Source organism: Rhinatrema bivittatum, chromosome 2, assembly GCF_901001135.1.
Source record: "Rhinatrema bivittatum chromosome 2, aRhiBiv1.1, whole genome shotgun sequence".
In the NCBI taxonomy this organism is placed as follows: domain Eukaryota; kingdom Metazoa; phylum Chordata; class Amphibia; order Gymnophiona; family Rhinatrematidae; genus Rhinatrema; species Rhinatrema bivittatum.
The window spans coordinates 599,134,466-599,654,496 of record NC_042616.1 but is presented as its reverse complement, the minus strand read 5'-3'; the positions used below and the strand labels follow the sequence as shown (position 1 = coordinate 599,654,496).

General features: G+C 44.8%; 4 protein-coding genes across 7 annotated transcripts; 2 read left to right on the top strand and 2 right to left on the bottom strand.

Annotated features, from left to right (window-relative positions):
* The first annotated feature begins 32,665 nt into the window (after window positions 1-32,665).
* ANKRD29 (ankyrin repeat domain 29) lies at window positions 32,666-176,481 on the top strand. 3 transcript variants are annotated; one of them, XR_003854784.1, is made up of 11 exons: window positions 32,666-32,853; window positions 87,395-87,505; window positions 118,277-118,375; window positions 132,006-132,104; window positions 138,521-138,619; window positions 150,198-150,296; window positions 155,114-155,212; window positions 163,496-163,591; window positions 169,527-169,625; window positions 172,556-174,226; window positions 174,845-176,481. XR_003854784.1 is itself a non-coding variant. In XM_029591134.1 (10 exons), exons 1-10 carry the CDS (start codon window positions 32,842-32,844, stop codon window positions 172,637-172,639), a joined length of 897 nt encoding a protein of 298 aa, XP_029446994.1. In that variant the 5' UTR covers window positions 32,666-32,841; the 3' UTR covers window positions 172,640-176,481. The 3 variants fall into 3 exon arrangements, 2 of the variants coding, with proteins under 2 accessions (XP_029446994.1, XP_029446995.1); XM_029591134.1 differs by having other exon boundaries at window positions 172,556-176,481; XM_029591135.1 differs by lacking the exon at window positions 150,198-150,296 and having other exon boundaries at window positions 172,556-176,481.
* Window positions 176,482-183,206: 6,725 nt separating this feature from the next.
* On the top strand, window positions 183,207-291,788 carry NPC1 (NPC intracellular cholesterol transporter 1). 2 transcript variants are annotated; one of them, XR_003854783.1, is made up of 26 exons: window positions 183,207-183,375; window positions 201,485-201,610; window positions 220,698-220,804; window positions 222,213-222,388; window positions 229,310-229,477; window positions 229,772-230,018; window positions 231,404-231,480; window positions 231,783-232,153; window positions 235,608-235,834; window positions 237,995-238,095; window positions 238,763-238,865; window positions 240,025-240,214; window positions 240,987-241,169; window positions 241,510-241,624; window positions 261,324-261,451; window positions 266,074-266,217; window positions 267,020-267,109; window positions 269,074-269,264; window positions 279,855-279,970; window positions 283,977-284,106; window positions 285,162-285,362; window positions 285,789-286,020; window positions 287,611-287,724; window positions 288,234-288,396; window positions 290,998-291,264; window positions 291,518-291,788. XR_003854783.1 is itself a non-coding variant. In XM_029591131.1 (25 exons), the coding sequence occupies exons 1-25, from the start codon at window positions 183,304-183,306 to the stop codon at window positions 291,078-291,080; spliced, it is 3,855 nt and encodes a 1,284-aa protein (XP_029446991.1). In that variant the 5' UTR covers window positions 183,207-183,303; the 3' UTR covers window positions 291,081-291,788. The 2 variants fall into 2 exon arrangements, 1 of the variants encoding a protein (XP_029446991.1); XM_029591131.1 differs by having other exon boundaries at window positions 290,998-291,788.
* RMC1 (regulator of MON1-CCZ1) lies at window positions 291,390-426,740 on the bottom strand. The gene is made up of 20 exons (XM_029591133.1): window positions 426,568-426,740; window positions 420,527-420,603; window positions 415,274-415,358; window positions 412,180-412,236; window positions 399,026-399,112; window positions 387,408-387,548; window positions 385,841-385,941; window positions 384,747-384,833; window positions 384,552-384,657; window positions 357,230-357,341; window positions 355,699-355,743; window positions 347,574-347,627; window positions 343,673-343,801; window positions 340,262-340,368; window positions 333,925-334,044; window positions 328,773-328,850; window positions 323,962-324,066; window positions 322,822-322,890; window positions 302,852-303,077; window positions 291,390-291,611 (listed from the first exon to the last, which is right to left on the bottom strand). The coding sequence occupies exons 1-20, from the start codon at window positions 426,664-426,666 to the stop codon at window positions 291,532-291,534; spliced, it is 1,965 nt and encodes a 654-aa protein (XP_029446993.1). The 5' UTR covers window positions 426,667-426,740; the 3' UTR covers window positions 291,390-291,531.
* Window positions 426,741-442,156: 15,416 nt separating this feature from the next.
* Window positions 442,157-486,191, bottom strand: RIOK3 (RIO kinase 3). Its single transcript, XM_029591127.1, has 13 exons — window positions 485,841-486,191; window positions 478,906-479,027; window positions 473,444-473,586; window positions 471,758-471,865; window positions 470,100-470,209; window positions 469,308-469,451; window positions 462,468-462,595; window positions 461,972-462,154; window positions 458,542-458,701; window positions 456,928-457,008; window positions 456,762-456,851; window positions 450,997-451,104; window positions 442,157-443,493 (listed from the first exon to the last, which is right to left on the bottom strand). Exons 1-13 carry the CDS (start codon window positions 485,901-485,903, stop codon window positions 443,389-443,391), a joined length of 1,545 nt encoding a protein of 514 aa, XP_029446987.1. The 5' UTR covers window positions 485,904-486,191; the 3' UTR covers window positions 442,157-443,388.
* Window positions 486,192-520,031: the final 33,840 nt, after the last annotated feature.

The following is a 520,031-nucleotide window of genomic DNA, read 5'->3' as shown; positions in this document are numbered from 1 at the left end:
ACATGGGTACCCTCTGCTCCAGAGATGGAGGAATCCCACCAGCACCCTACACACCCCAGCCGGGATGGTCGCGGACCACTGGGCCACTACACGCCCTACCAGTCCAGCCGGGCTGGTCATGGACCACGAGGGACGGGAAGATGGAACCTCTGGACTGGAACGGAACATCAGGATACTGCAGATATCAAGGCTGGAACAGAGACATCAAGATAAAGCTGGAACGGAGACATCAGGATACTGAAGACATCACGAAGACAAGAGACCAGGAATGTAGAACATCAAAGTAGTCAGGAACAAGGAATGGAATCCCAAGACAAGGATGCCAGGCAGGATCTGGAAATGGAGATCCTCAGGAGATCAGCTCCAGGAAGGAAGTTGCTCCTTGTGAAGGTGAGGAAGGAATGACAATGGAAGCCATTTGTAGGCTGAAGCAGGAAACACCCTGGGAGGAGTCAGGAAGAAATCACACCTGCACCAGCCCTTTAAGAAGGGCAGAGAGGCGCAGCTTCACCCCTTAGGAGGATGCAGGAAGCAGTGCAGGACCCTGGACAGCAACCCTGCTACAACACAGGAGGCTGCAGAGAAGAAACAGGCCCACGGAGGGCCCAAGGTAGGTTGGTGGCCTCTGGACCACATGGGAACGCTGTAGGTGGCTCCATGCTGCAAGGGAGGTGGAGGCGCGGCTCCTGCCACATGGGAATGGCGACGGCGGTCTCCGGACCGCTTGAGAAGCGGAAACTTGGCTCCTGCCACTGCAGAAGCATGTCGGCGGCCTCCGGGCCGTGAGAGAAGGGGAGAAAAAGGTAAAGAGGCAGCCTGTGGCTCCTGCCACAGGCCGAATCGTAACATCTCCTCCACAAACGTATCCAAACCTTTTTTTATAGCCAGGGTACAAATCGTATCGCAATGACAGAGAGGAGCATCTTGGTGGCAGGGTGGTGCTTTATGTCTGGGATAGCATAGAATCAAACAGGATAAAGATTCTGCATGAGACTAAATGCACAATCAAATATTTATGGGTTGAAATCCCTTGTGTGATGGGGAAGAGTATAGTGATAGTAGTATACTACCTTCCACCTGGCCAAGATGGTGAGATGGACAGTGAAATGCTAAGAGAAATGCTAAGAGAAATTAGGGAAGCTAACCAAATTGGTAGTATAGTAATAATGGGAGATTTCAATTACCAAGAAACCACAATGAGCAAATACTGCACCTTAAGCGATATCACAGAGTACAGATAGTGCAGGTGAATGTTCAATCCTGACAAAATATTCCAAAAGTCATATAAAGCAAAAAGTGTTTTATTCTTTCAATATGGCAACTCCACAAGTTTATGCAGGCATCAGCTTAATGGCGTCCCCCGACACGGTCCCGTGTTTCGCCGCGGGCTGCATCGGGGGGGATCGCCAACTCAGGAATTCACACAAAAGCTGTAACATGGAAAATAAAATAAGTGTCAGGATTGTGAGGGGACTTACAACCGACCATGATACAATAATTTACACATACCTGATCAAAGCATTCAGAAAGTAACGGGAGCGCAATGCCCTTCTAAAATGACAGGTATTTAAAGATGACAGCTGGCGCCAAAACTACGGGAGAGACAACCACGTGAGTCAAAAGGACTCCATTCAGGTACTGCTTTGGTGCACTACAGGAATGGCAGCCAATGAATGGAGTCCTTTTGACTCACGTGGTTGTCTCTCCCGTAGTTTTGGCGCCAGCTGTCATCTTTAAATACCTGTCATTTTAGAAGGGCATTGCACTCCCGTTACTTTCTGAATGCTTTGATCAGGTATGTGTAAATTATTGTATCATGGTCGGTTGTAAGTCCCCTCACAATCCTGACACTTATTTTATTTTCCATGTTACAGCTTTTGTGTGAATTCCTGAGTTGGCGATCCCCCCCGATGCAGCCCGCGGCGAAACACGGGACCGTGTCGGGGGACGCCATTAAGCTGATGCCTGCATAAACTTGTGGAGTTGCCATATTGAAAGAATAAAACACTTTTTGCTTTATATGACTTTTGGAATATTTTGTCAGGATTGAACATTCACCTGCACTATCTGTACTCTGAGATTTCAATTACCCCAATATTGATTGGGTAAGTGAAACATCAGGAAATGCTGGAGAGATAAAGTTCCTGGATGGAAAAATGACAGTTTTATGAAGCAATTGGTTCAGGAGCTGATGAGAGATGGAGCAATTTTAGATCTTGTTCTCAGTGGAGCGCAGGATTTGGCTAGATAGGTAAAGCTGGTGGGGCCGCTAGGCAATAGTGATCATAATATGATCAAATTTGAATTAAGGACTAGAAGGGGGACAGTAAGTAAATCCATGGCTCTAGCACTAAACTATCAACTAAACTTACAAAAGGGAAACTTTAACAAAATGAGAAAAATAGTTTAAAAAACCTGAACGGTACAGCTACAAAGGTAAAACGTGTGCAACAGGAGTGGACATTCTTAAAAAATACCATCCTAGAAGCACAGTCCAGATGTATTCCATACATTAAGAAATGTGGAAGGAAGATCAAACGATTGCCAGCATAGCTAAAATGTGAGATGAAAGAGGCTATTTTAGCCAAAAGATCTTCATTCAAAAATTGGAAGAAGGATCCATCAGAGGAAAATAGGATAAAGTATAAGCACTGTCAAGTTAATTAAGACATTGATAGGACAGGCTAAGAGAGAATTTGAAATGAAGTTGGTCATAGAGGCAAAAACTCACAATAAAATCTTTTTAAAATATATCTGAAGCAGATAGTTAGATGATCGAGGGGTTAAAGTACACTTAGGGAAGATAAGGCCATCCTGGAAAGATTAAACAATTTCTCTGCTATGGTGTTTACTGAAAAGGATGTTGGGGAGATACCTGTTCCAGAGATGGTTTTCAAGGGTAATGTTTAAGATGAAATGAACCAAATCACGATGAACCTGGAAGATGTGGTAGGCCAGATTGACAAACTGAAGAGTAGTAAATCACTTGGACCAGACATATACACACCAGGGTTCTGAAAGAACTAAGATATGAAATTTCAGACTTATTTCAATTAATTTGTAACCTATCATTAAAATCATCCATTATACCTGAAGCCTGGAAGATGGCCAATGTAACCCCAATATTTAAAAAGGGCTCAAGGGGTGATCCGGGAAACTGTAGACCGGTGAGCCTGACTTCAGGGCTGGGAAAAATAATGGAAACTGTTGTAAAGAATAAAATCACAAGACATTTAGATAGATATGCTTTAATGGAACATAGCATGGATTTACCCAAGGGAAGTCTTGCCTCACAAATCCCCTACATTTTTTTTGAAGGGGTGAATAAACATGTGCACAAAGATGAACCGGTAGATGTGGTGTATTTGGATTTTCAGAAGGCGTTCAACAAAGTTCCACATGAGAGACTTCTAAGAAAACTAAAAAGTCATGGGATAGGAGGCAATGTCCTTTTGTGGATTGCAAGCTGGTTAAAAGACAGGAAACAGAGAGTAGTATTAAATGGTCTGTTTTCACAGTGGAAAAAGGTAAACAGTGGATTGCCTCAGGGATCTGTATTTGGACCGGTGCTTTTTAATATATTTATAAATGATCTGAAAAGAGGTACGACAAGTGAGATGATCACAAAATTATGCAGAGAAGTTAAATCTCAAGCGGATTGTGATAAATTGCAGGAGGACCTTGTGAGACTGGAAGACTGGGCTTGCAAATGGCAGATGAAATTTAATGTAGACAAGTGCAAAGTGATGCATATAGGGAAAAATAACCCTTGCTGTAGTTACACAATGTTAGGTTCTATCTCATGAGTTAACATCCAGGAAAGAGATCTAGGCATCATAGTGGATAATACATTGAAATCGTCAGCTCAGTGTGCTGTGGCGATCACAAAAGCAAACAGTTAGGAATTATTAAGAAAGGTATGGCAAATAAGTTGATGGATATCATAATGCCTCTGTGTCACTCCATGGTGAGACTGTATCTTGAATACTTCATGCAATTCTAGTTGCCGCATCTCAAAAAAGATATAGTTGCACTGGAGACAGTGCAGAGAAGGGCGACCAAAATGATAAGGGGCATGGAACGGCTGCCCTATGAGGAAAGGCTAAGGAAGTTAGGGTTATTCACTTCAGTTTGGAGAAGAGACGAGTGAGGGGGATATGATAGGCCTCTACAAAATCATGAAAAGACTTGAACAAACATTTAAGTAGCACATTTAAGACTAATCAGAGAAAATTCTTTTTTACTCAACGCACAATTAAGCTCTGGAATTTGTTGCCAGAGGATGTGATTAGTGCAGTTAGTGTAGGTGGGTTTAAAAAAGGTTTTGATAAGTTCTTGGAGGAGAAGTTTATTAACTGCTATTAATCAAGTTGACTTAGCAAATGGCCTCTGCTATTACTGGCATCAGTAGCATGGGATCTTCTTAGTGTTTGGGAACTTGCCAGGTTCTTGTGGACTGGTTTGGCCTATGTTAGAAACAGGATGCTGGGCTTGATGGACCCTTGGTCTGACCCAGCATGGCAATTTCTTATGTTTTTATGTTCTTAAGTTAATGTAAATCGGTTATTTACTCTCTCAGATAATAGAAGGACTAGGGGCACTCCATGAAGTTAGCAAGTAGCTCATTTAAAACAAATCAAAGGAAATTCTTTTTCACTCGGCACATCGTTAAGCTTTGGAATGTATTGCCAGAGGATGTGGTTACAGCAGTTAGTGTAACTAGGTTTAAAAAAGGTTTGGATCAGTTCCTACAGGAAAAAAACATAAACTGCTTGTTGCGTCTGTCGCTGCTCGACGTCCTCACTCCACCCTCTTTACCTCTGTGGCGACTCCCTCCGGGTCTGATGGACGGCTGGCTGCCCCGGCGTCTCCATGCCATCTCCCTCCGGCGTCCCCGGACCAGCTCGACTTTGCAGATCTGCCATGTTGCCTGAAGACGTAGGGCATGCGCGCGCGCTCTGATTAAAGTACCAGCAAGGGCGTGAACCTCAGGGGCATCCCCCTGAGATGACATCATCCGCTTCCAATATTTAAAGGTCTCTATTTTGCTAGCTAATCGAGTTAGCAAGGGTTTGGGTTACTGTACCTAAGCTATTCTGCCTCCTCGGACTTACCAGAGGTACCCGCTCCTCGGGGGCCTCGTTCTTTCTCTTTAATTTCAGATTTCAGATAGGAACCAGTAGTTGCTCCTCGAGGGCCCATGTTCCTGGACACTCTGAAGATTCTCTACTGCCTGGAAGCTATCGCTGCTACAAACAATTGTGAGTTACCATCGCTCACTCAGAGCTTTCCCTGGAACCAGGTACTCACTCCTCGAGGGCCTAAACCTTTCCAGCTCCTGAGCTTCCTTGAGACCTTACGTGAGTTTTGTCATCTAGTTCTGTTCATGAACTCTGCCTACTATACCTACTCACTTTCTACAGTTTCTCAACAGCTCAGCCATCCTGGGATCGCTGTTCCAGTACCTGAGGGACTACAGTCCTGCCGGGCATATCAGCTCACTACTGCCACCTCTGATGGTTTCAAAAACCTGTTTAATAAAAGAACTAATGTGTGTCTGTCTCCATACTCAAGCCTAGCCGGTGGTCCCTCTCGGGATATCCTCCCAGGAGCGTGGTCATCTGCCACCGGCCCAAGGATCCACCTACAACTATATCAGATTTCTAACAGATTGCTAACTCCTCATGGAGAATCATAACAGATTGCTAACTCCTATCTGATTGCTCCGCCCATCCGGCATCAGATTTATAACACTGCTATTTATTAATAAGCAATAGTAGCTTGAGATTTATTTAATATTTGGGTATTTGCCAGGTACTTATGACTTGGATTGGCCACTGTTGGAAACAGGATACTGGGCTTGATGGTCTGACCCAGTATGGCATATCTTATGTTATGTTCTTATGTACAATAGTTGCCTTAACCACTTCCTCTGTCAATGAATTCCAGAGCTTAATTGTGTGTGGAGAGAAAAAGAATTTTCTCCAATTTGTTTTAAATGTGCTACTTGCTAACTTCATGGAGTACCCCCTAGTCTTTGTATTATCTGAAAAAGTAAATAACCGTTTCACATTAACTCATTCAAGTGATTTCATGATTTTGTAGACCTCTATCATATCCCCCTTCAGCTGTCTCTTCTCCAAGCTGAACAGCCCTGACCACTAGCCTTTCCTCATAGGGGAACTGTTTCATCCCTGTTATCATTTTGGTCACCCTTCTCTGTACCTTCTCTAGTGAAACTATACTTTTTTGAGATGTAGTGACCAGAATTGCACACAGTATTCAAGGTGCAGTCTAACCAGTGAACAATACAGAGGCATTATCTCATCCTCCGTTTTATTTGCCATTCCCTTCCTAATCATTCCTAACATTCTGTTTGCTTTTTTGACTGCTGCAGCACACTGAACCAACAATTTGATAAGCTTGTGAAATGTCTTCTTGTACTACCTAATACAAAAGAAAACCACATGAACACATGAGACTGGGGTTGTCCTAAAGGAAACCAATTTCATGGGGTAATTGATGCAAATAAACAAGTTAGCAGATGGTACATTTTGTCTAATGTAATCTATACAGAATTTAAAATCCAAACACAGTCAAACTCAAAACTCCCTCCCAGAGAACATTTTAGAGATTCTCCCAATCCTGAAACTTTCCCTGTATTGGCATCTGCTCAATAGTGTGCAGATCCATCTCTTTCAGCAGAAAGAAAGGGACAATTCTCTTTAAAAGTTACAGATGAGGTCCTGCTGACTCCTTTAAGCAGCAGCTATCTAGCAGGTTCATAAAGCTGGCAGTTGTTCCTCTAACTCCAGCCTGCAAACCACTTTAACCTCTTCACTACATGATAAGTCAGGGTCTCTGAAGACAGTGATGTCATTATTGTGTCCTATTAGGACAAAATTACAAGATCTCTTCCTGACATGTGAATCCTTTTGAAAGAAAAAGAGATGGAGACTATCATAAGTCAGAGGATTAATGTATTTGTTTCTGCAGCCCACTAAATTCCACAAAGAATTTCTGTACATTATTACTGATATGCCCAGTTCTGCATTGTTTACATGTAGAAGAGCAATCCTCTCCTCTTTGAGGTCCATATTCAGCAAGCTGGGGAACAGCACAATGATCAGATAAAGTTATCCAGGAAATTGTATCCAGCTATTCAGCAGGCGTTATCCAGATCAATCTGCCACTGAATGTACCCAGAGCAGAGCTATCTGGATAACATTAAAACAAGCATTCACCGCAACCAGACTTGCCCGCCTAATTTTATCTGGCCAGTACCGAATATCAGTGCTGAACAGATAATGTTTCGCCATGCCCCAGGAATGCCTCCAGTCCAGCCTTTGTTTATGTGAGCACATTTTATATAGGCAATGGTTTTCCCGGACAAAAATTACCCACTGAGTTAGGGTTAGAAGAGAGGGAGGAATTTTAACCCCAAACATTTCTCCAGCTAACTTCCAAAGCTAACCATACAAATCTTCTGAATATTGACCCCTTTCTCTCTAGTACTCATTTCCCAGTCACTGTTACAGTCAATGAATCTTAGGTCAGAGCACCAAGTCCAAACCTAAACAGACATTCAAACTCCTAATGCACAAGAAGCAAGCATTTTCCAGTGGAAAAGAAAATCTAGAGCAAAAGGCCATGATATGTGAGGCTCAAAGTGGATAGACTCAGGAGTAACATAAGAAAATATGTCTTCATGGAAAGGGCTCCGGGTGGATGAAACTACCTCCCTGTAAAGGCGGAGGAAGCAAAAACAGTTACAAGAATTTAAGAAGGCAGGGAATAAGCACAGAGGATACTTGGTTGCAGAGCCATAACTAACCTATGAACAATACGGCCTGGGCCATAGGTGCCACTGCCAGAGGGGCACCCTGCTTCTGTAGCCTAGAAAGGGGGGAGGGGCAATATTAGGGAACAGAGTAATTCTTCTTTGATCTGTTTTGCTCTGTCCCTCCAATGTCTCCCCTCCCCTCCCCTCCCCTCCAGTTTCCTGTACGACAGAAGATAGGGAGCAGAGTGGCTCTTTTCTTCTCTGTTCTGTCTGCTCCAGCCAGGACTGGTCTTGGGTAAGACAAGCTGGGTGGTCTCCCAGAGTGCCATAAGATGAGAGATTGTCTTGAGTGCTGCCAGCAATGCCCATTGGGCCGGCAGCAGGAATAATCATAGGTAGCCAGTATGAGGCTGCCTCCCCAAAGTCTGGTAGATTGGGTATGTTTCCAGGGATCCCCACCCTGTGTGCAGTTAGCAGGAGGAGTGGTGCTTAATCGTATATCAGCTTCCTCTGCTGCACTGAACCAGTTTTGCAGTATGAGCCATGAGATTTTGGGATTAAGGATGAGATGTTGAAGAGGGAAAAAAGGACCTGAGATGGCAGAAGAAAGGGACTGAAGACAGGGGAGAGGGTGAGTAACAGGGAATGTGAGGGAGAGGCAGAAGAAATTTGAAAGTAGGCTGGGGATGGAAATGGTGAATTAGGGAGTGGAGAAAGACAGAGAGAGAAACAGGAGACTGGGAAAATGGGGAGGAGGTGAGAGAGAGGGGAAGAAGGACTAGAGAGAGGGGTGAGATTTGGAGATAGAACGTTTGTAGGTAGGCAAAAGATAAAAATAGGGAGATTGTGATGACTAGTAAGGATAATGGCGTAAGAGAGAGAGGGAGGGTGAAAGGAGAGGGAGGGTGAAAAACCAAAGATGTAGAGAAATGGCAAGGACAGAGGTAAAAAAAATGGGTATAGGAGAGCTTGAAGGGGGATGTTTGGAGAGAATCAACTTGATGACAGTGGGGGATGAGAGTCGGAAAGGAGGCAGCAGTTGGGGGTTAAGGTCAATGGAGCTAGATATCTGGAGATTGGTGAGGGGGATGGAGAGCTGAGAGGAGCCAAGAGTAAGAAACGTTAGGGGGAAAAAGCTGGAGCAGTGAGAACTGGAGAGGGAGAAGGAGGGGTAAAATCTAGCTAGGAGTGAAAAGAGAGGCAGAGAAATTAGATGAAAGGAAAAGATCAATGTCCGACAGAAGTAGGGGAAGAAGTGAAGCAAACAGGAAGAGAAAGAAAAAACAAAAATGGAAAGGAGATTCTGGAAAAGGAAAATGGAGAAGAGGAAGGTGAAAACAGAAAAAAAGGCAAGGCTAATCTAATTAGAAAAATAAAATGTCCAGAAACAAAGGGAGAAAGCATTTTATTTTTCTAGTATTTGGAAGATGTCAGCTTTGAGAAATGTGCATCCCTGATGTTTTTGTATTTTGCACAGTACAGGAAGAAGTGTATTTCTGTTTCTCTTTCTCCAGTGTTTAACTATATGCATTATCTACTTCTTATGGTTTCCAGTTCGGCTTTTGTTTTACACATTTCTATTCCTAATTCATCATCCCTGACCCTTATTCTGTATTAGGGGAGAGTCTGTCTGTGTTCTGTGTGTGTAACAGAGGTGAGGATTTTTACTGGAGTTTAGTTTCTGAGAAGGGATCTGTATCATTCTGACTCCTTCTGTTTTTCTCTAGTAGGAAGTTTATTAGTATTATAAGGTCCAGTGTAATATTTGCAGTGCAGCCTTTCATACGTAGGATTTTTGCTGTTGAGAATTTGTATTGTTTTAGAATGGCAAGTTTGCAATATAGGTTTAAAATATTATTTTATTGCATTGGGTTTTTGTGTTATTTCCAAAGTGCCTAATAGTGGAGAGTTTGTGTTGCTTTTACTGAGGTGACTCCAGAATTTGTATATTATATACATTGAGAGAATGCCTAGACGGAGGGGGAAGAAGAGGGAGAGAATGCCTGGAGGGAGAAGGGGAAGAATATAGAGAGAAGGGTTGAGGGCACTGTCAACAATTTTCGCCCAGGGTGCCATTTGTCTTAGAGCCAGCTTTGGCCCCGGCCTCTGCCTCACAGAGCCCCTGCTGATTGAGATTCCTTACAGGATCCTTGGGTGCCTATTTCTAGAGCAGGGAGACTGCTGGGGTCATCGCTGAAGCTGGAAGACAGGGAGAGAAAATGTGTGTGTGTGTGTGTGTGTGTGAGGGTGTGGGTGGGAGGTTAGCGGAAGAAAGAAAGTGAATCTCAGGGTGACCACAACTCTAAAGTTTCCCCAGTATGGCATTTGCAGAGAAGAAAGAGGTTGGAGGAGGCGGGATTGCTGTTTCAGACGACATACAAACAACCATGCACTAGAAATGTAAGCAGGCCTAGCAGTGTCCTCTGAAGTGAAGTAAGTGCTGATCCCATTCATAAAAAGAAAAAAAAAAGAAATTGAGTTGAAAAACTAACCAGCTGCTGTGAAGGAGAAAAATACAACTGACAAAACATGTTGACCTTGTGGCAAAACAGAGAAATCTAATGAGAGACTAAGCAGAGAAAAAAAAAATTAAAAACTTGCTGAGCAGACTAGATGGATCATTTTGGTCTTTATCTACCGTCATTCACTCTGTTAACCATAAAAGTGTTTAGAGAATGGGCAGGTGAGTCAGCAAGATGTGTGGGAAGAGGAGCCTTTTGTGCTAACATAAAAAACATGAAGGCAGAAAAAAAGACCATTTGGCCCAACTTGTGTGCCCTGCACTAAGGTTGTGGCTCTACAGGTCCCGGGTGTCAGCGCCCTTTGTTGCGTTCGTGCCTCTTCTCGCCCCTCACTCCACCCTCTCTACCTTGGGAGCGACTCCCTTCGGCTCTGACGGACAGATGCAGCCACGGCTTCTCCGTGCCTCTTGGACCCGCTGTCCCCGGGCTGGCTTGACACTACGGATCCGCCATGTTCCTGATGACGTAAGGGCGCACGCTCCAGACTTTGTACCAGCAAGGGCGCGAACCTCAGGGGCGTCCCCCCGTAGTGACGTCATCCATTTCCACTTTAAAAGGTCTTTGTTTGCTAACCTCTAACAAGTTAGCAAGGAACTCCAACAGGACTTGCTTCGGCAGTCCACGATACTTGCAAAAACAATCCGAGTCAGCGAGGGGAATCCTTCTCCACTGCTCGGCCTTTTCAAACTTACCAGGATTATCTGCTCCTCGGGGGCTCCGCTCTCTCTTCTTGATTTCAGATTGCCAAGACGGGATCCAGTACTCGCTCCTCGAGGGCCTACGTCCCTGAATACTCGGAAGACTCCTCATTGAGGAGTCTTCCGAGTATTCAGGGACTCATTGAGGTATTCAGGGACTCATTGAGGTGAGTTCTATTGTACATAGGAATCGGTACTCGCTCCACGAGGGCCTACATTCCTATAGCTCTGAAGACTTCCTTCCGTCCAAGACGTTATTGCAGGTACGGAGATCAAGAGTTATATTGACAAGATTGCAGATAGGAACCGGTACTCGCTCCACGAGGGCCCATGCTCCTAGAATCCTACTCTAGAAGCCATTTCATATACAGCTATTGTGAATTCTTATTACAGACTGTTTGTGGGAACTAGTGCTCACCTACGGCTCCTGTTCCTGAATATACTGAAGACTCTCTGTGGCATAGAGACCATTGCAGACATCTACTATTGTGAGTGTACCATCTTGTATCCAGTATACCCTGTCTACTCACTACTTCTAGTCTCTCTCTACAGCTCAGCAACCCAGAGATTATATTCCAGTATCAGAAGGACTTCAGTCTTGCCGGACACATCGACTCACTACTGCCGCCACTGGTGGTCCAGCTTCCAGCCTAATAAAGAACTATTTGTGTTTATTTCATATTCTAGCCTAGCCGGTGGTTCCTCTCAGGATCTCCTCCTGGGGGCGCTGTCATCTGCCATCGGCCCAGGGATTCACCATTTCCTCCAAGTGGTCATTCCTTACACTACTATCACTCTGTGGGAGCCAACCACTACCGACCACTAACACCGCTTACGGAAGTATTATATAGATAGCTACCTTCTCTTTGTATGGGACTTGCCAGCAGCCTATATATAACAGATTGCTACTCTGTAGCGGAGGCATGATAGATTGCTATCTCAGTAGCGAAGTACAATATACCTATTGTTAGCTCCTCTCCTCAGAAGAGTATCATTGAACAGATTGCCAACTCCTCTTCCCTGGGGAGTTGATCCATAACAAGATTGCTACCTCCTTCCCTTTCAGGGAAGGAGGTAGCAATCTTGCTATGGATCAACAGCAGTTCGCTAACAGATTATTAACTCCGCCCTCCTGGCGGGGTAAGCACTACAGATAGCTAACTCCTCCCCTCTGGAGGAGCAGATCATGACAGATTGCTAACTCCTCCCCCTTTCAGGAGAAAAGCAAAACAGATTGCTAACTCCGCCCTCCTGGCGGGGTGAGTGATAACAGATTGCTAACTCCTCCCCTCTGGAGGAGAGCGGAACACTCTTACAGTATGGCAGGTTTGCTAGAAAAGATTCTGAATGTGTTTTTGGCAGGGTTTTGTGGTACAAATGTGCCTGGCAGTGGAGGGAGGTTTGCTTGGCTGTTAATGAGATCTAGAACCTAATTAGATTAAGATAATTGCAGCCCCTCTTCTGGTGTTTGTGGTGAAGGTAGGGGTCACATTTAGCCATGGGGCCAAGTCCTCACACATTCCCAATCACTCCAGGATGTGGATTTTCCGAAGTGGGGGAGAGGTCAGACCTCCAGAGTTCAAGGTGTCAGGGATGAACCTCTTCAATGGATGTAACTCTCTTTAGTGGCAAACGGATTACTTATGGGTACCAGTAAAAGACTGGACACTCTGGATGGGGGTTCCAACTCAACTTTCGTGTAGATCTTCCAAGGTACAAACACATCTGATTCTGGTTATATCCAGGACCCAAAGTTGTTCTCCAAATCCCTCTCTATCTATGATCCTAAAATGTTTTCACACTACAGGGCATGAAATGATAAGTATCCCAGGTGGGCTGGAGATAGCGGAGGGCCTTCCCAAACAGGACAAAAAATACTCAGTCACTTAAACCAATGTCACCACTCTTCATCCCATCTCTTCCTAGAGGCAGGGGGATTTTCCCTCCAGAGCATCCAGAAAATTCCAAAAAGTAAAATTAAAAAATCCTTTAAATAAGCTGAAAAACCATGAGACAACCTCACCTGCCTGAGGACTAGGGAAGTAAACCGCCTCCATGCTATCCTGGGACATCAGGTCATGAGGTCTGGTGTCCCACTCAGGGACAGGGGACTAAAGGTAAAATACACTCCTCCTCCTCCTCCGACTATCAACTCAAAATCAGGACTGGTGCAAGAGTATTTGGCATCCCCTCCACTAACATATCTCCAGCACAGTGCTCCCTTCTAGCAGAGGCAGTGGCTCCAGCACATCTCTTCCTTTTTTGATGTTATTGATTCTGGCACAGCATCTGTCTTGGCCTCATGCTGGTGGGATTTTGCTGCCCCCCCCCCAAAAAAAAAACAAAACATTTTTGGCACTCTAGGGTTACTCAAGCAGATAACAAGAGCAGGACTAGGGAGCATTCCATGAAGTTAGCAAGTAGCACATTTAAGACTAATCAGAGAAAATTCTTTTTCACTCTGCACAATTAAGCTCTGGAATTTGTTGCCAGAGAATGCGGTTAGTGCAGTTAGTGGAGCTGGGTTCAATAAAAGTTTGGATAAGTTTTTGGGGGAGAAGTCCATTAACTGCTATTAATCAAGTTTATGTAGGGAATAGCCACTGCTATTAATTGCATCAGTGGCATGGGATCTTCTTAGTGTTTGGATAATTGCCAGGTTCTTATGGCCTGATTTGGCCTCTGTTAGAAACAGGATGCTGGGCTTGATGGACCCTTGATCTGACCCAGCATGGCAATTTCTTATGTTCTTATGTTCTTATGATCAGGACTGTGCCGCGCCATCAGCTGCCGAAATCTGAAGCTCTGTACTGCAGCGACAGGAGGAAGACAGCGGTGAACAGGAGAATGCAATGACGTCAACTGCATTAGCACTACCACAAGGCACTTTTTTATATAAAGGCCCTCGCTGGGCTGCTTTTACTGATGGCACACCGCTGCTGGCTGTCAACTGGAGTGGACCACCCCCTGGCATCCATTAGTATGCTGCTGGAGCAGTTTACAACAGCATCGAAATCAGAATTTGGATTTTCTTCTGTTCAGGGGATAGATGAAAGGGCAGAGCTGTTGCAGCTGGATCGCATTACGATTCCATTTAACACAATGTGCCCCAGGATATTGCCCAGAATATAGTGTTAAAGTCAGTGAGTGCATCACTACTCTGCGTTCATATCAGTAGGTGAAGTATACATCAGAATAAATCCAATCATGCGCAATTAACAGAGGAATGGGGGAAGGGTCTTTATTAAGAACTGCTGCAAGAGAGCTCCTTAAATGAAAACATGTGTAGCTGATGTTCTACTATTACTTATATAAATAGTGTTGTTCCAAGAGGTACGCAGCACTTTACAGACATATATAAGAGACGGTCCCTGCTCTATGGAGCTTACAATCTAGTCAAGAGGCACAGGCAATACAAACAGTCTATTAAGTGCTATCCTATAGCGAACCCATGTGAACCTTGTGAATTATTCCTGCTTAATAGTTACACTGTAGGGTGTCTGAATAGCGACGTTTTTGCCATCACATTGGAAAAGAGTGAATGTCAGTGTTTAGCTGCGTTGAGCAGAGTTGTATTAAGATCTTTGTGCTCTCTTTGCTAAGCTTTTTGAATAAGAAACAAAAGTGTAACAGAAACCATCTTTCACTCGGATAACAAAGATACTCCATGAGATCACAGTCTCATAGCATGAGGTAGTGGAACACTAGAGTGAGGCCAACCACCCTGCAGAATTACGGCACAGGAAACAAGCCAAGTACAGTAGATACAAGGGAAGCCTCTTAGTTTTCCTGAAGGCTTCAGGGTAGATTCTACAGCAAGGCGCATGGAATTTGGCAGCCAGGGCTCTGCAGATCTGCTAGTCCCGTGGCACATATTACCGTCTAGGGAAGTTGGAAACAGCATGGAACACTGCTATCAAAAGTACCAAAGAAAATAATGAAACAGTTAGTTATTCTGGCTCCTACAATATAGACCTTTGACCATTAAGATTTTCCCTTTTCTCAAGACAGGGTACCATGTATTTAAACTTCATAGCAGACAAAATTGAGTTTTGTACCTCATTGAATTAATCCTGACTACTTTGCCTACCTGGTCTGGTGTCCTGTGTGTTAAACCTGCCTGAGGCAGCCTCCAAGAATGCTCAACTTCTTGCCAGAGAACAAGGCATGCAACATCACACATTTTTCGGTCATTAGTTATTATATGAAGATTTTAAAAAGGAGAGATCTGTGACAGTGTAAAGTTTAACTCACTAGTTATTTAGCTAAATAACAAGTTTTTAAATAACGTATCCACTTAGACTTTAGCCACATAAGTCACTACTAGGCTAAAATGTAGCTACATAAAAAAGAAGCATTCACGGGGTGATTGCAGGTGGGCCTAATTTATCTGGCTAACTTTTTCCGATTTTCACGTGCGTCCAATTAAGTTAACGGAAAAACTTTGAACCTGCCTCATGGCAGGTCTGAAGTTATCCGGTTGTAGTGCCCTCAGCTCTCGTTCCTTAGCTTGAGTGCCTATGCAGTCAATAAAACTTTATTCCCAGTTTCAAACAGCAGAGAAAACTCAGTCCTTGAATACTAAACAACATTTATTTGAATGATGAACAGTTCAATACTCATGGAATGAGAAAACATCAAGAGTAGCTGCACAGGAAAGTGAGACTGTCACCGCTGTGATACGCTCTGTCTGGAAGCTCAGTAGTCCATAAGAGGAGGCCTGTGGAGCTGAGATAGAAGCTGTAGAATGTGAATGGTGAAAAGCAGTGCTACTGGGTAGCTTGAAACAGAAGCTGCTAACTTGCAGACAGCCCAGTTCCAACTGAAGGAAATCACAGGCAGCACAGTGTCCCAGGCATTCCAAACAGCAAGGGACCAATGATAGCAGGCAAGAGAGAAACAAAGCAAAACACAAAAGATCCAATAAAGAGCTCAGAATCATTCAAAAGATAGCCAATCAGGAGGGAGAGCTCTGTAACATGTAGAGAACCCAAACTGTGCAATATCAATAAGATGTCATAACAAGGAAACGCATCTGCATATTTTCCAATATACTGCAAAGGCAGAAAACTGGTCTTATATGGCCAGATAACTTGCCACTCAACTGGATATATTCAAAGATATCCAGTTAACTGGCAAGGTTAAAAAATCATGCAGTTTGGGCCTGCAGCCCAATGCCCACCCCCTCACCGCGAATTCTTCACAAATGACCTTGCTGGGCTGAGACCCCCTCCACCCCCACCCTAACCAAACCCCTTCAAACCTGATTACAAATATTTTGAGGTCCCAGGTCCCTTCCCTCCCCCTGCCTCTTCCCTGGTTAAATAATAAAAGTCTCAAACGTCCCCTTCTTTCGTTCCCCTGCACTCCGACCCTAACTCTCCCACCCACCCGGTACCTTTGGATATGAAGGACTCTCTGCTGGGATTGCAGTTCTCGAGTGTGACCCCGGCCTCCTCCTTATTTCTAAGCATAACATAGCGTTGCTCTGATAGCAATGATGGAAGGGGTACAGAAACACAGAAACATAGAAATGACGGCAGAAAAGGACCAAACGCTCCATCCAGTCTGCCCAGTAAGCTTATGGCAGCATCAGCCGCGCCATGTAGGTTTCCTCATGTTTATCAGTTTCCCAGACCATAAAAGTCGGAGCCCTTGTTGGTTGCTGTACGAATCCAATTCCCCTTTTCCCTCTGCTTTGAAACAGAGAGCCATGATGGAGTTGCATCAGCAGTATGAAGGCTTATTGGTTAAGGGTAGAAACCGCCGCACCATCAAGTTACCCCAATGCACTCGTTTCTTCATTTCCATCCTTTAATCTTTAGGGATCCACATTTTTTATCCTGTGCCCTTTTGAATTCTTTAACTGTTTTAGTTTTCACCACCTCCTCCAGAAGGGCATTCCTGGCATCCACCACCCTCTCTGTGAAGAAATATTTTCTCAGACATCCTCCCTGGAGTTTCATTTCATGACCACTCATTTGGGGTGTTTATTATGGAACCAGGGATGGGGTAGTCGGATGATCTGGGACCTCAAAATATTTTTTAATCAGTTTTGGAGAGGTTTGTGGGACTGGGGTCATTTGTGAAGTATTGGGGGGGGGGGAGGGGTCACAGGCCCAAACTGCACATATTTTGTTTAAACAGTACAATTTAACAAGATATTTTTTGAATATATCTTGTTAAATGGCATACTATTAGGCCATACAAGGCCAGATAACTTTAAAACCACCCCCACTGTCTGCCAAAATTTGCCCCTAGTCACATACATTTTTCATGCTTCAGACTTAGCCAACCACACACCTGGACACACTCACACCATACTCTGTGCACTATACAGACCCCTGTCTTTCCTAAGCCAGAAAGCAGGGATAATCCACGTGGGACAACCATAGCCTCATGCTATGCTGCTGCTGCAGTCAGGTACCATGGCATAGCACAAACGTCCCCAAGCCATGAGCAGTAGCAGATATTGAAGGTAGGGTGAAGACAAGAGGAGTTTAGCAGCCAAGCATTCGTGGCTATCTGCTTTCTTCCATAATCTCTGGAGATCCTGGATGAAAAGCAGGGGAGATTAGTGCCAGTTTGTACTTATGTCAGGCCCCAGATATCCTTGAACGGATATCCTGTGGGCTTCTGAGCTATTGGACCTCCAGGGGAACTGCCTTCCTTGCAGCTATCTTACTCCTGTTTATTAACATCTGAGCTCTATTCAGGCTGCTGCTCTGCAATTGGCTCAGCAGGAGCCAGCCCAGATTGGCTAGGGTATTTCCCCCCTGCCTCTGGCTATGCCAGTTCATAATTGTTGTCATGGGTTGCTGGTGATGTGCTCTGTTACTGGAACCTCTGCGCCATCCTCTTGTTTCCTTGAACACCTAATCTACGTCTTGGATTTCTGGTTTCTGACCTCAGCCTGATCTTGGACTTTTGTTTCTGCCCTGTGCATTTCTTGTTCCTGAACCTTGTTTTCTGCCTGTGGTAGCTGGCTCTAAGCCGGCAGTGAGCTCTCGAGGGTCCCAGCCCTGGTGGTTCTCTGCGTCTCAGTCAGGGACCCTCCTGACAACTGGAAATCTGCTCCTGGCTCGGATCAGTGTTCTAGTCCAGTTGGCGGAAGCTGCTTCAGTTTAGGTATGTCTTAATGAGAGTGCACTGCACATCACTCCTCTCCTCCCATCTGGGGGAGAGGAAACAAAGCCAAGGATGTTTTGGAGGCAAGTTCACACTGCCGTGCCCGTCTTCAGAATTTAAGGTCTCAGCATATACCAGGACAGTTAAGAGGTGTAACTCGTATATATAGCGACATTTTTTTTAGATAGTCCCGGTGAAACAATTTTTGCTTGCACGTCAGTCTGTGGTGATTAATATGGATATTCATTTGTCTGAAACCAAACAGGAGCTGTCAGTGACGTTTCCTATATTATTTCGTTTCGTTTTCAAAGAGCCTTCGTTTTCAAAGAGCCTTCTCCATTGCGGGTCCTACCCTCTGGAACTCCCTTCCTGCTAAACTCCGCCTAGAACCGTCCCTGAGCCATTTCAAAAAAGGAATCAAGACATGGCTCTTTAAACAGGCATACCCCAACTCCTCCCAATCCTAGTCATTGTCATGTCTCGAAATTACTCAGCTCCCGCTCAGCCTACACACCCCCTCCTCAACCTCCCCTTCGCCATCCCAACTCCCCCTGCTCCCTTACCTTCCCAGCTCCCCCCTTCTCCCTTACCATTCCAGCTCCCTCACCTTCCCAGCTCCCTCCCTGCTCCCTCCCCCCTGCTCCCTCCCCCCACCCTTCCCCAGCACCCTGCTGCCTCTCCCCTACCCCTCCCCTCTCTTCCTACAAACAGCCTTTCCTTGAAAGAGCCATTGCCTTAACGTTCTCCTATACCCCTACCCCCTCCTCTCCTTTCCCCCCCTCGCTCCCCCTCTCCCCTTCTCCCTGCCCCTGCATTTAATATTAATATTGTAAATAAGTTCATATGTTAAGTTCTTAAGTGTACATGCATCCTTAACATCCTGATGCATATCTTCATCCAGTTCGTTTTACAAAGTTGTATCCCTGCTCGTTGACTCTCTCTATCCTTGTTCCTAGTTCATTGTAATATCGTTGACTCTCTCTATCCTCGTTCATTGTAATTTCCTTTCTCAGTTAATTGTGAACCGACATGATGTGTCCTACGAATGCCGGTATATAAAAAGTGTTAAATAAATAAATAAATAAATAAATAAATAAAGTGGAATGAAAGGGAAACCAACAAAATGTAATTGCTTTTCCTTTTGTTTCATTCTGAATACACTTCGTTAAAAAGAAATCCTCCTTCGCTGGTTTGGGGCTTTCCCCAAGGCCTCTGTCGATGATCTAGAGCCAAAGCCGAGCCCAACTGGGCTGAACCGAGCCCAGAAGGGGCTTCCCTGGGCCCTTCTGACCTGAACCCCTGTCCTATTTCCATAGATTGTTTTCTGATTGTTAGTTGTTGTCCTGCTTTCATGTCAGCCTTTCTGTTTCTATTGATATGATTACTTTAGAGCAGGGATGGCGAACTCCAGTCCTCGAGGACCGCAGACTGGCCAGGTTTTCAGGATATCCACAATGAGCATGCATGAGAGAGATTTGCATCCAGTGGAGGCAGTGCATGCAGATCTTTTCTCATGCATATTCATTGTGGATATCCTGAAACCTGGCCTGTTTGCGGCCCTCGAGGACCGGAGTTCACCATCCCTGCTTTAGAGCCAGTTGCACTGAATAAAGCAGAAGCAGTCACCATGCAGGCTGACCACCAGTTGGCAGTATAGCAGTAAGCAAGGAAACCAGAATAAAAGCATGAACACATCATTATCAACAGAAACAGAAAGGCTGCTGTGGAAGCAGGACACCATGAAAACAGGACCACAGCCAACAAGCAGAAAACCATCCATGGAAATAGGACAAGGGTTCAGGTGAGAAGCGCCTTCTGGGCTCAGCTGGGCTCGGCTTTGGCTCCAGGTGATCAACAGAGGCCTCGGGGGAAGCCCCAGGGAGCCTCGAACCAGCAAAGGAGGTGTTTTTTGTTTTTTTTTAATGAAGTGTATTCAAAATGAAACAAAAGGAAAAGCAATTACATTTTGTTAGTTTTTCTTTTATTCTACTTTGAAAATGAAATGAAATAAAATAGGAAATGTTGTTGACAATTCCTATTTGGTTTCAAACAAATGAATATCCCTATTAATCACATCACAGACTGATGTGTAAGCAGAGGATCCTGAGTGTTTTTCCTCATGTATGTCCAGTCAGCTCTGGACAGGCCTGAATGCTTCAGCAACTAATCTGGCCTAGCCCTGCAGAATAATCCTCATTTTACCTGTTTTTATTTCAGTGGCCCAAACTGCTCCTAATCACTGTTATCTCTACTTTATGCACAGTATGACTTTGTTTCTTTGTTTTAGCTGTTAATAAAGTTTGGCATTGAAGAAACAGCCTCCTCTGTCTGCAAGTAAAGTCCGAGTTAAGCTATCTGCTTAAATAGCACATAGGACACATGTAGTAATGGAGACAGAATACCCATGAAAAAAAAAACCTGCAGGAGCCGGGGACCACACCATCGGGGTTCCTGTATCATGAAAGGGGAAGGAAGGATGCCCACTCATCTCCTACTCCCACCAGCGACCCTTTAAAAATGATGCCAATTGGCCCCCAAACCAGGGCCATAGTGAACATTGTATTGTATGGCTGTATGTTTGTTTGGCCGTACAACAAAATGGTACCTGCTAGCCCTGAGACTGGTGCCATTTTAATAGTAACATAGTAACATAGTAATGACGGCAGAAAAAGACCAAAATGGTCCATCTAGTCTGCCCAGCAAGCTTCCCAAGGTAGTAACTGCCACTCCATGCAGGTTACCCCCATGTTTCTGTTAAGGGTAGTAACTGCTGCTGGTATCAGGACCCGCTGGCGCCATTTAAAAAAAATACCATAGGCCAGGAGGCAAATGACATCTCTCTTGCTCCTTTCACAATATAGGATAAGTGGCCTCCAGCAGCTTACTTTGAAGGGGCGGGAAATGTCAGAGGGGTCCAGGAAGGCCATATTTCAGTTCTTGTTGTTTAGGCGTTTTTAATGTTATTTTGGTTTGGCAAACTGAACCAAAATAATCATTAAACAAAACAAAACCCAACCCTTGGCCCCTCCTCCCTGACATACACACACAGACAAAAAAAAAAAAAGAACCAAAATTAAATTTTGAGAGCTACGTACTCTAGTGATTAGAGGTTACAAATCAAATATTCATTTGTATTTTACCAGTGATCACAGTGATCATATTTACTTACTTTTTAAAGTATGGTAATTTTGTTCTACTACATATTTAATACTTACTGGTAAATGAAAAAATGATCACATTAGGGAAACTCTAGCAGAACTCCACTGGCTACCCATCGAATACAGAGTTCAATAGAAAACACTTTGCAAAATACATAAATTAATACACGATGAAAAAGCAGAATGGCTGAACACAGCACTACGTGTTCATGTCCCACATAGAAACCTCAGATCTGCCAACAAAGCCCTCCTAACCAACCCTTCGGTTAAAACAGCAAAACTGACCCAAGTTAGAGAATGTGCTCTATCCTTAGCCAGACCAATACTGTGGATCACCATACCCTTACAAATTAGACTACAGAGAGATTTTGAACTATTCAAAAAGAGTTTAAAAACCTGGCTTTTCAAGCAAGCATTTTACAAAGAGAGCGGTGAATAGTGGAATATGAAATCTGGCAGCAGAACATCAGAACGCAGCAACTTTCTGCTCAATAAGGGGTAGATTTTAAAAGCCCTGCGCGCCGGCGGCCTATTTTGCATAGGCCGCCGGCGCGCGCAAAGCCCCGGGACACGCGTATGTCCCGGGGCTTTGTAAAAGGGGCGGGAGGGGGCATGTCCGGGTGTGTCGGCAGGCCGGGGGCGTGTCCGGGGCGTGTCCAGGATCAGGGGCGGTCCGGGGCGGGTCTGGGGGCATGGCGACGGTTCAGGGGCGGGCCAGGAGGGCGGCACGTGCAGGTTACACCTGCCTCAAGCAGGTGTAACTTGCACAACAAAGGTAGGGGGGGATTTACGTAGGGTTGGGGGGTGGTTTAGATGGGGAAGGGAGGGGAAGGTGGGGGACGCGGGAGGGAACGGAGGCAGGCTGCGCGGCTCGGCGCGCACAGGCTGCCGATTTTGTGCAGCCTTGCGCACGCCGACCCCGGATTTTATAAGATACGCACGGCTACGCGAGTATCTTATAAAATCCGGTGTACTTTTGTTTGCACCAGTTACGCGAACAAAAGTACACGCGCGCATACTTTTTTAAGATGTACCTCTAAGTGTGTTTTATTAAAACAAAACATACATTCCGATAGAGTTATATATGCAATTAAAACTGCGAAAAGTGAGGTGGAAGAGCGAGGAAGCGCCTGCTATAGGACTACCATTACCTGTTGGAGGAGAGGAAGGGGTGAAGAGGGCAAACCGACTGACACAAACAAACTTTTACACTATTCAAGTTGCCATAACAAATCTTTACAAAAAATGTACCATATTCACAATTTTTGAGACTGAAAAAGTTGTGCAGTGATGAAGACACCTTTCGGTCTAGATCAAAAGAAATGAGTGACAGATTTCTCGAAAAGTCATACCCTAAAAATCATATAATAGCAGGTTTTGTAAAAGCATTCTCAGTAGATAGGAGGGAATTATTAACTAACAAAGAAAAGAAATCCATAGATCGTATTGTGTGTCCGATTACATACATACACATGTCCTTTCACATCACAAACATTCTCAAGAAGCATTGGTCCATTTTATAACTATTACCTTGTTTCAAAACAAAAATTTAATGATAGCTAATAAAAGAGAGAAGAATATAAAAGAATTTGTTTCTTCGTCCACTTTACCGATCAAAAAGAGCATTGACAAAAGACCTCCAGGTCATCGACCATGTGGGTGTTGTTCTATATGTTCTGTAAATTTAAAAATCAACAGTCTACAGATCCCAGGTACAAATAAGGAATTTAAATTGAAATCTTTCACCAATTGTAAAATTATGGGTGTAGTATATGTAGCACAGTGTCCCTGCAATAAATTGTATGTTGGTAAAACTATAAGACAGTTGAATGAGGAGTAGCCTAGTGGTTAGAGCAGTGGGCTCTGAACCAGGAGACAAGGGTTCCAGTCCTGCTGTTGCTCCTTATGACCTTAGGCAAATCACTTTCCCCTCCATTGCCTCAGGTACAAATTTAAGCCTGGGTTTATCAAAAGGTGGTAAGTATTGTATGTGATAGTAAAAGGGGTGTGGTTTATGCAAATATTCATTTTATTGCAATTTGCACTAATTACCTATGCAAAGAGCTAAGTTAGTGCAAATTGCAATAACATTATCAGAATTTGTGATAGGAGCCAGACCTGTTATATTCCCCACATATAACCACAGAGAGAGAGAGAGAGAGAGAGAGAGAGAGAGAATGCAGCCATAATGTCATCTCCCTAGATAGGTATTTGTATCCCTATGGTAGTCCCACCTAGTAACTCGAGGTGAGGGTTAGGTATCAGTGTAGGGGGTTAGGGGCCCCTTTGACATTCAATGTTAGATGTACGAACAGAACAGTGGTCTCTTGTGAACATTTGATGACCCTCGGAGTGAGGACACTCACTCCAAGATGAGATTTGTACAATGTTCTCTCCACCTAGCTTGATCAAGCTAGGTGGAGAGAACATTGTACAAATCTCATCTTGGAGTGAGTGTCCTCACTCCGAGGGTCATCAAATGTTCACAAGAGAAGAACATAAGAACATAAGAAAATGCCATACTGGGTCAGACCAAGGGTCCATCAAGCCCAGCATCCTGTTTCCAACAGTGGCCAATCCAGGCCAAAAGAACCTGGCAAGTACCCAAAAACTAAGTCTATTCCATGTAACCATTGCTAATGGCAGTGGCTAATCTGAACAATTTTGTGTCATCTGCAAATTTGATTATCTCACTCGTCGTATTTCTTTCCAGATCATTTATAAATATATTGAAAAGTAAGGGTCCCAATACAGATCCCTGAGGCACTCCACTGTCCACTCCCTTCCACTGAGAAAATTGCCCATTTAATCCTACTCTCTGTTTCCTGTCTTTTAGCCAGTTTGCAATCCACGAAAGGACATCGCCACCTATCCCATGACTTTTTACTTTTCCTAGAAGCCTCTCATGAGGAACTTTGTCAAATGCCTTCTGAAAATCCAAGTATACTATATCTACTGGTTCACCTTTATCCACATGTTTATTAACTCCTTCAAAAAAGTGAAGCAGATTTGTGAGGCAAGACTTGCCCTGGGTAAAGCCATGCTGACTTTGTTCCATTAAACCATGTCTTTCTATATGTTCTGTGATTTTGATGTTTAGAACACTTTCCACTATTTTTCCTGGCACTGAAGTCAGGCTAACCGGTCTGTAGTTTCCCGGATCGCCCCTGGAGCCCTTTTTAAATATTGGGGTTACATTTGCTATCCTCCAGTCTTCAAGTACAATGGATGATTTTAATGATAAGTTACAAATTTTTACTAATAGAACTGAAATTTCATTTTTTAGTTCCTTCAGAACTCTGGGGTGTATACCATCCGGTCCAGGTGATTTACTACTCTTCAGTTTGTCAATCAGGCCTACCACATCTTCTAGGTTCACTGTGATTTGATTCAGTCCATCTGAATCATTACCCATGAAAACCTTCTCCATTACGGGTACCTCCCCAGCATCCTCTTCAGTAAACACCGAAGCAAAGAAATCATTTAATCTCTCTGCGATGGCCTTATCCTCTCTAAGTGCCCCTTTAACCCCTCGATCATCTAACGGTCCAACTGACTCCCTCACAGGCTTTCTGCTTCGGATATATTTAAAAAAGTTTTTACTGTGAGTTTTTGCCTCTACAGCCAACTTCTTTTCAAATTCTCTCTTAGCCTGTCTTATCAATGTCTTACATTTAACTTGCCAATGTTTATGCTTTATCCTATTTTCTTCTGTTGGATCCTTCTTCCAATTTTTGAATGAAGATCTTTTGGCTAAAATAGCTTCTTTCACCTCCCCTTTTAACCATGCCGGTAATCGTTTTGCCTTCTTTCCACCTTTCTTAATGTGTGGAATACATCTGGACTGTGCTTCTAGAATGGTATTTTTTAACAATGACCACGCCTCTTGGACATTTTTTACTTTTGTAGCTGCTCCTTTCAGTTTTTTTCTAACAATTTTTCTCATTTTATCAAAGTTTCCCTTTTGAAAGTTTAGCACGAGAGCCTTGGATTTGCACACTGTTCCTTTTCCAGTCATTAAATCAAATTTGATCATATTATGATCACTATTGCCAAGCGGCCCCACCACCGTTACCTCTCTCACCAAGTCCTGTGCTCCACTGAGAATTAGATCTAAAATTGCTCCCTCTCTTGTCGGTTCCTGAACCAATTGCTCCATAAAGCTATCATTTATTCCATCCAGGAACGTTATCTCTCTAGTGTGACCCGATGATACATTTTCCCAGTCTATATTGGGGTAATTGAAGTCTCCCATTATTACTGCACTACCAATTTGGTTAGCTTCCCTAATTTCTCTTAGCACACACTTCCCCTGAGAAGCGAGTTGGAGCAGATAGAGGTACAATAGTCTTGACCGTCACTTCAGGCGGTGTAACTTCTTTACATGTGGTGGTAGATGAATTCATCTGTGCGTGCAGCTGATTAAATGCAGCAGTCAAAGTCTCCAGCGTGTTCTGTTGTTCAGAGATTCCCTGGGCCAGGCCTGGCATGGCCTGCAATGAGGTGAGCTGAACCAAATCCTTGGAGTTAGCAATCTGTTAGGGTGTTAAGGTGTTTGGGTGGATTCTTAGGTACTGTGGCAGATGACTACACCCACAGGGTGGAGCCCCGTAGGGAACACAGTACTGGGCTAGACTCAGGACACACAAACACTGAATTGTCTTTTATATAGTAGATGTAAGCCACCAGAGGTGGCAATAGTGAGCAGGTTCTGAAGTAGCAGTCTAGGGACCCTTGGCAGAGGGACCCTTCTCATCAAGTTGGTATAGGGAGGTTCCGGTGTAGGGTTCTCAGCATGACAAAGCTGTAGATGAGACAGACTGAGAATTAGATTACTCACTAGATGGTAGCTGTGATGTAGAAGGTTTCCACCAGGCAGAAGGAAATGGTTCCAGGCACTGAGGCAGAGAGAACAGGCCCTCGAGGAGCGAGTACCTGATCCCAGTAAGGCACTTGAAAGAAGAAGAAGGGCCCCCGAGGAGCAAGTACCCAGGCTAGTAGTTACCCCAAAGGGCAGAAAGAAAGCTTCCAGCGGCTGCACGGAAGCGGCAGAGCAGCGTAGACCGGAGGAGTCCAATCCGAAATCTAGTCCTTTCCAGTCATTGCTAACTCAATTAGCTAGCAAAAGCGGGCAAGCTAAATACCTGGATGTTGTGACGTCATTCAAGGGGAACGCCCCCGAGGTTCGCGCCATAGTCAGAATAAAGATGTGGGTACGCGCGCACCCTAGTAGGCCCTTGGGAGGAACATGGCAGAAGGCAATGCCATAGCTGTTCCGGGGACGCCGGAGAGGGCGGCTTGCAGATGTGGCGGTAGCCATTTTCCCAAGGTAAGCGGGAGGAGCAGAGAATAAGGTGAGGCATACGGGGTGAAGCCATCTGAGACCGACAGATGCAACAGGGAGAAGACCCTGTAGATGTAGCAGGATGCGAGTTGATAGCAAATTCTGCCCAAGGCAGTAGTTCAGCCCAGTCGCTCTGTCTTGACTTGACACAGGATTGCAGAAATTGTTTCAGCGTTCTGTTCATTCTTTCAGTCTGTCCATTAGACTGAGGGTGGTAAGCGGAGGTTAAGTCCAAGGCGAAATCAAATTTTTGACATAAAGCTCTCCAAAATTTAGCAGTGAATTGTACTCCTCTGTCGGATAGAATATGCTTAGGCATCCCATGAAGGCGGAAGATGTGTTTAATGAAGAGTTTCGCTAACTCCACATCGGAGGGTAATCCTGGTAACTCTACAAAATGTGCCATTTTGGAGAAGCGGTCAACTGTGACCCAAATGGTGTTGTTTCATTGGATGGTGGCAAGTCTACCACAAAATCGGTTGCTATATGTGTCCAGGGTTCATCCGGCGCTTGTAGAGGTTGTAACAAACCCCAAGGACGTCCAGCTGGCAGCTTTTGCTTGGAGCAAACAGCACAGGAACCCACATAAGCTTGTACATCCTTTTTCATGGTTGGCCACCAGTAGTACCGCTGTAACATTGCCAAAGTACAACTCTGTCCTGGATGGCCGGCCAGACGGGAATCATGCGCCAACTTCAACAGCTTCTTCATTTGATTTCTGGCCACAACCGTCTTCCCAGCGGGTACCACATGAGTGGTTGCATGAACCACTCTCCCAGGGTCAATGATGGACGGAGTTCGTCTGGCACATCCTGAGGGGAGAAGGATCGCGACAAGGCATCAGCCCGAGTGTTCTTCTCTCCTGGACGATACTTCAAAAGGAAGTCAAATCTGTTAAAGAACAGGGACCATCTTGCTTGATGGTGATTGAGTCATTGAGCACGTCTGAGGTACTCCAAATTCTTGTGATCGGTGTACACTACTATTTGGTGTTGTGCGCCTTCCAGCCAAGGACGCCACTCCTCAAAGGCCAGCTTGATTGTGAGTAACTCTTTTCCTTCGATTCCATAATTTCTTTCAGCAGACGAGAACTGCCTTGAGAAGAAGGAGCAAGGATGGAGCACATTAGATTCACTATACTGGCTTAAAACCGCTCCCACACCAATGTATGATGCATCGACCTCAATGATGAATAGGCGATATGGGTCAGGATGGCGGAGGCACGGCTTCTTTTGAAAAGCCTCTTTGAGCATCAGAAAGGCTGATATGGCTTATGGAGACCAGTTGGCAGGATTGGCTCCCTTTCTGGTCATAGCAGTTAGAGGTACTGTCAATGATGAGTAGTTTTTGATAAAGGAATGATAGTAATTAGTGAAGCCCAAGAAGCAGCGCAGTGCCTTCAGGTCTGTAGATTGGGGCCAATCCCGGATACTTTCTAATTTCTTGGGGTCCATCAGAAACCCTTTCTTAGAAACAATGTAACCCAGGAAGGGTTCAGACTTCCTGTGGAATTCGCACTTTTCAAGCTTTGCGTATAGGTGGTACTCAAGCAGGCGTCTTAAAACTTACTTGACATCCTCTTGATGAGTTTGCAGATCTTGAGAGAAGATCAGAATATCATCAAGATATACTACTACGCATTGATATAGTAAGTCCTGTAAAATGTCGTTCATCATATTTTGAAAGACTGCAGGTGCGTTACTCAAAACGAAGGGCATGACGAGATATTTGAAGTGTCTATCACGGGTGTTAAAAGCAGTCTTCCATTCGTCTCCCTCACGAATATGCACCAAGTTGTAAGCCCCTTTAAGGTCCAGTTTGGAGAATATCTTGGCTCCTTGGAGCCTGTCAAACAGTTCAGAAATTAAGGGCAAGGGATACCAGTCCTTGATGGTAATCTCATTCAGACCTCTGTAGTCAATGCAGGGGTGTAAGGTTCCATCTTTCTTCCATACAAAAAAGAAGCCTGCACCAGCAGGAGATTTGGAAGATCTGATGAATCCCTTTTGAAGGTTCTCTTGTATGTAGGCAGACATGGCCTTAGTCTCAGCTACAGAAAGAGGATAAACTCTTCCTTTGGGAGGCTCCGAATTGGGTTTCAGGTTTATAGCGCAGTCAAAAACTCTGTGCGGTGGAAGTATATCTGCTGCTTGTTTTGAGAAAACATCCTGGAAAGAGGCGTATTGTGGAGGTAAGCCAGGTAACGATGGTGTAGTGGGCATGCAAATGAGCGGTGAAACTTCCGGAGGCACTGACCATGACAGTCAGGCCCCCACCGGGACAATTCCAACGTGGCCCAATTAAATTCTGGCATATAATCTTGTAGCCAAGGCAGTCCAAGTACCACCGGGTGCATGGCCTTTTCCAATACGAGAAATGAGATGGATTCAGAGTGTAGAGCTCCGGTGCGCAGGCCAACGGCCTGGGTACTCAATGAAACTTCTCCAGGAAGTGGTTTCCCATGAATAGAAGACAATAGCAATGGCTTAGCTATTGATGTGGTAGGAATCCGTAGATGTTCTACTAAGCATTTCAAGATAAAATTATCTCCGGCTCTAGAATCAATGAGAGCGAGAGTCTGAAATTCAAGACCTCCACAGAGCAGAGAGACTGGTAGAGATAATGGAGGAGTAGGAGAGGTGAGGCCTAAGATAAGTCCTCCTGCAGATCCTAGGCCTGTCAGTTTCCTGGTCAGATGGGACAGGTTTGGATGGCGTGGCCTGATTGGCCACAGTACATGCATAACCCCATGCGTTTACAAAAACGTCTCTCCTTGGAAGTTAAATGGCTTCGGCCTAGTTGCAAAGGCTCTTCCTCTTCTAAGGGGGCAGACGGTAGACTTGAAGCAATAGGCACAGGTTTAGGATGGTTAGCCCCCGCAGTGGACTTTCATGGACTCTTAGCATCCTGAGTTCGGTCTTGAATACAGCGGTCAATTCTCCCGGCCAGTTCCATCAGAGACTAAAGGGTATCAGGCAAATCACGAGCCACCAATTCGTCCTTTAAGCGAGAGTTAAGGCCCTCCATGAAGATAGCATGTAGACATCCACTGTCCCAATGCAGTTCGGATGCTAAAGTCTTGAATTCGATCACATAGTCTGTGAGCGGCTTATTACCTTGCTGGAGATTAAGCAAAGCAGATCCAGCGACGGTCTGGCGAGCCAGGTCATGAAAGACAGACTTGAAAAGTTTTAGAAATCCTGGTAGGTCATTCAGGATAGGATCTTCACATTCCCATAATGTTGAAGCCCAAGCCAAGGCTCGTCCTTCTAGAAAAGATAGGATGTAAGTGGTCTTGGATGCTTCTGTGGGAAAGAGAGTAGGCTGTAAAGAAAAATGCAATCCTGCATTGATTAACAAACCCTCTACACATCTTTGCTTCACCCGTGAAGCGGGTAGGCATGGATAAGGGTACCGTGGTCTTGGTGGTCCCCACTGGAGACAGCAATTCTTTCACTGGAGTTGCTGAAGTATTCAGTTGAGCATGCAACTGATTAAGGCAGTAGCTAGGCTTTCCTGTAATCCGCTGGGCTAGGCCAGGAATGGCCTGCAAGGCCGCGAGCTGAGCCGAGTCCATGGAGATAGCAACCTATTGGGTTTGTGGCATAGTGTGGACTCTTAGTCGCAGTGGTGATGACTCCTCCCACAGGGAGGGGCCCCGTGGGGAACTACAGTGATAGGCTAGACTCAGAGAGCAGACAATTGAGATGAAAAGCTTTATTGTACTGCTGTAGATAGATAGTAATTGTGCAGGAAGGAATGGCACTGAAGCAGGGCCGCCATCAGGGCAGTATTCTTGGGCCTGCAGTATGGGGCCCCAGGATCTACTGCCACATATGGGGGCCCGCCGCAGCCGCCAGGCGGCAGGTGCGCTTGGGGGATGTATTAGTTCATGGCAAAGAGGCCCACTAAGGCTCTCTCCGACAGTCTGTCGCCCAGGGGCCTACTGAAACCTGGAGCCGGCCCTGGGTGCGGGCCCCAGAGAAGGGAGAGAATCAATGCTATGCGTGTCTTTTAGACACGCATAGCATTGATTTACAGAGCACCGCAGACAGAGACTCGTCCGCGCGCTCTGTCCTGCCAGCGTTCACTGTCTGACGCGGCTGTGACGTCACCGCCGCGTCAGACAGTATGCGCCGGCAAAGCGCGCGGGCCGTCGCTGTCTGCTTGCTGTATGGGGCCTCAAAATTCCTGATGGCGGCCCTGCACTGAAGTTCAGCAATGTGCCAATATGCTCAGACAGTTTCAGATGTAGAAGTCTCACCCGCATGTACAAGGTTGGTAGTGTTCCACAGAGCAGGATAACCTGAACCTGGTGGGTAGAAATGGAGAGCTGGAACCTAGAGGTATTCACTGAAGAGTAGTGCAGGAATCCTCCTGGTAGATGATGAAGGTGGGACCCGAGGTCCGTGGTGCAGGATACTCCGAGCTGGGTAGGCCCTCAAGGAGCGCATATGATCCTGAAATGAGAAGAGAGACCCCCGAGGAGCAGTTGTCTGAATTAGTAGTAGAAACCCCGAAGGGTAGTTGGAAGTGAGAGGCCCCCGAGGAGCAGGAGCCCAGAGCTTCTTCAGGAGCGAGATACCCCGGAGAGTAGTGAGGAGTCTAAGCGTGCAGCTTAAAAGCGGTCAGAGTAGCTAAACCGAAGTCCTTGCTAACTCATTCGTTAGGAGCAGAGCGGAGGCTTAAATACCCGGAGGTATTGACGTCATGCGGTGGAGACACCCCCAAGGTTCCCGCCATGACGTGTAGATAAGCGTAGGCAGCGTACGCGCGTGTGCCCTAGGAGGCCACGGGAAGGAGCATGGCAGACAGAGACACCCATACTGAGTTGGAGATGCCAAGGGTTTCAGCACTCGGCACTGGAGGCAGCCGTCTTACCCATGGAGGAGGAGAAGGGTAAAAAAGAGGTGAGGCAGAGCGGTCGCAGCCATATGCGACCGACGGGCGCAACACAACCTTTCCCCTCCAGACAGCAGATCAGAGAAGAGCCCTCTACTCCAGGCAGCAGGTGAAGTCCAAGGTTGGACAAGATGGGGGGAGGGGAGTGCCTGTAGCAGGCAGCTGACTGGCTCTTCTTTGCTCTCCTCTCCTGTCAGCTCCAACCTCACCCACTCCTGTCCTCCGCTCTTGCTGTTTGCAAATGGGACAGAAGGGAGGAGAAGGGGAAGTATGTAGTAGAGAAAACTCTCTGATCCCTGCTCCAGCTACTCCCCTTCTGTCTGTGCAGCAAACAGCAGAAAGGTCAGGTCAGGAGAGGAAAGGGACGCTGGGACAGAATGGCTCTTTTCTGTAGAACAGAACAGAAAAGAGCTCTGGTCCATCCCGTCTGTCCTCTGCAGTACAACTCAGTTGCCATGTGGCCCAGAGGTCAAGAGCTATATTTTGCACATGAAAGAGCTGTGCATGGGACTCCCGAGCCCTAGGTTGGCCACTACTGGCCAAGTAGTTAGGCCAAGGCAGTGTAAAATAGAGGAATGTGCCATTTTTGCTACAGCACCCCCAGCTAAAGGCTGTTGTATTGTTTGCTCCTGCTTGTTTATCTGGACCTTTAGTTTGGATTTTGAGAGCGTAAAAGTCGTTCATTTTAGTTTTGAGACAGGGGCTTATCATACCCGTGTCCTCTTTCTTTAAAAGAAACGTTGTTTATAAGAATGTTGGTGCTCTGCCCACCTCGCTGCTCAATACTTTAACAGAACATGTGAAATCTATGTGACCTGAGAGCACACGTGGTGTGCTGTATGATATACGTAACTATGCCAGCACTCGACATATATACTCTGGCTACCTTTCAGTGGCATTTAGATGCACCTCACCCAGCTTGTGGCTCCAGTCTCTGCAGGCTGTGCAATGCCACAGATTATACCCATCCCTGCTTGTCTTCTTCTGTGTCGATTGCTGAACGTTTTGATGTTGGCACGAGGAGCAGATTGTGTGTGTGTGTGTGTGTGTGTGTGTGTTGCTGTGAGTGGTGCAGAGAAGGGGGGGGGTGGGGGAGGGGGAGCGTCTCACTGGGGAGTAGCAAGCGCTGCCCTGACAGCTTGCGGCTGACACCGCTGCAGAAGGCTGCGAGTCGTGCTGCATGCGGGTCCTCCCTCCCTGAGAGCGGCTTTCCAAGCTTCCCTTTTCAAAATGGAACGAGGGCAGGAAACTACCAGGCAGGAAATTTAGCAGCCTTCCCTTCTCCGTTGATCTGGAGCCCAGCAGGATGTCTTTCAAGGTAACCCCCACCTCCCCCGATTTCTCCCGTTGTGTTGGAGGGGCTGCTCGTCCGAGCTCCAGGCCTGGCTCCTGGGCGGGAGTTGTCCCAGATCCCCCGGGCCTGCTCCCTTGCTGTGGGTGCGATAATCAGCAGTTCCGTTTCACCTCTTTGATCCGCAGGGATGAGTCGCCTTTGCTGCTGACCTGCATTTTTTTTTTTTTATCCCCACCTGCCCTTCTTTCTCAAAAATTGAATAGTTGTATTGCCATTTGCTTAGAATTTGAAGATGTGCTGTCTTGGTAATTTCCCCACTCACGTGCTGTAGATTCCAGCAATCTGCTGTATTTAGACGGCTGAGATCTCCGCTTGATTAAATGACTTTTCCCAGTTACGTCCTAGTAGCACAGGACGTTAGTCATTGTCAGAAGGAGCTGCCGGAAGACGCGTGCCATGCTTGGTACAGCAGCTCCTTCCTTCCTCCTTTCCTCGCATCTTGCTTAATATTTGAATGTCATGATTGTGGCAGCATTTCCATGCACAGGTCCAGACAAAGCTGAAATTCAGCTGTTTTATACTGGCTTTGAAAAATAAAAACAGTTATAGGGTGGGGAAAAAAGCTTAGTGTCTCTGATTACAGAAACAGCGTTCTTACTTAATGCTTTTTATCCAAAAGAGTTCCACCAACAGGATTATTTTTACCTCTTTACGAGAGCTTAACCCTTTTATTAACCTCAGGAAAATGGAAAACAGACAATCCTACTGGGATTTGCACTTGAGGACTGCTGGCTTTGCACAATTGTCCTAGTCACATTATTGTGTTGGCACCTGTTCGTTTTAATTTTAAACAAAACATTGGCTTTAGATTTCTGCAGATTAATAGAAATGTGAACATGTCCTTTTTTCGCTGTTAAAAGAGGCACAATCTCCTGCAAATCCACATCTTTGTCTCTTCCCTTTGGCCCTCAAGCAAAACAAGTTGTCATTTTTACTAAAGGCTATAGCAGAAAGTACAGGGATCAGAAAAGAAAGCAAACCTGTGCCCAGTATTTGAAGTTCATGCTCGGTTTCCACAGATGTTTGGAAGTTTATTTCTTTGCTTGCTGTTCTGTTTTTGCCAGGACTTGGAAGGTTGAAATATCTGGAGGAGCATCACTTCTCTGACTTTGTTCAGTCTGTAGATGGAAGGGGGAATTTTGGAAGTCAGCCATGATTAGAAAAGAAAGATGTAGATAGAGTGAGCTTTAAAGTGCATATAGCATACACAAAATCAAGGAAATTTATTTTTAAAAATATCTGATGATTTCAAGGTAGTGAAGCAGTGCAACAAGGCAGTGGTCTGAGCTGGAAAGATGCTAGGGTGCATAGGGAGATGTGTAGCTAGTAGAAAACAGGAAGTGATTAGGCCATTGCACAGATTGTTGAAGAGGCCTCACCTGGAGTATTGAGTCTGGTTCTGGAGGCCATACCTCCAGAAGGACATTGACAGACTGAAGGCAATCTAGAAAAAGGCTGCCAAAATGGGGCAGGGTCTATACCAAAAGCCCTGTGAGATCTCACTTAAGGATTTAAATATATATCTATGCTAGAAGAGAGACAGAGGGAAGATGCAATAAAGATATTCAAATACATGAACAGTGTTAATGATGCACAGAAAATAAGCCTTTGCAAACAGAAGGAAAATTCTGGAACAGGAGGCAATAAGATGAGACTCTCAGGCAGTAAACTCAGGAAATATTTGTTCACAAAAACGGTGGTGGATGCATGGAATACACTCCTGGAGTGGGTGGTGGTAATCAAAACAGTGATGATTTTAAAAGGGCATGAGGGAAGCACAGAAAAAAAGTTAATTGCAAAAAAAATGAAGAACTAGAAAAAGCGTGACCAAGCAGTACATGTTTAAGTGTTGAAAGCGCCTTTCTCAGTTGATTCAACAAGTGTAGGGGCTGCCAGAATAGACGACAGAGTATATGAACGATAAGAAGTCCTAGCACAAATGCAGGCAACCAGACAGCCAGGTCTGTCTCACAGGCTGTGATGACAGAATTAACTAGCAGCTGAGTCTGTCTGACAGGCTGTAAATACAGTAATAACTAAAAATGGAGGCACTCTCACAGCCGTGTCTGGCAGGTTAAGAATGGATCCTAGGAGGCCAAAGGCTATGCTAATGGTAACTATTTAGCTTATTCTAAAGCTTTGTAAAGGGACATGGGAAAAAAGAGGTGATGGGTAGGACAGAAGTCATAATCTGGTATGCTCATTTGACTAAATAGAGTCCTGGATTAGGAGATATATTTTACAGGCAGCTGGGATATATCCTTGTGGTATGGACAGGAGTAACTGAGAAGACTGGAAAAGCTGTTTGATCTTTTTTCCGCCATCATCTGCTATGTTACTTTTTAATTTTATTATTGAAAAAGATTATTATTGGGAGAAAGACCCCGGCATGAAAAGCAAGGAAACAAGGAGTCCTGGGGAGGTGAGAGCAGCTGCCGGTCATCAGATTGCTGAGTTCAGGCAGGTGGAAGGAACGCTGCCGACTTCTACCTACTGACATCATCATCCTTGTGTCTGGTGCCCATAAAGACCTGTAAGCCCATGGCGCGCTGCCGTCGGCGCGCAGCCTAAGGGATGAGCATAAGGAGCTTGCCCCTTGGGGAGTCTCAGGAGGATTCCACCGACCTCTGAGGAGTTCATTTGTTGTTTGTATTTTGACCTCTTCGATTTGATTATGCAAGTGATTTGATTTTGGCTGCCTTATGAGTAAGAAAAAAAAGGGCTGAAATATGTATTTTGCTGCAGCTATTGCTGCTTCTGGACTTTTGGATTCTTGGGTTATTCCATCTACCAGCCAAGACAGAGGTGCTCTTGAAGGTGTACCGAGTGTGGAGTCTTTGTGTCTCCTCTGAGCAATGCGTGCTTTTTAAGCCCTTAAGGCTGGAATCCCCCTTCACAACCTCCTTTAAATACTGTATCTTCCAAAGATGCCTAGCTGACTCTTCCTGATATTGGTGAGGCAGGTGCAGTGGCTGGGATTGGTTCAGGAGAGACCCTTAATATTAGATCTTTCATGGAATTGGTAGAGGGAGGGCTTTTTTCTTCTCTGACTTAATCAGAATGTTTAAGACTTCTGGGATTGATGAAAGGCTGTTGTTTTTTTCTTTCTCACCTCTCCCAGCTCCTGTGTCATTAGCAGATGAATACTAATATTTCCTCTAAGAATATATTTCTTTAGATGATTTGGCTTCTTCACTGCAGCAAGCTAAAGGTATTCTCGAGGGATGTGTGGTTAATCTCTGTAAATTTTCTGTTGATGCTTCTGCTCAGATTGAATATCATAAACCGTTATTGGATAATCATGCTACCCTATTGAGTTCCCTCTCTAATCAGGTTTCAGATGTTTTGGGGTTTTTTTAATCTCTTTATTTAAGAACAGAAACATGAACAAACATAGGCATAAGATGAATAGCATGTACATGTCTCAGAACACTTGGTCCCAAGGAAAACCATACATAAACAATAATATTCCAGGCCAAATATCAAACAATAAGGATCTATTCACTCATCTGTACAAGAGGCATTTCTCTATTTCCAGTAAGTCCCCCATATGGATTCATAATGCATTGATTTAACGTGAAGGGCATGGGAAATACGTTCCATAATTGCAATTTCTGACACCACCTGCCGCCAGCATGCAGACTGTGGCACCGATTTCCAAAAAATGCGATGGTAAATCCTTGCAGCGTGTATTAAGCATGCTATAAGTATCCGAGTCCACTTGTTCATGGACCTTCTTCCCATTGAGCCAATAAACAAAAGGGTGCAATAAGCTGAATGCCAAAATTAGTGATTAGCAAAACTGTATCTTAAAACTGTATCTTGCACTTGCAACTGAAAAGTAGTTACAATCGGGCAGTCCCACCACCTAAATAGATAAGATGCTGGTGTACCACAACCTCTCCAACACAGCGGACTAGCAACATATGTTCTGTGTAGGGGACGAAAGATCAATTCCCGAACTTTATTACATGTAGATAAACGTAGAGTAGCATGCCACATGTCACTCCAATCATCATCATCAAGTGTAAGAGACAAATCTGAATTCCTTTTGAGGTTTCAGACGTTTCATCTCTTCAAAGTGCTGAAATGTTTGAAAACTCTTTTAGATATAGAAATTTACATTTTGTTAATTTCCCCAGTAATAGATTTGTGACATCCTATGAGATGTTTAAAAAATATTTGACTGTGATTTTGAATATATTACCTCAGACTATGTCTCCTGTGCATAAAGTATATTATATTCCTTCTCAAAAATGTGTGGCTGTTTCTCAAGAAGGTGACGTAGATATTTTAACTTCTACTGCTAGGTTACATGTCTCAGCTTTATTAGAAAGTTCTCAGGATGATGTAGTGGTTAGGGAAACCCTGACTGTGACTTTTGCCTTAGAAATGGACAGGAATCAGTTATTGAAGCTTTTCTTTTGAAATAGATCCTCCTTTGTAGGAGGAAAAGTGAATGTTGTCCCAGATCTTTCTAAATATACTCAGGTACAGAGGAAGTCTTTTTTGAAATCAAAATCCGAAGGCCTTGACCTGGGAGCTTCTTACTTTCTTAAGTTTCTCTGTAAGTGTGTGATTGTATATCAGGAGAATAAGTTTATTGTTTATGAACCTGCACAATTAAAAAGATTTCTTGAGGATAAACCTAGGTCAGTTTAGAAAACCGAGTTTAAATTGGGTTTTTTTTGTGAAGGAACTACCAAATTTATAATGTTAACTTGCTATTCTGGGAACATCTGTCTGCCCATTTATGGACTTTTGTTTTCTTATGATATTATTATTTTTGATGTACTATTTTATTTCCTCTGTTTTTATTTACTTGTCATAAAGGGAACTTTGCATGTACTGCAAGATTTTGTTTGTACTAATGTGAAAATGAATAAATAGTTACAAAAAAGAAAATAAATTGACTCTATATTTTGTAAGTTAAAGACAGCTATAATTTCACTAAATCCATGTCCTAAGGTGATGTTTTTAATGCTCACGATGTGTTATTACCTACCTTGCTAAAGGGAGTTTTCCCTAGCACATTGAGAAAAGCTATTGTATGACCAGTACTTTAAAAGGGTAAATTACCCATTAATGCTATTTCTATGATTATTGGATACTTGATTAATCGCAAATCTTAAACCAATTAATCATCATTAATGCTTGTTCTAGTTATAGACCAATTCCAAATCTGTTAGCCAAGCATTTAGGAAAGGTTGTTCTGATCCAATTAACTGAATTTCTTGACAATCATGAGGTATTGAGTTGAGTTCCCAGCAAAGTGGGTTTCATCATGAACACGGTACAGAGACAGTGTTAATTTTCAGTTTTAGATTTTTTGTTACAAGAGCTAGATCAGGGTCATGCAGTAATTGCGGACATTTTGGATCTTTCTTCAGCATTTGAGCTGATTAATCAGAATATCCTATTGGCCAGGCTTGCATGATTTGGAATTGGAGGTGCTGTATAATTCATTTCGTTTGAATCCGATCTGCTGGAGAGAATGCAGCAGGTTATGATTGGTCAGCAATCCTCTAATTGGCTTTCAACACAGGCTGGTTTACTGCATGGTTCTGCCCTGAGTACATCTTTATTTAATATCTACCTACAGCCGATTTGTCAACTCTTAGATAGTTTTGTTATCTTTTATAAGATTATATGCAGATTTTATACAGTTGGTTTTCCCTGTAGATGCTGACCCAAAGATTACTCTTGTATGGGTTGAAAAATGTTTTTTGGATAGTCAGGCCTGGTGTAGAGAAAATCATTGGATCATGAATCTGTTGCGTCCGTTGGTCGCAGAAGGCTGCGCCCTCTGCCTCACCTCTCTTTTCTCTTTCTCTGCTCCATTGGGCAAGATGGCTGCCTCCGCCTCTCCTTGCCGGTCTCTCCAGCGTTCTCAGTCCAGCATGGGCGATTGCGTTCACCATTTTCCCTCTGAGGTCACCTAGGGCACACGCGCGTGTTGGCTCGCCTCTTGAATACGTCATGGCGGGAACCTCGAAGGCGTCCTCACCACATGATGTCACTACCTCCGGGTATTTAGCTTCCGCTCTCCATTCCAGCTACGAGTTAGCAAGGAATCTCCCTGCTGATCTCTGCCTGCTACCAGACGCCGTCGTTCTGTGTACCTCGCTACGGAATGACTTAGGTACCCGCTCCTCGGAGGCCTTGTCTCGCTCTTATCTTCAAGGACTCTCAAGGTACCCACTCCTCGGGGGCCTTGCCTCGCTCCTTCTTACCTCCGGGGTTACCAGCTACCACAAGGATGCCTAGGGTACCCGCTCCTTGGGGACCTTGCTCCGTCCTGGACCTCCGTCCTCGGGGGGGGGGGGAGGGTCTCTCTACACCAGCTTCCAGCCTCAGAGTGACTAGGGAGCACTCCATGAAGTTAGCTTCATGGAGGGCACTAGGGGGCACTAGGGACACTCCATGAAGTTAGCTTCATGGAGGGCACTAGGGGCACTCCATGAAGTTAGCTTCCAGCCTCAGAGTGACTAGGGGGCAGTCCATGAAGTTAGCATGCGGCACATTTAAAACTAATCGGAGAAAGTTCTTTTTCACTCAATGCACAATTAAACTCTGGAATTTGTTGCCAGAGGATGTGGGTAGTGCAGTTAGTATAGCTGTGTTTAAAAAAGGATTGGATACGTTCTTGGACGAGAAGTCCATTACCTGCTATTAATTAAGTTGACTTAGATAATAACCACCGCTATTACTAGCAACGATAACATGGAATAGACTTAGTATTTGGGTACTTGCCAGGTTCTTATGGCCTGGATTGGCCACTGTTGGAAACAGGATGCTGGGTTTGATGGACCCTTGGTCTGACCCAGTATGGCATGTTCTTATGTTCTTATGTTCTGCCGTGTCTCACCTCTGCTATTGTAGATTCTCAGCCTACCTCGCATCGCGGACCACTACCGGATCTACCCTCTCTGGCATATCATCTGTACCCGGGTTCTTATCCTACCCCACTCTGCGGACCACTACCATCATCCTCTCAAAGACCTGGTGAGACTCTTATCTGCGCTGCAGAGTATAGACTGGACTATGCCATCAGAGACCCTTCTCCTCTGGCTGGATTCACAGCCTGTTCCCCAGGACACCAACTACATTGCTGTATAATAAAATCTATCACTCCGCTGTGTGTATTTCTGCTGGGAACCAGCCTATCACTACAAGTCCCCACAGGGCTCTACCCTGTGGGAGGAGTCATCTCTTGTAGTGACCAGGGGTCCACAACTCAATGTCTCAAACACAACAGAATCTAGCTAAGTCTGAGGCTTTATGGGTTTCTAGTAAACCTGTATCAGAAGTTAGGATGGCCTTAACCATTGATGATGTTAATATATCATTTGTAAATGTGAGAGATCTTGGTTTCATGCTTGATTCTTCTTTAAATTGCAAAGCTCATACCAGAATGTGTTGAAATCCAGTTTTTACAAACTACGGTTTGCTACGTCATCTGAAATACTTCATAAATGAGGAAGATTTTAGAACAGTTATGCAGATATTTGTTTTAACCACATTAGACTACTGTAGGAGTTTTCTGGCTGGTTTGCCTAACTGTTGAATCCGTGCATTACAGGTTTTACAAAATACTCAGCAAGGCTTGTAATGGGTGGGAGGCTATGAGATCATGTGATCCCTGTGTGAAAGCACTTTCATTGGTTGCCTATACAACAGTGTATAAGGTTTAAACCGATGTCATTGGTTTTTTAAAGTTCTTAACAAAACCACTCCAAGTTATTTTATAGAGCTTCTCACATTTCATATCTTGTTTCATTGTTTATGTTTAAATATATTTTTATTGATTTTTGCAAAAACAAACACTGCCATAGATACAAATACAAATGAAAGCACTGGATTTCCCCAGTGCCTTGTTTGAAAACCAAAGACAGTGAATTCCCAACATACCCCCCCTTCCATCCCCAAATGCACGCAGCTTCCCCACCGAGAAAATGACAAGAATTAGTGACATCATTGTAACAAGAAGAATGCAACAAAAACAAAGAGCAAGCTGGTGGAATCTTCTCAGCTCCCCTCCCTCAAGAAAAAACAAGCCCAACTACTTTGTTTCATTGTGTATAGTATTATTAGATATTCCTTCAGTTAAGCAGGCACATTTAAAGAAGACTCCTGGGTGAGTGTTTTGTGGCATTGGACCTGAGATGTGGAAACTAGGGATGTGCTGAGGGCACGGATTCGTCCGATTTGGTATTCGTATTCGGCGGCGGCCAAATACGTTGCATTCGTTCAATGGCGACCCCGATAAGTTGATACGCGCATTCATTTTCCGGTTCCCATTAAAGTCAATGGGGGAAGTATTTGCAGCACTATACAGAAACAGTTAATAGAAAACGTGCAACGAACCACACTTATCTCACAAAACACGTTGCAAACAAATTTGAAATTTCGTGTGCTTAAGAATTTATCTCACGATGTGGACCATCATACCACCCTTGGTTAGTTTAGGCAGTAAGCCCCACTTTCAACCATAACGGGTCATGTTTAATCATCGGTCCTGAATAGTCTTTAAATTTTCTTTCTTCTTTATTAAATTCACTTTTTTTATCGTTTTTTGTTCATTTATAGTAAAATATTTTTAACGGAGTAAAGAGCGGACTTGCCTTATTTGTGCGGAGCGCCTCCACGCTTCCAGGATAGTGCCTTCACTCACTTGTGCAGAGCGCCACCGCGCTTCTAGGACTTTATCTTCAATGCTGCCGTGCTTCACTTGTGCAGAGCGCCACCGCGCTTCTAGGACTTTATCTTCAATGCTGCCGTGCTTAGTGCTTAAAAGGCAACAAATTCCGATCAAGGGTGCTCGTATGACTTAGAGCTCCTATAGTCCGACGTACGTTTCGCAGTTGTGCTGCTTCAGGGACTCTGTCCTAATCGGAAGATTTAGGCTTAAGAAGAACACAAGGTTAGTTCCCGCCAAACTCTTTCAATATGTTAAATGCCTTCATATTTGCTTCCGTCTAAATTCATTATAATGCCTATAAAAAGATGACAATAGATATGAGGCCACTTATATTTTTAGCACTAATGTTTCTCAACATAGATTATGCACTCCCAAAAGGATTATGAACTAGAACACATCTGTAGACTTCTCTTACCGCGTTCAGTCGCCTAAAGCTCTTACCGGCATTCTGCTGAATTGCCGCGAGATCTAGGCTGATTTTATAGAATCACCCAGCTACACCTGTGATCTGATTTGACGGAAGAGTGGATTCACATGAAGTGAATCCACTCAATTTCCTTGTTGAGGCCGCCAGGGGTCACTGTGTGTAAATCGAAAATCCATCGTTGTTCACACTGTTGCAGTCTTTTGATTCGGTCTCCCTTTCTCCAATGTGGGTGAACAATTTCTAAAATAGTCCATTTAATATCAGAAAATTCATGGTTATGGTCTCTGAAGTGTGTCACCAACGGTTCTTCTATTCGTCCTGTATTAATACAGCATTTGTGTTCAGTTAATCTAGTTCTGAACTGACGTTTGGTCATGCCCACATATGTAAGTGGGCATGGGCAAAAGATGGCATACACAACGAATGAGGTTTTACATGTCGCTGAAGGTAAGGAGACTGCCCGTCCTGATGGTAAAGTGATGGTAGTCTGTGGTGATTTTAAAGTGCAGTGGGCACAGCTGTTACAATTCATAATTGGATCCTCAATGTTCCGGGACTGCTGGAGGCTAGAATGAACTACTTGATCTTTAATATTTCTGCCTCGGGAATATGCAATTCTAAGTGGTTCCTTAAATGAAGGGTGGATTTCTTGAAGTATTGCCCAATGTCTCCGGATGGCTCTGCTGATCATTGGAGTGGCCAGAGTGTGCCTCATCACCATGGTCTGTGGGTTCGAATCCTCATGCTGCCTTGGCAAAAACATGAATTCCCTATTGGAGTAAAGGGCTCGTCGGTAGGCTTTTTTAACACATGACAGGGGATATCCTCGTTGCAAAAATCTTTCTGCCATGATTTGAGACTGTTTCTTGAATTCCGAATCGTCTGTACACAATCGCCGTATACGCATAAACTGGCCAACAGGTAGGTTCAATTTAAAGGTGGTTGGGTGAAAGCTATCGAATCGTAAAAGATTATTACGATCACTGGGTTTGCGATACAGAGTGGTGACAACTGAGTCTTCTTTTTTGGTAATAAGTATGTCTAAATATGAAATTTGTTGATCATGGAAATCCATAGTGAACTTAAGACATGAGTTTAATGAATTGAGCCAGAGATGAAATTCATGAAGCGCTGTCTGTGAACCTTCCCATATAATGAACACGTCATCTATGTATCTTTTCCAATATTTCAGAGAAAGAGACCATGGATGTTGTTGGATATATTGATTCTCAAATGCTGTTACAAATAAATTAGCAACATCTGGAGCCATGGCGGCCCCCATGGCGGTTCCCCGAATTTGTAAATAAAATTTATCTTGAAAAGAAAAGTAATTGTGACTCAGTGCTAAATCTAATAATTCGATAACATAGGAAGTTGGTATCCTTTGCGGAATAGGACGGGTCTTTAAAACAGCTGATATTACAGTGAGCAATTCCTCTTGAGGGATTACTGTATACAGTGATTCTATGTCCATGGTGACTAATAGACACTGACTTGACAGTTTTACGGTGGATAAAAATTGAAGCATATGAGACGTGTCCTTAACATAAGAGGGTGCTTGCGACACAAACGGTTGTAGTATTTTATCCAAAAAAATTGAAATCGGTTCTAATACTGATTCCTTTGCCGATACTATCGGTCTTCCCGGAGGCTGTTGTAAATTTTTATGAATTTTTGGTACAATATACAGTACGGGGACCCTAGGATTTTTGTTAATCAAAAAATCACTCTCACTCTTTGTGAGGAAATTCTGTTGGTATCCATATTCTACTATGCGTGTTATCTCCGCTAGAATATTATCTGTCGGATCTTCGTCAAGTTCCCGATAAAATGCTGTATTTGAAAGTTGACGTTGTACTTCCTCAATGTATGCTAATGTGGTCATCACTACAACCGCTCCTCCTTTATCAGCTGGTTTTATGACTATATCCTTTCTGTCTTGTAATTGATGAAGTGCCTGTGATTCCTCTTTGGATAGATTGAAATAAGAATGATGATTTAATTTTTCAATTTTTTCAATATCATGCATCACCAAAGTGAAAAAAGTGTTAATGGCTGCGTCTCCCGGTGGAGGCGGGCTCCACTTTGATTTAGGTTTTACAAGAGGAGTGATAACTGATTGGAAATTTACTGCTGGAACTTGGGACAAATAAATTTTCCTCTGGAGCTGCCGAATGAATTTATGGAAGTCACAGCGAAACTGAAAAGGATCATGTCTTTGTGTGGGTACAAAATTCAACCCTTTGTTCAGTACCTGCTCTTCCAGTACTGACAAGGGCCTACCTGATATGTTGATTACTGCTGATGTGGTGGCCAATCCGTCTTCCCTGGCGGTGGTTTGTTTGAATGGTACTGCGACCTGGTTTTCGGTCGGTTCCACTCTGTTTGTTGGTAATTTCTGGACCCTCTCCTTCGGCCCCTGAATGTTTGGCCTCGCTGCCCTCGCTGATACGAAGGTTTTGAAGCGTCCCCTAAAGGGGGTTCCTCATCGCTGCCAGATGAATTGTCTGACGTATTAAACGTGACTTTTCTCGGTTTAGCTTCTTGATTTAGCCAGGGATAGATGGACCCTGTCTTGTAATCCCCTTCATCCCTGTGGAATTTTTCAATTTTAGTGGTCTTAATTTCTTCCTTAAATTTCTCCATGTTGCGCTTAAACTCCTGCAGATTAGTATCAAAGAGATCTAATGCGATACTACTTTTTAATGACTCCAACATAATATCGGACTGTTGTTTTATTTCTTGAGATATTTTACGTGTTTGACTCACAATTAATAGCATCAAATCCATGGAGCATTTATTGAGAACATGAGACCATTGTTCAAGAAATTCTGGGTATTCCGTGTAAATTTTAGGTGTTTTCACCATCCTGAGCCCACGTGGAATACGCTGGTGTTTCAAATATTCAACCATTGTTACTCCATGCATTTCGGTGCGTATCCAGCGTTTATGGAGCATGGTTAATTCAGTCCAACTGGAAGATGCTGAGATGGCTGTGTCTAAGCCATCAGAAAATAAAGACTCACTCTGTAATGCATCACTAAGCTGATCATCTGTGAAGCTTAGGATATTGGTCCATTTGGGATGTGCCATTATTTTTGATACTGTATAAACGTGAACACCACTATACAGAAACAGTTAATAGAAAACGTGCAACGAACCACACTTATCTCACAAAACACGTTGCAAACAAATTTGAAATTTCGTGTGCTTAAGAATTTATCTCACGATGTGGACCATCATACCACCCTTGGTTAGTTTAGGCAGTAAGCCCCACTTTCAACCATAACGGGTCATGTTTAATCATCGGTCCTGAATAGTCTTTAAATTTTCTTTCTTCTTTATTAAATTCACTTTTTTTATCGTTTTTTGTTCATTTATAGTAAAATATTTTTAACGGAGTAAAGAGCGGACTTGCCTTATTTGTGCGGAGCGCCTCCACGCTTCCAGGATAGTGCCTTCACTCACTTGTGCAGAGCGCCACCGCGCTTCTAGGACTTTATCTTCAATGCTGCCGTGCTTCACTTGTGCAGAGCGCCACCGCGCTTCTAGGACTTTATCTTCAATGCTGCCGTGCTTAGTGCTTAAAAGGCAACAAATTCCGATCAAGGGTGCTCGTATGACTTAGAGCTCCTATAGTCCGACGTACGTTTCGCAGTTGTGCTGCTTCAAGCCCACCTAGGGACGTAAGGCCTGGACAAACAGGCACAGCAATCGAGGTCAAACCCTTGTAGGGACATAAGGCCTGGATGGACAGGCACAGCAGTCGAGGACAGAGGTCAATCCCATCTAGGGACATAAGGCCTGGACGAACAGGCACAGCAATCAAGGTCAAACCCTCGTAGGGACATAAGGCCTGGATGGACAGGCACAGCAGTCGAGGGTAGAAGTCAATTCCACTAAGGGACATAAGGCCTGGACGGACAGTCACAGCAGTCAAGGACAGAGGTCAAGCCCACTGTTGCGACCATCGCTGCTCGACGTTCTCACTCCGCCCTCTTTACCTCTGTGGCGACTCCCTCCAGGTCTGATGGATGGCTGGCTGCCGTGGCGTCTCCATGCCATCTCCCTCCAGCATCCCCAGACCGGCTCGACGTTGCAGATCTGCCATGTTGCCCGAAGACCTAGGGCATGCGCACGTGCTCTGATTGAAGTACTAGCAAGAGCGCGAACCTCAGGGGAGTCCCTCTGAGACGAAGTCATCCGCCTCCAATATTTAAAGGTCTCTATTTCACTATCTAATTGAGTTAGCAAGGATAAGGACTCGCTTCGGCTATCCAAGCTACTCTGCCTCCTCAGACTTACCAGAGGTACCCGGGAGCCTTGCTCTCTTTCTTTACTTTCAGATTACAGATAGGAACCGGTACTTGCTCCTCGAGGGCCCATGTTCCTGGACACTCTGAAGATTCTCTACTGCCTGGAAGCTATTGCTGCTACAAACAATTGTGAGTTACCATTGCTCTCTCAGAGCTTTCCCTGGAACCAGGTACTTGCTCCTCGAGGGCTTAAACTTTTCCAGCTCCTGAGCTTCCTTGAGACTTTATGTGAGTTTTGTCATCTAGTTCTGTTCATGAACTCTGCCTACTCTGCCTACTCACTTTCTACAGTTTCTCAACAGCTCAGCCATTCTGGATTGCTGTTCTAGTACCTGAGGGACTACAGCCCTGCCAGGCATATCAGCTCACTACTGCCACCTCTGGTGGTTTCAATAACCTGTTTAATACAAGAACTAATGTGTGTCTGTCTCCATACTCAAGCCTAGCCGGTGGTCCCTCTCGGGATATCCTCCCGGGGGCGAGGTCATCTGCCACTGGCCCAGGATCCACCCACAGCTATATCAGATTCATTACAGATTGCTACTCCTTAGCAAGACGATATCTGAGACAGTACAAGATTGCTAACTCCTCCTTCTTAGGAGCCATTCATACAGATTGCTACTCCGCAGTCTAACAGCAGATTTATTACACCCACGTAGAGACATAAGGCCTGGATGGACAGGCACAGCAATCGAGGTCAAACCCTTGTAGGGACATAAGGCCTGGACGGACAGGCACAGCAATCGAGGTCAAACCCTTGTAGGGACATAAGGCCTGGACAGATAGGCACAGCAATTTTTTATTTATCTATTTATTTATATTCCGCTTTTCCAGCTCTTCAGATTACATTCAGGTACTGTAGATATTTCCCTATCCCCAGAGGGCTTACAATATAAGTCAAACCCTTGTAGGGACATAAGGCCTGGATGGACAGGCACAGCAGTTGAGGACAGAAGTCAATCCCACCTAGGGACATAAGGCCTGGACGGACAGGCACAGCAGTCGAGGTCAGAAGTCAATCCCACCTAGGGACATAAGGCCTGGATGGACAGGCACAGCATTTGAGGATTTCCTTTGTGCAGGTATTTTGTGGTTTGACCTGTCACTTCTTCCTGAACTGGTTCACTGCCAGAAGAAAATTGCATCTTTTTTCATTTCATTTCTAAAAGATAATTCAACAGAGGATGCTTTTAGAGCAATAGAGACTGCCATTTGTGAAGCAAGAACTGAGCTGGAGATTATTTTTGAATACCCAGAAGCTATTAACTGTACTTATGTACTTCAGCTGATGACAAAGGAACATGAAGAGCCCTCAGAAATAAGGAAACCGCTACTCAAGTCAAAATCTACAATATCAACCTATGTTGACTTTGTGGTTTACACAGTGCCTCTGTAAACAATGGGAACACAGAGGATGAACTATAGTGCAACTACCACCAGTTTTCAATAGTACTAGAAACATTACTGTTGGCAAGATCATGAAAAATATTGAGCATATGAAATATGAAAGCTCCAAACATCTTAAGTCAACTTTTTATGTTCTTACATTCTAAATGTGGATGGACAGGCACAGCGTTTCAGGTCAGACCCTTGTAGGGATGTACGGCCTGGACAGTGGATGGACAGGCATAGCGTTTCAGGTCAGGCCCTTGTAGGGACATACAGCCTGGACAGTGGACGGACAGGCACAGCGATTCAGGTCAGGCCCTTGTAGGGACGTACAGCCTGGACAGTAGATGGACAGGCACAGTGTCAGGTCAGGCCATTGTAGGGACATACGGCCTGGACAGTGGACGGACAGGCACAGCGTTTCAAGTCAGGTACATATGCTGCAGTGCTTATATTATCTGGAGCATAGGAGGAAGTTGGAGCTGCTGCAAAGCTTTCAATTGCTTTTATTCATCTTGCCATTCACAGGGAAAATTTGGAAACCCAAGCAAAGGCAGGTTTACTCTCAAAAACACTAGCATTTCCATCAACTCTGGTGCCAGCCTTGATCGATGAGGGCTCATGATATCCCCTGTCATTGAAAAGACACGTTCCCTGGGCACACTGGTTGGTGGACATGACAGATATTGCTGAGCCACTTTGACTAGGTGTGGCCAGACAGTGGACTTGTGTGCCCAATATGCCAGCGGATCTTTCTGCATGTTCTCTGTCAGCTCTGAGAGATACTTTGTCACTGACAGCTGTGCTGGTGTGTCCTTTGCTTGGGTGGGCTGAGAGTCACTCATGCCAGCTGCTTTCTCTCTAGCCCGTAGCACAGCAGATGAATCTTTATGGGCAACATGCCTTTGGCGTTCTGAAGTGAAGGAGGAGGGGGTACTAGCTGTCGCTGACAGAGTGCTGCTCCAGCTTGGGCTACCACAACTCTCTGAAGTGCCCACTGTTTCCACCTCTGCTTCACGCCTAATCTGTCTCTGCGTATGGTGCTCCTGTTCATGGACTTTTGATAACAGCATGTCCTTCACCAATAAGAGACAATCGTACTGTAGGGCAAGTTTCCCTTTCACACGGGGATCACAGACTGTGGCGAGCATGTGTGTGTTCTGTTCTATTAAAAGCCTTAATCTCTCTTCCACCTGCTGCTGCAAAATGTCCAGGCAATGCAGCACCTCAACTGTCATTCTCTTTTCCTGTTTAAAGGCCTCCAAATTTTCCTCTAGGAAATTAACTATAGGGATGATGTCAGCCAAGGTGGCACTTCTGGAACTCAGCTCCTCCGTGACATCCTTGAAGGGCTGCAGAATTTTTACCAGCTGACTCATGACTAACCTATCATGATGCCCTAGGGGATTCTTCACACCTATGTCCATTGTACCAGAAAGTTCATGAAGGGGTACCTGCAGCTCCACTAACCTCTCCAGCATCAGAAAGGTGGAATTCCACTGGGTGGCAATGTCTTGAATGAGATACTTGTGAGGCATCTCCAAATCAGTCTGCTTTTGTTGGAGAAACTGCCCCACCTTCACACTTCTGTGGAAGTGCGCTGCTATGTTCCTGCACTTCTGTATTAACCTATGTGGGTATTCATTCTCTTGGTCATTGGAATCCAACCCCAGAGCTGACTTCACTGCCAGGTGCAGAGTGTGTGCAAAACATCGGATATTCTTAAAGGGCCTGTCGTTTATTGCCTTAACCATGTTTGCACCATTGTCTGTGACAAAGAACCCTGCATGAGGATTCCTGTCTCGCAGGTGTAGTTGCCAGCCCTCCAGCATCTGTCTGATGCATGTTAGAATATTGGCTGCGGTATGAGCCTGGTCCGTCAGGTTGGTGTGCAGTAAAGCCCACCTTAGAAGAAATAAAATGTCTCACTTACCCTTGGAATCCAGCTGGGAAAAAGTGAGTGCAGGCTTGTTTACCAAGAATGGAAAGGACACAGTTATACCTAGTTTATTTTATTTATTTATTTATTTTATTTTAAATCTTTTCTATACTGTTCTTAAGGTGGGTACCGTCACAACGGTTTACAGTAAGGCACATAAAAGTAGTGATACTAAAATCTGTCAGTTTACATAGGTGCCATAAGGTTCGGTAACATAGTTTGTAATCAATGTTAATTGATAAATGTGATAATTCATGTCCAGGTCTCTCTATATCAGTTTTGAGTATAACACTAGTTTTATAATTTTAACTTTTCCTTTAGTGATTATCTATTAAAAACTCCACACTTAAGGGTAGATTTTATAAATGTATGCACGGGCGTACTTTTGTTCGTGCACCAGGCGCGAACAAAAGTACGCTGGATTTTATAAGATACGCGTGTAGCCACGCGTATCTTATAAAATTCGGGGTCGGCGCACGCAAGGGGGTGCACATTTGTGCAACCTGCGCGCGCCAAGCCCAGCGTGCGCTGCCTGTTCCCTCCGAGGCCGCTCCAAAATTGGAGCGGCCTCGGAGGGAACTTTCCTTCCACCTCCCCTCACCTTCCCCTCCCTTCCCCTACCTAACCCACCCCCCCCCCGGCCCTATCTAACCCCCCCCCTACCTTTGTTGGCAGATGTACGCTTGCGGAAAGCAGGTGTAAATCTGCGCGCGCCAGCGGGCTACTGGCGCGCCATCACCCGACCCGGGGGCTGGTCCGGAGGCCTCGACCATGCCCCCGGGCCGGCGCCACGCCCCCGGGCCCGCCCCCGAAACGCCGCGTCACTCGCGACCTGCCCCCGACACGCCCCTCCATGCAAGCCCCGGGACTTACGCGTGTCCCGGGGCTTGTGCGCGCCGCCGAGCCTATGCAAAATAGGCTCGGCGCATGCAGGGGGATTTTGGGGTAGGTTTTCGGGGGGTACGCGCGTATCGTACGCGCGTACCCCTTTGAAAAGCCAATATTTGTATCATTTTTTGCAATGAGAATAAAAACTGGTTAGGTAACAGAGACAACACAGTTTAGCTCATAGCAAAAGAACAAAATAAAACATGTAGCAGATAAAGAGAAACCTAGCAATAAATGAACTTCCAAAAAGTCCAGCCTCTTAATGCAGGAGAGACTATAAGGCCAAACTGCTGTCCCCACAGCAAAGGTAGGGAGTAAATTTCATGGGGACATTAGTTCCCAATCAGGGTAGGAGTAAAGAAACAAACCATACTTAACCCTGCCTAGCATTTGAGGGGAGTTTGAGTTCCCAAGATAGTTAAATGAGAGTGCAAAGAGATGGTTTATCAGTGTGGAAAGATCAAATGATTTCTTTGTTTCAGTGTTTACCGAAGAGAATGTTGGAGAGATACCCGTTCCGGAGAAGGTTTTCCTGGGTGATGATTCTGATCAACTGAACCAAATCACGGTGAACCTGGAAGATGTGGTAGGCCTGATTGACAAACTGAAGAGTAGTATATCACCTGGACCGGAAAGGTTCTAAAAGAACTAAAAAACGCAATTTCCAAACTATTAGTAAAAATGTGTCACCTATCATTAAAATCTACCCCCAAGTGATTACTGTAGTGTGTGTGGGTGTTCAATTGTTCGTACCTTGCACTTCCCTGGCTTCTATTCTCCCCTCTCTTTTTGAAAAGCTTGTTTAAAGAGCCATGTTTTTAAATTTTTTCTAAAGGCTTTGCTGTCTCTTTGTAATCTTAACTCCAAGGGCATGGAGTTCCATATGCTCTGTGATTTTCATCTTTAGAATAGTTTCCACTATTTTTCCCGGCACTGAAGTCTGGCTCACTGGTCTATAGTTTCTTGGATCACCTCTGGAGCCCTTTTTAAATATTAGGGTTACATTGGCCACCCTCCACTCTTCAGGTACAATGGATGATTTTAATGATAGTTACAAATTTTAACTAATAGATCTGAAATTTCATTTTTTAGTTCCTTCAGAACCCTGGGTTACATACCATCCGGTCCAAATGTTTTACTACTCTTTAATTTGTCACTGGCCTACTACATCTTTCAGGTTCACAGTGATTTGGCTCAGTTCATCTGACTCGTCACCCTTGAAACCATCTCCGGAACTGGTATCTCCCCACCATCCTCATTAGTAAACACAGAAGCAAAGAATTCATTTAGTCCTTCTGCAATGGCCTTATCTTCCCTAAGAGCCCCTTTAACCCCTCGGTCATCTAACTGTCCAACCGACTCCCTCACAGGTTTCTTGCTTCAGATATATTTTTAAAAGTTATTATTATGAGTTTTTGCCTCTCTGACCAACTTCATTTCAAATTCTGTCTTAGCCTGCCTTATCGATGCTTTACACTTAACTTGACAATGCTTATGCTTTTTCCTATTTTCTTCACGTGGATCCTTCTTCATAGTTTTGAAGGATGCTTTTTTGGATAAAATAGCCTCTTTCACCTTACTTTTTAACCATGTCGGTAATCGTTTTGCCTTTCTTCCACCTTTCTTAATGCGTGGAATACATCTGCACTGCGCTTCTACGATTGTATTTTTAATCAATGTCCACACCTGTTGTACATTTTAACCTTTGCCGCTGCACCTTTCAGTTTTTTTCTATTTTCCTCATTTTATCATGTTCCCTTTTGAAAATTTAGTGTTAGAGCTAAAGATTTACAAATTGTCCACCTGCCAGTCATTAATTCAAATTTAATCATGTTATGATCACTATTTCTAAGTGGCCTCACCACCTTTCTCACCACCTTTCTCACCACTAAGAAATTGGCAATTGTTTCCTGAACCAATTGCTCCATGAAGCAGTCGTTTATTCCATCCAGGAACTTTATGTCTCTAACATGTCCTGATCTTACATTTACCCAGTCAATATTGGGGTAATTGAAATCTCCCATTATTACTGCACTGCCAAATTGGTTAGCTTCCCTGATTTTTCTTAGCATTTCATCATCTGACTGACAAATTTGGCCAGGTGGACAGTAGTATACCCCTATCACTATACTCTTACCCAACACACATGGGATTTCTACCCATATAGATTCTACTAAACATTTAGTCTTTTGTATGACCTTTATCCTTTTGGACTCTATTCTCTTCCGAACATAAAGTGCCACACCCTCACCGTTGATCCTTCCTATCATTGTGATATAATTTGTACCCTGATATAGCACTGTCCCATTGGTTATCCTCCTTCCACCAGGTCTCTGAGATTCCAATTATGTCTATCTCATAATTTACTGCTATACACTCTTAACTCTCTCATCTTACTTCTTAGTCTTCTGGTATTGGCATACAGACATTTCAAAGTGTGTTTTTTGTTTGTATTAACAACCTGCTTTTCAGTTGATAGGGTTAATTTGGAATTCTTTAGCTCAGGTGATTATTTATAGGCACAAGGACTACGTTTGCTTTTATTGGAACCTCTCTGTTGGACTGCCCTAACTCTCCTATTTCATTAGTATCCTTCAAAAATACATTCCTTCAAACCATGCATTGCTGAGTGACTGTCGGCTTTCCCCTTTGCTCTAGTTTAAAAGCTGCTCTATCTCCATTTTAAAAGTTAGCACCAGCAGCCTGCTTCTACTCTGGTTAAGGTGGAGCCCATCCTTTCAGAAACGTCTCCCCCTTCCCCAAAATGTTCCCCAGTTCCTTACATTCCCTCTTCCCTGCACCATCATCTCATCCATGCATTGAGGCTCTGGAGCTTTGCCTGCCTCTGGGGACCTGCATGTGGAACAGGGAGCATTTCATAGAATGCCACCCTGGAGGTTCTGGATTTCAGCTTTCTACCTAAAATCCTAAATTTGGCTTCCAGAACCTCTCCCCCACATTTTCCTATGTTGTTGGTGCCCACATGTACCACGACAGCTGGCTCCTCCCCAGCATTGTCTATAATCCTATCTAGGTGACGGGTGAAGTCCGCCACCTTCGCACCAGGTAGGCAAATGACCAGGCAGTCCTCACATCCACCAGCCACCCAGCTATCTACATTTCTAATAATCGATTCACCAACTATGATGGCCGACCTAAACCTTCCCTCCTGGGCAGTAACCCTGAGAGACTTGTCCTCAGTGTGAGAGGACAACACATCACCTGGAGAGCAGGTCCTTGCTACAGGATCACTTCCTGCTACACTAGAATGATGTTCTCCAACCTGTAGACCTTTCTGATTCAAGGCAGCACCGGGGCTCCCAGACTGGATTTGGGACTTGGCTATGTCCCTGAATATCTCATCAATGTACTTCTCTGCCTGCCTCAGCTCCTCCAGGCCTACCACTCTAGCCTCCAGAGATCGGACTCGTTCTCTGAGAGCCAGGAGCTCTTTGCACCGGATGCACACATACAATCTCTCACCAATGGGTAAAAAATCATACATGTGACACTCAGTGCAAAAGACTGGAAAGCCCCCCTCTTACTGCTAGACTGCTGCCTTCATCTTAATTTTGTTGAGTTCCTAGTTGAGTTTAATTTACTAAGGGAGTTGAAATTAGAGTTCGTTAAATTTACAGGTATATTTACTAATAAATCTGCTAGTATCCTACAAGGGGATAATTCAACTCTCAATAAGGACTGGTGCAATAGTATGATTTAAATAAGAGCCTGATTGATTTTTAATGATAAAGTGTCTCTTGCCTAAAAATCAAGAGTTGAGCTAGAAGTGGGTGGGTGGGAAAGACAAACACTAGAATTAACTCCCTCTGGCTTGCTTATTATCTCAAACACACACAAACTATAAATAATATATCCCACTATTTCACCTCTCTCCAAACTTTTTAAAGTCCTAAGATTTCCCAAAGCTATACTTACCAATCCTCTTCAACCACCATTAAGTTGATCTTCACTCAAAGGATTGAAAGGTTTGAGATATCAGTCCTCTTCTACTGCAAAGGGTGCGGGGCCTCTGGAAGCCGGGGCTATGGAATTCAAAGCCTAGATCACTCGCAGTGACCTCTGGAGTCCTCTCTTAGGTGTTACGCGCCCCACCCGCAGTCGTCCCACGTTCGGGACCGCTCACCTTCGGGGTCACACAGCGAGTCCCAGTCCTGTCTCCCTCTTGGCCCTCGCGAGCCCAGCTAGGCCCCGGCATCCCGTGGCGGCGGTCGCTGGGCCTTAGGTCACACGCTAGGTCCCACGCCAGGCCTTAGCGTCCCAGCAGCTAGCCACGCCCCTACACGTACGCAGACCAGCCGCCCTGATATGGGTTCTAGGGCGGGGCCTAGTTCCGCGGTGCACCCTGATTGAATGGATTTTAAAAGGAAGTTCCTGGACTCACTTGTTCCTGAACTGCCTACCGCCTGCCCAAGACCTCTGCCTGTTCTTCGACACTGCCTGACCTCTGGATCTTGACCCTTGCTTCGTTGACCACTCCTCGGACTGATTCTTGGACTTGACCTTGCTCGCCTGACCTTGCTTGATTCTGGCTCTGTCCCTAGCCTTGTCGTCACCAATACTCTTCTGGTTCGCTTATCTCCAACCTGTTTCCAGCCTCGAACCCGATAGCGCTCTTCCAGTCCCTGTGGGCACGCCGGACTCAGACTCTCCCAGGAGACCCTGCGAGGCCCACTTAAGTCCCAGCGGCCCGGGTCCCTGCGGGCTCCTCCCGGGGAGACCTCGGGCTTCCAGTGGTGAAGATCTACACTCCCTCTGTGTCCTTCAGTGCTCTGCCCCCTGTGGTCAGTTCCCGTACTGCCTCAGGCCAGGGGTCCACCCCCAAGCCCAACACTGGGTTGATACTTGGAGCAGTATGCAGATGAGCCTTCCAGTCCTGTACTTCTGCAAAGGGTTGAAGTCTCTGGAAGCTTAAACTGGGAAGTCTCTGTAATTTTAGGACAGTTTCATTCTCAACCCCTAAAACCCTAACTAGAGTTCTGTCAGCAAAACGTCCCTGTGCCCAGGATGAAAGATTTACTGGAGTCTCTGGTGTCTCCCTGCTCTTAAAGTGCAAGATTAGCTCCCAGGTCACTTGTGTCCAGTGCTGCAATTTGAAAATCCCCAGTGCTAGATGTAGCTGGTACTCATTCTGTCCAGCACCACAACTCAGGGAAGACTGTTCCTGTATTCCTTCCAGCACAATCCTTTCCTGATACTCCATGTTTCCCCAGTTGCCTCTAGGCCGCCTTCTGCAAAGATGGCTACTCCTGTCCCACTATTAGGCAGGAAAAATCCAGCTTGTAAGTCCCTGGAGGTGAAGGGAAAAAGATAATGAGGAAAAGTAGACTCCATTTTATGATTGGGGCAACCAGGTCAGCAGGGATCTCAGGGGCTGAGCATGCCCAGTGTCCCTCAGTAGTCTTTCAACCTGAGGTTCACCCTGTAATGCTGAGCTGCAGTAATATTGGTCATAGTCATTACTTTGAGCAAGCAAGCAATAGTACCAATTCTGTTGACCAGCAAGTACTATTGTAACAGTTCAATTTACTGGTAGGTGTTGAAGTCCTAGCAGAGGAGAATTTGCAGTTCAACAATTTATCATCTCCCTCACCTGTATACCCCATCAAAATTGGCACGATGGTCTATATAAAGGATACTGATTTAGCAAAACTGTGCCCTGCAAACAATGAGGTATAACTCTGAGTGAATGGTCATTTTATGGAAACAATGGTGTAGATTTTCAAAGGATTACGTGCGTAACCACAAAAACCTGCTCCTGCATGCGCCGAGCCTATTTTGCATAGGCTCGGTGGTGCGTGTAAGCTCCGGGACGCGCGTATGTCCCGGGGCTTTGAAAAAGGGGCGGGGCACCGGTCCAGGGGCGGGACCGAGGCCTCCAGCACAGTGGTTGTGCCGGGGGATGGCACGCCGGCAGCTGGCTGGCACGTACAAGATACGCCTGCCAGAGGCAGGTGTAAAAAGTCAAACAAGGAAGGGAGGGATTTAGGTAGGGTTTGGGGGTGGGTTAGATAGGGGAAGGGAGGGGAAGGTGAGGGGAGCGAAAGAAAAGTTCCCTCCGAGGCCGCACCGATTTCAGAGTGGCCTTGGAAGGAACAGGGAAAGCCATCGGGGCTCCCCTAGGGCTATGCGCTCGCAAAGTGCACCCCCATGCACGCACCGACCCTGGATTTTATAACATGCGCGCGTCAGTGCACGCATGTTATAAAATCGGGTGTACATTTGTGTGCGCCGGGTAGCACGCGCAAATGTACCCCGCGCGCGCTTCTTTAAAAATCTACCCCAATATGATTTAAGGAATTCTTAACAAATAAAATAATTATGCATAGTTACTCCACAGCAGACAGCCTCAAAGGTGCTGTGTAGAGCTGGCTGCTGTCCGGGAGGGATCATCCTGTTTATATAATTATCAATTATAATTAACAGAGTAAATTAAAGCAGATAAAGACCAAAAAGGTCCATCCAGTCTGCCCAGCAAGGTTGTAGTTACCTTCATGCCTTGTTCATTTCAGTGCTGTTTTGGGATGAACTGCCGCGCCGTTCAGGTTACTCCAGTGTGTTCCATTTACATCCTCCTGCCATTAAGGGGATCCTCTCTGTTTGTCCCACAGTTTTCTTAATTTCATTGCCATTTTTTACTTCACTACCTCTTCTGGGAGGGCGTTCCGAGTATCCATCACCCTTTCTGTGAAACAAATATCTTATGACATTGATGCTGAGTTTGCCTCTTTGGCATTTCCTATCATGAGCACATAACACCTGCCCTCCACTCGTTGCATTGGCTGCCAGTTAAATGGAGAATAATCTTTAAGTTACCGACTATGGCTCATGGGTTGCTGAATAATGATGCCCCGTTGATATGTGACAGTTCTCTGCTATGAATTTATAGACCGGAGAGAAACCTGAGATCAGCTGGCTGTACCGTCCATAAGAGCGGTATGGCTCTCAGAGTTCAGGTGGTGTATGTTCTCCGTGGCAGGCCTTTTGCAGTGGAACAGCCTTCCTGATCATGATGCAAAGAGAAGTGCTTCAAGACCTTCACAAATAAGTTGAAAACACGCCTCTTTGGCCAAGATTTTCAGTAGAGATGGAAGGGTGTGCTAGTTACCTGATGGGTACCCAAACAGACCTAAGTAATACTGGCTGTTAGTTCAAACTATGTAGTTTGTTTATTTTATGTAAGCTTGTTTTCATGTATTTGATTATGAATGTTTTACTGGAAGGCGTTTAGAATGGGGATAATGTGGCTTTCAAATGTTTTAATAAATAAATTAATAAAGACCCCCTAGTTCTCCTTTCCATCTGAAAATGTTTGCTTCTTGTGAAATGCTGAAAATAAGTCAAGAGGCTTCTACCAAAGGGAAGTGTAGACCACTGTGATCCCTCAAGCCTTTTTTTCTTCAAGCAAAATAATGCTTTATTGCCCTTTGAATTACGGAAGGAACTGACTGTGTTTTCTTAGCTATTTAAAGGATGAAGAGACATCCCATACATGATTTATGTTCTTCTTGTATAAATGTTTGTTCTATCATCTACTGGATTTATACCTTCTGTCTCAAATAATTGCACATCATTGGGAACCCCAACCCACTGTGTGACATGGATTGTTGCTATCCTGGGTGTCCTACAACTGAGGGTCCAATTCATCATCCCTATGACCCCATATATAGGACTCACTCTCCCCCCCATTACCCCTGTAACTGGGACGGTGGTAGCTAAATGAGAAAAGTGACTCCTCTGTGTTGGAATGCTAGTCCATACGATCTATACCAATGTCTGAATTTAGAGTTTGATTCAACAAGGCTTTTTTCCCATTCTGTATCTATGGAAAATGATGAAGCAGGATCTTAGTGTAGGATGAGTGCAACCAATTATTTGCATTTCTTGCCTTGCTGTTTGCTGAATCAGGCAGTCTTTCGCCAGTGCTATCTAGTACCGGTCTGTATCTTTTTATTGTTTGCATAGTTTCATGAAAAAGACGTATTTTTGAGATAAGAGAATAACTCAGCTGGTTTCCTCCTGATCTTGTGCCATTTCACCTGTAAAGCATACTCCCAAGCTCTCAGCTATCACAGCTATCCGGGCAGGTGGCCTTCCGAATAATGCTTGTATAAAATGAAAGAAAATGCATATTTCACATAGCTGAAAGTCTCCAGTGATTTTATCTTATGAAAGTCACTTTGAAAGGAGAAAATTGCTTTTTCAAGCTATCCATCAACATGTTGGTATGTATAACATTATTAGAGTCTGTTTTCATAATTATTATGATAAGGATTACTGGCTTTCTGCTAGAAGTGCCAGCGCATGTATTTATTGAGTATTATAGTGGGGTGAAAGTAGCAGTCTCTGTGGTTTTGAAGAACAAGTTATAACCCCTCAGCAAATTTGGTGCCATGTAAAACCCCCCCCAAACATGTATACATGTGGTTCTGTTTCACTGGGGAGGGACAGAATTACTCTGGTGAACGTCGGAGATTCTGTGCACCTGCTGAAATTAGAATATTAATCAGCACACAGGACACCAGAAAGTGCGGCTCCCAAACAAAACCGCTTTACTGAGAAAAAAATTGGCAAAGGAAATATTTACAGTCCACATACAATTTCTTCAAAGAGATCACACACAGAATTCAGTCACAGTTTTCAACTGGATGGAAAAATCCCAGTAGATAACACCAATCGGTAAGTACACTCCTTTCTTCCCTCTTCTGTTGCTACCAACTTCAGCCATAACTGTTGCTTTAACAAATCTCTCAGATTGGGATAAAAAAAATATCTAAAGATCAGAGCAAACTGGGCAATAATGAACCTATAACTAGCCACAGAACATATCATTGGTCTCATTACCGTACGCAGGACCCTCATGGTCCCTTCTTTCACATGCAAAGGTGATCAGATGACATCGGTTCCCCTATAGAAAAGGGCAGGGAAACTGCACTGAGCATGCGTGCAGACAAGAAAAAAATGCCCACACTCACAGCTAGTGCTAGGCTAACTGGATAACTGTACAAAAACCGAAATTGGAAACCTACTCCTTCCCTGCTCCCTGCCCCCTTCCTCAAATCCCCCCCCCCCCCCCCACACACACACACATGAAAAATACCAGCTTCACTCCCACCAGTCAGGGTGTTTCAGATGTGCACTGCTGTCTGACAACCTCCTCCAATTCAAGAGAGTCTAAATACTTGTACCCAACCTTAGAACATCTGGCTGGTTGCTTCTGTAGGCTCAAGAACAACAGTTCTTTACTCGCATGGTCCTTCTCAGACTTATGTAAGCCCTGTGATGCTTGAACCCGGATAATAATCCGAGAGGCCATATCTCACCTTTCTACACTGTAGCTATAACATTAGGTTTATTTCCAGAGCTTCCGGCGGAGAGTCTCCTTTCAAGACCCTCACATTGCTCTTTAGTTTTCCTATAGTCAAGTCTCTTACTCAGAGCACTGATAATCTCAATATCGAGGACAAGCAAGTCACTGCTCAATAAGACACATGAGAGTTGTTTGGTGGTTTCCAACATTTCTCTTTTACTGATAAAATGCAATGATATGTAAAAGTCTTTACAGCTGTATACTTCACTTTCCAGATGATGCAAATTCTTTTAGTAAGTTTGTGACTTCTTATAGTCTTTCTTAACTTCAGACATATCTCCAAAATTACTTGGTCCCTTCAGATACATGATATCTTCTCTCCCATTAATTAATACATGATATCTTCTGTCCCATTAATTGATGGCCGGTGCCATCTTTAAAAATGGCGCGGGACATCCAGTGCTCCTACCATGTGACAGGGGCCGGCCAATGGCATGGATACCCTGTCACATGGTAAGGGCAAAGGGCCATCGGCGCCATTTTTATTAGTGGCAGCCGACGGCCTGAGAGCGGGAGATCGCTCCCGGGACCCCCACTGGACCACCAGGTAATTTTAAAACGTTTGGGGGGGGGGTCGGGAGGGTGGGGGAAGCTAAGGGAGCAGTTTTAAAGGGTCGGGGTGGGGTTTTTTTTATCGACTCGGGCGCAGCTGATAAAAAAAAACCCGATCAGACCGCACGAAGGAAAATTCACAATGTGAATCAGAACCAGAATTGGAACCGATTCCGGTTCCGATTCACATCCCTACTAGCTACCACATGGAAGAGCTGCAAACCCTACAAACACTATTCTTCTACCCCCAAACCTAATTGATATATTCCTGTTGAGTATTAGTATGGACCAACAGGATCCCTATACTTATGTTCCCAGAAGTGTCTTATACACTGTATGGAAACCTCATACTGTCGAGTCCTGCAACTATAGCAGGAAGGAAAGAAGTCTACTCTGTTTCTCAAACTTCCTGGCTCTTTAGGCAGAGTGGTATAACCAGAGAGATAGAATTATCGCAGCTCTCCACCACTTGTATACCTTTCCTAGGGCAATTAGAGCTTTAACCATTCTCTCAACCAAGCAAGACTTATAAATGGAACGTCCGTACAAGGATCTGCACAACTACCTACCAGCAAAATCCACAAATTACACTGCCCTTTCTGCACTAGGACATTCTCAATACCAGGAAATATGATTACTCTTTGTCAATAAACTTTACTGTACAGTAGGGACAAGGAATTCCTATGCGTGATCCACTGGATATCAGGCCGATGCAATACAGTGCGCTTAGCCAAACACACTGGTTAATCTGTGGTTGGACGTGCGTTTTGGACGCGTGTCCACAACCCCTTATGTGATAAGGGGATTAGTGCGTCCAAAATGTATGTTCAACTCCCCGTGAACCTAATAGCGCTCATCACATGTAAATTCATGTTGATAAGGCTATTAGCTATTCTCCCCGATGAAAAAAAAAATGTGTGCCTGACACGCACATTTTTGCTCTCCAAAATTAACGCCTACCCCAAAACAAATTGACAAACTGAAACAAAATTTTTCCCTCTGCATATCCTTGTCACCGAAAAAGCAAATTCAATGTGGAAAAGTGCAAAGCGACAAATTGGATAAATTGGCCTGTTTGAAAACTGCCATCCTCTGCCCAGCTAAAAGAATACGTGGGCTTCCATAATGCATGTAATTCTAGCCAGGCTGAAAAGAGGCATTCCTGGGGGATTTTTCAGGTGGGAGAGGAGAACTATATCCAATCTTTAAATGTTCATGTGCCATTTTAACTCTGCTCAGCTGCCCACACAAATAGCAGGTGCAAAGTACATATTCCCTTTGAAAGCATATATTTTAGGATAGCTAATTTTCAAAGATGAACTCCCTTGGTTATTCCTTTTTGAAAATTAGCTACTAAGGGGTAGATTTTAAAAGAAGCGCGATCAGCCTACTTTTGCTTGCGCATCAGACTCAAGCAAAAGTACGCTGGATTTTAGTAGATACGCGCGGAGCCGCGCGTATCCACTAAAATCCTGGATCGGCGCGCGCAAGGCTATCGATTTTGTATAGCCTGCGCGCGCCGAGCCGCGCTGCCTCCCCCCGTTCCCTCCAAGGCCGCTCCGAAATCGGAGCGGCCTCGGAGGGAACTTTCCTTTGCCCTCCCCTCACCTTACCCTCCCTTCCCCTACCTAACCCACCCACCCGGCCCTGTCTACACCCCCCCCTTACCTTTGTCGGGGGATTTACGCCTCCCGGAGGGAGACGTAAATCCCCGTGCGCCAGCGGGCCTGCTGCGCGCCGGGCCGCGACCTGGGGGCGGGTACGGAGGGCGCGGCCACGCCCCCGGGCCGTAGCCACGCCCCGTACCCGCCCCAAAACGCTGCCGACACGCCCCCGCAACGCCGCGCGCTCCGGCCCCGCCCCCCGACACGCCCCCCTCCGAGAACCCCGGGACGTACGCGAGTCCCGGGGCTCCGCGCGCGCCGGGAGGCCTATGTAAAATAGGCTTCCCGGCGCGCAGGGCCCTGCTCGCGTAAATCCGCCCGGTTTTGGGCGGATTTACGCGAGCAGGGCTCTGAAAATCCGCCCCCAAGCGTACATGTTACATGTGCATGCACTTTGCAACTATACATGGTATACTGAAAATTGCCCCCAGAAGATGTCTGTGACGGTTGTCATCCATGAGTTGCCCCAGAAATGAGTGGGCTAATGCCAAAGGAGTCAAATTCAGGCCACTGACAATATAAGGACTTCTGCCTGGGCCAGCTACCTTCCCTTCAGGTTAAGCCCTCCAATGCCGGTGGCCAGTGAGGCATAACAAATGGGATTGGACCCAGGCAAGAACAGGGGACAAAAGGCCTGGAGCAGGGCAAGGAAGAGGAACAAACCAGGAGTCCAGGAACCTAGGATGGAGAGCAAGCAGGAGAGCTGAATGTAGACTCTTAAAGCAAAATAGTCTTTCAGATACAGTTATGGAGCTAGAGTATGAGGATTGGGAGGTAGGATTAGGTTCTGGCAACTGACTGCTGAGAGTGCCTCAGTATAAGGCTGTACAGGAGACAAGATGGCCACTAGGGGGAAGCAGAGAACACAGATTTGGGAGAACTAGACAGTTGAAGTGGCTCACAGTACCACCTGCGGCTGAAGGAGGACACGGCAATGAATCCTTACAGTGTCAGCAGAAAAGGGCCAAATGGTCTAACCCCTCTGCCCATTTGTACTCGCCTACTGTATTGCCAGTAGGTTTACTTAATATGTGGTCTTCTCCCTACCTCCTTCTGCAACTAGTACCCCTTCTTGTCTGTCCATTCTATGATTGAATTCTGCTGCTGTGTTGGCTAATTCCACCTCCATTTCCATGACCCTTGCTGTAAAAAATTATTTTTGTAAATGAGTGATAAAAATTAGACTTACCAGAGGTCTGATGGTTCTGGAATGCCTATGCCAGCTGTAGGAGGCTCATGGTGATGGCCTGGACAGGCAGATGGAGCAGATGACCATCTTGGGTTAGAAGTTATTCTGGGGACTTCTCTGTTTTTTTGTTTGTGCAGCTTGAAGGGGCCATCTGTGAGTAGTGGGCTGTTTGCCTCATGCCGGTATCATGGCAACAAGGGAAGGGTTGGTGAGGCTGGATTAGTGGGAATGCAGCCCTTTGGTTCCTGCTGCTCTTAGAGTGCAGCTGCAGCAGTAAAGGGGATCCCGACTGTAAACCCATAAGTGAGCTGGGTTGCGATAATGGGACTGAGTTGTCACTTCAGGAGAGTAGCAGGAGCACTGACAGCTAGCTCCCACTACAGAAGATGTCCAAGGGAACATTGGGAAAAGGAGCAAGGTCCTGTTGCTCAAAGCTGCTACAGAGGGGAAGCAGATGAAGCAGCAAGGAGTAGTGGGGAGTTCCTGCTTCTGTTTAAAAGTTCCCAAAGAGGTTGTTTGTTGCAGCCTTGGGGATGCTGCTGCTGCTTCTGCTGCTGCTATTGCTGCAGTGATGTGGCCGGGGCTGGCAGTGATGTCACTGATGATGCAGGACCTAGAAGTGATATCTGGGTTCTGAGCATACTGCTGTCGCCACCATGGGGGTTGGATAAATATGAAACTAAAGGCCAGTTTAGATGTCTGGGGGCTATGGGCAAGCCCCCAACATTAATTTTAATTAAGAATGAGGCACTTTAAAGCCACAAGATTTAAATAATGAGAGGTTCCACAATATAGAAGTGTCCTCTATTAAAAGCCAATGGTACCTTGGGAAAGAATACACTGAGCACATTGGTTCATTTGAACAGGCAAATTTACATAAAACACTATAATAGTTTTTCTGCAAAGGAGAGCCACATACCAAGGAAAAAATAGTTTACTGGCAGACAAGTTGGCAAAAAGATATCTGAGTAATAGTGTTGCCAGTTCCCCTAGGGATTTCGAAGCCAGCTATTATTATTTTTAATTAGATGGCAATAATTCAAGCTCCAGACTACCTAGGGAAAGCTATTATGAGAATTTACTGAATATAGGTGCATTTAAGGAGATCTCAGAGTTTTGAAAGGAACTATTTTTTCAGTTCTGTCACTGAAGGCAAGGGTTTACTGTAAGGAGACAAAAGTTACAATTGGAGACAGGGTTTCACAGAAAAAGAGGCAGAAGCACAAAAAAGCTGCTCTGCATATGTGTACTGAGAAAAAAAACAACGTAAAAGACACCATAAGATTAGTTTGGAAAAAGTGGGAACAGATATTGGACACAAGTTTACTATTGTGTATGAGTGAGAGAATTTGTTTTTAAAAAAAGAAATTTATGCTGCCTTAAGTATTTTTATTTTATTTATTCATTTAAAAGCATTTTAAACTGCCTTCCTGATTCAAGGATGGTCACTCAAGGCAACCTACCGTATAAATAAAATCCCAACAATACAAATAAGCAATTGACAAGCAAAAATTAAGAGTACATTCTCCTGCCATCCTGCATATAAGAAATCTTACCTCTTCACATACCAGACGATGTTGGAAATAACCTGGTTTTGACCTTTTTCTGAAACATCAGGTAGTTTGGCTCCAACATGATGTCCCAGAGGAAGCTTATTCCAAAGCACTGGTGCTGCAAGTTAAAACATCTTATATCCCTAACTCTGTATCTCCTAACAGCCTTACAAGTATCAATAGAGGGCAACCCACTCTGACTAGAATATAACACTCTGGGAGGTATATACCCAAATAATCTCTCTTTCAAACACAAAGGACCAATTCCATGCAATAATCTGAGTCAAAATCAGGATTTTAAAATATATGTAGGGACCTCCATTTTCAGTTTTTATTTTATTTTCCCTGAGAATTTCAATGTTATAATAAAAAAAAAGCCGGTTATGAGCTTAAAAATGTGAGGAGGCTGATAGATACGCTGTTTGAAAGGGACCAAAAACTAGATCAAAGAATAGTGCTAGGAGGGGCAGGTGGGGTATCAGAGCTTGGAATGGCTCAAAGTATTATACAAAACACCAAGCGCAAGAATACTTATAAATAGTACTCAGATACCAGCTGCAAGGTGCTGTGAGGCAAGGGTGCCCTCTTTCTCTGTTATTATTCATTCTGGCTATAGAACCCCTAGCTATATAATTAAGACAATCAAATACATTCCAGGGAATTAAAGTGGGAAATGAATAACTTAAAAATCTCCATGCTCGACAACGAGATTATGTTGTCAGCAATGCACAAAAGGTAGTGACAGAGATAAAATGGTTGGTCTCTCAGTTCAAAAGTTTCCCTGTTTAAAAATGAATTTTGACAAATCTGAGGCAGTGCCCTTAGCATGTAATTTAGAAGTAGTTTGGCAGGGCCTCTTCCTTTATAAATGGGCCAAGAAATAATTAAAATATAATCAGGGTTTGGATCCATAGGAAATTAAATAGTTTATATAATCTGAATATAAAAGTAACAATAAATCAGGTTAAAATGCAGCTATGTACTTGGAGGGAACTCCCATTATCTTTTATGGGTAGATGTGCCCTTTTAAAAATGGTAATAAACCCAAAAATGTTATATAAGCTGCAAATGTTGCTTTATTGATTGACAAGATCTGATTTGGTGTTGCTTAGGTCGGCTTTTATCAGTTTTATATGGAGGGGAAAGAGAGCTAGAGTGAGCTAACAAACTAACAAGGAATAAAGAATTGGGAAGTTTAGACTTACCTAATCTTAGAATTTGCATTGTAGCATGCCAAATGCAATTTATCTGGAAATGGTACACAGAGGCATTTGTATACTGCTAAACCAGTGTAATGGAGGGCATGGCCAAGCCTTGGTCCCTGCTGTTCATCATTCACATGAGCAATGCCAAAATGCCCTGCAGTGTGTCAATTTGGGTAGAGATGGTTTCATAGTTGTTGGGATTTGGAATACATCTGTATATTTACTCATTGTGGGAAATGCTATTTTTTTTCTCCAGAAATGGAACATAAAGTTTTTCATACGTCATGCAATATAGGATTGAAGCATATGGTTGATTTTTAAGGGGAGGGGGGAAAGTCAAACTAAATATGGCATCCCACATTCACAATATTTTCCTTCTTTCAAGCAAGGTATTATTTGAAATAATTAAATTGGAATGAAGAAAGAATAAACCTGGAAAAAATGACAGCAGATGAAATGCAGATGGTAGGAGAGTAGAAGAACGTGATATCGCAATGGCATTTAATGCGCAAACCAAAGATATCAGATTTAAGTTCAGAAGAACTGAGTAGCTTCTGGGGTAAGGAGATAACAGGTAAAGACATTCAGAGATTTTAAATATATATTTAAAATAAGCAAGGATGTTAAACTGAAAGGGATGTAACATAGATAATGTTAGAAGACATCATTTGGGAGATATGCAAGACTGAACAAGGATATTTATTTAATACATAAGTTTTTGTTATTTAATAAGATGCAAGGGAAACAGGTGCCATTTAGAGGTGAAACATTATTGTTGGGAGATTTATAAAAAAAAATAAGAGCTATGAAAAAAAGGACAGAAACAATTCGTTAGTTTGGCCTTGCTTCTTCCATGTAAATATGTCTTATTATAAGTGGATAGATGAGGAACCTCTAACTCTGATGCTCTAGTAAGATAAAATGATTGAACTAATGCAGATGGAGAGGTTAGATGTAATATTGACTAAGTGCAACTTAAGAACATAGAACATGCCATACTGGCTCTGACCAAGGGTCCATCAAGCCCAGCATCCTGTTTCCAACAGTGGCCAATCCAAGTCACAAGTGCCCAAACATTAAATAGATCCCAAGCGACTGTTCCTTATTAATTAATAGCAGTTTATGGAATTCTCCTCTAGGAATTTATCCAAATCGTTTTTAAACCCAATTACACTAACTTTTGTAACCACATCCTCTGGCAATGAATTCCAGAGCTTAACTATGTGTTGAGTGAAAAAGAATTTTCTCCGATTTGTAGTGGTATAGCGAGGGGGGGCCAGGGGGGGCCAAGGCCCCCAGGCGCCAGTCAGTAGGGGATGCCCGGGAGCAGAAGAAGAGGAGGCTCGTGGCTGCTGGGGGAGCCCATCCCGCACAGCAGAAGAAGAGGAGGAGGCCTACGGCCGCCTTGAGCAGGGAGGGGCACCACCAGTACTGAGCGGGGAAGGTGCATGCAGCTGTCGGTGAACCTGATCCCACCAGCGGCCAAAAAACAGGGAGAGAGGCCGTACAGCCGCCAGTAGACCTCATCCATCTGCAGCTGAGCAGAGGACATGGAGGAAGTGCTAGCCCCACGATTTTTTAATATCACAGGACCTACATAGAGGAGGCAGAAGCAGCGCTGGGTGATCGGCTACTCCCCAAACAAGACGCTGCGGTGGCATTGGCAAAAATGGCAGCGGCAGCAGAGGAAAGAGAGGCTCTGAGGCTGCCAGCAAAACAAAGAGAGGGGCCCTGACTTCAGTGTGTGTGTGTGTGTGTGTGTGTGTGTGTATGAATGGGAGCTTGTATGTGTGTGTAAATGAATTGGTGCCTGTCTTGGGGTTTGTTTGTGTGTGTGAGAGAATGGATGCCTGCCTGGGGCCTGTGAGTGTGTGAGAGAGAATGGGTGTCTGCCTGGGGGTCTGTATGTGTGTGAATGCATGGGAGTCTGTCTGGGGGTGTGAATGCATGGGAGTCTGTCTGTGTGTGTGAGATTGAATGGGTGCCTGCCTGGGGTCTGTGTGTGTGAGATTGAATGGGTGCCTGCCTGGGGCCTGTGAGTGTTTGAGATTGAATGGGTGCCTGCCTGGGGTCTGTGTGTGTGTGAGATTGAATGGGTGCCTGCCTGGGGTCTGTGTGTGTAAGATTGAATGGGTGTCTGCCTGGGGGTCTGTATGTGTGAGAATGAATGGGTGTCTGCCTGGGGGTCTGTGTGTGTGAGAATGAATGGGGGTCTGCCTGGGGGTCTGTCTGTGTGTGATTATGAATGGGTGCCTGCTGGGGGTCTGTCTGTGAGAATGAATGGGTGCCTGCCTAGGAGTCTCTCTGTCTTTGTGTGAGAGAATGAATGGGTGCCTGCCTGGGGGTCTGTCTGTAAGAATGAATGGGTGTCTGCCTGGGGGTCTGTCTGTGTGTGATTATGAATGGGTGCCTGCTGGGGGTCTGTCTGTGAGAATGAATGGGTGTCTGCCTAGGAGTCTCTCTGTCTTTATGTGAGAGAATGAATGGGTGTCTGCCTGGGGGTCTGTGTGGGTGAGAGCCTGTGTGTGAATGTGGGAATCTGGGGGAGTAAGAGCTTTCGTTGGGAGAGGGGAGAGGATCTTAGAACCTGTGATTGATAGTGTGTGGATGTATATGAGAGCATGCATGTATGTGTATGTGACAGTGTATGTGTGAGAGAGAATGAACATGCCAGTGTGTGTGTGTGAGAGAGAGAGGATAAAGTTTGTGTGCCCCCTCGACAATTTCAGGGTGACTGGAAATGAAGAGTTCCCAGGTATGGCCAGCAGGGGCTTTTTAAATCCTTATTAGTTTTAATTATTGGGTATTTGAAATGTACACTATTTTGAAATATTTTGTTGGTACTTGGGAAATTTAAAAAAATGTATATGACTTTAATTAATAGAAGTTATTCTATTTGTCACTAGTTTTAAAATATTCTTTTATTAGTTATAATTGATGCTTTATGCTTCTTGATTTTATTTGTTTGATGAGGAATGATGTTTCTGTTTTTCCATTGTTACACATAGAGTCTGGCTTCTTAAGGCTTCCATTTCAATTTTTGTCTGTATATTGCTGGTTATGATCCTTTATTCTGTATTTGGCAACGGTCTGTCTCTGCTCTGTGCATGTTACCAAGATGAGAGATTCTGCTAGCGTGTAGTGTCTGTGTAGGGATCTATAGCAATCAAGTTGGTTTCGTTTCCCCAGTAGGTGGTGCATGGTATTCTGGGACCCAGTGTAATATTTACAGTGCTGCTTTTTCACAGGTAGGTTCTTGTTGTTTGAATCTTTGATGTTACTACTGTTACATTATGACAGGTTTTCTGTATAGATTTTGCGTGTCTTTTTTGCAGGATTTTTGGGTTAGTTCACAATGTGTCTGGCAGTGGAAGGAGTTTGTGCTGCTATTATTGTGAAGTGCCTGCCTGGATGTGGTGTTGTATCTGCTTCTCTTTGTGTTTAAGTGTATTTGATTGCTCCTTTCAGCAGCATAAAGAGAATCAAAGCTAGAACTTTGAACTTCTGGCTGGCAGTGTGATTGCCTGCTATTTGGCAAACTGTTCAACAGCTGATTGGTTGGTGAGAGACTTTGACATGATGTAACCCAACTTTGGTGGGTGGGGGGGCCAACAAATTTTATTGATGGAAGGAGGGCCATAGCTCAAATGGTTTGCTCACCCCTGGCCTAGAATGCCACCAGTCTGGGGGCGGTGACAGCATGGTCTTCCCTTCCTGCCCACACAGCCCGGAAAAAGAAGTGGTGGGTCTACGTGGGCAGAAAGAAAGAGAGACCATGCAGTCGCGGCTAGAGAACAGAACAGCACATCCTCCACACTATGGCAGGAAGAGGAAGCATCAGCCCTGGGCCTGCGTGGTGTTGGACCACAGGAGGAGCAACAACGCAGGAAACAGTGCGGCATCAGCTTCCGTGGCCTCAAGAAGAGGAGGCTGCCCACTGGACTTCTACTTCTGATGGGAGAAAGTGATTGCGTCTGATAGGGAAGAGGGAGGAACTGAGCATATCTGTATGTGTGGGTGTATGAGAGAGAGAGACAGAGAGCATTTCTCTGTGTGTGTGTGTGTGTATGTGTATGTGTGTGAGAGAGAACTTGTCTGTGTGTGTATGTATGTCTGTGAGAGCATGTCCTTGAGTATGAATGTGTTAGAGTATGTCTGTCTCTGTGTATGTGTGTGAGAATATGTCTCTGTGTGTGTGAGAGCATATCTGTCTCTGTGTGTGAGAGCATGGCTCTGTATGTGTGAGAGCATGTTCTATGATGCAGCATGTGTGTATATATGAGAGAGAGGAGAAGACTATGAGCAACAAATCTTCTCCTCTCCCTGCTAATCCACAACAATCTCAGGGCATCTGGAAATCTCAAAAGATCCCAGGTATGGACAGCAAGGGGTTTAATTTATTTTAATTTAAGTATTAAGTGGTGTATGAGACTGCTGTTTTGAAATATTTTATTGTTCTTTGGAAAATTTATATGAGTTTTATATTATTGGATGTTATTCTTTTTGTCAACGTTTTTGAAATATTCTTTTTATTAGTATGGTTTTAATTCTGTTGATGATTTATATTTCCTGATTTTATTATTTGATGTTTTATGAAGAATTGTAATGTTTCTGTTTTTCCATTGTTGCACTGCATACATAGTCTGGTCTGTTATGGTTTACAATTCACTTTTTTTTCTACATTTTTGTATTACTACTTTATGATCACTTTATTCTGTATTTGCTGAGGATCTGTCTATGTTCTGCATGTGTGATTGATGTTAAGTACTCTGCTAATGCGTCGTTTCTATGTAGGGATCTATAGAAACTTGGTTTGTTCTGTTTTCCTATTAGGAAGTATATTGGTATTTTAGGGCCTAGTGTAAGGTTTGCAGGGTCACCTTATCATAGGTTTATAACTGTTTGAGTGCTGGAGGTTAGTGTTGTTTTGGAATGGGAGGTTTATTATATTGTAATTATAATTTAGTTTGCTCATGGCTTTCTGAAGACCAAGCCCACACCCAACATGCGTTACAATAGTCCTAATACCATAAGTGTTACAAGTGTCTTTTGGGCTTTTATGCAGGGTTTTCTGGTTTTTACTTCAAAAGACTGTACTTTGAGTGTGTTTTTTCATGTAAAATCTTTTATTGTACATGCGTAATTTGAAATTGTATGTGGAGAGGACCTTGGTAGAGGAAGGCTGGGCACAAAGCTGTAAGATTCTCTTAGCGTGTCTAATATCCTTGCACTGACACCGATTAATAAAAGAATACAAATTAAATGTTAAAAAAAAAAAAACTGAATGAGGAGAGGCCAGCCCAGTAATTATTTGCACAGGACTGCAGAAAAATTAGCACTGGCCCTGCATGGCGGGGCTCTGTGGTGATGCGCTGGTGGGGTTCCCATCCCTTGCCAAGGAAGAGACCCCACACGGTGGTGCCATGTGGTGATGCACTGGCAGACGATGGGGGAGAAGAAAGGGGGGGCCCCACAGGGGAGACAACGCTGAATGCTTTTTGCAAGGAAGTTGCGAATCTAAGATTTTAATGAATAAATAAATAAATATAAATTGGCTGCCAGGCACCAGAGACCCTCGCTTCGCCTCTCCCGATTTGTTTTAAATGAGCTACTTGCTAACTTCATGGAGCGCCCCTTAGTCTTTTTATTGTTGAGAGAGTAAATAACCGATTTACATTTACTTGTTCAAGTCCTTTAATGATTTTGTCTATCATATCCCACCTCAGCCGTCTCTTCTCCAAGCTGAGGAATTTCTATGATTTATTGAAGGACAAAAAGAAAAAAAATGTTATAGATCTGGGATTTTATTAATATTATTTATTTATTTATTTATTTGATCGATCGCTACAGAGTAAAACAATGCGATATACTCTGCGGATTGGTAAGATGAGGTTGAAATATGTGGTTAGCAGTTTCACTACGAGGAATGTGAGGTGTTTGGAGTATGTGTGTGTGTGGGATGATGAGAGGGTGAGATGGAGGGGCTGCTTTTTCTTGTTTTTGCATATAATGAAAAATACACGATAATACATGAACAGTGTCTTTTTAGTTTCCCGCATTTCTATTATAATGTATTTCCATTCATGTACTGTGGTTTTACATAAACCACTGGAGATTTTTTTGTATGTTGCTGGCAGAAAGCAAAATTACATTTAAAAACACACTATTGGGAAAAGATTTGTCCCTTAAATGAACTGAGGTTTACAATTTTAAAGCCATCAATAGAAATAGTACTCCTTACAAAATTTACCCAAAGCTGAAAAATCCATCAGGGTTATCCCTCCTTCCCAGCTTGATTGTGGAGAAAGAGTGACTGAGAAGCTTAGACAGTAACTTTAAAACAAGCACGTGGGCGCCCATACACACGCCTAGGGAGCATGCGAGCAAACAAACGCTGAATTTTTAAATTGTGTGCGTAGTTATGTGCATATGATTTAAAACACGCCTACTGTGTGTATGCATGCTCCTAATATTAAACAGTTAGTCAAGCAAATTTTCAATTGCTTATCTTCCTTAAGAATTTATCAGCTTTAATGCAACGCAGAGAAGCGGATTTTAAAACATGCTTACGTGAAGGAAATGCCTAGTTTTACCCAGTTTGCCCAGACCATCTCAAGGTCATTCAGACCCCTCTGGTTATTCAGCCTGCACTCCCTCCAGTTTACCCAGACCCCACACCCAGTCGATTTAGGCCTAAACAGAGGTTTAGAAAGACTTAATCCTCATCATGAACAGAAATAAAACATAAATGGCTAACTGCCTGCCATGCGCTATAGCAGCCAGTTTTAAAATATGACTTTATGCACATAGGCATAGGCCGCCGGCGCGCACAAAGCCCCGAGACGTGCGTAAGACCCGGGGCGTGTCAACGGTTCGGGGGCGGGCCGGGAGGGCGGTTCCGAGTCCCCCGGCACTGCGGCCTGTGCCGGGGGATGGCGAGGCGGCGCGCACAAGTTGCACCTGCTTCGAGCAGGCGTAACTTGCACAACAAAGATAGGGGGGGATTTAGTTCGGGCTGGGGGGTGGGTTAGATAGGGAAAGGGAGGGGAAGGTGGGAGGACGCGGAGGGAACGGAGGCAGGCTGCGTGGCCCGGCGCGCGCAGGCTCCATCTACCCCATAACTGTTGGCTCCAACCCGGAACGCCCATGCCCCACCCCCTTTATTTTTGCTCAAACATGCGCATGTACGCACATAGGGGTAGATTTTCAAAGGGTTACGCGCGTAACCCTTTGAAAACCCTCCTGCATGCGCCGAGCCTATTTTGCATAGGCTCGGCGGCACACGCAATCCTCGGGACACGCGTATGTCCCGGGGCTTTGAAAAAGGGGTGGGAAGGGGCGGGGGAGTGGGCGTGGCGCAGCTCCGGGGGCAGTCCAGGAGCGGGACCAAGGCCTCTGGCACAGGGGCAGGCGTAAATACTTGAAATAAGATGGGGGGGATTTAGGTAGGGGGGAGCGGCCTCGGAGGGAACAGGGAAAGCCATCGGGGCTCCCCTAGGGCTCGGCGTGCGCAAGATGCACAAGTGTGCACCCTCTTGCGTGCACCGACCCCGGATTTTATAACATATGCGCGTGGTAGCGCACGCATGTTATAAAATCAGGTGTACATTTGTACGCGCCGGATAACGAGCACAAATGTACCCTGCGCGCTTCTTTAAAAATCTACCCACATTTTAGCACAAGCAATGGTTTTAAAATTCATCCCTTAGATTCTAGAAATCTAGTCTTATTTGGATAGGGCAACGAATAACTTAGTCCTTTCCAAAATCCTAACAGGTGCACTTAAAGTTATTGAGCTGGACATATTTGTCCGTCTAAGTAGCGCTTTTCAGACCTACCTATCTGGCTATCTTGCTTACCCCTAGATTCATCAAACTGCTATAATTCCCGCGATAAGAAAAAGGGTGTGTTTATGATAATATTTTGAATTACTGAGAGAGAGAGAGAGAGAGAGAGAGAGGGAACCTCTTTATAAGGCCTTCGTAGTCAACTATTTATCGCTATAGGAGGGCCGGCTAATAACTTGAGGTGAGGTTTTGGTGGTGGTTAAGGGTTTTGGGGCCAGTTTTACATGCAGAGAGAGATGAACGAACAACACAGTACACCTATGAAGATTTGATGTCATTTGGAGTGAGGAAAGTCTCACAAAGATGAGATTTCTACAATGTTCTCTCACCCTCTGCATGTAAAACTGGCCCCAAAACCCTAAACCACCTCCAAAACCTCACCTTGAGTTATTTGCTGGCCCTCCTATAGTGATATAAATAATTGAATACTGTGAAGGCTGCCCCAGAGTCTCTCTCTTCACTCCCTAAGTCCAAAAATGGCCAAAATGAAATCATTGTCGCAAATTGCTTTACGACCCTTTCCGCATTTTGCACAGAAAAAAAGATGCAGTTATTTCCAACATTGATAGCATGCGTTATACTATCACACAGTGTGAAAATGCCCTTCATTTACATTAATCCTGTTCAAACCCCTTCCCAATTCCATCCTTTTAAAAAATGTGCATTTGCGCCGTGTGCTTCCATTACTATCGCATGTGTTATGGAGTTAATGCATGCGTTATGGAGTTATCATGGGCGTTAACGCCAGAACGCATTTTGATGAATGACCCTGTTAGCCACATAAGTCTGAAAAAAGAGCTACATAGATGGATAAGTCTTTAAAGGCTACTTATCTGGCTAAATCATATTGCCAGATAAGTCTAAAAAATGCTTCTTTTCCAGCTATCTGATTTAGCTGGATAAATAACATTTTAAGGCTTATCCATCTAAGTAGCACTTTTTTCATACTTAGCTGGATAAGTCTGAAAGCGCTACTTAGATGGACAAGTAGTGCTTTTGAGACTTATCCAGCTAAGTAGCAGCAAGGCTCTATTTATCCAGATGTCGGAACTTGTCTAGATAAATACCACTTCTTATCTGGATAAGTCAGTACTTGTCTTTCTAAGTAGTGGCAAAGGCGTTACTTAACCAGACTAAGTCGAATTTATTCAGGTAAGTATGGGAGATATTTTAACATGCATGCAACAATGAAATAACCACGTTACCAATTAGTCTACCAGTTCACCCAGTCCATCTGCAGGTCGAGAAGACCCTCCTGGTTCTTCAGTCTGAAGTCCCCCCATTTCACCCAGATCCCCCACACAGTCATTTTTTCACTTTTAAGATGTTTATGGTCACTTACTCCAGATATTGAGCAGGAGTAAATATACATGAGAAAGCTGCCACATTTATATGTGTAAATGCTTATAAAATAGCAACTTACTCATGTTGGTCCCACCTTGGAATGCTCTGGCCCACCCCTTTTTTACATGTGCAAATTTACTCGTGGACCCTGATTTACACATCTATGTTGAGGTTTTTCACAGCATATATTCGCGTATATGCTCTTTTACATATTTAAGTGCTATATTTTACTCATGCAGCTTTTGAAAAGTCACCTTAAAGTTCTAGGCACACATATTAGGGAACACAAAAGATCCAGAAGATACTTGGAGAAAGGGAGATGGTTTCTCTTTTTAATTTATTTTGAGATAGAGTAGTAGGTGTTTGTAAAGAAGAAGAGGACCAGACCAAACCAGACCAGAAGACAGTGCACTCAAACATCATGAAGATAAATGTACCCCAAAAACGACACAGTAGGTCTGGCCAGACCATAAACACTGAAAGACAACAAACAAATTCTGAGTGCGGAAATTACACTGAACACAACAAAAAGGCATACATAAATATAAAGCATTGGAAAAGAAGAACATACTTACCTAAGAATTTTAGATTTCATTGCCTAGTAACTGAAAAATAGAAGTAGATACAAAGTATCATTTTATATGACAAAACACTGTAAAGTGTATTTTTAAAACTTTGTGCACGTAAAATATAGCTTATATGCTCGTAAGTAGCCTCTACTCATGTGTTCCGTATTTCATAAAAGTCGAAAATAAACGTATATAAATTCACTTTCACACGCAAATATAAAAGGGACAGTTTAGATGCATTCCCGAGGAGGGCTAACATTTACACACAAAAATTGCTATTTTAAAAGATACCTATATGCATACATTTTCCAACTTACTTGCGTATTTTTACTCCTGCTAATCATCTGGTGTAAGGGATATTAAACACTGGGAGGTCTGGATGGATAGCGGAGAGTTCAGGCTGAAGTACCAGGAGGTTCTTGATGACCTGTCCTGGAGAAGAACTGGGTGAACTGCTGGACTAATTGGTAAACTGGTTAATTTCCTTGACGCACATGTTTTAAAATTGGCTGACTTGCGTGAGTATATCGGGACTTGCGCGAATAAGTCCTAGTGTACTTTCACATGTAAAATATACGCATGTATATATTTAAAATAGGTGGGTAAAGTAAGTGCATTCAATCCATTGATATATGTGGTTTCAATGCATTGCATGTAATCGCGTATGTTGCATGGTAGAATTAACGGGTATTTTATAAAACATGCACATTTCATATGCACAGATTATAAATACTGTGGCAGATATGTGTGTGTGGAGCATAGTTGATTGAAAGTCATCCCCCCATTCATAAGTAAACATAATTCAGAAGGAAAATTAAAGACAGTTACTTATCTAAGCTTCAAGTGAGGCCGATATTCAGCTGTGGAGCAGCTAGTTAAGTTAGCCGGATATATCTATCCGACTAACTTAACTGGGATATTCAGCAGCGTGGTAGCGCCACTGAATATACCCATCTATCTTAGCCAGATAAGTATGTCCAACTAATTTTAGGACAGCCTATGGTGTGACCAGAGTTAGCCACATATTGACGTTATCTGCATAATTTATGCTCCTAACTCTGCTTCTTACCGGAATGCCTCCTGACTTATGTGGCTAAATTCTAGTTACATAACTCGTTATGTGGCTAATGGCTTTTCAATATCGACCTCAACTGCATTTTAAACTACTATTTTTTATCTCTTTTATCACCCTTGTCATATGACTTTCAAAATTATTTATTGAAAAATACATTGTAATTATAATAAAGAATTAACTCTTGTTCTGAAATTGCTCTTTTTAAATGTATTTATACTTCTTGTTTCCCCTCCCAGCCTTCGGGAGCACCGTTGACCAAGTGGGTTTTACTCATTGTATTATTTACCTGATAGGGAAGAGGGCATGTAACTTCCACCCTCTTGTGGAACATCTGGACCAGCCTCTTTCATTGTAACATCTGGAACTCTATTTGCCATGACCACAGTAGTAGGAGAGGTACTGCTGAAAAAGGCCTGAGTGGTGGTGGTGGTGGGGGAGGGGAGGTCTACGCTTCTCACTTTCTTTTGAGCTTTCCTCTCTTCAGCTTCATATGAAGACCCCTTGTCTTTGAACCTTACATCCTATAGAAAAAGCTGCCTTCTCGTTCTTGTTTTTTTTGCTGTGTTGACATTATTCCTAGATATCACAAAACATGGTAGTTACAGCAGGAAATAAATAATAACAAAAAATTGTCCACAACAGACCAATGTCAATAAGTTATACATGCAAAGCACTTTCAACTTATATATTTTTCCTCAGACGTTATCTCATGCAAAACCATGTTGAACACTTAAAGGTCGGTATTCAAAACGTTGTCTGAAGGTAGCCGTACAAACTGTGACATTTCAGATTTCTTACCTGCTCACTGGCTCGGTTTTGTCCAGGAAAATTGTTGCCTGCACAAACTGTATCCAGCCTAAATGAGACAGCCCTGTTGACATTCCTGGGGTGTGGCTGAACTTTGGCTGGTGAGCGCTGATATTCAAGGTGGCCCACCAAAGCTGCCTGGTAATTGTGGTTGGTCAAATAGTAGGCCTAAAGTTAACCAGACAACTTTGTGTAGTCAACTTTAGGTTGAATATCCAAGGTAAATTGGACAAAGCTGTCCAGGTAACTTTTTCTGCAAAAGGCTGATTGAATATTGGCCTCTCCGTGTACTAAAGGGCATTTTGAAGGAGATGCTGATGCATTAACACTGCTGGTAATACATTAGCATCACCCTCCATCCCCCCACAAATGTCTAGGTTTCTGCAGGCTGAAGTGAACGGCCCTGGAAGGTGACATGTCAGCCTCCACTCTCCCCCAGTAAACGTACCTCACTTCCTACCACATTCGAAGCTAATCAGTCATTAATGGGGGGTGGGGGGTGCACGGGAACGAGTATGACATCCTCTTGCTCCGATACTGGCGAACTTAAAAAAGGCACTGGCTGACCTCACATTGCAACATCTCCGCTTTTCTGTGGATTGCCATGTGCTCGACACGTGAACACACACACTGCTCTTCCATTTGTTGAAACTACAACTCAACATAATAAACAAGAATGTGTGTGTCAAGTATGTAGTGCTGTTAGGTAATGTTATACACTCCTTGCAAGGACAATTCACTTTCCAAAAAAATTAAAAAAAAACTACCTGCCTGTGATTCTTCCTGCCACCACATTTTTCCACTGTCAGCTACTGTTTGGTGCCCAATGGATCTAAATTATAGAAGAGCTAAGGGGAATGTAAAGTCTCAGACTGTGTGCTCGGCGCAGAGCAGAGAGCCTGGATAAAGGGGTGCCATGTGGTCTGGGATGCACTAGGTCAGACATGTTTGGCTCTGTTCATCTGCTGCCTTGAAAAGCACTTCAGTGGGAATAATCAGAACAGAAGCAACCATGCATTAGAGACTTTTAAAGCTGCTGAGAAAGGCGCAGTTCCTTTTTTCCTCAGTCTGGCAGCAGTTAGCAGGAAAGATCCGTCAGGCGATGACTGGTACCTCATAGCAGCTCTCTGCTCCCTCCCCGATTCTGAAACATTTTATGAGCATGCTTTCAGTTAACATTCAGTTCAAACCTGTCTGTACTTGCTAGTTTTTCTAGTTGCCCACAGCTATATCAAATTAGAAACACCCAGTTGTGAAGCTGTTTAATAATGCTGGGTGGGACAGATCCAGACCGGGAGTTACGGAATGAGAATGCTTGTGCCTGCAGGCGCCATTAACGTCAGATGAAGAAGATTACTCCACCAATAATGTTTATCGGTGGTTGAATCCGGACAATGTTAAACCTGGACGTCATGTGACTTTCGCTGACTCGGATAGCAGCGGATCAAGCGATTCTGATGAAGGAAATTATAATAAATACCCTAAACGTGGCACATATAATCAGCCTTTTTTAGGACGGGGCTACCGCGGCAGATGGCAACCCCGCAGATCAAATCGCTCAGATCCTATATCACAAGCCCACTCACAGTGGGAGGGTCCACAAATGAGATCACGAACACGTCAAGATCAGCCATCATAAACATTTCTGATCAAACTTTTTCGTCTGCACAAACTCAGGTTTTGAACCTTGGACTCTCTTTTGTTCCGTTCAAACGTCATAATCCTTTTCAAAGCAGGATAGCCATTGCCCGTTTCATCCGCAAACTCCATGTTAAACTATATTGTGATGTACGCCCCAAGTCCAATTGGATTCCGCCGGGACCTATGGACTCAAACATTAGCACTTTTCATGCTCTAGTGCTTAAAGATATTGATGAATTTGAAAAAGCACCTACCCATTCATATGTCAATCTCCCAATGAGTTACAATCGGCACTCCAAACACTCTCTAAGGCAGGTCTTAATGACAGCATCGAGTGGTCATCATTATTCTAGCTGCCGATTGGCTCATTCAATTTCTCCCTTTCTGATTGGTCTGTTGAGATCTGAAGTATCTCTTTAAATAAAGCGCGGTTATTTAATGGCGGGTCCTGCTTAATTCTTAAAGCTGTGATCACGTTTATAGCGTTATGCTTTGGGACAGACTTTAAAATGTATGCTTACAGCGCTGGTGACTTTGGGTCTCTGCTGGTGTTATAGGAAAAAGCTGTCACCGTTCAACGCTGTGCATAAGGATAAGTGATCTGTCTTTATAATTAACGAATATAATATTTAAAAAATTGCAAAATATAAAATCTTGAATGTTGATACCGATGATTATAAATAAGGTCAGTTTGCGTTAAACCATCTTTCAGCACTTTGGTTAACGCCGTCTTTGCGTTAAACCACCTCTCGATACTTTGGTTAACGCTGTACTTATTGAACTTTTGAAGTGAGCACTCTCATAGAAATTGTGGGAGGCTCGAATATCATATGAGGTATCACATTCTTACTAAACAGCTATTCATTTATGATGTTCATATGAGTTTATTATTCTGATTATTACATCATATTTACTCAGTTCCTATTTACATTTTAAGACTCATAATGCAGCAATATTACCCATCCTGCAGATTTTAGAATGTAAAAGGTGCCTGTTTCTTTGGTTCCACTGTTGCCTTTATTGGTCTTTATTCCAAAATTGCCTTGTATTGTCCAAATGCATTTTGCGCTTGAGCTCTTTTATGATGTCATTCTCCCTGTTTCCTGAATTCTTTTCCCCCTTCAGCTGTTTGAACTCTGATCCTAGTTTTTGGCTCCGGGATTGCTGTTTGTTTGTAGGTTTTGAAATGGATAAAATACAGATGACTAGCACAGACAGAAATAAGTTTCAGTTATGTCAGCATTTATCTGTAGATCCACCTAAAAAAAAAAAAGGAAAACACCAAATATACAGCAGATATGTACAATGAAAAGAAGTGACAGAGCAAGAGCGTGTCCAGGCAAACTATGAAGATACCAAAGCAAAAGCAGGGCCATCTGCAACCTCACACATCCTCCACAGGGGCCAGTATGACCAGCTCCAACTGAGCAGAGGTCAGCGAATGACGGCAAAGCAATGAGAAATAGAAAACAAGACTGTAACAAGAATACAGCATTTTAGAAAATTCATAAATGAAGGAACAGGACACTTTATCTTTATTGTACCGAACATATTCTTGACTGTTGTGCACAACACTGAAAGAATAAAAAGGAAGAAATATTAGGTAGAAAAATACAGACGGAAAAGAATTATCATTAAACTGGAGACTTTACTTAAAAGATGCATCAAGATGGTACTAGCACGGATGTCTAATACCTCCCCCCCCCCCCCCCCCCGCAGGGTAGTAGCATCTTCAGCTGTCTAGAGTAAGGGGGTGGGGGTGGAAGTATCCATGTAAAATCTTCAGTTCATTAGTGATTTTGCATAATTTTTGCAAATGCCTTTACCAACTCAAAATTATGTGTGGAAAAATGGCTAAATAGTATGCATTTAAAATTGCAAATGCATTTACAAGCATTATTTGCTGTGTTTGTCCACACTATTACAATTTTGATGTCCTTTGCAGCTTAGTACATCAGCCCCCTTGTCACGGGTTTGTGACCAGTTTACGAGGAGAGGGAGAGAGAGATCTTGGTACATCCACTAGTATTGATCTACCATGGAAAACATATTACACCAAGCACTTCACTATAATCACAGGTACTGTCTGATGTTGCCCAGTTCCTCACAAAGGATACTGACCCAATTAATCTTAGGAAGGAACACAGGAAGGAGGATAAGAACCTCCACTGGAAAAGTGGAGAAAGGAGGGATGGGGGTCTCAGGAGGTGAGGTGAACAACAGGATGTGTATAAAAGGGCATGTATTAGGTGTAGGGGTAAGAAGATCTTCCTATCCTTTCAGTCACAACTCCTGAGCCTCTGCTGGAACTCCTGGCTCTCAGAGTTGGTTGGACAGGAAGTTGTGTCCTAAAGCGTAGATGTGGATCCCAAAGCAGACGGGTCACCAAAGAGAAGCTCCTACCAGTGCCTAGAATGTCTCTGTCCCACTTCCTATGAGTGATATGAAAGGCAGAATCACCATCTCTCACAACCCTTTTTCCCTGACCCGGAGGCATGCCACCTCCTTAGAGCCTGGACTAGGCAGCCTTTAGCACAGCTGTGTTGAGAAGTTGATTGTGTGCACATTTTTGGCTGGCGCCCTGCATGAAGGCTACATGCTGCTGTTCCATGGTAGTCGTCTTCTGCTGGAACAATTTTCACATGCCTGTGAAACATCTACCATACATTTTTCTCATGCCAGTCATACTTACCTCGTACACATGACGCGTGGAAGCAACGTTAGCCTCTTGCAGTCCATGATTAAAATGCATCTCATCAGTATGTAAAGCCTGCTGGTTTTGCCGAATTGTCAGAGAAATGATCAGCTTGTTGGTTTTGCTGAGTCTGGAAAAATTCCTCATGTCCAGTCTTAAGATTCGATAATTGCTGAAGGTTATGCTTAAGAGCTAACCCTCTTATAAGAACTTCTCTCAGTCTAACCCTTCTCCTTCACACAGGAGATGCAGCAAGAGAAGAATGTGATCTGGTGAGCCCTTTCCTCACCAGAGATCAGTGAAAGCTCCACTTTCTCTTCCTGCAGTGGTAGTGCTGGGGGTATGTGTTCCGTAGCATCCATATCTCTAGCCCCACCCCTCTCCTTGTTGCCTATAATGAGGGGAGGTGAAAGTTGTATAGGGAACAGTGATTGTACAGCATACGAGACGTGGCTAGGGATTGATTTGAGTGACTGAGACACCATAGGAATCCCTTCTTCAACCATTGAGCTCACACTCCTGTGAATCAGGGTTACTTGAAGGTCAGTGTGGTCTAAGATAGGGATTTATAGTTGTTGCTTGATTATGCTAGATTTTCTGTTGATTCCTATGGAGTTGCTATGTGTGTTTTTTGAATGTATACAAATAAAGTAAGAACATAGGAACATGCCATTCTGTGTCAGACCAAGGGTCCATCAAGCCCAGCATCCTGTTTCCAACAGTGGCCAATCCAGGCCATAAGAACCTGGCAAGTACCCAAAAACTAAGCCTATTCCATATTACTGTTGCTAGTAATAGAAATGGCTATTTTCTAAATCAACTTAATTAATAGCAGGTAATGGACTTCTCCAAGAACTTATCCAATCCTTTTTAAACCCAGCTACACTGACTGCACTAACCACATCCTCTGGCAACAAATTCCAGTCCTAACCGCTTTAGTCTTTCCTCATAGGGGAGCTGTTCCATTCCCCAATCAGGGTTTGCCCAGGGTTTAGCACCGGAGCATCACTCCTGACTTTAACGGATGACATCTGTGGAAGCTTAGATGAGAGTGCTGGTTCAGTGGTGATGCTAGATCTATCCTCAGCCTTCAACAACATTGACCATAATATTTTGATCTATTGTTTACGTAGTCTGGGTGTTGTTGAAGATTTTGAAGGGTCAGTTATCCTTAGCTTGGCCTAGACCAGCTTAACTGGCTTATGCTTTTGTCTACTAACAATTCTGCACTGAGCTCAGAAAGCTAGTTAAGGGTTAAGTAGAAAATGGGTCTTAATAAAAATGTAAAAAATCACTTCACCTTGCTTAAGTGAAAGACATGTCTCTTTACAGATAATGGACTAAAGAGGTTAGGACTTTTCAGCTTGGAGAAGAGACGGCTGAGGGGGGATATGATAGAGGTGTTTAAAATCATGAGAGGTCTAGAACGGGTAGATGTGAATCGGTTATTTACTCTTTCGGATAGTAGAAAGACTAGGGGGCACTCCATGAAGTTAGCATGTGGCACATTTAAAACTAATCGGAGAAAGTTCTTTTTCACTCAACGCACAATTAAACTCTGGAATTTGTTCACAGAGGATGTGGTTAGTGCAGTTAGTGTAGTTGTGTTTAAAAAAGCATTGGATAAGTTCTTGGAGGAGAAGTTTCTCCTGCCAGGAAATGTATTGTGGTTAGCTACTAGGCCTAGTTGGAGATGCAGCAGATAAAGTCACTATTTATTTATTTATAGTAACTCATGCTCTGCCCAATTACAGTTATCTATTCTGGGCAGTTCACAATCTAACATATACAATATAAAAAATATTTTAAAAACAATAAAACTACTCGGTCAAAAGCTTCCTGGAACAAATAAGCCTTTAGCTGTTTACGAAAGATTCTCTAGTACTGCAGCTGCCGGATTTCCACTGGGAAACTATTCCAAAGAAATGAGGCAACCCAAGAGAAGGCCCTGTCCCTAGTCTCTTGTAATCTAACTATTGTAGCCCCAGGAACTGCTAACAAACATGTGCCTTCGGACCGCAATACCCTCATAAGTGTATACGAGGATAATAAATCTTTCAAACATTCTGGAACTTCCCCATAGAAAACTCTAAAGGTAAATGTCAATAATTTAAGTTTAATTCTCTGGCAAACCAAGAGCCAGTGCAAGGTTTTCAAAACTGGACTTATAGGTTCCCTAAAGTATATACTGATAAGCAATTAGCAGCTGCATTAAGAACTAGTCGCAAAGACCTTAGAAGACATTTTGGAAGCCTGATATATAAGACATTGCAATAATCCAGCACTGAAAATGCAATTGTTTGTATTACAACCCTAAACTCATCTTTATCCAAAATATACCTCAAACACTGTAATTTTCTGAGCCTAAAGAAACCCAGTTTCACAGCAGCCCACAATTGAGTTTGGAGAGAAAAATCAGCATCCACATGCACCCCAAATATCTAGCCTGCACTGAAACTGGGAGAGATAAGTCATCTAGGGAAAACTGGGCTGGTAAGACATCCCCATTATCCCTCGCGATGCCCACAATCTTCATTTTAGAAATATGCGCGGACGAGACAGCTCCGACCGACGTGCTGATTTGACGCCCCAAGGCAGAGAGATCGGGTCGACAACAGCTTGAGCACGACCCTCTGACGCCGGGGGAGGGAGCTGGGACGGCCGGCCGTCACGCACAGGAACAGCAGTGAGAAGACGCGCGACATCCCCCTCGGCCGCCGCTGCAGCTCCTGCCACCGCCTCCGGCCCTTCGCGGTGCAGGGGGGGGGGGGGGGGGAGGAGGTCGGACCGACAAAAGCCTGAGCCCGTCCCTCTGCCGCCGGGGAAGGGAGGAGGGAGTAGGGAGGGATGGACGGACCGGCTCGCAAAGGGACAGCAGTGAGAAGCCACAGTACCCAGGGAGGGAGGTACGGAGAGAGGCAGGGTCCCCTCACCCTCTGCATCTCAGGGAAGGGGTTGTGGCGAGGTGAGAGGGGAAGGAAAGGGAAGATGAGAGGGGATGGAGGGAAGAGGATATGAGTGCGTAAGTGGGAAGGGTAAGACGTTGTGGAGAACAGAGCGGCTCTGACCGTTGTGCCGGTCTGATCGATGGAATCTCGCCTGTTTGAACGGGCTTAACGGCTTGTTTATGTAGATAGCAAGCAACATAGTACTTCAGGATATTTCAGATAGGAGGCATAGAGCTATAGAAAAGTTCCTCTTATATTGGTCCAAAAAGGGTTTTCTTTCTAACTAAAAGCGGGGCTGACATTTTAGCCTGTGGTCAAGTAACCTTTGCACAGCTCTGGCCCTCGCCTAACTTGTGGTCATTGACACCTGCAAGAAGGGATTTTTGCACGCGTGACATATGCGACAGCTGTGCTCAGCTGTTCATCACCATCGTTTGTAAACCCTATAAAAGGGTCCAAAGATTTGCTCTGAGGGCGACCGATCTTACAGCCCCATATTGACAGTGGAAGGACTTTCCTAGAACAAAAAAAGAGTGAGACCAGGATTCTGTTCCTCTGCATAAAACGTTTGACTCAGATCCTTTGATTTTCATGCTTTTTACTTTCTTCCACTCTCATACTTTCAGAGCCAAATGCCAAATGCAATGAGAACAAAGCTCTGTCTCGGTTCCTTTTTTTTTTTTATTTCAACAGTGCCTAAAGACAGAAAACAAATCCAGATCCCAACAAAATTACCACTAGCAAGCAGACCCAAGAGAAATTAGTTTAATAAGCTGAAAATGGAAAAAAATCAACCCATTGTTTCAAGAGTATGATTTTTTTTTTCATCAGGAGCGATGTTATTTATAAAGCAGAACAAAAAATGGAAATGTTGAAGTCTGATGTGGCTTAATCTGTTACTAGGTTTCAAATACACTTATTTATTTGCAGGCGCAGAATGTTTCAGCCTAAATTTCTGTAAAGGCTGCTGTTACGATCCCCCCTGTTGCTGCGCTACAGGTGGTATCTCACCTTCCACTGGAGGCCGCTTCGAAGCCAGGGCCTCGCCTGTGTACCATCCAGGCCTCCCAGGCTCCAGGGCCTGGGAGGCCTAGCTGTTCCTGAGGCCTGCCTGTGGCTTGCTGGCTATCCTATTTTAAGACTAGGGAAGGGGGCGGCTTGCTGGCTATGTTTGGACTTCCTGCTTTGGCCACGCCCTTCTCCCTAGGGGCCGGCCCGCAGCTCTCCACCTCACTTATAGGGCCAGCGAGGGGCGCTCCAGGTGAACTCCTCCCAGGGAGTTGCCCACTTCAGCTGTATAAAAGGACTTCCTCTTCAGTTCCAGTTTGCCTTCGGATTGAGCTTTACAGTCGTCTGTATGGCTTCCTTGATCCAGGTCCTCTGTGGTCAGCCTTGCTTTGATGGTGCCTTGTCCTGTCTCTGCCTTGATGTCTGTTCCTGATGTTACCTGATGTCTGTTCCTGATCCAGTTCCTGCTTTTCCTTCCCGCTTTAGGCTGCCAGGAGTGCAGCAAACCCGCTTTAGGCTGCCCGGAGTGCAGCAACCTACCCTGCCTTGACTGCCAGGAGTGCAATAACCCACCGCTTCCTCTTCCCTGCACGTGTCCGCTCCCGCGATTGTAGGACAGGGTAGTCCGTGACCAGTCCAGCCGTGCTGGCTGTGTAGGGCGCCTTGAGAGACAGTGCCTGTATCCTGCTTCAGCCCTTGCCTTGATGTCTTGTTTCAGCCCTGTCTTGGATGTCTGCTTCAGCCCCCGTCTGATGTCTTCAGTATGTTAAGGACTCTGTCTGCCCTCGCCTCTGTCCGGCCTGCTGCCCTATGCCGTACCCAGCGGCAGGTCCGAAAGGGCTTGGAACAGTCGGAGGACTGTTCATCAATCAACTTCCCAGTGTTGGTTGCTATGGGAGTGCAGGTCCAGCTGAGGGTCAGACTCCGCTCCTTACCCCCTGCTTCTGTTCCTGCCTGCCTCACCATGCCTGCACCGGCTCACCTCCCACGGTGTGGCTTGGGGCTCCTCCTTGAGTCTTGCCGTGGCCCAAGGGCTCACCACCTGCTATGGAGGCGACTGTGCTCCACGCGCTCGGTAACAGGCTGCTACATGAAATGAGCATTGCATTGCTTTTCTTTACTTCCACATGTTGCGGTAGATGTAACCACCCTGCTCTTCCTGCAGCATAGCTGGCTGAGCTACCTGGTAGAGTTTTTTTGTGTAGTTTTTTTTTAACGTAAAAGCTCTGACACCATGACGGATGCAAATAACATAGATGTGGCTATCTGGGTGGAATGCCAAAAGTTTCACTTGTATGTTTATTATTTCCATTTCATGTTCTGTTTTTTTTTTTAAGCGTTCTTTTTATTGTCCTTGCAGAAAGAAACCCCACTGGCCAATGCTGCGTTCTGGGCCGCACGGAAAGGAAACCTGGCTCTCCTCCAGCTCTTGTTGAACAGTGGCCGAGTGGACGTGGACTGCAGAGACAGCGTACGGGTCTGGTGCATGCATGCCTGGAGCACTTGCCTGAATCTCGTCGTCGTAGCCCCCCTGTGAAAGAGGAGATGGCAGTAACTTTTCAGAAGTTATTTTATGGGGGGGGTCACAGTAGCAGGGTTCCGGAGAGAGCCCCAGGGGGGGGGGGGCAGGGCTCCTTGCCAAGGATTGTTGTTGGAATCAAATGGGGGGAGGGGTTTGAAACCCAAGTTCATGGTTCCGTGGCCCAAATCAGGCTGGATATACAAAAGAGCCGGAGAAAATGTGCTAGGCCAAAATAAATAGTAAAAAATACAATCTTAATTTCTTTTTACCCTGATAAATGCCTGCAGCCACTACGGGGCACTTAGTTGGCAGCAGCTCTGATTTATTTATTTTTTTAAAAATGTGTATACTGCTGTTCAGTACATCACAGCGGTTTACAATAAAACCATACATAATAAAATTACATAACAGTTAAAACAAAGAATACTAATGATGGGAAACCTTCTACAAGTCTGGCCCATTATTAGCACTAGGATAGTCAGCTGGAGTAACCAACAATAATCTCCAGCACAATTGGCACAATGAATGAGTCACCTCATTCTCCACTACCAGCTTCAGGGACTGGTCCAAGGGCTGAAACTTGAGCTTCCAACTAGCTCCAAGTTATGAACGACACTTGGAGTCAGTCCTGTTTTGTTTTGGGGGGGGGGGGGTGTTGTTGTTTTTCTAAATCTCCTTTCACTGAACATTTGCATTGGGAAATCAGGAGAAATCCAAGAATGTTTGTAGAAAGGAGATAAAAATATAGGACTGGCTTAAAGTGTCATTCGTCAAGCGGGAGTTAGCTGGCAGTTCTGCCCACCGATATCAAATTCTTTAGATACTTAAACAAGATCTTTAAACCAGCTGCTGCATGAAAGCAAGGGTGAGGTTTGTGTGGTTAGGGCAAAGATAATAGCAGGAGGAAACTATATTAATAAAGCAGCCTGGACTAAAGTTAAACATTTCTGAGCAAACACAGCAAAGCACTTACTGACTAATGCCATTTGAGTAATTGATACGCACTGAGGAGTAACGGGAAGCAATAAATGAAAAAAAAATACATTTTTAGAACACAAGTAGCCATAGGAACTTAAAACAGCTTTAAACACATAAGAATCGCCCATCTGTTGAACAGTGGCAGGACTCCATTGATTTCACTGGAGTTTCCTGTGAAATCAGTGGAGCCTCATATCAGCGCACTCACCTGTTTTCAGACAGTTAATCTAGAGTTCGAATAGTTGCACTGGTTAGGGAAAATAATTAGGGTTCCTTGTAGATTATGAGACCTTTTGTGGTCCAAATTAGGAATAATCCGAAGGTTTTATAATGCATAAGCTTTTGAAATCGCATAGATCCTGTCTCCAGATGAGACTGCAAGGCTGAAGAGAAGAAGCAGTACCATCTAAAGGCCGTTGGGTGGGAGGGTCCATAATAGAAGTCATCGGGAGAAGTCAAATACAACTTTAAAGAAAATGTAATTTATAGCAAAGTGTTTTATATTTTTCATGGACTAATTATATAAGCAAAATGAGCATAAAACACAGCCGCATGATCGTATTAAAGGAAAATAAAAATGCTGAAACAATTGTTAAGAGGACCTAGAACATTTAACATAGCCAGAGAAAACCTGAGACGTGAACGGTGGAAAAAAGGAGCTTCAGAGGGATGTGATAACATTGTAGACATAGCTAAAAGGTATAAGGGCCTATTGATCAAAGACACATGTATTTTAAAATCAGTGAAAACAGTTTTAAAGTCTGACTCTGGCACTGTGTGGCCCTGAGGCTGGTCACCATTTTGTTGCATGGCCATATAACAGAATAGCACCGGCCTCTGGGTTGGCCAATGCCATTTTAGAAACAGGATCCGGTGGGGCAGGAGTGGCTGATTGCTCCTGCTCCATTTTGACTTCTTGTGATCCATGGATGGAAGATGAGTCCGGGGAAGGTATGAGGATAGGTGAAGGCTCGAGGGTGTTAGTAGTTTTTTATTTTGGCGGCACTGGAGGGGGAGGGGGAACCCAGCCCCTTCATTTCTCTTTTGGTTTTATATTCCATTGTTTGTTTGGGTTTTGGGTTTTTTTTGCCTTGGTGTATGTTTCATGTCAACTAAAGGAAACTAGCTGAAATACACATCAAACAAAATGTAAAAAGAATTTAAAAAATGAAAAGAAAAAAACATTTTTTTCCATGCACACCCCTATTAATTGATAATATGATAGAGATCCCTGTTTATGAAGCCGCGGTAAGTGTTAACACTCCAAAACGCAGATTATGTACTGCAAGTCCCATTGTTTTCAACAAGGCCTTTCACTAATTATGTTTTGGCACATTTATGCTTAATGCATCCATGCAAATAGAAGTGATAGTAAAACAGTAAATGATGGCAGATAAAGACCAAAATAGCCCATCTAGTCTGCCTAGTTGAGATTTGTCCACTTTGGGTAGAAGCACAGATAAATTCCCATATGCAATCCAGCTCACCCTACTCCATGGCTTTTACCTGACCTCTCACCGCTGCCCCTACCCTCCATATCTGTCCCAAAGATGCCCAAAATCTGTTTCGGTAATGGCCTCCACTACCTCTGCTAGTTGGCATTTCAGGCCTTGCCATCTTCGACTATCAATAGATATATAGATATACAGTAAAAGCTCCATTATATAGCATTCATAGGGAATTGCCTGCTTAATGAAATACGCCCATTTTATTTATTTATTTATTTATTGCAAGAATTTCTTAGCTGCACATTTCACAGATCCTGGCAACATACAACACAACATACATACTTGATGGTAATATTCATAAAAACCTGGGGAGTATACAATACAAAAACATGACCTATACTAACATCAACCAACCTACCCCTCAAAGAAAAACCCCTATCCACCGCAATACCTCAGCACATTCACCGTATTTCCATAATGTACAAATAAGACAGGTAGGTTTCCATATGTTACTTCAGTGCCGCAGCAGATAATTGCTCTTCGAAAGCCGATTTAAAACGCCAGGTTTTTAGTGCTGCTTTGAACTCTTTTCCATCGACCAGGGTGCGAAGTGATGCAGGCACTGTGTTCCAAAGTCTCAGACCTGCTACAGATATTTCCCTAACCCGTGAGCATGATGTTCTGACAGTACATCAAGTAGACCGTGGGGAGCGCTGGGGAGTGTATAAATGCAGGTTAGAGCCTAACCATAGCATTTCAGGGTTATAGTTTATCTTATGTGTCAGTGTTAATACTTTATAATGTGTTCTGAAGTGGACCAGAAGCCAGTGACACTCCCACAACACAGGAGTTATATATTCGTATCTTGATGACCCCCTTCAGGACTCTGGCCACCAAATTCTGGAGTAGCTGTAAAGCTCTAATGTGAGTAGAAGGAATTCCTAAAAGCAGAGATTTTCAGTAGCTGAAGCCAGTGAAAAGAAGAGCTTGAAGGATTAGTCAAAAGTCATCAAGCTTCAAGATTGGTTTAAGTTTTCTTAGATTCCTAAGGGGTGAATTTTAAAAGGCCGGCACACTCCAAAGCTGGGGGATGTGCGCAGAGGTTGAGCAAGTGTGCCCTCACAAATTTTAAAAGGCGCCAGCATACGCATGTTATCTCCTGGTGCGTGCACCAAAATGTATTTCTGAAAAAGAGGAGGGGCGTGGGTGGGGCATGGGCATTCCAGGATTTATGAATGAAACCAGCGCGTGAATACTTTCACACAGGAGCACGCATCAGGGTCACCTACTGCATAACTTTACTTCTGCAATGGATGGCGTGTAAGTCCTAAAACAAAAAAAAAAAACTAGGCTAGTCAGCAGGGTTTTAAGGATCAGGGCTAATAGGGTAAAAGGGAGGCTAATTAACTAGTGGGGTTAGGAAGGCCTATCCTTTACCTGGGTGAACTGGGAATGAACTGGGGAAACTGGTAATGGCGTCAGCGCACATGTCTACTGAAATCCCCCCACTTACACAGTAGAGGCGGCTTTTGCATGCACATGCGCACGTCCATATAAAATTGTGTGCACATGTACACGTGTACAGCCTATTTTATATCGTACATGCATAAATGCACATATGTTATTATATGGCTGTGTCCTATGGCGCAAGCTAGCATAAGCGTGTACATGTGTGCCCACGCGCCGGTATCAAAATTATCATCTAAATGTATAGTACTAAGCTCTAATCTAGTTTTTGCTGTGAGATAGTAGATAGTTTGCCATCAAGAGAGATGCCTAGATGCTTAACTATAGAGGAGAATGTAATTTCATGTTAAAATTAAATATTAGGGAAGGCTTCTATATTGGCATGACACAATAAGTATAAAATTTCAGTTTTAGGTAACTTTAACAATAGTCAATTATGATAGAGCCATTTCTGAATGGCATCTAATAAATACCCATGTCTTTCATGGCTAAAAGGATAGGGGTAGATCTTAAAAGGTTGCGCGCGGGCATACATGTGCACACGCTACCCAGCGCGCAGATATGTATGCCCGATTTTATAACATGTGCGTGCATGTTATAAAATATGGGGTCGGCGCGCACAAGGGGGTGCACAATCGTGCACCTTGCGCACGCCGAGTCCACTCCAAGCCGTGCTGCCTTCCCCATTCCCTCCCAGGCCGCTTTGAAATCAGAGCAATCTTGGAGGGAACTTCCCTACCCCCCACCCCACCTTCCCTTCCCCTACCTCCCCCACCCTTTTCCCCCTACCTTTTTCTTCTTTTCTTTCTTGTTTCCAAACTTCCAACTGCCGGCGCACAATCCCAAGCACAACAGCAAATGGCCGCTGTGCCTGGAGCCTCTAACTCCGGACCGCCCATGCCCCACCCCCTCTCCACCCCTTTTTGCAAGCCCCGGGACTTACACGCGTCCCAGGGCTTTACTCACGTCGCCGGGCCTTTTTAAAATAGGCCTGGCGCGTGTAAGACCAATTACGGTCGTAAATCCTCCAATTAAGCGCGTAACCTTTTTAAAATCCAGCCCTTTTTCTTTAAGAAAGCTTTCAATATTGAAGAATAACATTATTGTGAGACAAAGAATGATGTGGGAACCTGATCATGTATTTATGTACATATTTATCCAGCTGAGTTGTTTGTTTAACTTTTACTGTTTTGTATTGTTTGTGTTGATTTTTATGATTATTTTTATTTTAACCCACTTTGAACCTTGAAGAAGTGGGATAGAAATCATTTAAAATAAATAAATAAAAGGCTATACATTAAAGATGGAGTATATTACTTTGTGGCAGGAAAAAAGATGTAAGGGAGAAATTCAGATCATACGTTATAAGGCATTTAAACTAGAGGATGGGGTGGCAGAAGGAAATTGGAATGCTGCCCCTGACAAATACAGGAAGTGGGTGGAGAAATTAACCAAAATAATCAGCCTAAGAGTCCACTTTTAAACTAAAGAATGACCAGGAAAAGCAGCAAGCCAAGTGAGAAAAGCTGGAATGTTTTGAGCACAAATGTTCATAGTCTGGGCAATAAAATTCCAGATCTGCAGGCCCTAATGATAGAGGTGGACTTGGATATTGTTGCTATTACGGAGACATAGTTCAGAAAGTCTCATGAATGGGATACAGCCTTAACGGGCTATAACCTGTTGAGGAAGTATAGCGATGACAGTCATGGGAAGAAGTAGCTCTGTACATCTGAAACGATATCTGAGCCACTGAAATGCAGGGAGTGTGGGGAAACAAAGAAGCACTGTGAGCTGTTTAAAAAAAAAAATGACTGTACTTCCATTTACACTGATGTGGTCTATAAGCCTCCAAATCAAACTGAAGAACTGGACAGTGATCTGGCTAAAGATGTCCAAAAGCTGGGAAGGAAGGGAAATGTGTTGCTCATTGCAGATTTTAATCTGCTGGATGTGGATTGGAGTATCCCTTTTGTGGAATCTGTTGTTATCAATGGACTAGTGGACCCTTGGGCCGGCCTACAGGAGACTTGGGAAGGGCTTCACTGGTCTCGACTGAACAGGCCGGGAGGCAGACCTCTGGCGGACAGGTGGAGATGGTTTCACCCTGGAAGCTGGTACTCCCCCGGGAGGAGCCCTTGGGAGTCCAGCCGCTGGGACTTAGGAGATTCACCCTGGAAGTCGGAGCCCCCCCGGGAGGAGCCCGTAGGGACCCGACCGCTGGGACTTAGGCGAGGCTCGGGACTGGACCTAGGATAGGTACGACAGCCAATGGAGTGGAAGCAGGCGAGTACCAGGCTTGGACGAGGCAGGCAGGGGCCCGGCTAGGGCTATAGACAGGCAAGAACCCGGCTGGGACTGTAGACAGGCAGGAACCCCGGCTTGGGCGGTAGACAGGGAGGAACCCGGCTTGGGCTGTAGACAAGCAGGAACCCAGCTTAGGCGGTAGTTAGGCAGGAACCCAGCTTGGGCTGTAGACAGGCAGGAACCCGGACAAAAGAGCAAGGCGAGTACCAGCATGGCAGGCAGGCAGGAACGGAGTAGCCAGAGTGCTGGTGGACTCCGAGGCTTGAGGCAACAGGGGACCGAGGGAACCCTGTTGCAAGGCCCTGATCAGGTGTCTACGGTGACCCTAAGTAGGCCGCGGCGTCTGACGTCAGACCAGGGGCGGAGCCACCCTCGGGCGGGAAACTGCCTAGAAAAGCGCGGGGAAGCCGCATGCGCGCGCCTAGAGGCAGGCCAGCAATGGCGTCTCCCCCACGGGGACGTCCAGGTCCTGACTCTGCTTCGTTCCCAGCTGGAAAAGACCCTCGAGGTAAGGGCCGGACCGCGAGCTTCGCGGACCGGACCGCAACAGAATCTACAAGAAATAGAGAGATAGTGGATGCCCTTGAAGGGGCTCTGCTCAAATAAATGGTAATGGAATAAGTGAGGGAAGGAGCTATACTGGAACTGGTGCTTTCAAATGGAGATAATAGCTCTAATATCTGGATTGGTGCTTACCTGAGTACCAGTGACCATCAGACGGTATGGTCTGATATAACATGAAGATCAAAGTTGTGAATTTCAAAAATACAGACTTTGGAAAAATGGCATTGTACCTTGAGGAGGAGCTAAAAGGTTGGGAGGAGTTGGGAGAAGTTGAACAATAATGGGCTAGATTAAAAAGAATTATAATAAAGGCAACAAACCTTTATGTAAAAACAAAAATAAAAGTAAGAGAAAAAGGAAACCAATATGATTCTCCGAGAAGGTGGCTGAGAAAATAAAGGCAAAAAGATCAGCATTCAAAAGTACAAAGGAACTCAAAAGAGGAACACAGGGAAGATTATCTGGGAAAGCAGAAGCAGATGAGGAAACAAATCAGGTTAATGAAAGCTAGAGTGGAAAAAAAGACTGCCAAAGAGGTAAAGCAAGGTGACAAAGCATTTTACAAATATATCAGAAAAAGGAGAAAGGCCGGAGGTGGTATTGTAAGATTGAAAGAAGACTAGGAGCAAGGCGTGCAGAAAGATTAGGAAATAGCAGAAATAATAATCAAATACTTCGGTCTGGTGTTCATCAAAGAAGACCTTTGAGAAGGAATGTTGCTGGTTGGCAAGAGTATGGATGGGAGTTGGGTAGATACAACCTCATTTACAGAAGAGAGTATTTTGGTGGAACTAGCAAAACTGAAAGTGGACAAGGCCATGGGGCTGGATGAGATACATCCCAGGATACTAAGGGAGCTCAGAGAAGTGCTGGCAGGTCCAATAAAGGACCTATTCAATAGATCTTTGGGGACTAGAGTGGGGTCATAAGATTGGAGAAGAGTGGTTGTGGTCCTGCTTCACAAAGTGATAGCAGCGAAAAGCTAGAAACTTCAGGCTGGTTAACCGTGGGAAAATTAATGGGCAGAATGCTGAAGAAAAAGACAGTGAACTATTTACAATCCAATGGTTTGCAAGATCTAAAGCAACATGGTTTTACCAGATGAAGGTCCTGTGGTGGGTTACTTGGATTTCAGCAAGGCTTTTGATATGGTCTTACAGAGGCATTACTAGATACCTAAATGTTCTGGGTTGCGGGCCCATAAGCCCTCCTTTCCCTTCCCCTGAGATTTTGATAATTAACTCAATCATAATCAGCAGCTTTCCCTCATCCCAAGACAAAACTTATAAAAGCATATGATTGGACATCACATAAATGTTCTCTGTTCTGCAATGCCATAGAGCTGTCTTTAGAAAGAAGACCCTTCTAAGTAACAAAGAAACCCCTAGCCAGTTTCAACCATCTAGTAAAACTACCACTAAAATTATTCAAGAGGATCAATCAATAACAATTCTTCCATAAGGGAGTGAAATCCGGGGTCTGTACAAGATAGGATTTAATCCCAAAGTAAAATCTGCAGCTCAAGTTTTACTATACTCTGCAATCACAGAAACTCCCCCCAACAAAGGGTGCAGAGCAGAACAAGGAAATTTCCCTTTACCATTCACCATAGAAAAATAGTATTCAAATTCTGGTGTCTCCTCAATATCAGCAACACAAAGTCCCTCCACTACCAGGAACACCGTATAATAATACAAAATCCTGCAAAAAATGTACTCAGAACCTATAGGAAACCTGCCATATCAAAACACCCAGACTGCCAAACTCAAACAGTAAGAACCCTATCTATGAAAAGGCAACACTGCAAATATTACATCAGGCCCTAAAACACCAATATGCTTCTTATTAGGAAAACAGAAGATCTCAGGCTGCTATAGATCCCTTTACAGAAACTATAATTAGCAGAGTACTTCACCTCAGTCAATACATGCAGAACACAGACAGATCCTCACCAAATACAGAATAAAGAGACCATAAAGTTACAAACTTGCAGGCAAAAACTGAACTGGAAACCTCAAGAAGCCAGACTCTATAAGCAATGCAACAATGGAAAAACAAAAACATCACTATTCTTCATAAAACATCAAACAATAAAATCAAGAAATATCTATCATAATATAAAACTATATAAATGTTTCAAAACAGCTGACAAATAGGAAAACATCTGATAATTAAAAACTCTTAAAAATTTTTAAAAATGTACCAAGCACCAATAAAATATCTCATAAAAGCAGACACTTCAAATAACTGCCCATATTTGGGAACTTTTTATTTCCAGTCACTGTGAGATGTTTTGATTAGTGGGATGGGGGGGAGGGGTGCACAACCTTTATTCCCTTTCTGTTATATACATACAATCTGTAACAAACATATGTTCATTCTCTCACACACACACATTCTCTCTCACACACTCACTCCCTCTCTCACTCATACACACACAAATGCTCTCAAACACACTTTCTCTCTATCTCACACACATACATGTTCTCATATATATTTTTTCTCTCTCATACACACACATATACACACATGCTCTCATACACACTTCCTCTCTCTCTTACACACACATATGTTTTCATACACATTTCACCTCTCTCACACCACACACACACACACTTACACACACACATGCTCTCATACACTCTTCCTCTCTTTCTCTCGTGCACTCAACCTTACAGGCTCCTTCTCATATACACACACCTGCTGACACAAACAAGCTCCTTCACATACACACACATGCTCTCTCACAGGTTCCTTCACACATACAGACATACTCACTCCCACATGTTCTCTCTCACACTCACAGACTCACACAGGCTCTCACTCTGGGCCTCTCTCTTTCTTCTGGACTTCTTCTGCAGCTGCCATGGGATGGGACCTGCGGCATCCTGTTGGGCCTCTTCTTCAGCCAGTACGGGATGGGGTCCATGAAGCCCTGTTAGGTCTCTTCTTCAGCTGCAGCAGGATAGTATCTGCAGTGGCCTGCAGAGCCTCTTCTTTGGCCACTATGGGATCTTTGACTGCCCCACTAGGCTTCTCCTTTTCTTCGCGGTCTGAAAGCCGCTGAAGAAGACTCGGAACACTGAGGAGGAAACTCAGGACACAAGCCCTATGTGCACAGGGCTAGTGATGCCCTTACAATCCTGCATAGGAGACTCATGAATAAAATGTGAAGCTTAGGAATGGGTCCTAAGGTGGTGGAATGGATTACAAACTGGCTGACTGAGAGATGTCACCAAGTAGGGTAAATGGAGCCTACTTTGAAGAGAGAAGAATAATAAGTGGAGTTCTCAAGAATTGGTTCTGGAACTGGTTCTCTTCAATATCTTTGTGAGTGATATTGTAGAGAAGTTACAAGATAAATTTTGTCTTTTTACGGATGACACGGTTGCGCCCGTCGGTCGCAGACGGCTGCGACCTCTCATGCTCACCTCTTTTTTCCCTGCACCATCAATCATTAGGAGAATGGCGGCCTCCGCCAACCAACGCCGACTTCCCCGGCGTCCCCAGGACAGCGTGGGTGCTGCCGACCGCCATCTTACTTCCAGCATCACCTAAGTGCGCGGGCGCATGGCCTCCTTAAGTATACGTCATGGCGGGAACCTTGGGGACGTCCCCTCCCAATGACATCAGCACCGTTAGTGTCCTTATACTGACTGGCCCATTTCTAAGACGAGTTAGCAAAGAATTCTCTCGCTTGTTAAATCCACTCTAACTTGGATCTTCTATTCCAGACTCTCCTCCTGGCATTTGAATGCTCTTAGTACCTGCTCCTCAGGGGATCTTCCACGTCTTGGCTATCCGCTCCATGGAGGGCCCTCCTGCCTGGGACGTTGGGACCCTCTCCTCGGGTATCTCTGCTGGGACTTCCTCGTGTGAGTACATTCTCCAACTTCTATCAACTTTGCTGAAGATTCTACGGCGTACCCTGTACCTCGGGCCACTACCTTTCTTCAGTCTGTCTATGCTACTCATTCTGTGCCTCAGGATATTGCTCCATCTATACAAGGTCTACGGCCTGGTTCCTGTATCACAGACCTCTACCTCCTTGGCATACCCCGCGCTGTAAGTCACTACCGGATCTGCACTCAGAGGTATTACATCAGCCTGCAGAAATCTCCAGGTGTAGCCCACGCTGCGGGTCACTACTGGATCTTCGGATCTACATTATCATCCAGACTACTGCATTTGCTCAAAGACTGTGTTTATTACATTTCCTGCTCCTCGGGTTTGTACTATATTTTTCTCCCTAATAAAGTCTCTCTCACAGCTGTGTCCTAAGTCGCTGAGACCACGCCCACTGACGGTGAGGCCCATGGGGCTCCTCCCTGTGGGCGGAGACATCTCTCACCTTGGCCCGGGGTTCACAACTTCATCAAAACCATAACAGACACTAAGATCTGCTACAGAGTGAACATGACTGAAGATGTAGAGAAAATGAGAAGAAATCTAAGAAAGCTTGAGAAGAGGTCAAAGGTTTGGTAGCTGGAATTCAATGCCAAGAAGTGCAAAGTCATGCATTAGGGGTGCAACAATGTAAAGGAGCTATACATGATAGAGGGAAAAAGTCTTATGTGCATGGGCCAGGAGAGAGATCTTGGAGTGATAGTGTCCTATGATCTGAAGATAGCAAAGCAATATGACAAGATAGTGGCTAAGGCCAGAGGGGATGCCTGGGTGCATAGAGAGAGAGGCATAAACAGCAGAGAAAAGGAGGTGATAATGCCCCTATTCAGTTTGTTGGTAAGGCCTCATCTGGAGTACTGTGTACAGTTCTGGAGACTGTATCTCAAAAAGGATAAGGCTGGAAGCAGTCCACAGAAAGGCAACTAAAATGGTATGGGGTCTGCACTGGAAGACTTATGGGAGGAGAATGAAGGGCCTAAATATGTATTCCTTGGAGGAGAGGAGAGGCAGGGGAGATATGATACAGACTTCAAAATACTGAAATGAATTAATGTAGATAGAAGGGTGGCTGGTGGACGTGAGGACCGCCTGGTAACTTGCCTGCCAGGTGCGAAGGTGGCAGACCTCACGCATCACCTAGATAGGCTGTCGTGGTACATGTGGGCACCAACGACATAGGAAAATGTGGGAGAGAGGTTTTGGAAGCCAAATTTAGGATTTTAGGTAGAAAGCTGAAATCCAGAACCTCCAGGGTGGTATTCTCTGATATGTCCCTGTTCCATGTGCAGTCCCCAAAGGAAGACAGAGCTCCAGAGTTTCAATGTGTGGATGAGACAATGGTGCAGGGAAGAGGGATTCAGTTTTGTAAGGAAATGGGGAACATTTTAGGGAAGGGGAGACTTTTCCAAAAGGATGGGCTCTACCTTAACCAGAGTGGAACCAAGCTGCTGGCACTAACTTTTAAAAAATAGATAGAGCAGCTTTGAAACTAGAACAAGGGGGAAAGCCGACAGTCACTCAGCAGTGCATGGTTCAGTGGAATGTATCCTTGAAGGATACTAATGAAACAGGAGAGTTAGGGCATCCCAACAGAAAGGATCCAATAAAAGCAAATGTAGTCCATGTGCCTATATGTAAAAAATCACCAGAGATAACGATTTCCAAATGATCCCTAACAACTGAAAAGCAGGTTGTTAATACAAACAAAAAACACACTTTGAAATGTCTGTATGCCATTGCCAGAAGTCTAAGAAGTAAGCTGGGAGAGTGTATAGCACTAAATGATGACATAATTGGCATCACAGAGACCTGGTGGAAGGAGGATAACCAATGGGACAGTGCTATATCAGGGTACAAATTATATCACAATGATAGTGTTGTGAATTAGCTGTTTTAGTGGACCCTTGGGCCGGCCTGCGGGAGACTGGGGAGAGATGGACTATAGTCTCTGTTTGAGGGCAGGCCGGGAGGCCGATACTAGGCAGGCGATGGACGGTGAGCTTCACCCAGGAAGCTGGTACTCCCCCGGGAGGAGCCCATAGGAGCCCAGCCGCTTGGGACTTAGGGGATTCACCCTGGAAGCCGGAACTCCCCCGGGAGGAGCCTGGCCACTGGGACTTAGGAGATCACGGAAGCTGGAACTGAAGCAGGCAGGCAAGGGTCCGGAATCAGGCAGGAACTGAAGCAGGACAGGTTACTGGAACCAGGCAAGCACTGAAGCAGGACAGGTACATGATCCAAGCTGGAACTGAAGCAGGACAGGTTACTGGAACCAGGCAAGCACTGAAGCAGGACAGGGACTGGAACCAAGCTGGAACTGAAGCAGGACAGGTTACTGGAACTAGGCAAGCACTGAAGCAGGACAGGTACTGGAACCAAGCTGGAACTGAAGCAGGACAGGTTACTGGAACTAGGCAAGCACTGAAGCAGGACAGGTACTGGAACCAAGTTGGAACTGAAGCAGGACAGGTTACTGGAACCAGGCAAGCCCTGAAGCAGGACAGGGACTGGAACCAAGCAGAAACAAAGGCAGGACTTGGACACAGAAGCGTAGCAAGTCTTAGGCAGGAACAGAGTTGCTAACACAATAGCACACTCCGGGGTTCGGAGCAACTGGGAACCGCAAGGAACCCCGTTGCAAGGCAAAGTTCTGGGCTCTGCGTCGGCCTTACATAGGCCGCAGCGTCTGATGTCAGGGGTAAGGCGGAGCCTTCAGTGGCGGGAAAAGGCCTTCATAAGCGCGTCTAAGGAAATGGCATCCAGGAAGGGTTTCTCGGCGGCATCTCCCCCACGGGGACGCCGCGAAATGGGCCGCAGGCTCTCAGAGGCGGAACGGGACCAAGGAGGTAAGGGCCGGGTCGCGACTGTCGTGAACGGGACCGCAACAGATAGGGAGGATCAACTTGGTGAGGGTGTGACACTTTATGTCCGGGAGGGTATAGAGTCCAATAGGATAAAGATCATACAAGACACTAAATGCTCAGAAGAATCTATATTTATTTATTTATTTGTTTGTTTATTTATTTAGAGCTTTTCTATACCGATATTCATATAACATATCACATCGGTTTACAAAGAACTCGGGTTACTTAACACAGAAGCAGAAAGCACAGTTACAATAAAACTAGGAGGTGGAAGGAGACAGAGAGGTAGAGATAAGAGGGGTATCAGATAGGGGTAGAGGGTGAAAGGGTTTGGAGGTTTCATAGTACATAGGTTTCATAATACAGAGGAATTTATACAGTGATTGTATAACAAACAGGGTTATATACAAGGTTGAAACACGAGGCTAAAATACCGAGGATTATATACAATGTATCCTGTGTGTTGGGTAAGAGTATAGTGATAGGAGTATACTACCGTCCACCTCATTAAAATGGTCCAGATGATGAAATACTAAGAGAAATCAGGGAAGCTAACCAATTTGGCAGTGCAATAATAATGGAAGATTTCAAATACCCCAATATTGAATGGATAAATGTAACATCAGAACTTGCTAGAGACATAAAGTTCCTGGCTATAATAAATGACTGCTTCATGGAGCAATTGGTTCAGAAACCAATGAGAGAGGGAGCTATTTTAGATTTAATTCTTAATGGAACGCATGATTTGGTGAGAGAGGTAACGGTGGTGGGGCCACTTGGCAATAGTGATCATAACATGATCAAATTTAAACTAATAACTGGAAGGGGGACAATAAGTAAATCTACAGCTCTAACACTAAATTTTCAAAAGGAAAACTTTGATAAAATGAGGAAAATAGTTAGGAAAAAACTGAAAGGTGTAGCTGCTAAGGTTAAAAGTGTTCAACAGGCATAGACATTGTTTAAAAATACAATCCTAGATGCGCAGTCCATATGTATTCCACGCATTAAGAAAGGTGGAAGGAAGGCAAAACGATTACTGGCACGGTTAAAAGGTGAAGTGAGAGAGGCTATTTTAGCCAAAAAAAAATCCTTCAAAAACTGGAAGAAAGATCCATCTGAAATAGGATAAAGCATAAGCATTGTCAAGTTAAGTGTAAAACACTGATAAGCCAGGCGAAGAAGGAATTTGAAATGAAGTTGGCTGTAGAGGCAAAAATTCATAATAAAAACTTTTTAAAATATATCAGAAGCAAGAAACTTGTGAGGGAGTCGGTTGGATCGTTAGATGACCGAGGGGTTAAAGGGGCTCTTAGGGAAGATAAGGCCATTACAGAAAGACTAAATGAATTCTTTGCCTCCATGTTTACTAATGAGATTGTTGGGGAGATACCAGTTCCAGAGATGGTTTTCAAGGGTGATGAGTCAGACGAACTGAACCAAATCACTGTGAACCTGGAAGATGTAGTAGGCCAGATTGACAAATTAAAGAGTAGCAAATCGCCTGGACCAGATGGTATGCATCCTAAGTTATTGAAGGAACTAAAAAATGAAATTTTTGATCTATTAGTTAAAGTTATTGTACCTGAAGACTGGAGTGTGGCCAATGTAACCCCGATATTTAAAAAGGGCTCCAGGGGCGATCCGGGAAACTATAGACCAGTGAGCCTGACTTCAGTGCTGGGAAAAATAGTGGAAACTATTTTAAAGATTAAAATCATAGAGTATATAGAAAGGCATGGTTTAATGGAACACAGTCAACATGGATTTACCCAAGGGAAGTGTTGCCTAACAAATCTGCTTCATTTTTTTGAAGGGGTTAATAAACATGTGGATAAAGGTGAACCAGTAGATGTAGTGTATTTGGATTTTCAGAAGGCTTTTGACAATGTCCCTAATGAGAAGCTTCTAAGAAAACTAAAAAGTCATGGGATAAGAGGTGAAGTCGTTTTGTAGATTACAAACTGGTTAAAAGACAGGAAACAGAGAGTAGGATTAAATGGACAATTTTCTCAGTGGAAAAGGTAAACAGTGGAGTGCCTCAGGGATCGTACTTGGGCTGGGGCTTTTCAATATATTTATAAATGATCTGGAAAGGAATACGACAAGTGAGGTTATCAAATTTGCGGATGATACAAAATTTTTCAGAGTAGTTAAATCACAAGCGGATTGTGATACATTGCAGGAGAACCTTGCAAGACTGGAAGATTGAGCATCCAAATGGCAGATGAAATTTAATTTGGACAAGTGCAAGGTGTTGCATATAGGGAAAAATAACCCTTGTTGTAGTTACATGATGTTAGGTTCCATATTAGGTTCCACCACCCAGGAATAAAGATCTAGGCATCATAGTGGATAATACTTTGAAATCGTCGGCTCAGTGTGCTGCAGCAGACAAAAAAGCAAACAGAATGTTAGGAATTATTAGGAAGGGAATGGTTAATAAAACAGAAAATGTCATAATGCCTCTGTATCGCTCCATGGTGAATTCTGTGTACAATTCTGGTCGCCACATCTCAAAAAAGATATAGTTGTGATGGAGAAGGTACAGAGAAGGATGACCAAAATGATAAAGGGAATGGAACAGCTCCCCTATGAGGAAAGGCTGAAGAGGTTAGGGCTGTTAAGCTTGGAGAAGAGACGGCTGAGGGGGATATGATAGAGGTCTTTAAGATCATGAGAGGTCTTAAACGAGTAGAAGTGAATTGATTATTTACACTTTCGGATAATAGAAGGATGTTGCGACCGTCACTGCCTGATGTCTCCACTACACCCACCTTACCGCTTTGGTGACTCCCTCTTTGCCTGTTAGAAGTTTGGCTGCCGCGGCGTCACCCTGCCGTTCTCCTCCGGCGTCCCCGGACCAGCTAGACACTGCACACTGCCATGTTCCCATGGAGCCTAAGGACGTGCGCGCGGCGTGGTCCCGACTGAAGTACCAGCAGTGGCCAAACCTCAGGGGCGTCCCCCTGAGATGAAGTCATCCACACCGCATATTTAAGGTCTCTGAAATCGCTAACGTATGGAGTTAGCAAGGACCAGTTTCGCACTCTCCTAGCTACTCTACCTCCTCGGTCTTACCAGGGGTGCCCCCTCCTCGGGGGCCTCGCTTTCTCTTTTGCTCTTAAGATCGCAGTCTGGAATTGGTACTCGCTCCTCGAGGGCCCTTGTTCCCAGACTTGCTACTGAATACCACTTCTGCCTGGAAGTCGTCGCTGCCTACAACACCAGTAAGTTACCATCGCTCTCTCAGAACATTTCCTGGAACCAGGTACTCGATCCTCAAGGGCCTACTTCATTCCAGCTGCTAGGCTGCTTCTAAGAGACTATTGTGTGTGTTACCATCAAGGTTCTGTTCCTTAACTCTGCATACTCTGCCTACTCATTATATTCAGTTTCTCCACAGCTCAGTTATCCAAGATCGCTGTTCCAGTATCTGAGGGACTACAGCCCAGCTGGGCTTGATGGACCCTTGGTCTGACCCAGTATGGCATGTTCTTATGTCATAGTGAAAGAACCCTGACACCAGATGATATTTTGATAATGTCTTCTTCAGGAGAAACAAACCATAGAAATAAACTTATCTGAGCACCACAGTTGTTGAACACCCTCCTGGTCAGCAGTGAAAAAAAGTTAAATGACTGATTTTTCAGGGGTATATGATTGACACAGATGGGAGTTATAGGTGTAACCCCACTTTTACCAGGGATCACCTTCCCAGCTCTGGGGAGCACTGGTCTGGCTCTGCCAGACTGGGGGAATGCTCAGTCTCTCCGGGTACCATGGGCCCTGCAGGTGAATCTGCCCCCCAGCCTGGAGACAGAGCCAGACCAGTGCTTCCCCAGGGCTGGGAAGGTGACCTCTGTGGAAAGTGGAGTTACATAGGCACTGCTTGAGCCGAGTCTATTGTTTTCTGAAGTCCCTTAGACATTTATTTGAAAAATACAGGGAGTGCCTCGATTTCCAATGTACTATATATGTTACCATTGAGCTGCACCCTGACTGTTTTACTGTTAGGGACCTTCGTTTTCAGTTTGTATTTTATATTTCCTGGGAATTTCAATGTTATAAAAAAAAAAAAAAATCCGCGGAAACAGAGAAAAAGAGACCATGACAGCAGATAAAAAACCATGAGGCCCATTTAGCCTGCTCAGTTACTTCCTGTTGCAGTGGCATAGACCCTAGCTGATCCCTGGCTTTCCCTTCATCTCTCTGCAATTAAGGCTCCTCAGTGCTTATCCTGCGATTTCTTGAATTCTGTCATGGCCCTCCCCACCACTACTGGGAAATTGTTGCATGCACACACCGCCACTCTTTCCGTGAAGCTTAGTGTTATTATATGTTAGGCAGGTCACACAAGTCAAGGAAACTTTGGCATGACTTGCTAATGAGCTTAAGCACGTGTTGGTTTTAATTATGCTGCATGCTTGTTAGCCTTTGAAAAGATATCCTTTGATGCCCACAGCATGTCTTTCTCCCAGGCAAACTTAAAAGCGCTGTCACATGTGTATACTCAGTTATCTGAGCAAGACAAAGAGCTCTGCACATGGCATCATTTCCTAAGCGCTGTATGGAAGTAAGAGAAAGAAAGATTATGTTGGCTCAGGCATCTCACACTGAGTCATAAAATAACTGCAGCAGAAAACTTCCATTGGGTTTGACCTGATGCTACTAAGTTATGTTCACTAATGACTGATAAGCCTGTTCAAATATATGGAGCTTGAATCATTGCAGCTTTTCCTCATTCTGAGGTCCATGTTCGGTCACTGGCCAGACCGCAAAGTTAGCTGGATAAACTTATCCAGCTAACTTTGGAGGGATATTCAGTGGTGCAGCCATACTCATGAATATTGCCAGATTAGTTTGGGATAGCCAGATCGGTTTATCCAGTTAACTCTAGGATAGCTCTATGGCTCTACCAGAATTAGCTGGATTTAGTCGGCTAACTCTGAATAGCAAAGATAGCTGAATAACTTATCTGGTTAACCTAACACCTCCCAGAAATGACCCTGGAATGCCCTTACATTGTCCAAAATATTAAACAATGGGCATTAGCTGGATAGCTTGTGAGTTATCCAGTTAAATGCCTCTTACTATGGATCTCTCTGTTTAGGAGAAAAGACAATGAATCAGGTCCATGGTGGCTTAAATATGTAAAGTTTTGATCGTCACTAAAATCAAGTGCTGTACTCAAAATCAATGTTTTTCCTAGCATTGAATGGGGAAAGAGTCCTTTTTGAATAAGGCTAAAATGTAAAAATAAGGCATCATAAATTCAACTAAGATATGGAGAGAAATAATTAAGGGCATTTTTGCAAGTAAAATGGGGTCTTTGATTATTGCCCACCTTGTATGTGGGTAAAAGTATGCCAGCAAAATGTGTACTTTTATCCTCATACTGTGGAGGTGTTCCTAGGTGGAGGGGAGGGCAAATAACAGATCTGTGCACATAGGGGTAGATTTTAAAACATGCGCGTGGGCGTAGATTTGTTCGCACAACCCGGCGCGAACAGATCTACTCCTGATTTTATAACATGCGCGCGCTACCACGCGCATTTTATACAATACGGGGTCAGTGCGCGCAAGGCTGCGCAAAATCGGCAGCCTGCGTGCGCCAAGCCGCGCAGTCATCCTCCGTTCCCTCCGAGGCCGCTCCGAAATCGGAGCGGCCTCGGAGGGAACTTTCCTTCTGGCCCCTCCCACCTTCCCCTCCCTTCCCCTATCTAACCCACCCCCCAGCCCTAACTAATTCCCCTCCCCTACCTTTATTTTACAAGTTATGCCTGCCCAAGGCAGGCATAACTTGCGTGCGCCGGCCAGCTGCCGGCACGCCATGTTCCGGTCCAGGGGCTGGTCCGGAGGCTGCGGCCATGCCCCCGGAACACCCCTGGGCCAGAATCACGTCCGCTGCCCCGCCCTCAGAACGCCCCCCAATGATGCACCGGCCGCAACACGCCCACCGACATGCCCCGACACACCACCCAGGAAAGCCCCGAGACTTACTCGCGTCCCAGGGCTTGCGCGCACCGCTGAGCCTATGCAAGATAGGCTCGACGCTCGCAGGGGGTGGAAGGGGCAGCTTTTTGGGGGTTACGCACGTATCTTACGTGCGTAACCCTTTGAAAATCTGCCCCATAGTTTTCTGTAAGAAATGTATGCACTGAGAAAGCAGGAAGAAATCCCTGAGCATTATTTTACCTTGGGCAAAAATCAAAGCAAAGTCACTGCCCAAGTTTTCCTTTGATTATTGGTGCATATCCCATGTGTAAAAGAACTCTCAGTTTGTGCACCAAGGTGCTTAGTTTTGATAATTGCCCACATGGTATGTAAACTGAAATAAGGTTGATAAGTTAAGGCAGTTCTTCACAAGCCTGTCTTGGTGGCTCCAGAGTAGTTGAGTTTTTAAGATATCTACAATGACTATGTATGAGATAATGCACATTTATCTCATGCATAGTCATTGTAGATATCCTGAAAACTCGATTGGGGTCACCAGGACAGGTTTAAGGAGCCTTGAGTTAAGGCATCTGAAGTGATTTATGGTGTCTGACTAGTTGTCCTCACTAGTATGGAAGAAGCTGGGTGTGGCTTCACCTTAAGTGCTAATATTACAACTGAATTGATGCAAGATATTTGTATTTACCTCGTCCCTCCCAAGTACTACCACTGAATTGAAGTAAGTTGTTTGACCTACCTTGTCCCTCCCGACGCAGCCTCCCCAGCGAAATACAACCCGTGTCGGGAGACATACTCTCTGGTTAATGACATTTACATGAAACCCAAATAAACATTCCGCTGATGAATATCTAAATTTATGGGTTTTGAACTCTTTGGGACTCTACACTTTGTACATCACACTGTTTGGATTTGATTGGACATTGAAGTTCTGTACTTACATTCTTTGACAGACGTGTATTTTGGAATATGATATTTTTTTCCTGAAATAGTCAAAAAAGGAACATGCCCATGTAAATAAACAATTTTTACTTTATTGAAAAACAGGGAGAAAAGTTTTAAATACAAAGTTGCATTTCTGTCATTTTCAACCATTTACTGAATATTTCAGATTAGTTTTGTGATATAAGACGCTGTCTATTACCTAATGACGGTGACTGATTTTTCATTTATTTTTGTATATATAATTCCAAAATTGAAAAAAACTTATGGGAAAATTATTGTTCACGTTTAAGAGACAAAAGATGGTTAACTGCAATATGTACACTTTAAAAACTTTCTGTTCCTTTCTTCATCACTTTGTAATTCTCATGAGCTAACATAAGAGCATAAGAAGTGCCATGCTGGGTCAGGCAATTGGTCCACTGAGCCCAGCATCCTGTCTTCGATAGCGACCAGTTCAAGTTGCCTGGAAGTACCCGGCAAATCCAATATTAAAATCCATTTCATGTTGTAAAAGTTATAAAAAAAATATGGAAGCTGGAGTTGCACATGTAAAATTAGCATACATGTAAGTAGCTTGTATGTGGGTATATGCTATTTTATGAACCTTAGGAGTACGTGTGTACTTGCAATGTCACACATAAATCTGAATGGGGAAGAAAGGAGTGGTTTAAGAGCTTTCCAGGGAGGGGTTTGGAAGCGCGTGCACAAGCTGCTGTTTTGTAAGCGGTGTACGTACACACATTACCAAACTTGCCTGTACACTTTTACACCTGCTAATTGACTCACGCAATTGAAATCGCATTTGTCTTTTGTCTGCAGTTTTTGGGTGGGAGGTCTGGGTGAACTGGTGGAGGTATTGGCAAACTGGTGATTCCAAGTACTCAGGCAAGTATTTTTGTAAGCTGAGTGCATGCATACTTTATCAAATACTTGCCTCTGCATTGTAATTCTGGGTTATTACAACGCAGTTACAATTATTACACATATAAAATATGCATACATATTTTTATAAAATGGGTAGAGAAAGTACGAGTTTTCCGGCATTACAAATTTACGTATGTACTGAAACAAACATGCATACTTTTGGGACAAAATTTCTAGCATAAATCTCTGGGTGGCAATTATGCATGCAAATGTGGCCAACTTTGAAAGTTGACATATACATATATATATATTAACCTTTGATGTTTCTAATCCAAATGATTATAATATATTAGCATACATTTTTAAAAAAGAGTAAAAAATATATATGTGCTTTTTTTTTCTATATTTAAATAAAATTGTTATTGAAAAAAGCAAAGAACTATAGTCTAGTAGGTCTACATAATTATCTCCCTTCTCTTTGAAAAAGAAAAACACATCTAAGTCTTTTTTCCCCACCTTCAAATCCAAGGAAAAAATCTGTGATAATTTTTAGTGCCATATGTGTGATTTCACCTAAACTGCTAGTTTACATGCAAATTAGCAGATCTCCTTTCTATTGTCACTTTAAAACTTGTTGGGTTTTATCCATGCAAAATGTGGCAGAGATAAGCTCTCAGTGGATAGGGTGATAATGTTTTGGCATCTGGCTATTAGACACCTTATCCACCTGTTAACCCTTTAGTGAATAGATCCCAAGGGACTGATGTATTAAAGGATGCCCATTTGTCAATACTGTCATGCTCCTATATCATTTCAAGCTCTGCTCTGGTGGGTTTTATTTGAATGGAATGCAATATTTTTGGCCTGTGGTTTAGTGACAACAGCTGGCATTGTAAATTATATCATCGGGACAGGGATCTTCTAAGAACAGGTGCTCAAGAATGGAGGCATAAAAGTCCTCTCTATCTTGTCTGGTGTTTTTAAGTGGCATTAATAAAAACCATTTGGGGCAGATTTTCAAAGGGATACGCGCATAAGATACGTGCGTAACCCCCGAAAAGCTGCCCCTTCCACCCCCTGCACGTGCCGAGCCTATGTTGCATAGGCTCGGCGGCGTGCGCAAGCCCCAGGACGTGCGTAAGTCCCAGGGCTTTCCTGGGGGGGGGGGGGGCGTGTCTGGGGCGTGTCGTGGCCAGCACGTCATCGGGGGGCATTCCGGGGCCGGGCCGTGGGCGTGGTTACGGCCCAGGAGCATTCCGGGGGCATGGACGCAGCCTCCGGACCAGCCCCCGGACCGGAACATGACTCGCCGGTGCACGCAAGTTACGCCTGCCCTATGCAGGTGCACAAAGCCCTGCGAGCCATGCAGAACATGCCATGGCATCTCCTCGCGAGCCCAGCACCAAGAATTCCCACAGCCCTAGTGAGAGGAGATACAGTCCTCATCCTGGTGGGCTTCACACTCACCATCCTAGTGTTTCCATTCCAGCCCTGGCCTTTGGCAATGGCTGTACCAGTGGTCCTCCTATGACCATAACCCATTTGGGGACCCAGCTGGCGCCTCACGTTACCTGGAATGCAGACCTTACAAGACCAACCTACAGCCCAGATGGGACAGTTGGCCTCCCTATTCCTTACCCACTTTCCGATCTCCACTGTACTCTCGCCAGGATCGCTCACCTTATCCTGAATGGGGTCAGGAATTCAGAGGGTGCAGTCATTTACCCGAATAATACAGAGGTAGCCATGGTCACGGCAAGCAGCCACTTCGCCTTTGGATGGTCCGCAGAGAAGAGGAAATGATGACGCACACAAAGACAACACTCCTCATCAGTGCACTCAGCAGAGTCCCATCACAGCATCATTGCTCGCAGATCCCTGACACCGAAGTTGCCTCCAAGGACCCCGTCTCCATTGGCGCGGCCAGCTGAGGAGCAGGGCAAGCCTCATGAAGACAGCATAGAAGTTCCCCCACAGGAGCGCGCAGGCAGGAAAAGGTGCAAGCGGCCTAGGCACAGACAGTCATCATCTTCCTCTTCCTCACTTAACGGCTCTTCAAACTCATTCTCCTCTTCCTCCCGTAGTTCAGGCCCTGCCCCTGTGGCTCGCAGACAGGAGAGGGAGGATGCTATCTGCCCCCGTGAGCTGTCAGAATCAGAAAATGAACTGTGGGAGCTGGTGCCTAGGCCCCTTAGATGTTGCATCAGGCACAGGCACTACATCGATTTGTTCTGCTTGATGGAAGGGCATAGGAGGCAGGGCCAGACCAAGCAGGAGAGGAGAAAGGAGCTGGAAGCAGCCAAGCCTACACAAAGAGAGATCATTAATTGGGCGTATGCCTTCTCTCGTTTGACCTCAGCTGTGGTGTGTTCCGAGCCTGCTGCCATGCAGCCCATGCTATCTTATTTTGACACTATCCTGGGCACATAGAAAGAATTCAGTGGTTTTGCATGGCTCAACTACAACGAGGCTTTCTGTGAGAGAATGAGTAGTAGGTCCGCCATGTCGTGGAGAAGACACAACATCGGCCTTTGGCTCACAAAATTGTCTACCTGGGCCATGGATGCTAAAGCCAGTTCTCAGCCCTTTCATAGCGAGCTGGTGAGCAGCAGACGAGCCAAGTGAACGCAAGGCGCGCCTGTGCCGCGACATATTATAGATTTAAACACATTTGCAGCCGATACGCTGTACCACGCCAGGCCAACAAATGTCCACACAGCGATAAGTGAGGGAAATGAATGCCTCTTAGCCCCAACCTCAGTGAGGTGGCAAGCGATGCTTCCCTGATTGTCCCGCTGTCCCAATAGGGCCGCAGTAAATACTATACTGAGCGGTTTCTGAGAGGGTATCCTTATTCCCCACACGGGTCAGCCACAATCCACTAAAGTGGCCAACACACCTTCAGCTTGCATTCTGGCTGACATTGTATGGGAGAAACTAGAAAAGGAAGTTCAGCTAGGGTGCATACCTGGCCTGTTTACTGAGCCTCCCTTGGAGCACCTGGTGCTCTCCCCTCTAGCAGTTGTTCCCAAGAAAGGGGCCCGGAAAATATAAGCTCATACATAACCTTTCACATGCACTCGGAGCCTCCATGAACGACCATATCCCTGCGGAATACTGCTCAGTGCAATATTCGGCCTTCGACACTGTGTTGGTCTTACTAAGATCCTGTGGTCAGGGCACCCTCATGGCTAAAACAGAGATCGAGTCTGCATTTAAGATGCTCCCAGTATAATAGAGTAGTTTCCATTTGCTCGGTTTCCAATTTGAGGGTGGCTTTTACTATGACAAGTGTCTGCCAATGGGATGCTCGGTCTCCTGCACTTATTTTGAGACCTTCAGTACATTCCTTCACTGGGCAACTGAGGAGGCTTCCGGGCTAGCATCACTAGTTCACTATCTAGACAACTTCCTAATCATAGGAAAAAAGATTTGATGGAATGCATTAAGCTATTCCACACGTTTCACGATTTGGAAAGCAGAGTTGGCGTCCCTTTGGCAGAAGACACGTCCTTTGGCCCAGTAACTGCCCTCACTTTCCTGGGGATTGAGCTTGATTCCACATGTATGGAATCCAGTTTGCCACGTGACAAAGTAGTGAAACTGTCAGAGTTGGTGTCCGCCACCTTGCACAACGGGAAAATCATGCTGAGACACATGAGGTCCCTTATAGGCAGCCTCGCCTTTACTGTACAGGTTATTCCCATGGGAAAGATATTCCTGCAACGTTTGATTTGGTCCACGGTAGGACTGATGCATGGCATCATCACTTGCGGGTTAGCAGGCCCACCAAGGAGGACCTGAAGCTTTGGTCCAAGTTCCTTACGGACTTCAAGCCCAATCAGCAGCAACGACCTTCAGTGATACTCTGACACATCAGAAGGCATTGGTTTTGGTGTCTATTTTAGGGGCGATTGGTCTGCAGTGTGCTGGCCGGACAGCTGGACCACTCACGTCCTAACCAAGAATATCACATTTCTGGTGTTCTTTCCCATCGTTGTCGTCATGCATATCTGGGGCGGCGCTTTTAGCCACCAACGAGTACTGCTATAGTGTGACAATGAGGCCAATTGTTCAATCAATTAACAATCAGACTTCTAAGTGCCTCCTGGTAGCAGAGCTGCTGAGGGAATTCGTTTTATGTTGCCTACGTGCGAACATTGTTGTGTGAGCGCAGATGTTCCTGGAATGCGCAATGAGATAGCTGACTCTCTTTCTCGTTGCAAGTGGTCCCTGTTCCAGAAGCTGGCACCACAAGCTGAACTGAATGGCAGAGAAGTCCTGGAACAGCTTTGGTCCTTCAGAACTGGACAGTGGGCGAGATGCTGCGAAGATCACTTGCCCCAGCCACATGGAATCCATATGTTTGCAACTATAGCAAAGTGAAGGTGTTTCTCATTGCAAACTGCTGGTCCAGCCACCAGGTTCCAGAGGACCCCCCGATGCAATAAGGGTAATAGCGCGTCCAAACAAATCGTAGCTAATAGCACTCATCACATATAAATGTCATGTAGATAAGGCTATTAGCTATTACCCCGCAATGCAAAAAATGCCCATGTGCCCCAGGTGCACTTTATAACCCATAAAATTTTATGCCTGCCCTGGAGCATGCGTAAAGTCTTCCCGCAATTCAAGGGCTCAACTTAAAAGCAAAAAAAAACTACTTTCTGTGATTCTTCCTACTTAGTGTCATGACATTACTAAGTAGGAAGAACCACAGAAAGCAGCACCTTACAAAGTCTTGACGTTAAAAAAAAAATTTCAGGACACACAGTATATACCCTCAATATACATGCTCCGGGCTGTGTATATTGTGCGTACATATTGTGCTGGTAAAACAACTGCCATGGGAAAAAACAGATGCTTGTAAATTGAGCGTCTGTTCTCCTAACCCGTGCACAGCCACATCTCCTGAGCGCCTGATGCCATGGACATTGTAGGGACACACACTTTATCCCTAGCACGTGCTTTTTAGCTTGGCAACTCATTTGCTTATTGCATCGGATGCCCAGGAAAGGTGATTGTGTGCACATTAAAAAAAACGTGCGCCCACTTTGGAGGCACGTTTTTAGTTTTTGCATTGGCCTGCATGGATTTCTAAGAAGTCTGCAACTGTCATTATGCATCATGAGTGAAACTTTAAAATATTTTAAGTCAATTATTTCAAGCACTTACCAACATTAAAAATTCCTTATTAATCTGCATTAATTTATTTCATATTTATTGTAATTTAGAAATACACAAGAAGAATATCATGTAAAAAGAAAACAAAGAACGCATAAAAACAATCGTGTAATAAAACAAATATCCATGTATTTAATCATGAATCCTCTGTCCAGAAAGGCAGAGAACATCATATCTACAATAAAATAGCAATAATCATCATAAGAGCAGGGACAGAGCAGAAGTAGAACAGTTCACATTACAACCCAACATGCAAAAATATATAATATATATTCAAATTCTGGTGTAACTACAGCAAAATAAAATTCCTCCACTGCTAAATATTTCATAAAGTAACAGAAACCCCTGCAAAACAAAGAAACCTAGAACCTTGCCGTACCATACAATCACAACACTAACTCTCAGGACAAAAACAACAGCACCCATACACACACACAGGCTCTCACTTTCTCAAGTTACCCCATACATACAAATAAGTTCCTGCTCTCACACACACACACAGGCTCTCACTTTCTCAAGCTCCCCCATACATACAAATGAGTTCCCGCTCTCACACACACACAGGCTTTCAGACTCTCTTCATGAAAAGTTAAACTTTTTTTTTTATTTAGAAACTTGCCCAGCAGTGGTCCAAGGTGCTGATTCCTGTAGGGTGGAGTAAACCGGGCTCCCCAGTGTCGCACCCAAAGCTGCCCAAGAAAGAAATTAGAGTCCTTGACCCTCTTATGCAGCTGCCTCACGACCAGCGGGGGATGGCCCTCTCAGGACCTCACAACCCCCTGGGAGGCTGAAGATAACACTGGTACGACTAAGGTTGTTGTTTTTTTTAAGCGAAATTGACTAAGAAATAAGAAAAGGAACCAAAAAAGCACCTAACTCTGACTAACTCCCAAAACAAACTACCACACAGACCAGACTATAGGTTTGGCACCCCCACCATCTGCTGGAGACAGAGCAATGCTGCCGGACTGGGTAATTGCCAGGTTCTTGTGGCCTGGTTTGGCCTCTGTTGGAAACAGGATGCTGGGCTTGATGGACGCTTGGTCTGACCCAGCATGGAAATTTCTTATGTTCTTATGTTCTCACACACAGGTTCTCACTTTCTCAGGCTCCCCCACACATACAAATAAGTTCCCGCTCTCACACACACACACACACACACACACACAGGCTCTCAAACTCTCTTCACACACACACACACATACACAGGTTCTCACTCTCTCAGAGTCACACACACAGGCTTTCTCACACAAATATACAGTTTCTCTCTCACACACAGACACACATAGGCACTCACTCTCTCAGGCTCACACACTCAGGCTCCCATTCTCTCTCTCACACATACACACAGGCTCTCACTTTTCATGCTCCAACACACACACATATACAGGCTCTCAGGCTCTAATTATGACACACATACGCAGGTTCTCATTCTCTCAGGCTCACAGACACACTCACACAGTCTCTCATACTCTCAGGCTTAAACATACATACACACACAAGCTCCCACTCTCTCAAACACACATGCCCATGCACACACACACACACTCACAGACTCTCAATTTTAGGCTTCCACAAATACACTGATTCTCAGGCTCTCACACACAAGCTTTCATTCTTTTAGGCTCACACAAACACACAGCCTCCCAATCTCTCTCACACATACATACCCATGCTCACACAGACTCTCACTCTCTCAGGTTCACATATAGGCTGTCATTCACACTCACAGAGGTTCTCACTCTAAAATACTGTCCTACACACATACAGACTTTCACATGTGCTTACTCACAAGTGTATACACACACAAGCTCTCACTGTCACATGATTTCCCTCACTGATTCTTTCTCACACACACACACAAAGGCTCTCATTCTCTTGGGTTCACACACACACAAACTCCCACTCTCTCTCACACAAACACACAAACACACACAAATAGGTTCTTACTTTCTCACCCTCACACACACACACATACACACACACACAAATATAGGCTCTCACTCTCTTAGGTTCACACACATAGGTTCTCACTCTCTAAGGCTAACACACACACATGCTCTCACTCTCTTGGGCTCCACCCACGCCTACACTTACAGATAGGCTCCCTCACTTACAGATAGGCTTTTACTTTCTTAGGCTACCATGCACACATAGGCTCTCATTCTCAAGTGCACACTCACGCACACAAAGGCTCCCATTCTCATACACAGACTCTTACTCTCTTAAGTGCACGCACACACACACACACACACACACACAATCGCTCTCTGATCTCTTTGGCTGGAGCGGTGCTTTCACCAATTGTTGCTCATGCTGCCTCCATTTTTAGGTCATGGCGCTTGGCCTGATAGTGTCTGTGTGTGGTGCAGTCTTGAAGAACAAGTTCATGCTGCCTGGGCTACAGCTTTCCTGTAACTTCAAGGGGATATGAACCTCCCAGATCAGAGCCCTTTTAGCCAGCTTAGTATACTCTAGTCCCTTTAAACGCCATCACTAGACTGAGAAGAAATGGACTGCTTGAGGGTAATCATGAATCCCTTGTTTCATCCCCAGAGACTCATGGGGCTGGTCATAACCTTGGCATTCCCTCCTGGGTGGCTCATGGGAATGTGTTTGCCTGCTTGTCTTAGCCCCTGAATAATACCTTCATCCATACATCATTATTTTATTTATTTTTTTTATTTATTTGTGTGTTTTTATATACCAAAGTTTGGTACAGGCCTTCACTCCGGTTTACAGAGAAAAACAACTTGTTACAGCGAAATTTCATAACATATAAAACCTATACTCATATATTCATAACATAACTCATATATTCATAACATAAAACAGTGAAAATCATAAAATATATGACAGATATAAATATAGATTAAAACTTCTCGATAACTTGTATATCAATTGAGATTTAATTTAACTGTAAGTAGCTTGTTGTAGAATTTAACTTTACTATGCAGATTTATTAAAATATTTAACTTTACTATAATTAACATGGAGCTATTATGATATGCTATAGGTAGTTAGGTTACATTTAATTTTGTTAGCAGACGGGATGGAAAATGGATATGTTTTACTTTACAGGTAGAATTGTTAGCTTTGTTAGCAGAAGGGTGGAGATTAGGTACAATTTTACTTTACAAGCAGATTTGGTAAATGGTGGCTATTGCGGATTTGTAATGTTTAATTGTCTGGGATTTTTCAGTGCTAAGATTATTACTATTGATGTAGGTATTTGGCTGAGGTTTTGTTAGCCTCTGTGCTCTTTTATTGAGTACTTCTGGGCTAATTTCTAGCACTGTGGCAATATTACAGTTTCTGAAAAGCATAAATCTCTGCTACAAAGAGTACATCAATCTCCAGGAATCTTACTACATAATTCCTATTATAATTCCAGGAGTTTTAACAGTTAAAATTCCTGCCATAGAAGTTAAATCATTAAACTTAAGGGATAACTTTCTAGCTATCTGCCTTCAGACTTACAGTACCAGCATTTGGGAAAAGCTGCTTAAATCTACTTAAACCATTTAGGATCATTCAGCTGTTCCCATACTGTCTTTCAATTCCTGGGGCCGAAAAGCTCTTATTCTAACAATTAAACATGCAGTTTCACCTCTTTCAAAATCCACTACCCAGCAATTCTCCCTGTAACACAGTCAAGCAGCCTTAATAATCAGGTACTGGCTTTAAAGGCTCTGCTCTCAGCTGTATTACTACATCCACCAGATTTATGTTGGGGGCTGTGGGGAGGGACTGGAGTTCAAACATAGAAACAGAATATGATGGCAGATAAGGGCTGTGGGGCCCATTCTGTCTGCCCAAATTACTTTCTGAAATTGCTTGAGAACCTGAATCTCCTTACTAGTCCTTTAAGTTTTCATTTAACTTTTGGGGGGTTTCATTTGTGTGTGTCGGGCTAGTGGGAACTTTCAGTTGATCTGCATGTAAGACTAGGATTGTGGGAATGCAATAGTTTTCTCGAGACGCACATGTTTTGCAAATGTTTCCTCTTTGCAAGTATTTGGTATGGGAAATGCACCTAAAAATGTTTACTTCCATAAAATGTAATACAATTAACAGTTTCTCGGACATTTGCCAATATCTCTCGTTAGCAAATCAAAACTGGGCGACTCAGCAGCACCATCTTGTAGAAATTGTGCTGAAGCAGGGCACTGGGCTTAGCATGATTCTGTGATGCTGCTCTGTATGTGAACACAGTGCTTCATTTTCTCATGTTCCAGCTTGGTTCGACGATCCTGATGGTGGCATCCTACTTCGGTCACCTAGAGTGTGTGAGGGAATTGATTTTACAAGGAGCAGATATCAATCTACAGAGAGAGGTAGGCAAATTTCTGTGTTCATGCAATGGCTTGGAGGACTGTAGTAGAGGAATTAGTTATATGTGATCTCATGACTATGCTTGCCAACCTCTCTCCATTTTCATTGAAAATTATCGTCCATGTTCTGATTTTCTAACTCCCTTTTCCAATGTGGTCTGAAGAGAAAACTAAGCACCATACTGTTCTGGGGAAAGGAGATAAAACAGAACTATAATCCTTCATGGCAACAGAGATAAGCTGCCAAGTATGCATGACCTTGTCTGTAGCCTCACCTGTGTTTTTCTCCCTGCGGGCCCTCATGGGGTTACTAAATGTGCATAGCCCGAGCTCGAGATGACCACGGTGGGTGAGATGGTGGCAGGAACTGGAAATCACATTCCATGACTGGCTGCAGAACTTTCGTCTTGGCACCACTAACACTAAATGGATTAAGCTTGGTGTACAATGATTTGGTTTCATAAAAAAATATATTTTATCAACTTGTCGGGCACTCCGGAATGCATATCGCAGTGAAGTACTTTTTGGTGACAAAGTCAACACCCAAGTTAGCCTTGTGTGAAGGTCAGGTCCAGGTTTAACCATAGGTAAGATAAGCAGTTGACTCCATTGCCAAATTTTGAAGGCTATCTGGGAATGCTCAGCTTCACGGGAATATACTGGAAAGCCTTCCCCTTCAGAGAGTGCAGGTTACAGGAGGAGAGGGTTTGGTGTGTTGGTATTAGTGTAACCCCCAGTACAGGAGCAGCTAGCAGCCTGGATTCAGGGATAGGACAAGCTTGAGCAGGGACAGGACAGGAAGGAGTCTTCACCTGTACCGGCCACCACCACTCCCTCCTTGGGTTGAGCCCTTGGGTTCTGGTGGCTGGCAGGACATGGTCCAAGAGCAAGGATTTAAGAGCACCCACAAGAGCAGGGATACTGCAGGGACACACACACAGAACAAAGGGCCCACAAGAGACAGACAAACAATACTAACAAACAAACCAAGGCAGGGAGATACAGGGCAATCAAACAAAAAGAAACCAGAAGACCAGAACTGAGGCCACAAACAAACAAGACAGGAACAAGTAACAAGAATCGCAAAGAACAAGAAGGAGAAGTCCAAAATCCAAGGCAGGAACAACGGAGGGGGGGTGGGGGTGCTAGAACAAGGAACAAGGAGATTCCAAATAGAGGCAATGATGAAGAGCATTAGGCAGGCTGTTAAGGGAGTGCCTGACCTGCTTTAGGGAGCCTGCAAGGTGTAATCATGTGCAGCTCAAACTCCAGCCCACTGAGGGCTCCTGCTGGAAGGAGGACAGCGCAGCAGTCAGGATCTTCACAGCAGCATGTGAGGAGAAACAGGAGACAGGGCCTGGAGAAGGGAGCAGAACAATTGTTTTCTGTGCTGCTGTGTGAGAATTAACCTCTCCCCTCTGAGTTATTGCTGGGTGCTTGGCAGATCCGGGCCATAGGCCCATAGATCCGTCTATTTCCCTCCACCTTCCCCACCACCCTCCACCCCCACCCCATTTTGGTGATTGACCTGAGTGATTGTAGTGGCCTCTGGGAGGGATCCCGTGGAAACACAGGACGCTGTATTTCCTCGTCCTCCATCCCATAATCCTGATTACTCATCCTCATAATCCTGATTACTCATCAATACTTAGTATTCCTCATCTCCCATCTCCCCATCTTTGGACCTCTCTCTCTCTCTCCTGTCCCCTTACCCAGTCTTTATACCTTCTCACTGTCCTCCCCCATCCCCAGCCCTCTTACAGTCTCCTCACCTCATTTCTGGCCATTCTACCTTTCTCATCCTCATCTGATCCTCCTACTCTCTCCTTCTCCTCTTCCCATCCCTGGGATCCCTTTTCTTCATGCAATAAAAAGAAAATAAATTATATAGACACATTATTTTTATAATCTCAAATAAAAGTTGGAAACGTTTGTCAGTGTACTTTTAGAATTTTCAAATGTTTGCCACAGAAGCTACCCCTGAGCTACCACTGGAAACTGTAGGGCTGTGACCTTAGATCTTCTACTCCCAATTGTCTGTCACTATAGTAAGGGGGTGGGGTGGAGGACAACAACACCAACAGTGCCTAGGGGCAAAATCCTAAATCCATCACTCTATGGCACACTCTGAAAGGGGTGCTCTTAGAAATGCAACATGTCATATATTCCTTATTCCAAAACTGGCCCATGTAAATAGGACACATATACCAGTAGGGAATCTAAGGAGATCCCTATATTTGAATCAAATCTATTACACTTCATCACAGATATTCTCTACCTATTTAAGACTTTGACAGCTGCCAGACTGAGTCAGAACAAAGGTTCATCTTATCCAGCACCCTGTCTCTGACAGTGACAGGCAGAAGGTGAGTAAAGAAAGTACATAAGCAGAGCCAACCATTTCCTGAGACAGATTTTTCAAGACTCTGTTACAAGAGTTAGCAAAATCCTTAGTAGATTTTTCAAACTTCTGAGGCAGATTTACATTATTTTGCATAAAGATTCACATTTCTGACTATGCAAAAAGTCAACTTTTTATTGAAAACCATTCATTAGCTTCTGTATGCTAAAAATTAGGGATGTGCATTCGTTTGCAACAAAATAGGAAATAAAGACGAAATTTTGTGTGGTTTTCCTATCATTTTTTATGGGGGGGGAGAAAGGGCACATTAAAAAACAAACAAACCCCAAACCCACCCCAACCCTTCAAATGTACTTAATTGTAAACCCCCACTATCTTGACCCCCCCAAGACTTGCTGAAAGTCCCTGGTGGTCCAGCGGAGTCCCAGGAGTGATCTCCCCCTGTCGGGCCATCGGCTGCAGTAAGCAAAATGGTGCCGGTGGCTCTTTGCCCTTACCATGTGACAGGGGCTACCAGTGCCACTGGTCGGCCCCTGTCACATGGTAGGAGCACAGGATGGGACCTGCCACTGAAAAGGCTCTTTGCCTTGTGACATTTAATGTAGCCAGTTGGACAGAAGGTATCTCTAACAGGTTCTTAGTAGCAGATCTAAGCTTTCTCGTGGTTTATATACTCTCAAAGTTGTACATAGCCAGATGGAATCAGAACTGTTTAGTAAAGTGTGTATTATCATCACAATTTTATACAAGATTCTAAATTTGCCTGGCAGCCAATGCAACTTGTATAAGATAGGAGTGATGTGCTGTTTCATTGCAGTACCGGTAAGGACCCTCACGGCTGAATTCTGAATCAACTGTAATGGTTTAATAGCTGAATTGGGGAGACCAAGATATAGACCATAACAATAATCTAATCCTGAAACGATTAACGATTGTAATACAGATTGGAAATCACGAAAAAGTAATAACGGTCGCAGCCGTTTTAACAGATGTAGTTTAAAAAAATGAGGAAATTCTCCTAAAGGGACATCACTTCATCTAGGAACTATATCAAAGTCATCTTTGGTGTGACAGGTGGAATGAAAGTAAGCCCTTGATGTTGGGGTATAGTTGACGCTGCCTTGTAGGCAAACCTATGAGGCCCACACTGTCAGCTGGTGAATGCGCCCTGAAGCAGGACAGGCTAGAGCTTCACCTATACCAGCCCCCTCCTCCACAGGTTGAGCCCTTGGATACTGGTGGCTGGCAGGGCTTAGGTGAGTCTCTAGGCTGGTCAGATGAGCAAGAGTCTGAGAGCATTCTGAGATCAGGGAAGGAAGCAGACTGGATAAGCCAGGGGCAGGCCAAGATCAGGGCAGGGAGCAGACAGTCATGGTCAGGTCCAAGAAAGAGGTCAGGTCCAGGTAGCAGGCAATCATGGTCCGGTATTGCGCAGGCAGACCCTTGGACTGAGGGGGAGCTGATGCAACCTGTGGGGAGGAGCCCCACAGGTCCCCACCATTGGCAGGCGAGGCTAATGAAGAGCAGAGACCCCGCTGGAGCTTCACCACTACCAGCCCACATTCCCCTTAGGTTGAGCCCTCAGGTGCCAGGGCCAGTTGGACTTACATGGGGGTCTTTGTAACAAAGGAAGTCCAGGAGAAGGAGAGGTGCTGGAGAGTAGATGCAGTTCTGGATCAGGCAACAGAGTATGAGGGCAGGTTCCAGGCAGGCGGTGTATCTCATAGTCGGGCTCCAGGCAGGGGTCGAGGCAGGCGGCGTATCTCATAGTCGGGTCCAGGCAGGGGTCAAGGCAGGCGCTGTATCTCATGATCAGTATCCGGTCCGAAGTCAAAAGCCAAGGCAGTCCAAGGAACTCAGGAACTCAGCAAGCACCACGCAGATTGCAAGGAGCGAGGAGACCTATTGCCAAGGCAAGAACTGCAGGCAGGAACTTGCCTTAAATAATGCCAGGGTAGTGACATCATCTGCAGGGACCGCTCTTTCCCGCCGCGGGCTCTTTAAATGTCAAGGAGAGGTATGCGCGTGCACCTAGGGAGCCCTACAGGGAAACAGCGTCGGGACAGCGGTTCCCGAGGAGGGAGCAGCGGAAGGACGGTGACAGTAAGCTGTGGTTTAACAGTGGTAGTGGTGGTGGCTCCCTGCCACAACTGGGTGGCCCAGGGCAGGCCCAAAGCGGCGGCGGGTGAGCGAGGCTGGTCGCGAGTTCCGTGGCTGGCAAGCATAATAGTGGTAAGCCGAAGTGAAATCCAAGGTAATTCCAAACTTCCTGCACAAGCTTTTCCAGAAGTGGGCCATGAACTGAACTCCCCGATCTGAAAAAAAGGGAAAGGGAAGCCCATGCAGACAGAAGATATGTTGGATAAAGAGTTTAGCCAATTCAGATGCCGAAGGGAGACCAGAAAGGGCCTCCCTTCGCCATCTTAAAGAATTGATCCACCACCACCCATATGGTGGTGTTGCCTTAGAGAGGCTAGTGACAAAGTCAGTGGTCAAATGGGTTCAGGTTTCCTTGTGGGCTGGCATTGACTGTAACAACCCCCAAGATTGAGCTTGCACACTTTTATTCATGGTACACATGGGGCAGGACTCTACATCTGAGGCCCTCAGTAGTATTGGATCACTAACTCCAAGGTTTTGGTGATATCTTGCTGGCCTGCCAACTGGGAGTCATGGGCCCACTACAGAACTTTTGACATAAGCGCTGGGGAACAACGGTCTTCCCAGGAAGAACTGTAAATGTAGCAGCAACCACAATTTTTACAAGGTTGATGATATGTCGCAGGGACTCCAGAGAGCCTTCAGTATCAAAGGAGTGTGAAAGTCGTTTTTTTCTCTGCAGGATGATATCACAGTTCGAAGTCAAACCGATTGAAAAACAACGACCAGCTGGCTTACAGGGGATTCTGTCTCTGCGCTTGCGCCAGGTGTTCTAGGTTTTTTGTGATCCGTATAGATGGATACTGGATGTCTGGTCCCTTCCAACAGGTGTTACCATACCTCTAAGGCTAGCTTGGCCACTAGTAGCTCACAATCTCCAGTGATATAGTTCTTCTCTACAGGAGAAATTTTTTTCGAAAAGTAGGAGCAGCTCACTGGGGTCCCATTATGGTTGTGTTGTAGAAGGACAGCACTTACCCCGAGAGTGGATACATTTACCTCCAGAATGAATGGCTTGGAAGGGTCTGGGTGGTGTAGACATAGATCATGGATGAATTCCTCTTTGAGCTGTTTGAAGGCTTGAATAGCATCAATGATCCAGTTCTTGGTGTCCGAGCCCTTCTTAGTAAGGACTGAGTGCAAGACCACCAAGGTGGAATAATCACGAATAAATTGCCTATAGTAATTCACAAACCCCAGAAAGCACTCCAGCGCCTTGAGGCCCACAGGCTGGGGCCATTCCAGAATGGCCTTCAACTTTTTTGGGTCCATGTGTAGGCCTTGGCAATAGATGATATAACCCAAGAAGGGCAGTTCTTCCTGTTTGAAAGTATACTTATCTAGCTTTGAGTAGAGGTGGTGCTCATAGAGCTGATGTCCTTGATGCTCTGACAAGGACTTAGATGTCGAGCTGATGTCCTTGATGCTCTGACAAGGACTTAGAGAAGGCTAAAATGTTGTCCAGATAGACAAATACGTGAGAATAGAAGAGGCCGTGAAAGATCTCATTGATAATAAATTGAAAGACTGCGAGGGGCATTTCACAAGCTGAAGGGCATCACTAGGTATTCATAGTATCTGTCACGGGTACTAAAGGTGGTCTTCCTTTCATCGCCTTCTCAGATCCTGATGAGGTTATAGGCCTCCCGAAGGTCCTGCTTGGTAAATATCTGCATGCCCTGATGTTGGAGTCATTTTTTGTTACTTTTGCTGAGGATGAATATAGAGGATAGGTCAAATGGATTCAGAGTTTTCATCCAGACACAAACTAGTTTGAAGGCCACAGGCCAACCTCTGAGTGAACTCCTATTTACTGTTTTGCACTGCGAATGTTTACGAACAGGCATGAGTGTGTTTATTTAGTTATTCCATTAAGTGTATGATGAGAAAGCAAGCAATTAACTTATACTAAAGCCTGAGAGAGAGAGAATCAAGGCCGCACAGCTGTGTCTGAAATCTGATAAGAACTCAGAGGGAGGGAACATCGCTTTTTCCACAAGTGTTTGTAGTGAATAAGGAGAGAGAGCAAGAAAGAGGGAGAAAGAGAGCCCTGGACATGATGGTATGGCTGATCCTTTGGAAATGTAAGCTTTTTATATCTATGTGGCAATTGTTATTATCTACCATTACTTCTTCTATATGATCAGATTTTATTTGTTCTATCCTCCTGTTGCTCAAATAAACTTTCTTTCTTATCTGGAACCATGATGTACTGAATCAAAGTTTGTATGTGGCTCTTTGTGTTGGGATAAGCTCCTGGGTTCAAGCCCCCAGGTATAATCCCCGTAATAGTGTGTATTTATATGAGATTAATCCCCCACGTCAGAGCCCCTGGGCAGGATACCACTGTGCATGGTCTGAACCCATAACACCTGAAGGCTGTCAAAGAGCTCAGAAATCAAGAGAAGAGGATAGCGGTTCTTCTTGGTAATGGAGTTGAGACCACAATAGTCAATGCAGGGATGTAGCGACCCTTCCTTTTTCGCCACCAGATAATGAAGAGGGGCGGAGATAATGAAGAGGGGTGGATGAAGCCTCTGCCAGGATTTCTTTAATATATTTGGTCTTAGCCACCGTCTCTGGGGCAGAGAGTGGGTATACCCTGCCCCTGGGCGATACCTTTCCAGGGACCAAGTTTATGGCACAGTTGTAGGAACTATGAAATGACAGGACCTCCGCCTGTTGTTTGCTAAACACATCTGCAAACTTGGTGTATGGTGATGACAGGCCTGGAAGCTCTGAGGTAACTGTCCGAGCCAGGGTTACAACAGGTGAACCTTCAGCAAGGCATTGCTTATGGCAGTGAGGGCTCCATTTGGCAATCTTTAACATAAGCCCAATTGATATGGGCTGATGTAGCATGAACCCCGGTAGGCCCAAGATGACTGCATTGACCGCTTTGGGCAGCACATTAAGGCTGATCTGCCATCCATGCAGAATACCTGTTTTCATGGTGAGTGGGATTTTATTTTATTTTTTTTTATTTTAAAACATTTATTACCCACCTTTCCTAAGCTTAGGGCAGGATACAATTAAACAAACATAATGAATTACAGTTAAAATAACATACCAGCAAATTAAAATACATTAGAAAATACAATGCAGGTAGTATCAATTCTCTGAAGGAATATGTGCATCGGAAAATACAAAACTGAGAGAGAGGCCAGAAAAACTATGCATTACTAACCTGGTTCAGGAATGGTTTACTAAATAGATGTGTTTTTAGTGCTTTTTTAAAGGAAGACCTTTCATGGAGGTTTCTCAATTCTTTTGGTAAGGAATTCCAGAGGAGAGGGCCTGGAGAGAAAAACATATGCTCTCTAGTCTTTTGGGAAAGGAACATCAAGGAGGATCTTAATGATTTGGCAGGGGATGGATTTTTAGTACAGATGAAATCCAGGGAGAGTGAATGTTATGAATGGAGGAGTGTGTGATCATGGCTAATTTGTATTGGATATGATATAGTATAGGGAGCCAATGAAGAGATTCAAGTACAGGGGTGATATGGTCACGAATTGGAGTTCCTGTAAGAAGCCTGACTATTGAGTTTTGCATTATTTGTAGTGAGTAGATAGTATAAGCTGGAAAGCCAATGAGGAGGACATTACAATAATCGATGCTAGAAAATAGGAGAGATTGTAGATCAGAATGAAAATCAGTAGAATTGAGGAGTAGTTTGAGATAGTGGAGGAGTCTTAGTTTATAAAAGGAAGACTGAGTGACCATTCTGACATGCTCACACATTGAGAGAGCAGGGTCAAAGATAACTCCGAGGTTATGAACCTTTTGGGAGAGCATAATAGTCTAATTGTTAAATTGGAAATTAGTTGGTGTATTTGGGATTGGAAAACGTGATAGGATGGTGGCCCTAGTGACAGGCCCAGGCAATGGTTCTCCATACACAGATGAAATTGAGAGTGAAGTATCCAAGGAAACTATCGGGATCTGTAGTGATTGAGCAAAGCCTGGTCTGGTATCAAGGAATGCAAGAGTGCCAATGAGGATATCCCCAAGAGAGAAACATACTAGTACTAGAATTTGTGGAGAGGTGCAAGGATGCCCTAGGATTGCCTCTCTTACCAGACATAGGTCCTGGAGTTTCCTGGCTTAATCATGCAGCGACTGGTGAAGTGCCCAGCTGTGGCATAATATAGACATAGTTTGAGATTACAGCACCTCTGCTTCTCCTCCATTGACAGCTTGAGGCAGTTGATCTGCATAGCCACTGTTGGTGCCGGTCTGGCTCTGGAGGTGAGAAGGAAGTCACTGGTCACTGGAAATTCAGGGTGAAGCAGATGGGACAACGAGCCAAGCCCCTCTCTCAAGCCCTTTTTTGGAACCACAGGTCCAGATATATGGCTAGTCTAATTAAGCCCTCCAACGTATCAGGCAGATCCCTAGCAACCAGCTCATCCGTAATGCACTCTGAGAGCCCTTGTCTGAAGATTGCAATCAGACTATCACTGTCCTACTGAAGTTTGGAGGCCAGAGTGCGGAAGTGTACTGCATACTTCCCAAAAACCAGGAGTCTTGTCTGATCTGCAGGAGTTTGGAGGCCTTGGAATCTGTGTGTGTTGCGTTCGGGCCTGCTCTTCGCCATTGCTCCACCCTCTCTACCTCTGAGGTGACTCCCTCCGGGCCTGATGGATGGCTTACTGCCGCGGCATCTCCATGCCGCTTCTCCCCGGTGTTCCCGGACCGGCTCGACGCTACGGATACACCATGTTCCTGATGTTGTAGGGCACGCGCGCTCCGAAGTATGTACCAGCAAGGGCGCGAACCTCAGGGGCGCCCCCCTGTATTGACGTCATCCGCTTCCAACATAAAAGGTCTTCATTTGCACTTATGATTTGAGTTAGCAAGGAGATTGATATGGATTGATTACGGGGATTCATCTGGACCCGCTTCTCTCTACGCTACTCTGCCTCCTCGGACTTACCAGGGGTACCCGCTCCTCGGGGGACTCGCTCTCTTTTCTCTATTTCAGATTGCAGATAGGAACTGGTACTCGCTCCTCGAGGTCCCATGTTCCTGAAGACTCTGAAGATTCTCTACTGCCTAGAAGCTATTACAGATACAGACAATCGTGAGTTGCCACCACTCTCTCAGAGCTTTCCCTGGAACCAGGTACTTGCTCTTCGAGGACCTAACTCTTTCCAGCTACTGAGCCTCCTTAAGATTCTATGTGAGATTATCTTCTACTACTGGCTATGCATACAGCATACCCTGTCTATTCACTATCTATAGTCTCTCTACAGCTCAGCAACCCTGGGATTGCAGTTCCAGTATCTGAGGGACTTCAGCCCTGCCTGGCATACCAGCTCACTACTGCCACCTCTGGTGGTTCTACTAACCTGTCTAATAAAAGAACTATCTGTGTCTGTCTCCATACTCAAGCCTAACCGGTGGTCCCTCTCAGGATATCCTCTTGGGGGTGCTATCATCTGCCATCGGCCCAAGGATTCACCTATTTACTACAGTGTGCTCACTCCTCCCACTTCAGGAGCTGAGCATAACAGAGTGCTATCTCTCATCTGTGTCTCCGCCCATCAGACATCAGAACCATAACAGATTGCAACTCAGCACGGAGATTATAACAGAGTGTCAACTCCACCCTCCTGGGAGCTCACTCATAACAGATTACTAACTCCTCCCCTCTGGAGGAGCAAACCTCTAACAGATCGCTAACTCCTCCCTCCTGGGGAGCTCACATAACAGATTACTAACTCCTCCCCTCTGGAGGAGCAGATCATAACAGTCAAAGATCTGGCAGAATTACTGCAAGAAGCGATTCAAATCGCCTAGGAGCAGATCATCTCTTTCCCAAAAAGATGAGGCCCAGGCCAGGATGGAGCCACCCAACAAGGACAGGATATAAATCACTTTGAGCCAATCTGATAGGAATAAGGGTGCCTTCAATTTGAATTGCAACCAGCATTGATTCAGGAAGCCTCTACATTTCACTGGATCTCCATCATACCTTGGGGGCGGAGGCAAGTGAGGCCTGGGGGTAGTAGGCCATATCACGGGTGCTGGAATGGAAGTCAGAGCGCATCAGAAAGCCATGCTCTGGAAATACCCGGCCATAGTATTCATCTGGTCCTGCTGCTGCTGAAGTTGGTGATAGCCCGGCGATAGCAAGGCCTGAAGCAAGTTCATGAAGCTCATGGCCTGGATTGGCCACTGTTGGAAACAGGATGCTGGGCTTGATGGACCCTTGGTCTGACCCAGCATGGCAATTTCTTATGTTCTTATGGCCTCAGCAAACTGTGATGGGAGACATGGAAATGAGCTCTTGGCGTTGAGGCATAGTTGTCACTGCCTCATAGGCGAATTTATGAGGCCCACACCACCAGCTGGCGAACATGCCCTGAAGTGGGACAGTCTGGAGCTTCACCCATAGTAGCTGCCTCCCCTGCGGGTGAGCCCTTGGGAATTGGCAGCTGGCAGGGCTTAGGTGGGTCCCTAGGTTGGTCAGATGAGCAAGTGTTCAAAGGCAAGCCAGGATAAGGGGAGGCAGCAGACTGGAGAAGCCATGGGTAGGCCAAGGTCGAGGCAGATAACAGATAGTCATAGTCAGATCCAAGCAAGATTGCCTGCTGCCTGGACAAGACCCCTTGCCTGGACCTGACCAGTCTTGCTAGCTGCCTGCCCCGATCTTGGCCTGTCTCTGACTCCGTTAGTCAGCTGCCTGCCATGACTCGGTTGTGTTTCTGGACTTTGGTTATCTTCACCATCCTAAGGACCCACCTAAGTACTCCTGACTGCCAGAACTCAAGGGCTCAATCTGCAGGGGACAAGGCTGCTAAAGGTGACGCTACAGGCTGTCCCGCTATAGGGCACATTTGCCAGCTGCTGGCGTAGGCAATCATGGTCAGGTCCTCCAAGCAAGAGGTCAAGGCAGCAGACAATCATGGTCAGGTCCAAGCAAGAGGTCAGAATGCAGAAATCAGGCCAAGGATGACCCTGGATGAGATGGACAGGTCAAGGCAAGGCTGGACAAGGAGAGCTGAACAAGGCAAGGATGGATGAGGCAAGGTTGGACAAGGCAACGCTGGATGAGGCAAGACAGGAATCACGAATGAAGAACACAGACAGCAATCAGGAACAGTCAGGAACCAAGATGCAGGAGACCCGTTGCTGAGGCAAGGTAGTGCAGGGATGATGGGGTTTAAATAGGAGGCTTGCTGATGTCATCAGGATGTGCTGTGAGAGAGTCTTCCCACCACTGGGTCTACTTAATATGCACACCTGCGAGTGAGCCTATGGAGAAGGCATGTAGGGGAGAGCAGCGGTAGTATCCCTGCCGCAAAGAGGAGAGCCCCCAGGATCAGAGCAAGGCATCGAAATCCGGGTTGAGTGAGGCGGCTTACGGGATCATCCTGCGAGCCGCCAAGCATAACATTTGGTTTGAATTAAGAGCTCTTTGATGCATCAAACATTCTGACTGCTTTCTCTGTCCACTCCAACTTCACTCCTCTCCTTCAGTTCCTTTCAGGATAGGGGATAGGAGATGGGAGAAGGCGAGACAGAAGGAGAGGGACTGGATTAGGGTTCATTGGCATTTCTTTCATCTGTGCTGTTCCCTGCAGGCTGTTTATGAAGGGAGGAGTTGGATCAGGAGCAGAGAAATAGCTGAAACTAAAGGCAGGCACCCTGTAGCTTTCTTCAATAGATTGAATTAAAAGGTGGGAAATCTTAGGAAAGTTGATTGTGCAGCAGGTTGTTAATTAAGCGGCAACAGGTTAATTATGCAGTTTCTCCCATGGTCACACAAACACTGGAGCCTAAGGGAACTATGTGTAAGAAACATGGCCTGTATAATATCCACAGTCACACCCTCTCCTTTTATTAGTAGTCAATGTTCAGGACTGCACTAAACCCCGGCTGACTGTTATGTTAAATAACCTATGTCTTATCTATGTGCCAGAAATGTGTCTAATCCCTCTTAGAATCCATTTGTTGCTTGGCATAAGAAATAAGGAGAAACATCGCCGACAGTATCTGTAGAACATCAACTATTTCAACCTTGTGAAAATGTCTGCTTCTTAAGAGCATCTGTGGCCAAGCCAAGTGGTGGATGATTTAGGATAAAAGCATATTAATGGTCCTGAGAGAGCGCTGGTTTGCCAAGAGTTCTCTTCAAAAAGGTCTGTCTCCAAAGCATAGATGACATAATTCAAAATGATGGTTCTCTCTTGCGTCTTAATGGGTACATGTATGTGGCTCTGACCGCTTGGTGGACATAACCAGAGCATTACTGGCTATAAAACATCTTATACAGGTCACTGTAGGAACAAAATAGAATGACTGAACTTAGGCATAGCTAATGATGGTATTTTCAAATAGTATATTAAACAAATATTTTTATAATGAGCTTTTTTACAGTTATAATTAGCAATTCTGAAATCTATAAACTAGAAAAGGTATTTTTGCAAGTATAGAAGTAAAGTATATTCTTTGAATTCCTGGAAATGCTCTACTGAAAGGAAAAAAAACTTCATTAATTGCTGGAAAGGCAACGAGCAGATTTCCTGTCAACTTATAGGATATTATTTTACATGAAATGCCACACCAAAAGCAATGATATTAACAAAGCCTAAAGCTAGAAAGCAAGCGCAGGCCAAGAGTTCTGCTTTCCTAATATTTAGTTTGTATCAACTTGACTGCAAATCTATATTATGTAACTGTACTCCCTTCTTGGTTAAGGAAAGTTCCTCAAGATAGTCCATTGCAGCTCTACTAAGTAAAAGATAAGAAAGTGAAAGGTGTTCGCAAAATTCATGGTTCCACATTAAGGGCTCAAATGAGAGTTTGCCTGTGGCTGTGTGTAAACCTGTCACACTCTGATTTGAACAAAACCCATTACATCAATGTAACCCTCACAGTGCCATATCTAGGATTTCAGTCTTTTCATTTTTCAGTAGGAAGTGCATTGTGTCTTAGGAATATCAAACATGGCGATTTTATGTCTCCCAGTTGCAACTTGTTCTGTCATCCTTCTCTCCCCAGGAAACCCAGCAGTCCTGAGGCAGCTGACACGCACTCTTGAGCAGTGATACTGTCTTATACTGTAGTGCACGCTCTAACTGCTTGTCTTTTTTTTTCCAGACAGGCGCCACGGCTCTCTTTTTTGCTGCACAGCAAGGCCACAATGATGTTGTGAGATATCTTTTTGAATTTGGAGCCTCTACTGAATTCATAACCAAAGTAAGAAAAAAAAAGTTCTAATTTTGCAAACGCGAGCTTCCACAGAGGCTCTTATTACTTCCTCTTGATCCTGGGAGAGAATGCTGCAGCACTTCCCTGCTGCATGCTCTCAGAGCCCTAGGCAGGTTGAAAGTCCATTCCATCACTGAAAAGGTTCTGCTTTGCCCCCACTGGGGTTATTAGGCAAAAGGATATTTGCAATCGAGTGCTGTGAACCCACTGTTAGAAAGTAAGGTAATGAGGTTGGCTGAGCCATCATGCTGCCTGCCAACTGATGCTGCACATTATTGGATGGTTGAGAAAAATCAAGAGTAGAATTTGTCAAAAGAATCATGTGACCATGCCATCCAGTAGCAAGGCAGCTTCAACTGTGCCCAAAATCTTTGATCTGGGCACACTCTCCCCACTGAACGGTCTCCATTTAAGCATGCACTAAAATAGTTTAAGGGTTAACGAGCCTCAGAGCATGTGGAGGGCATTTTTTTCAAATGGATCTAACTGGGTAAGGGGATAGCCTGTTAGATCCATCCCGTCAAAAATTACCCCATGCAGAAAAGATATTCCCAGGGTGTATTTCAGTCAGGGGAGTAAACTATGTGAATATAATTGAATTTTCAAATGTTTGCAGATAGGTTCTCATGTCCAGCCACAAAAATATCAGGGGCAAGTTATGCCTTTGTGGGCTTCACCTGCTTGTTACAGTCATGTACAGTGATACTGGAGTCATCAAGACAGATCGGCAAACATGTCATATACAAAGGAATGAACACATCTGGAAACAAAAGAATCACAGCTCTAGTAGGGATATGGCAAGGTGTATTACTATACTGTCACCTTTACCCTTCTAGATGAGGATCCTTGAAATGGTTTAGCAGCACTGCAGTAAATGACCAACTATATAATATCAAAATTTTGGTGTCAGGTGTTGATGCCCATTGCCTGATTGACCATGAGCATGGAGCCAGTGGCAGAGCCATCAGACCAGACATCCTACAGCTGCACTTCCTGGCCATCCATAACGATAGCAGTAACATGCCTCAGATGGAGTCCATTAACCATTATTAGCAAGGTAGACTTGGGAAAGCCACTGCTTATCTGTGGGAATCTGCAACAAGGAATGGATCTACTCTTTGGGTTCTGACAAGTACTTCCTAATGACATGGACTGCCCACTGTCAGAGACAGGATGTGAAGTAGCTTATTGGTTAGAGCAGTGGACTGGAAACCAGGGTTCAAATCCCACTCCAGCTCCTTAAGACTTTGGGCAAGTCACTTTGCTCTCCCTTGTCTCAGGTACAAACTTGGGGCCTGGTGTACCAAGGCTTTTCTCCTATTCCATATCTATGGGAAAGCTACTCAATAAATGAGGCCCTTAAATTGTAAACCTTTTGGTGACAGGGAAATATTACAGTGTATCTGAACGATATTTGCTTTGCAATGCCTGAAAGGCAGAATATGCTGTAAATAATAATCTTTGGTCTGACCCAGTATGGCACATCGTATGTTCTCATGTAACTTGGCCTATCTGAAAGGAATAATTAGGAGCCTGCATATTGTAATAAAACTGAGAATGTGTTAATAAGTCAGGGTTGGGCACCAGTTCAAAAACACAAATATTGCGTGTTTATGTGATTTTCCGAGCCACATCTTTTAAAGAGAATTGAATCCTATATTTCTATGAAGTTTTAATATTCTTGGTAAATTACTTTGTGCATGTGTATATTGCAGTATGCACACCCTGTTTTGTGTTATTCATTACACTCTTTAGCAGCACATACAAGAGTTTCCGTACAACACTTTATCTTTCACACATACTCATTTTTTCCTTCTCAAAGGCAGACTAATTTTGTTTCTGCTCTGTGGGGAAACAGTTCCCCCCCTTGCATAATATAAAGCTGTCAGCGTAACAGGCATTATGGCGCTGTGCCTGTATGAAATCTCTGTTGACATACTGTTCAATACTGGCATGGTACTGAGTGAGCCAAAAATTCCTTCCACACTACAGAAGACAGATCCCAGTATCAATCAGTAGCATGAAAGAAAGCATCAGCAAATTCCTACCTCCAGGAATTAAATCTGTAAAATCTAGTTATGTAACATGCTGACTCAGTCCGTCTCTGCCATAACTAACTACACATCTCTTTTTTGTGTTCCTTGCCTTCTGTACATCCTAATACAAGATCATTCTCACAGCAGTGATATGTGCCTGGTGGGAAGGGCTGAACTAGCATATGCTGATTGCATGGCTGGAGAGACACAGGTCTCTCCAGCCATGCAATCAGCCTCTCCCCCCGGCAATCAGCCTCTCCCCCCGGCATTTAGAAGTTGATATTCAAAGTTATTTATCCAGATTACTTTTGAGTTAGCCAGATAAATGCTGACTTTTGAAAAGTGCTGGTACCGCTCCAGCTGAAATTGATGCGGATAAGCTATTATCCAAGTTAAATTTAATCAGATGAGTTGGGGGTGTTCTCCAGTGGGGATGAGTTAGCTAGATTACTTATCCGGCTAACTCTGATATTTGGAATTAGCCAAACAAGTTATTCAGCTAACTCTAGCTGGCACCAGATAAATGCCAACCAAAAAACCATGCCCCGACCCCCAACCCTGAGTGCTCAATTACTTCAGGTCAGCGAGCCCATGCCCCCCTCCCCCACCCTGTTTTAAAATGGTAGGGACTGAAAGGCCTTTAAAGGGAGGTCAATTAGTGTTGAAATCAAGAGTTGCCCCTCTCACTCTTGATTTCAAAATTAATAAATAGCCTTGGGGCCTGGGCTGCCTCCTCAGGTCTTTTGGCTTCCACCATTTCAAAAGTTTCAGAGGGCTTAGGGGTGGGGACCACAAGCCTGCCAGCCTGAAGCGATAGAGCCCATGGATGAGGGGGAGGCCTGGACTTGCTGGTACACCTTTTCTTTTTTTTTTTTTTTATTTGGTCTGCGCTTATCCGGCTATGTTCTTTGAAAATAGTTACATAATTTTAAAGTTATCCAGCTACCTTTAGCCAAATAATCTTATACTTAACTGGCTATATTCAAGCATATCTCTTAATCAAAGAACAAATACACTGTTCAATCACTGTGATATTTTAAATTTTTTATTTACGTTGTTATCCATTATTTCTTGTTGGACGTAATAAATATGCATAAATATATTCTTAAGCCCACACAATTATTGGAATATCTTTTGTGTCGCTTGTAATCATATATCAAAAAACCTTTTATCCAAAAAATAATTTTTTGGAGTTGGCTCAAGCATAGCCAGTTAAGTTTAAAGTTATCTGGCTAACTTTAATCATTGATATTCAGTAGGACATGTATCCCACTGAATGTCCCGAATAAGTTATCTGGCCAACTTTAGCCAGATGAGCAGGGATTTCTGAACATTGACCTCTTAATGATTTGACCAGTGGCAGAATAATTGGAGCCAGAGGAGGAAGCGTAGTTCTGGAGGTTAGAATAGCCCGTGGAAACCAGGAGACCTGCAATCACTTCTCAAGCCTCTTTTTGGCTAAGATCCAAGTGTAGGATCTTGATTATGAGCTGACGATGGCCTCTTCTTGACCTTTTTACTGAGATTAAAAACCTGTACCGCATGCCCTGTCATCCCACTCCAATGGGACACGCTCACATTATGATCATAGCCACAGCAGGAAGATTAAATCTGTTTAAGAAGAAACAAACGGAGGATATCGTTTACATTCGTATGACCCAGTTTTCCGTAATTTTTTGTCAGGTCAGACATACAGAATGGAAGAAACAGTCACATTTTAAAAATAATGCTCAAGGACATATACTTATTTCAGAAATACTGTCGACTGCCGATAAACTCGATAGCCAACATGGCACAAAAAGCTTTTAAATTTGCAATTAGGATAAAGACATCAGTCTGCAGAAGGTGCACTAAAGACAGTGCATAATATAAACAAAGTGCTGGGAGCACTGATAATGTAAAATTCCTAACCTTTGTAACCACTTTCTTGTTGGGGGTCACCTTCAGTGGCTGCCGTGGATAGTAAGTGGCCTGTCTGTAGCCCCCGGAACTGGCAAACAACCAAAACAATCCACTACTAGAACTCAACCAATGGAAGACCAAGGGAGACTCACAAAAAGAAGCAAGGTCCACACTACAGTTGTAGTTCCAAAGCAATAAAGAAAATGTATTGAAAATCCAAGAAGAAGGAGCCAGGGAAAGTGGACTGAGTGGAGCCAGGGAAAGGGACTGAGTGGAGCCAGGGAAAGAGTCACTTTCTGGCTCCACTCGGTATAATTCTCAATACTGAATCCACTTCAAATATTGTTTCATCAGTTAACCCAAAGGCTCTCAAATGCAGTTTTTCTAGATTCCTCTTCACTCTGGCCTTCCCCAGCTGAGATAGCCTCTCTTTCTTTCTCAAGAGATCTAGTCCTTCTGGATGCCCTCCCCCCCCCCCCCCCCCCCCCCATGATCCTGGCAGAGCCCACTTTTGGCTCTTCTAGCATTTCTCAAAATGTGCCAAGCGCCAATTTCTCTCCTCACTAGGGAAATCTTGGCCTGGAACCCTGCACACCTCCCTATATCTTCTCTGCTTCTTCTTGTATTGAAATACTATTTATATGCCACTTTAACCCATCCCCTAAAAAGGGGAAGCATCTTTCTCCAAAGCAGTGCCTGCCCACAGCTCCTTGCACTCTTCATGAACTTCCCTTTGCAGGAATGACTGCTCCTTTGGAAACTTCTTCTTAGTGACCTAAGAGAGTTACACTTGTAATCAAGCTTTGTTATTTTGATCCTAATTTAACAGGCTACAAGAAAAAACCCCGGGACATACGCCCCGGGCCGGCGTATGTCCCGGGACTTCAAAAAAGGGGCGGGGAGGGAGTGGGGCTGTCCGGAGGCGCTGTGCCCGGGGATCGTGTGCCGGGCAGGCTGCCGATGTGCGCAACCTGAGCCCACCCGGAGCCAGGTGCAACAGGTAAAACAAAGGTGGGGAGGGTCTAGGTGAGGGCTAGGGGGCTGGGAAGTTCCCACCAAGGCCACTCCGAAATCAGAGTGGCCTGGGAGGGAATGGAGGAAGGCCGCGGGTGTCGGCATGCGCAAGTTGCATATTTGTGCACCCCCTTGCATGCGCCGACCCCCGATTTTATAACATGTGCGCACCTGCACGTGCATGTTATAAAATTGGGTGTCCATGTGCACGCGCCGGGTAGCGCGCACACAACCTTTTAAAATCTACCCCTTACAGATCATTTTCATTCCAAAAGACTTCTCTTTCAAAAAAAAGATCACCAATACAAGATCTTCAGCAAAGAAAAATGTTCTAAACATGAAGAAAAACAAAAACATACTCAGTAAGCAGCACATTAAGCATTAAGGGGTAGTTTTTAAGAACTTGCATGCGGTGAGCGTATGTTATAAAATCAGGGGTCAGTGCGCGCAAGGTGGTGCACACACCGACGCCCATGGCCTTCCTCCGTTCCCAACCCCCCACCTAACTTCCCTTCCCCTTCCCCTAACCTTCCCGCTTCCTAGCCCTATCCTAAATCCCCCTCAACCTTTATTTTACCTGTTGTGCCTGCCTCCAGGCAGGAGCAGGTTGCGCACGCTGGCAGCCTGCCGACACGCATACCTCCAACACAGCGGCAAATGGCCACTGTGCCAGAGGCCTCTGGCCCCACCCTGCCCCAAGACCGCCCCGCCCTACTCCGCCCCCTCCCCACCCCTTTTTCAAAGCCCCAGGACATACGCACTTCCCGGGGCATTACGCACGTCGCCGGGCCTTTCTAAAATAGGCCCAGGGTGCGTAGGCTTTTTAAAATCTACCCCTAAACTTTTAGGGATCTCCAGAAAGGCAGAAAAAAGTGGATATATATGTAAGACACATTTCAGTTGATGAAACCTGATTTCAGTGCATTCGCATTGGGGCTATTGTACAATATTTCAAAGTTCAGAATCAAAACTGCTTCATCTTTAGACTCCAGATGTTCTCCTGAAGTTTAGAGCCCTCTCAGCCAGATTCTAAGGAAGCCAATGAGTTGCAAATTAAGAATTGTTCGTTATCAGTGCTCCCATCTAAACTTGTTTTGTGATACTTGATATTGGAGCAGATCTAGTGATTGGTGACCTAGATAAATCTGGTTCATCTGCAACTCAATTTGAAACTCCATATCCTTCTTTTGGCTTGATTTGGCTACAACTATTTGCATAATTGCAAATGTATTTGTGAAATATTCAAAGAGTTGTAGTATCTATGAATAAATAAATGCTTCAAATAGCTGACACCCATAGCCCCGCTGGCCTGGCATACAAGTAAGGATGATAAGTAATTCTGCTAGGAGACTTATTACTTGTTTCTTTCTCCATGTGGCATATATGCAGGGGTTTTTTGTGGCATTTTTTCTTTGCTGCTAATGTGTTGATACCTTATTTTGTTATGAACAGGATGGAGGTACCGCTGTGTTAGCCGCCAGTCAATATGGACATGCAAAGGTAGTTGAAACCTTACTGAAACATGGTGCCAACATTCGGGATCAACTTTCTGTAAGTTTATTCATGATAGTGATATACATTCATGTATAAGTTCCCCAGCAGCTCTAGAGCTACATAAAATTAAAAGGTGTGCACGTAGAGGTATTGGTATGGTTTTTCTGATGTGACTTACGGGTTTTACAGGTTGCATACATTGCATTGGGAACTGCAATCAATCCTGTTTACACAGGGCTGGACAAACCATTTTGGGGAATGTCTGACCCAGTGAAGTTCGGATAGTCAGAGTTAAACCACTACAGGCCAAATTGGATGAATTCGTGACTTGAAGCAAATCTTTATGTTCACTTGATTCATCTCTTTTGACTCAGTTCACATGTCAGTTTTCACTAATTCACTTTTTTTGTACTCATATCTTTATTGATTTTCATTTGGTTTCACTGATTCACATGTATAAGTGAAGTAAATAAAAATGTATTTTTTATTTCAAAAATTTCTAGATTGCCTTCTCAAGCTTTTCAGGCTATCCAAAGCAGTGTATATGAAATACATATTTCAAAATAAATATAAAATAAAAATAAAATAAGTAATACAGGCATAAGTAACTCAATAAAACAATAAACACAAAACATACTAGCCAAGCAACTAAAAATCTAAAAAAAAAACCCCCATCAAAAGTTATGTAAAATTACAGAAATCTTGAATTCTTAATAAGATATCAGAGGAAAATCTAGGTCTTATTTTTCTGGAAATTCAGATAATTCATCTCTAGCCAAACATCTGCTGGAAGTCTATTCCACAAATTGCAGCCACTCCTAAAAAAAGCCCTTGCTAGATTTTTTCACCACCTTGCAAGTTATTATCATTAGAAGGACACCCTAACACAAATCCTGATGAGGAGTATACCAAAACAACTTATTATTTTTTACATTAGAAGCACTGTTTCCTGGTAATGCTTGAAATACCAATGTCAAGATCTTAATCTATGCTCATCTACTGTTACTAGTAACAGAAGCCAATGCAAAAAATGCAGTAATGAGATAGAAGAAATGCATTTAAATCGTCTTAGCACTGTTCTTGCTGTTGCATTCTGGACCACTTGAAGTCTGTTCAGTAGTCTCTGCGCATCAGTCCAGAATTGACACCACTAAGGTATGGGCACTGTTTTAACAGATTTCAAATACAACAGGCACAATTTCTGCAGCATGCACAGCTTAAAAAAAAGCAGTGCAGACTGTCTAGGCAACATGTGCCTCTAAATTAAGGGTTGAATTAAAAATAACCACAAGAAATTTTACAGAATTAATGAAAATAACTTTGTCAGAATCTAAATTAAGTCACTCTGCAGGACATCAAATCACTGCTCCCAATACTAAAAGACCTCTCTTTTCTGACTATGTCATGATAAGTTGTTACTCGCCAATTCTGGTCGCCACATCTCAAAAAAGATATAGTTGGACTGGAGAAGGTACAGAGAAGGGCAACCAAAATGATAAAAGGGATGGAACGGTTTTCCTTTCAGGAAGGCTAAAGAGGTTAGGGCTGTTCAGCTTGGAGAAAAGAAAGCTGAGGGTTATATAACAGAGGTCTATAAATTCATGAAAAGACTTGAATAGGGAAATGTGTATTTACTCTTTCATGCAATACAAAGACTAAGGGGCACTCCATGAAGTTAACAAATAGCACAAACTGGAGAAAATTATTTTTCACTCAACCCACAATTAAGCTCTGGAATTCATTGCCAGAGGATGTGGTTAAGGTAGTTAGTGTAGCTGGGTTTAAAAAAGGTTTGGATAAGTTCCTGGAGAAGTTCATAAACTTCTATAAAATCATGATGACTTAGGAAATAGCCATTGCTATTACTGGCATTAGTAGTATGGGATCTGTTTAATGTTTGGATAATTGTCAGGTACTTGTTACCTGGATTGACCACTGTTGGAAAGTGGATGCTGAGCTTTATGGACCCTCAGTCTGAACCAGTATGCCAACTTCTTATTTTCACCTTTAAACTTTGATGGAGCTGAGTCAAAGCCAGGGTACTAACTTGACGCGTTGGGCAGATGAGTTGAACATGATCTGCATATATTAATGTACTCACAGGCTCACCAATGTACTCACAGCCCCCAACAGCTAAATAAATATACTAAACAGTAGTGGGGACAAAATTAGCACTGGGGGTCCCAATAGGTTAATTTAACCAGAGAAGAAACAGAGCCATTAATGCAAAATGATGCTGAGCAGTCTGATAAAAACAAAACTAGCCATATCAGTATCTGCCCTCTAATTTGTATTGTGTTTGAACACTTTGAATAATCGAAGTCTGAAAATATTCCTCTCGTACATCAAAACCAGTTCAAGTAAAACCGATTCTTAGGGAGGTGTGTGGGGATGGGTTTCTTATAATAGTGATTATTGCACTTCTTGTATTTTATGCCAATATATTTGTTTTATTTTTATGATATTGTAATTTTATGCCATATAATGGAACTGTTGTTATTGAAATTGTTGTACACTGCTCTAGGTCCTTGGAGAAGAGCGGTAAATAAGCGTAAGAATAGAATACATTTGAACAGGATAGAAAGTGCCTCTGAGTACAAATAGAAACTTGAACCAAATATTTGATGATCCAAATCTGAATCAGATCAGATCACTCATTCACATCCCTATTATCTGGTCACAAAGCCACATTCTGGCATGAGGGGACGTGTAGTCAGTTTTTATATGTATGTAATCACCTTGAACAGAATCTATTCTGCTCTTTTTCTTTTCTTGTCTTTTATTCTTTGGAGTCCATCATTAGTAGGGTTGGGGCTGTGGAGGGCAAGTGGATGGAAAAAGTCACAAGCAAAATGTTAAGTTTTAGGGGCCATATAGCATATGTTCCGGTCATTTAGAAATAAGCAGGGATTTGGATGCTGCAAGGAGCTTTCTAAAAGAAAGAAAGAAAGAATTTCCATTCAAATTAAGGCCCAAATTTAAGGATTAAGAAAAAGTCCCACAAGCATCAAGTTGCGCATTTTTAACGCATGCTGTATTTTGTCCTACGTGTTTGTCTAGCATTGAATGTATGCCTTGGACCAAACTTGCACTGCTTGTGAAAGGAAACGATTTTCAGATTTATTTTTTTCTGGCACAATTGTTCTTATTGTTTGATGGTGGAAGCTGCAGGATTTTGCAATCAAACCTGAAATTTGGTGCAAAATCAAAATATCTAGCACATGCAAAAGAGTTGCAATTTGCCAGTTTCTCTGGCCAGTCCTTAAATTTTTACCTAAAGGCCTAGATTTATCAAAATGCCATAAATATAGCAGAAATAGTGCCTATGATAAAAAAGGCATAATGAATGTGTGAGTGAGAGGGAGAGCACATGCACACGCACACACCTCTCTGTAGAGTCGGTCTGACACTCTCTCTATATATATATGTACCACCTCAGAGGGGCACTTTGAATTGAGGTGGTTTCAGAAGCTGGGGTGGATTTTAGCCGGGTGGGGTTACAGGATCATTCTGAGGTATTCATTATAATGGATGAAAAGTATAACTAGAGGAGTTGATTTGTACAACGCATTGCATTAAAGCCCTAACGCAAACTGATAAATGGCCCAGTTTGTGCGCAGTTATTTCATTTCTCCTTTCAGTTTGGAAACTATATTTTCCACAAATATGTCAATGGCATTAATAGCTCACATATTGCACCCCAGCCAAATTAGCTTTATCAAAGCGATAGCTTGGTTACCTCGGCAGCTCTGTCTTCTCACTACACCTGGTGCAGGCAACCAAAGGCACACATGCGGTTCTGGAAATGGGAAATGTCACTCTTTTACAGGAAAGTTCAATCTAACCATACCTGCGAAACTCTCAACAACCCTGACAAGAGATTAACCTTTGCTTTAACAGCCCAGTTCTACAAATTTGTACCCCTGAGATCCCTGTAGCCAGAGCTACAGGCTGAAAGAGATTAAAGGCAGGACTTTCTCCCTTGTGGTGCCAAACGAGTGAATTCCTCTCCCCTCCCCCTCCCCTTTCTTTTTTTATTAAGCTTTCTCTTTATTATTTTCAATATTCATATATGCCATGAATATCAATAAGTGGCATCAGCGGATCAATACAAAACAGAAAAATAAACACGGAAAATAGAAGTTTTTTGAAAGCTATTTAGCTGGCTGAATACTGATTTTTTTGCCCAGGTGGAAGGGCTGTCTGAAAATTAACCAGCCTTTACCCAGCTACAAGCGTGCGCGCGTTGTTCCACAGCATGCCCGCCCGAGGGGGTGGCGGTGCGTCAGTAAGGGGGAAGGAAAATAGTGCACATGGAAAGCCCTTTCAAATTTGCATGCACTATTATCCATGGGAAAGGGCTCTGCGGAAAAGCAGGATCAAATATCTGCAGACACTTTTCTTCCCAGCACAGTTTTCAGAGTGAACATAAGGCACATATGTTCCGGCTTGGGCGGCGCGCCGGCGTTGACTGCGCGCTGCAAGGGGGGTCAGATTTTAAAGACCTCGCTGGCTCCGCCCCGATAATGTCGAACCCGGAAGTCCCGTTGCTCCGTCGGGCAAGCCTCTCTTACCCCTCAGGCCGGCCAAGCAATTTTCAAGGTAATTCCTTCTCCTCCGCCTCGGGTTAAGTCACAGGGGGGGGTCAGATTTTAAAGACCTCGCCGGCTCCGCCCCGATGATGTCGAACCCGGAAGTCCCGTTGCTCCGTCGGGCAAGCCTCTCTTACCCCTCAGGCCGGCCAAGCAATTTTCAAGGTAATTCCTTCTCCTCCGCCTCGGGTTAAGTCCCAGGGGGGGGGTCAGATTTTAAAGACCTCGCCGGCTCTGCCCCGATGACGTCGAACCCGGAAGTCCCGTTGCTCCGTCGGGCAAGCCTCTCTTACCCCTCGGGCCGGCCAAGCAATTTTCAAGGTAATTCCTTCTCCTCCACCTCTTTACCTCACTTTTTAACCATGCCAGGATTGTTTGGCCTTCCTTCCACCTTTCTTAATTCATGGAATACATCTGGACTGCTCTTCTAAGATGGTATTTTTTGACAATGTCCATGCCAGTTGTACACCTTTTTTGTTGCACCTTTCAGGGTTTTTTAAAACTATTTTTCTCTACTTCAGTAGCAGTCCAAAGGAGATATTTATGTGGTGTTACAATATGTTTTATATTTTATGTTATTGCATTCATGTGGTGTCACACTATTTTTATGTTTTATATTTTACTGTTTTTTTATCTTTACCCATATTGTATTATGCGCTTATTTTTGTACCCCATTCTGAGCACTAATTATGAAAGGATGGGTTAAACAACAAAGTAAATAACTGTGTAACCACTACTAGGAGCAAATAAAATAAGAGTCCTGATGCTGGGGATTATCATTCTGATACCATGTCTGTGATTTCATAAATTTTCAGGTCAGATGTTGACTTGGACTGAGCTAAGAGGGAATGAGGATGTGAGGATTTCCTATAGGACAGGAAAAAGGAAAAAATTCACACTTTCCCCTCTGTGACCATCTTACTGCCTCCTCAAAGTGGAACTTCAACAATCTATTTCAGACTTTCTTAAGAATGCTTCTTCTTATATCAAATCCATAACCTTGGGATTCAGTGTTGTGGCTGTAGGCCCAATAAGGCTGGTGAATCCTTACAGGGGCAAGCCAGGACTTCAGGACAGATACAAACAGGACTAAGGATCTTCAGCCTATACCAGCCATTTCCCTCGCAGGTTGAGCCCTTGGGTTCTGGCGGCCGGCAGGACTTAGACTGAGGCTGACGTAAAAATGCAGGCGGTGCCAGACTGGAGACTTGAGAGAAGGCGAGGCTGGAATCAAGCAGGCGTGGAACTGGAGTTTGGAACCAGGTGCAAGTAAGCGTGGAACTCTGGAACAGACTGGAACACTGGAGCTGGGTGCGAGTAAGGCTGGAACAGACCAGGACAAGCAAGGACAGGACAATACAGGACAAGGAACACAAAAGCCTGAAGGCAACAGACTAGAAAGCAGGCCTGAGAAGGCCACCAGGCAGGACAATAGCAGAAAGCCTGAAAGGCCAGAGAATAAGGCAAAGGCAGAATACCTGAGAAGACCAAAGCACAGTCCAAAGCAGGACAGCACCAAGCAGAGAGCTAGCAAGACTCAATGGCAAAGCATTGAGCATAGCCAGAAACAGGGCTAAATAGGCAGAGCCCTGCTGAGTCATGGGATCACGGAAACTATGACTGAAGCGAAAGTAGGAGCAACTCCACGGGGACCTCTGGTGGTTGGGAGCCTGCATAACAGGCAGGATCACAACATTCAGAAAGGCACTCTCACATAATAGATTTAAGGTTCCAACATGTAATATTTATTTTTTTCCTCTGGGGGTACCAGCAGTAAAAACACAAAACAATAGATGAGTCACAGGATGAAATATAATGTGGACAAGCGCAAAGTGATGCACATTGTGAAAAGCAATCCAAACTGTAGTTACACAATGTTAGGTTCCGTACTGGAAGTCACTAGCCAGGAGAAGAATCTAGGCGTCAACGTAGATAATACTTTGAAATCCTCAGCTCAGTATGTGGTGGCGGTCAAAAAATCAAACGGAATGTTGGGAATTTAGATTTATTTATGTAAAAAAATACTTCTTGTTCGCTTTAGTGATTATATCTCTGTAATGGGTTGTAAGAATGGTAGTTTTTGCCTTGTAGTCTGGATCATACAAAACACACTAAGAAAATAATAATTACACCCTATGTGAAAGTCTGAAAAGCTAGATTCTCTGTGTCATATATGCATAAAACAGTTTTATGACAACGTCTGAGAAATAAACAAACCACAGGTTATACTATAAATTCTTATATTCAGTTAGATACCAGATGTTACATGCATAAAAAGCAGTAGCAGTAGCAAAAAAATATTTAAAGTGACACATCCCTCACATGTTCCCAGGTGCAAGACAGTTCCAGGAAATCAGGAACTCAGTATTGCAGACTCCGTTTTGGGTTTTCAGATGGTTAATGGCACTCTCCTTAGTGAATCTGAATCTTCAGCCGATCATGGGCGCTAAACTCAATATAAATTACCCTCCTTCCTGGACACAGTGAAGGAGTTTTCTCAATATTATGGGTACTCAAGCACCCGCTGCACCCACAAGCTGGCACCTATGGGCATACCTGACTACTTAAGTGCCCTGCTGAAAACTATCCTCAATGTAAGAACATAGGCTTTCAGTTTGGAGGTAGGTGCACTGTTCTTTGAAAACCAGTGGAACCCTATGCTGCAATAAATACTGCTTTACTGCTGGTTGGAGGAGTAGCCTAGTGGTTAGAGCAACAGGATATGAATCAGGAAGCACAAGTTTCAAATCCCACCACCACTCCTGGTGACCTTCAGCAAGTCACTTCACCCTCCCTTGCCTTGAGGACCCACTTACAGGCTGATACAGAAAGAAGCGCGCACAGGCCAGTGTCATGGGCGCGCGATTCAGTATCGGCCTGCATGCAAATGAGGGCCTGTGGTAAAAGGAGGCGCTAGGGACACTAGCGTGTCCCTAGCGCCTCCTTTTTGACAGAAGCGGCGGCTGTCAGCGGGTTTAACAGCCGACGCTCAATTTTACCGGCATTGGTTCTAGAACCCGCTGACAGCCACGGGTTCGGAAAAGAGACGCTGGCAAAATTGAGCGTCCGTCTTCCAACCCGCAGGCTGCAGGCAGATTTTTAATTTTTTTTTTAATTTTTGGGGCCTTCGACTCAATATTGCTATGATATTAGGTCGGAGGGTGTACAGAAAAGCATTTTTTTCTGCTTTTCTGTACACTTTCTCGGTGCTGGCCGAAATTAACGCCTGCCTTTGGGCGGCGTTAATTTCTGAAAGTAAAATGTGCGGCTTGGCTGCACATTTTGCTTTCTGTATCGCGCGGGAATGACTAATAGGCCCATCAACATGCATTTGCATGTTGATGGGCCTATTAGTTTCGGGGGGGGGGGGGGTGGCCGCGCGTTTTCGACGCGCTATTACCCCTTACTGTATAAGGGGTAAAAATAGCATGTCGAAAATGCGCGGACAAACGCGGGCTAACAGCGCGCTCCGCTGGAGCGCATTTTACTGTAACAGCCCGCTAGATAGCAAACTGTCTGGGGACAAGGAAATATCTACAGTACATGAAGTGCCTACAAGGTGGAATATAAATATACAGGTCTGAATTATGGTAGTTACACCTATAGGAATGGCAGGTCCCAGCGATTCTATTAAATTAGATTTGTGCAGGTACAACCTTCAGCAACAAGTTTTTCATGAACTCAAATGGAAACAATAGAGATATGAATCTGGACCGATGAGGTACTGTGCTGTTTACCAGCTTGACTGCTGCCCGTTAGAAGCGCACCTACTCCCAGTTCTTGGCACTGAAACTCAGCACACGTGCCTCCTGCCACAACTTGTAGGCTCTTGGGCTGAGGGCTGAGGGCTCCCGGTGACAGCTGTGCAGGGCGGGCGCTGCCTGCTTGTTATTGTACAGCTGAAATTCCGGACCACACCTAGGGGGCGATGCCCGCCTCAGATACCGCGCCAGCTGCTTTCCACTGCCGTCAACAACAAATGACGGCACATGCCGCCCTGCAAGGAGGAGGCCCTGATAGCAGAGCATCTTCAATGATGACTTTCACCCCTGAAGCTCAGAAGAACAGCGGCCTCTGACATATCCCCACCCCCGCACGTCAAGAGCATCGTTTTACAACGCTTGACAAACAAATCGGCTTTCACGGTTATTTGATGACCTGTCTGACTGCAGAAATGGGATTGTTCCGAATAACAACGTTACTGGGTAGATCCGTGTCACCAGGGACCGGATGATCCAGTCCTGGATTTGTTCCATTTCACTGATGGATTTGCAGCCCTGCTTTCTTGGAGAAATTTGGAATTTCAATTTCAGAGATGTAATCAGGAAACGCAGAACTGGATCAGTTAGTTTGTCCCCCATCCACCTATGACTTAAAGCTATCTGGTAACCCTGTCCCTCAACAATTTGCTGAAGTCAGCAACCACTGCTGAATTACTTCACACTTCCGAATCATCTTTGTATACATTATAGCAATTACATCCAGAAAATATATTTCTTAAAGTTGATTGTAGACATAATTCTGAAATAATCTAAAATCGGTTTGCAGGGATATTATTTAAAAACTACTGAAGCACATTCAGCACTCCTGCACACAAGTGGAGAAGGCAGTACCTGAAGGGTTGGCCGAAGTCCACAGAGGAGTAATGTCAAACACAGGCCTGTCAGAGTAGTTACGCCTGGCAATAAAGGATTATACATTCTAATCTTTATCACAATGAAATGTAAGGGATAGGGGAACAAATTTAAGAAGTAATATTATTCGTTGTATGCTTGCAAAACGAATTGAAATGAAACATGCTGCATCTTTTTGGCTAAAAATGCCATTTTTCTGAAGCTGTGAAACCTATAGAATTAATGCACTGCAGATTCCATTTTACATAGAAATTCAAGTGATGCACCCTCTTGTCATCTCTGGCAACACAGGTAAAAGGGTTAGGTAGCATGTAGAGTTCTAAATTGTAGGAGCCAACTTTTCAAAATGAATGTGAGTGCTACACTCAACACAAAGTACCTCTCCCTGGTTACAGTGAAGAAGTTTGCTCAATATTAGGTGTGCTTGAGCACTGATTGCATCCAGGGAGCTGGCACTTATTATCTAAATTGCATATAACAAGGTCTCTTGTTCAGAATCTGAGGTATCACGTCACACACTGAGGCTGATATAGCACCCATTTGGCTGCGCATTTTCGACACGCTCTTATTACCCCTTATACTGGAAAAGGTAAAAGCACATCGAAAATGCACAGCCAATCCCCCGAAAACTAATAGCACTCATCATATGCAAATGCATGTTGATGAGCCTATCAGTCAGTCACCCTGGATACTGAAAGTAAAATGCGCGGCCAAGCTGCACAGTTTACTCTCGGAAATTAACATTAAGTTAATTTCCGAGGCTGGCATTAAGTTCTAAACAACTGGGAAAAGTGTAAAGAAAAGCAGAAAAAAATGCTTTTTGGAGGAACCTAAAATTTAAAATGAAATAAATAAATAAAAATCTAACCCGCCAGTCAGCAGGTTAGAAAAACTGACGCTCAATTTTACGGGGGTCCGTTTTCCTAACCTGTGGCTGTCAGCGGGTTTAAAAAACAATGCCGGTAAAATAGAGCGTCGGTTGTCTGTCCTGCTGACAGCCGCCTCGTCCGCTAATAAGGAGGCGCTAGGAACTCGCTATTGTGCCTCCCTATTAGTGCGACACATAATTTAAATAGAAAATCGCCTGCCCAGGAGAAGTGCCTGGGTGTGCATCGGGAGAGCCGGCGCTCAACATAGAGCTGGTTTTTTTGTTTTGTTTTTTAAACAACAATTGAAGAAATAAAACCTGCTAGCTGTTGTACAAAGAAATGGTGGCTTGCTTGGCACGAAAGGGAAATTAGACATTTAGGGGAGAAAAAGATATTGCTGGGTATGGTGAAGAAATGAGACTCAAGGGATTAGTACCAGGTGGGGGATTTAATTTATCACTGCATATGGATTGGGGAAGGAATTTTTTACTGTTCTTTGTAACTGCTTAGAGACACAATTTTTCTTTGTCTCCTCCTGCATTACCTCATTGGGGGGAACTGTTGGGTAATTAGAAGAAGGTTGGGTTGCTGGGCCTCTGGGTTTTCTTTCAACTTAACCAACTCTATAACTGTCCATGAAGGAACCAGCGAGGGAAGCAGCTGTGATTGACCAGAGATAGGGGAAACCACCCCCCCCCCCCCCCCCCATTCTGCCCCAGGTCAAATGTGAATGTTGTCTTTGAATTTACTTAACAGCTTCAACCTGTTTTCAGTCTTATTTAGAGGAGATTATATTTTAAATCTGGATTTACCAAGATTGGTTCGGATTTTTGCAATTATTTACACATTCCAAGTATTCAGAGCTAGTGGGAATCTTAAAATACTTCCAATAAAAGAACACATCTGAAAATATTTGTCTTTGAAGTGGGTTATTATGGATATTTGAATCGTGCTGTGGATATTCTGGATCTATTGAAGCTGATCTGCATTCTGACCCGATCATCCAGATTCCCCCAGCTCATCCATCGCTAATTCTGATGCCATCAGCTGGGTCCTGATTAGGATTCTAAGTCAGGCAGATCACAGTACAATTGGAAATAAAGATCTATCAGACTCTTGTAGGCAGTAGTAAACTGGAAGTTTTGTGGGGCCTATAAGAGCACTTTCTGCTTGCCCATCTGACCACTTACTGGAGTACAGCCCATCTGTGCTAGTGGTGCTTTCTGATCCTATAATCTACATCTGGGCCAGGCCAGCAGAGTCATATAAATTTCTTCCATCTGATGGAATCTGGGTCTCTGTCATATGGATCAAAATCCTTCCAGGCTCAAATCAGAACTGCTCCTCCATCAATAAGTGAGAAACAGGAAATGAGAAGATATCTACTCACAATTGACTTAGATTAGTGATTAAGATCCTATGTAAAATCAGCTTTGACAATTTTTTCTTCCTTTCTTTTTTTTTTTTTTTTTTTTACAAACTTCTGATTAAAGTTCACTTTTGTTTAAACAGAGCTCTCGCTCTCTCTTTCTCAATCCAGGATGGGGCCACTTCCCTTTTCCTGGCAGCACAAGGAGGCTATGTGGATGTCATTCGAATGTTACTCTCTTATGGAGCAAAGGCCAACCAGCCAAGGCAGGTAATGATCAGCACAGTGAAAGTGCAAATGTTTAGCTGGGTGTTCCTGGTACTGTTAAGGTACCACAGGGCTTTTATATTCTCTGTGAACTTTGTACTGTCAATATGTACAGTGAAATCAGCATCCAACTGCACTGCAGTTTAACCTTGCGAGGGTGTGTGTGTGTGTGTGTGTAACTTAGTAACCGCACAGGGTGGCAGCGTGAAGCCCATGCACCTCCTGCCTCTTCAGGTATATAGATCATTACGTTGTTGTCGTCCACAGTGCATGAAAAGAGGCAGAAAGAGTAATTTCACAGTTTTATTCAGGAGCTGAGGTCAGAGCAGAGGCAAATGAAGGTAGAAACAATGTGCTGCTTTCAGCTAAGGATACATTTGGCTACCTCCTGGTGGCTGGGGCTAGTATTGAGAGATCATCAAGGAGCACAAAGGCTTGGCGTTACTCAGGAGAGTCCCACTGCTGCTGCAGGGCAACGTGCCGGAGCTTAGTTCTCACTGGAGGGATACTTCTAGGAGGCTGCTGAAATCCAGGCACTGATCTGTGGGTAATCTTTGGTCTTCTAGCAGACCTGGAAAACATTTCCCTCCTCTGTGTTTTAACTCCCAGTCTGCTGCATGCTAAGATTTACAGTCCATTTTTTTTAACCGGCAAAGCCGTGCAAGAAACCTTCAGAAATGCAGGATATGCCCAAACCATACTGAGGAGCCTGGGTCCACCTGCTTACCCTGAGCTACGGATAAAGAAAATGAACTTTGCAGCTTTTATCTGCTGGACTCGTCTAGCAAAAAAAATAAAAGCAGTTTCAGAGATCCCTCTACTGGACAAAGAGAGAAATGAAAACTAATTTCTTGGATCTATTTGAGAATAAAAAAGAATTGTGGTTGCCGTGTTAGTCCACTTGGGAACGTAGAATTAAAGGTCAACAAGCAAAGCTGTAGGTGATACCTTTTTATTATTTATTGAAGCTGAAGTAGTTATGGGTCAGGATGAAGGTGCAGTCAGCCTTGTTCAGTGTTTTTCAAAGTCGGTGTTGCAACATATCGGTGACTGGGTCACGGCTACGGCCCCATTCCTGGACCCATCTCCATCCCCATTCCGGTTGCTGTGGTGGGGAAGGAGGAAGTGCAGCACTGGCAGAATTCGGCTGCCAGCTCAAGGCTCCACGTGGCTCTCGGAGGTTTGAGCCATGTGGTACCCTTACCTCCCATGCTGTTCTCGCAGCGTTCGCCGACAAACACGGCAGTGCAGGCACTGCGCAGCTCAAAGTGACTGAGATCTGTGCAGAGCTGGAGCTGCCATGATGCTGCTCTTTGGCTCCCGCTGGCTCCGATATTAAAAGAAATGAGGGGGCAGAACACGCCTTTCTCTTTGTGGCTGCAGGCACTACCCTCACCATGCAGGGCTACACTTGGAGGGAACATGAGCAAAGGGGGCTGGGAGTGGTAGAGTAGGCAGTAGGGACTGAGTAGGGAGTACTGGGGAAGGGGAGGGTTAGGGGTATGAGCGAGCAGTGGTATCTGGGGGTGCTGGCGTGTGGGAACGCAATAGGGAGTGGGCAAGGGGGGAGGCTGAGGTGTGAGAGTGGTTAACAGGGACTCTGCAAGGGGGTAGGGGTGTGAGTGGGCAGTGGAGGCTGGGGATAAAGGTGTGATGGGTATGTAAGAGTGGACAAAGAGGGCTGGGGAAAGGGGCTTGGGGTGTCAGAATGGGTACTAGGGACTGGGAAAGGGAGTTGGTAATGGGAGGGTGGTGAGCAGTATGGGGTGAGAGTGTTTTCCATATACTAGGGCCCAAGAAAAAAAAATGTTTCTTCCACTGTGACCCTAGAAAAATAATTTTGAAAACCACTGGCCTAGCCGACTCCGTCCTATTAAACCCAGTGTAACCGTGATGTTCCTTTACTGGCCTGATGAAGGGAGTTTAGCTGTCGAAAGCTTGTCACAGAAGTATTCAGTTAGTCCAATTTGTTGACCCTTAATTCTTCATAGGAATAAGAGCAGCACATACTTTTATTCCACATACCTGCTACAGCTAACCAGCAAATATTTCAAAGATCCAGAGAAGGTGAGGGAAAAAGATCAGAACGAACAGTAAACGAGAGACAATGTTTTATGAGTAAAAGCCATTTGCTATCAGAAAAAAAAACATTTTACATTTTTATAAACAGGCCCAGATTTAGGTATAGGAAATCTAGGTAACTACCTCTGGCACCAGATTTTCGTAGGCACCAGAGTGTCGCTGCTGCCTTGCCTCTGTCACGGCCTGTTCCCGTCATAGTGCTGGCCCGTAGCTGCAGCTACTTCAAAAAAAATCAGCATGGAGCCTGGGAGCCCTACTGTGCTGACAGGCCCAACAGTGCCCCACTCCTTGCATGGGTTTCCACAGTAACAGGAAACCCATGCAGGAAAAGGGAACAGGACGTTGCTGGGCCTAGCAGCGTGTGAAGTCTCTCAGCACCCTGTGCTGAATTCTTTTTTAAGAAACTGCTGGGCCAGCACAGAACTTAGGCGAGGGAAGGATCTGGATAAGGGAGATCCAGTACTACCCCTCGCCACCCGCACCTCCATTGAACTGGAAGAGGGGGAGGGGAACATTCCTCTGCACCTTAGGAATATTTCTGAGAAGGAACCCTCCACTCTTTGCCTATGGGTGCCGGTTTATAAACAATATTTACAATAATACTGTCAAGGAAGTGCGCCATTGAGCTGTGGCGTGGTTGACGCTGTCTAGAGGGCGAACCTACTTGGCTCATGCCAACAGCAGGTGGACTTGCTCTTACTAGGGCTGGAGCTTCACCTGTACCAGACCTGTACCCCGTAGGTTGAGCCCTTGGGTTTCCGGGGCCAGCAGGGCTAGGGCGAAAGTCCCGTAAGAAGCAGTCTGACAAAGTCAAGTCTCAAGCAGAAGTCAGGGCTGGCAGCAAGCAATGGTATCCGGTCCAGGCCAAGGTAATGGCAGGCAGCGAGCAGGCAAGTTGAGGTCCAAGCTAGGGTCAAGGCAGGCGGCAGCCCAGAAGAGTAGTCCATATCTATAGCAGAAGTCAGAACCAGAAATCAGGCAGAGATGGACAGGGCAAGGTAAGAAGAGGCAAGGCAGGGCAAAATAACAATGAATTAAGGCAAGGAGGGTCATGCCAACAACAAGGAGGCAAGACTAAGGAAAGAAGTCACAGAGACAAGAAGCAACATGCATTGCAATGCAGGAGGATCTGTTGCTGAGGCCTGTGGTCTCAGCGATGCTGAAATAGGGCGCTACAGATCTTTTCCCGCCATGGACCTTTTAAACTTCTGCGCGTGCGTCTGAGAAGGCCCAGGAGAAGGAGGAAGCATGGTGGCGTCTCTACCACGAGAAGGAGTAGGCATTGGGGTGAGTGAGGCCGACTGAGGGACCATCCCGTGAGCAGCCAAATGTTAAAAATTGCTGAACAATATTCTCTGACTTCAGAGTTCCAAACTGAGAAAGCTAAAAAAAAAAAAGGGACAGGACAGGAAGGTGGTAGGGGCGGACAGTGGAGGGAGCAAGGATTTTTATTCAGTTTTCCAGCAGAAGCCTGCAGTATGTCATTGTTGGCTGATAGGGACATGGCTTCTGTACACAAACACAACTGAAAACAAAAGTGAACACAAGTGAAACAAAAAAGGGCAAATTACATTTGACAGCAAATAAATCAATTGTGTGTCACTTTCCCAGAGCCAGGAAATGTTTTCTTTGATAGAAAAGAAGGCATGGAGAGATTGGAACAAGAAAGAATGGGGGTGGGGGTGGTACAGAGGTCAGTGCTAGCCATCAAGAATGCCAGATTTTGAATTCCAGTTACTTCGCTGGCTTTAGTTCTCTATGTGACCTTGGGCCAATCACTATAACATGTGGACACTATTTGCTCAACTGTAATCAGAGAATCCACAATGAAACTCCTTTCCTCTCTCTCTTTGGCAAGTCATCAGTTGGTGTCCTTGCACTGACTGAGTAATCTGTTGTGGCCTTCACCTTAGAGGTTGCCACTCACATCTTCCTGTAATGGCGTGATTGAGAAGCAGCATCACAGACTTCCGTCCGAGTGCAGGGCACTGCCCCAACCCAAAGTAGCATCATTTTTAACGCATCTAAAATAACTGATTGTTCTGGGTTTCATAAATAGCAGTCACAAAATACATTCATCAAAACCACACCTTCCAATTGTCATTTGATTTTGTAAGAGCCCAGCAGGTATCTGTCAGAGTCTGAGGTGTAGGTTAGAAATATGATTTCATGCTTCTCTATAGAATGCAAGAGAGGAATCTAAACCTCAGCCAAATATAGGGTGATATTCTGCTGTCGATTAACAACACACCTGCTGTCTCTGGTGTTACAAGCATGAGGCATGCACCCAGTGGGCCTCTGTTCTATATTTGATATGGAGAGCGTTATCAGCTTGTATAAACTCTGTGATAGAAGATCCTAATGGATCTCAGATAAAGGAACACAACTTGTTTCATCTTTCCTAGTCAATTTCCTCCTGCTTTCTCGGTCTCATTCTCCCCCCCCTTCCATTCGGAAGAGACTCACGAGGCCTCGAAAGCTGAGGATTGGCATCATGTTTGAACTGTTCTTATGTTGGTCTTACCAAAAGGCATTACAGCCCCACAACCTTGGATCTGCCTCGTGTGCGGTGATTCTCCTCCCCGTCGCCATTAATGGAAAGCGTGCGCTGGGACTCCAAAGGGTTTCCGTGAAGGGATCCATTCCTTGAGTTATTGCTACACAAAATTTAAAGACTGCTGCTGAATTGCTGTGACATTGAACAAACTGAGGGCTAGCCGGGCTTCTTTTTCTTGCAGGACGGGACCACCCCATTGTGGATAGCGGCACAGATGGGCCACAGCAACGTGGTGAGGGTACTACTGCTGCACGGAGCTGACCGGGACACAGCAAGGAATGTGAGCATGTGGCACTTTTTAGCTTTGTCGCCTTTTACCCTGTAAAGCAGCAGTTCAGCCAAAGCAAAGGGTGAATAACACAGTTGGTTGGAACAGACACTCCCTGCAATTAGTGTTTTATGAATAGTGTTTTATGGCAGGTAGGAATTAACTTTAATGCAGTGACTTATATAACTCAAGCTGCTTTTTAACAAGAGATGCTGCTTTTGTCTACTCCTCAGACTCAATCAGCTACCATAAATAGATATATAACTCCTTTCTTATTGCATATACGATGCTAATATAGGCAGCACTGTACAAGGTGAATAAATAAATGAATGAATATAAGTAAAAATGTAATTTCAATATCCTATCGCTCCTGGAATTTTATGTGCAGTATGGAGTGTTAACCAAATGACATGCAACATATTAATGCCAATTTCTATTATTATTTATTTTTATTATTATTATTATTATTAATGCCACATTATAGATGGTTTTGTGCAGGTTATTTAGGTATAACTAAGCCTCATCCCAGAGAGATTCAACTATACATTGTGCCAGGAACAGGGAGAGCTACTGAACTGCTGTGACATTTAACAAATTGGGGATTATCCTGGTTTCTTTTGCTTGCAGTACAGGAATTAAAATAGTTATGGAATAGATGGCAGTGTCTTATTGTGGACTGGTACCTGGTTAAAAGACAGGAAACAGAGAATAGGACTAAATGGTCAGTTTTCCAAACAGAGGTCAATGATGTGGCTGACACAAATTTACTAAAAGTTGTTAAAACTGCAGCAGTTTATGAAAACTGCAGAAGGACCTTGTGAGACTGGGAGACTTGGCTTCTAAATAGCAGATGAAATTTAATGTGGACAACTGCAAAGTGAAGCAAACAGGGGAAAAATAATCCCAACTACAAGTGCACGATGCTGGATTCTATATTAGGAACCCCCGCCCAGAAAAAGGACCTCGGAGCCCTTGTGGACATTGGGCAATACCTTGAAATCCTCATCTCAGTGTGCTGGAGAAGCCAAAAAAGCGAATAGAATGTTAGGATTATTTGAAATGGTATTAGAGAATGAAACGGAGAATATCATAATCATTGATCCATGGTGCAGCCGCACATTGAGTCCTGTGTGCAGTTCTGGTCACCCCCATCTCAGTAAAGACAGAGCAAAACTTGAAAAGGTGTGCAGAAGGGCAATCGAATTGATAAAGGGGGTGGAATGGTTCCATTGTGAAGAAAAGCTCAACAGGTTAGAAGGGGGTCAGCTCCCCCTCAGTGCAGGAGTGGGGGAATGTGGGTTCTGTGAGAGACAAGATATACCCGTAGAATCCACAATGTCTCATGGTGTCTAATACAGTGTTTTCAAACCTTTTCAGGCCAAGACATGGCTAAGTTAGCAAAAAAAAAAAATGTTATGTGGTTCACCAGTCTTCAAGGAGCGAGCAGTGTGGACAAGGAGAGGTGTCGTGTGGTGTGCCTAGAAGAGGAGCTAGGGAAGCACTGAAAGCCCCACCAGTTTTAAAACAAAGGGAGAGAGAGAGGGCAGAGACACACATGAATCCATCAGGCTGGACCAGCTCCCTCTCTATACAAGTGCAGGAGAAGGGAGAAGCCCGTGTGGCGTGGGCAGCCGGCTCGGTTAGTTACCTTGGCTGCGGCTTGTGGCTGTCGGAGCTCCTTCACTGCTGCTGCTCCCATCACTCAGCATGAGTGACATCCAGTGCTCAGTGCGTGCTCTCCCCATCTCACTCAGCCTGGGAATAAGACAGTAGGTGGCAGGACTCAAAGGAGGAGGCTCAGGATAGGAAGATGAGAAGTTACTGTGGTTAATGTGTTTGCTGCGTACAGGGACGGCTCAAGGCAACGTGCTGCCTGAGGCAAGGGATGAGATGGCGCCCGCCCCCTCCGCTTCAGCCCGGCACGGCACGGCACAGGTCACATCATCAAGAGGGGCAAGAGGCAGGTCTCTTTGTAGTCTGGCCATTTTGTCAATTTCAAATGCCTTGGAAGGGAGAAAGCAGGGATCAGAATTTCCAGAGGAGTGGCAAAATGTCAGTGATTATGTTTCTGGGAAGCTGGCGATCCTGCCACACTCCCAAGAACCCTAAGACCTGCCTCCCATCTTCCCCCCCCCCCCCCCCCCCCCCGCCGAGTTTTACTCTGGAGAAGTAGGAGAAGCATGAATGGTGGAGGTCTTTGTGTCACACGTGTCCTGGGCCCGTGCAAGGGCATTAAGCATCCTAGGTGAATTTTATAGTCTTCAGACTCTGCCACCCTGCCCTCGCCACACACAATTAAAACTGCATTTAAAAGAAAAAGAATTTACATGAAAAAGGACATTGAAAGTATAGTTTTCCGAAGTAAAAATATCACAAAATATCACAACCCTGCAACAAAAACATGAATCTCATTTCAGATTCATATGGTATTAGGCCTACTGTAATGCATGTTGGGTGATGAGGACTGAGTCTGTTCAGTGGCCTTGACTGAATCCTGATTCATATGGGTCCAGCCAGTTTTTTTTCCAGCCAATCATTTAGTTGAGTTTGTACTGTTTGTTCTACTAGCTTTCCTTCAAAAAGAATATTCAGCACCGGGTGGTAGTTTTCAGGTTTGTCTGGATCCAGGATGGCCTTTTTTAGAAGTAGCCGCACCACGACCTTTTTAGATCTCTAGTTAGCAGGCCCTCAGAGGGAGGAATTTACAATTTTGGATGCCCAGATTGCGAGACCTCCACTGGATAGCTTCACTAATTTGGATGGCCATGTTTCAAAGTTAAAGTCTTTTCTATACCCTCTTTGTTAATGGGGGAAAAATTATTCCCATACATCTAGTAATTTGTAAATTATCATTAAAATCATCTATGGTATCTGAAGACTGAAGGGTTGCCAATGCAACGCCAATTTTTAAAAAGGGATCAAGGGTTATCCAGAAAACCACAGACCAGTGAATCTGATGTCTTTGCAGGGCAAAATGGTAGAAACTATCATAAAGAACAAAATTGCTGAACTATAGATAGGCATAGTTTAATGGGATAAAACTACATGGATTTAGCCAAGGGAAGTATTGCCTCACCAAGCTACTACATATATTTTAGGGTGTGAATAAACAATAACATGCGGATAAAGGTGAGCCAGTTGATATAGTGTATTTGATTTGTAGAAAGCATTTGGAAAAGTTCCTCAAGAGAGATTTCTTAGGAAATTAAAAAGTCATGGGGTAAGGGGCAGTATCCTATTGTGGATTAGGAACGGGTTAAAAGACAGATAACAGAGAGTAGGGCTAAATGGTAAAAGTTCTCAATGGATAAAGGTGAATAGTGGAGTATCCCAGGGATCTGTTCTGGGACCGATGCTTTTTAATATATTAATAGATGATGTTGAAATGGGAACAACAAGTGAGGTGATCAAATTTTCCGATGTCACAAAATTATTCAAAGTTGTTAAATCGCAAGAGGATTGTGAGCAATTGCAAGAAGACCTTGCAAAACCGAGAGACTGGGCGTGCAAATGGCAAATGAAAATGAATTTGAAGAAGTGCAAAGTGATGCACTTACAGGTTCATTTTTTAAAGAAGCGCGCATGCACCCTAAATCTTGCATGTAAGGCCTGCGAGCAAAAATATGCTTAATTTTATATTGTGTGTACAAGTCCACGTGTATCATTTAAAATATCCCTACCGCATGTATGTATGTATGTATGTAGCCTTTACACACAAGTGACCATGGGAAGGAGGAAAAGACAGAGCGAGAGAGGCTCTTTTAGAGAGACAGTCTGACACTCTGTACATCTCCCACTGTAAGAGGGGCACTTTCAACTCAGGGTGAGTTTTGGGGGGATGGTGTTACATTGGTCTGCCTGGGGCACAAGGGTCTGTAGATCCTTGTAACACTGCCCCTCCCCTCCCCCCCAAAACCCACCCTGAGTTGAAAGTGCTCCTCTTACAGTGGGAGATGTACAGAGTGTCAGACTGTCTCTCTCAAACAGTCTCTCTTCCTTTCTCTCTCTCCCTCTCTCCTCCCCACAGTCACTTCTGTGTAAAGGCTCCACACATACACATGGTAAGGAAACTTTAAATGATACACATGTACTTGTACACACAATATAAAATTGAGCATATGTTTTGATTGTGTGCCCAATACATGTTTATGGGTGCACGCGCGCTCCTTTTAAATTTTATTTGTTATGTTATCGTGCATTTGGTGGGGGTCAAATTTGTCTTTTTCTCCATATGGAAAATGTCTTGATAGTGCCAGTGTAGGTCCTTAACTGTATCCTTAATGAAGGTGGCAAAAACCTCTGACAAGCTGAGCCGTAAGATATGCCAAACTGGGTCAGACCATGGGTGCATCAAGCCCAACATCCTGTTTCTAACAGTCAAGACACAAGTACCTGGCAAGTACCCAAACATTAAATAGATCTCAAGCTACTATTACTTATTAATTAATAGTAGTTTATGGATTTTTCCTCTAGGAACTTATCCATCCAAACCTTTTTTAAACCCAGTTACACTAACTGCTGTAACCACATCCTCTGGCAATGAATTCCAGAGCTTAACTATGCACTGAGTGAAAGAATTTTCTTTGATTTGTTTTAAATGAGTTACTTGCAAACTTCATGGAGTGGCCCCTGGTCCTTCTATTATCTGAGATAGTAAATAACTGATTTACATTAACCTGTTACTGATTTTGTAGACCTCTATCATATCCTCCCTCAGGGATCTCTTCTCCAAACTGAACAGCCTCTTTAGCATTTCCTCATAGGGGAGCCGTTCCACACCCCTTATCATTTTGGTCACTCTTCTCTGCACCTTTTCCAGTGCAACTATATTGTTTTTTAGATGCGGTGAGCAGAATTGCACACAGTATTCAAGGTGCAGCCTCTCCATGGAGCGATACAGAGACATTACGACATCCACTGTTTTATTTGCCATTCCCTTCCTAATAATTCCTAACATTCTGTTTGCTTTTTTGATCGCCACAGCACACTGGGCCGACGATTTCAATGTATTATCCACTCTGATGCCTAGATATTTTTCCTGGGTGGTAAATCCTAAAATGGAACCTAACATTGTGTAACTACAGCAAGGGTTATTTTTCCCTATATGCAACACCTTGCACTTGTCCATGTTAAATTTCATCTGCCATTTGGAAGCCCAATCTTCCAGTCTGGCAAGGTCCTCCTGCAATTTATCACAATCTGCTTGAGATTTAACTACTCTGCATAATTTTGTGTCATCCACAAATGTGATCATCTCACTTGTCATACCCCTTTCCAGATCATTTATAAATATATTAAAAAGCATCAGTCCAAGTACAGAGCCATATTATTTATATCAATCAAAACATTCCATTTGTGATAACTAATGCCCTGAAATAACCCACAAAACCCTCCCACCTCTGCTGATTAGCTAAATCAGGAATTTGTTTTTTTCCTAACACTCATGAAATCCTAACATACTGTGGCTTTATTAGCACACTGTACCCAAAACTATATTTCTGTTGCAATTGTACCCATACCACTGGAAATATATTGTAACTCACTTTGAACAATTTTTGTTGGAAAAGTGTGTTTGCTGTTAGTTTTAGATTTCGAGGTATGATTCTGTTGAGATGGGGGTTGAGGCAGACCATTTACTATTTCAGATAGGTTCTTGGTAGGGTTTGGTGCTTGTTCAATACAATGGGGGATGTATCCTTTATTTGCCCTTAATTACGGCCTTGCGATAGTTTGTCGTGCGTAATTTGCATTGTAGTGTTTTGCACCATTTTCCTTTCTAGTTTTCGCTTTTGTCACAGTCACATCAAAGCAGTAGTAACAATTGGATTTGTAACAGTAATAATGGCGTCTTGGCTCTCCTCATTCACATTTTGGTCTTATTCCTAGGCCTCCTACCTTTTTTCTCTCTTACTGTGTTTTGTGCCTTATATTTTGTCCACTTTTGAGACCACGTATTGCACTCACATACCCTGTGTTAAAGATCTCCAGCTCTGGGTCCGCGATTCAGCTGACGGTGCTACAATCAGGCTTTGCAGGTGTCAGCATGATGTCTGCCAGCAGGGAGTGGGGGAGGGGAGTCACATAAGAATCAGCACCCACCTACCTCAATTGACTTACATTTCTAACAGTCGGGCCAATCCAGTACCGAGCGGTAGGAAGAGCTGCGTTAGTGCCTACGGCACCCGTGGTTACCGCCCGCACAGTGCAGCTCACCTACCGCTCGATCCTGAACCCTAATTATATGTAAATGTAAACCACGTCCAAAAAGCCTTAGGCCCGCGCAACCCAGGATACTGGATAGAGCGCCTATACAGTATCCTGGGTGCGCAGGCCTAAGGCTTCACGCCACGCTGGTATCTGTCATTTCAAATGTCATTTGAAATGACAGATACCAGGAAGCAACGGCAAAGACAGCGGCGAAGCAACGGTGAAACGACTTTTCAGTGTCCCCCCTCCTCTCGGAGCAGGGCGCGAAAAGCCGCCTTGCTCCGGGAGGAGGGGGGACACTAGCAACGGTGAAGCAACGGCGAAGACAGCGGCGAAGCAACGGTGAGCGACTTTTCGTTTTTTTTTTTGCTTCGCCGCTGTCAGTGTCCCCCCTCCTCTCGGAGCAGGGCGCGAAAAGCAGCCTTGCTCCGGGAGGAGGGGGGGCACTGACAGCGGGGGAAGCAACGGCGAAGCAAAAAAAAACCAAAAGCAATTTTGGTTTTTTTTTTCAAAAGCGACAATTTTTTTTTTTTTTCCAAAAGCGACTTACTTTTGGGATCTGTCAAGATCCCAAAAGTAAGTCGCTTTTGGACGCCTGCCAACTTACTTTTCTGAAGCCATCATCAGGAACCCATGCGATCGTAGTTCCTCCCGACAAAGACAAAGATGGCCGCCTGCACGGGGGAAGCGTGCAATTGGCCGCTGAAGATGTGACATCGTGACGTCACATCTTCAGCGGCCAATTGCTTTTGGTTTTTTTTTTGCTTCGCCGTTGCTTCCCCGCTGTCAGTGCCCCCCCTCCTCCCGGAGCAAGGCGGCTTTTCGTGCCCTGCTCCGAGAGGAGGGGGGACACTGAAAAGTCGTTTCGCCGTTGCTTCGCCGCTGTCTTCGCCGTTGCTTCGCCGATGTCAGTGTCCGCCCTCCTCCCGGAGCAAGGCTGCTTTTCGCGCCCTGCTCCGAGAGGAGGGGGGACACTGACAGCGGCGAAGCAAAAAAAAACCGAAAAGTCGCTTTGCCGTTGCAGTCTCCGTGGCAGCCCCAGTCCGGACATCGGAGGGGGGCTGCAACGTTTTTTTCGCTTTTTTTTTTTTTTTTTTGGCTTCGGGAGCAGGGGAGAGGACTGGGGCTGCCACGGAGACCGGCACCCATGATCGCGGCCGGGGCAGGTGAGCGGGGGCTGGGGGAAAGCTTACCATCTACCCTTACCCCTGCCTCTACCGCAGGGGTCAGGGTAGGCGGTAAGTTTTCAGGTTAAACGCGCGACAAAACGGCAGGGAAAACTAGCGATAGTCGGGGCGCGGGTTATGGGATGCTAGGGAATAGCTAATTGGCTCGTTTGCATGCAATATCGAGCTAATTCGCTCGTTTGCATGCAATATACATGCCGCGGGCAGAAGGGGTTGCCCGGGGAATTTAGGACGCGGTAGGAGTAGGTTAAAGGGGATTCGGGATCGCAGGAAGGGCTAACGCGGCCGAAAACGGAGTAAAAAGCGGCTTAGGAGCAGGGTAAACGCGGCCGCACTTTACAGGATTGGCCTGAGTGGGAGCAGCTAATCAGAGGAAACTTTGTGAAACTTTAAACACAGCTTTAACTGGCAACAGAAGAATCAAAAAGGAGGGTTTTGCCGGTACTGCCATCTTAACGGCTTCATTTGTTTAGACGTTTTCCATATGGACCAGCGAAATCACACGAAAAGAGAGAACGCTGTGGGCAGTGCCAGCCACTGAGAACTGGCAGGCACTCCTGGACAGCACAGGGGGGCCTCTCCAGCAGTCAGCCGCGCTCTCCCGCTGACAATGCCTTAACCAGCATGGCAGCAGCTGCCGTCACATCGCAGAGAAGCAGGTGAAATGTCCTGTAAACTTTAGCCAGGCTGCTTGTGATGCCAAAGAGAATGAATGTCCCATAGAATTTTTCTTTGAAGCTTTTTTTTTTTTTTTTCAGGTAAAACGATCCCGGAAGAGGGGGGGGCTGTATTTTCCCCAAATGCTTTACTTTAGCTAGAATAATAAAGTTATGATTCTTTCTCTTTTTTTTTTTTTTATTGTAATTTATTTATTTATTTGTTTGTTTTTGACTACTTTTAGGATGGTTCCACCGCTTTATTTAAAGCTGCCACTAAAGGTTTTAGTGAGGTGATAGAGGAGTTACTGAAGTTCTCCCCAGCACTAGGCATTCTGAAGGTAAGCCTTAAGCATCCACTCATTTGCAGTTAGAAAGATTGTAATGATTTAGGATCTGCTGAAGTGACATGTGGCCCTGCTGCAGCGCTGAGAAGTCAGAGTGGCACTCAGTCCTGTGGCTAAGTCCTTACGGCATCCAGCAGCCCCAGGGTGTGGATTCTCTGAAAGGACAGATCTCCGGGGCCCAAAATTCAGGGGGGGGGGGGGTGACCCTTGTTCTGGGGGCTACCTCACTAGGTCTTAGCTGTGGATGGGTATAAATGCCAACCAAACAGATGGGACTCTGGAGATGGGTGTTTCAACTAATACCTGGCTGGAGGAAATCTTCAGTTGAAACCGCACCATACACACTTGAGTCTGATTACATCCATGTCCCAAAGTTATTCTCAAATGTCTCCCCCCTCTTTCTGTGAACGAGTCCCTCAGTATTGGAGTGCAGAATTGGTCTCACCCTCCAGGGCATGGATTTGCAAGCCTGTCAGGGGCAGAGGTCTACTATCCTTTCGGAAACCTTCTTCCCCACAGATGTACTTCAGTTTCTCCAAACTCGCACTCCTCTTCTCTTTTCCTGGGACGGCGAATCCATTGGGGGGGTCTCTAGATGATACAACTTCTTAGTCTCACTTCTCCTTTCCAGATGGTAACCTGGGATTGTTCAGAATGCAAGGCCCAGTTAGCAGGGAAAAATCTCTCTTCTCTTTCCGGCTCCCTCTCGATCAGGAAGGGTGGCAGCAAACTTCCTCCTGAAACAAAAAAAAGACAAAAACCTCCATAATAAAATACTCAGCCACTCAAACAGAATCACCACTGTCCCTCCACTGGGTGCGAGGGGGAACAGCAGGGCTTCTTCCGTCCTAGTCCTTCGCGGAAGCAGGGGGATTTTCTCTCCCTTAACAAGAACTGGAGGATCAGCAAAACTCAAAAATAAAAATCTAAATATTCCTCAAGCAAAACTACAAAAGCCCTGAGACGACCTCACCAGCCAGACTGTGGACCAGACAGGTAGAATGCCTCCTTCCTAACCCTGGGGACTCTAGGTCAGGAAACCTAACCCACCAGAGATACAGGGCACAGAAAAATGCAGTACTTCTCCTAAGTCCAACTAGAAATGATATGATGCTTTTATGTCTAATAAAAGAAATGCCTCACTGGTGAGCTCCTGTCCGCCTTTGAGTTCCATTCCAGTAGCCTCACAGGGGGGTGCTGGTAGGAAATGGTACGCTCCACTCCTAAGTCCTATATATGGCCCCTGGGATGATAATCCCGGATAAGGTCCCAGAAGCCACACCTCAAACGGTCTTGTAGAGGTCCAAATTCAAACGCCATTTAGACAGATAATGTAATTGCTTAACTGGCTATATTCAGCCCTTATTCAACTAAATTCTAGCCAGGTAACTAGTTACCTGGCTAGAAAAAAAGCTGGATAAATCAAGGCATTCCAGGGAGGAGTGGAATTAGCTGGATAAATTAACCGGCTAGCTCCAATTTTCAGAGTTAGACGGTTAACTTATCCGGCTAACTCTGGTCTAGCCGTATCCAGCTAACTCTGGTCTAGCCGTAGCACTGCCCTAAAGTTAGCCGGTTATATATTCAGCAGTGTGGCTGTGCCGCTGAATATACAGCACTAGTTAACCAATTATGTACAGCTAAACTAGCACAGCAGCACCGCAGCTGAATATGGACCCTTTAAAAGTCTTATCTTCCCAAGTTATAAATTCATCTGGGTGTCCAGGATTCCCTCAGCGGGGGGGGGGAAGAAAAATCTTCTAGGCCCTATGATGGTTATTTAAATGTAATCAACAGCAATAATCTCGCTGGAATCATTAGGTGACTTCCATCATAACTTTTATCGAGAACTTTTGTAGTTGATGGAAGAAGTTCTTTACAACTTTTGTTGTTTCAAAATATGAATTTACAGCTGTAATTCTTGAATAAATGTGTGACCTGGTAGGATCTCTACATACATATACCTTAATTCTAACTCTAAGGCCATCACCGCAAGTCAGAGATCTGGGCGTAATTCTAGACGACAGACTCAGCCTCAATAAATTCATTAACAACACCACCAAAGAATGCTTCTTTAAACTACAAGTTTTAAAGAAAATAAAACCACTTCTACGCTACAGAGATTTCCGTACAGTTCTCCAAGCCATCATTCTCCCGAAACTAGACTATTGCAATTCACTTCTGCTGGGACTCCCCGCATGCTCTACCAAACCCCTCCAGATGGTTCTAAATGCCACAGCAAGAATTCTCACCAACGCAAAAAAAAAAAGACCACATCACCCCAATCCTCCAGCACCTCCACTGGCTTCCCATTAAATACAGGATACAGTTCAAAAGCAGCATGATGATTCATAAGGCCCTTCATAACATATCCCCACTCAACTTAACCTTCAAGCTGCAACTTCATACTTCGGATAAGCCGACTAGAAGAGCATATCAAAACAGACTGATTACCCAGCCAGCAAAATCCGCCCTGAGAAAACGCGCTCTATCAACTGCGGGCCCGTCTCTCTGGAATTCCCTACCACCAGACCTCCGCCTTGAGCCGTGCCATATTACCTTTAAGGCGAAACTCAAGACTTGGCTCTTCCTGCAAGCATTCCCAGAGAGCTAAGAACTAGAATATTTAACACCTCAGTCCTTTGATTTTAATGTATTGTTCTCTGCCTTATTTTTTAGACAAGATTAGCAATTGCCTTTATTTATATGCTTAAAGTTGAACTCAGTTCTGTTCTTTTACTAATTATTTAGATCAAGTGTTCTGATTTGTTCCATGTAAACTGCCCCCGGCAGCTTTGTTCTTTTACTATTTATTTAGATCAAGTGTTCTGATTTGTTCCAAGATTTGTTCCATGTAAACTGCCCCCGGCAGTAGTTCTTACTGTTATTTGTAAACCGGAGTGATATGTATTGTATACAGGAACTCCCGGTATATAAAAACTATAAATAAATAAATAAATAAATCTAGTGGAGATCCCAAGGAATCGCCACAGACACTACAACGGCGGCGCTCAGGGCCCCTTCACCCCTGCTGAAAACTGCTTGGTTGGTGTCATGAAGGGGAAGGAGCTTGTGCATTCCTACGTATTTAATAATCAGACAGGAAGCTAGATCCTTTTGGGGCGGGGGCTTGGAGAGGAAGCTTCCATACACATTTACTGGGCTCTCCTATTCCCCCCACCCCACCCCCACCCCCATTCTTCCAGACTACTGCTCCGCATGGACAGAGCAAATGAACCCTCACTCCTGGTCCTCACAACCTACTCCTCCTGGAAAAGAAAAGCACAAGGCGTTGGGGAGAAAAAGCAACTGTGGAGCCAGAGTGTATGTTTGCTTGCTCTCTCCCCCCCAAGGTGACTGCTCTTCTGCACACGCAGGGTTTCCTCTTCTTTCTGCTGACAGCAGGCAGGATCCTTTCCCTCCCAGAGGTTTGGGGGTCTGCTTTTCTTACTGCCAGTGGCCCTGGCCCTAATGTCCCTGTGAGTGAACCCCCCCCTCCCCCCTCCCCCACCACCGCTGCCAGCCTGGGCCTTTTTCTCCTGAAAACGCCTGCTCTGCTTTTCTGGGTATTAAAGCCTGGGGAAAGACCTCGGCAGCAGCTTTAGAGCAGCAGAGAGGCAAACTGCTCAAACTTTAAGGTGTGCGAAGGAGATGTATTTGCATTTATTTATTTATTTATTTATTTATTTATTTATGAAGAATAAAAAATTGGTTTGTTTATATTAGGGCCACCACGGTTATCCTGGCCCTCTGCTACAATGGATAATCGCCTCTGTATATGCCAGCGCTGGGTGAAGGCTAGGGTTTTGTTTCTTTTGCAGTTATAGTGTATTGCTTTGGCTCCTGTGAATGTAACTAAACCCTTGCCACCCTGTGAAAACTTCTCTTCGGAGTTCAAAGCAGCTTTATTTAAAAAGCACAGCCAGCCTGACTGGTTAGCGGCCGGACCCCAAGGTTCTACAGGGCTGAAAGCACAGTGGGATTGCCACTTTCCATTTCTGTTGGTCTGGGTAACCCAGTCCTGGATTTACCCTGCTTCATATTCGATTTCCGGTAAGCACGGCAGGGGTCAATTAGAAGCTCCACCCAGAACTAATGGATACAGCTTTCCGGAATGCATACACACTCATGCGCACACACCCATGGGCATATGAAAAATAACCGCTCTGTCTGACTCATCTGCCCCACCCACCCTTCTACATCTCCTGAAAATTTGGAATGGATCAGCTGCAAAACCCAAAAGTTATTAACCGGCAATAATTACTCACATATATTCATGGAATATGTGGATTCCCCCCCCCCAAAAAAAACAAAACAACATACCACGCTCATGATCCTTGTAGACCCCTTGATATGCCCTGAAAATCTGGAGTGGAACACATGCAAAACCAAAAAGTTATTACATGGCATAACTGCATGCATGTATTCATAGAATATATCTAATTTCACCCTCTCCCCCCCAAAAAAAAAAAAATTCCCTTATCACGATCCTTGTAGACCCCTCGCATCTCCTTAAAGTAGAAGTAAAAATCCGTCAGATATACCCCTGTCATGATCCTCACGGATCCCCTGATATGTCTTGATAATTTAGTGTGGAGCAGGTGCAAAACCAAAATACGATATGGAGGGAAGGGGGCTGCAGGGTGCAACGGCTGCATGCGTGCGTTCGTGAAATATAAGACCCATAAAAACTACCCCCCCCCCCCCCCCCCCCCGTCAGAATCCTCATGTCCCCTTACATGTTCTGAAAATTTGTTGTGGTTCTGATGAAAAGCCAAAAAAAATGTTTTTAGCAGGCATAATTGACCCACGTATTCATGGAATATGTGAAGTCCCCAATAAATGCCCCGTGCTCATCCTCTTGGGCCCCTGACATGGTACAGATTGTAAGCAAAATGGAATGCCAAACCCAAACAGGCATTAGGGGCGATAATTATACACATGTATCTGTGGAATAAATGGGTCAAAAATAAAACACCCCTGCTAGAATCTTCCTGTTCCCCCCACCCCGACATGCCTTGAAATTTTGGCGTGGATAGGACACCAAACAGGGATGTTATTAGTGGGGCACAGACAGGGCGATTGCTTAAGTGTCCCGCCCTGCGGTTCGTCGGCTTTTATAGATGCAAAAATCAAATATGTGATGTGATACCTGTCATGAATGCCTGTATAATAAAAACACTAAAGAAAGAAAGAAAGAAAGAAAGAAGGCCTATAGATAAAGAATGGGAGAAAACCTTTAGTACATAGGCATCTAAGAGGGTTATTTTCCAAGTCGTGTCATGGCCTTTCCGCACGCGTTAAGGCATTTTTGCATGCGAAAAACACCTTAACACATGGTCCAATGGGTATTTTAAGCTGTTGGGGAGAGAGAGAGAGAGAGAGAGAGAGAGAGATAGTAGTTAGGTATTTATACCTCTATAGGAGGCCCACCTAGTAATTCAAGGTGAGGTTTATGTAGTAGTGTAGGGGTTAGGGGCCACTTTGACATTCAGAGTGAGATGTACGAACAGAACAGTACACTCTTGTGAAGATTTGATGACCCTCGGAGTGAGGAAACTCACAAAAAGATGAGATTTGTGCAATGTTCTCTCAACCTAGCTTGATGTTACCCAGGTTATTGTACTCTGCGGTAATACCTATGTGAAGCGCTAAGATAGCGCACTTTGCGATAAATAGGCTATTACTATAGAACATGCCCCTCTTCCTATCACGTGCGATAGTTTGATGAATCTAGCCCTAAATTAGAAATCACATCCTTACACGAGAAAAATATTTTGGAAAGTTGAATTTTTTTTTTTTGGGGGGGGGGAGGAATGGGGGAGGTTGTCTCCAGGGTTCATTTAATCACCCAAATCCATTTCTTTGTCGTGTCACAAATTCTTTTCTATCGGTGATAATGTGTGTCTTGTTTTAACATTTTCACTAGAATGGCTCTACTGCCCTCCATGCTGCAGTTCTTGGTGGCCATGCAAAATCCATCTCCCTTCTCCTAGAAGCAGGAGCAGACCCCACACTTCGGAACAAGGTAAATATCTGTCTCCCCATCTCCTATGTGTGTGTGCCAATCCACATTTCATAAACCTTTGCCTCTGGGCATTAAACAAACCAAGCAGAGGACTACTTGAGTGCACTGAAATGTTATTTAATATCAAAAGCAATAATAGAGAATGGATTGCTTTCACCCAGTAATCGGCCATAAGATCAGGAAGGCATTATTTGGCAGTAGTTGCTTGCTGGAACTCACAGCTGAAGCAAGAATTGTTATAAATAGAAAATATATTTTTTATTTTACTGAATAAGGGATAAAGCTAGCGCATCGAAAATGCTTGTCCAACCCCCCCGAACCTAATAGCGCCCGCAACATCCAAATGCATGTTGATGACCCTATTAGGTATTCCCGCGTGATACAGTAAGTAAAATGTGCAGCCAAGCCGCACATTTTACTTTAAGAAATTAGCGCCTACCCAAAGGTAGGCGTTAATTTCTGCCGGCGCCGGGGAAGTTCACAAAAAAGCAGTAAAAACTGCTTTTCTGTGCACCCTCCAACTTAATATCATGGCGATATTAAGTCGGAGGCCCCCAAAGTTAAAAAAAGTTAAAAATTTTTTAAAAAAAATTTGAAATCGGCCCGCGGCTCGAAAACCGGATGCTCAATTTTGCCGGCGTCCGGTTTCCGAACCTGTGGCTGTCAGCGGGCTCGAGAACCGACGCCGGCAAAATTGAGCGTCAGCTATCAAACCCGCTGACAGCCGCCGCTCCTGTCCGAAAAGAGGTGCTAGGGACGTGCTAGTGTCCCTAGAGCCTCTTTTTGCCACGGGCCCTAATTTAAATAAATTAATTTAGTGAATCTCGCACACAGGAGAGTGACCTGTATCAGCCCGTAAGTAAATTTTGGGATGCAGTTCGTAAACTACGATAGACACATAATCAGATATCCTCGCTATTACCCCTTACTGAATAAGGGGTAAAGCTAGCGCGTCAAAAATACGCGTCTAATCGGGGGTTAACAGTGCGCTCTGCGGGAGAGAGAGAGAGAGAGACTTGCTATAGGGCCGCCTCCCTAGACAGGTATTTGTATCCCAATGGGAGGCCCACCTAGTAACTCGAGGTGAGGTTTAAGTATTAGTGTAGGGGGTAAGGGGCCACTTTCACATTCAACGTGAGACGTACGAACAGAACAGTGGTCTCTTGTGAAGATTTGATGGCCTTCGGAGTGAGGAAACTCACTCCAAGATGAGATTTGGGCAAGGTTCTCTCAACCTAGCTTCAAGCTAGGGAGGAGGCACTATAGCAAGTCTCTCTCTCTCTCTCTCTCTCTCTCTCTCTCTCTCTCTCTCTCAACAGCCTTGGGTATTCATCTTGCCAAAGATCTAGGCCTCTGTATTGCTCCATGGTGAGACCGCACCTTGAATACTGTGTACAATTCTGGTTGCCACATCTCAAAAAAGATATAGTTGCGATGGAGAAGGTACAGAGAAGGGCTTGGAGAAGAGACAGCTGAGGGGGGATATGATAGAGGTCTTGAATGAGTAGATGTGACTCGGTTATTTTCACTTTCGAATAATAGAAGGACTAGGGGGCATTCCATGAAGTTAGCAAGTAGCACATTTAAGACTAATCGGAGAAAATTCTTTTTCACTCAATGCACAATAAAGCTCTGGAATTTGTTGCCAGAAGATGTGGTTATGGCAGTTAGTGTAGCTGGGTTCAAAAAAGGTTTGGATAAGTTCTTGGAGGAGAAGTCCATTAACTGCTATTAATCAAGTTTACTTAGGGAATAGCCGCTGCTATTAATTGCATCAGTATACATCAACCAACCTCTTCCCTTCAAAAATAATTCTCCAACATACACCAATACCTTCTGAAGGTAGGCGTCGTCCACGAGCAGAAGCATGGTCATCACAAAATTGGAGACATAACAGCCACTGTGTACCTGGTTAGGACACAGCACTACCCCTCCCGTAGCCCCTGAAGCAGGCACGAACATGCCGAAACATGGCCCATGTCGGGCAAGCAGACGCGAACCCGTGAGAAGAAGTTGAGACGGATGCCTTGATAAGTATTTACAAATAAGCAGCGGGTCGCCTCAGAAAACGGGGAGATAAGGGGTTTTTTAAGAAAATAGTTTAAGAAAAAGAAAGATTGAAAGAAAAATGGTTTCACAAAACTTGGATAATAAAGAATAATAGACGGGGCGAAAGAAAGGGACACCCACCAATTGGTTGTCCTTCAATAGAGCCACCGTACATAAGCAACACCATAGCACAAGTGTTCCCTTGTATTGGTGTATGTTGGAGAATTAATTGCATCAGTGGCATGGGATCTTCTTAGTGTTTGGGTAATTGCCAGGTTCTTGTGGCCTGGTTTGGCCTCTGTTGGAAACAGGATGCTGGGCTTGATGGACCCTTGGTCTGACCCAGCATGGCAATTTCTTATGTTCTTATGTTCTTAAGTTAACTAATATGGCAGCTACCCAAAATAGGCATTTGGGCCAGACTTCACTTTGGATCACCACATCATCAAGGTAGGCAATGGTGTACTTCCGATGAGGCCTTAGTAATAAGTTCATGAGATAGAATGCCACTACTTTGCACTGGTACAGAGGGGAATATCTCCCATTCATAATCCTGGGAACCCAAAAGAACCGGAGGAAACTGCTAGGTCAGTGAAAAAAAGCTCTTAAACAACTCTGTAAAATCTAGCAAGCATACTGCATTTTAAAAAGTCAAGAGGCTTTGCAGCATTCAGGTTGTATAGCGGAGACCCTGTTTCAGTTCCCCTGTCCACCGCCTCACGTGCTCACGTTCCAGATTATTTCATTCCATCCTCTGCTAAGGATATTCTGACCTTCTCGATTATCTTGCAAGATGCTATGTGCACGGATGGTGCTGTAGAGATAACAAGTACTATTCTTGCTGTTACTGTAAACACTAAATACCGTATTTCTTGTTCCAGGCGAATGAACTAGCTGCAGAACTAACGCAAAATGAGCGCATTCGCAGACTCTTGTGGCCAAGAGAAATGCGCAGAAAGAGCTAACACTGCCGCTGCCCACTCTCCCACGCATGGTGGCTTCAACAACAGTTTTGCCCTATCTAAAAAGCTGCAAGTCTGGAATTCGGCTAGCTCCCTGTGTGGTCTTACCGTGTATCAATATTTATCTGCATTACAAAGAGAAAATCCTACGTTGGTTAGAGGGGGCAGAGCATGTCACCTCAGTGAAAATACCATCCTTCGATGCGAGGAACATAGCCATAAGTATTGCCAAAACAAGAGAGAGGGAAGCAACTAATGCATCTTTGCTTGCAATTACTGTGTACTGTACACCATATGAGAAAAAAACTGTGTGTGTGTGTGTGTGTGTTTATGCTTTCCAAAGCTCTGTGAAAATATTGTGTGCAAGGAAATCGGTTTATGCTGGAAATAAATGCTCTGCTTTTTCTGTGAATTAAAGCAGCATTTCAGTCCGACCAGCCAAAGAGCAAAGTATGGAGCAGAAGATGGACTAAGGACTTCTCCCATTTAGTGTCTAAACAGAAAATGTGTAGTACGTCTGGCCCGATTCCTCAACTGAAGAGGCCGATCCAGTCCCAGTTTTGCCTCTTGGGAGTTCCTCCTTCTGCATAAAGGTTTGGTAGCCCAGAGTGGGCTTTATCACTTTAAGACATGCCATCAGTGTACCACAGAGCCTGAATGAGCTTGGAAAGCAATGGCAGCTGTGACTTAACAGGTGCTTTTACTGCTACTCGTGACAGTTTTATACAGCACTTACTCTCTGCACTTACTGTTGCTGATATCTGGTCAGCTACATTAATTGTCAACTGTGTTTAAATGCTGCTTTAAAGAGAGACTTGGTTTTACCTAACTCAATCTTGTAGGCCTGCTATGCAAATTAAAACTCAAGAAAGAACTGAGAATGTAGTCCCTCTTGTATTCCTGTTCATCAAAAACCATTGGGTTAAGGTGCTTAGAGAAGTGCACCTGAGAGACTTGAAAATTCAACACTCTTCTCCCCACCCCACCGCTGGATTTGGGCTCTCATAGGCAAAATGTCACAGAGGTGCCCCTTTGGAGCTGTATTGACACATAGTCTTAAAGTAAGCAGGAGCAGGCTCCTCTTTGGCCTGAATATTTGGTGCCTTCAATATTTGGCATCCTAGGCAGTTGCCTGTGCCTAAATCCAGGCCTGCTCCCCCACAACCACATACTCTCACTTTCCAGATATTCATAAATCTATCAATCTACTGCTGTGTACTGATTCTTACTTTTTTATGTTTTGTTTTCTGAAATGTGGCATCATTTTCTCTGTATCTGCATAGCATGCATTTTATGTTCTCTAGTATCTAACTTCCCTCATGGTCAGAAAGAAGAGAAGGGTCCCCAGACCTTCCAGTCCAGAAGAGAAATCCTGAGGATGTGCCCGGTGTTTGCTGAGCTTGTCTTCTCCAGAGAGGAGAGGAAGTTGATTTTCTAATTCTGCAAATCAGTGACTGGAGGGAAGATGTCAGAGGGGCTTGGAATTGGCCCAGCCAATCATCTGGCAGGAGAGAGGATGAAGAGGGCAAGTTGTAGCTGTTTTAAAAGCCAGTGCAAAAGCTCTCTCTCTCTCTCTTTTTGGACAACAGGGTAAGCCAAGAACCTAGAATCAGGGGTGTTGACGCAGGCTGACATGCAAGAACTAGAGTGAGGACCAGAGTTGCAGGGATGCAGTTATATAGAAAGAGCGAGAAAGAGAGACCCAGTGTTGCATGGGCAATCTGAGAGCTGGAAGCTAAGCCTGCACGTATCGCCCAGTAGGGGGTGTGTGTGTATGTGTGTTTGTGTGTAGTGTGCGCACACCAAGGCTGGGAACTGGAAAGTAGGGCCTATGATTAAAAAGGGAATTAGGTAGGGGGAATTTGTTCTGTGGCTCACATGGGCAGTAATCATAAAGACCACAGGAGGCGTTACTAGGGTCTGGTGTGAAGATGGATAGCAAATAAGTAATGCTAGGCTGCATTTCCTACTGAAGTTAAGAGAGGGCCCCAGGGTTCTCAGCGTATCTCTCACGTCCATATCCCAAGAGCAGTGCATCTCACTAGCCAGTGGAGGACCGGCCTTCAGCCTAGGAGCGGCACATCCCAGCTGTCTTCATAAGACCAGATTCCACCCCCTCACCAGCCACAGCAGCCAGCCCAGTCAGGATAGCTTAAGGTTTAAAGGGATGCAAACCCAACTTATTCTTCCTTGTCCATTCCCGCATAGCAACAAGACAGGCATTTAACCGCAAGAGATGAACCAGCATCAGGACCAAGCGGGGCATACTGCTGCACATCTCCTGCACACATGTGAATCACAATACTACGACTATGAATCAGTGCTGCTAAACATCTCAGTAAGATATTCAATAACAATGTTTACAAAAGAAAGCACCGGGAGACCTGTTGCGACAGAATGCCGTCGTTGCTGCACACTGCCGAACGCCACTGATGACGCCATTCCAGCCAGGCCATTGCCTCCCCTTAGGCGAGCGCGCATGTGCATGCATAATTATAGGCCCTGCAGCAGGAAACACTGAGCAGCGCCTCCTGATGATGTCAACCTGACCAGGCTATTTAAGCAGAGGCCCTGCAGCATTATCTCACCTCCGCAACAGGTCTCCTGCCTAGTAGCAGTGTGTGTTGCTCCTGCGTTCCTGGTTGTTCCTATGTTCCCCCTCCGGCCTTGCCTTGCCTTGCTCAGCCTGCTTCGTCCAGCCTTGCCTTGGCCATCCTTCCCTTGCCCTGCTCTCTCTCTTGTCCAGTATCTCCTATGTGTCTCCGTCCATCCTTAGCTTCATCTCCTGCACCTAACCTTTTCCATTGGACCTAACTATGCTTGCCTGCCGCCTGGACCTGACCTCTTGCATTACACCTGACTACGCTTGCCTGCCGCCTGCCCTGACCATTGGCCTGTTCCCGGCCTCTCCAGTCTGCTGCTTGTCCTGACCCCGGCATGCCTCTGGAATCTTGCTTATTCCTCTACCCTAGGGATCTCCCTAAGACCTCCCGGTCATCAGAACTCAAGGGCTCAACCTGTGGGGGAGACGGCTGATATAGGCAAAGCTCCAGTCTGTCCTGCACCAGTGTGTGTTTGCCAGCTGTTGGTGTAGGCCTCATAGGTTCACCTACGCCACAGCAACAAGCGCTATCCACAGCGGGCCCTTCACTCTGGAACTCGCTTCCTCCAGACCTTCGCCTTGAACCATGCCATGCTACATTTAAAAAGAAACTTAAGACTTGGTTATTCAAACAAGCATTCCCGTAGAGCTAAGATCAGAAAGAAAGACATTCACACATTATCCGCTTCCTCAGCATATATCACATAACCTTGTTATTCAACCATGTTATTTTTCTTATTAACTTCTCATGTTATTTATTAACTGTTTAGCATTGTTATATACTATTCTGTTACTTGGATTAATTATGTTCATTGTAAACCGCTAATTGAAGCGATAGTTACTGTTCACTGTAAACCGGGGTGATATGTATATTATACAGGAACCACCGGTATATAAATCCTTAAATAAAAATAAATAAAAATAAGGGCTCACTCTCATACAGCTCATCAGATCAAGGATTTATTTTTACTGAATTAATTCCTCTAGCTAAGAAACACCACCCACTCAACAAATCGATTGAGGCTTCTCTATTTCCTCTGGTCGTCTTTTATTTCTCCTTGTTTTTTATTTCTTTTACTTTATGAAGTGTATTATTGTTTTATTGTAAGCATTATTGCTTTATTATAAATATGTTTTTTTATTTCTTATTAATTACAATGCACTTAATGATTTTAATGTAATTTTGCATTTCATTGATTCTATCTGTTTTTATGATGTTATTTTTTGTAAATCTTATGATTGGTCACAGAATGTCAGTATATAAAATAAGTAAATAAATAAACAAATAGATAAAATAAATGTCAAATTAGAAATAGGCCTGTAATTCTCTATGACAGATGGATCCAAGGATATTTTTTTTCTAAGAGGGCAAATAAACAACCATTTCAACTCTCTGGGAAAAACACATTGAGACAAAGAAGCATTAACAATTAATCCACTGGATTTGGCCAAACCCTCCCCTCCAGACTTAATTATAGAACTAAGAATCAAATCCAATGAGCACAAAGAGGGATTACCTTTTTCCAGCAGGGATATCATTTCTTTTCAGAAAAAAAATGCAAAACATTCCCCAATATCTACTAAACAAAGGTCAACAGAATGAACAATCCTATTTACTGATAACCCAGAAGCTTCTGTAACTATCCCAGTGCTATGCTGGCAAATAACAAAGACAAGTCCCTCTTTCAAAGATGTAACATACATACACAGTAACATAGTAATGATTAGAGATGTGAATCGGAACCGGTATCGGTTCGGATTCCAGTTCCGATTAACATCGTGAAATTTTTATCTTGCAGTCTGATCCGTTTTTTTTTTATCGGCTGCGCCCAAGCCGATAACCAAAAAATACAGCCGACTCTTTAAAATGAGTTTGTTAGTATCCCCCCACCCTCCGGACCCCCCAAAAATTTTTTTAAATACCTGGTGGTCCAGCAGGGGACCCGGGAGCATTCTCCCGCACTCGGGCCATCGGCTGCCAGTAAACAAAATGGCGCCGATGGCCCTTTGCCCTTAGCATGTGACAGGGTATCCGTGCCATTGGCTGGTCCCTGTCACATGGTAGGAGCAATGGACGGCCGGCGCCATCTTTAAAAATGGTGCAGGCCATCCAGTGCACCTACCATGTGACAGGGGCCGACCAATGGCACCGATAGCCCCTGTCACATGGTAAGAGCAAAGGGTCATCGGCGCCATTTTGATTAGAGGCAGCCGACAGCCCGAGTGCAGGAGAATGCTCCCGGGACCCCCGCTGGACCACCAGGTATTTAAAAATGTTGGGAGGGGGGGTCCGGAGGGTGGGGGGATACTAACAAACTCATTTAAAAGGGTCAGGTTGTGTTTTTAGGTTGTGTCCTTTCTTCCCGCCCCCCTTAACGATAAGAAAACCCGCTAAATTAATCGTGGGGGTTTCCTATCGCTATCGGGGACCCCCCAATATCTGACGATATTGAAAATATCAGACGATATTTTCAGTCGTCAGATAAACGATTCACATCCCTAGTAATGATGGCAAATAAAGACCAAATATTTTATTTATTTTATTTAGATTTTTTATATACCGGCATTCATGAACAGGTCACATCATGCCGGTTTACATAGAAACAAGGGGTGCATTGAACAGTAGAACTAAACTAGTGCAAGGGGGAAGCAGTTACAAAAAACCAGGGGTAGAATAACTGGGAGAGAGAAAAAAGAGGAACAGTGAGGAGTAAAAAGAACTGTATGGGGATAAGATAAATAACTTAATGATTATTTACAGTACGAAATGGTAACATTGTTACAGGAGTTGGAGGTGGTTATGAGTTGTCCGGGAAGGCTTGTTTGAAAAGCCAGGTCTTCAATCTTTTGCGGAAAGTTGGTAGGCAGGGTTCTAGGAGCAGATTTGTGGGGATGGAGTTCCAAAGTGAGGGTCCGGCTGTCGAGAATGCCCGATCTCTTGCCGTTGTGTGTCGGGTGGATTTTGTGTTCGGTACCTGGAGGGATCCTCGGTGGACTTCTCTGATTGGTCTTTGAGAGGTATGAAGGCTAAGCGGATATTGAAGGTCCAGGGAGGTAAGGTGATGGATTGACTTGTAGATGATGGTGATGGATTTGTAGATGATTCTGGCTTGGATGGGGAGCCAGTGAAGATTTTTTAAGATGGGTGAGATGTGGTCTCTTCTTTTGGAATTTGTGAGGATTCTAGCCGCTGTGTTTTGTACCATCTGTAGCAGTTTGGTGTATGAAGATGGAAGGCCCAGAAGTATGGCGTTGCAATAATCTAATTTTGCGAAGATTATTGCTTGACGTATGCTTCTGAAGTCTTGAAAGTGGAATAGAGGCTTAATTCTTTTCAATACTTGTAGTTTCTAAAAGCAGTCCTTTGTGGTGCGGTTTATAAAAGCTTTCAGGTTCAAATTGTTGTCAATAATGGCTCCTAGGTCTCTGACTTGAGAAGATAGGGGGATGTTTGATGTGTGAGGGTGGTGATTGTTGTTTTCAGGAGTAATGAGAATTAGTTCGGTTTTGGAGGTGTTTAGGATGAGATTTAGGCTGGAGAGGAGGTCATTAATTTTTGATTGGCAAGATTCCCAGTATTCAAGTGTTTTGACTAGTGATTCTTTAAGGGGAATCACTATCTGAACATCGTCTGCATATATAAGGTGTTTGAGATTGAGATCCGTTAGAAGGTGGCACAGTGGGCATAAGTAAGTATATGTTGAACAAGATAGGTGATAGGGAGGATCCCTGTGGTACTCCTATGGGGGCATTGAAACGGGAGGATTCCTTATTGTGTATTTTCACTTTGTATCCTCTTTTGTTAAGGAAAGTTTTGAACCAGGCTAGGGCGGTACCTGCAATTCCAATGGATGAGAGTTGTTTTATGAGGCTGGTGTGGTTGACCGTGTCGAAGGCGGCTGAAAGGTCCAACAGGATCAGTAGGAATGAATGGCCTTTGTCAAGGCCCAGGATCAGGTGGTCCGTTAGTGATACCAGGAGGGATTCTGTGCTGGATGCTTTGCGAAACCTGTATTGTGAGGGGTAGAGGAGTTTGTTGTCTTCGAGGTAGTCTGAAATTTGCGAGTTGACTAGTTTTTCCATTATCTTGGCTAAGAATGGTAGATTGGCGATTGGTCTGAAGTTGTTCAAGTCATTGGGATCCGCGTTTGGCTTCTTTAGAAGCGGTTTAATGGCTGCCATCTTGAGGTCATCAGGGTAGAGGCCTTGTGATAGGGAGCAATTAATGATGTCTGCTAGCTTTTGTGATATGATTTCTGGGATGGACAGGAGAGATTTGGTGGGAATATGGTCAGCAGGGTGAGAGGAGGGTCTCATTTTGTTCAAGATAGATTGGATTTCTTTGGCTGATGTGGGTTTGAATTGATCAAGATGCGAGGCTTTGTTGTTTGCGCTTGGTGAGGAGGTTAAGTGAGGCGAGGAGGTGTTGGGTAGCTGCGTTACGAGCTTGCTGATTTTGTCATGGAAATACTGGGCCAGTTCTTCGGCTTTTGATTGAACTTGAATCAAAAGGGATGGCTGGTGTAGTGGGTTTTGTGAGGTTTGAAACAAAGGAGAATAGAGCTTTGGCGTCGAAAATTAGATCATGGATTATCAATAAATATGGTTGTAACTGCCACTCCGTGCAGGCTACCCATGTCTTTTGTTAAGAGTAGTAACTACTGCTCTGTGAAAATTACCCCCATGCAACTTTTTCTTCATTTTGAACCTCTAGTATCTAGGGTTCCAAAATGTTTATTTATTTAGTTAGTTAGATGTTATATTCCGCTTTTCAACACTCCAAAGCAGATTACATTCAGGCATTTGTAGGTTTATCCCATGCCCTTTTGAATTCATTTCAAGGTGAATTTTAAAAGCCTGGCACATGCCAAAACTGGGAGATATGCAAATATGTTGGTCTGGTGCACGATGAGCAGATTTTAAAATCCTGCCGAATACGCACATAAATGCCGCAGTGCACACATCTCGGAAGTTTTTAAAAAGGAGCAGGGCATGGACATGGGCTGGGTGGGCCATGAGCGTTTCTGGATTTCACATTGAAACCAGTGCGTAAATACTTACGCGCAGAAGTGCACACTAGGGTTCCCTGCTGCATAACTTTACTTCTGCTATGGATGGCAAATAAGTAGTAAAATGAAAAATTCTAGGCATGTCAGCAGGGTTTTAAGGGTCTGGGCTAACAGGGGGGGGAGGGAGACTATTAAAGCTGGGGAGTTTGGAAGTCCTATTCCCTAAACCGGGTGAACTGGGAACAAACTGGGGAAATGGCCAGTGGTGTCGGCACGTGTGGCTTTTAAAATCCCCCCGCTTATGCAATAGAAGCGGCATGTGCGCACGCTCAAGTCTATTTTATAACATGCACGCATATACGTGCATAGGTTACAAAATAGCGTGGATGTAAGCCAGCAAATGCACGCACATGTTTTCTTCCACCCCACCTCATCCTGGAGGACATTCCACCACTCTCTCTGTGAAGAAATAGTTCCTTATGTTGGCTTTGAGTTGTCTCCCCAAAGTTTCATTTCGTGACCCCGTTCTTCATCTTCCTTTCCAAAAGAAAAGGTTTAAAGCTTGTGCGTTATTAAAACTTTTCAAGTATCTGAAGTTCTGTATCATATCTCCTCTGCATCTCCTCTCTTCCAGGGACTAAATATTTAGATCCTTCTGCTTATCCTCATAAGTCTTTCGATACAGACCCCCACACCATTTTGGTCACCCTTCTCTGGACCTTCACTCTGTCTCTATCCTTTTTGACATACGGGCTCCAGAACTGAACACAGTACTCCAGGTGAGGCCTCAGCCAGGACCTGTACAAGGGCATTATCACTAGGGGTGTGCATTCGTTTGCAACGTATTGGCAATCCACAACGTATAGGGCCATATTTGTTGTATTCGTGGGGAAGCGAAATGTATCACGATTCCCACGAATACAACGTATCTTCACCAAATTATTCGGTCGTCTAAAGGAGCAAATTTAAACATAACCCCCACCCTCATGACCCCCACAAGACTTGCCAAAAGTCCCTGGTGTTCCAGCTGGGGTCCGGGAGCGATCTCCTGCACCCGGGCCGTCAGCTGCCAGTAATCAAAATGGTGCCGATAGCCTTTGCCCTTATTATGTCAAGGGGCCGACCAATGGCACCGGTAGTCCCTGTGACATAGTAAGGACAAAGGCTATCGGCGCCATTTTGAATACTGGCAGCCGATGGCCCGAGTGCAGGAGATGACTCCAGGACCCTCGCTGGACCACCAGGGACTTTTGGAAAGTCTTGGGGGGGGGGACTCCTGACCTCCCTGGAGGTCCAGCGGGGGTCCTGGAGCCATCTCCTGTACTCGGCCGTCGGCTGCCAGTATTCAAAATGGTGCCAATAGCCTTTGCCCTTACTATGTCACAGGGGCTACCAATGCCATTGGTCGGCCCCTGTCACACGGTAGGAGCAATGGATGGCTGGTGCCATCTTGTGCTCCTACCATGTTCCCAAGGCTTGAGGAGAGAGAAGGAAGAAAGGTGAGGCACAAAGGTCGAAGCCGTCTGACACCGACGGACGCAACAAACTGTCAGCGACCCCCCCCCCCCTGCTCCTCCCCCAAAGGCGGACAGGGGCCCCTACCCTGGGTTGTCGACCTCTCTCCCCACCATACCACCCCCTTGCTGAGGAGAAAGAATGGTGGCTGGGGCATCAGGAGGCAGCTGAGCAAGAAACAGTTGCATGCAGAGGAGTGTCATTGGGCAGCAGGGCAACCTGTGGCCTTTCATTTTAAGGCCTCCTCTTTTACCTATCCTCCAAAATTAGTCTCCGGTGTCCTTATAAGGGGGCACCGGAGAAGTGAATTCCTACTTTTCCTTTAAGGGGTAGGGAGGCCTCCTGTCTAGGATGAGGTCACACTTTTTACTTGGCCATGGGTGCCAGATTGCCAGGCTAAGGCTCCGTTTGGGGGTTATAAGAAAGGCTTGCTGGTGAAAAAGGATCAGGTTTGGGGATGCAAAAAGAGCAGGAGGGTTGAAAGAGAGAGGATGGGCTGAGGAGATGATAATAGCTGAAGGATCTGAAAGGTGGGGGGGGGGGGTGGAAATTGAGAGAGAGGATCAACTGAAGAGGGTGGAGACTGAGAAAGTGGATCAGCTGGAGTTTGGGGAGACAGAGTAAAGTGATGTTTGACCATATGCCCTTATTTATTTTGGTTAGTCAGGCATGTGAATGTTCAAGTGCTAACATGGGGTCACCTTGGCTAAAAAGTTGGGAAGCCCAGTTTAAGCTATAAAAAGAACAAATAATACCACCATTATAGACAAACTATGTATATATTTATATTGCTTGTTACGGTTTTCAGAATATTTTCTTAAATGCACACTGTGAGTTATCTTGATTAAATGCACACTGTGAGTTATCTTGATTGATAGAATTAACGGTCAACAATGTAGGTGAAAGCTTTTTATTGGACTAACAATACATCTATGGCAAGCACTGGAGACGAGTAATCTTTATCTACTTGGACTTGCTTGAAAAAAATTAAAATATTTTTTAAAATCCCTTGATTTCACATATGTAGGGATTAATGCAGATCTGAAAGGGTTAACTGCAATTATAAGTGAAAAATAACAGGATATTATAACTCAGAGATAGGATCTAGGCTCAGTCATTACGCTTTGTCAGTACAGAACGCAGAAATACAGATCACGGAAAACCTGAAGCTAGAAAAAGAAAAATATAAGACTGCCGTTAATACTTGGGAAGTTCACGTCTCTAATAAAACAGACTTCGATCACTAACCACAGCTGATTTACCCTCTATCCCCCATCACTACAGCGCGCCCTAACACGTCACTTGTACTAGGTGGCGAGAGATTTAATCCTCTCCCACCGGAAGCAGGAAACAGAGGAGGAGCGGCTTCGCTGCCTAAGGGGAGGGGCTTGGGGGAGGGATCGTGGCGCTAGGAGCGAGTGCATGATTGGCTGGAAGAGCCGGAGTGGGCGGTGATTGCGGCCTCACGGTTGCCCGCGGGAGGAGATTCGCATCTGGCCTTACTTTAGTTTCCCCGCTGATCGTGGGGGTCTCTATTGGCCATGGGCAGCTGCGGCCCCCAACTCGTGGTCCTGTTCGGGGTTGCTCTCCTGGTCGCTCTGCTCCCCGGAGAGGTGAGTGGTGCTTGCGCTATGTTCGTTTTAGCTTTCCCAAGGCTATAACATGAGATCGGGTAAGTGTGGCAGCTGCTGACGGGGATGGATGGGGCTGGAGGTGCCGGCTCGAGCTGCTGCCTTCAGGGACTTTCTCTTTTTCCTGGCCTCCCCCCCCCCCCCCCCTTGGCCGCGGTGCGGTGCCTCGCGCCGGGTCCCCCGGGCAGCCTTGGCTCCCTTCCGGTTTGCCAGGGGGGCCAGACCGGTGACTCTCACGTGGGATCACGCGCAGACACGTTTGTAAGTTTATGTTTTAGGAGGGGATGAGCAACTGCAGGAAAATAGTTCTTTACAGTTTAGAAATTTAAAAAAAAAAAAAGTCATATGGTAGAACTTGTAAGCATGGAATTCTCGTGGCTTTTCTCATTAAGTGTAAATTTTGGGAGTGAATTCTATTTGTAAATGTATCTTGTCTCGTGTAGGTTTTATCCTAACAAGTGGATCATCACAAAGTACTCGGGCGTGCAAGAAATGTATTTGATTTTAATTGCAATATAAAAACATATTTAAAAGAAGAGCAGATTAATTCTGCAAATCATTGCTGCCTTGATCAGCTGACTGAAATGTGCCCTCGGTTGCCTGGTTGTAGACCCAGTAGTGCGGCAGTGAAGCTCTCTCAGTTTTGGACCATGGAGTCGGAATTCGTTGGCCTCTCTTGTTGGCTCTTTGCACTCGCTTTGTATTTAGAGTTCCTTGGGTTTTTGTGTATGGTGTCTAAGGAAAACTCTCTAAACAGTCCTGCTCCACTGAAAGAGCTGAAGAGGCAATAGATTTGGAGACTGCAAAGTACATGCTGCTTAGCAGGGGCGGCTCAAGGGAATCTGCTGCCTGAGACGAGGGATGAGATGGTGCCCCCACCCAAAGCACGGAACAAGTCAAATCATCAAAAATGGCAAGGGAGGTCGGGTCTCTTTATAGTCTGGTCCTTTCGGTGAGTTGACATACTGCAGAAACAGCAAAAGTGGGCCAGAATTCTCAGAGGAGTAGTCTGTGATAACTCAGAATTTCTAGGAAGCTGGCAACCCTCCTGTTTCCAGGAACTCTACCACCTGTCTCCCATGTTTCCCCAGCATTTGACCCTGGAGAAGTGGGGGATGGGTGAATGATAGGGGTCTGTGTGAGGCAAATTTTCTACCAGCCTAGTGCAAGGGTATCAGGTGTTTCTAGGTGTACAAATGGAAATATTTGATGTATCTAATGATCTGGCATAACACCCAATAAACCAATAAGGATATAAAAAAAAATCCATCTTCAAACCTGGAATTTTTGATTTCCAGATGTCCTGAGATCGTTGCTGATTTATAAGGGCGCAGGGGTTGTTGCATACAAATTTTCTCTTCTATCTCAAATGCACATAGATACATACATACCCCTACACATGCTGTCATGTGCTCTCTCACTCATTTTTTTTCCTCCCTGGGGCAACAGCAGATCCTGCAGTCTGGACGGCCACTAGACTCTTGTCTTTTGCTTCTAAACTTCTGGCCCTGCTGTTCATGATTGTGGGGAGGGAGAGTGGAAGGCAGCTGCTGCTGCTTTCCATCCTATAAGCCATGCTCGCACCTGATGGGGTGGGGTGGCCGATGCTTCTTGCAGGCCACACTCCTGACTGCTGAAGTGAGAAAGGGGGTTGGGAGGCCTCAAGTCAGTGCTGTTTCTGCTTTTGACTCCTCGGCAATGCTTCTTTTGACTCTGGGGAGGGGAGAGGAAGGCTGATTCTGTTTCTTTCAGCCTCGTCCCTGCTGGGGTGGGAGATTAGTGCGGCTCCACAGCTGCGCTGCTTCTCACTGCTAGAGTGCAACTCCATGGGCTGCACCTTCTGACTGCTGAGGTGAGGGGGGGAGGCTAATGTTTCTTTCCAGAGGGGCTCTGAAACAGACACAGCAGTTCTTGCCAAAAAGCTGTGTATCAGATGGAGGGGAAGCAGCTTAACAGTTAAATGGTAGTTGGCACCTATGGCCGAGGCCATATCAGCCATAGGCTAGCTATGGCTCTGCCGCTGAGCCTCTCGTTTTCTTCGCAGCCCAGCAGATTGGGTTCTACCAGCAGCTCATGGGTCCTTTGTTTTGGCGACAGGGTGAGGCAGCTGCTAGAGGAGTTTGGGGGGGGGGGGGCGGCGGCAATTTTTAGGGGGGGGGGTGAAGTGGCCCACATTGCCAAAGGCCCCCATGGTTTAAGGCCTTCATAATCACTTGGAATTTGAGCAGTTATTAGAAGCTGTTATTAGCAGTTGTTGCAGCTCAAGACATTTTTCCTTATATAATATCTTGGGTGTGGGCAGATCCCAGTAGAGTGAGAACGTGTTTTGCTAAGAGTTACTCTAATTCTGAGAATTTTTTTTTTTTTTTTTTTACTAAGAATAGTGGTGGCTCTGGAGCTACTGTTATATCTTGGGCCAACTGAAAAGGAAAGCTTGGCCCAGTGTGACTATGACTATCCTATGCTGTGTCAGTTTCCTTTTCCACCCATCCTGACTGGTTCAGATTTGTATCTGTACAAGACTTCTTCTTTTTTTTTTTTGTCCTGCCCTGTCCTATTTTCTTTATTGTCCCAATGGGTTGCGCTGAGCCTTGGCAGGCATTTTGAGACCTGGGTCCAATCCTAGGTGGGATCAGGGCTGAAGTTGCTCTTCCTGTGGATGACGAAAAGTCAATGTTGGACATATCTCCTGGAGCGAAGATTGCTCTGGCACTTCCCCTGGATGTGGAAGGCGATAGAGCAGAAATGCTGGATGATGCGTCACATACAAGGCTGGAGGTGTACTTTTTTTTTTGTTTGGTTTTGGTTTTTAAGAAGCATGCGGACACTGTCTCAAAGGAAAACCAACAGATTGCAAGAATGCAGCCTTCTCGCTGCTGTTTGTTTTATTGGTGAGCCAAAATGTGAATGGTGCTCTTAGCATGCCTTCATTGATGTTTGAAAGCTTTTCAATGTAATCTGCTTTTTGTTCATTTACTGAGCAGAAAATCGGAGTGGCCTCTTAACATTTTTGCTACGAATGTTTTTTTGCTTTTGAGGATGCCAAGCTGAAAGTGATTGTGGTACCTCCCAGAGCCACTGGGATGCTGGTTTGGTGTCTTTGTACTGGCCACCTGACACTCTTTGAGTGTGTGGAGCTGTTGAGAGCTATGGCGATCACACACACCCCCTGCTAGCTGGCATAGGGTACAGAAGCTGGTGCACTCCGAGTGTGATGCCTTTCCAAAGTACTCTAGGCTTGTCCTGTTTTCTGAGTATGAAAAACATGTAACGATCAGAGAATGTCTTGTGATGTGAGTTAAAAAGTATAGGACTAGCTTGACCTGCTCTGGATATCCCTTTGTCCACTAAGTGTTGGGTCATTACAAGCGGCAGGAGGAGAATTACTGTGGGATAGGAGACCGCATTACCTCTCTGGTGGATGCGTGGCATAGGACTCTCAAAGTTCTGTGTTCACTGCATGTTGCTGTAAAAATTTTGCCATAAAAGTGGAATCAAGCTGGTAAGGTGGAAAACAAATAGATGTTTTATAGCTTCAGGTAATAAATCTAGTGATATGAAAAGAGATTAAACATTCACTCTTCACATAGGCTAGTTTTTACTGGCATTTGCGTTGTGCATGGGATTTAGGTCTGTTTTACGAGAGTTCAGCCTCCGTGTAGGTAGAGGAAAGGTTTGGGCCTAAGAATTGCTGAAATCTACCCAGTCTCACTATGTCAAGAACTGCTGATTTCTCTGCACTTCCTGTGGGATTCATTTATTATGGATAGCTATGAGAGAGAAATTTATTTAAAAACAAAACAAACCTTATATACTATACCCTCCAAAGTTCAGGGTGGATTACAAAAAAAGCCCCTCATAATTAAGATACAACAAAACGTAGCATACCAAAGGAGTAGAGTAAGGTTTAAGACACAAAAATATACCTAAGTCTTTAACTATTACGATAGTTACAAGTCAGATTACCTAGAGTGTACAATTCTGAGAGTTAAAGATCTGCTGAAAAAGATTTGTTTTTAGGTCCTTTTTTTTTTTTTTTTTTTTTTAAGTCTTTAGGATCTGTGATAGATCAGACTGCTAGGGGGAGTGAATTCCAGGTACTTAGGCCAGCAATAGAAAAGACCTTTTTTGCGAGGAAGTGCTAGACAGGCGTCTTGCAGCTGGAACATCCAATGGAAGTCGGTTTGCAGATCTAAGATTTTGTGTAGTCCATGTAGCAATGCAAACTGGAGAGGATATGTTCATTAGATTATGAACTGTTACTGCTAACTTTTATGTGACTGGATAACCAGTGAAATGTTTGCAAGAAAGGTCATGTACCATACTATCTTTAAAAAAAAAAAAAAAAAAGTAACCCTGGCATTGGAGTTCCATGGGGGGACGGACACCTATTCCTGGCGCTAAAGTTCTGTTCATGTCCCGTACCATTGAAATAGCCTCAGGCCTACCTGGTTCTGGGGTGAGGATATCGCCCTGGGTGTTCTCTCGCAGTATTTAGTAGTAATCCATGCTGGAAACAGATGAGGGTTACCCCACAACTTTTACCGACAGTTCTTTACGAAGACAATATGATCATTCTTACAAGACTCTCTCTCCTTTTCTTATCCATAAAACAGTTACTTGTAGTAAATCTGTGACTCTGGATTATCTTCAGTAATAAGTTCTCAAAACAGTTCCCTCTCTGCTCCGGTGGTCGTTAAAATTTCTTCATGGGAGATCCCCCATTTTTTTAATACCTTGACTTGAATGTCCTGGTCATCCCCTCTTTACTCCAGCTGTACCTGCATGCCACTGCCTTCTCCAATCCGTGGATACCAGATAGTTATCTGAGTGGTTATAAGAAGGATGGGTTCCACGTCTTTCCTTTCCTTTTGGCACCTGTACGCGTCTCGGGCACTGGATTAATGCCAGAGATGTACTCCAGAGTTGGTTAAGTGGATTTGGTCTCTCACTTGGAGAGAGACTGGAAAAAAAAACTGAAATCGCTTGCAGTGGAATGAAGGGTGAAAACGTCTTTCAAAGTTACAATACAAAACACTTCAGCTCTTCCCTCTTCCAAAAGAGAAAACTTCACCTAATTCAAGTCAGTGTGTGAAGCCTAGGCTGCCTCCTTAAGCAAAAATCTGGAACTCAAAGACATTGTTCATTCTCTAATGCAGTGGCTCTCAACCATTTTTGTTTGCTTTTTTTTCTATCGATGTACCTGAGAGATGATGCTCACATGCTTGATACACTGAATACATGACCATCATATGACTAAATACAGGGTGGCCCATGGAAAAGTAGCCTGCCTGCGTAGCACTGGTATTGGAGGCGGGCTACTCTTCCATGGGCCACCCTGGCTAAGCATTTACTCTGCTTTCACAGGAATCTCCTGCTTCCTGCCAATGAGTGCAGAGCAGAATTAAGACATTTCCCTGTATAGCTCACCATACAAAAATGATATTCTGATTCTGGTGTCATCTTAATAACAGCATCACAAACTCCCTCTACTACCAGGTGCATTGTAAAATAATATAAACAAACCCCATGCTGTACTTGTCTATCAAACCTGCCATATCTCAGCAGCATTAACTCCAAGAAATGAAACAGCAATAGCCTTATCCATGAAAAGGCAGCAGCTCATCACTAGTGCAATATAATATTGAGAAAATACAACAAATAAGGCTGATGTAAAGTACCTCATCTCGGACACAGACAGACCTGCCTTCACCTAAAATGGAATAAAATACCACAAATTATAAATGTGGAAACAACCTGGAATAGAAACCCCAAGACCTTTTGCATGCAGTGCAAAACTAGAAACAGAAATATATTTCCTCCTACACTAAGCAATGTTCAAAGAAAAGAAATGCATATTCTTAAAACAGACATTATGGCCCTTCTACCCCATCACCCCTCTCTTCTCCCAACTACTCAATCATCCCTACCCAGAATACGTCTGACCACCTCTTCCTGCTCGGCATTCCCCAACCAAGCTGCCCCATACCTCCCAACTCTCTTCCCTGCCTAGGAGCCCCCACCCTTGCCTTTCTGCCCAGTACATCTTCCCCCTTCTTCATCGGCAGCAGATGAGGGCAAGAAGCATTGAGAAGATGAGGCAGCAGCAGCGGATCTACAGAGCATGCACCTCTCTTCCTCATGCTCCTGCTTTCACATCCAGGCCCCATGGGCTGAAGAGAGCATCAACAGCCTCACTGCCAGGCCAGGCAGAGGAAGATAAAGTTGGTGTCCTGCCGGATCCATATGAACAGGAGTTGGTGATCTCACTCTGATCTGGGTGAAAGAGAAGGGAATAACCTCCCACTGGGCCAGGAAGTAAAGGAAGCAAGAGCAGCTTCCTGTCATACCTAATAAGAGATGGAAAGATGAATATTCTGCTGGCTCTGCGACACACCTCCCGGTACATCGGGGCACACCTGCTCTGGTGTTCAACTAAAACCCCACGCATCCACAAGGTGTCCTGACCTTGTATAGGAAACAGGCAGCAAGCAGTATGACAGCCTCACTCACAGGGGGAGGGAGGTGCTGTGAACTAAAGGGTTACTCTACCTCTCTAGTGTAGCTTCCAAGCTATATTTTAGCAGGGAACCCAGTGGCGTGCTACATAAAATGTTTAAAGGAAACCAATAAAACGGCTGGTTAAAGCACATACTCTTTTGGGATTAGAGGTCTTTCTTGGGCTGGGAGTAATAGCTGGGAGCATAACTCTTATGATCAATTTATGGTTTTCTGCACTTTTGGCCAAACAAAAAACCTCCCTGTATTTTTTTTTTTTTTTGTGTTATTAGTGTATTTCCACTAAGAATTTTTGTAGCTAAGGAGTTAGATTATGGAGTATTTTATCTGCTGGTAATCTTTTTCCCTTTGCCTGACCTACTTGAGAGATTCTTCAAGCATCCTGTGGGAAAATGCTGCAAGGATGGGCGGAGGAGTCCACACATGTTTGCCCTCTCCTTGTGCAATTATACACTGCTAGTATGATTATAAGCACAGATGTCTGGGATACAACACTTCAGCCAGACTGGTGGCTCACTGGTAGTGCTGGGGGGGGGAAGTGGGTACAACCTTCTGTCTCTTGGACCTGGAGATTCTGGGGAGATAACGTTCTTAGCGGGAGGGAGTCTCCACCTCATTCAACTGTGACACCTGCTGGTTGGATTTTAGGATTAATTAATATATTGAGTTCCAGAGAGAGCCTGGGTGGGGAGGCGGGTGTTCTATAAAAGAGAGGAAAAACTCAGGATAGCTGCAAACAAAGGCTTATGGCGCTGTAGTCCAATAGAGGTGGGTTCTGATCGAGGGGGAAGCCTGAAGGAGCTGTTTGAAACTGCTGGATCATGAGTTATGCTGGGTCAGACAAAAGGTCCATCCTGCCCGACAGTGGCCAGCCCAGGTCATAAGTAGCTGGCAGATCTCACCGCCCCGCCCCCCCCCCCCCCCCCCCCCCCCAAAATCGATCTGTTTCTTGTATCTCACTCCCAGGAATATGCACTGACTTTCCCCAAGTCTGTCTAAGAACTGTTTAAGGGCTTTTCCTTCACAAACTTGTATCCCACCCCTGCTGGATGCCTTCACCACATTGGCAATGAACTCCACCACAGCTTGATTGTGCATGGAGTGAAAAAATACTTTCTCCAATGGTGTAAATCTGCTACCATTCATGATTCCACCCGACTCATGATTTTATAAACCTCTATAATATCCCTTCCGTTCTTTTTGCCAGGCTGAACAGCCCTAACCTCTTTAGGCTTTCCTCATAAATCATTCCAACCTTTTTATCATTTTTGTTGCTCTTCTCTGTAACTCTTCTAGTTCTGCTATATCTGAGATGGGACGACCAGAACTACCCACAATACTCAGGCATAATCGCACCATGGATCAATATAGAGGTGTTATGTCAAAAATACAAAGAACATAAGAAATTGCCATGCTGGGTCGGACCAAGGGTCCATCAAGCCCAGCATCCTGTTTCCAAGAGAGGCCAAACCAGGCCACAGGAACCTGACAATTACCCAAACACTAAGAAGATCCCATGCTACTGATGCAATTAATAGCAGTGGCTATTCCCTAAGTAAACTTGATTAATAGCCGTTAATGGACTTCTCCTCCAAGAACTTATCCAAACCTTTTTTGAACCTAGCTACACTAACTGCACTAACCACATCCTCTGGCAACAAATTCCAGAGCTTAATTGTACGTTGAGTGAAAGAATTTTCTCAGATTAGTCTTAAAATGTTGCTACTTGCTAATTTCATGGAATGCCCCCTAGTCCTTCTATTATCCGAAAGTGTAAATAACAGATTCACATCTACTCATTAAAGACCTCTATCATATCCCCCCTCAGCCGTCTCTTCTCCAAGCTGAACAGCCCTAACCTCTTCAGCATTTCCTCATAAAGGGGATGGCACAGCTCCCCTATCATTTTGGTTGACCTTCTCCATTGCAACTATATCTTTCTTGAGATTCAGCGACCAGAATTGTATACATATTCAAGGTGCAGTCTCACCATGGAGTTTGTTTGTTTGTTTATTTATTTATTTATTTATTTAAGCTGTTTTATAAACCGTTGAATGGAGAAATCCATCTCAACGGTTCACAAAATTCAAATATAATAATAACAAAAGAATAGTTAGAAGAAAAACAATACATATTATAATATTATAAATGACTAAAAACTATAATCTAAAAATATAAAATTACCATCAATAGGAATAAAATGCTACCTTTAAAAAGATTAAAAACAGTGAAGAAATAGAAATATTTAAAGTCTCTCAAAATCTGTCATTGCCTATGGATTCATTTGTGTCCTCTATTCTTCTGTATATGCTTGCTGGAATAACCAGAGGCATGACATTTTCCATTTTATTAATTAACCATTCCCTTCCTAACATTCTGTTTGCTTTTTTGACTGCTGCAGCACACTGAGCTGACTATTTCAAAGTATTATCCACTATGATGCCTAGATCTTTTTCCTGGGTGGTAGCTCCTAATATGGAACCTAACATTGTGTAACTACAGCAAGGGTTATTTTTCCCTATATGCATATATATATGGTGTTGTGCATGGGTATATACCTCACTTGTCGTATTCCTTTCCAGGTCAGTTATAAATATATTGAAAAGCACCGGTTCAAGTACAGATCCCTGAGGCACTCCACTGTTTACTCTTTTCCACTGAGAAAATTGACCATTTAATCCTACTCTTTCCTGTCTTTTTTTTAACCAGTTTGTAATCCACGAAAGGACATTGCCTTTTCTCTTTTCTTTCGACAACATCCCACTGGCATGGAGGAGAGCCAGGGTGCTGCCAGGAGTTTATTCCATCCATAGTTTATCCATACTTTTATTCACTTTATTTTTCTTGGGAATTTCAGTGTTGTAGTAAAAAAAAATAATAATAATAATGATGATGGAAAAATGACAGTTCCACTGTTTTTTGGGGTTTTTTTCCTCATGTTCTACCACAATGATTTTTCCAGACTTTTTTTTTTTTTTAAACATTGAAATTCCCAGGAAAAATAAAATAAAAACTGAAAACAAAGTTCCCTCTTTATGCCTGACTTGCTTGTAACTTTGCATTCAGCTGGCACTGTTTGTTTGTAAACTGAACATCAGAGGTTTTCCAGGAGAAGGACAGGTCTCTGTCGAAGACCGCACGTAATAATCGTTTGAGATGTTCTCTTTTTGTGCTACTAATTCGCTATTGGATCATAAAGCGGGGGGGCCCTTCCCTTCCCTTCCTCGAGCTCCAGCTCAAAACTTGCACCTGAGAAGGCAGGCGTTAGACATCCAAGCCACTTCAGCTCACTGGATGATCATGTGGCGGATGTTAACGTTTCTTGTTGGATGCACCCGGAACATAATAGACTGCACTGAGAAGTTGATCTCTTGTCCCTTTGTATACTTTCTGGTGCTTTCTATGGTGTTGGCCTTTCCTCAGTAAATCTAGCTTTTTATTTAAAAAAGAAAAGGCCAGTGTGTTGCTTTTGTTACATAATGCAGCAAAAATGCTGAAAATTTCAGTCGATGTATTGAGGTGGCAGACAGAGAATTCAGTCACGAGCAGGCGACTGTATCTGTAGGTGTGGGAATTCTATATATGGTGGGGGCTGGATTCCTTGGAGGGCTGGTACTTCCTGCAGGCCAGTACCAGTTTAAAACATTTTTGTACTTCAGTCTTAACATTGGATTTGGAGACCTATGCATGCACACGTTTTGTAGCAAATATATTGATATTTGCATCCATACCTGGCTACAAAAAAACATGTATTCTCTCTTTCTTTCTCTCTCTCTCTCCCATCGGTTACAGTGGAGGAGGGGGGAATGCGATGGAATTGCATTTGTGGGATTTCAGGGTGGCCATGTGGAGGTTTCTAGGTCATCTATTATTTGCCAGGCTTGGATGTGTTTGCTAGATGAGTAGTATGTATGTTAGTAGTAGGTGTCAGGTTTTTTTTTTTTAATGTTCCTTCACCAAGAATTATTCACTTAAATATGAATCTAGGGAAAAGTTTTTCTATGTCCAAAGTCCTGTTTTATGTAATTCTTTCCCTGCAGTCTGAAGGAGGAATCCTCTTTTAAAGTTCAGGAAGCTATTAAAATCCTTGTTCTCAAGCATTTCCCGATGATATGTAGCCAGCAGGGAGCAGTCAACTGCATAAAATTCTGGAATGTGAACTATAAACTGAAGGTAGTTAGATGGAAATTTTCATAATAGTTATTTTCTTATGTATTGACTGTCAGTCTTTGTTTTTTATGAATGTTCTTTTGTTAAACTGCTTAGAAACTTTGATTTGTTATAAGCATGTTAATAAACCATTGCTTCAGCCTTAAGCTGGCCCTTGAGCAGTCTCGGGTGCTTGTACAGTGTCAGCTACTGGTGATCTTCTCTGCCTGGCATGGAGAATGGAGTGGTGCCTGGTGACAATCCCTCTGTCAGGGCACACAGGCTGTGCCTGAGACTGTACAGCTGAGAGGAAGTGGCAAGGTTACTGAGAGAGGGCTTCTCAGAAACTTCAAATGTTTTTATCACTTCTGTGGCCTCCAAACTATTTAATAAAATAAGATTTCCATTCTGCTTTCCTGGTAAACAACCAGTCCATCCTCTTATATACCTGTCTAATGCCTTGTATCAATATCCTAAACCCATTTTAGTGAAACTCACCCTTTTTTATTTACATTGCTTAGTTCTAAGACTGATTTTTGCCAGGTATTAATGGGGTATATCTGTGCACTTCAGCACTGAAGGGGGTCATAGTAGGGACGGCTAGCAGCTGTGGTCTTCATATCGATCTAACTGCTACTCCTGGGGGAATTCTGCAAACTTTATATTTGGTCAAAATAACACAATTTACATGACTGTCTTTAAGTAATATATAATTGAAAATAAATGTGTGGCAAACAATATTACTGGTCAAGAGTGCATACACATCAGTGGTACATAGTTTTAAACACAAAAGAATCCAAAGTATGAAATAAGGACCCTGACACACATCAGGGCTGTGTCCGGGGGGGCCAAACTTTCCATAAGTTTCATTCCAAGAAGACAGAGGATAAAGGTCAACGTTGGAGGGGTCCTTATTTCATGCTTGGAATTATGTACCACTGATGTGTATGCACTCTTGACCAGTAATATTGTTTGCCACACATTTTATTTTCGATTTTTATATTTTCTATGCATGTGTGCTGTGTACTCTGCCCTTCTCTCCTTTTGCCTTTGCCCAGTCTTTAACATTTTCTGTATTCATTTAAAATGTAATTACTTAGAGATGCAGAATTTCCCTCAATTCACGTAAGTGTCCCTTCCACTCACTCTCTCCCTACTCCCCTGGCCACTTTGCCCTCTCGGGCCCCAACTCCTCCACCTGCCAGTATCTCTCTCCCCTCCACCTTTTAGGCTCAACCCCTTCCACTCTATTACCAGTTCCAGAGTTTGACCCTGTTCTCAGTATTGCCACACACACACACACACACCTCCTCTCTCTAGTGCACATACACACACCCTCATACAGGCTCCCTCACTCTCTTGCACACATACATCCCCTCATACAGGGCCCTCTCTTGCATACACACCCACACAAGCTCCCTTTCTCTCATGCATACATCCTCACACAGGCTACCTATGTCTCTCTCTCATGCACCCTTTCACACAGGCTCTCACACATTCACAATCCCTTCACACAGGTTGTACCCTTGCATACACATGACCTCACAATCTCCTCATATAGGCGTTCTCTCTCGCTCACTGGGGCCTTCATCTTCGCCGCAAGCAGAGCGCAGCATGCCAGGGTCTCCTCTACCATTTTCTGCACAGAATTTGGCAATTCTGCACTCCGCAGTAGCGCAGAATTCCCCCAGGACTAAATTGCCTCTGTACAAAAATATTTAACAAATCTAATTTTCATAAAATTGGAAACGCATGTGAAGATGGATTCTATTTTGTTGCTTTGCAAGAGAGGTAAAGTTGATGACTTTATACAACTTTCATTCATATTAAATGTTTGTTAGTGCTCTTTTATTTAGAAGGACCAAATCATCCCATTTGGGTCCTTTCCAAATCTGCACAAGTGCTGTTTCACAGCTTGCTTTCTTGCCCATCCCTTTTCTTGAGCTTCACAGCCACATGGCTTGCATTACATCAGTAACTGGGAACAGTGGCACCAGGAGCTGTAGCACCACTGTGGGAGCCATGCTATACCGGCACCCGACATAGAATAGCATCCAAGGTTAGACTGTTGCCTAAATGGTTGGTCTGGAAACATAGTATTGCTTCTCTTTGGCTTAGAGTCCAAGTGTTTTGAATTTGAGCTGTGATCTGAGGATGGTTCCTTTTTTGGCCCTTTGTCTGAGGTGGAGAACCTGTGTAACCTGGTGAAGAGGTGGGTTTACTCCGTGCTCTCACCCCCACTGGAGTCACAATTGCATTACAAGCATGGCCAAAGGAGAAGCATTAAATGACGAGCTCTTGTAGCACCTCTCTTGGTGGTTGAGGTCCTACTCTGTTCCTGGCATGGCTTCTCTAGAACCCAAGCTGTATGGCAAGTCTCTCTGATTGTTATTGTGCTCAGCTCTTTACCTATTTATTTGGCAATAAACAGGACCACAATTTGGGTGTTTCAAAATAGATTTCCGCTTCAACTTAGCAAATATAAATTAACTGGCACCAGACAGTTTTTTTTTTCCTGGTAGCATCCATAATTAAGGCAGAAAATCAAATCCAACAATAACCTTGTCTCTGAGGTCCCTTTGTATTTGTCCCAGGGGTCCCCTGTTTTCCCTTGGATGGAAAAATGAGGTTTTTGTGTGGTGCACTAGATGGGTTCTCTTCCTTTAAGGATATCCTTGCACAATACCTTGGGACCCAATGCTTGTTCCTTCCTTAAACTCCTCTTAACTTCAGTTCTCCTTGGAGGACACTCTGGCGGGGAGTCTCTGACTTTTTTTTTCTTCTTGTCTCTTCCCCAAACTCCAGATGTCCATAAGTATCTACTGCTTCTCTTTACCCTTAGGAAATATGGGCAGAACTTCCTCCTAGTGCCAGAATGTGGTATTTCCTACATACAACCACTTGGGGGGGGGGGGGGGGGGGATGAGAGAGACTAGCCATAATGCTCTCTCCCTAGATAGGTATTTAAATCCCTATGGGAGGCCCACCTAGTCACTCGAGGTGAGGTTTAGGTACTAGTGTAGGGGTAAGGGGCCACTTTGAATGTCAAAGTGAGACGTAGGAACAGAACAGTGCTCTCTTGTGAAGATTTGATGACCCTCGGAGTGAGGAAACTCACCCAAAGATGAGATTTGTGCAATATTCTCTCAACCTATCTTGATGGACTACATCAAATGTTCACAAGAGAGCACTGTTCTGTTCCTACGTCTCACTTTGACATTCAAAGTGGCCCCTTACCCCTACACTAATACCTAAACCTCACCTCGAGTTACTAGATGGGCCTCCCATAGGGATTTAAATACCTATCTAGTGTGAGGGCATGATGGCTAGTCCTCTCCCTCTTGTCTGAGGTTCCTGATAGCTAGGTTAGCTCTCTGGGACCTTCAAACTACCAAAACCAGCATCCACGAAAAACATTGCAATGGGTGATACAGCTGTAACGCAAACTATCGCACAGCTTAACGCTACTGAAAACGTTGTGGCTAAAATCTGCATTAAAGCTGTGTGATAGGGCTTCGCAAAACGGTAAACCCAGCCCACTCCCACCCCTAACTCTTTTTTTTCTGATTTGCATCACACCATACGATATGGTGCTTTTGCATGCGTTAAGGCCTTATAGCATTTTGATAAATGAGGGGGTAAGTTTGTAGAGGGGAAACATTAAGCATCTTGGTCTCATTAAGGCCTTGCTAAATGTTGAGCGGAATCCAGGCAGGATGGAAAGTGCCTCTCGGAACTGGAGAGAAAAGCAGAGGTAATGGCATGGGGGCAGGGGTGGTTTATTTTTCAAGGGTGTAGTTCAACCATTTAGATTTGAGTATATTTGCTTGGGAGTTCAGACTCGAAACCACTACAGAACAGTTTGTTGCAGTATAATTCTGTGTGAGTTCAGGCAGAGAAGGAACAGTGCCTCTTTTTGACCAACTGTACTGCTGAAGCGTCAGCGTGCTCTCCCTTTTTATTTAAAGCCCTGATGGGTGGCGCGTGACTGACTGTCGCATGATCATGAGAAGTCCCTGAATAACGTTTTCACTGTTGCATTGTGGCTTTTCTATTCAGTATTTCTGCTCCATTTTTGCAGTGGGCTTTTTTTTTTCTTTTCTTTTTTTTTTTTTTTTGCTTACTACCATGTGTGTGCAGGAAGGGTTTCCTCTGCTCTCAGCTCATATTACTATGAATCAGACCACAGAGACTTATAGTATGAATATTGGTGTTTCTGCAGAGCTTGGGGCAGATCTTAAGAAGGGGAGCATTTAAAAAGGGTGCTGAATTTCAGCATCCTTTTTAACTGCACACTCATTTTTATTTTTTTTAAACTCCTGATGCAGTAAGCTAATGATATGTTAATGCATCGGGTGTTTAAAAATTGGGCATAAACTGGAAAATGTGTGCAAAGACTTGGAACACCTAATGTTTTGCTGTGCACTGTGCAGAAAGTGTTTTGTGTACATAAATCATATTTTATATGTGGGAAACTTTTGTGTGTGTGTGCGCAGAAAGCAGGGTTTCTGTGCATAAAATAGCTTATAGTGCCAGGACCTGTACTCTAACATGAGCTCTGGAAATTTTACTCCGCCTCAGACTAGGAGTTAAGTTTTCCCATTGATAGCAGGGCTAAATTAGTCTGTCTGGGACAGCCTCAGGCTGGAGCTTCTCTCCAAGATCAGAGCTCTTGCTCTGTGTGCTCAATTGCCATCTTCTCTTGTCTGTCTTCCATGCTGCTAGTTGAGGGAAAAGATGTCAAGTTCCTATTTCTCCAAAAAAAAAAAAGCACTTTTCAGTGCTAACATGGCACCCAAACCGCCAGACTTCAAATACTACCACACTGGCATAACCAATGGACATAACTACTATCACCTCTGCCTGGGGCCTGAACATGTCCGAGCCTACTGCTGGGACTGTGGTCATATGTTGTCCAGGGCCCAAAGGCAGCATACCCAAAAAAATCATGTGCCAAAGGGACAAAGCCGCCAGTTCTTATGCCGATGTCTGAGTACCATTCATCCCACTTGTCTTTGGGACAGACAGACTGCCTGGAGAAGTGGAGGAGGGCTTCTTCCCTGGGATCCCAGGATAAGCAACACCAGAGCTGAACAGGTCCGGGGCCCCCTGTCCCACAAAAACATCGGGTGTTAGGAGATGCACCGCCCATCTGAGCACCAGAGTTAGCCCCAGACAAGTGGCCACAGTGCCGATGCGACAGCATTGAGATGAGACAAGGATGTACTTTTCTAAAGCTATTTTCCTTCTGTAGTGGTGGTGAAGCTTTGAGCTGTGATGTGCTACACAGGGATGACATTAGTTCCTTTTGTAGACTCAGTGTTTCTGGAGTTCAGTGGGAAGGTTTGACCCATTTTTCAGAGGGTAACTGTAATCTTACTCCCCAACAATACAGGGTTCAGTGCTCTCTCTCCACTGCTTGATCTCCTGTCCCTTGGCCTTGTGCTACTGAGTGCTGACCCATAGTTTAGGGAGTCCCATTTGCACAGAGTCGAAGCCGGACGGTGGAGGCGGCAGATGCAGGTATGAAATGCTGCCAGCCTCTCGGCTAGGTTTTGAAGGCAGACGTAGGAAAAGCCAGAGATTGGTGGCAGGGCGAAGGCGCAGAAAACTGGACAGACTTGATAATTTTCACCCAGTCACACCTGTCAGATGGACGCTCCAGCTGAAAATGGATGGGTAGTGGCCCATTATCAGCAGACTGGACCCATCTCATTGCCTCAGTCTGCATAACTTTTACACAATGGAAGCAAAAGTCAAGATTTGCCAAAATGAGCCAATGTCTGCAATAGCTTTTAAATTAATCTGCGTCTTACTTTTCTGAACATGCTATGGGGGAGATAAAAGGAAATGTCTATCTTACTTTAGGAGTGACTTAAAAATAAAGGAGGTTGCTGGCTCAGAGGCAGTGCTGCACGTTGCCGTACGGGAACCTGAGGCAGACACAGGAGCAACATCAGAAAACATTTCTTTACGAAAAAGGGGGGGGGGGGTGCACAGAATGGCCTCCCAGGAGAGGTGATGGAGACAAATTCCAAAAATGCACAGAGGATTCTTAGTTGTGAAGTAAAGAGAACCTGACATCGGCTGGGATCGCCGGCATACACCAGGAGTAACACTGGGCAGACTGGCCTTACAGTTCTTAACTGCCATGTTCTCCGTTTTCTGAGGGGAGGGGACCTTCGACGTCCCTTAATGGTGAAATCTAGTGGCCAGACTTGGTGTGCACATACCAGGTTCCAGGGAGCTGCAGCCAAGACCTAAGAGGTAGGATGATTGGGTTGGAAGACTGGTAGCAAACAATTTGCAGGAAAACTCCAGGTACTTACAAATCAAAGTTTTTGTGGCACTCCAACCACAGCAGAAGTCAGATTAAATGAGCCAGAAGCTCAATGGAGCAGGAGGAAACTACCAGGCCCATCCCCTCTGTGCCGCACACAAAACCGGGTATCATTTTGTTTGATTTAACAGGCAAGCAAATAACTTTTTTTTTTTTTTTAGTAAATTGGTGCTACTGCTGTATTAAACATATTTTTCCCATGACTACAAACACGCCTCAATTTGCATATTTTTCTTTTGCTGTACCAAAGGGAAAAGTAGGCAACAGAAGGTTCCAGCAGACACAAAATAGTCTGTTCTTTAGTGAACAGTATGAAAATAACAGTTCTGTTTTATTTGTGTTTGGGACAGTAAAAATCCATGTTCATTTGCTGGTGATACTAAAAAGCTTACACAATCCAAGATCAAGGGGGACAAAACAGCACGTGGGTGGGACTTGTGCTAAGTGCTGACCTCCATGCAAGGATTTTAAGTGGCGGTTAGATAAGAGGGGACCATTTCATCATTTCAGTGGCATGTCGTCAGAGGGCCATGAACCGTGAGTGGCCTGGTCTGTTTCTCTGGGGTTACGTGCTGTTGATCAAACCAATTTGTGCAGTGTGGTCTAAATCCTGACTGGGTGTCTGCTAAATGTTAATGGTGGTGTTCCACCTGTAAATTCCTAGTGCCCTCGGCACTATGCTGTGCCTTTGAAGGGCAGAAGAATCTGTATATTGGTGAATCTTTGTTTTATCACCCAAATGAACTGCCCTTTGGGTAAGATCTCCTGTACAAAGGGCACGGGGTAGACAGCAGCTTTTGCTACTAACTTTTGAGGTCCTCAGACTGATCTGTCTTCAGGTTGTCCAGAATGAATATTGCATGGGTGATTTAATAGGTTGGTTTGCACGTGGGGCTATTCTGAAAAGATCTGTTTTGGAAATCCCTGGTGTGGAACGTAACTGGATGCAAGAGAAACTTCTTGCATATTTTTTTTTTTTTTGGTTGCAGTGGTTAGCTGTTGCTTAGTGCTGGTGCTTGTAAAGGGATGCTGTTTAATGCTCAGAAGTGTAAATTTCCTCTCTCTCTCTCCCATCCATTGTAGGTACTGTCGCAGTCCTGTGTCTGGTATGGGGAGTGTGAAAAAGCAGAACAAGGAGACAAAAACTACAATTGTGAATATACAGGCCCACCAAAACCATTACCCAGGGAAGGGTATGGCTTTGTGCAGGTAATATTCTGCCGCTTTACTGGTCTCTCCCAGCAGTGTCTCAGAGGGTTTTATGTCTGCAGCAAGTAGTTAGGCAAATAAAGTGATTGTAAGGACTTGGTGTGTCTCGCCAGATCTGGTTTTCCTTTCCACATCTGAGGGGCTGAAAAGAAGCTGCTGCTCGAATTTGATAGGACAGGGATGGCGAGCTCCAGTCCTCAAGGGCTGCAGACAGGCCAAGTTTTCAGGATATCCACAATGAGCACGCATGAGAGAGATTTGCATCCAGTGGAGGCAGTGCATGCAGATCTCTCTCATGCATATTCATTGTGGATATCCTGAAACCTGGCCTGTTTGTGGCCCTCAAGGACTGGAGTTCACCATCCCTGCTCTAGGAGCTGAGAGAGAGGAGGCCAACAAGTTTCTGCCTCACTCCCTTTTCCTTGCAGGTTCATCTCTGGTACCAGACATCAAGGACCACATTGAAAAATTTCTTCCCTCCTGTTGGCCAAAATAGTTTAGTTTAGACTCTCTACGAGGAGTTGGCACAGCTTGATGAAGCAGTAATCCCCTCTCTCTCCCCCATTAGCTACTGAAAAAGAAATTCAAACAAGATCTTAAAACCTGGCTCTTCAAAAAAAAAAAAAAAAAAAAAAAGCCTATGAACTAACTTGAAATTTCATTTTTGATAAAATATCTTTAGATTTGTATATTCAAGAGACTGATCATACCTTTTGCCTCTTATCTTATTCTAAACTTATTACAGCTCCTATTTGAATCAATTCCTGGAATTTTTAATTCATTGATTAAATTACTATTTTTCTATAATTGTTACCTGCCCATTTATACTAATACTGTTAGTACTATTATCTTAGTTTTACTATGTAATTCAATGCTATATATGTAAACCATTATGATCTACCTCTGGAAGGACTGTATATAAAAAGCATAAATAAATAGCTAGAGCTTTTCTTATACCACCTTGGGATACCTCATGCTTTCAGGGGTAGGTCATTCTGATTCTCAGGTCATCAGCCTTGAGTATTTAGCACCTACTTTGGCTCAATGGAACCCACTTGAGTGGCATATCTTGGCTATCCTGAAAACCAGGCCTGATTTTTATTTATTTTTGGGTGCTGCTTCAGTAGTACCTAGTGGGCAGTCAGGAGCATCACAAAAACATATAGCTGGCATTTTGTCATGGGCAAGCCCAGTTGCAGCAGTTGCTCCCAAGCATGAGATCAGACTATGGGGAGGGCGGGGCATGCAAATCTGTAGACACACCCAGCAGTCTAACTAGATTTAATCACTTATTTACCGTGTTGCCAGGGCAATCTGCTTAGGGCAGGCACTGTGAACTTGAAAGCCTTTAAACATCAGGCAGAGCATGTAGCAACTTGGTAAACAATATCAGTACCTATACAAACACACAAATCAAAGAACAACTAAATGTTAAATTTTTCTTTTTATAGCACAAGGCCAGCCAAAGTGGATTACATTTCATATAGAAACATAGAAATGACGGCAGAAGAAGACCAAACGGCCCATCCAGTCTGCCCAGCAAGCTTTGCACTTTTTTTTTCTCATACTTATCTGTTACTCTTGGCTCTTAGTAACTTTTTGGTTCTATTTCCCCTCCACCCCCACCATTAATGTAGAGAGCAGTGTTGGAACTGCATCTAAGTGAGACAGAGGTAGTAACTGCCACAATAAGCAAGCTACACCCATGCTTATTTGTTTACCCAGACTATGTAAATCAATCCTTGTTGGTTGTTGTCTGTATATAGATCCACTTTTCTTCATTCCCTCCTGCCATTTAAGCAGAGAGTTATGCTGGATATGCATTGAAAGTGAAGTATCAGGCTTATTTGGTTTGGAGTAGTAACTGCCATAACAAGCAAGCTACTCCCTGCTTTTTTGTGAATCTTTTTTCCCCACATTTCCTCTTGCCGTTGAAGCTTAGAGCAATGTTAGTCGCATTAACTGTGTGTATGTTTATTGAATAAGGGTATTATCTCCAGGTAGTAGCCGTCATTCCCATGAGCCACCCACTCTTTATTCATGTCCTCTAGACTTTATGGATCCGCAGTGTTTATCCCACGTCCCTTTGAAGTCCTTCACAGTTCTGGTCTTCACCACTTCCTCTGGAAGGGCATTCCAGGCATCTACCACCCTCTCCATGAATAAATACTTCCTGACATTGGTTCTGAGTCTTCCTCCCTGGAGCTTCAAATCATGACCCCCCCCCCCCCCCCCCTGGTTCTGTTGGGTTTTTTTTCCGACGGAAAAGGTTTGTCGTTTCTTTGGATCATTAAAACCTTTCAAGTATCTGAAAGTCTGTATCATATCACCTCTGCTCCTCCTTTCCTCCACCTTTTTGGTTGCCCTTCTCTGGGCCGCCTCCATCTTGTCTCTGTCTCTTTGGAGATACGGTCTCCAGAACTGAACACAATACTCCAGGTGAGGCCTTACCAAGGACCTGTACAAGGGGATAATCACTTTCCTTTTCTTACTCGATATTCCTCTCTATGCAGACTAGAATTCTTCTGGCTTTAGCTATCACCTTGTCACATTGTTTTGCCAACTTCAGATCATTAGACACTATCACCACAAGGTCTCTTCTCCTGCTCCGTCCATATCAGCCTTTCTCCCCCCATCGAATACAGTTCATTCGGATTTCCATTCCCCATATGCATGACTCTGCACTTCTTGGCATTGAATCTCAGCTGCCATATCTTCGACCACTCTTCCAGCTTCTTTAAATCCCATCTCATTCTCTCCACTCCTTCCGGTGTGTCCACTCTGTTGCAGATCTTAGTGTCATCCACAAAAAGACAAACCTTACCTTCTATCCCGTCCGCAATGTCGCTTACAAATATATTTATCAGAACCGGTCCCAACACCGATCCTTGCGGTACACCACTTAAAATCGCTCTCTCTTCAGAGAGAGTTCCATTTACCATCACACATTGTCTTCTGTCGTCAACCAGTTTGCAATCCAGGCCACCACCTCTGCACTCACTCCTAAGCTTCTCATTTTATTCACCAGTCTCCTGTGCAGGACCGTATCAAAAGCTTTGCTGACATCCAAATAGCTGGCATAGAGTGCTATTCCTTGGTTACCCAGTCAAAAAAGTCAATCAGATTTGTCTGACAGGATCTTCCCCTGGTGAATCCAGGCTGCCTCTGGTCCAGCAATTCTTCTGACTGTAGATAGCTCACTATTCTCTCTTTCAACACTGACTCCATTACTTTTCCCACCACCAAAGTGAGGCTAACCGGTCTGTAGTTACCAGCCTCTTCTCTGTTCCCACTCTTTTGTGAAGCAGGACCACCACCGCTCTTCTCCAATCACTCGGCACTACTCCTGTTTCTAGGGATCTATTGAACAGGTCACACAGCGGACCCGCCAGCACATCTCTGAGCTCCCTCAGTATCCTGGGATGAACTTCATCAGACCCCATGGCTTTGTCCACTTTCAGTTTCCCCAGCTCTTCCCATACATTCTCTACTGTAAACGGAGTTACATCTACCCCACTTCCCTCCAGTTTCTTGTTAACCAGTGACGGTCCTCTTTAGTGAACACAGAAATGAAGCATTTGTTTAATATTTCTGCCATTTCTTCGTCTCTCTCCACACATTGATCCTTTCCACCTTTCAATTTCACTATACCACTTTGAACTTTTCTCTTTTCACTGATGTATCTGAAAAATGTTTTGTCACCTCTTTACCTCCTTGGCAATCCTTTCGTCTGCTTGACTTTTTGATGTCTTGATTAATTTCTTCATCTCCCTCAGTTCTACCAGATATTTTTCTTTGTACTCCTCCCTTTGGGATCTTTTATATTTCTGAACGCTGTTCTTTTAGCCCTTATTTTGTCAGCCACCTCTTTTGAGAATCAGATAGGTTTCATTTTGCTTTTGCTTTTCTTTACTTTTCTAACATAGATTAGTTGCCTTGGTAACTGCACCTTTTTAGATTGATCCACATCTCTCTCGTTCTTCCTCCAGGTACTTCCCCCATTTCATCAAAGTCCGTGTTTTTGAACTGCAAAAATCGGGTCTTTGTGCTTCTTTTGTGATATTAAACCATACTGTTTGATCACTGGTGCTGAGGTGGGTGCCCACCTGGACATCGGAGACATTATCTCCATTAGTGAGCACTAAGTCAAGTATAGCTCCTTCTCTTGTGGGTTCCATTGCCATTTGTTTGAACAAAGCTACTTGCAGGGCATCCACTATTTCTTTACTATTATTAGATTCTGCAGATAGGATTCAGTCTACATCTGGCATATTAAAGTCTCAAACTATCACCACTTCTCCCTTCTTTCCTATCTTTTGGATGTCTTCAACCAGATATCTGTCCAGCTCTTCCTTTTGGTTTGGAGGCCTGTAAACCACTCCAATAAAAATGGATGCCCTATCCTTTTTTAGGTCGGCCCATAGTGCTTCTTCATTGCCCCATCTCCCTTGCAGTTCAGATGCTTGGATATTGTTTGACATAAAGAGCCACTCCTCCCCCTTTCCTATCCTCTCTGTCCTTCCTTAACAAGTTATAGCCTGGTATTGCCGTATCCCAGTCATGAGATTCCGTAAACCACGTTTCTGTGACAGCAACAACGTCCAAGTCCGCCTCCACCAATTAGGGCTTGCAGATCTGGGATTTTATTGCCCAAACTACGAGCATTTGTGGTCATAGCTTTCCAGCTTTCTTCATTCAGTTTACTGCTGTTCCTGGACTCCTTTTGTGACCTCTTTAGTTGAGTTTTGTTATCCACTTTTCCCTTAGCATTTGTGCAAGGGAAAAGATTAGTGCCTCTGACAGTCATCCATCACAGTGAGCTTTTTTTCTTTGGTTTCTGATCTGGAATTTCTGTATGCATTGGGTTTCTTCTCTCTTTTCAGATAACACTTCAATCTTTTTCTCAAGAACTTCTTCAGTATTTAATACAGAGAAGGCATTTTGTACTTTTTGCACTTGATACAGTGTGTGTCTCTGGATCACAGGTCTAATTCTACCAGAGCCCACTGTAATACTGCTTTTTGAGTTCCTTAATGCCCTGTGTGAGTGGGGGGGGGGGGGGGGGGTACAGTTGTGGGCTGCACAGCTGTCAATGGGTGTCTGTGGGTCACAGGTCTTATCCTTCCTGAGCCCACAGTAAATCTTTTTCCTTGACTTTTGGTTATTCTGTGGTAATGGGAAATTAATTCCTGAATAATGTAGGGTGGCTGAGACTTTCTTTATTGAAGCTAATTCAGCTTTAACTTCAGCCAGTTCCTTTCCCAAGGTAGAACAAATGGGGCAAGCCTTAAGTTTCCATATGATTACCCTCAGTATAAAGGCTCCACAGCAGTTGCATTGGATAGTCCTCATTTTTGTAAATTTGATGAATAACACTTAAGGAATTACCAGTCTATATAGTTGACAAATTTTGTATGCAGGTAGATTATATCAGAAACTCAACCCCAGGGATGGGTGGGTAGTGGGGTAGGGTGGGAGGGAGCTAAACAGTTACCCTTGGTCAAGGTTGCTCTCAGGACCCTGTATCTGCTATTGCGTTTGACAATAGCCTCCCCCAGATTGGCTTACTGTGTTAAACCTTTTTACTTAGCTGGACACAAGAAGCTTTAGTATTCCCTGTATTCTGGCTGAGCACAGCCCTCGAATGATCTAATTGCCCCCCCCCTGCTGGTTCTGTGAGTCTGTTGCCCAAGCTGGTTAGAGCAAGGCTGTTCCAGTAATGCTTTCAGTTTTGCCTTAAAATTAACTTCACATCAATTTTTGGCCCCAATATTTATATCTAGACAGTGATTTTTAATAACAGCTATATGTAATTAAAGATATAGATTAAAGTGTAGAGTGATTATAGAGACAGGAGTATCAAGAGGATTTTTTTTTGGGGGGGGGATTTCTTGAAACAATTAACCCACAGCAATTTAATATACAATCCCAATATCTGAAAGCAGAGAGAGAGAAATATGAAAGTACAGACAGCAATATATTCTATCACAAAAGCACTCTGAAATTAGAATATTCCTTATCTGTTAGCTGGATGCTTCAACAGTCTATTCTGCTTAGAGACAGCCCTCAAATGGATTTATTCATTGCAGATAGTAGGCACAAAATCCCAGTAGAAATTAACTGACACATATTAACAGTAAAATGAGATCTGAATGGAATGATCTTATTTGATTGGATGTCCATCAATCACAGTAAAATAATCAGCATGAATAAGTCCATAGTGAGAGATATTTGCTGCGGCCATGGGATTCTGTAACATTGGTGTACCCTGGTAATGCATGATAAAAGGATACTCTGATACAGCAGCTTTATGTTCTTGAAGATTTATAATAGATTGGGTGTACAGTTTGATGGAAGTCCCATTTAACCAACAAATACATGAACTGGCTTTTGTTGAAAGAGACTGCAATAACAAAGCAGAACTTGGACTTTGCTGTCTGCTGCTTATGCCAGTCTTAGTCATAAGTAATTCTGCAGGTAAGAAAAAATGCATTTCAGCTCAAATTTAACTTTCTAAACCAATGCATTCATTTTTTTTCTAATATTTTATTGAATAAACATTTAACAAGCCAACACCAAAAACTCTATGCAGATCATCTATTACACCCATCTCAGATAAAGTAAGAGTACATATACCATAAAAGTATTCCTTAAATTATCCGTCCTTCCCTCCTGCCCCCCACGTAACGAACATCTTATAATAATGGGTCCACTTTCAACTTTTCATGCAATATAACAGCAGAGAAATCAAACAAATACCAGGAAGTAAGAATTCCTAACATTGTAAATCCATACAACATTAATGATAAATGATACTGATGATTTGCGAGTATCATTTTTCCCCTCATCCAGCCATTGGTGAAAGGGCCACCATTATTCCTGAAACTGAAAAGGTGATCTTTCCGCAGGGCTGTCAGTCTTTCCATATAATGAATCCATTTTATCCATCTGACCATGTCTGGTACACTAAACTCTACCCACCTCACCATCACCACCCCTTTTGCTGCAGTAGCTATAAATCGAACAAGCTTCTTTTTCTGATCCAAAAGACCTTCCACTGAAGGTACGACACCTTTTTTATCAAATCCTGTACAAATTGATATATTTTGATCCAAAATTCCTGAAGGGCAGGTCAGGTCCACCACAAATGAAAAATGTCACCTGTGACTCCACAATTCCTCCAGCATTTACTACATAACAAACATTTTTTGTAATCCTATGAGGGGTTATATGCCTCTTAAATAGTAAGTTATAACCATTTTCTAGCATGAGCTATGCCCCACCGTAGTGTAATAGTTTCCAAGTTCCTTCATCCCACGCTTCAGCGAGATCCTTTCCATGCTAGTATGTGTCTTACTATTTCCTTTTGGAGTCTCATTCAGAATAGTATACAATTTGGATATAGTTCCCTTAATTACATTTGCTTTGCCACAATACCCTTGAAACAAAAGTTTCCCTCTTATCAAATCTCCGCCCACTCTTATTTACAAAATACCACAGTTGGACATAAGCATAATAATCGCTTGTAGATAACAAGAATGCTGTTGACAAATTTGTAAAAGGGAACCATCTTTTGTCCCTGCCAAACTCGCTCCAACTTCATCAACCCTTTAGCTTCCCAATTGTGGAAAACCGTGTAATGTCCCCCTGCTGGAAACCCCTCACACAACCCAATAGGTGTTGAATAAAAATAAATCCCTATCCCCAACAAGTTGTTTTTTGTTTTTTTGTTTTCCATTTTCCCAAATTGCATTCCGTACATGGAGAGATTACTTTTAATTTTCCCTTTAATCCAGAAGTTGTCATCGCTGTACTGCAGCCATATTCCGTTCAATGTCCACCCATTTCTTATTAATCTGGTTATGACCATCTGCCACAGCTTTTAGTTGAGAAGCTGCATAGTACTTAGATTGGGAACCCCCAAACATAACTTATGTAAGTGTAAAATCTGTTGAGCAACGCTTTGTGCTTTTTCTTTTCTCTTCCAAATAAAAGCAAAGATCTTTGTAATGTGTGTTTAAAAATGCATCAGGAATAAGGCAGGGAAGAGTTTGAAAGAAATAGCCTAGTCTTGGTAAGAGCGTCAACTTTACAGCTGCAATTCTTCCCATCCACAATAAAGGTAAATGTTTCCCATTTATCCATATCTTGTAGAACAGACTAAATCAGTGGCGTATAATTTAGTCTAAACAGATCATCAAATGCAGCCCCCACACTTCCCCTAAATATTGAATTGATCCCTTTGACCATTTAAAGGGAAAGATATTGTTCAACATTTGAAGATCCGTTAGGCAAAGTACATAAAATTTCTTATTTGTGTCTCGATTTTAAAACCCGATACTAGACCATAATACTCAATTTCAGTTGAGAATACCTTCAGTGAACTTTCAGGATTTGAAAGAGGACAGAATATCAGCATAAAAAGAAATGTTATGTTGCTCCTCCCCAATTTAATCTCATTAATCCCCTTATGTTGCCTTATTTTTGCAGCAAAAGGTTCTATACTCAGCGCAAATAACAGGCGACAGCAGACATCCTTGTCTGGTTCCCCTCTGGACTTTAAAATTCTCTGAATAATCCCCATTTAACTTGATGCATACTTTAGGACCTTCTATGCAATTCTCACCCCATGCAAAAAAATCCCCCAACTCTCATCCTTTCCATAACCAGAAATAAAAACGGCCAGTGTACCCAATCAAATGCTTTTTCAGTGCCAACAGCAAACACCGAGGAAATGTTTTCCTGCCTTGCATAATGAGTAATATTTATTATTTTGCTCACATCTGCTGCCATTCTCCCAGGCATAAATCCCTCTTGGTCTTGATGCATCAAAGGAATAACCATCCTTTAATCTTTGAGCTAAATTTTTTGCTCATTTTTAAATCAATATTTATAAGTGAGATTGGCCTGTATGAACATCATAAAGTGCAGTCTTTCCCAGGTTTGGGAAGAGAAATTTATGCCGTCCACATTAGTAGTCTGCAAAAGCTTTCCCTCCTCTCTAATGAAACTGTCGTCACCAAAGGCCCTACAATCACTTTTTCATTTTTTTTTTTTATTTTATTTCTGGATTTAAAAAAAAACAAACCAATGACAAAACATTTGTATACAGATATTGTAATGGTCTAATATAATTTCAAATATTTCAAAAATAATAATCATTCTCTGTATGTTCCTTGAGACAATCACTTTTTTAAATCTTATTCCTCTAGCCTTCACTGATTTAAGATCAGTTATAGCCCACAGCACTTCAGTAGCCGTTATTGGATTGCCCATAGCTTCTTCCATTTCCCCATTTAACCGTGATAAATCAATCCCAGAAAGAAACTGTTTAATATCTTCCTCAGTTTTAGTGTCCTCTCTTTCATATAACACTGCAAAAAATTGATTAAATCTTCTTCTGATGGCCTCACAATCCATCGCCATGGACCCCCTCCCTATCTCTGATTTTGATAACTTGAGTTTGTGACATCTTATTCTTTAGTTTTGAGCTGCTAACTTTCCAGCCCTATTACCATATTCATAATAGGTTTGATTAACCAAATCTAAGTTAAATGCTATCTTGCCTGCTTCTGATAAATTTAACTTATATCTAATATCTTCAAGTTCCCTTAAAGATCTGAGGGCATTTTTGGTGCTGTAATTCCACTACCTTTTTAAATCGGTTTCAAGTTCTGAATTTCCTTTTGTTTTTCTTTTTTCTTATGAGATGCCACTATTAATCTACCCTGTATTACTGCCTTGAGGCAGTCCCATAAAACTACTGGAGTTACTTCCTCTAAATCATTATGCTATAAATAATTATTGCATTCCGGATCTGCTGCTCTGTATCTATTGTTTAATTTAAAAAAAAAAAAAAGACAGTTTAACTTCTAAAATCATCACCCCCCTCGCCCTTATTTAGATTCCCCATCAATTCCCACCGAATCGGGGCATAATAGACCAGGATATGTTTCCAGTCTCCACCTCTTTTGTACCTACAGCTAAAGATCTCTCCATCAAAAAGTAATCTATTCTTGTATATGTATTATGCAGTTTGAATAAAAAGAATAATTCCTAGAAGTAGGATTTTGTGCCCTCCATTTATTGACCAGATTCCATTTTCCCATGAACTTTTTAAATATAATCCTATCGACTTTTTTTGTTTTAAGTTGTTCTGAAGCCAGTAGAGCAATCCACGGCTGGAGGTCTAACCATATTAAAATTCCCCCCACCACTATTAATTTCCCATTCCTAGAATTAAGAAAATGGTCTGTTCTGTAGAGTCTCCTCAGGTTTATAGTAGGACAAGAAACATTAGCTAGAATACAATATTCATTTCTGGTGGTAATATGAACAATAATAAATCTTCCATCCACATCGCGATAAATGAATCAACCTGAACCATCAATATAAGTATTCCAACCCCAATATGGGGCGAATGTGAAGCATAAAACTTATGTACTCAAATCACTTTAATGTGATGCTCATCATGCTTCCACAGGTGAGTTTCCGGAATAAATGATACTGATGCTTTTACTGATAATTCCTTAAACAGAATTTTACATTTAAGGAGAGTTTAATACTTTTAACAATCAATGAAACAAACCTAATAGCAGCCATCTAATGTCCTCTTCCCACTCCTCTACCATCCATAACCTTATATTACTGCCTCATATCAAACATCCCATTTTTTTTCTTCTTCCACCATGAGTATTCAACCGACGTGATATGTACCAGTACATGAACATCGGTATATAAAAGCTCTTAAATAAAATAAATGTTAGTGATCCCAGCAAAGAAAAAGATATCTCTCCTTTCAACCTCTCCTTCCCTCTATTTCCCACAAAACCATGAATGCATTAACAGAATGACACCTTTCCTGGGAATGAGCATCCCATGCTCTCTCCCCCCCCCCCCCCCACTCCACACTCTTCATCCATTATCATCATTGGCAACAATGCTCCAACTTTGCAGCCTATGGAATATTACTTTAAGAACTATAATAGGGCTTTTCCTAGCATGTAGCAGATGGAGACGGATCAGATTTCAATCTGACGTCAGCCCCCAGTACATATACCCCTGCAGGAAGTGCAGCTACTCAGTATTTTCCATCTCCATAGCAGTTAGGGACTATCTGCACGCTCTCAGAGCGTTAGACCAAAATTAAAGAAATTTAAAGAAGAAACCCACCTGAAGACGAGCCCCACACTCCTGCGGTGATACCCTTGGGTCCCTCCCCCAGTTGAGTTTCCCGAGGTGATTTCCGTGATCCCTCTGAGGTGAGCCTCGGTCCGGTGGCCGATTCGCGGCAGGGACCTAGCCCCCGAATCCTCGGGCGCGGCGCAGAGGCAGCCTCAGTCCGGCGGCCAAATCGCGGCGAGGACTTAGCCCCCGACCTCGGGTGCAGCTGAGAGGGAGTGGGTGCACCCCCTCGAGCGGGGCGGTGAAGGTATTTGCCCTCTCCCCCCCCCCCCCCCGTAGCCGGAGACCGCCCGGAGCGAAACCGGGAAGCGCTGAAGACAAGGTAAGGTGGAAATCTTCTACTTAATCCGGTCTCCGAAGATCGAGGAAGAGCACAGGTTGGCGATCGGATTCTGTGCCACCGGGTTGATCCGCCCTAGCAGGGCTAGGCCCCGGCTGTTCCAGGGTCTGCCCACGTGGAGACCCTCCGAGGAGGTCGCCATATTGCCCGCACGCTCGCCATCGCCATCTTGGCCTTGTTCGCCGCGCCACTCGCCGTCCAATCCAAGCGCACAAATTAAGCCAAGCGCACAAAATTATTTGTGCGCATAATCTTATGCGCATAAGTTATGCGTACATCTGCGCGCACATATCAGGCACAATGGAGCGCATAGGAACATACGCGCCCACAGAAATGGCACCTCCAGAAACAGGAATAAAAGCTCAAGGCCTCTGCCCAGCATGCCACATCAGAGCCGCACAGAGCGAGGAAGCAGACGCCCTATGCGCACACTGTGAGGAGGCCCTGGGAGATCCAGGTCAGGGCCAGTCCCACCCAGGGCCCAGTGCTAGCTCCTCAGGAGGTACCCTGGACCTAGCAGGCCCCAGTGAGTCCATCCTACAAACGGGGACCCCCAGGGAACCGGCGCCCCTCAACCTAGACCCAGTGTCTATCTCTTGGGTAGAGTTGTTTAAGGGGATTCACGCCTTTGTCAAGATGCAAACTGAACCCCGGGCGGACCAGACATATGCACCACCGGAAGACCCTCACGCCCCAGGACCCTCGGCCTAGGCACAGGCTCCCACCACCCAGAAGCCCCACCTACGGGAACACAGATTTCTCTGAAGAGGAAGTCGAGCCCCTTGAGGAGGGAGAACTTCCCTCGGGGACAGAGCCACACCGAACCATGAGACGCTTCTTCTCAAAGGATGAGCTTCCGGACCTTGTATCCCAATGCCTATTGGAACTCGCTATCCCGGGCCAAGGCACCTCAGGGGAACCTAGAATGAACCCGCTGCTGGAGGGCCTGCGACAGACGTCTCGCCATTTTCCTCTTACAGGCGGCACAACAGCTAGTTGACCTGGAGTGGAATGCGCCGGAGTCCTCGTTCAAAGGGGGCCGAGCCTTATCGGCCATGTACCCCCTGGACCCAGCGACCAAGGAGCTTCTGGCGTGCCCTAGAGTGGACGCCATAGTCTGTGCGGTCACTAAGTGCACTACCATCCCAGTGGAGGGAGGAGCAGCAGTCAAGGATGCACACGACCGGCGCCTGGAAGCCATACTGAAACAATCATTTGAGGTGGCAGCCATGTCCCTGCAGATTGCGGCCTGCTGCACCGTGGTGACACGTTCCTGTTTTATCCCAAGCCAGGAACAACACCCCGGGAGAAGACATGGAATCAGCACTATCATTCTTCACTGATGCGGCCTCCGATCTACGTAACTGGCCCCATGAACTACGTAACGAAACCTCTACTCCCAAATAAAAAAAAAACCAAAACTTAAAACATGGCTCTTCCTTCAAGCCTACCCCTCCTTATCCACCCACACTAACCCCTCTGTCTCACTTGAAAAATCTTAAAGCACTCCTGAAACATGACATTTTCCCTTCCTTTAGCTAACTTATTACTAGATTCCTGTAAATCATCCTTTCCTTATGTCCTCCTCTAAATCTAAGCACCACCCCCCTTTTTAGGCCTTTCATTTCTCCCCTATAGTTTCTCCCGAAACTTAGCAATTGCAACGATTATATCATATCTTGACCCATGTATATAGCCTTCCCTCCCCCCCCCCCCCCCCCCCCCCATCTAACCTACCTTAGTTGGAATGTACTTCTAAGTCTCTGGTTTCTTTTGCACTCATGTTGTATTCCAGTTATTTGTTAACGCCATACCTACTTGACATGGTTTCTAAGTTTTATTTTGGTTCCTTGTTGCTCTCTTGTTGTATTCCAGTTACTTGTAAATGCCATACCTACTTGATATGGCTTTGAAGTTTTCTGTAAACAGATACGATGTGCAAACTGTTGTCGGCATATAAAATAAATAAATAAATCTAGTGCGCACAGCAGCCAGAGGAGTGTCGTCCACAGTGGCAGCCAGGAGACAACTCTGGCTTCGAAATTGGTCTGTTAACGCCTCACGAGAATGCCCTTCAAAGGATCCCTCCTCTTCGGCAGCGAACTAGAGAAACTGGCCAACAAATGGGGTGACTCCCCATTACCTCGCCTGCCGGAGTACAAGGCGAAGAGAAACCAGCGTCCCTTCCCCAGGTCCACCAGAGGCAGAAGCTCACAGCGCTTCAACCCTTACAAGAACAACTATCAAGTGCCCCGCCCTATGGGCAGGAACCAGTCCTTTCGGAACAAGCACAAGAAGAGGGGAACCAGCTTGGGTCCAGGCCCCAGCCGCACCCCACAATGAGATCCAGCCGACCCATCCAAGGGAAGAAGCCATAGGGGGCAGGCTAACCCTATTCTACTGCAGATGGGTCGAGAGAACTTCGGACAAGTGGGTCCTAGCCATCATCCGAGAGGGGTACTACCTGGACTTCTTTCGAACCCCTCCGGACAAGTTTGTGGAATCTCCCTGCCATGACCCCCCGCAAGAGGGTGGCAGTGGAAGCTACGCTGACCATACTTCTGGCCCTCGAGGCCATAACCCTGGTACCTACACAGGAAATAAATACTGGACATTACTCCATTTACTTTATCGTTCCCAAGAAAGAGGGTACATTCAGGCCCATCCTGGACCTCAAGTCGGTCAACCAACACCTAAGGATCCCACGCTTCCGCATGGAAACCCTACGTTTGGTCATACGTGCAATACAACCAGGAGAGTTCCTCACATCCCTGGACCTGTCCGAGGCCTACTTGCACATCCCAATTCATCAGGATCACCAGCGCTACCTACGCTTCAAGGTCCTGAATCAACACTACCAGTTCCGGGCACTACCCTTCGGGTTAGCCACTGCACCCCGGACGTTCACCAAGGTAATCGTAGTGGTGGCGGTAACACTCAGGAAGGAAGGAATCCTCATTCATCCCTACCTGGACGATTGGCTGATCAGAGCAAAATCACCGGAAGAAAGCCACCAAGCAACCAGCAGAGTCATAACTCTACTGGAAAGCCTAGGATGGGTAGTCAACACAAACAAGAGCTCCCTTCAGCCCTCGCAGTCACTGGAATACCTAAGAGTCCGATTCAACACCAAGGAAGACAAGGTCAGCCTGATCCCCGCGAGGAGATCAAAGCTGTGGAACCGGCTCCAGACCTTACTGAGCGCCTCCCATCCCACAGCATGGGATTACCTGCAAGTCCTCGGTCTAATGGCATCCACGCTGGAAGTGGTGCCATGGGCACGAGCCCACATGAGGCCCCTGCAATGCTCACTTCTATCACGGTGGAGTCCACGATCCCAAACTACACCGTACGTCTAACTCTACCGGCCAGAGTCCAGACCCAGCTACAGTGGTGGCTACAGACTAGCCACATGAGCCGGGGATTAAGACTATCCTCCCCAACCTGGACCCTGCTCACCACAGATGCCAGTCTACATGGGTGGGGAGCACACTGCGAAGAGCTAACCGCCCAAGGGCGGTGGAACGAAGAAGAGGCGGGGTGGAACATCAACCGCCTAGAAGCACGGGCGGTCAGATTAGTCTGCCTGCGGTTCGCCCACAGACTTCGAGACAAAGCGGTCAGAGTGATGTCAGACAACGCCACGACGGTGGCCTACATCAACTGGCAGGGCGGAACCAGAAGCCAACAGGTCTCCTTAGAATAGACCCTCTGATGGCCTGGGCAAAAGCAAATCTCCAGGACATCTCCGCCGTCCAAATCGCCGGGAAGGACAACACTACGGCAGACTTCCTCAGCAGGGAAAGTCTAAACCCAGGAGAATGGAAGCTGTCAACCACAGCCTTCAAGATGATAGTGAATCGGTGGGGGACCCCAGACATGGATCTTCTAGCAAACAGATCAAACGCTCAAGTACCCAGATGCATCAGCCGCAGGTGAGATCCACAGTCCCAGGGGATAGACGCCCTGGTACAGGCCTGGCCACTGGGGACCCTGCTATATGCCTTTCCGCCGTGGCCCTTGCTGGGCACAATCATTCACAAGATTCAGCGGCACAGGGGGCTAGTTTTTCTGGTGGCCCCAGACTGGCCAAGAAGACTACTGGCAGGGAACCCCCTACCCCTGCCTCCACACAGAGACCTGCTCCAACAAGGTCCCATCCTCCACGAGGATCCAGCTCAATTCTCTCTTACGGTCTGGCCATTGAGAGGGCCCGCCTGAGAAAGAGGGGATACTCGGGGGCGGTAATAGATACTCTCCTCCGAGCACGCAAGTTCTCCACATCTCTAACATACATAAGGATCTGGAGAGTCATTGAGGCCTGGTGCGAAGACTACAATGTCAAACCACGCTCTTCTAAAGTTCCCGTGATCCTGGAATTCTTACAGAAGGGTCTGTCCCTCAACTCCATCAAGGTACAGGTGGCCGCATTGTCATGCTACGACTCCAGGAGCGAGGACGACAGCATAGCCTCGCACCCAGATGTATCACGCTTCCTGAAAGGAGTCTAACACATTTGCCCACCACTAAAGTGGCCAGTGCCCCTGTGGAACCTCAACCTCGTCTGGGAATTCCTAGCGGGATCCGCCTTCAGACCCCTCCGGGGACTGTCCCTCCGTCTGTTAACCTTGAAGATGGTGTTCTTGCTGGCCGTGTGCTCGGCCCGCCGCATCTCAGAGCTACAGGCCCTGTCCTGCCATGAGCCATTCCTCACTCGCCCCAGGGACCATTCAGCTACGCACGGTTCCCTCCTTCCTCCCCAAAGTGGTCTCACACTTCCACCTTAACCAAACCATCTCACTACCTACGATGGACGACTTGAAGAAGAAGACGGAAGAAGCCCGTAGTCTGCGCCATCTCAACATCGGCAGTCTCCTATCCGATATCTGGAAATGTCGGAACCAGTACGAAAGACGGGACCACCTTTCGTCCTTCACAGCGGAAAGAGGCACAGGGAAGCAGCCTTGCGGGCAACCATTGCCCGCTGGGTCAAGGAAGTCATCAAGGCCTCCTACGTAGAAGCGGGAAAACCACCACCTCTCCAGGTCAAGGCCCATTCTACCAGAGCCCAGGCGGTTTCCTGGGCAGAAACTAGAATGCTGTCACCTGCCGAGATCTGCAGGGCGGCAACGTGGTCCTCCTTCTATACCTTCTCCAGATTCTACCGTCTGGATGTTCAGGCTCGGGAGGACACAGCATTTGCAAGGGCAATCCTAACTGGACCACAGGCAGCCTCCCACCCAGTTCGGGAGTAGCTTTTATACATCCCATTGGTCCTGAGTCCATCTGCTACCACTAGGAAATGGAGAAATTACTTACCTGATAATTTCGTTTTCCTTAGTGTAGACAGATGGACTCAGCAGCCCACCCTCGGCTGCCGTTATACATGGTCCTTCAATGAATCAAGGGTAAGCCATGCTTTCATTTACCTAGGACATCCACCCTGCCGGGTGTCGCCACTTTCCGGTTGATCACACTGGCGGTCTCCAGCTATAGTCAACCAACCAGTTCAACTTAAGCTAATCAAGTTTTTAACTTTTGCTAGAACGTTAAAAACTTGATTATCTGTTAATCATATTAAGTTAATCAATCAGTCACACACATCCACGATGCTTTGCAAGGAAGAATACTGAGTAGCTGCACTTCCTGCAGGGGTATATGTACTGGGGGCTGACGTCAGATTGAAATCTGATCAGTCTCCAACTGCTAACAGGAGTACACTATACCATTGGTCCTGAGTCCATCTGTCTACACTAAGGAAAACGAAATTATCAGGTAAGTAATTTCTCCAATCATTAATAAAACATTTGAGCCAAATAGCAACCAGATAGCTCTTTGCTTAAACAAAAGCCCAAGCTAGTGCAAGTCCTTGGCAATTCTTGCCCTTCTTCAGGATACACCCAATCTTTGCAAGCTTCCATCGTCTATGTTCCGTCGTAGCCTATTACCACCTTCTTCTTTCCCAACACATTGCCACTTTGGTCTCTGCTGCCAGACCCCGTTGCAAATTTTTGAGTCCCTTCAGGAACAGATATTCCCACTGCTTTTAAAATCAATATGGCTTCTAGTGCGAATCCTTGATGTGACTCCACTTATCGTAAAGGCAGTACCACAAGGGTACAGCCAGTGGTATTGTATGTTTTCCTTGCGCAACAATAACTGCTTGTTCCCAACCGCCACACTTGTTGCATGATTTTCACTTTGAGTCAAAAATTGCATATGCAAGCAGTTATATCCCGGGGAACATTTTGTTTAGGTGTTCCTAGAGCTCTAATGAGCCTGATTCAAAACCATGTCCTCATTATTTACTTTCCCACCATCTTCTCCGCTAGCATTGAGAGCCACATGGCAGATTTTACATCCTCAAACGACTCCGATTCAGGTAGCCCTCTAATTCTTATTTGATTGCTGTGATCTGTTTTCCAGATCTTCTACTTTATGGGCTAATTCAGCATTGCTCTTACTCATACCAGTCATCGCCGACTTTAACTGCGCCATCTCCTGTGCTTGGTTTTCCACGGAGGCCTCTTCTTCCTCCACCTATCTCCTGAAATCCACAAGTTCTGACTGAAATTCAGAAAGTGTCTCATCTCCTCCTTGATAGATGTTATCTGTTTGGATTTCCTGAAACCTCAGTCTGAAATCTTCTAAGTCTCCTCCTTTACTTTGAACACCTCTCTCATCATTGTTTCCCATATCCGCCGGTGACACTTACACTGCTCAAGACCTCAAATCACGATCCTCCAGCATCGAATGAAAAATGCTTTAAATCAAGGTTGTGTGTTTGGGTTTTGTTTTTTTTGTGTTGCCATTTCAGCACAAAATGAGGATATCAAACTCTTGCTCACTGTAAGGTCAAATATTCCAAAAGCTGCAGTTTCTCAATTTTGAAGAGAATATGAAAGGAGCTATTAGTTTAAGCAGCCATTTTCTAGGGATGACATCACTGCTTCTCCCCTCCCCAAAAATACCGCATTCTTAGAGGAGATGAAGGGACCTGTGTGCTGGTCTCAGAAACCCATGTACGTCATCGCCTTTGCTGGATCAGTGAAAGGTGTCGTAGCTTTTCAAAGAAGGCAGCTTTCTGCAGGACTGAAACGTTTATTCTGCGAGAATTCACCGTGGCTAATTTTCAGTTCCGGACTGGTTTCACATCATTTTGAAAGGTGTTTACTGGACTAACTTACTTGAGAGAGATTTGTAAAGAACTGGACTATGTTTTAAAAAGGTTCCTTGAGCAGATGATTAAAATAGCAGAATGAAAATAAGCCACCATGGGGGATGGACATTAGCGGGCTACAGTGCATGAGAGAGGCTCCAGGATGGGGGAAATAGCTGTCTTCACCTTCTGCTAGAAGAAGCAATCTGTGCTGTGACCATTCTGAGGCAGCATTGGGTGTAGTCTTCCTCATACCAATCTCTTGTTTTCTCATGCAAAGGGTGTTAGTCTGGCATGAAGATTGGTGAAGTGTGCTGCGGGGTCATTTGACCAAGTGACTTCAGTTTTTGACTGGTGGTAATTTTAGCTTATTTACTTATGTGTTTTCCTTTTATTTTTTAAAGGAACTTTGTCCTGGTTTTTTATTTGACAATGTCAGCCTCTGCTGTGACGTTCAGCAGCTCACCACACTCCAGAACAGCCTGCAACTGGCCCTGCAGTTTCTGTCCAGGTATGTAGGGGAAATTGCTTCTAGCAGGCTACCAAGTAGGTAGGCACTTTTTTTTTTTTAATTTTATTCTTCCCAGCAATTTCTCAGTTATTACAAGAAAAGAAATTACTGAGGAAAGTCTCCCCATTTTTATTGGTAATTTTTTTTTTTTCTGTTGACACAAACACTGAGAAATTTCTGAGGAAAAATAAAAACTGAAAACAAAGGTCCCTACAAGTGGGGGGAAGCCACGCATTCGATTTTTTTTTGTTTTGTTTCTCAACTTTATTTTTTTTTTTTATAGCCCTTTTCTAATAAGATTGAAAGGTGAACTCCATGAATTACACACTGGCTGCTTTTTATTTATTTATTTTTTTTTTACATTGAGTACTAATTTCCCAAATGTGCATGGGACATGGAGAGGCTGCACAGGAGTGTGTGGGGTCTTGTGTGCTTGTGTTTGTGAAATTAAGACTTTGTATGCTGTATGTATTTAAGAGAGCTCAGATCTGTTTGCATGAATCCATGGGTGGTTGACAGAAAGTCCATCCTGTGTGTGACAGAGGATGCCTGTTTTTGTACGCATGGGTGTATCCTTGCGATTTCTGGCCTTGTGCTGTCTTCAACTTTTGCATATAAGCTTCCATTACTGATCAGTTTGCAAACATTAGTTGTACAACATAAGGAAAAATGTGCACTTTGCATAGTCTTGGATGCGGGAACGGATCTTTTATCAGACACTGTCCACATGCGCTTATGTTTCTGATGCCACGGAACTTGTGGGCATAACTTTCCTGGCAGCTTATATGTAAAAGTTGAAAACACACAGATGGAAATCCATGTCAGCATAAAGCAGTCCCCTGTATGTCAGTCTAAAAAGCAATCCAGGTAATATTTATATTTTCTGTCTCTTAAATTGTTAATTTCTTTCATAAGCTTTTATTTGCAGTTTCTGTATGTGCATGTACCTACAATTAACCCTGCTTGAGCTTTACTTGCATACTTTGCTAGTATTACTGTGCAGGCAGCACCCTCTGACCCCTGCAGTGCCACAGTGAGAGAGAGAGAGCACAGTGCGCCAGGACAGGACGTTCCTTGGAACCTTCCCCATGCAGAGCCATTGCCTTACAAAGCCCCCTCCAAACTCCACATCTGTTTGCCCCACCTACGCCAAACTTCTCTCTACCTCTTTACCTCCCCCCCCCCCCCCCCCAGGTTTTCTCTTCTATCTCTTCTCCTTAGCTTCTGTCTGCTTCCTCCTTTGTCTTATACATTAGTAATCCCTCACTAGGCCCCGTCCTCGTGCACAGCCATATCGCGAACTTGAAGATGGATTCTTGAGGCCTAAACTTAGAAATCCAGTTTCTAATAAGTGTGTGTGTAATTTTAGTTCTCTCTCTCTGTCTCCCCTGCCCCCTCCACTCCATAGGTGTCCATCCTGCTTTTATAATTTTCGGAACCTGTTCTGTGAGCTGACCTGCAGCCCTCATCAAGTTCAGTTCCTGAATGTTACAGAACGTAAACCCTATGTTGACCCTGTTACCCAAAAGAACAAAACCAGCATCTTAGCCCTGCAGTATTATATTGGAGAGCGTTTTGCAAATGGTAAGCCCAGCTTCCTGTATATTTTTCATTCAATGTGTGGTGTAGAAATGTTCTGGAGTGAGAGGATGGGAGGAAGCCCTGGTGGCTTGAGGCAGGATCAGGGAGGCCCCATCCTTGGCTTTCTGGAAAGGAAGGGAAATGCCAGAAGTGGTGGTTGTGATGCAAAACTGTGGGGAAATTGAAGGGAGTACATCAAAGTACATTTTCTAAATAGTCTGAGAGATGCTGCATCAGGAGAAGCCCAGATATTTTAAAAAGTCAGATTTTAAACTTATGCACAATTTGTTGGCTAAAATAAGCTATGACTGAGAAGTTGTCAAAGAAAAATGGAAGATACCTAGAAGCACCCATTTGTAAGACATTTTTATCTTTTTTTTTTTTTCTTTTTTTCCCTTTAAAGTTAAATATTTAGGTGGGGTATTTTTAAATTAATTCATCCCAGGCTGGTGCCATATTAAGTTCATCAGAGGGTACCAGGGGAAAGCAGTAAAACGTGGTGTCCTGCTTCTCTGTTCAGGAACCAAGGTGGGACCAAGTACCTCAAGATCGTTGAAAGGAAAATGCGGTTTCCCTGCTCAAAGAGAGATTGAACTCAAAATGTAGCAGTTATAGACTGAGTTGATGAGAATGCCAGGGAAAGTTGCTGGAAGCGTTAATAAATGAGGAGATGGCTTTATACACGGAAGGAAGGGGAATGATGTAGAACTGAGCGACAGGTCCCACTAGTTCAACTTCACGGACTTCATTGAGAATCCTTTTCAGCAGATTTGCTTAGCAAAGATGTTTTGATATTGACGTGGTAAAGATTTCTGTTGCAGTGCATCAGGAATGGCTTATTTTTAGGTCATGCAAGGTGGCGTTTGGAAATGGTATTTGTGAGTGGGTAAGCTGACCAGTCTGACTAAAGAGGAGGCACCAGGGTGAGAAGGGATCCCCCATGGGAGTCTGAGCCTCTGCTTAATGGCCTTAGCCCTCCTCTAGATCCTAGACGAGAAATGAGCATGCATTATTACACTTTTATAATTTGTCTTTGGAGCCACTACCAAATTATCGCATTGTACGTACGCCGCAGGAGTTGCTGAATTTTATAGAGGGATGAAGATCCCCCTAAGCAGATATTCAGAGGAAGGTGTAGTACATAAGTGCAGAGTCAATGCAAACCGCAGCCACCATAGAAAAACAAAAATCTAAAGAAGCCCAAGATATGGTGGAACCAATGAGCATTTTGATATAGGGAAAAATTTCGATAATGCAACACATTGTACACAGCACTGTACAAACACACAAAAGACGGTCATCTTGAAAGCAGATATGGGAAAAGTAACCTGGGGAATAAAAGGGAATTTAGTACTTAGCTGAAAATTTATTTATTTTTTTTTTTTAAATTTAAAAAGGGAAAGCTTGTAGCCCAAAGTGTTAGCATCAAATACTAAGTAACTGGTTTTATGTATGTAATGAATGTAATCTGTCAGGCTGACCAGTCAAGAAAGGTGTGCTGTAAATAAAAAAATATTAAAGCATGTGGCAATCTTTATTCATACCAAGGTTTGGGTGCACCCTGCAACCTGCTTTGAGGGAACAACCTTTTTTGCTTAAAAAAAAAAAAATCAATTTTTTTGCTCATAGTTCTTCTGTCTTGTGCTTAGCTTGGGACAACAGTCTTAAGAAAAACAGAGAAATAGAAACAGCCTTAAATGCCCCCTAATTTATACCTCATCTTCCCAAATCCACCATACTGCACCTATGTACAGCCTGCATTCAAAAAAGAAAAGGGAAAAAATTATACACAAAGTATCTTATTAAAGTCTGAATTACCACCTCTTTTATATCAATCAAAATGGGCTTTTTTTTCCTGCCATATGAGGAACTCTGAAAGCTTAAACTTAATAGCCTGTGTGTTCCACTGGGTGTCGAGTATTTCCAGCTTAGTTTAGGGACAGGGACATGAGGTGACTTGACTTTAATATTGCAGTTGCTAAAAAGATCGTAGCCCGTCTGACTGCTTGGTTACTGGATGAACACATGCATCACACTGCTTTGAGCAATTCATTGCATGATTCCTGCGTGCAAAATGTCAGTCTACTCTGACTTAGCCAGCAGCGTCAAGTAGAGTCCATGCGAGTAAATCATCAGCTCTAAGATGCTACTAAAGCTTTCTCTTGAAAAGTAAGACGTAGTCTGACTTCTTGATGAAACATTACTTGATTGCTTCTGTTAGAAGGATGCTTGTGTGCATAGGGAGAAGAATGGCCAGCAGGAAAGGGGAGGTGATGCCTCTGATTAAGTCAGTTATTTGCAGTACTGTGTGCAATTCTAGAGACCAGACTTTCAAAGGGATATAAACCAAATTAAGTTGGTCCAGAGAACAACTGCTAACATGTTCAGCAGGCTTCATCGTAAAGCATATGGGGACAGACTTAAATATCTAACCGTGTATATCCTGACGGAAAGAGGAGATGGGGCTCTTTCAGTGGAAGTGGTAAAATCCAGGACCGTATCAGAATTCAAGCAAGCCTACGACAAGCACAGGGGATCTCGGAGGGTGAAGGGGAGAGGTGGATGGGGCTGTATGATCTTTATCTGCTTTAATAGCCTTTTTGCATGAATGATTATCTCCTGAGGTGTGCAGTCAATAGAGCTGCTGGGGAAGGATCAGAGCTCCAGGGGGGTCTAGGGTGGTCTTCACATGTACCAGTCCTGTACAGTAGGTGGCAATAAGTCAGGGTGACCCACAGAAAAACGCCCACCTTGAGAATTTGGAATTATTTACTTTGCTAACTATTTGTATTTCAAATAAAGTGTTTTCAGGAGATTGTGAGTAAATGTGCCTGTGCGGCTCTCAAGGTGTCCTAAGGTGAGTTCTGCCCTCCCCTCCCCCCCCCCTTTTTTTTTTTTTAAATTTCACATTGCTTTCTGTCTCTTCAGAGAAGATTTGTTTTGTCCTAATTATTGAGGGTTGTGGCATGTTTTGACCATTATCCATGCGCTTATGGTTTTATATGGTTACTGTGTTTTATGATTTAAGTATAGAGCATGCTTCCAACAAGGCCAAACTTGCCAGCAAGAGGGGAGACTTAGGCCTTATGTTAATGATTGGCTATGTTTCCCGGGAAAATCTGTTAGTCCCCAGGATACTGAAAGTAAAATGCGTGGCCAAGCCACGCATTTTACGCTCAGAAATGAACACCTGCCCAACCCAGAAAAGTCTGAGGAGGAAAAAAAAATCTGCCCACTGGTCAGCGGTCAGAAAAACGGATGCTCAATTTTACCAGTGTCCATTTTTTTTCCTGACCCAGGGCTGTCAGCAGGTTCAGAAACAGACTCTGATAAAATAGTGTCGGCTGTCTGGACCCACCTCTACGCTAATGAGGCGCTAGAGATGGACTTTGTCCCTAGCACCTCATTTAAAGAATCGCGCGCCCAGGAGAGGTGACAGAGAACGCATCAGGAGAGCGGGTACTCAACACAGAGCGCCCACTCTCCTGCGACTTTCTTTTATTGTAGTGGCCTGTTCGGGCACAACATTCTAAATTGCACATGCTTGACGTCAGACTCTGATCTGTCTCATCTCAGCACTAAAATCAGGGTACAGGTAAACTGAGATTCTTGAACTCTAGACACTAACTGCCTGGGCTGCCAGATGACCCACACTTTTTTTTTTTTTTTTTTGTCTGAAAGGCATGGAATTTAAGCAGTACAGTGTGGGGCTCTGTTATAGTGCCACAAGGACCCCCAACAGTTTGCGCATGTTCCACTGCAAAAAATGTGCTGAGTCATCAGGGCACGACCTCTACAAGAAACTGTTTAATGAATGAGAGCATGTTATTTTCCCTCTCTTCCTCAGGAGTCCCCCAGCACATGCATATTGCTCTGTCTAGGCCTTTCTTCAAGGTTTACCATCTTATCTTTTAAATCTGCTACTTGTTCCATCCAGCTTAGCTATGGAGATAGTGAGACTCCCAATCCTCAAACTCCAAGAAACATTGCTCTAGCTCTTCAATCCTAGGGGAGAGCTTAACTGGAGCACTTTTTAAAGATTGGCATTACATTGGCCATCCGCCAGTCTTCAGGTACGATAGATGATTTTAATAAGCTACAAATTATTAGTAATACGTCTGCAATTTCATTTTTTTGTTCTTTCAGAACTCTAGGGTGTATACTATCTGATTCCAGTGACTTTCTACTCCTTCTTTTTTTTTTTTTTTTTTTTTTAGTTTGTCAGTTTGCCCTATTACTTCGTCCAAGTTCACTGCAATTTGTTTCAATTCCTCCAAATCATCACCATTAAATACCATTTCAAGCACAGGTATCTTCTCAACATCCTCCTCAGTAAATACTGAAGCAAAGAATTTATTTATTCTTTCTAGTAAGGCCTTGTCTTTCCTAAGTGCACATTTAACCCTTGATTTAACTGTTCAACTGACTCAAGGCTTCCTGCATCAGATGTATTTGAAAAAGCTTTTATGAATTTGTATCTGTACCACAAACTTCTTTTCAATTTTTTTGCCTATTTTATCACTGTTTTGTAGCTAACTTTTCCTAGTTGCATTTCTTTCTTTAGATTCTCTTTCCATTTTTTTGAAAAGTTCTTTGGTTATAATAGCCTACCCTCTCTTTTAACCATGCTGGCAGTTTAGCCTGCCTTCTGCTTTTTTTTTTTAATTTTTATTTAATGCATGGAATATATCTGATATGGGCTTCCAAGATGGCATTTTTAAACAGTGGCCATGTCTGATGTAAACTTTTGCAGTTGTATCTTTTTTTTTTTTTTTCTGTTTTCCTCATTTTATCAGTCTCCCATTTGAAAGTTAAATGCTAGAGCATTAATTTTCCTTTTTGTCCTTCCTACAGTTAAGTAAAATTTGATCACGTTGTGATTACATTGGCCCTCTAGTGTTACGTCTTGCTCCAAACCCTGCATTCCACTAAGAGTTAGGTCTAAAGGGCACTTAGTTTATTTGTAAGTCACCTATGCAGATCAGTGTCTAGTGCCTTACTAAAATCAAAGTACACTACATTTAGTGCTCTCCCTGATTCAACTCTTGGCCCCAATTTGTCAGCATGCCTCCCTCCTCCGATGTACCCACATGATCCCCAGGCTGGCCAATAGCAGACCGGCCTGCCCAAATATGGAGAGCCACACAGCTCGCTGGGACATGAACCCTGGAAGTTAGCTGTGGGCCAACTTGATCCTATCTCCAGCTTCCTGTAGCAGTACTGGAAATTTTACAGTTAAATGACTAAATGATAAAGCTTTACTTACTGTCTAATTGTTTAACAGTTTTTAATCTTTCACATTCCTAACTGGAAGCCCAAAGGAGCAGGCAAAATCTCCCAGGTGTGGGTACTTGTGTAGCTGGAAAAAATCCAAATATAAACCCAACCAGCACTGAACCATTCATATTTGAAGTGCAATTAAACATTCAAAAACCATATTTTTGCAGGCATGAATAAACATGTGGCTAAAGGTGAGCCAGTTGATACAGCATATCTGTCTTTCAGAAAACATTTGACAGTCCCTCAGAGTCCCCTCATGAATGTCTCCTGAGGAAATTAAGAGTTATGGGATAGGAGGTAGTGGATTGGGAAATGGTTAATAAAAGAGAAAACAAAATAGGACTAAATAGTCAAATTTCTCAATGGAGAAAAAAGACTAGTGGAGTACCAGAGGGATCTGTACTGGGACTGTCTTTTTAAAATTTAAAAATGAGCTGGAAATGTGAGTGAGTGATCAAATTTGCCAATGACACAAAATTATTCAAAGTTTTAACCACAAGTTTGCGAGAAATTGCAATAGGACCTTGCAAGGCTGGGCATCCAAATGGCAAATGAAATTTAATGTGCACAAGAGCAAAGTGATTTGCATAGGGAAGAACAACCCAAATTATAGCTACACAATGCAGGGTTCCATATAGAGTTGTCACTTAGGAAAAGGCTCTAGGTGTCATCGTGGATAAAATGTTGAAATCCTTTGCACTGTATGCAGTGGCAGCCAAGAAAGCAAATAGAATGCTAGAAATGATTAGAAAAGGAATTGGGGAAAATCGGAGACTATCAAGATGCCTTGTATCACTCTCTTATAACCACACCTTGAGAATTGTATGTAATCCTGGTCACTGCATCTCAAAAAAGATGTAGCAAAATTAGAAAAGGTACAGAGAATGGTAACAAATGATAAAGGGGCTAGAACAATTCTTCTATGAGGAAAGGCTAAAGAGGTTAGGGCTTTTAAGTTTGGAGAAGAAATGGCTGAGGGAAGATATGATAGATCTATAAAATGAGTGGAGTGTAATGGGCCACCACAAATTGGTGGTTTATGCTTTCAAAAAGTACAAAGACTAAGGGACATGCAATGAAGTTACTAGGTGATACATTTAAGACAAATAGGAGAAAATAATTTTGTACTCAACACATAAGTAAACTTTGGAATTTGTTACCAGAGGGTGTGTTAAAATCTTTTAGTGTAGCTGGGTTTAAAAAAGGTTTAGAGAAGCTCCTGGAAGAAAAGTCCATAAACTATTATTAAGGTGGAAACTTGGGGAAATCTATTTACTTTTGGGATCCTGCCAGATACTTGTGAATTGGATTGTTCATTGTTGGAAACAGGATACTGGGCTTGATGGACCTTTTTGGTCTGACCCAGTATGGCAAATGTTATGTTGTAGGTAGTAAGTGTGTGGCTTGCCATTTCATGAGACCTATCCAGAGTGCGTCCAGCTCTCACCTACCTGATGCAGGTCTCCAGGCTTCATAGAGCCAACTCAAGTTCCTTGCCAGTGTCTAGCAATATGTGCCTTTGGGGGGGGGGAGTTAACCCTTTTTTTCCCCCTGTTTATCTAACTGGGGATTTGGTGTCCCCCCTACAGCTCACCATTCTGCCTCGGCAGGACATTAAGCCAAGCATCCCCATTTCTTTTCTAGCAATGTACAATGCCTGCCGTGATGTGGAAGCACCATCAAGTAATGAGAAAGTGCTGGGGCTAATGTGCGGGAAGGATGCCAAGGACTGCAACGCTACCAACTGGATCGAGTATATGTTCAACAAAGATAATGGCCAGTCCCCTTTCACCATCACCCCTATCTTTTCAGGTGAGGAAAGAAAATTGTACGGCTGATCCCAGACTGGTGAAGTGCTGTTGGGTAGGCACTTCCGACACTGGTGTAAAGCCGCATGTGGTACATGTCTTCGATGGCCTGTCTAATGGGAGGGCAATCTTAAGATTTCCATCAAGGCTGGAATATTTTGACCCATTCTGTTTTTTGCTTTTTGTTACTTTTGACTTGAGGCATGATGTGTCTTGTGGCTTTAGGTTTTGCTTTGTTGTGGATAAAGGTGACTGGGTAAAGGCAGTTGGGTAACCTGTGACTATGTTCCTTGTTTAGATGTTCCCATTTACGGAATGAATCCCATGAACAATGCCACCAAGGGCTGCGACGAGTCTCTGGAGGACGAGCCGCCCTGTAGCTGTCAGGACTGTTCTCTTGTCTGTGGGCCCAAGCCCCAGCCCCCACCACCCCCTGTCCCCTGGACCATATTTGGCTTGGATGCCATGGCTGTCATCATGTGGGTCTCCTACATGGCATTTTTAATTCTGTTTTTTGGAATAATTATTGGCACTTGGTATTATAGGTAAGTGGAAATGCTCTTTACATGGACAGAACTTGATCTGTGGTGGTGGTGATTTTTCTGTTAGGTTCCAGGTCAGTGATCTGGAATGACCTTTTTGAAATTGCTTCCTCTTTCCCTTTTGTAGGTGGAGGCTGCCGCTGACCCTGACCTGCTGTTTTGGGGTTTTTTTTAGTGTTAATTGAGAAATCCCTAAAAGATTATATTAGTTCTCCTAAAGAGATTCTCCTTGTGCTGTCTGTGAGAGAAGGGTCCTTGCAGACATAACCAGAGATTCAGGGGTTTACGCATCCTAGTTTATCACTTAACCAACCCCTAAAAATCCCATCTTGACAGCACATGTGCTTACACGCCAACAAACGTGTGTGTTAGGGATTTTAGTTACAGCAAACATTTTATAGAAAGGACAAGGTAGGGAAAGCAGAGACAGAGTTCTTGTTTCAGTTTATAGGGGCAAATCACAAATGTACATATTTCATTATTAACTTGTTACCATGTATGGAAAAACTATCAGATTATGTATGCCCATATCCTGTGACATCACTGCATTGATCAAATATTGATTGTTTATTGATTTAGTCATCTCACAGTTATCAGTCTGTGGTGCTAACATAAAAATTCACATTAGCAGGTAAGGTGTTTTTTTTTTTTTTTGGGTTTTTTTTTAAATTAAACTCTTGTCCCAGATTTTGAAGCAGTCAATTGCCCTACTGGTAACTTAGCAAATTTACAAGGTTGTCTTACACATCTGTGCATAGCGGTCCTCTCTAACGCATCTTTCACCGGCTCGTAATGAGAGGCTTCTGTGTGTGCACCTTGCTGTCTTTATCTTGTGGCAGCCAATTCCTCACCCTATTTAGCTTTGCATCTCGAGGTTGACTTGCAGTTTTGCAAAATCAAGTTCCCTCTGCCTGGCACAGGCCTGCGACTGTCATCCTGTGCCAGCTGTATACTCTGGGAGGGACTGGCTTGTCTCCTAAAGATTCACTGGTCCCCTAGTAATCGTTTCACAGTGCTGGACACCCCACACATCCTGCAGTCCAGCATCATAGTGATGAGCAGGGATGTCTCTGGTTGTGTGTCTCTAGATGGAAAAAGTTTGGGTTTTTTTTTTATCATGCAAATATTTATTTTTATTTTAAAACAAGATGGGGCATTTTTCTATCAATTCTCCTAGTCCTTTAAACTCCTATAACTTCGTCTGACTTCTGATTTTTGGGGGATCCTTGTATTTTTTGGGTTTTATTTATTTTTTTATTAGAAATGGGCTTGTGAGTGGAGCAGACCTCTGGTGTCCAGGAAAGCTTTTGTGTCTAACGCTGAGGATTGTGCTGTCTAATCTGGTGGCAGAAGAACCCCGTGCTTCAGTGTTTTCCCTCTTCTTCCAGAAAAAGACGTCTCGTTTCAGAGTACACACCGATTGATGGCAATTTATCCTATTCCTTGAATTCTGGAAAGCACACAGGTATGAATGGGGTTTTGGCTTAAGTGGCAATGTCTTGACTGTGTGCTACTTTGCTGATGTGATATCAGAAGAGGAAATGCTTTAGTTACCGTTTGCATTTCCCTACATTCAACAGTTTGTAATTTAAGGTTGACATATTTCATTGTTTTTGTATGATATCAGAAGGGACACAAATGATTTGGACCCTGTGTAGATGGCAGTTTCTGAAGCTCCATTCTATGTACTAGCAGTTAGGGAGGTGTTTGATCCTCTTCATGTGGTTGTTCTGTCTTTTTTTTTTTTTTTTTTTTTTTTCGCTTCAGGCGAGGCCTCCTGCTGCGACAGACTTGGTGAGAGGTTCGAGACCTGGCTCAGGCTTACGTTCTCCAGGTGGGGGTCCTTCTGTGTCAGAAACCCCTGGCCCGTCGTCTGTTTCACCCTGATATTTGTTGCCGCCTGCTGCGCGGGGCTGACGCACATGAAGCTCACCACGGACCCTGTGGAACTCTGGTCCTCTCCCAGCAGCCAGGCCCGCAGGGAGAAGGAGTACTTTGACTCTCACTTTGGACCCTTCTTCCGGACAGAGCAGATTATTGTTACGGTTACGAATAGCTCAGGAGAGACGTATATGCCATATCCTTCAGGGGCCGGTATACACTTTGGGCCACCTCTGGTCAAAGACATCCTACATCAGGTAACAAAACTTGCAATCCTCTGCCCAAAATTATATTTTTATCTAGCAAGATTATATGCTGAGTCGATATTGTCCAAAGTGCTGTACAGTTAGCTTGACAAGCAAATGGGGCAGAGCTTTATGAAAGTCTAAATCTGGCCTTTCTGTGGGGGATGCTTTTGGCATGATGATGTACATAGTAATAGAGTAGATGTCAGCAGATCAAGATCATTTAGTCTTCTCAGTCTGCCTGGCTATCTCTGGCAGATTTTTTTTGACCTGTGTGGAAATTTTAAGTTCAATCCTACTCTTGTGAAAACTGCTTTGGGGTGTTTGATATCTGCACAGTAGGCAAGGACTTCTGGTTTAACATCTCATTTTAAAGGGAGTTTGTAGGACCCTGTCCTTTTACTTCTGGTTCAGTACTGGCTTGAGAGCCCTGCTGCTGAGTTTTTAATGCCACTTTTTGCACGGCCAGGTGTTCCTCTGAGTTCTCTCAGGCCACGTACTAGTCAGACTCAATTCTGCTTAAGTTGTGAAGTCTCCTGGGATAAGAGCTCAGTGCTGTGTCACTGCAGACTGTCCTCTGAGCTTGTATATGTATGTACACAGAGTAAAGTGTTAAAACCTTGAACCTTGCTGCATAGTGAGTTCCCTGTCTGTCCCCGAATCAGTCCAGACTGCTGAGTTTATGCATCCCTGCCTGCAGGTGGATACAGAGAATTTAACTGACACTGCTTCATAATCCCTGGTGCCACCTGCAGTTCCTCAGTATTTCTGTCTCCAGCAGATGGTGGCTGGTGCATACACCTGCAGTTTGTCGTTTGCCCATTTTTGCTTCTTGGTTTTTTTCCTTTCCAATTGCAAATAGACGTGCAAAGTAAGAGTGACATGAATAAGAGCTAGAGACCTCATTGGTTATTAGTTTAAAATTTAGGTATTAGTACAGGGGTGGCCAGCTCCGGTCCTTGAGAGCCACAAACAGGCCAGGTTCTCAGGGTATCCACAATGAATGTATGCAAATCTCTCATATGCATAGTGGAGGAATCACATGCAAATCTTTCTCATGCATATTTATTATGGATATCCTGAGAACCTGGTCTGTTTGTGGCTCTCAAGGATAGAGTTGGCCTCCCCTGTGTTTAGCTTACTAATTGTGCCAGTACACACACAACTTCCTTACGAATTGGTATAAGACGCAGAGCACATCCAGGTCCTATTTAAATTCTTATACCAGTGATACTGTAAATATGTTTTTGTAGTCATGTTATTGAGCGGCATCTCTCCAAAACTCTTTGTAGTCCTATTTTGTGGAATTTCTGAGCAAAGCATCCCAGGTGCTGCGTGGTAGGTGATACCTCTTTCTTGGACTAACGCAGTAAATCACTGATAAGCTTTCAAGAGCTAGACTGCCTTCATCAGGTTAGTGAAGAGCCAGCACAGTTGCGCTGGGTTTAAACAGTACAGAGCCAGCTCGGCGCAAGGTGCTCTGCAGGCTACATTACAAGCACAGCTTGGCAAAGGGATGGGGAAGAAGTGCCTGACAGCCAGCCTCTCCTTGTTAAGACAAGAACTGCATGATCAACACCACAACCAAAGATTGTTTCTACAGGCTTCAAGTCCTAAAAAGACTCAAACCCCTACTTTTTTTCCTCGACTTCAGAACAGTCCTGCAAGCCTTGATATTTGCTAAAATCGACTTCTGCAGTGCACTCCTCTTGGGACTCCTGCAGTGCACTCCTCTTGGGACTCCCCAGCTCCACCACCAAGCCGCTACAGTTGATACAGAACGCTGCCGCAAGAATCTTGACTAACACAAACCGGGGAGAACACATATCTCCCATCCTACGTAACCTACACTGGCTCCCAGTGAAGTACAGAATCCTCCACAAATCTCTCACTTTAATCCACAAAGTCATCTACAATCACTTGCATCTGGACCTCGAATTCCCCCTCAATCTCCACCTCACCAACAGACCGACTAGAGAAATATATAAAGGAACCCTACAGACCCCACCTACAAAAGCCACACGCCTCATCTCAACTAAAGACCGATCCTTTTCAACAGCAGGCCCAACTATCTGGAACAACATCCCAGCTGACCTCAGAATGGAGCCCTGCCTACCAACATTCAAGAAAAAACTTAAGACCTGGCTTTTCCGCCAAGCCTTCTCAGATACCCATGACACACAATAGTCGACAGAACTTCCTTTAGGAGCAATGGATTTCCATTTTACCCCTAAGCCCAGAATAAGAGCCTCCTGACTGCTCTGTTTATACTAATAATTTCTCCGCTATCTCTAGCCTTTCCTTCCTTCCAGCAGTCTATGCCTCCAAGTTTAATTTCCCTGTTAAATGTAACTTTGCTTTTTCATGTTCAACCTTTTGTTTTGGTTACTGTTCTTGGTTCAGTTCCCCTATTCGATGTGAACCGACCTGATATGGTCTCTACCATGAAGGTCGGTATAGAAAAAGTGTTAAATAAATAAATAAAAATGTGGTTTCCCCATCCCCCATGGATTTGGGGGCCACTTAACGTGGGGAAAAATGCTTTGAAAAGTGCCACGATCTCTAGTGCCAAGGGGCTCCTTGGAATCGTAAAGCCATGGGCTCTCTCCCAATTCATGCCTTTTGTGTTGGTTCCAAAGTATTTGATCATCTTAATTTCCACTGGGTTGCATTCTGTAAAGGTTTTAGTTTTGTGTGGTGGTTTCTTTTTTTTTTTTTTGTCTTTGTCAGGCTGTCCCAACACCTGTCAACTTTCTGAGCTGTAATTGTAATTTGCCAGCACCTTCCTGGCACCCACAGGCAGCCTGCTGGCTCTGTACTGTTTAAACTCCATGTGAAGGTGCTGTCTGTTCCCTGACGTGATGACTTCAGCTTTGCTGTTGTAAGCTTCTCACACAAGTATTGAGTGAGTTCAGCCGAAAGGTGTCACTTACATCTAGTTTATAGAATTCTGAAACGAATAGAACGCTATCTTGTTTTTAAATAAAACTGAAAAGGACACATTTCAAGCTAAGCAAAACCATAAAGATAACTAAGGGGGTTATTTTCTAAAGCTAGCACACATGAAAAGAGAGGCACCGGGGTGGACGCCACGAAAACAGCGTGGACGGCGAAAAGGTAAGGAGCCTTTTTGCACCCAATAGCACCACCTTTTACGATGGCGCTATTGGGTGCAAAAGCTGGCATCGATCGCTGCCGGCTATCGCAGGCCCGCACCCCTGTACCGCGCAATTCACGATGCCGCGGTAGGTTAGAAAGTCTAGGCCTAAGTCCTAGTTTCATTCTGTGTTGTGGCTTCTTAAAACAAAAAAAAAAAAGAGCAGTTCTTGGGTGTAATCAGGAAACTGGAAGTGGCCCCTAGACCTCATAAATTCATTAAAACAAAAAGTAGCGAGTTGGGGTGTGATCAAATGTGTGTTGCTGTTTGTCATCCTTTTTTAATACGTCAGGCTTTGCTGTGTTTTAGGTGCTGGATTTGCAGGATGCCATAGAGAACATAACTGCCTATTATAAGAATGAGACTGTGATGCTGAGGGACATCTGTCTGAAGCCACTGGCTCCCTACAACAACAACTGCACCATCCTCAGCGTGCTCAACTACTTCCAGAACAGCCATGCGGCGTTAGACCACACCACTGGTGATGCGTTCTTCACCTACGATGACTACCACACCCACTTCCTCTATTGCGTCCGGTACGGGAGGGGGAAGCAACTCATGTACAACCTCTTGCATTTATCTGAGTTTTGTTTTATTTTGGTATATTTAGACTGCGCTCTATGCCAGCACACAAGTAAAACAGGTTGCTGCCTCAGAAAGCTTACCATAATGGGATACCCAAGGCAGTGGGTGACTTTTTTTTTTTTTAATGTTTTCTAAAATATGGTCATAAATGAAACACATGGCCATGCTATTGGGGGTGTTGGGAGGGTGGGAGAACTTGCATGCACCGGAATCAGAAATCATGCAAAAAAATAAGCCAGCCTGTGAAGTCTGTTAGCATCGCAGCAGGATCTTATAACTGTGCAGCAGCTGGCCTGTCCAGGTAATGAGGTAGACCTGGGCAGGAAGATGAAAGCATTTACTGGTGTTTGAAATAAGTACTTTTTCTGCCCTGTGGGATGCCAGCATTTTTATATCTTTTCTCTAATGACACATTAAATCGCCTTTCCAGTGTAGCGCTCAAGAAAAATGAAAATCTGTGATATAAGAGCAAGAAAGATAAAATACACTTTAGGTACTTATCTAACTGGTGTGTAGTACAACACTGAGAGACTTCTCCTGTTCTGGTTTATTTCTATAATATAGTCCAGCCTGATGGGATTTTTTTCTTTTTCCAGTCTTGACCATTTGTAGTTCACAGTACAGATGTATGTATTTTTTTTAAATCTCAGTCATTTGTGGGGTTGTATGTGGGGGTGTGTTTTGGTTTAAAAAAGCTTTCACAAACCTGGTATCAACAGGTTTTTAATGATAACCTATTTGTGGGCTCTCAATAAAGGTAGTGAAAAGAGCAGGCTTCTTGACTTAGAAACGCAAGAGGAGATCTAAAACGAACGAGAAGTGGGGAAATGATACTAGAAGCTGAGCGGAATATGGGCACATAGTAAATGCCTGTGCTATAAAAATCCCACAATCGTTACAGCTTGCTTTTCCCCTCATGCTCCAATCTCCCCTACGCCCAGATCTTTTGAGGGTCCAATCAGAATCAACTTTGGTGCTGTGAGCTTTCATAGACAACTGCCCACACTTCTGCTGCTATGTTTATTTCCTCTCCTCCTTCCCTTTTTGCAAACTGGCCATTACAGCAATAGTCCTGGGGAGGGAAGGTTGCTCCCTCCCACCTCCAAAACCAATGCCGATGCACCCTGAACTCCAGCTTATAGGATTGTGAACACTGCTCTTGCAACGTCAGCCTCTGCTGGCCCAAAGGGCAGGAGCCAGGCCGTGGCTTTCAGATCCTAGCATCATCCATGCTGGGAACTTCCCATTTTGAATGGAAGAATAATTTCAAACGTTAGCTAGGATCTCTTGCAATTGTTTACAAATGCTGCCGCTAAAAGTTAAGGCACGATTGTAAACAGAAGGAAAAGTCAGAAGCAAGTCTATCCTCATAGTTGTTTGTCAGCCGAGATCCTCCTCTTTGCGATGTTTTTCCCACGATTTTGGCAGCAGTAATGGTTCACACAATGCCATGGGGGTGTGTTCCCCTAAATTTCCTTTCTTTTTGGATATGAGATGTAGAATGTAGTGTTCAGCATTCTGTGTGTGTCAGAGCTGCCAAGAGGAAGAGTATTCTCCTCTTGGCAGATAGGGCTGTCCGTATTCTGTATATTCAATGGCCATTCACCCATCTGCCGAGTCAGATCTGAAATAAAACTCCAGGTATCCCAAGAGGAGAGTCTGACCTTCACCTGTTCAGTGCGCGTGTCTTTAAATTTCACGTTCTTGTACTTTTTTGCTGTGGCATGTGGGGGAAAATTGTGACTTTATCCCTAAGGACGATGACATGGGAGGTCCTTGGTTTTGGAAGAGGGGGGGGGATTTTGTTTCATGGCCTGGTGCAATGAAGATGATTTAGGTGTGGCTTATAGAATACTTCTATATGCAGGTGGACTGTCAACGTCCCATCTGTATGAAAACTATAACTCTGGGGGACTGTAATGCCCTCCACTGATTTTATAGCTTCTTCCCCACAAAGCAGTAGGTTTTATAAATGAACTATTTGTTTTTTCTGTATTCTCAGCAACTTGTAGCTACCACAGGTCATGTTGAATGGAAGGGGTGCTGCTGATCTTGCATCTGATGGGCAGACAATGTAAATGTGTGTATGGGTGTGCTGTTGTTGTTTGCAGGGCTCCTGCCTCTCTGAATGATACAACCACACTCCATGATCCCTGCTTGGGCACGTTTGGTGGGCCTGTCTTCCCCTGGCTGGCATTAGGAGGCTATGATGGTGAGTGGATGTTACTAGGAGAGAGGAAAACCTTTTTTGGGGTTTTTTGTGACTTACTGCTGCTGTAATGTGTGTTTTGGCCGTCTGTGCTGGTCTGCTGCATTTCAAGATAATTCAGTGGTGCACTTCCTCCTTGGGTCCAGTCCAGTGCACTTCCAGAGTCTTGTTTTGTATGACATGCACTGGTGTGACTGGCTGTACAGTGTATGAGACCTGCCTGTTATTGGGGGGGGGGGGGGGGGGGGGGAGTCCTATACATGTCTGAAGATGAATTTGGCGGGCGATACCTTTCATTTTCTTCAGCTATTTATTTAGCACTTTCTATTAAAAAAAAAAAAAAAAAAAAAAAGTCTTTGTATACGTATGCCCCCCCAAATAGGGACGGTGGAATAGAGAGCATCCTTAATTCTTTGCAGTACATTATACTGACGGTGGTCAGGATGAGTCCCCCAGTGCCCTATCATAGTCAGCAAGCTGGTGGCATGACGACTGGGAGGTGGAGAATTTGTATGGTGGGCCTGAGAGGGGGGGAAAGCATTTGTTGTGCCATGTTCTTCGCTGTATCATTGCCAGTCCTGGGATACGCAGTCATTTTGTAGCCTTTTGTGTACCATGTGACTTTCATCTTCCACGCCCTTTCCTTTTTTCTTTCTGCTTTGGTCCGCAGGTGACAATTACAACAATGCCACGGCCCTTGTGATAACCTTCCCTGTGAATAATTACCACAATGACACGGAGAAGCTGAACCGAGCCCTGGCCTGGGAGAAGGAGTAAGTGTCTGTCTTGAAAGTACAAGTGAGCTGCTCAACGGGGCCAGTTCAGCTTGTTCTGTTTTTAGATAGTGTGACTTCTTTCTGACCAGGCAACTCACCTGGAGATGAAATACAATCCCTTTTATGCAGAATGGCCTGCACACGTTTAGTAATTCATTTATTTTTTCTGGTCTTTGTGTGCCTTTCTTCTCCAAGCCCACAGGGATTAAGCTTTTCAAATGGTGAGGGGAAACTACTTCATAGGGCTTAAAAACCTCAGACGCTAGGGATCAGCTCGTGTGTACCTTCATTGAGAGAGTAACATACAGGGATGGGAGTGCCCATAAAGCCATCTCTCTTAGAATGAAGTGCAGTTTACTGAAATCTCACTCTTCTTTATTTTTGAAAAAGGAAACCCTGTATTTACCTCCTGGCTGAGGAGTCTGTGACATGGGTATGCATGTGGCACTTCCACCCGCTTCTTGGTGTTTAAGCAATAGCATTAATGTTTGGCAAAGTTGAGCTGTCAACCCCAGCATTTAAAAGTTCTGCCACCCTAAGTGGCTAAACATGGGTGGCCTCAGAGGCGTTCTCAGAGCAGGTAGAGGACTTAACTAAACAGCTAAAGTTTGGTCACATACCTTGGGCCTGTCAAGTGGTAGACCCTAAATTTCGACGAAGAAGTTTAGAAGAAGTATCATTGTCTGCTGTGACTATGGCCTTAAAGAAACAGTACTAGCTGATCTTCAGACTGTCAACGTGCCTGTTTTAAGGGTTTGTTTGGTTTTATTTTAAGCTCTAGTGGTTTCTTTGTCTCCCTTCCTAGCACTCACTGGGAGAATAAAATACAAAGTTTTGTACACTTTATTTTGCAATATATATATTTTATGATAACATCTGTTGTCATAAATCTCCATCTGATTCCAGCCTTTTTCATGCTGTTCTCTTCTGTTCTGTTTGTGGCTGCAATGAGGCTCTGCACCACTGTTCCTAGTTTATTCAGATATGTAATGGTGGATGTGTCTGAGAGAGTTTCATTAATCTTCAGGCACAAATACCCCCTCAGGAATTCAATAAAACTGATTTTGATTTCCTCTTCAGAAATCTGAAACACTACTTCCCTTTTTTTTTTTTTTTTTTGGCTAATGGTTGTAAAATCTGTCTCTTATCTTTTCAGGTTTGTTAGTTTTTTGAAAAACTATAACAATTCCAACTTGTCCCTTTCCTTCTCCTCTGAGCGGAGCATTGAAGATGAGATAAATCGTGAGAGTAATGGCGACATCTTCACAGTTCTGATTAGTTATGCCGTCATGTTTCTTTACATTTCCATAGCTTTGGGGCACATTAGGAGCTGGAGCAGGCTTCTGGTAGGTTCTTTTCAGGAATTAAAAAAAAAAAAAAAAAAAAGGGGGGGGGGGGGCCTGTTCAGTGAAGCCACTATCATAGAACAGTTATGTTGTAGCATATACTTAGACTTTCTACAATAACCAGAATCCCCCTTCTTTTATTTTCCTCTTGCTTCTCTGGGCTTCCATCTCAATTGGAAGAGCTCCTGCTAGGACTGTAGCACCATGAACATTTTTATGTATGACTGTTCAAGATGTGTGTGTTATCACCCCCTCCCCAAGTCTAGCCGAGAGCAATTGCAGCAACCGGCCTTGGCCCACAGGCTGCAGTGTCCTCCTGACTACCAGGTGATGCCGCTGTGCGGTGGCGGAAGGAGCCCTTTCTGTCTCCCACCTCTTCTGCTGCTTTCATAGTATCCTTCAGTCCAGCCCAAAGAGTAGAAACGACACTTGTGAGCTGAACCTAGGCCATCCCACACAGCAGAGCCACTGAAAGGTGTGTGGGGGGGGGGGGTGCCACCAGAGGGGGAAGGAAGGAGCTAGATCATAAACAGTTCATCAAACAGGCAAACCAACAGGAGTTGCGGGTATGTGGTGCTGACTGTGGTGGCTGAGGTCGAACACCTACCTTGAGCGAAATAAAGTAAAGCCTCCCCCCCCCCCAAACTCTTCTCTCCCCATCCTATAAGAAACTGCTGTCTGGTTTGATTTAAGCAAGCGTAAGAGGTTTTCTGTTGAGCCTACTTCATATTCTTTTGCTCATTTTCATACATAACTTTTTTAACTTCTAAAGGTGGACTCTAAAATATCGCTGGGCATTGCAGGCATCCTGATTGTGCTGAGCTCAGTGGCCTGCTCTCTCGGGATCTTCAGCTACGCCGGAGTGCCCCTCACACTGATAGTCATTGAAGTGATTCCGTTCCTGGTGCTGGCTGTAGGAGTAGACAATATCTTCATTATCGTGCAGACTTTGCAGGTGGGATGTAGGAGTCGGCATGTTTGCCTGAGGGGTTCGGTGGGTGGTCCTGTAGCTGGTGTGAAACTAGGTGTTCAGATTTGCCCAATCCAGAAGGAAAGTAAAACTCTGCCCTGGACAGTTTTGTGGTATCTGCCCTGAGCCATGGCCAAAACTAATGGTGATTAGTGCTGTTGGAATAACTGTATGTACGGAGTGTAGAAAACCAGCTGTGTGGGTGGGGGTCCTTTTTATTTGTGTTCCCAGCACCTCACCATCCTTGAGTAGTAGGATGTGCAGAGATGTTTCCATGTTCCTATGTTACGCAGTGCTTTTATTCATTTCTTTTACATTTCACCAGCGGGACGAACGTATTCCGGGAGAAACCCTGGACCATCAGATCGGGCGAACCCTGGGAGAAGTGGCCCCCAGCATTTTCCTGTCGTCCTTCTCTGAGACTGTAGCATTCTTCTTGGGTGAGTAAAGTTTGACTTTTTTTTTTTTTTTTGTGGTTGTACCATTTTGCTTTATTAACTATTTCTCCTTCAGTTCCTTTATTTGAACTGCATTCAAGTTCTCTGAATCCTATTGTTCTCCGATCTAGTTGGGAATGATAGTCTTTCCTCTTCCTCCAATTGGACCAGTTCACAAAAGTGAGTTATACTTACCAACCAGCAGATAGAGATCAACGGGCTCGCTGCTGTCACCCCTTATGTACATCCTCGCTGACCCCAGCCTGCTAGCGTTCTGTCTCCAGCAGGTGGTAGGCAGGCATCCTGTGCTGTGGACTCGGGCCTGGAAGGCGGAAAAGCCTTTAACACCCTCCCTCTGAGCAGGCCAGGACCCAGGGGGCTTCCAGGGAGCCTTCTTAAGTTTTCCCCTTCTCTTCCTCCTCTCTCTTCTATCATCTACCCCTGAGGCTATGCCTTTAAATATCTGTACTGTTTCTGAAAGCCAACAATAAAGTCAAACAAAAATGAAGAGGATCAATCTGGGTGGTTCAGTGGCTGTAGACAATGGAGGAGCAGCAGTTGGGAGCTAAGGTGGAGGAGTGGTGTCCAGGATTTGAAATTTTAATTGTTGGAGCCATGTTTCTTTCTGCTGCAGTCAAGCATGAACAAGATGGCAGTGTGCAGAAGAAAAATCATGCTCTGCACAATCTATGAAAGATGCAGGCAGGAAGCAGCTCAAGGCTCTGCTGCGAGTGTTCTTTGGTCCAGTGGGGGCTCCATAGTCACAATTTTATGCCAATGGGGGAGGGAGGGGTCCAGAACTGGGGATGCTGCTAGCCAGAGAGCTTCCGCAGGACCTCCAATTTCAAAGGAAACCCCAGCGGCCATGTTGCAGCCACAGGGCAGTGAAGGGAACTTTGGATCTCTGCTCCTTAGCCTGGATCATCAGAAGGTTTATGCAGCAGTCCTCGGCCAGTTCCTGTTCCTGCTGTAGCTGTACGTGTTTTAGATCTCCTCCTCTTTTTCCCTGGGTTGTCATTTCACTGGAGTTTGGGGGGTGGGGGGGGGGTTGCTGGAATTTTGCATGGGGCAAAGTGCAGCCTTCCCATTGCCTTCTGGCCCATCAGATTCTCTGGGCAGAAAGAGGGCCAAGGCAGGGGTGGAAAAGAGGATGTTAAAAATGATTTGTCTGCATCAGAGGATTCTCTTGAAGGTTTTTAAGAGATTCCCTCGGGGGGAGAGAATGATTTAGAAGAGGGTGACCTTCCCCCTGAAGGTGAGGATGATACTCCTGTGCTGCTTTCCTTTCATAGAAAAGAGCTGACATCACAGATTTCTCATTCACTGTGTACATTGCATATTGCAGAGGACAAGAAAGAGACCCCCCCCCCCACCCCACTTCCAAGGAGGAGCCAATTTTTCCTGTACGTACCCAGATCAGTCCAGACTCCTGGATTTATTCATCCCTGCCAACAGATGGCGACAAAGTTTCACTGACACTGCTTCATAATCCCTGGTGCCACCTGCAGTTCCTCAGTATTTCTCTGTCTCCACCAGATGGTGGCAGTGCATAAACCTGCAGTTCTGAGGTCTGAATTATTATTTTTTTCTTTTTTGGATGTGAGCCTTTCCTCCCAGGGGTGTTTGGGTCCTGGTGGATCCTTCCCTGTTTGGTTGAGGTGGACTAGCTGGAGGACGGTGACCCTTTTTGTATGCTTGCTCCTTTAGTCTGTGGGATGTAAATCTGGTGGTCCAGATCCCTCCCCTTCAGGAGGCTGCTCAGGTGGCTGTAGGCTCAGAGCGGTTGGTATATCTTTTTTTTCTTTCATCAGCTTGCCTTTCTATAAATTTCTGGTTTCAGTTGCTCCTTTATTTCTTTTTTCCTTTTGCTGGACCGCTCAGTGTTCTTTCCAGAGCTGAGACTGACCAGAGTTTAAAAAAAAACCCAAACAAACAAAAAACTTTACATTTATTTTAAAGATAAGGCTATCTTGCAGATGGCTCTCTCTCCCTCCAGTCCCTGTTTGTAGTGGGTGCGCAGGCTCTGTGCTCCCATTCGCGTGTTTGGGGCTCAGCAGGGGGGGTTTTCCTGTCGGGTTCAGCATGGTTCGTGGCTGTGTTCGCTGAGCGTGTGGTGCAGGATTGGCAGGGCTCAGCCGCTTTAGTTTGTGTAGCCTGCGTTTTGGGGGGGAGGGGAAGAGTCCGGCGACCATGTGTTACAGGTTCAGACCATGCACACAGGTATCCTACCTAGGGGGGGTCTAATCTCATATAAACACAACAATTACTGGAATTATATCTGGGGGCTTGAACCCAGGGGCTTATCCTCTACACAAAGAGCCACACACAAACATGGATATACAGTACATCATGGTTCCAGGTAAGAAAGTAAGTTTATTTGAGCAATAGAGGGATAGAACAAATAAATCAGATTGTATAGAAGTAATGGTAGATAACAGTTGCTACATAGATATAAAAAAGCTTACATTTCCAAAGGATTAGCTGTACCATCACAACCAGGGCTCACTCTCTCTCGCTGTCTTCGCCTTTATACACTACAAACACCTGTGAAAGCAGCAGGTGTTCCCTCCCTCTGAGTTCTTATCCGATTTCAGACACAGCTGTGTGGCCTTGATTCTCTCTCTCAGGCTTTAGTATAAGTTAATTGCTAGTTTTCTCATCATAAACTTAATGGAATAACTAAATAGACTCTTGCCTGTTCATAAACATTTCACAGTACAAGATAGTAAACAGTTCAGTCAGAAGTTGGCCTGTGGCCTTCAAACTAGTCTGTGTCTGAGTGAAAACTCTGAATCCATACGGCCTAACCTCTCTATACATCCTCAGCAAAAAGTAACTAAAAAGAAATTGACTTCAACACCGCGAGAGGCAGGAACAATTGTTTGGGCTCTCCCCTGAGGGTTTCTGTGAAGCGCTGATGTGCGGACCTCGGCAAAGCCACAGATTTCCTCTGAAGCAGGAACTGTGGTCATTTTGGCTCCCCTGGCAGTGCAGTCTGTTCAGGCGATGCATCTGCATCTTTCTCCGGCCCACCTGACCTTGGTAGAGGGTCTGGGGGGAGCAGGTGAGGCAGTTCGCTTAGATCCAAGGAAGATCCAATTATGGTCTGTATAATGAACTTTTCTAGGTTCTTTCTTTGCCAAGCAATGAAAGATTTAATTGATTTGGAGTGGATGGTTCCGGAGGCTAACTTTTTTAAGGGTGGCCACTCTCTTGCCAGACTGTATCCATTGGATCCTTAGGAGAAAACCTTTTTTGTTTTCTCAAGGCAGTTGCTGTGGTGTGGCTTCTCAAGACAGGAAAAGGGAATCTTTGCTTAAGCTGGTGTTTTGAGGCTGTCGGCATAGCTCTTCAGATCTCAGCTTGCAGTTGCCTTGTGGCAAGGTCTAGTTTGTGTCTTGTACAAGATGCTTAAGAGGATTTAGGAGAGGTTTCCTTGCTGCTGGATCCAGGAGCTGTATATTTGGCAAATATAGAAACATAGAAATGACGGCAGAAGAAGACCGAATGGCCCATCCAGTCTGCCCAGCAAGCCTCACACATTTTTTCTCTCATTCTTATCTGTTACTCTTAGCTCCTTGTTCTATTCCCCTTCCACCCCCACCATTAATGTAGAGAGCAGTGATGGAGCTGCATGCAAGTGAAATATCTAGCTTGATTAGTTAGGGGTAGTAGGGGCAGTAACCGCTGCGATAAGCAAGCTACACCCATGCTTATTTGTTTTACCTAGACTGTTGTACAGCTCTTGTTGGTTTTTTTTTTTTTTTCTTCTCCCCTGCTGTAGAAGCAGAGAGCCATGCTGGATATGCCTTGAAAGTGAAGTATCAGGCACATTTGGTTGGGGTAGTAACCGCCGTAACAAGCCAGCTACTCCTCGCTTTGTGATTGCGAATCCTTTTTTTTTTCTTCACCCCTGTCGTTGAAGCTATGCAGGATATGCGTGAAGCATCAGTTTTTTTTTGTGTTTTGTTTTTTTTTTTCCCCCTGCCGTTGAAGCAGAGAGCTATGCTGGAAATGCGTGATGTATCAGTCTTTCTCCCATGCCGATGCAGCAGTGAACCATGCTGGATATGCCTTGAAAGTGAAGTATCAGGCACATTTGGTTTGGGGTAGTAACCGCCGTAACAAGCCAGCTACTCCCCGCGTTTTGAGTGCGAACCCTTTTTCTTCTCCTTTGCCGTTGTAGCAGAGAGCTCTGCTGGATGTGTGAAGTATCAGTTATTCTTCTCCCCTGTCATTGAAGCAGAGAGCTATGCTGTATATGCATTGAAAGTGAAGTATCAGGCATATTTGGTTTGGGGTAGTAACCGCCGTAACAAGCCAGCTACTCCCCTCTTTATGAGTGCAAATCCTTTTTTCCATTACCTCTTGCTGTTGAAGCTTAGAGCGATGTAGGAGTCACAGTAAGCATGTGTATGTTTATTTAATAAGGGTATTGTGTCACCCACTCTTCATTGGCGGCCTCTTGACTTTATGGATCCGCAGTGTTTATCCCACGCCCCTTTGAAGTCTTTCACAGTTCTGGTCTTCACCACTTCCTCCGGAAGGGCATTCCAGGCATCCACCACCCCTCTCCGTGAAGAAATACTTCCTGACATTGGTTCTGAATCTTCCTCCCTGGAGCCTCAAATCGTGACCCCTGGTTCTGCTGATTATTTTCCTACGGAAGAGGTTTGTCGTTGTTTTTTGGATCATTAAAACCTTTCAAGTATCTGAAAGTCTGTATCATATCACCTCTGCTCCTCCTCTCCTCCAGGGTGTACATATTTAGATTCTTCAATCTCTCCTCGTACGTCATCCTATGAAGATCCTCCACCTTCCTGGTCGCCCTTCTCTGTACCGCTTCCATCTTGTCTTTGTCTTTTTGTAGATACGGTCTCCAGAACTGAACACAGTACTCCAGGTGAGGCCTCACCAAGGACCTGTACAAGGGAATAATCACTTCCCTTTTCTTACTTGATATTCCTCTCTATGCAGCCCAGCATTCTTCTGGCTTTTGCTATCGCCTTGTCGCATTGTTTCGCTGTCTTCACATCATTAGACACTATCACCCCAAGGTCCCTCTCCTGCTCCGTGCACATCAGCCTTTCCCCCCCATCGAGTACAGTTCATTCGGATTTCCACTCCCCATATGCATGACTTTGCACTTCTTGGCATTGAATCTCAGCTGCCATATCTTCGACCACTCTTCCAGTTTCCTTAGATCCCGTCTCATTCTCTCCACTCCTTCCGGCGTGTCCACTCTGTTGCAGATCTTAGTGTCATCCGCAAAAAGACAAACCTTACCTTCTATCCCGTCTGCAATGTCGCTCACAAAGATATTGAACAGGACTGGTCCCAACACCGATCCTTGCGGCACACCACTTAAAACCGCTCTCTCTGCTTTGATATCTGCTTTGATTTATATATCTGCTTTGATTTAGTTTGCTCTTCTGCTAAGAGGGGTAGCATCTATAATAGCTGCTCAAAGTCTTCTGTGGATGCACAACTGGTCAGTGGATTCCATCTCCAAGACTAACTTGACTAAGCTGCCCTTTAAAGGGCAGCTTTTGTTTGGAGAATAGCTGGAGAAGATGGAAAAAGCTTTGGGGGGGGGGAACGACTCTGGCGTGCAAAGGCTCCATCCTGAAATTTTTCATCCCACAGTAGGTTTTGGGACTCCAGGAAGTTCAGACAAGGACTAAGCTCTTCTGGTCAGAGGTCTAAAACATTTTCCATGTACCAGTCCTGTCATCTTAAGAGGTAAAGACAGGTCTTCAGGCTTTGGATCTTCTAGAGCTGGTTCCAGAGATGGGCAGGCGGCTGTCTCAGTTTTATCTGAGGTGAGCAGAAACTACCTTTCATCAACTCTTAAGGAGACTTCTCAGCTTGAAAGTGGCAATCCCATTCCTAAGGTATCAGGAAGAATTAAGATAATACTGTTTACTTTGTGGTCCTGAAGAGAGAGTTCTTCCATCCCATTCTGGATCTGAAACGCGTCAATGAGTTTTTGAAGGTGTCTCATTTCAGGATAGAGACCTTTAAGATCCGTGATTATGATGGTACAACGGGGCGAATTCTTGACCTCCTTGGATTTAACAGAGGCTTATTTTCACATCGCTATAAGGAAGGATCATCAGCGCTTATTCATTTTGTGGTTCTGGGTTGGCATTTTCAATTTCAGGCCCAGCACTGTGCATTTGCCTCACAGACCTTTTCAAAGGTGATGATGATGATTGTGGTAGCAACGTTATGCAAGGAAGGTATTTTGGTCCGTCCTTATCTGAACAATTGGTCGATGTAAGGGTGAAGTCACTTCAGGAAAGCATGTTGGCCTCCCAGAGGGAGGTGCAGTTTTTGCAGGAATTAGGGTGGATAGTCAGTTTCTCCAAGAGCAACCTTCAGCCACCTCAGATGTTGGAATATCTTGGCACATGAGTCAATACGATGATAGGTTTATTTTATTTATTTATTTGCTTTTATATACCGACATTCGATCGAGATATCACATCGGTTTACATATAACTGAGTGAATAGGGCAGGATCTGCCTTATTTTACATTGTAACATGGTAACTTGTCTAGGAACTAAAGAGATGAGTATATATTTTAACATTTATAAGATATTAAAGTAATAGCATTCAAAGTAACATTTATAATATAAATACGGACTTACATCGTAATGAGGTATTTTGTAATTTATAACAATTTACATAGCAATGAGGTGACTAGTGTTAGGTTTGGAGATAAATATTTCTGATAGGATAAGATAATATTGGTTGGGAAAGTAGGATTGGATGAGGATTAAGGTGGGGGCTTCGGGAGGCTACCTGGAGGGGGCTTCTAAAGAGGGTGGGGGGGCGGGGAGAGAGACGAGTAAAGGGAGGCTGGGGGGGTTACATCGGTGGGGCGTGAGCTGAAAAGGGTGGTGTCTTAGTGGGAGAAGGCAGGAAGGGAGGTTTATTTAGGGGTGTGTGTTGATTAATGGAGAAAAGGATTCAGAAGTTGGGTTGCCAGATCTTATGTTGCTCTGCCAGAAATCCACTGGCGTGGTCCTTCCACTTCTTGGGTCAGTGGCAGCGGCACTGGATCTGGTGTCGTGAGTGAGGGCTCGCATGCGACCTCTTCATTGAGCCTTGCTAGCAAGGTTTAATCCCTATCCCTATTCCAGGTGTCTTCCGGTGTTGGAATTTAATCAAGAGTGTTTGTAATATGACCATTGCAAATACTTGGAATGGTGACTTGAGCTAGATACCTCAGCCTAGGTGATGGTGACATCAGATGCCAGTCTGACAGGCTGGGGGCACATTTTTTTTTTTTTTTTCTGGAGCTGTTTGCTCAAACAGTGTACTCCCGAGGAAGTGAGTTAAGTCTGTCAACTGGTTGGAGGCCAGTGTGATTTCAACTGGCTCTCCTGCAATTTGCACCTTGGCTAATGGGTATGTGGTCAGGATAGTGTTCAACAAGGCCACAGCTGTAGCATAGATCTGGGAGGGATCAGAAGTCCTTAGGTGGTGTTGGAGATAGATTTAATTCTCACTTGATGGCCTTGTTGGTGTGACACACAGCAGAGTGGACAATATATTCAAGCAGATTACCTCAGTAGCAGTGTGGTTGACCCAGGAAAATATTCTTTTTCTCAAATAGCCTTGAATTGACTTGTGGCCTGGTGTGGATTGCCAATGATGGACTTCTTTGCATTCTTGCTGGATGCTATAGTTTGCAGATTTTTCAGCCAGAATCTATGCCTTAGTTCAGGTCTGGCCAATGGAGGCAGTCCTGTGCATATTTCTTCTTTGTCCCATGATAGGCAGAATACTTCAAAAGATTGTGGAGCATCTAGGTCTGGTGACTTTAGAGGCTCTGGATTGGCTGCATCATACTTAATATGCAGATATCATGCATTGATGTGTGACAGTTGTGATTCCTGTTACACAAGGCGTTACTTTCATAGGGTCTGGTTCTACATGAACATCCAGATTGTCTTATGGCCTGGCCCTTGAGAGGGCACACTCTAATAATGAAAGGATATTCTCAAGCCATGGTGGTGACTCTTGAAGGCTAAGAAATTGTCCACTTTAGCTTATATGCAAGTCTGGAGTGTGTTTGTTTTTTTAAGGATTGGTGTGCTCCGGATGTCAGTGTACCCCCCCTGAAAGCTTTCGTTCCATTGATCTTGGAATTCTGCAGAAAGGACTCTAATGTCTTAAAGGTTCAGGCTGCAGCTCTCTTGCTATAGGGGGCATACGCATGGTAGACTGTCTTCATGTTTCTTGAGATACAGTAAGCATATTGGGCCTCCACTGAGATTCCGGTTTCCATTTTGGAACCTGAATTTGGTTTTGTCCTTGCTGGGAACACAGTCTGTACTTCAAAGCTCCTTTCTTTGACTGACTTCCTAGTCACTGTTTGTTCCATTAGGAGGATTTTGGAGTTGCAAGGTCTTTCTTGCAGCGAACCATTCTTACTGATTACCAAAGATAGGGTCTGGATTCATATAGTTCCTTCCTTTCTGCTGAAAGTGGTTTCAGACTTCATTTAAATCAGTCGATTTCTTTACCTTTGTTCAGCAAGCAAGCAGATTGCAAGGAGTACAAACTTCTTCAAGCCTTAGATGTCAGACTTTTTAAGGTATCTAAAGGTTACTAATGCTTTCAGAAAGTCAGATCATCTTTTCATTCTTTACAGTGGAGTTTAGAAAGGTGAGGTGGCAACTAGGGCTTCAGTGGCATGATGGATTAAAGAAATGATTAACGCAGACTCTCTGGATTCCAGTATTCCCTTGCCTAAGCAGGTACAAATTCATTCCCTTGAGAGACTGGGAATCTCCTTTGGCGATCGATAAGGCATTAACTTGGTCTTCATTGCATACCTTTTTCTAAGCATTACTGCTCTGCTGTTTAGGTCCGAGAAAAGGCCTCATTTTGCCTTGGTGGCCTTGCAAGGGACTTGGGCAGCATCCTGCCCTATTCAGGAGTTCCTTCGGTATATCTCACTTGTCTGGATGAAGAGGATGGTGAAATTACTACTTAACTGATTTCCTTTCCTTGAGTCCAGTCAGACCAGTCCAGGACCCTCTCTGGGTTGCTAACTTGTATTTTTTTTATTCACTCTCTGCGATACAGAGAAGGCTCTGTAAAGAATAAAAGAAAAGATAAAGAAAAAGATGAAATAAGTGTTTTCCTGAATATTATGAAACTTTCTTTCACTTTGTTTGGGAAGTCCAGTGGTTTAATAAAAGAAATTGAGTGTTATATTTTGTTTGAAGTTGTTTACAGCTTGCTAAAGAAATACCGGTAGGCTGGTGTCAGCACGGATGCATATAAGGAGTGACATTTGCGAGCATATCGATCGGTTTCCATTTGCTGGTCTGTGAACATAACTCACTTGCCTAGACTGGTCTGACTGAACTCAAGGAAAGGAAATGATCAGGTAAGAAGTAATTTCACCATGTAAGGCTGAAGGAATCTGGGGGCTACCTTATTTGTGGGTAGTCAATATGTCACATTTTAAAATTCCAGCCTGTATTGTATACATGTATGTGTGCATCAGGAGCTCTTGTGTTTCTTTTCAGCAGGACAGTGTTAAAGGGTGTGCTTTTGAGGAATCTTACGACCTACCCCAAAGGAGTGTAATGCAGCAGTGTTTCCAGCTTAGCACACATTTACACTTAAGGAGAAAGGGGGGCATCGGATAGAGATTATTTATATTCCTGGGTGTCCTTTCGTGAAAGGGGCAGAGTTTCTTTTATTTAATAAAGAGAAATGAGAGAAGCCAATTGATTACATACATAAGCTGTAAACAGATGCCAGATGTGGTATCTCCAGTGGTAGCAGACTGATGCCCAGAGGAGGAGGAAAGAGTGCCATGGGCAGTATTTTCTTTGGACCTTTGTTTTGGATTTTTTTTTTTTTTGTCCTGTGTAGTACCGATGGCAAGGAAGTGCTCTTCATCTTTGTCTTGCCCCTCCCCCATATTCCTAATTAATGCAAATTTTAAATTGCTTTTTTCCTGCTTTAAGTAGTCAGGTACTGAAGGATGCATCTAAAATCACAGCTCTTGTTAGGAAAGGATTTTTCATATGTTATCTCATCTAAAATCAAACAGAATAGGGTTTACAGAAATGCTTCACCATCCTGTTTATGCACTTCTCTGGTCAAGTTTTATCACCACTGTAACTGCTTTAATTCCTCAAAGCATTCAAAAGGAATATGAGTTTCTTCTATGCAGGAGGCACCTGTGCGGTAGGACCAGTGCTGAAGTGCTTGTAACCCTTGCTTAGCTTATAGCCCTGACAGGGGTTCTAGAGTTGTGTTGTCATGGACATGGGGTTGAAACATTGTCAGTTATTCAAAGGCATTGCTTAACTATCTTGTGGAGTTTGGACAGCAGCCAAGATCTGAATATTTTTCCCCTCTGAGCAGAGAAATTCTGTGTGAATTTATCCAGATAGAGGTGATGCTGGAGGCATTCCAGAAAGGGGGCATATTGAGCAGTATCCGCCTAAAATTACGCATGCGAGTCTGGTCAGAATACCTGTCCTAACGTTATCCAAGTAAAATTATGCATACAAGTTTATCTGGGTTTATTCAGTGGCAGACTTATCCAGGTAAGTCTCATCGAATTTCCGGTAAAGTTACATACATGCATAACTTTACCTGGATAACGTCTCTTGGCAGCTCTCTGAATATTGGCCTGTTTATGGGATAATTCTGACTAAACTGGAGAGAAGTCAGACCAGGAATGTTTTCATGCAGCAACCACTTCATGCTTCCAACTGATCTTGCTTTATTTACAGTAGAAGAGTATTTCTAAAGTCCAGTCCACAGGAAGCTTCACAGTAAATGCTCATCCACTTCATGCTTTGAGACAGCTGTAGTAGCGTTGGCACACTACTCCCAAGGAAAACATTAGCTTTGTTGAAAGTTATCATAGCTTAAAATCCAAACCCACAAGATATCTGGGTTATCTGCAGCAGTGGGCAGAGTCTCTGCTACCCTGGGCTGATTAATATATCCAAATCACTAGGGCATTCCAGACTTTCAGATATTCCAGGTAATGAGTCCTGAATCCCTCTCTGCACTCTGTATTACAAAGCCTGATTACTCATGTCTATTGGAAGTTTTTCAGACGTGGGTTTTTGGAGGGGGGAAAAATGAGGTTTGAAGGTTGTACTGCATTGGCCTTCTAGGAGCATTAATCAGGCCCAGCCTTGAAGTGTGACACTTGGCATCATCCTTGCTGGTTTAGAATGTGGAGGAATACCCTAGTGATTAGAGCATTAGGCTGAGAGCCAGGAAAACCAGCGTTCAAATCCTGCTGTACCAGCTGCCATCAAGCTAGGGCGAGAGTACACTGTAGAAATCTCATCTTTGTGAACCTTTCCTCAATCCAAATCACATCAAATCTTCACTGATGTATACTGTGCTGTTTGTGTATCTGACTGTGCATGTAAAACTGCCCCCAAACCCTAGACCACCAAAACTTCACCTCAAGTTACTAGTTGACCCTCCTACAGTGGTATAAATAGTTGACTAGTATGTGTGCCTTCCCAGAGAGCCTCTCTCCTCCTCCTCCCGTTTCGGGAAAAGAGAGTTGTGATATTTATCACAAATCTTGTTTCAGGCATAACGCCAGGAAAAAAGGTGTAGCTATTTCTTGCATTAAAACGTTCAATAACGTGTGTTATGCTATTGCATGCAATGTTAACCACCCCTCATTTTCATAAACTCCAGTCAAACTCCTCCCTTTTGACTAAAACTTAGAAATTTTGCATACACATCTCACGATGCGATAAATAACACATGCACTGTGGCGTTACCGTGTGCAATAACACCCTAATGCAATTTGAAAAATGACTTGCTTTGAACTCCGGTTTGGAAAAGGAAATAACTTTAAAATCCAGAAAAAGTAAGCAGGTGATGTTATCTTTAAAAAATAAATAAATAAAAATGTAACTCTAGTGGTATGTAAAAGTAATTTGTAAGAACTTCAGCATTCAAGGGGTTTCATAACTTATTATGCAAGGAACGAAGGCACACAGACATTCAAGTGCTGGTTCATGAGGACTCCTTACCATGTACCAAGAAATAGTCATCAAGAATATTGTGCAACTGACTTTATTGCACAAATGTTTATATACAGCATTGTACAGATCGCATATTTGACTTGCTCACTACCCCAAGGAACACGCAAGTTCAGTTTAAGCACAGGGAAAGAGAGTAAAGCTTATAAGGTGAGTGGTAGACTTTTGTCCCTCCAGGTTGCACAGCTCTCTTCAAACTAGGAAACACCGATCGCAGGACAAGCACTATTCTGGCTAGTGAACAGGAGCTTTGTGTTCAGGTATTAGGGAAAGTTGGAGAGGTAGGAAAAGCTCCTGGGATGCTTGGGGAGACACAGCATCTCAAAGCGGTCCTGAAGCACCCCCTACCCAATCTGGTTTTCAGCATAGCTGCAATGAATATGCAGGAGAGTGATTTTACAAGACTGCTTTCGTTGCATAAAAATCTGTCTCTGCATATTCATTGAATATCCAGAACACAAGACTGGGTAAGGAGTGCTCCAAGACTGGCTTGAGAAGTGCTCTCTGATAGCACACTGCCTCAGTATTTTTCAGGTGAGGCTTTATGGGAAACTCAGTTTCTTCTGTTCAGTCAAAACGTACAACCTTTTGGTGTGCCTAGATTCTGTTGAAAAGTGGGAAGAATTTGATACTATTTCCACTTCACAAACCCGAAGCATTATTTAAAAAAAAAATAAAAATCTAGTCCACTTAATCCTTGCGCTACTTGGCTACTCAAGCTTTTGTGTGATTATATTGTAGTGACTTACTCAAATTATTAATCTCTTTGCAAGAAGGGGTGCTACCAAAGTTATTAAAACAGGCTTCTGTTTGCCCTATATTAAAGAAGCTGACCCTTGATTTCTTCAGTCCCTACTATTGACTGGTATCCTCCCTCCCCTTCTTGGCTGAAGTAGTTAAGCAGTAGATCATCTACAGATCTTTTGACTTAAGATCTGTAGATGATCTTAAGAAATTTAAAACAGCTTATAAAGATTTTCTCCTTACCCGTGCTTTTGAGATCTAGCCATGAAGCGATTACCATCTAACTGATTTAGATTTTCTCATCTGTATTCTTGAGACATAAGTAGTGAAGTTAATAACATCTAACTGATTGAGTACTATTTACCAGATTTAAGATGTATTGTAATGAAGTATTGCCATCTTACTTCATATATAAATTGTGACAATGTTTTATTTGATGTTAATTTAATTTGTTTATTTTAGTCTTTGTTAAATGTTTTTTGTAATTTTGTGTATGTTATTATGTACATCGCTTAGGCCAGTTGTGTTAAGCGATTAATAAATTTTTAAAAACAAACAAAAAACAAACAGTAGGGTTGGAACAACTGAATGATCATCTAGAGGAACACTCTTTACTGGACCCACATCAATATGCTTTTCACAAAACTTGAATACTAATGTACTGTTCCAGTACAGATTCAGATCAGTCCAGACAAGTGGGTTTATGCATCCCTACCAGCAGATGGAGGCAGAGGACAAACTTTGAGGCACTGCTACTTAACTGAGACTGCCACCTGCAGTCCCTCAGTATTTCTGTCTCCAACAGATGGTACAGGCGCTAAACCTGCTGTCTAGCAAAGAGTTTTGAGAAGTTGGATGTTTGGTGCAGGCTCCTTTGTGGACCATCCCTCAGGTGGAGTGGGGTGACCAATGAGGTTGGAAACTGCTGGTTGGTGCTCGCCTTGGTTGGCTGGGGGTTCTGATAGCCAGGGACTGGCTCCATCAGAACTTGAGGTCCCCTCCTGAGGATTTCCCTTCTTGGTAGGGAAGTCCCCTGCACCTTTATAACAAACGTAAGTGTTGCCTGACTGATTACAGCGGCAGCAGGAGCAAGCGCGGCATGGTGTAGGCAGAGGACAGCGGGAGCTGTCTGCTTTCTAGGAGGGTCTGACTTGGGATTCCCTTCCTCTCTGTTCCCTGGGGACCTGGAGGTCTTAGAGGCTTTTCGGGGCGTGCCATTTGCTGGCGATAGTTCCTGCCATTCCGCAGGTGTGGTTGGAGGCAGTTGTTTTCGCCACAGTGGGTGCGAGTGATTCTCCAAAGCTTTGGGAGTGAGCATGGCAGCAGGCCTGTTTCGAGCATTCTCCTGCGCATCACGTGACCATTGGTCTGTGTGAGCTGCCGGTAGCGTGCCAGGAGCAGCATGGCGCAGAAGCCTCGTGTGGCAGCTTGTAAGGCCTATGGCGCTTGGTTCACACTTCTTAAAGCTGTTCCCTTTGCACTGCCTGTGCAGCAGGAGGCGAGGGGTCTTCATCAGGGGTGCCTTTGGGGGGGGGGGGGGGAAAGGCCCCCTGTGCATCTGGAACTGCGGCTGCCAGCCCCAGGGGAGTCGGTCCTGCAGGAGTTTGCAGGCAGGAGGCAGCTGGAGAAGTGGAGGACTTGCCGACTCCTCTGTCCCCTGTGGTGCAGGGGGGGGGGGCAGGAGGAGGGGGGGAGTCAGAGGATAGTCCTCAGGAGCAGGGAACTGCAGATCCCGATTCAGACTATTTATCCCCAGAATTTTATTGCTCATCAAAGCTTTCCCGGCTAGGAAAGGGTTGGGGGTCTAAACATTCTAGTGACAGACCCATTCCGTGATCCGTTAAATGTTCTAAGGTGGTGCCTTCTGGAGATCTGCTGTGCCGTCTGAGTCTTGAAGGTTCGGAAGCTGATCCTGGAGAGTTGGGTGACTGATTTGCAGGAGGACCCAGATCTGCTGGATGACAATCCAGTTATGGACGCGGATGCGCCTCCACACGGGGATCCAAGGGCAAATAAAGAGGATCCAGATCAGGAAGATTGCCCGGTCTCGGAAGGAGATATGAACCAGGGGTAGTCCGTTTTTATTCAAGGAGGAGGAATTGCGCCCCCCTTATTCCACAGGTGTAGCAGGAATTGGAGATTAAGGTGACTCAGGAGTCCGAAAACAAGGGCGTGAATTTGGTCCTAGATGGGCTGTGAGGCCCTCCTAGTGACTTCCCCTTGCCCAAGAAGATCCACAAGCTGGTGAACTGGGAATGGGATTTTCTGGAAGCAGGGCTTAAGGTGGACCGCACCTTGGCCAAGCTTTACCCTGATGGAGGAGACCTTGGAGCTTTTGAGTACTGAAGGTGGATGTAGCTGTTTTTTGGCGGTCACTAAGAAGTCAACCATTGTGGTAGCAGGGTCTGCCACTCTGAAGGACTGCAAGTTGGAGATTCAGTTGAAGCAGATGTTCGCAGTCTCTGCTTTGAGTCTCCATGCCGCCATTTGTGGTAGCATGATGCAAAGGGTGTACCTGTGTTGGGTACAAAGATCACATGATCAAACCTCTTCTGGAGAAGATGAGGATCTCCAGTTTGCATGCTTGGAGGCTGGAGTGGCTTATGTTGTAGATGCCATGTATGACTTAGTGTGCACTTCAGCCAGAAGCATGATCTTGGCAGTGGCAGCCCACAGACTTTTGTGGTTGCAGAATTGGTTGGCGGTTATGTGGTCCAAGGCGCAGCTGTGTGATCTCCCTTTCAAAGGAAGGCTCCTTTTTGGAGAGGATTTAGACCAGTTGACGAAATCTTTGGGAGTCCAAAGGTAACTGCTTGCCTGAGGATAAAAATTCCGCCCGGAAGGTGTTCCCATTTTCGGGAGTCGCATAGGTTCCATGCCGGCAAGTCCTCTGCAGCAGGTGGAAAGCAGCAGTCTTTTCGAGGCTCCTGCAGATCGGCCAGGGGCAGAAAGTCATCCTAATGAAGTCAGTTTGGCCCATTCCTCCTTAGAGGTGGTAGGAGGCAGATTGTCTGGCTTTACAAGGAGTGGGTCAAGATTACCTCAAACTGTAGGGTGCTGGAGGTGGTGCGAGACTGTTACGTGTTAGTTTTCTCACCCTCTCAGGGAAGCCTTCCTAGAATCCCGGTGGAGGTACAAGGATCTGGCTAGTATTCCATCTACTTCATAGTGCCCAAAAAGGACGATGCCTTCCGTCCAATCTTGGATCTCAAGAGAATCAACTGGGCCCTTAAGGTTCCCCATTTTTGAATGGAGACCCTGAGGGTGGTGATAATGGGCAGTTTGCTCAAGTGAATATCTGGCCTCACTCGACTTGACGGAGGCTTATCTGCACATACCGGTACGTCACAACTATTAGAAGTATCTCCGGTTCAACATTCTGGGGCAAAACATCCAGTCCGGGCACTCCCGTTTGGCCTCGCCACTGCGCCATGCGCTTTTACCAAGGACATGGTGGTGGTGGCGGCCGCTCTCTGCCGGGACTGAGTCCTAGTCCATCCTTACCTGGATGATTGACTCATTCAGACCAAGTTGTAGACTCTCTGCAGGTTGGCGGTCGACAGGATCTTGGCTTTCCTAACCTCCCTTAGGTGGATAGTCAACTTTTCCAAGAGCAATCTCCAGCCCTCCCAGATCCTGGAATTCCTGGGAGCACACTTCAAAACCCGGGTCGGCAAGATGTTCCTGCCAGAAGCTCGGGTGCTCAAACCTATGGATCAAGTGCGCAATTTTCTCTCTCGCTTCCCACGGCCTGGGATTACCTTCAGGTCCTGGGGTCCATGGCCTCCACTATCTTTCTGGTTCCTTGGGGCTTTTGCACATATGTATCCATTACAGAAAGCTTTGCCGTCCCACTGGAAACCAGTGTCGGAACAGTTTCGGACGTCCCTACCGCTCTCAGACTCTACCACATGCAATGGTGGCTCTCGCTTGCTCACCTCCCAAAGGGAGGTGAGCAAGCGAGAGCCACCTACAGACTCCTCAATGGATCATTGTTACGATGGACGCCAGCTTCTCAGGCTGGGGAGCAGTGTGTCAAACTCAGTATACGTAGGGATACTGGTCCCCAGTTCAATCCCACTGGCACATCAATCGCCTGGAGGCCCGAGCGGTCCATCTGGCACTCAAGGTCTTCCTTCCTCTAATCCGTCGCAAGGTGGTGCAGGTGCTCTCGGACAATGCCACCACAGTAGCCTATATCAATCGGCAGGGGGGCACCAGAAGTCGCCTGGTGGCTCTGGAAGCCAGCAAGCTGTTTGCCTGGGCGGAGCATCACCTGAATCGCTTGGCAGCTTCCCACATTGCGGGGAAGGAGAATGTTCAAGCCGATTTCCTCAGTTGTCAGTGTCTAGACCCCAGAGAATGGGAGTTGTCCAACAGAGCAATGGATCTGATCGTACACAGGTGGGGTTCCCCCCCACTTAGACCTGATGGCTACCCTGAACAATGCAAAAGCTCCTAGATTCTTCAGCCGCAGACTAGAGCACTACTCGGAAGGAGTGGATGCCCTAGTTCTTCCTTGGCCTCAGGACGTTCTCCTGTACGTGTTCCCTCCTTGGCCTCTGGTAGGAAAATTTCTCAGAAGAATAGAACTTCGTCAGGGACCCGTCATTCTCGTGGCACCTGAGTGGCCCCGCAGACCATGGTAGCGGATCTGGTGAACCTTGTGATGTGCGGTCCTCTTCGCCTCGGCCATTTGCCTTACCTTCTCCGGCAGGGTCCAGTATTTTTTGATCAGGCGGATCGCTTTTGTCTAGCGGCCTGGTTTTTGAACGGTGGTGATTAAGAAAGAAAAATGATATAAAGATGAAGTTATATCCACCCTGTTGCGAGCCCGTAAGCCTTCTACCTCTCTCGCTTACGTCCGGGTTTGGAGAGTTTTTGAGACCTTGTGTGCTGAGTCTGGAGTGTCTGCACCAAAGCTCCGGTCTCCTAAGTCCTTTTTTCTCCAGAATGGCCTTTCCAAGGGTCTCTCTCAACTCCTTACGGGTACAGGTCTCCACTCTCTCTGGCCCCTCTTAGGCAGTATCGATGGTTACGCTGTGGTGACTCATCCGGATTCCTCCGGATGAGGATGCTTGGCCCCCTTGAGATTCCTCAAGGGGGCCAAGCATTTGAATCTGCCGGTCCGGCCTACTTGTCCCTCATGGAGCTTTAACTTGGTGCTTCGAGTCCTGTGCGAGGCACCCTTTGAACCCCTCAGGCAGGCCACTTAAGGATCTAACTCTTAAGCAGTTTTTCTCATGTGTATTGCTCAGCCAGGAGGGTGTCAGAGCTCCAAGCGTTGTCTTGTAGGGAACCCTTTCTCCATTTTTCTGATTCAGGGGTCTCCCTTAAGACTGTACCATCATTCTTGCCGAAGGTTGTGTCTTCCTTTCACGTCAATCAGTCTGTGGAACTTCCTGCTTTTTCTTCTGAGGATGTTGCGAAAGCGCCTGGTGGTGACCTACGGCGCCTTGATGTAAAACAAGTACTGCTGCGCTACTTACAGGTTACAAACGAGTTTTGGGTCTCTGATCATCTTTGTCTTATGGAGTGGCCCAAATAGAGGAAACAAGGCTTCTAAGGCTACAATTGTTCGCTGGCTGACGGAGGCGATTGCGTCGGCATATATCTGTTGGGGCCGGACGGTTCCAGAGGGCTTAAAGGCCCACTCTTTACATTCACAGGCTACTTCTTGGGCGGAGAGTCTGTCTCTCTGCAGGAAATCTGCAGAGCAGCTACTTGGAAGTCTCTGCATAATTTTGCTTATCACCTCGATGTGCAGGCGCCAGTTTTTGGCTCCTTTGGAAGGCAGGTGCTTCGAGTGGGACTGTCTCGATCCCACCCTATTTAGGGAAGCTTTGGTACATCCCACTGTCTGGACTGATCCGGGTACGTACAGGGAAAGGAAAATTGGTTCTTACCTGCTCATTTTCGTTCCTGTAGTACCACGGATCAGTCCGGACTCCTGGGCACTGTCTACTTTGTCCGCTCGAAGCTCTTTTCACGTGTTTCTTTAGTTTCTTGGATCTCTCTGCTTCCTCTCATAAATTTAAGGCACCAGAAGCATCTACTAGATGAACATGGTTCTTTAATAATTTGAACAATTCAAAACTCTGTAAACTTGTTGCTTGCTTGATCTTATGCTGGTTATATTTACCTTTATATTTATTTATCTGCTTTGATAACATTTTATACTGAAGGTATGTAGGTTAGGCTCTGTCCTGATATAGGATACCCTTTCAGTTTTTTCTCTGTCTCCCATCTGCTGGACAGGAGGCTCAACCCACTGTCTGGACTGATCCGTGGTACTACAGGAACGAAAATTAGCAGGTAAGAACAAATTTTCCTTTAACTACTATTACAAAGGTGGCCATCTCCGGTCCTAGACAACCACAAACGGGCCTGGTTTTCAGGAGATCTACAACGAATATGCATATGAGAGGTTTGCATACAATGGAGGTAGTACATGCAGATCTGTCTCATGCATATTCATTGTGGATATCCTGGAAATTTGGTCTGTTTGTGGCTCTTGAGGACTGGAGTTGGCCACCTCTGTACCATCGCTAAATAATATTTCTATAGTGCCGCAGCAGTGCTGTACAGGTACATAAGAGACTGTGTCTGTTTTACATAGCCTACAATAGTGTTGACACCTGCAGATGAGTCAGTGTTTAGTCTTGTGGCATGAACTTAGGATATAAAAAAAAACAAACCCAAAAACCTAGAGTATTATGAACATAAAGAAATTTTGTACCTTGAATTTACAAGGAGGATTTGAAGGGCAAAAAGCTGCAGTAGATTAGAGCAGCAGACAGGTGGTTATGTTGACAAATCTAGCAGCTCGTGCTGCTGCTTTTAATGCCCGTGTGGCAACATGGCTGCTCTTCTGAATCTTCTTTTTCCTTTTCCAGGGGCTCTGACTTCCATGCCAGCTGTCCGCACCTTCTCCCTCTTTGCTGGGATGGCTGTGTTTATTGACTTTCTTCTCCAGATTACCTGCTTTGTGAGTCTTCTGGGATGGGATGCAAGACGCCAAGAGGTACATGAACTGCAAGCATTAATCTCTTCCCGTCTCCCTCCTTAACAAGTACAGCTCTCCAGATTATTTTTAGGCCCTAATCTGTAATAAATATCTGGCTGCTTAGACTTATTCTGAAAGTTTGCATGTCTGCTGTGCCCTTAAGACTTTTTAAGCAGCTGTTAATGAATTATACGTCTTAATTTGTAGGAGGCAAAGAGTTGTGGGTTGTTTTGGGTTTTTTTTGTTTGTTTTTAAGTGCGTTTTAATTGGTTTACCAAAAATGCTCTTGAGTTACTTGCAGAAGGCCATGTAGTCTCCCTACAGCTGGTTACCAAACAGTAAAAAGCAACAGTGTTCTCAGATAACGAGCCTCTTCAGCTAGAGGCATTTATGGGTCACATAACCTATATCAGAGGACTGCCTGGAGAGAAATCCTGCCTAGAAAGATTGCAATACTCGACTGCTGCCACTCAGTTTTGATTCTGTTTGGGGGGAGGGGAAAGGATAAGCAACTCCAGACATGCTAATTTTATATGGGGTCTCTCTTTTTCAGCATAAAAAAGAAATGTTGGTTTTGCTTTGTATTTTTTTGTTTTAGTTCTTCAGAATCTATAGGGTTTTTTGGCCCTGTTTCAGGTTTTAATTATCATTTTTGTGTTAACTGCTCCATGTTGATTATAGCAGGCTTCGGCTTTGCTGAACTGTATGTTTGTTTTTGTTAGACCCATGATCCATTTAAAGGTTTTTGTTGTCCTGAAGAAAATGTCTTCTTGATTTTGGATTAAGTAGTGTGGTTGCTGCCTGAATATACAGAAAACAGGTTAATCAACAAAAAGGAGAGATGTTGTTTCTTGACCAGCTTTTGGCACTTATTTCCCTTCAGCAGGTGTAAACACATTGACTTCCTGCTCTGGGATGTTGTAGGCACACACAACTTGCAGTACTTCATTTCCCCTTTTGGCCTGATGTCTGCTCCTTAAATTTTTACTAAATGCATTGCATCATTAATGTGTCTCTTCACAGGCTAGGAGTGTGTTTCCCTTCCTGAATGAATGATTGATCAAGTACAAATCTCAGGTAGAGAAACAGAGATCATTGCTTATCAGGACCAGGTGCCCAAGCTAGTAGAATTTGAGATCAGTTTAAGTCCCATCACTCCTCATTGCATTAATTAAAATGTATTGGGGCTCTGCTGGATATAATTTGGGCAAAGACCTATCTTAATCAGTGCCCAAGACAATGTGGCCTCAGCAGGGGAGATAATTCAGAGTTGGCAGATAAGCAGCATGCTCCATGTTATGATCAAACTAAACTAGTCTCACTGTGTTCTTAAGCTTATCCCTGCAAATGTTTTCAAAATATTTGTATCAGAATATTATAGAAATCTCATTGTCTGAGTTTACTCACACCAAAGGACATCAAATCTTCACCAGACTGTACGGTTTTGGTCGTATGTCTCTCTCTGCATGGAAAAAGTGGCCCTAAACCTCACCTCGAGTTACTAGGTGGGCCTACTATAGTAGCATAAATAGCTACTTGCTATGGTGCCACCCCAGAGTCTCTCGCTCTCCTCATCTCAGGCCCTTCCCCAGCCTAAAAATGCCCAAAATGGAATTTGCAAAAAAAATCGCAATTTGCATTATGGGCATATCACATGACCTCACACAGCTTAAGGCTAGTGAAAAAGGTATAGTTATTTTCAGCGTTAAAACTGTGCAATATCATGCGTTATGGCTTCGCAAAGTGCAAAGCCAGCCCATTTTTACAAAATTCCCACCCCTGACTCTGCCCCAACTACTCCCCTTTAAAAATCAGCACCACACCATGCGTTATGGTGCTTTTCGCATGCATTAAGGCGTTTTTTCGCATGCAAAAATGCCATAATGCAAGTTGATAAATGAACCCTGTAAGATTGTAAATTTATTACTTAATGAAGGCCTGATGCTAGAGTCTATCAAAAAGGAATCAGTTTGCCCCTTGTTTTAAAAAAAAACCAAAAAAAAAAACCCATAAATAATAATCCTGTGATCCTAATGTTTTAGTTATTTACCACCCAATATCCTCATTACTGTTTCTGGCTAAAGTCTTAGAGAAAGCAAACAACTATTTGGAGGACCACTCCTTATTAAACCTAAACCAATGCAGATCTAGAAAAAAATAGCTGTGCATTGGTTTAGGTTTAATAAGGACACCCTCAGGCATGGACTGGATAGTGCCACAGTTATTTTTCCAGCTACTTCTAGACATATCACCTACATGCCTGGAGGTGTTTAATATTGCTAATGGTTTGTGTCTTACTGGAAGTAACACCTCAGACTGGATATTGGATAACATGGGGGTTCCACAGGACTCTTCGCTGTTGGCTTCACTTTTTTAAATATCTATTTATCTTTCCTATGTAAGTTAGCAGGTGGGTTAGGATTGAATTTCCATAAATGTCGATGCTATCCAGTTCTTCATCCCATCAGTCACTCAATAGCAAGTGTGTATAAGTATTTGGAATGCTATCTTTCTGCAGTACAAAGATGGTTATTCTGTAACAGATTAACTTTAAACATTTCCAAAACTGAAATAATCTATTTGACTAGACAGATGGTGTTAGACTAGCTGCCCCATTTTGAATTCAGTGGACACAAAATCGCAATCTCCATATGTACATGATCTGGATGTACTCCTAGATAGCAGGTTCAATAAGAAAACACATATTCAAAGCCTAATTAAAACAGCAAATGCTGAGGTGTTTTAAAGCCTTTAATAGAGCTGGAAGACTTCAGAACGGTACTTCAGTCTTTCCTTTTCAGGAATGGATTATTACAATTCCCTTCTTGATTTACTCACCAGTACCCTCCAGTCACTGCAACTGCTTCAGAACTCTGCTGCTCTGGTATTTTCTGTTCATATTTCTCCTATTCTATCAAGGCTACACTGGCTCCCTGTTCCATGTCGAACTCAATATATATACCAAATAACAGCAATCCAGATACACCCTGCACATATACCCCTCAAAAAACATTGTACTCGGCACATCTGGGGGGAAATATGGAGCCATGCAATATCTGTGATAAGCCCAATAGTTTGGAACATCATGCCTGAGCACCTTAGAATTTCTCTTCACTGTAAAGAATTAAAAAAAAAAAAAAGACTAAATACTTGGCCGTTCCAACAAGCCTTCAGTGAAATAACATCTCAGCAAGGTGCTACATCATGCTAGAAAATGAGTATTCAGACATCAGATTTAGCTAGTTAGATGTGTTATGCTTTTTTGACTTTGTAATGTTTTCATTATGATTGAGGAGATAATACGTAGTCATTGGAGGGGCAATTTTAAAAATGATTTTAGATAATGAGGCCTAATGTCATCTCCCATGGATGTTGATGTATCAATAGCTCAGGCCACATAGAGCATACACAGAAATAATCCAGGTCATGGATGAGCTGCTGGTGTCTCTGACCTAATGACTTTCTTTCTCCATTATTGCAGTAAGACTTTCCTTCCAAATTCTAGGCCATCAAATTGTGCTGACCATAGATATGTCCATCTTGTGATGAGGAATTCATTTGGAGGAACTTTGTACCTAAGGCCCCTGTGAGACTGAGAAAATATTTTTATATTAACTACCTGAGAAGAATTATTCTGAACATCATACATGCTTGCAAGAAATGGGTAGTAAACACTTGACTAGACAGTGTTTGAACAAGCAAAGAGGCTTTGGAAGCCATTGGGTGGTCTTTCTTGGGATAAGCATAATTGCTGCCTACCTAGTGAGAAAGGAATATATCCTGGCAGACAAGCTGAACAGAGATGTTGGACCCTCATGAGTAATTTCCCCCGTCCAGGGGACAGCAAATTCATATTGAGATCAAAGTAGATGTGGTTATGACAGACCTGAACCTGGAAGGTTCCAGTAGTTCAAAATGCTGAGCATTTGCAACTGGGGCTTTGTGTACACAAGAGATTTTATCATTCCATGGTATGTTTTTGGTTGTACTAAAACTTCCAAGGGATCTTTTTTTTTTTTTTTTTTTTTTTTTTTTAAGACATCCTATCTTGTTGAATGCTTTTTCTCATGTGTTTGGACAGTGACTATTTTACATTGTGTGGCTTGAGTGGATAAGGGGGGGGGGGGGGATGATTTTTCACATGAGTCTCGCTGAATGCACATGCGATCCAAAACACTTTTTCTTTCTAAATAAAAATATTCACTTATTATATTGTTTGGGCAGCTTTCCACCTTGGTGATTATTGATGCCCCTTGTGGAAGTTCACCTCATATGATTTCAGACAAATTAATTAGCACAAATTGTTTTTCAAAGTACTCTAGCCATTTCTCCTTAAAATTAGATGTTAACTGTTTAATATTAATTTTTCATTGTTCTTGTTTATATGGGAGTGTTGTCCATTGGCAAGCCCTGTACAACTTTTAGATGGTTTAGGTCAGGTCTGTAGTTGTGTTCAGATTTTTGCCTCCCTTTTTTTTTAATTTTAAAATCTTGGAATTCTTGACATTAACAGTATTGTGTGGAATAACTGTAATCCTTCATTGTTGCAATAGCACAAATTATACAGAGCCAAATGTGTTAGTTTTGACTGTGTAATACCCTGCATTTTTAACAGCCTGTATTTGGGTTTTGTTTTACAGCAAAATAAGCTGGACATCCTGTGCTGTGTTAGAATTCAGAGCAATGGAAGTGGTGTGGTCCAGAGCTCCAAGAACTGCTGCTTCCTGTTCTTTAAGAGCATCTTTGCCCCGTTGCTGCTCATGGACTGGATGCGGCCTATCGTGGTAAGTGCATGCCACCTGCTTTTCACGTGTTCTCCATTAAAAAAAAAAAAAAAAAAAAAAGACAAACAGAGCCTCTCAGGCTTTTCGCAGTGCCAAGTATGGCTGTTGCGCCCCCCCCCCCCCCTGTGAAATCGTGTGCTTAAGCTGATCAATAACTTGTTAGTTTTGGATGTAGTCATTTCCCTGCTTCTCCTCACTTTGGTTTGGTAAAGCCTTGACTTGATTTCATTACCGGTGTTGCATTTTAGTTTAAGATTGCCAGAGGAAGGGATCTTAGCAGTTACAAAAACCTATGTGCTTTAATATTAGCCCAGTAAAGGTATCCTCTCTATCCAGCTATGTTATTGGCTGTTTTTTGGGGGGGTTTCCCCCTCTGAAGACAGTCTGCCCAGGCAGCTTTGCTTTCCCTCCTCGGATAACTGTTGGAAGGGAAGGTTCCCTTGAGGCTATTCCCCCCAGTGTCATTCTTTGTGCCCCCGGCGTGTTTCCACAATGGTGATTAGCTGCCTTTTCCTTCCCATCCAATGCCCAAATGCATCCCATTGAGCCCTGACAGCTCTGTCAGATAGGACGGACTTGTTTTGTGTTAATGAAAATAACCTACAGCGTACAGCTCTATGGCCAGGCATACTGACTTGATTTCAGTTAATTTTAAGTCTAGTACTATGATAGAAGTGAGTATTCATAAACTTACAGCTTTCACATCTCAAAACCCTCCCCTTTTTTTTTTTTTTTTTTTTTTTCCACCTTCTAAGCATGTGGGGGGGGTTTTTCCTTCTGTTTTTTGTTTTTGTGCTTGCAGGTATCAGTCTTTGTTGGCATTTTGTCCTTCAGTATCGCTGTGATTAACAAAGTAGAGATTGGCTTGGATCAATCTCTTTCAATGCCTCAGGTAAGTTGTTTGTTTTTTTTTTCCTGGTTATGAACAAGTATGAGGGAGGAGGGACACTTAAATCCTTTGCCCAGCATGCAGACTTCTACTTGGTACAGCTTAACAATCAAAGCATCTACGGTAGATGCTGTGAGTCCAGGGACCGAACTGCAAACATCTGCATGGAGAAAAATTTGAGAGTCTGAGAGCAGCAGTATAAATGACCTCTTCATTTTACTGGTAGCCTAATCTTCCTTTTGGCTTTGAAACTTTCCCTTATTTTGTAGATTGCTTGCAGGTTGCAAAGAATATATGAAATAAAGGACCAACATGAAAATTATAAAAAGATGTAGTTGAAAGTGGCTTCTTTTTTTTAATTGCATGGGTCCCATCAGATGTCCTCGGAGGGACGTGTGTGGTTTCAAAATTGTATACATGAGAATGTACATTGTGGCCCAAAAGAAAGGATCACTTCCTGCATAGGGATCCATTTTGACTGTCAGAACTGTGCTCTTGACTGCTAAAATGAGCTGAGTGAAGACCTCATGTACTGGAAGAATGATTATTTTTGCCCACACTGTGTTGCCTGTAAAACTATTTTTTTTTTTTTTTTAAACCTGTTCTCTGTTAAAATTTCCTCTCTGCATAAATACTCGCATCACACCTGCTGCTCTACAACAGAAGGAATTACTTTTGAAACACAGGATAGTTTTATGCTCCCAAGGCAGTTCTGCCTCAGTCTATTACCACATTGCCTGCAAGGCTTAAAGGGCAGTATCTGAATTCAGGAAAGCATGGGGCAGGCACAGGGATCCCTCAGAACAAGTACAATGAGGCCTAGGAATACAACTGGATGAGAAGCGATCAATGAAAATGCACATCAGTAAACTAATCAAAACAGGTTACACCAAGCTGCATATACTACAACTGAAACAATTATTAACCATGGCAGACTTTCATACTGTATTACAAACTAATATTCTCAAATCTAGACTACTACAGCTCCTTACTTCTAGGTCTTCCAGCATGTCAATTAAAACCACTGCAGCTGTTACAAAATGCTGCAGCAAAACTCCTACTAGGATCCAAAAGTATGATCACATTACACCCACGCTGATCACACTGCATTGGTTACCAGTGCAAGCCAGAAGTGTTTACAAAGTTCTAATGATGATTTTCAACATCATTCATTCCAATAACCCCAGCTTGTTAGGAGTGATTCTACAATCTTACTCACTTCAACGAACTTCAGATCCCAAAATAAAGGACTGCTGACTATTCCAACAATAAGGAGCACACATCTAACAGAAATAAGAGATCAGGTGCTTTCTGTAGCAGGCCCAAAGCTCTGGAATTCTCTACCCGAGATGTTATGCATTTTACCTGAGAGTTCATATCTGAATCTTTCTAAGAACACAGCTATTCAAAAACACATATAAACTAACTTAAAACACCAGAAAAGAGAGCCACAAAGACAAGAATGACTAAAATAATCAAAACTTGAAAATGTATCCATTGAGAGAATAGATGAGGTGGGAAAACTATCTAATTTGAAATCCCTGCACTCCTTGCCTTAAGCACTAGTATAGTTATTAATATGTAATAGAAAACTATCCAGATATTAATGCCTGTATAGGAATACATCTGTAGCCAATCATTGTTTGCCTGTTAAGTTATACTATGAATGTCTTTGTAAACTGTGATCTATAAATGGAGCGACTGTATATAAAATGTCAAAATAAAATAGGGATTGTAGAGCTGAATAGTTGGTGTGGATGGGCAGACTAGATAAGTCATATGGTCCTTTTCTGCCATCGTGTTTCTATGTAAATGTGGCAAGAAGCTGGTGGGCATCAGATATTTTGAATGACTGATATCAGATTACATTATTGGCAAGGGGGAATGATGGCACAGCTAGGGCATATTGTGTTATGTCATCTATCCAGAACTCATTTTTCTCTTGTTTTTTTTTTTTTGCCTTGTAGGACTCCTATGTGCTGGATTATTTTGAATCCATTGGTAAATACCTGCACACTGGCCCCCCTGTGTATTTTGTTGTAGAAGAAGGGCACGATTACACGACGTGGGAAGGGCAGAACATGGTCTGCGGTGGAGCAGGCTGTAATAATGACTCCCTGGGGCAGCAGATCTTCGCTGCAGCTGAGCTGGACAGCTAGTGAGTACAGTCCAGGTCCACAAGGGTCCCACAGGGAACAGGCCACAACACTGGAGTGGCCACCCTTTTAGGGGTTTGACGAGCTTTGGAATCCCCTGCACAGAGCTGAGGGTTTTTTCCTCCCTGGTTTGTAGCAGAAACAGAAAGTCCATCAGTTGTTAGCAGACTGTCTTTTCTCTTTCGTTTGTTCCTTCAAAATGTGTATCTTTTTCCCCAGCAGTTTGACGACATCTATAATAGTAAAGTAATAAAATAGGAGAAGTAAAAGGGAAGGCTGGTGTTGTGCTGTGGGTGTGATGTGTGATCCTCCAAATATTATGCGTGCTAATCCTCTGAGGTGCTGCGGCCTAGCACTGGGCCCTGGTGTGTGTAAGTGCTGGGGGTGAGAATGGGAGAGAGAAGTGTTGGTATCAAAAGGCTACTGGTTTCATGGCTGCCAGCAAATGCCTGTTGCTGTGGTGAGCTGAGAAAGGATATGAAAGCTTATGATGCCAGACCACAGCCCTGCTGCGTGTTAAAACTGGAAGCCCAAAGAAGCAGAGGTAAACTGCCAGGCCTGGGCTGCAGACTTAAATAGTGTACTAATGATCAGTGTCTATGCTTGATGCTGGACCTTGGTAGGATGCAAGTATGAGAAGTACTGACAAAATGCCAAGCGCTTGCTATGATAAGAAATAAAAGTGAAATTAGTCATTCATTCATCTAGAAGGATTGCGTTTCTAGAAAAATCTGTTTGTTTTGAAGGTGGTCTCCAAGTGGTCTCTCTCGACATCTTTCCTTGTTTCTAGCGTGACTCCCTGCACTAAGGAACTGTGACCCAGGCAGCTGTTTTGACTAGTTTCTCTCTGAGAAAACCAATAAAGCTAACCCATTGTGTTCTGTCCCTGGACAGATGTATCTAATGGCTTGGCTTTAGAAAGCACGCCACTTCTGAGTGTGAGTCCTTGATTTCTGCTGGCGAGTTAGTTTTCACCATAGTGCACACTTGTCCTTCTTATGCTGGGGTGTGCATATCAAATCCAGGTTGCTGTTATGGCAAAAGGTCCCTACTGCCACCAGACCTCAGGGCCCATCAATGAGTTTTCATGTGAAAGTAGTTTGGTTTTTTTTTTAAAGGGGAGGATGTATAGTGTAGAACAATACATTGGAGGTAGAAAAGGTGGTGGGTTTTTTTACTTTAATGTTTATTGTCCATACCATCAAACAATACAGAAAAAAAAGAGGAATTCTCTCAAGCCTTTACAATAAAGAATGGTAAAACTTTTTTTTCCTTTTTTTTTTTTTCCCCCCCCAACTATGCAACCCCCCTTCCCAGCCCTCCCCTCTGACAATACACTGAAAACAAATTAATTAGAACAAAAGAATAGTATACAGTTGTATGGTCATCCTTCGATTACATCAAATAAAACATAAATCAAGGGGAGGGTTTTGTTTTTTTTTCCAACCATTGTATATACGGATGCCATTTTTACCTAAAGTTCGAGACAATCCTGTCTCAAGACAGTAAGATGACTAAGGAAATATATATTATACAACCTTTCCCTCAAGATGTCCATAGTGGGACAGACAGCACGTGTCCAATAACTGGCTAACGCAACTCTCGCAGCTAATTTAATTTATACTATTAACCCCTGAACTATATCTAGGACTCCAGAGATTGGCATATTCAATAAGAAGTGCCTGGGGTCTGCTTAAGTCAGCAGTTTAGAACATTTAAGTGTGTCATTGCAGAAACTTGATACTTTGGGACATTCCCACCAGTTTGGTGCTATAGATTTATTTATAAGTGCAGAAATAGAACTTTTACAAAGGGACATAAAGTAAAGATCCCATATATCCTGGTCCAAAGGCTATTAAAACATGGCTATTCAAACAAGCCTTCCAAGAGTTTTAACCTAAGGATTATATACCCCCTTTAATATAAATATTTAGTTAATTGTATTAGCTCTGCTCTTACTGTTCTTAAACTGTTTAAATTTTATGATGATTTTATTATTTTTATTAGCTTATTAAACTTTGTATTTACTTCTCCATTTAATTTTGGAAATGCAAATATTTTTAAATATTTGTTAACTAATGTAAACAGATGTGATAGGTTCTCATGAAACTTCAGTATATAAAAATTAATAATAAAAAAAAAAATCCATTTCCCGTTTCTTGGCTTAGGTAAAGATCCCCCAATTAAGATCTGATAGATTTTTTGACATTATCCCTCTGATCCTTCCTCTACTATCGCAAAGCCCCTCCACAAAGGATTTACCTTTAGAAAGTGCCTCGTAAACTCGTGCAGATTTCATATAGTGACATATCTGTATATGGGGTATAAATCCTTATTGGTGAAATCATCATATTTAACTTTCAGCCCAGCAAAATCTACAGGGCCATTAATATTCCAAAGTTGTTCCACTACCCCCAAGACCTCCCACCTAGTGAATTCTAAAGAATTCCAGCAGATAAGCTTATACTGTGAAGAGGTTTAAAAAAAAAAGCCTCTCCAACCCCTGCTAACATAACTTTCCAGGTATCCCAAAGTGCCATTATAAGTTTAGTATGTGGGGAAACATAATCTGGTAAAACTCTGCTTACGTTTCCTGGTACCCAAAACTGCAACTTAATGGGAGCCTATCCCACAATAGCCTGCGCCACATCTGCCCAGGGTTTGGAAGTATATTGCTGATGCCAATCTGTCACACTTCTCATCTGAGCTGCCACATAAAAAAAAATAAATGTTAAGTTTGGCACCCCTAAGCCTCCTAAAATGTTGTACATGCCCAAAACTTTCTGTGCAACTCTTGGCTGTCTTTTTCCAAATAAAACGAAAAACTTGCTTCTGCAGTCTTTATAAAAAAAAAAAAAAAAAAAAGTGTCTGGAATAGAAATAGTTGGAGATTGAAAAAAAGAACCTTGGAAGAACATTTATCTTTTAATAGTAGCAATTCCCTGTACGTACCCGGATCAGTCCAGACGGTGGGTTATGTCCCCCGTCCAGCAGATGGAGTCAGACAAAGCTTCGGAGGGTGCTGCCTTATAAACCAGTGCACCCTTTGCTACTCTTCAGTATCTTTCTGACTCCAGCAGATAGGAGCAGGGGAACCTTTGTTTCCCCAGTACATTGTCAGTGTACTTGTTCTTTCCTCTTACCTCTTCTAAGCTTCTCTGGATGGATCAAGTTCTCTAGTTTGAAAGTATAAAAATTTTTTTTTTTTTTTTTTTTTTTTTAAACTTGCAGACAGAGTTGTTCCTTCTCTACCGCTGTCTGGTTTTTGTTTTTCTCTTCACTTCTGGCTGTACAGGGTAAGTGTGTATACTTTGCTTTCTTCAGGTTATTTCCCGATACAGCTCAACCGGGGGTGTAAGTTGGAGGTTTCAACCTCTTTCCCCCCCCCCCCCCCCCCGCCGTGTCCAACCCGCAGCCCCGAGACACGCATTCCCCAGGGCTGCCAGCCACATAGAAGTCACATTCCTCTGCGGCGCCTGACAGAAGGGAGCAGGCGCTCCTAGCGGAGATGGTCTTTTCCTGCTCTCCACGACACTACCTGCCTTTTCCTCGTGGCCCCCCGGTCATGCCGAGGGCCTTTAGATGTTCGGCGTGTGGAGAGCCCGGGGCACGGCGCTCTCGCGAGGGGATCTGCACAAGGTGCCTCCCTGGGGGGGCACCTCTCAGCTGGCGGGAAGTATGATTTTCACGCGGCCAAGCACGTTCGCACAGGCAGAAGCAGGCCCCGATCCCGCTTAGCGCGGGAACGGTGGCCATCTTGGATGCAGAGCCGGCGGGCCTGGCCCGTGCACCGGACGCATCTAATGATATTTTGCCGCTGTTTCCAGCAGTTCTGACATCGGTTTCCCCTCTGGAGCCCGTCCTGCCCCCCCCCCCCCCCCACCGCGAGGGATCCTTCGTTTATGCCCCCCCTCTGGCCCGCCTATGTTTTCTACAGATTTTGTGCTCCTCATGCACAATGCCTATCTAGCCAGGATGTCACAGCCTTCAGATCCTCTCCCTGGGCCCCTGCTGTCCAAGGTCCCCAGGATGGCTGACCCTCCTCCCGGGGGTCCCTCAGGGGTCCTCTCAAGTGCGTTTGGTCCTCCCCCCTGCAGGGGGGGGGCTTGGATCCAGGGCAAGACCCAGACATGGATGATCCCCAGGATCCTCTGCTCCCTTCCCAATTGGAAAGGGACTATCCCAGAGTGTTGCGAATTTTCCAAAGGGATGAGTTAGACACGCTTATCCCTCATATCCTACAAGAACTGGACATTGAGCCGCCTCTGGAGCCACCTGGTCTCACTCTGTTGGGGAAGAAGGGGGACCCCATTCTGCCGGGGCTCTGCCCTCCGAACAGGGCCTTTCCTACTCATCCTACCTTTCTCCAGCTGTTAGCTAGGGAATGGGACTCTCCCAAAGCCTCCCTCAAGGTCAGCAGGGCAGTGGAAAAACTGTATCCTCTCCCTGATGATGTCCTAGAGCTGCTTATGGTCCTGAAGGTTGACTCGGCGGTTTCGGCAGTCACGAAGCGAACAACTGTTCCAGTGATGGGGGAGGCACAGTGCTTACGGGATCTACAGGACAGAAAACTAGAAGTCTACCTCAAAAGGGTATTCGAAGTCTCAGTCGCCCAGACTCCCAGCACAATCTGTAGCTTCGCTGGGGGTCAGCAGCTCCTCACTTCTCACGATCTACACCCCCCCCCCCCCCCCCCCCCCGGAGGAAGCGTGCCAGGCTGACCGTCTGGAGGCAGTTATTGCCTACGGAGCAGATGCAGTTTATGACCTCTGAGCACTGGCCAGATCAATAGTAGCGGCGGTTTCGGCCCGCCATCTCCTCTGGCTCTGCAACTGGTCAGCGTATTCCTCCTCCAAAACACTGTTGGGATCCCTCCCTTTTAAGGGGAAACTCCTCTTCGGGGACAATCTGGACCAGATCATCAAAGCTGTCTGAGAGAACATGGTACATAGGCTCCCGGAAGATCTGACACGAACTACCAGATCGTTCACTGCCTCCAGAAGCCTCAGTCAACGTCTCTTCCGCACCACTAGACAGGCGATGCCCTCTTCCCGCTCTGTCTTGGTCCTGTCCTTTTCGAGACTGTAGATCGGCAAGGGACAGGATGGCACAAGGCACATCCTCTTAAGTCTCCACGATAATGCCAGATTGGCCAACTCCCAGGATTGGAGGCCGGATTTCTCTTTTTTTTTTTTTTACAAGGAGTGGGGCCGGTTCAGTGGGTCCTCGATATTCTAAGGCACGGCTGCGCATTGGAATTTCCTCCACCCCCCAAGAGACAGATTCGTCTTCTCTCCCTGAGGGTCACCCCAAAAGCAGCTCATTGTGCGACACTCTCGACAGACTCCTGGCTCTAGGGACAATCATTCCAGTACCCCCCACAGAACTGGGCGGCCATTATTCAGCCTACTTTGTAGTTCCCAAGAAGGAGGGTTCTTTCCGCCCAATTCTGGACCTCAAGTTGGTCAAGTCGCTCAAGGTCCCGCACTTCAGGATGGAGACCTTCCGCGCGGTGATTGCTGCAGTCCATCAAGGGGAGTTCCTAGCCTCCTTGGATCTGACTGAGGCTTACCTTCACATTCCCATCCTCAAGGAGCATCAGCGCTTTCTGCGTTTCAAGATTCTAGGACAGCATTTTCAGTTTCAGGCACTACCCTTTGGTCTGGCGACCGCCCCCCAAACATTCACGAAGGTAATGGTGGTGGTTGCGGCTGCTCTCTGGAGGGAGGGCATTCTGGTTCACCCGTATCTGGACAACTGGCTCATTTGAGCAAAGACTTTGCGCCAGGGTCATCAGGCGGTCACCAGAGTGGTACAGCTCCTGCAATCCCTTGGTTGGGTTATCAACTACGCCAAGAGCAAGCTTACTCCTTCGCAGTCTCTGGACTTCCTGGGGGCACTGTTCGACACAGCGATGGGCAAGGTTTTCCTCAGGCCGGATTGTGTCCAGGCGCGCTCAGCGCAGGTTCAACATTTCTCTTGCCTCCCCTTGCCCACGGCTTGGGATTACCTACAGATCCTGGGATCCATGGCATCCACCATCGACCTCATACCCTGGGCCTTTGTGCATATGCGGTCTCTACAGAGAGCGTTACTCTCCTGCTGGAAACCGGTGTCAAGAGTTCCAAGCCATCCTTCCACTCCCGCAGCCCACCAGAGACCGCCTGCGTTGGTGGCTGGACCCGCTCCACTTAGCGCAGGGAATGCCCTTGGACATCCCGGACTGGGTGGTGGTAACCACGGATGCCAGTCTCTCCAGCTGGGGGGGCAGTCTGCCAAACTAGCTCGGTGCAGGGGCAGTGGACAAGGTATCAAGCTACTTGGCCAATCAACCGCTTGGAAACCAGGGCTGTTAGCCTGGCGCTGAGAAGTTTCCTCCCTCTCGTCCATCGGACGGTCGGGATTCTTTCGGACAAAGCGACCATGTAGCGTATATCAATTGCCAGGGACGCACGAGAAGTCGTCATGTCTCCTTGGAAATGGACAAGTTGGCGTGGGTGGAGGCCCACCTCTCATGGCTGGCGGCCTCCCACATCGCAGGGGTAGACAACATTCAGGCAAACTTCTGAGCCGATAACTTCTCGACCCGGGGGAGTGGAAGCTCTCCAGAGGCGATGCAGCTTCTCACCCAGCATTGGGGGACCCCTCACTTGGATCTCATGGCCGCCTCCCACAACGCAAAAGCTCCACAATTCTTCAGTCGCAGAAGAGAGCACGGTGCGGAAGGGGTGGACGCGCTAGTGCTCCCATGGCCTTGTCACCTTCTCTACATTTTCCCACCATGGCCCCTCGTGGACAGGGTACTTCGGAGAGTCGAAGTCCACCGGGGTCCAGTGATTCTGGTGGTGCCAGAATGGCCTCACCGTCTGTGGTTCGCAGATCTGATCGACCTAGTGGTGGATAGCCCTCTCCACCTCTACCATCTTCAGCGTCTACTTCAAGGGCCAGTATTTTTCGACCAGGCAGATCACTTTTGTCTTGCGGCCTGGCTTTTGAAAGGCGTAGGCTGCGACGCCGGGGATATCTGGAGGCCATAGTTTCAACTCTCCTCAAAGCTCGGAAGACTTCTACGTCCCTCGCTTATGTAAGTGGGGAAGGTTTTTGAATTCTGGTGCACATCCCATTCAGCTCTGCCACAGACTGCCTCTGTCCCTCAGATCCTTTCGTTCTTTCAGGCGGGCCTGGAGAAGGGCCTCGCTACAACTCCCTGAGAGTTCAGGTCACTGCTCTTGGATCCCTGGTACATCGGCAGGAGGGAATTCCGCTTTCCTCTCACCCAGATATCGTCTGATTCCTCAAGGGTGCGAAGCATCTAAAGCCTTCGGTACAGGCTCCTTGTCCTTCCTTGAGCCTCAACTTAGTCCTATGGATCTTGGGAGGCCCTCCTTTCGAGCCTCTGTGTGACGCTACCCTCAAGGATCTCACACTCAAGACAGTTTTCCTTGTGGCCATTTGCTTTGCCCGCTGGGTTTCAGAACTCCAGGCGCTGCCCTACTTCCGTTTCACGGATTCTGGGGTCACCTTACGTACGGTGCCCTCCTTCCTGCCTAAAGTGGATTTGGCATTTCATCTGAATCAGACGGTGGAGCTCCCCTCTTTCTCCACTAATGAGCCACGTGAGCTCCGTAAGCTTGATGTCAAGCGCATCCTGATCTGTTACCTGGAGGTCAATAATGAGTTTCGTCTTTCGGATCATCTGTTTGTACTTTGGCATGGTCCCAAGAAGGGATCCAGGGCCATGAAGATAACTATCGCTCGCAGGCTAAAAAGCTATTGTGGCGGCATATATTGGAGCAGGTCGGCACCCCCGTTGGGCGTCATGGCCCACTCTTTGTTCTCAGGCAGCGTCCTGGGTGGAGAGCTAGTCCGTTTCTGCCCAGGAGATTTGCCGGGCGGCCACCTGGAAATCATTGCATACCTTTGCTAGGCACTATCGCTTGAATCTCCAGTCATCGTCTTTTGGTTCTTTTGGCAACAGGGTCATTTGAGCAGGTCTGTCAAGGGCCCACCCGAAGTAGGGAAGCTTGGGTACATCCCACCGTCTGGACTGATCCTGGTACGTACAGGGAAAAGAAAATTATTCCTTACCTGCTAATTTTCGTTCCAGTAGTACCATGGATCAGTCCAGATGCCCTCACTAAGTCTGACTGGGATATTTGTCTTGGATTTACTGCTAGACTTCCTTGCTGTAATTCTCTGACCTCTGCAGCAGCCTCTCTTATGGTGCCGTTCAATACCTTTTTGCAAGTTTGCCCTTTGGCGGCAGTTGGTAACTTTTCCATTCATACTGTTTGCAGTTACATGTGTCTGGTTTAGAACATAAGAAAATGCCATACTGGGTCAGACCAAGGGTCCATCAAGCCCAGCATCCTGTTTCCAACAGTGGCCAATCCAGGCCATAAGAACCTGGCAAGTACCCAAAAACTAAGTCTATTCCATGTTACCATTGCTAATGGCAGTGGCTATTCTCTAAGTGAACTTAATAGCAGGTAATGGACTTCTCCTCCAAGAACTTATCCAATCCTTTTTTAAACACAGCTATACTAACTGCATTAACCACATCCTCTGGCAACAAATTCCAGAGTTTAATTGTGCGTTGAGTAAAAAAGAACTTTCTCCGATTAGTTTTAAATGTGCCACCATCCAGGAAAGCAGTACTTATCTGACTTCAGTCCTGCGGCTCGAACTGTGCGGGGCCCCATAGTTTCGGGAGACCTACAGACCCACGGTTCAACTTGTAAGTCTGTCACCCACTGGCAGAGGAAGCAAACACAGGTAAACTTGCCAGGAGGAGGGGAGACCCAGGGATCAGTCATAAGATAGCATCAGGGAAGAAGGGTGCTCCTCATGGGGTGAGGATTGCTCAAATGAAAAACCTATCTAAAATAATCCCTTTCCCCTGAAGTCACCAGCCTGCAGTAGAATTGGGTCGCTGCATATCTCCTCCCCCTTACCTCTACTCAAAAGGCATGAAGAGTGGGTTGTTTAAATACTGTAACTTCCTGCAGTGTCCTCTCTATCCCAAGCATGCTTTAATTCTGTCACAGTACTGTTTCCACAAATACTGATCCTATTTCAGGCATCTACCACCCTTTCAGGAAAGATTTTCTTCTGGTTTCCTCTGAACCTTCCTCCCTACAACTTCATATTATGAAATTCCTTTGCTATGGAAAATGTCCACCTCCCTGGAATATATTGAATGTTACTATCGTATTCCTCGTTTTTCCTTTTTTCCTCTGGTTTGGAGTGTCCAGAGTCTGTCGTCATAGGGTTCGGGCTGCAGGACTTGTATTGTTTTTAGCCCGTCTCTGATCAGTTTCTGTCCTGTGTTCTTGCAAAGGTCCAGGCTCTGGCCCTGAACTCTACCTGAGGAGGTGCCTCGCTAGTGACTCTGCAAGGACAATGGAGTTCTCACCTGGAGCCTTTGGTTTCTGTGTTAATCCATGCACATACTGCAGAAAAAAAGCTCAGCAAACTTTATTATTTAAGAAGTTTATGGTAATTTGATAACTTACATATGTTACATGGATTCCAAGTTTTGTTCCCTAGAAAAGGACCTTCATCAGGGATAGTGTAACTAAAATATACCCTTCACTTTAGGGATTCAACAATTTCTCCAGTTCTCACCAGAGATGAAATGTCCTCCCCACCTCCCTCAGTCACTTGATTTGGGGTGCAACATGAGTACATGGGTAGTGCATTTCTTTCCAACCAGTTCATAACCACCCCACTGTTTTTCTTTTACTTTTAAGCTCAGCCTTGACTTTTTTTTTTTGTGTAGGCTTAGACCTTGCAAAGTACTGTTGGGTCCTTGTAGAACTGTTCACACCAGGATTTGCTGTGCCAAAAGTTCAGTTCATTTTCCCTGTATGTACCCGGATCAGTCCAGACTCCTGGGTTTTGTCTCCCCTCCAGCAGATGGAGACAGAAGTTTTAACGGACTCTGTCGTATACTCCTGAGGTGCCACCTAGAGTCTCAGTATTTCTCTGTCTCCAGCAGATGTGGGACACTTCTCATTCCTGGGGTGTGTTTATTTTTTTTTTTGTAATTATTCTAAATTTAATTCCACAATGTGGTGATGTCATGGGGGCACAAATTTACAGGATCTTGTTTGGCAAGAGGGACCACTCTTGGCAAGTATGTAAGTTGTATATATTTTTAGTATCATGTCCTTGATGAAGGTCCTGTCTAGTGCCTAAAACATTGGCGTTTCACACAGGAATTATGTCTAATTATTGTGGATCTTGTTGAACTTAATCAATGGAGCTGGATGTGATGCTGGTGCTTCTGTGTACTTGGCAGACATTAATGATCCTCTCTATTTTTTTTTTCCTAAGAAAAGAGGTACTAATGTTGGTATCAGCTGAACTCAACGCATGTTGTACAGTCTGCCATCCTGAAATCCCTGTAGTGAGAACTAGTTTAGCCCTTAGGGAAGAATTCATGTGCATTTGTGCCCTTCGATCATGATCCTATCATGGGTTTTCCCACAAGCTTTGAAGGAATATAGCATATTTGTTGCGGTATTTGTATTCATACTCCTCTCCTGTCTTCCCGCCCCCCCCCCCCCCCCCCCCCCCCTGTATTCCAGCACAAAAATCGCGTACCCATCTTCCTCCTGGATAGATGATTATTTTGATTGGGTCAAACCACAGTCCACCTGCTGCAGAGTCTACAATACTACCGGAGAGTTCTGCAACGCTTCAGGTAAAAGCTCCATGTTCCCTTGCCTCAAGAATTTAATGGTGAAATTTCATGTCGGGGCTGGAATAACATTTTGCCTTTTAATAAGTGAAACTAGCACCCATTCTTTTCTAATTTTTGAAGCTTGTTTGAACATTTACAGTAGAGAGCAATTAAAATAAAGGAAGGTGGATGTACTAGCTGGACTACTCAAAATTCTCAAGTTGCTTGTTGCTATTGCTTTCTTTATGGCACTTAAGAACATAAGAAAGTGCCATGCTGGGTCAGACCAAGAGTCCAAGCCCAGCATCCTGTTTCCAACAGAGGCCAAACCAGGCCACAAGAACCTGGCAATTACCCAGACACCAAGAAGATCCCATGCTACTAATGCCAGTAATAGAGGCCATTCCCTAAGTCAACTTGATTAATAGCAGTTAATGGACTTCTCAAAGAACTTATCCAAACCTTTTTTGAACCCAGCTACACCAACTACACTAATCACATCCTCTGGCAACAAATTCCAGAGCTGAATTGTGCATTGAGTGAAAACGAATTTTCTCTGATTAGTCTTAAAATGTGCTGCTTGCTAACTTCATGGATTGCCCCCTAGTACTTCTATTATCCGAAAGTGTAAATAACCAATTCACATCTACTTGTTCAAGACCTCTCATGATCTTAAAGACCTCTATCATATCCCCCCCTCAGCCGTCTCTTCTCCAAGCTGAACAGGCCTAACCTCTTCGGCCTTTCCTCGTGATAGGGGAGCTGTTCCATCAGCGACCAGAATTGTACACAGTTTTCAAGGTGTGGTCTCACCATGGAGCAAATCAAAGGCATTATGACATTTTCCATTTTATTAACCATTCCCTTCCTAATAATTCCTAACATTCTGTTTGCTTTTTGACTGCTGCAGCACACTGAGCTGACTATTTCAAAGTATTATCCACTATGATGCCTAGATCTTTTTCCTGGGTGGTAGCTCCTAATATGGAACCTAACATCGTGCAACTACAGCAAGGGTTATTTTTCCCTATATACAACGCCTTGCACTTGTCCACATTAAATTTCATCTGCCATTTGGATGCCCAGTCTTGCAAGGTCCTCCTTTAATGTATTACAATCCTCTTGTGATTTAACTACTCTAATAATGTTGTCATCTGCAAATTTGATTACCTCACTCATACACCTTTCCAGAACATTTATAAATATATTGAAAAGCATCTGTTCAAGTAGAGATCCCTGAAGCACTCCACTGTTTACCCTTTCCACTGAGAAAATTGACTATTTAATCCTACTCTGTTTCCTGCCTTTTAAACAGTTTCTAATCCAGGAAAGGACATCACCACCTATCCCATAAATTTTTAGGTTTCTTAGAAGCCTCTCATGAGGGACTTTGTCAAACGCCTTCTGAAAATCCAAATACACTACATCTACATCTACTGGTTCACTTTTAACCACATGTTTATTAACCCCTTCAAAAAAAAAAAAAAGCAGATTTGTTAGGCAACACTTCCCCTTGAGTAAATCCATGTTGACTGTGTTCCATTAAACCATGTCTTTCTATATGTGCTACCATTTTGATCATTAGAATAGTTTCCACTATTTTTCCCGGCACTGAAGTCAGGCTCACTAGTCTATAGTTACCCGGATCGCCCCTGGAGCCTTTTTTTAAATATTGGGGTTACATTGACCATCCTCCAGTCTTCAGGTACAATGGATGATTTTAATGATAGGTTACAAGTTTTAACTAATAGATCAGAAACTTCATTTTTTAGTTCCTTCAGTACTCTAGGATGCATATCATCTGGTCCAGGTGATTTGCTACTTAGTTTGTCAATTTGGACTACTACATCTTCCAGGTTCACATGATTTGGTTCAGTTCGTCTGACTCAATACCCTTGAAAACCATCTCTGGAACTGGTATCTCCCCAACATCCTCATTAGTAAACATGGAAGCAAAGAACTCATTTAATCTTTCTGCAATGGCCATATCTTCCCTAAGAGTCCCTTTAACCCCTCGGTCATCTAATGGTCCAACTGACTCCCTCACAGGTTTCTTGCTTCGGATATATTTTTAAGCTTTTATTAAGAGTTTTTGCCTCTACGGCCAACTTCTTTTCAAATTCTCACTTCGCCTGTCTTAATGTTTTACACTTTACTTGACAATGCTTATGTTTTATCCTATTTTGTTCAGATGGATCCTTCCAATTTTTGAAGGACTTTTTTTTGTCTAAAATAGCTTCTTTCACCTCACCTTTTAACAATGCCGGCAATTGTTTTGCCTTCCTTCACCCTTTTTTAATGCATGGAATACATCTGGACTGCACCTCTAGGATTGTATTTTTAAACAATGTCCATGCCTGTTGAACAATTTTAACCTGTGCAGCTGCACCTTTCCATTTTTTTTTTCCATTTTCCTCATTTTATCAGTTTCCCTTTTGAAAATTTAATGTTAGAGCTGTAGATTTACTTATTGTCCCCCTTCCAGTTATTAGTTTAAATTTGATTATGTTATGATCACTATTGCCAAGTGGCCCCCACCACCATTACCTCCCACCAAATCCTGTGATCCATTAAGAATTAAATCTAAATTAGTTCCCTCTCTCTCGTTGGTTCCTGAACCAATTCCTCCTGAAACAGTCATTTGACATCTAGTAACTTTCTCTAGCATGTCCTGATGTTACACTTACCAAGTCAATATTGGGGTAATTGAAATCTCCCATTATTATTGCACTGCCAAATTGGATAGCTTCTTTGATTTCTCTTAGCATTTCATCATCTGTCTGACCATTTTGGCCAGGTGGAAGGTAGTATACTCCTGTCACTATACTCTTACCCAACACACATTGGATTTCTACCCATATAGATTCTGAGCATTTACTCTCTTGGGTCCATTGTCTTTTTAATCCAGATAGGTTTTTGTATACTTTCTTGGAAAAGAAAGTATTTTTGAGAGTGATTCAGTCATTTCCCTGGATAACTTGGCCTGTTTGAAATTTGCTGTCCTCTGATCAGTTAAAGTATATGTGGGGTTCAGTGTGCATGGGAGCCACTGAGGCCAAAAAAAGCTTTTCTTGGATCCTGTTTAGTTTGGAAGAGTAAATAAACATACGTATTTTCAAAGCTAGGAGTGTATTTGCGCCCGGGCCCATCCTTTCCTCTCTGCAGAAAAAGGAAGCGCAGAATCTGCTGGGGCTTCTATGTCAGTGTACCCGTAAGAAAATTTTTCAAAAGAAAAACCTGTATAATTCTTTGAAAACTTACCTGTCTGGGGCTGTAGGTACAAAATTATTTTGTGCCTAGGCAAGTTACTGAAAATTGACCTCTTGTGCCCATGCCCTCTCCTGAGTTTGCTTTTTAATGGTTCACTTTGGTGTTCATGCTGTGATTTGGTGTGCGGCCTGCATGGTCCTGGGTTGAAAGGCAGCTCTGCGGCCTCCCGACTTCTAATGGTAGAACTAGCTTTTAAGGACTTGGAACACTGGTATCTCTTCCAGCATTCAATGTAAATCAGAATGAATCTTTTTTTACTGAATTATCTAAATGCTTTCCTAGTCCTGCTGCTTTAATTTTAGAACCCCTACCCTTAATGTTCACAAATGCAAGATCTGGCAAATGCCTTTTTGAATAGAATTGGGGGGAGGGGGTGTTTTTGGACCCCCACCTACCTGTCCAACTGTTATATATTCAGTTTTGCAGAAAACTGAGACCAAGATGTGTGGACTTTGGTAATGGTTTTGGTGGCAATGATTTAGCTCTTCCCTCAACATCATTAAGAAATGTGAATGAATTTAATATTGTGTCTAACTTATTATACATATGCTCTGTATCTTTTCTTGAGGAACCTTTCAAAAGGCAATAAATATGACTGACTGACAAATTATCAGGCACATATTCTGTTCAGAATGTGTTTGAGGTCACCAGATGGTCACCTTTCCAATGTGTAATTGATGTGTACAGTAATAAAAAATTTGTGATCGATGCTTTGGAGGTACTAAACTTATCTTCCTTTGGTCTCTTATTCCGATAGTTGTCGACCCATTGTGTGTGCACTGCCGTCCTTCTACATCAGAAAGCAAGAAGAGGCCTCAAGGGGAAGAGTTCATGAAATTTCTACCTATGTTTCTTTCAGATAACCCTAACTCAAAATGTGGGAAAGGGTAAGCATCAAAAACCTGACTAAAATATCTTCAGGCACAATTGGCATTAAAAACTATAAATGTTCCCCCCCAAAATATGAACAAAAGGAACCCAACAGTTTTACAGCGATACTTGAATGGCAAGAGTGTGTATTAACATGGCTGGTCACATTTGATAAATGTAGCTGTTTTTTGTGTTTGTTTTGTATCGGGCCGATACAGTAAAAAACACGGGAGAGCGGGCGATACAGTAAATAAATTTATTTAAATTAGGCCCAGCGGTAAAAAGAGGCGCTAGATACTAGCGCGTCCCTAGCGCCTTTTTTCAGACAGGAGCGGCGGCTGTCGGCAGGTTTGACAGCCGACACTCAATTTTGCCAGCGACTGTTCTTGAGCCCGCTGTCAGCCACGGGTTCGGACACCGGCAAAATTGAGCGTCTGGTTTTCAACCCGCAAGCCTATTTCAAATTTTTAAACTTTTGGGACCTCAGACTTAATATCGCCATGATATTAAGTTGGAGGTGCACGGAAAAGCAGTTTTTACTGCTTTTCTGTGCACTTTCCCGGTGCCTGGAGAAATTAGCGCCTACCTTTTGAGTAGGCGCTAATTTCTGAAAGTAAAACGTGCGGCTTGGTTGCACATTTTACTTGCTGAATCGCGCGGGAATACCCAATAGGGCCATCAACATGCATTTGCATGTTGCGGGTGCTATTAGGTTCGGGGGGGTTGGATGCGCGTTTTGGACGCGCTATTATCCCTTACTGAATAAGGGATAAAGCTAGCGCATCAAATGCGCATCCAAATGCCGACTAACAGTGCGCTCCGTCGGAGCGCACTGTACTGTATCGGCCTGTATGTTAACCTGTGTTTGGCATATAGCATCCATACAGAGTAATGTCCAGAACTGTCCAACCCATGTGGACCCAGCAGGCATACGGGAAGTGTCCATTAGTGTCTAGAGAGACTCATACTTGCCATATGGGACTGACCCTGTGGTCCTTGTCTCAGGCATGGAAGTGTTATAGGGTCTGGTCCTCTGTTCCTTGTTTACTGTGTGTGGCTTCCTTGTTTCCAGAGGCCATGCTGCATATGGCACAGCAGTTAACCTCGTCAACAACCACTCTGCCGTGGGGGCTACTTATTTCATGACTTACCATACTGTGCTGAAAACCTCCTCGGACTTCATTGACGCAATGAAAAAAGCACGGATAGTAGCAGAGAACATCACTGAAACCATGGACAGCCAAGAAAAGCGTTCTCGTGTCTTCCCGTACAGGTACCTTACCATACGCCCTCAGAAAAGCACTCTCCCTTTTTTTATTCCAGCACTTCTGGGAGTGTGCTCTGTTAAATCGAGTACATAAATTCATAACCTGGGATAAAAAGCAAAGTACCATTGACACATACGTGTTCTGCTTAATCAGCCTTATAGTGTGTTCCTGAGAGAAACGGGGCTTGGATTTATTTGTGCCAAACTCTGGTTCTGATGCAAGACCCAAGGTTTGCAGGAGCTGGTTTTCATTTGAAAGAATAAATGTGATGGTCTCTTCCCCAGGTCTTTGCTGAAATTAGGATATTCCTGCGTATCTGGCCAACCTCTAGAAGCAGAATAAAAACACGTTTTGAATCCGAGCAAGAGGATTCCTGTACTTGTCATTAGAGTTGGCTGCCAGTTCTGATTTTCTCTTTGCTTTCCGCACAGTATCTTCTATGTCTTCTATGAACAATACCTCAACATCGTAGATGACACTATCTTCAACCTCTGCCTGTCCTTGGGGGCGATATTCCTGGTGACCAATGTCCTGCTTGGGTTTGACTTGTGGTCAGCTGTTATCATGTGCATCACAATTTCCATGATTCTCATCAACATGTTTGGTTTGATGTGGCTGTGGGGCATCAGCTTGAATGCTGTGTCTCTCGTCAACTTGGTCATGGTAAGTGGTAATCTCTCTTGCTCTGGGAAAATGTAATGGAACAAAATAAACCAAACCCAAGGTATGCAGAAATAAAGAACTCAACAAAAATAATAAATATTCTGCTAATAATAGAAGGCTCTTATCACATCTTTTAAGGAAAGTATAAAGTGACCATCATATAGTGTCTTTGTGCAAACTGCTTGTGGGAAAAGCCTTCAAAGCACAGCTTATGGAAGAAGCCTTAAGGCACAGAGATAGGTTTAATCATCGGTCACTTATACTGTATTCGTGGGTACTCTTGTCTATGGCTGAAAATATTGTACCTCTGAGCGGTGCACAATTATTGAAAATATAATGTGCCCTATGTCTCTGAGTAGTGCACAGTTATTAAAAATATAATGTGCCCTTATCTCTGGCAGACTTTGGTGGTCCTGAAGACTGGCCTCCAACACTGCAGGGTTTCGGAGTACACAACTCCTTCAGGGAGCTTCAGGAATAAAATGCTGCCTGTGAGTAAAGGTTATTCAGGTGTGACCAACTCACCTGTCAAAGAAAATTCATCGGATATGCAATTCAGCAAACTGAGGACAACTTTTGAGACCGGCATACACAGCTGACCATATCCGATGAATTTTCTAGGGCACATTATATTTTCAATAATTGTGCACTGCTCAGAGGTACAATATTCTCAGCCATAGACAAGAGTACCCACGAATACAGTATAAGTGACCGATGATTAAACCTATCTCTGTGCCTTAAGGCTTCTTCCATAAGCTGTGCTTTGAAGGCTTTTCCCACAAGCAGTTTGCACAAAGATACTATATGATGGTCACTTTATACTTTCCTTAAAAGATGTGATGATAGCCTTCTATTAGCAGAATATTTATTATTTTTGTTAAGCATATCAGCTTAGCATTAATCTGTGCAGCCCTGAAGCATTTCCAGACTGTTTATAGAACAAATAGCCTGAATTGCTGTTGTCACTCACTGCATTTTTCTTATTGCTTTCCATGAGGCCTACACCTCTCTTCCTCATCATGTTATGGTAGTGGATAGAGCCAAAACTTGCACCATAAGTGGTTTGTGCGATTGGGGTTGGAAACTGCTGAGGTTACTCAATGGTTTTGAGGTATCATTGAGACAGTTAACCTCTCTGTTAACAGCAGTTCATCACACTGTTGTCCCTGGTTCCTCAGTTCTGTGCATTCTGGGATTTGCAGTCCTGTATTTTGCACTTCCATAGCAGAATGAGACCTCTGTGTGGCTAACCCACAGGACTGGCTCATAGTGACCCTGTGAGTAAGACATTAAGTGAGAAGTATGATGAAAACCAGAATTTTTAGAGGATGCTTGGGGAAAATCAGTTCAGCACAACAGAAAACCATGATCTGATGGGAGATCAAGATGCTACACTTTATATGTGAAATGGTACCTTGGGAATGTTACTTTGTGAAATTAAATGTAGCATCCATTGTACTTATGGTATTTTTAATTTATTTGGAGGGGTGGGAGGACATGGGAATGAAGGAGAAGATGGTGCCACTTGGTTATACAGTATGTGTGATAAGTGCTTGGAAGAGATGACTGGTATTGTATGCTTCCTTCCAGACCTGTGGTATATCGGTGGAGTTCTGTAGCCATGTGACAAGAGCATTTGCTGTCAGCATGAAGGGCAGCCGCCTGGAGCGTGCAGAAGAAGCCCTTGCCCACATGGGCAGCTCAGTAAGTAGCTGTTGCAGCCAGTTTTTGTTATTTCTATTGCCCGGTAAACCATGGTCTGGGCAGCATTTGGTTGGTATAATGAAGGGAGAGGCATGAAACTTTGTAAAATCACCACCTTTGGCTACTGTCATCGTTACAGATTTAATTCAATTTGGACTCTATTGCCTCCTCGCCTGCATGCAGGTGTCAATGATGTATCCAAAATATGAAAACAGCACAAACTGATGACCAGAGGAAGTGATTTTTAAAAGTAGGGGCTATGGCCATATACAAGGGTTTTTTTTGTTGTTTAATTCTTATTGCAAAAATAACATTTTAAGAGGCTTTGCTTCCTTTGTGTGGCTTTTTTTTTTTGGGTTATGAGTTTTAACTATAAAATAACTTTAAACATGTGACTGCAGGCAACTTTGTTCCATTTTAATTTGAAACCCTGTAACACAAAACCTAGTTATGTATACACTTTTGCTGCGTTACGCACCTTTCTTCTCATTGTCCTCTTTGTTTGGCAGGTATTCAGTGGCATCACTCTGACCAAATTTGGAGGTATTGTTGTGTTGGCTTTTTCCAAATCTCAGATCTTCCAGATCTTCTACTTCAGGATGTATCTGGCTATGGTGCTACTTGGAGCCACCCATGGGTTAATATTCCTACCTGTCTTCCTCAGCTATGTGGGTAAGTGCCTGTCTCTTTCCATCCCTTTGACTAGGTAACATGCACACTTCTCATGTTCAGGATATCTGCACTATATATGCATCCACATGTTCACTTACATGGACTGATTTCAGTAAGAATAACACCTCCAAATGAGCACCTTACCTTGAAATGCTGGTGTACAAATTTTTAGAAGTCTGCTTTAGTGATTTAAAATGTGTCATTTATTATTACTGTTCATGTGCTGAATTTGAATATGACAAACTGGCTGGCTAGGTTTCCATAATTGTTTTTAAATTTGTCACCCATCGCCTGGTGGGTGAACTCCGGATCCTCTTGTCCCAGATCCGGTACTTGGTAGGCACACTCCTGAGCACCTACAAAACTCCAAATGAAGTAAACTATAAATCCCTCCTTTTGGTTCCCAGGAGGCTCCCTTAGCAGGGCTCGAACCCAGAGTCTCTAGCTGGCTGGGGAACTGAAGCTGTCCCAGTGAGCCACCAACTCCTGCCAGCTACTGCTGAGCTTGGCTTCCTGCCAGAGTCTCAGCCTTTATATCACAGTCCTCTTCTTTGTATGCCATAAGTCCGGCAAAACAAAAAGAATGTCCCAAAACAAGCCAGCAAGGAATTTAAAGTCCGGCCCTGCTGGCCTCTTTGCCACCTCTCGTATCTCTGGCCTCTACTGCTTTCCCCAGAGATACCTCCACCCACATGGCATTTCTCGCAAAGGTTCATTAGCAAAAAAAACTTCTATGAAGTCCTGCTAGACACAGCTCCTGCTGCAATCCAGGGCGGTTACCTCTGTGTCCATAGCGGTAGTGAGTCAACAGTTTTAGCTTGGCAAATGGTGAGGCTGTTGGGCCACATGGCTGCAACTGTCCACATTAGTCCCTTGGCACGCTTAATAAGCACAGAGCCTGAGGTTACAGTGGCGCCAGACCACGCCAAGCCTCCAGGCTCGCATCCAAGTCACTTCGTCTCTACAGGACTCTGTCATGGTGCCAAATTCTCTTTAATTTGGAATGGTGAACATCTTTCCAAAATTCCCCTACCCAAATTGTCCTAAACACAGATGCATCCACCTTAGGGTGGGGAGTTCATGTAGAGGAGCTCCACACCCAGGGTCTATGGTGTCAGATCAACTTCCTGGTGCTCCGAGCAATCAGGTACACACTATGGGTTTTTAGAGATCGGCTATCCAATACAGTTGTCTTGATACAGACAGACAATCAAGTTGTGATGTGGTATGTAAACAAGCAGAGAGAGAGTCATACCTCCTGTGTCACGAAGCAGTCTAGATCTGGTCCTGGGGCCTGTCCCACGGGATGGTACTCTAGGCCATGTATCTGGCTGGAATAAAGAATGTGATAGAGGACAGACTGAGTCATGCTTTCAGACCCCACAAGTGGTCTTTCACCTCTAGGAAACCCAGATGTGGTCTTGTTTGCATCCCTATGCAACAGGAAAGTGACTCAGTTTTGCTCCCTGCACAGAACAGATGGCAAACCAGCTTCTAATGTCTTTGCCCATCATTGGGGCAAGGGTCTTCTATATATGTATCTTCCGATTTTCCCCTGGTGAAGGCTCTCTTGAAGCTTCACGAGTACAGTGACTATGATTCTCATAGCCCCTTGATGTTAGAGACAAGTTTTCCACTTCTGGAGTGGTTTTTTTATCCAGCATTCCCTATTTTCAATTGCTGGTCAAAACTTCATTCAGCTCCACTGGTTCCTGTGCAGTGCGATGTATTTCACTTTTCTCTGGCTAATACTCAAATGCACTTTTACTGTTGTCCTTTTTTAAACGACCACATCCCTTCTCTTCGTTTCACCACGAGACTAATTAGTCAACTTCTCTGCATCTCTCTACCGCGACTGTCACGCATGCACAGGAACTAGTGGAGCTTTGGGCAAGTGGAATTGAATGACGTTTTGACCAGCAATTAAATAGGAATGCTGGATAAAAAATAGTGAGATCAAACAATAATGGGATGAAAATAGATATGTGAAGACAAGAAGAACATTGAATACAATCTGGGAAGATCATATGATCAAGTATTGGGCAACAATAGTGAAGGTTCAATATAAGAAGTATTTGTGTGAGATGGATAAAAGTTATGAAAAATATATAACATTCTAGTATTAAAATCAATAAGGTGATGCTGAAGTTGTAATTATTGTATTGGAAGATTTGTATTAACCCCTGAGGAAGCTCAGAGAGCGAAACAATTAGAATCTTATATTGTTGGGTGTATATTTTAATGTGGTGTGAATGGTGAGTGTGAATGTGGGGGAATTGAGAATGTTTAATAATTTGGAGGTATATTATGTAACAAAAGGAAATTTTTGAATGAGTAAATAAGATTGAAATGTTTCCTTTATGTTCAGATACAATAGAGGTATTAGGAAACTGTGTTCCTTCTGTGACAATACCATGGAAGTCATTAAATCATAAAAATATTACCTTCAGAGTAACAATTCATATTTGAGCATGTGCCCTTGGATGAATCATTGGGGCAGCTGTTAAGACCTGATGTATCATAAAAATAAGAGAATGATGTAGCTCTGAAGAGATGGACTGTACTGCCGCTTTAGTCTTCTTTTTTTTTTACCCCCCACAGGGCCCCCGCTAAATATAGCCAAACTTCAGGCTGCAAGAGCAAGATACCATGGCACAGAACGAGAGAGACTGCTCCATTTCTAGTCCTTGCAGGGGAGAAAGGACAGAGACTCTTTCCTGGTCCCTCTGTGAGCTAAGCCTACGATGCTTGTGTTCTCCACCTCAGCCTGGCCTGTGCTTACACTGTGACAAAGGACTTCTCCATGGCCTAGATCTGCTTCTTCCATCCAACAACTGTTAGCATATGAAAGTCACAACCTGGATACTGGTTAGAGAAGGATTTTTCTTTAGGATTGGATTTCTCCCCCCCCCCCCCCCACGAACTTTTAAGAAGAAAATGCCAATCAATGCAATGTTCCTACTCATCTTTTGTAAGGATTCAAATCAGCAGGGTTCTGTACTATATTTAATATAGTTTTAATACTTGACATTCATTGCACACTAGCAAAACATTTTTGTAATTTACAAAAGGAACAGCTTTTGAGTAATAAATTAAACTTTATACATTTTTGTTCTTGTAGTTCAGGAGCTGCTGTCAGAAAGCTGCAGTTTTCGTGGATGGTTGTTCTCCAAAAACTTGCTTGAAATAAAGGACATGTTCGCCACAGTGTTCTCCTGGAAAACAAAAGCCAAATGTCAAAAGGAGGACTGGACTGAGCTTGCATCAAACAATGGGGATAGGGGATCCAAGCTGGATGTGAAATTGTTGACCACATCTTATGACTGCAGCCAACTGAACCACCCTGTGCATAAATTAACATTTTTATAATGAAAATAAAGGTTTAAAACTCATGATGAAGTATACAAATGACCTGTGTTTAACTTAATCTGGTCACTGCATTGTCTTGTCTTTGGGCCATGGCACTAGCCATTTTGTTCCAAGCCCAGGTGTGAGCACAACTCATTGGCTGGTAGCCTCCCTCCTCAGAGGTCCAGCTCCAGCAGACAGGATTACCTGACCAATGAGAGCAGCCTAAATGTTTGGTTTTGTCTGAAGTAGCAGCTTTATTTTTCCAGAATAAGTTGTAAAGGGAACCATTTATGTATGACAGTTAAGGTACAGTTGCCCTATACTGTAGCAAAGCTGCACACTTAAATCCTCCTTCCTATATACCCTGACAAGCTATCTGGCTTCAGTGAAGAAAAGTGGAAGGTGCCACTGCACAGCTGATTTCCTTCTGCTGCTGAACAAGCCTAATCAAGAATATACCATTTTGATTCCCAAATAATATGAATGTAGCAATGAAGTAAAATCAGAACTGATACCACTAGTGAAAGATCAAAGCAAGGGGCTTAATAGGATTGTGTTGATTGCTCATTCAAGTTCTTAAAGCCTATAGTAAAATGTCTTCTAGTATGTGTTTTGTAGTAAAACACTAAAGTTAATGAAATTGCATTAGAAATGCTGAGACTACTTTCACCTCTTGACTAATGGTAGGTAACGATGCATGTTAGTGTGTTTCTAAGCACCTGATATTGGATTTGAAGAATTCTGTAACTAGTGCACCCCTGACCCTTTCAAACTAGACCTAGCTATTAGCAAAGCTAGTATGGCACAGCAACTACTGTATTTTTTGCTCCATAAGATGCACCTGACCATAAGACACACCTAGGATTCAGAGGGGGAAATTAAAAAAAAAAAAAAAATTTTGTGCTAAACCTGCTCTGTCCCCGGGCATCTGTGCGTCCTATGGAGCAAATTAGGGGAGTGCATAACTTTTTTTTTTTCCTCCCCATTTTGTTTTTGGGTCTGGGGAGGGCCATTTCGGTCCATGCCCCAGATCAGAAAACTTATCTTTCTATTTCTGTGGGAACCCCCCAAGACCTGCCAAAAGACTCTGGTGGTCCAGGAGCCATCTCCTGGACTTGGGCCATCAGCTGCCTGTAATCAAAATGGCACAGACGGCCCTTTGCCCTTACTATGTCACAGGGGCTACTGCTGCCATTGGTTGGCCCCAGTGACATAGTAAGGGCAAAGGGCCATCAGCACCATTTTGATTACTGGCAGCTGACAGCCCAAGTCCAGGAGATCGCTCCTGGACCACCAGGGATTTTGGCAGGTCTTGGGGGGGGGGGGGGGGGGGTTTTAGGTTTCTTTTTATATTCACTCCATAAGCTGCACAGACATGTTCCCCCCCCCCCCCCCCCCTTTTGGGGGGAAAAAAGTGCATCTTATGGAGTGAAAAATATGGTACTTTTTCCTGCGATGATAAAGTGAGGTTCTTTATCAGCCACAGCCCCATTTATAGTGAAGGTTTTTCTTAAGGATAAAGAAAGTTGCTGATCTGCATTAAATGTTTTCCACAGATAAGCAGGTTGAATTAGCCATATCATCTGGAGAAGGTCCCTCTGGTCCTCTAGGGGGGTGGAGCTCCAAAGAGCACACAGTACCTGTATGAGTACCTCCAGTTGCTGAAACCTGTGGTGATGGCTGTTGAGCCAGACGGCAGTCCTCTGCTCTAGCTGCATGCAATGGAGGAGGGGCTGTCTCATCTATGTTTGGTTTATAAAGCCTTCGATCCCTCAGCAAGGATTTCTGCGGGAGCCATAGTGGCCAGATGCATAGCTTGGTTACAGCCGAGTGCTATCAACAAAGCTGTCCATGAGAAACTAGCTGTGCTTTCCTGCTAATCTCTTCAGAGATAAGTTGCAGGAGATGATGACTCAGCTAAAGGAACATAATGGGGTAATACAGTCATTGACATTGCAGGGTTAACAGCCTCAGAAGCAACAACACAGGGAGAAATCAGTAAGCAAGACTGGGAAGAGCCACAGACTATCCTGCAAGAATACCACCTCCCACTGATATGCCTGCCCATGGGATTGAAGGTGCTGGCTCCGATGTTGCCCCTCTTCCAGGAGGCAGGGGCAAGGCCACATTCAACATACTGAGGGTCAATGCCGCTACTCCCAGGCCAGGGACTATGGCTTTCAGCACAGGATCTCTCCGCCGAAGCTGCCTGGGATCTGTCACCAAACTACCACTGGCCTCAACCCTACTTGGATCATGGTGATCAACAAGAGCTGTCAGCACAAAGGGGGAGGTTCCAGGGGGCACGGTTCACTCTAAGCACAGCAACGCCAAGAGACACCACAGTCTAAGGACGACCCGCATTAACGGCTTCAACAACCCGTGTCCGTTGGCAGCTACACCCACAGCCCAGAGGGAGACAGGACTAGTTGAACGCCTGTGAGTTGCCCCAAACTGAGCAAAGGCCACGCGGGAACGGAGTGGGAGGAATTTCCCCAGATGTCATGGCTAATTCAAGTTGCTTATTTGTGGGGGGGAAAAAAGCAAGTTTGCTTATTGTAAACTGTTTCCCATGGATAGTAGGATACATTAGCCATGTTAACCAACCCACCCACCTTGCCGGACAGTGCAATTGCAAGCTGGGCTAATAGAGTGAGGCTGGGAGTCAAGTGGTAATATGCGCAGGCAGACACACAGCTCAAGACTGTGTGATCTTTGGAGTTCCACCACCTAGAGGACCAGAGGGATGTTTCCTGAGATGATATGGCTAATTCACCCTATCTATGGAAAAAAGACACTTTACAGTAAGCAAACTTGCTTTTCCCTGAAGGCAGCAGGGCTCTGGTTTTGGGGTGGCCAGCTCCTGAGCAGTGTGGGGCTCTGACTGGTTTGCAGGATATCATAAGGAGAGAGCTTGCATAATCTGTCTCTGTTGTCTACAGATTTATCTCAGGCATAGGAATTATGGATATCCTGAAAACCTGGTCTGTTTGTGGCTCTTAAAGAGCAGGCGTGGCTGCACCTGCTCTAGTGTCATACAAATACTGCCACTACAACTCATGGAGTCTGGTGCTGCTCTACCTCCCTCCCATCAGAATTTGACACTGGCTGTAGTCGAAGAAGGCAGGAGCTGTGGGGCATCAGCCTAGAACATATTCAGCCTGTTGGCCCTTAATAGTCCCTCTAACACCTATGGCACCTCACCCTGTGAGACTAGTACTGCTGCCTCAAACCACTCACTTGCCAGTTCCAAAAGTACATCTGTATATGACAGCATGTGACCAACTCCCTTTCCAAAAAGGTTTCTCCATTCTAATATGGGCAAGGGTGTTTCCTTCTACATTCAACTGTTCTAACTACAGCTGCAGCGAGTCTGGACAGAGGCGCTCCCCCTGAATGCATTCCAAAGCCATGCGGCCCTCCAGGAGAAAAGGCTTCATCTTAATTTTGTGGAGGTAAGGGCACTATGCTATGCTTTAAAGGTTTTAAAAAATTTGATAGCCTATCAGAGAGAAGATGGATTTCTATACAAGCTTAAGACTGAAGCTGGAAAGGACAATCCTAAAACACTTATCTGGAAGGCAAGGAAACATTCTAGCACACAGAATGAGTCACCAGATAGACCCTCACAGGTGGACCCCAACCCGTAAAACAACACTTTTTTTTTTTGTAATAGCATAAAGCAGGAAGATACTAGCTTTCTACTCCAGACATACTATAATACCTTCTATAAATCTTAGACTCTGGCCTCAAAATAAATTCTGTAAAAGTACAGCTCGATGCAGTTTGTACTTGCCACTATTAGATAGAAACAAAACTGGTTTCCATACAACTTAAGACCTATGCAAGACATGCTTCATTTGAAGCTTTCTATTAAGTCACAGACAGTGATTTCAATGTGTTTAACCCTTTCATTGTATATTTTCCTCATTTTACCCTAAATTAGGGAAGCTAAACATTAGCAGCACAGTAATAATGGGTGTTCCTGTTTTATACCCCAGCTCAATCCAGAAAAGTAGGCTTTGCATCCCTACCAGCAAATGGAGGCAGAGAAAAACTTTTCAGGCACTGCTACTTAACAGAAGGTAGAGGTGCAAACCCACAGTCTGATGTTTAGTTAAAAATAGGAAAAGACAATAAGAAATGAAGACGAGTGCTCCCAGAGGTGTTAGGTTCCCTTGTGGGCCATCCCGTGGGTTCAGCAGGGGGGAGTTAGTAAGCTCTAGCCAAGCTTGACCCTAGACTTCCAGGAGGAGGGAAAGCCAGGGGTCCTAATTCCTTCATGCCCCCTGAGGCCTTCTCACCTGCCCTATTGACTAGACCAGCTGGGAGCATCCAGAAGCAGGAAAGTTATATCTTCTTTTCTGGGTTGCTCAGTGGCTGTCACTTAAAAAAAAAAAATGTAGAGATTACTTACCTGATAATCTCATTTTCCTTAGTGTATGCAGATGGACTCAAAACAAGTGGGTATAGTGTGCGCGTGCTAGCAGTTGGAGACTGATCTGACGTCAGCACGGGTACATATACCCCCGCAGGAAGTGCAGCAATTCAGTAATCTTCCTTGCAAAAGCTGTATGGATATATGTGTAACTGACCGATCGATTAAATGAACAGGATTACCCTGACCGATTGATAGTAGCTGGAGACCGCCAGCGTTCCCAACCGGAAGGCGTCGACACCCGGCAGGGTAGATGCCCTATCATAAGAAAACATGGCTTACCATGAGTCGGTGAATCCCCATGTATACCGGCAGCTGGGCGGGATGCTGAGTCCATCTGCATACACTAAGGAAAACTAGATTATCAGGTAAGTAATCTCAACATTTCCTAGCGTGTAGCAGATGGACTCAAAACAAGTGGGACGTACAAAAGCTACTCCCGGACTGGGTGGGAGGCTGCCCGAGGTCCGTTCAGGATTGCCCTCGCAAATGCTGTGTCCTCCCTGGCCTGGACGTCCAGACGGTAGAATCTGGAGAAGGTATGGAGGGAGGACCATGTCGCCGCTTTACATATCTCTACAGGCGACAGCATCCTAGTTTCTGCTCAAGAGGCCGCTTGCGCTCTGGTAGAGTGAGCCTTGACCCATAGAGGTGGTGGTTTTCCTGCCTCTAAGTAGGCTGCCTTGATAACTTCTTTGATCCAGCGGGCGATGGTTGCCCGTGAGGCCGCTTCCCCTTGCTTCTTCCCACTGTGAAGGACGAACAGATGGTCCGTCTTTCGAACTGCTTCTGTCAGTTCCAGGTATCTGGGCAGCAACCTGCCGATGTCGAGATGGCGGAGCAAACGCCCTTCTTCAGACTTCTTCAAACCCGCCGTGATTGGCAAGGATATGGTTTGGTTAAGATGAAATTGTGAGACTACTTTGGGTAAGAATGAAGGAACCGTGCGAAGATTGATAGCCTCTGGAGTGATTCTGAGGAAGGGATCACGGCAGGATAGCGCTTGTAGCTCTGAGATGCGGCGTGCTGAACACACTGCCAGCAAGAACACAATCTTCAAAGTTAGCGAATGGAGAGAGAGGCCCCGGAGGGGTCTGAAGGTGGATCCCGCGAGGAAATCCAAAACTATGTTGAGGTTCCACAGGGCCACTGGCCACTTCAGTGGCGGACGAATGTGCTTGACTCCTTTCAGGAAGTGGGAAACATCTGGGTGCGTGGCAATGGTCTTGCCATCCCTCCTGGGACCGTAGCAAGACAGCGCAGCCACCTGAACCTTGATGGAGCTTAGGGAGAGACCCTTCTGAAGCCCATCCTGCAGGAAATCCAGAACAATAGGGATTGTGGTCGCATGTGGATTGGTGCCATGAGTGTCACACCAGGCTTCAAATACTCTCCAGATCCTTATGTAGGTGAGGGATGTGGAAAACTTGCGAGCTCGGAGGAGTGTATCTATCACCGGCTCCGAGTAACCTCTTTTCTTCAGTCTAGCCCTCTCAATGGCCAGACCGTAAGAGAGAATTGAGCCGGATCCTCATGGAGGATGGGACCTTGACGTAGCAGGTCCCTGAGAGGAGGCAGGGGAAGGGACTCCCCTGTCAGTAGTCTTCTCATGTTCGCGTACCAGGGTCTTCTTGGCCAGTCTGGTGCCACTAGAAGAACTAGGCCTCTGTGCCTCTGAATCTTGTGTATAAGGGCGCCCAGCAGGGGCCACTGCGGAAAGGCGTATAGCAGGGTCCCTGGAGGCCATGGTTGAACCAGGGCGTCGATCCCGTGAGAGAATGGATCTCGCTTGCGGCTGAAGTATCTGGGTACTTGAGCATTGGACCTGTCCGCTAGTAGGTCCATGTCCGGAGTCCCCCACTGATCCACAATCATCTGGAAGGCTGTGGGGGACAGCTGCCATTCTCCCGGATTTAGGCTTTCCCTGCTGAGGAAGTCTGCCGTGGTGTTGTCCCTTCCGGCAATGTGGATGGCGGAGATGTCCTGGAGATTCGCCTCTGCCCAAGCCGTCAGCGGGGCTATCTCTAGGGACACCTGTTGGCTTCTGGTTCCGCGCAGTCGGTTGATGTATGCCACAGTGGTGGCGTTGTCGGACATCACTCTGACTGCTCTGTTCCGCAGTCTGGGAGCAAATCGCAGGCAGGCTAACCGGACTGCCCGTGCCTCTAGGCGGTTGATGTTCCACCCCTTCTCTGTTCCACCGCCCTTGGGCGGTGAGCTCTTCGCAGTGTGCTCCCCATGCACTCAGGCTGGCATCTGTGGTGAGCAGAGTCCACGTGGGGGAGGACATCTTCGACCCCCTGCTCGTGTGGTCGGACTGCAACCACCACCGTAGCTGGGTCCGCACTCTGGCGGGTAGAGGTAGATGCATGGAGTAATTCCGGAAGCGGGGGCTCCATCAAGAGAGGAGGGAGCGTTGCAGTGGTCGCGCCCATGGTACCACTTCCAGGGTGGATGCCATGAGACCTAGAACCTGTAGGTAATCCCAAGCTATGGGCCAGCTGGCTCCCATCAAGGAAAGTAGAAGTGTCTGGAGTTTTAACCTCTTGGTGGTTAGGCTGACTTTGTCTGCCTGGGTATCGAACCAGACTCCCAGGTATTCCAGTGATTGGGAAGGTTGTAGGCAACGCTTGCTTAGGTTGACTACCCATCCCAGGCTTTCCAGAAGGGAGATCACTCTGTTGGTTGCCCGATGGTTCTCCTCTCGTGATTTCGCCCTGATCAGCCAATCGTCTAGGTAGGGATGGACCAGGATTCCTTCCCATCTGAGCGCCGCTGCTACCACTACGATCACCTTGGTGAAGGTCCGCAGCGCCGTGGCTAACCCGAAGGGCGAAGCCCGGAATTGGAAGTGCCTTCCCAGAACTTTGAAGCGTAGGTAGCGCTGATTATCCCGATGGATCGGGATATGCAGGTAGGCTTCCGACAAGTCTAAGGCAGTGAGGAATTCCCCTGGCTGTTCTGCGGTCTTGACTGAGCGCAGAGTTTCCATGTGAAACCTCGGGACCTTTAAGTATTGGTTGACTGACTTGAGGTCCAAGACGGGTCGGAAAGTGCCCTCTTTCTTGGGTACCATGAAATAAATGGAATAGTGCCCAGAATCCATTTCCCAGGCAGGTACTGGGATTATGGCTTTCAAAGACAGGAGCCTCGCCAGGGTAGTTTCTAATGCCGCCTTCTTGTGGATTGGGCCCGGAGATTCCACAAACCTGTCCGGAGGGATGTGATGGAAGTCCAGATAATACCCTTATCGGATGATGGCGAGGACCCACTGGTCCGACGTAAGCTCGACCCATCTGGGGTAGAAGAGGGTTAACCTGCCCCCTATGGCTCCATCCCCCGGATGGATCGGCTGATTCTCATTGTGAGGTGCGGCCGGGACCTGAACCCGAGCCGGCTCCCCTCTTGTGCTGCTTGGTCCGAAAGGACTGGTTCCTGGCCTGAGGACGAGGTGCCTGGTAGCGACTCCTATAGGGAGTGAAGCGTTGGGAGCTTCTACCTCTGGAGGGCCTCGGAAAGGCGCGCTGGTTCCTCTTGGACTTGTCTTCCGGCAGCCGAGGTACTGGAGAGGCGCCCCATGTGCTGGCCAGTTTATCTAGGTTGCTGCCGAACAGAAGAGAACCCTTGAACGGCATTCTAGTGAGACGTGTCTTAGAAGGAGCATCGGCTGACCAGTTCCGTATCCAGAGCTACCTCCTGGCTGCTACGGAGGATGATACCCCCTTGGCTGTCATACGGACTAGGTCGGAGGCGGCATCCGTGAGGAACAAGAGAGCCAACTCCATGTCCGCTGCCGGGGCATTGTTCCTGACCTGTGACAAATAGGAACGCGTCACCACTGTGCGGCAGGTTGCAATCCGCAAAGACAAAGCTGCCACCTCAACGGTTTGTTTCAGGATGGCGTCCAGGCGTCGGTCATGAGCCTCCTTGAGGGCCGCCGCCGCCCCCCCCCCCCACTGGAATGGTAGTGCGCTTAACCACAGCACTAACTATGGCGTCCACCTTGGGGCACGCCAGCATATCCTTGATTGCCGGGTCCAGGGGGTACATGCCAGACAGGGCCCGACCCCCTTTGAATGAGGCCTCCGGTGCATTCCACTCCAAATTGATCAGCTGTTGCGCCGCTTGCAGGAAGGGGAAATGGCGGCTGTCGGACGAAGACCCTCCAGCAGGGGGTTCTGATTGGATGCCTCCATGGTACTGGGGCCTGGAATAGCCAACTCAGTCAGGCACTGAGAAACCAGGTCGGAGAGATCTTCCTTGGGAAAGAACCGCCTCATAGTTCGATATGGCTCTATCCCCGAGGGAAGTTCCCCCTCCTCGGGGGGGTCCGGACTCATCCTCCGAGACATCAGGATCCGCATGAGCCGGACTGCCCGGAGGCGGGTGCCCGCGGTAAGGGCGAGAGGGTCCGGGGGCAGGGTCAGCCAGGGCAGCAGGGCCTGGACTGGAAGCAGACTGCATCTGTACAAAGGCGTGGATCCCCTTAAATAAGTCCACCCAGGAAATGGAAGCAGTCTTCAGCCGTCGGGGTACCAGGTCCCCCAGGGATTCCTGGCTGTTCAAGACGGCCCGCTAGATCCAGGGTGGTCTCTGGGGAACTGTCAGTAAACCTCGGTTGAGACTGGTCCTGGCCCGAGGCTCCCATGGCCTCCTCACATTGGGCACAAAGGGTGTCTGGCTCCTCGCTCTGTGTGGCTCTAAGCTGGCATGCTGAGCACAGGCCAAGAGCTTTCACGCCGGAATCAGGAGGTGCCGCCTCTGGAGACACTGGGTCGTTTAAGTGTTCCATCGTGTCTTGCGAATGCAGGGCGCCGGCGCTTATGCTGCCAATAATATGCGCTCTAATATGCGTTCAAGCAATATGCGCTCAATAATATACAATATGCGCTCAATAATATGCGTTCAGCAATATGCGCTCAATAATATACAATAGCGTACGCCTAGCAATCTATATGCTGCGTTGTGCGCCTATCAACAGGCGCCTATCCGTGTGCGCCCATCCGAGGGCGCTCAATACCTGAACAAGGCAGACAAAATGGCGACCTCCACGGCGTGCCGCATGCAGGCAACGCCGCCGATCCTCGTACCTCGGAGACCAAAAAGTAAGAGATGTACGCCTTACCTGATCTTCGGCGCTTCCCGGCTGTAACCCGGGCGGTCTCCGGCTGCGGTGGGAGAGGGGAAATACCTTCACCGCCGCGCTCGAGGAAGTGCACCCGCTGCCTCTAAGCCCCCGAACTCGTCTCGCTCGGGGCTAAGTCCTCGCCGGGACCGAGGCACCTCTCAGTTGATCTAGCCCCCGAGCCCTTCTCGCTCGGGGGCTAGATCCCTGCCGCAGTTCGGCCACCGGCGTAGACCTCCGAGGGATCGCGGAAATCACCTCGGGAAACTCAACTGGGGGAGGGACCTGAGGGTATCACTGCAGGAGTGCGGGGCTTGTCTTCTGGTATCTTCTTAGAAATTTAGAAAGTAGAAAGTAGTATTGGAAAGCACGCTCAGCGAGCGTGCAGGCGCTCCAAACTGCTTTGGAGACGGAAATTACTGAGTTGCTTCACTTCCTGTGGGGGTATATGTACCCGTGCTGACGTCAGATCAGTCTCCAACTGCTAGCACGAGCATACTATACCCACTTGTTCTGAGTCCATCTGCTACACGCTAGGAAAAATGCTGTTTGTTTATTTCAGATGTCCTATGTTCATTTTTTGACACTTTGCTTCTGTATTTTATTATATTGGTAGGTTCCTTCCTGACGCAGTTCCTATGAAACTACCCTGACCCTTCATCTGTATACCAGAATTTTGGGCTATATGCTGACACGCTTCTCATTTGTTTGAATAAAGCTGTTACAAACACTTGATGAACTGTATTGGACATTTCTAATACTTTTATCCTTCCACATTACCTGTTGATTATCCTTTGATGGATACTTACTGATCTAGCCAAAACACAATCTGTGTGCATTGTATAAAATAATAATGAATCTGTGGTAGGCATCATAATGTCTCAGCAGCTACTATTCTTCTTTCTTTCCCCACCCCTGATATTCACTTTTGCTGCTATAAAAGCAGGGAACTCTGAAACCAATCCTAAGACCCCCCGTTTTTCTCTGTTGCTCATTGCTACTGCCTAATATTTCAGACTGCACCCATATTTCAAATATGGCATAGGCTGCCTGTTTTCTAATTGGGAATGTCAGCCTGAAAGTTGCATAAAAACAAAGGCTAATCTTGTTCATATATTAAATGTCATAATGGAGCTAAATTACACCAAGCTCAGAAAACAACCTGGATTAAAGCATGTTATTTTAACTTTGTCAACTGTTAAAGTAATGTATTGAATGGAATTACTGCTAATGCGGTACTGAGGCTTGATCTTGGTTTTTTACCACTTGAGTCACAGCTGATTTTGCCAAGTGCGAGGCTTTGCAAGAGCAACAACTCAAAAATGTTCCAGTTAAATGCATTTACACCTGTACACAGCAGTTAGGCCTCTCTTCTGCATGCACTGTTTTACATATAATAAAAGTGCTAATGCCATCTCAGTTTAATTATTCTTAATATCGATGTCAGTAAGAATGGCCTTTGCTATTTGCACACGCTTGTTTGCTTAGGCCCAGGGCTCATCTCCTTCAGCTCCAACTCCTTCCCCTTTTTGCACCCGTACCTGGAGTAAAATTAGGATTTCCACGCAAACGCTGGTTCCTTTGCTCAAAAAACCTGAAGATGGTGTAAAAGAGCATGTTGTCTGCAGTCTGCTTTGCTGCATCTAGGAATTTGCGTGCAGAGATGTTGTCATGTCCTCCGATACTCCGGATAAACCTCAAGGCTGCCAGCACTTGGTGCTTGGATAGCAATACCTCCACTATCTCATCATTGGCTGTGGAGAGTCTCTGGAAAAAGGAGAAATTTTTACCTGTTAATTTTCTTTCCATCAGTCCTGCTACACCAGTCCATTCCAAACAGATGGGTTATGTCTCCCCTACCAGGAGATGAAGCATAGCACAATGATTTCTCCAGTGACATCACCACCACTAAAGCACAAGTCAAGGATGGCCAACTCTAGTCCCCTAAAACCCATAAACAGGTTCAGTTTTCAGGATAGCCACAATCAATATGCATGGGATAAGATTTGTATACAATGGAAGCAGTACATGCAAATCTCTCATAGGCCTATTTATTACTGCTATCCTGAAAACCAGGCCTGTTTATGGCAGAGTTGACCACCCCTGGTATAGGTGGTGCAGCACAGTGAGAGCCAAGTATTCCTATGACAAAGTACTGAAAACACCAAAGAACATATGAGATAAAATTAATGACGAGAGAGAAAATCCTCCTGCTTATAGCAAACAAAGTACCTGTTTCACCAAGGGTTTTTCCCATAGACACAAAATAGGAGAAAAGCCTAAATGAATGTCCCAAAGAGAGGGAAAGGAGGACATGAAATAAGGTGGTGGCTGAAAAAAAAAAACCAATGACTGTAGAACAGGGATGACCAACTTCAGTCCTCAAGAGCCACAAGCAGGCCAGGTTTTCAGAACATCCTCAATGAATGTGCATGAGAGAGATTTTCAAGCACTGCCTCCACTGCTTGATGTGGCTCTTGAGAACCAGAATTGGCCACCCCTGCTGTAGAAAATATATACAAGACCAATATCTGAATCGTGCACACCATACCAAACAAATGAGGCCCAATTTCCTGGAAGGGTCCTGGAATGGTATAGCAGGACACATGGAAAGAAAATTAATAGGTAAAAATTTCTCCTTCCATTTCATCCTACTACACTAGTCCAGTCCAAACAAGTGGGAAGTACCCACATTTCCATTAAACAGGGAGAGAGGAAATAAGGGCTGCTTTGAGAACTTCAACTCCATAAGTTGTGTCCTCCATGGCAGAAATATCGAGATAATGCTTGGTAAAGGAAATAAGGATGTCTAAATAACCACCTTACAGATATCCTGTGAAGCAATGGAGATTGCTTCCACCCAAGATACACCCTGCACCCTTGTAAAATGAGTGTGGACATATCCAGGAGCTCTTACGCCTTGAGCAATTACACTGAAGTGATAGTCTCCTTAATCCATCTCACAATGGTGCTCTTAGAAGCCACATCTCCCTTGCATAAACCTCCTAAACAGAACAATATGATAGTTCCAAAGAATTAGATACCTCCAGATAGTGGATGACCACCCTACGACCATCCAGAAATCTTAAGGACCTGTTTTTACCACTATACTCAGCCTTTGAAAAAGGCCAACAGAGTATAAGACCGATTCAAATGAAACACTAAAAAGCCTAACGTAAAAACGAAGGCACGGGATATACAGACACAGAATCAGGCCCTATAACGAGAAAAAAATCTCTACACAATAGTGCCTGGATCTCTGAAATATGCCGGGCTGAGTAACTGGCCACAAGAAAAAAAAAACCAACAATTTCAAAGTAAGATTGTTCATGGAGACATGCTTCAGAGGCTCAAAGAGTAGAGCAACCAACAGCCTGAGAGCCAAACAGATATCACTGAAGAACCAAGGGGCAGAATGGAGGACATAGCTTCTTCATTCCCTGCAGAAAAACAGGATACATCTAGATGATCAGCTACCCAAGCCTACAAATCTTCCCCCTGTAACACAAGATGGCAGCCACCTGAACCTATAGGGAACTCAAAGCCAAACCCTTCTCTAAGCCCTTTTGAAAAGCTAAAATGCATGGAATATCAGAGCACCAAGGAAATGAGGAACAGTTCTACATAAATGTCTGAAGATGCACCAGATTCAAACATAAACCAATGAAGTAGAGGTCTTATGAGCCTTCAATAGCATGGAAATAATGAAAAAAAAGAGTAGCCCTTCTTCCTCAAACACTGTTTTTCAAGAGCCAAGCCATAAGAAAAAAGAAGACAGAGTTGTCCATCATTATCGGACCCCGAACTAGGAGCCCATAGCATCTGGGAGATATGGGACATAGTCTACCTGAAACCTCATCAGATCTGCATACCAGAGCCTCTGAAGCTAAAGAGAAACGACCCTGGCTAGTCCAGGGTCGTTGAGGGTAACCTGGGCCGAGCAGAGCGACGGAGGAAGCAGGGCGGGGAAAAGGAAAGGGGGGAACTGGGGGGGGGGGGGGGTGATCCGGCCAGGCACCAATGGGAGGCGGTGAAATTCAAAGCTGTCCTCCCATTGGTGCATTGCGGGGTCCCTAGGAAGCCAGAGCTGGCTCATCGGCAGTTGGAAATCAGGCAGCGGAGCAAGCGGAGGGTTCTTTGCTTGCTGCGTGCCTGGGTTCCAGCTGCGGCGCGTTGGGGGGTCCGGTGGTTCGGGGGGAGCGGTGGCGGCGCGATCACGATGCGGCGTTCTGCGGGTTGGCGGCGGTCGCGGCGGCGAGGGCGATACGGCGGGCAGGCCGGAGACGGCAGGGCGGGCGATGCGGCGGCGCGCGGTCGGCCCCCTGAGGTGAGTGCGTGGGCTCGGGCGCTGGGTTGGGGGTCACGCATGTCCATGGCCCCCCCCCCCCCTCGCGGTCCCGGCGTCGTCGCAGCGGGAGGCCGACCCGGGGGAGAGTGGCGCGGAGCAGGAGAGCCCGTCCCTTCCCGGCCTTGTAGCCCGGGCTCTCATTTCGGCCTGCGGCCGGCGAGTGCGGGTGGGGCGCGTGTGGCCGCGGGCAGGCGGCAGGCTGTGGTGAAGCCTGGGCCTTCCTTCCTCGGGGGTGCGCCGCGTGCCGCTGCGTCCGGCCTGCGGGACGCCCTAGACCACGTGGGGACTGGGGGCTCGGAGGTCACGGCGAGCGGGGGGTTGTTCGCGGCCTGGGCGGCATCCTAACCCCGGGCGGACGGCACAGAAGCGGGGTGGGTGGGCCTTCGCTGCCGCGGCGGGGGGGGGCGCGGCCTGGGCGGCGTCCTAACCCCGGGCGGACGGCACAGAAGCGGGGTGAGTAGGCCTTCGCGGCCGGGGACCCTGGCCCCGCCCGCCCTCGTGGGAGCGCGGATTCGGTCGGACGGCGAGGGAATGGTGTGCGGGGGCTCCAGGGGGGCCTCCCCGGCGGCCGTCCCCAGGAGCCGCGGCGCCTCGCGTCCGGTGCGGTGTCATCCCGTGCGGCAAGGGGCAGTCCCTTCCCCCATGCCGCTGCTGCTGGAAGGCACCCTCTCCCTCCCCCGGAGGGTAGCCCGGTAGCTGCAGCGGCCTGGATAGATATTTTGGGCCGCAAGGCGCGGGCCGGGTACAGTTTCCTCCAGGGGCCTACATGCGCTGGCGCCTGGGGAGGGCCAGGTAGTGTCGGTACTCCCCTGGGTGAGCACTTTTTCCCGGGCGCGTCTGGCACCCCCGGGGGCGTGCAGGGCGCGGGAGCGCAGGGTAGGCTGCGCCCGAGCGGTGGCGCGGGCCCGAGCGGGTGGTCGGCATGGGGGGCGGAGGCCCCACGCTGTGCTGGCAGCTTTGGGGGTTTTTGTTGCAGCTGGAGAGGAGGAGGAGATCCCGGGCCCGTCCAGCCGCAAGGCATGGTGGATGCAGGAGGGCATGGTGCCGGGAGAGGCTGCGGATCGGTGGGCGAGGGGCGGCGACAGAGGTGCAGCGGCGGCAGCGTGCGTGGAGGTTCCCGGATGGCAGGAGGCGGGCGCCCCAGGAGGGGCCGCGGTGACGGGTAAGTTGGAGCTGCGGCGTGGGGACAGGGATCGGGGGGGCAGGAGGCGACGGGCGTGGGGGATTCCAGTTCGAGCTCCTCGACCTCTACATCGCCCTCCAGCGCAGAGGGGCGGTGCAGGAGGGGGGTGTTGGGGGAAGGTCCCCGGTGCGAGATGAGCAGCCCCGCGTCGGCGGCGCTTTCTGAATTGTGGAAGGGGGTCCCGAGGCGATTGGCGAAGCGGATAAGGAAAAGGAAGTTCGTCAATATATTTACGCTGTAGGAGGGTAGGAGGGGTGAGAAGCGGTTATCCAAGAAAGCAAGGAAGCGCATGCGGCGGAGCAGGACGGAGCAGAGACTCGCCAAGAATGTAGTACATTGGCTGCGGGGGTTTCTTAGGTTGGTGAGCGTGGTCAGCCACTTCGATCCGTCCCCGTATGGGGCGTTGCTGTCCTACGCGGACAGCATTCTGGATGCGTTTCGGGCCTTTGACGGTTGGGCTTGGCTCACCTGTGATGAGAAGTTCCGTGACAAGATGGCGGGGAGTAAACTCATGTACTGGGGCACCCAGGATATACATCTGTGGCTTACGCAGATGACCAACAGGAGGACAGGGGGGGCTCGGAAGGGCCTCACGGGGGGCGCGGCGGGGGGCTTGGCGCCGGTGGTCGGGGGGAAGGGGCAGCCCTTCCGTGTTGGGGGGGCGCGGGCGGGTGAGACAGGAGTCCGGAGCGCGGGGGGGGGGGGGTTGCAGACGTTTAGAGGCGCTTCAACAAACTCAACTGCTTGTTTCCTGAGTGCAAATTCCGGCACGCCTGCGCTAATTGCGGGGGTGCTCACGCCGCCACTAAGTGTGCTTAAGGGGCAGGAGGGGGGGCTGGACAGGGGGCCCAGTAGGGACGTGTTGCCGTCCAAGGCGGACTCCCCTATCTGTGTGGAGGCGCTGGTGGCGAGGCTGCGGGTTGACCCGGATCGGGTAGCCGCGGTCTTGCTGCAGGAGGGTTTTAGGGAGGGGTTTCGGATCCCATATCAGGGCCCGGGGGTAGGGCACGGCATTCCAAGTCGGTGTAGAAACGGGCGCCTGTGGCCAGGGCCAACCCCGGGGTAGGGGGGTAGGGCAAGGCATTCCAAGTCGGTGTAGAACCGGGGACGAACTGGACTTAGGAAGAGTGGTGGGGCCGTTTCCGGACAAGCCGTACGCGCAGATGCACTTGTCACCGTTGGCGGTGATTCCGACGAGCTTCTCCCTAGGGAGGCGTGCACAGTGACGTACGCGTCTTCGTCGAGGCGGTGGGCATTGGTCCATAAAGCGGGGAGGGGGCGCAGCTAGCCAAAGCGGACATCGAGTCCGCCTTCCGGCTGCTCCCGATCCACCCCTAGTCGTTTCCGCCGTTGGGATTTTACTTTGAGGGCGGTTACCTCTTTGCTCGTTGTTCGCCAATGGGTTGCGCGGTGTCCTGCGCCTTCTTTGAGGCGTTCAGTACGTTTATTCACTGGGCCACCAGGATCCATACGGCATGCGCGGATTCGTTGCACTACCTGGACGATTTCTTATTTGTGGGGCGGGGTGACTCGGAGGTCTGTTCGCGGCAGTTGCAAGGTTTTCCTGGGGGACTGCGCAGCAATTTGGCTTGCCCATTGAGCGGGACCAGACGGAGGGCCCGGTCACCAGGTTGACCTGCCTGGGAATAGAGTTGGATTCGGAGGCCATGGTGTGCCGCTTGCCGGAGGAGAAGGTCGCTCAGTTGCGGGATTTGGTGCACAAGGTGAGAGGGGCAGCGACGGTTACCTTGCGACAGATGCAGTCGCTTATCGGTTCCTTGCATTTCGCCTGTCGGGTGATCCCCATGGGGAGGGCGTTCATTCATCGCCTGTCCTGCGAAGACATCGGGAATTCGGGCGGGGCATCACTTCATTAGGGTATCGCGACCGGTGCGGGAGGAGTTAGGAAAATGGGAAGCCTTCTTGCACTTGTTCCACGGGATCCGATGATGCCCGAGCCGGAGGTGTCCAACATGGATCTGGAATTGTATATGGACGCGGCGGGGGCGTTGGGTTGCGGTCTATACTTTCGGGGCGGCACATTACTTTCTTGGAACTGTTTCCTATCATTGTGGCACTGACCCTACTGGGGGAGGACTTGGCGAATAAACAGGTAGTCTGGTGGTGCGATAATTTGGGCATGGTGCAGGTGGTCAACAAGCAGGAGGCGCTATATCCCAGGGTATCGGCTTTATTGCGGGTCATGGTCCTGTTGTGTCTTTAGTGGCATGTGACTTTCCGAGCGCGGCATGTTCCGGGGGGTTCAGCGCATTTTAGCTGATGCTCTCTCTCGTTTTACGAGGGATGTCTTTCGGGCGGCGGCGCCTCCCGCGGCCCGGCGGGGAGAGCAGGTCCCAGAGCACTTGTGGAACCCGGGGCGATGACCAATGGGAGTTGATCCGGCGATCTGTGGCCACGGCAACGTGGAGATCCTATGTAGCTGGGGACGATGCTGTGACTCGTTTGCTGTTATCTTTGGGCTGGGGGGGAGGACGGGTGCGGGAGGCTGAGGTGGTGTGGTTCATACTGTGGGCGAAGGGCGCGGGCTTTTCCTTGGCGTATGTCCAACGCCCGTTGGCGGGGTTCGCGTTCTTTCAGACACTGGAGGGGCGCGGTAACCCGACTCGTTGTTTCCTAGTCAAAAATTGTTAGACGGGTGGGGAAGGGGAGGGGGTGTAGGGAGGACGTGTGCAGGCCAATCCGGTGCGGAGTTTGCTCAGGTTGGCCACTGGGTTGCGGGGGGTATGTAGTTCTGGGCAGGAGTTGGTGTGGTTCCGTTTGGCATTCTCCTGGGCGTTCTTTGGGGCCCTTCGCATTGGGTAGCTCGTTGCTCGTCTCCACGGAGAGGGTAGCGATCCGTATTCGGAGGTCCAACACGGATCAGACAGGAAAGGGCGCGTGGATTGCTTGGGACCGTGTTGAGAGCGGGCGAGAGTGTCCGGTGCGCTTGGCGCTGGCTTATGGTTCGGCAAGACCGGGGGTGGGGGGTCATTTCTCGGTGCATGCGGATGGTTCCCCTCTTACCAGATATCAATTCGTGACGGTCTTGCACCGAGTGGTGGTGAGTCTTGGGTGCGCAGAGTGGTGGTGCGTCTCGGGTGGGATGCGACGCAGTACACGTCGCACTCGTTTCGTATTGGTGCGGCCACGACGGCGGCGGAGCTGGGGTGGCCGGCGGAGCAGATACGGGCGTTGAGGCGGTGGAAGTCGGTGGTTTTCCGGGCTTATGTGCGGAAGTGACGCCTCCGGCGGGTAGGGAGGCGCCTCCAGCGGGTAGGGAGGCGTCCTAGCATGGCTGTTTGTAACGGGTCTGTTTGTATTGCAGATCGAACGGGAGGTGATGCGACCGGGGTGTGCCTGGATTATGGGCCATTCCTTTGTCCGGAGAGCCCACCAACGGGCTAAGCGGAGGCCTTATGGAGAGAAGTTGAATTTGAATCGAGGTGGTAAAATGGTAGGGCCGCAGTGGGGGTACAAAGGCCGTAACCGGTCTTTGTTGGTGGCGGAAAACCCGAGCCATATGCTGGATTGTGTATTGGAATAATGTTATGGACTGTACGGAGGGGGGGGAGGAATGCCCGTGTAACTTGGGGCCGTTACACGGGAAGGCCTAAAGAGCAAGGGGGGGGCCGATGCTCAGGCCGCAAAGCTTACCCTCGCTCATGCCGTGGCGGGTAAGTGGGGGGGGGGGGGGGGGGGGGCAGAGTGCTAGCTTACCACCGGGCCGCGGTGGTAAGCGAAGAAGAGGAGGCGGCCAAGGAGGTGGAGGGGGGCATTGTTATTGTTATTTGAATGCATGTTAAGATAGCGGCTCGGGTTAGGTTAATAAACTGCGGCCTTTGTTAATACCATACAGTTGTCATGTAGTTTTATTACAAGGGGGGAGAGAGAGGAAATGCAGCGGCCGGAGTGAATGTCTCGAGTCCCCATGTTAAGAGAAACGACCCTGGCTAGTCCAGGGTCGTTGAGGGTAACCTGGGCCGAGCAGAGCGACGGAGGAAGCAGGGCGGGGAAAAGGAAAGGGGGGAACTGGGGGGGGGGGGGGGGGGGGGGTGATCCGGCCAGGCACCAATGGGAGGCGGTGAAATTCAAAGCTGTCCTCCCATTGGTGCATTGCGGGGTCCCTAGGAAGCCAGAGCTGGCTCATCGGCAGTTGGAAATCAGGCAGCGGAGCAAGCGGAGGGTTCTTTGCTTCCCGCCCTCCCTCCCTTGGAAGTTTTGGAATTGCGGAATGTATTTTGTGTTTGTCGCAGTAGGAGGCGGAAAACCCGAGCCATATGCTGGATTGTGTATTGGAATAATGTTATGGACTGTACGGAGGGGGGGGAGGAATGCCCGTGTAACTTGGGGCCGTTACACGGGAAGGCCTAAAGAGCAAGGGGGGGGCCGATGCTCAGGCCGCAAAGCTTACCCTCGCTCATGCCGTGGCGGGGTAAGTGGGGGGGGGGGGGGGGGGCAGAGCGCTAGCTTACCACCGGGCCGCGGGGGTAAGCGAAGAAGAGGAGGCGGCCAAGGAGGTGGGGGGGGGCATTGTTATTGTTATTTGAATGCATGTTAAGATAGCGGCTCGGGTTAGGTTAATAAACTGCGGCCTTTGTTAATACCATACAGTTGTCATGTAGTTTTATTACAAGGGGGGGAGAGAGAGGAAATGCAGCGGCCGGAGTGAATGTCTCGAGTCCCCATGTTATTCGGAACCACTAGGAAGGCATGGTTGCTCCCCAATTGTATCCAATGCAGAAGCCTACCAATCAAAGTCCAAGGGGGGGGGGGGGGGGGGAGGCATAGAGAAGACCCTTGTCGGTCATGGTTGAACCAAAACAACTATGTCCCAAGAGCCCATCTCCCTGCTGCAGCTGAAGAAACTGCAGAACATTAGCATTCTTGCACATTACCATGAACTCCATGTGAGGCAAACCCCATCAGAGCATGATTGCTGTGCTCCCACTTACTGGGTTTTAGAAGATTTCTGCATAGAAAGTCTGCTTGCACATTTTCTTGTTCTGCAATGTGTGTCACCGACAAGAGCTGCCAATGTTTTTTGCCCAGGGAAAAAAGATTTGTTTCTTCCAACACTCCAAACGTCTGGCACCAATCTGCCTGTTCACATAAGCCACTACCATACAATTGCTGGACAGCACCCAGACTGCTTTGCCTTGAATCAAGGGAAAAAAATATACAACAGAACAAAACAAATTACCCTGGTTTCCAAACTGTTGAAGGACCAAGATGCCTCCTCTGAAGATTAAGACCCTTGGGTCACCTGGCCCTACAATGAGCCCCTCAACCAGACAGACATGCATCTGTCATGAACAGAATCCCAGATGGAGACGTCAGACTGACCGCCCGCAGAAGATTCTGAGGAATTGTTCACTACACGAAACTCCTCATAATTTAGAGATGGAGGAGACTACCAAGAGAGACGAGAACACTAAAGAGGTCTCATATGAGCCCTGGCCCAGGGTACCATGCCCAGAGTTGATGCCTTGGTGCTCAACAGCCTCAGGTAATTCTAAATTCTTGAGAATAAGAGTAAGAAACTGGAGAGTTTGACTTACCAGCTTGTTGATTCCTTCCATCATAAAAAATATTTGATCTGCTCTCATGTTCAAGTGAGCCCCCAGGTATTTCAACAACTAGGGAGGGACCACATTGCTTTTTGCAAAACTGATGATCCAGCCCAAGCTTTCTAAAACTTGGACCACTCTGTTGGAGGTGCAACTACCTTCTTGATATGAACTGGCCCTGATCAACCAATTGTTCAGGTAGGCATGAACCCGTATTCCTTCCTGACTCGGAGCCACCACCACAGCCAACATCTTGGTAAAGACCCGTGGAGCCATACTGAAGGGAGATACCTGGAACTGAAAATGCTTCTGAAGGACACAGAAACACAGATATCTCTGGTCTTCGTTCTGAATGGGAATGTGAAAATAGGCTTCTGAAATACCAAGGGAAGACAGATATTCACCCTGATGAACTGCTGTACGCAGCAAACAAAGGGTTTCCAGCCGTAAGCGAGAAATCCTGAAAGTTATTTCCTTGATCTAGAATGGGTCTGTAAGATCTGTTCTTCTTTGGGACCATAAAGTAAATGGAGGAGCAGCAGTGTCCTCTCTCCACAAAAGGAATCAGGGCCACAGCGTATAACAGCTAAAGTATTGACAGAGTATCTCAAACCGCTTGCTGTTTGACAGCAGATGCACATGGAGAGAACATAAGGGCATTGGGGACTGGAGTTTGGAGCTCCAGAGAGCATCCAAGATGGATCAACTCTAATGCCCACTGATCTGAAGTAATACGAAGCCACTCCTGGGAAAACGGCTACAGGCAGCCTCCACAGGAAGAACCAATGAGTGGATCTGCTGAACTTCATTGAGAGGGAAGACCGGTTCCTGAAGAGGATACCAATTCAGGCTTGGGTTTTCAGATACCCTGACAGAAATGGCCCTGACTCTTTGAGGCTTAAGAACCTCAAAAGGAATAAGACTGCTTGCCCAGTCTATACTATCCAGAGTCATGGAACTGACTCCACCCCCTCGCAGATGAATAGAAAGAGCAAGGCATGTCTTCCAGGTGAGTCTGAGGCATTGGATCTCCAAGATTCTTGACTAACTGCTGTTTTAGGAAGACATGGAACAAATGCCCCTTAAATGGAGCCCTTGACCAAGAATCTGTAGACCAATTTCAAACCCAAAGAAGCCATTCGGCAGCCAGAGCTGAAGCCACAGACCGAAACACTATATGGAGAAGGGCAGCGGCAAACTCCATCCTAGCTGCCCCTTCCCTTTCCAGGAGCTGCTGTATCCAGCGCAAGAGGGCCCAAACCACAAAAGCACCACAAATGGAAATCTGAACTGCTATGCTCGCTGAAGAAAACAAATGCAAGGGAACCTTAACCTTCTTATCCCAAGGGTTCTTAAATAGGTGCTACCCTCTAACAGAATAGTAGTATGCCTTGGTGACAGCTGTTACCAGTGCATCCACATGCAGCACCTGAAACAGTCATTTAATTGCCTCAGGAGGAAGGGGATACAATCTAAGAAGATCAGTCACATCCTGGAGGCCAGAGTTTGGAGTCTTCCACTCTACCTCAGAATGTAGTGGAAAAGCCTTTGAAGATTTGAGGAACCTTTAAATATAGTAATTGGGTCCCAGACAAGAGACTCCTCCACCATATCCTCCACTATGTAGAGGCAAGAAACCATCTGACCAATCAGGATTAAAATCTCCACTTTCCAAAGATCACTGCCTCATCCTTCCTATAAGAGGAAATATCTCCTTCCTCCAGGGACACTCCACTAGCAGAGTCCAGCAGATAGCCTGGGCCCTTGAACCTTCCTCCAGGTCCAAAGTGGGAGGTTCCATAGAACCCCTGGGCTGCTTACACAGAACCAGGTCAGGCACCCAGAAAACCTCTCCCTGCCTTAGGCTTCTGAATGGTCCAGAATGCCTAATGAAAAATAAAACAAAATTCAGGGAAGAAATATGAGTCAGAACCTATCTGCCGAAAAGGGTCAGGAAAAATAAAGAGACTCCTGAGCAGATATCAGGGCCCAGGTGGTGGGGGCATCACCCTCCATTTCAGAGACACTTCAGTGCTGCTGCAGTAAGGAATCACCCGTGGAAGCATGGCCCAAAATGGCCAATACTCCTCCCAAAATCAAGCAATCTGAGGCCTTTTCCTGAGAAGACTCCAATGGCAATGCAACCCTAGGGGACCCCCAAGACAGGGACATGACGGACGCCCCCCTGGGGATCAAAAATCATTTCCCTGGCATCTCACCGGCCCTCTCCCAGGCCGAACAAAGAGGCCCTGAGGTAGATGAGAGTCTCTTACAGTTGCAGCCCTGTACTGACAGCCACAACTGTGCTTCTCTATTGCAACAGGCCCTGCCCCCCCCATCTCAGTTCCAATGAGACTGAAGCCCACAAAATACCCTTGGAGCAGCACTTATCCCAGAAATACTGGCAGCCTGCTGGCAATGTACCTGTCACCCAGAGACAGCTCTCTGAATGGATATTCAGCACTGCTGCACAGAGTGAGGTGGGGAAGGACAGGGAAAAGAGGATTCTCTCAGTCAGGAACCCCTGACAAAGGGGTTCCTGCAAATTTTTTTTTTTTTTAAAGAGACCCCTCTCTCCCCTTCAGTTCTTCCCCCCCCCCCCAACCAGGCTAGACCAACCCCTCCCGGACCAGAAGTCCTTGTTAGCAGGTTCACTTTACTGGCACGAAAATAGCGACAGATCTATCCTTCAAAATCCTGCTGCACCACCAGTGAGTCCTACCATCTGCTGGAGACAGAGTATACTGGGGTCTCACTGTGCTGCACCACATAGTGGTAATGATGTCACTGGAGAAATCAGTGTGGACTGGACTGGTGTAACAGGATGAAATGAACTGGCATCTCCAAAATTGTTCAAAGAATTGAAATCCAAGTGAATGGGTCCTTGCAAATTCAGACTTGGTATTACAGTCTTCTGATCTCTACCTATTGCAAGCCTGAATCTGTTAATGCAACTGAATGAGCTCTTGATACCTGCAGTGCTCCTCAAAAAGAAACACAGACACAAAGCAGGCCACGTGATTAGGATAAAAAACATAGGAGTTCCAAAATTGTGCAGAATAGCATGGGGAAGAACCAAGCCCAAAATATTTGCACAGGCGTCTTGCAATACATAAAACTCAATGCATACTTATATTGTTTTCTGCAGAGGATTTTAGACCCAACTACAGCAACACCCACCACCCCCCTTTGTATTCATCCTATTTATTTTATTACTAATTATATCTATGAATGAAACGTCATCAGCTCAATGATCATATTAGTCTCGAAAGGTTAATTTCAAGGGGTGATTCCATTTATTAAACTAACATAAGAATTATCAAAATGTGCTAGACATGAGGTTTTGATGGACTTGTTGGACTTGAAGGCTCATGTAGAGCAGCTACTCTAGATAATTCCTAGGTTGGGTCAATAAAAGGCATCAGAACCTGCAAAGCTTTCAATTTCTCCAAGTTCAATATTTAGCTATTTATTTATGAACATTTGATATTCTACCTTTCCTCAAAGTTAGACTCAAGGTGGATGTAATAAGTTTAAATTAACAGAGGAATTAGAACAGCTTACAATCAAATCAGAATTTGCAATTAGGAAACCCATTTATGAATAGTTTCAAGAACCAGTTATGTATATCAGTCCCTTTATAGGCAGTTCAGGTAGTTGGGCATAGCTTTTTTCCTGAATTTAAGGTAGCATAGCTTCAGATGCAGGTTTAGTAGTACTTTGTTTCAAATTTTTGGTGCATAACAGCTGAAAGAACGGAGTCTCATGCTAAACAATCTGATGCTCTTTAGAGCTAGATCCAGAGAATGTGATCAATCATACTGAAGGCAGCCAAGAGATCAAATAGGACAATGAAGAAATTACCGCCTTGATCTGTATAGAGGTGGATACTATTTGTGATTAACAATCTTCTCTTCCATGGCCTTTCTCTGAGGCCGGATTGGTACTGATATTGTACTCCAAGAGTTGGAGGTAAACTACTTTTCCATCACCTGGAGAAGGGGAGACTGAGTGATAATTGTATATATTAGGTTCAGCACCCAAAGGCGTACTAAGGGAGGGGGCAGTCCACCCTGTGTGACAGCCAGGAGAGGGGTGCCATTGACAGACTCCAATCAGAGGCCACTGGCAGCAGCAGCAATATCTGATGTCCACGAACGGAGCTCATCCTGCTCACGGCAGAAGATTAAGGAGGCAGCCTAGCGCGCCTGAGCGAAGCCCATTCTGCTCATGGCAGAAGATGAAGGAGATCTAGTGCACCGTGAGCGGAGCCCATCCCGCTCGCAGCAGAAGACAAGGAAGAGAGAAGCCAGATAGCAGCTGAAGAGGGACAGACCCAGAATGACCGCAAATGAGCCTATGTGATTGACAGAGGAAGAGATCGCATGGGAGTGTATGGGAGTAAGAGATCGCATGGGAGTAAGAGATCGCATGTGTGTGTATGGGAGTAAGAGATCACATGTGTGTGTATGGGAGTGCCGGTGTGAGTGTGTGTATGTAAGTAAGAGACTAGGAGTGCATGTTCCAACACTGCTCTCTACATTAATGGCGGGGGTGGAAGGGAAATAGGACCAAAAGGTTACTAAGGGCCAAAAGTAACAGATAAGTATGAGAAAAAAAAAAAGTGCGAAAGCTTGCTGGGCAGACTGGATGGGTCGTTTGGTCTTCTTCTGCCGTCAATTCTATGTTTCTATGTATGTGTGTGTGTGTTTGTGTGTAGAAGAGGTGAAGAGGTGTGTATGTATAAGAGAGAGAAATGGAGGGAGCCTGTGTGCAGGGGTGTGAAAGTGTGTGCAAGAGAGAGGGAGCCTGTGAGAAGAATTGTGGATATGTGCGGTGAGACAGCGAGCCTGGGCGAGGAAGAGGGAACCAGAGATCACTGGAGGGGGGGATGCTAAAGGAAGTATCCATCCTGGGTTCCAAATGCTTTAGGTACGCCACTGTCAGCACCAAGTTTCTTTAGGATGGGCTCAACAACAACTATTTTGAGTGAGCTGGAGAGTAAGCCTTGGGTTAGAATGTCATTTATTAAATTGGTTAGCCAGAGGGTTAGATCATTTTTAACATTTCAGATGAATCTTGGGGTAATTGGATCTAATGGATTCACTGATTGGATGATTTGCTGGGGGGTCTTTTCTGCCTTTAGTGGAGTGACTGTCTTGAAGTCAGACAATGGAATCAAGACTGGAAGGAGTAGAATAGAATTTGCCTGTGTGATTGTTGCATTCATGGGGTAGTTGGTGCCAGGGGTGAGATGTGGATGGATGAAAAAAAGAACAAATAGCATGCATTTTTTCAGTGAAGAATTTGGCAAAATCTTCAGCTGTGTGACCGTTTGTGTTAGGAGTTTGGGCTTCTGGTTTGTAAAGTTTCCATAAGCAAAAACGGAGAAAAAAAACTGCACTCAAGATCAATCCACACACCAAAGAGATGCAGAGAAAATACACAATCCTTGTGTTTAGAAAACAGTTATAATGTAGATGTTATTAGGAATGGCAACTCCACTGCTTCTTAGTAACAATGATACTTCAAAGCGGGTCCCCCGACACGGACCCCGTGTTTCGCCGAAAGGCTGCTTCGGGAGGGACAATTACACAGTAGATTCCAAAGCTAAAAACCAAAATATAATTACACAATATCAAGGACTATCACAATACAGGGGAAACCATGAAACAATCTCACGGGTACATACCTCAATCAAAATTAGCACGAACGTACAGGGAGCGGCGAGCAGTGTGTACAGATACAAACATTTAAAGTCAATATGAAATGGTGCGAAAAAGTGACCAATCAGAAACCACCAGCATGGTAGGATCTAACCAATGAGAATCCGCCCCCCCCCCAGGAACGGAGGAGGCAACACGTCAATTACGAAGAACTTTAAATCAGATTCCGAGTGAGATAAAGCAGACCAATGAGTAACCAATGGGGCAGATTCATGGTGAATTTTAATGCTAGAATGGTATTCAATGATCAGTGTTCTCACTGAATGGGTAGTCTTGCCAATATATAACTTCTGGCACGGACAAATGATATAGATCACTCCCATAGATTGACACGTAGTAGAGACGTTAAGGAGGTACTGTTTATGGGAAACAGGTTGTTCAAAAACAGTCAATGATAGGGAAAGAGAACAGACAGGGCAACATCCACATGGTTGATGACCAGTAATTGACGGAGGATCAAGGGAAGGTTGGATACACAACTGAGAATGGACAAGTGCATCTTTGAGATTTTTGCCCGGACAAATATGAATTACAACAGATCACTCCCTGGGAGGCACAATTTTTGCAGGTTGATTTTCCAAGGATCCCCTCCTTTTACATACTTCCTAAAATTCATAAATTTTTATACAATCCTCCTGGCCTCCCTATAGTGTCGGAGAAAGGATCAGTGTTGGAACCCCTGTCTCAATTTGTCGATTTATTTTTACAGCCTTTCGTCTGCATGAATCGCTCCTATTTTCGAGATTCAGGCCACTTTATTGGTATTCTTCGTGACTTATCCCTACCACCGCCTTTTTTCTTGGTGTCCTTGGACATCATATCACTTTATTCCAACATTGCTCAGGAGGAGGCCTTGTCCCTGGTTGAGGGTATCTTTAATCACCGGTCTGGAACCATTCGGGTTCCTACAAATATTTTACTTGAACTCACACAGTTAGGCCTTACAAAGAATCTTTTCCAATTTCGGTCTACATTTTATCAACAAATAAAAGGAACTGCTATGGGCGTCATTATGGCGCCCAGTCTAGCTTGTTTATATGTTAGTAAGTTTGAGGAGGATTTCATTTATCCTTCCTCTTGGTCTACTTTCATTTACACATGTTTTTCTGATTTGGACTGGGACGGATGTTCAATTTTTTCTTTTTTTTGGATTGGTTGAACAACTGTAATAAAAACCTACAATTTAATTTTTGTATCAGTCCTTTGCAGATTGCTTTTTTGGATGTGTTGGTTTCTTTTGATTCACACGTTTTTTCTACTTCTATTTTTCGGAGACAGATCGCAATACTCTATTAATGTTTGAGTCATCACCCGTCTTTTTTGAGAAACAATATTCCTGTAGGCCAACTGTTGAAACTTCGATGGCTGTGTTCGTTGAAATCTGATTTTTTGTGTCAAGCTAAGAAGATGCCGGCTTGTATTTCTTTGTATTTAAATGTGTTTTGATAATTATTGTAAACTGATGTGATATTTCCTACAAACATCGGTATACAAAAACGAATAAATAAATAAATTAATAAATAGGTTCAGGGAAAGAGGGTACCCTCAATGTGTTCTTTAAAAAACTTTCAAACGTGCTTCGTATGCTAACCTTGATTTGCTTTTTATTCCTCAACCCCGTTCCTCTGATGGATGTGTTAACTGTATATTACCTTTTTTGACCCGTGTACGCGACCTGACAGTTATTATACATCTTCATTGGCCAGTCTTGTCTTTGCACAAGGTTTTTGACTGTCCTTTAAGATTAACATTTCGTCAGGGCAAAAATCTCACTTGTCCAATCTCAGTTGTGTATCCAACCTTCCCTTGATCCTCCGTCAATTATTGGTCATCAACCATGTGGATGTTGCTCTGTCCGTTCACTTTCCCTGTCATTGACTGTTTTTGAACACCCTGTTTCCCATAAACGGTACCTCCTTAACTTCTCTACTACATGTCAATCTATGGGAGTGATCTATATTATTTGTCCATGTCAGAAGTTCTAGCATTAAAATTCACTGTGAATCTGCCCCATTGGTCACTCATTGGTCTGCTTTCTCTCACACGGAATCTGATTTAATGTTCTTTGTAATTGATGTGTTGCCTCCTCCGTCCCAGGGGGAGGGAGGGGGGATTTTCGGAAATGTTAATTCGTAAGGAACAGAAATGGATATATAGATTGGACAGTTTATCTCCAAACGGTCTCAATAATGAGATAGAAGGGAGTTACTTCACTTGATTCTGTGTTCCGGACATTATTCATTATTTCCCACAATTGTATACTGGATTTTCATTGGTTAGATCCTACCGTGCTGGTGGTTTCTGATTGGTCACTTTTTTCGCGCCATTTCACAGTGGCTTTAAATGTTTGTATCTGTATGCACTGCTCGCGCTCCCTGTATGTTCGTGCTAATTTTGATTGAGGTATGTACCCGTGATATTGTTTCATGGTTTCCCCTGTATTGTGATAGTCCTTGATATTGTGTAATTATATTTTGTTTTTTAGCAAAACACGGGGTCCGTGTCGGGGGACCCGCTTTGAAGTATTATTGTTACTAAGAAGCAGTGGAGTTGCCATGCCTAATAAAATCTACATTATAACTGTTTTCTAAATACAAGAACTGTATATTTTCTCTGCATCTCTTTGGTGTGTGTTGTAAAGTTTCCATACCAGGTCAAAATGTTTACTTGGGTGGTTCAAGGGCAGTTGTAGTTGTTTGGAAATTTAGTCTTTTTTTGGATTGCTGAATAACTGATTTATATTCTTTTTTTTGTTTGTTTTTTGTTTTTTAAAGAGTGCTCTTTGCAGAGACAAAGGTTGATATCTGATTTTTGTTTCTACCATGCCCATTCAAGTTGTCAGGATTGTTTTATGAGAAGGCCTTTGTGAAACCATGGAGAATTCCTGGGAATTTTGGTAAGATAGGAAAGGGTTGGAGAGGGGCTAGAGCAGGGGTGGGCAATTCCAGTCCTCGAGGGCCACAAACCTGTCAAGGTTTTAGGATATCCTAATGAATATGCATGAAATAGATTTGCATACAACGGAGGCAGAGTGCATGCAAATCTCTCTCATGCATATTCATTAGGGATATCCTGAAAACCAGACTGGTTTGTGGCCCTTGAGGACCGGAACTGCCCACCCCTGGGCTAGAGTCTCAGTCACTGTAGAGAATTCATCATTTCATTGCTGGACTAGAAGTTCTGGTGAATCTGAGGTGGAAGTTATGGGCATGTTGATGAGAATGCTTAGGTTTTCACTTGTAATACAGGCTAGGGTTCTAGTTGAAGGTTTGGAGGTAGGAGAACGAAGGATTTGATTTGGGAATAGGTTGGTGGCCAGGACAAGTTTATGGTCAGACCAAGAAACAGGAACTACTGCTAAGTCAGAATCAAACTTGGTGCTAGCGTATTGGAAAATTAACTAGAGTTTGTTACCATGTCTGTGTATAGGGACCTTGATTAGTTGGGTGAAGCAGAGGTTATCCATATTGCGCTGGAAGCTGCTGGCATGCCCTTTGAGGGGAGGGGGGAGGACACTGCATGAGGGTTGAACCTAATGATAGTTATGTCATAGAGGAATTCAGATAGCCACCTCGACTCCTTCCTTAAACTATCAGGTGGGCAGTAGATGAGAACAATTTAGATCTCATTGCCAAGGAGTTTTGTTACTAGGCAATCAGATTTTCCTGTCTGTTTAGTAGTCACTAGCTCTAGGGTCAGTGAATGTTTGAAGATGATGGCAACTCGTCCTCCACGGCCCATGAGTCGGTGCGTGTGGCAAGTTATAGTGTCACCTTTTCCTAGCCAAATCTCTGATACATAGGATGTGGAGTTGGAGTTGGTATTCTTCAGTTAGATCCTGAATGAGGCGAGATTTGTTTGCAGAATGAACACTGAGAAGTCCAAGTTGAAAGGATGGAGAAGTGATTTGTTTGGGTTGGATAGAAATCTTAGGTTGCAAGGGAATAGGGAGAAGATACTTTTACAGGCTGGCTTTGATGGTAGGGGGAATCTCATCTACCCCAAATCACCTGTATAGGTATTATGTTTTTGCTGAAGTACATAGGGGTGATTTATTATGGCTTTTCGCTTCTTGTCTGATGTTAAGGCACCAAGTTGACAGGTGGAGGGGTTTTGTTTTTGGGGGGGGGGGGGTTGGAGTTGGGTAAGGGGTGTTCCTATCTGGAGCAACTATGTTATTTTTAATGACTAATGAATCCTTTTGTTCATCATTTAATTTAATGGTAATCTGACCTATGCCTTGGAAGAATATTTAAGAAAGGCAGACTCTGGGGTGGGAGGAATTAATGTCCAACCAACAGGAACATGTGAAAACAAGCCCTGGCTTTACTTCCATCCTTTCTCTGAGAGAGAGCGAGAGAGAGAGAGAGATCGAGAGAGAGAGAGAATACACTACTTACTGATTTCCAACTGCCACTCAGCTAGGCGGTTGAGCCCTAACTGTTTACATACAAAAACCAGGCCCCTGTCGAAATGCAGAGGAAGCTTCCACACTGATGGGGCAATTTGGCTTTATACTGTTCCAATTACAGCTAGGCTGAGACCCTTGTCCCAAGACAGTAGGAATACATTAAAACAAGCCCTGGATTTATGACTAGTTGTAGCCTTCACTACCAAATTAATATTACAGTGGATTTATGACTAGTTGTAGCCTTTACTACCAGACTAATATTACAGTGATCCTTACTTTTAGCATGTCCAGAGAAAGCTGATGTGCAGGAGGATAAATGCTCTCCAGGGATAACAAGAGACATGCCTGAAACAACAGTAATCCTTAGATCAAAAAACAGTGACTTTTAGTTTCAAAAGTTAAACTTGAAATAGTCATTTTTTTGGTCCAATTCACAACTGAACTAGAACACAATATAAGAAAACAACCAATAAGCAAGCTTGCATCCAAAATTTAAATTGCTACACTAATCACCCAAGCCCCATTGCATACACACACGATGGCGGCACTACTACTATTACTTAACATTTCTATAGCACTGCACAAACATACAAAAAGAGTCCCTGCTCAATACAGCTTGAAAACTAATAAGACAAACATACAGGACAAGAGACTTGGGATATTTCATAAAGCAAGACAATGGCATACTCATACTGAGGCCACCCCCACCAGTGTCCCAACTGCAGCTATGCAAAATGATTCTTTCAAATTTGAAGCCCTACTGTTTGGAGAATGTTAGTTGCTCTCCACAAGCAGCAGGGATCATCTGCAGTGCAATGTACAGTTGATTCAGAGAGTTCAAGATCAACTCATGCAGGTCACCATAGTGGCATGGACCCTCTCAGTCATTATGGGACTTTCCAAGAGCTGACTCCAACCTGGAGCCTGCCCATCATCCAGGACAGGCAATCTTTAGAAAATAGACTGAAAATAAACATTTAAAACCTTGGGCATTCCAAACCATAGTTCATTAGCAGAAGTCATTATTTAAGTAAAAGGAGTAACCTAGGGGTTAGAGCAATAGACTGAGCACCAGGGAAGTCAGGATTGAAATCCTGCTGCTGCTTGTGACCTTGGGCAAGTCACATCCCCTCCATTGCCTCAGGTACAAGCTTAGGGCCTGATTTACTAAGATTTTTAGCACATTCTGTGTCAATGGGAAAAATGCTTAGTAAATGAGGCCCTTAGATTAAGCTCTCTGGGTCAGGGAAATACCTATAATGCCTGAATATAATTCACCTTGAGTTACCAATGATAAGGCAAGAGCTAAATCAAAATACAATTGAAGCCATAGGACCTTCTTTTTAATTAAGTTGTCCAGTAGAACAAAGTTTAATATAATCATTTTAAAAAACTGTTCACAAAAAACACACATACCAGAGGCTTGGAGTCACTAAGGACGTGATACTGTAGAAACTGATGCAGCATGTAAAACAGGTTGTGCTGAACAAGGGTTTTGATGACCAGCTCATACAGGTAGTGCTGAAGAGAAAATGGAAGACAACATAGTCTGAATACAGTTTGGTATCCCAAACTATCACAATGCTCAAAATACACTGTTTAGAATATATGTTTCTTAGTAGAGGGTTAAAATAAAGCAAATACTTTATTTAAAAAAAAAAAAAAAAAAAAAAAAAAAGCTGTTCATAGTTACAGGCTTTATATATGCCACATATAAGTGTGGTTAATAAGGAGGAGCAGTGATCTGCACAGAAATAAAATCTATCAGTGGAATATAATAGCAAATCGTGAACAATGCAATATACAAAAAGGTTCCAATTTGAGTCTTTTTGACTCCTGCTCCTTTGGGTTTCTTTCTCAATGGGAACTGATCCTTGTTATGCTATGTTGCCATAAACCTTCATTCGCAACTAGCCAGGCATCTTTTTTTCTTCCATTTTTATACTCCCTTCCCACTTTAGTTCAATCCATCCCAGCAACAGTCCTTAGCTTGGTCCAGGCATCAGGGCTCCTCCCACAATTTTGCAATCATGGGCCTTTAATCCAGCCACAAGGTGTCACGGCTGTTGCAATGACTGGGATCCACACCTCCCTGAGGCTGTGAACACTACCTCTGCAACATCCCCCAGACCTGGCTGACCTGGAGAGCAGACCACCTGACCCAGGAATTGAACCCAGGTCCTCTGCATAGTGGGTCATCCTGGTTTGAAGGACGCGTTTAAAGAGACAGAACTTAAATATATTCATGTATAGCAGCGTTGCTTACCTATAACAGGTGTTCTACAAGGACAGCAGGATATTAGTCCTCATATGGGTGACATCATCAGATGGAGCCCGGCATAGAACTTTAGTCTCAAAGATTCTAGAACTTTCAACCATGCCCTACAGAGCATGTGCAGCTGTGGTTATCACCCTGCCCATAGGCATAGTTCTTCAGTCTCTTCTTTTCCGCAGAGCCGTGTGGTCACGGTTGCCATGTGTGTCACGGTATTCAGCTTTGTGCTCTCCTCAGTTTTTGTAAGTGATTTTTCTAGAGCTGCAGCTGTTTTCTTTCCTTTACCTTATGGCAGTTTTATTTCTTTTCCTTTTTTCTTCTTCTTTCCTCTGTCTGCTAGCCACATGGCGGGCCTTAGTCGCTGTGCAGTCTGGCAGAGTCTATTTCTATCCCTTATTACTGCACTGGAAGTTTATTATTTGTGTCGTCTCCTTGCTCTATCTGTTTTTGCACTTTGAGAGGTGCTGACAGGACTGACAGAATGTGGGTGATCCAGGTAGGCCGATGAGCATGGGGACTTGCCCAAGTTCTACCCGTGCAGGAATTTCCATGTCGTTTCACCGATCGATATCGATGGAGGTTCAGACAGTGAAGACATTGAGGTGCAGACTGTTCCTGTGGAGGGGAGAGCTCATCCTCCCCACATTCAAAGGAACTAGTCTCCATGGGTAGGAGCACAGGATGACGCAGCCTCCCCTCCTGCTTGCCAGTGAAGGCAATGCAGTCTCTGTGTGAGAGGGTGAGCAGAAGCCTGGGCAAGCAGCTTGCTGCCGCACCTTCGGTGCCATGCCCAGTAACAGTTACCCGTGCTCGTCTGTGTGTTGATCTGACACATCGATGTCAGGACCGCATCGGGGACCAGGACTACCACCGAGTGCATGGTTACCCTTGATGCCATCAAGGTGCCAGGACGCCCTCGATGCCATAATAATGGACTAACCCACCGCTTTGGATTCCTGAAGCAACAGGGACCCTGCACACCATTTCTCGGTCCCGATGAGGCTCTATCTTAACACCCTGTTCACAATATCACTTACATCTCCAGCCGCTAAAGGTCTAACTGATACCAGTTCAATCCCATTTGGCTCAGCCTGAAGATCTCCACTATGGAACTGGGACTGACAAAATTCTTTAGCTATAAATGCTTCCTTCCTTCCTTTAGCCTCGCAGCCACAGCTGAAGAAAAGACCTATGTGGTCTGAAAAGCTCACAGTATTTTGTTTTATTTCAAAATTCTTAATAACCGCCTCCCCATCCCAAACAGGCCACCCAAAGCAGTGCAAAATACATACAAACCAATAAAACCAAAAATAAAAAAAAATACTTGTCAGACACCAGAGCCATTATCTTACATCACCTTGATCACAATATTACCCAACCAAATTGCCACCCAACAGACCACACTCTCTCTTAACAGATATAAATATCTATGTCCAATGTAAGCTTAAAGTACCCCAATACATCCACAGGATCACCTGTTATCTTGTACATGCCAATCACTCCCCCGTTTTCAAACGAACATAAGAGTTAATCAGACTTTAAACTGCCCAAAGGACCCGAAAATCAACTCCCAAACCTTTTCTCACTTCTTCAGTCACCCTCCCCTCCTGAAAAAAAAAAAAAAGGAAGCCATCCTACCACCCAAGCTGGGAAGAGCCAGGATTTAACTATTTTTTGGAAAATACAGTAATTTGGCCTCAACCTGAAATATCCATGGACAGTGAGTTCCAAAAGAATGGGGCAACTGCTGAAAAAGCCTGTGCCTGAAATCAAATCTGCCTCATCTATTTAGAAAAAGGGATGACAAGCAATGCATCTTGCACAGCTCTCAGCTGGTGTTTTGGAGAGTACCATACTAGTTTATTCTTGCAGTATTCAGGGCAGCTCCCACTCACAGGTAGAAAAGTTAGTATCAAGATATTGAATTGGAAGTGGGCTCCCATAGGAAGCCAGTGTAATGCATGTAGAGCAGCGAGAATCCCATCTAGCACAATCCAATATTAATTTGGCTACTGCATCCTGCACCACCTGCAGCCTGTGCACAAGCTGCTCAGGAAGGCCCATGCATAAACCACTACAATAGTCCATGTTTGATGTAACATAGCATGAGTAACAGTCTTTAACAGATTTTTAAATCAAAAAAGGGGAAAAGCTTCCTGATTAGTCTTAATTTCCAAGAAGCAGTGCAAATTATTTGTGAAACATAAGACTCCTTATCAAAATTAGAGTTGAATGGAACACCTAGATTTCTGACAGGGCAAGGCTTAAAAGAATTAAATCTTTGTGTAAATCACCAGATATGGATTTCTCTGTTCAAGATTGCTTTGTTGGTACATGTATGTGAAGTGTTCAATAAAAATTTTAACTCAAAAAAAAAAAATTTAATCTATGCTATTGACTAAGATGGGAACATTAAAGTAGTTATTCCCAATTTTCAAAATTTCAGTCGTCATCTTCTTGAAGTTCGATATTAGATTGTTTCCCATGAAATCCTCCTTAAAGCCTCATTCAGACGAGTAATAGCTACTGTCCCATTCTCACCGACTAGAACAATGATCTGGATGGCATCAACTCCTTCAAATCAAGAGGTCTGAGGAACCTTCCCAATGGCTGCATGAGAATTTTAAACAATAAAGGAAATAAGGGTGAAGCCTGAGATACCCCACAATAGATGTTCACAGAAAAGAGAAACAGCCCATTACACTGACCCTAGCTGATCCAGTGAACTGCAGAAACCTACAAAGATTCCAAAAAGAGACAAAACAACATCCCATAAGGGAGATTGAGACTGTCCTTTTCTGTCTACAAGTGTCATTCATGGTTTGGAATTAGATGTTTGAAAAAGGGGAGCGAGAGGATACTGAATGTTACCATGTAATATTGTTATATATTTGTAAATATGTTTTCCATTTTTTTGCTTTTCTCTCCTTTTCAGTTCAATTTGCTAAATTTGCTTCTTTCTGTGCCTTCCTAATTTATTAATTAATCAGTTGTCCCGTTTCCCCACCTCTTGTTTATTGTAACCTTTCCGCCTTTTATTGTTAAAATGTAAACCGATATGATGTGTTTTTTTAATGTCGGTATAGAAAAGCTGCTAAATAAATAAATAAGTAAATAAATAAAAATCAGAGGTGATCTCATGAAGAATTCAATCACACTTCTAAAGTAAAACTATTAGTGTTTTCCAAGAAGCAAGGTGCAGCCAATGAAAATATCTTCCATCTGATGCTCAAAATTTAAGAAACTTGCCAAGACCTTTCATTTTCTTGGTAGTGTTATTTTGATCTATATTACTGGAATTGTGTTTGGTATGCATTTTGTTTGTATTGTAACTGTTTTGTGTGTGTTATTTTCACAGGTTGTAGTGTTTTATGCTGTAACTCGCCTGGAACACTTGCTTGTGTAGGCCAACAAGAAATGTAATAAATGAAAGATTTTAAAAGGACACAAAAGAAAGAACAGAAAGAATCCTGACAAAGAAATAAAAGTCATGAGAAATGACAGAAGAATGACAAGACAGAACAATAATGAACCATGGTATGGGTCTTAGAATGCTTTATGTGCAGGTCATGTCTGTCAGAGATCCCTTCTGCATACAAAACAGCCAGACAGATTGAGATGAAATTGCTGGGTGAAAGCGCAGATCAGTGGGACCCCTAGGTGTGAGGGGACAAGTTTGACAACAGTTGCCACATTAACAGATAATTTGCCTAGGGGCAACTTGCTACCAGTGCCATAGGCAAGGTATGCTGTGTACCCTACGCTGGAATCTCTCCTCTTCTGGTGCTAGCAAGCCGTTGCTCTATCAAGCAGTCAGCTATTTACACCAATAAAAGAACATCGTGGACTCTCTGCGTACAGCCTGCGAGAATACATCTTCTCTACATGTTTCTACTAGGACTTAACCAAAATGATTAAAAAGAAAAAAGCATCTCCTGCATTGTCTTGTTACCTGCACAGTGATCTGAAACTGGTTGAGGGAGCGGATGTATTCCATCAGCACGGCTATAATGAACTTGTGAGGCGCTTCCTATGAAGTAAAAAAAAGGCATGTTTAATGTTAGAACCCTTGTGACAGAGTGCACGTTTAATGAGTCTAGATGGCAGCTAGAGAAAGGTCTGCTTCCCTGCTTCAGGGATTCCCAACCTCCGAGAGAGAAACCATAATTGACAGGGAATTCCTCTCACATGCCCGCCCTCAAACCTTCAAGAACATGGCTCCAAAACAGGTTTAGCGCATCTCTGTTACTATGAATTGAGAGTTTTCAGAATTGATTTCATTTCTACTTTGCAATCTGAAAAGAGAAGAGAACCTGGGAGAGGACTTGGGATTTAAAAATCAAGCCACAGAGTGTAAGCGAGATAACCAATGCCACTTGTGTTATTGAACAATGGGGTAACGAACACTACAGCTGAATAATTTTGCTAGGACAATGGTTCCAAAACCTGTCCTGGAGGACCCATCCCAAGCCAGTCAAGCTTTTCAGGATATAGGAAATTGGTTCTTACCTGCTAATTTTCATTCCTGTAATACCACAGATCAGTCCAGACAAGTGGGTTTATGCATCCCTACCAGCAGATGGAGGAAGAGAACAAAACATTGAGGTACTGCTACATAACCGAGTGCGCCATCTGCAGTTCCTCAGTACTGACCTGTGCCCAAGCCAAAGATTAATCCTTACAATTCTATTCTAGGGCAAACAGGGAATTCGGGGTTGGGATCCCCAGAACTGGAGCCTTCTTATACATCCATAAAACAAAAAACAGTCTGACCTCAACATATGCTCAAACTGCAAAATGTCCTAGAAAAACATGGTACACTATCAGGAAATTAAGTCTTTCGCAACGATGGGGGTGGGTCTCTGAACTGATCTGTGGTATTATAGGAATGAAAATTAGCAGGTAAGAACCAATTTTAATTTCCTGTTCATACCCATATCAGTCCAGACATTGGGATGTACCCAAGCACCCCTATAACTGGGCAGGAACCCGAAAGATCTGCATGATGAACATTCTCAAAGGACACCTTGTCCTGCGCCCACACGTTCAAACGGTAAAGCCTGGTGAAAGTATAAATCGAGGATTTCATCATAGCCCTACAAATCTCCCAAGAAGACAACCGACACCCTGCCCAGGAGACCGCCTGCGCTCTCATAGAATGTGCCTTCAGTCCACTGGAACTGTGTGACCCTTACAAATATAAGCATAGCCAATGACCTCTTTCAACCATCAAGGACTCAAGGCTTTAGAGGTCTTAACCCCTTTTGCGTCACCAAAAGGTGATCTGATTGCCGAAAACTATTAGTAACCTACAGATACCACCACAGAATCCAAAAATGTAGCTTGCTATTCTGAGGGGAATCTTTAGAACACTCCGGAAGACCAGAAGATTATTTTATTTATATTTTATTTATATTTACCTGTTATTTAACGAAAGAACTGCTGCCGTCCCAAGCCTTGTGAGGAAAAAAGCAGCATTCTTTTGGGGATGTCATCTCCTTGCATCTCGGACACAAGAGCGTGATGGAACACTTCACTTGCAGTCATCCTATCCTCCAGCATCCACAGAGCTGTGACTTGGGCCCCTCCGAGCTGTCACCGCAAAACTCATATTCCTAGCGAAGGCCTATGAAACAATAAAGCGCATCTGCCACATAGGCCACCCTGCTTTCCAAGAGGGCTGCACATGCCTAGAATCAGCCAAAGAAACAGCAACGTTCTCCTGCACCTTCTGCACCCAGGAAAAGCAGGCTGGTTGCATCCAACTCCTGCAAATAGCCACTGGAAGATTCAAGGCCATCCTCTTGAACCTCTCCAAAGTCTGGTCTGAAGCATCCTTGAATGCCGCTGTCCCCCTTACAGAAAAAGAAATCTTCTTGGCCACTGTCGGCAGCTTCAAGAGCTCCAATCTCTCCTCCGGCAAGGGATAAAACCTCACCATTGCTTTCCAGAGTATCTCACTCCCGGAGTACCAGATTCTTCACCATTATAGTCACAGGAAAAATTCTCCGGGGGATCCAACAGCCCCTCCAGGACCAGGTCCCCCCCTTCATTGCGCGACCTTAATCCGTTTGTCCAAAAACTGAGGAATGAAAAGGTGTCCCCCCTCTGTCCAGAATGAGCGAGCCCAACCAGGGTCATCCTTTTCTCACTGGGGTCCAGAACCAACTGAGGTCCTGTGCATCTGGAACACCATTCCTCAGATGGCCCCTGTAACCCTCCCCCTCAGGGTACTCCACAAGCATCTCCTGAGGAGCATCAGAATCCAAGAAGGTCCCTGCAACATTGCCTAAAAGCCCCCTGCCCCAGGAGCCTATACAGTGAAGAAAATAAAACGTCCGACTTCCCTGTGGGCACTTCTGCCAGGTGCCAATCTTGTGAACCAGTGGCCGCTTTTCCTCCTGCTTCCCGCCTGGCCAAAAAACATCAAATGCAGTTGCAGAGCAAAGTCTGCAGAGAAGGACTCGCACACCCTGGCCATCTCCTCCGCCGGTTCCCCACACACAAACCCAGGCTTTAGAAGAAATCTGAACCCATGAGTACCGTGGAAGTGGGGAACCTCTGGTCCTTCAGAACCACTCGGTCACCTACCATGTGGAGACCAACATGGCCGCCATTGACTCCACATCCATGACGCATGCAAAGATCAGAGAAATCGCCTCCCCTCGGTCTCCGAAGTGCCTCCTTCATCCCTGGAGATGCCCTCAGGGAAGAGTGTGGCTGCATTATTTATTTATTTATTTATTTATTTAGAAGAGTTTATATACCGGGTATAGCAGTCTGCCTTCACTCCGGTTTACATTTTAAACAACATATTACAGGAGTAAACAAAAATAGGTAACGTTAATACGTAACATATTTCTATGTAATTCAATGATAAAAAGGGAGAGAGAAGCATAATATAAGATAATCATATTAAAAAACATTAACAGGTAACAGGCGTTACCTATTAATGTTTTTTAATATGATTATTAACATTAAGGTAACATTAAGGCCCATACGCCTTTTACACAGGTCCAACTGGATGTTTTCCACGGTCTGCAGCCAGCATTACGATGACATGTGCTCCACCTATGCATGCCACTCAGAAAATACATTGCCTCACTGAACCCTCCTGGACCCTGAGCAGAATGCGGTTGCATTAAGGTGTGAACGCTTTACCCCCACAGTCCAGACAAGGTGTTTGCCACAATGCATGGTCAGTGACACACTTCTACGTGCCCCACACACGTGAGCTGCCCAAACATCATGGCGTCTTAATGAGTTCTCCCAGACGCAGCACAGAGCGCGGCTGCAATAAGGCACATATGCCTCCCCCCGCAGGCCTGACAGGATGTTTGCCGCAGCCCGCTTCATGCATTTCGCGTGCTTCACACTGAATAGACCTCCCAGTGCCTCGCTGAGTCCTCCCAGACCCCAGGCTCAGGACCGCGGGCCCGCAGCTACAGCTGCCAATGACCTGGGAACCCTCTTGACCTCTGCTGATCCCGCGCAGGATCCCACCTCCACAGACTGTATGGGGGGCACCGAGAATCAAGTCTTGCCAACCAGAGCCCGCAGGCCCTGTCTGCCACCACTTGCGACTTCGGTGTTATCCCTGAAGCAGGAAGCAAACGCAGCTCAAGCACACTCAAACCAAACGGCATGTGGGAAAACAAAAGTCAGGCTGCACCCGCAGCTGAAAACGCAACTCCGTGCCGCCATCCCGTCTCAGCAGCACGTGGGAAATCCTGAAGCCACACCCACGGCAGACACGCTGCACCCCACCTCTGCGCCAGCCCAAGAGAAGATGAAAAGCCTCCCCAGGGGAAGGAGCAAGCCAGAAAGTTTCCCCTCTGGAAAAAAAACCACAACACACAAAAAGAAAAAAACAAAAATAAAAAAAAACTGTGAACTCCTCCGTTTCTCTTTCCTGCAGATACCGGCAGCACCAGCTGTCGAAATGCCACGGTCACAGAGCCGCCAAACACAGTCTCCCAATCAAGTTTCTCTTTTTTTTTTTTTTTTTTTTTAAACTTAATTGAAAAATAACAAAAGGGTTACTTCCCTGATCCGAAGACCCTGGCTCGCAGGAAGAGACCTCGGAGGGCGAGAGGAAGCCAGTCCCCTAGCTATCAAGGCCTCCGGAAGCAGTGGGCGAACATAGACAGAGGTTTCCAAACCCCCCCCCCCCCCCCCCCCCCCCCCCCAAGAGGGGTCCACAAAGGTACTTAGCACCTCAGGGAGCCCGAACTCAAACTTCTCCAATCCACTTTTTTTTTTTTTTCTATCAGACTGCAGGTTTGCATCTCTACCATCTGCTGGAGACCAAGAAATACTGAGAGGCTGCAGGTAGCACTCTTGATTATGTAGCAGTGTCTCAAAGCTCTGTTCTCTGCCTCCATCTGCTGGTAGGGGTGCTTAAACTCACTTCTCTGGACTGATCTAGGTATGAACAGGAACTCCAATTAATATGTACGAGATAAATTTGCATGCAATGGAGGCACTGCATGCAAATCTCCTTCATGCTTATTCATTGTGGATATCCTGAAAACCGGACTGGCTGGGGATCCTCCAGGATAGGTTTGGGAACCACTGTGCTAGGACTTTGCAAACTACATGAAAACATATTGGGCAATACAGGAAAAAACAATTGGGTCACTGAAAATTTGTGCACTAGGTAAAATGGGAGAGACAACTGTGCAAAGAAAAAAAAAAAAAGATCACAGTGCATTGGACATTAACAGACACCACCAGCTAGGCTGCACCTGTCATGAACCAGAGCCTGAAATCTCCACCAAATCCAAACAAGTCAGGAAAGTGTAGGCATCACCAAAAAGAAATTCATTCTACACCCTTCAGATACTTTTGGAAAAGAGGCAGAACTCCTTTCCCTCCGCCAGACCAGTGGTCTGAAATGGAATTTAAGGTCTGATCAGGAAAAAAAAACATATGATCCAGCATCTGCTGGGCATTACCATTAGTCTGAGAGATCTCACTTCCATGACAGGCGGTCACATCTATTCAAAACCATTCAGGAATGTTGGGCATTAGCCTCTCTTTCTATTATGCAAAGCAATCAGTCTCCTCATTAATAACAAACATATTTACTGGAGCCCACTAACCTTCTTTTCAGTAAACACAGACAAAACATGGGTGTACATATCCGATTGGTCAATTACTGCTTGGGTACGCAAAGGACGTTTCAAAGGAGGATTGCCTCTGCTCTGTCCAGCTTCTACAGCCTGCACAGTGTAAAAAAAAAATAGAGAGAAAACAAAAGTTCTTGCCATCTATGTCAGTAATGAGTAATGATGATCCTTGGTATTAACACATGACTGACACAGTACAAATAGAGAAAAACAAAAGATCACACATACAATATAAGCATTCATCCATCATAAAGAAAACCCAGTGTCCCGGCCAGCTTTTGTACGTGAAGATCTGAATGCTGTGTTGTTCCATCTACATTTTCTGGAATGCAGGAGTGGAAAAAAAAAAAAGCCCACAGTACCCACTCTGTGCCCAATGCAAACAGCAGCACATTACAGCCCACGTAACATAAACCCATTCTCTACTGCTCTGAAGGAGAATTCTCTTTCATCCTGGCCCTGCCCTCACCCTAGTGTTGGGCATTCAGATTTGTGAGTTAATTTCTGTCCCGACCAACATAAAGCCCAGGCTATTAAAGAGCTTCTCATGACTGATAAGAGGGTGATGCCGGAGACTCTTCGTTTGGCATATATAGTAGTCCTTTCCAGTCTGAGTAAAGACCCATTGCTATCAAGCTCTTATAGACCTATTTCATTGTTGAACCCCGACAACGTTTTTTTCCCCCAAAATATTAGCGAGTCGATTGAATAAAGTGCTACCCTCCATTGTTTCTTCTGGACAAGTGGGATTTGTCATGGGGAAGAAGTCCAGTATCCATGTCCATAAGTTGTTGGCTTTCTTGGAAGAATGTTATTGGGGACGGATTCAGGATTCCTTTCTTATTGGCTTTGATGCAGAGAAAGCCTTTGACAGGGTGTCATAGCGTTTTTCAGAGGCTACTTTGAGTAAATTTGGAATGCAAGATTTATTTGTTCGTTAAGTTAATGTGTTATATTCCAATCTGGTTGCAAGAATTTGGGCTAATGGGATCTGGTCATCATTGCTGCGTTGCATAGAGACACTCGGCAGGGTTGCCCTTTATCTCTATCTTTGTTTATTTTAAACTATGGAACCTTTGGTTCATAAGCTAAAAGTCCCCAGCCCTGGGCTTCATCAAGTATTTGGGGTGAAAATACGCAAGGATCCAGGGCAGTGGTTTGGGCTGAATTTAGCTCCTATTGTAAAAGATTATATGTCCAAATGGAAGAGCTGGATGCATTTGCGTTGATGGGCAGGATTGCTCTTCTTAAAATGGTATGGATTCACAAATTTCTTTAAATGCTGCAAATGTTCTCAGTGTGGCTTTTACCTAAAGATTGTAGATTATTATATCAATTGGGTACAAATTTTATTTGGCGAGGGAAGAGGGCTAGGATATCACTTCACAAGCTTAGAGCTCCAAGAGAAGACAGGGGCTTGGGTTTTCCAAATTTTAAGCTGTATAACTTAAAGAGTCTTTTGCACCCTTTGGGGGATTGGATATGGGATAGTAACTCACATAACCAAGATGTGCAGGATAGGATTATGTTTTCTACAGTGATTAAGAAATACAGAGAGGGACATAGCAAGATGGCCACCATGTCAGATATAGTATAGCATCCTGAAGTGTTTTCAGTGTTTAGACGGCTCCACAGTGGCAGTGTCCTGCTCTTTACTGCTTATCTCATAGGCAGCAGAATGCCACGGTCTCACCAACCTTTTGCCCCACATTGCATCAGCAACTTGGGTATTTGCAGAGTACCCAAGACTGAGGAGACTTGGGCAGCTGTGCAGAGAAACCCGTTTCTGCTCAGAAAACCTTCTCACCTTGGCGCTGTCTGATGTCGTCGCACACTTGTGGGACAGACTTTATCCTGTTTTGTGGAGGTTGGTTTATTTGGCTCTCCCAACCACTGCCCTTGGTTTAACCTTTAAGCAAATGGTATTTCATTTATACTTTAAAAAATCTGAACAGTATTTGATTAAAATTTCACATGGGAGTCAGCTTCACAACTTGTCAGAACCACAGGCCTAGATTTTCTCTGCTGCAATAACTGTTTCTGACTGGAATCAGTCAGGAGACTTTGCGGTTCACTGGGTCTATTGATCAATACCTCTTGCTGGATTTGGTGGCTTCTGCAGGTGCCAAAGCAGTGAAGTGGGAGGGGAAAATCATTAGCTATCCTGTTCCCCTCTCACATTCTAGTTCGACACCATTGGAGATGGAGGTAATCTCTCAAACTAAAGTGATCTCTATTTTTTTCAAATGCTCAGAAATATTTTTCTCTATGGGCAAAACAGGATAAAGACTGTCCCACAAGTGGGCAGCAACATCCGACAGTGCCAAAGTGGGAAGACTTTCTGAGCAGGCATGGGTTTCTCTGCACAACCACCAGAATCTCCTCAGTCTTTTTGTCTGCTCACGTGAACAGATATGTTTTCTCTCTCTCTCACTATAGTTCGCTCATGTAATTTTATTCTGGTTTATTTCTTTTACTTTCATGTATCTAAAAAAAAAAAAAAAAATAGTTTGGGTACCTCAATTTTATTTAGGTTTTTGCAAAAAGAGAGTTAGACTTAGCTTCTTTTTTCTGTGCCATGCCGGGATTGAAAAAGAATGTCCCTTGTGTGGAAAGAAAATTTTCCCTCATGGAGCATCATGACTGCTGTGAAAGGTGTTTAGGCCCATTTCATTATGTACCAAATTGTGCTGTCTGCACCTGTATATCTCTCAGAGGCAGAAGACATAACAGCCCTTCGCTGAAAAATTTTCTGGAGTCACTTCAAACCTTGTGGCATAAGAGGAAACCATCAAAAGCTGAAGGACCTTGATCTAAACTTAAGGTAGAGTCTTTTCATGCTAAGCATTCGATGCACATTCGGTGCAGGCACCATTTCCCCCCTCCCACAAAGGTGGTGGTAAATCATGCTCTTAGGTACGGAAAGACGCTGGGGCCATGCTGTCACGGGCTTTTCTGCACAGAAAAGCACAATAGATCCTCAGCAGAGTAGGACTCAGAAAAGGGCAGCGCAAGTTACACCACCATCAGAGAATCTCTCTGGCACAGATATTTTCTCAGTGCAGTGGGGTACTGGATGCCTACAGATGCCAAGAAATAGTTAAAGTGTTTGATTATACTCTCAGATATTGTGGACTACTTGTCTTTCGGGTGAGAATTTTATAGTATATTGGTGGAGGTAACCGATGAATGGGTAGTTTGATGAATAAAGTGTACATTTTGTCCACATGATTATAGCTATGAGAGAGATTTACATTAGTTTAATTTGTGCTTTGCTTGTGAGGATTCAAGACCACAAATATTTCTGTGTGTGGCTTCGTTTTGGAAGTTTCATTCCTTTCTCTCTCTATTGCCTACATCTCCTATAAACCAGTGGTTCTCAAAACCACCTAGCTGTCAGGTTTTCAGATTTCCATAATAAATATGCATGAAATAGATTTGCATACAGTTGAGACAGTGGCTTGGTGTTCCATGAGGACTGGATTGAGAACTACTGCTATAAACAGAATGGGAATTTTTCTTTTTGTAAATTGTCTTCTCGGATAGATTATTTTTTTCATGGTTTTGATTGCCATTGTTTTTTGACATAAGGACAGAATTTTGTCCAAATTTAAATTAATAAAAAAAAATCATTTAAAAAAATGGAAATGTATAAAAGTTGTTAAACTGCTAAAGTTATTCTAACTGGAAACCCCTTAATTGGTTTAAAGGCATTTGTAAGCAGGATCTAACAGAGCTCAGTTTTTATTCTATTACATTTTCCGGAAAGTTTGTTTTCCCCTTTATAGGGAGAGTGATATGAGCTAGGATTTATGTATCAGTTTTCATTTATTCCGTAGCTCCTGAGTTAGTCACTCATTCAGCAATTCCTTATAAATGAACCATCATACTAACATACTGCAGTAAACCTATTTAACTGATTATCAAACTAACAGAATGTATTATTTAAAAAGATGTTAAATAGATTTAGTTTGTTTTTTTTAGACAGTTTGGCTTTCAATTATCTATGTAAAACATTTTCCTTTTGGAAAACTTATTTGATGAGAAGGTTTTATTATTTCCATAAGACATATGTGATTTTATATCAGTCCAGAATGGATGTGTAAAACAACTAAAAAAAACATCCATTTTCCTTGTCTCAGCACAATTCTGAACAAGTTCTGAGACGTTCTTTTATGTCCTCTGGTGCTCAGAACTGGAACATGTTAAGAGGCCATCGTTCCCTTATATTACTATTGAGAGAACATTAACCACTGCTTCACTCTTTTCTGAGCCCACATCTCCTTTCCATCTTCAAAATATATACAGTTGGGATTTCCAGACGGGGGAATAACATCCTGATCCTAGGAAGAGGGTAAGCCAAGGCAAGTCTGGCTGTGGGCCTTCATAAAAGGTGTTATTTTCTGCAGTTCACACCCTGTTACACTTATAAAATCAAGATTGTTCATGTTAATAACTACTTTCAAAACCACAAGTCTTTCAACAAGCTTCCTTATTATTTCAGTGATTTAAATGTCCACAATTTAAAAAAATGGAAGCTCATAGGCAAAAGAAATATATGGCTTTTAAATAGCTGGCAGGCCAGATTCATTCCAGATTCATTCAGCAGTCTTACTGGTATATAATAGCTCTTGCAATTTAATTATTGCTCTTTAATTTTTCATTTAAAATACAAAATGTTTTTTGCCTTCACTTTCAATGGATTCTCAACATGAAATAAATCAGTCACATCAACAAGCAGGCTTTGGCTAAAATCAAATCACTGTGGTTGGGAGAGATGCATTAGAGCCACATAGGCTGTTCTGGGGTTAGTCTGCTTGTTTTATTTATTTATTTATTTATTAACTTTTATTTACCGACATTCGTGAAACACATCATGCCGGTTTTGTTTTAGGCAATATGATCTCTACTAGTTTTCTAGTGCCCTTATACACCTGTCCAAAATTAAAGCATTCAACAGTACAACATTTCTACAAAGACAAAGCATACATGCTCACTGTTTGTAACATCATTCCTCAGTCTAGCAAAACACATTTGATGCACAATGTGGAATTGAGTTACTATTTAAGGTCAAATTTAAAACTATTCTATTGCCCTAGAGGACCTTTCAGGCTACATCCGTGCACTACCATCCCCTTTGCCTCTATAACTGGTTTCCACAAACTACAAAGCCTGAGCCAGCTGAAACCTCTACTAAGCACAGCTGACTTCAGAACTGTTTTACAATCTGTAATATTCTCGAACTTTGATTACTGCAATTCCCTATTTCTAGGGCTTCCGGCTAGTCACCTTAAACCACTCCACCTACTGCAAAAATCCTGCAGCCAGACTACTGACCAGAAAAAGAGAATTCGACCACATCACCCCAACCCTGATAGCATTACATTGACTACCTGCAGTCGAGAATAATATACAAAGTACTGAGAATAATAAACATTAATCCAAACAATGATTTAATGGGAATAACAAGCTGAGTGCTAAGATCTCAGAACAAAGGCCTGCTAGAAATCCGGACCATTAAAAATCATCATCTAACACTCTGCAGGCCAGAGAATCTTCAAATAATAACAGACATTAAGAAAGAACTGAAAACTTGGCTATTCAATAATGCCTACTCTCTAAGTGATATAACTAATTCCCCCTCACTCTGATAGCCAACTATGTCCTGAACCTTACCCCATTCTCTCATCCTCCCCCCCCCCCCCCCATATAATAATTACAAATGTATCCTATATGTCTGTCTTTGAAGGACGCCCTTAGATTTGGAATGTTTACCTGTATGTGTGCCTGCCTTTGTCTGTGAGTGTTAAACCCGTACACCATTGTGATCTAGTGATTCTCATATGGAACAATGGTATATAAAACACTCAAATAAATAAATCAACTCTGATCATCATTTTGTTACATATGGCCTCTCATGCCCTTCCAGGACAATGCGATCTCCTTCCGTGCCAATACCAACTCATCGTTTAGCTATGATTTTATTAAAGTCCCATAGGCCATCAAGTAAAATTATAGCTTTCAACTGATAACTGTAAATCCAAATCAGAGGCTTGAATTGTTTCCTGCCAACCCCTGCACTTTTGGACAACTCCAAAACATGTTTTAATGTTCCAACGTTCCACTGTCACCATGTGCTTTTAATGATTGGCTCCTCCTCGACAGCGCTTCCTTATACCTTGGAAAACATAATGGGCAGCTATAATTACATTTCATTTTATGTTTCTTGTCAAAACTAACTGCACATTAGCATCCATGGTAGATAGCCAATATTATAAACTAAACTATTAACACAGTTTTGATAACTTACCACAGTATAGCTATGTTCCGCATCCAAGTATTTTTTGTACTCGGAATTGAGTTTGTCAAAAACGGTGGCAATCACAGACAATGATCCTCTATCTGATTCACTTAGCACTGGAAGAGAGAACATTTATACAAGTTACATGTCATTACTAAATAGTTTAACAATGGATTATCTAACAAAGTACAATGTAGTGGCAATTTGCAGATGCTCCCATCTGACTTATCTCAGTACTTCAAAACCCTATGTAGTGAGCTCTGAGTGGAATATTTGACTGTTACCATTTGGGTTGCCAGCCATTTCCAAAAGGGAGAGAATGTTATTGGTTAATCGTGAAGATAGTGTGACGATAGTGTGATTGGCACAAGTTGGTAACCAGAATCATTAGAAAGGCAGCAATTAAAATTCATGAATCACAAAGACAATCTGACCACCAGACTACTTCTCTTTCCCAATATGACAAGGAACATCTGCACTTTTAACATCCCACAACTCAAATAAGCAACTTAAAAACAAAGTGTTTTAAATCACATTAAGAGACCAGTTTCTGAATTTATATTCATAACACAAATTCAGAAGGATAATCATCAACCAATACTTAAAGCAAAAATTTGGTGAATTCAATACTTCAAGGAAACCAGACTGACAGCTCTAAAAACTGAAGCCTTTCGCTTGTGTGCTGAGAGGCACAGGTACCAATAGCTTCCCCACACAAATATGCTAGCCTTAGCTTCATGTCAGTAGTGCAACCTCTAGGTATAAGAAAGTACATCAGTGAAGACTGCATGCCCAATCAATCCTTCGCTTGACTGCCCACAAGGATGCCAGTACACCCTTGTCAATTAAGAATTGAGCTGACAATTATTTCACAAATGCCATCAGATGAGCCTGGTATCACAATCTAGGGCATAATTAGCCAAACCCTACTTTTATACATAGAATGAAGCTCATGGACTGAAATCACTTATTAACCATACGTAGCCAAGAGTTAGGAAGACTGTCTAGCATTTATCACAATAACTCCAAGGGCCGAGGGACTAAAAATAACATTCTACATGTAAATTTTCATGGGAGAGAACATAATAAATATTATAAATATGACATATCATCACAGGTCTTCAAGATTCAAACAGAAATCAAGCGAGTACAGTATTAGGTTGCTGCCAAGGCCAGTGGGATTTTTTAAGATATTACCTGTGTATGACAAGAGGGGGAAACAGAATGTGTAGCACCTGAAATTTCATTACAGGATTGAAGAGCGGGCATAACGAAGGCTACAGCTTTCCAGAAACCAACTGAAGATGGTGGTGGATGGGTATTGTCCAGCAAGGCCATGGGACCTATTTATTTTATTTATTTTATTTATTTAACAACTTTTTTTTTAACCAACATTCATAAGCATATCACATCGGTTTACATATAACAGGGGAAATATATGTTGCAACTGAGGGGATGTATAAAGAGTAAAAGTTACATGTAACAGGGGTCTGAGAAACTTGGAGGGTAGAAAGAAATGGTCAGGTGACCTAGGCAAAAGTATTAGTGATGTAACTCTATAAATATAATACTAACATTATGTACATGAATAACTCAATAATTATAGCTCTATAGATGTAACATTGACAATTATGTACAAGGTACTTGAGGTAAGATTAAAAGAGGTGGGTATGGGAAAGGCTGGGTGGGGTCTCTAATTAGAGACCCCACCCCAGCCTTTAGACAGCCCCTAGACAGCCAGATGTTCAAGCAATAACCTCACTAGTTTTGGTAGATGTTTAGGTTTTATTGCAAAGTTTAGTGCGAAGACCCAGTAGGGGCAGTGGTGCTAGGAGTTAGATTAAGTACAGGAATTTGCCTGCTCATCTATCCAGAATGGTAGAGAACCAAAGAGGAAGACAACAAATATTGACTTGGATAAGGAGCAATATCCTACAAGCAGTCAAACTTCTATGGCTGGTAACTGGGATATATGTCACAAGCAGTGCTGTACAAAAACCAGATAAGAGATTGTCTCTGCTCAGTAAAGCTTACAATTTAATCAAGACAAACATACAGGCCAAAACTGGGAATTTCATCTATTAAGAAAACTGTTTAGACCACAATGAAGAGAGAGAAGTTACTGGGGGAAGATTTTAAACTCACATATAACAGAGGAATACCATTTTGCAGAAACTGTTAGAAACAGAAAAATCCTGAATTCTCCTTAGGCAAATGATAATGGAATCCACAAGGAAGGAAACAACACTGGACCTGATTCTTATAAATAAGAGAAGTGTTGCTAATACACAATAGGTGGTCATCTGAGCTCCAGTGATCACCAGACAATAAGATGGATGCAATAAGGGGCATTCAGGAAAACGCACAGTTTTATACGTAGTTGTGCACATATTTTAATGTGGACAAGTGCAAGGTGATGCATTTAGGGAAAAATAACCCAAGCTGTACTTAAAACAATGTTAGGTTCCATATTAGTAGCCACCACCCAGCAAAACGATCTAAGCGTCATAGTGGATAATAAATTGAAATCATCAGCTCAGTGTATTGCGGCAGTTAAAAAAGCAAACATGTTAGGAATTATTAGGAAGAGAATAATAAATAAGGAAAATGTCATAATGCCTTTTTGAAAAAAGTGTAGCTAGTTTCTACTGTCTGAATCTTTATTTTATCTGTTACTGTCTGCAAACTGATTTTTTTTCTATTCATTGTTCCTGCTTTTTGTTAATAAAAACTTCAGTTTGTTAATTTTGTCCTGAGATTGAATCATGAGCCCATTATATTTTCTGTATTTGGTCTGTGAGTATATTTCTAGAATTGTCTAGCTCCCTAGTGTCCCTAGAAACCACCAGGGAACAGTTTGTGGGTGGGGTACTGGTCCAGTGGGTGGATGAGAGGCTTCCAGTGTACAGGCACGTGCAGACGAGGGCAGACCTGGGCAGGAGCCTCTAAGTAGCCACAGGGTTAACATCAAGTAGATGTTAGGGGTAGCACTAAGATATTACATGACAGATGTATACATGATTAGTCTCCTAGAGGCAGTGGTGGATACAAAAACAGTATCAGAAATCAAAGAAGAATTGGATACGTACAGAGAATCCTTAGCTGCAAGGAAATGCAAGTAAAGCCAGTAACAAGTGGGGTCTACATATTGCAACAAAAGGATTTTAGGCATTGTAGATGGGTTTTAAATAAAAGACTGGCTCAATCACAAATAATGCTTGCTTTTATTTTGATACTGTAAACCGCCCAGCACAGAACCCCAATATGGGCGGTATATAAGAACTTGTAAATAAATACATTCCTTATCTGCCATCATATTCTATTTTTCTTTAATTCGTACTCCTATGCTCTGCTACAACTAGAAATCTAGGTTTAAAATATAAAGTTATCTGTTTACAAAATCTTAGTAATTTAACTTACTCTGGGAACACACAGATAAAATAACTGCTTTGCACTCCTTTCTCTGGAGAAGGAAATCCATTAACCTTCCTTTATCTGGCAACAGGTTTACCACAGGCTCAAGTTTCACCTGGAGGTACCACAGATAGCCTGAAAGAAAGAAAGCAACAACACTTCACCTTCTGATAAAAGTAACATTATAACCAGTGTGCAGTATTTCAAATAATATGGCTTCTTCCTTTCAATTAAGGCAGCAGCAACTATTTTTATCCTGTTACACAAAATCCTCCCCATGTGCTTGCTCACGTTGGATGTCTCTGAAAAACCGATGGTATCGCCTAAATAGAGTCACTTTTTCTAAGACATCAAATAAAATAAACGTCATTTCTCTGAAATGTTTTGTATTTATTAGATCAGGCTTCAAATAAAGCATGTCTCTTTACCATAAGTTGTTTTTTAGCTCAATGTCCTACATGTCTGTGTTCCCCTCCCTCCTAATAATTCTTTGAACTGTTCATCCAATTTCATTCAAATTTCTGCCAGACAGAAATGCGCCCCTTGACTCCTGGCTCACACTTTTCAAGTACCCCCCAGGGATCAGACATGTAGAATCCTAGATTCTTTTTATTTCCTAAAGGAAAAAGCACCAGTTCAGGTCAGCTGTAATCTCAGAAAGGTCCAAGCGCATTATGATGCCATGAAGCATTTTTAAAAATTGTTCTGCCATTGGTTGACTTTGACCAGTTTGAAAGCTGCATTGCCATTGGCTAGTAGTCAACCACATAACAACTTCTGTACTGAAGAACACCAAGCATCATGAAATATTCACACCCCTCCTTGTTTTAATTTTGCGTATACATAGAACCCTAGTCTCAGGGTCTTGCTTTTTCATCACTGATTTTGCTTAGCACAAACCTTGACATTCCCGTTCAGGTTCAGGCCTGCTGGAGCACAAGTGATAAATGTTAGCTCTGTGGTAAAAGCAGTACTCAAGCAGTTGGTGCATATGCAGACAAATGGCCACCTCCTCAGGCATGAGACATTCAAACATGCTTCAAGTTTGTTAGAAGAATGCCTGGCTGCTATGCAGAGCAAATAACTCATCTTTTCATTTACATGAAAGATGCTAGTCTTTGTATAATTCATTTTAATCCACAAGGAAGAGAAGCCTTATGCCGAGGCACTATCCAGGCACAAAAAATATGGTTGGTATGTCTACCTGTCAGCTGTTGGACCAGGGGCCAAGATTACTGATTAATGCTTTTTTCTTCTGTACAATGAACTCCATATGAAAATATATTCTTCACCTCATGCACACACAAAAGTTAGAATGGAGAAATTACTTACCTGATAATTTTGTTTTCATTAGTGTAGACAGATGGACTCAGGAACCAATGGGTTATGCTTCCCAGCCAGCAGATGGAAACGGAGTCAGATTTCAAAGCTGAATTCACCCAACATACACCCTTGCAGTGTCCTCAGCCTTTCAGTATTCTCTTCAAAAGCCACTGTGGACATACTAATGAAAAAACTTCATTAAAAATATGATTAAAAACGGATAGCCATAACTGTACTCAGTCATAAACACTGAACCCCAGTAAGAATATAGATGCCCTGATCTAGGGACTGGATGGCGGCTTACCCATATCTCATGGAATAGATATCCACTCCACGGGTGAACCTTGGCACCATTCTTGGGCAGCCGAGGGTGAGATGCTGAGTCCATTCTGTCTACACTAAGGAAAACAAAATTATCAGGTAAGTAATTTCTCCATTTCCTAGCATGTAGCCAGATGGATTCAGGACCAATGGGATGTACAAAAGCTACTCCTGATCGGGATGGGAGGCTGACCACAGTCTGGAATCACCGGTCTTGCAAAGACCGCATCCTCCCGGGCCCGTACATCCAGGCGATAGAACCTGGAGGTGTGCAAAGAGGACCACATCACCGCTCGGCAGATAGATATCGGCAGGAGACAGGAGCTTAGCTTTCGCTCATGAGACTGCCTGAGCCTTAGTGGAATGAGCTTTAAACTGAGAAAGTAATGGCTTTCCTGCCGCCACATAGGCTCCCGTGACCACCTCCAGCGAGCTATGGTAGCCCACAAAGCTGGTTCGCCCTGCTTCCTTCCACTGTGAAGGACAAACAGGCAGTCCATCTTTTGGACCAGTTCTGAAGCTTGCAGATACCACACCAAAAGTCTTCTAACATTCAAATGACAGAGGAGGCGGTACTCTTCTGCGTTTTGTGCTTATCTAGGGATGGCAACGAAATGGACTGATTGAAATGAAACTCCGAGACTACCTTAGGCAAGACAAATGGAAAGGTACGAAAGCTGTAATGTTCCTGGAGTCATCCAGAGGAACGGTTCCTGACACAACAATGCCTGCAGTTCAGAGATGCAACATGCCGAGCATATCGCCACCAGGAACACCATTTTCAAGGTTAATAAACGCAAGGAAAGATTGTGCAGCGGCCGAAAGAAGGGCCCTGCCAAAAATTCTAATACTAGATCAAGATTCCACAAGGGAACCAGCCACCAAAGGGGTGGTTGGAAGTGCTTCGCCCTTTTCAGAAAACGGGCCACGCCCGGTTGAGCCGACAGATGGGTTCTGCTCACCTTGCCCCTGAAACAAGAGAGAGCCGCTACCTGGACCTTCAAGGAGTTAAGGGTCAAACCTTTATTCAAGCCGTCCTGCAAAAATTCAAGAATTATTGGGATTTTGACCGCTCGAGGGGGGACACTGCGTTCCTCACACCAGGCCTCAAATACTCTCCAGACCCACATATACGCTAGAAACGTATATGTTTCTAGCGTAGAATCGGGGAGTACTCCCGATTGTACTCTGAGCACAGAGAGAGGGCTTTGGCCGTCACCACTGAACTCTGCTTCCTGCACCCGCTGCCGTTTCGCTGCATGAGCAGCAAAGTCCATGCAGGGAACCTGCTACCGGACCAAGGTACACCTCTGAGGGATCTCAGAAATCGCCTCAGGAATTCTTCACTGCAGGAGGGACCTTTAGGTATCACCGCAGGAGAGAGGGGCTCAATTATTTTCTCCAATTTAAATATAGAATTTCTTCTTCCAAAAACTACAGCAATCCCCATATGGAGAGGTACGTCCAGCATCTGCTGGAGACACTGAAGGGCTGAGGTCACTGCAGAGGTGTTATGTAGCGTAATGTCAGCTTTGAAATCTGACTCCGTCTCCATTTGCTGGCAAGAAAGCATAACCTGAGTCCATCTGGCTACACGCTAGGAAACTGGAATTGGGTTATCTGAACAGTAGCTATGATGATCGATCCATAAAGGACATATACAAAGGGGCGTCAATAAATAAGGTGAATTTAAGCAAAGCAACAAAACAATGACAAATTCACCTTATTTACTGACTGACCTCGTAAGATAAAAGATTTTACGTTCACCTGTCTTGCTCTTGCCTTCAATGGAATGCCATATACAAAACCACATATAACCAGCAACTTCAGAGAAGAGTTTGGATCGCTCCAGTGGGAGAGTGTGGTGTGGAGATATTGATTACAGTGAGGCAGTGTAAGACTAACTGTGATAAATGGCTCTACAGCCACCAGTCAACGATCTATAGCATGAAAAGGAAAAAAAAAAAAAAGGCTCCTCCACATTCCTTCGTGTCAGCCTTGCAGGCCCCTCTCCCTCCTCCAAAGATCTGCCCTTCTCATATCGCCTTTTTGGTAAACATTAATCAAAGTCAGGAAACCGATATCATAGAAACTCCAAGCTCAATAAAATAGTTACAGATCATTTCTAGCTGCGGCATTTGTGCTCCTTTTTCCCCCCCCCAAATTTTAAAGCATCACTGCTACCTACATAGGTCCTAGCAGAATAAAATCATTCGGTTTTCTCGCCAAGCAAATAAGGCAAGATTTTTCTTCCGGGACTTACCTTCACTGGCACTGATGATAATATCTGGTTGGAACACACTCCAGGATGATGAATCTGTATGTTAAAGATAATCTTTAAAATAATGTCAATTGTAGTAGTTGGCTACATTTTTGTCTTAAAATATTCAAAATGTTTATGGCATTTTACCCTATGATTTTATCAGAGGATTCCTGATTTCACAGGACAGGATGAAAAAGTGATAACATTCTACATGTATGCTGGAAATTTAGTAAGCTATGACACCTTTAATTATTTGGCTTACCACATACATTTCAGCCATGTATGCACAAAGCAGTTTACATCTCTCATGGAACCAACATAAGAATAGTCATAAATGTTGTGCCATATGACCTTTCAAGATACAAGCAATCAAAATGGTCTTCCATGCTCCAATATACCTTATCTTGGTCAGATAGGTTATCACAGCCTATTAAGATCTAGTTTTTTCCAAGACCACGATAACTAGGAGAACTCTGCACTATGCACACTAGGAGAACTAGGCCAATGAGACTGTTTATATGAAGTTTGTGCTAAGCTTCTATGAATCATGAAGATTAACACCATTTCACAAAGCACAGTACAATGGAAACGCAAATCAAGAAATGTTGCTTAAGGGACACACTACAAATGGTCTCCACATTAAGCAATGACTTTCTCCATTTCACAGTCTACTGCGTCTACAATTTATCGTCATGCACTTCTGAATTTAGGGATCCTCTCTCTCAAGAGGAAGCAAATGCTGAAATATATATTTCTTTAACACTTGGACATTAATCTTGGTTTTAACAACGTGCACTATTTTACTCCTTTGAGGCCTGGCTTTCTACTGTTTTGGAACATATAATCAACCTTGCTTCTTCCCTTTGGAGGCTGGAGTATGTGCAGTACTTTTTGATCAATTTCATACTACGTTTGTATGCACTTGATTCCATTTCATAATTTTTGCTAATTCCTTTTGAACCTACACATTTAATGTATTTGTCATGCTTTATAGGGTTTGTTTAAATACAAATCTATTCCTGCAAGAATGGAAAGCGATTTGCTGCTCCCCAGAGGGGGTGGCATATTGTATATAATAAAAGAAACTGGAAAGTTTAAACTTTCAAGCATATAGGAAATTGGTTCTTACTTGCTAATATTCATTCCTGGAATACCACAGATCAGTCCAGACTCCTGGGATTATGCCTCCCTTCCAACAGATGGAGAGAGAGAGAAAGTTTCACTAGCTCAGGCATATAACCCAGAGTGTCACCTGCAGTCCCCTCAGTATTGACCTGTACCCAAGCCAAGATTCGCTACATAACAATCCTAATGAAATGCAAACAATGTCCCACAAATGAGCAAGGGGAAAAAGGTTAAACTCCCACCTTGAAAGAAAAACACTCTTCGTTTCTCAGCTCCAAACCAGAGAACAAACTTGAAATCTTAAGCAGCTCTGCAACCTCTATACAATATCACCATGATAAAAGTACGCATGGACTCTCCCCCATACCAGGGTGGGACTCTGGACTGATCCATGATATTCCAGGAATGAAAATTAGCAGGTAACAGTCAACTTTCCTTTCTTATTTATACCCAATCAGTCCAGACTCCTGGGATGTACCCAAGCTTCCCTAATTAGTTTGGGACTGCGAGAGTCCGGCTTGAAGAACACTCTCACCAAAGCCCATAGTCTCTGGGGCGCCCCTTACAGATATAAGCCAAGCTTATTGCCTCTTTTAACCACCTTGCTATCGTGGACTTTGAAGACTTCTGCCCTTTCTTAGGACTGCTCCATAGCACAAAGAGATGGTCCAACACCCTGAAACTATTGGTGACTTTAAGGTAATACAATAAAGCCCACTTCACATCCAAATAACACAATGTGGAGTCGACGCGTCCAAACCTGGGAAATCTGGAAGTTACACAGTCTGATTCAAATGGAATGCAGACACAACTTTCAGGAGAAAAGAGGGCACCGTCCTTAAAGATATCCGGGAATCTGAGAACTTCAGAAAAGGTTCTTTGCATGATAACGCTTGAAGTTCCGAAATCCTGCAGGTGGAACAAATGGCTACCAGAAATACCACCTTCAACGTGAGATCCCTTACAGTTGCCCTTTTTAAAGGTTCAAAAGGAGCTACACACAACAATCTAAGGACCAGATTGAGGTTCCAAGAGGGACATATTTTCCGCACAGGACTACACAGATGCTTTGCCCCTCGGAAGAAGCAAACCACAACTGGGTGTACAGCCAATGATACTCCATGCACCTTGCCACGTAAACAGCCCAAAGCTGCAATCTGAACCTTAAGAGAGAGTTAAAAGCCAAGTCTTTAACCAAACCTCTTTGCAAAAAAGCCAAGATGTGCGCTATCGAGGCCTGCATTGCAATTATTCCTCTGCTCCGTGCTCTCTTCTGTGACTGAAGAATCAAAGCACCTTGGCATTCTTCCGCAACACCATTAAGTCCAGGCGAGGAGTACCCCACCGGCGACATATCAGAGTCCTCGCTTCTTCTGACAGCTCCCACTCCCTGGGATCCAGCTTCTGGTGACTGAGAAAATCTGCTTGCACATTGTCCACCCTGGCAATGTGAGATGCTGTTAGCATAGCTAGATGCCACTCTGCTCAAAGAAACAACTCCTGAGTTTATTGAGCTACTGCTCAACTCCTTGTACTTCCTTGACGGCTGATATAAGCCACCGTGATTGTGTTGTCTGACAGGATGCGCACCGAGCGGCTGCTCAACAGAGGTCGAAATGCAATTAATGCACACCGCACTGCCCTCATCTCCAAATGATTGATAGACCAGGACTTCTCTTCTTCGGATCATTGTCCCTGGGCCGACTGATTCTGGCATCCCACCCCCCCCCCCCCCCCCAGCCAGAGAGACTAGCATAGGTGGTAACCACCACCCAAGTCCAGAACCTCCAAGTCTATTCTGCATCTTAAATGTTCTTGACCAAGCCACCATGAAGGACTGGACCTGGCAGGTTCTTCGAGCGACAGTGGAAGATAAAACTGTTCTGACAAAGGATCCTACCAGGAGAGAAGAGACCGTTGTAGAGGCCTCATATGCGCAAAGGCCCAAGGGACCAACTCCAACATTGAGGCCATGGAGCCCAACATCTGAAGGTAATCCCAGACCTTGGGAACTGTAGTTTACAACAGCCTGAACACATGCTTCTGCACCTTGAGAATATGCTCCTCCGTAAGAAAAACCTTTTCTGCCCTGGTGTTGAAGTGCGCTCCCAAGAACTCCAGAACCTGAGACAGGGAGAGATGCCTCTTTGGCAGGTTCACCACCCATCCCAGGGACCTCAATTGTTACAGGACCTGAGCAACTGCTTGAGTACCAAGGGCTTCCGACTTTGCCCGAATAAGCCAGTCATCCTGATATGGATGAACCAAGATGTACCTTTTTCTGAGTGTCACTGCCACAACCACCATCACTTTGGTGAACGTTCGGGGTGCTGTTGCCAATCCGAATGGAACAGCACAAAACAAACGTTTCTCAGAGGATCATGAAACGCAGAAACTGTTGGTGATCTGGGCAGATTAGAATATGCAGGTATGCTTCGGACAAATCCAGAGAAGCCAGAACTCTCCCTTGCACACGTCTGCAATCACTGAACTTAAGAGTTTCAATTTGAAATCGAGGAACCTTGAGAGACACATTCACTTTCTTTAGATCCAAAATTGAACGGAGGGATCCCTCCTTTTTCGGTACCATGAAATAAATGTAATACCTTCCTGTCCCTTGTTCCCCCACAGGAATGGAAACTACAGCTCCCAGAGCTTGCAACCGGTCCACAGTTTCCTGAACCACCTTTCTCTTGCTGAACAGCACACAAGGGGAAACCATAAACAAGTCCCGCAGTTGATGAAAGAAATCTAACACATAACTGTCTTTTATCACGCTGAGAACCTACCGGTCCAACACGACCTTGGCCCACTGCTCGTAAAAGATAGTCATATACCCTCCAATCAGAGGAAGAGAGGAATGGACCGACCTCGCTTCATTGAGAGAACTTTACTCCACCAATGCCCTGGCCGAGACCTTCTCTGCCTAATTTTTTGCCCCCTCGAAAGAGCTGGTTCCAGAACTGCTGCTTCCCGGTGCCTTGCCTCTAAGCTCCCACTGAAGGCCTACTCGGATGAAACTGCCTGTTCGACCGAAGCCAGGTCCACACCGCAAAGGACATTTTGTTTCCTCTGGGCTTGTCCTCTGGCAGCCTATGCCCTTTGGTCTCCCCAAGTCACTTCACAAGCTCCTCTACTTCTTCCCCAAACAGAAGCTTTCCATTGAAAGGTAGCGCTCCCAAACAAAAAACTTAGACCAAACATCTGCTGACCAGTTTCTCAAGCAAAGGAGCCTTCTGGCCAATACAGCAGACATCATAACTCTGGAAAACATTCTCAAGAGTTATACAGAGCATCCGCTACATAAGCTGCTGCTGCCTCCAGGCAATCTGTCTGCTTAGCCTTGATCGGAGATAGCGGTCTTGTAGCCTGCAATTGCTAAACTCAGCTCAAACTGGCCCTCTACATGAAGCTACTACTCACAGCAGCAAAATGCCAAGCGCTGACACCTCAAATATCTTCTTGAGATGAATTTCCAATTTTCTGTCCTGCACATCCTTCAGCGCTGCTGAATGAGCCACAGATATGGTGGTCTTCTTAGTGACCATAGACACCGATGCGTCCACCTTAGGAATTGCCAACAGCTCAAGCGTATCCTCTGGCAATGGATATAACTTCGCCATCGCTTAGTCTACCCTGAGGCCCATCTCTGGAGTGTCCCACTCTCTAGCCACCAGCTTCTTCACAGACTTGTGAAAAGGGAAGGCTTTCGCTGGACCTCTCAAGCCATCCATGACTGGATCCACTCCCTCTTGATCAGACTTCTCTTGAGACTTTAATCCACAGCTCTTCAAGAACATGAAAAATTAAGGGCTACAATTCTTCTGGAATAACCGCACCATCTTAGGGTTGTTTCCTTCAGCCACTGGCAACTGATCCAACTCTCCATCCGAAACTGGAGCATCCGTGCTATTGTTGGGTACAATCGGATCTCAGCTGAGCCCAGGTGGGTCCAGGAAAGCAGGAACCCGCAAAGCTCCATCTGACTTATCGGGGTCAATATCCGGATTGCCTGAAACTGTCCTCACTCCGAGGACCATGAGTGCCCTCCACGGAACCAGACCCATAGGTCTCTTAGCCGGTCGTGGAGCACCAAACCGCCTTTCACACCAAATATGCTTCATGTAAAAGTAGGTCCTCCATCCCGACTCAGGAGGGATCCCACTCCCCGTCTGAATCAGGATCTCTTTGGTGGGTAACATCCTGGTCCACAGAAGATAGCGGGGGGCAGGGGGGAGATTGTCACACCCCTGAAAAAGTCCAACGGGCCTTCAGCCCTGGACAACATGGCCGCCTTTCCCACGCCCGGCAGAGGAGCTGATTTCACAGGCACTCCTGCACCTGTTTTTGATCTAGGCTGCCGCTCCGAGATGGCCTCTGGCAGTCCTGACTTGCCCTCTCCACTGGGGAGGCAGCTAGAGCACAGTCCAGGGCATGACAATCACACGCACATTGCTGCACTAACGGTATACACTGCCGTGCTCCATCCTGACCACAAGGCGCACAGACTGAAACCAGGCCCGACCGCATGACAAAAACAGCCCTCCCACACAGGAACCCACCTCGCAGCTCTGTAAAAGCCCACTGCAGCCTTCCCAGCTGCTAAAAATCCTTGCCGCTCATCTGCTTTTTTTTTTTTTTTTAACTTTACTGAGACAGAAGAAAGTCAAAAAATACTTTTCTGACAGAATGACAGAAGAGCTGCTGGACTCCAATTTGTTTTTTCTAGGGGGGGAGGGAACTGGCTCCACCAGCTAGGTTGCCAAAGCAGCGCAATACACTAATCTGAAAAAAAAAAAAATTACATTGCTTTATGTCAGATCTCTGTATTTAAACTTTGGGCTCTAATTTTAAAAATATAGTTTCTATTATGTGCCATTTAGGAAATAAAAAGGTTTCCTCGGGGGAAGCGAGCGAGAGTGAAGGAGGGGGTCGTTGCCCTCCCCGAGTCCTACCAGGTGCCGAGGACCCCATGGAATCATCTGCCGGCAGGAAGTGCTGGGGGCGCGGCTGAGTGACGTCAGCAAGGGCGTCCCTCCACCGACGATAAGAACAGCGGTGCTGAGAGCATACACCGGGGAAGCGAGCGAGAGTGAAGGAGGGGGTCGTTGCCTTCCCCGAGTCCTACCAGGTGCCGAGGACCCCGTGGAATCATCTGCCGGCAGGAAGTGCTGGGGGCGCGGCTGAGTGACGTCAGCAAGGGCGTCCCTCCACCGACGATAAGAACAGCGGAAGTGCGGCGCTCCACCGCCGCCGGCGCGCCTCCTAAGCCGCGCGCTCCGAAGGGGTGCGCGGCTTGGTCCGGCTTAGTCCGGAGCAGTCCGGAGTCCGGTGTCTACCTTTTACGAGCGATTAACTGTTTCCTATTCATGGGCAGGAATAGGAAGGCAAAAATCTTTACATCCTCACCAGTGCCACAAGATCGCACTGGCCCCATGGACCACCATGTCACTCGACTGGTGGAAAAGCCACAAGAGGACAGTTTGGGAGCTGTGTCCTTAGTCTCCCTTAGTCCTGGCGATGGACCTTCTTCTCCACCCCAACCGAATCCAGAAACATCAGGAGAGACAGCAATCAATCTGGTAGGAGCAGTCTATGGGGAGTCAGGAAGGTTACAACAACCTGACACCTCTAAGACTGAAGATATAAGACCTTCCTTATCTTTGGAAGTATCTAAAGTTAAGCTACCAGTTGATATACAATGTAGTATGGACCCGGTAGCAATACCGGATAATTTTACATTGGCTGATTTAGGGCGAATGATATCACGGCTTGATCACAATATTGTCTTGATGAATAACTCCTTGTCCACAGTAATTAATGCAAACAGGGAGTTAATAGAAGTACATACTAAGAAAATTACTCAATGTGAGAAAGATGTTAATGTTTTGTCTAATAAGGTACAATTAATGCAGAATTCTGGTAATGTGTTTATTCGTGATAGCATAGTCATGCATAAAGAAATTGAACATATAGAAAATATGCTAAGATCAAAAAATCTAAGAATTACAAATTTTCCTTTAACACATTTATTATCTCCGGAAGAGATGTTTAAAACATTCTTGAGAGAAATATTACTTTATGAAGATAAAGCTATCCCAAAGGTATCTAGAATATTTTATTTTCCCTTTAAAAGAACTAAAAAGGAGGAAGAAAATGTGGGTACAGAAACACCTTCTAGTATAGGGGTATCTACATTTTTGGAAGAATCCCTTGACATAATTAACAAAAGAGCTACCCTTTTTATTTCCTTTATAACAGAGCAGGACAAGGAGGGAGTATTCAAAAAGTTTTTTGGTTGTAAAGATGTGCCTTTTTGTGGTCAAAAAATACAAATTTTCCCTGACGAGGCTCGGGCCACACAATTAAAGAGGAAACATTTCCTGAAATTAAAAGATCAAGTGTTGGCGTTAGGAGCCACTTTCTTTTTGAAATTTCCGTGTTTATGTTTTATTACATATCAGGGTAAAAAATTTGCCTTTTCTGACCCATCACATCTAGAGGTATTTTTGTCAGATAAAAATCAAGCAGTGTGTTCAGAGAATGAGGTCCAATAAAAGTAAAGCACTCCTTCTCTCTTAGGTGAAATTTGTACTAGGAGTTCATTTCTAGAAAAGAATTCCTAGATTATAAGATATATATATGAATAAATATATATTATTTCCTTAATTTCCCCCTATTATATGATATGTTTGCAAGTATAAAGAGTTGGTTATATATTATATGATGTGAATATTGAATGTATAACATATTTTCCTGTTATTTCATGAAGATGTTTGTAATGAAAACGATAAAGTTTAAATAAAAAAAAAAAAAGGTTTCCTCCACTGCCCAGACTGTATGCATCTTGAGGTGTTTACCACAGTACACATCACAAGAAGCTGCAGAGATTCTTGTCTTTGATCCATTCGTCTCTGTCCACCACCACCGCATTTCTACTGATCCGACGTAGTCAGGATTCCGTGCCACACAACATAAAACCCAGACATTCAAAGGATACAGAGTTTACAAGGAACAGGAGACTGACTAGTAACAGCAGCTGGACCTATAAATACACAAGAAAGAAAAAAATGTAAGACCCAGGAATGAGATCTTGTTCCAGTCTTTCCAGATTAAACCTTTAGCGAACAGAACTGAAAGCATACAGCATGAAGTACAGCTTTCATAGGTAAACCTTATCTGAGCAAGGTTAAATAGGGGTGCAATACTACAACAGGAAGGGAAAAATTAAAAAAAATAATAAACTGGTAGTCTAGATGGGCCTTGTGGCCAACATTTGCCATATTCTATGTATCCAGAATCTTAGCATGGCAAAAGCCAGAAAAATGCTTGGCTACATGGGGAGATTAATGGTCAGCAAAAAAAGGGAGGTGATATTGCCCCTGTATAGATCCCTGGTGAGACCTCATTTGGAATACAGAGTATAATTCTGGAGACTGCACCTTCAAAAGGATATAAACTGGTTGGAGTCAGTCCAGAAGGTGGCTACTAAAATGATCAGTGGTCATCTTCTTTCTAAAGCATATGTGGATAGACAAAGATCTAAACATGTATACCCTAGAGGAAAGGGAGATATGATAGAGACATTTAAAATCTCAGAGGTTTCCATACACAGGAGGTGAGCCTCTTTCAATGGAAAGATTTAGAATGAGGGATCATGAGATGAAGGTGAAAGGGGGTAGACCCAGGAGTAATCTTACGAAATGTTTCTTTACAGAGAGGTTCATGGATGCACGGAACAGCCTCCTTGTAGAGATGGTGAAGACAAGGACAATATCTGAATTCGAGAAAGCATGGGATAAGACAGAGGCTCTCTGAGGGAATGGTAGGGATTGTAAAGCTTATTAATTGGTGTGGACAGGCAGACTAGATAGGCTGTATGGTCTTTTTCTTCCATAATGCTTCTATAAATAGGGACCTCAGAAAAACAGACAGCATACTATTCTCATAAAACACTTTCTAAACTAATTTATATATTCTATTGACATATCACAAATAGCATCATCACCTCTTTACATATATATAATTAAAAAAAAAAAGTCACCTAATGCTAAGCAGTGCTTACTCACGCTCAAACCAAAATGCACAGTACCATAACAGTCATATCCTTACAAACAACCTCAGCTGTTGTCACTGCTTTGTGGCTTTGCATCAATTCTCAGTACAAACAGGGTACTTTTTATCATAGTAATATCAGATATTATATTACCAATGTTATATTAGAAACAGGATTAACAACAAAGATTTCATGGCAGCCAGAGTGTTGCAGTGAGTGAAGCTGGAGAGCTGCTTTCTGGATGTTGTTGTCAATGGGAGAAATCACAGTGGCTCACTAATAGGGGGTGGTCAGAGGCCAGGCCTCTCTCCTCCAACTGCTCCATAACTAACAATTTCCTGAAAGCAGACTTACATCTGCTGGGCAGTTCTGACAGCTTGCTATTACTCCTGTAGGATGCTTTTGAATGCAAGGAGAGTCTGCACACTGCTAGTTTCTGAGGTGGGCTTCATTTTAACCAGTCTACTTGATGTACCTGCCACGGGGATCTGGTATGGATGTATAGACCGAGCTGGAAGGACAGGCTGGTGAAGGGTAACAGTGCCATCAAACTCTCCTCGCAATTTGATGTCAAACACTACGGAGGTCTGTCAATTGAACATAAGACATGGGTACATTAACAAGAATGGTTAGTATTTGCATTTCATTCTTTTGTTTTATTTTATTTTGATTTGATTTATATTCTGCTTTTAGACACTTCAAAGAGGATTACATTCAGATATGGTAGGTATTTCCCTGTCCCCAGAGGGCTTACAAATCAGTAGAATCACTTTTTTTTTGTTAACCCCTTTGTTTTCAGATATGTTCTTTATTAAGAAGGTTATTTTATCCAGGGAAAAAAAGTGGATTTATCCAGGTAAACTTGCATGTCTCAAAACTGCTTCCTCAATCCAGCTAAAAAGCATAGTGTGTGAACTTTAAGACAGACTGAGGGGAGGCATTCCTGGAGGCGGAAAAAGGGCAAGATTGAGACACAATGCACATAAGATTGGATCTTTAGATTTATGCACGTTTTTCAGCAAATATTTGCCCGTAGCAAAAGCAGATGCAAAGTCACGGACACTTTGTATTTGTATGCAATTTTTAAAAGAGAAAAAGCCTCATGCACAGTTTTTCCATTGAAAATTGGCTACAAGATCTGTAGATACAAAGTAGTACGGACTTGGCAGCTACGTGGGCTTTCTGATAAACTCATTGCATTTCTTGCACCTTGTAATGACTTTAAAATTCTCAGTTGCACAGTAGCTTCTTCACTCATGGAGTTCACATCAGTTGTGCAGGCACTCCACAGCACAAATGTTTAACTTTCACAATACCTGCCAAAAATGTAGTCAATGATTTCTTCCTCTCCTGTACTCAGGAAACCTGACTTTGGCAACTTGACCATATTGATTTGGAAATGCACAAACTGCATTGCGAAAAATTGTACAAAAACAAATAAATGACATTCAAACTCCTCAGGATGGGGGGTGGGGGGCATTGCTTATATTTCAGTTTGTATTTGGTTATTGCATATTTAAAATAGACTTTCATCCCAACAGAGACCTAGTCACTACCTCTAATCTGTAGCAGGCATTTGGTGTGTATTTAGCAGAGCAGAACCACTAACTTCTATTAACTCTTGAAAAAGGCTAGAACATTTGTTCCGTTCTGCTGTAATTATGGGCAGCATGATAACCAGGGCTGATGGAAATATGCAAAGTGGAAAAAAAAAAAAAAAGGAAAATTGGTTCCTGCTAATTTTCATATCTGTAGGATCACAGATCAGCCCAGATTCCAGGGTTTTGCATCCTTACCAACAGATGGAGACAGACACTGCTACATAGCCTAGTGTGCCACTTGCAAACCCTCAGTATTGACCTGTACCCAAGCCAAGATACACACCAAAACTTTAACAGCCAACTCCCTCAACAGGAGGATGGTGACACTGTAACCGACTGGAAACTCTGTCCCAGAATTTAGGATAAGCAAACCACAGTAAACAAACAGCCTGGAGAACCACAACAACTCTGCAATACATATAAATCATCAGAACGAGGAGTCTATTCTCCCACCCTCAATGGGCGTGTCTCTGGACTAATCTGTGGTACTAAAGGAACAAAAATCAGCAGATAAGAACCAGTTTTCCTTGTCTGTATGTACTATAATCAGTCCAGACTCCTGGGATGTACCTAAGCACCCCTAAATTGGGTGGGACCTGGAGAGTCTCACTTGCAGAACACTTTCACCAAAGCTCATGGGAGTCAGAGCCACGACATCCAAGTGATACTGTCTGGTGAAAACGTGCGGCAACTTCCAAGTAACTGCCCTGCAAATCTCCTGTGGAGTTACTTGCTGAGCTCAGCCGAACAGGTCGCCTGAGAGTGCGTCGAGTAAACCCTCAAACCTTCAGGCATCAGTCAACCTTTAGATATATACATCAAACCAATCACCTCTTTGAAAAAACACGCAATTGGAGGTTTTGAAGCCTGTCACCCCTGCTTTGGACCATTCCACAAAAACAAAGAGGTGATCTGATCTACGAAACTCATTAGTGACTTTCAGGTACCTTAGTAATGCCAACCTCATGTCCAGGATTCTAAGTTCTCTTGCATGAGGTGCGTAGAAATCCAAATCTGGAAATGCTGGAAGTTCCACAGTCCAATTAACATGGAATCCCGAAACCACCTTTGGCAAAAAAGAGGCCACCATGCACAAAGACACCCCTGACTCTGAAATCTGCAGAAATGGATCTTGGCACAACAACGCCTGAAACTCTAGCCGAACAAATAGCCACCAGGAAGATCACCTTGACAGTCAAGTCCTTTAAGATTGCCCTCCTCAGTGGTTCGAATGGAGCTTCACACAATCCTCTAAGCACCAGATTAAGATTTCAAGACAGATAAGTCTTCTTCACCGGAGGACGCAAATTCTTTGTTCCCCGAAGAAAACGTATGGCATCCGGATGAGCAGACAATGAATAACCCTTTACTTTACCTTGGAGACAGCTCAAAGCTTTTGTTTTATTATTATTTATAGACCCTTAACAACCCCTCCTTTAGAAAAATCAAAATATGCCATACAGTAGGTCAAAGAGACTGCACCCAGTTAGCATTACATCAGGACTCAAACTCACAAATATGCCAAAGATGGAGAAGTTCACCTGGCCTGCAACAAGGTGGTAATAACAGTTTCAGGATATCCCTTCCATCTCAGCTGTCTCCTCTCAAAAGCCAGGCTGCAAGACAAAAGTGAACTGCCTGATCCAAAAATATTGGGCCTTGGCAGAGAAGATTCGATAGATGTTCAAACCTCAGTGGTCCATCTATGGCCAAGTTGACGAGATCTGTGAAACATGGTCGGCGTGGCCACTCCAGAGCCACCAGAATTACGTTGCCTGGATGTTTCGCTATCCACAGTATCACTTTGCCCACCAGTGGCCATGGGGGAAAGACAAAGCAGAACACTTCAAGGAAATGGCAGAACCAGAGCAATGATGCCCTCTGCACTATGTTCTCTTTGCCATCTGTAAAAATGAGATGCCTTGGCATTTTGCCTGGTTGACATTAGGTCCATATGAGAGAGCCCCGACTGTTGCGAATGAATTGCATCGCTACCTTCGACAGCTCCCACTCCCTGGGGTCTAATGTCCTCCAACTTAGAAAATATGCCTGAACATTGTCCACCCCAGCGATGGGAAATGCCACTATTCTCTCTAAATGCTGTTCTGCCCAGAGAATTAATTTCTGAGCCTCCTGAGCCATGACACTTGATTCCTCTCTGAAGGTTGATGTAGGCCACCGCCATTGTATTGTCTGACAGGATACTCACTGGACGACCTCGTAACCATGGCAGAAAGGCAAGTAAAGCGTATTGCACTACTCTTGATTTTAACCAATTTATAGACCACCAAGCCTTTTTCTTCAACCACTGGCCCTGTACAGACTGATCCTGACACACCACTTCCCAGCCCCAGAGGCTGGCATTGCTAGCGAGTATCACCCAATCCGGAACCTCCAATTCCTTATCACGCTCCTGATTGGATCAAAGGAGTCACCACGAAAAGCTGTCCCTGCCTTCCCTCTCAAGCAGGAGGGGAAGATGAAACTCCTCCAACAACAGATTCCATTGGGAGAGAAGAGCTCTCGGAAGAGATTGCATTTGTGCGAATGCCGAAGGGACCAAGTCCAAGGTTGAAGACATAGAACCCAGGACTTGCAAGTAGTCCTAGACCCTGGGCAATGAAAGCCCCAAAAGGTGCCAAACCTGACCCTTAACTTCAGCATCCTCTCTTCTTTGAGAAACACTATTACCCCCAAATGTTAAACTGACTGCCGACAGATCCTTTGACTTTGCCCAGATATCGATGCACCAGCACACCTTCCCGATCACCACCACTGCCACTATCACCTTGGAAAACATGTGTGGCGCCATCGCCAGACCGAATGGGAAGGCTTGAAACTGAAAATGTTCTCACAGTATCATAAACCTCAGAAACTGCTAGTGTTCTTGCCTGATGGCTATGTGCAGGCAAGCTTCTGTCAAATCCAGAGAGGCTAAAAACTCCTCCTTGCGCAGTACCGCTACGACCGACCTTAGGATCTCTATACAGAAATGAGAAGCCTTCAGTGCCACATTTACCTTCTTCAAATCCAAAATTGGCCGAAATATCCCTTTCTTCTTTGGCACGACGAAATAAATGGAGCACCTCCCTGTTCCTTGTTTCTCTCGAGGAATTGGGACAATGGTCTCCAGTCACTTCAAGCGGTCCAGCGTTTCCTGAATGGCTAGCTGATCGGTGAAAGGAGCGCAAGGGGAAACAAGATAAGCATCTTGAAGTGGGCGAGCAAATTCTAACGCGTAGCCATCTTTTACCATTCTTAGGATCCACCGATCCATGGTAATTTTGGTTCTCGCCTCATAAACCAGCACCAGGTACCTTCTGATGGCCAGAACTGATGAGTGGATCATACTCGCTTCATTGAGAGGACTTTGCACTGCCTGCATCTGCACCTGAGTTGTCCCAGGAAGGCTGCCAACCACCTCGAAAGGACTGTCCTCAGAACTTAGCTCTGGCTGTGGTCTGTCTCTGAGGCCCCAAAGAACCTTTAGCTGGACGAAATCTCCTATTTTCACGAAACTGTGTTAGTGCAGAAAAAAAAAAAATCTCCTGTCCTTTTGCCTGTCTTCTGGCAACTTATGCACCTTGGATTCTCCCAAATGCTTCATTCTCTGCTCCAGGTCCTCTCCAAACAAGCTTGCCCTTAAAAGGAAGAGCTCCCAATTGAGATTTGGACCACACATCCGCCAACCAGTTCCACAACCATTATGACAGACACTGCAGACATCATGATCCTGGAAGATGTTCTGATCAGGTCAAACAAAGAATCAGCGCCATATGCCACAGCCACCTCCATACACTCAGCCATATATGCTGCCGCACCTGTAATTGCTGGATCCAATACAGACATGCCCTCTGTATAAAACTGCTGCAAATCATCGCTCTTATGCCCAGGTCAGGAGACTTCAAATGTCCTCTTGAGGTGAAGCTTTAACTTGTGGTCCGGCACATCTCTCAAAATCGCAGAGCCCGCTAATTAAATAGTGGTCTTTTTTTTTTTTTTTTACTGTCAATACCGAAGCATCAACCTTGGGAAGCGCCAAAAGCTCTCATGTCTTTTCAGGAAATGGATATAGCTTCGCCATAGCTCTGCCAACTCTCAAGCTGGACTCAGAAGTGTCCCACTCCCGAACCACCAGCTTCTTTATGAAAGGGAAAATCTTTCGCTGGACCCCCCACAAGCCGTCCAAGACGGGATACGCTCCCTCCAAATCGGACTTCTCCTGAGAAACCTTGATTCCCAGCTCCTGAAGCATCTGTGGAATCAAGGGCCAGAGCTCTTCCTTCCGAAAAAGACATACTACTTTGGGGGTCATCCCCTCGGCTATTGGGACCTCCTCTGGGTCCCCAATCAGATCCACCTCGTCCCGACCCGGGACAGCCCCCAGAAAATCCACTGGCACCTCATTCACAATATCCACATTTTCAGACTCCTCATCTGTGTTATGTTTTGAGGTGTTGGGAGTGGATTCTTGGGGACTGCGGTGATGGCCACTCCCACAGGGAGGAGCCCTGTGAGGAACCGCAGTACTAGGCTAGACTCTATTCACACACAGACACATAGAAGTGGTATTTATTGTACAGCTCGATAGTACTGCCTGGGGAGCGGGCAGCAGTGAAGATACCCAGTGAAGTAGTCCAGGGGTCCTCAGCAGAGGAGACCAGTCTCACACTTGATAGGCAGTGTGGCAAGGCAGGAACAGGTCCCGGATGTAGACACAGCGCTGAAGCTGAAGAGGAGACAGACTGAAATGGTTAGTATTCACTGAAGTAGAAGCTGTATCATTGAAGGTCCTGGCAGGCAGAAGTTGTTCAGTAGCAGGCCCCAGATTAGGGAGAGCAGGCCCTCGAGGAGTGAGTACCCGGTATCCCAAGATAGGTAACCTGAAATAAAGCAGAAGGGCCCCCGAGGAGCGGGTAACCCAGGGTAGTGAAGAATACCCCAAAGGGCAGAGAGAGCTTCCTGCGTCAACTGGCAAGTGGCAGAGCAGCTTAGACCGGAGGCAATCCAATCCTTGCTAACTCTGTTTGTTAGCAAACGAAGCGCAGGCTAAATACCAGGATGCGATGACGTCACTTAGAGGGGATGCCTCGAGGTTCCCACCATGACGTGGATAAAGAAGTGGGTGGCATGCACCCTAGGAGGCCCTCAGGAAAATCATGGCGAACACCATCCCCATTGCCGTTCCGGGGACACCGGAGAGAGCGCATGAAGACGCAGCAGCAGCCATCTTCCCAAGGCTTGAGGAGAGAGAAGGAAGAAAGGTGAGGCACAGAGGTCGAACCCGTCTTGAGACCGACGGACGCAACAATCTGGACAACTAGGCTGACAGGAAAGAGCTAAATACATGCTTCCTCTTTGCTTGCACTGGACTCCATACTGGCTGCAGATCCTCTGAAGACAGGGATCGGGTCAGAGAGTGCCCCTCTCCTGCTGCCTTCACTGCCAAACAGACTTTGTGCATTAATAAAATAAATTCCATGGAAAAAGCAAATGTTGCTTACCTGATGTAACAGGTGTTCTCACAGGACAGCAGGATGTTAGTCCTCACAAATGGGTGACATCGAGGATGGAGCCCACCACAGAAAACGTCTGTCAAAGTTTAGCAGAACTTTGACTGGCCCCTACTGGGCATGCCCAGGAAGGCACTGACCCTGCAGCCAGCAGGGGTCTCCCTTCAGTCTGATTTTCAAAGCTACAGGCAGTGCCTAAAAAGTACAAATAGAACGAACCCAACACCGCGGGGTGGCGGGCGGGTTTCGTGAGGACTAACATCCTGCTGTCCTGTGAGAACACCTGTTACATCAGGTAAGCAACATTTGCTTTCTCACAGGACAAGCAGGATGGTGGTCCTCACAAATGGGTGAGTACCGAGCTGAGGATGTCCTGACTTGCACCAAATGCACCCAACGGCGTGCAACAGGCACAACTGGGGTGGAATGGTGTTGGTACATCATGTTGGAAAAAGGTTACGCAAGACAGACTGGCCGAAGATGGAGTCCTGTCTTCCAGCTTTGTCCAAACAATAGTGGGCTGCAAAGGTATGGAGAGAACTCCAGGTTGCAGCTCTACAGATGTCAGGAAGCGGCACCGATCGAAGGTGTGCTACTGAAGTCGCCATGGCTCTCACAGAGTGTGCTTTGACACGGTCTTGGAAAGGAATGCCAGCTTGCTCATAGCAAAAAGAAATGCAGTCCGCCAACCAGGAGGAAAGAGCCTGCTTACCCACAGGTTGTCCTAACTTGTTAGGATGGAAAGAGACGAATAATTGAGTGCCCTTCCTGTGAGGAACTGTACGGTCTAGATAAAAAGCTAGAGCTCGTTTACAGTCTAAGGTATGCAGAGCCTGTTCCCCGGAGTTGGAGTGGGGCCTGGGAAAAAAGGTGGTTAGTATGATGGATTGATTGATGTGAAACTCCGATACTACCTTAGGTAAAAATTTAGGGTGAGTGTGGAGTACCGCCCGGTCTTGCAGGAGCTTAGTGTAAGGCGGATAGGTAACTAGGGCCTGCAATTCACTAACCCTGCGAGCTGAAGTAACAGCCAAAAGGAATAACACTTTCCAAGTGAGATATTTCAAGTCACAGGAGTGCAGAGGTTCGAAAGGTGGTTTCATGAGACGACCAAGAACCAGATTAAGGTCCCAAGATGGGGCCGGAGGACGTAAGGGTGGCTTCAGATGGAGCAAGCCTTTAAGAAAGCGTGTTACCAGGGGTTGTACTGAAATAGGGACACCCTCGATACCTTTATGGAAGGCGGCTACCGCACTGACATGCATCCTTATGGAAGAGGTTTTAAGACCTGATTCCGATAGATGCCATAAATAGTCCAAGAATTTCGAGATTGGACAGGAAAGGGGATCAAGGGACTGAGAAGTGCACCATGTGTAGTACCTGTTCCATTTATATGAATAGGACCTCCTAGTGGAGGGCTTTCGTGAAGCTATCAGGACACGAGAAACCGATTCGGAAAGGTTAAACGGCTGAAGGACTAACCTTTCAACATCCATGCCGTCAGGGACAAGGCTTGGAGGTTGGGATGGAGGAGGCATCTTGTTTAATTATAAGTTCAGTTAAGGGTTTAATGAATGGCATTATAAAACTTACGTTTAGGTTCATGGCTTTACATCATGCCGTTATACGTGATGTCATCAGTTCCGGAGGAAATGTGAGTATGCAGTCGGTAGAACGCCTTAGCCAGAGATTTTTGAGCTGATATTAAATTGTGTTTTTTCGCTATGTTTTGGTTACAGGGTTGTTCCCTGGAATTAGCGAAATGAGGTTGAATTGTAAAATGTTTTGTCTATACTTGGAAAATCGAATGAAGGAAAAAGCACTTTAATCCGGTAACGGAGGTTACATATCTTAAACGCTAAGAAATTTAAAAGGCTTTGTAAAGGTAGATCCTTTCTATATTTAAATTTTGGAGAGAAAGGGGTTTTTAAAGGTAACAATGGTGGGTTATTATCTATATTGATGGTTATATTTAATATAGGTTGCATTTGAGACGACAGTGACGAAAATATCCCTGATGAAGCCCGGGTGAATCGGGCGAAACAAGGAGTCCTTGTCGGGCAGGTCCAGCGGACGATGTCACCGTTTTTTGGTTTCAATATTCAGAAAAGTATAGTGTGTGTTGCCGGAGCCTGAGAATACCAGGTTCTAACAGACACAGAGTTATATCACATCGCCATTGTTATACATTGTGAAACGCTATTAGAATTATAACAGATGTTACTGCAATAGATATTTGATATTGTGCTTAAAAATAAGTGTTACACATTGGTGTTGGGATTTTTTCATTATGAACATGATGTTTTTATAGGTGTGGTATGGCTGTAATTGTGATATGATTGTGGTGTGGATGAATGACTGTGTTAGATAGTAATTATTGTCTAGACAGGATCTATTTTATATGTTTCATTAATAAATTATAAATTTGATATTGTATTTTGTGATTTTATGTGTTCTCTTTTGTTGATATAATCACTTGGTATAAGAGAACCATAGTATAAGATTACCCTCAGTGTAGTACACTTGAGGGAGAAGGCATCCCTGGGCCGAGAGTGTTGGCTCCGAGTGAGAGAGCAGTAATTGTCCACTTTGTGGTTCTGAGGGGACGCAAAGAGGTCTATGTGGGGATAGCCCCACTTGTGAAATAGAGAGGTCGCTACCAAGGGATTGAGCGACCACTCGTGTGATTGGAAGACACGGCTCAGCTGGTCTGCCAATACATTGTCCACTCCCGGCAGGTAGGTGGCCCTGAGGTACATAGAGTGGGAGAGGGCTTCCGCCCAAATCTGCACAGCTTCCTGACACAGAAGGAAGGAGCCTGTGCCTCCCTGCTTGTTTATGTACCACATGGCCACCTGGTTGTCTGTTTGGATCAAGATTATCTGATTCGATAGGTGAGCTTGGAAAGTTCTGAGCGCGTAGCGGATTGCTCGCAGTTCCAAGAAATTTATCTGGTGTTCGGCTTCCTCTCGAGACCAGAGTCCTTGAGTTTGGAAATCGTGCACATGGGCCCCCCAACCGATGTGGGAAGCATCGGTGGTTAGGATTACTTGGGGATCTGGTGGAAGAAAAGGTAAGCCCTGAAGGAGGTTGACTTGAGTCGTCCACCAGGTTAAAGACAGGCGTAGCGCTTGCGTAATTGTGACAATGGAGGACAGAGGCTGAAGAGCTTGAATCCATTGATGTCGCAGAGTCCATTGGGTAACTCTCATGGCTAGTCGGGTCATGGGAGTGACTTGAACCGAGGATGCCATGTGTCCTAGGAGAATGAGGACTTGGCGAGTCGTGGCAGTGTTTTGAGACTGGAGCTGGCGAGCTAGGGACATGAGAGTCTGGACCCTTTGATGCGGAAGGTAGGCCTTTGCCTGTAAGGTGTCCAAGTCTGCCCCAATGAAGGATAAGGTTTGAGATGGGACTAAGCAAGATTTCTCGTAATTGACAAGAAACCCTAAGGAAAGGAGTGTGTGAATTGTCAATGTTAGGGAGGATTGAGCAATCTGTTGGGTGGAGGCCCTGATTAGCCAATCGTCCAGGTAGGGGTAGACGTGGACACCTTCCTTCCTGAGGAATGCTGCTACCACGACGAGGCATTTGGTAAAGACTCGTGGAGCAGACGCCAGACCGAAAGGTAGTACCCGGTATTTATAATGGTTTCGGCCCACCAGAAAACGTAGATACTTGCGATGGGATTGTGTTATCGCAATGTGGGTATAAGCGTCTTTTAGGTCGAGAGAGCACAGCCAATCCCCCCTTTGCAGCAGAGGGAGAAGCGAGCCCAGGGTTACCATCTTGAACTTTTCTTTTTGAAGGTACTTGTTGAGGGCTCGAAGGTCCAAAATGGGACGTAGCCCCCCTGATTTCTTTGGTATTAGGAAGTACCTGGAGTAGAATCCCTTCCCTTGTTGAGAGGGAGGGACAGGTTCTATAGCATTTGATTGCAGAAGAAGGGATACTTCTTGTTGTAAAGGAGTCAAATGGCTGGTTAGACTCCATGCTTGAAGAGGCGGGGAGTCTGCCGGAAGAGTAATGAAGTTGAGGTGGTAACCCTGTGCGATAATTGCTAGTACCCACTGATCTGAGGTGATCTGTATCCAGTGGTTTAAAAAGTGGTACAGTCGACCTCCCACAGGGATGTCTGGAAGAGGGGTTTGGCATGTGCTCTCTACAGGGAAGTCAAAGGCCCGCCGCAGGCCCAGGGGGAGGGGCTACAGTAGGTCTTTGCTTCCGAGGCTGGCGTGGCTGAGCTCTGTTGGAAGACCGTGCAGGTCGAGGCTTAGCCGACGGAGGATAATAACGACGTGGCCGAAAGAACGACTTTTTAGAGTCCTTCTTAGATGGTTGTTTGGAGGACACCTCAGATGGAGTGGATGAGAGTTGTTTCAACGTCTCGTGGTGATCTTTTAATTCAGCTACAATTTGCTGAATTTGTTCTCCAAACAAATTGTCCCCTAAGCAGGGTAAATCAGATAGACGATCCTGGACCTCTGGGCGAAGGTTGGATGACTTTAACCAAGCCCAACGTCTGGCTGAGATAGCTGTGGCTGAAACCTTTGTGGAAGCATCGAAGATGTCATAGGCCGTTCTAATTTCGTGCTTCCCTGCCTCAAATCCTTTGTGAAGAAGGGCTTGAAGCTGTGGTTGGTATTGTTCCGGCAAGGTGTCAGCGTAGTCTTGCATCTGTTTGAGGATGGCTCTGTTATATTGAGTCATGTAAAGTTGATAAGAAGCTATGCGTGAAATCAACATAGCACCATGATACACTTTCCGTCCCACACTATCTAGGAATTTGTTGTCCTTGGTAGGTGGAGTGGAAGAGTGTGGCTTTAGACGCTTGGCCTTCTTTTGCGCGGACTCAACCACAACAGAGCGATGATCCAGTTGAGGCTTCTGAAATCCTGGTGCTGACTGGACAAGATATGTGGAGTCAGCTTTCTTATTAACTGGTGAAACAGATGAAGGAGATTCCCAGTTTTTCTTTAAAAGATCGAGAAACACCTGGTGAATAGGGATGGAAGCGATGATTTTAGGAGCATCCAGAAATTGGAGCAGTTCCATCATCTGGTGCCTGTCATCGTTTTCAGATTGTAGCTGAAAGGGTACTATTTCCGACATCTCCTTCACAAAATTAATAAAGGAGAGATCCTCAGGAGGAGAAGGTGGTGAAGGTAAATCTGTGTCAGAAGATGTATCATCACCCCAGGTATCGTAGGGATCATGTGGGGCTTGAAGCCCTGAAGGTCCTGGTTGAGGATCCGGGATATTAGGAGGAACCTCAGAGGGCATCGAGCGAAATCTTGATGGCATCGGTGCTGCAGGCGGAACTGGGAATGGCATCGAGGGCTTCGGTGCTGCCGATGGAATCGGTGCCAGTCTTGGAATCGATGGAGCCGAAGGATATATCGGTGGAGAGAGACGAGAAGGCACCGATGGGACCACCCCGGAAGGGGGAATCAGGAACGGTGTTTCTCCTGCTGATGAGAATCCTGTCGGAGACGGTGGTGTCGTCTGTGCTACTGGAAGCACCGATGGAAGGGCCGTCATAAGCGCCTCCATGCGGCGCAGTAGCGGTGCTAGAGCTTCCACCAGAGGCTCGGTGGTCGGTTCCCTCCTCGGTGCCGGAGACGGTGCGAACCTCTGCATCGCTTTCTCGATGGCCTCCTGGACCAGCCGGTCCAGTTCTGCCCGGAGACCAGGGGTAACGATACCTGGCTCGACGGGAGAGGGAGGCTGAGGCTGAGCCGGAGGGACCACCGTAACCGGTGGGATCACGGCTCCCACACCCGGAGGGGGTGAGGGTTTCCTCGGTGCCTGCGAACGAGACATGGACGGTGCCAGGTCTGACCGAGGCTTCTTAGTCGGTGGCTCGGCCTGTACGGAGGTCAATGGTTCTGGATCCTCGACGGGCCGAGACTTGTGCCGTCGATGGCGATGTTTGTCTTTCCGATCTCCTCGCCCATCCGGGGAGGGGACAGGAGTCGACGGCCGAGAAGTCATCGATGGTGGACGGTCACCGGAGGGTTGACGGTGATGGTGCAACTTCGACGGTGCCGGTTCCGATGACGTCGATGCTATCGATGGCGTTGGGGTGCGAGCATGGAAGAGGAGCCCCATCTTCTCCATCCTGGCTTTGCGGCCTTTGGGTGTCATTAAGGCACATTTGGTGCAAGTCAGGACATCATGCTCGCTACCTAAACACAAACCCTATGGGGGTCTGTGATTGACATAGTCCGGGTGCAATCCGGACATCGACGGAACTCCGTCGCCATGGCCTTGGGCCAAAATTTAGCCGCGGGATCGGTAATTGCCAACAGGCCTCGAGGGCCAAAATCGACGGAAGTCGATGAAAATCGGCAAAAAACTTACCGGATTTCCGCGAAGTTGAAAAAAATTTGTCGAAGGGAGACCCCTGAGGGGCAAATTTTCTTCGGAAAAAAAGAACCGAATTCCTGTCAGGAACGTGGTAAGAAGAGCTCCTTTCGCCGCGTGGCAACTGCTGCGCGGAAAAAAGAAGACTGAAGGGAGACCCCTGCTGGCTGCAGGGTCAGTGCCTTCCTGGGCATGCCCAGTAGGGGCCAGTCAAAGTTCTGCTAAACTTTGACAGAAGTTTTCCGTGGTGGGCTCCATCCTCGATGTCACCCATTTGTGAGGACAACCATCCTGCTTGTCCTGTGAGAAAGATTGTGAGGCTTCAGAAACCTGGCCGAGAGGAAAATCCTCCCCATCAGAACCTTCCTGCCCCCCCCCCCAAAGAGATAGAAACCAATGGGGATAACCTGGGTAGGAATGCCCCCACCTCCCCTCCCACCGACGCAGAGAGGCCAGCCTGAGAATCCAAAGTCTCCAGCATTCCCGCGCCAATGTAAAGAGGAGCTGTAGCGGAGCCGGCATCCCGCGTCACCCAACACGACTGTCCAAGAAGCTGTAGCCACACCACCTGACTTAGGAGCAGCGTCGGATACATCTGAAGTGTCTGCAGAAATGCAGCCTGCGCAAACACCTAGTCATACCGGGAACCCCCACATGAGCAGCAAGCAGACCTGTGTGCCAATCTCCGAGTGGTAGAGATTGCGCGCCGGCAGAGACTTACCCCCCTACAGCTGGTAACAGATAGCTCTACAGCCTTTAGTACTGCCTAATTAAAAGAAGCTGAGAGTAAAACAACCACTGCACAAGGCAGAAACTAACTTCCTGCCTGTATCACTTCAAAAAAAAGAAAAAACCTAACTTTAACATCTCCGGCAAGCCAAGCTAAAAAGAAATACAAGGGTTATACTTTCCTGCACCCAGTCTAACTGCAGAGCTGCCAGCAGGCTCCAGCTGTCTCGTGAAGGGAAGGGGACTGGAACCACCAGATTTATACCCCATAAGATCCTCAGACCAAGCTTACAGAAGGGTCACCAAGCCCCTGCTCATGCACCTCAGACCAGGGGGGATGGCCCCACCAGGACTTAATGACCCCCTGGGAGGAAATTTTCCTATCCTTATTTCTTTTCTTTTACTCCAGGTTTTACCATCATCTATCATCTGCTGGAGAAAGAGAAATACTGAGGGACTGCAGGTGACACACTGGGTTTTGTAGCAGTGTCAGTAAAACTGTCTCCATCTGCTGGCACGGCTACAAAACCCAGGAGTCTGGACTGATCTACTGGATGATTCAGCCTCCCCATTTTCGATACTACTCCAGCAGCAATAAAGCCAACAAGAAAGTTTTGCCTTCTTATTGTTCCTTCTCTTCCAATCAGCCAGAAAGAGAAGGGGGTGGCTGCAGGAGCATGATCACAACCCCAAAAGTAAAGTAAGCCCTCCTACAGACACAGGTCAAAGGTACAACTGTCTTGGTTGTTGTAACAATAGAAGGCATTTACTTATTGTTTTTTTAAGAAGCTGGACCTCAATGTCCTTTTTGTATCACTTCTGTGATGCCTTTTACTTTTTGTTTTACACCTAGTCATACTTTATTTGATTTTATATAAATCGGATCAGCCTTTGTTGCGCCACACAGCAATGGCCAACTTTTGTTTACAGTTCAGGGTGTCAGTGGAGCTCAAAGGGATGGGGCATGGTCTTGCCGCTTCAGTCTGCATCTCTTTGCTGCCCTCTCCTCCCGACAGAGGGAGATGAAAGTCAAAAGCAATCCCTTTACTGTGAAAGTTTGGAATTTCAAACTGTACTTTTTAGCTTTCCTGCAGACTACATGAAAACGTGTTCATGCATGCTCCATTTTAATCTCCCGTTGACCTCTAGTTTTCCCCTGAGGTGCGGCTGCAAACTGAAGCAACAGGATTGGTATATCTTGCCAAGCTTTTTACTGAGAAGCATCAAAGTTCCTGCTGCTTCAAGGATGAATCGCTCTCCTGTGGCACCCAGATTAAAAAACAAAGCAACAATTCTTGTTTCCAATCAAAAATCTCTTTGATCAAAGGCAGTGAGGGTTGCAGGTTCAGATTCAAACAATCCAGAAAAGGGCAAAAAAAAGCAGTGAGAAAAATAAAACAAAAGTTCAGAAAAAGGAAGAACAAAAAGCTACAGAAAAATGTGTAAACGTTTAAAAGAAGACAGAAATGGGGGAAACTGCAACAGGAAGGAGGAAGTTGCTCTGCTCAAAGACACACCATGCCTATAGGTGGACTGACAATAAGCAGATGTGCTTTTCTTTTGGTTTTACCAGCAACGACAAGAGACTGCTACTGTGAGGCAAAGGCAACAAAAAAGAAACTGCAGCAAGACTAACATATTTAGGCAGGGAAACCAGGCAGATTGGGTGAGCCAAAAAAATGGGTTCTTACCTCCTAATTTTCCAGATCAGTCCAGACAAGTGGGTTTATGCATCCCTACCAGTAAATGGAGGCAGAGAACAAAACTTTGAGGCACTGCTACATAACAGAGTGCCACCTGCAGTCCCTCAGTATTGACCTGTACCCAAGCCAAGATGTGTACCTTAACAAAAACCCCAATAAACCTTAGGCAAACAAAGATTTAAATGTTGCAGCCCCCTGAAAACTAGGCCCCCTTAACTTAACACAAAGCATATACCAAAACTATGGACACTTCTCATTATTCTGAATATATCACATACCAGCTCAGCAACATCCAGAAGCGAGGACGTCTTTTGAAAGATGGAGAAGGGTCTCTGGAGTGAATTGTGGTACTTCAGGAACGAAAATTAGCAGGTAAGAACCAATTTTCCTTTCCAGTTCATACCCCAGATCAGTCCAGACAAGTGAGATGTACCCAAGTCCCTCTATTCTGGGCAGCAACTCGAAAGACATAGAAACATAGAAACATAGAAATGACGGCAGAAGAAGACCGAATGGCCCATCCAGTCTGCCCAGCAAGCCTCACACATTTTTTCTCTCATTCTTATCTGTTTCTCTTAGCTCTTGGTTCTATTCCCCTTCCACCCTCACCATTAATGTAGAGAGCAGTGATGGAGCTGCATCCAAGTGAAATATCTAGCTTGATTAGTTAGGGGTAGTAGGGGCAGTAACCGCCGCGATAAGCAAGCTACACCCATGCTTATTTGTTTTACCTAGACTATGTTGTACAGCCCTTGTTGGTTTTTTTTTTCTTCTCCCCTGCCGTTGAAGCAGAGAGCCATGCTGGATATGCATTGAAAGTGAAGTATCAGGCACATTTGGTTTGGGGTAGTAACCGCCGTAACAAGCCAGCTACTCCTCGCTTTGTGATTGCGAATCCTTTTTTTCTTCACCCCTGTCGTTGAAGCTATGCAGGATATGCGTGAAGCATCAGTTTTTTGTTTTTGTTTTTTTTTTTCCCCTGCTGTTGAAGCAGAGAGCTATGCTGGAAATGCGTGATGTATCAGTTATTCTTCTCCCCTGTCATTGAAGCAGAGAGCTATGCTGTATATGCATTGAAAGTGAAGTATCAGGCATATTTGGTTTGGGGTAGTAACCGCCGTAACAAGCCAGCTACTCCCCTCTTTGTGAGTGCAAATCCTTTTTTCCATTACCTCTTGCTGTTGAAGCTTAGAGCGATGTAGGAGTCACAGTAAGCATGTGTATGCTTATTTAATAAGGGTATTGTGTCAATATCCATCATTCTGGCGAGTCACCCACTCTTCATTGGCGGCCTCTTGACTTTATGGATCCGCAGTGTTTATCCCACGCCCCTTTGAAGTCTTTCACAGTTCTGATCTTCACCACTTCCTCCGGAAGGGCATTCCAGGCATCCACCACCCTCTCCGTGAAGAAATACTTCCTGACATTGGTTCTGAATCTTCCTCCCTGGAGCCTCAAATCGTGACCCCTGGTTCTGCTGATTATTTTCCTACGGAAGAGGTTTGTCGTTGTTTTTGGATCATTAAAACCTTTCAAGTATCTGAAAGTCTGTATCATATCACCTCTGCTCCTCCTTTCCTCCAGGGTGTACATATTTAGATTCTTCAATCTCTCCTCGTACGTCATCCGATGAAGATCCTCCACCTTCCTGGTCGCCCTTCTCTGTACCGCTTCCATCTTGTCTTTGTCTTTTTGTAGATACGGTCTCCAGAACTGAACACAGTACTCCAGGTGAGGCCTCACCAAGGACCTGTACAAGGGAATAATCACTTCCCTTTTCTTACTCGATATTCTCCAGCATTCTTCTGGCTTTTGCTATCGCCTTGTCGCATTGTTTCGCTGTCTTCACATCATTAGACACTATCACCCCAAGGTCCCTCTCCTGCTCCGTGCACATCAGCCTTTCCCCCCCCATCGAGTACAGTTCATTCGGATTTCCACTCCCCATATGCATGACTTTGCACTTCTTGGCATTGAATCTCAGCTGCCATATCTTCGACCACTCTTCCAGTTTCCTTAGATCCCGTCTCATTCTCTCCACTCCTTCCGGCGTGTCCACTCTGTTGCAGATCTTAGTGTCATCCGCAAAAAGACAAACCTTACCTTCTATCCCGTCCGCAATGTCGCTCACAAAGATATTGAACAGGACCGGTCCCAACACCGATCCTTGCGGTACACCACTTAAAACCGCTCTCTCTTCAGAGAAGGCTCCATTTACCATCACACATTGTCTTCTGTCCGTCAACCAATTTGCAATCCAGGTCACCACCTCGGCACTCACTCCCAAGCTTCTCGTTTTATTCACCAGTCTCCTGTGCGGAACCGTATCAAAAGCTTTGCTGAAATCCAAGTAGATGACATCTAGTGCTCTTCCTTGATCCAATTCCTTGGTTACCCAGTCAAAAAAGTCAATCAAATTTGTCTGACAGGATCTTCCCCTGGTGAATCCATGCTGCCTCTGGTCCATCAATTCTCCAGACTGTAGATAGTTCACTATTCTCTCTTTCAGCAGTGACTCCATTACTTTTCCCACCACCGAAGTGAGGCTAACCGGTCTGTAGTTGCCTGCCTCTTCCCTGTTCCCACTCTTGTGAAGCGGGACCACCACCGCTCTTCTCCAATCACTCGGCACCACTCCCGTTTCTAGGGATCTATTGAACAGGTCACACAGCGGACCCGCCAGAACATCTCTGAGCTCCCTCAATATCCTTGGATGAATCCCATCAGGCCCCATGGCTTTGTCCACTTTCAGGTTCTTTAGTCCTTCCCACACATTTTCTACTGTAAAAGGATTTTCATCTATTCCCCTTCCCTCCAGTTTCTTGTTGTTTAGAGATGGTCCTTCTCCAGGGTCTTCTTTAGTGAACACAGAGCTGAAGTATTCGTTTAATATTTCTGCCATTTCTTCGTCTCTCTCCACACATTGATCATTACCACCTTTCAATTTCACTATACCACTTTGGACCTTTCTCTTTTCGCTGATGTATCTGAAAAATGTTTTGGCACCATTTTTTATCTCCTTGGCAATCCTCTCTTCTGCTTGACTCTTTGCCAACTTGATTAATTTCTTTGTCTCCCTCAGTTGATACAAATATTCTTCTTTGTGCTCCTCCCTTTGGGATCCTTTATATTTCTTGAATGCTGTTCTTTTAGCTTTAATTTTGTCAGCCACCTCCTTTGAGAACCAGATAGGTTTCAGTTTTCTTTTGCTTTTCTTTACATTTCTAACATATAGAGCAGTTGCCTTGGTGATTGCTCCTTTTAGATTGGTCCACTGCTGATCCACATCTCTCTCGTTCTCCCATCCTTTAAGTTCTTCCTCCAGGTAGTTCCCCATTTCCTCAAAGTCTGTGTTTTTGAACTGTAAAACTCGGGTCTTTGTGGTTCTTTTCCCTATTCTTTTAGTGATATTAAACCATACCGTTTTGATGATCACTGCTGCTGAGGTGGGCGCCCACCTGGACATCTGAGACATTATCTGCATTAGTGAGCACTAAGTCGAGTATAGCTCCTTCTCTCGTGGGTTCCAACACCATTTGTTTGAACAAAGATACTTGCATGGCATCCACTATCGCTCTACTATTTTTAGTTTCTGCAGATGGGATTTTCCAGTCTACATCTGGCATATTAAAGTCACCCACGATCACCACTTCTCCCTTCTTACCTATCTTATGGATGTCTTCAACCAGATCTCTGTCCAGCTCTTCCTTTTGGTTTGGAGGCCTGTAAACCACTCCAATATAAATGGACGCTCCGTCATCTTTTTTTAGGTCGACCCATAGAGCTTCTTCAATACCCCAACTTCCTTGTAGCTCAGTTGCTTGGATGTTGTTTCTGACATAAAGAGCCACACCTCCCCCTTTTCTATCCTCTCTGTCCTTCCTTAACAAGTTGTAGCCTGGTATTGTTGTATCCCATTCATGAGATTCTGTGAACCATGTTTCTGTGATAGCAACAATGTCCAATTCTGCGTCAGCCATTAGGGCCTGCAGATCTGGGATTTTATTTCCCAAACTATGAGCATTTGTGGTCATAGCCTTCCAGGTACTCTCTTTACGGTTATTGCATTTCCTGGACTCCTTGTGAGATATTTGTTGAGATTTGTTATTCACTTCACTATTTCTTTTTGCGGTAGTGCCACTGTTGACACACTTTCCCGAAAGAAACCTCCTCTGGCGCCCACACATCTAAGTGGTAATGCTTGGTAAAAGTGTGAAGCGAAGACCACATCACCACACAACAAATCTCTTGCGGAGAAAGCAGGTGACACTCCACCCATGAGATTGCCTGCGCCCTAGTGGAATGCGCTGTCAACCCCTCCGGCACCGACCGGCTCCAAGAGATGTAAGCCAAAGCTATCATCTTTGAACCATCGTGCAATAGTGCCCTTGGAAGCCTTATTTCCCTTTTTTGCTCCACTAAACAGGACAAACAGATGATTAAATCTCCGAAAGGTATTTGTCACCTTAAAATAACACAAAAGAATTAGTCACTCATCCAATAAGTGAAGTTCCCTCACCATAGGAGCCTCCGCAGAAAAATCCGGAAAGGCTGAAAGTTCGATCACTGAAGAGGAAGCAACACTTCCAGGGTAGTTGCCATCAAGCTGAGTACCTGTAGGTAGGACCACACCATCGGGCATATAGTGTTCATCAACTGACACACTTGAGACATCAATCTCTGAATCTGAACTTCCAGTAGGAAAACTCTGCCCTGTCTAGTGTCGAATGGGATCCCCAGATACTCCGACGACTAGGCTGGTTGAAGACTGCTCTTGGACAGGTTCACCACCCAACCGAACTCCTACAATAAGGAGGTCACCTTGCATGCACCAGGTGGCTCTCTTCCTGAGACTTGACTCAAATCAGCCCATTGTCCAAATATGGGTGCACCAGGATTCCTTCTTTTCACAAGGCGGCTGCTACTTCCACCATAATCTTGGAAAAAATTCCAGAAGTGGTGGCTAGACCAAAAAGGCAGCACCAGAAACACCAAAGCATAGAAAGTGTTGGTTATCCAATCAGATAGGAATATGAAGATAAGCCTCTGACAGATCCAAGGAGGTCAGAAATTCCCCCAACTGCACCATTATCACACAGCATAAGGTTTCCATTTGAAAATGAGTCACCTTCAAGTGACGTTTGACCCTCTTCAGATCCAGGATGGGACGAAAGGAGCACTCCTTCTTGAGCACAACAAAATAAATGTAATATTGCCCCATACTTTGAGACGTGGGCACCAGAACCTCAGCCCTCAGACTGAGGAGCCTTTGAAGCATGAACTTCACTGCCTGCTTCTTCTGCGGGGAGTGGCAAGGGGACACCATGAACAAATCCCAAGGAATACAGCAAAATTCCAGTGCATATCCTTTGCATATCACCTCCAGGACCCACTGGACCGATGTGATCTCGACCCACCTCCGATCAAAGAGCGAGAAAGACATCCCCCTATTTCATGTTCTGGAAGGTGGGTAGGCAAACCTTCATTGGGAAGCTCAGGAATGTCTACCCCCCCCCCACCCCACACACACGCACACACACACAAGTCCACTCCTCTCTTGGGCTGTCGGGGGACAAAAGAACTGAGATCTACCAAAAGGCCGAGTCTGCTGAAAGGTCGTCCCTCTGCAGGGACAAAAATGCCTGGAACCCCGGAAACGACCCCCTCATACCAAAGGAGCGCTGTAACTATTTCTTATCCTCTGGCAACTGAGGTAATGGAGACTCGACACACTTACTGGCCAGTTTCTCCAACTTGCTCCCAAACAAAGGCATCTTGATAAGAATGGCTTTGGAAGCTGCGTCAGCTGACCAAATTTCGCAACCAGAGTTGACACCTGGCCGCTATCACCGAAGCCACTCCTCTGGCCGAGGTCCGGACCAAATCACAGCCTGCATCTGCTAAAAAGGTGGTAGCAGGCTCCATAACTGCTCTGGAATTCCCTCCAGACTCATCAACCTCCTGAGAGAGAAGCAGAGAATATCTTGCCACTAGGGCGCAACAGGAGGCAATCTGTAAATTTATTGCCACTGCCTCAAAAGGCTTGCTTAAGAATAGCCTCAATCCTTCTACTATGTGCATCCTTGCAAGGCCTATCATCCCTCTACAGGAATAGTCGTTTGCTTAGAAATGGCACATACCAGAGCATTCACTTTGGGAAAATGCAAATACTCTCTCAAAGCCAGATCCAGGGCATACAGGCCTTCCAACGTCCAACCCCTTTTAAAATTTACCTCTGGAGCATCCCATTCCAGATCAATTAATTCCTGAATGGCATCCACCACAGGGAAAATCCAAGAGGCTTTACATAAGGAAACCAAAATGGGATTCTTCCTTAGCTCTGACAAAGCATCCGAACCAGGGACACCCAGATGTTTCAAGGTCTGGGAAATCAGGGCTGGCAGTTCATCTCTATGAAAGAACTGCAATATGGTTCAATACAGTTCCAGCCCTGGAGGAACTTCCCCATCTTCCAGGGAATCAGGATCAACCTCATCATTAGTGCCATCTAGATTTCTCTCAGGAACACCAGCAGGGAGCTGAGGTGAGCCCCGGTGCTTAAGCATAGGACTGGAAGAGGGAAGAGCCACCGGCTGAGGTCCAACCGGACAGAAACGGGGGAAACGGAGGACTGCGCCTGAAGAAAGGCTTGTAAGCCGTGAAAAAATTCCACCCAAGAAAAAGCAGCCTGGTCCAGACCAAGCCCAGAAAGAACTGGAGCTGGTCCCACAGATCTGCCCTCACCAGTGGAGGAGCCAGTCAAGGAAGACCCAAGATCCGGCACACTTCCAGCCAAAACTGTAACCAGACCATCAGAATGAGAGGATCCAGGTTTAGCAAAACCCGAGGAAGAAAACTCTCCTTGAGCATCAGAACAGTGCTGATAGAGGTTAGAAGCCAGGTCAGGCTGAGAAGCCCTAATATGACAGGCAACACAAAGAGAAAGACGCTTAGGCTTCTTATTTATCGGCGTCATGAGCGGCAGTAACTGTGTTCAAACTGCTTGCGCTCAAAAAATTTGTGCACACAAATAATATGTGCCCCAGCAATAAGCGCAGCAAGGCGCACACACCACTAGCTCGCCCTGCTGGAGAATATCACCACACACCAAAATGTTATGCACATAAAATTCGTGCCTAGCATAATGCACACAACGCGTGCGCAGAGCCGATGTACTGTAGAGGGCAGAAAGCACTCAAGCGCTCGAAAACGCCACCATGGCCTACCAGGCGGCATGCCGAGAAAAGCCTACCGTGAGGAATAGCCCCAAAAGCCCTGGTTCGAGACTTGTCCTCCGGCAACTTTTACACCTTATTGTCCCCTAGGGATTCGATAAGGGCTTCCAGATCCTCCCTGAACAAGAATTTCCCTTTAAAGGGAAGATTGCCTAGCTGGGCTTTGGAGGAAACATCGGCCAACCAGTTGCGGAGCCACAGAAGCCTTCTAGCCGAGACCACCGAAGCCATAATGTGCGAGGATGCCTGAAGATGATCATACAAGGCATCCGCGGTATAAGCCACAGCTGCCTCCACGTGATCTGCCTGGTCCGCTTCCACTGGAGGCAACTCGTGCGTGGTGAGCAACTGTTGCACCGAACGAAGAGTCGCCCTTTGCATGAGGCTACTGCAGACCACCTCCCTAACGCAAAGCGCCGCAACCTCAAAAATCCTCTTAAGAAGGACCTCCAGCTTTCTATACTGAAGACCCTTAAGAGCGGCAGCCCCTGCAACTGGAATGGTCATCCGCTTAGTGATGACTGAAATGGCCGCATCCACTTTTGGGATCCTAAGGATGGCCAAGGACTCTTCTGGCAGCGAGTAGAGCTTCTCCATGGCTCGCCCCACCCGAAGGCTGGCCTCGGGAGCCTCCCATTCTCGGGTCACGAGTTGTAGTAGTGTAGGGTGAAAAGGAAAAGCTTTAGGAGGGGCCCGAAACCCCAAGAGAACAGGGTCCCCCTTGGTAGCCTCCGAGCTCGGCTGCAGCGCCTCAATACCGAACTCCGTCAGAACATGAGGAATTAAATGATCAAGCTCCTCCCTCCGAAATAATCTGAGGACCCTCGGGTCATCCCCCTCAACTGGGGTGGGCTCATCAACATCCCCAAGGAGAGGGTCCAGTGAAGGGGGATCCGGTGGATCGGAGGCTGGGGTTCCGGAGAGATCCAAATCCGCACGGCCCGTCCTCCCTCTGGAGGAAAACGGAACGCCCAGAAAGCCTCGCCACCTTTGCAGGCGGAGGCTCCTCAGCCTGCCACTCAGCCTCAGCCTCCAAAAACGACTTGTGCATTAAAAGCACAAATTTGGAAGAAAAAAGGGAAGCTGCGCCTTTAAGGCAAGGCAAGGCAAGGCAAGGCCCCCCCCCCCCCCCCCGCCCCCCGTGGGAGCTGCTGTCTAACAGGGCTCGAATTCGGCAGGGAGAGCGAAGGAGGATCTCCCCTCCCCCTGCATCCAGCCCTACACTGGAGGCGTGGTGGAGGCAAAATGCCTGCCGTTCCCACGCTAGACGGGGACGGGGCAGGCCGAGGTCGGCAGAGGCGCGAATTCCTCTCTGTGCCACAGGAGCGTGCTGAAAACGACCCGCTGCTGCTCCCCGACGGTCCTTCCCCTCCCGGGAGGCACCGTTTACAAAGGCCTTCGCGGGAGAGCCGCGCCATCGGCTCCCCGCATGCTGAACACGCCGAACCCCGCGGCATACCAGCTGAGAAGGAGCGAGCACAAGGTCGAAAAAATTGGCGAAAATCGCCCCTCCGGAGCCCCAGGAAACCTGTGTGCACGGTAGAAAAATAATTTATTTTATTTATTTTTTTTTTTTTAAACGCTGACACGCAGCCACCCAGGGGAAAAAAATCGTCCCTGGGACCTCAATCATGGCACAGGCAGCACCCCCTATGAATTATGATGTCTCAGGGTGCAAGGGGGAGGGACTGGCCTACCAGTAAATCCCCCTATTCACCGGTAGAAGAAGCGGCTCCGGGAAAACGGCTCACGGGGTATCTAACCCCAGCCATGCCTCAACCAAGGCTGCAGCCTCGGGAGGACTGAGTCTGCTCACCTCCAGAAAGACAACTAACTACTTTTAAACAGCTTGATTTAGCCACTGGGAGAAACAAACACCCTTAGGTCTTATAATTTCTAGTTTGCTTTGTTTTCCTTCTTTTCTTTTTTTTTTTAAAAAAGGATCAGGACTGCAGGTTCTGTCACCCTCATCTGCTGGAGTCAGAGAAATAATGAAGGACTGCAGGTGGCACACCAGGTTAAGATGGGGGTGCTTTTCAGCTTTTTTCTCTGACTCCATCTGCTGGAAGGGAGACACAACCCAGCGGTCTGAACTGATCCTGGTACGTACAGGGAAAGTTATTTTTCTTCTTTTTTTTTTTTTTTTAAACTTAACTGAGCTCAGCGCTTACCGGCTGAACACAAAGACGGTCTCCAGCTGCAGGGGGAAAGGGCAGCTGCCATCACCGCCGCACTCGGCCTTCTGCACCTGCTGCCTTTCAGCTGTACAAGCAGCTAAGTCCATGCCAGGAACCGGCTACCAGACCAAGGCACACCTCTGAGGGACCATGGAAATCACCTCAGGAATTCTTTTCTTTTTTTTTTTTTTAATTTTTTATTTATGCTGATTTTAACAATCTTACATAGAAGAAAATAAACAATTGGTTACAGATTTTCCATACTGTTATCAATAATAACTGAGGTATATATCTCTAATCTGCAATAAGAAATGTGAGAGGTAATGCTCCAGGATTGAGAAAGAAATTTGAGCGGTTTAAGGAAAACAGGAATACCTTTTACAATTGAAAAAGGAAAAGACAAACCTAGATATATATATTTTTTTTTGCTTCGTTCCTGTTGCTAATTTTCACGGGGGGGAAGATTCAAGAAACTTTAACTGTGTTATCTCAAAATAAACATATTTTTGACGATTTCTCCAAACTTCACACCTATATGGATATTTTACAATCATTTTCCCACCTTTACTTTCCACGTCTGTTCTTAATTCTAGGAATTTTTTTCTCCTTAATTGAGTTGTTCTGGAAAGATCTGGGTAAACCCAGATCTTTCCACCGTGGAAGAGTTCTGTTCTTTTCTTCATAAACAATCTGAATATAGCATCCCTATCTGTTGCAAAAACAAAACTAACATGTAGGGTAGTTCTATCCTCAATTTTTGATTCTTACGTCATTTCTAACACTTCTGATAAATTTAATGACAATCCCTCACCTCAGGAATTCTCAACTCGAGGAGGGACCTTTAGGTCCAGGAGAGTGGGGCTTTCTTTTCTTGAATTTAGAATTTCATATTTCTCCATCCAAAAAGCTCGAAGCAATGCCCATAGGGAAATACACACCTGCCATCTGTTGGAGACTGAGAATACTGGCAGGTTGAGGTCACTGCAGGAGTATATATACTGTGAGATCAGCTTGCTCTGTCTCCATCTGCTGGCAGGGGAGCATAAACCCACTGGTCCTGAGTCCATCTGTCTACATGCTAGGAAACAAATTTAAAGACACACACACAGGGCCAGGGAAGGGAAGAAAACCCAAATACTTCCTTGCTTCCAAAGGAGGTTGAGCGCTGCAAGTGCCAGGGACCCAGAGGGGATGAGGGAACCAAGATCCCCAGCTTTCAACCCCCTGACGACAAGGGCTGAGCCAGAACAGGGATCTCCATCCCTCCGATCACCCTGCACTACCCAAGGGACGGCCCACGAAGAAACCTAACACCTCGGGGAGCTGAAATCTCCTTATAATTTTCTTTTTTTTAAATGAAACTCCAGACTGCAGGTTTGCACTTCTACTATCTGCTGGAGAAAGAGAAAGAGAAATACCGAGGGACTGCAGGTGGCACTCTTATGTAGCAGTGCCTCAAATTTTTGTTCTCTGCCTCCATCTGCTGGTAAGGATGCATAAACCCACTTGTCTGGACTGATCTGGGGTACGAACAAGAACAGTCCTTATCTGCCAACATCTTCTGTTAATAAGGATATTATGTTCTTTTATTTCTTTGTTTTAAGGCAGGACTTTTCCTACACATGCAAGACCAAAATATTTCATTGGCCTTTTAATATCATATCAGTACTTGTTAACAGAAGTAAATTATTTTCAAATAAGATATCCTTTCCCCTCCCCCAAGTTCAATCCATAGATTTTGGATTTTAAATTGTAGTCACAGAGCTTAACTGGAAAAACTAAACAAAAAAAGGGCATATAAACCATAAGGGTTGGGGATCATAGAGCTCAGATGCCGACAGTCCATTTCTATCCACCATGCCAATTTTACTAATCCTTATAGGGTCTCCCTTCAGCAACTGCTTACTTTCTGTTTGTTCAACCTTCTTATGGAACGAGTTCCTGCAAAGGTTTATTCATTTAATCTCCATTTTTTCAGCCTTTTTTTTTGGGAGCTTGGCTTTTTACCTCCTCACTTTTCCACTAGGCAATAATTCTACTTATGCAATCCCATTCAAATATTCACCATGTCGATATTTTACCTTGGATTCTCAATTCTGACCTGGAATGACTTTAGGAAGTAAGGTCATCAATGACATCTAGTAACCAGCATCCACATAAACCTGCAGAAGCAGCGGCAGCATACTGCTTACAATCTGACCGAATCATTTAACTGAGCAGCAGCAGCCATGCAATGTGACCAAAAACAAAGCAAGAAAGCAAGGAAAACCAAGGGGCTGCGCTGAAGTTAAACAGAATAGATCTCATTAAAGGATGTTGCTAGTCAGCAAAATGAAATTGCTACTGTCCATTACATTAACACTCTGCACAATTACACTCAAAAGTCAAAGGCAGCTCTTCTTTAACCTGTTAATAGTGCAAACTTGTGTTGAACTTACTGCAAACCTGCTGGCCAAGCTTAAGAAGATCATACCTCGGTGTCCTGATGATGAACCACCACCAAGTTATCCACAACATTCACTGCAAATTTTCCTGTCCTGTTCAGCTTTAATATGTGAGTCTTCTTGCAGGAGCCTTCCCTGTAGTAACAAGCAGATTTTATACACAATACAGTAAGGGAATTTAATTTTCACTGCTGATTGATTAAAGACAAAAAAAAAGAATGTACCTTTGTAAATGGTAGAGGACTACCTCTGCTCCGGTACTGGATGTTCTGGAATGATGTCTCAGGAAGAGGACAAAGAGCTGCCCATATCTAGAATGAAAGAGAGTCCTGTGATCCAGAATCTGACTGGGAGTACGAAGGCCAGCACTGTGCTCATAACGCTCTGACGGCGACAAGCACAGAGGCCAGCGAGACCAACTCCCACAGACAAATGCAGACCGTGCAAGTCATGCTCTGCTTTCTAAACTAGAAATCAAGCTGAGAAATGGGACAAGGCGCAGAGCTTGACCCAAAGAAAAGTGGAATGTACCGCTTGTGTCCAAGAAGAGGGGAACAAAATATTTATTACAAAATGTTCACACAGTAAAATAAAATCTGTGTGCACTGAACTTTTCCCAGCACTCTGTAATGGGCTCCGATAACTAAGCCACAGCTACTTTGAGAATGCTGCTGTGCCTATTTTTCTACTTATGCATGGGGTTACTTCACTCCCAACAAATGTTCAGCAATGTGCTGCGAGCGGAGGTCAGTGAGACCCCTATTTAGGTAAGGTATAGTGTGTGCCTTTATTGAAGGATGGCACTCAATTCAAACAATAAAGCTCTATTTTCTTTCCTTCTTGCACTAACTCAGGTGGGGGTCGATGCAGAAATAATGCCTGTCTTTTTGAAGGAGGCCAAGGGCTTAACAACTGGGAAGTGTCACAGCTTCACAAGTTAGAAGCACTTTTCAAGAAATTAAATGGACCAAAATAGTACAAGTATCTGTCAAGCTAGTCTGCAGTGGACATCTTATGATTGCAAAGCAATGCTTGGGGAAAATCACAACATGAACTCAACAACAGAGTTGCTTCAAAAAAGTACAAGATTCTAGGGAGACTTCAAAATGTAGGCAAGGTGGTTTTCAGTTTTACACAGCGATGAGTTGCAATGGTCAAACTTTGGTCAATTTTCAAGAAGTCAGCCTCAAAACAAGCAAGAAAGCCATAGGGGCAACTTTAAACCTCTGTGGCCAGCACACTTCAAAGTTTTATGCACCTGCCAAAAATGCTCAAAACCAGTCCTGCAGACTGCTTCAGATTACCAAGATATACCTACATGGTTGCCATTGCTATATCTCTTTCAGTCAGTTTTGGTGACTTGGGTGCTCCAGATGGCAATTCAATTTCTAACTTTGACAGTTTTGACATAGCTCCACTCTGTAAAAGTAAAACAAATAAGAATTTAGATATACATTCCAAGAACAGTTTTTCCTGAGATATATTAGGGTCATATCCACAGTATTTACTCCCTCAAACACACCAAATGACAAGGTCATTTTCATATGTAAAGGGTTAACTATATAATGAATAGGCAATGCCATTTAATTAATCTGATAAAATCAACATTAACGTTCAAGGTGGTCTCCAGTTATTTTATTTTTCTGGATTAGTGGCAGTCAGTTAAAAATGTGCCTCTTAATGGAAGGAATTTGGGATATTATAAAGAGTACCAGAATTTGAATTTTTTGTACAGCAGTGTAAGACGACATCTCTAGCTTTGCTCTACTATCATTGTTGGGGGAGTTTAGGTATACAAGGAGTGTGTGTGTTTATAGCAAAGGGAGTTGAAAGCTTTCCCTGGGTTTTTTTTCCCCCATTCTGGATTGTTGTTGGAACAAAGAGTTCATGTCCATATACTACACAAACTTACTGAATCACTTTAACATAAACGTTTTGCTGGGGGAGGCTTTTCCTATAATATTTTTATAACCACGCAAAAGCTCTCAGAACAATTTATAGTGAAGCCAAGACAGACATGATCTAGATTTATCGAGGTAAAAGTTGACTTACATACAGGTCGATCCAGTAAAGTGTGCTCCGTCGGAGCGCACTGTCACCCTGCTCTGGACGCGTGTTTTCCCTTACCCCTTATTCAGTAAGGGGAGGAAAACATGCGGCCCACCCGCGGCACCTAATAGCGCCCTCAACATGCAAATGCATGTTGATGGCCCTATTAGGTATTCCCGAGCGATCCAGAAATTAGCGTCGCCCAAAGGTCGGCGCTAATTTCTTCCGGCGCCAGGGAAGTGCACAGAAAAGCAGTAAAAACTGCTTTTCTGTGCACCCTCCGACTTAATAACATAGCGATATTAAATCGGAGGTCCCCAAAAGTAAAAAAAAAAAAAAAAAAAAAAAAAAAAAAACCAAAAATTTTTGAATTCGGCCCGCGGCTGTCGGGCCGAAAACCGGACACTCAATTTTGCCGGCGTCCGGTTTCCGAGCCCGTGGCTGTCAGCGGGCTCGAGAACCGACGCCGGCAAAATTGAGCGTCGGCTGTCAAACCCGCTGACAGCCGCCGCTCCAGGCCAAAAGGAGGCGCTAGGGACGCGCTAGTGTCCCTAGCGCCTCCTTTTCCTCGTTTGCACCGCGTCGCCTAATTTAAATACTGGATCGCTCGCACCAGCGAGGGGCCGGTGCGCGCGCCGGGAGAGCGGGCGTTAGTCCGCTCTCCCACGGACTTTACTGGATCGGGCTGTCAGAAAGGGAGGAGAATAACCGTTTATAAGGACTACAAGGTCATTCCAGTCTACTTCATCTCAGGGTTACACCTCACTTTTATTAGTTTTCTCTCTCTCTGTCCTAGCAAACTCTTTGGCTGGTGGTCACCATGCTGGTTTTCTTACCCTGAAATAGAAAGGCTGCAAGACGTTGCCAAGGACAGTGGTAGAAAGCAAGATGACTGAACTCTCAGGACAATACATGTACCAGTTTACATTGATACTCTGATTCTTCAGCAGTTTGAGGCATCGTTTCTCTGGTAAGACCTGAGAACACAAAAATATACCACATAACCTTCAGAAAATCCTCAAGTCAATTACTACAAGCAGTTCAAGTTTGCACCACAGCTTTCCCCCCCCCCCCAGGGTTGCAGAACAGCCTCTCTGTGGAGTGGAAAGAATTCTTAGCCTAATTTTGAATAAGCCTGCCAGTACAAAACAAGGATTAGGTACAGAAGTGGCACATAGGAACAGGCCGCATAGGAAACTGTCTCCTCATTCACCTCAGAGCAAGAGCTGAATCAGGGAGGGGAGGGCCTGCATACTCCACAAACTGAAGCCTGTCAAATCTCATGCCAAATGGTAAGCGGGCTAAAATAACAAGCAGAGTTTGGCAAACTGGAATTTAAAAAAAAAAGATATCTCACTATGACACTGCTAAAAATGAAGTAACATTGAATAATGGCCCGATTTACTACAGAGGGCAAAAGTCAAAGCAATTTATACAGGTAAAAGTGTTTACCCACATAAAATCACAGACTGGTTATTGCCTCCCCCTCCAGTCTTTGCAAAAAGAAAAGAAAAAGGCAGGAATGTCAGAGGAGGAAAATAATGAATGGAAATTATAATTTCCAAGTCATACTTTGCACCTGCTTCAATGCAGGCACAAAGTATGAGGATCCTGTGTATCTGTATTATACATGCCAGCCAAGTTTTTAAAAAGGAAACTCCAGAGGAAGTTTTCCTTTGAAAATAAGCTTTAAAGCCCCCATGACCACTTTCATTTCTAAGCTTTTTTCCCCTCATAGATACAGAATGGGAGAAAAGCTATAGTAAATCAAGCCCCAAGTTTGCCGGCATTTATTTTTTTAATATATGAAAAGTATTCCTAGATATTTTTATCTATGAATTGGCCTGCTTCTATTAATCCTCCCAAAAAATACAAACGAACTGCGGAGGAGGGAGAGGTCAAGTACACTACAGGATGCTGCTGCAGGAAGCAGAGGTAGCCTATTCAGCGACATTAGACATGCCATGCTGGGTCAGACCCAGGTCTATCAAGCCCAGCATTCTGTCTCCACCAGTGGCCAGTCTGGGTCACACATACCTGGCAGATCCAACACATAGATCCATTTCTTGTTGCTCACTCCCAGGGAATGTTCCCAAGTCTGCCCGGCTAATAATGATTTATGGATTTTCCCTCTCAGGAGCTTGTCCAAACCTCTTAAATCTGGTTATGCTAGTCACCTTAACCATGTCCTTTGGCAGCAGATTCCACAGCTTGATTGTACGCCGAGTGAAAAAAATACTTTCTATGATTTGTTTTAAATCTGTTGGATGTTGGTTTCACGGAGCACCCCCTTATTTAGTACTATTTGGAAGGGTAAATCTTCATTCCCTATTTATCTATTCCACCCCACTCCTGATTTTATAAACTTTCATCCTATCAGTCATCTGTTATTCAAATTCAAGAGCCCTAACCTTTCTTTGTACTACTTTGTTGAACTTCTCTGTACTTTTTCCAGTTCCACTATGTGAGTAAAATACACTCATTAAGGAAGCAGAACTAGCAAAAATGGGGGGGGGGGGGGGGGAAGCGATGTCACCCACTGCAGATGAGGGGGTCGTATGAGGAACTTTCTGCTCCTCATACGACCCCCCTTATTATTGCTAAAAACAACTCAACTCCGGTCAAAAAGACAATTCTGCTGAGTGAAGTGTTGCAGAATATCTACCAGGAAGAAGCCGGTAGTTTTAAAGCTCTTCTTCTCCTACGATGCCGGCGGATCGAGGTTCATGGCCTTGGGTGAAATATTAGAACCCGGAAAAAGCAATACGGCCAATGCGACCGATAGGCCCTTGGAGGGTAGAGAATCTCCCATGTCTGATACAAAACCTACCAAGGAAGATTTTAAAAAATGGTTTCAAGAGATCCAGAGAGACATTAAATCCATTAAGGTGGATATGCAGGGCGCCCTTAGTGAGTTTAGATTGGAGTTGGTGGATTTCGGAAGGCGTGTCGAGGATGTGGAAACTGCAATGGAAGATCAAAATTCCGAGATGACATTTAAAAACAGAGATTGTGGGTCTCCAAAAAACAAATTCGGAGTTTGCACTTAAATTGGACGACCTCAAGAACAGGTCTCAAAAATCCAATCTTCATATCCAAGATGTCCCGGAATCTGAGGCCTTTGAGGACGCAGGCCTGGTAGTGCGGAAAATATGTCGGGCGATCTTAAATGTGAGACACAATAATGATGATCTCAGAGATGATATAGTATTAGATCGGACGCACAGATCGCTGGGGGGTGCCAAAGAAGAATGTACCGAGAGACATAATAGCATGCGTTCATAGTTATCGCCTCAAAGAAAAAATCCTGCAACAGGCGAGAACCATCGTAATATCTCCTGGGAGGGCCATAGTATAGCAATTTACAACGACCTGGTTCCCATAACATTAAAGAAAAGGAAAGATCTGCAGTCTGTAACATCTTTCTTGCGCAGGAAGAATGTCCTTATCGAAGGCTTTTCCCCTGTGGGCTGGTGTTCCCTCTAAGCAGGGGATCTACTCAGAAGAAGAAGCAATTCCGATACTGGCTCCGTTGGGATTCTCTGCACAAGCCCAGACTAACGCTCAAAACCGGAGGTGGAGAGGGCCAGATGGCAGTGTGTGGGCAAGAACGGCTCCAGACTCCGACACAAATCTAACGATCATCTCTCTCCTCGGGAGGGAGCCACATGAAGTGGCTGTGAATCTTTATTAAGGTGTTCATGCAACATTATGGGGATAGTAAATCTTTTTCATTTTTCTGAAAAGTGGTATAAGGGACTCTCAGAATTGTTTAAGGGGCTGATATTGTGGTATTATGATGAGGTTCTTCTCATTGGAAATTGGGGGTGAGGGATGTGGGTACGCACTCCCTCTGAGGGACACTACTGCGGTGGTGGCAGTTTCAGAGAGATGGGGGGGGAGGGGAAGGGAATACAATGGTGGGTACGAGAGGTTTGGAAAAGGTTTTTTTAATTGATGGTAGGGGACATGTTTTTTCAAGATTCTGTCTCTGGATGGGGGCTTATGTCCTATTATTATTTGGAATGGTTAGGTAATTATATAGGTACTTAATGGCTATCATTAAGTTTGTTTTGTTAAATGTAAAAGGTTTAAATTCCCCTTACAAAATGAATGCTCTGTTTAAAGAACTGCTCTCCCTGAAAGCTACAATAGCATTCATACAGGAAACGCAATTGCGTAAAAGAGATGAAAGATTATTCTCCCCACAGTATAATCAAATAATTCTTGCAGCCAATTCTCCATCTCATAAATATACTGGAGTTGGGATTCTGATCTCTAAAGACCTGAAGGTTCAGATGGAATCTGTGTATCGTGATGAGAAGGAACGTTTTTTAATTGTGCATCTTCTCATACAACAGGAGCCCTTCGTCTTGGTTAAAATTTATTGCCCAAACTTGTTTCAGAGAGAGCTTTTCCAAGAGCTGGATAAGATCTTATTGCAATCTGAATGTGGAAAGGTAGTAATTGGGGGCGATTTCAATTTAGTTTGCAACCCCTCGGTAGATTGTTCTAAAGGGGATGTACATCATTCCACACAAGACAGGAAAGCTCTCCATAGTTTTATGTCTACGGGGAACTTAATTTATGTATGGAGGGATAGGCATTACATAGAGCAGGATTATACTTTCTACTTGAAACCCTATGACACACATACTAGAATTGATTTTTTTCCTAGTCAATAGATCCCTAGTGTTGGTTACCAAGGAGACTGGGATAGGGAATATTTCATGGTCAGACCATGATCCTGTGTAGTGGGAAATGATTGGACCCTCTGTGGACAATGGAAAGATTTTGGAAACTAAAAAACAACTCCCTGGTAAAGGACCAAGATACAGAACTACAAATCAGGGCAGCAATTCTAGAGTACCTTCAATTCAAAAAAACTTCGGATGTGAATCCATTTATATTATGGGACTGCTTAAAAGCAGTACTTAAGGGTAGATTAATTTCTTTAGCCTCCTATAAAAAGAAAGAAAAGGAGTGACTGCGACAAATACTGGTTGCCCAATTGAAAAAATTGGAACAGGCACATAAAAGGCAACCCTCCCCCAGGCTGCTGCAAGAGCTAAGGGATATTCGCTATAAAGTGCAGGCTTTAGAGATGGAGGAACTGGTATTTAAAATGGATCTGCTGAAGCAGACTCATTATGAGCATGGTAATAAAGATGGCAAGCTACTAGCTCATGCATTAAAGACCAAAATCTCCCAGTCCCAAATAATAAAAATAAACGATAGCAAAGGGACAATGATAACAGATGAAGACAAAATCAGGGACCGATTCAATCAGTTCTATGCTGAATTATATGTTAGAGACCCTAATATTATGGATCCAAACAATTACACCTTTTTGTCTGATGTTAGACTTCCGTGAGGTAATCGAGGCCATTGCAGAATTAAAAGCTGGAAAAGCCCCCAGTCTTGATGGCTTTACCCCTCTATTCTATAAGAAGTTCAAGGAGGTGGTAGTTGGTCCATTGATCGAAATGTTTAACTACCTAAGGACAGAAGGCTTTTTGATACCCTCCTCTAATGTAGTGGGAATAACCATAATCTCCAAACCTGGGAAAGATGCGACGCTTTGCAGCTCTTACTAGCTGATATCGCTTATAAATGTAGATTTGAAATTATTAGCTAGGATTCTGGCCAAATGATTGAGTATCCTTAACTCTTTGAATCATGAGGACCAAGGTGCTTTATGCCTGGACACATGGCGGGAGATAATGTTAGGAAGATTATCAATCTTACTCATCATGCCAAGCAAACCAAAACCCCTTCAGTTTTGTTTGGGGTAGATGCTGAAAAAGCATTCGACAGAGTACACTGGTCCTTCTTATTCCAGGTGATGGGGAAAATGGGGATTGATGGTCATTTTCTTAATTGGGTCAAAGTACTATATAGAAATCCTACAGCCTGTATTATGATCAATGGTGGGTATTCCAGGAAATTTGAGGAGCAGTGGGGAACAAGGCAGGAGTGCCCATTGTTACCGTTATTATTTGCAATCTATGTAGCAGAGAGGATTAGGCAAAATTCTGCCATCAAGGGCATTCAAATTGGGGAAAATCAATATAAAATCTCCCTATATGCAGATGATATATTGTTCACCTTAGCAGACACCAAATTATCCTTGCGCTTTGTAGTGAAGGAGTTAGAAGAGTATGGGAAGGTATCAGGTTTTAAAATCAATATTGATAAATCAGAGTTGTTACCCATCTATCTGCATCTATCTGCTTCAGCAGCTTAAGGGGCAATTTTCTTTTCAATGGGCATGAGAAGCCGTGAAATATCTAGGTATAATGACAGGGTCGGGATACTCCGAGTTATTTCGTTTAAATTATCTACCATTGTTTAAAAGGCTTGGGAAAGATTTAGAATCGTGGGAACGGCTAACTATATCACGGCTGGGTAGGATTGTAGCAGTAAAAATGTCTCTTCTGCCAAGAGTAGGTTACTTTTTTCAAACGCTGCCATTTAGGGTGCCAGCGGGATATCTTAAAGCACTTCAACTGAAGATCTTTTCCTTTATATTGAAAAGAAGGCCACCATGAATCTGAAGATCGGTATTATTTCAATCTAAATCGATCAGGGGTCTGGGAGTCCCTAATATCACCAAATATTATGTAGCATCTCAGCTGAAAGCTGTTGAATTCCACAATCGGATTCAACCTAAACAATGGGTGGTAATAGAAGAAGGTATGCTGGCTGATAGAAACATTGGGGATAGTTTTTTGATGCCAGGTAAAATTAGTATAATTTTGCTGAGATATCCCCATGCACAGCATGCACCTTTCTGTTCTGGAGAGCTTGGTGCCTCCCCCTTTTGAGCAAACGGGAGTATACTTTTTCAACAGCAATTAGGCAATGTGAAGCTTTCCCTGCAGGAAGAGAGGGCAAGCCTTTTCGAGAGTGGGCAGAAAAAGGGTTAATTACAATAGGTGAAGTGTGGTAGGGGCAGACCATAACACCCTTTAAGGTGCTTAAAGATAGGATTCATTTATCACACCTGGACTATTTTGCCTACTTGCAAATGAGACATTTCCTGTTCACTAAACGGGTCAATACAGTAAAACACGCGGGAGAGCCAGCGAGCACCTGCTCTCCCAGGCCACTCTCCTGGGTGCGCGATTCAGTAAGCAAGAGCATGCAAATGAGGGCCCACGGTAAAAAGGAGGCGCTAGGGACACTAGCATGTCCCTAGCGCCTCCTTATTGACAGAAGCGGCAGCTGACAGCGGGTTTGACAGCAGACGCTTAATTTTACCGGCATCTGTTGTCAAACCCGCTGACAGTCACGGGTTCGGAAAACAGATGCCGGCAAAATTGAGCGTTCGTCTTCCAACCCGCAGATTTTTTTTTTTTAAGAATTTTTATTAAGAACATAAGAACATAAGAAAATGCCATACTGGGTCAGACCAAGGGTCCATCAAGCCCAGCATCCTGTTTCCAACAGTGGCCAATCCAGGCCATAAGAACCTGGCAAGTACCCAAAAACTAAGTCTATTCCATGTAACCATTGCTAATGGCAGTGGCTATTCTCTAAGTGAACGTAATAGCAGGTAATGGACTTCTCCTCCAAGAACTTATCCAATCCTTTTTTAAACACAGCTATACTAACTGCACTAACCACATTCTCTGGCAACAAATTCCAGAGTTTAATTGTGCGTTGAGTAAAAAAGAACTTTCTCCGATTAGTTTTAAATGTGCCCCATGCTAACTTCATGGAGTGCCCCCTAGTCTTTCTACTATCCGAAAGAGTAAATAACCAATTCACATCTACCCGTTCTAGACCTCTCATGATTTTAAACACCTCTATCATATTCCCCCCTCAGTCGTCTCTTCTCCAAGCTGAAAAGTCCTAACCTCTTTAGTCTTTCCTCATAGGGGAGTTGTTCCATTCCCCTTATCATTTTGGTAGCCCTTCTCTGTACCTTCTCCATCACAATTATATCTTTTTTTGAGATGCGGCGACTAGAATTGTACACAGTATTCAAGGTGCGGTCTCACCATGGAGCGATACAGAGGCATTATGACATTTTCCGTTTTATTCACCATTCCTTTTCTAATAATTCCCAACATTCTGTTTGCTTTTTTGACTGCCGCAGCACACTGTACCGACGATTTCAATGTGTTATCCACTATGACACCTAGATCTCTTTCTTGGGTTGTAGCACCTAATATGGAACCCAACATTGTGTAATTATAGCATGGGTTATTTTTCCCTATATGCATCACCTTGCACTTATCCACATAAAATTTCATCTGCCATTTGGATGCACAATTTTCCAGTCTCACAAGGTCTTCCTGCAATTTATCACAATCTGCTTGTGATTTAACTACTCTGAACAATTTTGTGTCATCTGCAAATTTGATTATTTCACTCGTCGTATTTCTTTCCAGATCATTTTTGTGGCATCCAACTTAATATCGCTATGATATTAAGTCGGAGGGTGTACAGAAAAGCAGTTTTTACTGCTTTTCTTTATACTTTCCCGGTGCCGACCGAAATTAACTCCGGCCTTTGGCAGGCGTTACTTTCTAAATCGCGCAGGAATAACTAATAGGCCCATCAACATGCATTTGCATGTGGTGGGCGCTATTAATTTCGGGGGAGTTGGCCGCGTGTTTTCCACGTACTATTACCCCTTACTGTTTGAAGGCATCTGTAATAAAGCCCAAACAATAAAAGGGGCGATATCAAAATTATGTGTGTTGTTAAACAGGGTTAGTGGACTAAAAGCAAGATATATGCTTGCTTGGGAACAAGACGGCGACAGTATTCACAGAGTAAGACTGGAACCTAAGTTTTTTGCAGACTCGCCGTAGTTCCATCTCCTCTTCTTTGTTGGAAAACAGTTATAAAGTTTTATTTAGGAGGTATACAACTCCAACTAGGCTGAATAAGATGTTTCCTAATGCCAGCAACAAGTGTTAGAGGGAATGTGGTATGATAGGAGATTTCTTACATGGTGGTCCTGTCCAGTTTTACAACCGCTTTGGTCTCAAGTGGAGGGTTGGTTGAAAGAATTATTAAAAATACCCTTAACACTGTCCCCTAGGATTACTCTTTTAAATTTCCCAATTGATAATGCTTCGAAATAGCAAAGACTCTGTTTGGGCTGTAGTCCATGCTGTGAGAGGAGCAATAGTGAAGGAGTGGAAGGATGTTAAAGCACCCACCTTTGATAGTGTACTTCTCCGCCTGAAGTGGATATATTATATGAAAAAACTAACCACTTTGAAGGAGGATAAAATGCATAGATTTGAGGAATCTTGGCAATGCTATTGGCAATGGCAGAGCTTGAATCCCACTTAAGCTCTGGAGCCCACTGGGGTTTTCTTCACCTTATCATGCTTTCTTAAGGGGTTTCTCTTTCCCAGGTGTTTGCTGTTTATGTTGGGAACTATGCTGCGATTTACATTATCCCCCTGTTAGTTCATCTGTATGAACCTCTCTTGTAAAGAAAATGTGGAATTTACTACTTTCCCTTGATGCTTGGGGAGGGGTGCAGGCTTCTGGTAACAAAAGGAATATATTATTGTATTACTAGGTAAAAAAAATATACTACTGTAAATAGATAATTGGGATTCATCTGGATAATGTTCATGTTTGTACAATTCTGTATATTATGAGCTGATGATCTTGTATAAGCTGTCTGTCTTTACACCTGTTCATCAGTGTTTGTATTTGGAATGCTCAGTATGAATAAAAATGTTACTTACAAAAAAAAAAAAAGAAGAAGAAGAACTAGCAAAAATGTTTATTAGATAAATCAGTAGAAGAGAAAGCAAACAAAAGGATTAACCTTAACCTTTTGCTTTCTGCTTTTCCCTCAGATAGTGTGTAGTAGAAATGCCAGTGACCCTAAATAAAGATGTGCATCAGGAACTGTGCCTGCTGCTGTGCACACAGACTGAACCAGAAAGTGCAGATCTGAGTAACACAAACATGGAGTCTGCAGCCACGTGATAATTTCGGCAATTTTATATGAGACTGTGATTCATACAGAGGAGAAGAGACAGATTGTTTCTCCATATCAGAAAGTTGTCATCGCCTCCCAAATGAGAGGAGAACCTTGGACACCAGAACTGTGAAACATGTCCTTAGTTAAACTTTATATCCAGCCTGAGACCAGCTATGAAGTGAATATTGTTCTAGCACCTGTTTTGCTAATGAACTATCTGAACTTCCTTAACCCACCAGGAATATTCCTATGCATCAGGATTCAGATGACATCATTTGCATCCACTAATTCTGTGTCTATGGGGGGTGGCAACATCCAATCCAAATCAGCATTGGAGTCTATGGAACTGAATATTCAATGAGGTTTGACTCAGAGAAAAAGAACTCAGAGTTACCTAGACCAGCGATTCTTAACCAGTGTGTCACAATATACCACTGTGTCACAAAGCACAAGCTGATGTGTCGCTACCTCCGCAGCCAGAATACCACGCTCCCTGGTCTCCCATGGCTAATCTTCCCGCCCCCTCCTCTGCTCCAGCAGAATGCAGAGATCTCCTCCTCCCATCTGGGCTGCTAGCATTTTCAAGCCCGGGTGGAACGCTAACGGCAGAGCCCATTGCAGCACTAAGCAGCCATCTAAAAAGAACATGTGGGGGAGGGGGTCCTCACAGGTGGTATGGCCTCCTTATCGGCACGGAAGAGGAAATGAGGTGGACCCTCACGGGAACAAGAGAAGGAGCAATGCAAGCTAAATTTGAAGAGCACAGTGTCAGCCCCCACGGCCCCAAGAAAGAGGAGCCCTGTCAGCCAAAAGGGGCTGGAGGACAGGCTGAAGCTTCAAGCTGCTGTTACTTGTGCTTCCAGGAGGAAAGTGTAAGAGTGTTTGTGTGTGTGTGTATATATACGTGCTTGTGTGCATATATGCGTATGCGCGTGCATGTATATCTGTGCGTGTTTCTTTCACGGGTGAGAACACTGGCTTAATTACCTTTCAGTTGGGTTATTTAGATTGGCATTGCGTAAATTCTTAAGTGCAAAGTTGGGCTTAGAGATAACACTTGTTCGGTTTATCTTCCATGACAGTGATTTGCGCTGTAAAACTATAACAACTAAATTAAAACCAAAACAAAGAAAAGAAATAATTGTACAGTATTAAAATTTTTACACTTATGCTGCTAAATAAACTGACTACCTCATAAAAAGTGTCCTGTAACTGCTCCCTAATGCCAATGAATTTGTATCATAAGGTTATTGGTTAAATCTAGTAACCTACTATAAAGGTTATCTACACCATATACTCCGACAAATGGCATTTAAATATTTCTGAATATTCTTTCTGTATTAGCCACGCCCACTCCCATGAAACGAGTCAAAGTGTATCAAGGCACAGCTATGCTGACTTTTATCGAAGCCCCATGTAGGAATCACACTGCTACATACAAAGCACAAATCCAAGAGCATAGTTCAGAAAGCTGAATTTTCAAATCCAAGAGGTATGACAATTAATTTAAAAAATGTACAACTTATTCAAGAGTAGTATAAATGCTGAAAATGAAGTTTGGATAAATTGAAACAGGACCTAAAATTAAGTTTAAAAAAAAAAAAAAAAGAGAAAAAGCAACAATGCCAGGAAATAGGTAAGTGAATACTCTAAAACAACAGCACTAGCCAGATTCTTTAAACAAACAGCATGGGCAGTGAATACATATGCATCATTTTCAGATTAAGGCTTTAATGCCCACATTCTTGCTAGGAGGACACCAAGTTGGCCTGTGTTGACACTCTCTCATTATGTCCTTGCCATTAGACAGCAAGGAGGCGTGCAGCAGAATTCACAGATGTCACAGTGTGAACACTTCTGCAATGGCCCCTGGACAGAGATCACCATCCTGTTCTATACAGGTCACCTGAGTTGGTGGCCTAGAAGCAAGAGGCTCTGTAACTGATCTCCCACAAAAGGCTTACTAATCCAAGATGCTTTGGGCAGGAAGAATATAACTTGAATTTGGCTGGAAGATTTTTCTTTCGACTAGAGAGTCCCCTTCTCTTCCCAGTGAAAAGTAGCCAGTGGGCTATTTCGGGTCTGTTAATGTCAGCACTCCAAGCAGGCAACAATGGTCAGCTATGATGCAAATCTAAAAGTCAGGAAAAACGAACTGAACAATATGAGATTCAAAATATGGACTTCACAGACAGCCACAAGAGAATAATAAAACTATCAGATGTTAATGAGCACTTTTAAAGAGGAAAAGTTCACCGTTATGGAGGCAGTAAACTATTTAGTAAGAAAGTTAGTATTACTTCTGGACAAGTCTATAGTGTTACACATTACCACTATAAAATTAGGCCCAAGAGTTTTATTCTAGCAAATGTTCTGATTAACTATCAAATTATTGCTTTGATATTAAAAAAAAAAAAAAATCTTAATTTCAGTCCATCTATGAATCAAAAAGAGAGAGAAAGACAGATTTTTATAAAAACATTGGCTTACCTGGTAGAATTCAATTCCTTGATCAGTGATGAAGACTATTTCTGTAGCACTTGTCCAACAGAATCCCAAAATATTAGCATTCTTGGTCTTGAATTAAAAATATAAAAAGAAAAGTTGTTTTTTTTCACACTACCAATATTATCACTAAAAACAAAACCAAGAATGGCATTAATCTGCCGGATCCTCTATTCTATTTTCCTGTGTGCTCTCTTAGACAGCGCCTGGTTGGGTACAAGAATGCCCATTTTGTTTATGCACCCAGACTGCACTGAACCAAACTTCTGAACTCATCCGAAAGGGGTGTGTGTGTATGTATATACATAGTGGGAACCCACATGATGCCAATTACGTTCACTATTCTCATTTCACTGCAGTTTAATGTTCTTACACATTATCAAATAAATAAATAAAAAGCTTCATACCAGCACATACACTCAAACAATGGTATAGCCAGTAGAACTGATTGCCTTTCCTTCTGGCTAGGGTTTGATGGTACAGTGTACAAGCTACATTAAGAAAAATAAAGGCATGCTCAATTCTGCCCTCTTCAGAATGCTTTACTTTAGTTTACATCTTTATTAGGACACTTGGTGTTTAAGCATAGATTTAAAGTACAAGCAACATTGTGAAAACGAACAGATGGCAGAGCGCCAATGGTTTAAATCCCCTTGCAGCTTCGATTTTGAGAACAGGAAACAGTGTTGAGCAGATGTCACAGCATTGACTGAATCAATGTCCGTTCGAGTCTTTGTGACTCGAAGATAACAGTTATTGTTTTCAGCGATTTGGAGTCAAGCACTCACAGTGGATTCTAATATCAACCAAAATAAGTACAAGCCAAAATTGAAACAGTTGTCACAGTTTGATCGGAACTAATCTCAATATAAGGGTGTAACTAGATGAACTGAGTCCTCCAATGAACATACAGAATTAATGAAGTTACTGCTAGTTAGTTTATATGGATTTTATAAAGTATCTTCGCCCTTGATGAAACTGGAGATATCTGGTATTTTTGCTTGCCACTTTCAAAACTGAACTTTTTTACAATGGGCCATTTATATTAATATGATTATTTTTGTAATAAGTGATATAGTGATACTGAATGTTTTATGATTCTTTGGTCTGTTTCTATTTTCTTTTGCTGCTTTTTTGCAGATTTTATTGTAATGTGGCAGGGTGATACAATATTGTGATAGTATTAGGATATTCAAAGAAATAGATGCTATGATATAGTGGTCCAGTGACTGTTGTGAAATAATAAAATAAACAAAGCTATAAATATATTATTTAAATTTTGACTGTTCTATGATATGGTTAAGGTCAGAGTTATAATCTGTTACAAATTATGGTTTAAGTCCCAGTTACTTATAACCATGCCGTATAAGTAGCTATTCAAACACAAGAGTGCCCCAATCTCTACTAGACACAAACTCAGGACTGGAGTCCAAAAGGAGATGCAGCAGAGATCGGCTCTTAGGTTAATCAGTTCACTGTTTCTAGGCATTAAAATTTTTTTACAAGATCCTGAATGAACTGGGAATGCCAATCTGCTTTCCTGAATGTCATTATTGTAAACCATTATGATCTTTACATGGAACAATGGTATATAAAATGTCTATATAAATAAAATCAATAAATAAGATTGTACCAAGCTGAAATACGAGGAGGGAGATGAGCAAGCAGGCTATGAAGTAGGTAGGAATGGAGAAATTACTTACCTGAAAATTTCGTTTTCCTTAGTGTAGACGGATTGACTCAGAACCAATGGGTTCATGCTCCCCTGCCAGCAGATGGAGACAGAGTCAGGTTTCAAAACAGACGTCACCCTAGATACACCCCTGCAGTGACCTCAGCCCTTCAGTATTCTCTTCAAAAGCCACTGTGGACATACTAATGAAAAAACTTGATTAAAAATAGATAACTGTACTCAACCAAACACTGAACTCCAGTAAGATTATAGATGCTCTGGTCTAGGGACTGATGATGGCTTACCCGTAATCTCTTGGAATCGATATCCACTCCACTGGCAAATTCTTGGCACCATTCTTGGACAGCCATGGGCAGGATACTGACTTCATCTGTTTACACTAAGGAAAACAAATGATCAAGTAAGTAATTTCTCCATTTCCTAGCCTATAGCCAGATGGACTCAAGACCAATGGGATGTACAAAAGCTACTCCCAATCGGGGCGGGAGGCTGCTGGCGGTCCGGTTAACATTGCACTTGCAAAGACTGTATCCTCCCGGGCCTGAATAGCCAGGCGATAGAACCTGGAAAAGATGTGCAAGTAGGACCACATTGCTGCTCGGCAGATGTCAATAGGAGACAGAAGTCTAGCTTCCGCCCATGAGACTGCCTGAGCCCTAGTGGAATGAGCTTTAACCTGAAGGGGTAATGGCTTTCCTGCCTCCACATAGGCTCCTGTGACCACCTCCTTAATCCAATGAGCTATGGCAGCCCACGAAGCTGGTTCACCCTACTTCCTTCCACCGTGAAGGACAAACAGGTAGTCTGTCTTTCAGACTGGTTCGGAAACTTCCAGATACTGCACCAAAAGCCTACTGACATTCAAATGGCGGAGGAGGTGGTATTCTTCTGCATCCTTGTGCTTATCTAGGAATAGAAACGAAACGGACTGATTCAAATGAATCTCCAAGACTATCTTGGCCAAGAAGGATGGAATGGTACGAAGCTGAAGCTGGAATGGTAGGAAGCTGTCATCCGGAGGGACGGTTCCCAACACGACAATGCCTGTAGTTCAGAGATAAGACATGCCAAGCATACAGCCACCAGGAACACCATTTTCAGTATTAATAAATGCAAGGAAAAACTGCACAGCAGCCGAAAGTTGTGCCCTGTCAAAAACTCCAATACTAGATTAAGATTCCACAAGGGAACCGGCCACCGTAGGGGGGGGCCAGAGGTGCTTCACCCCTTTCAGAAAACGGGCCACGTCCACATGAGCCAACAGGCAGGTTCCGTTCACCTCACCCCTGAAACAGGAGTCAGCCACTACCTGAACCTTCAAGGAGTTAAGGGTCAAACCTTTATTCAAGCCGTCCTGCAAAAATTCAAGAATTAGTGGGATTTTGACCGTCCAAGGGGGAAACACCGCATTCCTCGCACCAGGCCTCAAATACACTCCAGACCCACACATATGTTAGGGACATAGAGAACTTCCGTGCGCGGAGTAAAGTGGCAATTACTGGAGCCGAATATCCTCACTTCATCAGGCGAGCCCTCTCAAGGGCAAGACCATAAGACAGAATAGAGTCAGAACCTTGTGATGGACCGGTCCCTGCTGTAGCAGGTCCCTGTGTGATGGGAGGCACAGGAGTCTCTCCACCAGAAGTCTCCATATGTCCATATACCACAGACGCCTGGGCCAATCTGGAGCTATTAGTAGAACTAATCCCCTGTGGCACTTGATTCTGCTAATGACCCTGCCGAGGAGGGGCCATGGAGGGAAGGCGTATAGCAGCTCCTCTTCCAGCAAGGTCTGAATGACAGCGTCGATCCCCAGGGTCAACTGACCTCTTCTGCAACTGAAGAATCAGGGAACCTTCGCATTGTGAGATCCCAGCGATCTCCTACCAGCTGAAAGGCTTTGGCCGACAATGCCCACTCTCCTGGATCCAGACTCTCCCTGCTTAGAAAGTCTGCTCCGACATCTTTTCCTGCGATGTTGGTGGCTGAGATCATCTGTAGACGTATTTCCACCCATTCCATAAGGAGATCTATCTCCTGCAACACTTGCTGGCTTTTGGTTCCACCCTGGTGGTTGATGTAGGCTACTGTCATTACACTGTCCAACATTAAGTGGACTGCCTGACCCTGGAATATGTGACTGAATTGTTGACACACCAATCTGACTGCCTGGGCTTCCAGGCAGTTTATGTTCCAGAGGGCCTCTTCCTAGGTCCAACACCTCTGGGCCATCAGTTCCTGACAGTGAGCTCCCCAGGCTGAAGGTTCGCGTCTGTTGTGAGGACCAAACAGTTCCGAGGGGACAGGGGTACACCCCTACCCAGATGAGCTTCCTGCAACCTCCACTGGAGCAGAGCGCATACTTCCATTGGTAAGTGGAGGGCAAATCAAATAGTCTTGAGACAGTGGGTTCCAACATGACAGCAGGGAGCGTTGAAGTGGTCGCATGTGTGCCCTTGCCCATGGCACTACTGACACGGTTGCCGCCATCAAACAGAGGACTTGAAGATAGCTCCACACCATCAGGCGTATTGTGTGCAACAACAGACGCACTTGGGATATCAACTTCCTTATCCACGTGGTCGGGAGGAAGACCTTGCCCTGCTTGGTGTTGAACCTGACTCCCGGGTATTCCAAGGACTGGGAGGGTTTGAGACTGCTTTTGTCCAGGATTACAACCCAACCAAGTTCTGAAGCAAGGAGGTCACCCTATTGGTCACTCGGAGACTCTCTTCCACGGACTTGGCCCGGATCAACCAGTCATCCAAATACAGGTGCATCAGGATTCCCTCTTTTTTCAATGCTGCTGCTATGATCACTATAATCTTGGAAAATGTTCTGGGGGCTGTGGCTGGGCCAAAGGGCAATGTCCGGAACTGATAATGGCAACCCAGCACCACAAAGCATAAGAATGTTGGTGTTCTTGCCGGATTGGAATATGTAGGTAGGCCTTGGATAGGTCCAGGGAGGTTAAGAACTCTCCCGATTGTATGGCCTTTATCACGGAGCATAGGGTTTCCATGCGCAAATGAATCACTCGTAGATGTCAGTTGACGCTCTTGAGGTCCAGCATGGGGCGAAAGGAACCTTCCTTCTTGGGTACAATGAAATAGATGGAATAACGACCCCTATTTTCCTGGGGTGCAGGTACTGGGAATATAGTCTTCATCCTGAGGTGCCTTAAAGTAGTCTCCACTGCCTGCTTTTTGTGCTGTGACTGGCAAGGAGACATCATGACTATGTCCCAAGGAGTGCTGTGAAATTCCAGCGCATATCCTTCTTGTATGACCTCCAGTACCCATTTACCGAAGTGATCTCAACCCACCGCTGGTAGAAGAGAACTTAAAACACTAAAACGTTCCCTCAGAAATGCCAAAATAAAAGTGGTGAAAAAAATCCTACATCCACTTGTCTTGGCACCTATAGGGCACTGCTTCATAAATACAGAATGATGATTCTCAAAACTAAACGTGATTTCTTCTCAAAAAAAATCCATGACTTCCAATTTAACCCTAAAGTGCTGTTCTCATATATAGCTGATCTAACCAAATCTGCCCCCATTTCCTATACCCAACAGCAATTCTGAAACTAAATGTAAAGATCTCGCATATTTTTTCCGAGACAAGATCCTAAATTTAATGACAAATCTACCTAAACCTAATAACAACAATATCATTCTGCCAAAAAATCCTGACAAGGTATGGTTCACGTTCGAGAGTATTTCCTCCACTGAAATTGAGACTCTCATAAGAAAAATGAATCCGGCTGCGCATCCAGCAGATGCAATCCCAGTGAAATCTCTAAAACTAGTGTCAAATATTGTAGCTAAACCTCTGGCTGACATTATCAACTTATCCTTAATGCAAGGTAGTTTTCCTGACAAAATAAAATGTGCCATAGTCAAACCCATCTTAAAAAAAACCCAACAAAAAAAAACCCAAAAAAAAATACACTTAAGCCCCTCAGACCTAGCCAATTTTAGACCAATTTCCAACCTTCCTTTCCTGGCTAAACTATTAGAAAAAGTTGTAAACCAGCAACTATCAGATCATATAGAGAAACACAACATACTGTATCTCTCAGAGTTTGGTTTTCGTAAATTCTTTAGCACAGAAACCCTACTGGTCTCCCTTACAGATACGGTCCTCAGAGGACTTGACAATGGCCAATCATAGCTCCTTGTGATGCTTGATACATCAGCAGCTTTTGAAACTATGAATCATAAAACATTATTAGACAGACTTGTAGAAACCAGCCTATCTGCAATGGTTTGAGTCATATCTAAAAGATAGATGCTATAAGGTCAAAATAGGTAATTCTGAATCCAATCCTATAGATTTAGCTCAAGGAGTTGCTCAAGGATCCTCCCTATCATCGACTTTATTCAACATATATATGTTGCCACTCTGTAAGCTACTAGCCGGCTTGGGGCTAACACATTTCATCTATGCGGATGACGTACAAATTTTAATTCCTATTATTGAATCCATAGCCAACTTCTATAATCCATAAATCAACTTCTAACCCAGATGAGTTTATCCCTAAATATGTCCAAAACAGAATTTCTAATAATTTGTCATAAACTAAACGAGAGAGTCATATCAGACATTAAATCAATACAAATTAAACATTCTATTTCACACAAAGTAAGGAACCTAGGTATTATACTTGACAGTGAACTAAACTTTAAAAAATATATAAGCACGACCATAAGACTATTATAAACTTCATGTATTAAAAAAATTAAGACCTCTCTTCCATTTAAATTATTTCAGAACTGTTCTTCAGGCTTTAATTTTTTCAAAAATTGATTATTGTAATACTGTTCTTTTAGGCCTTCCAGCTTCTACGATAAGACCCCTTCAACTATTACAGAACCCAACTGCCAGAGTCCTGACCAATACTCGGAAAAACGATCATATAATACCTACTGAAGGATCTGCACTGGCTCCCACTATCACATAGGATTCTCTTCAAAAGTCTAACATTATTCCATAAAACACTAATGAAAATGTGGAATGGCTTAACGCCTCCCTCCATTTTCAGACTCCCCAAAGAATTACGTGTTCAGCCAGCAATGGTACCTTACCAATTCCGTCCCCAAAACTAGCACACCTCACCTCTATGAGAGAACGAGCCCTTTCGCTAGCAGGCCCTCACATATGGAACCCTTTACCACAAGAATTAAGACCAGAGCCTAACATTCGTATTTTTAAGAAAAATTTAAAGACCTGGCTGTTCCAGCAAGCCTATACATAATTGCTACCAACACTCCGCTCAATTTTGTATAAAAATTTTAAGCTGTAAGAATTCCACCCAAGAGAAGGTGGCCAGATCCATGCCTAGCCCAGGAGGTACTGGGGTAGGGTGCCTCTCCCATGGATGGTTACTCAGATCCAGGGTACTTCCGGTTAAGGCTGTGGCTGACCCATTCTCTGAATGGGAGGAGCCGAGCTTAGCAAAGTTCGAACAGGCCAGCTCTCCCTGGGCTTCCTCACAGTGTTGACATAAGGAAGAATCCATGTTAGACTGTGCAGCCCTAATATGACAAGCAGCGAAGAGAGAAAGACACTTATGTTTCTTTGTTGCCAGAGCCATTGGCTATAGAAACTGCATGTTAAGAAAGCTTGCGCTTAAAACTTTATGCGCACAGATTTCGGGCGCCTACGCAGGCCACACGCACAGCCCATGCGCCTGGCTTTACTTGTATTTTGTGCCTAGTAAGTTGTTGCACAAGCATGCGTGCAACGTTATGCGCACAGTGCGTGCGCAGAGTAGACACACACTGTGCATATCGAAGCGCTATGGTGGGCAACACAGGCACAAAAACGCATGCAAGATGGTGCCGCCGCGGCCTACCATGTGGTGTGCTGACCAAGCCTAAAGCTGGGCCTAGCCCACCAAGGGACCGCTCAACCCGCTCAGAAACCCATTTCCCTTACCCCAACGGCTTCAGGAACAACATCGGTATGGCACGCCGAGCAAGGAGACTGGAAGTCTTACCGAAACCCCTCCAATGTCTCTGAATCAGAAGGAAATCCTCTTTTTTTTTTTTTACTTACCTGGCCCAGCACTTACTGGCCGAGTACAGAGATGGTCTCTGGCTGTGCTTGGCTTCCTCCACCTGCTGCCTTTCAACTGCTTCAGCAGCAAAGTCCATACCGGGAACTGGCCACTGGACCAAGGCACACCTCTGAGGGATCTCGGAAATCTCAACTGGGGGCGTGAGACTTTTCTCCAATTTAAAAGTAGAATTTCTTCTTCCAAAAGATACAGCGATCCCCATAGGGAAAGCATGTCCACATCTGCTGTAGACGGAAAAATACTGAAGGGTTGAAGACATTGCAGGGGTGTATCTAGGGTGGCATCAGCTTTGAAACCTGATTCCATCTCCATCTGCTGGCAGGGGAGCATAAACCTATTGGTCCTGAGTCCATCTGGCTACACACTAGGAAATCACCTATTACCTTATCTGAGGGAGCGATTCTCAGTGCTATTGACCAATTTCTACTAGCCAGGCTGCAACCCCACATCCCTGAATGAAAGAAGGGAAGACTGGCTGCTGATGCATGACTCATGTGACTTCTGCACATTCAAAATTTACCAGTTGTAGAAAGACAAATTGATTATCACATGGAATATGCCTCATGAATATGTACACTTTTTTTTTTTTGCAAAGCAAAGTCTTCATACTCATATTTTTCACTTTCTGCTGTCTAAAAACATAAAAATCAAAATGCACTAAAGGAGGAGTTTGTTTCACTGATCTACACATCAATCGCTACATATTTATAGTGAAAGAACAATTGGAGAAATATTGCAAAAGTAATTAAGAATACAAAAACAAAAGTCTTAACTGCATAAGTCTTCACACCCCTTGACTCAATACTTGGTGGACACCCCTTTTGCTACAATAACAGCCATGAGTTGTTTAAGGTAAGTTGCTACCAACTTTGTGCAGTGGGAGGATGCAATTTTTGCCCATTTTTCTTGGCAAAAGAGCTCAAGCTCTTTCAAGTTGGTTGGGGGGGGAGGGGGGGGGATCACTGGTGGACTGCAGTCTAAGTCTTGCCACAGATTTTTCTATTGGATTCAGGTCTGGGCTTTGATTGGGGTATTTATTATTTATTTATTTATTTATTTATTTTATTTAGCATTTTTTTCTATACCGACCTTCATGGTTGAATACCATATCAGATCGGTTTACATCGAACAGGGATAGATAACTGTAACAGTAACAGATGGAACAACTTTTTTATAATCAGAAGAAACAAAGTTACATTTAACGAGGACCGTAAACTTGGAAGCTTGAACAGCTGGAAGGAAAGGCCCGAAGTGGGTATTAAATTAAATTAGGAACAAGAGAGTCATAACGGATTCTGGTCTCGTGCTAGTTAGACTATTAGAGGGAGTACTACTGTAAGAAGTACTTAGAGGAGGAGCAAATTCCATTGCTCGTGTGCAGATTCTTCATCTAAAGTATGTCCGAGGGATCCGGGAAGGCTTGGCGGAACAGCCAGGTTTTGAGTTTTTTCTTAAATGTTAGGAGGCAAGGTTCCAGTCTAAGTTCTGCAGGGAGGTTGTTCCAGATGGCTGGGCCTGCTGTCGAAAAAGCTCGGTCCCTGGCTTTAGTTGGAGGGGCTTGTAGCGCTCCTTTGTAGATTTCTCTCATTGGTCTGTTGGAAGTATGGAGTTTGAATGGGATTTCAAGGTCGAGATGAAGGTGATTATGGATGGATTTGTGTATAAGAGTTAGTGATTTGTGTAGGACTCTATGGTTGACTGGTAACCAGTGTAGGTTTCAGAGGATGGGTGTAATATGTTCTCTCCGGTTGGTGCTGGTTAAAATTCTGGCCGCGGCGTTTTGTATCATCTGTAGTGGCTTGGTGGTTGAGCTGGGTAGGCCTGTGATTAGAGCGCTGCAGTAGTCTATTTTAGCAAATATCAGGGATTGAAGAACTGTCCTAAAGTCCTTGAAATATAGGAGTGGTTTGAGTCTTTTTAACACCTGTAGTCTGTGGAAGCAGTCTTTGGTTATGGTGTTGATCATATTTTTTAGATTAAGGCAGTTGTCAAGTATTACCCCCAGGTCTCTTACTTGAGTATGGGTGAAAAGGTTGTTGTGTTGGGTCTGTGGTAGGAGGTTGTCATGGTTGGAGGAAATGAGGAGAAGTTCGGTCTTAGCGGCATTGAGGACCAAGTTTAGACTGTTGAGGAGATTAGTAATAGATTGTAGGCAGTTGTTCCATAGCGAGAGAGATTTGGTGATGGACTCTGTAATGGGAATCAGAATCTGAACATCGTCTGCATAAATGTAGTGAATAAGGTTGAGACTTGTTAAAAGTTGGCAAAGGGGGAGGAGGTAGATATTGAAAAGGGTGGGAGACAGGGAGGATCCTTGAGGTACGCCCAGAGAAGAATTTGTCGACGGTGATTTTTTATTGTTGATCTTGACCTTATAGCTTCTGTTATTAAGGAAAGACTTGAACCAGTTGTGGACTGATCCGGATATGCCTATGTCTGATAGGCGATTCAGGAGTATGGAGTGATTGACTGTGTCGAAAGCCGCCGAGATGTCTAGGAGGATTAGAAGAAATGAGTGACCTTTGTCTAGTCCCATAACAATATGGTCTGTTAGTGAGATGAGCAGAGTTTCTGTGTTGCGTGATTTGCGGAAACCATATTGGGAAGGGTAAAGTATATTGTGATCTTCTAAATAATCTGAGAGCTGGATGTTAACCAATTTCTCTGTAAGTTTGGCTAAGAATGATAGATTCAAGATGGGGCAAAAATTAGATAGTTCTTAGGGTCTGAATTATGTTTCTTAAGAAGGGGTTTAAGGGAAGCATTTTTTAGACTGTCTGGATACATTCCTTGGGATAAGCAGCAGTTTATGATGTTGGTCAGGGGTCCAGAGATTGTGTTTGGGATAAGTAGCAGAAGCTTGGTAGGAATGTTATCAGTTGGATGGCTGGATGGTTTCTGCCTCTTAAGAATGGATTCGATCTCTTTTGTGGAGGTTAATTCGAAGTGGTCGAATTTGGCTCCCTTAAGCGAGTGGGTGCTGGCGAATGAAGTGAAGGGGTTGGTCTTGGTTGGAAGGAGTGCAAGAGTGTTTGAAATCTTCTGCTGGAAGAATAAGGCTAGCTCGTTTGCCTTGGATTGAGCCTGTTCGTCCGGTATCGACGGTGGAAGTGACTTAGTGATTTGTGAAACATATGTGAAGAGAGCTTTTGCATCATATTGGAGATCGTGGATTTTAAAGGCATAGAATTCTCTTTTTGATTTTAGAATTGATGTTCTGTAAAGATGTAAGGTTCCTTTGTATGATGATAGATTGGATGGTGAGGGGGCTTTGCGCCATTTGTTTTCTTTGTGACGTAGTTCTAGTTTTATCTGTTTGAGTTCGCTGGAGAACCAGGGTTGATTCCCTTTTTTTGTTGAGTTAATTAGTTTCGAAATTGGTGGGCAGAGATTGTTTGCTACCATTTCCGTGATCTTGTGCCAGGAGAGCACGGCTGTGTTGGGGTTGGATAGGTGAGTTTTTGACAGTGTCTGCTTTCGTACAGGGGCTTTGAGATGCCATGTCCTCAGTTAGTTAAGCAAGGTCTCTCTTAGGGAGTTTGGATACTGTTTTGTTTTGCCAAAACATTGTGGGTGTCAGGTCTTTCACGTTTGACTAAATGAAGATTTTCTTCTCACGTTGATAAGTATTTCATAGGTTTGCTTCTGTTTGTCTGGTCCCAAGGGTAAATAATTTGAGAATGGGTGCTACATGATTATAGCTATAGCCCATATTGTGTGGCACAAGCCAATAGATTTGACTTTAAACTCAAACATGTGTTAAGACATCTGACATCATTGGGGTGAAGGTAGATACTTTATGAATGAATAAGCCTTTCTCTTTTTGAATATACTATGTCTCGGTGATGCCAAACTGTTTCCACTTTACAACGAAAGACCTGACAATGTCCCAAGTGATATTTGAACACATTGAAATTCTCTTATAACATTCCCTAATCTGAACAACTTTATACCAGAGTTCTTTCAGCATATTTTGATCCTTGCTTCAAATTGTCTTCATACTATAGAAAAGGCTTAATTCTTCACCTGGTACCTGTTTTTTTGTGTGACCCACTGTACTTGACTGTCTTAACTGTCTGAACTATACTGATCTCTTTTGAATGGCCCATTGCACCTGACTTTAGCCTGTCTATAACTCACCTTGAACTCTTGGTAGAAAAGTGGATCACAAATAAAAGTGATGATGATGATGTTGGAATCAACTCAGCTATTGTGACTGGACCCAGGTGGGCTCTCTAAGTTACTATGGGCCTAGTTCTAACAATTTTTTGAAATGGAGCTAACTTGGGTTTGCTATGACAAATGAGTGTGAAGACTTATATAATAAAGACTTTTTTTATTCTTAATTATTTGAATATTTCTATTATTGTTATTTCATCATAAAAATGTAGAGTATTTTATATAGATCAGTGAAAAACTACTTTAATACAGTCTGATTTGTATTTTTTAGCCAGCAGAATGTGAAAAAGATACAAGGGTGTAAATATTCTTCAAGCACTGAACTTAGCACTTCTGAATGTCCAGCCCTGTAGCTGGCTATTCAGATAGGGAGAAAAAGGTCAGAAAACAAATGGGAGAGAATGGTTTTTCAATGCTCTAGATAGATGGCAAGGAGACCCTACCCTGTCGCAAATGTGCATTGCCAGCATCAGAGAGCTGACCAAAATGGGAATTCCTGCACCAAAAGAGTCAAAATTTGCTTTTACATGTTTTGCACCTTTTTCAGCAGCACATTTTTAATAACTTCTCTTTGCTATACCTATAAGTGTTCTCATCTGCAATGCATGCAATGTCCAAATGTGCAATACAACGATCATTTCTGCTTGCACTCAAATAACACAGCCAGTCCTAGGCTGGGAGATGCTGTGAAACTCTAGGAAGCAGCCCCAGCATAGGAATGTTAAGGGAGGCCTGGAAGCAGAGGCAGCTGCACCATAAACCTGACATGCAACAAGGGAGTGTAAATCAAAGAAAGACTTCTACAGCTTGCCACGGATCTGGTGGGGGAAAAAAAAAAAAAAGATAGTAGCAGACAGGGATACCCTATGAGCAGATATCTTATAAATATAGCCCAATCCTTTGTTCTCACCAAAGCACCTATAAGTTGGCAAGAGAGAACGATCTTAGCCTATCAGCGCTTGGTAAATGTATGCTTGCCATACATTGGGTTTGCTTTCTAGATCTAGGTCTTAGGTAGTGATACCTAAAGGTTAACACTGCAGTGGTTTTCACAATAGTAAAGTTACTGGATAAGGTAATGTGCTGCTCTGTGGCGTCATATTTGTAAGTGATTTGGTTATCAACACAACTAGAAAAAAAAAAAAACATTTGAAAGGTCGACTATAAATGGCAAAGGACATACCTTGCATTCTTGGGAATAATCCACCTGAGTACTATCTGGAATGAAGTTTAGAAAATCCTGAAAGAAGACAGACAACTTAACAGAAATTCTTATGTTCACTTTTTTTTTTTTTTTTTTTTTTAAATAACACAGTTTCTTAAATTTTAATGTTAATCTCTTTTATCCACCACCCTGGCATCCTCGCTGACCTCAGACTTATCCTCTTCCACTCAAGTTTCTCCAATCTGTGAATCTGTCTTAGCAAAACCATGCACATCTCTAAGCCTTCATTGGATCAGTTGATCATTCTTATCTTGTGTCCCTATCCCACTGCAGTCTTGCTTCCCTACTGCATAAGCTTTTCAAGACCCAAGTCTGCAGACTCATCGGCACGCTGCCAGGTAACCTCCTAAACTTCAATGTGAGCTCAGGGTTTTCCCCTTCAAGCGCTCCATTGGCTTCATCGATTTTATTTTGTTTGCACTCACTTCAAAACCACCTTTTTACATCAAAATCCTTTTCAGACACAACAGAACACGGTTCCATAGTCTGGCTGAAAGAAAACTTTGACCCATCGAGTTCACCCTTCGGACTTGTAGACCCAGCCTTCTCTCTTGCACATCACGTAATACAGATACCTTTCCATCTCTGTTCACCGTCACCTCTCTCCTGAAGGACCGAGCAGCCTCCCTTTCTCTAAAACATCCTTACTCGCAGATTTCCAACCCAAGGCTCCAACCCATTTTTCTTACTTTTTTTTTTTTTTTTTTTTATAAATAATAGAAAAGAGAGCCAACAGAAGCAGAAAAAAAGTCCACGGCATAAATATTAAATTTTAAAAAATTACCATAATCAACATTTTGATCCCTCATTGAATATTCTTCAAGGTTCAAGCATCAACCAAAATGTTAAAACTAAAATGAATTAAAAAAAAAAAGTTTTCCACCCCCACCTTTACTTTATTTTTCTCTAAGGAGTACACAGATTCTTGACTGCTTTTAAGAATAATAGCTCAGCCACTTATGTGGAATTCTGAGAAGTCAAGCGAAACAAGGTGACTGCCCAAGCCGCAAAGCAAACAAAAGCACAATATAGGACAGGAAAAAAACACTGTCTATAAACTTAGATTCAAAAAAGGTTTTAATACAAAAGATCCATATGTATCCAAAGACATCCAAACTTATGCAAAATGGATAAGGAGAACGAAGTGCTGTACACATGTCTGTTCACAAGCGGTTTGCCTTCTGACATGCTGTCTCTGTTTCTGGAAGAGAGTAATGAATGCTTGATTGGATGCCTAATAGATGACTCATTCTCCTTATCCATTTTGCATAAGTTGAATGTTGGGAATCTGTTTCTTCACTGACATATTTGACAAGTTTGCGATTTGGGTCCCTCCCGATGCAGTTTTTATACAAAACACGATCCGTGTCAGGGCACTTCTGAGTTTAGATATCTCTGGATACATCTGGATCTTTTGTATTAAAACCTTTTTTGAATCATAAGTTTATAGACAGATTGTTTTTTCCTGCCCTATAATTGGGCCGATTCAGTATGGTGCGCTCGGCCGAGTGCACCTTCAGCCCCAGTTTGGCCATGCGTTTTCGGCGCACTATTTTTACCCTTTATACAGTAAGAGGTAATAGCGCGTCGAAAACACGCAGCCAACCCCCCCCCCGAAACTAACAGCACCTGCAACATGCAAATGCATGTTGATGGGCCTATTAGGTATTCCCGCACGACACAGAAAGTAAAATGTGCAGCGAAGCCGCACATTTTACTTTCAGAAATTAACGCCTGCCCAAAGGCAGAAGTTCATTTCAGCCAGCACAAGGAAAGTGTATAGAAAAGCAGAAAAACAAACTGCTTTTCTATACACCCTTCAACTTAATATCATAGCGATATTAAGTCGGAGGCCACAAAAATTAAAAAAAAAAAAAAAAAAAATTTTTAAATCTGCCCGCGGGTTGGAAAACGGACGCTCAATTTTGCTGACGTCCGTTTTCTGAACCCATGGCTGTCAGCGGGTTCGAGAACCGAAGCCAGTAAAATTGAGTGTTGGCTGTCAAACCCACTGACAGCCGCCGCTTCTGTCAAAAAGGAGGCGCTAGGGACGCGCTAGTGTCCCTAGCGCCTGCTTTTACCGCGGGCCCTAATTTGCATATCTTTATTTACTGAATCGCGCGCCCAGGAGAGTGGCTTGGGCGCGCGTCGGGAGAGCAGGCGGTCGCCGGCTCTCCCGCGCGTCTTGCTGTATCTGCCCGATTGTGTTTTTGTTTGCTTTGAATTCTGAGAAGTGCCACCAGCCTGTTCATTATCAGCAGTTACAGTTCTCTACTGAGAGCTAAACCCATACTGTTTCAGTTTGTGACTGGGCAGACAAACCATATACCTGAAAACATTTGTCGGGCCCACAAAGTGTTAATATTTAGCCAAGCAACAATATAAAACAATGGAGACAAAACATGGTATCTAAATTCAAGAAAGCACGAGATAAACAGGGGAATGATGGGAATTGTGAAGTTAAATTAATTGAGCAGATGGGCAGACTAGATAGTCCATACGGTCTTTTTTCTGCCATGTTTCTATGGACACCATGAACATATATTGTATTAAACAGTAGCTATGCCTGAGAAACAATCAAGGTCACAGCCTGGTCTTCCATCCCAATCTAACAGCGATCTAAAAATGTACTTAAATCAAAAACACTCACATACCCTCCCCTCCTGACTGTACTTACTAGGTACGGCAGCTAATGTAGCTAACAAGACTCTCTGTATTTATTCAACCAGACTAAATAAACTCTTGACATGTCATTAAAGGGACCGTGTCAGTCAGTAATGGGCTGAGCCTGATCTCACAGCTCCCAAATATTCTTCTACTGTCTCTCAGCCTCACTTCCTGGACTACCTCTCAAACGTTCCCACTCCCCTGTCGATCAGCCCTCTTGACATGGATTTCTAGAAGACATCTCCCTCCTCCCCACCTCTGTAAGACCCTCGATGTCAAAATCTGTCCATTTGGAAGCTCAGGTATTAAAGAGCATTTTGTAAGTGGCGTAAGGGCACAATCCGACAGCCCTTTACAGTCTGTACATCCAGAAGGAATATCTTACCACGGTTTTTTGGGTCCTCTGTACAGCCAATATCTTGTTCCCCAATGAAAACTTGATGCATTTCACCTCTCCTTTGTCTTCCATTCTTTCAAATAATAAAATTTTAAAGACGCTGTGAGACAATATTCCACTCTCATATTTAGCAATTTTTTTTAAGAGTTCTAAAAAAATGCTATTTGTCAAAAATCAGAAGAATAACAGTTTGAGATGAAGGGTTAAGGAAGAAAGATAGCAATAGAGTTGAACCTGTGGACTCTAGGTTTTGGTTTTTTTTTAAACTTTATTCAAATTATAACATTATTACAAGACTATTCTTGTAACAAAAGAAAAAAAATATACTAAAATCCAAAAAACATTCACACAAGAAATTGTAACATGGGAAAAAACAAACAAAAAAAAAAGATTAGCTTTACTCTTTAAACCACATTACACCGGGGGGGGGGGGGGGGGGGGGGGGTGTTGTGAAGTGAAAAACAGAAGAATAAAGATAAGAAATGGCATTATACTAACTCCAACCTATAAAAGCTCAGCCAACAAGCTGTATGTAGTATTATGCACTGACTATCTGAGTCACTTCATCTCTGCTGTATTCCTGAATATTAGTTTTTAGACAAAAGAAAGAAGAGTACCCTGAATACGTGCTGGAATGCAATGAGCAGACACCCCAGACCCTTTAGCTGATTGGTCTAATACATACTCGAATCAAATGTACCGCACGTATCTAAAAACAACAGCCTGAATATGCTCTGATTGGTCAGTATGAAGTTTATGCACACTGCTGGAAGAGTTGAGTAGCTGTGTGTTAACACGATTGTTGTAAAAGTCTGTGTTACTCCGAGGAACAAATAATTTGTTCCTCCCCCTCCCTTTTTGCCTTTGTCTTTCTCTATTAAAACTCTGGTTTCAGATTACAAGCTGCCTACAGTCTCATCACTCGAAATTAACAAAGCCCAGTTTCACAATCTATCATAGTAGAGGAAAATCTCTTCCCATCCAGGAAACTTTTTAATTGCTCTGGTTCAAAAAAGATAATCCATATTATCATCTTTCACAAGACATTTACAATGATACCTAAGGAGAAAACTCACACCAACAGCTAAAGCGTCTAGTCGCATAGCAAGAAATTGTTTCTTACATGCTTGGGTGGCCCTAGAAAAATATAGACTTTCCATCCCATAAATAACTCTTCAACCTTTTGAAAATATGAATGTAATACAGGTTGCTCAAAATCAAAGGAAACAAGTAAGGTAGTCCTTTGAGAAATATCTAATCCAGTAGAATTAGCAGCCTCAGATAACCCCTAAGAGATATGTGCAGCCTTGCTCCTAGTAGATAGATAATATAACTTAATAGCAGGATAAACTTCATCAGAAATTAATACATCAGAAAAATATTGTTTAAGCAAATTCCTCAAGGAAAACATCTAAAAAACAAAGAAAATTCAAAAGTCTTAAATTTAAACACCAAGATTAATTCTCCAGATATTCTTCTTTCTTTTGAAGCAAAACATTATCCTAAAGTGGGGTAACATTGATCTCCTTTAAACATGTAACATCTTTGGCTAGTATATTGCACTGAATTTTAGTCTGCTATAGTTCATAGCCCTATTTATTCCAACAAAATTTAATGTTATTACAAAGCAAAACAATAGAGCTATTACTGCTCACAAGTGCAGACCAGATGGGTTTTCAAGTCTCATAGGGAATCTTATGCAGAGAAATGCCGTGTTCAAAGAAGTTCCAGTAATTTTCTCCAATTCAACCAAAGCCGGTGCCTTCACTTCTAGAGCTGATCTCTCTACCCAGCAATTCCAACTCCAAAGAATCCACAACTGTGCCAGCTTCCCTTTGCACAACTGAGGCACCGGCATCATCTCACGCCAAGGCTGTCAGAGGTCTCAGAATCTCCAGTTGAGACAGATCTGGAGGGAAGGGGGAGAGATCTAACTCACAATGTCCTGGCACTTCCTCACCAGAAACAGCATCATCTCCCCCGCCAAACCACAGTGCATCCCAAATAAAGATGGAAGCGCCTTCCAGACCATGGGTGTAGAGACTTCAGAGGAAAAGACTCTAACCTTACTTTCTACTTCGGGGCATGGCAGCCAAGTGCCCAGAAGCAAGCCCTTGAACTCGGAGGGAAAAGAATTTTTAAATTGAAAAAGAAAAAGAAAAAAAAAAAAGAAGGTTATCACTTTCTTCCAAGGACATATATAGGAAAATTGGTTCTTACCTGCTAATCTTCATTCCTGTAGTACCACAGATCAGTCCAGACTCCTGGGTTTTGCCTCCCTGCCAGCAGATGGTGACAAAGTTTCACTGACACTGTTCATACCCCCCTGGGCCACCTGCAGTCCCTCATTATTGACCTGTACCCAAGCCAAGATGACAGCAACAACCATAAATTTCTAAGCAAGCTTCTAAGCAAACTCGCTCCCCTCCAACGAGCCGAAAGACGGTGAAGTTGCCCAAAAAGACAATGGAAAACTCGTTTCCCAAATTTAACATAAGTAATCAGCATTGAAAACAGTGGCGTAGCCACGGGTGGGCCTGGGTGGGCAGGTGCCCACCCAACTTAGACCCAGGCCCACCCACCTGGCACCGGAACTGCAAGGCTGTCGCGGGATCCTATCCCCGCGACAGCGAACAAGAGAACCCACGCCTCGCGCGCCATCACGGCACACATGGGGAAGCGCTGCTGCGGCCGTATGGCCAACCGGTCTTCCTGTTGAGGGGGGGGAGCGGAAGCGCCGCGGGCAGCTTCCGCTTCCTCCCCCCAAAGCAGGAAGATCAGCTGCCTCTCCTGCTGCCACCCGTTCTCCTGCTATCTTCGGGCCCGCCGAACTTCCTGTTTGGGGGTGGGGAGCGGAAGCGCCGCGGGCAGCTTCCGCTTCCTCCCCCCAATGCAGGAAGATCAGCTGCCTCTCCTGCTGCCACCCGTTCTGCTATCTTCGGACCAAACGGCCTGCCGAACTTTCTGTTTGGGGGAGCGGAAGCGCCGCGCACAGCTTCCGCTTTCTCCCCCAAAGCAGGAAGATCAGCTGCCTCTCCTGCTGCCACTGGCCTCCTGCTATCTTCGGGCGTCGGGCCGTATGGTCCGCCGATCTTCCTGCTTGGGGGGGGGGGGGGGGGGGGAAGCGGACGTTGTGCGCTGCGCTTCCGCTCCCCCCCCCCCCCCCGACAGGAAGTTCGGACGCCCGAAGATAGCAGGAGTCCGGTGGCAGCAGGAGAGGCAGCTGATCTTCCTGCTCTGGGGGAGAAAGCGGAAGCTGTGCACGTGCTTGAATGTGTATGTGTGGATGAGAATGGGAGTGTGTGTGGGTGAAAACTGGAGCCTGGGTGTGTATGTGGGTGAGAATGGAAGCTTGAATATGTGGGTGAATGGGAGCTCGAATGTGTGTATGTGTGGTTGAGAATGGGAGCCTGGGTTTGTGGGTGGGTGAGAATGGGAGCTTGAATGTGTATATATGGGTGAGAATGAGAGCCTGGGTTTGTGTGGGTGGGTGAGAATGGAAGCTTGAATATGTGGATAAGAATGGGTGCTTGAATGTGTGTATGTGTGGGTGAGAATAGTACCTTCAATGTGTATATGTATGGATGAGAATGGGAGCTTGAATATGTGTGGGTGAGACTGGGAGCATGGGTTTGTGGGTGAGAATGGGAGTCTGGGTTTATGTGTGTGGGTGAGAATGGGTGCCTGGATGTGCGTCTGTGTGTGCATAAGAATATAAGCCTGGGGAGGGGTGAGAAAGTGAGAACTTGAATGTGAGCTTGGGGAGGGGGGGAGAGCATATGAGAGTGAGAGCTTGAGTGTGTGAGAGGGAGTCTGTGAGAGAAAGCGTGTATGTGTGTGTGTGTGTGTGTGTGTGTGTGTGTGTGTGGAAGGGAAGAAGACAGTAATAGAAGAAAGACACTGAAAAGGAATTAGGAAATGAGCTATAAGGGAAAAAATGGGAAAAAGAGACCAGGACCAACTGATTAGAAAAACACAAAGATCAGACAACAAAGGTAAAAATATATATCTATATTTTGAGATGTTAGCAATTTAAATATAAGCAACACAACCGCTCTCTCAAAATTTATGGACAGGTAGGAGCCGTGTATAAAATCGTAATAATAAGAAGGCTAAAGTACCACAAATCACCGTGAATTATGTTTGTATCATTAAGAAAACCTCATACTTAGGCGTAGATGTGAATGCTATGCTGCATAATTTGGCATTATTTATCAGTAAAAAAACAACTAGTAGACCTGCATGCCTACAGCCCACCCATGTTAACCTTGTACCCACCCAAAAAATCAATTCTGGCTACGCCACTGATTGAAAACCTCTGAATTTGGGTAAGAATATAACTGGGCACTATTTTACTTAAATAGCTGGTGATTTATTGATATTTAAAACAGTTGTGATGTCTATTTAATGTTTTTCAGTTAGAGGCAGTGTGGGGACCTTATGCAAGTTATGGAGAGACATATGATATAATTCTGTGAAGATACGATGTCAATTTATGATACATGATCAGCAGAAGGAATGTTTATAATGAAATTACAGCATGAAAATTGATTTGTAAACATTATTATACTAAACCCTTGTGTGTAATCTTTGGAGTTTCCCTGAAGAAGCCTGTTTATGCAGGCGAAACGAGAAATCTCGGAGTATTTTTAAATATGTTAATGGGTTTCCTCTGATGAATAATATCATATCACAGATGATGTATATATTCACATGAATGTATAAGTATTGAGGATTTTTATGAATGTATGGAGTGTATGGAGTATGAATGTAGGTTTAATAGTTAAATTAATTAGATTTTAAAGTTTATTGTATATGCACAAGTGTCCCATACATGTCCAGATACTGTATGTATTGATAATTTTGTATACACAATAAATAAAAAATTTTTGGGCAAATTATTTTGCTTAGTTTCCTCTGGAATGATGCTATAGTTCACACAATAGACAGAGGTATTGCACGTATGTAATGTCCAAAGAAAACTATACATTCCTTTTCTTTTTTTAAACCTAGTTTCCAGACTGCAGGTTTTGCATCTCTACCAGAGAAATACTGAGGGACTGCAGATGGCACACCAGGTTATGTGGTAGTGTCAGTGAAACTTTCTCTGTCTCCATCCACTGGAACGGAGGCAAAAACCCAAGAGTCTGGACTGATCTGGGTACATACAGGAAACATTTTTTTAAAAAGTAAAAACACATTAAATAAGATAAGAGCAAGGTAGCTTAATGCTGAACTAACCTGAATGAAATGGAGTTTCGTTCCTCAGGGCCTTTAACAACAACTCCAGTGGCACCACCTGATCGAACTGCAAATACCTAACAATAAGGAACCACAACTGCAGCTTAATGTATATTCATTCTTGCAAAATGATCCACAAAGTTCCACTATTATACAATATACTTTCTTCTTTTTTTTTTTTTTTTTTTTTGCAATAGAATTGAATATTGCATAGCATTAGCACATATAAAACAGTATTACATAAGAGGCACATGCAAGAAAATTATTCAAATTTCAGATAACTCACCAGCATGTAACACAGAATGGAAAAACATATTTTCAAAATTACATTAACTAATGGGTGTGCATTCTGAGCGAAATCAAATTAGAGGGTCTGAAATCAAGTTAATTTTTTACTTGTCAGACCCATGGCAAGAATCAAGTCTGTGTCCTAGCAAACACTCATGCGCAAGCAGTCTGCTAATTCAGCAAACACTCATGCGCAAGCAGTCTGCTAATTCAGCAGTAAAAACCAACCAGAGAAACCATCTTAGGCTGACTCTTCTTTCTAGTCAAGGCATATCATTGTGCAGAAACGTTTGTGTGCGTGGAAAAAGTATTTAAGGAGTTATTTAGTTAATGTGAAGAGAGCTTTGTAACATGATAGAAATCAGTGGAATAAAGATAATCACTAATATAGTAGTGTAATTAGTTGATATAAGGCCTATAAGTTTTGAGAATAAATGTCATTTTTCTTAGCTTGCTTGTAACAATAAACAAGTCATGAGATCAGATATATTAATGAGCAGTTACTCATGAGGCTTAGGGTGCAGATATCTGGGAAAACAGGATATCAGCAACCAAACCACACCTAATTATTGCTGATATGATTGGCACAGACAGTTGAGGCCTCAAAAAATGACAAGAACATATGGGAGTAGCCCAGAGAAGAAACTGAGCAACAGGCCAAGAAAATTAGCATAAAAGACCAAAGTCAAGACGACTGGTTAAATCAGAAGAAGAAAGATATTAAAGTGACTGATAACATGTTCCTGATCTCCAGCACCATGTTTCCAATTTTCCAAGATATTTAAGACTCACACTGGAAACTGTGCGGGAAAGTATCTTTGTATATATTCTTAATGCAAAATCTAATCTTGTATGCTTGCATTGCTTATTCTCAGAATTATAAGTAAAACTTCTACACTTATAAATAAGTGTGTTGTGTATTCTATGACGTAATAACCACCATTCAGCATACCCAGTACAAGGTGGAAGGGCAAGGTTGTGCATTTTGTATTTTCTAGCACACAAGGCCTCTATGGAGATGAATGCCACCGACAGAAAAGATCTGAATAGGCCACTCGATGTTTTAGATGACAAAAATATAGACATAAGTATTCTCTTCCTTTCCCCGAAAGGAACTTTGCTTCCTGTGTCTTATGAGCTAACAGCTATACATACACCATGCCAGAATCTCCAGCCCTACTGGGTGATCAACGTGAAAGAAGCTTACTGCCCTAGACAGCCCCACAAAATATCCCACTCCGACAACCATCAGCTTAGGCTGGCCCTCTCCAGTCTGCTCACATCTGGCCTCTTCCTTATTTCTTTACATTTACCACTGATCGCTATCTACATTTCAATACACTGGCCTCACTTGGATTTTGAGACTCCATCCTTTCTTGGTTCTTTGTTGATTTTAACTTTTTCTATAATAAATAAATTTCCTGAAGCCTTGGGTGTTTTGTCTGTGTGCTTTGATTAGATTGTAAGCTCCACAAGGTAGGGACACATCAGTGCTGTGAATGTCTAATAACACAAATTACTACTGCTTGTACAAATATTGCTGTAAAAAGTTTAAGCTGTCCAATATTTCAGCAGCCTCAGGAAAATGAAATAGGATTTCCCTGACAGATGGAGACTCAGATATCTGGAGGCTACTAAGGCAGGATTAAGGGTGGCCTAGCTGGGCAACTGCTCTGGATGCCAACCCGTAAGGCGCACTAAATTGTTAACCTGCCCAGGGCACCCACACGTCTCAGTCCAATCCTAGAACAAATACTTGTCTGCAGTTCATTAGCACCAACCTTAGAAAGGTTTAGCTTTTATTCTGCATTTACAAGGGTTTGGATTTCATGTGTCTTCAAATTTCAGCCTGCCGAGCAATTTTATCCAGTCTGCTATGCTTTTCCACCATCTCCCCAGAAAACAAAGCAGACAGAAGAGGTTTGACGGGTAGGGTTGCCAACTGGCTCCAGATTTTCAGGACAGGTTGATCCAAACATGGTTTTACTCTCCTGCACGCAGGTACTTATAGTTTTGATTTTCTGAGGGAATGCAATAGGTAAATCAGAATAAGTCCCAGCATGCAATGGGGTAAAACCAGGACTGGATGAACCTGTCCTGAAAATCTGGCATCAGTTGGCAACACTTGATGGGGCAGGCACAATAGGCAGGAGCCTTCACCAGAGACACCATGGGGCAAAAAGAGAGAGTCATGAAGGAGCACAGAGCCAAGCATCGCCAGCAGATGGAAGAGGGAGCCGCAGGCTCAAGCCACTGCAATTGGAGGAAAATACCTAGAACACATTTATTTATTTTTATATACTGACGATCGTTGGGAACATCCCATCGGTTTACAAGAAAAACATAAATTAGCAACAGGCTTTACAATAAACAATGATTTGAGAAATAAAACTTAAAGCAATCAAGGTAAGAAAGAGAGGTAAGGGGGGGGGAGGGGGTGGAAAAAGTTCAACCAACAACAAGATAACCCGCAACATTATTTACAAGCAATTGAAATTGAAGTCAAAATGACCTGAAAAAGAAACTTATGTTCGGAGAAAAGAACTGGCTGTATTGACAACAATTTATATACAAATCTGGAGCAAAGAAGAGTGTACTTTATGGGGAAGGGGGGTGTTTAGAAATTATACACTAAATAGCGGATGTGTTAGCTGCCCTGAGGGGGGGGGAGGGGGAGAAATAGCACTCAGCAGGAGTAGGCCTGTTTAAAATAGTCATAGAAGGAAACAGGAAACTATAGCCTACTGAAAGAGGAGGAAGAAAGAGTGGGTAGATACTGGGGGAAGAGACACTGGAAGGAGGAGGATGAAGAGAAGGAAGATGTTTTTAGAAGTTTCATTCTGTCAGGCCCTTCTCATAAAATATTTAGGGATACCCAGGCTACATCACATGCCTATCTTTTGTCAGATTGCCAGGATGCTTCTCATGGTTTTACTTTGCTTTTCCCCTCAAAGGCCCTGCCTGCTCAAAGGCAGGCTAATCTGCTCTGTGCAGTTCCACATGCATTGCAAGATCCGCTAAAGACTGGCAGAGATTTGTACCTTACAAAAGGAAGTCAGAGGGATCTACACAGACTCTTATGTCAAAGCCTAACAACACAAGACAGAAAATGAAGAACTTCTATCATTTTCTTTAGTTAAGTTCAACAGAGTAAACCTGAGTGAAGCAAGAATAGCCTCCATGCAGACCTGGTATTCAGATCATCCAAATTCTTTATGGCAGTGGTTCTCATGCATCTTTATCAAAAACCCATGGACCAGATATATAATAAAGTATTGTTCCTATAGGTAAAGAATGGGGGAAAACCTTCAGTACCACAGAGTTATATTAAAATCATAGAACTCAGGGGTGGACAAATATTTAGAAAGCCTCGGCACCAGACACATTGGTTAGAAACCAAAGCAAAAATGGATTTCTCTTTATACTTTTTTTTTTTTATACTTAGGTTCCCGAGTTTGTCTATTTTTTAGATGGTCTTACTTTTTTGTTCCTTTTCTTCAGTCTTTTCTTTTTCTTTGCTGTACTTTGAGTTCTTATTTTGTTGCCTAATATTTGAATTTTTGTTTATTCTCTCTCCTCTTCTGCAGCCTCTCTTCTGTCTGGGCAGAGAGCAGTCCTGATCAGATACTCACGGCTCTTCTGAGGCCCAGCAAAGCAGAAGTAGAAGCAGCAGCCGCAGCCCCTCCTCAGGGCACCAGGTGTCAATTTTCGGGTATCCGGGAATTCTCCACCACAAAATACATTGGATCTGATTAACTTTACCTGAGGGTTTAGTTTAGCGTACAGAATGGGACATATACCTTGGTACATCAAAACCAAGGACTTCAAAATCAAGATAAAATGTGTCCTCCAGTGCTGTACATGAGATGCTGTATGCAATCATTTTTATATTACTGCCTTGCTCTCCTGCTTTGGATATTTCCTTTGCCAGCTGAGTCCCAATGCAGCACTTTACCTGTAGATACAAGGTTTTCAAAACTCTATAAGGCAACCGGATTACTCTATACCTGTTTCAAGAGCCAAATGTGGCTTTTCAGGGCACTCAGTAGCAGCTCTCACACTACAGAATAAAATGCAACTACAGTGGAGGAGCAGCAGGCTGAGAACTAGAGAAAGCAGGTTTCAAACCCTAATTCTCCAAAAAAATACTCCTTTTGATTACCCTCTATTGCCTCAAGTACAACCATACCAGGGTACTTTTGATTTCTAGTAACCCTGCAATTGGCTGGGGGTGATGGCAATATAGACACAAACTTTCCCCCTCTCATACACACATACTCAGGTGCTCACACACTCTTTCATACACAATGCTCACTCTTACTTCTCTCCTTCCCCCATTAATGCTCACTCATACTAACTCTGATACTCGGTCATTCTCTCTCTCCCTGCCCTGAACCTAGTAGCCTTCTCCTTTGGGCCCATTCAGCTGATGGAACTCCTCCTTCTCCTCCTCCTTCCAGCTACACAGGCCAACGCTGCTCCTTAACCTTCTTCTGGGGACACAGCCAACTGGACTTCTCTTCCTTCTTCTAGCCACACAGGCCATGCTGCCTCTTCTCCTTCTTCCAGCCAACAGAACTTTTCCTCCTCCTTCTCTCCCGCACAGCCAACACACCTCCTTCCAGATGACATCCATTTCCAGGACCCGCACAGGCATTTCAGCAGTATCAGCAAGGCACCCAAAATTTTGCGGTATTTACTCAGAAACCCAATAATTCATTTTAAATTCCAGAGGGTCTGGGTCAAATCAAGTGTATTCTCAGGTATGGGTATAATTTAGACTTTAAGTCCTCTTGGGCAGGGAAATAACTATAGTACCTGAATTATAACATCTTGATTTTGGATTTGGAAAAGCCAAGTAATTAAATATAAAATCCAAATTCAGAAATCCTTCAACCAGGGCGGATCTTAGCAGGATGTGAGGCCCCAAAAAGTTGGTGGAGATGGCTCTGCCCTCAAACTGACGGAAAACGATAGTGCTGAGGGTGGGACTACAACGGCAGAGCAGAGACCAGGGTAACATTCCTATTTGCAGTCCCCATCCTTAAGAAAAGTCCTGTCTTCAACACTGAGATTTTACCAGACAAGAACATACAGAATGCTGGGAGGAGGACGAACAACATCTGTCAGACCCTATCAGATCACCAGGCTTGGTTCAGCAGCACAGCATCTCTAGACTTACTTACAGTTCCAAATTCCACACGGTATAGAGAAACAAATCCAGAGATGCAATGCAACTTCATTGGGTGACCCTGGCAATGCCCAGAAAAATGAAAAAGAGAAGGGGAGGGGAGCTGTGTGGGATTAGAAAGGCAAGTCATATCTCCAAGGAGAGGAAGGTGTGCCAAAAGGGGGGGGGGGGGGAGAGGCCAGAGGCAGTATGTCCCCAGGGAAGGAGGAGGAGGGGAAGACAGAAAGCAACGAGGAAATGCATGTCCCGGGGTTGCGGGGAGGGGCAAGTGTTCGTCCCTGCGCTGGAGAAGGAAGAGGAAGGAAAGGAGAATGCATGCTCCAGGAAAGAGAATGATGGATGGGGCAAGTGTTCGTCCCTGCGCTGGAGAAGGAAGAGGAAGGAAAGGAGAATGCATGCTCCAGAAAAGAGAATGATGGATGGGGCAAGTGCCTGACCCGAGAGTTGACAGGAGACAGTGCATTTCTAACGAAATTGAGACGTGTGCATGTTCTGGAATCGGTAGGGCTGAGGGAGGCGAGGTTGTTTCCGCATGCCCCTTTGCTCCCGGCACTGCTCGTACCTGTTTATTCGCCTCATCGAAGAAGACGCTGTTGACGCCCGCGGCCTTTTCAAAGAGCACGGGCCTAGCGCACAGCTCCAGGTAATAGTGGCAGCTCATGGCGAAAGCTGCAGCAGCGGCGGCAATCTCCCGGCAGCAGGCCGGCCTTCACTTCCTGTTTACAGGCCGCATCACGTGATGCGGACAGCCTGGGCTCTTAAAAGGGCAGCGGCTGAGGCGCTGTCTCTGGTGGGCCCCACGTCCCCACCTGACCGGGAAGGCGGCCATTGCGAGCCTGCAGCTGGCTTTTTCAGCGTGTACTCTGATACCTAGTGCGCTCCCGATAGCTGAGCAAACATTAAAACACACCACCGTCCTTCTGACAGATTTATTATGGATTTTCTTCTAGGGGGCTTTCTCCTAATCCTTTTGAGATCCCCCATGGGAGACTCCTCGCGAAATTAAAATGTTATGAGATAGGAGGCAGCGTCCTGGTGTAGATTGGTGCCTGGTTAAAAGGCCGGAAACAGAGGTTAGAACTGAACGGTTAGTTTTCCAAATGGAGAAAGGTCCTTAGTGAGGTAACACAGAGGTTGGTACTGGGACCGGTGCTGTTTAATGTATTCATAAATGATCTGGTAAACGATCATCAAGTGAGGCAATCAAACATGCAGATGATAACAACACAAAATTATTTGTTTGTTAAAAGAGCCAATTGTGAGGAACTGCAAAGGCACCTTGTGAAACTAGGAGACTGGGCAACTGAATGGAAGATTACGTTTAATGTGGAAAAGTGATGCACACAGGCAAAAATAATCCCACCTACAGATGTGCAAGGTTAGGTTCTGTATTAGGAGTCACCACCCAGGAAAAGAACCATCAAATACCTGGAACAATGCATTGAAATCCTCAGCTCAGTGTGCAGCAGTTGTTTAAAAATGCAAATAGAATATTAGGAATGATTGGAAAGGGAATGGAGAATAAAATGGAAAATATCCTATTGCCTCTGTATCAATCCATGGTACAACTGCACCTTGAGCATGGGCATCATAGCACTAGGCACATGACCCAACTGTCTTCCTTGGTGCCTCGAGTCTCCAGGTCTTCAGTCACTGGTGGAGTAGAAGAGAACCTGCGGAGCCACCAGCATTCTCCTGAACTTGCTGCAGTAGGGATTTGCCACCAAAGAGTTCCAGTCTGAACACCAGAGAAGACCGGAGACTCTGGTAACCTACGACCTGGAAGGAAAGGTTTTCCCAAGTGTCTGGCCACCTTGAGGGCCAGACACTGAGAGGAGTAGTTCTGAAACCTTAATTACTTTTGGATTGTGTTTGAAGATGACATGAATTGTTGCAGTAAAATTTATTTTTTAAACATCTTAAGTGTCCAGTGAACTTTTGGTGCCTGGGCAGAGATTATGCAGGCAAATCAACGATTGTGAATACATTTATTTATTTATTTTATTTATTTATAACTTTTATATACCGGCATTCGTAAAAAAAACATCATGTCGGTTTACAGACAACTGAGAAAGGAAATTACAATGATAGATGGAGGAAGGATAGGAAGTTAAAAGGTGACAACTTTACTGTAGAGCCAACGGGCGCCACAGTTATTAAATGAGATTACATGTGGTTAACCAGGTTGGACATTAATTATATACAAGAGACGACAAAGTGGGGGTAGCGCGGGGGTGGGGGATGAAGCGCATAGGGGAGGCGGGGTGGGGTAGGAACTGTACAAGGGGGCAGGGGGTGGCGATGGGAAGGAGAGGTGGTGACTGAATATCAGGAAGCCATAATATGGATGGGGTGGTGAGGGAGGGAGGGTGTGTAGGGGGGCGGGGGGACACTGTACTAGGGAGAGGGAAATAATGAGTGTTGAGGAGAAGTCAAATGCTAGGGTTGAGAGGCGTTGGGATAGGCCTGTTTAAATAACCAGGTCTTGATTCCTTTTTTGAATTGATTAAGTGAAGGTTCTAGTCGGAGCTCGGTGGGGAGGGAGTTCCAAAGGGTGGGGCCGGCGATGGAGAAGGCTCTCGCTCTGGTGTTTGTGAGGTGAGCAATTTTGAGTGAAGGGGTGTGGAGGGTGCCCGCAAGGGAGTTTCTGGTAGGACGGTTGGCCTGGTGGAAGTGTGGCATATCTTCGATCCAGGGGGAGTTATTTTTATATAGCGTGTTATGTATGATAGTGAGTGTTTTGTATTGAGAGCGATAGGTGATTGGTAGCCAGTGGAGATTTTGTAATATGGGAGTAATATGATCAGTCTTTCTTGAGTTTGTAAGGATGCGAGCCATGGCATTTTGTAAGATTTGGAGGGGTTTGATTGTGGAAGCTGGAAGGCCTATTAGCAGTGAGTTGCAATAGTCAAGTTTTGATAGTATAGTGGTTTGCATAACGGTACGGAAGTCATGTGCGTGGAGGAGAGGCTTAAGTTTTTTGAGGGTTTGGAGTTTATAGAAGCCCCCTTTTAGGAGTGATTTGATGTGGGATTTGAAGCTAAGTTGTGTATCTAAGAGAACTCCTAGATCTCTGACAGTGGACGGAGGTGTGAGATTTTGTGAAGTGTTCTGTTGCAGTTGGTGAATGGATAAGCTGGGTTGATTAGTAATAATTAGGATTTCAGTTTTTGAAGTATTGAGTGCAAGGTGTAGGTTGGAAAGGAGGGCGTTGATAGATGTGAGGCATGTCTCCCAGAAGTGCAGGGTTTCGTTGAGGGAGTTTTGGATGGGGATAAGTATTTGTACGTCGTCAGCGTACAAGAAGAATTTTAGTCCCAGTTTGGATAATAAGTGGCAAAGAGGGAGAAGGTAGATGTTAAAGAGGGTGGAGGAAAGGGAGGAGCCCTGGGGTACGCCTTGTGAAAGAGGAATGTGTGTGGATTCGGATTTATCAAGTTTGACTAAGTACTTTCTGTGGTCAAGGTAGGAGGAGAACCATGATAGGGCTGTGTTAGAGATGCCTATCTCTGCTAAGCGTGATATTAAGATTTTGTGGTTCACCGTATCAAAAGCTGCTGAGATATCTAAGAGGGCTAGAATGTATGATTGGCCGTGGTCCATGCCTTTTAGGATGGTGTCTGTTATTGCAAGTAGGAGCTTTTCCGTGCTTCGGTTTTTGCGAAAGCCGTACTGGGCGGGGTGGAGGATATTGTTATCTTCTAGGAAGTCGGTAAGTTGTGTGTTGACCACTTTCTCCAGAATTTTAGAAATAAAAGGTAGGTTGGAGATGGGCCTGTAGTTTGCTGGATCATTTTGGTCGAGGGTGGGCTTTTTTAGTAGGGGCTTTACGATGGCGAGTTTAAGCGGGTCGGGAACCGTCCCGAAGGTAAGGGAGCAGTTTATGATATCCGCTAACGGTCTTGCTATGACGGAAGGGATAGTGAGGAGGAGTTTAGATGGGATGTTGTCGGCGATGTGGGTGGCTGGCCGCATCTTTTTTAGGATGGAGTTGCCTTCCATCGTAGTGGTGAGATCAAGGGATGTGAGGTTAATGTTGTTGGTGGTGGGTGGGAGGTCGATGTGAGTGGGTTTGGGGGGGAGACGATTGAGAATGTTGGTGATTTTGTTTTTAAAGTGATCTGCTAGTTTATTGCATTTCTCTATGCTATTATCTTCCTGGGGGGAAGGAGTGGTGGACTTTGTGAGTTCTGCTACATAGGAGAATAGGGCGGTAGGGTTGAATTTGTAGCTGTGAATTTTTGCTGCATAGAAGTCACGTTTGGCGTGGAGTGTTGCTTGTCGGTATAGGTGTAGGGTGTGTTTGTAGGCTACTTTGAGTGTGGGGGTGGGTTGTTTTCGCCAGGAGCGTTCTTTGGCTCTAAGGTCTTGTTTTAATTTTTTGAGTTCACAGGTGTACCATGGTTTTCTTTCTGTTTGGTTGGGGTTTATTACTTTGTGGATGGTGGGGCAGATGGTGGGGCAGATGTTGTTGAAGAGAAGAATTCCCCCTTACTTCTTGTGCCTATTCGAAGACTCCATAGGCCGGAGCAGCTGTGAGATTGGATAAGGACTTAGCCCTGGGACTGAGAATCCCAAACTCCTTTCAGGTTATAACTGCAAAGCAAGAGGTTACACAATCAAAGGGGGTAATTTATTCTAAGTTGTGTTAGGGCTAAATTGTGTGGTAAATGACTGTGGTAGCTCAAGCAGTCAGTGGATTAGGTACAGTCAGAGGAAATCACAATTAGCATACCTGGGAACTCTCCAGATTTGGCCCGGAGGCTCCAGAATTCTAAAAGAATTACCGGGTCTCCAGATGAATACCGGAAATCGCCAGGTGCTGCAGCAAAACCAATCTACTTGAAACCGGATGTTATGTTTTAACTTGGTTTGTGGGCCCTTGGGTCGTGGAAAGAGCTGACTCCACCCATAGGGAGGAGCCCTGTGGGACTCTCCACGACAGGCGGGGTCTCAGCAGTGATGGACACAGGAGTCAGAGAATATTTATTATACAGCAAAGAGAAACCCAAGGAACGGCTTTGTAACTCAGGCTTGGAATAAGAAGACCTGAGATGGATTCTCTGGTAGTGGTCGCAGGGCGGGGTAACCCTGGGAATCCTTGCTTCTTGATAGGCCTTGTGCGGGGCAGCTCCAATAGTGGTCTGCAGCGTGGGGTAGGCCGGAGACAGATGTGGGTAACTGGTACAAGATAGCGTGAATCCGGTAGTGGTCCACAGAGTGGGGTAACCTGAGGATCCAAACAGCAAGACATACGTGGTAATGTAGAGAATATCTTGTACTCACTATGCAGTAGAGAATTCATAGTAGCAGCAGCGGAGATCCGATGCAGAAGGAACTCACTTAGCTGGTAAATGTGAGACAGGCAAAAGAGACTCTCCGAGGAGCGGATAGCCCTGAGTGCAGCAAGGCCCCCCGAGAAATGGGTACCTGAGTCACTCAGTCTGGAACGCAGGAACAGCAATGCGAAGTGTCTCAGAGTAAAGAAATTAAGCAAGAAGGAATCCTTGCTAATTCGTAGGTAGGAAAGTCCGGTAAGGTTAAATAGACATAGGCAGTGACATCATGCGGAGGGGACACCCCCGAGGTTCCCGCCATTACGTGCATAAGGAGGAGGCAGGTGCACGAGCGTGCCCTAGGTCACACCAGATTCAAGATGGCGACTGGGATTGCCCTCGCCGTCCTGGAACACCAGGGAGGTCGGCGTGCAGAGGCAGCCATTTTAGCCAGAATTGGAGCTACCGGCAAAATGAGGTGATCAGCAAAGGTCGCAGCCATCTGTGACCAATGGGCGCAACACCGGAAAGAAGAAAGGAACATCATTGGTCTTGCGCAGCTGAAAAGGAGGAACTCTACAGAGATTTCTACCATCTCTGGACCTTTTTAACTCTTAAGTTCGCTTCCTCATGACACTATCTGCTCCTGCACAACCTGTTTCCTGTATCCAGCCACTTGCCCGCCCTATCCTGTTTTCCTTGGCCAATCGACATTGCGATTTCCTGCCCATGCATCAAACGAGGATTAAGAAATAGGCAGCATCCACTTCCACAGCACAAGAGGAGAAGGAAGAGGCTGCTGCTGCTCCAGAAGCCCAAGTTAGAGTCTGCTGTTGCTAGTGTATTTCGGAAGGGGGAGAGAGAGAATGATTGAGCATGTCTGTGAGAGTGAGTGAGTGTGTATTTGTGTAGGAAGAAGAGATCTGAGAGTGTATGTAGGTGAGTAGGAGAGAACTCAGTGCAAGTGAGCATGGGTGTGAAAGTGAGTGGGCATGTGTATGGAAAAAGGAGAGACATGAATGTGTGTTCATCATGCGGAGGGGACGCCTCCGAGGTGTAAATGGACATGTGAGAATGTGAGAGAATGAGCAGTGAAAGTATAAGTGTGAACATGTAAGAGTGTTTATAAGAGCAATCCGGTCCCACTGTGCAGTTGCCCCCCCCCCCCCCCCCCCAATCCACGGTAATCTCAGGATCTCTGGAAGTCAAAAGTTCCCAGGTATCACAATTAGAGTCTGACTGTGCTTCAGTACCCTTTATTTACAGTGATAGTAAACTCAAACAAAATGGCAGCAAACAAAAAGGAAACACTTCAGCAGTTCACCACTTCAAAACAGACAGCAAAAACAGCAAAGCAATTCAGCAGTTCCCCTTTAGCCTCAGGGACTTCACAGTCTTTATACAGAGAAAAGTCTTTAACCAATTTTAACCAACGAGAGAAGGAGCTATACTCGACTTAGTGCTCACAAATGGAGATAATGTCTCTGATGTCCAGGTGGGCGCCCACCTCAACAGCAGTGATCATCAAACAGTATGGTTTAATATCACAAAAAGGATATGGAAAAGAAGCACAAAGACCCAAGTTTTGCAGTTCAAAAACACAGACTTTGATGAAATGGGGAAGTACCTGGAGGAAGAACTAAAAGGCTGGGAGAACGAGAGTGATGTGGATCAACAGTGGACCAATCTAAAAGGAGCAGTTACCAAGGCAACAAATCTATATATTAGAAAAGTAAAAAAAAGAAAAAAGAAACCTATCTGGTTCTCAAAGGAGGTGGCTGACAAAATAAAGGCCAAAAGAACAGCATTCAAGAAATATAAAATATCCCAAAGGGAGGAGCACAAAGAAGAATATCTGGTAGAACTGAGGGAGACAAAGAAATTAATCAAGACGGCAAAAAGTCAAGCGGAAGAGAGGATTGCCAAGGACATAAAGAGAGGTGACAAAACATTTTTCCGATATATCAGTGAAAAGAGAAAAGTTCAAAGTGGTATAGTGAAATTGAAAGGTGGAAAGGATCAATGTGTGGAGAGAGACGAAGAAATGGCAGAAATATTAACAAATACTTCAGTTCTGTGTTCACTAAAGAGGACCCTGGAGAAGGACCATTGCTAGTTAATAAGAAACTGAAGGGGAGTGGAGTAGATGTAACTCCATTTATAGTAGAGAATGTATGGGAAGAGCTGGAGAAACTGAAAGTGGACAAAGTCATGGGGCCTGATGAGGTTCATCCCAGGATACTGAGGGAGCTCAGAGATGTGCTGGCGGGTCCACTGTGTGACCTTTTCAACAGATCCCTAGAAACGGGAGTGGTGCCGAGTGATTGGAGAAGAGCGGTGGTGGTCCCACTTCACAAGAGTGGGAACAGAGAAGAGGCTGGTAACTACAGACCGGTTAGCCTCATCATTTACACGTGATGAGCGCTATTAGCTACGCGGTGGTTTGGGCGTGCGTTTTGAACATAAGAACATAAGAAATTGCCATGCTGGGTCAGACCAAGGGTCCATCAAGCCCAGCATCCTGTTTCCAACAGAGGCCAAACCAGGCCACAAGAACCTGGCAATTATCCAAACACTAAGAAGATCCCATGCTACTGATGCAATTAATAGCAGTGGCTATTCCCTAAGTAAACTTGATTAATAGCTGTTAATGGACTTCTCCTCCAAGAACTTATCCAAACCTTTTTTGAACCCAGCTACACTAACTGCACTAACCACATCCTCTGGCAACAAATTCCAGAGCTTTATTGTGCGTTGAGTGAAAAAGAATTTTCTCCGATTAGTCTTAAATGTGCTACTTGCTAACTTCATGGAATGCCCTCTAGTCCTTCTATTATTCGAAAGTGTGGGATATATAGTATATAGTGTGGGATATATAGTATCTGTTATAGGCTTTCATTTGGACCCTGAGAAAGTTTTGGCCATTCAAAACTGGCCCCAACCTGTTGGTATTAAGGCATTACAACGATTCCTGGGATTTGCCAACTTTTACCGAAATTTCATTCCTCATTACTCCCAAAGAGTAGCATCACTCACAGCTCTGACTAAAAAAGGGGCCAACATAAAAGAATGGTCTCCGGAGGCTACAAAAGCTTTTCAAAATTTAAAACAAGCTTTGCTGGTTGATAACTGTTTGCATCATCCATATCCAACTCGACCATTTGTGGTGGAGGTTGATGCCTCTGATTTAGCGGTGGGAGCAGTTCTTAGTCAAGTCTCTGACAAGGGGGTATTGCTACCTTGTTCTTATTTTTCTTCCGCAGATAGAAGTTATGGAATTGGTGACAAAGAACTATTAGCTATTAAGATGGCTTTTGAGGAATGGCGCCAATGGCTGGAAGGAGCTCAACATCTGGTAGTGGTATATACTGATCAAAAAATTTAGAATATTTGTGCAAGGCACAACATTTAAACCCACAACAAGCACGATGGTCTTTGGTTTTCAGTTGCTTTAATTTCTTTTTAAAATACCGACCAGCTTCAAAAAACATTCGAGCGGTTGCTCTCTCACGCATCAATGAGGTAGATGATACAATAGTTTTGCCTCAATATGTTATTAACTAGGTTAATATTTTCATAACAAATACCAATATATCTTCTGAAGGAAAGACTGTTGTGTCAACTCGCTTATGGAAACAAGTGCTCTCTTGGGCTCATGATTCTCTAACTGCAGGACATCCGGGCAGAGCTCGAACTTTGGAACTATTGTCCTGTTATTATTGGTGGCCAAACTTCAAAAGTGATGTAAGAAAATAGGTAGATTCATGTCCTACATGCGCCAAGCAAAAGCCGTTGTCAGGTCGTCCATGGGGATTATTACAACCGTTACCCATTCCTATAGAACCTTGGACTCATTTATCTACAGATTTCATTGTGGATCTACCTCCATCTGAGGGAAAACAAGTTATTTGGGTCAGAGTAGATAGATTTTCTAAGATGGCTCATTTCATGGCTCTCAAGAAACTTCCTACTGCACCTGAACTCGCACAACTGTTTACTGAACATATTTTCCGCCTACATGGGTTACCTCAACATATAACCTCTGATAAGGGAATACAATTAACTGCAAGATTTTGGAGAGCTCTTTGTAAGAAATTTGGCATCCAATTAGACTTCACCACGGCATTCCATCCTCAAGGCAGTGGACAGGGAGAACAAACTAATAGGTCTTTAAAGGCCTTTTTATGATTCTTCATTGGAGATAAACAAGACAATTCGACAACCTTACTCCCATGGGCAGAATTTTCATACAATCATCATACTCATTCTACTACAGGAGTTTCTCCATTTCAATTGGTTTTTGGAAAACAATTAAAACCTCCTTTACCACTTCCTTTGCCAGTACAATCGCCAGCAGCTCAACTTACTGCTCAACAACCTTGGTCACTTTGGGACTCTACACAAATTAATCTGACTAAAGCAGCTAATATCGCCAAGAATGCAGCAGATAAACATAGACGTGTAGCTCCTACCTTCAAATCTGGAGATCGAGTTTGGCTTAGTACTCAGCATATCTGTCTTAGAGTGCCTTCAATGCATATGGCTCCAAGATATATTGGACTGTTTATAATCACCGAATGAGTAGGCACAGTGTCTTATCGTTTACGACTACCTTCAAGTCTTCGAATTCATAATGTTTTCCATGTTTCATTACTTAAACCACTGGTTATTTCAAAATTTCATCCAGCTCCACCTGAACCAGTGAGTACGGATGCCGACGCAAATATTAAATATCAAGTACAAAACAGTCTTGATGTTCGCTTTCATCAACGACGTTGGGAATATCTGATTTCTTGGGAAGGTTTTGGTCTGGAGGAGAATACGTGGGAATAAGCTTCTAATATTTTGGACAAATCTCTTTTAATCAATTTCATCAAGATAATCCTAACAAGCCCAGACCTCCAGGGAGGGAGCGTAAGAAGGGGGGGTACTGTTAAGGTTTTGCAATCAGGTTTGTTGTTACCTCTTGGGGTGACTCGGTTTGGTCGGCCGGGTTGTCCTGTGTCTCTGGAGTTTCGGTATTGCTGGGGGCTTGCTGCGTGCCGGTCGGGTCGCAGAGCATGATGTCGTGGTGCATGCGCTGATGTGCGCACATGTGTGATGTCAACACGTGCGCACACACAGGCCAGTCGATTAGAATTAATTTAAGGTTGCGCGCGCTTATATTAATATTTAATGTTTAAGTAACAGAATTACTGGATTCCTCATGTTAGTTTGTAGAGTACTTGAGTATATTGCCTATCCAGCAATCAGCTGTTTCTGGTTCTCGTCTGACACACTGCTGTCTGGATTTCTGATTTGTCACGTCATTTGAACTTTGCTTGACTGTCCTGTTCTCAGGCTCGTTCCCAAGTTCTATTAAATACAAATTACATTATTTGAACTGTTTCCTGTCTTGAACTGCCTCTCGGCTATTCAATTCATATTGATCAGCTGATCCAAGTGTCCACGAATATAACAAGGGTTTAGGGCCTGGTTTAATAGTTGTACTGTTGCCTTTTCAAAGATAGGGTTGTTACTGTTTGAATTCCATAATACAGGTGTAACTTTGTGCGGGTTAGTTTGTGTGCATTATTGCAGATCCTGGGACTGGGTTAGGTGCTATATTTCTCTTTCCATTTCTCCGGCTTCGCACTGCATGCAGAGTGGCTTTTTTGGTTTTTCATTCCAGTTTGTCTCCATATTTATAATTTGTGTTTTTTCTGTGCGTGTGACTGAGGTGAGGTATCTTACTAGCATGTAGGCATTTGTATCAATCTTATTTGTTGTGTTTTCTCAATAGGATATGCCTTAGTGGTAAATTACTGTCTTTTCATAAGGAAGGCTATTTTGCCTGGTAGTAAAAGGAGTTTGTTTTGCTTTTACTGGGATATCATCAGAACCAGAATATCCATTTTGTATGACGAGTTGTACAGGGTAATGCCCTAGATCTGCTCTGTACTCATTGCTGGGGGTTGAGGGGATTCCTGTGGATGCAAGTGCATGTTTACATTTAGCCCCGTGATGGTCACTTGTTCAGTGTGTCACGCATATGAGAACCATCTGTCAGGTGTGTCCCGGACAAAAAAAAGGTTGAGAACCACTGCTTTAGAGGATACTAAGAGAACAAGGAAATTAGAGCATTCCAGTGGAGAGGTTGCAATAAATGCTAAAATGGACAACGCACCTTTAAAGAGCAGAAATATTCCAAATTACCTCTGCTAACTGATAAGCAGGTTGTTAATACAAACAAAAAATATACTTTGAAATGTCTGTAAACAATTTCTAGAAGTCTAAAAATAAGATGGGAGAGTAGGAGTGTATAGCACTGGATGAAGACGTAGATGTTATTGGCATCTCAGAGATCTAGTGGAAGGAGGATAAACAACAGGACACTGTGATACCAGGGTACAAATTATAGTGAAATAAGATGGATCAAATTGGTGGATGGGTGGCACTATATGTTAAAGAGGGTATAGATTCAAACAAGATAAAAATTCTGCAGGAAACAAAATGCAATGTTGAATCTTTATAGATAGAAATTTCAGGTGAAAGGGGGAATAAAATAGAAATGGCGGGTATTACCATCCACCTGGCCAGAATGGGCAATGAAATGCTAAAATAAATTGGGGAAGCTAACAAAATCAGTAGCACAATAATAATGGGTGATTTTAGTTATCCCACTGTTGACTGGGTGAATGTCACATCAGGACATGCTAGAGAGGTAAAGTTCCTAGATGAAATAAATTATTGCTTCATGGAGTAACTGGTACAAGAAGCAATAAGAAGGGAAGCTATTTTAGACCTAGTCCTTAGTGGAACCCAGGATTTGGTGCCACTTGGCAATAGTGATCACACCATGATTATATCTGACTTAATAGCTGGAGAGAGGACACTAAAGAAATCTACTGTGACAGTATATCTTTCAAAAAAGTAGTTATCATAAAATGAGAAAAATGGTTAGGAAAAATGAAAGGAGCAGCTGCAAAAGTTAAGAGTTTACATCAGGTATGAACATTGTTTAAAAATTCCATCTTGGAAGCCCAGACTCAGATGTATTCCACACATTAGTCAACTTTCCACCTTTTCTAATGTCATGCTGGCTGGGGTCGGGAAATACCCACTCAGGAGCAGGGCAGGACCACAGGGCTGGACTGAGGTTTAGCTTCTGATAGCCAGCCCCCTCCCCTGCAGCTTGAGCCCTTGAGTTCTAGGGCACGGTAGGGCTTGGCTTCAGCGGCAGAACATCATGATGAAGGTAAGTCAGGCTGGACAAGGCAGCACCGGCAGGATCTGAGATCAGGCACAGGTTGAACATTATGGCAGAGACAAGCTGGAAGCTGAAGACTGGATACAGGAGCAGGCTGGATGAGGCTAGACCGACGACAGCTGGAACTAAGGGCCGGATACTGGGCACGGGCCAGGTCTGGATATACACAGGCTGGGCAGGATACTGAATAAGGACTGGGACTCGATATAGACAGGCTCAGGCTGGGGATTGGAACTAGATATAGACATAGGCTGGGCAGGAGAATGAGCAGGGACTGGGACTAGGTATAGACTGGGGCAAGACGAGACAAAGGCAAGGAATGTGTTGAATGGATAAGGTGGGAAGTCAAATCTAAGTAAACAAAAGTACAAAATAAGAGGAAAAAATAATCGCTGGGTTGTTGCAGATTTATGGCACCATGCTCACAGGCCTAGTTCCATGTATGCAGAAATCAAAGCAGCATGAGAAAACTAATGGGTAACCCTTCACACCCCCCCCCCTAAAAAAAAAGGGAGTAGAGTAGTGGATGTATGGAAGTCTCCTTTCCCACCCCTCATCTGCTGGAAGCAGAATAGGCAAGAACAGCAAAATAATTCTACAAGACAAGAAATAAGAACACTGTGCTCTGGAAAGAAGTGATAGAAAATCCAGATGAAGTCTGGTCTATAGTACTGCAAAAGGAAGCAAACTGGTTAGTCTAGATAGAATATAAGAGATGGGCCTTGCAGTGCTTATGTTTGTATGATAACAGGTACAGTTTGTCTTTGCCAAAATTGCTGTATGTGGTGGATGAGATTCCCAGTAGGTCAGGCTAGACCCTCTCTCATAGGCAGAGCACAGGCTCTCATGCAAGAGCCACATAACCTACCACAGTGCAAGCTGGTATTAGCATAGAGAACAATTCTGAAGACTCAAAAGATGACAAGGCTGGCTTTGTACAGAGAACAATATGGACTTTAGTATTACTGCTATTTTTTCGAAGAGCTCACTGGCCAGTTGAATAAATCAGTCTCACAAAAGTTGAGACATTTCTACAGCCTTGAAGGTAATAGGCCTCAGACATTAGGTAGTGAGCATACACAGAGGACAGAAGCATTTGCTTTTTTAGGAACTGGAAATAGGGATCGTAGTAGTGTAGCCTATCAGGATGTTCTGTGACATCCTACAGAAATATGACAACAGAAAAAGATCTGGCTTATCTAGTCTGCCCATTCATACAACTGCTCAGCTCTACAGTCCCTACCTCTCCCTCAGAGAGGCCCCTGTGCTTATCCCACACTGTCTTCGGGCTTCTAAGTCCTGGTTTGTTTCTATGAAATATGGACTTATCACCTCGATCCCCTTGTTTTCTCACTCATTATCGTATCAACACCGTCCCTAAGCTGTCCAATTACTTGCATTAGACACACAGGGATTGGTAGCCAATGACTTCCAGGCTCTTATGGTCTGTCCATTTTTATTACTGACTGTAAACTCCATTTGATTTCCATTTCTTCTCTTCTGCATCAGTAAGGATTATCTTTTTGATTTCCATTTCTTCTCTTCTGCATCAGTAAGGATTATCTTGCTCTGCCCTATGCTTTTTAAAAATTATACTATTTTTATCTGTTTTCCAATAGGAAGGCATTCCCTGTACCCACAACCCTTTCTGCAAGAAATATGTTCTAATTAAATTGAGTAGATGGTCCTTATCTGGTAGCAAACCCCATGTTTCTACCATTTTTAAAGTGACCCAGCAAAAAAAAAACAAAAAAAACAACTTATATTTCACCTGTGAAAATATTCTACCCTACTGGCTTCAGCACAGCATGAGATGAATAACTGAATGTTTGTAAATTGTGTTGTTTGATACAAATTATGCTAATTTACTCAGTTTTATGTACCCTGCTGCTCACTGCTTCCCCCCAAGACCTAGCTTGGCTTATTTTGATTTTCCCAGTCATCAACTTTTAAGTAAAATGAAGGGACCTTCAAATAGCACGTATAGTCAGTGGCATTACACAAGGAAGCAATTTTAACAAAGTGGAAGAGCCTTACCGTCCTCTTCCATCTTCTATGAAACAGACACAAACATTTGGGTGTAGCACCGTATGACTTTACCTAGTGCTCAGTGTCTGACTTAATAGCAAATTTCATGTGTTACTAGGGTTGCCAACAGTCCAGTTTTAGAGCGGACAGCCAACTTTTCAGGCATTCTGTACGATGTCCAGTCAGAAGTACCAATCAGATGCTAAATGTCCGGTTTTGTAGGTGGATACTCCTTTCTCTTCCTTTGCCTAAGGCTGTGGGAGGGGGGAAAAAAGGCAGGTCAGAGCCTATTGGAGGAGAGCTGTGCTGTATCCCCACCTCCTTTCCCATGTTGTGATTGGAGGGCACAGGGAGTGGAGGTGGTGCATAGCACAGCCCTCAGCTCCCAGTGGTTCTGCAGATACATAGATAGTTTAGGCAGTTCCCTGGCAGGATTTAAAATTTATGCAAATGAGGGAGTACCCCACCCCCCCAGTCCTGGTCTATAGAAAAGCTGGCAACCCTATGTGTTTCTGACAGCTTGGTTTCTAATAAAATTCCATGTTACAGTATACAGTTTTCAGACAGAAGATACTATATAATAAGGAGGCACTAACTAGCCTCAGTCCTCCTTTGAGGACCTGGCCCAGCTTTGGTTTTTAAACTTCCATGGTATTTTGGACATTTTAGTTACCCTCTTAAGTGAATCTTGTGAAATCAGTTTCCCTGAGCTGAGCCCCTCGTTCCATTTGCCCATTCGCAGCACCCTAATAAAAGCCCACGCTGTTTCACACTTGGGCTCTTCTGAACACACAGATGTACCCAACCATAGAAACCAGTGTTCTTATCTGGTTTGGGGGGGTGGGGGTGTTATTCTCATTGTACTGCAATTTTGGCTTGGCACTGGCAACAGTGGCAGTTGTTTAAGGGTAGTAAAATGTATCCCTTCTTTTCTGCGCAGGCTACCACACTGCTCATGCACTCTGTTCATCTCCACCTTAAGACTACTGTAACGTGCTCTTTGTGGGACTTCCACTGACATTTTCCTCCACTACAAAACTATTCAACATTCAGCTACATCACTTACCTGATAATACTGATCTTGAAAGAAGGTAAGACCTCAGCTCCCCTACTACATCTGGGAACAGTGCACGCTCCTCTTCCTTGCTTATAAACGCACTCCCTCTGCAGCTCCTCAATGCCTCTTTCCTCTCATGCACCCTATTCACTAAGCAAGTCGCTCTTTTCTGTGTCCTCCACCTTACTGCACCCTATTCCTGGAATCGACTTCCCTGCGGCTCATTCTCCTGCTTTAGACCTATTTAATCTCTCTAACACCCTTCTAGAAAGCCTAAGCACTGCTCTATGATAAATACAAATGAGTTTATAGGAAGTGTAATATCCTGTCTATGTTCATCTTAACTAGACTAAGTTCCATAGAGCAGGGTCTCTCATATTTAGCTATAGAGGGCTGTAGTTGTGTAGTAAAGTTTAAAAATAATAAATTAGTATAAACATCAAAATGAATTTCCCTGGACAATAGTGTGGCATGTATAACTGGGGGTTCAGCTGGTGAAGCTGAGTACATATTGACCTATGTAGAGTACATTAAGGTAATAAGAAAGCAACAGCAGTTTTGAATAATTCTAGGATTATTAATTACAAAAACATGAAGCCAGCACCTGTTTTTCAAATTTTTTTTTACTTGCACACCGTTCTTTCCACACCCAACTGCTTTTCTTAACAGAGTATCACACACATGCAGTTTTTGCCTGGACCTATTGTTCATGGGTTATAAACCAACAGCTGCAAGCTCTTATAATTCAAGTTATTGGTTTGCTCACACCCCTCAACAGCAGATACATTTCAGAGCAACACGACATGAGGGTAAAGGGATTCAAAAGTATTACATACAGCGAAACAAGACAGATGCAGAAAAGGGGAGTAACGTGTACTTTACAAGCAGAAAATTATAAATTGATGGTAGGCGTGAAAGGAAAAACCTCTGATTATTTCATTAACTTGTATGTTGTTCCCCTGCCACTCTCCTCCTCCCCCCCCCCCCCACAAAAAAAAAAAAAAAAGGGGGTTCTCAGCAATCAATGCCTCAACAAGAGATAGCAGAAGTAAATTCTAGCTGTGTCACACTGTTGTAAATCTGCTTCATGATAAGTAATAGTTTGCTGGACAGCAGTTTTGCCAGACACTAAGAGAAAGCTTTAAAAAAAAAAAAAAGTCAACCTAGGAAAGGTATATTTAAAAAAAGGTGTTATTTTTCTGAAAATGATTCTACATCTTTCGAGAGAGGGAGAGTAGGGCCTCTGCCTTAACAGCACTGAAGGCCAGCGAATGGCAAGTCCCCAAAGCAGAAAGCTTTGCACTCAGGCACAGGAGTAAAAAAACTGAGTGTCCAATAAAACCTCACAGCAAATTGCACTGCCGTCTGCTCAATGTAATTCAGCCAACTCCACCCCCAGGAAGAAGCAGAGCGATTTACCAACTTTCCTACTCCCCCCAACTCTCTTGGTCGGAGGCTATAAAAATTAGGTGGCGTGAGCTAAAGAGGCACCGCAGTGGCGTGGTGATACAGAGCCCTCAGGACGCAGCATGAAAGAGGCGGCATCATTGCATTTGCCCAGTCGCAGCCCCCTGCCAAAAGCCCACGCCGTTTCACACTTGGGCTCTTCTGAACACACAGAAGTACCCAACTATAGAAAACAGTGTTCTTATCGGTGGGTTTCTGGGGGGGTTTTGTTATTCTCATTGTACTGCAATTTTGGCTTGGCACTGGCCCGTTGTAGAAACAGCAGCAAACTCTCTCTGCCACAAGAGCATTTAAGGTCCCCAGCTGTTATTTATCAAAGATGGGTGGACCCCCATGATCTGTTAGAAAGGTGGAGATCTTCTTCCCATGATTCTGTACATGATCTTCATTAACTTTCTCCAAGGCTTCAATCTATAAAAATAAGTAAATAAATAAATACAGAGTGTATACACAATAATATGCAGAGTAGAAATTAAAAATAATTCTTCTGGGGTACTGTATGGTATCAGGTGTTCACTTTCTATGATGGCTATACCCCACCTAGCTTTATTTTGCTTTATGTGTACTTTATTCTATATTATACTTTAACTGGTTATTATTTGCCTGTCGGTGAGCAAGGGGGGGAGGGGGGGGAAGGAATATATAACCATATAAATCTATGTATCGCTGCATACTATTGTTATCTCTTTGTTGCCTCTAGTTGACAATGTTTGTACAATCGTATTGATGACTTATGCATTTTGCAGTTATTAATAAAAAATATTAAATACAAAAAAAAAAATAATAATTCTTCTGTCACTAAAGTCTTGGCATTGGAAAGAAAAAAAAACACAGGAGATTAGCCTCTAACAGACAATAGTATTTGTTGCAGCAGATTCCCGTGAGATTAAGAGATGATCTATCCATCCTCTGGAATCCAACCAACTGCCAGAAGTAAAAAGTATGCCCCAGGCTGTAGCAAAAGTACATTCAAAGAGTTTGGCTCAGTGAGGCAGGGTGTGAATGCCAGTGCTCTGAAATCCTGACCTGTTAATCACTGCAGGAGCGTAGCATGCACCGCTGGAAGCAGCATCATCACCCCCTTTACAAAAAATGGTCAGCACAGCATAACATGTACATCATCCATAGCTACATCAGTCCTTTGCCAAGCTGCTCTCAATTTTTGGTTGTAAGTTCACACATCTTAATAGCCATTACCTAGTGCAGGGGTCGGGAACCCATGGCTCGCGAGCCAGATATGGCTCTTTTGAGGGCTGCATCTGGCTCGCAGACAAGTGTCCCCACACTTTCCCGCTGACCCAGCTGCTCCCCGGTCCTCCTCCGCCCGGGCTTAAAATGCTGTCAGCCCGGGCGGAATGCGGCAGGACAGCTGGAATCAGAGGCACCGGCGTGCTTTCTTCTTCCCGCCCTCCCCATCCACGGCCCGGAAGAGGAAGTGGAGAGTATCGGGTGCCTGCGCGGCAAGCAGAGGCCACGCTAGTGCGCTCGGCATCGGTCCGAAGAAAAGAAGACTGCAGCGCGGCTCGGAGGAAAATGAAGAGCTTCAACCGCGGCCGATGGGACTCCGCCTCCGCGAGGACTGAAGATGAAGGAGGTTAGTGTTGGGAGGAGGCTGCTGCTGCCGCGAGTTCCCGGGGTGGGGGAGAGAGAGAGTGAATGAGCGAGCAAACAGCTTGCTCGCTCATTCACTCTCTCTCTCCCCCACCCCCACCCCGGGAACTCGCGGGCAGCAGCAGCATCCTCCCAACACTAACCTCCTTCATCTTCAGTCCTCGCGGAGGCGGAGTCCCATCGGCCGCGGTTGAAGCTCTTCATTTTCCTCCGAGCCGCGCTGCAGTCTTCTTTTCTTCGGACCGATGCCGAGCGCACTAGCGTGGCCTCTGCTTGCCGCGCAGGCACCCGATACTCTCCACTTCCTCTTCCGGGCCGTGGGGGGGGGGGGGGCGGGCTGTGTGTGTGTGAGAGATTGCATGTATGTGAATGATTGAGAGCCTGTATGTAAGTTTACCATTGGGAACCTGTATGTGTAAGTTTGTGATTGAAAACCTGTTTGTGTGAAAGAGTATGTGTGTATGATTGAGATCCTTTGTGTGTGAGAGAAATCATGTGTATGCATGATTAAGAGCCTGTGTGAATAAATAAGAGAGAGATCATGTGTGTCTGTGTGTGATTGAGAGCTGGTTTAGGTGATGGAGCATGTGAGTATGTGATTGAGAGCCTGTGTGTAAATGAGAGAAAGAGAGGACATGTTTGTAAGCATGTGAATGAGAGTCTATGTGTGAGAGAAAAAGACAGCATGTATTTATGTGATTGAAAGCCTGTGTGTGTAAGCGTGAAAAGATAGACAGCATGTGTGTAAATGTGTAATCAAGAGCCTATATAAGTGAGAGAGAAAAAACATGTGTATATGTGAGTGACTGAGAGCATGTGTGTATAGGTGTGTCATTGAGAGCCAGTGTGAGAGAGAGCGCTGGTATGTGACTGAGAGAGGAGAAAGTTCCAAGCAAACCACCCCACCTCCTGCTAATTCAGAACAATCTCAGGACACCTGGATATCAAACGTTCCCAGGTATGCAGAGCAAAAAAAGTTTTGTATCCTTATTTTTCATTACTGGGTCTTTGTGTCTGCTATTTTGAAATATTTTGTTGGTATCTGGAAATGTTTTATATGAGTTTTTAATTATTGGATATTCCACTCATCAGCTGTTTCGAAATATGTTCTTTTTGTTAGTACAGTTTTACTGCTGATGATTTTATATTTCTTGATTTGTTTTATAAGGATGGGTGATGTTTCTTTTTTCCTTTGTTACACTGCATACAGAGACTCTGGCTTGTTGCAGTTTCCAATTCAGTTTTTTCTGCATGCTTCTTGTTATGCGTTTTGGTCTCTTTATTCTATGTTAGGTGAGGGACAGCACGTGATTCAGGTGAGGTTTTCTGCTGGCGTGTAGTTTCTGTGTAGGACTCTATAGCAGCCTGACTTGGTCCGTTTTCCTAATAGGAGATGTATTGGTGTCTTAAGGCCTGGTGTAATATTTTCAGAGACTTATTGTACTTTTAAAAGTGTGATCTTACATAAAATGCACACATTTACTTGTATTTAGTTTTAAACATATTGTATGGCTCTCATGGAATTACATTTTAAAATATGTGGCGTTTATGGCTCTCTCAGCCAAAAAGGTTCCTGACCCCTGATCTAGTGTATTGCATATTATGCAGATGGCACAAGCTAATGTTCGATACATTCTACAACTGCAGAAAAAAAAGTTTCCAGTACATGACGCGACGTTAGTAATACCCAAGCATTCAGATTACAGCCTGTGGCCAGCTCAGTGATTTTTTTTCGAGGAAGCAGTAAAAAATGAAGCTAAAGGAGAGCAGGAAGAAATTACTTTTCATAAAGAGTGAAAAAGACTTTTATAAGTTTAAATCTAATGATTTATATATTCAAATGAATTGCTAGATATTTACTGTTAAATCCAGTATTTTACCTCTTAAGAGGGATTTGATCAACATTAAGAATCACTAAAAAAATGGATCTCTGGTTTCTACAGTGTAGCACTAAACAAGGTGGAGTGTGAATGTTTCATGCTTAAATTTCCTTCTTTGGTAGAGACGTTTGCACTTCGCTATGAGAGCATTTGTTATGTGAATCTATGTAATAAGTATATCATTACTCATTGGAGACTTTTTGCTTCTAGAAAATTGGACAAGAAACGGAGTCAGCTGGTGACAGGCACTAACCAATGGGAGGATAGTTTAAAAAAATGCAGTGTGACATTTCAGTGTGTGTTCTAACCACTCTGCAATTTCAAAGTTATTTTTTCCTCTAACAGAGCTAATTTCTCCCCACGAGGAACTAACGAATGGCATGGTGGTCCAATGCCAACAAAACTTGCTCTACTCTAACCAAGGTCCTGATGTAGGAATAAAGAAAAATAAATAAAGCATGTGCTGATCTTCCATATACATTTTCTTTATTTACATGCTTAAAAAAAAAAAAAAAAAAAAAAGGTGCTAACTCCCAACACAGTAAGTTTGCGACATGTTTATACAATGGAAGCTTAAAACAAAAAGTGTGTAAAACTAAGTATCCACACAGACATACTTACTGCATATAAAATACGATTTGTGCGCAAAGCACATACTCTGCACACAACACTGATTTGCACACAAAGCCCCACATACAGGGCCCCTGCCAGGGGCATAAGAAATTGCCATACTGGGTCAGACCAAGGATCCATCAAGCCCAGCATCCTGTTTCCAACAGTGGCCAATTCAGGCCATAAGAACCTGGCAAGTGCCCAAAAACTAAGTTTATTCCATGTTACCATTGCTAGTAATAACAGTGGCTATTTTCTAAGTCAACTTAATTAATAGCAGGTAATGGACTTCCCATTGGGCAGTGGAACTCCTTTCAGGTCTGCTTCCAGCTCCCGCTGCCAACTTCTTACTTTACATTTAAAGTCAGTCATTCTCTCTTACATACATTCTTCACATAAATCAGAGTAGAATTATTTCATTCCCAGACCAACCAATAAAAAAAACTTGATGTTCAAAAACCAGACATAATAGTAAAAGAGAAAATGCCAAACGGTAGTACAAAATCCTGCAAAAAAAGAAATAAAACACAGCACATGTAGAGCAAACCTGCCATCCCAACACAGCACTAACCCTATCTATGAGAAAGCAGCACTGCACTTATACCAGGCCCTAGAACACCAACACATCTGTTGGGAAAACATAAGAGCAGATGTCCTCTGTTTTCAATGCTCCCAGATATCTCTGTTCACCTACTCAGGGTTTCCACCCCGTGTTATCCTGTTATACTCATTCTCCTTGTTATGTCTTTGCTCATTATTGTTAATTTTTTATATGTTTACGTTCAATGTAACACGTTGTTCTGTATGTAAACCGGAGTGAAGGCAACTCTGCTATACCTCGGTATATAAAAAGTGCTAAATAAAAATAAATAAATAAGCAAGACTGCCTCAGATCAGACCAACCTTTACCAAAATGCAGAATAGCTGAACACACAAGACATAAGAAATCCCACACTGGGTTAAGACCAAGTCTGTGAAGCCTAACATCCTGTCTCCAACAGTGGCCAATAGGGACCTGATTTATCAATGCTCAGATAGCAGAGCAACAATATCATATCCTCATGAGAGCCTATCTTACCCCGTGCAGAATGAGGCCCAGAGCTAGCCTTGTGAATGATCACTGTGGAAATAAAAAGTAGTTTAAGCTAAAACCCCCAAAACGTATCCAAACCTTTTTAAAAAAAAAAAAAAACAAAAAAAAACAACTCTGCTATACTAGTAGCCTTGACCACACTCTGATAAATTCCATAGTTGCTGCACAAAGTACTTTTTGTTAAATCGTTCTAAGTCTGCTATTACATGGAGAATCCCCTTGTTTCAGCATTATTTGAAAGGGCAAATAACCATCCTTTATTTACCCATTCCACACCACTCATGATTTTTATGAACTTTGATCATAAACCCTCTGTTTCTTTTCCAAGCTGGTGAGCCCTAATGTGTTTAGCTTTTCATGAGGGATATATTCCATTCTCCATCATTTTTGTTACCCTTCTCTGTCTTTTTTGAGATGGAGCAACTAGAACTGCACGCACACTATTCAAAGTGCAGTTGCACCATAGATGGCTAGGAGCATTATGATCTATAGAGGAATGGAGAATAAAACAGAATAATTCCTAACAATCTATTTGCTTTTTTCACTGCCAGCACACACTGAACTGAAGATTTTAAAACATGCACAAGGACTCAGATGTCCAATTTAGGAACCCAACATTGTGTATCTGTAACTGGAATTGTTTTCCCTGTATGCACTACTTTAAATTTAATTATAGACAAGTGCAATCTGCCATTTAGATGCCCAGTCCTATTCTCGCAAGATTTCCCTTTGCTAAGAGCATGTTTACTCTTCTACATATAGCCAGTAGTTTAGATTTTACCATTTTGCCAGGCACAGACATCAAGCTCACCGGCCTATAGTTTCCCCAGACCACCACTGGGGACCTTTTTAAAAGCAGGTGTTATATTGGCTACCCTACAGTCTTCAGGTAATGTGGACGTTTTAAATGATAGGTTACAGATTGTTAGTAACAGTTCTGCAATTTTATGCTTTGAGTTTTTAGGATTCTGGGTGGATGCCATCCGGGCCATGTGATTAAACTAAAAGTAACCAAATTTGATTTATTACACCTTCCAGTTTTAGTGATCTGCTTTGGTTGCTCTGTCACTATAAAAGAATGTTTCCAATATGGATATCTCCAACATCTTCTTCGGTAAAGACAGTTTAGTTTTTCTACTATTTCCTTGTCCTCCCTGAGCAACCCCTTTACCCATGATCTTCTAGCAGTCCAGCCGACTCCCTTACAGGCTTTTTGCCATGAATGTGCTAGAAAAATGGTTAGTTTTTCTCTATGGCAGGGATGGTGAACTCCAGTCCTCGAGCCACAAACAGGCCTGGTTTTCAGGATACCCACAATGAATATACATGAGATAGATGTACATTCAAATTATCTTGTGCATAGGGAGGAGGACTAGCCTAGTGGTTAGAGCAGTGGGCTACAAACCAGGAGACCAGGGTTTGAGTCCCACTGTCACTCCTTGTGATCTTGGGCAAGTCACTTTACCCTCCATTGCCTCATCTACAAACTTAGATTGTAAGCTCTCTGGGGATAGGGAAATACCAACAGTACCTGAATGTAAACAGATATGATATCTCAGATCGAATGTAGATTTATAATAAATACTATTCATTTTGAGTATCCTGAAAACCAGGCCTGTCTGGGGCTCTTGAGAACCACAATTGGCCAACCTTGCTCTATAGGAAGCTTCTTTTCAAATTCTCTTTTGGACTGTCTTTACTGCTTTACATTTAACTTCCCAGTGCTTATGCTCTTTCCCATTTTCCTCTGCTTTCCATTTTTGAAAGTCTGCCTTGATCAACTCACCCTTAAGCCATGTTTGTGATCACTAGGTTTTCCTTCATCCTTTCAAGTCTACAATCACGCCTTATCTGGGCTTCCAAGATGGTATTTTTAAATAATGTCCATGCCTCATGCAAACTTTTGATCTTGGCAACTACTCTTTAGTTTTTGCTAATCTTATTGTAGTAGTCTCTCGCTTTTTAAAGTTAAATGCTATAGTAGTTTTACTTATTATCTGCTCTCCAGCGATTATGTCAAATTTGATTGCATTATGGACACTGTTACCAAGCAGATTTGCTACCTTTACCCCCTGCACTGGATCCTGTGTTCTACTGAAAAAGATTCAGAGTTGTCCTGCCCCCCCATTGGTTCCATGAGCAGTCCACGAAGCAGTAATTTAGAGTATCCAGGAACTTTACCCCTCTAGCATGGTTTATCAATAACTTTTTTTTTTTTTTTTTTTACTTGGACTGAGTGAAATACAACTTCTACTTTAATAACTGACTAAAGTTTCATCACATTCTATAATTGCATGAGGCCATAAAAAAAAAAAATGTAGCCTTGGATACAAGCACATCCCCACAGAAAGCAGAAATGGAGTGAACTGGGGAAGTGTATGAGTATGCACAGATAAGATTTTCATTTAGAAACCTGATTTGTTATAAATTTAAAAGGAATGGTTAGGTGCTGGACCCAGAACCAAATTCTCTGACTCTGCTGTGGTGCGGTCCCTCTCATTTCTTCTGTTAACTCAAATGTTGTACATCTCCCTCTAACTGGAGAGAAGAATCAACGTGGAAATAAAAAAAAACCCAAACATTCATCATTACAGGGGCTTCCTTAAAAAAAAATAAAATAAATAGGCTAGAGGACAAATGATCAGGTCCCACATTCAAATATCCCTGTGCAATGAAATCTGATTGGCTGTGTAAAGACTTCAAAATACGAGCCCTTACCTCCGCCAGGAAATCCACTTGATTATCGGCTGTAATATTTAAACCGGACACTGCATTGAAGAGCTCACGTTCACCAAGTGCTTCTGTTACACCTGCTTTCTGGAAGAACTATCACAACAAAGAATTGTAAGAAAGACATCCTTAATGACACAGTATGGCAAAGATGATATTTTAAGTTCCCAAAATGCTAATCTGAAAACACAAGCCTCCTGCAGTGATGTGTTAAATTGCAGCTAAGAGGAAGCATTAGCTCTCTACAGCTAGCTAAGCAACTCCAGTTAACCAATGAAAGGGCTACAGAGTAAGAAAGATGCATGAGGTAAGCAACTATGCACAAGATGAACTGTAACTCTGGCATGTACATGCTGTACAACTGGAGTACACCTGCCATCTTCCCTTTCCAGCAACTCTGACCTTCAGAAAGATTAGGAAAATGCTTGAGACCAGAAATGCAATAGGCCAGATATTCTGTGTTAAGGACAAATGGAGGGTTTGAGAATTATATTGTAAGAATTTCTCAGAATTACAGGAGACCTGCAGAGTCTACCAGTTTTAATACATTAAGCAACCTACAAATCAAGTGCACTTATTCTTAATTTGAATAACTGATTTAAAGTTGTATTTATTTATTTATTTAACAACTTTTAATATACCGACGTTCGTGAGGCACATCACGCCGGTTTACAAGTAACTCAGTTAAAGGAGGAAATTACAATGAACAGGGGGCCGGGGGATGGGAGCAGGCCAGAAAGGGGGGGGGGGGGGGGGGTAAGGGAGACAGGAAGAAGAGAGGGAAAGATAGGTAGCATGGAGTGAGAGTATAAAAAACAACCGTTAACATAAGAAATAAAAGGAACTTATTACAGAAAAAGGAATATTTACATTAGTGACAATTAGCATAGGATTGATTATATCGGACTAAATTGAACAATTTTGTAAAATTGTAGGAAGATAAAAGGGGAAGGGCGGGCAAGGAGAGGCGAAACCATTAATGAAATGGTTAAAATATACATATTCTATGATGTAGCTGTATGCCTGATTTATCATGAACATACAGCATAAGGACTCAAATTTTCAGGGTAAAAGCCCAACGAGGATCTTCATACAAATCAAGTGCACACAAAACGTTTCCCTACCCCTGCCCACTCACATACTGCCTTACTGATAACAGTAATCTTCCTCCGGTAATTAACCCCCTGCCTGAAGGATTTACAGGATCGTAAATTGGAGTTACATCTGAAGATATTTGAAGTGTCGGCTTTGGGGGTCTGCGCCGCTATATGAAGCTGTTTTGCACTGCGAGTCAGCCTCCGCTGGGTGCAGGATTTTCAGGCAACAGCATCCCTCTCAGATGCGGAAGCGGTGCGAGCCAGCCGTCTAGAGGCTGCAATGGTATACAGTGCTGACGTGCTGTATGATCTGTTACGAACTTCAGGCAGAACCATGGTCTTGGCTCCTCTGGCTTAGAAACTGTCTGCAGACGTCTCATCTAAAGCACAGCTGGGTTCCTTACCCTTCAAGGATACGTTGCTGTTTGGGCAACAACTGGAGGACATGATTAAGTCTCTGGGGGAGAACAAGGTCCATAGGATGCCGGAGGATAGACCCAGATCGAGAGGATCCTTTCCTCAGCAGGTGAGATTTCAGGGGAAAAATCGGTGGTTTTGCTCCTCACGGTCCACCAGATAGTCGTTCCGACAAGGTACTGGCCGCCAATCTTCTTGGAACCAGTCCTTTTGAGGCCGCCATCTGGCCAGAGATGGAGCCCCACAGTCTCATGGGGGGGGGGGGGGGGGGGGGGGGGGGGGAAATCAAGTCCACACAATGAAGCGAGGCCAGTCCACTCTTCCGTTCCAAGGATCAGGGGAAGGTTGTCCCTGTTCCTAGAGGAGTGGACCAACTTGACATCAGATCAATGGGTCCTAAGTATAATAGAGCACAGCTACATTTTAGATTTTGCTCGAATGATCAAAGAGCATTACATAGTGTCCCCTTACGCGCAACACCAAAAACACTGAGCAGTGCAAGACACTCTACAGCACTTATAGGACTGGGCGCCTTAGTTCCGGTTCCCGAGGGGCAGCTCAGGCGAGGATGCTACTTATTTTGTGGTGCCCAAAAAGGAAGGCACTTTTCGCCCCATCCTCGATTTAAGAAGGATCAATCGCACCCTAAAGGTACCTAGTTTTTGAATGGAAACTCTTCGCTCGGTGATAGCGGCAGTTCACGGGAGAATTCCTGGCGTCTCTGGACCTGACAGAAGCTTACTTGCACGTACCTATACATCCGGATCATCAGAAGTATCTGAGGTTTGCGATACTCTGACATCATTTTCAATTTTGCACGCTCCCATTCGGTCTGGCGATGGCACCCAGGGTCTTCACCAAGGTTATGATGGTGGTGGCAGCGGCCCTGCGAAAGGAGGGGATACTGGTACATCCCTACTTGGACGATTGACTGAGCCAACCAAAATCAGAACACTTTTGCAGAGTGGCGGTTCAAAGGGTGCTTCAGATGTTGTGGTTGGGTGGTCAACCCCGTGAAGAGTCACCTGGTTCCCTCCCAGATCTTGGAATTTCTGGGGGCTCGGTTCGACATGATCTTGGGAAAGGTTTTCCTGATGGAGGAGAGGCTTTCCAAGCTCATCTCTCAGGTGGAGTCCTTGCGCTCTATGTCTCGTCCCAGGGTCTGGGATTATTTACAGATCCTGGGTTCAATGGCTTCCATTCTCGACCTGGTACCATGGGCCTTTGCGCATATTTGATTGAATTTTATGTATTTTATTATTTTGTAAAATAATTAGGATATGGTTTTTCCATGTTTTTAGGCTTATTTATATTTTATTTTTATTATTTTAGGTTTTAATGGACGCAGTGTTATTTTTATTTTTTGAATGAATTTTATGGACATGTCGTTAAAGACTGCCTGGTAAAGTATGTAAACCGACTTGAGGTGTATACAATTTGTTCGGTATATAAAACGTCTTAAATAAATAAAATAAATAAGCGTCCTCTTCAGTCAGCTTTGCTCTCCCAGTAGAATCCCCTCACAGCAAATTCATCTTCTCCTGCCACTGACTGACTCGGCGCGCTCCAGTCTTCTGTGGTGGGTCTCCCCACACAACTTGCGTCAGGGGGTGGATTTGGAAATTCCTTGTTGGATAGTAGTGACCACCAATGCCAGTCTCTCCGGGTGGGGAGCTGTTTGTCGGGGAATGGCAGTACAGGGACAATGGATGAGAACGGAGTCCTCCTGGTCGATCAATCGCTTGGAAACCAGAGTGGTCCGGTTGGCGCTCTAGGCCCTGCTTCCTTTGGTAGAGGGGAGATCAGTAAGGGTACTCTGACAATGCGACGACTGTAGCTTACATCAATCATCAAGGCGGAACCCAGAGTTGTCCAGTGGTGGCGGAAGCTCAGCTCTTAATCAGCTGGGCAGAGCGGCATCTGTACCGAATAGTGGCCTCTCACATTGCTGGAGTGGACAATGTACAGGCAGATTTTCTCAGGCGCCAATCAGTTGGATCAGGGGGAGTGGGAACTCAGAGGCATTTTATCTTCTGTGCAACCGCTGGTCCAGGCCCGCCATGGAACTGATGGCGACGTATTGCAATGCCAAGGCACCCCCGGTTCTTCAGCAGTCGACAAGAACCGGGGGGGGGGGGATTACGGGCCTTGAAGACTTTGTGCATCAACATCACTAACTCTGAGGAAGACCCATCAGAGTCTTTTTCCTGCCCATCCTTCAGGAATCTTCCTGATTGCCCCCCCCCCCAGGGGCAGAAGGCCCCTGGGGGGGGGGCAATCTGAGGTGGGGAGCTCCCCTCCCCCAGCGCTGCTTTTTCTTGGTCCCTAAAAAAGTCTTCAGCAAGGCCTCAGTCCCCGCACTAAGTAGAAAGGGATCTGGGGGCTGACGCTGCCGATCGGGCCTCACAGGCTCCCGGCGCGTGTTGGAGTTGTCCCTCGCAGCCTTTTGCTGAACTGTTCGCTTTGATGGCCCTTCCCCTCCCAACAAGCAGCCGGTGCAATCCCCGGTGCGCGACAGCCGCTCGTGGAGCAGGCCGCACCATGAGGCATGATCCCTGGCCTCGATTTAGACTCGAATCCGAAAAAAGAACCATGGCGAAAAACCGACCCTCGGGAGCTCTCTGGTGCTAGAGCGGACGGCGAAATCAGTGTTGGGAGGGAGAGAGGAACAGCAGCGACCACTAGGTCAGTGAGAATTAAAAAATAAATACCTCAAAGTTTGCCTTTTTTATTTTTTCCTTTGTGCAGTCCCGCTGAGGATGAGTGAACCGGGTCCTCTGGTATCACCCTCAGCCGCTGGCAGTGTCAAGGTTCTCAACCCTCTGCTCTGAAGTCTCTACTACCAGGGGGGATGGTCCCACCAGGACCTAGCAACCCCCTGGGAGGCTGAACAGGTCTCCGCCTGTTTCCTAATTGATTTTTCCCCCCAATCAGCTCTTACCTATATTAAATAATTATTTTTTTTATTTTTTTAACACACTAAAAGAATTCAGTTCTACCACAAAACTCCTAACACCTAACCCAGACTCAAGGTTTTGCACCTCCACCATCTGCTGGAGACAGAGAAATACTGACAGATTCTAGGTGGCACCTCAGGGGTATAGGATGGAGTACGTAAAACCTTCTGTCTCCATCTGCTGGAGGGGAGGCAAAATCCAGGAGTCTTGACTGATCTGTGGTACTACAGGAACGAAAATTAGCAGGTAAGAACCAATTTTCCTTCCAGCCTTTGGGGGCCCAGCAGGCAGCACTGGTGGTCCGGCTAGAAACAATTCAGCCATTTCTTAAGATGGAAAGAAAAAGAAAAAAAAAAAAAGGCACCAATTTGTTCCCATCTGCCTATTAACCTACTTCCACCTGTTGTCTGGCAATGGCTTCCTTTCAGGTGTATTAGTCAGGTGACCAGTGGCAGCTACACACTAAACTTGGTCTCTAATTTTCATTGGTATAGAACACAAAACCTCAAAGCTGGAGAGGAGTTTTTGGCATGCTACTTCCACTCATAAGAGAGATCTGTTGACACCCTAATTGCATCAGTATGGTTTGACACCAGCCCCCTGACTTTCCCCGGTAGCATCTATATAAAAGATTTGTAGTCCTGTTTCCCATAGAAAAATTCAGAGTCCATTCATCTAGTTCAGGTTTTGCCCTAAAGCATCTGTGAAGGCCCATATGGGTCTAGGGGCAACCTTAGATGCCACTTAGTTAAGAATTGTATCAATGCTTTTAAATTAAGTTTGTCCATAGAAACTGACCTGGCCAATCATTCACAGATGCTGCTTCTTCTAGTGACTAACATCTCAAATCAAATTACTTCATCTGGGTTGAATGTTTCTGTTGAGTCCTAGGAGTGAATCTTATACTGATCCCTAAGGTAAAATTCACAGACTGCTACTCGTGACCTGCACAATATTGTTCTATTTATATGCTACCTTCTTTTGCACTTAAGGTTAATAGCTTGTTTTTTTTTTGTTTTAGAGCCATGTCAGTATATTCACACTACTACATATTTCAAAGTAATTTATAAAAAAAAATCTAATAAGCATTTTTCAAACTAGACATTTTACATTAGATCAAATACATAAACTATAACATCTCCAGTAGTTAGTTACTGAACATACTGCATAAAAGACTAATTAGTATATACACATTATATAAAAAAGTACCACAGCAATGAAGTAAATCATGCAATTGAGATGTTCTTCCCAGCAATAGATTTTTGGCAGGCAGAGCACGTACCTGTGAAACATTCCGACAGTCTCTGAACAGGAATTCAAGCCCATGAGGATGAGTTGGTTCCACAGACTGGCTCACATCAATGAGCCACACCTACAAGGAAAGGACTGGGTCATTTTCATTGTACATACAATTTAAAAAAAAAGTAAGTTCCAAAAAAGTCGCTTACCTTTCCAACATGCCACAGCATGTTATATTCACTCAGATCAGCATGAACAAGCTTACACTCATTATACAACTGCTGCATCATCTGCGTAAGACAGAGAAAGCACATTATGTAACCTTACCAAAAGGAATCCTGTCGAGATGCCACTAACTGTCACTGGAACTAAGGAGGGCAGGATAGGTGAGGTGTCCTGCACTATGAAACTTTAGGTCGCAGGTCCATCCCTCCTGAGCAGATAGCACATTGCAATAGTTTGCAAAATCCTGGATCAACCTCGAGATGCAATATTAAGGGGCATGAGGAACTTGCTGGTATAAAACAGAGTCTCCTACTAAGGAGGAGTCTGAAATTAATTAGGAATGACAATCATTGGTCAGAGGGAAAGCAGGCAACTGCTTTAGATTTGGGAAAGTTACCAGTTTATTTAGTTCAAAATATTGTTGCCATGTTAGTCCACTTGAAATGTGGCAATAAGGGACAAAAAAGTTGTAGATAATATCTTAGACCAACTCAATATACCTGCAACTAGTTTGTGAGCCAAGCTCCCTTCATCAGGCCAGTACAGTTAAACAGTACAGTCAGCTAGGCCATGGATTATTTACATGTACCATTACAGCTTCATAAAGAAAGAGGTTTGACAGAGGTGATAGATAGTAAAAAAACAAACAACTTTACTGTTCAAATGGCCTATACATTGGACAGGAGGTAAGTAAAATATAAAATGGATATTTACTCACTCACTATCCAATATATAAGCCATTTGAGCAGGCAAGGTTTTGTCAAACCTCCTCTTTATGAAGCTGAAATGGTACAAGCAGACAATGCATGGCCTAGCGGACTCTGTACTATTTAAATGAAGTGTAACAGCACTGGCCTGAAGAAGGGAGCAAATCACAAGTGTATTAGGTTAGTCTAATAGGGGGGGGGGGTGAAGGATGACCTAGTTTTACAGAAATTTAAAACAAATATATCAATTATGTGAACTTGTATCTATTTAAGACAACAGATTCTACTATTGCCAATCAACATTAGATCAATGTAGTAATGTCACAAGATACGGGCACAGCTAATCTGCTAGCTCATTACCAGGTATGAAAACTTAGAATAAGCAGATGTGTAAAGTTGTGATCTGTCCCTATGTAATGTAGAACAAAGCCCTCCATGCTTTTCCTATTTTGCCTTTTATTCTGTAAATATTTGCTGTAACTGAAAAATCCCTAAATAAAGAATATTAGTTACTCTAAGACTGCTTCCTTGTAATATAAGGGAAAAGCCTCACACACAGAACCCTAAATTCAAGGATGTACAAAATCCCATTAACTGAATGCCCACTGACTTTCTGATCCCCATCAGTCTGGTTTCCACTGCTCTGTCTGCAATGGTGACGTGATTGTAATGTCAAGCACTTTTTTTTTCCTTTCTAAAGCTGCCCTGTCATTGGTTAGTGATTAGTTTCTGAATACTTTTGAGAGGGGAAAGCTGCCTCTGATACATTTGTCACCAAAATTAAACTTTACGAATGTTGTCAGAACCATAGGCAAATTTCTACAGCAAAGAAAAAAAAAAACTGATCATGAAATGGCTGAGGTGTGAAAACTACAGCAAAGAGCAACTTACATAAAGCACCTGGAAGTACGCCTGTTTCATATCTTCACTGTTAAGTTTTACTTCCTTCAGTTTAGGAGCAGGGACTTGGTTTTGGCCAATAAAAGACATCACCAAAACATGCTTCTTCAAGACTATGACTTCCGGACAGGGGATTCCAGCTTTCTGCATTCTGTAGCAACGAAGAAAAGGAAGTTTTTTTCCCCACACTTAGCTTGTCCTGCCCTAACTTCCAACAGGAGTCACTTCAGATCCAGAGTAACATCTAGCAGCAAAAGTGACATGACTGGGAAGGTGGAAAGACTAGAGCAGGAATAGGCAACTCTGGTCCCTCAAGTGTCAAAGAGGTCTGCTTTTTCAGAATATCCACGATGAATGTACAGGAAATGTGCATTTAAAAAAAAAAAAAAAAGGGAGGCAACACATGCAAATCTCTTATGCATTCTCACTGTGGATATCCTGAAAAACCAAAACTTATTTGTGGACTGGCATTATCTACGGAACTATAAATACACCAAAGCCTCTGTGGCGAATCCCCCTATAATAAACACAAAACCAAAACAGGGTAATCATGAGACACCGATATTTGCCTTAAGGAGGGCCAGGAACCTTCGAGATTTCATGGTACATTCCCATCTAACCATCCCTAAGACGAGTGATGGTGAAGAACCACCACCAGTAGGCCATTTTATATGTAGCCCATGAAACATGTGCCCGTTGATATATCAAGGTGAGATTTTATGATTATCAGGACTTCCTGCAACATTTAACAAACTTGTGTATCAGAAGGCATAATTTATGCAGAATGGTGCCCATGTAATTTGGTCTATATAGGCAAGACCACCCGCAAATTGAAAACACAGGTGCAAGAACATCCAAGTAGTATTAAAAGGCAAAAGCTGGGAGCACCTCTAGTAGAACATTGGATATCAGCATCACATCAGATAGAAGATGTCAGAGCTGCAGGACTACTACAAATCTGACAATTGTTAAAAGATAGTGGTTGTAAAATCAGAAGCTCCTTCAACTGGAGCAGAAATTCATTTTTCACTGGGATACTGATCCCGAAGGGGCTTAACAAGGAGACTGAGTGGTCAATATTCTATTAAAGAGTCAGTAACATCCTGGGTGCCCTCTACCTTACTCCCTCCAGAGTAAGTGATAACAGCTTTGATAGTACAATACTTAAAAGGGCTATTGTACATGTAAGTACAATAATATCTATTTAATAACAGCGTAAAGTCTTCTTTGCAACCACAGATCACATTTGATAATTATGGCCACATAACAGAGTGATTTTCCACGCTCATTATAAGATGGAGAGGAAGATATTATGATTTCACCAGACAACGTAATGGTTCACATGTAAAATAGCCATGTATAACTATAAAAGCGGATGTGAATAAAGTCCACACCCACAATACAGTAGTAGAGATGATCGTGGAAAAGGGAAAAAAAAAAGTACACAATTTAGGGTATATCCGATCAGCAAAATAAAAAAATTGTACATCTAGCATAAAATCGCTTTTATAATAATCCTCACCCCTGTAAGAGAGGGTAAGTGGAAGATCTACTTCATATGAGCAAATTGAATTAGTCAACAATCAACATTCTAAAAGGACGTGATGGAAAACCACTAATGTAGGAGCAACTCACAATAGGAGATATGAATGTGAAAGAAAATTTGGTTCATAATACAATGAAAACTGCAGCGGATACGGACATGAAGGAGAACCACACTGAAGAGCAAGATGCCGTTGTCCATACCTGTTAGAAAACTGTTCTAATAGGTCTATATATAGAACCACAGGGTTCAAATGAATTCACATAAGAGGCAAGAAACTGATCATAGAAGTCTAATGGTCGATCATTAAAATGCCAGACAAGCAGCCTTTGATAGCAGATAGAGAATTACATGCAAAAAGATTATATGGTACATGGGAAGTTTGTTTATTGTACTGGTAAGAGATTATTCTTGTGCTTGAGACACAGCATTTGGAAGAGTGCACCGGAAAAGTCAAGATGTTCTGATACAGTGCACGGGCAAAAACCTCTTAAGAAAGAAGGTGACTGATGTCAGCCATTTAAATAGGGGAGTGGTAACGATTAACACTGTCCGACAGCAAAGGCAACCATTAAAAGATGAAGAGACCTTGAAACAAGTAAGTCACCTTAAAGCAATTGCCTTTTCTCTGATTTTAGGTATATGACTGTGTTATAGTTTGTTTCTCATCCAGCTCCTGAAGCAGATGCTTAGCGTTGAAACACTGTCAGTGTCGGGCAGGCATGAGTTTCAACTTTGCAAGAGATATTTCTGATTACAACCGTAATAATGCACAACAGAAAGCAAGCGTCAAACAAGATAAGTTAAGTTTTGAGTCTTTGTAATTTCACCAATTGAGTGTATTCACATTTGGAGAGTTGCACAATTTGAATATCACCTGACAAGCATTTTGGAATAATTACACACCAAGATTTTATTGGTATTAAACAAAAAATGAGTTATAACTGAGGAGTGGTTATCACCCACAGAAGAGGTACTGGACATCAGAGTTGGGCAAAACATTGTTTCCCCGTTTTGTTATTATCTAGGAAACATCAAGAGACCTCCAGTAGTCCAAATGAAAATTCCTTCTACCTCATTTCACCCAAACCAAACACCACCTCTTAATTGCAGGTGGTTTCTGAAGTTCTGCCACAATATAGTAGCAGTTGGTATGAAAGGAGCTGTATAAAAATATATTATATTATGATTAAAAGATCCCCCCCATCCTGGTTACTAATAATGAAAACAAATAGTCACATCATATAAAAGGAGAATAAAAAAAAAAGTTAATTCTACCTGCACACAATGACATTCAGATATCACCCATGTATTAATGTTGATAAATTGCTCCTACGATTTCAATGAATCCAAAGTGGGGTTAAGACAATCTCTCTATCACATTCCATCCCTTGAACCAATTATTGACTTCAGGCACTAAGGGCCCAATTCAAATTATCTCCACATCAGGTCTTTGGCTTTGCCGGAAAGTAAAGTCTCATTATGAATCGAGCCCAGTTTTCTGAAGACCGAAACAGAAGACTTGCATCCATCAGCTCCAGTAGACTCTTGGTTGTTCACAGCGAACAATCCCTACTCTGCTGCAATACATTAGCTCACCTCTTAATGACCCTTATTTGCCTCAAGTTATCAATCCCACTACTAAAGGTATTTAAATGTGCATATACACAAAGGATTGAGCCTGGTGTTCTTCTGAAGAACATCACCCACTAAACCAAGCCACTTTACTTCAAGTTTGGAACTGCAGTTTGAACACTGAAATAAAAATCTGCCACAAGAAAAAAAAAAAAAAAAAAAAAAAAAAAAAGTTAAAGCTTTGAAAACACAAAGCAGCAGTATTTTTGCACTTTGAACAGTGGTATGCAGCATTTTCCTTACCTTTTCAAGTTGTGCATTTCCTTTTCTGCCCACATGCGGATGATTTTGCGTGGATTCAGTTTACTGAAGCGTTCTTTAAATCTGTAGTCGTCCTTGATATATTTATCCCGATTTTTGAACTCGTTCAGGGTAGTTTTGAAAACCTTTATGGCACATTCTTCAGGTACAGCCTGATCAGCCATACTTTAAAAAGGGGAAAAATATTTCAGATACCCAAACCAATCTATATAAATAACGTCACAGAGCAGAGCATACATCCCATTATTTTAGCAGTTAATGAATATGAAAAGCCCCATTTAGAAGACTTGAATAAGATCAACATTTTGTAATTCATTTTTTTACTAAATTTTAAGTCTCCAGTAAATGTGACAATGCAGTTTCTATGTCCTTGGCCAGACTGGATGGCTACATATTTTACTGGGAAACTACTCATCCCTTACCCATCCTCTTACCAAAGCAAATACAATGAAAACCTAACAGCTACAATCTTATTTACCTTCCTCCATTGGCATGAAACACCACAGATTCTTTCCCTGTGCTAAAGCAGCCATTGATGCTCTCCAGGACTCCAGCATTCACCAGCTTATATAACAGCAAACGGGTCTTGGGATCCACTGCTTGTTCCTACAGCAACATAGAGACAAGGTGGTGCAAGGCAAACAAGTGAGCATGTAAGAGGAGACCTGCAACAAGTAACACTGCCTAACCAAGGACAGAACATGAAAATTAAAGACCCATAAAGGCAGGTATTGAGAATGGGAGAAAGCCAGTCAAAACCCTGGGCATATAGGAAAATTGGTTTACCTGCTAATTTTCGTTCCTGTAGTACCACAGATCAGTCCAGACCATGGGTTGAGCCTCTTTTCCAGCACAGAAAAACTGAAAGGGTATCCTATATCAGGACAGTGCGCCCCCTGTGTCCCTTCAGTATAAACGTTATCAAAGCAGAAAATTGTAACTTCAACCAGAAATAAGATCAAGCAAGTAACAGTATTTAAACTCCAAATGGAAACCTGAATAAATGGAAAGTAATTGCTCTTATATAATTAGTAGATACTTCCGGTGCCTCAAATCTTATATAAAGCTTATGTATCCTTGAATGGCAAAACTTCCAAGCGGTTGCTGATTAGAAAAAGTCAGATTCCCTCTCCTTAAGGGTGGGCATCTGGACTGATCTGTGGTACTACAGGAACGAAAATTAGCAGGTAAGAACCAATCTTCCTTTCCCTGTACATACCCAGATCAGTCCAGACCGTGGGATGTGCCAAAGCTTCCCTAAGTAGGGTGGGACCGAGATAGCCCCGCTCGAAGTACCTGTCTGCCGAAGGAACCAAAAACTGGTGCCTGCACATAGAGGTGATAATGCCAAGCAAAAGTATGAAGAGATTTCCAAGTAGCTGCTCTGCATATCTCTTGTGGAGAAACCAACTGACTTTTCGCCCAGGAGGTAGCCTGCGAATGGAGTGAATGGGCTTTTAAACCTTCTGGGACCGGCCGACCCCGACAAATGTAAGCCAAAGCAATCGCCTCTGAGCCAGTGAGCAATGGTAGCCTTAGAAGCCTTATTCCCCTTATTGGGACCACTCCACAAGACAAAAAGATGATCTGAAACCTGGAACTCGTTTGTGGCTTCTAAGCATCGCAATAGAACTCGTTTCACATCAAGGCGCCTTAGGTCTCTGGTATGTGTAGTGTCAGTGTCCTCTGTAGAAAATGCAGGGAGCTCCACTGACTGATTTAAATGAAAAAAGGAAACGACCTTGGGTAAAAAGGATGGCACAGTCTTAAGTGAAACTCCTGAATCAGAAAAACGGAGGAAAGGTTCTCTGCAAGACAAGGCTTGGAGCTCAGACACTCTCCTGGCCGAGCAAATACAGTCTAGAAAAACTGTCTTAAGAGTCAAGTCTTTGAGGTGGCCCTTTTAAGGGGCTCAAAGGGCACCTCACAGAGAACCCGAAGCACTAGATTGAGACTCCATGATGGGCATGTAGCCCGGACAGGTGGGTTCAAATGCTTCACCCCTTTGAGGAACCGAATGATATCTGGTTGGGCCGCCAAGGAGTAATCATTGAGCTGCCCTAAAAGTGCACAAAGAGCTGAGATTTGTACCCAGAGAGAATTGAATGACAAACCCTTGGAGAGGCCATTCTGTAGGATTCCTGAATCCGCACACAGATTCAAACAAACACTCTCCAAACCCGTATGTACACGAGAGAGGTAGAAGTCTTATGCAAACGCAACAGCATGAAGGCTACCTCCTCCTTATAACCTTTTTTCCTTAGGTCTCCGCTGCTCAAAAGCCAGGCCGCTAGACAAAAGCGATCCGCTTGATCGAAAAATACTGGACCTTGCCAAAGAAGGTTTGGGAGGTGACCGAGACGAAGGGGCCCGTCCTTCGCAAGATTTATCAGCTCCGCGAACCATGGTCTTTGGGGCCATTCTGGCACCACCAGAATGACCAGCCCCTTGTGGAGTGCTATTCTTCTGAGTATCTTCCCCACTAGAGGCCAGGGTGGGAACACGTAGAGAACGTCACGAGGCCAGGGCGGCACAAGAGCGTCCACCCCTTCTGAGCCATGCTCTCTTCTGAGACTGAAGAATCTGGGAGCTTTTGCATTTCCCAGGGTGGCCATGAGAACCAAGTGGGGAGTGCCCCACTTGTGAATGAGAAGAGTCATCTCGTCCTTGGACAATTCCCACTCTCCGGGATCTAGATGCCAACGACTCAGGGAATCAGCTTGAACATTCTCCTCTCACAATGTGTGAGGCTGCCAATCGAGTCAGATGCCGTTCTGCCCAGGAGAACAATCTGCTTGCTTCTAGGGTGACCAGGCGACTCCTGGTTCCACCCTGACGACTGATGTAGGCTACTGTGGTAGCATTGTCAGGTGACGGATTAAGGGCAGGAAAGCCTTCAGCGCCAGGCAAACTGATTGGGCTTCCAGGCGATTGATGTGCCATCGAGATTGGACCGGAGACTATTGACCCTGTGTTGATTGAGACTGGCAGATCGCTCCCCAGCCCATAAGGCTGGCGTCTGTCGTCAGAACGATCCACTGAGGGGTTTCCAGGAGCACACCCTTTAGCAGGTGGTTGAGCGACAGCCACCACTGAAGGCTGGAGATGGTAAAGTCGGAAAGAGGTAAGGGCATCTGAAACTTCTCCGAGACTGGCTTCCAACGGGATAGTAAAGCTTTCTGTAAAGGACGCATATGTGCGAAGGCCCATGGAACCAAATCGATAGTTGAAGCCAGAGAACCCAGGACCTGTAGTTAGTCCCAGGCTATGGGTATGGAGAGATTCAAAAGATGTCGAACTTGGGCCATGAGTTCGAGTGCCCGGCTCTCGGGAAGGGAGACCTTCCCCGCGTGTGTGTCGAATTGTGCCCCTAAGAATTCCAGGACCTGAGCCGGCTTGAGGCTGCTCTTGGAGAAATTGACTATCCAACAGAGGGAGCTGAGGAGCGCCAAAACCTTGGGTACTTGCCAGGTTCTTATGGCCTGGATTGGCCACTGTTGGAAACAGGATGCTGGGCTTGATGGACCCTTGGTCTGACCCAGTATGGCATTTTCTTATGTTCTTATGACTGCAGCTTTGCAGAGATCCTCCGATTTCGCCCAAATGAGCCAGTCGTCCAGGTAAGGATGGACCAGTACACCCTCCCACCGGAGGGTGGCCGCCACCACCACCACCACCGCCTTGGTAAATGTGCAGGGGGCAGTGGCTAGTCCAAATGGAAGCACCCAAAACTGGTAATGTCAGAGGATGTTGAAGCGTAGGTACGTCTGATGTTCCGGGCGAATTGGGATATGGAGATACGCCTCTGTCAAATCCAGAGAGGCTAGGAATTCATGGGAGCGAACCGCTGCTATGACTGAATACAAAGTCTCCATCTGAAAATGGGGAACTTTGAGTGCTTTGTTGACTTTGAGGTCCAGAATCGGTCAAAGAGAACCATTCTTTTTGGGAACCACGAAGTAAATGGAATAGTGGCCTGACCCTTGCTCCTCGAAGGGGACAGACACGATGGCACTGAGCTGCTGCAGCCTGCCCAGAGTTTGGCGCACCACCTGCTGTTTCCGTAGGGGTTTACAAGTAGAGACCAGATAGCGATCTGGGAGAGGCTGTGCAAATTCTAAAGCATAGCCTTGTTCTATTACTTCTAAGTAATAAGTAATTTTGACCCATTCCTCGAGAAAAAGGGAGAGCCAGCCTCCTAGATTGGGGACGGAGGAATGGGCCGGCCACATCTCATTGGGAGGACTTTGGGGCGGATCCTTGAGGGTTTCCCTCCCGGAATGATCTCCATCCACGAGAAGGAATTAGACCACGATTGAGACCTTGTGGAGGGGTTTCTTTGTGGAGCCCCTCGCGGCCTGTTGAACCTGCGCTGCCCCCTGAAGTGAGAGCGTGAAGGAAAAGAGGATCTGGAAGGTTTAGGGTAGTCCTCAGGGAGCTTATTAATCTTGTTCTTCCCCAGGGACTTGATAAGTTGTTCCAGGTCTTCCCCGAAGAGAAACTTACCTTTGAAAAGAAGAGTGCCCAAATGCGATTTGGAAGAAGAGTCCGCCGCCCAGTTTCACAGCCAGAGGAGACGCCTGGCTGAGACAGCTGAAACCATGGATCTGGCCAGCCCCCTGCAGAGATCGTAGAGGGCATCCGCCCCATACGCATAGCAGCTTCGAGACGTTCCACCTCTGCAAACGGGAGATCCTGGGTGCTGAGTAGTTGTTGAACCCACCAAAGACTTGCCTGCTGCATGAGACTGCTACAGACTGTCGCCCGAACACAGAGCGCTAAAACTTCAAATATTCTTTTGAGACAAACTTCCAACTTACGATCCTGAAGATCCTTCAAGGCCGTCGCTCCCACCACCGGAATGGTAGTTCTCTTCATGACAGCAGAAAACGAAGCGTCCACCTTAGGGACCTTGAGCATCTCTAGACACTGGTCTGGGAGGGGATAGAGCTTGTCCATAGCTCTGCCCACCCATAAGCTGGCTTCGGGAGTTTCCCATTCCCGAAGTAGTAACTGCATTAGCATCGGATGAAACGGGAAGGTACGTGGGGAACTCTCAAGCCAGCCAGGACTGGGTCTACGTTGCTAGAAGACGAGGCACTCGTGCTTTCCTCCGGAGGGGCATCTATGTCCAGCTCAGCTAAAACAAAGGGTATGAGTGGATCCAGCTCCTCCCGCTGGAACAGGTGTAACACCCGTGGGTCGTCCCACTCCATTGAGGATTCTGATTTAGAATATCCGCATCTGGGTCAGAGTCTGGGAGCTGAGGTGGCAGGTTAGTAGGATCAGGGATTTTGGGTCCCTGATCTGTAGATGCCCTAGGGACCTTTGCAGATGGAGGGCCTATAGGAATCCTTGCTGGAGAGGGGTCTGTGGGTGGCTCATCCTGCTGTAATAAACTGGCAATGTATGCTTTATGTAAGAGGACAAAATCCGTGGAAAAATGTCTAGGTGTTTTCCCTGGCATTGGGGGAGGGGGTTCATCGGGCTGGGGGTCAGGGCAGACATCGGAGAGATCCATGGGGCTTGATGAAAAATAGAGTCCGTTCCCCCATCTGACACAGACTCCGTCACGAGGTCTGCAGACAAAATGACTGCCATTCCCGCAGTGTGCAGGGACGGGGCCGGCCTAGCAGCGTGCTTGCCGGGCCGAGCGCGGACAGCTGATTTCTCCAGCACTGAGGAGGGTCCCTCCCTGCCGGCCAAACAGTGGGAGCAAACTCCCTTGCAGGAGAACCGCGATGCAGGCTCCCGGCACGCTACACAAAACGGCAACCGAGGCATTGGGGGGGGGGGGCAGGAACTGCCGCTTGAGAACGGCAAAGTCAGTCTGTGCCTGGCTGCGAACAACGAAGAGGGAAAAAAGAAAAAAAAAAAACAAAAAACCTCTTATCCCTGCTCCTTCCCCCGAAGCTGTCTGCTCTTTTTTTTTTTTTTTTAAAAGGGCAAAAAGGGACAGAGGAATTTTGACTTACCTGTCAGCAGACCAGAGGCATGAAACTTCTCCAGGGTCTTAGCGGGGGAGGGACTGGACCACCAGTGTCACCCTCGAAGCCAGGCAATAGGTCACCGGGTAGGGTCCTAGGCTGAGGAGATCAAGGGACAAAAGCCCCCTAGGCCCAGATAAGAGCAAGGAGAAATGCTTTGTTTCTCCGGAAGAAAAAGAGGCAAAATTTAACTTTTCCTTTTTTTTTTTTTAACTTTTTGATAAGCAAATACTTGCTTGATCCTTTAGCAAGACAGAAAGAAGGAAGAAAGAACTTTCTCAAAGCGAATAACTGTCTAAAGAATGGGAACCGCAAGGGATGCAGGGGGAGCACTGTCCAGATGTAGGATACCCTTTCAGATTTTCTGTCTCCATCTGCTGGAAAGGAGGCTCAACCCACGGGAATCTTGAACTGGTTTACAAAGTCTAACCCTAGCACCAGGGTCAATTTTTTCCTACAAATGTATAGCTACATTAATGGCATAGGATTCCTTTTGTGGCATCTACTTATTTTGTTGTAATTGTATAGCTATGTTTTTTAAACTTTGTATTTGTTCGGAGTTGTTTTTAAGGTAGAAGGGAGGTTGATATATTTTGCTATTTTTGTCATTTTATAAGATGTATGTAACTACCGTATTTTTCGCTCCATAAGACGCACCTAGGATTCAGAGCTGGAAAATTGTGCGTCTTATGGAGCAAATTAGGAGAGGACATAAAATGTTTTGTCCCCATTTCGTTTTCTGGTCTGGGGAGGGCCATTTCTGTCCACTCCCTAGATCAGAAAAAAAACTTATCAATTCTCTTTGTTGAACCCCCCCCCCCACCAAAAAAACCCCAAACATCCCAACCCTTTAAATGTAATTAGCTACAACCCCCCACCCTCCTGACCCCCCCCCCCACAAGACTTGCCAACAGTCCCTGGTGGTCCAGCAGGGGTCTGGGAGTGATCTCCTGCACTTGGGCCGTCGGCTGCCAGTATTCAAAATGGCGCCAATAGCACCCATTGCTCCTACCATGTGACAGGTGCCGACCAATGGCACCGGTAGCCCCTGTGACATAGTAAGGGCAAAGGCTATTGGCACCATTTTGAATACTGGCAGCTGACAGCCCAAGTGCAGGAGATCACTCCCAGACCCCCAGGGATTGTTGGCAATTCTGTGAGTGCAGACCTGTGGAAAGGTACTGCAGAAAGATGGGTAGTAATTTTACAGGACTGATAAAACCTAAGACTAGATGGCAAATATAACCTAAAAAGCTAATTTTAACAAAACAGATTTCATAAGAGATGCTGCCTGGCCATTCAATAGTATCAACTAAACACTCAAGACATACAGCAGTGGAGTGTTCCTTTTTCTCATGGAGCTTAGCACTTCGACGTTGCTCAGATATTGAATGTCGCTTTAAGGCATTGAAGACTTGGTTAGACAGTTTCAAGTCCATTCCAATCCCATCGCCAACTTGGAATTCAGGTGCAAACTGAAAAATATAATAAATATCTTGCTAAATAAGCATAAAGCAAGCACACCAAGTTTGCTTATCGTAAATGTTTTCTGTAGATAGCAGAATGAATTTACCATTAAAAATGGGTGACATCTGGCAGCACTGAACACTCATCTCTCTCCTAGCTATTAGAGATTTGAGCTCTTCTGAGCATGTGTGAGAATTCCCACATGGGTGTTGCCTTATGAGCCTCCTCAGTTGATAACAGAGCTTGGGTTGTGTGAGATTCCAGGGTTCCTTGAAGCCACCAGGGGATAGCGTGCCAGTGGGGAACTTGCCTAGAGTCCAGTAGAAACCCCGTTATTGGGTGGGAGGTTGCTAGAGTAGGAGCACGTGCACACGTGCAGGCAGGCTTAGGCAGTGCTTGGAAGAACCCTCCAAGTGGCCACAGGGTTACCCTGAATGGGTGTTAGGGTAATGCTGGAGGCATTATGCGAGATTCTCAACCTATTCAGGTTTCTGGTATGTCCAGAATGCATATACATGAGAAATTTTGTATACATTGCCCCAGTTGTAGCCAAGTCTGATATGTATGTTCTTCAGGGGATATACCAAAATCTGACTGGCCCTTGGAGAGCAAGTTGAGAACCAGATGTCTGAAGATAGATGACCAAACCAACTTACTTTCTCCATGCGAGCAGTATTCTTTCTCCCACATACCACCTCATCGTGCTTGGTGGTAATATCTTTGCCTTTTCCAGCAAATCCCTTTTTTGGAGTTGTGGTAGGTTTATCTGTAAAGCAGAGAGAGATACAGGCAAATGCTGAATATAATGAACAAAAACCAGATCTCATTTTCTAAATTAGAACCAGGAAACTAGCCAGTACAGGGTAAACATTCCACACGAGGTGCCATTCCTATTAGAGGTATAAAATATTAATACATGGTAAGACTATACTTATCAGTTAACAGTTTTATTTCCTACTCTGCCTCGCACTGCCTCCATGCTGCCAAGGTTGAGCTCCAGTCCTAGGCCAGTTAGCAATCTACTGGGAGGGCTGCTCCGAGCCTGGGTGGGAGGTAGCAGGTTCTTATCTTCTCCATTTCAAGGACTGGGTCAGCCAGGTGGGGAGGAGGGTGTTATTGGTCACCCCTGTAGGAGCATGTTACAGTGTCATTGCCCCCCCCCTTCCTCCACAGGGATGGGGAGGGAGCAGGGCTGTTTGTGTTTTGCCTGGGGGGCAGAGGGGGAATATTGGAAGGCCCATAGCTTCAACTACTCCTGTAGCTCCCTATTGTGGCACACAGATAGGAACCATCAGATGGTGCTTTTTAGTGTCAGCTATTATAATTTAAAATAATTTGACAGTGATGTTAATATTGTTTAAAAGGGGGATGAGGGATCTGGACCACCAGGTGTCCACCCCACAGACCTCAGGACAGAGCTATTAGAAGGGTCCCACCAGACCCACAACCCCCTGAGAGGATCTAGAAATTGGTTTTTTTAATCTTTTTTTTCTCTTTCTAGACTGCAGGTTTTACACATCTACCATCTGCTGGAGAAGGAAAAATACCGAGGGACTGCAGGTGGCACACTGGGTTATGTACAATATCAGTGAAACGCTCTCTGTCTCAGTTTGCTGGCAGGAGGCAAAACCCAGGAGTCTGGAATGATCTGGGTACGTACAGGGAAATTAGTTCTTGCTGTGTTTTTCAGTTAGTTATTCCCACACTGACCTGTGCATACAGGTAGCCAGAGGAAGAAGGGGAATTCATATGCATCTATTTAATGCCTTCACTTTGTTAATTTTTTTTTTTTTTTTTAAAGCCAATGTGTCTTAGCCTCATTTCAGAATAGCAATACTGCCTTCAAAGTACACATCTCATATAATCATATTGAGCAAAACATTTGTCTGAAAACACTCTGGGCAAAATCTAAATTAATCTCAGGAATATGAAATAAAGCCATTAAAAAAGCACTAAATACAAACTGTGACCCAAGCCTAGAGAAAGGCCTCACTGCTAGAGAACAAGGAAAGGGGCAGCCCGGCAGTCATTAACCACCAGGAGAAGTCCATGCCCTTCTGTAATAAATATGGAATATGAGTCAATCTGCTGGAGTCAGAGAAATACTGAGGGACCGCAGGTGGCACACCAGGTTATATGGAAGGTGCCTTTCAGCTTTTCTCCGACTCATCTGCTGGAAGGGAGGCATAACCCAGCAGTCTGGACTGATCCTGGTACGTACAGGGAATTATTGATTCTGAAAATCTTGTGGAACTGACAGTCAGTCTCAAAGAATATCTTCCTGGTCCAAAAACTCACCCACCGCACAGCTTACCTGCTCTGTAAGGATCGTGACGAGTGTCCTGCCAGTCAACCTCATCCTCCGAGCTATCACTGTCCTCATAAGGGTGCACCTTCCGATAATTCTCGAAGGAAACTGAAACTACAACAATACAACACAATTTTACATATCACCTTTCAAAGAAAGAATCAGATGTACTAGAAGATCCCCGCCCCCCCACCCTAAAATTGTTGATGGAAAAAAATGCTTAGCAGATCTGGATCACAGTATTAAGTAACCCTAAAATAATTTACAGTTGTAACGAAAGCAATAAAATGGTACAAAATACAGAATAAAAATAAAAGAAGATCTATGTGCCTGTTGCTGTGCTTGGTTTTGTCCTGAGACCTTTTGTTTTATCCCAGAGAGCTTCTTTCCCTTAAAACTCTTAAGCTAACCTGCAGGTGACATTTTGACTCCTGCAGTTATTGGCAGTCAGGACTGAAAGGGTTTCTCTTGCTGCCTTAATCCAAAATGAGGATTGGACTTCCTGAGCCCCTAGTCTCCTCATGGAGACTAACATTCAGCAGTATTGGTTAAGGAAACCAGTTTCCTGAGTTCTAATTGGATACACAGACCCAGCCCAAGAAGAGCTGACTTAAAAACGTACCAGGAAATCTCCAATCTTTACTGAAAAGCAAAGTCGATCAGACCTGTGTCAGGACCCTGGCCCGCTTCTGAACAGTATGCTGTTGATGCTTACCAGGCTTCCCTGAGCACTGGCTAGTTAGTTAAAGTAAACCTTAATTAGGTAGTGTTAATGTGTATGATCCCTTTTTCTTTACTTCTTGTCTGCAGATTATATTTTACGTGTCCACTGTTCCTCTTTTTTTCTTAACTTCTTAGCCTTATGACCAAATTAGTGAACTCAATATTTGGGGATTGGTCTCTTAGGTATTATATAACCACTGAGTTTTGTGGGGGTCCCTTGAAACATCTAGGACTAGTTTGTGGAGCAGGGTACTTGCCAGAGACAAGCAGGAACCCATTTGGTGGTTGGGAGGTTGCCACTGTAGGGGCACATGTGCAGGTGGTCCTGCCAAGCAATACTCATCTTCCCTCTATATAAAGAAGGGGTTAGCCCTGAGTGGGTGATAGGGGAGTGGTAAGGCCTTACTTTACAGACATGAAGCATGGAAGAGTGCAAAGAGCTGTAGTTAAAGACTAACCGCAGGAGAAGAGTCAGAAATCAGATGAAACTTGAACATAAAGGGGGGTGGGGGAAATCAGAAAATGGCCAACTTGGACGGCAGGGGCATGCTCAGCTGCCAATGGTGACCACCACAAGAGAATGTAGTAAAGCCAAGGTGAGAACAGGAATGAAGGGCAATAAAAGTTCAGTCAGATATGTAGAGATTACAAGGGATGAAATTAGGGTTTATCTGTATCCAGGGAGATTTGATTAATATTAGACTATGTGAGCTTTTGCAAACAGCGGAAAGTGTGGTTTTTTTACTCTAGCTTTTGAGTGGTGCAGATTCATATTTATCCTAGTTGGTGAGAAATTCTCTTTTAAATTGATTTAAGATTTTGTTTTTAAGTTTCATTTTAGTTGATGGTTTGTGCATTTCTTTTGTCTGACTGTATTATTTTTGTTATACGTTTTGATAACCTGCCTGGAGCAGCAGTTCATGACATCGGAAGACTGCATTTTATTTATTAAATCTGCACTGTTTGTACCTTTGCTGTTGCCATTGAACTTCTTTTCCTCTCGCCGAAGCTGTGCATCATATTCCCTGTCAAACTGGGTCTGCAACATCTGGGCCAGCATCAAGTCACTGGATGTGTCAGCATCTTCTGCAAGGAAGGGCCCCTCCTCAGCCCTAACCACACAAGGGGGGACATCCATCAGCATTGGTTTACATTCCTGTTTCCTTCACACCCTCTACTTTAGGCATGGTGAAAGAGACATCATACAGAGCACGAGCAACTCAAACCAGCAATTGAAAACATTTTTTTCCTTTCTTTCAATGAAACTGCCTGCACAAACCCAACACCTTTCAACTGAGATGGAGTATAAACTATGCATGATTAGTTTTATTTTGGGAAAATACAACAGGTGCATGTGGACTGAGTGACTGGGGAATGGATTCTGTCACACTTAACTGGTGGAATTTTAAAAAGAGGTAAAAGCAATCAGGTTTTCTTCTCCAATACCAAAGGCAGAACAAAAGAATGAAATACACCGTCCTATCGTTTTCAAGATCTCAATTACTGCATCAGTGAATGATGACCATGAAACCACCTGTTTCAACCAGTGGCCCTGCGCAGGAAATGGGTCAATTCTTTCACCACGTGGTGCACGCACGAATCTTTTCCACTTACAATGATAGGTCTTTCATGTGGAAGGTCTACGTAAAGCTACAAGTACTTGAGAGACATTAGTTGAAAGATTGAGTGGTTGAAGGATCAAGCTTTCAACATCCAGGCTGTTAGAGATCGGGATTAATGGTTGGGATAGCGCAACCTGCCCTGATCCTGAGTTAAGAGAGTGGGAGCTGTGCCTAGGCGAATTGGCTCTGATCGAGAGGTCGAGACGTATGGGAAACCATACTTGTCGAGGCCAATATGGGGCTATGAGTATCATTGCCCTTTTGTCCTGTTGTATCTTTACTAGTGTTTTGGTTATTAGCGGTATCAGGGGATATGTGTATAGAAGGCCTGAATTCCAGGGCCGAGCTAAGGCGTCCCTGGCTAGCCTGTTTGTCTGCTTGTATAGGAAGCAGAAACTGTCCACTTTGTGATTCAGGTGGGATGCAAAGAAGGCTATTGTTGGCTGACCCCCAACATTTGAATATTCTGGTCGCTACTAAAGGATCCAAGGACCACTTGTGGGGATGGAACTGACGACTGAGGCGATCTGCAACTACATTGTGTATGCCTGCTAGATAAGTGGCTCGGAGAAACGTGGAGTGTTTCAGGGCCCAGTCCCAAATCTGTGCTGCTTCTTGGCAGAAGAGATACGAGCCTGTGCCACCTTGTTTGTTCAGGTACCACAAGGCAACTGTGTTGTCTGTCTGTGGGAAAGGCAGTCCTTGAACGCATGTAGAGCATAACGTATAGCTCAAAGCTCTAGGAAATTGATTTGAAATGTTGCTTCGAGTTTTGTCCAAGTACCATGAGACTGGAGATTGTCTATGGCAAGATGGCCGCCTGATAGGACGTTCAGGAAGAGAGCTCCTGCACAGCATTTTTCTTCTTTGAACTTACCTATTGAAAATGCCCCATACCAAGGGAAAGGGGAAAATCCGGGGAGTGATGACTAGCTCTCTGGTGTTGGACCCTTCCCAGCCGCTCATAGAGGGCTTCCTGACAGGAGCTACTGGAACACCATCGGGGCTGGTCGCTGGGGGGGGGGGGGGGGGATGTTGGAAGAGCGAGCGCATTCCCCCTTGACACTGGACGTCACCCTGAGCCCTGGCGAGCCGATCCGGTCGGTGCCTCCAGCACAGAGCGAATTGTCCCCGCCTGACCAGACTCGAAGCGGTTTACACCTGGAGTCTTCGAGGGTAGAGCAGGAGAGCTCTGGGACGGGTGAGCTTGGAGCCGCCACCCCGAGTGGATTGGAACTCGCGGCTTGCTGAAGAGGAGACTGGAGGAGAAGATCTGACCCAGATGGGTAAAATCAGCCCAGGTAATATGCAGCGTGCAGCAACACTTTGAGAACAGAGTGAGACCCGACAGGAACCCATAGAGGTCAATGTGAGTTTGGGAGAACCTGAAGACATAACTTTTAAATATTTTTTAAACTTTTTCCTCTAAGAAAAATAATGTGTGAAAACTACCACACAGGGCTCCTTCACTGCGAAAAAAGAAGACTGAAGGGAGACCCCTGTGGCTCGAGGGATCATGGCATGCTGGGCATGCTCAGTGTGCCAGTCAAAAGTTTCTAGAAACTGACAAAGTTTTCTGCGATAGGGCTCCATCCAGTGACATCACCCATATGTGAGGACTATCATCCTGCTTGTCCTGGGATAAACAGGGAACCTTGAGAGCCGAATTTACCTTCTTTAAATCCAATATCTCTTGAATTGGATATGGGGGGGGGGGGGGGGGGGGGGGGGGGAAGAGAGAGACGGGGACAACAGAATGCTTAAAATTGACCTCCGGCCAACAAACTCAGGAAGACATCTCTTTGGGGAAAAAAAGTCTGAGCAGAATCCAATGTGACTCAATCATATGCAATTTCTCTTTTCTACAGTTGAGAAAGCTAATTCCCCATCGGAATCCTCCAATGTTTCGTGATCCACATCCCCTTGCACATTACCAGGGACAGCCTCTCTGCGGCATTTGCCCTCCATAACTGACAAATGGGAGGCCTGGGCACACGATCCCTACATAGTAGGGTGCTTCATCTGCACTGGGCACCCCTGCAGAAATGTGTGCAGGCCTGGAAACATTCCACTTAGGAGAAGGAAGAATCTATACCATGCCCATAGGCCCAACTTTGCTCTCTCTCGCTTTCCAACAGGGAGGTTGGAAAGATTCTTCCCTTGAGAACAAGGGAGAACAGACCATTGCCTCATCTCCCACTCTCGAAACACCATAGGCCAGGGGGATGTTACAAAATGGACAAAGGTTGTAGTAATCAAATTGCTTTGAACATCTAAATAGCACTGACAAACAGAGCGAGAGAGCGAGCGAGAGAGAAGACTGAATTACTATAACACGGCAAGCCTCACAGATAGCAAGGCGCTTGGAACTGTTTATCCCTGGCACCTGGCTCTCCTGAACTTCAGCTGTAGGCGACCTCCTGCATGCACACCAATGTCACCAGGGAGTACATGCACAACCCTGAACTCAAGACTAGGATGTGGTCATACGCGCATGAGTACCTGTGCAAATACGTACTCCAGTTTAGGTTGTGCACAAGTACCTACGCAAATATGTGCTCAAGTCTAGGCCGCAAATGTACGCGCTGAAGTCCCTGCGCATGCAAACCACCACACTGTGAGAAAGCGAGAACCTGCCTACGCACACGGGAAAAGAACTGCTGCCTTGGCCTACTACATGACTAAGCAAAGGCAACCTGCACCTTCAGCGCTTTTAGGCCAGGATCTGTTCAATATCTGGAACTGAAAGTCTAAGGCCTGAACAGCTTAGGCCTCTTAACTGGCCAAGAATCAGTGGAGACTGGGGCCGAGAGCCAGCATCCCCAGCTGCTTGTTCCGCAAAAAATGTTTGCGCATAAGCAAACTAAAACTGGCAGAAGACTTCTATCAGAACCAGAGATTCCTCCTTGCTGCAAGTTCCTCTCTGCACTTCTGCAGGACAGGGAAACGCCAGTGATAGTTGAGGAGGGGACCTTGCCAGGGAATCAAAAATGGCTGCCGTTTTCACACTAACGGGGAAAGTCTCAGTTCTAGACCCCATCATCCGCAAGGCTCGTTCTAACAGTACGGCCATGCTCGTTGCAGACCTCCCGAAGGCCATGCTGCTTTTGCCTCACACTGTTCCTCCCTACACCTGTGCACCACCAGCAGCACCTCAATGGCAAGCAGGAGAACAGTCCCTTAGCACCACAAAGCTAACAGCCAGTCTCCTGCACAAGCAGAGAAGCTGCTGAAAACCCCATCACTAGGCTCATCGAGCTGCTAAGGTAGCAGCCTGTGCTCCCAACCAGAAACTCTGCACCAAAGGAAAATATTGGTTTCTATTTATTTGCTCTGTTTAAAAAAAAAAAAACGTAACTAGTTAGAAAAATCTGTGCAGCATCTGGGTTCATGCTGCACAGATTTTTCTAACTAGTTACTTTTTTTTTTTTTTTTTTTTTTTTAAACAGAGCAAATAAATAGAAACCAATATTTTCCTTTGGTGCAGAGTTTCTGGTTGGGAGCACAGGCTGCTTGGCAAATCAGAAAATAGCCAGACCACTAGCTATAATCAATCTTTCACCAAACTTTAGCAACCCAGCCCAGGACAAACTGTATAAAAGGGATTCTTCCCAACTCTACTGGGCTTGCAATGCAGAACTGACAGCAGGTTCCACCGCTGTCTCATGGGGTGATGAGGGATCTGGACCACCAGATGTCCACCCACGGACCTCCGGACCGAGTTATCAAGTTATCAGAAGGGTCATCAACTCCCTGCTCATCTGCCTCAAACCAAGAGGGGATGGCCCCATCAAGACCTCACAATTCCCAAGGAGGATCCAGAAATTCTTAATTTTTTTCTCTCTTTCTCCAGACTACAGGATTTACACCATCTACCGGAGACAGAAATACTGAGGGACTGCAGGTGGTACACTGAGTTATGTACAGTGTCCATGAAACTTTCTCTGTCTCCATCTGCTGGCAGGGAGGCAAAACCCAGGAGTCTAGACTAATCTGCTTCATACAGGGAATTGCCCTTTTATATCCAGTGCAGAGTAGCTTCCGGACAGAGCTTGCATTTACAAGCACAAGCGGACTGTAAAGGTTTGGCGTATTTAAGAATTTGCCTTGGAACCGTTTTGCAGAAAGAGACATAGTTTCCCTAAATCATAGTTCAAAATATGGCCTACATTGGATTACTCCTCTCTGCTGGACTTCATTGCTTGGAGTGATGGCCTAATTATGTCACATAACTTTAGAAGTATTCCCCCTTCCCATAAGAAACATTTGTGCAGCATTGTTTTTGCATATGAACACTTAAGAACACTTTGATGAGTAACAAATGTATATATATATATAATAAAAATAAAGTTATGGCAACTTTTGATCATTGCTTTAAGTTTAATGAACCTTGTTTTCTGCAGATTTTTCAAGGCCCTTATACAAAACTATTTTTGCAGATATTCTTGGGGATATCAATTATTTTAATGCACTGTGTTTACTGGACAAGATTAACTCTTGAAATCATCATCACCAACATAATTCTGGAAGCAAGGAACCATCATATCTGTGTTATAAATGCAGAGTTTAACCCAATACAGCACAGTAACGACTGAACCTCAAATACTGGCTCAGCCCCCACCCTTAAGCTCTGCTCCAGAAAGAGCAAATGGTAGTAACCCTGTGCAGTATCTGCACACAGAATAATGCAAAGCCCATTGAACTTTAGCAGCTCAGCTTCGAATGCTGACTTCTTGATATCTCAACCAGATAAAAGGGAACTTCTGCTGCTGTATTTTCAGTGTTCGCAATTTCTTTTACGCAACTTACACCACAGTTTCCGAGAAGACAAGCTTTTCTTCTTCTTGCTGCAACTCCTTTGCCAATTCTTCACTCATGACATCAGACAGGGAGCACGGGATTACTACAGTTGCTGGGGCACCCCAGGGACACTGCAAAAAATAAATAAATAACTAAATAAATACATAATAATATTTAAAATTGAGAGACTAACATGACAAGTTGGGTGACCGCTCCAGAAGGCCACGCCTCCTTTGAAAGCCATGGAAGACACAAGATCCTCATAAACAGTCTCCTCTAAATATCTCTACATAGTCTGTTAGGTTTGTGACGTGGTCACTATCTTTCACAGACCTAGATTTGGACACGGGCAACAAGAGCAGTTGCCAAAGGCACCAAATACCCAGGCAGAAAAAGAGGAGTGCAACTGTGCCAAGGAGGAGCCTGCTCAGGGGAGTGCTGCTGCACTCTGGGATTTTGAGGGATGGTAGGAAAAAGGGATGACCCCCACGCTCCAACTTTGCCTACCAATGCAAAATTCTTAAATCTGGCCGTGATCAGTCAAGCTCAAAAAAAGTATATTTGTGCTACCTTTTCAAGCAATTTATATGATCAATTTAATTTCCCTAAGATGTACTTATGTTCTAGCACTCACAGTTGTCCCTTAGGAATTGTAATTAAAGAAATGAAATTAAAATGCTTTTCACCTTCAACACCTTTCCTGCAGGTGCTTCTGAAAACCATCCAGCAACCCAACAAGTAAAAGAACGCATGCCATGTAATGGCATGTATATCTTGGCTTGCAAAAAGTGTGTGTGTTTATTTGCAGCAGAGAAGAGAGGTGTTCAGGCCTAGATGCCCTATAGTAAAAGCCCTCCAAAACATTAGATCTTTATATAATTGAATTCCATAAATCTATGGCATATGAAATTCTGCAGTACACTTCACCATAAAAATAAAACAGACATTAAGTAGTAAAATCCCAATGCACTAGGAAGAAAAAAAGTGTTTGTTTAACCAATTAGATACCAATGACAAAAATGACAGTTTGAGAATGCAGTTAGTTTCTGTACCAGAATAGTTAATCAAACCCAGTTTTAGTCACTCTCCAACAAAGACCTAATTCACCAAGGGGGTAATTTTCAAAAGAAAATACATGCTTAAAAACTGGGTTTTACGTGTGTAAATGCACCTTAAACACGCAAGTGGGCTTATGAAACATGCTATAATGTCACAAAACTGCCATGGAAACTAAGATATAGCAGGATAACATTAACAATCTCTCTCTCAATGCAATGAACATTGGATCTTACAAAATGTATTTGCTGCCATTCTAGAATACTGCACTATACTTTGGAGAGGAAGTTTTTTAGTAATATTTATTTATATTTTATTTTTATATTCCGCTTTTTGGCACTTCAAAGTGAATTACATTCAGGTACCTACTCATCAGCTTGCTGCTAATTACTGAAAAGGTAAAGCAGAGTTGCTTACCTGTAACAGATGTTCTCCTAGGACAGCAGGATGTTAGTCCTCACATGGGTGAATATCAAGCCCCAAGCTACTCCCGAGCAACAAGAACCAACAAGCACCTAACCAGGTGCCAACGGGTACAAAAAACGGACGGTGCTGTTGGTAACAGCCTGAATCCAAACAATGGGCCCTAGGCAGGAAGAGTTGGGTTCTACAGCTGAAAGATTCCGAAGGACAGATTGGCCGAAGCTATCATGGTCGGCCACCCCTGTCCAGACAGTAGTGGGTGGTGAAAGTGTGGAGAGAACTCCACATCACAGCCTTGCAGATTTTGGCTTCAGGAACTGCTCGCAAGTGAGCTACCGAAGCCGCCATGGCTCTTACAGAGCATGGCCTCCAAGCTGAAGGCCAGCCTGCACACAGCAGAAGGGAATACAATCTGCCAGCCAGTTTGATAGTGTCTTCTTGGTAACTGCAACTCCCAGTCTTTTCTTGTCGAAAGATGAACAGCTGTGTGGACTGCCTGTGACCTGCTGTCGACTCAAGGTAGAAAGCTAAGGCCCTCTTGCAATCCAAGCTGTGCAGAGCCCGTTCGCCCTGGTGCGAATGAGGCCTGGGAAAAAAAAAGGTGGGCAGAACGAATGACTGGTTAAGATGAAAATCAGTCACCATCTTAGGCAGGAACTTAGAGTGAGTACGCAGGACCACCCTATCATGAAATAATTGTGTAGAGCGGATACGTCACCAACGCCTGAAGCTCGCTGACCGCAACCAAGAAGATGACCTTCCAGGTCAGGTATTTCAGGTTGCAGGAGTCGAGCCAACACCACATTAAGGTCCCAGGGGAGGCTTTATCTGAAGCAAACCCCGCATATATTGCCCCATTATGGGCTGCACAGAGACTGGCATACCACCTACACCCTGGTGATGAGCACTGATGGGACTCAGGTGTACTCTGAGCTGGTCTTTAAACCAGCCTTCAAAAGGTGCAACAAGTAGTCAAGCAACTTCAGAGTGGAGCAGGCAAATGGATCCAAGCAGTGGCTCTCACACCAGACAGAAAACCTCTTCTACTTCAGGCTGTAAGACTTCCTGGTAGCCACCAGGACCCAAGACATGTCTTCAGAGAGGTCCAGGGGCTGCAGAACTAGCCTTTCAACATCCAGGTTGTCAGAGACAACGCCTTGAGGCTGGGATAGCACAGCTTGCCCCGACCCCGCAAGATCAGGTCAGGGGAGGTTCCCAGAGAGATCCCAGACGTGGACCTTCTGTATGCGTATCTTCTGCTTCCCCTAGTGATGAAGACTCCTCTAAGTAGTGCTCTTGACCAGCCAGTCATCCAAGTAAGGAAACACGTGCACCCCCAGTTGGTGGAGATGCGCACCCACTACTGCCAGACTCTTGAAGACCCACGGGGCTGAAGCAAGGCAACACCCTGTACAGGAAGTGCCTCTCGCCCACGAAGAGCCGCATATACTTCCTATGACCTGGAAAGACCTCAATGTGGGTGTATGCATCCTTTAGATCAAGGGAGCAAAAGCCAGTCCCCTCTTTGCTGGAGGGGTATCAGGGTGCCCAGCGAGACCATCTTGAATTTTTCTTTTCGTAGAAATTTCTTCAAGGCTCTCAGATCCAAAATATGACTGAGTCCCCCTGTTCTCTTTGGAATCAGGAAATAGCACAAGTAGAACCCCCACCCTTGCTGCCACTACCTCCTTCAGGGCATCGACAAACTGGAGGACCTCCAACATCTTATGTCGGGCATCCTCCTCCAACTGGAGTTGAAATGGAATGGCTTCCGTCATGGCCCAGACAAAGGCCACAAAGGTCAGGTCCTCTAGCGGGGACCAGCGCTTCTGCACTGGAGAGGATGAATCAGAGGAAGACTCGAGGTATCATCCCCCTATGGGTCATACAGGGCATAACCCTCATTAAGGTCCCCTGGAGACAGACCCTTGTGGAAGGCTCCTGCCCAGGCCTCTCAGCTTGAGCACCGAGGGCACCGAGCCCCCTGAGGGACCAGAAACTGGAATAGGCAACACCAGACACGATACCAAGGACCCCGACGGTGCCTTCAAAGTTGTGACAGCTAACTGAAGGACTCAGTAGTCTGTCAAATTGAAGCAGTTTGAGAGCTGATGAATAGCAATTGTCCGTGGAAGCACAGTCCAAATCTTCCGTGTCAGTGAAGCAGAGTATTAGGGGATGGGGGCTGAGGCAGCTATGAAACAAGCTGCAGTGGGTAGGGAAAAAGAAGAAAGGAAATGGCTAAGTAATAAAACAACTGGAATATGAGAACGGAATTAAAAACAAAGGATTCAGATGTACACAAAAGATGGGAATACAAATTGGTTTTTAAATGACTTTTTAAACTGGGTAGACAGTACAAATCTGCCTTTTAGAATCTATAATTATAGAATTAGCCATCTCCTTTCTTCTTTTTCCCTACCCACTGCAGCTTGTTTCATAGCTGCCTCAGCCCCCATCCCCCAAGACTCTGCTTCACTGACACGGAAGATTTGGACTGTGCTTCATTCTCTCCTGAGGACATCACGAGTTCAGTTGGCGTAAATCTTCGCCGGCTTGACGTGAAACGTGTGTTACTGTGCTACCTCCAGGTCACCAATGACTTTCGGGTCTCCGATCATCTTTTTGTTCTCTGGAGTGGTCCAAATAGGGGCAAACAAGCTTCTAAGACCACAATTGCCCGATGGTTGAAGGAGGCGATTTCGGCCTACATCTGCCAAGGTCGGGCGGTTCCTGAGGGCTTAAAAGCTCATTATTTACGTTCTCAGGCTACTTCATGGGCGAAGAGTCAATCTGTCTCTCCACAGGAAATATGCAGGGCTGCTACATGGAAATCCTTGTATACCTTTGCTCGTCATTACCGTCTGGATGTGCAAGCACCGGTTTCTGGCACTTTCGGTCAACAGGTGCTTCAAGCGGGACTGTCCGTCCCCCCAATTTTAGGGAAGATTTGGTACAGCCCATGGTCTGGACTGATCCAGTGACGTACAGGGAAAGGAAAATTTGTTCTTACCTGTTAATTTTCGTTCCTGTAGTACCACGGATCAGTCCAGACACCCTTCCCTGTATTTTGTTCTGCCGTCCACGTGAAGCTTTTGCTGCAGGTCTCTGGATGACGGATACCTATCATTATCTTAAGGACACCGGAAGCATCTCTGTTTGATGATTAAGGATATGCAAGAGCGTTCTCCTACTGCATTCATTCATGGTTCTTATTGGTTAGTTGGTTACCCACTTGAGTGTTTTGGATACTTGCTTGATCTTCTTCTTCTTGGTTATCTTTATTCTTATCTGCTTTGACAATGGTCATACTGAAGGGCTGCAGGGTAGGCTCTGTCCTGATATAAGATACCCTTTCAGTTTTGGTCTGTCTCCATCTGCTGGACAAGAAGAGCAACCCATGGTCTGGATGGACTGATCCGGGTATGTACAGGGAAAGATGGGGTTTTTTTTTGGCTAAAATAGCCTCTTTCACCTCACCTTTTAACCATGCCTAATCGTTTTGCCTTCTATTAAGATATATACGGCTCGATACTGTAAGGCCGCGGTAGAAACAGTGCGGCAGTGTCAGGCGCACCCTTCCTCCCCGCACGCACAGTTCTCTTGACCTAGCGCCTGATACTCTCTTCTAATTGCATGCAAATGCATGCCGCGGCTGTGAAGCGTTAGGGAAGGGTTATGCCCGCGCGTTAGTTTCAGACGGCCGGCGGCGGGAGCCGGGGGGCGGGTGGTCGCGTGTTAAATCTAGGCCGGGTCGCACAGACGCGCATTCATCCAGGCGGAGGAGCCGGCGGCGAAAGCAGCCGACTCCTCCGCCTGGATGAATGAATGCGCGCCTGTGCGACCCCTGCGATTCGGTGCTCAAGGCAGTCACATGCCGTGACGTCGGGCGTCGTGACGTCATGCCTTCATCCAGGCGGAGGAGCCGGCGGCGAAAGCAGCCGGCTCCTCCGCCTGGATGAATAAATGCGCGCCTGTGCGACCCCTGCGATTCGGTGCTCAAGGCAGTCACATGCCGTGACGTCGGGCGTCGTGACGTCACGCCTTGAGCGCCGAATCGCAGGGGTCGCACAGGCGCGCATTCATTCATCCAGGCGGAGGAGCCGGCTGCTTTCGCCGCCGGCTCCTCCGCCTGGATGAATGCGCGTCTGTGCAACCCGGCCTAGATTTAACACGCGACCACCCGCCCCCCGGCTCCCGCCACCGGCCGCCTGGACCCACACGGCCCTCCGACAGGTATTTAAAAATTTTTATTTTTTTTCTGACAGGTTTTATGTGTCCCACAGCATTACATTTTCTCGATCTCTGTATCGCTTTTTTTTTTATTGTTTTTGAGTATCTTAAGCGGTGTCGATGGATTTGTTACTAGACTCACAGTCCTAACACCTACTAGGGGGAGGCGGTAAACTAACACGTTAAGGCCGCGGCAAAACAGCAGGTTACTAAGGAGATAATATCAGTGCCCGTTATAGTATCGGAGGGGAATAGCTAATTCCTTCATTATACAGCTAATTCGTTCATTTACACATCATATACATGCTGCGTGTGGAAAGGGTTATGTGTCTATTTTACGAAGCGCTAAGGACGCGTGAAACTGGAGACTGTATCGCTGGATCGCCTTACTCGTCTGTATTGTGCGCTCCCAGCACGTATCGACCTGATAGGAAGTTAAATTTAAACTGCAGGCTTACCCATTCTCGAGGGGGGGGAATTTTATTAGTTACAAATAGGCTTAAGCTGTTAAAGTACAAACAGTTATCAATCTGGCGCTAAAGAGCTAAGGCTGACCCGTCTCAGGTCATCTAGAACCAAGTGTCTCAAATACGAAAGTCTTTCAGCGGGGGGGGGGGGGGGGGGTTTAATCTAAAGTCTCTTCTAAGTTTCTACTGATAGAGACAGTCACACCGCACAGAATACGGAAACCTTCTATTCCGACTCCCTCCCCCTACAATGGCCCGTGATGACTCATACGCGCCGACCCACAGCTTTCAGTTTTTGCTCCGCCCACAGACAAACCCCGCCCCCTTCGGAGGAGAGTCCGCACCTGATGCGTCACCCAGCAGCGAGATCGGGAGGAATCCTCCTCCTCCTCCTCCCCTCCCCCCATCTGTCAGATGTGCCCGGCTCAGCGCGGCCAGGGGTAAATAACCAGGGCCGGGTCGCCTCACAATCACTCATGACCCGCCTTTCTTACAGGAGCTCAAGGCGGGGTACGAACAGTAAGTGGAAGGGAGTAATCACAGTAATATAAACCAAAAAAAAAATCTTCAACATAAAACAGGGAGCGCTCTCTTTAATCGGGAGCACAGGATCTGGGTGAAGCGTGTCTCCTGCACTGCGCGCCTGGGGTACCCCCCTCCCTCCCTCCCTCTCTGTCCTTCCCCCTCCCCAGGCTGAGGAGCGACCCCCCCCCAGGAGAATGGCGAAGGCAGTCGGCGCCCCGCGTCCCGGCTGCCCGCCCTCACCTTCTGCGGCCACCCGGGCGCGGCTACAGGCGCCGCGGGCCCTGCGATCTCCACCGGATCCATGTCGTAACGCAGAGAGGGCAGAGAGTGAGGAGCAGAGATGCTAATCCCGGTCACTGATGCCGTCGGGCCGCAGCGAGAGCTTCACCGTCCACGGAGCGGGAGAGAGAGAGAGAGAGAAGTCGGTAACCTGAGATGAGGTCAGAGCCTTACGCTGAGGGCGCCGGCAACAATAATAATACGATTAATGCTACGGCAAGGCACCGAGATCGCACTGTCAAGCCGGGACGCGGCGTCGGGCTAATATCAGGCCGCGGAGCGCAGGGCATGCCGGGTGAAACACAGACGTCACGGTGACGTCAGGAGAGGTGAGTCACCGCGGGTGGAGGAAGGGGAGGGAGAGTGCAGATTAACAGTTCTGTGCCTCAACTTTCTGGGTCTGATGGGGATTTTATTTATGTAAACAATTTTTTATTTACTGCTGCTGGGAGGTAGTCAAAACGATTTAAAATTTTAGAACTGAGTACCCAACAGGGAGCTAATCCAGCTTCTTTCTGGCAATTCTAAAATTTCCATCTCTGGAGGCAAGAGGGAGCAAGAGAGGGAGACCTCCTCTGGCTAGAGTGCCGCAGGAAAATGTAATGTTTTTATTATTGTGAAACTTTGTAATTTACTTCCTTTCATTTTAATTTTGGAAATGCAAATATTTTTAAATGAATATTTGTTAACTAATGTAAACCGGTGTGATATGTATTCATGAAGCATCGGTATATAAAAATCAATCAATCAATAAATAAGTGAGCGAGAGCTTAGAGGGCTGTGGGGAGTGGGCTTGCCCTTTCTTCCTCTGCTGCAGCCCCTCACTCCTCCAAACTGGCTCTGCAGGTTTGGTCTCTCTCTCTCTGGGGAGGTGCTGCAGAATGCGATGATGTCACCTCAGATCTCTCAGTGCTGGAAGGAGAAAAAACCAATCACAACCTGAAAAACAAACCAGGAACTGTAACTTTATTATCAAACTCGTAGTATTGATAGTAGCATGCGTCCTGATGACGCTTCTAGGTGAGAGGCCATAGGTCCGGTCTGGACAGAGGGAATCGAGCTGGGAATGCTCTAGGAGGACACGGCTGCTGGAGACTGGGAAAAGACTAGCAGCAAAGGCAAGATCGTTAGCCAGGCCACTGGAAGAGAAAATATATGAGCAGCAGCAGCACAAGAGTATGTGTGTCTGTGTTAGAGGGAGAGTTCGCATGTGTGTCTTTGTCAGATTTAGGGAGACTGTGTGTCAGTGTCAGAGGGAGATTGTATGTCAGTGTCAGAGCATGTGCATGTGCGAGTATTAATGTTGCCAATTCTCCCTTCCGTTTTTTTGGTTGGTACATCATTTTTGGGAACGTAATTTTGGTGCAGTGCTGTAGATCCTGTCTACTGAGAGCTTTTCATCTTGTGTACCAATCAGTATCAATTGAGGAGGTTGAACAGGTTTAGGATGCAATTTTTTACATTTGGGATTAGCCAAATAGTGAACCAGCTTTGCATACTTTAGGTTGCTCAACCTTGTGGCACAGTTTTTGCCCCTTGGGTGGTTTCCAGGGTGTGTCACCCAGCCATGGTAATTTGGCTTTGCTTGTCCAAGTGAAGCCACTGCTATTACTGACATTAGAAACATGGGATCTACTTAATTTTTTGGGTACTTGCCAGGTTCTTATGGCCTGGATTGGCCACTGTTGGAAACAGGATGCTGGGCTTGATGGAACCTTGGTCTGACTCAGTATGGCATTTCTTAATCCCTGAGGCAGGCAATACGTCAAAACACAGCTGTATCAGGTTGTAAATTATTTGTCAATGTTTTTTAATTTTACTAAATGTTCAGCTGTTTTCTTTAAAGTTTATTTATTTATTTAAGGCTTTTATATACCGACTTTCTTGATACAAATCAAATCAACTCGGTTTACATAGAACTAAGCTTTTAACCATATCCAAATAACAAGAGACAGAATTTGATGAAGCATAAAGTTACATTGTAACAAGGGCGCATTAACTGGGGATAGGAAATAAAGAAGGGGTGAACAATAAAAGCGTACTATATACAGAAGAGGGTGTGGGAGGCAAAGGAGCCAACCTCATTATGACGTATTTGTGTGTCTTAGTGCTTGTTTATGTACAGAAGTGATGGGAAAGATTCTGGGTTGAGCTGTTGGTCTAGGAACAGGGAAAGGCTCAACCAAAGAGCCATGTCTTGAGTTTCTTTTTAAAAGTTAGGAGACAGGTTTCCTGCCTGAGTTTGTGTCATAGTTTTGATTTAGGTTTAAGAGTGCCCTTGTGGAGGTCATGTGATGTGGTGAGCCTGCGAGGAGTGTTTCTGAGGGCTCTGGGTGCCACTCTCTTCATTCTGCTGCAATCTGACCCTGGAAGAAGTCAAATTCAAGATTTAAATGAGTAACCCTTATGTCGATTGACAGTTTTATGCATAAATCGCCTAGAAATATGCCAATTAAGGGGGCAAAAAAAAGACAAAGAAAAAACCAGCAGAGGAGAAGTCAAAATGGCCAACACAGTGGTGAGTTCTCCTGGACCGGGCCTTCTGAAGGAAGCAATAGCAGAATTAACCAATGCAGTGGTAGCTGCCTTACAGGGAAATCTCTCCACTATATTGGAGCAAATAGCAGATGTAAAATCTGTAATTTCCAGTTTCAGCTTGAGGCTGGATAATGTAGAGTGTTGGGTCTCTGTTGCAGAAGATTATGTAGTGGCACAAGAGGGTAGAATAGCCAAGCTAGAACAGATTATAAAACTCCAAGATGTCAAAATAGAAGACCTAGAAAATAAGTCCTGCAGAAATAACATCAGAATAGTAGGCCTGACTGAAGAAATCACCAATGCCATTCTTGCAAATTGTTTGGAAAAATGGTTTCCGGAAGCACTAGGTATACTGACCCTACAGGGAATTATTAAAATTGAACGTGCACACCGTCTTGGTGTGTGGAAATATAATGTGTACAATTCTGGTCTCCGCATCTCAAAAAAGATGTAGTTGCGATGGAGAAGGTACAGAGAAGAGCGACCAAAATGAGGACCCAAGAACTAGAATCACATTGGCAAACGTTCTTAACTTCGCGCACAAACAGCTGATTCTGCAGACTTCTAGGAAGATTAAGGAACTAAAATATGAAGACAATTTGATACGGTTGTTTCAAGACTATTCAATGTTGGTCTCAGTGAAATGGAAAGCTTTCAGCCCCTTATGTGCATCACTTGTGCAGAAATAGATCAAATTTTCTCTACAATATCCCGCACGCCTCAGTATTTGGCTCGACAGCAAAGTACATGTTTGCGAGGAAGTGGAAAAGGCGAGACAGTTTTTGAGCAAGATTTAGCAGATTTTTCTCCCTCTGGCTTGTTATTTTGGAGAGTGAAATGATGTGCCCAAGGTTAGAAGGAGCAGCAGCAGGATTTGAATGCTGGCTTTGCTGGGTCACAGCCTGTTATTCTAACCACTAGGCTACTCCTCCACTTTGGAAGTGGACGGGGCAGACTAGATGGGTCCTTATCTGCTTTTATATTCTGTGCTTTTGTAATGGCGAAAAATGGTCATAAAAGTTACATGGGCGAAAATCCCATCAGTGAAAATATTAAACAGTATCTCCAAGTGTGTGGAAATTTGACAGCTGAAAGTTAGAGATTAAATTGAGAAAATGTGTGTGCACTAAGCTAATAAATTCTCCTAAATATGAAAAAAGCAAGTCTGACCTTAGAAGAGGGTTGGAACACTGATGTGAATGTCTTCATCCCCAAGCATGTTGGGGGCAGTGCCCAGGGTAGTCACCCATTTCTCCCCCCCCCCTCCTTAAAGGGGTGTGTGTGTGTGTGTGTGTGTGTATATGTGGGTGCACCAATAACATTTCCTGAATCTGAAAATTGTGTGTGACAGAGAGTGTATTTGTGTGTCAGAGAGAGCAAGCAAGAATGTGTGTGTGTGTATCCGAGAGAGTGAATGTGTGTTACCCCCACCCACCCCACCTCTTGCCATTCTGCACCAATCTTAGGATGACCAGAATTCAAAATTTCCCAGCTATGCTGGTGCCATCACTTAGCAACATGTTTCTAGCTACGTTTAACTCCATCTGGGGACTTTTTCCAGTGTATCTAGTGACTTTCTTCAGGTAGGAGTTGGCAGCACTGGAGAGATGTGGCAGTTATTGTTAGTGTTGGCTGACAGTGGTAAACTTCCTTGTGTTATTTAGAAGAAATGTATGGTGCAGATACAGTAAGATAGGAGGACATGCCTAGTGTGGGGGGTCTCTTTCAGACTGGATAGGCTAGTGTCGCATTCTAGCAGGCCTTCTATGGGGGAAATCCTCAGGAGCCGAGGGTCAGGTGACAGATGACCCCCATGACATCAGCCAAGGCCAGTTGCTGTGGGAGAGGCCTGTTTCCCTATGGCTGGAGAACTGCCCAAGCAAAATCAACTTTCGCTGTGCTTGTCACCTCTGGTCGTGGAAAGAAATGAACCATATTTGGGGGCAAGATGGCGCCCTGAGCAGAGCTGTGTGAGTGAGTTACTGAGCAGTTTCATTTTGCATAGTGCTTTATATTCCTGGGAACTTTGTTATCTTGTGAAATAAATAACCTAACAATGCCTGCAAAACGTAAAGGGAAAATAAGGGTTTTCCGCTCCAGCCCTAATCGCTCCTTTTGCCAGCCGATCACCGCGACAAACGGAACGGATCCCCGCCCCACGATCCAGTAGGCGCTGGGAGAAGGGCTGCGCAGCCGGCGCAGGACCCATCGGGGTAAGGCCTTAACTTCTCGCCCTGCCTCCGACGGCCCCACACCGGCCACAAGGCTCACACACGCTACAAATCCGAAGTTTACTTACCTCCAGCCGGCCTCCCCTTGCCGCCACGAGTCGCCCGAGTCGAGTCGCACGGCCGATGACGTCAGCGAAGAGCAACTAAGGCGGGGGATTTAAACCTCCGCTCCAGCCCTAATCGCTCCTTTTGCCAGCCGATCACCGCGACAAACGGAACGGATCCCCGCACCACGATCCAGTAGGCGCTGGGAGAAGGGCCGCGCAGCCGGCGCAGGACCCATCGGGGTAAGGCCTTAACTTCTCGCCCTACCTCCGACGGCCCCACACCGGCCACGAGGCTCACACACGCTACAAATCTGAAGTTTACTTACCTCCAGCCGGCCTCCCCTTGCCGCCACGAGTCGCCCGAGTCGAGTCGCACGGCCGATGACGTCAGCGAAGAGCAACTAAGGCGGGGGATTTAAACCTCCGCTCCAGCCCTAATCGCTCCTTTTGCCAGCCGATCACCGCGACAAACGGAACGGATCCCCGCACCACGATCCAGTAGGCGCTGGGAGAAGGGCCGCGCAGCCGGCGCAGGACCCATCGGGGTAAGGCCTTAACTTCTCGCCCTACCTCCGACGGCCCCACACCGGCCACGAGGCTCACACACGCTACAAATCTGAAGTTTACTTACCTCCAGCCGGCCTCCCCTTGCCGCCACGAGTCGCCCGAGTCGAGTCGCACGGCCGATGACGTCAGCGAAGAGAGACCAAGACGTCCGCCTTCCCATAAAGCCCAAAGCAATCTAGGCGTCACGCGTCGAGCGTCACGCGCCGAAGGAGCGCGACAAAGGGGCCTGCCCCTTTGAGCGCCCCTTCGAGCTGCCCCTTCGAGCAGCCCAGAAGCAATTGTTTCCGTGTTTCATGGGCGCTCCTTAGAGGTTTACTCCAAGCGGACGCGGAACTTCTGCAGTAAGTCCAACGTCTTCTGCCACGCTCTCACCCGAAATGCCTTTACAGCACCTTGCATGTATAACCTAAGCAAAGCCCTCCAAACAGTCACGTTATCGACCTCCAAGGACTGAAACACCACCAACAATCTGTCAGATAACTCCTTTCACAACTAATGAGGACAGAGCACTCTTCCAGCCGAACCAACAAACTTACAATCTCTTCCAAAAACTCCCCAACCTCATCAAGCAGACAGACACCTTCTTTCAACCATTCGTCTCAGACCAAACCTCCTCCTGAAGTCCATGCATCATGCACACTTACAACATCCCCATCATTCACAACATCATTCACAACCAAAGGAGAATACCTTCAACTGCTACCACTAACGTCATACAAAAAAGAATCATCCCTATCATGACATCTCCATTAAACCAACTTCTAGGCCTCACACTTCTCTCAGTCACCCTCTTCAACGCACAATCCTTAACCAAGAAGACACATATTCTCAATGATTACCTTGTGGATTCCAACCCAGACATCTGTGCCATCACAGAAACCTGGCTAAAAAACTCGGACATAGCCTTAACCAACCAACTACCCATCCAGACATATGACATTTTCACCTTCCATAGACACAAAAAAAGAGGAGGCGGACTTCTTCTTGCCTCCAAGAAAGAACTCAGACTGTCCGCTCTCTCAATCAAGACTGAGTCCAAATTGGAAATGGGTCTAGTCAAGTCAAAACATCTACAAATACTCTTAGTCTACGCTCCCCCGGGAGTTCTTGAAACGGATCCTTCACCCCTTATAGAATCCATCGTGAAACATATTAACTCAGACCTTCCAACAATGATCATGGGGGATTTCAACCTCCATACAAATGCAACACCTCTTTCTGCAAACTGCGAAGCCCTCCTCACCACCCTCGGCGCTATGGGATTTACTCCGACCATCAACAGCCCTACACATAAAGCTGGACACACCCTGGATCAAATATTCATCAACTCCAATTTCACTTGCAAAGGAGAACCTTCCTGTACCCCAATCCCCTGGTCAGACCATTTCCTGATAGAATCCTTCTTCTCCACACACAAACAGACACACACAGCCACACACCTTTCCACCATTCAATTCAGGAAAGCGTGTCCATCGGATACCCTCAGCGAACAGCTCTCCAAAGAACTCTCTAACTTAGATTTAGCCAACCCCGACTCAGCCCTTTCCTCCTGGCAAAAGATTACAGAAGCTGTCGCAAATAAATGGTGCCCTATAGTCTCCAAAACAATCAACCCAACAAAAAAGGGAAATCAACCCTGGTTCAGTGCTGAACTTAAACAAATGAAACAGACCTTACGCCATAAAGAAAACAGATGGCGCAAAACCCCCAACACCTCTACACTTTCTACATACAAGGGATTCTTACATCACTACAGGACCGCCATTCTACAGAAAAAAAAGGAATACTACGCAAACAAAATACATCATTTCCAATATGATGCCCAGGCCCTATTCGCCTACGTGACACAAATCACCAAATCTACCCCCCCACCTATTCCAGATGAACATGCTCTTCACAAGGCTAACGAACTCGCCTCATTCTTTCAACAGAAGATTTTAAATACTCTCGCCCTCCTGCCTTCAAATATTACACCTCTCAAGTCACGTGAGAATCCCCAATCTCTCACCAGACCTAATTTCGACAGTTTTGAGTCAATCTCCACCAAAGAGATTGAATCCCTTTTAAAAAGGCAGAAACCATCAAGCCATCCGGCCGATAACATCCCATCGAGACTCCTGCTTCTCATCCCAAATGCGATCACAGGACCTCTGACCAGTATCATAAACAGTCTTCTAACCCATGGAAGCTACCCAGACAGTCTAAAAACCGCCTCACTCAAGCCACTCCTCAAGAAACACAACTTAGATCCGAATGTTTTAACTAATTTCAGACCCATCTCGAACCTCCCATTCGTGGCCAAACTAACAGAGAAACTGGTAAACACCCAACTTTCTGAATATCTCGAAGACCACAAGATCCTATACCCATCGCAATATGGTTTTCGTAAATCACGCAACACGGAGACCCTTCTCATTTCACTCACTGACCATATCATCATGGGGTTAGACAAAGGACACTCCTTTCTGTTAATCCTGTTAGACATCTCAGCGGCTTTTGACACCATCAACCATACCATCCTGCTGGATCGCCTAACAGACATCGGCATCTCCGGATCTGCCCACAACTGGTTCAAGTCCTTCCTCAGCAATAGGACTTTCAAAGTCAAAATCAACAATAAAGAGTCACCCATAACTAAATCAACTCTTGGCGTACCTCAGGGTTCCTCCCTATCTCCTACCCTCTTTAATATTTACCTCCTCCCCCTCTGCCAACTGTTAACAGACCTCAACCTAATTCATTATCTGTACGCAGACGACGTACAGATTCTAATCCCAATAACAGAATCAATCTCAAAAGCGCTCACCCATTGGAACAACTGCCTTCTATCCATCACTAACCTACTTAACAGCCTAAACCTGGTTCTCAACGCCTCTAAGACAGAGCTGCTCCACATCTCCTCAAACGAAATCAATATCTCCCCACCATCACCACACAGCCCTCACATTACCTGCAAGCAGGTTAGAGACCTTGGGGTAATACTAGACAATCGACTAAACCTTAAGAAAATGGTCAACACTACATCCAAAGACTGTTTCTTCAGATTACAGATTCTGAAACGTCTCAAACCACTCTTATTCTTCCACGACTTCAGGACAGTCCTCCAAGCGCTACTGTTCGCCAAAATAGACTACTGCAGTGCCCTTTTCCTAGGCCTCCCCAAATCCACTACCAAACCACTGCAGATGTTACAAAACGCGGCTGCGAGATTGCTGACCAGTACCAGACGCAGCGAACACATCTCTCCCATCCTCAGGAACCTACACTGGTTACCAGTCAATTTCAGAATTTTATACAAATCGATCACAGTAATTCATAAAGCTATCCATCATCATCTTCAACTCGACCTGGAAATCCCACTCAAACTATACTCCTCTAACAGACCAACCAGAGATACTCTCAAAGGCACTCTGAAATTCCCTCCTACTAAAGCCTCACGCCTCTCGATGACAAAGGACAGAGCTTTTTCAATAGCTGGCCCATCTATTTGGAATAGCATCCCATCAAGCCTCAGAGTAGAGCCTTGCCTGTTAACTTTTAGAAAACGACTTAAAACCTGGCTCTTTCACCAAGCCTTCGCCGACCCACCAGACAAGCACTAGTTGTCCTCACGCTTACCCGTCACGGTGTTTATTCTTACAAATGGACTCTGACTCTTCCAGATTAAAGCACCATTAAGCTTTAACCCGCACGCACTATGTTATCACTTTGTTATCACTTTGTTTTTATTTATTTCCTGCCTTGTCTTCCTTCCAGCTTCCTGCAAGCTTCCAAGTTCCCTTACCCTGTTGATTGTAACTTTGACTCATTCCTACCTATTGTTTACCTTTCGTTCTCTTGAATTGTGACCCCAGTTATATTCTTGTTTATTGTAAACCGATCTGATATGGTTATTTACTATGAAGGTCGGTATATAAAACTGTTAAATAAATAAATAAATAATTTCAACGCAGCTATCTGAACAGAGGCTCATAACTACCTTCAGAACTCCGGGAGCAGGAACGACCGGGGGGGGGGGGGGGGGGGGGAGTAGCCTTGCTGCAGTGCCCAAGGGAGGAAATTCAACACCGCCTGAGGCAGAGATTTCCCTCAGCCCTCCCGTGATTCCATCACCAGCTGAGAGGGGAATGTCATCAGAGACTCTTCTAGAGACGCTGAATGAGGAAGTCAGCGTCTCAGGAAGGTAGGGAGAAGGAAGCGAAGCAGCTGCCCAGAATCCTCTTGGGGGTCTTCTGGAGACATTTGGCCGAGGGGCAGCCAGTGCACCAGCCACTGGAACATCAGTTTCATCGGGTGAGCACATAGAAACCCCTATAAGACCAGCAGTGGTAACTATGGAGACATTATGGGAACTTTCTGCTAATCTCATACGGGCCAATCCTGTAAAGTGCGGCTGCATTTACCCTGCTCCTAAGCCGCTTTTAACTCACGTTCCGGCCGCGTTAGCCCTTCCTGCGATCCCGAATCCCCTTTAACCTACTCCTACCGCGTCCTAAATTCCCCGGGTAACCCCTTCCGCCCGCGGCATGTATATTGCATGCAAACGAGCGAATTAGCGCGATATTGCATGCAAACGAGCGAATTAGCTATTCCCCTAGCATCCCGTAACCCGCGCCCCGACTAACGCTACCTTTCCCTGCCGCTTTGTCGCGCGTTTAACCTGCAAACTTACCGCCTACCCTGACCCAGGCGGTAGAGGCAGGGGTCAGGGTAGGTGGCAAGCTTTCCCCCAGCCCCCGCTCACCTGCCCCGGCCGCGATCATGGGTGCCGGTCTCCGTGGCAGCCCCAGTCCTCTCCCCTGCTCCCGAAGCCAAAAAAAAAAGCTTTTTTTTTTTTTTTGGCTTCGGGAGGAGGGGAGAGGACTGGGGCTGCCACGGAGACCGCTTTCCCCCGTGCAAGTAAGTTGTTTCGCCGCTTGTCTCTTCTCCCCCCTCCCGGAGCAGGGCGCGAAAAGCCGCCTTGCTCCGGGAGGAGGGGGGACACTGACAGCGGCGAAGCTTTCCCCCAGCCCGGACACCGGCGAAGCCAGAAGATAGCGGCGGAGAAGAACGGCGAAACGACTGTCAGTGTCCCCCCTCCTCTCGGAGCAGGGCGCGAAAAGCCACCTTGCTCCGGGAGGAGGGGGGACACTGACAGCGCACAAGCAGCGATGGAGAAACGGCGAAACGACTGTCAATGTCCCCCCTCCTCTCGGAGCAGGGCGGAAAAGCCGCCTTGCTCCGGGAGGAGGGGGGACACTGACAGCGGCAAAACTTTCCCCCAGCCCGGACACCGGCAAAAAACTTACTTTTTTGCAGCCACGAGCACGAACACGATCTGGCCTGCCTTAGCTCCTCCCGACAAGATGGCCGCCTGCACGGGGAAAGCGTGCAATTGGCCGCTGAAGACGTGACGTCACGACATCACGTCTTGAGCGGCCAATTGTACTCTTTCCCCGTGCAGGCGGCCATCTTGTCGGGAGGAGCTATCGGAGCCAGATCTTCGCGTTCCTGCTCGTGGCTCATGGCTGCAAAATTGTAAGTTTTGCCGGTGTCCGGGCTGGGGGAAAGTTTTGCCGCTGTCAGTGTCCCCCCTCCTCCCGGAGCAAGGCGGCTTTTCGCGCCCTGCTCCGAGAGGAGGGGGGACACTGACAGTCGTTTCGCCGTTTTCTCCGCCGCTGTCTTCTGGCTTCGCCGGTGTCCGGGCTGGGGGAAAGCTTCGTCGCTGTCAGTGTCCCCCTTCCTCCCGGAGCAAGGCAGCTTTTCGCGCCCTGCTCCGAGAGGAGGGGGGACACTGACAGTCGTTTCGCCGCCGCTGTCTTCTGGCTTCGCCGGTGTCCGGGCTGGGGGAAAGCTTCGTCGCTGTCAGTGTCCCCCTTCCTCCCGGAGCAAGGCAGCTTTTCGCGCCCTGCTCCGAGAGGAGGGGGGACACTGAAAAGTCCTTTCGCCGTTGCTTCTGCGCTGTCGCCGCCGTTGCTTCCTGGTATCTGTCATTTCAAATGACATTTGAAATGACAGATACCAGCGTGGCGTGAAGCCTTAGGCCCGCGCACCCAGGATCCTGTATAGGCGCTCTATCCAGTATCCTGGGTTGCGCGGGACTAAGGCTTTTCGGACGCGGCTTACATTTACATATAATTAGGCTTCAGGATCGCGCGGTAGGTGAGCTGCTCTGTGCGGGCGGTAACCGCGGGTGCCGTAGGCACTAACGCAGCTCTTCCTACCGCACGATACAGGATTGGCCCGATAGTTGCTGTAAGAGCTAGCAACCAGAGAATGGAACAAATAGCCTCTTCTTTAAACAATAAGATTTCTGAGCAAGATTTGTCACTGCAAGTAATGAAAGAAAAAGTGGATGGAATGGAAACAGAAATAGGAAATATACAAGCTTTCAATCAGGCAACAATAAAAGATAGAACTGCATTGTCCAGAAGATTGGAATTACTAGAAAACTGGAACTGGAGATTTAATGTGAGATTGATCAAATTTCCTAAAATTATGGGTGAGCTTCCCATAATAACTTTTAAAAGATATCTCCGGGAGACTCTTCAGATGTTGGACTCTGATATGCCTGTGATAAATAAGGTTTATTTCATTCCCAGAACCAGTGCTGAAAGAGGGGAAAATGTTCCGCAAGAGCAAAATCAATTTGATGTAGATAATCTTACTATGTTTCTTGAATCCTCTGCAATAGAAATTATTGAATGTGCTACATTGATTGTTACATTAATTGCAGAACAGGATGTTAGCAAAATTATGTCTAAGTATTTTCAGCATTTAAACACCCCCTTTCATGGTATAACTATACGTATGTTCCCAGACATCTCAAAGATCACTCAAGAAAGGCATAAAGCCTTTTTAAGTATGAGGCAGGAGACAGTTTCTTTAGGAGCAACTTTTATGTTGCGCTACCCCTGCAAATGTATTATAAGGAAGGGGAGTGATTGTTACATTTTCTTTGCACCTGAGCATTTAAGAGATTTTATTCTTTTTCTTCCAATGGTGCCTCATAGAGAATTGTTAAAGAAAATTAACTGTTCTTTTTCAGGGCTATACCATTTCTTCTTTCAATTTGTTGTTATTATTCCTCAAATCTAATCCCCCCCCCCCCCAAACGAGAGAAGTTTGAGATTATAGTTTAGCCATTATGGAATAACTTTATGGTTTCTATGCTTTGTAAGACTGTTACCTTTAATGACTAATCAAGTTTCTATTCTGTTATAAATGAATACTTTATTTGTATTGAAAATTCAGAAATAAAAAAAAAAAGAAATGAACCATATTTTTCTTTATAATTATATCTTTACATTTAGGAAGACACATACTAGAGAGGTATTTTGGCTGGCAATATGTCTATTTAATCTCCAATTTGGAGTATGCAATATGGGGCAGATTTTCAAAGGGGTACACGCATAAGATACGCGCGTACCCCCCGAAAACCTGCCCCAACCTCCCCCTGCGCACGCCGAGCCTAAGTTGAATAGGCTCGGCGGTGCGCGCAAGCCCCGGGATGCGCGTAAGTCCCGGGGCTTTGCTAGGGGGGCGTGTCGCGCATCGCGTCATCCAGGGGTGGGACCGCGGGCATGTTTCCGGCCTGGGGGCGTTTCGGGGGCGTGGCCGAGGCCTCCGAAACTGCTCCCGGGCTGGGGAATAGCGGGCAGGCGTAACTTTGCCAACAAAGGTGGGGGGGGGGGAAGGTGCGGGGGGGGGGGGGGGAGTGGAAGGAAAGTTCCCTCTGAGGCCGCTCCGATTTCAGATCGGGAACGGAGGAAGGCTGCGTGGCTCAGCTTGCGCAGCCTTGCGCGCGCCGACCCCGGATTTTAATAGATACGCGCGTATCCGAACAAAAGTACGCGCGGGCGTACTTTATTAAAATCTACCCCTATTAGTATTAATGTTTAGATGTATGAAACAAAGGATACAGAAAAGGAAGAGGGCATCCGTGTGGACTGGAATGCTCATAGACTACATCATTTCTTTTTTGGTCCTTTAAAAGGCATTACAATCTTTCTCCAGGACTTAGAATCAGTACAGCGATTAGAATTACAAAGTGATTTGACTGTTCAGCATCAGAGGGCGTGTGACACACATTTTATTTACATGAAGTCATGAAACACTGGGAATCCCCAGAGCCCTCTCCAGCTCCTCACTGGGCTGTGAAACCCTTTTATTGGATGAACACACAACATGAGCTTTCAAAATCAGGTCCCACCTTCATCTGAAAAGAAACATTGGAAAAGCAAGACAAAAATGAAATAAGTAAAATTAAAAAGGTCTTGAAAATTTATCTGCACTATCACCTTTGGATACTTCTTCTGGTAATACTTCATATCTTTGGACAATTCATATATTGGTCTAATAAACGGTATCACAACTTACAAAGAATCCAGTTTCTTGAGGCCAGCACAGCTGCTAGAACTTTGTCCTACATCATGAAACTTGTTTGGGAAGTTACCTGCCTGCCTTATTATTACTGTTCACTAAGGGTTTTCCCTGCCTGCCTTCTGTTGCTCAGCAGTAAAAACCAGGGGCATGTTCAGACTTGTCCTGTGGTCGCTGTCTTTGGAGCTGTTTCCTCTCTTGTTAGGTGCTGTGAGGTGTCGGCCTCTACTGGGTCAGAGAGGAAATTGTAGAGTGCTTCATCCTTGGGTTTAGTAGGCATTCCATGCATGGAGAAATGTGCTGGTGACAAGAATTCAAACACAGCTTTAGACACCGTGATGTCCTCTCTAGGTTCCTGGGTGTGTGAGTGGTCCCAGGAGCCATTTGTTAAATTATGTTACATCAGCATTGTATATTTAAATATCACCACATGCATGCTCCTTTTGTTTTTGACCTGATGAAGTCAGCTTGTCAAAAGCATGGATTTTTGGTTCAATAAAAAGGTGTTGCCTAATAAGTTTTTGTTTTTTTCTGCACATAAAAACAAAGTTTCTCAACTGAGCGAAGCACAGCATGTGAGCTCCTCTTGATAAGATATGAGAAAGCCATCAAGATCATATCCAACGTGCTCTGGCTTAAAAGCGGTTTATTCCTATCATGCAGGCCAATACAGAACTGGAAGCGCGTTTTCGACACGCTATTACCCCTTATACAGTAAGGGATAATAGCGCGAGGAAAACTCATGTCCAACTCCCCAAAAACTAATAGCGCCCAGAATATGCAAATGCATGTTGATGAGCCTATTAGTTATTCCCTCACCTATTAGTTATTCCCGCACCATAAAGTAAAATGTGCAGCCAAGCTGCAAATTAAAGGCAAGCGTTAATTTCAGCTGGCACCGGGAACATAAGAACATAAGAAAATGCCATACTGGGTCAGACCAAGGGTCCATCAAGCCCAGCATCCTGTTTCCAACAGTGGCCAATCCAGGCCATAAGAACCTGGCAAGTACCCAAAAACTAAGTCTATTCCATGTAACCATTGCTAATGGCAGTGGCTATTCTCTAAGTGAACTTAATAGCAGGTAATGGACTTCTCCTCCAAGAACCTATCCAATCCTTTTTTAAACACAAGTGTACAGAAAAGCAGAAAATACTGCTTTTCTGTACATCCTCCGACTTAATATCATAGCGATATTAAGTCGGAGGCCCCAAAAATAAAAAAATCAGCCCGCAGCTCATGGGTTGGAAGTCGGACGCTCAATTTTGCCAGCATCCGTTTTCCAAATCTATGGCTGTCAGTGGGTTCGACAACCGACATTGGTAAAATTAAGCTTCGACTGTCAAACCCGCTGACAGCTGCCGCTTCTGCCAATAAGGAGGTGCTAGGGACACACTAGTGTCCCTAGCGCTTCCTTATTACCGCGGGCCCTCATTTGAATACTAAATCGCGTGCCCAGGAGAGTGGCCTGGGCACATGTTGGGAGAGCAGGCGCTCGCCTCGGAGCACCGGCTCTCCCACGTATTTTACTGTATCGGCCCGATGGTGTGAGCAAGACCAATCCATTCAGAGATACTACCACAGTGAGAAACCATTTACAAGTGGTACCTTATTGGTGTTCAGGGGTTAAGAGGGCTACGAAAGAAGAGGGAATGTAGGGGGCTGCTGGCAAATTTTGGCAGCCTGTTTAATTTAGGGTTTGTCAAATAGCTGCTTTTGAAAAAGCCGTAGGTGTGGTTGTCAGCCCTCATTTTAGTACAGAATATCCTTCTCATGACAAATTGAAATTTAGCCAGGAATACAAAGCATTGATACCTTAAGGAAGTAGTGGCCAAATCCAGTCCTTACAAGCACCAAAAAGCCCTGATGTTCAGGATTTCAGTAATGAATATGTATGAGATAAACTTTCATACAATGGAGGCTGTGGATGCAAATCTATCTCATGCATATTAATTGTGGATATCCTGAAAATCAGGACTGTATATGATCTTGTACAGATCTGCAGAAAACATTTGGTTCCCAAACGACCTCTGGACCTCACAGTCAGGTTTTCAGGATATCCATAGTGAAAATACAGGAGATTATATTGGGGACCCAGTATATGCAACTTTATCTTACGGCAGAGTTCATTGTGAATATCCTGAAAACTCAACTGACTGTAGAGTCTAGAGGAGAATTTGAGTTCCATTATAGGCTCCCAGGGTCGATTCATCCTTCATGTTTTTGTAATTTTGAATAGCAACAATCACAAAGGAGATATTTAGCAAATATTTGTAGAAAGATAATACCAGCATTCATCATAGTGTAAAAAATAGATACTTAGAGCATGTCGGGATAGAAGCCATCATAGACGTGCCAGCTTTTGACTTGGAGTCAGGTTTGGCCTATGCCTAGGGCAGCAGACCAGCTGAAGATTTGCTGCTTCCCAGCTGTGCTGAATTTCATTCAGCTAAAAACAGTTCTCTGCTTCCTTGCCTGCTGTCTGTCCCCTCAGGCAGCATGCAAGGAACAGGAGGAGTGAGGTGAGGCTGGAGCAGACGTAAGAGAACAAAGCATAGTTACTCTGCTATCTAATCCAGCCCCTCCCTTCTGGTCATCCAGGAACAGGAGGGGCGAGGGCAGTGTTTATGTGTGTTAAGAGAGAAGAGATTGATTCTGTGTCTGTGTGTGTGTGTATGCCAGATTGGGTAGGAGGTCAGAGAGGGGATGCAGAGGGAGCAGGATCAGAATTAGATATGGACACCTGCCTCCTCCAACACCCCACCCCCCACCTCTACTCACCCTTCATCACTTCAATTTTGATCCTTTCTCCCTTGATTTCAGAACCTTCCTTCTTCTCCCCAGAACCTGGAATCCACCCCCAACCATTCCAGTTCTCCCCCATTCCTCAATCCCAGAACTTCCCTCTTCTACCATCCCAGCCTCTTGATCTCCTGCACCCACCATCCCTGCTCCACTTTCCTTCACTTCCTCACATCCCCAGTCCTTTCTTTTTCTCACACTCTTCCTCCCCTCTCACCTTCTCCTCTCCCCAGCCCTGGTCCCTCTTCTCTTCTTTCCATCCCTGGGATCTTCTCCCTTTTCTAATATTTGAGATCCCTTGTCCTAATCCAGCAAAAGAAAATAAATTATGTGGACACTAGCAAGGCTAGAAAACTGATTTATTTTTATAATGTACAATAAAAGACGGAAATGTTTGTCAATATTCTTCAGAATTTTTACATTGTTGCCACACAATCTTACCCCTGTGCTGCAGTAGGAAACTCTAGGGCTTAGGCCTTTTACTCCTTGTTGTCTGACCTAATGGGGGGGGTGGGGGGTGACAGCACTAGTGGTGCCTAAGAGAGGCAAAATCGTAAATCCCTCACTGCTTGGGGAGGCAGTAATAGAAATTTTGTAAATAAATGCATTAATTAAATGGCCTCTCTTTCAAACCACCACACCAGACTTGCTCACCAACACCTATTCAACCTGGCCCACTCATCACCAAGCTGTGTGAAGAATGTGTTTGGCACATAGATTCCCATGTAAAATGGGAGTCTCACAGTTTCTGCACCGAAATAATGATGAAACTCTGTCTTCTCTGGGTATTGACCTCTTCCAGAGTGTGGATGGAGGTTTGACTGGTATTTTGTTAGTGTCAAAATATATCAAGTCCTTTATCAATGCCTGAGTACATTCTGTACCCCTATACCGAACAGAAGAGGTTGGAGGTGAGACAATACTCACGCCCCCAACCTGGCTGAGGTTTAGATTTTTTATATTCTGCTTTTTTGGCACTTCAAAGCAGATTACATTCAGGTACTGTAGGTATTTCCCTATCCCCAGAGGGCTTGCAATCTGAAGGGTAAAGTGACTTGCCCAAGATCACAAGGAGCGACAGTGGGATTTGAAGCTTGGTCTCTCGGTTTATAGCCCACTGCTGTAACCACTAGTTTACTCCTCCACTGTAATTGCACTTGTAGTTTTGATTCCTTCAAGGAACCAGAAAGCATATGCTGGATTTTTAAATATTGTGACAGCTTGAACATTCAAGCCTGCCCTGATTATCATTTACTAGCAATGGACATAATTGGCCATTGGCCAGCCTTCCACATCCTGCCATGTTGTCCATATTTTAAGACAGCCCCCTATATGTTTGCAATTCCTGGGGTGAAGCTCCATTGGGTAGGTAAGGAAAAGAGGCCTTGGAGAAGTATAAAGTGAATGTTTGCTTTCAAGCTGTGTTGCTCTTAGTCTGTGTTTCGGAGCACTATTGGGTATCTGCTCTTGCCAGCACTATTAACGCCATTTCCCCACACGTCATCTACCTCAGGGGAGTACTATAAGCATGCTGCTTACTCCAGCAGGACAGTTACGGAGTGGATGTTTGATCTGAAAAGTAGATGTCACTACCAGGATCACACTACAGGCCTTTTGCGCATAAGTCTGGTGGAAGTCTGCCAAGTCATTGCGTGCTACACGCTCCACAACCTTTTTTGAGAGAGAACATCTGCCGTCGCTGGCTGAAGACCCTGTAGAGGCTGGAGATGCTGATTCTCTGGAGGCCAAAAAGATTCACAACTTCTCTTTGCCCTTGGATAAAATATTCTGCTGAGAAATGAGCAAAGGATGGGTTTCACCCGTGTCGAGTGGCCATTCCCCTTCCTCCAACTGGTCTTCCTGGGCCAGTACTGTTGTATGTGCTGTGCCTGTCACGGTATTCTCTCTCGTGATACTTTTCCACCGATTCCATTCCAGTGGAACTGGATAAAATAAATGGAAAAAGGGTAACATGGGCTGGCTGCAACATTTTTTTCATGGGAGGAAAAGAAGACAAAATACATTGTTCCTCCCTTGGGAAAGGCTGGGAGCTGGCCTGTGCTATCCTCTTTTATTCTGGCAAAAGGGAGGCCAAACAAACTTTCTGGTGCTTTGAGCAGGAAGAAATCTGTCTGGGGTAGAGTATTTGGGGCGGTGAATAAAAAAACATATATTTAGGTGGGTGAATAACTCTTTGGAGCTCACTAGAGAGTATAGGCAGAGACTGCTTCCCCCCTGATGAAAATATCTTTATTTGGGTCCATTTGAAGGCATTTTGGAGTGATTCAATAGAACACACATAATGGCCAGATATCTTCTTTTAGGACAATAGATATTTGAGAAAACCCAATATTTGACCACTAGTGGCCTAGTGGAAGCCCAGACCTCAGGTTTATTCTGGTCCTATGATTTCATAAATGAGATCACACACCACATGAACCAGTGAGGTCAAACTGTATGTGAGATCACAGGATGTGATTTGCCATAGTTTCAAACATGACTGATGCCCAAGAATTTAGCAAACAGTGACCTACCGCTAGTCTTTCATGGATACGGACAGAGAAATACTACTTTGGATAGGGAAAGAGACCTTGGGATGATAGTGTCTGATGATTTGAATGTGGTGAAGCCATGTAATAAGGTGATAGCTAAGGCCAGAGGGATGCTGGACTGCATAGGGAGAGTCGTAATCAGCAGGAAAAAGGAGGTGATAATGCCATTGTACAGGCCCTTGGTGAGGCCTCACCTGTAGTACTTTGTTCAGTTCTGAGGACCGTTTATCCAAAAGGATGGAGACAGAATGGAAACGGTCCAGAGGAAGGCAACCAAAACCCGCACTCACCCTGACACCATCAACATCCAGTTCCTTCCTGCGGCAGGACACTGCCATGGTCACTGCTCTCAGCCACCCTCCCTAAGTACACATGTTCTGACAGTTGCATTCTTAAAGCTCCCATGGCGGGAATGACAGCAGTGCCCATGGATGATGTCAATGATCTTAGCCCTTCAGACTCAGCATCTTGCCTCACCTACAGGTCCCCTGGTGCCTTTTCCTGATGCGTGTTGCTTCCTTGTGCGTTCCTTGTTCTTGTCTCGCCTCTTGCTTTGTTGTTTCTGCCATACCCTGCCTTCTCCCTTTCTTGCTCCCGTACCTTGGCCTTGCCCTGTCTTTGTCTTATCCGAGCCTTGTTGCCTTGTCCTGTTTGTCTAGTATGTCTTCTTCCTTGTTTCCTTGGCTTGACTTCCTGGTGCTACAATTTCAGCTGCTATGCAGCCTTACCGTATCCTGATGAGGACACCTCCTTAATAGCAGAGGCCTCCGGTGAGCGCCGCTCTGATTTGTTCTTACTATCTCGTCCCTGGTCTCAAGCCTCAGCCTTTCTTGCAGCCTCTGCTCCACCAGGGAATCTCAATGCGCATACTCTCCAGGCTAGCCTAGCTCCTCCCTTCAGCCTTCAAGACACCCAGACTCCAGCCCTACTAAACCCTGCCTTGGCAATCCCAAGATGCTTCTGCAGTGAGTTGTCCATGGCTCCTTGTTCTAGCCACTCTTGGCTTGTGGTCTCCTCAGGCTTTTCCTTGTGGCCTCTGGGCCTTCTCACTCCTTATCTTGCCTTGTGGCCTAAGGGCTTTCTTCCTCCTGTCTCTGACTTGAGGCCTATCTAGGCTTACCCCTGACCTCTGGCCTTTCCTTGTCTTGCTCCTCGTGACCTTTTTGTATCGCTGTCTTTGGTCATATATCTTCCATATTCTGTGTTGTCTTTGTCTCACCCTCTCCTGTCCTGTCCTAGTCCAAACCTCAGTTCCAGTCTTACCTGCGCGCTGTTCTAGTCCCAGCCTTGGGTTCAGTCTTTCCGCATGCTGTTCCAGTTCCAGCCTTACCTGCACTCTGTTCCAGTCCCAGCCTTGGTTCCAGTCTTACCTGCATGCTGTTCCAGTCTAAGCATCAGTCCAGCCTTACCTGTATTCTGTTCCTGCCAAGCCCTGTTCCAGCCTTACCAGACTGTCCAAGCCTTGCTCCAGCCTCACCAGACTGTCCTGTGCTATTCTGAGGGTGGTATTCCGTATGCTCCACCTGAACCGGGGTCATAACACCTGGTATTGACCTCAGCTTGGACTGGACCTCCCTTGACTGTTGCCTGAACCTGACTGTGCTCCGCCTGCTCTGACCTCTGGCCTGCTCTCCCTTACTGCTGTCTGCTACCTGCCTCAACCCTTGGCCTGTCCATCATCTCCATTGTCTGCCGCCTGCCCTGATCTATTCTTCTTGGACCCTCGCCTCTGGACAGCCCTAGGGGCACACCTAAGACCTGCTGGCTGCCACAACTTGTAGGGGAGGCAGCTGGTATAGGTGAAGCTCCAGCCAGTCCCGCCACAGGGTTTCTCCGCCAGCTGACTGCTCGCTAGGCAGTGCCAACCACACCTCAGCATTAAACGTCCACTTCTCCGATGAGCCTTACACCTGAAAGGAATTAATGATGCCCAGGAATCAAAATCTTATCCAATGGAAAGAATGTTGTACAACTAGCAGACATACTATGAAGCTCCAAGGGGGCAGACTCAGGAACGACATCAGGAAATGCTTCTTTATGGAAAGGGTGGTGGATGCATGGAACGCCCTCACAGAAGAGGTGGTGAGGACAAGATCATCATGGAATGCAAAAGGGCATGGGATAAACACAGAGGGTCCGTTCAGGCTAAAGGATGGAAATGAAGACAGCAGAAGCTGGCTAAGGTAAAGGCTCCATTTTTATCTGTGTTTACTGACTGTGCCTTTTATTTCTGGGAATGATTGCACAGTAAAGGATCGTGTGCCAAAAATCTCTAAGCAAGGAAGATAGCAGGCTGTGCCAAAGGTGACAGCCTGCTGGAGCAGCTGAAAAACATCTGTGGAGGGCAGGGGAACGCAGTCTATACATTTATTTCAAAGGTTCCAGACGTTACTCTTTTACATTGTCATATTTAACTTTAACAAAGTTTTAGCAGTATGCGGTGTGTGTGCATATATATATATATATATATGCACACATATGTCCCCACTCCAACTCTCTCCCCTCAAACTCACCCCTCCCCCTTTGGTCACTAACCCCCCACTTCAGTCCCCTGTCCCCACTCCAACTCTCACCCCTCACACTCACCTCTCCCCTCTGTGTCGCGGTGGCCTGCCACGCGTTGCAATGGTAGAGTCAGGTTCTTCCCCCCCTTCCCCTTCCCCTTGCTCTTATACCTCAGTCACACATCGTCCTCCCCCTTGGTCACTCAACCCCCTTCACTCCCCTGTCCCCACTCCAACTCTCACCCCTCACACTCACCTCTCCCCTCTGTGTCTCTCCCCTGACACTCACCGCCCCCTTCATTCACCCTCCCCTCACTGTCACCTCTCCCCACCTACTCCCTACCCCTTTCGTCAGTGACACCGCACCCTCTCTGAATCTCCTTCCCTGACTCTGATCCCCTCCTGCTCGCAATGCCCTCCCAGCTGCCCCCCCCACCCCCCCGTCCCTCTCCCTCTTGTGTGGTTCTGCGTGGCCCGCTCCGGAAGACGCGAGGTCAGCGAGGATCCTTCCCTGTCGTGCACGTGAGTTGTACAAGATCGCCGCTGCAGCTCCTCCCAGGTGTCGAAGTTTGGCCGGCCAACACCACCACGCCCGATATCGCCGCCGGTCCACCGCTGCTGCTCCTCCCAGCGCCATGTTGGTCCCGCTGTGCCCGACGTGCGCTCCCGCCCGCGCATGCGCAGTACAGCAGCTTCATTTCCCAAGGTAGATAGCGTGTATTGCATGTCTGTCCAACAGATGTCGCTGTTTTCCCCACACACATGTAAAAACATGTTTTTATCTGAAACCGTGTGACATCTATGTAATCTAGATAGAGAAGAACCTTGCCGAAAGTGAAAGCAAGGTTGTGTCCAAATTTGAAAGCAATTGGTGCAGTAGTTTCTGAGATTATCGATTACATCCAAACTATTTTACATTTTTATTTATATAGAGATATATATATACATATACACACACACACATATATACATACACAGTTAAGACTAGAAGAAGAGAAGAAAGGGGTTTCGGTATTTTGTCTTTCATTTCGATCTGCTGCGAGATTGAAATGCGGCATTCTTTTAGCTGAAGCCAGAATTATTGGTGTTGCAAAGGATGTTAGTAAGAAGCTCAGTGATCTTACTCAGAGACAGAAGGTTCTTACCTGCGTTCACAGCTGTGTCTCTGTCCCCCACCCCCTCGCACAGAGGTGGTGCTGCTCGGAATCAGGCCGTCCGTGTCAGGCTGTCCTTGGCAGTGCTCTTGTACCTCTCCCAATACAGACTGGCCTCCAGCCAACCTTTGCTACCGTTCTGCTGGAGTGTGGCCCTGGGACATAACAGAGGCACGTGGCACCACCCGTCCTCCCCACTCCAACCACTCCCCCAACCCCCCCTCCCCCTTTTCTCTTCCCAATAAGCACTGGGACATCTGTTCAAAACAGAACCAAAAACAGTGAAATATATAGGCCACGGCTTGAAATAAAACTAAAGTATTACCTAACCGAAACCCCCATACCCGTGCTAATGCAGCACTCACCACGGAGGAGACGTTTCTTTTGTTATCAATATCATCTTTTTTATCATTACTAATTAATTTATTATTTATATCCACCTCTTTGCCCCTCGTCGAGCCGGATCCCGGCCTGAGTTATTTATTCTTATTTATACTGTATTTACCTACTTGGGAGCTGTTTGAAATGGACGAACAATAATACCACCAGCCCAAGTGCCCCCCCCCCCTTATCTAATGGCACCTGAGCACCCCCATTTTTGTCTTCCTTTTTGGCGGGTGAGTTGCTGCCCTTTAGCTGTTGACAAGAACCCTACGCCCAGCCCCTGCACTACTGAATGTTATTTTTGCCTAATTAATTGGGATTGCGAGTGTACTGGGAGGGTAAAACCTCTGTTGCCTCCCGGCTGCTGCTGCTATTTATCTGCCCATGCCCTGACCTGGACCTTTTATTACCTTTTTTCTCTCTCCCCCACTTTACCTGTTGTGACCAACTGGACCTACTACGATATTGCCTCCCCTCCCACCCCCCCTTTGTGCTGTGTTTCATCTACCGCTGTCCCTCACCACAGGGGCCCCAACAGCTAGAAGTGGGTACCCATCTTAAAAATAAAACTGGAGAGGGGAAGCCAAGGGCAGCGGCTACGTTATGCACCCTTGCCACCTAGAGATGGCCATAGTGACTGAAACCTTGTTTCTGACTGGAAACCATTTAACATCTGTTCCTCCAGGAGCATTTCAGCTCCTTGTCAGTCTGACCTCTCTCTGACAGCTTTCGCTTCAAGGGAATTCTTTTGAAGATCTTTGGAAGCTCAAAAGTGTGGCCCTTCGCGGGAATGGTTTAAGGGACTGGCCTGGAGAGAAAGGAGACTGTATGCATGTCTGTGTCAGAGCTTGTGGCCGATGCAAAACATGGTTGGACACGTGTTATGCTATAAGGGGATTAGAGTGCCCAAAACGCACGTCCAACCCCCCAGCAAAACTAATAGCGCTCATCACATGCAAATGCACGTTGATGAGGCTATTAACTGTTCTCCCCAGATCAAAAAAAAAAATGTGGGCCCAACCTGCACATTTCTGAGCAGCCCCAAAAAAAGTGTACAGCATCGGCCTGCTTGTGTGACGGAGATGAGGTATTCTGCTACCATATAATTTATCTGTAGGGATCTCTAGCAGTCTGATTTGTCTGTTATCCTAATAGAAAGTGTATTGATGTTCTAGGGCCTGGTGCAATATGTGCAGTGATAGATAAAGTTGTTACTGTTTGAGTGCTAACAGTTAGGGTTGTTTTGGTATGAGAAGTTACCGTGACTATATTGAAATGGAAATTCCGTTTGTTCATGGCTTTCTGAGAGTCAAGCCCACATCCAGCACGCATCACAAAAAGTCCAATTCCATAGGAGCTCCAAGTGTCTTTATTGCAGTGTTTTCTGGTTGCCCCGACAGCACTGCATTCAGATGTAATATGCATGTTGTGATATTTTTGCCTCAGAAGACTATACATTTGAATGTTCTTTTTTTCATGTAAAATCTGTTATAAATGCATATTTGAGTTATGTGCATGTGTGTGTGCAAGGCAGTAAGGTTTGCTTAGATTGCCTAATACCCTTCCTTTGTCAATGGGTTCTATTTGGGGGGGGAGGGGGGGCAGATGTCAGTTTTTAAAAATATAGATTGCTGGAGGGAGCTGGACTTTGATGGGCCCGGGACAGAGACCCATCAACATGTTGGGCCCGGAACAGAGACCCATCAAAGTGTTGGGCCCAGGACAGAGACCCATCAAAGTGTTTGTCCAGGTCCGAGAACAATGTCCAAACCATTGCTCCTTTCTGATAATTGCAAAGAAAATTTGACCTAGCAGGGAATTTTCTGTGGGCGCTTCCCCAGCATTTCCTTGTTGGATTGAAGCTGTTGGAAGTCCTTAAATGCATCTGGGACTTCCCATTGATACCTGGTCAGGAGACAGTAGCACGCAGTTAGAAGTTCTGCATTTGGCCAGTACCAGTCTCCGTACGCTGCCAGTCTTGTCACAGCTTGAGAATGTAAAGGCCTTATCTCCACTGTAAGACCATGCAAAGCCTGCCCGCAGCTTCATTCCCAGACAAGACAGTACCCCTCCAGCCACAGAGATCAAAGCCAATGCATTTGAGATTCATTCCAGCATCCAGAACACAATTTTGACTGGGAATCCAATCTGCAAGGATGAACAGCTTTCTCTCGGTAGGTTTTAGGAGACAAATCTGTAGCAGTATAAACTGAAAATGTGTAAAATAAAAAAAAAAATGATTAGGCCAAGAAACAGAGACCAAAAGTGATTATTACAACATGCTTTTCCTTCGTGAAATGTTCAGTATACACAGAGTATGTGCACACATGCTATCTTTTAATACACTGTTACAATCTGGATAGGTTAAAATAGGTTAAGTGACTAGTATGTCAGGCTGTGACTGTAGTTTTGTACTCTACTGTACTTTACAGGGTGTAGCGGCTGTGATGAGAGATGGTGACGCACGAGACAAGCAGGGGAGGAAGGAGGCAAGACCAGCTTGAGCTGCCTTGGAGCTCTGCTGATTTTGCTTGAGATTAAAAATCAGATGGATTCTGAAGTCCTGAAAATATCAGAAATTCCAGCAAACTGTGAAAGAGAGACGTGACAGAGGAGCGACAGAACACAAAAGGAAGCAGAAAAGAAAAAGGAAATAGAAAAGAGAGAAAAGTGAAATGGAGAACGGCAAGAATGAGAAAAAAAAAGATCCACAGAAGAAGTTATCCAGGTTGGAAAATTTATTTTTTAAAAGCAAATATTAGAAAATGTAAATTTGTAATAAATCCTAAATTTTTAAATGTAGATTACATAATGTAAAACTATATGCAAATTTATTCAAATATTAAGAACAAAAGATGTGGCATGTTGGGTCAAACCGGAGGTCCTCACATTAGCTTTACATCTCTCTCACACACACAAAACTCCCCCCCCCCACACCCCCCCTACACTAACTCCACCCCCTCCCTTATATCCCCTGATTCTACACACACAGGAGCGAGGGAAGGAGTAGAGGAAAAATTGAGGTGTCCCCCACCCATTTCACCCTCCTACACATCCTCACCCCCATCACACACACACACTTACCCTCACTATACCCTGCAACAGGAAAGGGAGAAGAGGGGAAAAATTAGAGTGCATACACACACACACACACACACACACACACACCCTTGTGACAACCTCCCCCCACATACATACACTCACATCACTTCACTTACACCAACCCTACCACACACCCACCCTCCCAGTAAATAGTGCAATCCCGACTCACATGGAGAGGGAAAGGAAAAGGGGAAAATAAGGGGGGGGGGGACACAAAAAGGAGAATGTGTGGGGGAAAACAGTGTGCACACCCTTACTCCCCCTCAACATCCACCCTCTGAGACAAGCGCTCATCATCATCCAGCACACTTCCAGCAACCAATCATACAGAGCTTACTCAGCGCTCACTCAACCAGCACTCTTCCAGCGTTCAGCATCATCCAGCACTCTTCCAGCAACCAATCATACAGAGCTTACTCAGCGCTCACTCAACCAGCACTCTTCCAGCGCTCAGCATCATCCAGCACTCTTCCAGCAACCAATCATACAGAGCTTACTCAGCGCTCACTCAACCAGCACTCTTCCAGCGCTCAGCATCATCCAGCACTCTTCCAGCAACCAATCATACAGAGCTTACTCAGCGCTCACTCAACCAGCACTCTTCCAGCGCTCAGCATCATCCAGCACTCTTCCAGCAACCAATCATACAGAGCTTACTCAGCGCTCACTCAACCAGCACTCTTCCAGCGCTCAGCATCATCCAGCACTCTTCCAGCAACCAATCATACAGAGCTTACTCGGCGCTCACTCAACCAGCACTCTTCCAGCGCTCAGCATCATCCAGCACTCTTCCAGCAACCAATCATACAGAGCTTACTCGGCGCTCACTCAACCAGCACTCTTCCAGCGCTCAGCATCATCCAGCACTCTTCCAGCAACCAATCATACAGAGCTTACTCAGCGCTCATTCAACCAGCACTCTTCCAGCACTCATCCAGCACTCAGTCCCAAAAACAATTCATCGTTTATAACTAGAGACCTAAAATTCCTCCAGTTCAGTAACACTTCCATCATCTGGACAGACAACCCACACCACTCTCGCGGAGGTCAGAGCACTCCTACAGTCGAACCCAACATCCATACTAACACCTTATAGCAACCATCCAGACCGCTCCTTCTCCGGACAGACTACACCTTCGACCTCTCAGATATCTCTAGCACTCTCCCAGACCCTACCAATCGTCACTCAGATTACACCTCTTCCAGAACACCTATCCTCATGCTCACTTACAATATCCCAATCATTCATAACCAAAGGAGGAATTCCATAACTAACTTCTCCAACGTCTTACAAAAAAGAATTATTCCAATCATGACCTCTCCATTGAACCAACTACTAGGCCTCACGTTACTCTCAGTAACCCTTTTCAATGCGCAATCTCTAACTAAAAAGACACACATCCTCAACGTTTACCTACTAGATACCAATCCAGACATCTGTGCAATCACAGAAACTTGGTTAAAAAACTCGGACATTGCTCTAATCAATCAACTACCTACTCATATATATGACATCTTCACCTTTCACAGACTCAAAAAAAGAGGAGGTGGTCTTCTTATAGCTACCAAGAAAGAACTCAGGTTAACCGCACATCCAATCAAGACAGAGTCCAAATTGGAATTGGGTCTAGTCAAATCAAAACAACTACAACTATTGTTAGTCTATGCTCCGCCTGGAGTTCTTGAAACAGATCCCTCGCCCCTCATAGAAACCATTGTGAAACATATAAACTCAGACCTCCCTACTATGATCATGGGTGACTTTAACCTCCATACAGACGTGTTACCCTCGTTCCTCGAATTGTGAAGCCCTCCTCACCTCTCTCAATGCAATGGGATTCACTCAGACCATCAACAGCCCTACTCATAAAGCGGCACACACGCTAGATTTAATATTCATCAATTCTACCTTCTCAGCAACAATAGAACCCTCTTGTACCCGAATTCCCTGGTTAGATCATTTTCTGATAGAAGCCTCCTTCTCCACATACAAACAGACTCACACCTCACCTCACCTCTCTAACATTCAATTCAGGAAATCATGCCCATCCGACATACTTAGTGATCAACTCTCCAAGGAACTCACTAACCTAGACCTATCCAATCCTGACTCAGCCTTTTCCTCCTGGCATAAGATTACGGAAACAGTGGCAAACAAATTGTGCCCAATTGCCTCCAAAACAATCAATCCCGCAAAAAAAGGCAACCAACCCTGGTTCACACCTGAACTAAAACAAATGAAACAGGACCTTCGTCATAAGGAAAATAGATGGCGCAAAACTCCCAACACAGCTACCCTTTCAGCTTACAAAGGATTTCTACATCACTACAGGATTTCTATTCTACTAACAAAAAGGGAATTCTACTCCAACAAAATACATCATCTCCAATATAATGCCCAAGCATTGTTCTCATACATAACACAAATCACTAAATCAACCCCGCCGCCTATTCCAGACGAACAAGCTCTATCCAAGGCTAATAAGCTTGCTACTTTTTTTCAACAGAAGATCGCAAATACGCTTGCCCTCCTACCTCCTATTACGACTCCTCTCACTTCAGGCAAGAATCCTCACTCCCCTCTGAGAGCCAAGCTTGAAAATTTTGACTCAATTTCCACCAAAGAGATCGAATCCCTCCTAAAAAGACAGAAACCATCCAGTCATCCAGCAGATAATATCCCGTCGAAACTCTTGCTTCTCATCCCAGACACGATTTCAGGACCGCTGACAAGTATCATAAACTGCTTTCTAACTCAAGAGATATACCCAGACAGTCTAAAAACCGCTTCTCTCAAACCCCTCCTTAAGAAACACAATCTAGACCCTAATGTTCCAGCCAATTTCAGACCCATCTCTAATCTCCCATTCTTAGCCAAACTAACGGAGAAATTGGTAAACACCCAGCTTTCAGAGTATCTAGAAGATCACAACATCCTATACCCTTCGCAATATGGTTTCCGCAAATCACGCAACACGGAAACCCTCCTTATTTCTCTTACAGACCACATTATAATGGGTTTAGACAAAGGCTACTCCTTTTTATTAGTCCTGCTAGACATCTCGGTGGCATTTGACACCGTCAACCATTCCATCCTTCTGGATCGCCTAACAGATATCGGTATCTCTGGATCAGCCCACAGTTGGTTCAAGTCCTTCCTCAACAATAGAACCTTTAAAGTCAAAATAAATAATAAAGAGTCACCTTTAACGAAGTCCACTCTTGGTGTACCACAAGGATCCTCCTTATCCCCAACCCTCTTTAACATCTACCTCCTCCCACTTTGCCAATTACTAACCGATCTCAATCTAATTCATTATCTGTATGCAGACGACGTACAGATTCTAATCCCTATAACAGGTTCTATCTCAAAAGCTATCTCTCATTGGAATAACTGCCTCCTATCTATCACCAGTCTTCTCAACAACCTAAACTTGGTACTCAATGCCTCAAAAACAGAGCTCCTCCTCATCTCGTCAAACGAAGAAAACCTCCCCCTTCCATCCCCACACAACGCACACATCACCCATACTCATGTCAGAGACCTTGGGGTAATTCTTGATAATCGACTAAACCTAAAGAAAATGGTCAATACCACATCCAAAGACTGCTTCTTCAGACTACAGGTTCTAAAACGTCTCAAACCACTCCTATTTTTCTATGACTTCAGGACTGTCCTCCAAGCGTTGCTATTCGCTAAGATCGACTACTGCAGTGCCCTCTATTTAGGCCTTCCCAAATCTACCACCAAACCACTGCAGATGATACAAAATGCCGCAGCGAGATTGCTGACCAACACCAGTCGTAGTGATCACATCTCTCCTATTCTCAGAAACCTACATTGGTTACCAGTGAATTTTAGAATATTATACAAATCAATCACCTTAATTCACAAATTCATCCACCATCAACTTCAACTCGATCTTGAATTCCCCTTCAATCTACACTCCTCCAACAGACCAACTAGAGATATTCACAAAGGAACTCTGAAATTTCCTCCGACTAAAGCCACACGTCTCTCCTCGACCAAAGACCGAGCATTTTCGATCGCAGGACCATCTATCTGGAATAATATCCCTTCAGACCTCAGATTGGAACCCTGCCTTTTAACTTTCAGAAAAAAACTCAAGACGTGGCTCTTTCACCAAGCTTTCGGGGATTCCCCAGACAATCACTAGTTGCCCTTTTTCTTACTTGGACGATGGCCTTGATCTTCATGAACGATGACTAGGGCACCTCTAGGTTAAAGCACTCTTAAGCCTTAACCCGTATCCTCTATTGTATATCTTAATTTATTTCCATCTTTACTTCCTTCCAGCTACATAAGCTTCCAAGTTCTTTACCCTTGTTGAATGTAACTTGCCTTATTCATTTCTTTTTGTTTAATTTTCTTTAGTTACGCTACAGTTATACCCTTGTTAAATGTAAACCGATCTGATATGGTTATTACTATGAAGGTCGGTATAAAAAAGTGTTAAATAAATAAATAAAATAAATAAACCACCAACTCACTCCCTACATCAACCCCATCATACCCCTGACACACACACACACACGCACGCACACGCACACACAGAGCAACGAAGAGTTCAAGCAGAAAAGAGTGCACCCCTGGTCCCCCCCCCAAAACACACACACACACATCCACAGCCACATACACAGAGGGGTTGGAGAGGGGGACAAAATGGAGAGTGAAATGGGGAAAGAGTGAACACACACACACTCACTTACCCCTCTCCTCATTCACACGAGGGAAGAGAAGGATGGAGAAGGGTTCCCCCTCACACTCACAGCAAACACTCTCCCGACACCACTCACACCCACACCATGCACACAAATGGGTGGGGAGGAAGGGGGTAGAGGAGAGCGTGGAGAGTGTAAGTGGAAAATAGTGCACATACACACTCCACTCGTTACCCCACGCCAACCCACAGCACATGTCATCTACACCATCACTACATATACTCCCACCCACCATATAAACCACCCCCTCCCACCCTCACACACCCCCCTGCAGTTCTTCCAAACCAACCCTTCCATGCCTTCCCCACACACACACCCATTCCTCATGGAGTCACTAAACACGCTCTTTGAAGGTGGCATGCAAGTCCCACCTTCTCTTTTTTGGGAGTTCCCTTAATGTCCACGCACACTCAGTCGGGGGGGGGGGGGGGGGGGAGGACAGGTGGGGTGAAGAATTCTACAGCTGTCTCCAGTCTTTCCTTTCTTTAGGTCACCAAAGTCAGGTGCCCCGTCCAGTCTTTCCTGGCATTTTCCATCTAGGCAAGAACATAGTGTAAACCTCTCCCCTATAGTGGGAGGGGGCCACAAAAATAGCTCCACCTCTCAAGTTTAGGGACAGACGCATGTAATGCACCCACACAACTAAAGGGTCTCCCAGGGATGGGGAGGAGAGGCTGGAGCAGAGAGTAGAACAATGAGTGATAACATAAATCCCACCTTATGTAGCTACAGCAAGTATTGCATATAAAATTAGTGCATGCACAGTTACACAGCACATTAGGATTCTTATACTCTATAGCAAATGTTGCAGTCTCGGTCGCCACCGTGGCGTCCGAGGCCTTACCTGCTCCTCGGGTCCCGGAGAGCTGCCGCGCTCCGCGGATTCGGGTCCTCAGCCCCTGCTTCCTCCCGCGTTCCGCGGACTCGGGACCTCAGCCGCTGCTTCCTCTTGCCGCTCCGACCCCCCCGCGGCCCTACGGGGTCTTCGGACGCCATGCGCCAGCTCCCTCACGGCCGCCGGCGTTCTCTCGCGGCTAGCCCCGCCCCCAGGCGCGCGCGCGCGGCTGATCTCTGTTTTTAAAGGGACCAGCGCGGGAAATCTCGGCTCCTCCTGTTTCTGACGTCAGACGCTGCTGGGCTATTTAAGCCCTGCAGTTCCTAGCCTTCCTTGCCTTGCAACGAGGTTCCCTACTTCTGGTAGCTCTGAGTTGCGTTCCTGGATTGCCTGTTTCCTGCCTGACTCCGCTTTGCCTGACTCCGCTTGCCTGTCTCCTGCCTTGACCTCGGATAGCTTGACCACGCTTGTCTTCAGCCTGCCTTGACTCTGGTCCGTGACTTCGACTCCTGTTGTCTTCAGCCTGCCTTGACTCCGGTCCGTGACTTCGACTCCTGTCGTCTTCAGCCTGCCTTGACTCCGGTCCGTGACTTCGACTCCTGTTGTCTTCAGCCTGCCTTGACCCCGGTTCGTGACCCGACCACTGCTTGCTCGCCGCCTGCCCAGACTCCAGTCCGGATTCCACTCCTGGGTTTCTTCGTTCTCGCCTAAGTCCCAGCGGTCCGGGTCCCTACGGGCTCCTCCTGGGGGGACCTCGGGCTTCCAGGGCGAAGACTCCTAAGTCCTAGCAACCCGGGCTCCCACAGCTCCTCTGGAGGAGTCACGGGTTTCCAGGTGAAGCTCCAATTGCCCAGTGGGAGTTCTGCCTACCGACTGTTCCTTCGGGTCGGTCGGCCTAAGGATCCACATCCGGATTGTCTCCATCGCAACAGTTTGCAAGGCCATGGATCCGGCAGACCTCGCCGGGCTACAGGCCATCCCAGGTTTGGCCCAGCGGCTGGTTCAGCAACAGCAAGTCCTGGACTCCCTGGCTGCTACAGTAGAGCGGCTGGCGTCTCGCATGGATACCGAGCCGTCCGCTCCTGTTCCGGTACCAGCACCCGTTCCTGCACCGCTGGTAACCCTCCAGTCCCCTACGCAGCTCCCAGCACCCTCTCGCTATGCCGGGGATGCCAAGGCATGTCGAGGGTTCTTAAACCAATGTTATGTGCGCTTTGCATTACTGCCCAACCAGTTCCCTACTGATGGCACCAAGGTGGCGTACATTTTTGCCCTTCTGGATGGACGGGCCCTGAATTGGGCTTCCCCCATGTGGGAGAATAATGATCCTGCCTTGGGGGATCTGAACCGTTTTGTGGAAGAATTCAAAGCGGCCTTTGATGAGCCAGCGCGCCAGGCCTCCGCTACTTCTGAGTTACTCCAGCTCCGGCAAGGATCACGGACTTTGGCGGACTACGCGTTGGATTTTCGCACCCTCGCCCACGAGGTAGGCTGGCAGGATGAGGCTCTCCGGGGCGTGTTCCTGGAGGGTTTAGCCGGTCGTATTAAGGACGAGCTAGCGGCTCGGGATCTGCCGGAGACCCTGAGTTCCCTGATTGACGTAGCGGGTCGTATTGATCGGCGTTTGCAGCAGAGGGCGAAAGAGGGGTGCCCGTTCCGACGCTCGACGTCCGTGACTCCCAGGTTCTCGAATTCAAGTTCGGGGTCACGAGGAACTGCACCTGCACCAGCAACTGCCTCTGACGAGCCCATGCAAGTGGGCCGTTCATCTTTGTCACCCGAAGAAAGACAGCGACGCCGGGACTTGAGGCTGTGCTTGTACTGTGGCGGAAAGGGCCACTACCTTGCACAGTGTAAAGAACGGGCGGAAAACTCCCGCGCCTAGGTGTAAGGGAGGAGTGTCCCCTAGGCTGCCTGAGCCCTGCTCCTCAATGTACTATACCGGTAACCTTGGAATATCCTGGCGGTTCCTTCCTCACGCAAGCCCTAGTTGACTCCGGGGCTGGAGGCAACTTCATTACTAAAGATTTGGTGCAACAGCTGAATCTCCCTACGCGATCCAGGACTCCTGCCTTGCGGATAATCTCCATTCAGGGGACCCCCTTGTCGGGGTGCATCTCCTCCGAGACCGTACCGTTGATTTTGCAGACGGGCGTATTACACACAGAGGAGATTTCGTTGCTTGTGTTGGAGAGAGCTGTTCATCCGGTGGTTCTTGGGTTACCCTGGCTTCAGAAACATTCTCCTGTGATTCGCTGGAGGGATTTTCAGATTACCCAGTGGAGTTCTGAGTGTTTCCAATCCTGCCTCCAAGCAAAAAGATTCCAACGAA

Excerpts from the sequence above, each read along its gene's own strand:
- ANKRD29 (XM_029591134.1), top strand. Across the intron at positions 118,376-132,005 it reads ATATCAATCTACAGAGAGAG|ACAGGCGCCACGGCTCTCTT; the intron begins GTAGGCAAATTT and ends TTTTTTTTCCAG. Across the intron at positions 132,105-138,520 it reads CTACTGAATTCATAACCAAA|GATGGAGGTACCGCTGTGTT; the intron begins GTAAGAAAAAAA and ends TGTTATGAACAG.
- NPC1 (XM_029591131.1), top strand. The coding sequence starts at position 183,304 with ATGGGCAGCTGCGGCCCCCAACTCGTGGTCCTGTTCGGGGTTGCTCTC. Across the intron at positions 266,218-267,019 it reads ACTGGATGCGGCCTATCGTG|GTATCAGTCTTTGTTGGCAT; the intron begins GTAAGTGCATGC and ends TTGTGCTTGCAG. Across the intron at positions 269,265-279,854 it reads GCAGCTGAGCTGGACAGCTA|CACAAAAATCGCGTACCCAT; the intron begins GTGAGTACAGTC and ends CCTGTATTCCAG.
- RMC1 (XM_029591133.1), bottom strand. The coding sequence starts at position 426,666 with ATGAGCTGCCACTATTACCTGGAGCTGTGCGCTAGGCCCGTGCTCTTT. Across the intron at positions 355,744-357,229 it reads ATACCAGATCCCCGTGGCAG|GTCCAGCTGCTGTTACTAGT; the intron begins GTACATCAAGTA and ends GTGTATTTATAG. Across the intron at positions 322,891-323,961 it reads TTAGTGACTCCAAGCCTCTG|GCATGTCTCTTGTTATCCCT; the intron begins GTATGTGTGTTT and ends CTGTTGTTTCAG.
- RIOK3 (XM_029591127.1), bottom strand. The coding sequence starts at position 485,903 with ATGGATCCGGTGGAGATCGCAGGGCCCGCGGCGCCTGTAGCCGCGCCC. Across the intron at positions 470,210-471,757 it reads TCACGATCCTTACAGAGCAG|ATAAACCTACCACAACTCCA; the intron begins GTAAGCTGTGCG and ends TCTGCTTTACAG. Across the intron at positions 462,596-469,307 it reads AAAAGGAACACTCCACTGCT|GAACAAGCAGTGGATCCCAA; the intron begins GTATGTCTTGAG and ends ATGTTGCTGTAG.